At 42.4% G+C, this 576,716-nt stretch overlaps 2 protein-coding genes and 1 non-coding gene across 3 annotated transcripts in view; 2 read left to right on the forward strand and 1 right to left on the reverse strand.

Moving 5' to 3' along the window:
- LOC124556836 (myrosinase 1-like) overlaps positions 1-52,857 on the reverse strand; it is a 260,034-nt gene extending 207,177 nt beyond the window's left edge. Inside the window, exons 1-3 of the mRNA XM_047130853.1 lie at positions 52,767-52,857; positions 52,541-52,674; positions 19,115-19,249 (exon numbers count right to left, since the gene is read on the reverse strand). Coding sequence (XP_046986809.1) covers positions 19,115-19,249; positions 52,541-52,674; positions 52,767-52,857 — 360 coding nt within the window. The remainder of the gene's footprint in view (positions 1-19,114; positions 19,250-52,540; positions 52,675-52,766) is intronic.
- A 113,447-nt stretch (positions 52,858-166,304) lies between these two features.
- Trnas-cga lies at positions 166,305-166,379 on the forward strand. Its single transcript has one exon. It is a non-coding gene; the product is annotated as a tRNA-Ser (tRNA).
- A 56,563-nt stretch (positions 166,380-222,942) lies between these two features.
- LOC124556791 (coiled-coil domain-containing protein 63) lies at positions 222,943-455,750 on the forward strand (the record flags this gene model as incomplete). Its single annotated transcript, XM_047130802.1, is given in 8 exon segments — positions 222,943-223,091; positions 235,447-235,615; positions 302,527-302,667; positions 370,315-370,496; positions 430,747-430,934; positions 438,326-438,495; positions 454,660-454,944; positions 455,682-455,750. Coding segments are annotated over 8 exon segments (1,353 nt in total), but the record flags the coding sequence as incomplete, so codon positions are not given.
- Between the last annotated feature and the right edge of the window lie 120,966 nt (positions 455,751-576,716).

The raw sequence follows: 576,716 nt of genomic DNA on the forward strand, positions 1-576,716 counted from the left end.
AATTTGGTGGTCTGTTGGATTGATGATAGGTTTCTGTGATGGTGGTCTGGGTTCTATTACAACTCCTGCCGATGATTTTTAATAGGGAGAGACAGATTCTATTCTCTTCTGGCTACGCCAAGTGAAGAAGGTATAATGCCATTGTGGTCTGAAATTCACATTTAACATGATATTCCTTGTCTACCAAGTAGACGTTAGGTTGAACCACAATAAAGTCAGGAGTGGCGAAATGTGGGAACTCTATCATCGTTAATCTTTCTCATACCAGGTAGCTATTTCTTGTGACGAAACAAACGCTATGTAGGGTCACAGGACACTTATTCCATCATTTATTTCAGCTTCTGTATGTCGATGAAATTGGTTCTGAACGTGGAATACAACTCAGACCGCCCTTAACGCGGAATTTGTTTCCTTTGTGACAATACAGCTCAACTACATTTTGTTGTTTGTTCAAAACTGCAGATTCCTCAACATCTCCATATATTGAGCGTGAATGGCTTCGAATCGTGGCCCGGCACTAAAGTTTTCATTTTGTATTATCGAGCTCTAGCATGAGAACACCTGTCTGCTAGTGTATAATAATTTTGATTTTTAATGCATTTCATTCACTGTCAACACCAACTATATCTGACGTTTTTGACTCCCAGTGAGACACAGAACTAATTGAGAGATTACTGTAATTTCAAGGATGTTATTTTGAGCTGCTGGTGGAGAAAAATTCGCTAGCTGACATCTCTTTGTGTGTAGTCAACAACGATATGTGTGGGGTTCGATTCGCTTTCAGCACTGAACTCTTCGTCATATTATTTCTAGTTCAAACATGGTCACATGTAGCATATGTAGCGTTCGTTTTCTTTAGAATATAACAGCGATAGATGCCGGGTCGTTGTCCCGAGAAGGAAAAAAAATAATGTTTCGTCTCGTCATTTCAGTTAAAACGTCTAGCTACTGCCGAGAATATCCGATATGTCACAGTTGATTGTGCTTCGATAACAATCCGATTACGTTCTGGGTTCGAATCCCTGTCCAACACAAAGCTTTACCTCACGGCATTTCAAGTAAGTTACTTGTGAAGAAGCAATATTTAACATCTCTCGTAGTTCGTTAACAGGGTCAATAGATGCTGGGTAGGAATTCGTGTCCGTTAAAAATGGTTACGTTATGTAATTCAAACTTTGTATTTGCTAACTGATACTGTCTAAAATCGAGGTATATCACTCTCTGTATGCCTAGTCAGGAATGACTGTTAGTTTCCCTCAGTCACGAAATCTTAGTCTGCGTGTCCTGAGTTTGAATCTACACTCCTGGAAATTGAAATAAGAACACCGTGAATTCATTGTCCCAGGAAGGGGAAACTTTATTGACACATTCCTGGGGTCAGATACATCACATGATCACACTGACAGAACCACAGGCACATAGACACAGGCAACAGAGCATGCACAATGTCCGCACTAGTACAGTGTATATCCACCTTTCGTAGCAATGCAGGCTGCTATTCTCCCATGGAGACGATCGTAGAGATGCTGGATGTAGTCCTGTGGAACGGCTTGCCATACCATTTCCACCTGGCGCCTCAGTTGGACCGGCGTTCGTGCTGGACGTGCAGACCGCGTGAGACGACTCTTCATCCAGTCCCAAACATGCTCAATGGGGGACAGATCCGGAGATCTTGCTGGCCAGGGTAGTTGACTTACACCTTCTAGAGCACGTTGGGTGGCACGGGATACATGCGGACGTGCATTGTCCTGTTGGAACAGCAAGTTCCCTTGCTGGTCTAGGAATGGTAGAACGATGGGTTCGATGACGGTTTGGATGTACCGTGCACTATTCAGTGTCCCCTCGACGATCACCAGTGGTGTACGGCCAGTGTAGGAGATCGCTCCCCACACCATGATGCCGGGTGTTGGCCCTGTGTGCCTCGGTCGTATGCAGTCCTGATTGTGGCGCTCACCTGCACGGCGCCAAACACGCATACGACTATCATTGGCACCAAGGCAGAAGCGACTCTCATCGCTGAAGACGACACGTCTCCATTCGTCCCTCCATTCACGCCTGTCGCGACACCACTGGAGGCGGGCTGCACGATGTTGGGGCGTGAGCGGAAGACGGCCTAACGGTGTGCGGGACCGTAGCCCAGCTTCATGGAGACGGTTGCGAATGGTCCTCGCCGATACCCCAGGAGCAACAGTGTCCCTAATTTGCTGGGAAGTGGCGGTGCGGTCCCCTACGGCACTGCGTAGGATCCTACGGTCTTGGCGTGCATCCGTGCGTCGCTGCGGTCCGGTCCCAGGTCGACGGGCACGTGCACCTTCCGCCGACCACTGGCGACAACAGCGATGTACTGTAGAGACCTCACGCCCCACGTGTTGAGCAATTCGGCGGTACGTCCACCCGGCCTCCCGCATGCCCACTATACGCCCTCGCTCAAAGTCCGTCAACTGCACATACGGTTCACGTCCACGCTGTCGCGGCATGCTACCAGTGTTAAAGACTGCGATGGAGCTCCGTATGCCTCGGCAAACTGGTTGACACTGACGGCGGCGGTGCACAAATGCTGCGCAGCTAGCGCCATTCGACGGCCAACACCGCGGTTCCTGGTGTGTCCGCTGTGCCGTGCGTGTGATCATTGCTTGTACAGCCCTCTCGCAGTGTCCGGAGCAAGTATGGTGGGTCTGACACACCGGTGTCAATGTGTTCTTTTTTCCATTTCCAGGAGTGTATATGCAGAGCGAGGCGCTTCGTCGTGTCATTTGAAGTTCATACATATTGTCAACTAGCTGCTCGTGAATAACTTAAATTTTTAATGTCATTTTGTGTTAAATAACAAGTATGGGATGTTACTTTGAAGAGAAAATCATGAATACGATGAACTTACTACGTGCATTACCTGTCTTACATAATAATGAGAGTGGTAACGGTTCAGGTATGTCATTTATTGCAATAAATGTGAGCTTACAAGCCTTAAGGACAGTCTTATCTGTGATAAGGTGTTCCCTGATATTTGCAGTATCGTAGTATTACTTACATCTTGAGTTATTGCGATACAGAGCAGAGTTTTCTAGTGGTGACTTGTTGGAAACGTTTTCAATAGTCAAACGACTGTACCAAGGAGCGATTAGAGGACCTGCTAGACAGCTGCGTTATGTGGGTTGCATGCGAATCAGGCGAAATGCAATTCAGGTTGTTCGGATACTTCTGAGCACGACTATACATTGTGGTGAACTCAAACCCCACTACTCGGTAAAGAAAGTGTAAATAAATGTTACGTGATGCACTGTTACCACGAATGAGGTATAGAAAAATATGGAAGAGCTGGCCCTGGATGTAGTTTATATCCACGAATCGTGTAACAGAAACGATAAAAAATAAATTTTGTAGTACCATTTCTAGAAGCCCAGTTAGAAATGACAAAATCCCTTTCAAAATTGTTAAAGAAAATATCTATCACTAATTGATAACGGTTGCAATAAAGACGAGAGATGTTACAATGCTATAAGGGTTGTAGGACTGTGCCAAACATCAGCTATAAATATTATACTACTCGTAGGCTATACAGAAGGGGATAACAAAGAACAACGGAGATGTAGGAGGTAGATGAACTCATCAAATAAGGTGTCACCAACAAAAGTACAATTAGCACACATGGAGTTCGGATTGCAATAAAATCATTAAAGAGTGACAGAGCTTCCGGCCCAATTTCGATCAGTTCAGAGACGCTGCAAGATACGCGCCTGTCAGTGCTGTTAGTACCAGCACTTGTTATGAGTGTCTGGCGCAGGGAGGGCGCTTGATTGGTGGAAAACCGCTAATGCAGTAATATCCGAAGTCCTAGAAGAGAGACTGTTTCTTTGTCATATATCACCTACCGATATGCCTTTGTAATGTTTTGGCTAAGGTCCAAGAAAGACTCCTTTATGCACCGCCACGTACCCATAAAGAGACGACATGACTTAATTAAATTGAGTATGGTTTCAGGAAGGAAAGATTTATCGAAGATGAAATAAACTGGGTGGTAGAACCACTGGCAAGTGTAATGTTTCGCTAAAAAGTAGGACCGATGATCAACACCTAAGGAACTTTCGATAACTGGTAATGGTTCTCCCTTTTTACCAGGCTCTGGGAACCTAGAGTTTGAGATATCCATAGCTGAGTATTCAAGATTAGTGCATAAACTGGAAAACACGATGGTCCATCCTGGAAATATCGAATAAACATCACAAAGGAACGTCGACAGAGACCCATATGTGGGCCGTAACTTCTGGAACATAGTCATGGAATCCCTTCTTGAACAACTGGGTACTTTGGAGAAGATCAGACTTTTAAAAACCACAAAGTCACTCTCTGATGAACCAAATTATGCAGTGTTAGGTAGCCAGTATCTCGACAGTTCAGTATGGGACATCAACTGACACGCTGAGATAGTATGATGAAGCAATCCTGACGGCTATAGTTTGATACAGAACCAGTGTATATCAACATAAACTGAGGAAGAGGGACCTGTAAAGATCCTCAGGAGAATGCAGAAGGGAATGCTTTTCGATCAGCGTCCAAGACGACAGATATGTTGTTCATCTGGCCGTGTGGGATCGTACATTTACGTTACATGCCTTGATTCAGGAATTGGTTAGTCTGCAACACGACAAATACAGACAGTGCGACGACGTCTGGAGCAGCCGGGCCTGCCAGAACGGCGACCATTGTTGCCGCATCCCTTGATACAACTCGGAGCACAGGAGTAGCAACCAATTCGTCTTTGCAGGCGAGTACTGGTTCTGCGAAAAGCATCACATCACGATGGAGGTATATGTGTGTACAGGATCCGAAGGATACGAACATAACCAGATTGCATTCATCGTCATACGGAGCCAGCACCTGGCGTGATCGTATGGGGATGCCACTGGGTACACAATACGATAATCTCTGGTTCGTATAGCTTATAATTTAGACAGCAGTCACTACATACCACATGTTTTAACGCTGGCCCCTGTGCCCAGCGTTCAACAATATAACGCAAATCCGCATTTATCCCACACTGTTTTGACCTGCCTCGATAAGGAGGGTTTTCGACGGTTCCCCTGTCCAGCACGTTCTCACGATCTCTCTCGTACTGAAAATATTTGGTCGTGATTTGCCGAGAGACTGGCACGTCATCGCTACTACTATAGATGACCTGTGACATAGACAACGGTAGGCGTTCAATGCCGCCATCCGAGCTCAGTTCGACTCTGTGCCTAGCCGAATTATAGCCCGAGATGGCAGCTCTATGTGCCTAGTTTCACACCGAGTACACCCTTCAATCACCTAAAAATTTAGTCTTTCTTCTTACAGTACTCCTTACTAGCGATAGGTAATGTTTCGTTATCTACTATCCATCCTGGTGTATAAATAGGGCCAAAAACGCAAGGTACACAAATTCTGTGTCGTCATATACATCGACCCCTGCTGGAATTACTACATAAAACAAACAGATGCGACAGTGAGATTTCTAGGAAGAACCTTAAGGAAATGTAACCCATACGCGAGAGTAGTGGCTTACAACGCGCTTGTTCGACCGATTCTTGAGTATTACTCATCAACCTGGGACATTTACCAGGTATGAATGGTAGAAGAGATAGACTAGAACCTACCAAGAGCACCGCGTTTCTTCTTGGGATCGTTTGCTTGGCATTAGAGCGTTATAGAGATGCTCACCAAATCCAATGGCAGAGGTGTTCTGCATCAACCGAAATTTCGGGAGGGTACTTTCAGGGAAGAGTCGTACAACAGTTAATTCCTGCCATATACGTCTCGTAATAAGACCACCACTAGAAAATGCAAGAAATTAGAGCCAATACAAAGGCTTATCATTCTGCCCGCTCGCCATTCGAGAGTGAAACCAGAAAGTGGGATCAGTTAGTGGTAACAGAAGTACCCTCCACCACACATTATCAGGTGAATTCAGGAGTACTGGTGTAGATGTAGATGTAATGCTAATCTGCGAGAACAAGACGTACAGGAGTTAGAAGCGTTTTTCGTCGACTCCATTCGAACAGGCCCGATGAATACAGTTCTTTCCAACCGCAAAATAAATATTTGGGATATGCATTAAGCAAATGGAGGGTTCTGCCTAGTGCACAGCACGTTAACGCCATAGGAAAATTGCCAGCTCCCAAAAAAATGAGATAACTGAGTTCGTTTCTGGATAAGGTTACACACTGCGGCAAATTACTCCCTATTTGGACCACAGTGTTTACCCACTGAATCAACGAGGAAATAAAGCCATCAACTTCGTATGGACTACAAACTGCCAGAAGGCTTGTGCGCCGTTCAAATCTGCACATACCTACTACGAGCAGCGACATTTGCTCCGGGGGGAGCGGGGTGGGAAACAGTCACACTTGTGACACACGCGTCACAATATTACAGTGGCCAACGCCAATCACACAAAAATTATTCGGAACAGACCAACTAATTGTTTATGTCTCCAAGACATCAGCAGTGAGACAATTCAATTACTCCACAACTAAGAAGAAGAAACTGGCCATCGTTTATGGATCAAAAAGTCTTACGTTAACTTTTGCAGCATGAAATTCCAGTTGATCACGGACCATAAGACCCTGATTGCAATGTTTAGCACGCGCCTCAAGTTCTCAGAAATACCGAAGCAACGTTTTAGATCAGCGTCAAATTTTCTGGCTACATTTAGACGCCGTGAGTGTGCATGTGCTCTGCTTCTAAAATATCTGTGCCCAGAATCAAGCAGCACCGATACAGCATTGTTATCCACGACCAAAGCCACAGTTCTCTTAGAGGTCAATGTTTATTGACATTGCCAGACCGCTCCAGGGTACAATGTCGCTGTTGGTAGTGGAGACATTCTTAAATTTCTCTTATGGGACCTGAAAGACAACGACGACCTTACGACGTACGATCTAACCGTCTCCATCATTTTTGCTGTTGAAGGACCGCCACATATTGTTCCGTGAGGATACAGCATTCCGCCACTCAAGTCATTTGCGTTAATGGTATATTGCAGCGCAATAGTCCGCCTGCTTAGTTGCTGGGGTAACGTGCTTGCCTCCCATGCAGCGGCCCCCGGCTCGATTCACGGCCGGGTTAGAGATTTTCTCCGCCCGCAGACTGGGTGTTGTGTTGTCCTCATCACCATTTCGTCCTCATCACCGGCACGCAAGTCTCCTAATGTGGCGTCGACTGATATAAGACTTGCACTCGGCGGCCTAACTTGCCCGGATGGGGCCTTCCGGCCAAGAATACCATACGCTCATTTCATTTTTTGCAGCGTAATAGCATCCAACACTTGATTAGCGCAACTGAATAGTGCTTGTGTATTTGCAGAAATACTAAAAATGGTTAACTGCAATCCCCCACCTGACCGCCAAGATTCGTACATAATGCTTCACCCCATAGGATACTATTAGTGTCACAATGGTTGGAGGAATACTCCACGGACATAAAAGTGGTTTTGTGGCCCCAGATCTTCCCTTACCTCCATCGTAATGAGAACATCTGGGACATCATTGAACGAGAATTGTGCACCTTTGGCATAGCTCGGAAATTACTCCGTGGGATGAGGAGCTACGGTTGAATGCTCATGGATTAGAATGGGTCACTAGGGTATCGCAGACTTTAAGGTCATCAGAGATCAAGAATAAACTACAGCTGGACAAGAATGAGAATGGATAGCAGCCGTGGCATTTTCAGAGGAAACATTCCATCAGTCATAAGAAATATAAGTAGTTAACGGAAACTTAAATTACATTGTTAGATGGCGGTTTAAATACCACCCCTCATGCATGCTTATTCAAATCCGTTAATCACAGGAAGAGACTAGAGTTGGGAAGGAAAAATGGGAAAAGAAATTAAGGTGCATTTAACCACACTTACATCGCTCGTCACATATTTTATTCCTATGTATATATAACAAGAGCCTTTATAGAGGTATTTCAAAATTGGAATGGGTTACTGACCAAAATATTTGACGTATACTCGCAATGCGCAACCACTCCCAATAACATTAAATGAATGCCCCAAAGGTGTACTTGAGCAAACCGTAAATATAATGATACTTACTTTACTCTCTGCAGTTAAGTGAAGAGTTGCTATAATATAAAATGTTATAACAAAACACAAAAATGTGAAATTTCTTCAAATACTAATTAGCATGTGTAGTAAGGTAGTAACTATTCCTTTGTCGAGTTTTTGTGAAGCAATTTGTAAAATAATTTTTCCTTTATAAATTATTGTTGGTAAGTATTTGCTAAAGTTAAGAAAACTCTATACTGTTCGGAACTTCCTGTTAGTGCACTGTATTTATTTTTTCGTTTATGACAAATTCTAGAAAAATGTTAGGATTCTGAAGCAAGTCGATTTTTTAGAAGCTCAGTCAGTGGTTTTCACATAAAACATTAGAAATTCTCTGTCGTAACTTCTTTACTTGACTTAACGGTAGTGCTTGTTTGATCCAAAAAAGACCTAATTCTGTTTTTTTCCAGATAAAATGGTAGAATAGTAATGCACAGTAGACGGAATTACGGACCAATAACAGACTTTGTGGAATTATTCTGTAATTTCTCCCCATGTAGACGACTTCCAGTTGCTCTTTTAATTACGTGAATTCTTTAGTTTGTAATAAAACGGAGGAAAGAAAATCTTGTCCTGTCTTCTGGATCACAGATGATAATTTTTTTTACCCCGTTTGGGGTCAAGTAGTTAACGTTGTTTGGTAATAAGTTGTAAACTTGAGACGTTATTGAGATCACGCTTGATAAGGGCTGTCGAAGATAACAAGCACTTCGATGTCCGGTTGAGTTGAAATGTGTTGCTGATCACGTGGTTACGTTCACAGCGTCAACAGTGTTTTACAGAATGTGACGTAGCCCGCAGAAAATAAAGAAATGCTGTAAATTGACACGCGATAGTATCCATAAGTACACTGATGGAAAAAAATCGAAACACCAAAAATACAGGGTGGCGCCCGAAATGTGTTACCAATTGTTTCTTTCACAATTTACGACGCACGTTAGACATATCGCTGGGATCTCTACAGCAGTACCAGCAGAGCTTGGAAAAACAAATGAGTTACGAAATGACGTGTAATTCACGATACTACCACTAGGAAACTAGTAAGCAGCAATGGCTGACAATGGAAGACTGACGACACAGCAACGATCGGCAATTGTGTTACTTTTTCATGAAACGAAAAGCCTTGTTGTGTCTCAGAGGCGCTTTCGACAACAGTTTAACACACGATGGGTCCCTTGCAAGAAGACCATCCACAGGTTTACGATAAATTTGTACAGGAAGGAACAGTATTGGAAGCGAAGCGACCTCGGCCTAAGCCTGTTTCTTCGCCGGAGAATATTGAAGCGGTACGAGTTGCTGTACAGAGAAGTCCCAGGAAATCGTGTAGAAAGGGATCAGTGCAATTGGGAATATCCAGACGCTCCGTTCAACGCATTCTTAAAAGTGACCTCCATATGTACCCATACAAGTTGACCTGTGCACAGAAGCTCACTGAAGAACACAAGCAGCAAAGACTACTGTTTGCTCAGTGGGCGGAGGATAGGGAAGAAACTCTCAACAACGTTTGGTTTTCAGACGAGGCGCATTTTCACTTGGTGTGATTAACAAACAAAATGTACGCTTTTGGGCCACTGAAAACCCACAAGTGCTTCATGAACGACAACATTATGCTCCGAGAATTACAGCGTGGGCAGCAATTTCCAGTCACGGACTTGTTGGACCCTTTTTCTTTGAAGAAACTGTGAACAGCGAGCGTTATTTGAGCATGCTTCGCAATAGCTTCATTCCACAGCTTCTTGCTACTGGCTTGTCCTTCAACACGCAGTGGTTCATGCAAGATGGAGCAAGGCCACATACTGCAAACACTGTGTTGGAGTTTTTACTCGAGCATTTCGACATGCGGATCATTTCACTCAGGTTTCCAGGTCGCTTCAATGACGGACAAAATTGGCCCCCCAATAGTCCAGACCTCAATCCATGTGACTTTTTTCTTTGGGGGTACCTAAAGGAAAAAAATTTCCTGAAACGTCCACGTGATTTAATGGAGCTCAGAAGACTTATTCTTCAAGCTTGCAGTGAAATTACGGAAGGCCTGTGCCGTAGGGTAATCACTAACTTCAGTGTTCGTTTGAAGGAAAATAGGAAACGAATTGTTGGACGTATTGAGCATGTGCTGAGTTAGAACAAATCTCATGGATGGCTCTTCATTGTAGTGTATGTTCCTCTCAGATTGTATTGACAATAAAGTTTATATTCAAAAACAAAATGGTAACACATTTCGTGCACCACCCTGTAATTAATGCAGAGTTATGAGGTTTCAGGAATACATTTGTCCAGGTAACATATTTAAGCGACTAAGATCACAAGATCAGAGTTTAATGTATCCATTGGAAATGTGAAATACTGGCACATTAATACCCGGTGTAGCCGCCAGAATTGAAGCATGCAAACGTGCATGTATGTACAGGTACCGGACGTCAGTCTGCGCAATAGATATCCATGCCTGTGTCACTTGGTCGGTCAATGCACGGACGGTTGATGCTGTTTCTGGAAGACGCTGGAGTTGTCGTCCGATGATGTCCCCTATGCACTCTATTGGACACAGATATGGCGATCCAGAAGGCGAAGGAAACGTGTGGACACTCTGTAGAGCACGTTGGGTTACAACAGTGATACGTGGGCGACCGTTGCTCCGTTGCAACACACCCTCTGGAATGTTGTTAATGAATGACAGCACAATACGTCGAATCACCAGACTAACGTACAAATTTGCAGTCAGGGTGCGTGGGATAACCATGGGAGTACTCTAGTACGAGTACGAAATCGCATCCCAGACCATAACTCCATGTATAGGTCCAGTGCGTGTAGCATGCACACAGGTTGGTTGCAGGCCCTTAACTGGCATCCTCCTTAGCAACGCACGACCATCACTGTCAACGAGGCAGTACCAGCTTTAATCAGAATACACAACACACTTCCACCCTACCCTCTAATCAGCTCTCACTTGACTTCACTGAAGCCGCAAGTGGGCCGTGGTTCGGGGTCAGCGTGTAACATCACAATCGATTGTGAGCAATCGGCATAGTGCAACTTTATTTAAGAAGCGTTTACTCGTTACTAGTTAAATTCTTTGGATCATTGGAGGGAGGTGGTACTTTATGATGTATAAATTGTTTAATGTAATAATGGAATTTTATTAAATGTTTGTTTATGTATGAGAAACTGCAATGTAAAAACTAGTTCATACTTAGGGATTCTGTATTGTATAATATAAAAGACATAATGATTCTCTCGGCTACGGAAGCGCTTTGGCGCGCTAAGAAAAGGTGGAAGTGGCGGTCAGGCTGAGCGGGAAGCGAGAGAGCACAATAGGAGTCAGTAGCCAGTAGTTGTGGAGTCAACACCGCAGGTGCCGAGTGAGGCTTTCGGTATCATAATCTATGATAGAACGGCCTCGGGTGTGGTTACTGCTGTAAAATAGTGCTCTCGCATTGGGAATGGCTCTAAAATTAATATTTACGACGCCAAGAAGAAATTTAATAGAGCAATAATCTGCTAGAGGAGAGACCAGGTAGCCACCACGTGCTCGCCACCGCTATTGCGCCACTGATCCAACAACCTCAGGAGGTTAGAACTGTATATCAGTATGAACCAGTGTGTTTGTGTGTGTTTAATTTTGCAATAGTAATCCAAGTGTTGCAAAAAGTGGTATCTGAATCATGAAATTTTCCGCTTCAATCAACGAAGCAGGGTCCTTTCCTCAAAATACTTAAGTCCGAGTATCCTGTTTGTGGAAGACTGATATTAATCTATTTTATTTTACGTTGAATTTATGAAAAGAACCAATTTACTTTGAATAGCTTCTAATTTACCAGTGTCATTGCTTAATGTGTAGGAACATTAAGATTTTCAGTTAAAAATTCTTACTTCACGAGTATTATAAGGGGCACATAATATTTATCTGATGAAAATGTGATTGGTTAAAATCACTTGCTTCACAAGTGATGAAAGAGACAGAAAAATTTGAAACCTTTTGAATATTTGCTTTAATTTGAACTTTATTGCCAACCTAGATAAAAATATTGCGAGTGTATACTGTTTTCAAGTTTTGAGGACTAAATGATCTTAAGAGGGGCTGTAGTTCGGCATTTATTATGATGTAAGGATTTTCTGTAAAGTGTGCTTATTTGTGGATAAAGGAGTGGTCAGCTTGTAGGCTTCCACTATAATATTTAATAACAGAAAAAGTCATACTGAAAGCAGGTTTCTGTTAATGAACCTAAAATATTGCAAAGCGTAATGCATATGAAATGTGAGTATTGTGAATTTTATTGTATTTGTGGTATTTATAAGTGTTTTAACCTAAATTGAACTCCGGTCAGATCCTATATAGTCTCGTGTTAGTCTTTGAGAATATTTTTTTGTGCTGAGTTGTATAAAGACTGATGTAGTGATTGTAGTCAGCATGGAAAAAGTCTATATTTTGTTTCTGGGAATGCTAGTCTATGCAGTTGAGTGCTACTGCTACCCACTGTGTAGTTTCGTCTGGTTATTGTAGGTGTTCATTGCACTTTTCTGAGAAAGAGTATATGTAACAGTTCACTGTGTCACTGCGGTGCCAACTGCTAGTCAAATTGTTGCTGCAGATGCAGTACGATGCTCCAGATCTACATTTACATCTACATCTACATCCACACTCCGCAAGCCACCTGACGGTGTTTGGCGGAGGGTACTTTGAGTACCTCTATTCGTTCTCCATTCTATTCCAGTCTCGTGTTGTTCTTGGAAAGAAATATTGTCTGTATGCCTCTGTGTGGGCTCTAATCTCTCTGATTTTATCCTCATGGTCTCTTCGCGAGATATGCGTAGGAGGGAGCAATATACCGCTTGACTCCTCGGTGAAGCTATGTTCTCGAAACTTCAACAAAAGCCCGTACCGAGCTACTGAGCGTCTCTCCTGCAGAGTCTTCCACTGGAGTTTATCTGTCATCTTCGCAACGCTTTCGCGATTACTAAATGATCCTATAACGAAGAGCGCTGCTCTCCGTTGGATCTTCTCTATCTCTTCTATCAACCCTATCTGGTACGGATCCCACACTGGTGAGCAATATTCAAGCAGTGGGCGAAAAAGTGTACTGTAACCTATTTCCTTTGTTTTGGGATTGCAATTCCTTAGGATTCTTCCAATGAATCTCAGTCTGGCATCTGCTTTACCGAAGATCAACTTTATGTGATCATTCCATTTTAAATCACTCCTAATGCCTACTCTCAGATAATTTATGGAATTAACTGATTCCAGTTGCTGACTTGCTGTACTGTAGCTAAATGATAAGGGATCTTTCTTTCTATGTATTCGCAGCACATTACACTTGTCTACATTGAGATAGCCATTCCCTGCACCATGCGTCAATTCGTTGAAGATCCTCCTGTACTTCAGTACAATTTTCCATTGTTACAACCTCTCGATATACCACAGCATCATCCGCAAAAAGCCTCAGTGAACTTCCGATGTTATCCACAAGGTCATTTATGTATATTGTGAATAGCAATGGTCCTACGACACTCCCCTGCGGCACACCTGAAGTTACTCTTACTTCGGAAGACTTCTCTCCATTGAGAATGACATGCTGCGCTCTGTTATCTAGGAACTGTTCAATCCAATCACACAATTGGTCTGATAGTCCATATGCTCTTACTTTGTTCATTAAACGACTGTGGGGAACTGTATCGAACGGCTTGCAGAAGTCAAGAAACACGGCATCTACCTGGGAACCCGTGTCTATGGCCCTCTGAGTCTCGTGGACGAATAGCGCGACCTGGGTTTCACACGAACGTCTTTTTCGAAACCCATGCTGAGTCCTACAGAGTAGATTTCTAGTCTCCAGAAAAGTCACTACACTCGAACATAATACGTGTTCCAAAATTCTACAACTGGTCGGCGTTAGAGATATAGGTCTATAGTTCTGCACATCTGTTCGACGTCCCTTCCAATCCTGTGGAACGCTACGCTCTTCTAGAGATCTACAGTGCACCACTGCAAGAAGGGAGGCAAGTTCCTTCGCGTACTCTGTGTACAATCGAACTGGTATCCCATCAGGTCCAGCGGCCTTTCCTCTTTTGAGCGATTTTAATTGTTTTTCTATCCCTCTGTCATCTCTTTCGATATCTACCATTTTGTCATCTGTGCGACAATCTAGAGAAGGAACTACAGTGCAGTCTTCCTCTGTGAAACAGCTTTGGAAAAAGACATTTAGTATTTCAGCCCTTAGTCTGTCATCCTCTGTTTCAGTACCATTTTGGTCACAGAGTGTCTGGACATTTTGTTTTGATCCACCTACCGCTTTGACATAAGACCAAAATTTCTACACGACGAACACGATGGTCTTCCCTTTCGGTTGTGCCACGTGGCCCTCTGAAGCCCGGTCTCCTTGCGGCCGTACATTCTCGTGACCACCGTTGCCAGCAATCATATACAGTGGCTACATTACTACCAAATCGTTATGCAATGTCGCAGATGAAACATCCAGTATCTCGTAGCCCTGTTACACTGCCTCGTTCAAACTCACTGAGGTTCTATGGCGTCGACGTCGCTTTAGAGGCATTCTTGGCTAACAACTCGCGACGTCCAATCTGAAAGGTACGTAACGCTCACGACCGTGAATGCGTATTTAAAGCAAACCCGATCCGCATCCTCATAATGGCGCTAGTAGCACCAAGGGTGCGTAATTTGAACAGCCATTAACTTTCAGATGCAGAAACACGCCTATCAACTATAGTTTTGTCGCATAATTTCTTCTTGGTGTTGGGATTCTTTTTCCGTCATTGTATTTTTTACAGTATCATATACGATACTCTATCTTGCGTAAGACCCTTCATCTTAAAGTAACTACTGCAATCTACATCCTTCTGAATATGCTTACTGTATTCATATCTTGGTCTCTTTCTACGATTTTTACCCCTATCCCCTCACCCACGATTCCCTCGAGTACTATTGCTGATCTCTTGATGTCCCAGAATACGTCCTACCAACCGATCCCTTCTTATAGTGAGGTTGTGCCACAAATTTCTTTTCTCTCCAGTCCTGTTCAGTACCTCCTCATCAGCTATCTACCCATTTAGTCTTCACCATTTTTCTGTAGCACCATATTTCAAAAGCTTCTATTCTCTTCTTGTCTGCCGGCCGGTGTAGCCGTGCGGTTCTAGGCGCTTCAGTCTGGAACCGCGTGAACGCTACGGTCGCAGGTTCGAATCCTGCCACAGGCATGGATGTGTGTGATGTCCTTAAGTTAGTTAGGTTTAAGTAGTTCTAAGTTCTAGGGGACTGATGACCGCAGATGTTAAGTCCCATAGTGCTCAGAGCCATTTGAACCACTTTTTTCTTGTTGTCTAATCTGTCTATCGTCCAGGTTTCACTTTCATACATGGCTACAGTCCAGACAATTGTTTTCAGAAAAGTCTTCCTAAAAATTAAAGCTATACGCGGTGTTAACAAATTGCTCTTCTCCAGAAATGCTTTCCCGACCATTACCAGTCTACATTTCATATCCTCTCTACTCCGACCATCTTACTACTTTGTCTCATTTCCTAATCTAATTTCCTCAGCATCATCTGATTTATTTCGACTACATTCAATTATCCTCGTTTTGCACTTGTTGATTTTCTTCTCATATCTTCAAAAAAATGTTCAAATGTGTGTGAAATCTTATGGAACTTAACTGCTACGGGCATCAATCCCTAAGCTTACACATTACTTAACCTAAATTATCCTAAGGACAAACACACACACCCATGCCTGAGGGAGGACTCGAACCTCCGCTGGGACCAGCCGCACAGTCCTTCACTGCAGCGCCTTAGACCGCTCGGCTAATCCCGCGCGGCTCATATCATCCTTTCAAGACCTTTTCCACGCCATTTAGCCACTCTTCCCAGTCCTTTGCTGTCTCAGAGGATTACAATGTCATTGGCAAACCTCAGAGTTTTTAGTATTTCTCCCTGAACATTAATTCCTACTTCAGTTCTTTTGTTTCCTTTACTGATTGCTCAATGTACAGATTGAAAACATCGGGGGTAGGCTACAACCCTGTCTCACTTCCTTCTCAACCACGGCTTTCCTTTCGTGCCCCTCGACTCTTATAACAGCCATCTGGTTTCTGTACAAATTGTAAATAGCCTTTTACTCCCTGGATTTTAACCCTGCCACCTCTAGAATTCGAAAGAGAGTATACCAGTCATAACTGTCAAAAGCTTTATCTAAATGTGCAAATGCTATAAACGTAGGTTTGCCTTTCCTTAACTTATCTTCTATGAGAAATCGTAGGGTCAGTATTGCCTCGCGTGTTCCTACATTTCTCCTGAATTCAAACCGATCTTCCCCTAGTCAGCTTCCACCAATTTTTCTATTCTTCTGTAAAGAATTAGTGTTAGTATTTTGCAACCGTAACTTATTAAACTGATATTTCGGTAGTTTTCACACATGTCAGCACCTGCTTTCTTTGGAACTGGAGTTATTATATTCTTCTTGAAGTTTGAGGGTATTTCGCCTGTCTCATACATCTTGCTCACCAGATGGAAGAGTTCTCACGTGGCTGGCTCTCCCAAGGCTATCAATAGTACTAATGGATTGTTGTTTACTCCTGGGGCCTTGTTCCATCTTAGATATTTCAGAGCTTTATCAAAGTCTTTTCGCAGTATCAAATCTCCCTCTCAGCGTCACCTACGTTCTCTTGCATTTCCATAATATTGCCCTCAAGTGCGTCTCCGTTATTTAGACCCTCTATATAATCCTTCCACCTTTCTGCTTTCCCTTCTTTGCCTGGGACTGGTTTTGCATCTGAGTTCTTGATATTCGTGCATGTGGTTCTCTTTTCTCCCAAGGTCTCTTTAATTTTGCTATTGGCGGCATCTGTCTTTCCCCTAGTGATATATGCTTCTCAACCCTTACAGAATATATTACCTCAAATATGAGTGTGTACTACAAATGCAATAAAGAACGGCAAAGAGATATGTACACAACACGAGTTTAGAGCAGCCTGAAGGCCACGTAACTAAGGTATAGAAATAAAGCATTTATTTGTTGCTAATAGATCAGACAACTACACACAAAGACTTTTTATAATTAGTATACAGTGTTGACAGGCTGCAACAATTTCTCAATGTTCCAGAATGTCGTTAATGAAGCACATGAAATGCATACGGGTTCGATCTACAGGTCCATCACAAGGCTGATAATGGCCTCGTACGCCAAAGTCCTGTTAAGTAAATAAATTAATAATACAGAACATCCATAGTTTCATACTTCCCATTTATAATAATAAAGTTATTCTGCAAAGCAACAACGGAAGAATTTATTACCTTGAATTATCTTTTCCTCTCTGGCTTAATTAACACGTACGACACTCAGCGAGATTAGCAACGTGCTAACTCACTGCATATCGTATTTCTTTCTCTGGAAGGAGTATAAAAGTATTAGAGAAAAAGCCACACTCAGAAAGTATAAACTTTTTTCAGTTCCATTGCATTAATATGGTACACGAGTGCACAGCTTGCCTTGGAGTACTGAATGGTCTCCGCAAATGAATTGGAGAGAAACGTAGTCAGAGCAAAACGTCGACCATCGTTTTTATCAAGATGCTTCTTAGGGATACAGCATTTACGAATTAAATGAATCGCATATGAACCGCATTACTCACGAGATACCTTCTGTGGATTACTTGAGTTAGATCTGGAACTTACCGAACGTTCAGGGAAAGGGTGACTAACATATGACTGTGATTAAAGTATCAACGATACTTTCCATCAGAAGAAAGAACCTACACGCAGCTTCATCCACAGCTGGAAGGAGTGATGAAGCAACTTCTCCCAAAGGAAATGAACGGCGCTAGGGGCGCAGATTGTCACCTAGTCCATCATGAACACATAGGAGGTTAGAGTGTAACGTTCTACTGCAAAGACGTCAACTCGTGCTTACTTGGGCTGTAATAGGGATGCAAATATTACTTAGCATTGTTGAAAAAACCATCCTGAAACATATCTTAAGACATCGAGGAAAATGACGGATGGGAGGAAGAGGATATCAAAAGTGAATCTAGTGCGCTATCTTAGCTATCACGTCACTTTGCTCGGTATGATCTCTTAGAATAACATTGTTTATTCAAATTATTTCATCCTGGATTACGTTGGGAAGGGTATTCAGACAATGAAAAGGGAAATACTTTTCAGAAAATTACTGATAAACTTTCTACCTGCAGCTGCTGCTTTTAATAATATTTGTCTCATATGATAATAAGTTTTTAGCTTGATATGTATGAGTTGCAGCAAAAAATTCTGTTTTCGATAGCAACAATAATTTTTCATAAGCAACCTGAATCTTTACTTTTTACAATTCTTATAAAATGCACAAGCATTTATTCCGAACTTTGAAAGTTTCCAGAAGAAACAAAAAATATTTAAATTCGAGGTAACTGAAATTAGCGGAGCAGCAGACATTCGAGTGGAAAGGAAGCAAAAACATAGTTGCTGAAAAAGTCTTTAGAATAATTAATGTTGTTTAAATACAATCGGTGATGAAATACCGATAAAACCAATGCGAAATGGGCTAAATGCATTTATCGAGTCATCTGTAGACAAGGGTTGGTGAGAACACAACGTTATTACTTGAGTCAGAAAATAGAAAGAGGCCGAAACACCTTAACAGAACACGAGAGAGAGATTGAAAAAGATAAGAGAACAGGGGAAAAGCAAATTAATCTCTTAAGAGAAAGTTTTGCTCGGTGCATAAGAAGAGGAGTGCAATGTATTGAATCCCCTGTTACTTCTTTCTTTTGACTTCATCGCACTCATAAGGGAAGCGGAATTCCGCTCGGTTTAATATGGGTGTAATGATAAATGTATGAGGTCATTAGGCGCAGGGAGCGGTGACTGCCTTGTTGGAATTCTGGTCGCAAAGACGTATTAATTATATCACTGCTAAAACAACTCAGATAAGTGAAATTAATGAAAGACATGATAGGCGTTATGTGGCTGTCTATTACATGCAAGATATCTACCGTATAAACGTTTTGTAACGACTGCTAACTTTTATGTGACTTACCATTGGCTGGATGTCGTTCTCCAAAAGTTCGGCTATAAGTTTTCTGTAATAATCAATTCCTTTTTGGTTGATTGAAGTTATTGTTCCATTTGGAAGTATCCTTGACCATGAGATGGAGAAGCGATACATCTTTGCCTGGAAACAAAAATAATAATTATAACGCATATGGGGTTGTAACGGTCGGCTGCAAATATTGTTCATTTCATACGTTCCTTCAGCCAATTTCTTTGTCGTTTAATTTGTGAATTAATTCGTATATATCTTAGATTCTACATATGTTGCTAACAAGAACACAGTAAAACGTCGGACACTATAGGGGCCATATGCTTCTACCTCAGATATTTTTCTGCGAATGGATGTTTTTCGCGACATACTAATGCAGCGGATGCCTTCTGGTTTCCAACCGAGTAATATCGCTCTACGTGTGGTCATGACGTTTCGGGCCATGTTACGTGCCGAGAAATTCAAGATAATTCCACTCCAGCACTTTCATTTTTTGCTCGTTATTAATAAGAATCCACGTCTTCTGTACCTAAGGCTTCACCATTACGTACAAGTGGTTCGTAATTTGTTATTCGTAATAGCCTCATTCGATATAAAGCGTGTAGTGCAAACTGAAAGTACGGCGCTTTGTACAATTTGGAACAGAAATTTCACGTAAACGCAGCGCTGTGCCTCATCTGGGATAAAAGAGTTTTTAAAATGTTTAGCACACATAACAGCAATTTTACTGGCGTGCGGTTCACATTATCGTTCACCGCCCTTAGCTATTTAAACCTTCTTTTAAATGTCCACTCAACGGTTAACGTATCACAGGAAAGATTAAAGCCACCGAGCGAGGTGGTGCAGTGGTTAGAACACTCGACTCGCATTCGGGAGGACGACGGTTCAAACCCGTGTCCGACTGGTCTTAATTAAGTTTTCTGTGAGGTCTCTAAATCGCATCAGGCAAATCCCGGGATGGTTCCTCTGAAAGGGCACAGCCGACTTCCTTCCCCAGCCTTCCCTGATCCTGATGGGATCGACGACCTCGCAATTTGGTCCCCTCCTCCAAAACCAACCATGATACTTTACAACTGATAATTTGCTAAATTGTAAATCCGTTTTCACAATTTTTGATGCTAATTAGAGGCCCTAGAGTAAATTTGTTGCAGTTTCACGTTGTATAAGGAGCAGTTAAATGAAACGAGACAGATGGAAAAAGTAAGTAAACTGTTAATTATTTCAAAAGTAATCGCCATTAATGTCAATATATATACCCTACTGTATTACAAAACGGCCAGTGCCTTCAAGGAAAAAGATTTGCAATTACCTACGGAGCCATAGTTGTACGCAGGCCCGCACCTCTTCTTCCGAAATAAGTCGCCGACCGCGAATAACTTTGTTCAGTGCCCCAAAACGATGGAAATCGCATGGCGAGAGATTGGAACTGTATAGAGGTTGTGTAAGGGCTTCCCAGCGAAATTTCTGAATCGTAGTCAAAACAGCAGCCACCCTTCTTGTTTGAGTGCAAGGATCCGCGCTCATTGACATCCTGGAACACGGTGCCACAACTTACGCGCAGTGTTACGTGGACACTTTGCAAAAACTGTATTTCACATTCAAGTCCACACGCTGAGGAATGTTGACGAATGGGATCATTTGGTGCAAGATAATGCCCGACCACATGTTGCCAGGGAGTTTCGACTACGCTGCAGACATTTTGCTGGAAGGTCTTTATAGGTCTTCCACATAGTCCCTATCTCTCCCCATACGACTTCGATAGTTTTAGAGAACTGAAGAAAGACATTAGTGGCAGTCCATTTGCTTCTGACAAAGGGGTCACGCCTGTGTTCAATCACTGATCCGTAGGCAACAGCAAACATTTCTCCATGAAGACAGTGAGCGTCTCCTCTCACAGTGGGATAAATGTATCAACAGCTATGGTGATCACTTTTGAAATAGTAAACAGTTTACTTACACTCCAGGCCATTAAAATACACCACGAAGAGGAATTGCTACAGGCGCGAAATTCAACCGACAGGAAGAAGATGCTGTGATATGCACATGATTAGCTTCTAAGAGCATTCACACAAGGTTGGCGCCGGTGGCGACACCTACAACGTGCTGACATGAGGAAAGTTTCCAACCGATTTCTCATACACAAACAGCAGTTGACCGGCGTTGCCTGGTGAAACGTTGTTGTGATGCCTCGTGTAAGGAGGAGGAATGCGTACCATCACGTTTCCAACTTTGATAAAGGTCGGATTATAGCCTATCGCGATTGCGGTTTATCGTATCGCGACATTGCTGCTCGCGTTGGTCGAGATCCAATGACTATTAGCAGAATATGGACTTTCAGCTCGGAGACCATGGCTGCAGTTACATTTTTTCGGATGAATCCAGTTTCTGTTTACAGCATCATGATGGTCGCATCCGTGTTTGGCGACCTCGCGGAGAACGCACATTGGAAGCGTGTATTCGTCATCGCCATACTGGCGTATCACCCGGCGTGATGGTGTGGGGTGCCATTGGTTACACGTCTCGGTCACCTCTTTTTCGTATTGACGGCATTTTGAACAGTGGACGTTACATTTCAGATGTATTACGACCCGTGGCTCTACCCTTCATTCGATCCCTGCGAAACACTACATTTCAGCAGAATAATGAACGACCGCATGTTGCAGGTCCTGTACGGGCCTTTCTGGATACAGAAAATGTTCGACTGCTGTCCTGCCAGCACATTCTCCGGATATCTCACCAAATGAAAACGTCTGGTCAATGGTGGCCGAGCAACTGGCTCGTCACAACACGCCAGTCACTACTCTTGATGAACTGTGGTATCGTGTTGAAGCCTCATGGGCAGCTGTACCTGTACACGGCATCCAAGCTCTGTTTGACTCAATGCCCAGGCGTATCAAAGCCGTTATTACGGCCAGAGGTGGTTGTTCTGGGTACGGATTTCTCAGGATCTGTGCACCCAAACCGCGTGAAAATGTAATCACATGTCAGTTCTAGTATAATATATTTCTCCAATGAATACCCTTTTATCATCTGCATTTCTTCTTGGTGTAACAATTTTAATGGCCAGTAGCGTACTTTTTCTCATCTGTCTCGTTATCATTTGACTCTTCATTGTACCGGTATCTGCTGTCGCCGAATGAGGGTCGCAGTTTATAAGACATTCCATTTCCTCGTTGCCGCCGTCCGCAGCTTGTGGTCTAGTGGCTAGACCTCTGAATCAAGGGGTCCCAGGTTCGATTTCCGGCCAGGTTGGGGATTTTCTCTGCCCGAGGAGTGGGTGTTTGTGTTGTCCTCATCATTTTATCATCATTCGTGACAGTGGCTAGATTGGACTGTCTACAGAAAAAATGGGCTGTGAAAAATTGGGACTTCGTACTGGCGCTGATGACCGCGCAGTTGAGCACACCATATACATACATCATCATCATCATTGCCACCGGTACAGCGATCAGTGTAAGGTTTGCGATAAAAATTCAGTCTTGGTTGCGAAGGTTTTTATTTTCAAATTTCAGTTATGCGTTTCGCCTGTGGTAGGCATTTTATGATTATCTACAATGCAAAAAAATCCAAAAATAGTTCTAAGGTTGCGTCCTGATCTCATCTTGTGCAAAAACTTACTCTACCCGAAAAGATATATGCAAACTTACGGAAACTGGAATTTGGAAAATTTGTCGTAACTGCTGAGGTCATCGGCGCGTAAGCTTTACGCACTACTTACTCTAACCTACACTCAGGACAACACACACACCCATGCCCGAGGGTGGACTTGAACCTTCGACGGGGGTAGCCGCGCGAACCGTGACAAGGCGCCCTGGACCGTGACAAGGCGCGGCACAAAACCGGTCACGGTGCAAGCCGTACATTAAATGATTGCACGAAGCGTATACATCGGTAAAATGCGATTGGGGTATCAGAAAGTTGAAAATCCCCAATGCCTATCTTGTGCGTTCTTGAAAAAAAAGGGCCGGAAAGATGAAAAACTGCAGTGATAAATTATAAGGTTTGATAAACTGGAAGAGATAATTATATTTGAATAGGGTGGCTTAGGAGACCGGGAAAATAAATACCGAAAAATCCTTTAATTACTTTACTCTTTGCCGTGCAAGTTAGGAACAGGCGAAAAGCAGAGCTTCATGTAGCAGGAGCACATCTATGTGCGGCCCCGCCGACAAACATAGAATGTGGAAAAATATAGTAATCGGGCCGCGAGTGGAAGTAGTGCGGTAGAATCAGACAGATGGCATTGGCTGGTCTTTACATTGCCCATTGCATTCATATACAGAACGTAACTAAAGTTATAAATCACGACAGTTCCTAGGCAACATGTCTTATGACCTAGCCAACCTGATCTGGCGTACAGATGTGCCTATAGCTTTCGATGATGGTATCAATTTACGACATCAACTTCATAATGAACAGGCACAGACAAGTATTTATGATAAGTCGGGACGTTAGACATTAGAATATACCCAGTGCAGCGCTGAATATGTTAGAAAAAGGGAAGTATATTTAAAACCACGATTCAGGAACACCTTCTCACAAAAAGGCTGCAGATAAAACAACACTCATCATCAGCAGAACACTTAAGTGCAACTGGCCATTGCTGCCTACTATCAATAATTTCCAAATGTTTCATTTTGCCCATAAGAGACGGAAACTCGATTTACTTGAGGTATTGGCGATCGCTAAATGCACGTTTTGGTGCTGATGGCCTCCTGAATGGTCAGCCGATCATCAAAAACCAATCATTTTTTGATATGATGATGTTCCTTCTTAAAGAAATTTAGCCTCATTTCTGTGAAGTACGCTGGTATCTCTTTTCTTATTTTTTTGAGTCCTTTATCTTTAAAGCAGAATTTAACTCCCATTTTTATTTTATTTATGATGATCTTTTCATAAGGTATATATCGGACAGATGCCGGTTAACTTAACTCTTATTTTTTGGGCTGTCATTTTAGAAATTATGAACACTGGGTTTTATAAGGCAATTTATGTTGTGTATATTAATTCGGTCCTGCACAGTGATAATGTATAGACTAGCCAGTGTCACCTGTCTGATTCTACAACACTACTTGCACTCGAGGTCCGATTCCCACACTTTTCCTCATTCTTTATTCATACATGTTGTGCTCCCGATCTTTTAACCTGTGCTGTGCATCTGTTTCTAACTTGTGCGGCGTCCTGAATGCATCGCAAAGAGTAAGATAATTAAAGGATTTTTCAGTACTGATTTTCAGTCTCCTAAGCCGCCCTTAAAAAACTAATTGTATCTTCGAGTTTATCAAGCCTTAAATTTTTTCCACAGCATTTTTCCATCGTTCCGGTTCTTTTCGGGAACGAACTTTACAGGGTTGGGAATTTTCAACTTCCCAATCGCATTCTGCCGATGTATTCGCATCGTGTAATAATTTTATGGATGGCATGTGTCGTGACCAGTTTATGTAAGGTGGCATAATAACTTTTCCCGTTGACTAAGTTTTTTCAAAGGATGCTATCAGAACGCTTCCTCATGCCTAGCCGGCCGCGGTGGCCGTGCGGTTCTCGGCGCTGCAGTCTGGAACCGCGGGACTGCTACGGTCGCAGGTTCGAATCCTGCCTCGGGCATGGATGTGTGTGATGTCCTTAGGTTAGTTAGGTTTAAGTAGTTCTAAGTTGTAGGGGACTGATGACCTAAGATGTTAAGTCCCATAGTGCTCAGAGCCATTTGAACCATTTGAACCTCATACCTACTTTTGCAATTTTTTGCATTGTAGATAATCAGGAGATGCCTACCACAGGCGAAACGCATCACTGAAATTTGATAATAAAGACCTCAACCAAGACCGTATTTTTATCTTAGGTATTATAGTTTTCCAGTTTTGGAAGTAGGAAGGTCAATATTTGACGGATGTAATGTACCCTGATATTTCTCTATAATATCTGGATTCTAGATTGACCAAGAGAAATGATGGCGTCGACAGAGCCATCACAACCTTTTGTTAGCTTTGCCCATGCTTGCATGGAGAGCTGAAGTGTTTCTGAATGTAGATAACAGTAATGGTGAATTTTTGTCGCGTGATCCGCAGAGCGGTGGCGTCGTCATGTCAAAACTCCCCGAAACGTTGCTACAAGACGACGCCACTGCTCGGCTGTTCACCCGAGAAGATTTCATCACTGGAATACACCGAGAAAGCCTGCAGTCACATAAATCACACACAAAATACACTGAAATTACAAGTGAAAACACAGTTCGGGTCTTTACTAAAATCTGAGAAACTAAACAAGGAAGACACCACCAACTTATTTCATAGCATAAATAAATCTTAACTTGCATTTCTACTTTGCTTATAGAAGTGTTTCAAAACAGATCAAAGTGCAGAACTGGCCAGTGGCGTGGCATGTTCTGTGTGGCAAAGCTTCATCACGATATATGTCTGACGGATTTATGAGGGATGCTAATGGGGTAGAACGTGATCCCAACCGTCGTATGACGCAGTATGCCCAAACACAGCTATTACGAACGGACAGTAGATCGAAAAAGGCTACACACAGCTAAGAACCATTTTTTTACCGCATCTTTCCTAATAAGACTTGGTGCTCTAAATTTATGGCGTGGAGGGGATTCTTACCATCAATGTGATGCGTCGTTACTTATTACAAATTATGACACCCTGGAAGATGTCATTTGAATTGGGCGCAACAGTATATGGTTTCTCTACGACAATCTTAGAAAGAAGTTGAGTGAAAATCTTAGACTAGTGAACTTGTCACGCCCTCTCTATGGCTTCCAGGGTTGACATCAGGAAGTCGCCTTATAAGGAGGTAATTAACACTTCTTGTTACGCTACAGTTCTTGTCAATACTACCATGTACCATAATCAGACTCCATTATATTAATAACCCCGGCCAATCCAAACCAGTTCCCAGTTAGAAATGAAATTAAAGTATGGTTAAGGTTAACACCAGTTAGTGCTACATATAAATACCAAATTTCCATATTAATTACTCATTCCGGAGAAATTTTTAAATGTGTAGTTGGGAATCCCGCCGACTACATGTTGAGGTGAGGCCACAGAACATGGGGAGAGTGAGTCAGTGTTCGGCCATTTGAGGGGCCACAGTCCTCTTCCAAGGACTGACACCGTCACTATGGCAGGGGAAGGAGAAGCCAGATAGGATCCGGGAGTAGTACATTGCATGCGGCCTAAGTTCTGCTGGAGAGGCGCCGTCTGTTTTTGCGACCTAAACGACGGAAAGCTATTGCGTAGTGTTTTTAACACGGGGAGTCCACTGGCTTCAAAGAGATGCATTGTGAGATGAAAATGATGGGGATTGCGGTATTGGTCTGTCCTATCCCCTTCCTGAAGCACATATTCTGGGAAACGCTAGGTCCACGATGGTGAGACGGTAAGATCTTTAAAGTGGAGTTAGAGACGAGGCCATCCGGCTGTTTTGCGCTTAAGAACACGGCACCCACATCCGCAGGCTGGCGCCAAGCTAACTGAATTGTTGTTGACACTGCTAAGAAATAGTAAGAGCAGCTACCATTGGATAATGTAAATCGCTTGTGTATACATGGAGACGGCCTAGTTGGCTGAAACGCGAAACAAGACAGATGATGAGAGTCAGACGTTGCCTGTTTCTGAGCTGCAGCACAAAAAATCTCCATAGTTGGTTAATTATATTAAAATCTGGTATGGAAGGGGGTCAGTTGCATTGTTAGAATGGATCAGATTGGTCTCCACTCGGAAGAATCACTGTCATTGATGAGCAAAATCATGAACAAGGCTTAAAGGGATGGAGTAAAAACTATGCTTGTGGCTAGGAGTGCTCTGCAGAAATTTCTTCCATCCGAGACTCGCCAAAAATGCTCAAATGTGTGTGAAATCTTATGGGACTTCATTGCTAAGGTCATCAGTCCCTAAGCTTACACACTACTTAACCTAAATTATCCTAAGGACAAACACACACATCCATGCCCGAGGGAGGACTCGAACCTCCGCCGGGACCAGCCGCGAGACTCGCCAGGGAACGTTACAATCGAGAGAGGGATTTCTATCTAGAATTTGAGGGAGAGGAGCCTTCGTTGCAGGCCGTAAGATTTTGAACGTTCAGCCACCACAGCGGCCACTCGTGGGTACCGATAACTCTAAGTATGGTGAGGAATTGCAGCGTTCACAAACCGAGCTTTAGAATGTACACGAAGATTTCAGACTGGCGTTACAGTTTTCACGTTTTAAATGCAAGTAAGTTTATTAGCTCTCCCGACCTCAACATGTATTCATTCAAGATACTGGGTGCCTGCATGATTCTTTCTGTAGTTATTTTTTCCCTCTCTGATTAACATTCGGCAGTCACTGTGCGACTTCTGAAATCTTAATTATTCCCCAAAATGTTGTGTTGTGGTCACCTCAAACACGTTACCCGATCTTCGCCAAGGAGCTGTTATTTTAATTCCATTAAAATATATGTTAATACTTAATGAACGTAACAGTTTCCTGTCTTTGTGCACTTGTAGTTAGCTTGGAGTCTACAGTGAATTGTAATAACAGGGATTTTACACTTGGTTAATTCAGTAATTTCAAATATGGTTCAAATGGCTCTGAGCACTATGGGACTTAACATCTGAGGTCATCAGTCCCCTAGAGCGTAAAACTAATTAAACCTAACTGACCTGAGGACGTCACACACATCCATGCCCGAGGCAGGATTCGAACCTGCGACCATAGCGGTCGCGCGGTTCTTGACTGAAGCGCCTAGAACAGCTCGGCCACCCCGGGCGGCTATTCAGTAATTTGATGAACTCCCTATTTTTATCATCTTGTAAGTCACAGCACACATGTTCCACGTATATTAGGGCCATCCCTATTTAATAAATTAATTTCATTAAGTTATTCGTTGTGCAACAACTGGAATTAAATTTACGTGACGTACGCTCATAGGTAGCACACCGCGCCTAGTGCACGTCCACCGCGGCGCACGGGGGCCACAGCACAGTTGCGACACCTGAGGATGGGCTTATGAGAGCTCGAAACAGGTCGTGATAACAAAAGAAATTTGCAACTGAAGCGGTATTTTCATCCTCTGATATGGAGAGAGTTATGTTTATCGGTAAAGATCTTCCTGACATCCACAGCGGTATGTCGATTGTCCAGCCGAAACTTCACAACTTGTCTGCCATTCCCAGTGATCAGAGTAGTTTCTCGGCTCCAGCGTTATTATTACTGACTGACTTGAGCACTTTCAGATATCAGTCTCTGAAATTCCCTGAACCGCTTTCACAATCATAAACGGCCAGGTTGCTTCATCATAGCTTGAATATTACGTTGTATGAAACATTTAAAACGTGGGGAAGAGTTTCGCTGGCTTCCAAGCCAGTGGAAATTCATCGCCTTACTTCGATATTTCTAAACACTGGCCACTTAAATCAGGAGCTACTACTCTCGTCCGCTTGTCCCTTCATTTCAATATTTGTGACAATTGCAGTACGAAATTCATTTTTTTTTTTTCAAATGGGGATAAGTTAGCCTATACAGATTTACAAACACAGCACGAGATTTACAAGCATTGCGAATTCAGTCCTGTCATTACTTTTAGATCAGACAAATGGGAATGTGATTTCAAACGTGCTTCATCCAGCAGCTGTGTTCTTTTCCTTTCAAACTAATCACTAACCATGTGGCTAAGGCATGCGCTTCTTATAACTCTTGAGTTTCCAGGTGTATCGACGGCATCCTTCGGCTTCTTCGGACAGTTAGGCATTAGTTTTACTGTCTTTGAACAGTGAAGAATACGATAAAAAGGATGGTACCATCTACAGGTAAAGTGTGTACGCAACATCTTGTAAGAAACCGGCATGCCATTGAAACGATTTCACAGATTCTTTGACTACAAATGTATACGGTATTTATTTTCCTGTAACTTGTACAAACAGATAAAGCTCAAGGATACATAAGGAAGGGAGGAGTAAATGATGTTATATTTACACTAAGGTGACAGAAGTCATGGTATGCCTCTTTAATATCGTGTCGGATCTCCTTCCGCCTGAGGAGTGCATCACCTAGACGTGGCGTGGACTCACTAAGTCGTTGGAACTCCCCTGCAAACATATTGAGCCATGGTGTCTCTATAGCCGTCCATAATTTCGAAAGTGATGCCGGTACAGGATTTTGTGCAAGAACTGATCTCTCGATTATGTCTCATAAATGTTCGAACTGATATGGTCATGATCCCATTAGAGGCGCCGCACGCGATGTTGTGCTGTTAGCAAAGGCACTCGCTCCGGTCGTCTGCTGCCATAACCCATTAAGGCCAAATTTCGCCAAACTGTTTTACTGTATACGTTCGTCGTACGTCGTACATTAATCTCGGAGATTATTTCAGCCAGTGATGCTTTTCCGTTAGGAGTGACACCTCTACGCGAACACCGCTGGTCTCGGTCGTTAAGTGAAGGCCACCTGCCACTGCTTTGTCCGTGGTGAGAGGTAATGCTTAAAATTTGGTATTCTCGGCAAACTCTTGACAATGTTAATCTCGAAATGTTGGATTCCCTAACGATTTCCGGAATAATATATACGATTCGTTCAGCACCAACTACCATTCCATATTGAAATTCTATTAACTCCCGTCCTACGGCGCTAATTACGTCGCAAACCTCTTCACATGAATCACTTGAGTAAAATGACCGATCAGTCAGTGCACTGCCCTTTTATATCTTGTGTACGTGATACTACCGCCATCTGTATGTGTGCATATTGCTATCCCATGACTTTTTTTTCACTTCCGTGTAGTGTCGGAAAGAAAAAGTACACTGTATGCATTTGGTAATAACATAGGTGCACATCAAAGCTTACAGGTAGATAATAGTCGTATCTAGAGAACGCTATTATGTTACATACTTTCAGGGATGATGGTGAAGGTTAAATGTATCAATTTGAAGTAAGGGTGCTACGGTCGCAGGTTCGAATCCTGCCTCGGGCATGGATGTGTGTGATGTTCTTAGGTTAGTTAGGTTTAAGTAGTTCTAAGTTCTAGGGAACTGATGACCACAGCAGTTGAGTCCCATAGTGCTCAGAGCCATTTGAACAATTTTTTTGAAGTAAGGAACCCTGGCCCTGAAACGACGTAGTCGAAAGCTACAATCGAAAATCGTTCTGTTACCTTTGTCAGTGGAATACATGTACCGATACCGTTGTTGCTAAGATGGTAGGGTAGGCAACTTTCATATCCTGTAGTATGGCCCAAAAAAAGACAAAACGAACAAAGTGTATATGTCCTAAATATAGGACGTAGTAATGTCATCATTATGAGTGTAGGTGATTTCAACCTAGTGTTGTTGTTGTTGTTGTTGTCGTCGTAGTCGCCGTCGTCACCGTTGTTGGATTGGTGAGATAACAATGTGGTCGTGGACGTTGTGCAGCTCTGTCGCAGACTGAAAACTCTGTATCTACCGGAGTGCATTTTCCAGTGATAGTTTGGTTTACGAAAGAGATCTTTACTCATGCAGTGAAAGAACACATGCTACTCACAGTGAGGTGACGAAAGTCATGGGACACCTCTTAATATCGTGTCGGAACTCCTTTTGCCCGGAGTAGTTCAGTAGCCCGTCGTGGCATCGGCTCAACAAGTAGTTGGAAACCGCTTGCAGAAATATCGAGCCATGCTGTCTCTATTGCAGTCCATGATTCTGAGTGTTGCTGGTGTAGAATTGCTTGGTTTGTTTGAGGGAGCTCCCCAAACAGCGAAGTAATCGATCTCATCGGGATAGGGAAGGATGGGGAAGGAAGTCGGCCGTGCCCATTCAAAGGAACCATCCCGGGATTTGCCTGAAGCGATTTAGGGAAATCACAGAAAACCTAAATCAGGATGGCCGGATGCGGGTTTGAGCTGTCGTCGTCCCGAATGCGAATCCAGTGTGCTAACCACTGCGCCACCTCGCTCGATTCCGGTGCAGGATTTTGTGCACGAACTGACCTTCCGATTATGTCCCATAAATGTTCAGTGGGACTCATGTCGGACGATCTGTATGACCAAATCATTCGATCGAATTGTCCATAATGTTCTTCAAACCAATCGTGAACAATTGTGGCCCGGTGCCATTGCTCATTGTAAACCATAAAAATTCCATTGTTGTTTTCTCCTAGTAACCGAACATAACCATTTCCAGTCAATGATCGGTTCAGTTGGACCAGAGGACCCAGTCCAATCCACGTAAATATAGCCACACCACTATGGAACCACCACCATCTTGCACAGTGCCTCCTTGTTGACAACTTGGGTGCATGCCCTCGTGAGGCCTGCACCACACTCGAGCTCTACCATCAGTTCTTACCCACTGAAATCAGGATTCATCTGACCAGGCTACGGTTTTCCAATCGTGTAGGGTCCAACCGATATGATCACGCAGCCAGGAGATGCGCTGCAGGCGACGGCGTGCGGTTGACGAAGGCACTTGCCTCGACCGTCTGCTGCCATAGCCCATTAACGCCGAACTTCGAAGCACTTTCCTAACCGATACGTTCGTCGTAATTCCCACATTAGTTTTGCGGTTATTTCACACAGTATTGCTTGTCAGTTAACACTGACAACTCTAGGCAATCGCCGCTGCTCTCGGTCGTTAAATGAAGCCGCTTGATCACTGTATTGTCCTCGCAGTAGAAGAGATGTGTTTCACAGTATCGAAGGTGAACAAGTGCTCAAAGCTATTAAGGTATGAATTTTAGAGTCCGTATTTACGGGAGAATTTTTTCTTTCTTGGTCCATTGTACCACGTCTGAAAGTTGCCTACCCTACAATCATAGCAACAACACTACCGACAAATGTATTACAGTGTTGGAAGTCAGCACAACTTTCGCTTATAAATTTCGAATCTGTCGTTACTACCTCAAGTTGATATTTTTACCCTTCTACATGATCCCTGGAAGCTTGTCACATCATCACAATGAGACGTAATGCTTGACGTTTGATATTCCTGAGAAACTCTTGATACTGTGGATCTCGGAATACTGATTTCCTTAACGATTTCCGAAATGGAATGTCCCATGCGTGTAACTCCAACTACCATTCCACATTCAATTTCTATTAATCTCCGCCGGTCGAGGTGGCCGAGCGCTTCTAGGCGCTATAGTCTGGAACCGCGCGACCGCTACGGTCGCAGGTTCGAATCCTGCCTCGGGCATGGATGTGTGTGATGTCCTTAGGTTAGTTAGGTTTAACTAGTTCTAAGTTGTAGGGGACTGTAGACCTCAGAAGTTAAGTTGCATAGTGCTCAGAGCCATTTGAACCATTTTTGTTGATCTCCGTCGTGCGGCCAAAACTATGTGGGAAACGTTTTCGCATGAATCACTTGAGTACAATTGAAAGATCCGTCAGTACACTTCCCTTTTATACCAAGTGTACGCCGTACAACCGCCATCTGTATGTTTGCATATCACTATCTCATGACTTTTATCACCTCAGTGTAATTTATGAACAGTCCAAACCGAATACACCAAGAGTTCATTACTTCACCACCGCGGTCGGTACTCTGTCAGATACTAAGACGATGTTATACATCTCGTTTTACTTTATGTCCAACACGAGATCCGATTTCAGAAATAGCAGTAACCCCAAGATACTTATTCGTCGCCTGTTTTTTTTCTCTAAGAACATATTACTCGTAAAGAGTTATGTGCACATTTATAGTGCTCAAATGCATCATATGGTAAAAATGTTGTTACCTAATAAGGACGAACTCTCCGAAGATAACAATACCGCTGTTAATGACCATATTCAACCGTTGCATGGTGAGTACTCTAATGGAAAATGTTCTACCTATCCAAACTTTTTCCCTCTATCCACAATCTATTATCATTGATTGAGCAAATAATTCAGTGGAGAGATGCCCCCCTTTTCCAATAATTGGTGGCGGAGATATCTGCTGCATTACATGATGCCGAATTCATGTAAGACAATTATTGTTGTAGGTATTTATTTCACGACGATTGTAGGTCCAAATCTTTATTAAGATAATCCATCAACATTTCTATGCAGATGTGCTGTCATAGACATTGAATCAATGGGGAATGCAAACCGAATACACCAAGAGTTCATTACTTCCACTTCTTTTACCAAAACGTAGATTCATGTCATGCTACGCTCCTTGTTCCACCACATTTCAGCTCAGCAGTACCAGCAGCAATAATTGGCTCTTATTTTCTTGAAAATGTGAAAATACAAATACCTTTATGGCAAGAGTTGAGGGTGAAAGTTAAGTCCAAACATTATATTGTCCGTATTGCAAGTTTTTCCTCATAATGAGAAATTGCTTACGCTTCTTAAAACTCTTATAAACAGGATTTGCAAAAAGAAAGAGGAACCCACACTTATATTTATCCTGAAAGCATGTATACTTTTAGAGCACCAAAAATGGAGGATGACGGCGATCAGTTTTTCGATTAAACGAATGCTGCTTCAAAAATTAAGTTTAGTTTTATGAGATAAGGAGTCCAACTTTTAACAAATGTGAGAAAATATTTAACAACTACGAATAATATAAGTGAAGTGACAAAGGACACAGAAGCGGCTGCTTGCGAGGCTATATTAAGCTATGAGAATGTCGTAAATGGAGCAGAGGACAATTTAAATGAAAGCGGGAGGAATTAATGAGCGAGGCAGTTTCAAGTGAAAATGAATGAGACAGTAATTTAAATGAGAGCGAAGGGGTGAGAAAGCTGACACGAATGAAATAATTATAGGGAAGAGAGCCGGGTGTGGCTGACACAACAAATACAGCAGTTCAGGTGCCACACTATTTCAGAGTAGATAATCGTGTTTTAATGGGGCCATCTAGCCACAGCTGCAGCCTGTGATCATCTTCGCCATTCGACTTGTAATGAAAATGGTAGCTTCTGTATGAAGGTTGTCAAAAACTTTGCGAACAATGAATGATATTGCATATTGCATTATACACTACTGGTATGGCGTGTACAGGTACAGTTGCAAATGCAACTTCAACACGATACCACAGTTCATCAGGAGTAGTGACTGGCGTATTGTGACGAGCCAGTTGCTCGGCCACCATTGACCAGACATTTTCAGTTGGTGAGAGATCTGGAGAATGTGCTGGCCAGGGCAGCAGTCGAACATTTTCTGTATCCAGAAAGGCCCGTACAGGACCTGCAATATGCGGTCGTGCATTATACTGCTGAAACGTAGGGTTTCGCAGGGATCGAATGAAGGGTAGAGCCACGGGTCGTAACACATCTGAAATGTAACGTCCACTGTTCAAAGTGCCGTCATTGCAAACAAGAGGTGACCGAGACGTGTAACCAATGCACCCCATACCAACACGCCGGGTGATACACCAGTATGGCGATGACGAATACACGCTTCCAATGTGCGTTCACCGCGAGGTCGCCAAACACGGATGCGACCATCATGATGCTGCAAACAGAACCTGGATTCACCCGAAAAAATGTAACCGCAGCCATGGTCTCCGAGCTGATAGTCCATGCTGCTGCAAACGTCGTCGAACTGTTCGTGCAGATGGTGGTTGTCTTGCAAATATCCCCATCTGTTGACTCAGGGATCGAGACGTGGCTGCACGATCCGTTACAGCCATGCGTATAAGATGCCTGTCATCTCGATTGCTAGTGATACGAGTCCGCTGGGATCCAGCACGGCGCTCCGTATTACCCTCCTGAACCCACCGATTCCATATTCTGCTAAAAGTCATTGGATCTCGACTAACACGAGCAGCAATGTCGCGATACGATAAACCGCAATCACGATAGGCTACAATCCGACCTTTATCAAAGTCGGAAATGTGATGGTACGCGTTTCTCCACCTTACACGAGGCATCACAACAACGTTTCACCAGGCAACGCCGGTCAACTGCTGTTTGTGTATGAGAAATTGGTTGGAAACTTTCCTCATGTCAGCACGTTGTGGGTATCGCCACCGGCGCCAACCTTGTGTGAATGCTCTGAAAAGCTAATCATTTGCATATCACAGCATCTTCTTCCTGTCGATTAAATTTCGCTTCTGCAGTACGTCATCTTCGTGGTGTAGCAATTTTAATGTCCAGTAGTGTATTACGAGGTGCGCTAAATAAGTAATGCAACACATTTTTTTTTCTGAAAGCGGGTTCGTATGACACAGGATTCCAATATACCATATTATTCCCCACACCCTGTTTTCCAACATGATCTCGGTTCAATGCGACAGTCTTATGCCACCCTACTGATAGGGCCTGTATGCTCGCGTGATACTACTTTACCCCGACGTCGGATCCAGCGCCTTGCAGCATCAATAACCTCCCCATTATCCACCATACTGCTTCCCGCGGAGTATAATCTTCATTGGGCCAGACATGATTGTACCGGCTGAGGGCGCGGTTTGAAATTTTCCTTCGGAGGAGAGGTGGTGTGGCGCCACTCCACGGATTGCCGTTTTGTTTCCGGTTCGAAGTGACGAAGCCATGTATCATCGCCCGTGACGATGTTCGACAAAAAATTGTCACTCTCACGATAGTAAAGCGCAAGCAATTCCGCACAGACGATCCTTCATGTTTTTCTGTTAGGCGTCGAGGAATCTAGCGGTCGACTAATGGACTAATGTGTCAGCACTATCAATAGAGACTTCTAGTTGTGCAGCGAGGTGTTTGACTGTGATCCTTCGCTCACATTGTATGTGAGTGTGTCCGCACGTTCCAACACTGCAGGCGTCGCAGCTGTGTGCGGCCGGCCGGTAGGCGGGAGATCAGAGAGGCTCGCCCCACCTAGTTACGCTGACGACAGACGCCTCGCCCAACGACCAACGGTGCTTGTTTTCACTGACAGGTCTCCGCAGACATTCTGCATGAGCCTATTAATATCTGCGATGCTCTGGTTTTCGACCAAAAGAAACTCATTGACAGCTCTCTGCTTGGAACGCACCTCCATTATATATGCGATTCTGAAGGCTACGTATAGCGCTGCCACCAACTGGAACTTGATGAAACTGTAGGCGCTGAAGCGGGAATATTCCATGCTGTGGCACAACAAATTCTGGATTTTGTCAGGCGAAATAGGCTGAGAAAAAAATGTTTGCATTACTTGTTGATCCCTCTCGTAGATGTCTCACACAGACAGGGAGTGGTATTAAAATTTAAGTCAGTATCAGTTAAAATTTTCTCGAATTAATGATCATAGGAGTTGCGAAGATATCAAATTACTTTCAAAATAATATAGAAGTCGCACCGACGTTTTTTCTGTAAACGTTTTTCCTTTTTTTCAGAAGAGCAAGGATACAACGAAGACGGACTGGGGCGGAGGAGGAGTGGCGTCAAGAAGGGCATCCGGCTGCCCTCCACAGCTAACACAGTCAAATCAGGATTGACATGCCAACATCGTGACGAGACAGAACAAGGCTGGGAAAAAGAAGCTGACATGTTCACCTCACAGCTGTCTCCAATAGATTGCTTCGATATCACGTCAAACCTCGCATGACATGCCGTATCTAGCCGCAAGCTTTCCGTCATAGGCGGCACATCTTTAAAAGACGCAACCCCTTTGTGTTACTTTTGACCACTTAGCATATACGAGGATCACTTCAAAAGAAATGCACACTATTTTTGTAAAAATACAGTTTTCATTGTGCATGTGTGGAAGTTTTAGAGTGTGTAGATACATCCTTCCCGCTTGTTTTCAAACTTAGTTCAACCTGTTCCCGAGAGTGGCGCCGTCACAGCATGTCTTCAAGATGGCTACTACACTTGACGTTCGTCAGAAGCAACGTGTTGTCATAGAATTCCTGTGCTGCGAAAACGAGACAGTGGGAAACATCCACAAGTGGTTGAAAAAGGTGTATGGAGATGCTGCTGTCGATCGCAGTACAGTTAGTCGGTGGGCAAGCAGGTTACGTGACGAAAGCGGGCACGGCAATATTGAGGATTGTCCTCGCAGCGGCAGGCCTCGTACTGCACACATTCAAGATAATGTGCAGAGAGTTGACGAATTGATGACTGCTGACAGACGCATCACAGTGAACGAATTGTCATGCTACGTTGGGCTAGGGGAAGGAAGTGTCTGCAGAATACTGAAAGTGTTGGCGTTAAAAAAGGTTTGTGCCAGGTGGGTTCCCAGGATGTTGACAGTGGCTCACAAAGAAACAAGAAAAGGGGTATGCAGCGAACTTTTGGAACAGTACGAGAATGGTGGAGACGAATTTCTAGGAAGAATTGTGACAGGTGATGAAACATGGCTCCATCATTTTTAACCAGAGACGAAGATGCAATCAATGGAGTGTCATCATGCAAATTCACCCAAGAAAAAAAAAATTCAAAACCACACCTTCTGCTGGAAAAGTTATGGCTACGGTGTCTACGGTGTTTTTCGATTCCGAAGGACTCCTGCTTGTGGACATCATGCTAAGTGGAACCACCATAAATTCTGATGCATATGTGACAACACTGAAGAAACTTCAAGCTCGACTGAGTCGTGTTCGACCACATCGGCAAAAGCAGGATGTTTTGCTGTTGCACGTCAATGAACGGCCACATGTCAGTCAAAAAACCATGGAAGCGATCACAAAACTCTGATGGACAACGCTGAAACACCCGCCTTACAGTCCTGACCTGGTTCCATGTGACTATCATCTCTTTGGGAAACTGAAAGACTCTCTTCGTGGAACAAGGTTTGAAGATGATGATTCCCTTGTTCACGCTGCCAAACAGTGGCTCCAACAGGTTGGTCCAGAATTTTACCGTGCGGGTATACCGGCGCTGGTTCCAAGAAGGCGTAAGGCAGTTGAATGGTTCAAATGGCTCTGAGCACTATGGGACTTAACATATTAGGTCATCAGTCTCCTAGAACTTAGAACTACTTAAACCTAACTAACCTAAGGACATCACAAACATCCATGCCCGAGGCGGTATTCGAACCTGCGACCGTAGCAGTCCCGCGGTTCCGGGCTGTAGGGCCTAGAACCGCACGGCCACCACGGCCGGCTTAAGGCAGTTGAGATGGATGGAAATTATGTGGAGAAATGAAAATATTGTTCCTAAAGGATGTATTACACAGTGTAAAACATTGAAACATGTAGAATAAAAGATAGATTAAAAGAAATAGTGTGCATTTCTTTTGGAGTGACCCTTGTATTTATCGTTCAAGTTGTCTGTACTGTAGAATTCTTGCCAAGCTTGCCATTCGCAATCGGCTTTAAATATCTGCTCTGCAAGTGGAATTATATCTCTAATCTTTTATTAACTACTTTGAGATATGACGGTGCCTCCATACCAAAAAAATGGTTCAAATGGCTCTGAGCACTATGCGACTTAACTTCTGATGTCATCAGTCGCCTAGAACTTAGAACTAATTAGACCTTACTAACCTAAGGACATCACACACATCCATGCTCGAGGCAGGATTTGAACCTGTGACCGTAGCGGTCGCTCGGCTCCAGACTGTAGAGCCTAGAACCCCACGGCCACTCCGGCCGGCCCTCCATTCGATACCGTATCACGAGGGACTGCTGCCACCGAATTTTGTGTGTGAAAAATCTTATAGCCTTTTAAATAAAACAAACTTTGTTAACATTATGCATCCTTACTGTTCGACCGAGCGAGGTGGCGCAGTGGTTAGCACACTGGACTCGCATTCGGGAGGACGACGGTTCAATCCCGTCTCCGGCCATCCTGATTTAGGTTTTCCGTGATTTCCCTAAATCGCTTCAGGCAAATGCCGGGATGGTTCCTTTGAAAGGGCACGGCCGATTTCCTTCCCCATCCTTCCCTCACCCGAGCTTGCGCTCCGTCTCTAATGACCTCGTTGTCGACGGGACGTTAAACACTAATATCCTCCTCCTCCTCCTTACTGTTCATGTCTACATACACTCTAAGAAAAAATACGACTCACTACGAAGGAATTATCCGAATGGAACGGAAATTGATAGATGTAACGAACATGTACAGACCAACAAATGACTATAATTTCAGAAAAATTGGTGATTTAATCGAGAGAAAGAGGTTCACAAATTGAGCAAGTCAATAACGCGTTGGTCCTTCTCTGGTCGCCTGCAAGCAGTTATTCGTCTTGGCATTGATTGGTAGCGTTGTTGGATATCTTCCTGAGTGATATCGTGCCCAATTCAGTACAACTGGCGCGTTGGAGCGTCAAAATCCAAAGCTGGTAGGAGGGCCCTGCCAAGAATGCTCCAAACCTTTCCTATTGGGGAGAGATCCAGAGATCTTGCTGGCCATGGTAGAGTTTGGCAAACACGAATTCAACCGGCGGAAACTGCCGCCGTGTGCGGGCGGGCATTATCTTGCTGAAATGTAAGTCCACAAAGGCTTGCCACGAAGGGCAACAAAACGGGGCATAGAATATCGTCGACTTACTGCTGTGCTGTAAGGGTGTCTAAGATGACAACCAAATGGGTCCTGGTATGAAAAGAAATGACACCTCAGACTATCACACCTAGTTGCTGGGCTATATGGCGGGCTACAGTCAGGATGGCATCCCACCGCAGTCCGAAGGGTCTCCTTGCATATTTATGGCCAGTAATCTTATTGGCTGCAGTGGAATTGTCTTTAGTGATGAGTCCAGTTTCGAACTGAGCCCCAGTGACAGGCGAAGACGTGTCTGCAGACGCCCCAGACAGCTGTGGGGTACCAAAATCACTCTCGCCTGCCATACGGCCCAACAACCAGGAGTGACGGTCTGGGATGCCATCACATTTCATAGCAGGACCCATATGGTTATGATCCGCGGCGCCCTTACAGCACAGACGATATTCTCCACCCTGTTTTGTAAACCTTCGTGGCAAGCCATCCTAAACTTACATTTCAGCATGATAATGACCACGCACACACTGCGAGAGTTTCTACTTCTTGTCTTCGTGCTTACCGAATCCAGCCTTGGTCAGCAAGGTATTCAAATCTCTTCCCAATTGAGTACATTTGGAGCATCGTGGGTAGAGCCCTTCAACCAGCTCGGGATTTAGACGACCTAACCCGTCAATTGGGCAGACTTTGCACGATATCCCACAGGAGGACAATCAACAACTCTGTCAATCAATGCAAAATCTAATAAACGCTTGCATAAGGGTGAGAGGTGGACCAACATATTACTGGCTTGCTCAGTTTGTGATGCGTTTTGTCTTCAATGAATCATCTAGTATTTCTGAATTTGTAATCATTTGTTTCTATCTACATGCGTATCACATTCGCCGATTTCCGTTCCATTCGGATAATTCCTTCGTGATGCGTCTTTCTTTTTAGTCTTAGAGCGTATTTATTTCTTTTCTCAACATGGTCAGCTTGGGGCGACCACAATTCTCCTAATGAGAGACAAGTATCTTGATAACATCACTGTAGATTCTCTGACTTCGTTGACGGAGCCACAACCTCTCCTCGGCTTGCACAGCTTCATCACTATCAAATGAACTGAAATGAACTCGACTGACACCGACTGAAGCTTGCAGTACATCGTATCAGGAACAAAACTCACACACTGGGTGACCTCAGGATAGCCCGTGTCGACTAGTGGGACAGTCTTGGGCAGAAACGACTCAGCCATATTGTGGAGAGCATGTCAAGTAGAGCCGAAGAAATTTGCATTACACAGGGTGAAGATACACAGTACTCAGTGTAAATCATCAGGAGGTGTCTATCTGAAGCTTCTGAAAATATGTGGGCTTAGTAACAGACTGTGTTTATACCATTAGTGCTAATCAAGGAGCCAGTTTTCCGGAGACGGAAGTTTCGCGCTTCAGCTAGTTTTCAACTTCCTTTGGGTGGTTAGGAAGTGCGTGAAGTTCAGATAGGTGGCTCGAACTGATTGCTTTCTATTCCCAATCAAATGTTTAGGTATGTTTACATTAAAAAAATCTCGGAAATTGCCGGCCAAGGTGGCCGAGCGGTTCTAGGAGCTTCAGTCTGGAACCGCGGAAGCGCTACGGTGGCAGGTTCGAATCCTGCCTCGGGCATGGATGTGTGTTATGTCCTTCGCTTGGTTAGGTTTAAGTAGTTCTAAGTTCTAGGGGACTGATGACCTCAGAAGTTAAGTCCCATAGTGCTCAGAGCCATTTGAACAAATCTCGGAAGTTATTGTGTTTGTGAACATCAGGGGACGTTAGAAATGCAGACCAGAGAGTCGTTGTTTAAAATCTATTACTCTTTCTTCAATGTATGGGGCAAAGAGTCCAAATTTGTAATAACGAACTATAAACAAAACTTATTTTTTATTGATAAGACATAAGCGGACTTTATTTCTAAGAACGTTCGAAGGGTAAGAAATGTTTGAAGACAAAGACTGAATTTAAAGTTACAGAAATGTAGCTAATATTACTGTGGAAAGGAGGAGAAATGGATTAAGAACAACGAAATACGTGTATGTATTGGTTCTTGCTAACTTTATTAAATCAAGTGATTGTGCTGACAAACTAGCAGCGACTGATTATTATCATTGCCTCCCGACACAAAAATTTTGGTCTTTGATTTCTAAAGATCAGCAACGCATATAATATATTATCTTCGTTATAGTAAAGCTGTCCTCATCCTGAAGATTGGAGTGGGTACTGCAGTGCTTTACAATTATAGATATGGTCTTAATTAAAGTGATATTCCCTTCACTTTCCCCGATCTCTGAACTGACCTGCTCAGCCAAAATAATAGGTGTACCTACAGTTTAATGTGAATTCCATAACACGGTGAAATATGGATTTTTTTTACATTAATATATCTAACGATGAAAGAAGAGACAAGTAAGTGAAAAATTCGTTGGGAATCAAACCCTCGATGGTTGCAGGTGATCTCTGGGACTTACTCAATGAAACACTTAGAGACTCCATTATGATAATAAGTATAAGAACCGCCGCTCTGGCCACAGACCGCCCAACGGGGACGACCCACCGCCGTGTCATCCTCTGCCAGTGCGTCTTGGATGCCTTATGAAGTTTTGGGGTCAGCACAGCGCTCTCCCAGCTATTGTCGCTTCGTCGGAGCTGATACCGCAACTATTCAGTCAAGCAGCTCCTCAAATGGCGTCAAGAGACTGAGTGTTTCCCGTTCCAGTCTTTTTAGCAGGGAAACATCACTGACGGTACCAAGAATCGTAATGCTTTGCCGCAGTGGATACACCAGTTCCCATGAGATTACCGAAGTTAAGCGCTGTCGGGCGTGGTCGGCACTTGGATGGGTGACCATCCAGGCCGTCATGCGCTGTTTCCCTTTTTCGGGGTACACTCAGCCTCGTGATGCCAGTTGAGGAGCTACTCGACCGAATAGTAGCGGCTTCGGTCAAGAATACCATCATAACGACCGGGAGATCGGTGTGCTTACCCCACGCCCCTCCTATCCGCATCCTCCTCTGAGGATGACACGGCGGTCGGATGGTCCCGGTAGGCCACTCGTGGCCTGAAGACGGAGTTGCAACAGTAATAGTATTCTCAAAGAAAATCATTCTGATTGACATGTAAAGCATATCACAACACACAGTATGGAAGTACATTCACTCTTTACGTCAGATGAGTGCATCGTATGTTTTCTCATGGCGTGCTACTGCAGTACCAGTTATACGCGCTCTGAGCGCACTAGTCGGTCATTCGCATCTTATGGTGTATTATACTCCGGTAAGTATCGTTCGACACGTTCAACTCGTCCTAAGGCAGTACCAGAGGGAGCGCACCATCCGTAAACTCCTAACTTCTCTGCAATTAACCTAATTCGCTACCCTAGCCACTGTGTCTAGAAAGCTCTCTGAGAAACCCATTTTGCGATAATCTGTCACCGCTGCTTTAAATTCCCTGGGAGAACAAATACTTTAACGGTGAAATATTATGTATGAACGAGGTAAAAGTCCACAGAAATTAACATAATAGTGAACTTGTGATAATTACAGTCACGAATAATATTTAAATGCAGACGTAGTCAATGAAAAAATAATCATGAAAATTAGTTCAGTTCCTAAGAGACACTCGATGAGTAACTGGATGTTAACCCTGGCCGTACATAAATATAACGCACTGCGCGTAAACATATGAAGAATTTAACTACTATCGATTATACTATTGGTGCCAAAAAACTGGAAACAGGAAGTACCGTAAAATACTTCGGAATAACAATCCAAAGCGGCCAAAAATGGAATGGTCACACAAAGGGAATTAAAGCAGAACTGCAAGACTCGTAAGGAAATTTGTTTTATCCAGTAAGTAAGTGGCTTCGAAAACACTTGTTTGACTCATTCCAGAGTATTGCTCATCAGTCTTGCGCAATTACCAGCTTGGATCAGTACAAGATATAGAAGAGTTATAACGAAGACCGCTATCGTTTACTCGGTGCGAAAACATTACAAAGATTTTCAGTAAACTTCAGTGACAGACGCTACAAGAGAGGTTTTGTTCCTCATGGAGAAGTTTGCCATTGAAATTTCGTGACAGAACGTTGTGGAAAGAGTCTAGTGAGATCTCCAGATACGTCTCACAAAATGATCGCAACGAGAAAATCTGAGAAATTGGAGTTAATACGGAGTTTTATAACACAATCATTCTTCCAATGCTCCGTTCTCTAGCGGACTACCCTCCTCTCTCCGGAATGTAAATGTACATATACAGATTTAGATACACAGAGGCACACTGCTTGGCAATTCCTGAGGAACAGCTGACACTTGGTATACTCGTATATCACCGGCCAGTTGCTCCGGAACAATCGACCAATGACACGAAAAGAAAATGTAGAGGGCGGGATGCGTTGACTGCAGTGAAGCCTGTCCACGGACACTCTATATGCATTCGCCCGTGACTAACAGGGAAGTTAGTCCCCGTCTCTAATGACCTCGCAGCCTGATACCGTGTCTCGTCGTCCTGATTGAGACATTCCACCGATTCTCTGAATCCCTCCGGTTGATGTGAAATCCACCGCCCCCCCCCCCCCCTTTCTCCAATCCCGCAAACCAATAGGGAAGCTAGTGCTCTGTCTGAAAAGATCTCGCTGACAAAGAGTGAAACAATAAACTTATTTTTCTTCATAATCAGTGTTCTTTTCTTGCGTCACCGCTAAGACGTTGAGCATATTTTTTGTCGTGTAGCGCGGCGATAAGATAACGCACTCGTTAGCTTAACAAGATGCTTTTGAATGGGAAATGACTTCAGTGTGTCTGGTTTCTTTTATTCGAACAGAAAATGACATACAAATCTAGTCACACGTAACACATATAATTAAATGGCTCTGAGCACTATGGGACTTAACATCTATGGTCATCAGTCCCCTATAACTTAGAACTACTTAAACCTAACTAACCTAAGGACAGCACACAACACCCAGTCATCACGAGGCAGAGAAAATCCCTTACCCCGCCGGGAATCGAACCCGGGAACCCGGGCACATATAATTAAAGGTCTCTTTAAGGAATGTACTGTACATATGTTACTGAAGATCGGAAAATAACATGCTCTTTATAGGAACCGTTCGGTATTATTTTACAAATGAAACAAATGTTGTCCCTGTGTTAAGAGACCTGTACTATTGTTTATGTTAAATAATGAGATCCTTTCCAATATACATACCTAATGTTAGATTTTCGGGTCTCCAGCAAACAGAAGTCTACAAAAACATGGTAGAACTGTTCGATTCTGTGATTTGTAAGTAGTGTATACTGACCTTTAGAGGACGTGTAACAACTTCCCGCTAAACTGCACGGAGCTAGGTGGCCAGTGGTGAGGACACTGTACTCGCATTGGGGAGGATGCCGATTGAGTACCCTGTCTGGCCATCTAGATATACGGATTCTGTGGAGTCTGGAAATCGCTTACGGCAAATTCTGGGATATTTTCTTTGAAAATGACATGCTCAATCTTTTTCCGGAGTCCGATCTTGAGCTCCGTTCCCGATTACTTAGTCGTCGACGGGAAATAAACACCAATTTTACCTGCCTTCACACCAACAAATTTAATTTAGGTCTTAAGTTCATCAGTGCTTACCAAAGACATAATTACTGGAACATCATATCCCATATACACTGCCTGACAAAAGGAGCGAATCACTCAGAAGAAGTGATCGGATTTCATTGTACCTTTGTATATGTGCACATACGTAGGTGATTAGAGTTACAGTTTTCTGTGACAGGTAGAACGCCCATTACATTGCGTTTGTTTGTGTTTAGTGTTATTATCAATCATGCTATGGTATGTAAGAAGCTTGAACAGCGTCAGATGTTGTGTGTTCACAGTGATGCGTACTCGTGGAAGCTGCCACACAGTGATTCGTACTCACGGAAGACAGTGTTATTTGCAGCTGCCAGCGTTTGAAAGGTCCATTTGGGCCACTGGTCGAACCGCGCAATATCCAGATTTGTGGGGTATTTGAAAGCAAACGTTAAATCATGCGTGACTTCCCCCCCCCCCCTCCCTCCTCCTCCCGCCACACCGTCCTAGCAGCCGCTGTGGGAAGTGACGTGAAACAGATGTGACATTCGATGTGATATTCGGCGTATTGCTTTCGTGGCGTTTTGCTTTTTTGTACAATAATATACAGTATGCCTTTCCAAGGAAACGTCAGCCTTCGTACGAATTCTTTTAATCAAATGTCAATTAATGACAGGTTGACAGTAAAATCCTACAGGACAGCATAAGGTTGATAATAATAATACCGATGGTGTGACGTGGCCGTATGAATAAAGACGTCCTGTTACGGTGCCAAATATACCAGTTTCGCGTCCAGATGCCTGCTAATATTTTTTTTTCATCTTCGCCTTTTGTAACAGATTCTGGGACCAACAATCACATTCTATTCGTCCCTGTGCGAAGCTAACATGTCATATTTGGTGATCTCCGTATTTGCACTTGCACGCAATTTTAGTTATATAGCGCATTAAAGATCTCTCCAAACCATGTGAATTTTCGAGTACGGTTTGTTCTGATAAAGTGTCGGGAAATACACGTAAACGTGAAATGTGTGGAGTTAGTGCACTGAGCATAAAACTAGTCAGATCTTAGTAGTGAACGTGTGTAGGGTGACACTTTTTGCTGGCTTCTCATTACAGCTGAGGAGGAAATTTAAAAGCAGAACTCTAACTACTTGTGACCAACGTAACCTGAAGAAAGACAAGAATTAACACGAGGTTTATTAGCAACTACAGAAATTGACGATAGTGAGTGGGTTGCATGAAAGAGACATACGACCTGTCACATAGTTTATTAGCAACTGCAGAAATTAACGATAGTGATTGGGTTGCATTTCAGTAGCTGTACATGAGATTGTTTCTAATGCCTGCAGTGACATATACGAAGCAATTCAAGGATTTTGTTAAAATAACTTTATATCAGGAAGATGATGTCAATAAAATATTGTTAATCAAATGTGAAAGAGACATACGACCTGTCACATAGGTTATGGGATAAAATCCGCTGTAGAGTTTGTTTAATACCAAATAGCATGATCCTGGGTAAACCATTATTATTTATCATCAAAAATCTCTAACATTACCATGATACATCAGCTATGTAGGCCTAATTACAGATATCATGAACATACGTAACGAGAATGATCAGATCTTTCGTATATTTTTTGAGTTTAATCAGCATAATAGATACAGATTCACACGTGTTTACTTTCACGGAAGTTTACTGTACTTTTCCTTTTTAATAAAAGCTAATGTACTGTCTAGTGCAAGCATCTATAACGAAATTTATCGTCTTTCTTGCGTCCCCAATTGGACCAAATTACTGTGAATGAAATATTTAGGTGTTACCGAGGGATCATTCACCGACTGGACAAGGTGGTGTCTGTGTCTCACCCAGGTTACTCGAAATGCGCTGCTGGACGCGTACAAGTCATTGTGACGCCATTTCTGCCTCTCCGGATCCGCCCAGGCTTTAAGCTCATCTCCTTTGGATGTGACAGTGACCCGCTGATGAATTGCATCAGAATCTGACGGCAGGCACGCTTATCATCACGGTAGCGGTCGACTACGTCTGGCCACCACAAGGTAACCCCTCCATTATCTACGGCTGACATCCGAGAAGAAGAAAAGGACGCCCTGTAACATTGTGTGTTAAGCCGCACCACTGGTCGAAGATGAGCAGCAGCCCGACTGGGCTGTCATTAATACCACAACGCAAATGGCTAAGTTCGTAGTGTTGTTGTGACTGATGAGGACGCAAGGACATCATGACACCCTTCCCAACAGCATCAATGCATGCATCCAGGCCAGAGGGGGTGCAAGGTCATACCGGTAAGTGGGATAACGCTGCCAAGTTCTTTGTAAATTTGACTCGATTTTGTAATCACTGAAATGACATCACATGGCCTCTCGGCTCATGAAGTTTCTTTTTGTTTTCTCCTAACCTCCCGGATGCTCAAATTTTATGCAAGGCAGTGTATGATCTGCCTGTAACCTGCTTGACAGAAGGATCGACACACAAATAGTATTGTCTGTTGTGCTACAGTGTACAGCAGGATATTCCACGACATGTGTGACAAGGAATGGTCTTTCTGGGACAGATGGCAGGAGCGTATTGGAGGATAGTATGCCGTTGATGTCTGTAATTTCTCTGAATTTTTGCACCCTTTCAAAAGTACACGTATTTCGTAGCAGTTAAATTGTGTATACAGGTCTGAAATTGATGGAAGGTACACTGTGAGGCCAAAAGAACATGTGAGACCTCACTGAAAGTGCCATTTGAAGGCACGCGAGCTCACGTAAGTGGAGACAGAAATGTGTCAGCATTATTGATTTGCTGTTCTTTCGGAATGACTCAACGGTGATAATTGAGTTCAAATGAGGTTCCACAGGAGATACCCGTGTCCATATCCTTCTGTACAGCAGTTACTGCAGAGTACGAGCGTCAAGAAAACACTAAACTGGAAGCATTAAATTTAATCATTGCTGTTATTGGCTTAAGAAATAAACTATTAGACGATTAAAAAACTCTAAATTATACAGTATGACATGAATTTCAGTTTTCTTGTCGACTAAACAGAGATATTCCAACATAACTCACGTATACAAGTCAGTGTCAGAGCGGTCAAGCCAACAGGCGATGTTACTCGCTTATTTTTGTCGTGAACTACCACAGCATACCCAATATCTGTTACAACTAATTATGAGATCTGCAGAAATGTTTTTGGCAGGTCGTGATTCCAAACAGTTAGTGATGTGGCTATTAACGAACTTCACATGACGGAATCTTCAATGTTTACTTTGTATTATGTATACGCGTTGCTAGTGGTTATACGTAGTACAGACACAACGTTTTCAAGATGATTCTCCTCTGGAAGAGAATTCACTTTGTCAGGGAGGAATCTACTAGGTCAGAAACTAATGGTAAAGACTGAATGAAATGCTTTATTACGTAACTGCACGTGTCATGGTTTATGGACAGCGTTCTGAAAAATCAAGCCACCTGAAGACTAAGAAGGATGAAAAAGTAATACTGTTATCGTATTTCGCAGACTAGGAAGGGTACAAACAGCTAATGAATATCATGAGCCAGAGGTCTCAGAAATGGATAATTAAATGAATGTATGTATAAACACCGCCTTCAGTCACAAAAAAAGAAAAACTTAATATACTACGACATTTTGGATCCTGTGGATCCAACTTAAAACGCTTCTTTCCTTACAGAATTCACATTTATGGCTTTATTTGGATGCCTGCATCAGAGCAGCTACGTTCATTAATTCCAGAAACACACCGTGTTACGTAACGTATTAACATCACAACGAATAGTTTAAGACATAATGCAATATAAACACTACTTTTCAACATAGAGCTTTGTTTAAGTAAAATAGAGACATCACCGTAGAAATAACTTGAGAGAAACCACTCCAGAGATGAAACTTGTAAACAATGTTCTTACGTTCTGTAAAGAAGAAAGAGAGTGATCGGCCTCACTACTTCGTTACAGAAAACTGATACCAACAAACAGGATACATTTATTGCAAGTCTCTATGATTATTGTGTTGTACTTTACAGTGGTTCATCTCACAGAGTTAAATAAAGCTCTTACTCTTGCTTCACGCAACGTATAGCGGGCTCGTTGAGCAAAATAATATCTCAGTAAGAGAAGACTTTACCCAGAAACTGACAGAAATTTTTAACGCAAAAATTTAGAGAGAGCAATATATTTATTCATTCATCTTGGAACCTAGATACTCTCAATTTTGTAACTACCGCGTACGATTGGATACTGCTGGATATTTCTGTGTCTAAAAGAACCGTATGACAAGCAGCTGTTATGGAATATGCTTGAACTAATCCGTTAATACAACTACGTAAGGAGCCAGTACTGATGAAAACTACACAATAATGGGTCGGATGAGTATTTTGAAAGCATCCTGTTCCGTAGATTAATTACATTTTGTAATAAATCTTTCAATGGCTTTCGTGATATTAAAAGCCTTGTAATGACCTTATTTTAATTCGTTTAGTATGTATACGGTCTAACCAATTAATATAAGGCATTTCGGCTATTTGCAACACTCATCAGAGTGCATTTCGTTATGTTGAGCATTAGTCTCCAGTGTTTGTAACAAGCGTTCATCATATGCAGACGTTCCCATATTTCTTAATGATTTTCTAACGGCGCGATCCTCTTGCGCCTTCCGTGAAGAGTCTCAGAGAGCTATAGATATCATCTAAGAGGTTATTTATATAAATCAAGAATACCATCAGTTCTTTTATCCTAGTGTAAGACATTTCCGATTCTACTTTCGCTTCTGACAATGTTTTAAATTCGAAAACGATATAGGCAACGTTTGCTTATCAGTTTTCCATGAAGCACGTGCTAGGTTCACTAATCTGCAACTGCGGGCTTGCTTAATTTATTAGGTAGTTGCACGGAACTGTAGCGAAGGCCTCCGTGAAGTCAAGAAAAATCGTATCACAATGTCACAGTGTACCACGCAATCACCAGTCTTACCAGTCAGGTAAACAACAGAAGAACAAACCACTCGTAAATTTCTATATTTTCTTTTCCTGAAAAAAATGTACAGTTTCCTAAGTTAACTGTAAATGTGTTACTCGTAACTTGACTACGTGTGTGAAGAAGATAACTGCAGTGAGTCTTACAGTGCTATCACAGCGCATGTTGGTCGTGTACGTTTCAAAGGAATCATTCCGGCTTTTGTTTTAAGGTTCTCATTCCTTATGTAGCACATACGCTACATTTAACTTTAATTTTTTTTAGCTCAGGAAATACCCTAAGCTCACTGTGCCTGAATGTGGAATGTACTGTAGCTTATGTACTTTCCGTGGATGGCTTCTTTCCGTTTTTGCATGTTCCCAGTAGGTGACAGCATCTATTTTAAGAAATCTGCTTTTCACAATGTCAGCATGTCTTCGAGAAATAAAGGTAATTTCTATTCTTTTTTGGTAATTTTGGAGTAGAAAGTGTTTAGAATATGCTGAAATGTGTTAATATACCATGTACTGTCGAATAAGCGAGTCTTCATTTCATTACAACAATTCATCGAAAATTTTTTTCGGTGTAATACTGGGTCTACATTCTCCAAAGACCTGTTCTCTCACATTCCAGTGTCATTGTTTCCATAATTATTAAATGTTTAATATTGAATTTTTTAAGCATTGCACATATCTCAGTTATTTTCTAACATAAATAATATTCACTCTGGACATGTCCTAACATTTTAGAGAATATTTTGTCCCAGAACAATGCATTCACCACCAAGATAAACGTTTCATTCATAAAGCCTACGCTCAGGACTGACGATGTTAAGCGATTTAGAGAGAGCCTGAACCTTGTTTGCGAGACGTGTATTTAAACTCCAGTCTTCCCGAATGTGAAACCAGTCTTTTAACTATTGCCCCATATTATTCGATCTTCATGCTTATTCGTCAGATTCATTTCAAGTGGTATTCCCGGGAAAGTAGAACCAATTCGACAGTTCAGTCTGGTATATATTTTTACAAATAAAAAGAAAATGAAACATTAATATGTATGAGAATACACTTCGACCCTGTCTTTGAATTTCCAAATGGCTTCTAACCAGATTATGCATTTATCACATCTGCACTTAAACGTGTCTTACTGTCAGAGTTAGGATTGCATTTTGGCGAGCGTAGGAAATGAGTACTGAAGTAGAGATTCTAGTGCAATCAAAACTATGCCTTACACCAAGTGCTCACTCCAACAATACGTTCTAAACAAATTCCGAGACTGAAATTTCTTGTAATAGCAGGAGTAGTTTCCCCCAGTGTAGACAGGTAGTGAGTACATAATGCACAGTACTCCCTCACTCACGTCGCTGTGTATGAACTTGCCTGCCATCTGTGGACTGCTTGGGCCTAAGAATCACAGACTTGCTACGAATATATTGTTGTAGTGAAGAAATGAATAAAACCTACATGTCAACTTGTTTTACTATTCTTTGTCCCTATTATCGCTCGAACCTATTTGCCGCGAAGCGTAGATCGTAGCTAATCTTTCTCACCACAATTTATGTCGTTTGAAACAGAAGAGTTTATAGTCTATTGATTCGCTTAAACACTTTGATACACTAGAGGTTCGCTAACATCCAGTTATTTACCAAGATCATTTCTCTGTATCAGCTTCAGCACTTCCTAATTATTTTTTCTCTATGTTCTCTAATCGACAGTAAATCAGTAAATCGTAATATAAACAAGAAACGGTCTTCGTTGAACTGACCACACATGGGCATGTTTAGACAACTGAAGCAGCTAAATGAACATAAGGTGTTCCTGTTTATGCCGAGAAAACTCGGAGGCAGAGGTAAGCTTCCTGTTAAAGCATCAATCTTCACCGAACAACTCAGCAAGTCTTGAGAAATTTTGCTGGGTGAAGAGAACAACATTAATTGATTCCGATCTGTGCTAAAAAGTAATGACGACAAAAAATGAGGTATGGAATGTTGACTGGACGCTAGGAGAGCTCAGGTGGGAGAACTAAATCTAGTTATAATACTGAGTGAGAGAAATAATAGGACATCAGATGATAAAGAACCTTGGGCATTAACTAGCAAAACAGCGATTACGCTGCCACAAACTACAATCAAGTACTGTTTTATCACTTCCTCCATCGTACCGAGAATAAAAAATAATCATAGAGTAGAACGTTTGATCAGTCATATGAAACAACGTCCCGGTCGACCGTTAAGGGCATGATGCGAAATCGCAAATATGTGACGACGTTCTTGTTTGCAGTTTACAATACTAAATTCAATTATGCGACTTCTCGCAGACACATGCCCCTTCACACTCATTTCAGTGTCTGCTCTGTGGCTATGAAATTAAAAATAAATCGAGGCTCACTTTTTCTAAAATCAACCACAAAATGAAAAGTAATGGAGATCTATTTACGAAGAGTAGTATCTTACGTCACTGGATAAACTCCAAAGAGAATACTAGCTTGATAGAAAGTTTTTGATTTTAATTTTGAAACTGATAAAGTAATTTGTCATTAACCACTAATACGGCACACTATCACCAATATCAGAGTGTATACTTTACCCCGAGTTCCTTGAGTGCTTTAATATCTTCCTTGTACCGATGATACGAATCACATGCAACATCACCGTTGCTCCCATCCTGTATAACATTAGGTTTTTCGTGTGTTATGCGGTCCCATATATTCTCTCCTTTGCCTGGAAGGAAAATGTGGTTTTGAGTCGACGTCTACTTCTTCGCAAAGTAAAAGCTATGCACTATGCTTAATTTGGTTTCTGAGTGTATTTACCATCCTTATCCCAGGCTCCCTCTACCTGGTAAGAAGCTGTTGCCGCACCAAAGAGGAAGTCTTCAGGGAACGACATGTCTCTACCGACCATTAACAGCCAACTGACGCTTGCCGCAGCACGCTACATGGTATATACTTAGCGGAATCACTTCGGCCTTGGATAGTTAGAGGTGTCCTCAGTGATATAAGCTTCACAGTAAAGGAAACATATTTCTCGCTATCTTATCGGGGTTTTTAGTCCCTCACCTGGCTTATTATGCATTCATATTCGCGCCTCTTTTCTGGGTCGGCTGGTGATTTGAAAATTTGGGCAAGTATCGGTCCTTGTGTCGGTTTTCGACACACGCTGTGTCCCAGGCTTTCACCATTCCTTGTGACAAGCACATCAAGAAATCGTGCTTTTTTGTCGTTTTATACTTCCATGTAGCTGGCCGAGGTGGCCGAGCGGCTCTAGGAGCTTCAGTCCGGAACCGCGCGACTGCTACGGTCGCAGGTTCGAATCCTGCCTCGGGCGTGGATGTGTGTGATGTCCTTAGGGTAGTTAGGATTAAGTAGTTCTAAGTTCTAGGGGACTGATGATCAGCTGTTAAGTCCCATAGAGCTCAGAGCCATTTAAACCGTTTTTGAACTACGGTATGGAGGCTGTTCAAGTGTCTTATGAAGTCACCAAGATGTTCCTCTCCATGTCTCCAGACGACGAAGGTATCATCGACGTATCAGTACCACACATTAGGTGAAAATCATCAGACGAACGTTACTAAGTATTCGAATATAGCTATCTTTTACATTTTCGATATACATACTCGGCGAACAGCGAAACTATGAATTATTTCACGGGAACAATATGTTGTTAGCTTAGAACGAAAAGCACTGGGTTCATGTGTAAGTCAAATTCATTGTTAGGAATGTCATGACTCCTCCTTATTTTGGTCGCAAATGGATACAGGATGTGCATTACAACAGTAATGAAATAGAGAACTTCAGTGAGCACCATGATTTTAATAAGTAGAGCATATACGTAATCGTAGTGAGATTAGCTTCTGTCCATAAAATGTAAACGTTGAGCGAACTACTATTACTTCTTTCAATGTAAAATCAGATCAGCGCCCAGTTTTACACACTTCGAAATTTTCTGCTGCTGTGATATATCGATTACGTACTAAGTAGAAAGGTGATTATCGCATATTAGCGTCCTTGTGATTCTAAACTGTCGACTATCATTATCACTTCTACTTGCTGGATGAAATGTCTGCAGATCATGGCATAGTCACGAGGTATGCACTAATGAAGCGGCTGTTCAAGCAGATCTGCAGGTTCCCTACAAAAATTTCATTCATAATGTCTTAGATAAAGGAAGAGATTTATCCGCGTTTCAGAAATTGCTGGTTATCATCTTATACGCCAATAGTAGTAGCATAACTGGGATCCAAAACTTGTTGTACCTTTAGAGTGAATGGGTGTCAGTGATTTGGTGACATACGATGAAAACTAATGAAAACCATGGCATGTCTCATGCTATTGGCATCCAACAACTGCATTAAGAAGAGGGATGAAGATCATCCAGCACGATAAAACGGGCCGTATTAGTGTCGTAATAGACAATAGGGCAAGTAGACACGTATAGCTCACAATAGTAAATCGAAACTACCATGTATTTGTCTCTGACAAGAAGAGAGATTTCTTTCCAATGCTGATGGCAGTATGTCACTTGCAAGTAGAGAAACTAGCTTTCTTTGAGTTGCCTCGGGGTAGCGTCCTCTTAGCAGTCACTTCTTCGGCTTCAGAGGATCGATAGACGTCGAAAACCCTGACGCAAAATACTGGAGAACAAACAATTCAAAAATCTTCAGGTTTTCTATACAAAGTTGTGGCTGTCTTTATGTTTCAGTTAACGGACAGAATTGGTTTCCCTGGACAGCCATATTCTGCAACTCTCTAGTGGTGGCCAACGTATACATGCAACATCTGGAGCGCTGGTGTCAGCTAATGGAACCCTACCTTCTTCCTACACGACGTGGCTGGTACGCTTGTGTTTGCCATATGGAATGGAGCAACTGAATGTGTTACTACACCACCTTATCTTCGTACATCATAGAATAAAGGAAGCAGGAGGGTTATTATTCCTATACATCCACGTCGAGCTGGAACCGATCGTTTTCCCTGCACGTAAAATGTACAGTATGCTTACATAAAACTACTTCTAATTGTGTGCTTCAAGTCGCCACCACCCAGTACTGGGGTGCAGCGTATTAATAACTTTTTTATGTGAACGCACGCCCTGTCAGACCAAGTTAACTGTACTGTAACACTTATGGAAGGTGTTCACACCCAATGGGGACTCCAAATGGTACGTAGAGAGTTCATACTGGAGGATCGCACCACTGTAGGCAGTAGATCGAGAAACAGCTCATTAAACTGGCGAAATGTCCCCTAATATCTGAAGAATGCCGAATACGCCTGGCGTAAGATTTTTATTGCTCCTACCTGACGAGATCATTGACCATCTGAGAAATATGAATGAAGACTTGGACTTACAAAAGAATAAAATTTATTGCACCACATATGGGTTTAGCACACAAATACGGCCACTGAAATTTGATCTGTAGAATATGAGATACGATATGATGAGGCTCAAATTCCGGTTCGCACCGAGCAATTCTGGGACAAAGTTCTAAAACATCCCACAGAAATTAGATTAGCAAAGAACCTCATTGTAGGAGGGGGTACTGAAGTGTGAAGACCAACTCAGCCTGACAGGGGAGCAGGGGCAGTGGGATGCAGGCTCAACGCCAAGGTATTCATCACAGAAGAGACCGTCTAGCTGCCTTCAATCTAAAGTTTTAGAAATTGAGGTCATAATAACAGGCCATGGCTACTGCACTTCAAGCAGTCTGCGACAACTCTCGGGAAAGTAAAAGCAGGACGACATTTCCAAGCGAATCTTCCCAATGCCTCCAATGACAAATCATCCCATACAGAACCGTAGGACGTTCTGTTGTGGGCCGACAGTAAATATCTGGGTTCCTACGATCATCTGCGTGAGTGAATCCCGCAGATAATATGCGGATTCGCAGAAATTAGCCAAATACAGGGGAACAGGTCTCTCCATGCAAGCTGCGTGATTGAAGCATTAAGAGCGGCCAGTAACAGACCAAATAAATACGTACGATTCAAATGGTTCAAATGGCTCTGAGCACTATGGGAGTCAACATCTGTGGTCATCAGTCCCCTAGAACTTAGAACTACTTAAACCTAACTAACCTAAGGACATCACACACATCCATGCCCGAGGCAGGATTCGAACCTGCAACCGCAGCAGTCGCTCGGTTCCGGACTGAGCGCCTAGAACCGCGAGACCACCGCGGCCGGCAAATACGTACGCGCCTGGTCCATGTACAATGCCTGACAAAAGAGTAGACCACCCAGGAAACATCGTTGTATGTCAGTGTAGCTCCGTACAAACCATGGGCAGGTACGTAATAGATTGCCGGTGTGGCTGAGCGGTTCTAGGCGCTACAATCTGGAACCGCGCGACTGCTACGGTCGCAGATTCCAATCCTGCCTCGGGCATGGGTGTGTGTGATGTTCTTAGGTTAGTTAGGTTTAAGTAGTTCTAAGTTTTAGGGGACTGATGACCTCAGGCGTTAAGTCCCATAGTGCTCAGAGCCATTTGATCCAGCCATGTAATAGATCACAGGTACAGTTACAGTTCTCTGTGATAGGTGGAACGACTGTTCGACTGTATTACTGTTGTTTGTGTTTGGTGTGGTTATTAAACCTGACGGAGTATGTAAGAGGCAGGGACAGCTCCGGATGTTGAGTGATCACTGTGAAGGACACAGATACCGCGTACTCGTGTGAGACAGCGTTAACAGCACCTGACAGAATTTGTAAAATGCTTCATTGTGGGTCTCTATGTGGCCGGCTGATCTAATCGTGCAGTACCCAGATTGGTGGGGCATTCGGATGTGACAATTGTCCGACTTTAGGCTGCATTGGAACATGAGCTTAGGACTGCTTGTCGTCAAGGTTCTTGCCGACGATGTCTACCCATCAAAAGGAAGGATCCGTATTGTGCTCCAAGCATGTGGTAACTGCTTCACATCTGCGCCTGTCATCCGAGTACAAGTAACGTACTCCTAGTAACATTCCGTGTCATCCCGCCCCTTTGGTTGGATACTTGTAACAGTCGCACTAGAGAATTACCGTCCCATGCGTAGGTTGCCGTTAACACCACAATACGTGCGACTTTATTTGCTGTGGTGCTGTGACTGGAAAGCATGAACTGTTGATGAATGGCGTCGCATTGTATTCAGTGATCAATCGCAGATATGTGCTACCATCGAGCTCTTCTTCTAATGGTTTGGAGAGGTACAGCAGTGTTACTCTTGGTGCCATGGTGTTGAGTGATGTGTTGGTAAATGTGCCAACACCTGGTAGATATAGGAGGCCTAAATGCACGCTATCTAACGCAGACGGGCGTGAATTCTGGAACAGGATAAGTAGTGAATTCTCATAAGAAAAGTATGCAGCTCCTCGAATACTTATCTTTTATTCTTTGATGTGAATTACAGCATTCTTGATGAGACATTTCATACGATAACTATCAAACTATGTAAGGCTAATGGCGCCTTCCTAGGTCGTAGCCATGGACTTAGCTGAAGGCTATTCTAACTGTCTCTCGGCAAATGAGAGAAAGGCTTCGTCAGTGTAGTCGCTAACAAAGTCGTCGTACAACTGGGGCGAGTGCTATTCCGTATCTCGAGACCTGCCTTGTGGTGGCGCTCGGTCTGCGATCACACAGTGGCGACACGCGGGTCCGACGTGTACTAAATGGACCGCGGCCGATTTAAGCTACCACCTAGCAAGTGTGGTGTCTGGCGGTGACACCACATTGAGAGCCATTGGGTATGAATTCAGGTCACGGATGGCGGTGACTGAGGGAACTCTTATAGCACAAGGGTAAGTCACGGACATCCCGCGTTTTTGCGTGTTACCTCTCATGCAACAGTATCGTGCTTCCAGTTTTGAATCAAGCAATGTTTGTATGCTTTAGCAATCGTGGAACATATCTCTTTAAACTGCCTGTGTGATTTTGAGGTGCCGCTGTGGCCAGCAAGATCCTCAAATCTCAGGCCGACAGAACATCTGTGGCACCAATTTGGACGTCAGTTCTGTCCCTGTGGCAGTATCGAGGATATAAAAGACCAGTTTCATCAGTTGTGGGCCATACAGGCCAGAATGGGTGCAGCGTCATCTACATATATATCTACATACATACTCCGCAAGCCTCCGTACGATGCGTGTCGGAAGGTACTCTGTACCACTACTGGTCATTTCCTTATCTGTACCATTCGCAAAAGGAAAGAGAGGAAAACTATTGTATATACGCCACCGTACGAGCCCTAATTTCCCTTATGTTGTCTTCATGGTCATTACGCTAAATGATCGTTGGAGGCAGCAGAATCGTACTGCAGTCAGCTTCAGATGCCGGTGTTCCTCGAAAAGAATGTCGCCTTTTCTCCAGGGATTCCCATTTGAATTCCCGAAGCATCTTTGCAATACTCGTGTGTTGCTCGAACCTACTGGTAACAAACCTAGCAGCCCGTCTCTGAACTGCTTCGACCGAGCGAGGCGGTGCTGTGGTTAGCACACTGGACTCGCATTCGGGAGGACGACGATTCAGCCCTGCGTCTGACCAGGCTGATTTTGGTTTTCCGTGACTTCGCTAAATTGCTTCAGGCAAATGCCGGGATGGTTCCTTCGAAAGGGCACAGCCTACTTCCTTCCCCATCCTTGGCTAATCCGATTGTACCGATGACCTCGCTGTTTGGTCCCCTCCCCCAAATCAACCAACCAACCAATTGCTCTTCCTACCGTGTGACCTGGTGCGGACCCCAAACGCTCGGGCATTACTCGGGAATGGATGACTCTAGTGTCCTATATGTGGTCTACTTTACAGATAAACTACACTTTCCTAAAACTCTCCCAATAAACCGAAGTCGACCATGCGCCTTCCCTAATACTGATGAGTGGCTGCATCCTGCAAGTTCTTTGTAAATTTTACTCTCGATATTTTGATTAATGACCGTTTCTAGGTGCTCCAGTTTCCTGTCAGGCAGTTTATATAGATTTGGAATACCTTTCTGACATTTCAGTAGCACCCGCAGCAACTGAAGGTGAGGTAAGCACCCAAGTACTGTAGCTGCAAACACACGTGACTGCATGTCGAAGGATAGGCTTCTAAAACATTGTCCAATTGTTACTGAAAGATCTCACGAAGGTGGAGACAGTATTATGGTTAGTGACGTGTTTTATGGTATTTATCATGAACGTTAATGAACGTAGATGACATTTTTTACCCTTCGGCTAAGAAAATTTCTTCGGATACCACGTTAATCAGTACATGGAGGATACGATATTCAGGAAAGCTAATTTCTCATCATGGAAGACAGATGGCGACGATATGCAAGGTAATTTGAGATACTGCATGACGTGGACTAACGTAACAAAAAATGGTTCAAATGGCTCTGAGCACTATGGGACTCAACTGCTGAGGTCATTAGTCCCCTAGAACTTAGAACTAGTTAAACCTAACTAACCTAAGGACTGCACAAACATCCATGCCCGAGGCAGGATTCGAACCTGCGACCGTAGCGGTCTTGCGGTTCCAGACTGCAGCGCCTTTAACCGCACGGCCACTTCGGCCGGCGACTAACGTAACAAGATTAAGTCAAGAGTCAAACAGATCTTCTCAGTACTTTTAGTTATATGCACTTTTTAGGTTTTTTACGTTTATGATCAAATACATAAACTGGAATACTGTGAAATCAAGAGATTTGTTACTTCTAACAGTGCATTGCCAACGAAGATTCAAATGTAAATTCCTTCACTTTCAACAATTATCAAACTGATAGCTAAAATTCACTTTGCCAAACTCCCTTTTGAGGCAAACTGGTACTTTCCTCTAAAACTTTAGCAGATTTTAAACAATCAGTGTTAGGGCCTGTAACACTATTATCGATTGTGAGTAGCTAGTACAGAGTAATGAAGTGTATATAACTATGGAGTGTTTATTCTTTACGTGTTACGATCTTTGAATTGTTGGAGGTAAATGGAGCTTTATGATGTATAATTTGTTTAACTTAACAGTGTGCTTAAATATTGAAACTTTATTAAATATGTCTGTCTGTTAAAAAAAATTGTATGTAAATAACTGGTTCATACTTAGGGAAATTATATGATGTGACGTAAAAGGCGTAGGGAACCCCCGCCATTACGAAAGGGGCTTGGCGTGCAAGGTAAGGTGGAAGTGGCGGTCAATCTGGGCGGCAAGCGAGAGAGCACGTTAGGAAGTCAGCGGCCAGCAGTCGCATAGTTAACACCGCAGGTGCCAAGTGAGGCGTTCTGTAACTAAATCTGTAATGGAATGGCCTCGGATGTGGTTTCGGCTGTAAAAGGGTGCTTTCGTATTTGGAAAGGCTCTAAAGATGATGATTACCTCGCCAAGAAAAATTAAATAGAGCTTAAAACCGCCAGAAGGAGACCTGATAGCCGCCACGTGCTTGCCACCAATATTGTGCAACTGCTTCAACAACTTTGTAAACCAGATATGTATGTCAGTATGAACCAGTGTGTTTGTGTGTACTTTTTCAATAATAATCAGTGTTGTAAAATACGTGTTTGAACTTTGAACTGCCCTCAACATGATATCAAGTAGGGTCCTATCCTAATAGTGCTACAGACCGAGTATCCTATTTATGAAGATATTCTAACTTGTTTCCATTTAAATGTGCCTTAGTTTCAGTTTTAAAAGATATAAAAGTTGCTAGTTAAATCATTCGTTTCATAGATAAAGAGAGAGGAACATTATATTAAAGTTATGAAAAGCTTTAATTTACTATGAATTGCTTTTACTTTGAAAGTGCCAAAGTTTTAGTACTAAAGAGAATAAATATGGTTAGTTAAAATCACTTGCTTCACAAGTGGTGTTATAAGGCACTTAATTTTGATCCTATCCGAAATCTAACTCTAACTTGAAAACATTTTGAAGTTAATTAAGTATATTGCCTGTGTAAATGATTATAAAGCATTGCAAGATAATTAATATCAAGTGGGAGTGGAATCAGTATTGTTGTAATGAAAAGTGTTTCTGTAAGAAGTGCATAGTTGATGATAAAGGAAGGAACAGTTTAAGGGCCACCACTTTAATTTATGCCAGCAGGAGGAAGTTAATTTGAATCTGGTTTTTGCTCATAAATCTGAAACATTATCACTGTGGAATCAATATGAAGTGTGTTATTTCAGTTTTATATTATTGCATTTGTGATGTGTATATGGGTATTAGTCAAACTTGAACTCTTGTCAGGTGCTTCTTAGTCTCGTGTTGTCTTTGGGAATAATTCCTGTGCTGAATTAGTTAAAGGTTGAGGTGATGATTGTAGTTAACAGGAGTAAAGTCTATTTTACATTTCCGTGACTGCTAACCTACACTGTTGATAATTACTGTTACTCACAGTGTAGTTCGTATGGTTGTTGTAGGTTTCATTGCACTTTACCAAGAAAGAATTTATGAAAGTTACTTTTGCAAGAGTATACACAAATACACTGAGAATAATGTTTGCACGTTATTATGCCTAACTAGGCTGGCGACCGTTTTTTTGTCTCATTTACGTAAATTTTCTCTACTTTCATTATTTTCTGAATTACAGTCTTTCTGCTTTCTACTAACTGCCACCCTCAAGAAATTCATGTTCGATTCTCTCTATCCGTTAGGTTAGAGCAGCGTCAAACAGCAAAATTACTCTCCGGGGATTACGCTTACTGCATTTTAAAGTCATATTTGGCATTACACATTCCGCGATAGCGTTATATTTGGCTTTCCTGTAACAGGACTAGAAGTTCGGTTATTAGGAAACAGGCAGCACGCTCCGCTTATAGCGTTATAGGCTGTAGATAAATACACTCAGCTTCAGCTGAAGTCTCTAGGTGTAATTATCTGCAACTACAAATTCCCTGATTCCCACTGCTTGAGGTTGTTACTTGTTCAGGTTATAAGTCATAGCATCAGGCATTATACGAGGCTGTTTTGCCTGAGATTTGTTGCATATTTGTAGGTAAACTTACAAATGCGAACAGTCCACTGTCAAAATTGAAATAGTTTACTAATATTACTGGTGACCCTTCCATTCTTGGCTAGGCTGCAGGAAAGAGGTCTAGGCTTCAACACATCTGCCTCTCATAGGCAGCTCTCACTGCCTACCTGTTCTGAGGCGAATGTTTTGCTTGTCATATGACGCCAGTATTTTACGTCACTTAATATTACGTTGTGGGAACGAGTCAATGTAACTAATTGCATTTACCGGGGAAGGTGGAAACTGAACGTAAAGTAATATGGGGGAATATTGAAGGGGATTCCAATTACTGAAGCATGCAGATCATCTTTGTAAAATAATGATTGAACCGTGTTGCTTATGGGACATTTGTATGAACAGCGCCATGAAGCACAATTAACTATAACTAAGCAAAATTGTAAATCACAAATATAGTATAACTGTATACATTACTGGATTAAGTTCTATGTTGACAAGAAGAATCTGAAGTCAGATTTCGCCTATGCAACGTGCGTTAGTTAAAATGTCGTTCTTTGAGTGAATACAAATATCTGTATAGTGACATTCTGTTTCGAATGAGTGGCACAACAGCCCCAGCATTTAGTTAAGAAAAAAAAGACTGTAACAGTATTGTATAATAAACTTCATAATTTAGGTTTGGTGGAATTGGAACATTGAAGTTGCCCCCACCAAGACATATTGTGTCATAGAGGATATAAAATACTGTATAAGAAGTTCTTCTTGATTCAATATACGTTAGTAACGTCGGGAATAATCTTCAGCCAGAGACCAAAATGCGAAGGTTAAATTCACATGCACATATCTGATCGACTAAATGTGTATAAAATGCATCATATCAGCAGAAACAGAAAATTATAAGCGATCATACAAAATTTTACGCCATGTTACATCAGAACAAATGTGTATTACGTTGTAAAATTGAGGTTAGAAAGCAAAACAAACTCCAGTTTGAAACAATCGGTAAGTATCAATTGTGTATCTGTGTCATGAAAGACGTTTCTTTACGCATCCTAAGCAAACTTTTGGGAGATGAATGGTGTTTATCTTCGAGTGTCTGAGTTAGGACTCCTAAAAATTTTTATTACTAACTCTTGCCATTTAAGTAAGCCTGTGACCCTTCGCACCACGCCAACTTTTGTAGACGATCGATGTCACCAGTTGTGGGACTTGATATAGGTCTCTCACACTTGAGCCGTCTTCAAGTGTAAGCCGCACAACTGTGAGAAAATAGACAGGTGAATTAAAGTGGCCCGTTTTATTGTTAACAAAAAAGAAAATTCATTTAAATATTTGTTACAAAATTAAATTTGATGTAAGTTATAACTTCATAAGCAAGATTATATTTTGAAACAGATAAAATTAAGATGAGTGAAAGCATTGGATGTAATCTACAGAAGGAATGATAACTGTCCAGCATAAAGCAATAAAATTCATAAACGAATAACCTATCTCTGAAAAAATGTATTGTTTGTGATGCTGTAAAAATATGGAGTAAACCTAAGAACTAAAATTGTCAAAAAAGATAACCAACATAAACAATGAAGTATGGTGCTGAAAACTTCATCAGTGAAGATACCAAACAAATATACTTTGTGTTATTATTTAAATAAATCAGTTAAAAGTGAACACTTTGTAAAATCATATCACACAATCGACGAAGCTAATAGAAATATGTAAAGTAATCATGAGATACGAATCATGTAATTTTCATAAAATTTGTCTAATGTGACTGGGCTATTTCGGCCATCCATAAAAATATTGCTAATAAACTACAGATATTTTATAAACATGAAGTAAAGTGTCAAGTGTAGATGTAGATGTAGAAGTGTGTATGAATGAACCCAATTGTTGTATTCATTTTTACACAAATTAATAATGACCAAACAAAAGTTCAAGTTCCATCATAAAATGAGAAATGTTGACATCCTTTCGGTGTTGTTGATTTAGAATTAGAAAACCGCAAATATCATTCTACTTCCTCTTCTGTTATTTGTACTGTAACGGTCTATAGAGCACTACAATTTCAGTACTGCATCGTGACACGCCGCTACACCGAACACTCGCCTCAGAATAGGTGGCCAGTGAGACTGGATTCCTGATGTGAGGCAGGCATATTGAAGTCCTCACTGCTTTCTTGTAATTTAGCAATGAAAGGAGGAGTCGCCAGAAATATTTGTAAACACCACCCGGGTTACACACGTCGGGATCGCGGGATCGCGTGGGAACTATGGAAACAGAGAGCATGTCATTACTATCGAATGTCAAAGAGTAAACCGTGTAGCAGGGTGAGTGCGTTAAATACTCGCGGAATTCCTGTCTCCACAGGGCAGTGCTTTCGATAAATACAGCCCCTGGTCAAAATTACGCAATGTCATAGGAAGACTTACGTGTAACCCACTGAAAGGGAGTACGAGATAGAAAGTATTTCTTACACACTGGATTAGTTGTTAGTCATATGATCTTTGAATCGGGCAGTATGGATCCTCTTTGTTGCATGCTAAGCTGTGTAGGGGAACTATTGTAAGATCGCATGGGTCAGAAGAATTACTTTAGAGCATCGTAAATTCCTGGTTTGGTTTGAAGAACATCCTCACGTAGGGAGCGGTTACGACGCCATCCTCAGTCCTAATGGAGCACTTCCGGTAACACCTGTTACGCCCTTACCGAGGGCGGCACGCAACTGGTCTAAGGGAAGCTGTATCTTACTCCTCACCGTCTTGATCTACTACAGGAGAAGCTGGTGTAACGACAACACAGAATTATAGAGAAGAGTGAAAGATCGGAGGTGGCAACCATAGTTATCGCACCTAATAAATGAACAGACAGAGGCAAAGTGTAATGGTTATGTTTTGACAATACGTTGCTGAATTAACCCACACTGGCTGAATTATTGGACACCTTAGGACAGTGTTGGCATATCACTCCCTTGGAATTAAGGATGGATACGACTGACTAGAAGTAGCATCATAGCATTGGCCTAAAACAGCGTTTATAGTTTCCTTGAGGCCCTGTCAATACCATCGCACGCCCACTGGATTAAAAAATTCCCTGGTGACATTCCTACGTATTTGCTAGATAGTGTATTGGGAGAAATCGAACCTAGGAAACACATAGCCTATCTGGAACACGCCATTGTTTTCTCCATGGTCATCGTAGATCACGTAGCAAGATAGTGGAATGTGCTAGATCGACTACAGGCCGCTCATCTCAGCCTGAGGCTGGAGAAATGTCACTCTGACGGAGATTCGAGATTTATGTCACGACATTAGCCACAAAGGAACCGAGTCCGATCTGCTGCTTGTGGACACCGTGAGTAATCTCTTATAGCTTAATACTGTAAAGAGTTGCAATCCTTTCTCGGTGTGGAAAATAACAAATGAAAATTTTGCCCTACTGCGCAAAAATTGCAAGCAATCTCATCTGCTCATAGGAGGTGGCAGTTCCACTGTGATGCTCAGTGGGAAAAAAGCTTTCGCATGGCTGACGGAGTTACTAACGTCTAGCCCGATTTTCACATCTGTAGACTATGATAAACCGTTAATCGTATCATACGATGGCAATAATTTTGAAGTTAGGTGTGTGTTTTTGCTGAAGAGTATGTTATACAACACAGTCACAAATGTTTCCTGTTCGCTGAACCCAGCTGAAATTAATTACCACACAACACAGAAGAAAATACTGAACGTGGTATACAGAGTAAAGCATTTACGGTGCAATATGTACGGCAGAATAATTGCTAACCATTAAGTTTTGACATTGCTTCTTAATCTCTTAGACCGCACTATAATGCTCACAAGGTAGATGTTATGTCTCAACGAGTTGGAGCATCGGCTATGAAAGGGTATGGCAACCCCGATAGTCTGTCCCGGAAAATATGTTCCTTGCAGCAAGTTGGAGTGAGCGCTGAACTATGGAAGCTTTCGTAGGGCCAGAAGGCGCAGTGTCAACTATTGGCGACTCAGACCCAATCCAGAGCATACGACGAATCCCTTCCTAAGAAAACTAAATGGCCAGTGAAATATCGTCCCAGAGAATTTGTGCTGCGAAGTGCTACGTCAGGTGTGTGGTGTTTGTCTGTTCTTGGGGTTCTAGAATTTTAATGCTGAAAGAAGAGAATTAAGTAAGTTGAACAACGGGCCTACGTAAAAAAGAAACTGCGTTTTACTCTGAGAAATCTGGAGACACGAGACAGAAGCCACCATTACAGCTATTACCAGGAGCAGAATAATATACCAAATAATAGGACCAGATACTTGTGGTTTGTTCGCGTGGACTCCTGTACAGAAAAAAATTAGTACTGACGGTAGTTGGCCATTTCTTACGATACTGAAAGTAGGTCAAACAGTTATGATATCTCAGTGGCTATTGAAAATCCAGAACGCCTTACGAATTTGTCACGGACAAGGGTTCGACGTCATGTTGGAAGTAGTGACACTATTGTGTAGGCTTCTGGGAGTAATAAAATTGCAGACTAATACATGCGCCGTGAATGCCATGGTCATAATGAGCGAGTCCGCCGGATCATCGACACATGTGGAGCCAGTACGTAAACGTAATAACTGGACGAACTTCTACCTCGTACATGGCTTATAAAAACATATTTCAGAAAACTGAGGAATTTACTCTCGACGTCAAAACATTACAAATACCTAAATTGAACATGTGTCCGAAAATCTCTCTTTACGGAAGTATGAAAGCAATCTCAGGAGGGGACTTCCGATTGTGTAATTAACATTCAAATGTACATTTTTACTCACTTTCTCGTTTACAGTTAGCCATGGCATTTAGTTTGTTTTGTCTGATTGTGGTTTGTTCTTTTTCAGAGTAAGTTCCATCACAACACATGACAACGATGTATTCAGTGTCTGTAATGACAGATATCCACTGTATGTACAGCCTAACAGACGGCAATTCGGACGCAGCACGTCAACAGTTTGTTGAACGTTACATTTGCACAGTTGCGTTGTGCAAGAATCTTTGTACAACACCACGAATGCTTGAGGAAGATAGGCTTACTTAAGGATAAAATAGCATCTGATGGGAAACCGCGTGATGTACGAACGCCAGCGCTTGAATAACGGGTTCTTTGTACAGTGGATGAAACTTCATTAACTGCGGGAAGGAAAGGCATTAATCGCATGACGAGCTAGAATATTTTGCATGAAAATATTATATAAGTCTCCTCGTATGATTTTCAATGGTTGCAAGGATTAAATGAGGCGAACTTTAAGCCAAGCGAAGAATAACTATCTGTCAGCACATTTACAGGACAGTATGCTGGGGGTTTCTGCAGATCTTAGCATGTAGGGGAGAGCAAGGCATAGTGGCCATGGCTGCTATGGGGCTGTTGGGGGTCCAGGGGGCTATGAGGTACTGGAATCGCGCGGGAAATGTCACAACTTTTCCCCCTGGAGGCACCAGTCGCTACGTGAAGTCTAAGCTGTTTGCTGTGCCGCTCGTTAAAGTTATAATAATTATTGTGGGTTTTAGTTATCCTGATGTAACAGAAGTTGTCTGTTTGTGTATTTGTTATGGAGAAGGAATATGACTTACATGTTTTTGGTGAAATTACGTTGGAAGTGTTTTTATCTTGCTAGTTTAGTTATTGAAAATTCGGTCATGCTATTAGGGGATATACGACATTTGTGTATTGGCTGGAGTCTATGCGGGAAAAGTGCCCATCTTGGCGATGGTTTCTGGCCGCTTTATGTAGGGGAAACTGTAAAAGCAGCGGCCAGAAGGCCTCCGCGGCGATACTCACAGCATGTCCTTATAAGAGTATACCTAGAAGCGGCAAACAAAGAAAGGGAAGACAAAGAAAGTAAAAAGAAGGAAAAGCGGGAAACAGCCGAAGAGAAGCCGAAGAGCAGTAAACCCAACCCTAAAAAAGTTCTTTTTGACGATAGCATTGAAGACAGAGTGCGTGTACCACGATGAAACATTTTCAGATTCAAGGCCAGAAGAACAGTTTATTAAGTGCCAATTGTGTTCCGTCTGGGACCACAAACTCTGTACAGGAGTTGAGTAACACAGTTTCATTTTTATTTGTGAAAAGTCTAAATAATTTAATTCGAATTATGTTTCACAATTATATATATTTAGTTCTTCGTTAAAATAGCTCTTTACCCCTTATTCTGAGGTTAAATCTAAGTGGCCACTTTTAAAAATGGATTGGTTAAAGTACTTAATCTGATACTAAAGCGATAAAGCAACTCCATATTATACTTCAACATTGTCTGACTCTCTCCTATCTTATTCCTGGCTTTTCACATGATGAGTGTTTCAGTTCTTATGAAAATCACATCTGAACTGATGGAAACCCTCATGAAGTGCCACAAGGCAGACATCAACCTGAACGTGTTGGGAGGAATCATTCTTGATTATTTCACTTCTTTCCGCAACGTCTTACTGGACAAACGTATCTACAGTTTCTCAAACATTAGTTACTTCATTTACTTGATGCTGCACCTCTAGACATAATCCAACGAATGTTGCTCCATCGCACTTTACACGGATAGTTTGCCAGTATCTCGATAACTAGTTTCCGAACAGGTAGACTGGTCGAGGAGGATCCATTGCATGGCTTGCCCGATCACCAGACTTGAATTCAGTGTATTCTTTTCCTTTGGGGACATTTAAGATTCTTGGTGTCCTCAACTCTTGTATCCACTGTCGATGGTCTCAGGAGGAGTGTCCAAACTGGATTTCACCAAATAAAGAGCACACCAGGAGTATTCCACAACGTACGGTGATGAATGGTATGCTGGCTCAGAGGCGAATGGTAGCTGGAGGCGGTCATTTCGAGCAATTTTTGTTTGACTGTCGCTGTACGAAATGATCTACGGCTGGGAAATGCCATCATGCTTGCAATTACGAAAATTATCGCCAGAGGATTAGTTTTCCTCCGTACAGAGGATCAGAAGACTGAAGGCAGATCAAGGACCCAAACATGGTTCTGAAACGCCAACAGGGGCAAATAGGTAAAAGGAATGTGCTTTGTAAATATCTTGTTGGATAATGTATAATATTAAATAATACATATATACATAAGGGTATAACAAAGAAATTCATGACCGAATTCACAGGTTCATTCCGAATTTTCAAGATGTCGTCTCCAATGAACGTAAAACTACAATTGTCTGCTAGAACTACCATCTAGTACCAGCACGTACCTGACCATATGTGTTACGGTCTTGAGCTGCTCCCTACTGAAGTGCAAGATAGTCGTCTAGTTTAGATTACCTCCGCCTGATTTTCTAATGAAGACAGTATTTCTTTTGGTCTTCGTTGCATATGAGCAAATTTGTCCGATGTACGAAGCTAGTGAGCTGGTACGCGCCGGTTGTGTCCTTGGGTTATCACAATGGTATCTCAATGGCGCGTTATCAACTCAACTTCGCACTGACAACGGTGCAGCCCGTTACCTGCTGTTACGCGTCCTTCCGTAACATTATGTTTAAGGCGACACTTGATTCTTACAGTAGACGAAGAAAGAAAGGAAGATTGGGTTTAACGACCCGTCGACATCCAGGTCATTAGAGACGGAGCACCAAGCTCGCAATGTATCAAGGATGAGGAAGGAAATCGGGCTTCCCTTTAGAAGGAACCATCCCGGCCTTGCCTGGAGCGATTTAGGGAAATCACGGCAACCCTAAATCTGGATGGCTGGACGCCGGATTGATGATGATGATGACGTTTGGTTTTTGGTACGCCCAACTGCGCGGTAAACAGCTCCCGTTCACATTCCCAATCTACACACAGTACAATCGAGCCACTTTCATGAATGATGACAGAATGATGAGGACAACACAAACATCCAGCCCCCGGGCAGAGAAAATCCCCAGCCCAGCCAGGAATCGAACCCGGGACCCCGTGATCCAGAGGTAGCAACGCTAACCACCAGACCACGAGCTGCGGACGACGCCAGTTTGAACCATCACCCTCGCGAATGCGAGTCCAATGTGCTAAGCACTGTTCTACCTCGCTCGGTCGCAGCGAACAAAACCGGTTAGCACTGCGCCGTATCAGGTGATCTCGTATCTGCCTTCTTTTTTTCTTTTTTTTTAAAAAAAAAGGACTCGCGCTCTGAATATTGCGTACAAACTTAATTATGAATGTAGATAGTTCAGCTATAGTTTCTGATGAGTGAGTTTGCCAGTATCAAAATATGAGACATAAATGGTGGTTCGAATCCTGCCTCGGGCATGGATGTGTGTGATGTCCTTAGGTTAGTTAGGTTTAAGTAGTTCTAAGTTCTAGGGGACTGATGACCTCAGATGTTAAGTCCCATAGTGCTCAGAACAATTTAAATGGTGGTACCTTTTGACTGCCTTGACTTAGAAGAATAAAGTCTTTTACACCGTAAAGGGACCGCACACCTTACTATTTGACATAAATTCCAAATCGATTTCGCTACCATTTTCTGAGAGAAGAGGTCTCAACAGACCAGACGGATGGACAACAAAATGATCCCATAAGAGTTCCGTTTTGGCCGACTGAGACCCGGAACTCCAATAAATTTCTACTTTTGTGTGATAGATACTGGGAAGAATGGTTGAAGTTTTAGGGGACGTATGTTTCCATTTTATTGTTGTTGAGATCAACCCATAATTGACATCACATGTCTGTGAGACAGTTGTCGAACTACCTGGTGAAAATCTCTCTCTCTTTCTGGGGTCGTTTCACCTTGTCTCTCCGTGTACCCCTCAGCTATAGTGCTGGCTTCTCGCTGTGAAGTTGGGGTGTTGATCGCACTATTTGGGCTTTAGTCAATCCACAGAAAAATCGCCGTTACGTCTCGCAGGCGTATGATACCAGTTGTGGGATAATTATTTGTCAGACTTGTTTTTCAACATTTGGTGGTCAGTGAGATAATTCTGGTGTTAAATATCATGGTTATTAATCACAGTGTTTCGTAATTTATCTGCATTATACGGAATCTCTACTAGGTCCATCTCACTCTTCAAAACAGTCTGAACAAACTGGTTATTCTCAACGAATTCTGAGAGTAAGTGAAAAAAACTACGAAATGGATTTGGAAGAAATAATTAATGTAGATTTGGGCGACAGTGATACTCATCCAGATTACGTAACAGAAAATGATAAGAATTCAGCAGGAAATAAATGATAGTGACAATGATGGCACAGAGGACATACAAACAGACAAAGATGATCTGAATAAAAGACAGTCATAACGCTGTGATTCCTACTTGTGTGGTGGGAGAAACTGCTTCAAATGGAAAAAGCACAACCACCAACTAACGCCAGAACAAGACAACGTAGCATATAGTTGCAGACTCCTGGTCTGTGACTTAAAGCTAACACCTTGGGTAAAAATCCGATGTTGAACAAGTATGGGGTCCATTTTTTACTCAGGGCATTTTATATTAGATCCTGCATAGGAAAGAAGAATAAACTCGGGAAAATAAAAGTACTCTCATAAGACCGTATCTTTTGTACATTATAGCGATGTCCTTGAACTGAAAATTTTTGTAGGCTTACTTCATTCATAGCAATCCCAAAATCTGGCAATGAATCAACAGATAATTTTTTCTCAATGGGTGGAAATTATTTTTCACAGTATTATAAGAAAAAGTTTTCGTTCACATCGACAGCTCTTCTGTCTGAGAACTCGTATGACAGAAAAAATGATGTGGTTGCTGCTTTTTCGAACATTCTTAACAAATTTGTTGTCAACTTCAGCAGTGTTACTCCCAAGGGTTTACTATGTGTATTGATGAAATGTTAGTGCCTTTCCACGGCCTGTGTAGATTTAGGATGTATCTCCCAAAAAGCCCGGGAAATATGGATTAAAGACTGAGTGTATGACAGACAACAGGACCCAGTAATTATATAACGCCTGCACTGCGGCCTCTAAAAAATTCAAAAGTTACCATTGAAATGTGAATTTATCCTTGAAACTTTACATAATTTTTCTTTATGTTTCAGATTCTTGAGGGTTCAAGAAAGACTGGCATAGCACACGATTAATACACAAAAACTCTATTTCTAGATTTTTGAGAAACTTAGGAAAGTCTACTTTTTGGAAATCACTTGCGTATTTTCTTATTGAATATTACTATATTTGTGTTACTTTGCTTTCATGTATTTGGAAACACATATTGTAACTAGCGAAGGTCAATAAACAGTTAATAATTTAGGATAATATTTTATAAATCAATAGTAAACTTCTGGAGTCTGACAGACACCATGATACCAGTTACATTAAAAATCGTATGATTATTACTGCACGGGGTTTACCTACATTAACCACAAATCTTACGAGTGCGCTATATTTCTCGATTAATGGTCCTCCGAATAATATTACAGGGGCGTCCTTGCAGGCCAGACGATAATTCCACATTGGGCATATAACACCTCTGACGATGTAACATCGACTGTTAGGTGCTATAATCAAGCAAGACATACTTGGTGCCAGTTACCGGATGAAATACTCAGATAGTGGATTCACTCTTAATGGGACTCATTTTCACGCAGCAATTCCAAATTTAAACATACCACTGACCACCTCCTGTCACTGGAAGTGCCCGAATAAACCAAGCTCTGTCACTAATCTACTTTCATGACCAGTCCCTCCATGCTCTAGCGACATTCAGCCTAACCGTCTTAAGGAACACAATCGACTACAGCATACCAACTTACTAGTTCGGCTGATTACCTCAGAATACAACCAGATTAGCATGGTGCAAGGACAAAAAAATTCGCGAAACCCACATAGCACGCACGTGACAGGGACTTTCTTCTCTGCTGTAGTTCTCGTTACCCTCATTTCACAACCATTAAGTCTACTTCTACCAGTATATTATTATTATTTCCTTCACTTTCTCAGACGTTAAGTCCGGTTAAAAATGGAGTGACGCGGACCTTGATCAAGCGTCACTTCCTTTTAACTGTACGGTATGTGTTATATTGCATTTAGGAACTTTCAGGTAATTGAACATGTATCAATAATTACGGATTTCTGTAGTTGTATATATATGTTTGGATGTAGCTGCATTGCATTGATGTACTGGTGGATATTGTGTGGTATGACTCCTGTAGTTGATAGTATAATTGGTATGATGTCAACTTTATCCTGATGCCACATGTCTTTGACTTCCTCAGCCAGTTGGATGTATTTTTCAATTTTTTCTCCTGTTTTCTTTTGTATATTTGTTGTATTGGGTACGGATATTTCGATTAGTTGTGTTAAGTTCTTCTTTTTATTGGTGAGTATGATGTGAGGTTTGTTATGTGGCGTTGTTTTATCTGTTATAATGGTTCTGTTCCAGTATAATTTGTATTCATCATTCTCCAGTACATTTTGTGGTGTATACTTGTATGTAGGAACGTGTTGTTTTAAAAGTTTATGTTGTAAGGCAAGCTGTTGATGTATTATTTTTGGACATTGTCATGTCTTCTGGGGTATTCTGTATTTGCTAGTATTGTACATCCGCTTGTGATGTGATCTACTGTTTCTATTTGTTGTTTACAAAGTCTGCATTTATCCGTTGTGGTATTGGGATCTTTAATAATATGCTTGCTGTAATACCTGGTGTTTATTGTTTGATCCTGTATTTCAATCATGAATCCTTCTGTCTCACTGTATATATTGCCTTTTCTTAGCCATGTGTTGGATGCGACTTGATCGATGTGTGGCTGTGTTAGGTGATACGGGTGCTTGCCATGAAGTGTTTTCATTTTCCAATTTACTTTCTTCGTATCTGTTGATGTTATGTGATCTAAAGGATTGTAGAAGTGGTTATGAAATTGCAGTGGTGTAGCCGATGTATTTATATGAGTGATTGCCTTGTCTATTTTGCTAGTTTCTGCTCGTTCTAGAAAGAATTTTCTTAAATTGTCTACCTGTCCATAATGTAGGTTTTTTATGTCGATAAATCCCCTTCCTCCTTCCTTTCTGCTTAATGTGAATCTTTCTGTTCCTGAATGTATGTGATGTATTCTATATTTGTGGCACTGTGATCGTGTAAGTGTATTGAGTGCTTCTAGGTCTGTGTTACTCCATTTCACTACTCCAAATGAGTAGGTCAATATTGGTATGGCATAAGTATTATAGCTTTTGTCTTGTTTCTTGCTGTCAATTCTGTTTTCAGTGTTTTTGTTAGTCTTTGTCTATATTTTTCTTTTAGTTCTTCTTTAATATTTGTATTATCTATTCCTATTTTTTGTCTGTATCCTAGATATTTATAGGCATCCGTTTTTTCCATCGCTTCTATGCAGTCGCTGTGGTTATCCAATATGTAATCTTCTTGTTTAGTGTGTTTTCCCTTGACTATGGTATTTTTCTTACATTTGTCTGTTCCAGAAGCCATACTTATATCATTGCTGAATCCTTCTGTTATCTTTAGTAATTGGTTGAGTTATTGATTTGTTGCTGCCAGTAGTTTTAGATCATCCATGTATAGCAAATGTGTGATTTTGTGTGGGTATGTTCCAGTAATATTGTATCCATAATTTGTATTATTTAGCATGTTGGATAGTGGGTTCAGAGCAAGGCAGAACCAGAGAGGACTTAATGAGTCTCCTTGGTATATTCCACGCTTAATCTGTATTGGCTGTGATGTGATATTATTTGAATCTGTTTGGATATTAAGTGTGGTTTTCCAATTTTTCTTTACTATGTTTAGGAACCGTATCAATTTAGGATCTACTTTGTATATTTCCAATATTTGTAGTAACCATGAGTGGGGTACACTATCAAAAGCTTTTTGGTAATCAATGTATGCGTAGTGTAGCGACCTTTGTTTAGTTTTAGCTTGATATGTCACCTCTGCATCTATTATCAGTTGCTCTTTACATCCTCGTGCTCCTTTGCAACAGCCTCTTTGTTCTTCATTTATAATTTTGTTCTGTGTTGTATGTGTCATTAATTTCTGTTTAATGACTGAAGTTAATATTTTGTATATTGTTGGTAGGCATGTTATGGGGCGATATTCAGCTGGGTTCGCTGTGTCTGCTTGATCTTTAGGTTTCAGATATGTTATTCCGTGTGTAAGTGTATCAGGGAATGTGTATGGGTCAGCAATGTAACTGTTAAATAATTTAGTTAGATGTGAATGTGTTGAGGTGAACTTCTTTAACCAGAAATTTGCTATTTTATCATTTCCAGGGGCTTTCCAATTGTGCATAGAATTAATTGCTTGGGTGACTTCATGTTGCAAAATTATCATTTCAGGCATTTGTGGTATCATCTTTTATGTGTCTGTTTCTGCTTGTATCCACCGTGCATGCCTGTTATGTTGTACCGGGTTTGACCATATGTTGCTCCAGAAGTGTCCCATGTCTGTTATGTTTGGTGGATTGTTTATTTTAATGTGTGTGTTATCTATTGTCTGGTAAAATTTCTTTTGGTTTGTGTTGAATGTTTGGTTTTGTTTCCTTCTATTTTCACTTTTTTTGTATCTTCTGAGTCGTTTGGCTAATGCTTGTAATTTCTGCTTCTTTTCGTCTAATTGCTCTGTCGCTTCTTGTTGTCAGATTTTACCTAACCTTTTTCGTTTTTTTCCGAGATTTTATTTCTTATAAATTGTGTTAGCTGTCCGATGTCTTTTCTCAGTTTTTCTATTTTGATCTGTAGCCTGTGTTGCCTTGCTGGTTTTGTGGGTTTCTTCTGTGTGTTCGTTGGTTCTGATCTCTGCCTAGTGTGTATATTTAGTGTAGTGAGTGCTCCTATATAAACCAGTAGTTGTAACTCTTCCATAGTTGTGTTTTCATTTATTTTGTTGTGTATGATTGTGTTGATAGTTGTTATTGTTGTTTCGACTTGTGGGTTATTTGGTGGTCTATGCAAGAATGGTCTAATGTCTGTATTTGTGTCTTTGCATTCTATATACGTTAGCTGAATTTTTTTTTCTATGTCTAACATCTGTGTCACTTCGTGTTCTATTTGTGCTTGTTCTGGTGGCTGTCTTAAGATATCGTTTTCCTCTGATTGTTTAATTGGTGCGTGTTGTTCTTTGTTTGTTTGCTCTGGGATGTTTGAGTCCATTACTGTATTTTCCTCTTCTTCTGATTGCACATTATTTTGTTCCAGTATTTGTTGTACTTGTTGTTTGATGTTTTCTAATTCTGACTGGGGTATCCTGTTATTTTTTACTATTACACGTATCTGATCAGCTAGTCGTTGTTCTGTTAAAAATTTTAATTCTGGGTATCTGGTAATAAATGTTGTGTATACTTGTGATCTGTATCCAGTTGTGTTGGTTCCTAGGTTTGTTGCTTGGTAATAACAGAACATGAGGTGTCGATTAACTTCATCTGACCATCTCATCCTCTGTCTTTGTATTCCTTCTAGGGTGGTTGCAGGAAGCATATCCTGCAAAACACCTCTATTTGGATTTAAATCATTTTCCAGTTGGCTAGCAGTGTCGTTACCATTGTGGGCGGGCATAGGGTTCAAGCGTCGTCCCCGACCATGACGGCGCTTGTCCGAGGCTTCTTTAGTTCTGTCCTGAACCAACTAATCACACTAAAAGGGGGGTTAGCCCTATTAGTGGTTTGTTCTTTTCGTCGCCTTTTACGACTGGCAGAACATACCGGAGGCCTATTCTTTTCCCGGGCCTCCATGGGGATTATTATTATTATTATTATTATTATTATTATTCCTTTCCTTTCTCAGACGTTATGTCTGGTTAAAAATGGAAAGTGACTCTGACCTTGATCAGGTGTGACTTCCTTTTAACTGTACGGTATATGTTGCATTGCATTTAGGAACTTTCGGATAATTGAACATGTATCAATAATTACAGATTTCTGTAGTTGTATATATACAGTTAGATGTAGCTGCATTGCGTTGATGTACTGGTGGATATTGTGTGGTATGACTCAAGTAGTTGATAGTACAATTGGTATAATGTCAACTTCATCCTGATGCCACATATCCTTGACTTCCTCAGCCGGTTGGATGTATTTTTCAATTTTTTCTCCTGTTATCTACTGTATATTTGTTGTATTGGGTATGGATATTTCGATTAGTTGTGTTAATTTCTTCTTTTTATTGGTGAGTATGATGTCAGGTTTGTTATGTGGTGTTGTTTTATCTGTTATAATGCTTCTGTTCCAGTATAATTTGTATTCATCATCCTCCAGTACGATTTGTGGTGCATACTTGTATCTGGGAACGTGTTGCTTTATTAGTTTATGTTGTATGGCAAGTTGTTGATGTATTATTTTTGCTACATTTTCAAATCTTCTGGAGTATTCTGTATTTGCTAGTATTGTACATCTGCTTGTGATGTGATCTACTGTTTCTATTTGTTGTTTGTAAAGTCTGCATTCATCTGTTGTGGTATTGGGATCCTTGCTGTAATATCTGCTGTTTATTGTTTGATCCTGTATTGCAATCATGAATCCTTCCATCTCACTGTATATATTGCCTTTTGTTAGCCACGTGTTGGATGCGTCTTGATCGATGTGTGGGTGTGTTAGATGATACGGGTGCTTGCCATGTAGTGTTTTCTTTTTCCAATTTAATTTATTCGTATCTGTTGATGTTATGTGACCTAAAGGGTTGTAGAAGTGGTTATGAAATTGCAATGGTGTAGCCGATGTATTTGTATGAGTGATTGCTTTGTGTATTTTGCTAGTTTCTGCTCGTTCTATAAAGAATTTTCTTAAATTGTCTACCTGTCCATAATGTAGGTTTTTTATGTCGATAAATCCCCTTCCTCCTTCCTTTCTGCTTAACGTGAATCTTTCTGTTGCTGAATGTATGTGATGTATTCTATATTTGTGGCATTGTGATCGTGTTAGTGTATTGAGTGCTTCTGGGTCTGTGTTACTCCATTTCACTACTCCAAATGAGTAGGTCAATATTGGTATAGCATAAGTATTTATAGCTTTTTTATATCATTGCTGAATATTTCTGTTATCTTTAGTAATTGGTTGAGTTGTTGATTTCTTGCTGCCAGTAGTTTTAGATCATCCATGTATAGCAAATGTGTGATTTTGTGTTGATATGTTCCAGTAATATTATATCCATAATTTGTATTATTTAGCATGTTGGATAATGGGTTCAGAGCAAGGCAGAACCAGAGAGGACTTAAAGAGTCTCCTTGGTATATTCCACGCTTAATCTGTATTGGCTATGATGTGATATTATTTGAATTTGTTTGGATATTAAGTGTGATTTTCCAATTTTTCATTACTATGTTTAGGAACTGTATCAATTTAGGATCTACTTTGTATATTTCCAATATTTGTAGTAACCATGAGTGGGGTACACTATCAAAAGCTTTTTGGTAATCAATGTATGCGTAGTGTAGCGACCGTTGTTTGGTTTTAGCTTGATTATCACCTCTGCATCTATTATCAGTTGCTCTTTACATCCTCGTGCTCCTTTGCAGCATTCTTTTTGTTCTTCATTTATAATTTTGTTCTGTGTTGTTTGTGTCTTTAATTTCTGTTTAATGACTGAAGTTAATATTTTGTATATTGTTGGTAGGCATGTTATGGGGCGATATTTTGCTGGGTTTGCTGTGTCTGCTTAATCTTTAGGTTTCAGATAAGTTATTCCTCGTGTAAGTGTATCAGGAACTGTGTATGGGTCTGCAATGTAACTGTTAAATAATTTAGTTAGATGTGAATGTATTGAGGTGAACTTCTTTAGCCAGAAATTTGCTATTTTGTCTTTTCCAGGGGCTTTCCAATTGTGCATAGAATTAATTGCTTGGGTGACTTCATGTTGCAAAATTATCATTTCAGGCATTTGTGGTATCATCTTTTATGTGTCTGTTTCTGCTTGTATCCACCGTGCATGTCTGTTATGTTGTACCGGGTTTGACCATATGTTGCTCCAGAAGTGTTCCATGCCTGTTATGTTTGGTGGATTGTCTATTTTAATATGTGTGTTATCTATTGTCTGGTAAAATTTCTTTTGGTTTGTGTTGAATGTTTGGTTTTGTTTCCTTCAATTTTCATTTTTATTGTATCTTCTAAGTCGTTTGGCGAATGCTTGTAATTTCTACTTCTTTTGATCTAATTGCTCTATCGCTTCCTGTTGTGAGATTTTACCTAAACTTTTTCGTTTTTTGTCTGATATTTCATTTCTTATGAATTGTGTTAGCTGTCCGATGTCTTTTCTCAGTTTTTCTATTTTGATCTGTAGCCTGTGTTGCCATGCTGGTTTTGTGGGTTTCTTCTGTGTGTTCGTTGGTTCTGATCTCTGCCTAGTGTGTATATTTAGTGTAGTGAGTGCTCCTATATAAACCAGTAGTTGTAACTCTTCCATAGTTGTGTTTTCATTTATTTTGTTGTGTATGATTGTGTTGATAGTTGTTATTGTTGTTTCGACTTGTGGGTTATTTGGTGGTCTATGCAAGAATGGTCTAATGTCTGTATTTGTGTCATTGTATTCTATATATGTCAACTGAAATTTTTCTTCTAAATCTAACATGTGTGTCACTTCGTGTTCTGTTTGTGCTTGTTCTGGTGGCTGTCTTATGATTTAGTTTTCCTCTGATTGTTTAATTGGTGCGTGTTGTTCTTTGTTTGTTTGCTCTGGGATGTTTGAGTCCATTACTGTATTTTCTTCTTCTTCTGATTGCACATTATTGTGTTCCAGTATTTGTTGTACTTGTTGTTTGATGTTTTCTAATTCTGACTGGGGTATCCTGTTATTTTTTATTATTGCACGGATCTGATCAGCTAGTCGTTGTTCTGTTAAAAATTTTAATTCTGGGCATCTGGTAATAAATGTTGTGTATAACTTGTGATCTGTATCCAGTTGTGTTGGTTCCTAGGTTTGTTGCTTGGTAATAACAGAACATGAGGTGTCGGTTAACTTCATCTGACCATCTGATCCTCTGTCTTTTTTTTCCTTCTATAGTGGTTGCAGGAAGCATATCCTGCAAAGCACCTCTATTTGGATTTAAATAATTTTCCGTGTGGCTAGCAGTGTCGTTACCATTGTGGACGGGCATCGGGTTGAAGCGTCGTCCCCGACCATGACAGCGCTTGTCCAAGGCTTCATTAGTTCTGTCCTGAACCAACTAATCACACTAAAAGGGGGGGGGGGTTAGCCCTATTAGTGGTTTACTCTTCTCGTCGCCTTTTACGACTGGCAGAACATATCTAAATCGTCTACAGACGATTCCGAGTCCCGACATCGAAATATAGACACCCATGGTCGACCGGTAGAGGCAGGGCGGCGCCGGGAACAGATCCCAGACAGCGCCGCCCGAGTTCCCCATCCGGCAAACTAGTTGGGCCCGTACGGCGCCACGCCACGTGGGTCAACCGCGCCTAGTAAAGTCACGTATTTTCGAACCTTTCGACCCTCGGGACTCCTTAGCGATATCGTTGCCACAATGGCTAGACGGGATTTGGCCCTAGAGGCGTTCAGGCCTAATCCCACGGATGGTAGCTTCGCACCACCGGCCGCTCGGCCGAGTGCGTGAACCAAATGTCCGAACCTGCGGTTCCTCTCGTACTGAGCAGGATTACTATCGCAACGACACAGTCATCAGTAGGGTAAAACTAACCTGTCTCACGACGGTTATTATTATTATGTACTATTCAAGTATTACACGTATTCTAATGTTGACTAAATAATGATGTCTGATTGGATGTAAGCTGGGCTTGAACGCTCTAATGTTGCCAGGTGAAACAAACGTATAAATAAATCGGTAAATAAATAAGATAAATCCTTTACCCTACCAACATCCGCCACCTTTTCCGCCATTCTGCTACAGACATGTCCTCCAGATGTCTCTAGCACTCAAAAGGTGCCAGCTACAGAACCTGGAGACCATCTCGTTCCATAGGGTGATTGCGTTGCAGGAACGTTAACGTAGTGAGCATTGACTCTGCGGCTAGCTTCATATCAAAGATTACAAATACGAAAAGGCAGTGTGAAGGTATATCGCTCATAGTATTTACATAGCTATCTGTCTTCGTTTCAAGTTATCGTTGCAAAACTTGCATTTCGTTCTGTGATCGTACCCGCACAATTTCTTTAGTGATAATAAATAACCATTCCCCCCATACACATTAAGGGAACTTATGGCAATCTCAGTTTAACAGTACTCGAAGGTACTGGGCAGCAGTATCTTTTACCATAATTATTGTTCCTCCGTGTTATTTTCTGTGCTCTCTCCACTCAGGCCAATTCTTAACGGCGGTGAGAATTTTTTTCAATCAGACAAAAATGTAAGAAGGATGTTGAAGTGAAAGCTGATCACATTTTGTTGATCTGTCTAATTTAGAATTCTAAACACTACAGTTCAGCTATGTAAGATATTCGCACATTTATGTACATATATGTCAGTTTCCGGAGGACGTGTGATTTCAAGTTATAGATTCAAATATTTTACTGTTCCTTTCGTTTTCGCTTAATCTTTCAGTGAATGTGTCAATGGTTGTGGGCATCGTCATGTATTTTCGAACATTTGCGAGTGACTTGGAAAATTTGTAGTATATTGTGAATTGTGAACATAATTTGTGCTTTATAGAAACTTACGGAAACAATATCCTCATTCGAAAACAGTCGTTCCCTAATTTCATTGTGTTTCTACGTGAAAAACGTGTATTTTTGAAAATTTTCAGACGCTTGCAAGTGTTGTGTGGAACGTATTCCGTGGTGATTCGTGAGCTATAAATGTATATTTTGCAAATTTTGGTAGAAATATCTTCTTAGAAAACTGCTTCCCTCTTATTGTAGTTTAGTTAATTAGGTAATTAGTGCAATATTTCGACTCGCTGCTCACTGATGTGTTTCTTATAAGGTAGTGTTTGAAATTTTACGATCACGACGTAAAGTAAGCCCCTTCGAATTGCTCTGTGTTTCTATATTTTGTTTCACGCTACAACTGTCGCATAGTGTTGTATTTAGTTTCCCACTGCAGCATATTGTCGGTATTCGTCTTACATTAACACTGTTTTCTACGTTGTTACACGAGTTTGTTAGCGTGTATAGCTTCGAAAAAAGATAGGAAAACAAAGTTATCTTCGAGAAACCTTTAAATTTTAACACAGGTTTTTCTTTCGTTATTTACACAAACCACCTTCTTCGGCGTTGTCGCTTCATAACTTAAAGGAAACTGTTAGTACTCGTAGCGTAACAAACCCTGAAATTGAGAGACTGATTTAAGGTTAATTATTTAGTGCTCAGAGAAACTTTGAAACAGTAAGAATGCAGCCCCTCTGTGAATGCTGTTCTCGAGTATGGGATAAACTAGTTACTGTTTGTAAGCAGCTGGAAATCGGTCATATTCCTGTCAAGCGATTGGAAGCTGCTTCGAATAGGTGTGTGGGTACGAAATGCCGAGAGACATGTACCAAAGATAACAATGTTACCTCAAGCGCTATCTTCTCCTATGGATACTAAATGTTCTGCAGGAAGCACAAGACCTATCACCACTCGTCCACTTCACCGTGAATGACGTATCATTTGGTAGGTCTTGAGAACTCGTAGGGGAGGGCAGGAAGGAAGGAGAACTAGGGGTATCGTATCCATCTCCTAACCGACAAGTTCGGCGTTCTGTCTTCAATTCAGACTGAATCAAAGCCGATGGGACAAACTTCTCATGTTGAAAACCCTGCAGTGTCCTGTGTAAAGGAGAGGCAAACACAAAAGGTTTGCGGGTCTGTTGATCTTCGGCAAACGTACGGCGGATGATGGTATCTCCTTAGGAAAACGGCAGCAAGGGACAGGAGGGATCATTTTGGGCAGTCTACGTGTATGCCCAGAGCCCTCATTTAACACATTGAAGAAGTTATTCAGACAGCCACAGAGGAAATAAGATGCAACAGACTTATAATTGCGCCAAGCGTTGGAATGAACAATGCCGATCGTCTGGGATATTACAGAGAAGGTTGAGAAAACCAGTCTTGCTCGTGGAGTTTCAACGTAGCTCACAACCTGCAGCATTGCTCCCAGAACAGATCGTGGTTCCCTCGTTGTGAGTGGAGTGGAAGGCTTGAACCAGTGACTACGAAGATTGTTGGGCAAGCTAAGCTGCGACTCCCTTAGACTTACGTCATAGGGTTGAGAATTGTAGTGTTTCCCCCAAATTGGGTCAGGTGTGCGCAGCAAATCAGAGGCAAATAGCTGACAGTGTAGGCTGTATGTAAGGTATCTTTTTTTTTAATAGGGCAGTTTTCTATTTTTCCATCTGACAGTAACTGTACGAGACACAGAAGTACTACGATAAGATTCAGAGAAATGTCCCTCAGAGAAACGATTAAAATAGCAATTATAATACAAGGTACAGAAAGTTGTCTAAAACAAGCAGTTGATAGCAGTGAAATTTTTTGGGTAGAATAAGTGTGTGTTGAAAGGGTAGGCTAATGGGAAATGGTAGTGATGTATTTGTTGCAGCAGGCAAGACACTCATATTCACCGAGGTAATAAATAGAAGCTGCATGCGTGAGTTTGGACACTACTCATTTTCAAGGGTGGGCAAAAAGTTGTAATTTGGTCATTTTGTCGTTCAAGAGATTCACTTCCGAAAGTAACCGGAAACTTTAGAGAAAATCTCAGTTCTCTGGTACGAATGTTCCCAAATCATAGCGCCATTATCGGAGAAGACTTCAATCATCCAACAATCAACTGGGATAATTACAGTTTTGTTAGCGATGGTCGTGACAACACATCGTGCGGAACATAACTCCTCTGAAAACTACCAACAACAGGTACATCAGACCCGACTCAAGAAAGAAATATATTTGACCTAATGACAACAAATAAACCAGATCTCTTTGAGGATGTCCATATCGAAAAAGTTGTCACGACCATGTGGTAGAAGTATCAATAATGATTAATGAAGTTCGAAAGGAAGCTAAAACAAATAGAAAGATTTACATACCGGTATTCAAAAAGTTAGATAGAGAGATAATTGTGGCATGTCTCAAAGATGGCTGTCAAGAGGGCAATGCGAATGCAAGAAGCCTTCAGTGACTAGCGCAGAGAGCCCGCCGAAGTGGCCGTGCGGTTAAAGGCGCTGCAGTCTGGAACCGCAAGACCGCTGCGGTCGCAGGTTCGAATCCTGCCTCGGGCATGGATGTTTGTGATGTCCTTAGGTTAGTTAGGTTTAACTAGTTCTAAGTTCTAGGGGACTAATGACCTCAGCAGTTGAGTCCCATAGTGCTCAGAGCCATTTGAACCATTTGAACTAGCGCAGAGAATCTTATCGAAAGATCTCTCTCACAATTCAAAGTAATTATAGTCATATATGGACGCTGCAAGAGGCACTGAAGGTGGAGTCCAGACACAGAAACTGATATTGAGAGTGACAAAGCAAAGGCAGGAACAATGAACTCCGTTCTCAAATGTTCCTTTATTAAGAAAAATGCTGACATCCTGCCACTGTTTACTTCTTGAGAAACGTATAAAATGGCTAAGATTAAACAAGGATCCAGGACACGATGGGATCCCTGCCGCATTCTACAGGGTGATTCCGTGATGATGTAAAAAACTTTCAGAGATGATGGAGAATGATAAATCAGAGTCCGGGGCTCATGGCCTAGAAACGACCGAGTCGAAATATATAAGTGAAAATCATTCTGATACCTCTGACGCTTCAATACATGCAGTGGCACTGTTGTTGCTACGATTGTAAGGTAGGCAGTTTCCAGAGTTGGTAGCATGGACAATAAAAAAAAGTTATACAGTAAATATGGGATTTAAAATGCACGCGAACCAAATCTTTTCTACTGCGATCTGTTTGGTTTCTCTATTTTTGGAGGGGGAAGTATGGACCAAAACATGGCAAAATGTCTGATAGACATGGTCTCTAAAATGCTTAACTATGGGCCACTAGTTCAGTAGAAACCTGTTTCACAGTAGCAAACATGAAAAAACGCTCATAACTCTTAAGGTATGTATCTAAGAACCCGTGTTTACTAGTCATTTTTTTCTCGTTTGGGTCCACACTACTACTTCTGAAAGTTTCCTACCCTAAAAATCGCAGCAACAACATACAGGTACATGTATTCAGCTGCCAGAGCTATCAGAACGATTTTTGCTTAAACTTTTGACTCTGTCGTTTCCGGACCAGGATCCCTTACCTCAAACAGATACAGTTACCCTCCTCCACGATCCATGAAAGAGTGCAGCATCATCACAGAATCACCCTGCATGCAGTATTTGCTGCTCAGTTAGCTTCCATTTCGAGCGTAATATACCACAGTTCCCTTGAGCAAAAAAGTCAGCCTAGTTGTTGACAGCAAAAAGCACTAATCACACCTTTTTAAAGAGGGGTAACAGAGTGATCCACACAACTACAGTCTTTTCTCATTGACGTTCATCTATTGTAGATTCATATACCATTTTCTGAGCTCAGACGGCATAATGAGGTATCTCGAAGTGGTCCTCCTTCACGCCAACCAGCATGGATCCCGAAAATGTCGATCATGCAAAATCCAATCGGTTATTTTCCCACATGACGTCCTGAAAGCCACAGAGCAAGGAACTTTGATATATACGATATTTTTTGACTTCCCCAAAGCATTTGGCTCGGTGCCACACTGACGTTTATTAAGAAACGTTCTATTATGTTATCATAGAACAAAATTTGTGTCTGGGTTGAAGATTTCTTGGTAGGGAGGACCCAGAATTTATCTTGGTTTGAGGGACATAGGCAGGAGTAAAAACAACTTCAGGTGGGCCGCAGAAGCGAGTTTTGGGATTCTTGTTGTTAATGTTGTATATTAATGAACTGGCAGACAGTATTAATTGCAACCTCACTTTTTTTGCAGATGATGTAGTTATCTGCAATAAAATACTTTCTGAAAATACGGCAGAAATGTTCATTCAGATCTGTAGGATGTCTCAAACCTTTTGGGTCAAACTGAAACAGGTGATAGTGGGTCCACCACCAATTGTATTGGAACAGGGAACCAATGATTGGCAATGGATCTTTACTGTGTTATGGACATACACAGGCCGGTCGGAGTGACCGAGCGGTTCTAGGCGCTACAGTCTGGAACCGAGCGACCGCTACGGTCGCAGGTTCGAATTCGAATCCTGCCACGGGCATGGATGTGTGTGATGTCCTTAGGTTAATTAGGTTTAAGTAGTTCTAAATCTAGGGGACTGATGACGTCAGATGTTACAGATGTTAAGTCCCATAGTGCTCTGAGCCTTTTTTTTTTGCCGCGAGAGGATGTGTTTTCAACACTGCGGTACACAGCCTTCTTTGACGTTAATAACAGCGAACAACTGCAGTGCTGTTGTGTCGAACTTCCTACAGTTTATATTGGTCAGGGATGAGGCCTCATTCACTCGTGATGGTGTTTTCAACAGCAGCAACATGCATGTCTAGAGTGAGGACAATCCCACGCCATCAACATCGGTGGCCACAAGCAATGACTCTACGTCAACATATCGGAGGGCATTGTCCAAGATCACCTAAAAGCAGGCCGCTGTGTCCGAGCGGTTCTAGGCACTTCAGTCCGGAACTGCGCTACTGCTACGTTCGCAGGTTCGAATCCTGCCTCGGGCATGGGTGTGTGTGATGTCCTTAGATTAGTTAGGGGACTGATGACCTCAGATGTTAAGTCCCATAATTCTTAGAGCCATTTGAACAATCAGCTAAAAAGATCTTATTGGCTGCCTCTCCGTTTGGCTGGCCACCGTTAGCTGATGTTCCTGCGATAGGGTAAAGCTTTCTTCCCCAAATCAACACGGTTTTAGAAAGCACCGCTCTTGCGAAACTCAGCTTGCCTTTTCTCATACCATACTTTCGTGTGGTATTTGGCTCGGTGCCTCACTGCCCAAGGTACAAGCATATGGAATAGTTTCCCAGGTCTGTGACGGGCTCGAAGACTTCTTAAGTTACAGAACCCAGTATGCTTTCCTTGAAGGCGAGTGTTCATCACAGACAAGGGTATCGTCAGGAGTGCCTCAGGGAAGTTTCACAGAACCCCCGTTATTTTCAATATGGATAAATGATCTGGCCGCCTGGGTGAGCAGCAATCTATTGTTGTTTGCTGATGATGCTATGGTGTACTGGAAGGTGTCGAAGTTGAGTGACTGTAGGAGGATACAAGATGGCTTAGATAAAATTTGTAGTTGGTGTAATGAATGGCAGCTCGCTCTAAGCATATAAAAATGTGAGTTAATTCAGATGAGTAGGTGAAACAAACCCATCATTTTCTAATATGGCGTTTGTAGTGTGCTGTTTGACACCGTTACATCGATTAAACATCTAGGCGTAAAGTTGCAAAGCAATATGAAATGGAATAAGCTTGCAAGGATTGTAGTAGAGAAGACGAATGGTCAACTTCAGCACCGTTCGAGTGTTTGGGATCCGTACCAGGTCGGATTAAAGGAAGTCGTCGAAGGAGTTCAGAGACGGGCTGCTAGACTTGTGCCCGCAGCTCGTGGTCGTGCGGTAGCGTTCTCGCTTCCCACGCCCGGGTTCCCGGGTTCGATTCCCGGCGGGGCAGGGATTTTCTCTGCCTCGTGATGGCTGGGTGTTGTGTGATGTCCTTCGGTTAGTTAGGTTTAAGTAGTTCTAAGTTCTAGGGGACTGATGACCATAGATGTTAAGTCCCATAGTGCTCAGAGCCATTTGAACCATTTTTATTGCTAGACTTGTTACCGGTGGGTTCGAACAACACGCAAGTACTACTGAAATGCTTCAGTAGCTCAAATGGGAATCACTGGAGGGAATGACATGTTCTTTTCGAGGACCACTACTGAAAAAATTTAGAAAACCAGGATCTGGGGCTGACTACAGAACGATTTTACAGCCGCCATCGCACATTTTACCTTAATTTGTTGTAAGTTCCTATGGGAGCAAGCGTCTGAGGTCATCGGTCCCTAGACTTACACACTACTTAATCTAACATAAACTACCTTACGCTGAGGACAACACACACTCATCCCCGAAGGAAGACACGAACTTCCGACGGGGTGAGGGGGGGGGGGGGGACCTCGCGAACCATGGCAAGGCGCCTTTGGCCGCGCGGCCGATGAGACAGATCAAGGCTCTTCCGGAGGAGTGTAAACAATCGAAATGACTAGTAGTGATACGGGGAACTCGTCGCCAGGCATCAAACGGCGGCTTACGGAGTATGTATGTAGATGAAGAAGTAAATGTGCTTCTACAGTTCTTAGAGAGTGTACCGCTTGCTGTCAGCGAAAGCCGGCCGGAGTGGTCCAGCGGTTCTAGGCGTTTCAGTCTGGAAGCGCGTGACCGCTAAGGAAGGTCTCAGATTCGAATCCTGCCTCGGACATGGATGTGTGTGATGTCCTTAGGTTAGTTAGGTTTAAATAGTTCTAAATCTATGGCACTGATGACGTCAGATGTTAAGTCCCATAGTGCTCTGAGCCTTTCTTTTTTTTTCTTTTTTTGGCCGCGAAAGGATGTGATTTCAACACTGCGGTGCACAGCCTTGTTTGATGTTAATAACAGCGAACAACTGAAGAAGACGCAGCCTCATCGTCGAATTGGAAGCGGAGGTCCTATCCCATGACCGGCGCGATCGCCGGATGTCACACCTGTGGACTTTCTCTCTGGGGTTACGTCAAGAAGTTGGTGTATGGAACCCCCGTAGAAACGGTGAGGACGTGCTTGCTCGTTTGCAAGCTGTCTGTCTCCTGGTACAACAGACACTAGGGATCCTTTACAGAGTGTTGCAGAACTTCATGTTCCGTTGCTACATATGCATTGAGACTGGCGGTCGTCACTTTGAACATTCACTAAGAGCTACATTAACGTTATGCGGTGTACGCTGTGAATGTTCGTAACACAATAAACATGAATTACCGACAATTGATTCCCCATCTTAATGTAGTCGCTTCTGGACTCAGTATCACTTGTTTCATTTCGACCCAAAATGTTCGAGACACCCTGCAGATAATACTTCAAAGTTTACAATGTACAGAAACGTAAAATTACGCAGTTCAAAAATGAAACAACGTAGTACCCGACGACTACAATAGCAGTGATTTACAATTAGAATCAATCAACTCATGAAAATAACTGAGCATAACAATTTGTAGAGATACGAAAGAGAACAATCACTTAGGCTTCGCCGTAGGGGAGGAAGGCGACAGTTTCCTGTTCATTGACATGATGCTGGGGAAATGCAGTTAGTCTACAAAGGAGACTGCTTACAGATCACTTGTGTATCCCGCCTTAAGACATCAACTGTGTAGGGTCCATACCAAAGAGGATTAACAGGGGATACTAAACATGTACAAAGAAGGGTGGTACGAATGGTCGTAGATCTGACGCATTGGAGATTGTCACGGAAATGTTGAAAGCTGTTAATAGGCAAACTCCTAAACAGACACAAATTACACCGCAAAAACCCTGCTTAGAGAATTTCATGACGAAGAGTTAAGTGAAGAATCAAGAGATATTCTCCAGGCTTCTACGTATCGTTCTCATAGGAACCACAAAGACAAGGTCAGAATGATCATGAGACGCACAGAAGAATTTAAGAGTCCGCAGCTCATGGTCGTGCGGTAGCATTCTCGCTTCCCGCACCCGGGTTCGATTCCCGGCGGGGTCAGGGATTTTCTCTGCCTCGTGATGACTGGGTGTTGTGTGAGGTCCTTAGGTTAGTTAGGTTTAAGTAGTTCTAAGTTCTAGGGGACTGATGACTATGGATGTTAAGTCCCATAGTGCTCAGAGCCATTTGAACCATTTTTTTTTTTTGAAGAATTTAAGCAATCATTATTCCTGTGTACCAAAGACGACGAGAGCGAGAAGACACCTTAACATGTGTTACCATGGTAAGTACCATCTACCGTGCAGTTCACAGCGGTTTGCAGAGTATATTAGTAGATGCTGATGTAAAGTAGCGAGCCAAGGAGACCCCTACGTGCCTTCCGTGTGAGCACTATACCGTTACATGCCGCTGTTGCGGCACGTTGCCAGCTGAACCCACGGAAGTCGTTGACACTAATGACGGGGTCCCACAGCCGTTCCTGGAAGTCGCTGACCATCGAATACTGTACATGCTCGCAACTCACAAATATGGCCATCGGTCTACCGAAACAAAGCCGGTGCCGGTGCCTGTTAGCTGAAGTGGCGTCAGTCCATGGACCTGGACGTCTTGCCGTCTATGAATCAGCCACAGCTGTTCTGGTCTTCTACTGAAACTGCAGTAGTCATGGTTGTTTGCTCAACAGGGTCGACTGAACCTGAGGCTCCAAACACCTGAGCTCATCATCGCTGAAGTCGCCGCTGCCGACATACATTGCATCTCAGTTGAAATTGATGCCCAGGATCCGCTGACATATAAACACCATATATCTCACAGGTTGTAGACTAGGGTGGCCATCCTGCCACATCACAACCTATACAATGCGTCACAATACGATAAATGTCGAAGTATTCATATACAGTGCATATAACAATTGAAATATAAGGGGAATTCAAATGAAAACCGAACACCCGCCACAACGAGACCACCACACGCTTTAAGACATTTACCCCACTGGGAGACGAGACGATCAGCTCATGTTTCGTAGAACACGGTCGGCCGCTGACGGATCCACAACCGCACCTGCTCCTGAACATTCTCGTCCGACTGAAATCGACGTCCATGCATGTCTTTCTTCAGGTTGGCAAAGAAATGAAAATCACACGGTGAAATATCTGGGTTGTACGGAGGATGTTGCAGTGTTTCCCAACCAAATCGCTGAAGTGCAGCCTCCATCCGTTTGACAGTATGAGGATGGGCGTTATCCTGCAACAGGATGCTTCTTCTGAACGTCGAGTTCCTCGAGCGTTGAACCACAACCACTGCGCAGCGTTATGAAGACACTTTGCAGAAACTGCGAAGCGACAAAGTCGAAAGGCCAGTAATGTTGTCGGACGGAAGCATCGCGTGGCACGATAACGCTCGCCCCCATACTGCCAACAGGACGAAGGATACACTTCAGTGATTTGGTTCGGAACCAGTGTAGTAAGCTCGTATAGACTGAATCTTTCACCGTGTGATTTTCACATTTTTGCTGACCTGGAGTAAGACGTGCATGGACGTCGGTTTCTGCCGGACGAAGAAATGCAGCAGTGGGTGTGGTTGTGGATCCGTCAGAGGCCGACCACGTTCCACAAAACAGGACTTGATCGTCTCGTCTCCCGGTGGAATTAATGTCTTAACGTGTGAGATGGTTACTTTCGAATTGAACAATTCCATGGTCCCGTTGCGGCGGGTGTTCGGTTTGCGTTTGGCTGCCCCACATACATACTACATGATTTTTGTAGAATTTTCATAGCTGCTCGCGATGTTTCACCTCCGAATTTTTTAGTATGCTTTGCTGGATTCAGTATTTGGGCTTCTCTTAACGTTCTTTCGCACAGCTCATATAACTTCGCAATTTTCTCTACTTATCGCATAGTCATTATAAACTCATTTTTTTCTTCACGCTACGTTTTCTCCTACTAAAAACACTTACTTCTTGATGCACTAATTGTTCCTCCTTTACTGTTAGTGCCGTGAGAATATTTATTTACACGAAGATGATTATTTTATCTTTCAACAGAGAGCAACTTCGATTTAAAAAAAATAAAAACAAATAAAAATACACGATGGTTCCAAAGCCATGTCACGTAGAGCAAATAGGGTGAGCCAGAGCTCCACCGACGAACTGAAGAAGCAGTGGTAGTATGGAACAAAACAAGAGGGCTCTAAAATGCATATCATGGGGGCTACGAGCACTTGTTAATCTTCGCTAATGTGAAACACATCTCATCTATTGAAAAAATTCTCAAAGCTCTGAAGGTACGCAATTTAGAGCCCTTGCTTACTGGACTTTTTTTTCTTGTTTAGCCCATATTGCAACTTCTGAAAGTTTATCAATGGAGTTATGGTTCCCACTACTTGTCCTGCGGGACGTGACTTTGGGAACACCTTGTATACTATCTCGAGATGAGGATAATTTTCGACGAGGGAAGATTTTAGTTGCTTAAGAAAGATGAAATACTAATGCAATACAGTGATTGAAGAAGAACAATCCAACATCAAGAAAACATTCTACAGAGTGCGATTAAAGTGTTTCCCTGATTATAAAAAATTGTTTCTAAGGAACAATGCTAGATAAAGCTGTCTGATTACATCTACATCTACATGACTACAGTGTAGTTCATAATTAAGTGCCAGGTAGTGGGTTCATCGAACCACATTCTAGCTATTTCTCTACCGTTCCACTCCCGAACGGCGCACGGGAAAGACGAGCATTTAATCTTTCTGTGTAAACTCTAATTTCTCTAATGTTATCAAGATGATATTTTTTTGCAATCAAAGGGGAAAGCTGGTGACTGAAATCTTACGAGAAGATCCTGTCTCAACGGAAACCCCTTTGTATTAATGATTGCCGCCCAAATTCACGTATCATTTCGCGATAATGCAAAACGAGCTGCCTTTCTCTGAACCTTTTCGGCGTCCTCCGTCAGTCCCACCTGATGCGGATACCACGCTGCACAGAAGAGTAGCTACAAATTTTAGTTTAACCCATGAAGTTTTTTGTGGATATTTTTGTACACAGTCCTCGATGTGCAAACTCTTATGCCACGAATAGGAGGTGCAGTAGAGTTGGTGGCAGAATAGGTTTTGGCAAAGGCATGGAGAGAAATTGAGAATCGTTTAGACGTTCTAGGGGCAACAAACGGATCACATGTCGAAATTAATCCATAAAAAAAATTGTGAGTGAAACTACAAACCGCATTGTTCCTTACAAAGAAATTTTTTGTAAATAGGGAAAGACTTTACGGGCACGCTGTACATTTTGTACCGCACCTGCCTATCTGAGGAGGTCCACTATTATTTGCACCGGAGAAAGTGTTTTTTAGCGAATACAAGGTGGAATAAAATTGATTGTGCCCCCCCGCCCCCGCCGCTTAAAAGAAGCTGGAACTATGGTTAGCGCACTGTAATCACATTATGGAGTAACAACATGTTACTTAACTGTATATACAGATTAAATATCAAATCCTATTTTCCACAAGACATATAAAATTGTTCCTGCGAATAACCGCTATTTTCAGAGGCGTTGTCGTAGACTGCAGCTGCAACTGTAGTGGGCGACGGAGCCAGCGTAGCATATGATGTTTGACATTGTTGGTCTACAATGTAGAAAAGGTCACCCGTGACAACCTGAACTGAAACCCCATTAGTGAAGTTAGCGACACACACATCACTCACACTGCTGCTGTAGCCACAATTACTATCACTGGTTCTACCCACATGGAACCAAAGTAGTGAATCACTTCAATGTCTGCAGAAGAATGTGTTATACATACGTTGTAAGTCACATCAGTGAGGGTTTCCGTCATCGCCAGGGTTGTGTGTCTAACATGACAGCACTAAATGAACTATCTCGGATGTCTAAGACGGTGTTTGAAACAATTTTTATTCCAGTTTTGGCACGCAGTGTGCTAGCGTACAGCCTGTCTGTACGAAGTCGTTAACAACACAAGCGGATTACGTCTATACTCCCTGCATTGTCACGACGAACAGTCTCATACATCGTAGATATGAGAGCAAATTACTACTGCAGAATACTTTACTTAAATAACGAAGTCAAGGATCTAACCATAATTATTTTCATGGTCTTCTTTCGTACAAGAACAACAATAGAGACAATATACAGTTACAGAGCCGCACTTTCAAAATACCAAACAATATGCTTTTCATTGAAAACGAGAGTATTCTAATATATATAACATAAGGGGTTATTCCAGTAAACTCTTACTATGACAAATAATCATGAAACATGTACTGACTTTCACAAAGATCTTTTTAAAGAAGAAATATTTGCTTGTATGATGCAGGAAATTGTAGGTTTTTATCCCAAATACAGTTCATTAATAAGGGACCCACAGCTAATACATACTTTTCGTAGCCTTTTTTAGGTAAGACCAACTCACTAATTAATACATAGGAAACAACGTGCACAGAGTTCAACATATGATTCTTGAATATTTCATGACTAGTATGACTAAATGAAATGTTGCGGCTGAAATGTACTCGTGATAATATTTTTGTTAGATGGTGACTTCTTAGCAGCAACCACAAAATTAATGCCATCTGACAGACTACAGTACTTATAAGATCTCAAAATTGATAATTATTTTAAGTGACTGGTTGCTGGAATCATCTCCAGCAGTAAAAAAAAAAAGGAATGCTGTTTTACATATTTGTTGTGATTGTGTTACGCAGGATTGCCAAAGAAACATTCAAATTGTTGGCTATTTTATATTGAGATGAAATGTGGATCGATGAGCAGAAAAACTACACTTGTACTGAATTCGGCTAATGCTCTCCACACATGGGAAAAATGTGATTTCGAATAGTCTCTGACGTATCTCCAGCTAAAACGTGCTCATTTGGGTTTTAAGGCTGGAGGCTTTGCGGGTCATTCCAACATTGATACTCCTCGATTCCTCTTCAGGGAATGTCTGACTGTTTTCAAATTGTGGCACGACTGTTATCATGCACGAAGCGGATGACAGGCATCTCTTCTCCCAAATTAAAAGATCGAACGGTTGGCAGCACACATTCTTCTGAAAAGTGAGTGTTTCCCTCTTGTCCATCCTGAATGAAACTTCAAGAAGTTCCCCCACGACTCTCATCCAATTGTAAATAGACAGATTGATTATTAACTGTATGTTACGGCAACAATGCGATTTAGAGACGAGCGACTGTTATGAGGTCTTCATAAAGACAGACTACCATCACATACGAACAAAAAATTTTTGTCGAGCCATAGATTTAAGTACCAGAAGTCTTTGATAGCCGGGAGGTACTGGGAATAAAATGCTGTGAACGCTTGTCGATGGCAACATGTAAAGGTTAGTTTTTTGCAAGCTGGCGAATGTTTGATTACGTTGTGAACACGTGCATGCCATTCAACAAGACACCCCACTAGTAAACCCTGGCGCTGTAATACGGCGTTTCAGTAACCCACAGGAGTATTAGCCACGTGAACATTGCAGGTCACCAGAAGTTTCAAAGGTTGCTGCAGTGTCAATCATAATTGCATCTGCGTAAGTCTGGATCGAGTTGTTAATCTCGAAATTCTTCACTAAATCCAGACACAGGTTAAGGTTGTTTTGGGCTTGCAATAGGTCACAGAAGAGCCACTCTTGTACCTTAGCCAGTGCAACGGCTAGTCATTTAGAGCTATATCACTTACAGTGCGCAGACACATGGTTCGAATTTAGTTCAGTTTTTCAAAGATTCATACTTGAGGAACCCTTTCCAGTCCATGTCAATGATTTTTAAATCTCTGAAAAAATTGGACAACCTGTGACACTACATAACGCAGTGTATATGTTGTCAGAAGCAGGAGCCCTTCTGGGTCTTATCTTTGATAATGGCAGGCCACGTCCTCTTGCATCCGGCAGTAGTTTTTGAGGTCTGGTCAAGAAATCATAACCAATTTGTCAACTTAGATTTAGCTCTCAAAGTGCTTGTCGGACATGAAGCCCTGAATGCTGCTTTCTGGTTCATATAGCGTAGCAGACGACTTCCCCTCACATGAAGAAATACGGGGTTCTTTTATATACGTCTAAGTATTCTTAGCCTAATTACCACCTATAAACACGGCATCCGATGCTGCAACGAGCATAGCTAATAGACGGCCTCCCACTACGATGAATGTAAGAGTTTAGTAAGAACATGTGGGCTACGGTCTACATGGTCCGCGAAGTTTAGAGGAGGTGGGCAACAATACTCTGACCGAGCGAGGCACACTGGAATCGCATTCGGGAGGACGACAGTCAAAACCGGGAACGGCCGATTTCTTTCCCCATCCTTGACCAAATCGAGCTTGTGCTCCTCTTCGAATGACCGACGGAACGTTAAACCTAATCTTCCTTCCTTCAACAACACTCTGTTTTCAGTTGCCCCAGCATTTATGTTAAATATATGCTTCATTTATCTACGCTCCAAGAACATGTCTGCGAGGCGAGGTCGCGTGCAAATGATATAACAATCGCTGGATATCTGTGAAACCACCACCACTCAACAGGAAAGTTAAGATAATATTTACCAACTAGTTACTGATACATCAAAATTACTGTGAGCGCCTGCTTGCCCTTTCTCGATCCAGAATATACAGGTACAGTTTACTCAGAAGGCTTGTTGTGGTATTATTTCATAATCTCGAACATGAATTGATGTCAGCTAACAAAAATAGGTTTCATCCTCTGTAAAACAATACTTCACCTCTAACTGCTTCAGTGTAGGCTTCTACGTTCAGTGTCTATTGAACGTAAAGAGTAGTAATTACCCACTACATATCATTAATGGAACTCCCACTGTCATTATATACTGACAGGGTAGCTAACTTATTTTTGTGACTGCGATTGTGCCATTAAGAATTTAGTACGATATTTGCTAACATGGAATTTGTATGTCAATTGTTTGTCCTCATATCCGGTGATAATTGAGAAATTTTGCTTTCCTTAGCATACGGCTCGAGCAGGTAAACAATTTCTCCTGTCAGCTCCTCAACCGCTTAACGTGATACCATCATTGCTAGTACACTTGGTATGGTATTAAACAGCAAAAGCCTTATTGCTAACGACATTTGAGCTATCCCAAAGAATAATGAGCAGATTACTAATATGCACATATACTCTGCCGTGCGTTCTCATCAAGTTCAGATCTGTCTAAATCAAGATCTAGCACAGCCTTGTACATTATTTCCTCATAACACCAAAGCGGAGTTGTGCGAGATAAATGAAAACTGGTGGACGTGTTTCTACGTCTGAAAGATGACGTCTGTTCCAATTTCGCGTCAGTCGCACTAAAAGCGCCACTGTGGGGATGCAAATCTGGTTCGCTTTAAATACACGCTGTAACGGTCCTGAGAGTTAGTTACCTTTGAGATTGGACGTAGTGAGATGACATTAGTCAAGAATGCCTTTAAGGCGACAAAGACGCTGTTATCAACATCTCACTGCGTTTGAACGAGGTCGTGTAATTGGGCTACGAGAAACTTGATATCACTTCCGCGATTTTGCAGAAAGATGTGGCAGCAATTATCCACTGTACGTGACTGCTAGCGGCGGTGAACATGGGAAGGTACGATCGCAAGAAGACAGGGTCGCGGACGGCCAAGTGCCACTACTGAGAGGAGAGACGTCCTGTTCGGCGAATGACTGTAGCGCATCGAGTGGCAATTGGCACCATAGCGACACAACAGCTGTTACAAATCGGTTACAAGGACAGCTCCGAGCCAGACGCCCTGGAGCGTGCATTTCACTGATCCCAAACCACCGCCATTTGCTACTGTAGTGGTGTCGAGTGAAAGCGGAGCGGAGGTCTGTTATGTATTCTGATGGAAGCTAGTTCTGCCTCGGTGCCAGTGATGTCTGTGTTTTGGTTAGGAGGTGGCCAGTTGAGAGCAAACAACCAACCTGTCTGTGTGCTATACACACTGGACCTACACATGGAGTTATGAACTGGGATGCGATTTCTTATGACAACAGGAGCACTCTCGTGGTTATCCCACGAACCCTGACTGCAAAATTGTTCGTTAGTCTGGTGATTCAACGTATTATGCTACCAATCATGAACAGCAATCCAGGAGGTGTTTTCAAACAGAATAACGCTCGCGCACATACTGCTGTTGTAACCCAACATTTTCTACAGACTGTCGATATGTTGCCTCGGTCTCCTCGATCACCACATCTGTCTCCAAGCGGGCATGTATGTGACATCCTAGGACGACAACGTCAGTGTCATCCAAAACCAGCATTAACCGTCCCTGTGTTGATCGAACAAGTGTAACAAGCATGGAACTCAATCACGGAAACTGACATCCGGCACCTGTAAAACACAATGCATGCACGTTTGCATGCTTGCGTTTAACGTTCTGGCGGTTACAACGGTTATTAACGTACCAGCATGTCACATTTTCAATGGGTTTCCTCGTGCTTATATTAACCTGTAATCTTGCTACGTTAGTCACTTAAATATGTCACAAACATATTCCCGAAATTTCGCTTCTCTACGTTAATCATTTCTTGGTGTTGAGACTTTTTTCCTGTCAGTGTAAATAGGCCACCTGATACACAGTCTCATAGAAAGGCGTTCAGATGCCTGAAATATCAGGATTGTTTCTACCGAGTTTACCTTCATTTTCTATTCTATAGCAGCGTATCCGCCTTCAACCAAAGTAGTATCTTCCGACCGTCAATGTTTTTCTTTAGTTGCTTGAATTTCTACTTTCTATATCTTGTCTTTGATGGCTTCTCTTTCAATAACAGCATCGGCAGACGGAGCGGTTCAACAGACCTACACGTAATACTTACAGCGTACTGAAGATCCGTAACTGAGGAACAATCGTTGTCCCCTGACCAATATCTTTTTTTTATAGTCCTTCAAGAACTGGCACCCTTTCCTGATTCACACTTGGCATGATTAATTCCTTTTTTAGAGCACCATCTTCCACACGACTAGGAACTGATTCGCATGGCGCATATTTCACATTTAAAGGTCTCCTATTCTTTCTTCACAGTTGACGACACTTGCCGAAATTGTAGCGACTGTATTATGAATATACTGTTTGTGCGAATATCGCTGTTGTGTTGTTTTGAGAGTCTTATTCGCAAAATAGAGAGAAGGTTTTCGATTCTTTGATGCAAGCTGTGACTGTAAATTCGCTCACTTTATCATCTCTTCAGTACTACATTCATAAAGTAAGGTTGTAACGTGCATCGGTAAACCATGTCTATGATTCAGACTTTGATTCTGAGCCCAATGTTCCCAGTGATGTCAAAGGTATACTTACATTGGACTCTGTCGAGTTATCTGCTATAAAGTAAAAAGCATTGATCAAATATCAAAGCAAGATATACTTTCAAGCATATGGATAAATCATCATTCGAGTTCTACAACATTTTTACTGATGTTCGCTATTGTTCCTCACATACTGGAATGATCGTCCTCGTAATTCACAGCAGTTATGCAGTTTTAGTGCTATCATTATAATCACTACCATTCGACATACAACCGCAGAAACAGTAGTAAACAGTGTTCAGGATCTTCCAAAATTTAGGGTATGCGCATGTTTGAGAACTGAAACAAGAATAAATACATTCGAGAGACGATCAAGCAAATAGGCTGTTGTAGGGAAGATATATATATATCGACGCGCTAACACTTATTGCATATTTTTATTTATGAGAGAACCATGAAGCGATGTGCTAGGCAACTCAACTGTTAGAAATGAACAATTTTTTCAGGTAACCATTCTCTGGGAATAACGTGTTATTTCCATGTAGAATAGTCCTGTAGATATATAATTCAAGAGTTAAAGGTTTCAAGTGCAGTTTCGCAGTATTCATAACTTCTGAAGAAATGATTATAGATAATCCTTCCAAATTCCATACAAACCTTAACATAATTATAATACTAGATTTAATATAATTTAATTATTACTCATAATAGTTGATTTTGGCACAAAATTTACTTCACGTAAAATATTTGACAAGAAAGCAACATTAACTGTAAACTCAATACCAAACCGGATGTGTATAACAACTCTTACTAGTTGCTAGCTTACTGAAGAATTTTTATTTAGGAATTTGTAGTACATATAGCACGAGCAGTATCTTACTTATTATTGATATCAGGATTAAGATAACGTACAAATAATTTAATGAAATGTGCATCTCAATAATTGAAGATAATTGGAAATATCTACTGATAAATGAAACGCTACGTAACGTATTTCATACGAGAGAACCCAGTAGATCTTTTGAGTTACCAGTACAGCTATACGAATCATAAATGACAATGTGTTGTGTTGTGAACACAATCTCTAAATAACAGACTACAGCAACGCAAAGTTCATCTGGCGAGAGCAGTGAGTGAACAATTGCGCTTCGCTCCCCCTAGTATCGATCAAACAGCCCCCAATCGTCGCGAGAGGAAACGGGGTTTGCTGAGCTGCGCTGCGCTGCCGAAGACCATGTGCGTGCTTATGTACGGATTTCTGTCGTTCTCTTACAGTGTTGACCTCGTTTTCCAAACTGCTAGCTTCACGCGTCTTGGCGGACTGCTTTTGCATGAACCGTAGAGGTTACTCGAATCAGTTATTAAGCACTACGTTTAAATTACGTAACTTCCCTGATACCACCATCGGTCCGCGGTTTTGTCATCTCCGTAATAACTACAAACTGAGAGATGTCTTAGCAATGGCGTTGATTAAAGTTCTGAGTTCTTATGGTAGATGTATATGAACATACATTTTATTGAGTAATTGGCTGTCTGTTTAAAATGTTCGTAGGACGAAATATTTAATTATTATTCTCTTTCAGTTGACAGCATTTCTCCCGTGTAAATGAATAAATAAAAACTGCCTCATCTTTGCTATTGGCAAAGAGTGGAATACATCACCTTTGAAATTCCGAGAATTTTGTGAAGAAAAAAGTCCGTTGCCATCCTGAAGAGCACATACTTTTAGGACAAGGTTACGTGCAAGGTTCCAGAGTTATATACTGACGACTTCATTACTGGGTAAGTGCTTCCTTTCTTTTTTTAATCCTGTTTCAACTTGGTTAAATGGCTGCCGCTTTAAATAAACTTTATCGTTTAGGTAAGGTGCAGCTACTCGAGATTTTCTAAAATTTTAATTTTAAATGTATTACCGCATCTCCCGAGAATGTGTAACACTTTCGTACGTAAACTCTGGCTCAATTACTCACATTCAAAGCAGTGATCTCGAGAACTATATTGTGTCTTTATGGATGTTATTTTTGTGCCTTACCTTATCAGTCTGATTTTAGAAGTAATCTAGAATTTGATCGGTTCTAAGCATCATGGAAAATAATCCAATGTCTACAATGGGAACCAGTAAAACCGGCACAGGTTAACAATGCTCCCCGCTGTCAAATAAAAGTTTTCGTCTCAGACCAAACATAAAAGTAGTGCTCCTATTATTTTGTTCATGATTTGAGGACACTGCAGCAGTTTTCACAGATGTCGATGAGTAAGAAAACTGCAGCCGATGTTATTATTTTCGGATGAACAATATATTTTCTGTAACCATGTTCGTCCTTAGGCTCATCATTGGTTGGCAACGAGGACTTCTTGTACAAATTTTTACAATTTTAACTTTATGAAAAGATGTTCTTTATGAGTTACAATATAGAGACCAGCTTCTTTGACAGTTTCAATGCGGAACCACGAGCCAGTTATAACTGTTCACCAAAACAGTTAGTCACCTTTAATGGTTTAAATTTTTACCCAACAATAAATCATAATTTAAATTTTCACATTAATTATGTTACAGTTCTCCTACTCTATGAAGTTTTCCTTGAAGTTAAGTAGTCTCCCAGTAGGACGTCTCTTCCCGTATCAGAATCTGAGTGACAGGTCTTCGAAATGACGTATCTGTTCTTATTTCTTTTGCACTTAGTTCTATAACTCAGTATTATTGATTTTATTACAACAGTAACTACTTCTACTACTATTACTACTACTTCTTCTACAATTATCTTTAAAGGGTCTTTGATTTGACTTCATTGACATCTAATGCTTATGCTGATGTGTCTGATACTCGTTTTCTGCTCAATTTAATCTGAAGATGACACACAAACTTTATTGTAACAGGATTGCAATTATCTTCCCTGTGTATTCGGTACAGGACTGTACATAAAGTCGAGTCCAGAATATTTTACTGCCCTACAACTTTTTTGTATGAAAACTTTCTTTTACTCGTGGTCCTTGTTATGTCATCAAGTAGGTAATGTTTGTTTAGGACATGGCGTGGTGTGTCAATTATGCACAGTCGCAAAGATCGTTGCACTCATACTTATTCTGATCATGTATGTATAATATGCTCTTTATCTAGTAATAATTACGTGACTACCGTTATATTTCGTTCGAAATGAGTCATATGAATCCTTTCATTTACAAGACGATGAAACTGAACCGTTCTGATTTTTGTGTTTAAGGAATTTTTATCTCTGTTGCCATTCTGAAAATATTAATTTGCATAGGTAAGTTGTTTGGTCGCTGAATGTTTCTTATACTTTTTCGTAATTTTTCTTTGAAAGTAAAAAATGGCTCTGAGCACTATGGGACTTAACATCTATGGTCATCAGTCCCCTAGAACGTAGAACTACTTAAACCTAACTAACCTTAGGACATCACACACATCCATGCTCGAGGCAGGATTCGAACCTGCGACAGTAGCGGTCACGCGGGTCCAGACTGAAGCGCCTAGAACCGCACGGCCACACCGGCGGGCCCTTTAAAGTAAATTCACCCTTTTTGTAAGTTCTGAGTCAAAGTAATGGAGGTCTTTTAGTACCGTTAAGACTGTAGTTGTGCTGTAAACACAAAATCAGAGTATTCTACTTACCGCAGAAACGAGGTGCGCCAGCGGTCACCTGTCCTCCTAGACACTGGATCCATAGTCGATAGTTGCAGTTAATAGGAACTGTTGGTAGAGCCTAATTATATTAAATGGGAGACGCAACGCCCTTTCTCACATATTACTAACTTTATTTATGACATAACCCCTTATTTTTACTTTGATAACTACTCTGTTTTGGGCTTGAACTGCAAAGTTCAGGTCCAGATACACACGTAACAACGTATTGACCATATTCCTTCGAATTATCGCGTAATTTATTTTATTAGTGGATACATTATTATTCTTTCTTTAAGAAACACATAGATCTGAGAGGTGCTACGGACCTCCGTGGATCATACGTGTAATATTTCTGTTCCGTAATGTTTCCACAAGTGGCTCTACGAAACAGCCTAAAATTCTGGAGCTCATTCATAATCCTGGTGGTACGTTGTCGTAGTAATTGTAGTAACTGCTTTTGACGATCATGATAGTATTACATAAAGTCATTATAATAACCATATAAACAGTAGTACAACAATCTTATAAAGCCTGTTTCCCACATTCCTCTAAAGAACGAAGGCCATCACAAGGTACAGTACAATTAGTTTATCTTCGTCTTCTTCAGACCGGTCAGTAAAATGTCATATACGTAACGTTGAGTGTGAATCTCATGGCTACATGTAGAGTGTTCTGGTATGTTATTAAGGACGAATAAGGCATAGAAGAAAGTGATGGTATGAAACCTGGTGACAGAACGTCACCACTGCCTCTCACGCAAAAATGACCTGAGGTTAAGGATCCTAGCAGACGGATGAGTTGCCGTCAACAGTTTCACATCGTGATAGACCACGGTGGAAACAGGATTTAAAATCAGGGCATAGTTTGGTGATAAAGAAATGTACAGAATACCACCATCTTTCTTCTACTAGTCAAGCGGTATTACATCGCTTTGCTTACTGCTCTTGGGTAAGTAGGAGAACTGAGATACGGCGCTATACAGGAAGTCAGATATCCATTTATAAACCTCTTCTCCATAGACTATGCTCATTTTTTTCTCAGACTGGACATCCATTTGCAATGCAAATGCAAGTGGCAAACGATTTTGTTACAATGCAGGTGCAGCAGTCCAACACGTGTCATCACAGAAAATAAAAAGCTTCAAAAAGAATTACAAAATAAGACGAGATTTTTATAACTAGTTTGAAGAAGACTGCATTGGGAAACATGTTTCTGTGAAGTCGCACCTACAAATACTCATATTACACCGCATTGACTTACGCAGGGTCGCCAGTAACAGTCTGAAAAGCTTGCAAGGGTGTCGTAGGGTAGGTTGTGCTGAGAAAAAATTGTTAAAAATTTCGATACGTTGCGCCGTTTCAGATTTAATTATTTTTTAAGTTAATCAGGCCGTTGCGCGTGCAAATTCAAGCGAGCCGCCGGATACAATTAATGTCAGTTGTTCTCATAGTGTAGATGATAATACACGAGACTGCTTAGCATTTGGTTCGGGTTCGATCCTTGCTACCGTCCCATCTCCGATTTTTGTATCGCTCTGCTGTTCGGTTTTAGGAAACCAAAGAAGAACACGTTTGGCTACATTGTCTCTGGCGGGCCCTTTGAATTTCCGAGTGAAACGACCTGATTGGCTAACTTCAGTGCTGATTAACTCGGAAAAAGGCGTAACCAATCGATTTTTTTCTTAACAATTATTTCTCAGCACTACCTACCATACAACTGCATTACAAGCTTTCCAGACTGCTTCTGACCTCCCTGTATAAAGAAAATGAAGAGCACTGTTTTCCAGTGGTATCAAGGGTATACATCAATTCTGAAGTATTTCCCATTGTTGTGTTATGCAAGACTATCCAGTCTTCTTCACCTGTGTAATACTATTACGTTAAGTAGACGTAAGATCTGTAACAAATGCACATTGTTTTGAACTTCATCTATGCTTTTGTTATAGCTTCCAAAGTTACATCGTTTTTACAACATATAAGCCACAAAGGACCATCAAAGTTGTGCGGAAGTCTGTCTTTATTGTCTTAAGACTATTTTCAGATCTTTTAAGTCCATTTTTGAATCATCAGCTTAAGTCATACAAGAACGTCGATTATCTGAGAATACTGGACACATATATGTACAGCATACTCCCCAAGCCCTCTAAAAGTGTGTGGCCGAGGGTAAGTCTGGTACCACTAACTGATCCGACCTTCACTGATCCACTGGCGAATGGCGTGTGGGAAAAATCATTGTCGGTAAGCCTTTGTATTAGCTCTAGTTTCTCGTCGTTTTCATTAAACGACATGTATAAGGGAGGAAGTATTATTTTGGCTGAACCTTCCCGGAAAGTGCTCACTCTAAATTTCAACAGTAAACCTCTCCTTGATGTACAACGCCTCTCTTGTAACGTCTGGACCGGAGTTTGTTGAGCATTTCTGTGCCGCTCTCGCGCCAACTAAATGACCAGTGATGAAACGTGCTCCTCTTCGTTGGATCATCTCTGCCTCTTCTATTAGTTCTACCTGCTAGGGATCCCAGACAGATGAACAGTACTTAAGAATCGGTCGATGCAGTACCTTGTATGCCACTTCCTTCGTAGATGAGCTACATTTTCTTAAGATTCTTCCTATGAATCTCAGTCTGGCATCTGATTTTCCTTCTATTTGCTTTACGTAACCATTCCACGTAAGCTCGCTGTGGATAGTTACTCTTAGATATTTTACGATACATGCTGTTTCCAACTGGTTCAAATGGCTCTGAGCACTATGGGACTTCATATCTGAGGTCACCAGTCCCCTAGAACTTAGAACTATTTAAACCGAACTAACCTAAGGACGTCACACACATCCATGCCCGAGGCAGGACTCGAACCTGCGAGCGTAGCGGTCGCGCGGTCCCAGACTGAAGCGCCTAGAACCGCTCGGCCACTGCGGCCGGCTGCCGTTTCCAGTAATTTGTCATCAATAGTGTAGTTGTGCAGTATTGGATTCCTTTTCTTATGTATGCGCAATGTGTTATATTTATTTACGATTAGTGTCAGCTGCTAGAGACTGAGCCATTCATGTAGACTATGAGTGCCGCTGAATGAAATATCTTATTTACGAAACGACCGGACTGTGTTTCATGCATGTCCCAAACTAGTCATCAGTTAATAAAGACGATCTTATGTGCAACTTTTACGGTTTTTTACAATTCTTTTTAATCATTTCAAATTGCTGCCTTGTTGCCATACAGTATGCTGGAAGTAAGTTAGCTTTTTATTGATGATGAGTTCAGCAGTTCTTTTTCTGCACAAAAATCATTTAAAAACGATAATTTACTATTCATTAAATTAAAAATTTTAGAATGTAACAGTTACATTGAGAAAGTGTCCTTCTTGCTGCCTTTCGCATATTAATGAATTATATTGCGATTTATTAGATTAGGATATGAACTTTGGAGTAATAACGGCTGCCTGCAATTTTTTTGCCTTATCAGTCAACGATTCCAGCTTGCATTGTGATTCTGGGTGCTTTTTGTGCATTCTGCAGTTGTGTGTAGAAACTTATTTCGTGATCATGACTAAACCTGAAATCCCTCATATGAAAAAAAATACTCAGTATGGTTTGAAAATGCGCAGAAACTTTCCAAGTGCCGACTATGATATATAAATACAGTGAAGTTTCTAAGACCGGACGAAATTACACTGACAGTGTTAGGAATTTAAGGAGATAACCATGATTATCAATAGAGAGGCAGCTAGGCGCGAAGGTATAAAGAAAAACTTTTTTTACGTGACGCAGGGTTACGATCCCCAGACTTTCAGTGTGTCACTTATTTTGATTGGTGTTGGTCGTCTGATGGTTAAGTGTAGTATGTGTGAAGTCAAACATCATTAACACGAGACTGGAATTTTGGTGTCTACTGAAATGTGATGGAAGAATTCGAGGACAGGCATTCTAAGTATTTCTTCAGAAACAGATTCTAGAAAGTTTAGTGCCTATATAGCTAACAAATTAAGTTACTGTGCTATACAGTAGATGAAGAGATGTATACAGTTATGTGAACTGCTCACGATTGCATTACGAAAGTTACTGCACCGACTTCTATGTCATAGTCTGAGAATGAAATAAATGTTTTGTTTCCTATTGGAATTACAAACAAATTACTGAAAGTTATGGACACAGTTTACCAAAAGTTGCTCCAATAGAGACATGGGAGCACGAATCAGAGTAGTAAATTAAGAAATACACTTTAGATGCAGAATTATATTCCTCTTCTCTGAGTAGACGATACCGTTATAGAAATGGACAATCACCTGTATGTGATGGTGATCCTAGAACAAATTTCTCATTTGTGATGGAATACCGAAGTATCCAAAAGTGCTCACAAGCAAAAGTATTTACGTTATAGGAAGCCGATGAACAAGGAGAACAGAAATCTCGTTCTTCACTCCCGCAGACGGAGAATAATATAATTTGCCTATATTCATCACACAGTCACTATTCTTATTCTGAATACAGAAAATAAATCACAATCGTGATGGCTAGACGGTGGTCTGAACCTCACTTTTCTCGATCGTAAGCCGCGTCTTACAACTATGTGCGCTATCCTACTATCTAAGATTAATTCCATCTTCTCTTATGTATCATGTTTTTCTTTAAAGCTGTTATTTAGTGACGTAATCGTTGGAAAATATCTCCGCAGTCGACATAATAAAATAAGCTGTCGGCAGCAGTCTTTCTTTGGTTCCAATTTAACGTGGGAAGGAACACTAGATTCTGCCGACCTTCTCGGTGACTAGGTCACTAACCGATTTAAAGAAAATGCAGCAAACCTAGATGTGGATGGTAAGACGAGGATATGAACCCCACTGCTCCGGAATGTGAGTTGAATGTCTTCACTGATGCAGGTCCTCGCTCGGCCGCAACGTTGAGAACGTGGATTCTTTATCGCATGTCCTTGTTGTACTTCCTTTGTTTTTCTACTTTAAATTCGCTTGTTTCCCTTCTGATTTTCTTTTTTCTTCTCAGAGCTTAAACATGAAAGTATTATCCCCAGGGCCACTTATTTTTATTAGAGGTCCCTTAATCGGACCTCCAGATAGGACGACTGCAGACTGCGGCTTACCAACAAACTTTCTGCTGTGTTTTCTCGTTATCTTGGAGTTTCTTTTAGAAAGTATACAACGATGCCCAGCTTCAGGTCGCGCGTCAGCACAATAATACTTTGCAGTGTTAGTTACCATGAGAAATCCATGATTTCGTTGGTGCAGTTGTTCTCCATTCATCCATATACATCTACATCTACAGTTACATGGCTACTCTGTAAATCACACTTAAGCCCTTGGCAGAGGGTTCATTGCACCACCTTCACACTAATTCTCTATTATTCCACTCTCTAACAGCGCTATCTTTGCGAGCTCTGATTCCCATAATTTTATTATGATGTTTTTATTATGATGTATCTCTATGTAGGTAGGCGTCAACAAAATATTTTCGCATCCAGAGGAAAAAGTTGGTGATTGAAATTTTGTGAGAAGGTCCCGCCGCAACGAAAAACGCCTTTGTTTTAATGATTTCAACCCCAAACACTGTATCACATCCATGACATTCTCTCCCCTGTTTCTCGACAGTACAAAACGTGCTGCCCTTCTTTGAACTTCCTCTGTGTATCCTTTCTGATAAGGATTCCCCACCGCGCAGCAGTACTCCAAAATAGGACGGACAAGCGTAGTGTAGGTAGTCCATTTAGTAGATCTGTTGCATTTTCTAAGTGTTCCGCCAATAAAACGCAGTCTTTGGTTTACCTTTCCCCACAACGTCTTCCACTTACCTAGCGACTGGAAAAAGTACGGGGGTTCCCATTTTCAAGAAGGGTGGCAGGATGGATGCGATAAAACGTACGATACCACTTTTACAATGTTAGGGTAGTTTTTTACACTCACTAATTACGAAAAGTAGTCCTCGTTGTATTCTGGCTTTAAGAAAATGTAATCTTGAAATCGAATTATTTCCTCTTCAAGTTCAGTCTCACCCCAAGAGAAGAGATTGCTCATTCTATTTGACATATTTTCTATACCCACTTTTTGGAAAGGGTGATCTACTTAAGCTAGAACAGGTTCCATTGCCTTTAAATGTGAAAATCGGTTTTAAAACTCTGCCAAGCTGGCCACATACTTCTTTGCAGCTTTTTGATCCAATGACCTTTGTTGGTCCGACAATTCTGACTGTATTTGACGAAAGTATTCCACATTTAATTTCTGTAACTGTGCGACCCAGAGGTCAAGTTTTTGCATGAAACACCTTATCTAAGACGTAAGAGTTGGGTTTTTCCTTGAAGTTTTTTGTTTAACTCATTTAGTTTGACTGTCATATGTTACAAATGCCAGATCCAACAACCAGTTCAAATCATACAGTTGCGAGTAATGTTATTTTCTTTCACACGCAAAAGATTTTATCGCTTACAGAAGTTATCTAAATCTATTCGGAGCCATACCTCTACTCAGCCATCAAACTCCCGTATGTAATAGCAGCTATCCACACAGGCTAATCAATTCTTCTAATAGCACTCTAAACTTTCTTCTCTTTAGTGATTATGAGCGAATGGAATTGAGAGGTTTTGTGACTACACTCAAAACGTGTACCATTTTAAAAATATATACAAAATGCTTGCTGATGAACGATACAAAGATACTTAAAAAAGGAGGGAAAGAGTCGTCGTTCGCAAAAAAGGGAACAATCCCTTCGCATTTGCCTAACATGCAAGACGCTCCATCAATAGTAATAGACGCAAGTTTCTGAAATGACATATCATATTCACAAATGAAGGATATGAATGCATTGTAAGCATCTTATCCTTGTGTAATGTCTTCGAAGGTGAAAATTGTATCCAAGTTTCCTTTTACACTGTAACCCGAAAATATCAGTCTTACAAAAATCATAAATTGAGATGAATCGATTCAATCTACTGAGTCGTGTAATTACATTGAGAAACACAAGCGGGACTGCCAATCTGTTATCAAGTGAACTTTTATATTTTCCGACATTAATTCCACTTTTCATGCTATAGGCGGTCTTGACAGAGGCATGTCTCTGATGACTGAAATTATCTCCGAATTGATTTTACATATGAAAAATAAAGACTTACTAGCTGCCAGAAGGGACGCCTTAAAAACTGTGCCATCGTCAAATGATTTTGTATGTTTCAACAGTGCTTCTGATAAACTAAACGATCTATTGACACACAGTCAACATGGGTTTAGAAAACATCGATCTTGTGAAACACAACTAGCTCTTTATTCACATGAAGTGCTGAGTGCTACTGACAAGGGATTTCAGATCGATTCTGTATTCCTGGATTTCCGGAAGGCTTTTGACAGTGTACCCCACATGCGGCTCGTAGTAAAATTGCGTGCTTACGGAATATCGTCTCAGTTATGTGTCTGGATTTGCAATTTCCTGTCAGAGAGGTCACAGTTCGTAGTAACTGACGGAAAGTCATCGAGTAAAACAGAAGTGATTTCAGGCGTTCCCCAAGACAGTGTTATAGGTCCTTTGCTGTTCCTTATCTATATAAACGATTTTGGAGACAATCTGAGCAGCCGTCTTCGGTTGTTTGCAGATGACGCTGTCGTTTATCGACTAATAAAGTCATCAGAAGATCAAAACAAACTGCAAAACGATTTTGAAAAAATATCTGAATGGTGCGAAAAGAGGCCGTTGATCCTGAATAACGAAAAGTGTGAGGTCATCCACATGAGTGCTAAAAGAAACTCGTTAAACTTCGGTTACACGATAAATCAGTCTAATCTAAAAGCCGTAAATTCAACTAAATACCTAGGTATTACAATTACGAACAACTTAAATTGGAAAGAACACATAGAAAATGTTGTGGGGAATGCTATCCAAAGGCTGCGTTTTATTGGTAGGACACTTAGAAAATCTAACAGACCTACTAAGGAGACTGCCTACACTACGCTTGTCCGTCCTCTTTTAGAATACTGCTGCGCGGTGGGGGATCCTTACCAGATAGGACTGACGGAGTACATCGAAAATGTTCAAAGAAAGGCAACATGTTTTGTATTATCGCGGAATATGGGAGAGAGTGTCACGGAAATGATACAGGATTTGGGCTGGAAATCATTAAAAGAAAGGTGTTTTTCGTTGCGACGGAATCTTCTCACGAAATTCCAGTCACCAACTTTCTCCTCCGAATCCGAAAGTATTTTGTTGACACCGACCTACGTAGGGCGGAACGATCACCACGATAAAATAAGGGAAATTAGAGCTCGTACGGATAGATATAGGTGTTCATTTTTTCCGTGCGCTATACGAGATTGGAGTAATAGAGAATTGTGAAGGTGGTTCCATGAACCCTCTGCCAGGCACTTAAATGTGATTTCCAGAGTATCCATGTAGATGTAGATGTAGATGTAGATGTAGAAGTAAATGGTGCTGCGTTTGAGGTAAGACCCCTTTGTACAGGCTTTACAAAACACGACTGCTGGTATTGTAATTTACTTTTAAGAATAGAGAGTTTCTTTCTCCTCAACTCACGACCAGAAAACCGTTTTCGATTCGCAGTTTTTGTGAACTGTTCTAAAATAGCGTACAATATTTTCCTTTTTGTGTATAGCTAAAGTAGCATTACATATCAAAATACACATATCTTTACGCATTGTAACAAAAAAACTGTTCTTCCACTCACCATGGAACTGTGTTTAGCTGCACTCGTTTTTCACAAACACGTTAGTAAGTCAGAACTGTAACTTGGAGCGTGGACTCCCTAGTTCTGATCGACAGCACTCAGCAGCAGTCGGGACACTTCACATCGCAGTGGTTTGGAGATGTTCTTTGCCAACTGTACAAATGGTTCAAATGGCTCTGAGCACTATGGGACTTAACTTCTCAGGTCATCAGTCACCTAGAACTTAGAACTACTTAAACCTAACTAACCTAAGGACATCACACACATCCATGTCCGAGGCAGGATTCGAACCTGCGACCGTAGCGGTCACGCGGTTCCAAACTGAAGCGCTTAGAACCGCACGGCCACACCGGCCGGCTGCCAACTGTGCAGCATACTACTAGTCGGTGTCGACTGCATTATCGCTGAGATGTGCTGTCGCTGGGGCGTGTATTGTTGGATTTTTTTTTTGATCGAGATTGTTTCGAAAGGCAGTGTGAGGCGGTTGTTTGGCATGTCAATAAAAAGAATCGCTTGAGTGCGAAGTCGCAAGTTCAATTTTTAGCAAGGTTCATTTGAAAGTATTGTGTTAACAATTGTGATAGGAGAAATATTAGCTGCTAATGACTCACCATGTGCATCATGAGGGCAACAGGAAACAAGTGTCCGTTAGGTGCAGAGATAAACCTTCTACGGGATGTATGTATTACGCTCCACAAAATGGACATCGTTGACATTAAATAAATGTTCGAAACAAACCATTAACTTGCACCATCAACACCGAATGACAAATGGCGCGCCACAGAGATACAAATGTTCACACTATCAAGATGGAAGACGAACTCCCTGGGAGCTACAAACCGTGTACGACGCTCAGCTGGCTATCCACTCTTAAAGATATCATGTAGAATCATATTTGTGTAACGGCGTCATGCGACACTGGTTGAATGTGATGGCATGCAACCGAATGCGAAACAGTCTGTCGTGAAGCTTATCACCAAACTGACTATCCTTTAAGACGTAGTTGCAGATAATGCGATATGTTTTATAGGCACAAAAAAAGTCCATAGGATGAATTTGTCCACTGGTCCCAGTTGGTATGAATTGCAGTGTCACACATTTCGGCAGGGATGGTTTGTTCTAAGGGAGTATGATGTTTATACGCAGACCAGGAATCAAGCCAGTTATTCTGATCAGCTTTTGGCCGAAAGTAAAGCTCATACCATAGTTGTAGTTGTCTTACGCCCATTTTTCCACTCTTGCTTGCTGTGACGTAAATATTCCCTACTGTCCTTGTAAGATCACGAACACGAGGAAGAATCGTAGGGGGCAGAGCACCTCCATCTTCTCGCAGCACAATAAATAACTTTCCAGCGAATTTACCATTCAGCTTAACAAGCGACATAACTGTGTAGAAATGGGTTAATCATGATACAACTCTATTGGTACCTTTAATTTACAGGGTGCCTTTTATACGCATTTCCTTCTAAAATCCCGATTGGTTGGAGTTGAAAACAAATTCCTTACTGTACGATGCGATAAGTTTGTTTATCTCATCTAAAAATTTTCGGGCTGATTCCGCAGTTTGCTGTGCATCGTCAGGTTGACGCTTTGTTTGAAATTTCGTTATCTTACGTCTTACAGTTTTGTAGTACACATCGAAGTTATGCAACCGTCCTGGTGCTTCCCTCGAAATCAGTACATCTATGTCGTGTGCAGTCTGTTGTGCATCACGTAGTAGGTCACTACCAAGAAGTTCTCGTAAATTGTATCGAGCATTCTTGAAACGCACAAACACCTGTTTTTCTAACGAGTGCGCCTTGACCCCCTTGCAAATTCGTAGTTTTTCTGACACACTAAACGGTCGTATTGCTGGGAACTGACTCTAAATCTGTTCACAACTGTATTTTTATTATGCTGCGGAAGGTTTTCCATGTGCATAATTATGTTTAGTGCCAACGCCTTGGACAACGATTGTCCTTTACTACGTTACATTGCAGTCTAGATTTGTGCGCGTCTGTCCGACAAGAATGATGAACTACATTCCTCGGCACCCGTTACAGTGTGACTTTCGCTTGTCAAGAACTTATCGTATCATTGTACTCCTCGTGTACATTGTCACACAGTCGAGTGCAGAAACGCTAAAACTTCATCTGACACATCTTTTACACTTTGAATAATTCCTTGGCTTCCTTTCTCACGAAATGTGCCGGATGACAATTCGCTTTTCCATCGTGCACATCTTATGAATGACTTCCTTCAGGATAACGACATCGCTGGACTAGAGTAGCCAGCATGTTCTCCAGACATGAAACCTATCGAACATGCCTGGGATGGATTGAAAAAGCCTGTTTATGGACGACGTGACCCACCAACCACTCTGAGGGTTCTACGTCGAATCGCCGTTGAGGAGTGGGACAATCTGGACCAAAAGTGCCTTCATGAACTTGTGAATAGCATGCCACGACGAATGCAGGTATGTATCAGTGCAAGAGGACGTGCTACTGGGTATTAGAGGTACCGGCGTGTACAGAAATCTGGAACACCACCTCTGAAGGTCTCGCTGTATTGTGGTACAACATGCAATATATGGTTTTCATGAGCAATAAAAATTGCAGAAATGATGTTTGCATTGATTTCTATTCCAGTTTACTGTACAGGTTACGGAACTCTCGTAACCGAGGAGATGGAAAACTGTTTTTTGAAGTGTGTACATCCCCTGTAGGTACAACGCGCGTGTGCACAAATAACTGCCCCTAGCGCAGATCACGACAGAGCACTAGTGGTGAAAACTCGCGGAAACGATAAATTGATACAAGACACAGTTGACACAATTTGATGCCCGAACGAGAGGCCGTTGCCTTCTAATGTCAAACTATACAGGTTTCCAACTGTTACTTAAAGAATAACCCTGATCTTTGTATATAATATTGTCAGATAGCCCAATTTCAATAGCTTGTATCACTACACACTCCCAATAATGCGACGTAGGAGTAACCACTTGTGTCTCATCCTATAAAATTTTATGTCCTTCAGTAAGACAATGCTCCGCAACTGCATATGTTTCTGTCTGGAATAAACGCGTGTGGCGATGGTGCTCCACACATCGATACCGGACCGTACGAATCGATTCTCATTTTAGGCTTTCCCGCAATGGTATGGAATTTTGTAGACACTGGGCTTGCTCAAACCCAAATCATACTTTACTGAGTCCAGCAGCGCTGTAATCTCAGCTGGCGAACGGAATACACTTCTACTATCAAATCTCTTTTAAAATTATTCCTATTTTTGAAGATATGTTTCCCGCGAAAGTTAAGAACGCCATCGATTTCCTTGTGTCTACCGTTGGTTCCCACAAAAGTCCAATCCGTTGAGCATGACAGATCTGATTTTCAGTATAACCATTCTGCATGAACACTACATTTAGATGATCCAGTTCTTGTGTCGAACTACCATCATCTGATATTGCGTAAGCTTTTTTTTTTTTTTTTTTTTACCATTGTATGTAGGACCCCTTTGTGTCGGGACGATGGATGACAACATGATGCATGATGACATAGGTCTGTATGCGTGGGATTACGATAAACACTGTGTCCTAATGTTTCGTCATCCCTCCTGTAACAAAGACATCTAAAAACGGAAGTCTTCCAAGCTTTTCAACTTCCATCGTGAGCTTAAAATTGGGATGCTGACAATTACAGTGATCTAGGAAACTGTCCAGAACATTCCTCCCATATGGCCACACCACAAATATATCGTCAACGTATCTCGAAAGACAAGTTAGTTTTAAAAGTGCTGTGTCCTCAAAACTTCCATAAACTAACTTGGGACAATGATGTATAATGGACTTTCGATGGCCAGGCCGCCATTTTCTTCAAAGTTTTGTTATTAAATAAAAACAATACGTCGACGTCAAAATATGGCGACAAAGTTTTGTTGTTCGTTCGTCCAATTTTTCACCAATTAACTGCGAAGAATTTTCAAAAAGTGACACAACATAAAAACCAGTAAATCCGTGGGACCAAGACAAAAAGACTTCAAATGTTAACTAAAAGCGAGAGAATTGGAAATGTAATGTTCGCATTTTTCGACACGGGGACTGAGATTGGGTGCTAAATACGTGGCCAAGTTGTAAGTTGGAGCACCCAAATTGCAAACTATAGGCCGAAGAGGAACGTCTTGCTTGTGTAACTTAGGCAAACCGTATAATCTGAGCGGGACTGCAGCACCACTTCGAAGTTTTTTGTGAACATCATCAGATAATGAACTCTTCTTTAAAAGTGAAATCGTCTTACGCTTTATTCTTTCAGATTTTACGTTTATGGTACGGCCACTTGGCAAGGGTGCTCTGGATCGTTTCCTAGATTATTTTAATTGTCTGCATCCCAATATTAAGTTCACGATAGAAGCTGAAAATGTTGGAAAACTTCTGTTTTAGCCATTTTTAGATGACTTGGTCTACAGGAGGGATGATAGGACATTAGGGCACAGTGTTTTCCGTAGACACACGTATACGGACCAGCATATTCATGCATCAAGTTGTCATCCATCCTACTGATACAAAGGGGTCCTATGTACACTGGTAAAAAAAGCTTATGCCATCTCAGATGCAGATACTTTTACAAAGAACTGGATCATCTAAAAGCAGTGTTCACGCAGAATTGTTATACCGAAAATCAGATCTGTCATGCCCTACAGATTAGACTTTTGCGGGAACCGATAGAAGACACAAGGAAATCGGTGGTGTTCTTACCGTTCGCGGGAAGAATATCTTCAAAAACGGGAAGAATTTTAGAGAGATTTGATATGAAATTGCATTCCTTCCTCCAGTTAATACTAGAGCGCTGCTGGACTCAGTGGAGGATGACTGGGATTATGGAAGCCCAGTGTCTATAAATTCCCTGTCACTGGGGTGAAGCCTGTATCGGACTAGCGACTCGTACAGTCGGGATCGATGCGTGGAGCACCGTCGCCACACGCGTTTATTTCAGCCAGTATAATATGCAGTTTCGGAACATTGTCTTACTAAATGACGTAAAACGTAGTACGATGAGATGCAAGTGGTTGCTCCTGTGTCGTGGTATTGGATTTGTCTAGTTTAAGAAACTATAAAAATTCGCTTATACGACAATACATAAGCAGAGATAAGGATCTTTAAGTAAGAGTTTGAATTCTTCTTTGTTTGACATTAGAAACCAGCGGTCTTTGTTTCGGTCATCAAAAGGTGTCAAAGGTGTTTCATTTCAATTTGTAATTTCCGCGAATTTTCACCACCGGTGTGCTGTCGTGGTTTGCGCTAGAGAGCAATTATGTTCGCGCACGCCCGGTGTACCTACAGGTGGTGTATAAAAGAGCCGCCGCTACTGTTTGATTTCAGTTCACGAGAGTTGATGTGACGGTTTAATCACCTGAAGATGACAGCGATGTGGAACGCTGAAATATTGTGTCGAGATGACGTTATGTTCCGGCTGTAGACCAAATACGAATATCATCAATTACAACGCCGGGAATGTTCACGGAACCTCATCAAGAACCTCTACGGCGAGGAGACGTTTGAACATGTAAGGAAGTTTAATAAACCTTGTAAGAAGGAGCGGAAGTTGCTGAGCGCCCTCCCTTTCCTACTAAGATGCCGGAATGAAGGCATAACACCTAAATTGCCAGAACTGTTCATTACATTGGGACAGAAACGGCCAATAACATTAAGAAGTGTGCTGGTTTTGCCTTAGTGTGGTGTGCGTACTGTAAGACCTTCGGTACACACACCATCAGATTATTCGACTATCGCTCTAACGAAGTAGGCGAGTGTCAGAAATATGTCTCTTGGTCTTATCGTGGCGTGTTTATCTTCTGCCGTTAGGTCAGACGATAGAAATGCCACTTGCACGCTTAGAGTAGCAGATTGACGGTGACCAACTTTAAACAGAACTTGATTAATTTTCACACACATTTATTAAAATAATAAAAAGGATAGACATTACGTAACTTGATTCTGGATGCTGTTTACAATTGACAATCTGAAGTTCCTTTGGTCTTGGTACGTTAATCTTATTCTCACATATCTCTGATACTTGACAAAGTCTCTATACATTTCTCTTCATGGCTATGTACAGGAATATGATAATCTTAATAGGCGCAGACTGAAACTTGAATATAGGCTGGTACAGACTAATGCAGACTAATGCAGACAAATGCAGACTGACCACGCGGAACTATGTACACAACACTTAGTGAGGGAGCGCCTTTGTTTTACATGCAGACAACTGGAATTCATATCCAAAGATTTATCTGCATTTGGAAGTACCGGTCCGATGTCTGCTGCATCCTGGGAATAGGTTAACAGTTCGTCCTAGGCAATATCAGACTAGGTCCATGTAAACGCCGTCAGTAGGCAATTAGGCAATTTTCGAAGTTTCAACGGCTTTCTCCTCAGTCTACAATAACGGATGATGACAAGTGCCGATGTTGTGATTAATTTCACAAACAAACAACGGGACGATGATATGCTGGAAGCATCAGAAACGGGATTAAATTTACTTACATTTGGCCCCACTTCCCAAGAATGTTCCCATTACTGAATTCATTTCCACCGCTTGAAAAGGCGGTGTCCAGGTTTCCCGAGGATCCATCAGATCAAATTAGGCAAGAGGTCTCGCATACGTTGCCTCAGGTGTCACCCCTGAGGAGTAACATCTACTCGATTGAAACATTGGCGATTCGGTCCTTCAGTGAAGACCAGGATTTAGTAATTCTAGCAGCCGACAATGGCAGTGCTACGATTTTTCGTTCGCGGGACGACTATGTGAGTAAAAAGGATCTTTTACTCGCAGGCTCGCATACCGAACATTACAGAACGATTCAACTGGACGTGTAAAACGTAAGGCACTTTCAATTTTGACGAAGTTTCCATTATCTGACGATTTTCTTAAGAAACTTCGACCTGATGCTGCAGTCTCGCCCAGGTTATACTGTTTGCCTGAGGTATACAAGCAAGGGGTTCTTCTACGGATTATTGTTAGCAATTTGGGTGGTCCTACTTACAACTTGGCCAGGTATTAAGCATCGATTCTCAGCCCCCATGTCGGAAGATGAAAACATCATATTTCCAATTCTCTCGGTTTTATTCAGCATTTGAAGTCCTTGTATCTCGGTCCCACGGATTTGTTCGCTGCTTTTGATATTGTGTCACCTTTTACCAGAGTACCTCTTAAACGTTCTTTGCAGTTAATTGGTGAAAAATTGGACGAAGGACCAACTAAACTCTGTCGCTGTGATTTCACGTCGACATATTTTTTTTTATTGACAAATACTTTGAACAAACTGACGAACTGGCTATGCGGAGTCCATTATACCCCATAGTCGCCAGTTTGTTTGTGGAAGGTGCCACTGAAGCAGGCGTTCTTAAAACCAACTTGTTTCTGGAGATACGTCGACGATACGTTTATGGTATGTGTACAGATTTGACCTTCGCAGAAACCAACAGAACATCCAAACAAATTGGTGGCGTCACTACCTTTTGCGAGAAGCATATCTTCAAAAATAGGAATAATTTTAAAGAGATTTGATATTAAAAGCGTATTCCGTCCGCCAACTATGACTAAAGAGCTGCTGGGCTCAGTGGAGGATGATAGGGATTGAGGAAGTCCGGTGTCTTACAAAATTCCATATCATTGCGGGAAGGCTATATTGGAGAAACGGTTCGTACGGTCCGGGACCGATGCGTGGAGCACCATCGCCACATGCGTTTATCCCAGACAGAAAAAATATGCGGTTGCGAAATATTGTCTTACTGAAGGACATAAAATGTTGTATGATGAGATACAAGTGGTTGCCCCTGTATCTCGTAATTGGGACTGTGTAGTGATAGAAGCTACTGAAATTGGGCTATCTGACGATATTATAAACAGGGATAAGGATTATCGTTTAAGTATGAGTTAGAACCCTGTTTTGTTTGACATTAAAAAACAACGGGCTATGTTTCGGTCATCAACAGGAGTCAACAGTGTTTGATATCAGTTCATCGTTTCTGCGACTTTTCACCACCGGTGCGCTGTCGTCCTTTGCGCTAGAGGGCAGTTATATCCGCACAAGCGCGGCCGACCTACAGGTGATGTATTAAAGGAGTCGCCACTACGGTTTCATTTCAGTTCCACGGAGTTAGTACGACGGCTTACTCATCTGAAAATGGCGGCCAGGTGGACCGCCGAAATATTGTGTCAAGTTGACTTTATGTTCCGGCTGTAGACCCGATATGGATATCATCAATTACAACGCCGGGAATGTTTACAGAGCCACAACCGGAGACAGTGGTGTCAGATTTGCCGCCTACAAATACCGCGTGAAACGCTCACCGTCCACAAACCGATATTTAAAAAAAATAAATCATTTAAATAGTTTTAGGACAAACGTTCTGGAAGATCGACTCATAGACCCATGGCGATTGGCCCATCGATTGCGATCGACGGGTTGAGGACCCGTTTTCTGGTAGAAAGCATTGGAAGCTCTTTAAAACTGTTCGTAGGTGATGATGTTGTCTGTAAGAAAGCAGCAACGCCAGAAGGCAGTATCGATTTACAGAATTACCTGCAGAGGTTTCATGAATGATGCTGGCTCTGACAGTTGACCATGAACGTAAGTAAATGTACCATACTGGGCATGCATAGGTAACGAAATCCACTATCGTACAACTTCACTATTGATCTACATCTACATTATTATTCTGCAAGTCACAACTAGGTGCTTAGCATAGCGTGCATCGAATCACCTTTAAGCTACTTGTCTATCGGTACACTCCCGAACAGCGCGCGGGGAAATTGAACTCTTAAATCTTTCCATGCAATCTCTTATTTCTCTTACTTTATTACGATGATTATTTATACCTACGTAAGTGGGCGCCAACAAAATATTTTCACACTATGAGGAGAAAGTTGGTGATTGAAATTTCATGAGAAATTCCTGCCACAGCGAAAAATGCCACCCCAATTCGTGTATCATATTCATGGTACTATCTCCCTTGTTTCACGTCAATATAAAACGAACTGCCCTTCTTTGAACATCTTCGATGTCCGCCATCAATCCTATCTGATGCCGGTCCCACATCGGAAAGCACTACTCGAGAAGCGGTCGGACAAGTGTAGTGTAAGCGTTCTCCTTAGTAGACCTATTACATTTTCTCAGTTTTCTGCAAATAAGTCACAGTATTTGGTTTGCTTTCCCCATAACATTATCTATGTGGTCATTCTAATTTAAAAACTCTAAGCTCCGTTCGAACAGTCCTCGGGAGGCCCAACTGTACCGAGTGACCGACTCAGCCGAAGGCGCCACTGGATGATGATATGGATGGCCATGTGGTCAGCACACCGCTCTCACAGTCGTTGCCAGCTTTCGTAACTGAAGCCGCTACTTCTCAGTCAAGTATCTCCTCAAGTTTCCTCACAAGGGCTGAGTGCACCGTGCTCGCCAACAGCGGCAGACCTGAACGGTCACCCAGCTAAGTGCTAGCCAAGCCTGACAAAGCATAACTACGGTGATCTGACGTGAACCGGTGTTACCACTGCGGCAAGGCCGTGAAATTATGTCTTTACTTACTTTTATCATTTAAACGCTGACCTACATAATTTTCCCTGACAAAGACAACTCAAGCTTAACCTATTCATTTATTACCCAGAATATACAAGCCCAACGCAATCTGACTGGTATACAGTGACAACATGACATACAGTAATTAACACAAAAGAATGGCTCTGAATTGCAAGAAATCCTAACAATAAACCAGTTCCAAAAAATATGAAATTAAAGAAGTATGAAACTACCTCCAACTCTGTTAATTGCCTAAACTCATTTCAGTCACGAAGCCAATCTTTTTTTATAAGTCACTTACCTCACAGACAACTTCATAACACGAACTACAGCAATTACAGCAAGCACAAATTGTAGCCAGCTAAATAAAAAGATTTTAACTACTATAGACTCTAGCGACTAGGATGCATATGGTTAGCAAAAGAAAGATTTTGTTGAAGAGCAATCAATTTATTTAGAAAATCTTACCTTATTCACGTGACAACAAGTTACAAAAATTATGTAGTTGTCAATAATTCCACTGCCCAAATACTATCAACAACACAACAACATCCATCATCCAATATTTCCTTGCGTCTCACTTTATAATGCATGTCCTACTAACACAGAGTCTCAACTAAGAAATAACATGTCCATGCACTTCTCTATCGACTCGCTAACTGTTAGTCCGTCCAACCACGGAATCTGTTGCCGAGGGTGCACAGCGCTGTCAGCGATATTAACACAGTCTACCGCTCTGCTAACATACAAACAGGCTACTTACAGCAGTAGGCGCTCCGGTTTAGGTTATTTGTAATTGTAATGCCTAAGTGTTTAGTTGAGTTTAAAGCCTTTAGATTTGTGGGATTTATCACGTGATTCAAATTTAGCGGTTTCCTTTTAGTACTCATGTAGATGACCACACATTTCATTATTTGGAGTCAATTGCCACTTTTTGCACCATACAGGTATCGCGTCTAAATAATTTTCCAATTTGTTTTCACCATCTGATGACTTTATGAGAAGGTAAATGACTACATAATCTGTAAAAAGTGTAAGAGGACTGCTCAGATCGTATCCGAACATAGGGCCTATAACACTTCCTTGTTGAACACCAGATATTACTTCTGTTTTACATGATGACTTTCCGTCAGTTATTACGAACTGTGACCTTTCTGACAGGACATTACGAATCCAGTTACACAACTGAGACGATACTCCATAGGCACGCAATTTAATGAGAAGTCGCTTGTGAGGAAAGGTGTCAAAGGTCTTCTGGAAATCTAAAAATATGGAATCACTTTGATGTCCTCTGTCGATAGCACTAATTACTTCGCGAGAATAAAGAAAATTTGTGGTAAGTGCTCACGGGACCAAACTGATGAGGTCATAGGTCCCTTGGCTTACACACTACTTAATCAAATTTAAACTAACTTACCCTAAGGACAACACACAGGTCCATGCCCGAGAGAGGACGCGGTACTCCGATGGGGGGAGCCGCGCGAACCGTGGCAAGGCCCCCCCAGACCACGCGGATACCCCGCGCGGTTGAGAATAAAGAGCTAGTTGCGTTTCACAAGAACGACATTTTGTAACTCCGTTTCGGCTATGTGTCAATAAATTGTTTTCTTCAAGGTAATTCCTAATGTTCGAACACAGTATATGTTCCAAAATCCTACTGAAAATCGACATTAGTGATATTGATCTGTAATGCAACCGATTACTCCGATTGCCTTTCTTGGGAATTAATGTGACTTCAGATACTTTCCAGTCTTTGGGTACGGAACTTTTTACGAGCGAGCTGTTGTATATGATTGCTAAGTATGGAGCTGCTGTATCAGCATACTCCGAAAGGAACCTACTGGTAAACTCGTACAGTCTGGACTGGATGTCTTTGCCTTTCTTAAGAGTTTTAAGCTGTTCCGCTATACCGAGGTTATCTACTTCTAAGTTACTCATGTTGGCAGTTGCTTTTGATTAGAATTAAGGAATATTTACTTCGTCTTTTTTTGTGAAGTAGTTTCGGAAAACTGTGTTTAGAAACTCTGCTTCAGTGACACTGTCATCGGTAACATTGCCATTGTTATCACGTAGTGAATATATTGAATGCGTCTTGTCACTGTTTTCTGTCAGCTTTCTAGACAGAGTTTCGTTGTGGAAACTGTTAAAAGCACCCCGCACTGACGTTCACGCTAAATTTCGAGCTTCTGTAAAACTTCGCAAATCTTGGTGATTTTGAATTCTTTTATATTTTTCATGTTTTTTCGTCTCTTCTGCAACAGACTTCTGGCCTGTTTTGTGTACCATGGGGAATAGTACCATCTCTTATTAATTTATTTGGTATAAATTTCTCAATTTCGGCTATTTCTTTGAGTGTAAACCACATCAGATTTACACTTATATAATTAGTTTTAAAGGAATAGAGGCTGTGTCTTAGGAAGGTGTCAAGCGAATTTTTATCTGATTTTCTGAATAGAGGTTTTTTGCGTTTATTTGGAGAGAGACAGGGATGGGGGGGTTGGATGTTACAGTATACAGCCTAGAATTGTGGTCGCTAATTGTTGTATTGGCCATGATGCTCCCTATTTGGTCAGGATTATTTGTTGCTAAGAGGTCAAGTATATTTTCGCAACCATTTACGCTTCGAGTGAGCTCCTGACCTACTTAACGAAAATAATTTTCTGAGGACGGATTCAGTGCGATTTCGAATGATGTATTATGCCCACCACCGACTTTTAACATATATTTATATATTTTCGCCGACGTATCGGAAGTAGATTGAAATCACCACCAACTTTAATTGTATGAGTGGGATACCTATTTGAAATGACAATCAAGTTTTATTGAACTCTTCAGCACCTTGTAAGGCGTCCGGATTTTACGGACCTTACATGAGCTTGATCCATAATGACAGTACAATATAGTATGAGATCCTCAGGAAATAGTAATTATATTATATCAACAAAAGGCAATTGCAGTAATCTTATGTACCGAAAACTAACAAAACAATATCTACCAATATGGACAGGGGCATGAATAAATAAGTTACAGTGAAGCAGAATCTGGAGACGAAGCGAGTAGGTGGTTAATGGTATCGGAAAACGCCACTTAACAAGAGAACGACGAGCTTCAGCGCAGAAAGGGATAAGACCAGAACAGTACATTATTCCTTTTAACGTAAATATGACCGGGACCGAGGGTCAGTGGCTGGACAGCTTTAAGAGGGCTAGGCTGCGAGCCGTCAAGAAAGATCAAATTCACCTCTTGAAAGACGGCGATTGACCGAAACCATACTGGGTGACGCAGACATGACACGGTGGGAAGATCCCCATTATATAAAAGCATTCTGAGAACTAAAATTTCTAGATATCTCTCTAGTCTCGCGGTGGACCGAACAAGTGTATGGAAAATAGCGAGGGCACTGAGAGCTTTGCTTTCTGCGAAGTGTGGACGATACACCTCATGTATCGTGGCGACAGATAGCAAAGAGGTAGTTAACTATTCCTGCGGGAATTTTTGTTGGCAAAGAAATTTTGCACGTTGCTCCAACCTTTAGCGAGTGTGCAATAGCCATTATGTCGACTAGGGAAAAATTAATGTTCTAAGGAACGCAGGAAAGTTCAGACTGAGTGAATTCAGTCAAGGCCAGAGTAGGGAATTTGCGTTTCAGATCCAGCACAGAGACAACACTATTGTAGATGCCGCTTGGTAAAGTACCACCGCATATGAGGCCACGGTAAATGTTGAGTCGAGATTTTGCTCACTCCAACTTGTGTACACTTTGACCATTGAATATCAAAAGCTAGAATACTAACCTGCCCTCACATTGAGTACATGAGAGTTTTTTCATTGGTTCAAAAAGTAAATTTATTCTCCAGCAACTCAGTGCATTGACCAGCTACGACGTTGTAGATGTAAATGAGCTAATGAATTTTTTTTTTCATATATAGAGATAACCGTTTTAATAATCATCAATTAGAATATCCAAGAGTTAAATATTTTGTTATTGAGTGTCAAAAGTAATTGAACATGATTGTTGTGTATTACTTGGCCCTGAAAGCACAGTTGATAAATGATATGTAGAATAACAAAGGAAATAGCTGTTTTGTCTTTCTAGAATAGACCCGAAACTTTCACTTTTATTAATTTATGCATTCTAGTTAAGTGATAACAGCATTTCTAATGATTTTTGTTGTGATCCACACCTGATATTAGCTGCCTTCCAGGGCCATATTTACACAGAATGTCTGTTTAACACCCTGGGCTTGAGAAGACAGTTCAGATGTTTTGTCCATTTGCACGCTAAGTGGTAAGACAAGTTTGGACACGTTAGTCCACTCACTGTGGAGATACAAAGTGCGGAGAATCTCATAAATGGTGACTCTGCCAGGATGCGAAATTAAAACATTCTGATAGATTGAGGGTTTGTTTTTGATAGTTTTTTTTTTGGTCATCAGTCTACTGACTGGTTTGATGCGGCCCGCCACGAATTCCTTTCCTGTGCTAACCTCTTCATCTCAGAGTAGCACTTGCAACCTACGTCCTCAATTATTTGCTTGACGTATTCCACTCTCTGTCTTCCTCTACAGTTTTTGCCCTCTACAGCTCCCTCTAGTACCGTGGAAGTCATTCCCCCATGTCTTAGCAGATGTCCTATCATCCTATCCCTTCTCCTTATCAGTGTTTTCCACATATTCCTTTCCTCTCCGATTCTGCGTAGAACCTCCTCATTCTTTACCTTATCAGTCCACCTAATTTTCAACATTCGTCTATAGCACCACATCTCAAATGCTTCGATTCTCTTCTGTTCCGGTTTTCCCACAGTCCATGTTTCACTACCATACAATGCTGTACTCCAGACGTACATCCTCAGAAATTTCTTCCTCAAATTAAGGCCGGTATTTGATATTAGTAGCCTTCTCTTGGCCAGAAATGCCTTTTTTGCCATAGCGAGTCTGCTTTTGATGTCCTCCTTGTTCCGTCCGTCATTGGTTATTTTACTGCCTAGGTAGCAGAATTCCTTAACTTCATTGACTTCGTGACCATCAATCCTGATGTTAAGTTTCTCGCTGTTCTCATTTCTACTACTTCTCATTACCTTCGTCTTTCTCCGATTTACTCTCAAACCATACTGTGTACTCATTAGACTGTTCATTCCGTTCAGCAGCTCATTTAATTCTTCTTCACTTTCACTCAGGATAGCAATGTCATCAGCGAATCGTATCATTGATATCCTTTCACCTTGTATTTTAATTCCACTCCTGAACCTTTCTTTTATTTCCATCATTGCTTCCTCGATGTACAGATTGAAGAGTAGGGGCGAAAGGCTACAGCCTTGTCTTGCACCCTTCTTAATACGAGCACTTCGTTCTTGATCGTCCACTCTTATTATTCCCTCTTGTTTGTTGTACATATTGTATATGACCCGTCTCTCCCTATAGCTTACCCCTACTTTTTTCAGAATCTCGAACAGCTTGCACCATTTTATATTGTCGAACGCTTTTTCCAGGTCGACGAATCCTATGAAAGTGTCTTGATTTTTCTTTAGCCTTGCTTCCATTATTAGCCGTAACGTCAGAATTGCCTCCCTCGTCCCTTTACTTTTCCTAAAGCCAAACTGATCGTCACCTAGCGCATTCTCAATTTTCTTTTCCATTTTTCTGTATATTATTCTTGTAAGCAGCTTCGATGCATGAGCTGTTAAGCTTGTCAGGTCTTGCCGTCTTCGGAATTGTGTGGATGATGCTTTTCCGAAAGTCAGATGGTATATCGCCAGACTCATATATTCTACACACCAACGTGAATAGTCGTTTTGTTGCCACTTCCCCCCAATGATTTTAGAAATTCTGATGGAATGTTATCTATCCCTTCTGCCTTATTTGACCGTAAGTCCTCCAAAGCTCTTTTAAATTCCGATTCTAATACTGGATCCCCTATATCTTCTAAATAGACTCCTGTTTCTTCTTCTATCACATCAGACAAATCTTCACCCTCATAGAGGCTTTCAATGTATTCTTTCCACCTATCTGCTCTCTCCTCTGCATTTAACAGTGGCCGGCCGCGGTGGTCTAGCGGTTCAGGCGCTCAGTCCGTAACCGCGGGACTGCTACGGTCGCAGGTTCGAATCCTGCCTCGGCCATGGATGTGAGTGATGTCCTTAGGTTAGTTAGGTTTAAGTAGTTCTAAGTTCTAGGGGACTGATGACCACAGATGTTAAGCCCCATAGTGCTCAGAGCCATTTGAACCATTTAACAGTGGAATTCCCGTGCACTCTTAATGTTACCACCGTTGCTTTTAATGTCACCAAAGGTTGTTTTGACTTTCCTGTATGCTGAGTCTGTCCTTCCGACAATCATATCTTTTTCGATGTCTTCACATTTTTCCTGCAGCCATTTCGTCTTAGCTTCCCTGCGCTTCCTATTTATTTCATTCCTCAGCGACTTGTATTTCTGTATTCCTGATTTTCCCGGAACATGTTTGTACTTCCTCCTTGCATCAATCAACTGAAGTATTTCTTCTGTTACCCATGGTTTCTTCGCAGCTACCTTCGTTGTACCTATGTTTTCTTTCCCAACTTCTGTGATGGCCCTTTTTAGAGATGTCCATTCCTCTTCAAATGTACTGCCTACTGCGCTACTCCTTATTGCTGTATCTATAGCGTTAGAGAACTTCAAACGTATCTCGCCATTCCATAGTACTTACGTATCCCACTTCTTTGCGTATTGATTCTTCCTGACTAATGTCTTGAACTTCAGCCTACTCTTCATCACTACTATATTGTGATCTGAGTCTATATCTGCCTTACAATCCAATATCTGATTTCGGAATCTCTGTCTGACAATGATGTAATCTAATTGAAATCTTCCCGTGTCTCCCGGCCTTTTCCAAGTATACCTCCTCCTCTTGTGATTCTTGAACAGGGTATTCGCTATTACTAGCTGAAACTTGTTACAGAACTCAATTAGTCTTTCTCCTCTTTCATTCCTTGTCCAGAGCCCATATTCTCCTGTAACCTTTTCTTCTACCCCTTCCCCTACAACTGCATTCCAGTCGCCCATGACTGTTAGATTTTAGTCCCCCTTTACATACTGCACTACACTTTCAATATCCTCATACACTTTCTCTATCTGTTCATCTTCAGCTTGCGACGTCGGCATGTATACCTGAACTGTCGTTGTCGGTGTTGGTCTGCTGTCGATTCCGATTAGAACAACCCGGTCACTGAACTGTTCACAGTAACACACCCCCTGCCCTACCTTCCTATTCATAACGAATCCTACACCTGTTATACCATTTTCTGCTGCTGTTGATATTACCCGATACTCATCTGACCAGAAATCCTTGTCTTCCTTCCACTTCACTTCACTGACCCTACAGAACACGTGGAAATACCGAATGAGAGCGAAAATGCAACACATGATGTTCAATATGGTCCACAGAATGGACATGAGAACGGCGTTGCTAATGAATCAGACGTTGAGTCTGTAGATAGTGATTTACAGCATGTTGAACCAAACATAATCATATTGGATCACTTAGGCTTGCAATATTCTAAACATACAAGAGAAAAACGAACATCAATTTCAACGGCTGAGATCGGAAGTTTTACGTTCCATCGAAAGTCGAGGTAACGTAGAAAGCGTTAGTGAGGAGTCGCAGACGACGACAGAATCCACTTTAGTATCGGTAGATACTACTGTGAAGACTGCAGAATCAGCAGTTGCAGATAATAAGACAGAAAGGGTACGCGAAATTACGTGTGACGTAATACGGAAAGGCACATGTGGATGCCAGTCCGAAACCGCAAACCGCGAACGGGAAATTAGTCCAAACCAGCATATGCCAGAACATAATTGAAACCGTAGAGAACAGTGTGGATTGCGACCACTTGTTCAAGAAAGAATAACAGGTCAATAGGGGATACAAAAGTGTGGTCTGCAGCAAGATTGAGTACGTCAAGCACAAAGCGTGACATACGCTTATCAAACTGTAGAGACGCGTTACGCAGCGCCACAACCTGTAGGACGAATACCGACGGGTTACAGTACGACGTCTAACGAGCGAGAATTGCTTACACGTCAAGATAAGGAGCCGGTAGCGGGCGTTATTCTCGCCTATTGCGCAATGAGACCTGCAAGTGATTCTGCAGCACGAATGTCACAGAATGAACCAAGCTACACACGACTGTGTATATTTGACGCGAAACAAGGACAGAATTCCTGTCTTCAAAACCCAGGGCGTACATCACAGAGAGAAGCGAGACGTCTGATTATAACCACTTTCTTACAGTGCGGGAAAACCAGCACTATATGGAAGATGCAAATATTCTCCATCCCAGCACATTTATTGACCAATTTAAAATAGGAATACCGACACATTGGCCATTGAAACATAAGTTAGATTTCATTTGTGCATGGACGGAAGTGTTGTTGAAACTATGCAGAAGATAGCAGAAACTTGTGATTCGTATGATTCGTTTAGAGCTGCCTTTAATGCAAGATATTGGTCACCCGAGGCTCAAATGACAATAAAATATGGATTATTACAAATGTCTCATTCGAAAATTCGCGTGAGAAAACAGCAGTCGAATTCTTTGAGAATATGGCTAAAAGAAACCAATACTTAAATAACCTATATAGCGACGGAGAATTGATTCAAATATGCAAAACGAAACTGCCAATGAAGTGTCAACAAGCCTTGATAGGACGTGGGGGCGATAATGTAGAAAATTTCAAAGGTGTTTTGAGCGAAGTAATACTCATGTATGTAAAAGACGCTTATAGACGTCGCGATTCAGGACAGAATAATTTTGAAAGAACACGTAATAATAAAGAGAATAATAATGTAGCGATGGTAGGCCGGTACTGGGATTGAATTCTGGACGAAGTGGGAATAATTACGGAAATGGATGTAGAGGGAACACTAGACCACAGCGTAATGGATATGGTTTTAATAGTGGTTGGAACAGACGGAATATAGACGAAAATAGGAATGGAAACTGGAGAATCAGGGATAACAGACAGACTGATTTTAATCAGCGATCTCCAGGTCCATGGAGAGAAAGCAGATGGGGAGGTGGTATGAGAACGCAGCCACAGGTAAACACTTCGGGTAATTACCAGAGAAACAAACCACAGATTAAGGTTGAATTACGACCACCAAATCCTGGGAAGCTTTAGGATTGACTGACTTTGCAGGAGTTCAAGCAGATAATATACTTTCTGCAGAAACGGATGACAAGGCGACCACAGCAATAAATAGGTTAAGGTGGGACGAGTCGGAATTGGAAAGAGGAACGACAGAACGATCATCAAGAGTATCCATACAGATGCTACAAATAGGGAGGAAGTCACAACTGAGGTGTTGGGACGAGATAGATTGGACTGACACTGACGATGACGATGAATACCCAACATTACCTAGTAATGAACCATTTGATTATGACGAAGCATTAATGTATATGGTGCAGATGTTTGATTCTGCACAGACGAGAAATGATTTTCAGCAGGATAATACATATCCTAATGTAAGCTGTAAGGCTACAATTGATCAAGACGATAGGATTAACCGACAAAATACGGCTAATACAGGTCATAGAAAAAAGGAGGAAGTACGGATAAGGACACCTGATCAAAAGTTCGACACGCTACAAGATCTACTAAAATCCTTCCACAAAACTTTGAAAGAAAAGCAGAAAGAGTATGAGGCGTTGTGGATAGCGGGAATCGAACAACATCGAGAAGAACAAGGAGATAATGTAGAGGAAAATGACAGGGAAAATATCCCATCTGGATCGGAAAACGAACCAGATTATATAAACGATGTGAACAGTCTGATAAATCAGATTAAAAAATGTACAATTTTGGCACATATGAGGATATAGTACGGCAGTATTAGCGAGAGTATGTAATTAGCACACCAGACACAGAAAACAGGGTCGTAATAAATGATGGCATAGCTGAAAATTTGGATCTGCAATTCTCAGTGGCAGATAAGAAATATGATAACGAGTCGAATCAGGATTCAAGTACAGACACAATTAATGTAGAATCTGACGAATCCCCAGAATGTAAGTGTGAAGTACTGTCACACTTAAAGAATACTTGCCAGACTCCAAAATCCACAGATGTGTGACGAGGAGACACTTACAGGAAGTAGTAAGGTGTGAAAATAAGGATTTGAAATCTAGATTGGTTACTATAAAAGCTGATCCAGAAGCAGCGAGACTACAGTTGAACAATTAAAAAAAAAAGGAATTACTTCTCCCCAAACTCTAGATGAAGTCCATCAAATGTTGATGGAAAATGACGCAGCTATGGATGTCCATAAACATCCAGTTGTGACAGATCAAACAAACATACATCGGTTAAATTACGAATTAATTGAGGACATATTAATGGAGGAAGCAGAAGACAAGAATACTTCAGAGATAAGTGCGATACTTCGTGTAACAGTCAAGGGTATTGTCTTTAATGCAGTAGTAGATAGTGGGAGTGAGTTAATGGCGATATCGTAGCCGTTACTCAATCGTTGCAATGGTAACAGTGACTTATTCAAACAGAACAAAGACCCAGAGGTATTAAAGGTCAAACATAGGTGGAAAGGCAAGAACTCAGTTGATATTCGTCAGCATTATTTGCTGAATAAGGACGTGCTGTTCTACGGACGCATTGGATAGGAATTCTTGCAGTGATCATACTGCAGTTAGCCATGAAAACAAAAATATAAATGGATCACAGATGATACAGGAGAAGAATGTAGATTTGTTTCAGGTAGCAGCAGATCTCAAGAGGCAGACAGGACGAGCTACAAACATGTAAATATTGAAATATAGGTACAATAATACTAATTATTGAAATCGTGAAAGTAGGTCTGAAAAAAATAAAAGAAAACTAATGGCATGATGAACTAAATAACTAACCTACATATCATCAATCCATGCTCATTCAAGAAGTAAAGGAACCTTTATAAAATAAAGTAACTTAATGTGTAAATGATAATTTTTCTGTAAAGTAATGGAAAAAAACTATCTAAATTTCATTGTATTATTCATGTAAATATTCAGTGTAAAACTCATTGTAAATTTAGATAAAGAAACTTGTAAGTAGTAGTATTAAACAAAAAGTCATGGTAATCAGGTGAAACAGAGAACACAAGCAGCGCCACCGTCACTTCAACCGTGTGATAATAGCAAACTGTCGGTAACAGCTCCGTAGTACAACCGCTTGGAAAAATAAACTCGGAATATTTCTCTCAACTCATAACAACATTACTGGTAATCCTGCAGAATAACATTCACTGAATAGCATATCCTATCCCTATGCCCAAGAAGTTGCAAGTTCCAAGAAAGAAGACACGAAGACACAGCAAGTAACGAAGAGAAGAAAGGGTCCCAAGATGAGGGCAGAAGACAGCAAGATTCCTTTCTAAATGCTATACCTTAAAACAGTATGAGATTTGGCAGAACCAACAGAAAGAAATATTCAACAAAACCATGGCAGTTATTTCATTCTAAATATCAAACGCCAGGATTGTTGTATTGTAAGGGCAGAAGCAGCAGATCGTTCAGCTACGTCAGAACAGATAAGAGTCCTTGTGAGCTGAGACACGAACTATTGCAAAGTGGTTATTAGCAGTGGGTTCACGGGCATGCACACCTGTAGCCCGTCTTCCACTCACTCCACAGATTCAAATTGCACCGCACGACTGGTACTGCCAGAGGATCATTAAGAAGCTGGAATAGGGTGCTGTGCTTCTCAACGATGTAAGCAAATTCTACCTCCACGTAAGTCATGGTCGTTTGCGCTTTCGACTTAGACCTGATGAACACTGCCTTGTAGAATGCATTCTTCCAAAAGGCACCCTGGCACTGCCCCTGGTCTGGTGTGGGTTGCGATGAGGTACAACTCTCATTTACCTTTGGAATTTCTGGAGGGGATGCTAAACAGCGCTCAGTACATGTAGAGTATTGCTAGGCACGTTCTATTGCTACTTTTGCAACAGGAAGGTGATATGTTATTCAAGCAGGATCAGAGTCGCCTGTACACTGACCGTGTAACACAACGGGCTCTGCAACATGTGCAGCAACTTCCCTGACAAGCAGTCTCCAGACTTAACTCCAATCGACCACGTGTGGGATGTGATGGGACGAAAAGTGACTCGCCAAACAACAGCTCTTACAGAACTGCGTGAACAAATCGAACAGGCATGGCAAAACGTATCCCATGTCTTTGGCACTATGTCTCCTATTTCATGGTAATACAAAACGAGCTACCCTTCTTTGAACTTTTTCGATGCCATCCGTCAGTCCCACCTGATGCGGATCCCACATCACACAGCAACATTCCAGAACAGGGCGGATAAGCTTTGTGTAAGCAGTCTCTCTAGTAGACCTGTTGCAACTTCTAAGTGTTCTGTCAATGCATCGCAGTCTTTGGTTTGCTCTACCCACAACATTATCTGTGTGATCATTCCAGTTTACGTTATCTGTAATTGTATTCTCTAAATATTTAGTTCAATTTACAGCCTTCAGATTTGTGTGACTTATCGCCTAATCGAAATTTAGGGGATTTCTTTTGTACTCATGTGAATACGTTCACACTGTTATTTCTTCAGGATCAATTGCCACTTTTCGCACCATACAGATATCTTATCTAAATCATTTTGCAATTCGTTCTGGTCATCTGATGAACTTACAAGATGGTAAATGACAGCATCATCTGCAAAAAATCTAAGACGGCTACTCACATTGACTGCTATGTCGTTAATATAGATCAGGAACAATAGACGGCCTATAGCACTTCCTTGGGGAGCACCGGATATTACTTATGTTTTACTCGATGACTTTCCACGTGTTATTACGAACTGTGACCTTTCCTTTATTACATGATTTAAGCTGCTTTGCTACACCGAGGATATTTACTTCTATGTTTCTCATATTGGCAGTTGTTCTTGATTGGAATTCAGGAATATTTACATTGTCTTCTTTGGTGAAGGAGTTTCGGAAAACCGCATTTAATAATTCTGCTTTAGTGGCATTGTCATGAGTAACTTCACCGTTGTTATCGATCAGTGAAGGTATTGATTGCGTCAAGCCACTGCTGTGCTTTATGTATGACTAGAATCTCTTTGGGTTTTCTGCCAGATTCCGAGACAGAGTTTCCTTGTAGAAATTATCAAAAGCATCTCGCATTGAAGTACGCGCTATATTTCGAACTTATGCAAGACTTTGCCAATCTTGGGGATTTTGCGTCCTTTTAAATTTGGCATGCTTTTTTTCGTTGCTTCTGCAACAGCGATCCAACCCGTTTTGTGTACCATGGGGGATCAGTACCATCAGTTATTAATTTATGTATTATATATCTCTCACTTGCTGTCGATACTATCTCTTTGAAATCAATCCACACCATTTCTACGCTTACATGATCAGATCAGAAGAAGTGACGTCTGTCTCTTAAAAAGGCGTTAAGAGCATTTTTATCAGGTTTTTTAAATAGATATACTTTGCGTTTCTTTTTGATGGTGGTAGGTGTTACGGTATTCACCCTAGCAGCAACTGCCTTGTGGTCACTAATGCCTGTATTCGTCACTATACTCCCTATTTGTTCAGGATTATTTGTTGCTAAGAGGTCAAGTATGCTTTCGCAACAATTTACGCTCCGAGTGGTCTCATGAACTAATTGTTCAAAATAATTTTCTGAGAAAATATTCAGTACGACTTCGGATGACGTTTTATGCCTGCCGCTGGCTTTAAACGTATAATTTTTCCAGCATATCGAGGGTAGATTGAAGTCACCACCGACTATAATCGTATGCGTTGGGGTATCTAGTTGAGACTCAGATTTTCTTTGAACTGTTCAGCAACTATATCTTCTGAGACGGGGAGGGGGGGGGGGGAGGGACGGTAAAACATTCCAATTAATAGTTTGGTCCGATTTTCAAGTATAGCCTCTAGCCGTACTATTTCGCAGGAAATATCTACTTCAATTTCACTAAAAGGTAAACTACTTATGACAGCAATAAATATTCCACCACCAACTGTATTTAATCTATCCTTTCTGAACACTGTTGGATTGTTTGAAAAAATTGCGGCTGAACTTATTTCCGACCTTAGCCAGCTTTCTGTAGCTATAACTATTTGAGCCTCAGTGCTTTCTTTTAGGGCTTGGAGCTCTGGTTCTTTCCCAGCACACCTACGACAATTGACAGTTACAATACCGATCGTTTCGACAACTACCTCTACCTTACTGTGTTTTACCTGCCCCCTTTCAGACGGACGCCCTTTCTGTGGTTTCCTGAAACCCTCTAACCTAAAAAGCCGCCCAGTCCCTTCCACACAGCCCCCGCTACCCGTGTAGCCCCATAGCCCCATGATTCCTACGTCGGAAGTGCGACGGGGGATAATCTCACATGGCTTTTTCACGTCTTTGAAAAGTTACAATAAGCCAACCAGCACGGCGCTTCCCAGAGCCATTGTTCCAGGGGCAGCCACGGCTCACAAAACTTCACAGCATCATGTCCGGAAATTGATGCACCGTCGACTTCAAGAGTACAGAGACGGCTTAATAGTGCACAAGCGAAAGACACGCCAGTGTAATGTTGTTTCAGCACACTGTTTTGCACCACAACTGTTTTACACCCACGGTCGTCCACGAAGTTTCCAGGCACTTCAAGGCCGCGCCACTGTCTTCCCTCTCCTGTAGCACAAGCCACCACGGAGTGCGCCAAGTCGATCGTCCAATCCCATTACTTGATTCTTGAGTTAATATTTTTGCTTCTAATTCAATAATCATTTAAACCTCGGAGTAGTGCAGTCATACACCATTATAGAAATTACTATTACACCCTTTAATATTTCTAAAGTAATACGCATTTAAGAGCAAGTAATTTTATAAATTACAGAGTTATCTCCATCTGCAATAGACACATATCATTTAGAAATTAATCGGTTGAGAGATAAGTTGAAAACTATTTTGAGTAAATCATTATCTAATGTGTTTCGTACAGTTGTTTCATTATGAGTTCACTTATCTGAGAAATGCACCCTCCTCTTTCTTAACTGAAATGTGTTACAACAACTAGAGGGAGAAATGTGTGTCAAATACGCAGATTTCACTGGAATACTAAACTCGGAAAGTGAAGCCAGTGGTGTTACCTCGACAATACACTGAGTTATTCATCAGGAAGTGGATATTTCTGTGTGATGAACCCTCTAATTGCTTTTGTTAGTTTTATTCGATGTCATGGACTCTTCAAATCTTCTCTAGAAATGGTAGAATGTTAGTTAAGTGATACCCCTTACCACATAGCATTCAGATGGTTAACCAATGGTAAAATTTTGTCAAACTTCGTTTTCTAGAGAACAGAAATTTAAATATTTCTGAATGAGAAACTTTGGAAGCCCTGTCAGACAAAGAATGACTGTGGAAAATAGCTTTCTTAGTCGCCGTCTGAATAAGCTCAATCAAAAGCTTCAAGGGAAGGACAAGATTATTTATAGCCTTAACGCACATGTTAAGACTATCGGACAACGTCAGGCAGAAAATTTTCTGACACTTCACCAACTGCTGATCGTCGAAGGATGAACATACGAGGGCGTGCTCAAAAGTAATGGCTCCGAATTTTTTGTATGGAAATCCCTAAACCTTTTTAAATAAAAACGCTCATTCACATTCTAGATGTTTATTCTTCATGTCTACATATTTATTTCTTAACACTGCCACCCTGGAAACGAACACATTTCTTCCAATGAGAGACCAGTTTGTTGATACAGTCGCGGTAGAATGTTTGACTATGTTGATGGAAGCACAACCTCATCCTTGCTTGCCTATTTTCTTCATTATCAAAGTGAAGTCTTCGAAGATGTTCTTTAAGTTTTGGAAACAGGTTAGAATCGGATAGGGTCAAGTTGCGACCGTATGGAGGATGATCGATGACAGTGAACCCAAGGTGTCGGAATGACAGTGAAGGCATCGGATTGTTGCAGATGTCGCAGCGGTCTTGTGTGGTCTGACATTGACATACTGAAGGAGAAGGTGCTCTATGTGTGGAAGAACTCTTCGAAACTCGATTACAGAATACTATTTCTCCCGCACCGCCGCAGTTACGTTACACTCCGCCATTTTACACACTAAAATTCGGAGCCCTTTTCTTGTGAAGTAGATGACGTTCAGGCAGCGCTGCAAACGGAAATCAGTGATCTACAAGCTGAAGATACCGTGAAGGATAAGTTTAAAGATGAAAACCCAGTTCAGTTTTACAAGTTTCTTTCAGAAGAAAATTACACCAAGATAAAGGAGGTTTATTGTCTGTATTTATCACTACTCACAGGTGTGAACAAACATTTTCGTTGCTGGATTTACAAAGCCTTAACACAGGAGTATCCAGAAGACTAACGATGACGGCATATCTTACTCATACAACAGACGAAGCTAGAGCCACAGTTTGACAAAATTTTGGATTCAAAAGAAAAGTTTCTTAATTCTTGCTATTTGTATCAAAGAGTAATAAAGTGTACCTGAAATTCTCCTGAATGTAGTGTTTGTATTGAACGTCAGTGAATATCGTTATAATTTTCTTTTTTATCTTCTGAAAAAATAAGTTATCTAGCCTTCACTCAGATTTAAAACTTCATGTGTGGCTTTCAGGATCTAGTAATCTGGAGACAGTTTGTTTACGGATACACACATCTCAGTAGCTGTGAGTGGACTGGAACTGCCTTCCTCCCGAATGTGTGTCCAGTGTCTGAACCACTGTACCACGGCACACGATAGAAAAGTAGACATATACTCCACTTACCCTATATTTGATTTTCATCTTCGTTATCAACTGAACTAAGCTTAGTACAACCTATCTTAGTCAGAAGTCGTCGTGTGAGTGTCGTACAAGTGTGACTTGATGCGTAATATAAGCAAATAAATGTCCTAGGCTTGTTTAGCGTCGCAGTGTTTACGCAGCCAGTGTATTGACAGCCAGCTTCTCACTGGTCCAGTTCTAAATAGCCAACTGATCCAAGACAGGAATCGGTGTTCGAATATTTCTAAATCCTGATAGTGATCGCAGCGTGGGGTCCAGTTCAGACTGTTGTGGTGCAACTTTTTTCGTGGGGTCATCCAGCTAGTGACGACGTCGTATCACGCTGCTGTGGCAGATGCTGGTAGTATTTTATGGAAGATGTTGCTCCATACTGTCGATCACTCGTGCACTGAAAGTCTAAGTGCTGGTTGGTGTGTTGGGAAAAGAAGGAGCAAGGCGTTGTAGTTTGCCGAGGTGGATTCTCAAAGGATCTCTTCGTTATAGCACGCGAAATTTTGATAGTGTACAGTAACATATCCAGAGGATTATCAGAGCTGCGTAGGATCGATAGAGTATTAAGAGCTCCCTGCTTCCCCTCTCCTCTACCATCCCAGTCTGCAAGGGATGGAACAGCTTGGATGTGTCACCTGCAATATGTGAATTTTCAGACTTACGAAGATGGGTGGCGAGGATATGGCGAGCGTTTGCAGCAGACATAGGAATAACTGTCGTCATGTGCTGTAAGGGCGTCAGAACGTAGCTACTTAAGAAGAAGATTCTCTGTAGACCATCTAAGTGTCTCATGAAACTTCTTGGCAGATTAGAACTGTGTGCCGGACCAACACTCGAACTCGGGACCATTGCCTTTCCATTTCAAGTCACGATCTTAATGTGTCAGGAAGTTTCAGATCAGCGCACACTCCACTGCATAGTGAAAATTTCTTTCCTTTAGTGTCTCAAGTTTTCCTTGTGGATCGTAGGTTCAATATATTGTACTCTAATTAGCGATTGATAGATCTGTTCTGTATGTGGGATGTGAAGTACATCCCTAAATGTGTCCTGATGGCGATTTGTCACAACTAGTTGTGTTGCGCAGTGACAGTGGTACAGCCTGTGTGTATAATTGCGGCGGATTTATACATGATGATGATGATGGTGATGATGATGATACTGTTGGTGTGGGCGCACGACAGCAAGGTCTTAAGCGCCCATAATAAAATAGTATGAGACGAGTGTGGATAATTGGTGCAAAATTATTAAAAACCGGAACTACAAGCAAAAACGTAAGCAACGCCATAAAAACATTGCCATTCCAACCCACCCGCCTACCCACCCATCCACACACTCAGCTATGTATACTTTGAGACAGACCAACCTATGTATATTTTGAGACAGAGAACTGAGAGGAAAAATGGAAAAAAAAAACAGTGGAGAGGATTAAAATACAACGGAGAGCTGTAGCTGGCTGATCACTGAATAAACAGGGTTGCAATTCTTATTTCAGGTGACGCCACACTGGGCAATTTTGCGCGTCGGTGATGATCAGATGATGACCAGGACAGCACAACACCCAGTTCACGAGCGGAGAAAATACCATACCCGGCCGGGAATCGAACCCGGACCCGCTGCGTGGTAATCTAACACGATTCCTCTCAGCTGAGCAAGCAGAAGAGAGGGCAGATCCCCACCGAAATCCGCTTCCACCCTCTCATCACAATATAAAATGCACCCAGATAAAACGTGGAGTAGAGTTATTTGAACGCCACAGCCATCATTGACTGTAGTATCGCCCTGCGGGAGTAAAAAACCATGCATTAGGGGACAGTGCGCAATTCAGAAGTGGGTCATTCACTTCATCCCACATGACTGACCGGCACTAGAACGCCGTGGCTGGGTAGTTGATTTCACCAAACACAACATATTGTTTCACTGTCACCCAGTCCTCCTCCCACAATTACATGGACCTCTGACGTAGCAGTGAAATGACAGACTGCACGAGAATGACAAATCTTGTCACAGCATGTTCTCTGCAGACGTCACCGGCGGCTTGGTCGGCTTGTTCTTTTCCTCAGATTCCCATATGCCCCTGTACCCAGTAGAATAATGCATGCTTTCCCCGCTGCTGAAGGAACTCCAAGTGTTCATGTATTAGCTGAACCATGTTATCGCCGGCCGGGGTGGCCGAGCGGTTCTAGGCGCTACATTCTGGATCCGTGCGACCGCTACGGTCACAGGTTCGAATCCTGTCTCGGACATGGATGTGTGTGATGTCCTTAGGTTAGTTAGGTTTAAGTAGTTCTAAGTTCTAGGGGACTGATGACCTCAGAAGTTAAGTCCTATAGTGCTCAGATCCATTTGAACCATTTTTGAACCATGTTATCTTCTGGATACATGTGTTCCAATAATTTTAACCTAACAGAGCTTATTTGAAATAAAGCAACACTTATCACAGTCAATAATCGTTCAACACTGAAATAATGATCATCTGAGTGAGGACTTCAACGAAACAGAACAGTAACTCACATTTACGTAAAATTCCAGAATAATCGTTCAACATCGAAATAATTATCGCCTGAATGAGGGCTTCAGTCAAACGAGACAGTATCTCACATTCGTGTGAACTTCCAGAAAAATAATAAAACTTCCTTTAGCTCAAAACTAAAGTTAAAGTTTCACAGTTGCGAAGTAACTAAATTATGAGTTCAGATCTGTCTAAGAAATAACCAAAGTAAAGTTTTAAGCTTTCAAACTAAATCGCCTAATATGAAATACTCGAAGTCCACACATTGAAAATATTTTACAGATTTCGCCACCGACACACACGAATATCTAATGTTCACACGACTCAATACACAAATAATTTTAACACCCTCGAGAGACGGCTTGCATCCATGCATATATACTCACTATTTCAGATTTCAAACCCGACTGCCATACGAATCAAATGTAAAGTGAGTAATGGGGTATCAGGGCTATGAGGCCAGTTCTGATATCAAATTGAGATCAAATTAATTACGCAAATTAATTAAATTCATCAATTAATTACCCCCCACCCCCTGATGATGTCATGGGTTTTCCCCAGCCGGCACGCGGGTCCCCCTCAAGGAACTCCCAGCCTTCCCTATTGTGACATCCAAGATGGCGGCAAGGGAAAAAATGACGGTAAATTCGCTGTGTCTGCGTCGAGCTGCTGGACTGGGAGGTCCACATCCCTCCCCTCCCCCCTCCCCTTGAAATGATCCATGATGGCTGCCAGGGAAAAAATGACGATAAATTCGCTCAGTCTGCATCGAGCTGCTGGACTGGGAGGTCCACGCGTTTCCCGCCCCTCCCACCTCCCCTTGAAATGACAGGAAATTGAAATTTTGGCGTGAAATTAAAAAAATGGCGGAAAATTCAAATTTATTGGCAGGAATATTAAATTTTACGTGTTCGTGTTGAGGTTCGGAGCCCAACTCACCTAGTTCACAATACCACCACCAAAGGCCGTTGTTTGCCGCCCCGACCAGTCACTGATATAGACTCTTCAGTTTAAAAAATCTGAGACAGGGATGTTGTTGACCATGTTCCTCGAATCTACCACACGAAATGTAGTTACTTTCGAAGATAGAAGAAGTCGCACCATACACGTGTTTTTACATCGGTAAAGTATTGTTACTTATTGTGAAAATCCTGTTCAGCACTACGGCATATGTTATATTTCCACTAAGTATTCTCTCATCAGGTAGAAAAATCTGATCTTATGTGCCACGTTCTGCATCACTGGACTTGAATATTAAACTCATCTTTGGCTCACGGCGGAGTGCTAAGAGCATGCTCTATCTCTGTCACAGGATACCTCCTCACTTTCTAACTCGCTTAAAGTAAACAAATGGCTTGTCACATACGAAGTCTCTCAAGGTAACAGCACAGAAAAGTTATAACTATCAGGTTTATTCCATATATTACTTTACAAATTCGATAATATGACTGATTATATTGCGATGACCATTTCTCCCTCTGTAGGTGAGAGAGTGAAATTCCGTTTAAAGATCTCGCCGCAACGAAAAAGCGTCTGACGGCCGCTCCAGCTCTTGAATCACATCCATGGTACTTTCGCCGTAGTTTCCACCAGCCTGGTGGCACTTCACAGATATCAAATTGATAGGATAATTAATTAAATTGATCATGAGAGTCCCTCTGCATGGCGAGTAACTTTTTTTCCTGCAGTCGGATTACACTCGTCAGGTAACCGTTACAGACGCTGCTGTGACGTCTCTGTAGGCTTCCTGCAGGCTGGATAGTGACTTTCTCTCATACCAAAATGGGTGGAAACTGTCGTCATATAGCTGAAGACATTCAACGCTAATTGCGTTCTGTATCTCGGTGGAAGTAAGTCATTTAGAATTCTTGTATACTGCTCCCGAACTAATCCTGCTGAGACCTGTCTGTCCATGGGGTGAGGGGATTGTAGGATGTTTCACTCTCTTCTCCCCCCCCCCCCCCCCCACACACACACACACAACGACTCCGCCCGCAACCGCACTGCATGTCAACAGCTGCAACCTGCTCGCGAACCCCCGCCCGCGCTTCAGGGCTGTACCGTTCCCGGCCGACTACCACCCGCTCGCCGTGCCGGACAGTTGTTAATGATTCCAGACTCGTAAAATTTAACCTATCCTTCCCAGTAGGACTGGATGCTTAAATATATCCGGGGTAAATACCAGTGCGTTGAACAATATGCTTCCCATCATTTCTCCTGCAAATCAAAACGTACTGAGATGTGTTTTAGAAATATCCCAGAAAGGCTGACGCAGTGAGCAATAAGAAAATATATGTCTAGTGACCGGCAGATCCCAAACGTGTACGAGTCTACAGATCTAGGTTTCCCTCAGAATACAACCCTATAGACGCGTTTCTATTGGCTCTAGCCAAATTAGTGGGCGGATGCTTCGAGAACTCAAATGGGAATCTATGGAGGAAAGGCGTTGTTCTTTTCGAGGAACGCTATTGAGAACCGGCATTTGAAGGATTCTACTGCCGACAACGTACATTTCGCATAAGCACCACAAAGATAAGATACGTGAAATCAGCACTCATAGAAAGGCATGTAGGTAGTCCTTTTCCATGCCCGCATCTCGTGGTCGTGCGGTAGCGTCCTCGCTTCCTACGCCCGGGTTCCCGGGTTCGATTCCCGGCGGGGTCAGGGATTTTCTCTGCCTCGTGATGGCTGGGTGTTGTGTGCTGTCCTTAGGTTAGTTAGGTTTAAGTAGTTCTAAGTTCTAGGGGACTGATGACCATAGATGTTAAGTCCCATAGTGCTCAGAGCCATTTGAACAGTCCTTTTCCGTCGCTCTATTGGCGAGTGGAACAGGAAGGGGACGCTCTGCCTCACGCAGTACGATGACTTGCGAAATAAGAATATAGATATAAATGTAAATTCAGTCTACCTACTAAAATGTCAGTTCGTTTATTTGTAGGTACACAAAGCTCACAGAAGAATGTTGTCTCTTATTTACCGAGAAAACAAAAGACGGAAATTCTGCTGCTGATTGTTTCTCTGTAGAAACCTTCGTATTAGCCCCTAATTTTCTCGTTGCAGTCACTTCGCGAGACGTATGTCAGAGTTTGTAATATGTTTGCCCACAATACTTAGAAGAAACGGTAAAGAGCTCACCTCTCAACTCCCCTTTCATCAGAGTATCGCTTACCTATCGTATTCTCACGAATCTTCCCGTCTTTGATATATAGCATTTGAATCCACCTAATTTTGACCAGTAAAAGATATCTCCCCGCTAGTTAGAGACCCCTGCTAATTCTCTCGAAATATCATCACGTTCCGACACCTGTAATTCATTGATATCAAAAGATGGTCCGTAAATATCACCCTGCACATGCCCTAATCCCATTTATCGTGTTCATATGATTACCACGCCAGAAATACGACAGTGTAGTGATGACCGAGCCTTCATTGACAGCACAATGTCTCTCTCTCACTTTGTTGTTTTTGTAACATCCATCAGAGTAAGACTACTAACTATAAAAACTTCGCTAACGTTACCTGGTAAAATACACAATAAGATTTTACCACATCTCTCTCTTCCAATGTATAGAGGAAACAAATACCGTCTGGGTGTTGACATCGACTACATGTGGTCGTCCCATTAAATATACATGTATCGATCCAATAGAGCAGGCGAGAAATGATCGAAATCGCTTCTATAGACCAGTGTCAAGTTTCATCAACTGTACTGGAGAAGGACCATATCGACTGTCAGTCACAAGGAGAGGGTTCCTATTCTGTTGTTTCATAAGCAGTTTGATACATTGGTTTTTGCTGTAACACATCAGAGCAGTGTATGACTTCAGCTGTGTACAGAGCGATACATTTTTTTTTTCGACGTCTGTGTAAGGTGCTACACGCTTCGATTAATTTGCTCTCACAAAAATCTGGACATTGCATGGTGTACACTATGCTGCTCTCACAACACACAGGATGGTTGAAGTGAAAGGCAAAGGCAGTGTTTCTTATTGACAAAAATATGGAAGACATCGCAATATATGCAAACTGGAAGTGATTGCAGCATTATGGAGCGATTCGAAACAGCTGTCCAAAGGTAATAACCTCTACGTTTAACGCCATCTTCCACGGTAATGGGGTAGCAGATGTCTCAGTGTTTCGTTTTGAACAAACCAAGAGCGTTGAGTCCTCATATTGCAGTCATGTACACGATCACTCTTTCGATGCTGGTCACCCCAAAAAGTGTTGCTCCTATCAAGGCTCTATCCATCTCAAGCAAGTGGTGTCAGTCAGTCATTATGTTGTAATCAACAGCGTACCAGTAGACGGATGGGATGGAAAAGACACCATTGATCTCGGGTGATATACTGTAATAAGCGCCACAGTTGACAGTGCGATCAATTCTAGCAATTTTATCAGCTTTTCCGTTATTTCAACCCCAACAATTGACATGTCTGCATGTTCCCGAATTTCCATATCATTGCTAAACCATTTCTCCACTACTTTGCGGGTACCATATACAAGATTGCGAATGTAAGTAGATGATCATGCAGTACGTTCATTCATGGTTGATTCTCGGACATATACACAAAAGTATACCAGGCAGCGTCCTATACAGGTGTAATAAGGTGATCTACATACTTCTAGCAATTCGATCATAGTACGGAATTTACGATTATGACTGACCATCTTTCCCTGTGTAGATGGGATCTCAGAGAATCCTACCAATCATAGAATAAAGTTGAAAGATCTCCCTGCTTTGTGATTGACCAACCTTCCCTGCAACACTGTCGTCGACTTAATTTGCATCTTACCAGAAGTAGGAGGGTACTATACCCGCCACGTTCCACGTCTCATGAAGGAAGAGAGCCAGCTGAGTCCAGAACTGTTGTTCACACCCCTTATCAGTGCATAGTAGATATGGGAGTGTTATGGTGATAAAACATATGGTTAAGAAGAAACGTGTGGTTATGCATGTGAAGCTCCAGATGGACTGAGTTTGAAGCCATTTGTGTAAATCGATTGTGCTAACAATTCTGAAGTATTGTTCTAGTGTCAGGGGTCAGTACCAAGAAGGTATTGGCAAGAGACAAATGGGTGTAGAACATGAACACATGAACACATGCACTCCCACGGCAACACGATCCTGCACTTAAAAATGCTATACTGTTTACACCATTTGGTTTTCGAAATATTAGTCATGTGGACTGCAATGCTATTAATAGTCTAATGCAGGACACATATGTCCACCCTGCAAGTTTTCTATCCCACTCACTATTGTGACAAACATTAAGGTGATAAAACTATACTCATGTTCAGAAAAAAACAGAATAACTTGAACGACTGGAGATAGGACTTTCAAATTCACAGCACATGTATGCTCTGCAGAAATTATTAGCATTTCAACCATATCGTTCTGTGGATTTGAGGTCAACAGCAATATCGCGGCTCAACACTACCTATCGATAAAATGTGCTTGCGGCTTTCATTGTCACTATAAACTGAAGGTAATGTATCAGTGTGACTTAAGTAGATGTGCAGGATACCTTGCAGATATACGTGCAAACCATACAGTCGAAACAGTGAGTCTGAAATGGAGGCATTATTGGCATGAGAGAATGTGATGCATCTATCCAGGAAATTTCTGCTCATGTGCGACGAAGCGTTTTGGCAGTGCAATGGGTGCGCAGAATGGTTCATGGAAGGCTGTAGAATACGACGAGATGGGTCAGGACCCACCACCCACCCAAACACCCGGACCACCCCCCCTTCCCCCCCCCCCCCCCCTCCCTCCTAAGAAGATCGACACCTCAAGGACAGATCTGCATTCTCCTTGGATCCAGTTTAACAGTTGAACAATGTAATACATCATACACTATCGGGGGTGAAAGTCCATCGCAGTTTATCAAGGCATGGGCTACGTGTGCGTCGGCTATTTCTCTACCTATCTCTGACGAATGTGCAGAAATAAGTTAGACGGCAATGGTGTATGGAATGACACCACTGTGGACAGGAATGGTATCAGATAGTGTTTTCAGACGAATCCAGATCCTGTGTGTTTGAAAATGATGGCCACATTTTGGTTCACTGCAGACAGGGGGAGCGGCATAACAGTGACTGAATTAGCACAAAATGTACAGTACCACCTCAAGGCCTTGGGGTGTGGGGTGCTATTAGGTACAACCACAAATTGCAGTTGGTGGTTGCGAAGGGCACTGTCACCAATGTGACCTACGTGAATGAGATCCTGTGGCCTGTAGCCATACCTTTTCTGTACAACACCCCCGACGCCATTTTTCACCAAGATAATGCACGACCACATGCTGTTGCACAAGCACATGCCTTCTTGGTGTCGCAGGATGTCAGCCTTATGCCCTGGCCCACCAGATCATCGCACTCGTCGCCAATCGAAAGCGTGTGGGATATGGTGAAATGACGGGTGCAGTTCTGTGACCCAGTGTCAATCAATGCAGATGAACTTAGCAACCAGGTGAATGCAACATGGATGGCTATACCACAAGATGACATTCGCACACATGGACCAAGTTATCAGGATCCATGGTGGACCCTCTGCCTAACAGGCAACAGGACATATGCTGAACCGAGATGACTGAAATGCTGATCATTTCTGTGAAACATACTAATGTGCATGTTCTGGTTTTCTGGTTTTTCTAAACATGAGTGTACTTCATTTTACACAAAAGAGAAATATAGATTCTTCATGATACATACACGATATACTTTTCGGAGGTGTATAGCTCCCAATGCTCAAATCTGATTACGGTTGAGAAATTATGATATGCTCACATCAGTCCTATAAAATGATCACAAGCAATGGAGAATGCATCTTATGAGGAAAAAGACAAATGCATAACAGCGGTATTTCGTACGAGAAATTACACACCATGCTGTACTAACTGCATAACAAGAACAACTGTCTAGCAAATGTACATACACAGGGTTTGCAGTACCTCACAAAGCCCTGCCAGTGACTTAGAAAAGGAGTTCGAAACATTTTACGCAAATCGCTTGTGCTAACACTTATGAGGTACTGTTCCAGTGTTTGGTGTCCATATCAAGAAGATATAGGGAAGAGATAAATGATGATGGAACATAAACACATTCCAGGTGCTACACGGTTCTGCATGTAAACATGCCATAATGCTAGAGCTATGTTGTTCTTGACCTATTAGTCGTGTGTAATGCAATGCCGTTAATATTCCAATTTAAGAAATATGTTTCCTATGTTTCCTACGTATGACATACATTCTCTCTGCAAGTTTCTCTCTGTCAAACTATGGTAACAAACTGTAAGGTGATAAAGCAACTGCCTTGTACACCAAAGAAAACATCGATTCTTTGTAACACAAACGCTACGTAGATTTCTGGAGGTGTGTGATGCCTGCTGTTTACGAAGCTCGAGCCTGGTTATGGCTCGGAAATTACAATAAGTAACAGTGTTACCGCAGTATGCCACAACCCCTGCTAACCTTTCTCTTCCACACGGAAGTCATGATCCGATGTTAGGCTGTATTGCTCATGTTCACGATAATATTACCGTTGCGCCTTGAAATCAGGTCTCTCGAATGTCTCCTCTCTCCACTATTAAGATATGTACATGTAGCATCAGTTGACTCTACTCCTCCACAACACGCAATTTTATTGATTTTGCTCAGTACTGCTTCCGTGATATTTGTCTCTAATTTTACATATTTTTATTCAGTTTCCACAGTTTTACTAGGTTTCGCGATTTTATATATTTCATTGTATTTCACTCTATTTTTACGTATCTCACATCAATTTCGGTGCTTATACTAGGTTTTCCTCGAATTTTACCAATTTTATGTCATTTTCCATATTTTACCAGAGTTTTCCATATGTATATGGTCAAATTGCTGACATACCCATGTGGTGTTCGATTTTCTACGACAACATTTGTACATCGTATACTAAAAATCCTAAGACATCCTCTTTCCCCGATGATCCACTTCCATGCATTTGGGATAGGACAAACAAGAAAAGTGTAGTACCAGTCGCTCGCTTCATACCTACATGAAACTGAAGACTTGATTTACGTCCAAGATGTAATATAGAAATGGGCTATTTTGCATACATCTTTGTTCTTCTAGAGGAGGGTACTGAAACAGTATGCACATGTTTCATCACACGTGAATTGGAATTCATGTGATGACTGTGGTTTGGAGATATTTGTTGTTAACGATTGCAGGTAGATAGTGCTCAAAGTCACACACCAAACACGCAGTTGTATACGAGTCGATCACAGGTTATACCACACAACTAATGCACCCTGAGGGAATAATGGGAAAAAATGGTGAAATCCGTAATAAGTAACCTGAGGGAACATCTACCTTTCTCCCTCTCAGCCGATCACTCCATCTACTTTCTATCGTCCTTTAACGCATATCCACTCGAATTTAGAGGCAGATGGCTCTCTTTTCTAGGAAACCATCAAAGATGGCAGTCTGTTTGCATGTATCACTATTACTTCACTAGACATTGTGTACAATGTTGTTAAAAACCCATACAGCAACTGTTGGTTAGCTGATACCGCAAGGTTGTGATTGGTGGAGAGTACAGAGAAGCAAATTGTAAATACCTTTTGTTAGGGTTTAAAACACCTAAACAGTCCTGCACAGAGTCAAACACGCAATCAATTTTATATTTGTACATTGGAGGCACCCTAGCTGGTATGCAACATTCTTTAGCTACGGACACTTTATAAAAATTTATGAGGCTATTGCCGAAAACTTTGGGTCACATGTGGACTTGTGATCAGACATGTATAAATTTATTGTTCTACATGTGGTGGTCATGCACATTAAACATTTTATTCGAACCGTCTTATCGCTGTCGATGAAACATGACTGTTTCCCTGGTTCCCGGTGTTTCCATGTAAACTTTTTTCGTTTTCGTCTTGCTGTCATATACTCGTTCTCGTGCACAAGAATTGCCCTGCACCAAGCAGAAAACATGCAAGTACTCCCTCAATTTCCCTGCATCACGGCATATTTTCCCTTGATTTACAAATATTTTTTGTCCAGTGACAAAAATGAAAAATTTACTACGGAGATAATAGTTAAATGAACCACACATCTCCTCCTTTAATATTACATACCTTCCTCTTTCTAATTGTTCTTGACAGTCCACCTGATCGCAGATTTTAACTGCCACAATCTACATCTACATCTACATCTATACTCCGCGAGCCACCTTACGGTGTGTGGCGGAGGGTACTTATTGTACCACTATCTGATCCCCCCTTCCCTGTTCCATTCACGAATTGTGCGTGGGAAGAACGACTGCTTGTAAGTCTCCGTATTTGCTCTAATTTCTCGGATCTTTTCGTTGTGATCATTACGCGAGATATATGTGGGCGGTAGTAATATGTTGCCCATCTCTTCCCGGAATGTGCTCTCTCGTAATTTCGATAATAAACCTCTCCGTATTGCGTAACGCCTTTCTTGAAGTGTCCGCCACTGGAGCTTGTTCAGCATCTCCGTAACGCTCTCGCGCTGACTAAATGTCCCCATGACGAATCGCGCTGCTTTTCGCTGGATCATGTCTATCTCTTCTATTAATCCAACCTGGTAAGGGTCCCATACTGATGAGCAATACTCAAGAATCGGACGAACAAGCGTTTTGTAAGCTACTTCTTTCGTCGATGAGTCACATTTTCATAGAATTCTTCCTATGAATCTCAACCTGGCGCCTGCTTTTCCCACTATTTGTTTTATGTGATCATTCCACTTCAGTTCGCTCCGGATAGTAACTCCTAAGTATTTTACGGTCGTTACCGCTTCCAATGATTTACCACCTATGGCATAATCGTACTGGAATGGATTTCTGCCCCTATGTATGCGCATTATATTACATTTATCTACGTTTAGGGAAAGCTGCCAGCTGTCGCACCATGCATTAATCCTCTGCAGGTCCTCCTGGAGTACGTACGAGTCTTCTGATGTTGCTACTTTCTTGTAGACAACCGTGTCATCTGCAAATAGCCTCACGGAGCTACCGATGTTGTCAACTAAGTCATTTATGTATATTGTAAACAATAAAGGTCCTATCACGCTTCCCTGCGGTACTCCCGAAATTACCTCTACATCTGCAGATTTTGAACCGTTAAGAATGACATGTTGTGTTCTTTCTTCTAGGAAATCCTGAATCCAATCACAAACCTGGTCCGATATTCCGTAAGCTCGTATTTTTTTCACTAAACGTAAGTGCGGAACCGTATCAAATGCCTTCCTGAAGTCCAGGAATACGGCATCAATCTGCTCGCCAGTGTCTACGGCACTGTGAATTTCTTGGGCAAATAGGGCGAGCTGAGTTTCACATGATCTCTGTTTGCGGAATCCATGTTGGTTATGATGAAGGAGATTTGTATTATCTAAGAACGTCATAATACGAGAACACAAAACATGTTCCATTATTCTACAACAGATTGACGTAAGCGAAATAGGCCTATAATTATTCGCATCTGATTTATGACCCTTCTTGAAAATGGGAACGACCTGCGCTTTCTTCCAGTCGCTAGGTACTTTACGTTCTTCCAGCGATCTACGATAAATTGCTGATAGAAAGGGGGCAAGTTCTTTAGCATAATCACTGTAGAATCTTAAGGGTATCTCGTCTGGTCCGGATGCTTTTCCGCTACTAAGTGATAGCAGTTGTTTTTCAATTCCGATATCGTTTATTTCAATATTTTCCATTTTGGCGTCCGTGCGACGGCTGAAGTCAGGGACCGTGTTACGATTTTCCGCAGTGAAACAGTTTCGGAACACTGAATTCAGTATTTCTGCCTTTCTTCGGTCGTCCTCTGTTTCGGTGCCATCGTGGTCAACGAGTGACTGAATAGGGGATTTAGATCCGCTTACCGATTTTACATATGACCAAAACTTTTTAGGGTTCTTGTTTAGATTGTTTGCCAATGTTTTATGTTCGAATTCGTTGAATGCTTCTCTCATTGCTCTCTTTACGCTCTTTTTCGCTTCGTTCAGCTTTTCCTTATCAGCTATGATTCGACTACTCTTAAACCTATGATGAAGCTTTCTTTGTTTCCGTAGTACCTTTCGTACATGATTGTTATACCACGGTGGATCTTTCCCCTCGCTTTGGACCTTAGTCGGTACGAACTTATCTAAGGCGTACTGGACGATGTTTCTGAATTTTTTCCATTTTTGTTCCACATCCTCTTCCTCAGAAATGAACGTTTGATGGTGGTCACTCAGATATTCTGCGATTTGTGCCCTATCACTCTTGTTAAGCAAATATATTTTCCTTCCTTTCTTGGCATTTCTTATTACACTTGTAGTCATTGATGCAACCACTGACTTATGATCACTGATACCCTCTTCTACATTCACGGAGTCGAAAAGTTCCGGTCTATTTGTTGCTATGAGGTCTAAAACGTTAGCTTCACGAGTAGGTTCTCTAACTATCTGCTCGAAGTAATTCTCGGACAAGGCAGTCAGGATAATGTCACAAGAGTCTCTGTCCCTGGCTCCAGTTCTGATTGTGTGACTATCCCATTCTATACCTGGTAGATTGAAGTCTCCCCCTATTACAATAGTATGATCACGAAACTTCTTCACGACGTTCTGCAGGTTCTCTCTGAGGCGCTCAACTACTACGGTTGCTGATGCAGGTGGTCTATAGAAGCATCCGACTATCATATCTGACCCACCTTTGATACTTAACTTAACCCAGATTATTTCACATTCGCATTCGCTAATAACTTCACTGGATATTATTGAATTCTTTACTGCTATAAATACTCCTCCACCATTGGCGTTTATCCTATCCTTGCGGTATATATTCCATTCTGTGTCTAGGATTTCGTTACTGTTCACTTCCGGTCTTAACCAACTTTCCGTTCCTAATACTATATGCGCACTATTTCCTTCAATAAGAGATACTGATTCAGGAACCTTGCCCTGGATACTCCTGCAGTTTACCAATATTACGTTAACTTTTCCTGTTTTTGGTCTCTGAGGATGGACGTTCTTTATCAACGATGATAATGTCCTCTCTGGTAAGCCGTCAGGTATTTTATCGTTTCGCCCAAGGGGGGGTCCCTCTAACCTAAAAAACCCCCGTGTGCACGCCACACGTACTCTGCTACCCTAGTAGCTGCTTCCGGTGTGTAGTGCACGCCTGACCTGTCTAGGGGGGCCCTACAGTTCTCCACCCAATAACGGAGGTCGATGAATTTGCAACCATTATAGTCGCAGAGTCGTCTGAGCCTCTGGTTTAGACCCTCCACACGGCTCCAAACCAGAGGACCGCGATCGACTCTGGGCACTATGCTGCAGATATTAAGCTCAGCTTGCACTCCGCGTGCGATGCTGGTTGTCTTCACCAAATCAGCCAGCCGCCGGAAGGAACCAAGGATGGCCTCAGAACCCAAGCGGCAGGCGTCATTCGTTCCGACATGTGCTACTATCTGCAGCCGGTCACACCCAGTGCGTTCAATAGCTGCCGGAAGGGCCTCCTCCACATTACGGACGAGACCCCCCGGCAAGCACACCGAGTGCACACTGGCATTCTTCCCCGACCTACCCGCTATTTTCCTGAGGGGCTCCATAACCCGCCTAACGTTGGAGCTCCCTATAACTAATAGGCCCGCCCTCTGTGACTGTCGGGACCTTGCCGGAGAATCGGCCACTGGCCCAACAGGCGAGGCATCCTGTGGTGGCTCGGAAACGATGTCATCACCACTAGGAAGCACCCCGTACCTGTTGGAAAGGGGTAAGGCAGCTGCCACGCGGCCAGATCCCACCTTCGCCTTTCGGCCAGGCACGCGCGAGCCCACCACTGTCCGCCATTCACCCTGGAGTGATGGCTGACCGGTAAGATGCTCACTGCCGGAAGACGCAGCGACATCAGGGGTTCCATGTGATTCCAAGGCCACCGAAGTAGGCATAGGTCTCACCACAGTTGCCCCAACGCCACTACGAGCCGACGCCTGCGCCTCGAGCTCGATGAGCCTAACAGACAAAGCCTCCACCTGCCCCCGAAGAGTGGCCAATTCTCCTTGCGTCCGCTCACAACAACCGCAGTCCCTACACATGACTATGTTTACCCTACTCTATACGGTGACAAATTCCCAAGATAATCTTCTGATGAGCTACTCTGATAATCAAGAAACACTCACTGAAATACGAGACGCGAAAACTACGCTAGGTTTTCCCAGAAAAACTATTTAAAAGCTAAGCGCAGCAAATAAGTACAAAAACGCTTTATACAAACAGTACTCGCTGCTGCTGGTGCTCTCGCTCTGGCTGTCACAAGACAACAATGTTATCACAAGACAGATTTGTAATAGGTGTAAGCACATTTACATTCTCCTTGCTAAGTAGTATATCATTTTCGGTGTAATTTATGTTGCCAATGTCAGTAATCAGATTATCCCAGTTCCGCTGTAGTAACCACAATCCTGGATGTGGCATATTGTGGATCCTCATCCCACCATCGCTCCAGATATAATACATAGCATATTTACTATTAAAAACAGTCTTGATCACGATTTATTTATCAAGGTGACCGGTTTCGACCACTACTGTGGTCATCTTCAGACCATTGCGTAGGAACCTCTTTCTGTTGGAGAATCACTACTGATCTGCTTTAGAATGTTTACTCTTCTGTCCTTTGTTTTAAAAGGTTTTTTAAAATTTTAAAATTACTAAGACTTTTAGCAAATATTTTATCTTTACATTGTAATTGTATTTTACCAAACAAAGTAGTGATTCTCCAACAGAAAGAGGTTCCTACTCAATGGTCTGAAGATGACCACAGTAGTGGTCGAAACCGGTCACCTTGATAAATAAATCGTGATCAAGACTGTTTTTAATAGTAAATATTTATAAGACATTGATCACTGCTGTTCCCGTAATGCATTCAAAAGTAATACATAGCAGATTCAAACTCGAACACTAACTCGGGTTCATTGTCAAGCCTCCTTTAATGCTCATAAGATCCAAGATGGCGGCACTTATGCTCAAGAGATTTCTTGAGATACACACTACTTAACTGCTATCCCAGTTGCGATATTTTGTGTGCAGTGTGTCCATGGCAGGGATGGACACCACACCCTCATGAGCACCACCCTATCCCACACTGCGTAATCCCGCAATCATGGTCGGGCTCAGTGCTACATTACTGCATCTGTCTGTTGCATTGACCTCTGAAATCATGTCCTTGTACAGTATCGTACTTAACTGTACAAATATTGCACCCTGTCCAAAAAACGTGTCCAAGTACAGTGTGTAATACACATTCTGGCTAATGCAATGGCTCTATCCCATACATAAGGATGATACTAGTGAGAATATAGCCTCCATCCCTGCCACAGTCAAACTGCACACAAAATAGCGCAACTCGGCTGGGAGTCAAGTAGTGTGTATGACAGGAAATCACGATACTCTAAAGATCTTGGATCTTTAGAGTATAAAAGGAGACTTCAGAGCTGTAACTGTGTGCTTGGGCAGCTCAGTGGCAGAGCACTTGCCTGCGAAGGGCAAAGGTCATGACTTCGAGTATTGGCCCAGCACACAGTTTTAATGACCCAGGCGACCACCAAATGCTGCACCATCCGCTCCTTCCATCTCCATGATTTCTACCTAACCATCTATGGCCATCCTATCCACCTCACTCCTACCTTCAAATACCTTCACCTCACCTTTCGCCGCCACCTCACCTGGACTCCCCATCTCCTTACAATCTAACACAAAGCCTACAACAGACTCCACCTCCTGAAACTCCTGTCTGGCCTAATATGGGGACTGCATCCTTCCACCATCCTTCACACCTACAAATCCTTGGGGTCTGACCCATCCTTTGTTATGCCAGCATCGCTTGGATTTCCACCCCTCCCAGGTTCTATAACACCCTTCAAATCCTCGAGCACCACGCACTCTGACTCGCCATCTGTATGCGTCTTATGGCCCCCATGCACATCCTCTATGACCTCATCCCTTTTCCCCGCCTTCTTCTTTTGCTTGAACACATCCGCACCTTGCATATTGCCTGCTGACTCGATCCCCCCGCCCCCCCCCCCCACCCCGTGGTGTCCCCCTTCCTCTCAAGCACCAGCCCACTGCTGCACCGTTACTGTTGTGTCCTGCCCTCTCTCCATCTCCACACCCTCCACCTCCTTTCCCAATGCAACTTCCAGCACCTACCCCTCCTGGATGATTAAACTCGCCCTGATGTCTACCCCTCCTACCAACTCTAACCCCACCTTCGTCCTGCCTCCTCCTCAGGGCTCCCTCTTCTCTCCCTCCCTTCTCCTGAGCAGCTTTCCCCTCCTACAATGCATCCCTCTCCCGTGCTCTCTTTCAGTGTCTCTGCACTCCCTCCTGCCTTCTCTTCCCTCTTCATCCCCCACACCACCTATCTCCTGTCTCTTGGTACACCCCCTGACCCCCCTATTCCTTTCATCCCACCCCCTCTCCCGCAGCACCTTGCTCTCCTCTCCTTTTCCATCCCCTCAGGCCTCTCCCTCGGCAGGTCCCTCCTGGCAGGTCTTATTCTTTGTCGTGTGTGCTTCATCTCTTAAAGTGGTTTAAAGGTGCCTTTGTTCTGGAGTGTTTTAATACTGTGGCTAACGTTTACCCTGTGCGTTTGACGTCAGTGTCTTTTTTGTTCTCTACAAATCACCAAGTGTGTTTTTTAATTTTATGCAGTCTTTTTTAGTTGTGCCCCCATGAACGCCTCCATGTCAGTGTATATTTTCCCTCCATTGTCTCCCCTTACTCTGCTTTTATATCCCCCCTTTTTATCGACTTTATAATTTTCTCCTTTTATTAGCTGTCATGTCACTCGGCTGAAGTGCGGCGGATTGTGCCGCTGCCAGCCCTCCCCAGCCCATATGGGGCAGGGGAATGATATCGCAATAAAGGAAAAAACCGTAGCTGATAAGTCTTCCACAGTAGTTGAAAGTGTCACCATGGATTGCTCCAAAGTGCTAAACGTCCCTCAGCTATTAGGAAGGAAGACAAGACCAACAGACGAACACTTCGGTTTGTGGTTACTACAGCGGAACTGGGATAATCTGATTACTGACATTGGCAACATAAATTACACCGAAAATGGTATACTACTTAGCAAGAAGAATGTAAATGTGCTTACACCTATTACAAATCTGTCTTGCGATAACATTGTGGCAGTTAAAATCTGCGATCAAGTGGACTGTCAAGAAGAATTAGAAAGAGGAAGGTATGTAATATTAAAGGAGGAGATGTGTGGTTCATTTAACTATTATCTCCGAAGTAAATTCTTCATTTTCGTCACTGCGAGATGTGGCGTCATGGCGAAGCTGCCTTTTATCCTACACGAGAACGATAGTCTGACAGCAAGAGGGATATGGGAAAAGACTGGTAAGGAACTACTGCAAACTGTTTAGAGGAAATACAAAAATCCTGTGGTTATACTATATAAAGTGGAATTAGCTGACGTTAAAACGGGTGTTGTAATGGAAGAGCTACATGGAATATTGCAACAGCTACGGGTAGACAACTATTACCTTTGGGATTTGTCCATAACGCAAGACTTCGCAGGAATTTTGAACAAAGTGGAGATGTGCGACCAATTAACACGAATCCCATGACTTCTGCATGGAAAGATCGCCAGGGAAACAGCAGTGTGATTGTAGACAACGGTAAGACAGTTGGAATAGACTGCCTAACGTGGTCAAACTCCAACTGTACAGTAACGATATATAACAAACTTATATGTCAGATCACAAGTCCGGGAGCGAACAGAGATAGTGTTAACAACATTATAGATTTTATGAGTGTCCAGACATGTTTCTACGGGAAATTTTTAGGTCTCCCTTGGTTAAGCAGCACGGCATTACCAGGATGGAGGCTACAATATACAACTGCAGAATGGGTCGTGTACTCGACCCTGTGCAAGGTCATTTACGTGTAATTAGACATCAACGAACAATACTTACATTGTGCTCCACTTACCCTGCCACCTGCTTCCATGTAGCGTCAGTTAACAGATTACGTACAGAGTAACTGTTGTGTTGTGTTTGATAACGTTCTGCAGTTTGTCTACTGGGCTAATAAGAACACCCGAAAATTAACTGGTGTGCAGGTATGTCTGCCAGTCACTCAAGACCGAAAAAAGCTTATAATTTATGCTCTGTCTGCACAAAATTTTAATTATCTATCCATACGCTACATGGAGATTCTGAACTCTGACTGCAACAAAGACAATATGAATATTACATTGAAGTGTTATATTAAAGCAGGAGAAACTAATTTTTCTCAGTCTAGAACATTGGTCTATGCAATACCATCCGATATAGATATCGTCTAATTGGGACTGGTTCCTACAAATAATGTTATACCACAAGTCTTAAGAAAAAGAACCAATGTACCAAACAGATTTAAACCATTTCCCATTAAAGAAATTGCTCCTTTAAGTGCAGTTAACGTATTGATTCTATGTGAAAGAACACTAGAAATGGAGGACCTCGACGTAAATAAAGGAAACTGGGGTATTTGGAGACGAAAAATGCCATAAAGGAAGAATATGAAGAATATAAGGTGCAATTGGAAAAGGAAGAAGCTGTTGCACATGTGCAGGTCAGGTTTACACATGGATTTAAACACACTGCATGGAGAAAACTGGCTATGAAGAGGGAATATATAATAGTGGCATTTACAGTAAGAAGCAATGGAAACAGTCATGTGTTGGAGTATTGGCCGAAATCAATGGTATCAACAATGTTTGCTACTTTAAGGGATACAGGAAAAATGTGTTTATTAAGCTCTATTTCCATTTGTATCAGCTTAAAAAGCATGGTTGTATTTTATTTAAGTATAGTGAGCTGGACGTTGTCATCTAGCAACAGAACAGCCATTTGCCGTGTTTAAAACTGATAGAATAACTGCATTTCATTGACACTCGTCTGCAAAAGTTGTAAATTTAAAGTTCTATATAGAAATCCTGCAAGAATGTGGAGCAGAAAAGTTGCCAACATAAATGCAGAAAGATGTGGAATGCTTTAACAATAACATCATGGAGGAGACAAGAAGAAAAATTAAAATCCTCGTATGCTCTCGCTTAGAACAATGGCGGGAAGAAACTGAGCTAATAGTTAAAGCCATAAAACAAGTATTTTCAAGAAGAAAATTCGATATGTATTAGAATTCGAGAATATACTTTGTCTGTATTTGTCAAATTACTGGTTGGAAACAGGAACAGACGATTCAGATTTGGATTTAAGTTATAAGTTAGGTTAGTGGACGTAGCTCAGTTTACGTGTTTTCACGCCATGACACCACTGAGACTTTGCCACATCTATGGCCGCCATCTTGGATCCGCCTTCTTGAATAAACTGGCAACAATGCAGAGTGGGGTGTCACCAGCTTAGCCCAACTACTTACAGTACTTCAGGAATTAATCTGTATGTTGGGAGAGGAAGGCAGTAATAGTTGCCTTGGTAAAGATGTAAAGTGTTTTAAGATGAAAGGGAGACGATATGGCCGGCCGGAGTGGCCGAGCGGTTCTAGGCGCTACAGTCTGGAACCGCGCGACCGCTACGGTCGCAGGTTCGAATCCTGCCTCGGGCAGGATGTGTGTGATGTCTTTAGGTTGGTTAGGTTTAAGTAGTTCTAAGTTCTAGGGGACTGATGCCCTCAGAAGTTAAGTCCCATAGTGCTCAGAGCCAGTTTTTGGAGACGATATGCTTAGCTATAGTTGCAACAACAAGCTGTCGTTCCCATTGATTGGGGTACAACTGGATGCTGAGACAAAAGTTTATAGGAAACGTAGGGGAATCGAAGGTGTCTTAAGAGTTCCAATAAGTGAGTATGTGTAGGAATTTCATATGCTGGTTCATGATACGGATAGAAGGAGATAGTCATATACGGAAAGATAGGCAGAGCCGTTGTAGTTTAGGTTTTAGAGAGAGAATGATGAAACTTGGGGGATTAGAGAGAGAATGATGAAACTTGGGAGGAGTGGAGGTCCATGTGCCATGTGTGTGGGTGATGACTGGCTGTATGAGGGAAATACACAGGATGTTCATTTTAAATGAAGATATTGAAATATCTCGAAAACTACACATTGGGTCAAAAAAAGTTGTAGTTCCAGTTTGTTTGTCTCGGAGAGGGATATCCAACGATACCACATTCGACCCGCCACCCCACTCCATGTGTAGGTGGCAGGGGTCGACTTCAGAATCTCCAATGGGAACCCTCATTTCTTATTGCAGATTACGTTTCTAGGACAAAATCTACATACGTTTTGTCTCAAGCATTTTCTTCGTTTCGCAACAGATGGCGCTGCAATCGGAGGAATATAAACGGGCGCACAATCGTGATTTACATGCTACTCAATGGCCCTTGTATATTCAGTGGGACGTGGGAACCCACCTCCATGCTGCAAGTGTAAGACAGGCCGTGTTTCATAACTTCCAATTGGAAATCCCATTCGCAACGTTGTATTCCTCCGCCATTCGAACATGGGACTACTCGATACACTACTGTGTCCGTGGCTCCAGGCGAACCCTACATTACTTTTCCAATTAGAGTAACTGTTCAAACGTAGTACCACCAGCTTTAATAAACTTACTGATCCGCTTTTCAAATGACCGTACACAGTATAGAAGCATACCTGCAGGAATGTTAGCACAGGCGTTTCTGATGCTGTCGACCATGTCTTCACGACCTGTTGGCACGTGCTGGTACATCTTTTAAAAATTCCCACAGAAAGAAATTGGGCAACATCAAATCCGGCAACCTAGCGGGCCAGTTAATAGGGTCACCTCTGCCGATCCACCCACAAGTGTAAACACGGTTTAATACCTCCCGTGCTTCAGTTAAGTAATACGCTGGGATACTGCCATCCTTAAACCAAAATAGTACCTTGGCACAGAACGTGGGGGTTATTTGCAGGTTTTGATGTGCCCATTCACAAAACACTAACTAAGTGGATTGAGATTGACGGTACTGAGTTTGAACACGTACTCTAATTGGAAACGTAGAGCAGGGTTCGCCCCTAGCCACGGCCACTGTGGCGCGTCTAGTAGTCTCCAGTTCGATATGTCAAAGGAATGAAATATTGTGAATCTGGTTTCCAATTAGAAGCTATGAAATACTGGCCTGTCGTATCCTCTCAGCATGGAGATGGGATGCCACGTGGCATGGGATATTCAAGTCCCGTTGAGTAGCATGTCGTAAATTACGATTGTGTACACATTTCTATTCCACCGATTACAGCGCCATCTGTGGCGAAATGAAGGAAATAAAGATTATGCTTGAGACAAAACGTATGTAGATTTTGCCGTAGAATAGTAATCTACAATAAAAAGGGAGGTTCCCATTGGAAATTTCAAAGTTGGCCCCTGGCCACCCTCCCACGCATGGGGTGTGGAGGCGGGTCGTGTGTGGTGTCGTTGGATGTCCCCCTCCGAGACAAACAAAATGGCATTATTACTTTTTTAGATCCGATGTGCAGGTTTCGAGATATTTGAATTTATTCATTTAAAATGAAACACCCTGTATGTTAAGAAGGCAGTAAATAAAAGAAATTACGTTCCAATATGTTTTATGGACGTCATTCCATCTAGACATAACTATAAGATAAAAATATCATAGAACTATTACGTAGACGTAGAATCAAGTGTTTTATAGATGTAATGCCCAAAGGAACTCTTGAAAATGGCACAATTGCTGAAACAAGGTTGTCGTGAACACATGTAAACAACAAGAAATAACGTATTGGCAGCTAATTTTGTAAAAGCATGAACAAGATGTCATGTTATTGTCTTATGCAAGCTGTGGGCCCAGCAGAGAGGAAGCGGCGTATGTATGGCTACTGATGATGGTATGTAATCCCCATGTCCAGACAATATGAGTAGTTTTAGTCTTTTGTGGGCTGTGTATTCGATGGGTAGTAGGAAGGGATTCGAAGTTAGTTTGCAGTTGTGTGTCAGCGTGAAGTATTTCAGTGTTTACGTCAAGTGCATTGAACGGTTGTAAATTCTTCAGTTTAAACATGAGTTTTTTCTTACAGTGACTGTCTGAATTTTTGCAGGATCGATGGTGGAAATAGAGGTGATGGGCAGCACGGAAGGTGTTTCCACCCGCATATTGAAGTACATCAAAAACGGAACGATTTAATAGTTAACAGCAAGGATCTGTGTTTTTTTCAGTTGTTTCTATGTTTATTGCACTGGTATTGTGCTTCCACTTTGAATCCCACAAATGCCAAAGATGGCAGTCAGTGAGAAATTTGCGAAATGTGTCAGAAAATAAATACTAACTGCTGAAATTCTTTGGAATTACGATGATCTACACTTTTTTCTGTGGTTTAACGGAAGTCTGTTAAGAATGTCGCTTTGGTTGAATGCATGAAGAGGGAAAGTCAAATAGTTATGGTTGTAATAAACAGGGTAATTCAGCGTTCTGTTTGCGTGAGGGTTTACAGTGTTACTGCGAGAATAATTTTCACTTGCCTCACCGAACCCATTTATTTGGGCAGTGATAATTTTTCTGTGTAATTGAAGGATGCTGCATTTCTTTAGACTGTTTCACAGTTGGTACAAACGATGAGTAGCAGCTTTGACGTTGCGGGTGTGGCACTGACACCCACCCAGTCGAGCCCGAAACTCTGCTTTAATGGCTTCCGCGGTCAAGCGGTTCCCCTTAACCCACAAAAGTTCCCCTCCTCTAGAATTAATGTATGAACTCCAACGGGCCTCCGGACTGAGAACGCTCGCACGAGCCCGGCAGGAACAACGCTACGCTTTCGGCGCTGCGCCCTTGCTGTCTTGTCTGCCTTTATATCAAAGGGACAGAACTTATTGATACTGAAGCAAACTGAATACCCATCGTGATGTTTTATCTCGTCAAAACAATCGAATGTGTTGTAGGATAGTGGCAGAAAATATGGTAACTAACTACGAAATGACATCCGACTGCTAATATTCAGCAAGCACAGCCAGAAACAAATGTACGCCTGATTATAGCAAAAGAGGACATGATATACTCCTAGAAAAAGGGGAAACGTTTTAGATGAAGTTTACATTTAAGTTGTGCGATAAACTTTCATTTGAATTTGAAACAAACTCTTGTCGTATGTAAAATCGCTAAGCGTCTTTAAGTCTTCCATTCAGTTCGTTATTGACCAGTCTGGTGTGGCAGTTGAAGATAGCCAAACGAAAGCCGAAGTTTTAAATTTCACGTTCAAGAAATCGTTCACACAGGATAATCGTACAAACACACCGCATACCTCGCACAGGGAAACAACTGCTAGATTTGAAAGCAAATAAATCACGAGGTCGGTATGGAATCCTAGTTCGATTTTACTAAGAGAACTTTATGGACTTGGCTCCTTACCTAACTTGCATTTATTGTGACCCTCTCGCCCAGCACAAAGTCCCAAGCGACTGGATAAAAGCGCAAGTATGTAGGAAAAGTAAAAGACCAGACCTGCTAAATTACAAACAAATATCCGTAACTTCAGTTTGCTGCAGAATCCTTGAACATATTCTCAGTTCGAATATAATAATAAACTGTCTTGAGACTGAGAAGCGTATGTCCACAAGTAAGCATGGTTTTAGAAAGCAGCCGGTCGGGGCGGCCGAGCGGTTCTAGGCGCTACAGTCTGGAACCGCGGAAGCGCTACGGTCGCAGGTTCGAATCCTGCCTCGGGCATTGATGTGTGTGATGCCCTTAGGTTAGTTAGGTTTAAGTAGTTCTAAGTTCTAGGGGAATGATGACCTCAGCTGTTAAGTCCCATAGTGCTCAGAGCCATTTGAACCATTTTTTAGAAAGCATCGCTCGTGAGAAACGCAGATTGTCCTTTTCTCACATGATATACTGATAAGCAGTAGGGGAATAACCAGTTTCCATATTTCTAGATTTCCGAAAAGCATTTGACACGGCGCCCCAGTGCAGGCTGTTAACGAAGGTACCAGCGTGTGGAATACATTCACAGATATGTCACTGTCTCGAAGACTTTGTAAATAACAGAATCCAGTATATTTTCCTTGACGGCGAGTGTTCATCAGAGACAAGGGTATCGTCAGGAGTGCCAGAAGGAAGCATGATAGTACTATTGTTGTTCTCTATATACATAAATGATTTGGTGGAAGGGTGGGCAGCAATCTGCTGTTGTTTGCTGATGATGCCGCAATGTACAGTAGTGTTGAACTGAGTGACTGTAGGAAGATACAGGACGAGTTAGACAAAATTTCCAGTTGGTGTGATGAATGGCAGCTAGCCCTAAATGTCGAAAAATGTAAGTTAATGCGGAAGAGTAGGAAGGTCAAACCTGTAATGTTCGTATACAGTATTATTAGTGTCCTGCTTGACACAGTCAAGTCATTCAAATATTTGGGCGTAACGTTGCAAAGCGATATGACGTGGAACAGCATGTGAGAACTGTGGAGATTTTTAGGAAAGACTGGTTCACCTGTAAAGGAGACAGCATATAGGACGTTGGGGCGACCTGTTCTTGAGTACTGCTAGAGTGTTTGGGATCCGTACCAGGTCGCATTGAAGGAAGACATCGAAGCAATTCAGAGGTGGCCTGCTAGATTTGTTACCAGTAGATTCTTACACCACGTAAGTGTTACGGAGATGCTTAGGGAACTCAGATGGAAATCCCTAGAGGGAAGTCGACCTTTTTTTGCAGAAACACTACTGAGAAAATTTAGAGAGCCACGATTTGAAACTGACTGCCGAACGGTTCTAGTGTCACCAACATACATTGCCTGTAGGTACCACGAAGATAAGATACGAGAAATTAGGGCTGATACGTAGGCCTACAGACAGTCGTTTCTCCCTCTCTCTATTTGCGAGCGGATCAAGAAAGGAAATGAGAAGTAGTGCAGGAGGATACCTCCAGTCACAGACCGTACGGTCGGTTGCGCAGTTTCTACATAGATGTAGATGTGGAAACAAATCCGGCTGATAGACCAAGTACGTTAATACCTGAAACACCAATCCAGTCGAATATGCATACAGGTATTTGGTTGAAGTAAGGTCATGAAATTAATACCTAAGAGACTACCTATCCAAAGCGTCTTTCTACTGAATATGTTTATCTGCTTATTATACAGGGTGGTTCAGGTGTCCTTATCTATGCGTTTTATGCAACCAGCAACAACTTCAAAAACATCGCGCGAGATTTTCAAATTCTCTCGCTGGTTTGATGTAAACTATTTGTCTCATAGAAAAAGTGAACAAGATCTTGCAGTAGGAAATTTAATGTAGTTAAATTTTGTACTGAGATACGTTTTCGCTGGAGGCCACGGTTCTGAATTATTCAAGAAAAACGCGTTTGAAGGTCACTTTTGTGAGTTTTTCTTAAACGAGTCGTAAACTACGGCCCCTAGCAAAAACGTATCACAGTACTAAATTTAACTACTATAAAAAGGTCCTGTTCGTTTTTTCTGGACTAGCAGTTTGCACATAGCGAGCGAGAGAATAAGAAAATATTGGCGCAGTATTTGAAGGTGTTGTGGGTTGCATAAAAAGCATAGGTAGAAGCAGCTGAATAACCTTGTAGACTATAGATCCCAGGTTTGGAAAACTCGTTGTCTCAGAGTATTATACACTTCGCTTTTACGTGCAAAGAGCTCCCCTTAAGGCCTAGAGTTATAATTTCAAACTAGTTACTACCCTTTGGCGGGAAATGACCTGCTTTACTGCCTGTTGGTCGTATTTTCGGACACGAAATCATACTTCAGTTACGTATTAACAGATAGTAAGTAGTTATAATTCTGTATGGCTCAACGGCCTGGTACACATCTTTCAAGCGGACTTAAGTTCGGCAACTTGGTAGTCCCTAACGTTTCCTAGTAATCCTGACAGGGAAAGAGGCCTAGAGTTTAACGTGAAATCTGAACCACGTGTCGTTCCGGACGAATCTTAAGGTAATCGAGAGATGAAGGCTGTAGGTTAAAGACAGATTGAAATATTATATGGCCCGACCGGGATTCGATCCCACGACCTTTCGGTCGGTTTCCAGGCACGTGCTTTACCACTCCGAGATTAGACAGTAACAAAAACAATCATTGGAGTAATGCCGATTGCAATTGTCAAAAACTGACTCAGTTGCTCTAGAATACTCGTAAAAAATGCAAAATTCATCATACATTCCGTGCAGCTAAGACGTCTGCACTCTCACCTTATGCTTCTGAAGTTCTGGAAAGGTTAAAAAAATACATTGCAGGTATTTATTATGTGTGTTGTTCTGCAGCCTCAGCAAATCGTATGAAATGCATATTGAAGAAAAATTTTATTTACCGATACAAACAGTGGCGCTAGTGTCCATCTAAATTTGCACTTTCGTGGTCTGCGCTGTTAAGCTCAACATTGATTGGATAGGAGTCGCTGTTTGCTGGTAATGGACAGGAATTATGGTGCTTGTACTTTAAAAACAAACTATGTTGCGATGTTGTTAGTTCCTGGAAACAATCTGAACAATTCATACATGATTAGACTTTCTTACAAAGTGATAATTATGCGCATAATTTATTCCAAATTGATGAATTTGATTTGCTGTTGGCCTGTAGCAGTCTTTCGTTGTAGTGATGTGCAGTGAGAATGATAGTAAATCGGAAAACGAGGAAGACACCGATGAATGACTTAGAAAGATTCTGAATGCACCAGTTTGCGATGTGAATGTAAGATGACTCTTTCCACATCATTACGATTAACCGTGAAAAACGATCCATGGAACTTGAAACTAACTTCGTCATCTTCGATAATGTGAAACAAATCTTTTCTACTGCGAAGCTGTCTGCTTTCCATATTCTGAGAAGTGGTAGTATGGAGCAAAACAAGGAATAAAAACCCTAGGTAACATTGACTATAAATTGCGTACCTTAAGAACTATGAGCACTTGTTCATATCCAGTACTGTGAAACACATTTCTTCTAGTGAACATGTGCTAGTAACTGTCAAGTTACGAACTTAAGAGCCCATGTTTACTAGACATTTCTGCTTCGAATGATCGTTCCTGTCATACTGCCATCTTTTTTTTTTTAAATCTCATTTTGTTCGGTTTCGTTCGTTCCATCTGCTCGCGGCGGACGTCGTAAGACATCCGTTTAAGTTCGTTGTTGCTCGGTTAACTCAGTTTTTTTTTTTTTTTTTTTTTTTTTTTTTTACGGAGGGCAGCTATCCCTCTGAGCGAACACGCTGAGCTACCGTGCCGTCGTCCATCTGAGCTACCCAAGCTCGACTCACCACCCGACCTCACAGCTTTTCTTCCACCAGTACCTCGTCTCCTACTTTCCAAAATTCACAGAAGCTCTCCTGCGAACCTTGCAGAAGTAGCACTCCACGAAGAAAGGATATTGCGGAGACATGGCTTAGCCACAGCCTGGGGGATGTTTCCAGAATGAGATTTTCACTCTGCAGCGGAGTATGCGCTGATATGAAACTTCCTGGCAGATTAAAACTGTGTGCCGGACCGAGATATCCTTTCTTCCAGGAGTGCTAGCTCTGGAAGGTTCGTAGGAGAGCTTCTGTGAAGTTTGGAAAGTAGGAGACGAGGTACTGGCGGAAGTAAAGCTGTGAGGACGGAGCGTGAGTCGTGATTGGGTAGCTCAGATGGTAGAGCACTTGCCCTCGAAAGGCAAAGGTCCCGAGTTCGAATCTCGGTCCGGCACACAGTTTTAATCTGCCAGGAAGTTTCACGTAGTCACTGGTTTTAAACCTTCAAGGACTCACTACAAAAGTATCTTCAGTTATTTTATGACTTAAACACGTAACAAAGACTGGCATAATTTTAGTGGATTCTTGGTAGAGGCGTGCACAAAGATGTTAATTTCTGCTGTTGATGCGTGCATTTTTGTTTTGTTTTGTAGAATTGCACACGTGAACTCAAATTCGGCTGTTGGAACGTCAGAGAATGGCACTCTCTTTGCGGTAGAATTCAGGAAGTATCTCCAGTTAAGAATCAACTTTAATGTTGTTTATCCTACGTTCCGTACACTCTGACGATTATAGCATGCCATTTTTGCTAGTGAAGGCTGGAAGACTTCTCGATAAGCGTTTCGTGCCTTCCAGCAGCCGTACCAAGTCGGGTAAGCTAGGACTACTATCAACAGCCACGACGCTTTGGAACACAAGGACCTGTGTACACCTTAGCATGGGCACAAATGTTTAATTTCTTTGAGAGAAGAAACTAGAATATGCCTAAAACATCATGGCACAGTCTGAATAATCAAAAACTAAGTAAATCTGGCCGATATTCATAAAAAATTGATACTGTTATGAATATTGTCTGCATAGTCCTCCGAAAACACAATTCCTACCTTATAACAAACAGCATGTATTCCATGCCATGGACGATACATAGCCGGCCGCGGTGGTTTTGCGGTTCTAGGCGCTGCAGTCCGGAACCGCGGGACTGCTACGGTCGCAGGTTCGAATCCTGCCTCGGGCTTGGATGTGTGAGATGTCCTTAGGATGGTTAGGTTTAAGTAGTTCTAAGTTCTAGGGGACTGATGACCTAAGATGTTAAGTCCCATAGTGCTCAGAGCCATTTGAACCATTTTGACGATACATATTATTACTGTACGGTATGAAAATATGTGAAACAATAATCCGCGAATAGTGTGAAACAATTGTGCTAAATGGCACTAAAAGTGGTGATTTACAGCAAACCCGTGAGAATAAATATGTGAATTAACGAAAGCTGAATTTATTTATATATTGTAAAAAGTGTCTAATTGAAATGCAAGATGGGAGCCAACAAAAACCTGAACGAAGACTGCCAATAACAGCAAAAACTTAAGTAAAATACCGTTGTTGTGGTTGAACCACAGGTAGCGGGAATCAATGGGACACTTGTAAAATAGTTACAGAAGTGATAAAATGAAGAATACTGGCGAGAAATTGGCGAAAATTACTGTCTACGGGGAATGAATACTTAGATATGTAAATGCTACGTAAATCCTAATCCTATGTGTAGCGCCTTATGTACTGAGGACATTTAAAACAGTAGTGATCCGCTCTTCAAATGCGGAATTCAGGATAGGTAGCCTCATCGTTGTTATTTGAGATGATTTCACTACATATTAGCACCGGATTCCACCATTTACTTCCCCGTTGATCATTCCCGACAAACACCTAACCCGCCACAGTACATGCTTTCACAAGTACAATGCTATTACAATGCTATTGTAAATAGTTACATTTAATATACATTCTACCAAGCCATCGAAAGAAGGACTTGCAACAAAATGTGGGCATAACATAATGAATGAATTATAAATTGCTTGAAAAATCGCATTTGGAATCAATTTCATTTCAGCATAACAATGGAAACAATTATTACGACAGTAGCAACCCGCAGAGCAACAGTAAAATCAGAATGGACAAGTAACAAAAAAAAGTCGGAGTAATTCAGAGTGCATATGTGATACGTATCGGGAAGTTTAAGGAAAGTTTGCATCTTAGAAGCTCCCGTCATGCAATCTACTGTCTTCTAAATACGCTACTAGTAGAGCAAAAGATACTTGCAGTTTATGACAATGCACCGTCCCTGCTCTCGAGTCAGGGTCATTTGTAATTGATGATAGCTGATCGGTAAACATGGACTGAAACACACTTCATGGTTCATCTTAGCATACTCAATATTCTTACGTCGCATGTTGAATACAAAGTACCATTTTATCATTCCATCGGTTTCTCATTCTTCTCCATCACTTGGGATACATTAAGCAATTTTTCATCCTTGCATGAAGTGCAGGCCTGTCATCGACTGCGGAGATGCATGAGTGTGACGCATACAGAATGAGGCACACCAGACGTAAGGTACTGCGCCGCTGCACCGAACCTCCGCTATATCTCTCGTCAGTCTTTATCGATGCCATATTTTCTCGTGAAGTGATCATTACAACAGATAACGCATTCTTTGTCTTTAGTAATATACGGGTTTTTCTGACTTCGTTAAATAGAAAGAATAAAGATTAAAATATACATCCTTCGGAAACTTTCAAAGCAGTGAGCCCTCTAGCATGGAGGATTGATGAAGAAATCGACTGCAGCCTATGTGGGGGAACATCCAGGTATTCGATTTCTGCGATAGTAAGAAATCTCAAGTGAGAACAGCTGAACTTAATTTTAACTGTTTCGTCCAAACCCCTGTCTAGCGACTGAGACTTTTTTGTTGATGGCAATATTTTAATATGTTGAACAGTTTTTCTTCTTAGATATTCATTGAGAACTTGTTACAAATAGAGTAGTTTATTAGAAATGTGGACTAAGGAAACAATTTTCCTTTGTTAAAAATATTATTCTCATGTTCGTGAATAAAAAAACCCTAAATCCTAATAAATGACAACGATCCCTATCGCAGTCCTTCCTCTCATGAGACCACTTTGTTACTAGTACTCTTGATTTATTTTGACGCAGTTTTCAAGGTTATATCTCGCGACAGGTCAGGTAGTTAAGTTCTGGAATACCTCTCGATACGTATTTCAGCCTGTGTAGCAAGATTATTTCGTTCCTCTTGATTCTCATATATCTGCATGATGACCTCCTTCACCATTTCAGTTCCCAGGACATAACAAACGAACAGGAAATATCGTAGTTTTCTATAGGAAGTTTGACGAGTAACTTTTATGGTGGCAGAAATGAAAATTGTCGACCTTCCCTCAGAGACTTTTTTTGTAGGGTTTTCAATTCTGAGTTTGTAAGTCAGCCAATGACCTATTATCGCAAAGTTGACAACAGAAATCATGACAGCTACTCTTTATTGGGAACCTGTATTCTAAACTTGGATAGTAAGTAGATTTTACGCAAATGCCACTACATAATATAAGAAATATGGGCACCTAAGTATGCCATGGGACGTGCGGTGTACCAGTACGCCTAGTGAAATTTGAGAGTTTTTGTTACTCGCCATCATTTCCCGAATAGTCTAATGTCTGACAGCTAGAAGTTTGCGAAGAAATACTGCCATCTTTAAATTGTGAAACACGTTATAAAATTATAAGGAGCGTCGATGAAGTAATAAATTACTGATTAGGTTCATGATCATCAACATCCGCTCTATAGTATTCCCACTGAAAGTATTCCAGCTGAATGTGGTGAAAAGGTTTTCCCGAAAGGTCTAATAACATTTGATAAAATGAGGAGATTCCCTCCTCCCCTTTCTCGCTCCCTCGCTTTCTCTCTCTCTCTCTCTCTTTCTCTCTCTCTATATAGCTATTTATCTATCACGCACACAAACACAAGCAATCATGACACTCAGTATAAAAAGTAAGCTTCGATTACGTCGATTATTAAGACTGCTATTAAGAATAAGCAAAAATTCGACTAAAATTGTCGATTACAATACTACATGAACTGTGTAACATACTAAAATCTGGAATCTTAGTTAAGTCTGGACTGGTAACAAAATAGTCTCCTACGTGAACTAAAATCGAGAGAGATAGTTCCTCAAGTTTGTTTCTCCCCTTTTATCAACGAATAAGCTGCACTTCGTTAGTATGTGGCCTACGTAAAGGCTTACATTCCACGCGCCATGGAAAGGTGGATCGTTTCGCCGCAGTAGAAACCCACGTGTCGAAGGGCAACGTCATATACACAGGTAGGTTAGTACGTTTTTGTTCCCTCTCTGTGGTTAGAAGGTAGAGCACCATGATTGAATAACGTTGTTTCATTGACAGTAGTTTATTATTAACCTTTCCTTGACACTCTCCCACACAAGTGCCCCTGATCTTCTGACTCTTAACAGCAACACACAGCTTCTCACAACGTGACATCACATCTCATTACCATGTCTCTCCAACAAGCTTCTTTGGCTGCTGTGCCTCTTCACTTGTTTCGCAGAATCCCAAGGGACATTGGTACCGAGAATAACATTCACACCTACAAGTCTACGCTGCATTTTCCACTAAAGTGCCTGGCAGAGGGTTCATCGAGCCACCTTAAGAATATTTCTCTACCGTTCCACTCTTTATCAGAGCGTGGGGAAAACGAACACTTAAATCTTTCCGTGCGAGCTCTGACTTTCCTTATTTTATTACTATGATCATTTCTCCCTATGTATGTGGGGTCAACAGAATATTTTTGCATTAGGAGGAGAAATAAACTATGTGATCAAAAGTATCCGAACACCTGGCTGAAAAAGACTTACAAGTTCATGGCGGCCTCCAACGGTAATGCTGGAATTCAATATGCTGTTGGCATACTCTTAGCCGTGATGACAGCTTCCACTCTCGTAGGTATACGGTCGATCAGATACTGGCCGGTTTGTTGGGAAATGGCAGCTCATTCTTCACGGAGTGCTGCACTGAGGAGAGGTATCGATGTTGGTCGGTGAGGTCTGGCACGAAGTCGGTGTCCCAAAACATCCCAGATGTGTTCTATAGGACTTAGCTCAGAAGTCCGTGCAGACCAGTCCATTAGAGGGATGTTATTGTCGTGTAACCACTCCGCCACAGGCTGTGCACTATGAACAGGTGCTCGATCGTGTTGAAAGATGCAATCGCCATCCCCGAATTGCTCTTCAACAGTGGCAATCAAGATGGTACTTAAAACATCAATGTAGGCCTGTGCTGTGATAGTGCCAAGAAAACAACAAGGGATGCAAGCCCCCTCCACGAAAGACACGACCACACCATAACACCACCGCCTCCGAATTTTGCTGTTGGCAGTACACATGCTGGTAGATGACGTTCACCTGGTATTCGACATACCCTCACCCTGCCATCTGATCGCCACATTGTGTACCGTGATTCGTCACTCCACACAACGTTTTTCCACTGTTCAATCGTCCAATGTTTACGCTTCTTACACCAAGTGAGGCGTCGCTTGGCATTTACCGGCGTCATTTGTGGCTTATGAGCAGCCGCTCGACCATGAAATCCAAGTTTTCTCACCTCCCGCCTAACTTTCATAGTACTTGCAGTGAATCCTGATGCAGTTTGGAATTCCTGTGTAATGGCCTAGATAGATGTCTGCCTGTTACACATTACGTTCCTCTTCAACTGTTGGCGGTCTCTGTCAGTGAACAGACGAGGTCGGGCTGTACGCTTATGTGCTGCACGTGTCGCTTCACGTTTCCGCTTCACTGTCACATCGAAAACAGTGGACCTAGGGATGTTTAGGAGTGTGGAAATCTCGCGTACAGAGGTATGACACAAGTGACACCCATTCACCTGACCACGTTCGAAGTCCATTGAGTTTCGCGGAGCGCCCCATTCTGCTCTCTCACGGTGTCTAATGACTACTGAGGTCGCAGATATTGAGTACCTGGCAGTAGGTGGCAGAACAATGCACCTAATACGAAAAACGTATGTTTTTGGGGGTGTCCGGATACGTTTGATCACATAGTGTACGTTGACTGAGATTTTGTGAAAACATCTCGGCAGAACGAGAAACGTCTTCGTTTTTATCATTGCCACCCCGACTCGCACAATTTATCCATGACATCTTCTTCTCCATTTCGCGATAATACCAACGAACTGCGTTAATCTGAACTTTCTTGATGTCTTCCGTCAATCCCATCTGATTCGGATACCAGACCGCGCAGCAATGCTCTAGAATACGGTAGACTACCGTAGTGTAGGCACGCCCTTTAGTGCATTCGTTCCATCTTCTAAGCGTTCTGTCAACAAAATGCAATCTTTAGTCCCCTTTTCCCCCCAACATTATCTATGTGATAGTTGCAGTTCAGATTGTTCGTAATTGTAATTCCTAGGTATTTAGTTGTATTTACAGCCTGAAGATTTAGGTGGTTTATCGTCTAACCGAAATTTAACGGATGGCTTTTGGTAGTCACGTGGATGACGTCACAATTTCCGTTACTTAGTGCCAATTGCACCTTCTGCACCTTACAGATTTTTTGTCTAAAACATTTTATAATTAGTATAGATTTTCCGAAGATATCTTGTCTCAAACATTTTGTAATTGGTATAGATTTTCCGATGAATTCACTAGACAGTAAAAGACAGCATTATCTGCAAATAAGGGAAGTTCGCATTGTATCCCAAATCGTTTATACAGGGTGTTACAAAAAGGTACGGCCAAACTTTTAGGAAACATTCCTCACACACAAAGAAAGAAAATATGTTATGTGGACATGTGTCCGGAAACGCTTACTTTCCATGTTAGAGCTCATTTTATTACTTCTCTTCAAATCACATTAATCATGGAATGGAAACACACAGCAACAGAACGTACCAGCGTGACTTCAAACAATTTGTAACAGGAAATGTTCAAAATGGCCTCCGTTAGCGAGGATACATGCATCCACCCTCCGAAGCATGGAATCCCTGATGCGCTGATGCAGCCCTGGAGAATGGCGTATTGTATCACAGCCGTCCACAATACGAGCACGAAGAGTCCCTACACTTGGTACCGGGGTTGCGTAGACAAGAGCTTTCAAATGCCCCCATAAATGAAAGTCAAGAGGGTTGAGGTCAGGAGAGCGTGGAGGCCATGGAATTGGTCCGCCTCTACCAATCCATCGGTCACCGAATCTGTTGTTGAGAAACGTACGAACACTTCGACTGAAATGTGCAGGAGCTCCATCGTGCATGAACCACATGTTGTGTCGTACTTGTAAAGCCATATGTTCTGGCAGCACAGGTAGAGTATCCCGTATGAAATCATGATAACGTGCTCCATTGAGAGTAGGTGGAAAAACGAAACTAAAATGAGCTCTAACACGGAAATTAAGCGTTTCCGGACACATGTCCACATAACATCTTTTCTTTATTTGTCTGTGAGGAATGTTTCCTGAAAGTTCGGCCGTACCTTTTTGTAACACCCAGTATAGAATGGGAACAGAAGATGGCCTGTAAAACTTCCTTAAGGGACGCCGTACACCATTTCTGTTTTACTCGATGACTTTCCGTCAGTTGCTACGAACTGTGATCTTTATGACAGGTTGTCATGAACCCAGTCGCACGGCTGAAGCGATACTCCATAGGTACGCTTGTGATGAACGGTGTCCAAAGCCTTCTGGAAACACAGAAATGCGGAATCAATTCAAGATTCCCTGTCGAGAGCAGTCACTACTTCATGAGAATAAAGAGCTGACTGTGTTGCATACAAGCTATATTTCCTGAATCCGCGTTCACTGTACGACCGTTGATAAGTTCTTCGTGGTAATCCATAATGTTCGAACACAGCATATGTTCCAAAACCCTACTGATATCGGCGTCTGTAGTATAGGTCTGTAATTCAGCGGATTATCCCCGTTCTCTTTTTGAGTATTAGTGTGATGTGTGCAACTTTCTAGTCTTTAGGTACGGATGTTTCGTCCAGCGAAAGGTGCATACGATTGTTAAATATGGAGCTAATTACAAGGGTTGGACAAACAGTAGTGACAATATTGTTATGATTCACACTAGGCTTTATTGACAGACGTTCACCGTATTACAGGTACATGCCCTCAATACAATCGGCACGCATCTAGGTCACATATGGAAGGCGGCGTGCGTTGTCAGCTCCTCGATCTCTGTCGATGTTCCGCAAGGAATGCAGAAGATGTCTTCTCTTGTGTTGTGCCACGAAGAATATCTTCAGTTTGGCGAACGGGTCTAATCACACGGACTACTATAAATGGAAACGGTGATGTTCCTACCGTTCCCCCACATATGGTGGAGCGCCTGCACGGGATCATCGCGTGGCATCGGACATAGTCATGATGGATGATGTGATGCAGTGCCAGAAAAGGCCGTCCAACAGGGAGGCAAGGGACTCAGTTGTATGTTGTCCGCGGAGGTCATCTCGAAAGGGGCCAATCTTGACTGACATCCCTGCCACCTCAAAACACTTTCACCCATCTTGCCACCGTACGATATGGCAATGGTGCATCAGCACACGCCTCACGCAGTCCCTGAAAACATTGTTGCCACTTCAGTCTTGACCCACCTATGTTGTTCGTGTTTCCTAAACAGGTGCTTGAACTGATCTGAAGCACTTTTAGACAGTACACACTGCAAATGACTCAAACACAACTGCCACCGTTCACTGGACTAGTTCAACTGCTATAGCTATCACATAATCATAGAGTGTATGTAATTTGGTACACAACCGGCATGGTACGGCAGCGTTGCCACTACTTTTTATCCAACCTTCATATCAGCATACTCTGAAAGAAAACTAATTGGTATAAAATCTGGACAAGAGGCTTTGATTTACTTCTTCAGAAAACCGTACGAAGTCACTTCGATTTGATGGTACTCTCATCGATAATATTACCATCGGTATTGCGCATTGAAGGTATTGATTCAGTTTTGCTGATGTTGTACCGTATGTACGGCTAGAATGTCTCTGGATGTTTTGCCAGGCTTCGAGACAAAGTTTCGTTGTGGAAGCTATTAAAAGCATCTCGCATTGAAGTCCGCTCTAATTTTCACGAATCTTGGGAATTCTGTGTTCTTTTAAATTCAGCGAGCTTTTTTTGTTACCTCTGCAGCAGTCTTCTGTTCTCTGCACCATAAGGGACGAGTTCGGTCTGTTATTAATTTTTTTAGTATAAGTCTCCCAATTGCTGTCGATGCAATTTCTATGCATTTGAGCGCCATCTGGTCTGCGCTTACATAGTTAGTGCGGAAGGAGTCCCACGAATTGTTATTTGATATTTTAAATAAATTTATTTTACCCTACGTTTACTTTTCGTGGGCTTGGATATTACATTATTTAGTCTCGCTAAAGCGACCTGCTGATCATAATTTTCGGAGAAAGCATCTAATACAGTTGTGGACGATTATTTATGCCTCCACCGGCTTTGAACATGTATTTTCGCCGAGATATCGAGGGTAGATTGAAAACATCACCAGGTACCATTGTAGGATTGGGGTACAATTGGAAATGAGACTCAAGTTTTCTCTGAACTGTTCAGCAACTGTATCATCTGTGTCGTGGCATAGGTAAAAGGAACCAATTATTAATTAATTCCGATTGTCTAGTATAACCTATATCCATACTAAACTTACAGGAACTATCTACTCCAATCTTAGTACAACATTAATTATTTCTAACAGGGAGAAACGTGCCATGACTCACTGTAATTAATCTATAGTTTCTGAACACCTCAGTAAAAACTGCGGAAGAACTTACTTCCGGCTTAGCCATCTTTCAGTACCTATAACGATTTCATCTTCAGTGCATTCTGTTAGCGCCTGGAGCTTCCGTTCTTTCCAAACATGTCTACGACAGTTGACAAGTATTATGCCTATGGTTCCTAGGTCTTCCCTCCTGCCATGTTTCATCTGGATCCTTTTGGACTGAAGCCCTTTTTGTTTTTCCCAAAAACCCTCTAACAAAAAACAAAAAAAACCTGTTACACTCCAAGTAACATACCCACAGGTGCCCAGTGATGCAATCCGAGTATTTTCCGTGGTAAAAAATAGAGGTGACGTCCATTATGTCCGCATCCTTATTGTGAACATTCTTTGAGTCGACAACTGGAAGTGCTTCTTCGCAGTCGTCGCTGCTTGAGGAAAATGAAACCGTGACCTTTCTTCCTGTAACAAGCTTCTTATTTTTGGTGGATGATGTGTTATTTGGTGCAGAATTAGTTCTCGACTCACTAAGAGACTTTTATTTTTCCCTACAGTGATAAAAATGTTCCAGCTTTTTCTTATATGGGGGAACTGGGAAATTCACGTTTCTCTCCACCTTTGCCTCCGAATTGGTTACGAAACCAATCACTCTAGACCAGCTCTGTTGCTCTCCTTAGGAAATAGCTAGAGGAGATTATCATTTCCAGTAAGGCCCCAGAAATTAATTTCCATATCAATGCTGTGATTAACATCCTCAGTTTCTAAGTTTACTGTCAACAGTCGTTTCCCTCTTGATCTTCTTTCTTTTACGCTGAAATTGCTTCATTTCCCCCTTCCTCAGTTTTCTGATACAGTCAAGAATTCTTGAACTTGTTACTCTAAAAGTTTTCTTCACTTTCAGTATTACTAGTTCTTCATTATGAGCAGCAAATCGTACAGCCTGCAGACTTGATGTAGACGACACCTGCCATTCCTTCGTACAAGTAGACACCTTAGACGTGTTACGTGTTTTAAAAAAATAATTATGATGTATTAATTTACAAAATGAATATAAAGCAACTGAAAACTGAAGAATAAAGTGCCGTGTGAAAACTATTGCTGATGAAAGTTTCTGGCAGATTAAAACAGTGTACTCAATCTCGGAGCCTTTTCATTATCGGGTACCTTCTCTACCTGGTTTTTTTTTTGTTATTGCAGGGGGGGGGGTGGGGGGAGGGTTGGGGTCAAAGTGGGCAGGGGACGCAACCCGAGGCTTCGCCATGAATTCCCGTTCTCCCCATTCAGAACTAAGAACGGTTCAGGGCACTGGATTCAAGAGGGTCAAAATGCATCAACGAGAAGTAGGAAAGAATTTTTTTCAATTTCTTCTTTTACTTTTTGTAAAATCGTATATATAACGTGTATGTATGTGTGTTTCCTATTTTTCGTAACATCACAAATGTGTTACAAATGCTCGTGCTATGGCATGCCTCATAATACCTAGAGGACGGTAAATGAAAGCCGTTCCTCTTCCTCTTCCGCTGACGAACAGGAAGAAAAACATTACGACGATGTCTTGTCGTATCAATGTGGTTACCGTTGGCAGATTAATCTTAACAAAAAAAAAACAAGTTCGTAGTTCTACTTCTGTCATGGATAATCTAGCTGCGAGATGGGTTGTAGGAATCTCTCCAGAAGAAGTTGTAGTAATATTGCTGGTACTTGGGGTTCCATACGATTGCACAGTGTCGTTCGTTTAAGTAGTGCCAAAAATCAGGGACTCTCTTCTCACCGTCACTAAACAAGTAGTGGACGGCGTGGCCGCGTAGGCACGTCAACAATTGGTTTTTGCTCTCGGAAAATACACATAATTCGGAAAGAGGAGCGATTATGCAGTTATCTGGTGGAGAGCCACGCATGTAAGGAAAGCCAACATCTGGGGCACCAAACTACAAACATCATTCAGCAATCCCCAGACAAGGCGATGGTCATCGGTATCCATCACTCGACAGGAGACACACAATGGAGGGTCCACAAGCTGAACTTAATGTAGGTGAGACTGGTACACCTGCTTCCCGTTAACTGTTATGTACAAAGCAGATGGAATGTTCATATCAAAAGTGGTGGTGCTGATCTCCTGCCACGTAACACGCCACTCTATAAGGGAGTTTTTCCCTTCAGTCACGTTGGGTGGCCTTCAGTTGCAGGGTAGTGTATATCACTAGTGAGGCATGGGCAGCTTGAGCGCGTTTTGTTAGTGCAGGTTACCTATATCAGAGGCAGGTATGCACTCAGGAGCAAACCTATTGTTCTGTTTTGATGGACAGGTTGTGACTCCCTAGGGATAATCCTTCCTTTTGATTGACAGGTCCTTAACCTATTGTTACCCCACCCCTCCCCTCCCCCTCTTCCTCCCAACTCCTCAGGAAACCTCCAACCATCCCCCCTCCCCCTCACTGATACAGGTACACTTTCAGGCATGAGTTATTCGAATAGCCACCCCCCACTCTATCAATTTGATTGACTTCTTAATTAAATTGATCAATTAATTAACGCCTCCTCCTCTGGTAACACCCCTCCTCTCCCTCCTAGCTGGCCGCGGTGGTCTAGCGGTTCTAGGCGCGCAGTCCGGAACCGCGCGACTGCTACGGTCGCAGGTTCGAATCCTGCCTCGGGCATGGATGTGTGTGATGTCCTTAGGTTAGTTAGGTTTAAGTAGTTCTAAGTTCTAGGGGACTGATGACCACAGTAGTTACGTCCCATAGTGCTCAGAGCCATTTGAACCATTTTCTCCCTCCTACCCCTCCCCTACCTGGAAATTGATGGCTCCGTGCTGGGGAGGAAGAATCTCATGACAGGAAATTCAATTTCATAGCAGAGGGTATATAGTTTATTTATAAAAAATTCATTTTGAACGGGTTAGATTTCTCTTGCTCATCATTCTCTGCTGTTTGGGAAGATGCAAACCATGCACCGCCCACTGGACATCACAGAACGCCACCCATACAGGCCTCCCAGAGTTAGGGTGCACCAGCGAGAGCCTGAGAAGCAGCCTGCTCACTTGCAGGCGTCTGCTCGGGCCCCACGACTGACAGACCTGATGTCATGCTAATTCTCTAACAAAAGCATCCAAGAAATTCCTGTAGAAACATGTGCTCTTTCTCTTTTGTCTCCATATCCTGCTGGGTCTGCACACATCGTTGGTCGGTCGCGGTAAAATCCAGCAAACATCTGTGTAATACTGATGGATGTGGGAACTCTACCCTTTTAAGGCAAATGCCTGTCTGAGAATCGATTCTGCTATGGGCTCTAAACTGCCCCAGCCCACCTGGCTCACTTTCTTGTGTTGCATTTCAGGAACTGCTTCCGAGTTATTATATCTGGTGTTATGGAACATTGTCACACACATAACTTCAGAATATCAAGGGAATTAAATGTACGATTACATAAAATGAGAAAGAGAGTGCTTTGGAGATGACGCGAGAATATCTAAACAACTCAAGGGAATAACTCCACCGCCACACTTGAACATATACTGTAAAAGAAAACATGGCGACACACTTGTGAAACCATCCTTGAGACACTTCGCGCTTTTGTGGGAAATACAATTGTCTTTGAGCACGATCTTCTTCAGTAACTATTAAATATAATTGGATATGGCTCTAAACGAACGCTCAACAAGATCGCTGCCCAAAATCTTGCGTCAGTTTTGCGATGTATACCGCCACTGACTCTTAAATAAAGATTGCGGCATACTTATAAAATCTCTGTCTTCCTCCACTACTCCAAAACATTTGTGTGTATAAACAAATTAGGTAAAGTGTTTATTTAACACCTCAAAACATTTGCAAGTGTTGCTTTAAGCAATTTGTTCCAAATACAGTCGCTCACAAAACACTGTACTGTCTTCTCAGGTGCACCTGGAACGGAAGTACAGTATGGCAAAATGTACTCAGAAAAAAGAAAATACATCGCTAAAATAAATGAGCGCAAATAGACCGCGTCTAAACTCTGAAGATGATCCTGCAAAATATTGTGGCATACACCGTCACAGTCGTTTGCAACATGAGGTACAGTCATAACTGAGAACCTGCAAAGCGGCGGCGCATCTGCCCGCGGCCGCAGCTCACCAGAGTATTGCGCAGACCTGAAGCCAGGGTTTTTCCGACCGGATCCACGAGCGCACGAAAACCGCAGCCGGCCAGACCAGCACGAACTTTGTCATGCGAGCTCAGAACAACATTCATCTGCAGATGGAGTAAAATGTTATACTCCTATTGGCTTCCTGGGTAAAATGGCGGGCGGAGGGTGTGGAGGTTATATAAACCCTCGTCATGGTGTACTCGCTCTCATTCTGCTATGGTCCGGGACTGGGTCAGCTTGACTGTGTTGTTGTCGCTCGTGTGTGCGTGCGTGTGCTATCGGTTTATTTGCAAAAATAAATAAATAAATAAAGCGATCAGCTGCAACAAGCGGCAGTGGCAGTGAGAGTGGCGGAAAACGTCCGTGGGAATTACCAGGTAAGCATATATTTAATTTCATAACATGATTTCGGATTCCATAGTGTATAATTTCGTAAAGTTTCGTAGTATCAACTTCACATTTAGGTGTTAATTTTTTTTCTTGTTGTTTCAACATACATACACCAAACCATGGAAGTGCTGAAGGCAGAGGCCCAACAGCGGCAGCAATAAGTAGTATATATATTTTTCATCATTTATGTATAATGTTGTTGCTGCAGATGATTTCGAGGATCAAAATCGATAAACGTTACATCTTTTTTTTCATTTCACTAAGAATTTCGTATTGTTTGAGTGTATATATCCATTCATTTTTTTTCATCTCCATAGTAATGTGTACAAGTAATTAAATTTCATCATATATGTAATATGGTGTACATGCTTTATTGTTGTAAATGATTTACTGGCAGATGAAGGAGGAGGACAGGAAGGGGTATGTGCTGGAGATATGCAGGAGCCATCGCAGATCTCATGTGAGTGTATATTCTAAAAAATATATATATATTCTGTTTCCTGTAATTTTTGCGTGTGTATGTTCTTTTTATTATTATTAGATCACTATGTTGAAGGTGATGTAAGGGGGATGAATCGATGGGCCCTCACCAATTCAGGTAAGGGCGAAATGCCACAATGGGTGGAGGAGATGGAGGAAGACATTCGTCGCCGCCAGCAGATGAGCGAGATGCCAAGGAGCCAGAGTGAAATAGGTAATACACACTCACTCCGCTTACAAATAATCAGTTCTCTCTTTCCCTCCAGCAGCAGTGAAACAGGCGCTGTCTAAGACGCTCCACTTATTTTTTTTCTCATTATTCTGCAGCGGCTGTGTCAGGAGGACAACTCTCACAATACGGCGTGGCTTGAGTACCGGGGGCGGTGAAGACTATAACATCGAACCGTGCTCCTGTGCGGCGTGCTTCGCCGGCAAGAGCGCCGCTAGTCGCCTCTCGGGAAGCCGCCTCTGCCACCGCCCCCGCCTCAACACCCGCCACCCCCGCAGCGTCCGTCACAGCACCGCTCTGGCGTCCATAGACCGCCCTTTCTCAGGCTAGCGGGTCAGGGCTGCAGCAACCAGGCTGCTCACAGCGGCCTGATTCTCCTCCTCCTCCTCCGCCGTCACGTGCTCGCCGATCTCGTGAAGTACAGTACATTCTTCTCAACGTATCACTGCAATCAATAGTCATAGTACTAGTAACAGAGATGATCCTGTGGCTAGTGGCAGTTACCTCTCCCGTCCTTTTAGTGAAGGACATCAGGTCAGTTACACCATACTGCAGTTCATTTTCTAAGCGCGTGATTTCCTGACATGGAAAAGGAGCACCTCAAAGTAGTTAATGCTCCTGCGTATTCCACTTTTAAATGCGGTGCAGTGCTCTGCATCGAATTGCAGCATCCCCGAAAGTTTATTTTAGGGGTTGAAGAGAGAAGTCTTCATTATGTTTGGGGAGAAAATGGCGTGGTAACGCGGAGCACGTCAATCGCCGAGTGGTTTCCTAAATTCACCTCGAGTGCTATACTGCCCTAGATGGAAGTGAAGAGGGTCAGCTAAAGCGCTCGGTCAAATACTACACCTGGACATCCATACACATGTCTATGATACGGTAAATGGATGGTCTAGCTATATCAAGCTACCTAAAGACATATTTAATAAGCAGGCATGCATTAATGTCGAAAACAGAAAGAATCAGGTTTGTTTTGCATGGTCAATCCTCGCTTGCGAGAGGAATTACACAAAATACCAGCAGCGCACATATCGATTCGATAGATATCTTGACATTCATAAGTGTTATAACTTCGATGGTATCGAGTTCGCCGTAAAGATCCAGGAAATACCTAAATTTTAGGTGCAGATTACCGGAATATCGGTTCGTGTTTATGGCCTGGAGAAGAAAAGAAAGTCAAATGAGCAGAACAAGCACACTGTCGTAGGCCCCCTCCATTTCTCAAAATTTGCCGGTGAGTGTGAGTTGCATGTGAACATGCTGCTCTTCTCTGAAGGCGATAATTATCACTATGTTTGGATCAAAGACATGTCCCGCCTTCTCGTCTCCAAGATGAATAAACATAAACATAAACAGCATATTTTCTTAAGGTGCCTCAATTATTTCTCCTCAGACAAGTCATTAGCGGCGCATCTAGTAGATTGTGCTTACAAGGACCTAGTACGTGTTATTGTGCCTACTTGAGAAAACAAATTCACTAACGGTAAGTTTAAAAATGCTCACCATCAGAAGCGATTCCCGTTTGTAGTGTATGCCGACTTTGAATGCCTCCTCACTTCTGTAAGCCGCTGTGAAGGTGAACCCACGACCTTGCATACCATTTTACAGAAAAACACGTACAATATGCGGCAGCGTACCAAATTGTATAGTCCTATGATTCGAGTCTTAACCGCTACAAATCTTACGTCACGGATAATCCTGCGGTTTGGTTGCTCACTGAGCTCGATGAGCTTTCACGAGAGATTGATAAGCTTTACAGCGACAACGTTCCCATGACCAAATAGAAGAAGAATGTTGTACAATAACGCGGTTGATTGTCATATTTATGCGGCGCTGTTAGATAGAAAAGCGGAAACTCCGCGTAGGGACCAGTGTCATCTTACGGAAGTGTTCTGTGACGCAGCTCACAATACGTGTAATTTGGAATAACAGCTACCAAGGCACATGCCAACTTTCTTCCATAATTTGAAAGGGTATTTCGCTCACTTTCTAGTTGACCACTTGGCCGATTTCGGTAGGGAGGAAGATCAGGACAGTGTCCTACCTGAGAGCGCCGAGAAATACATTTCTCCAAACGAATCACGCCAAGAATTACTCTCTGCTTCCTTGATACGCTGTGTTTTATGCAGGTGCCATTTCAGAAACTCGTTGAAACTTTACCTTGGAAGGATGTGCATATCATTCGAGCTGCATTTCCCGACGAGGAAAAGGTTCAATTTGTGACTAGGAATGGAGTTTTCCAATACAATTATATGTATAGTATGGCGAAACTGAACAAAACCAGGCTATCCGACATAACTGCATTCTCCAGCAACCTTAAAGGCGATGCCATAACGGATGCAGAGTATGAGCATGCCGCGAATGTTGGGCGGGAATTCAACATCTTGACTTTAGGAGGATTCGCATGGCTTTACATGGGCACAGAAGTGCGCTTACTTGCGGGCATTTTCAGGAAATTCCGGAGTCTATGCATGCCTACATATTCTCTGGATCCCGCCTTTTATTACACGGCACCAGGGTTGTCTCAGGACGCAATGCTCAAGGAAACGAAGTGCAGTATCGAATTATTGATCGACGCTGACATGTTTCTTTTCTTTTAGCGATAGATCCGAGGGGGACTTTGCCATGTTTCCACAGCCATGCGGAGCCAAATAACTCACAGATGGGTGGCAGGTTCAACGTGTTCTTTGATTCGAATTATACAATTTACCTGGATGTAAATAACTAATACGTGTACACCATGCAGCAATCACGACCGATTGGTGAGTTTCGATGGGTGCCTGAAAACGAATGCAAGGGATTAGGGGGGAAAATCATGGGGGGTATGACAGCTGATATTGATGTGGGGTATGTGGTGGAGGCAGAACTCACATACCCTACTAGTTTGCATCATGCGCACGCCGATTTGGCGCTGTGTCCAGAACAACTATTTCCGCGGGGAGGCTCCATCCCAAAACTGATGACAATGCTGAGGAATAAGCGGAGATATGTTATTCATTATCCTAATCTGCAGCAGTGTCTCAGTTTTGGGATGGAATTGATTAGAGTCATCCGGGCTCTCTCCTTCAAGCAGTCTCCCTGATTGATTTCAATACAGGACAGAGAGCTTCCGAGACGTGTAGCTTTGGGAAAGATTTTTACAAATTAATGAATAATTCATTAGTGCTTATGGAAATGTAAAGTTACTTTTAAGTTGGACGAGAAATAAATGAATTGTTACCTCACAACCTCAGTGCTCTTTTTTCAACCCTGTTCGCGTTTTGACAGTGAACGGTTTTACCGAGATACTATGTCCGTGGTTTTCTTCAAGCACAGGAGATATAATTTTAGATATGTTTGCTACATGCCTTTGGAAGCGGACGTAGCTGTGTGCCTCCCTTTCCCATAACTCAATTGGTAGATCGGTTATTGCTGCTACAATGGCAGGTTATCAACATTTAAGTGAGTTTGAACATAATGTTATAGTCGGCGCGCGAGCGATGGAACACAGCATCTCCGAGAAGAGGGGATTTTCTCGTACGACCATTTCGCGAGTGTACGATGAATATCAGAAATCCGGTAAAACATCAAATCTCCGACTTTGCTGCGGCCAGAAAAAGGTCCTGCATGAACGGGACCAACGACGACTGAAGAGAGTCGTTCAACGTGAAAGAAGTCCAATCCTTCCGCAAATTGCTGCAGATTTCAATGCTGGGCCATCAATAAATGTCAGCGTGCGAAGCATTTAACGAAACATCATCGATATGGACTTTCCGGAGCCGAGGGTACATTCGTGTACGCGTGATGACTGCACGACACAAAACTTTACGCATTTTCTGTTCCCGTCAACACCGACATTGACCTGTTGACGACTGGAAACATGTATCCTGGTCGGACGAGTTTCGTATCAAATTGTATTGAACGGGTGGACGTGTACGGATATGGAGGCATCCTCACGAATCCATGGATTCTGCATATCAGCAGGGGACTCTTCAAGCTGGTGGAGGCACTGTAGTGGTGTGGGGCATGTGGATTTGGAGTGGTATGGGATCCTTGATACGTCTAAATACGACTCTTGCTTGTGGCACATATGTAAGCATCCTGTCTTATCACCTGCGTACATTGATGTCTATTGTGGATTTCGACGGACGTGGGCAATTCCAGCAGGACAATTCGACTCTCCACACGTCCATAATTGCTACAGAGTGGATCTAGGAACACTTTTCTGAGTTTAAACACTTCCACTGGTCACCAGACTCCCGAGACATGAACATTACTGAGCATGTCTTGGATGCCTTGCAACGTGCTGTTCAGAAGAGATCTCCACGCCCTCTTACTCTTACGGGCAGCCATGAAGGATTCATGGTGTCAGTTCCCTCCAGCTCTACTTCAGAACTTAGTCGAGTCCATGCCACATCGTGATGCGGCACTTCTGCGTCTTAGCGGGGGCCCTACACGACATTAGGCAGGTGTACCAGTTTCTTTGGCTCTTCAGGGTAGAACTACAGCATAGGCTGCAGTGTGTTCCGGGATACTTGTCTAAGACTCAAAGTCAATTCGTACGTGTATAAGTCCAGAATTAATCATCTCGTTCTGTTTCGAGCAGTCTGTTACAGTGATCGGTGATAGCTCCTTGAATTAGCGTGGAGTGAGTTTCGTTGTAAGAAGCACGAAACCTCGCATACATGTCATATGCTAGACTGTATATATTTCCATCCCACTGCAGGTGTAAATTGTCATAAGGGTGGAATTCTGAATACAGGTAGACTCTGGCATTAGTTAACTTGCAGCTGTCGAATGCAGTGGAATCATTTGCTACATTCCCCCTACCATCAGTCTGAAACGCAAGTATGATGAATCTAGGCGTTTCTAGATGCGAAGAGGTTTTAATAGCCCATGTTTGTCTGCTTGCAGTTGGTATTACTGTGTACTGGAAAACCTCCCACGAGCGAAATCTTAGTGTTAGATGTGTACCGGAATTCAGAAATTTTACAAGCTTCAAACGCTCCTCGTCTGATACCCTGATATGAGGTATTTTCCGTATTATCTTGCTGATTGTAATCACATTCTCCTCTTGAGCTGCTTGAATGTATGAGTTATTACCCTCCGCACTCCGTACTAGAATGAGTTCCTGTTTAACATTCATAATAATCTGACTCATGTTCTCTAAGTAGCCCATAAGCATTTTTAGAGGTATGCATGCAGTAAATCGTTTGTGATCTACTACTGTTCTATAGGTCGGATCGTCCATGAACCATCCCGCATTTTCTAAACCCTTGAAATCCACGGGTGATGCGGAGACGTATATTTTAAGAGTTGATGGTATGCCGACATCTCGTATACGGTCGATCTCAGACCCGTGGAGTTCATAGTGTATCTCTTGAAACAAGAATGCTAAAGCGTTACGTTTAAGCTTTGATCCCACTGTAGCGCTAGCGTCGTTTTTTTTAATTATTATTAATCGCTACAGATACATGAAACTCTCGCATGGAAGTGTCAACACGTCTTGGTGCTGGATGACAATCCTAATTTCATTATTCTTGTTAAATGTGGTTGAAGTGTAAAGCTTATGCGAGAAGTATTCCTGACGTATAATTCGCTCATCATACTCTACTTGATTGGTTACATTGAGTGAGGACGTCATTGCATGTTTGCAAGCCAACTGATTCAAGAAACTCGTAGTTCGTTAGTGTTATCACTCTGCAGTTCGGCAGCGAAGTGACGTGCTGTGGACTGCGTGCACTTGTTTCATACCGTAAGCCCATCCTGCCTTAGACGTAATTGTACAATGATTTCCTCACCACGAAAATCAGCAAGTTGATTATTGTGGTCCACAATACGAAACTCCAAATAGTACAATGTCTGAACTGTCAATGGAAGGTATATTCCATTGGTGGAAGTCTCAAGAATATTACACCCTGTTGCAACGGAGGGGAAGAACCCGTAAATAGTATGAATCAGACTGTCGTTGAGACAGGAGTTCGTTGCAATGTTATACTCGACTCGGACTGTGCTGACAGGCAGTATGTCTACAGGCTGATGTGACTTGTAAAATTTACTGGGACCCTTCCTCAAAACCTGTCCTTTTGTGAAACCCAGTAGGCATACTGTTGAGCCTTTCTGGTTAAAGTCAATCGTTGCCTTCACAGTCCTTATTTCAGATTCAAGTGTGTTGGTATTTTCACGTAACTCAATACCTTTTCCAAACTGCTTTAAGACGTCGTTTAAATCGTCGATATCGTATGCGCAAGATTCTATTTCCACAATGTCTTTTTCACCATTAATATCCAGATGCAGCTTTTTGTGAGTCTGGGCTATATTTGGGATCTTGTTGTACGTCTCGAGTCCAATAAATTCAGTACTCCATTCACCAGTAGTCAAATAAATTGGTGGGAAGTAATTTGCACGTAATACAGATGAATGTTCTTTTAAAGTCAAAATGTACAAAATTGCACCTGAACGTCAACTGATGAAGGAATGTTCAAAGCTCCTTCTTATATATTCTTCTTCTTCTATGTAAACGTCAAGAGAAACATGATGCGTAGATGTCCGCAGAGGTGTGTATTAAAATCCTGATAGCGCAGAAAATTGCAGAACCCAGGTCTTCTGAGAGTGAAGTATCGTTGTAATTATTCTGGAGGTTGCAGGACACCAAATGAGTCGAAATAGTAGACGGTATCTGCATTTTTCATAGCGTATGAAACCCTGTGGGTGCTGGGATCTCCAGCAACATCTGAATTCACAATACCACATTCACCACGTTTCCACATAGTCTTCGGTAATGTATCCCCCATAAGCATACCACGGTATCTTGGAATGTTGATTTTTTTTTCTAACATGCTTAAGAAGATCAGTATTTGTGAGTGGCCCATCTGGTAGAACTGTTAATGGGCTTTTTTTTAAATTTATGGATACACCAAATCCTTTCCTGTATTGTTTCATGTATAGTTCTTTTCCGATGCCTACTGCTTCCATCAGGCAGTTATGTCTTCTTGGCTCTTCTAACTGCCCTTGGGAGTTTTTAGGGTTATTTACTGTTCTGGCAATAGCCACAGCACCACCAGCCAGTGAACCCACCACTAAGAGAGCAGAGAGGACTGGGATTAGGAGTGGAAGAAAACCACCAGACGTCTTGGGTACTGGTGGGACTCGAGATGCTTTAACCGATCTTCTTCTTCTTCCCGCACCCTTCTGCTTCAGAGTATTTTTAGCTGCATACATCGCTATCAGGATACAGTTTTTTACCCTGCCCTTCTTCTTCTTCAATGTTGTCTTCCTCTTCTTTTTCTTCTTCTTCTTCAGTGCATGACGTGCAGAATTCATAAATCGCTTGAAACTCACCACTCCTAAACCCAACTTAATTTTTCCACGCATGGTTTTATGAACTACAAATGCTGCAGTGCGTTGACCTATACCAATATCCTTTCTTCTGCGTAGCGCCTTGGCTTTATCATCTAAAATCCTATCGGAAATGTGACGACTTGGGATATCTTTACATGTAGCGTATGCAATTTCGTGGTCCATATACGCTTCGTCCAGCAGATTAACCCCCTTATCACCTCGAACCAAGCGTTTCTGTAGCTTTGTTAGCTCCATAGTTGTTGTATCCTGTAATGTGTAATTCCACTGGCAGCTTGTCTAGAATACCACCACCTTCCATAATGCGTCTTCTAGCACGCATGTTATGCTACTGTGCCGGTTGTGCTCTATGCATCCCATTGCATAGAAAAACATCAGCGTCAATCCAGCTGTTGTGTGGTGCAGGGAAACGAAGCTATTTAACTGGTGCTTTGTTTCCCCGACGTCTTATGACTCTTACCACGAGAAACATATCCGATTTAGAGCACTTCTGCATTTCCTCGATGCAGAAGCAACCTTCAATTTCTTCACCTTCGGTATCGTTCAGGATGTAAATTCTAGGATTTGTTGACAAACTGCCTATTGGCTTCTGTCTCGGGTTCTTCGGCCGACGTTCATCTAATGATTTTTCTGACGTTTTGCCAGCACGAGTGGCTGGCATTGTCAAAGCTTCACCCTCCATTGCCGGTGGTGAACTGGAGCCGAGCTCGCGGCCGCAGACTATATGTACTTGGCGCGCCAACGTCCGAGGGCTTCTCCGCCGTCATTTCCGGTGCGGTTCTCCTCTTGCTACCTGTGACGGTCGTTCGCTGCAGTACGGGAAGCCAGGATCCGTTTACCTTAAGGCTTTCCTCTTTCTTGTTCAAACTGTTCGCGTGTTTTTGTATTTCTACAGCTTCTCTGAACAAGCGCGTGTGATAGTGCTTCTCCACAGCCAGAACTTGCGTGTCGGCGAATTTTATTACGTGGTCGGTCTCATTCAGTGCGTGCTCTGCCACGGCCGATTTCTCCACCTGCCCCAACCTGCAATGTCGCTTATGCTCTTTGATCCTGGTGTTAATTAATCGTCCAGTCATTCCGACATAAACTTTTCCGCATGTGCATGGTACACGGTATATTTCCGACATTGCAAGTGGGTCTCTTTTCTCCTTCGCCGATCTAAGACACTCTTTGATCTTCCTTGTCGGTTTGAAAATCGTCTTTACGCCATGTTTGCGCAATATACGGCCGATTCTGTCAGTCACTCTGGGAATGTATGGCAGAAAGGCCGTACTCGACATTTCTTTTTCTGGTTCCTTACTTCGCCGAGTCTTTGGCTCTGTTACACTTCTAATGTAATTTGTGGAGTACCCATTGCTCCTCAGAACAGTTTCCAGGTGTTGCATTTCTCGTTTGAGGTGTTGCGGCTCACATATTCGTCCTGCTCTCGTTACGAGCGTACTAATCATGCCTCTTTTCTGGCTCGGGTGGCGGTTTGACAGTTTGTGCAGATATCGGTCCGTGTGTGTCGGTTTTCGACACACGCTGTGTCCCAGGTTTTCGCCGTCCCTTGTGACCAGCACATCTAGAAATGGCAGTTTCTTGTCCTTTTCTACTTCCATGGTAAATGTTACGTTGCCATGGAGGCTGTTCAAGAGTCGTAGGAAGTCACCGAGCTGTTCTTCACCATGGCTCCACACCACGAAAGTATCATCGACGTACCTGTACCACACCTTAGGTTTGCAAGTCACCGTGTCCAGTGCCTGTGCTTCGAATTGTTCCATGAAGAAGTTGGCCACCACTGGACTGAGAGGACTACCCATGGTGACGCCTTCCAGCTGTTCGTAAAAATCGCCATTCCACGTGAAATAGCTCGTGGTGAGACATGCATGGAAGAGCTTTTTGATGTCTTGCGGGAACACGGAACTGATGTGCTCCAGAGCGTCACTGAGTGGCACTTTCGTAAATAAATAAACAACATCAAAGCTGACCACGATGTCGTTTGGTGCAAGTTTCAGTTTCTTCAGCTTCTCAATGTAATGTCCTGAGTCCTTACTGTGTGTGTCGGTCTTCCCCACGTGTGGCTGGAGCAGAGAGGCCAAGTGTCTTGCCAGTTTGTACGTTGGTGAGCCAGGAGCGCTAACGATCGGTCTCAGTGGAACGTTGTTCTTATGGATCCATACAGCCGAGGTGGTAGGGCTTCTGTGTTGCGCAGGTTTCTCTGTATGTCCGCCGGCAGAGAAGACGCCTTGATTAATCGATTCGTATTCCGTGTGATACGCTGGGTCGGATCTGCGTTTAGTTTTCGGTACGTCGTCGGATCTAATAGGCCTCGGATCTTTTGCTCATAATCCTCGGTTTTCATTACGACGGTCGCATTCCCCTTATCGGCAGGCAGTACCAATATATTCTTGTCGGCGTTGAGATTCTTAATGGCTTGTACCTCTTCTTTCTTCAGGTTGCAAGCTGGTGGTTTTGCTCGGCGCAGTATCCTGGCTGATTCAGTGCGTATTTCCTCTGCCCTTTCACATGGAAGGGTCCGAATGGCTGCTTCGGTGTTGGCAATGATGTCCTCCATAGGTATAGTTCTCGGGATGATAGCGAAATTCCTTCCTTTTTGAAGAATAGACACTTCCTCTTCGGTCAATTGTCGTTCAGTGAGGTTGACCACTGTGTGTGACATGTCGGGAATCGCGCTGTCGGTCTTCTTCCGGCATCTTTCAAACTTTTTCTTCTGCCGCTCGGTGCAGCGCTCGAGTTCGTTCTGCATGCTCCTGTGAGTGATGCTGTCGATCTTGTCCCCGTCTTCTCGATGCATTCTGCTACTTAGTTGACAGAAAATGTCTAGAAGTTCTTGATCCATTTTTGCCAAGTCTCTCCGTGTTGTATGTATTCGCTCACGTATATTGCGCAAACATGGCGTAAAGACGATTTTCAAACCGACAAGGAAGATCAAAGAGTGTCTTAGATCGGCGAAGGAGAAAATAGACCCACTTGCAATGTCGGGAATATACCGTATACCATGCACATGCGGAAAAGTTTATGTCGGAATGACTGGACGATCAATTAACACCAGGATCAAAGAGCATAAGCAACATTGCAGGTTGGGGCAGTTGGAGAAATCGGCCGTGGCAGAGCACGCACTGAATGAGACCGACCACGTAATAAAATTCGCCGACACGCAAGTTCTGGCTGTGGAGAAGCACTATCACACGCGCTTGTTCAGAGAAGCTGTAGAAATACAAAAACACGCGAACAGTTTGAACAAGAAAGAGGAAAGCCTTAAGGTAAACGGATCCTGGCTTCCCGTACTGCAGCGAACGACCGTCACAGGTAGCAAGAGGAGAACCGCACCGGAAATGACGGCGGAGAAGCCCTCGGACGTTGGCGCGCCAGGTACATATAGTCTGCGGCCGCGAGCTCGGCTCCAGTTCACCACCGGCAATGGAGGGTGAAGCTTTGACAATGCCAGCCACTCGTGCTGGCAAAACGTCAGAAAAATCATTAGATGAACGTCGGCCGAAGAACCCGAGACAGAAGCCAATAGGCAGTTTGTCAACAAGTGGCCACGAAAGCCTTAACAATTTTGTACTAGGATTTGTTCTTCGCACTTTGTAAACTGTAAATATCTGTGTTGACTGGTTCGTTAGGTATGATTTCTCAAATTCAGCCTTGTGTTTTGAGATACATACCAAATTACCTACATTAAATTTCTGTTTACGTGGATCTAACATTTTAATGCGATAGTACACCATATCCATGAGTCCATTATCACTAACTTCGATTGGTCTCATTTTTATTGTGCTATGTTTGGTTCGATTATACTGAGCGATTTGTTTGAGAGGATATCTGCCCGTTTGTATGAGCCGCGAAGATTAAAAGGCATCCACATTTGACCTTTTATTTTTGTGTTCAGACGTTCCATGATACTCGCTTTCAGGTGGGTGAATGTTGAATAGTGATGTATTCCATACCGATGCATCACGGTCTTGGAATACCTGTTGTAAAACTCTCCACCATGATCGGTGTGGTGGTTGTCCGGGCATCGATTCGTTCCTGTCTCCAGAAAACGCTTAAACACATCCGCGACATTTCTCCCCGTTTTTCTTTGAGTAGATAATGCCCAGGCAAATTTAGAGTATGTATCAATAACCATTAAAATATATTTGAAACAATTATTCTCATGTGAATATTCTCTCATATCTACAAGATCAGCCTGCCATAAGTCATCCAAACCTTTTTATCGTAACATGCCTACGAGGGTATATTTTGCAAGCTGATTTGTGCAGTTGCGAACTACTGTCTCCATACTTATTCGATGATGCCTCCCTCTTTATGCTTAGAGATTACTGAAACAACCTCATTAGAATGAGGTGTATTACCTGCGGCAACCGAGGCCAGAAGCATACGTAGTCGATCTATTAGCTCGTTAACGTCGTCATTATATATATACTGCGGGATTCGATTGTTCGCTGCTTTATACCCAATGTCAGTACCATCGACACTGCTGCTGCTGCTGTTGCAGCTGTTTCCAGAATCAAATATTGGTTTTATAATGGTTTTATATTTCTTGTTGCTCAGGCTTTTTGCGATCTTATGTACATCAGTCAAATGCAGTATTTCACAGTATATTTTCCCATCATTAACTGAATAATTTATGGGCTTTTTCCTGAGTCTTAGGAAAATAAGATTAATTAAGCCTCGTTTCATCTCAAACCGACTATGACCAATCTGTATTGAGTCATCAGTTACATTTACAGGCTGCGTACCCAGCATGTACAGTTGTGGGGCGGCAGGTGGGTTTAATTGTTATAAAATGTAGAATGTAATGTAGAATAGATGCATGTAGGCGTTCTACACTTCCATTCACAAGGGTAGAGGAGGGGAAGTTGCTATGGAGTGCGTCTTTCACGTTCACTCTAAATTACATGGGGAAAGGGGAGGGGTCACTGTGAGTTGTGTCCAAGTCACTCCACGCTTTCACGCAGCTACCAGGCTGCCATTATCTGGTTTGTCCTGTAGAACAAACAAAAAGAGTGCCTCGGACTCTGTTCACTTAATATCTAAGGGTGGGTCACAGTGAAATGGGGACATATACATTTTATCTTTCAATATGTTACTGGAACAAAGTTAACAGAACTTTTTCAATTTTACTCTCGCGGTTACTTAACTGTCATAAAATCGGTAAACAAATGGCTCAAAACGCCGTTAGTCACGTACTAGAGAAAATTTATGCTCAAGGCATACAATCCTAAATCCTATTTAATTTCAATTTATTGCGGGCCGCGGTGGTATAGCGGTTCTAGGCGCTCAGTCCGGAACCGCGCGACTGCTACGATGGCAGGTTCGAATCCTGCCTCGGGCATGGATGTGTGTGATCTCCTTAGGTTAGTTAGGTTTAATTAGTTCTGAGTTCTAGGCGACTGATGACCTCAGCAGTTAAGTCGCATAGTGCTCAGAGCCATTTGAACCATTTTGAATTTCAATTTATTATTTCTGGGTCGTAACACTGAACCAATGCTCGGTACATTCCTGACAAATCTGTATTTTATTTACTTAGCTGACTCATCTTCGATTACCTTATTCTTAGAGATAGTATGAGTATATTTGATTAGTAGTTGTCTTCTCAGCTTCTTTGTACATGTGAGTAACTTGTGGTAATAGTACAGTTCTGAGTGCTCAAAACACACTACTTTTAGTTGACTACTAAATCCACTTATTGGTCCTCTGCTGCTGTGTCAGTTCCACATATGCAATTATGTACTTACTTCATCGAAGTGTATTTATGCTGGGCTATGAACAATGTTTCACATCTGCCATTATGTTACTCAATTATGTTGCTAGTGTATGTACTTATTTAACACTCACTCTATTAACATTTAACGCATAGGATAGCACATTTATTTCGTATGTATAGTGTATTGCAGCTGATCAGTTTGCTCACGTGGCAATCCAGTTCCACTCGATCGGACGCTGAAACCACAGGTAGTCTCTCTCGACCTACCACTAAAGTGCATTAAGTAATTATGGAGGGGCGTAATGCTAAATTACTTAAACCTATAGGACACCATGAGCTGCTCTGTCTCATCTAACATAAGGGTACCTATGGTCGCATTCACGCCTCCAACTCATAACCTCAATTCGTGTAGGTGTGTCCTGTCACACACTACACCAAATAACGGCCAGCTCCAACCTTATAAATACTTCAGGGACGTGTCCTTCACGTCTCAACCACAAACACTGTTCAATTCTATCACACTGCCATTCCTTCCTACACAAGGTGAGTTCATTTTTACAACTTATCTGCATATTTTTCATAACACTAAGCAATATCTTTTACTATTAATTAGTTAGCTCTTCAGCATACAATAGGTTTCACTGCCACTTCAGATCCTGCTTGTACACGAATTTGTATATCTTTTTAAATTACTGTTGGTGGACCATTTCCAATAAAACAACAACTTTGTACTTATAATATTACCAGGGTTCTATACATATTTGTTACTCAAATACCTTTGTATCTTAATTACATCATACTTCTCTGTTGTTTATGTCACTGTTAGGTTTGTCACATTAGGTATTTTCTTCACTAATCGGTGGATAGAATGGTTACAGAACTCATGGCTTGATGGCCATGACGGAAAATTTAATGTATTGGAAAGAAGAGGTCGAAACTTTGGTGGATAGGAAAGATGAAGATAGAGTGAAATCTGAAATGGGAAAGAAGATCTCACACAGCTGTGACTGCACAGCTGCCACACTGTGTAGAGGTTATAGAACAACCTCCTCCCTACAGAATTCATTCACTACTTATGAACTTCTTTAGGTCGATCACATTCCTGAGACCTAATAGCTTTTTACTCTTAGGGTACTCTAGCCTATATGCATTGTCATGTGGTTTTCCTATGATCCTGAAAGGTCCTTGGCATTTACTAAGATTAACACCTTCGTCCTAATATCTCCTATTTTTCAGAACTCGTATAGGCAGCTCCCAAGTTTCATCATTAGTTACTACATGTTTATCAATAAAAGGTACCGTAATTACTCCGGTTATTGGCAAGACCATTTTTAACTGGCTTCTTTCAAAGTCAACAACACTCTGATATTCAGACAAGAAATCTATGCCAATTAAAATCTCAATACTGAGATTATTTACAATTAAGCATGGATGATCAATTAAATTACCATTAATGTTAAATGGCAGCAAAGCTTCTTGTTTTACCGTTTTTGACACCTTGCCAGTAGCACCAATTATTCTTAGTCCTGATACCCTCAATACTGTAAGCTTGTCTTTACCAGGTAATACATCAAAGAAATAATGAGATATCGCACTCACCTCACTTCCACTGTCTAAGAGACAACGTACATTGATACCCAACATATTCACTATTATTATAGGGTGGCTTATTCTAGTTTGTACAGGTGGTTCCTCAAACTCATCCAATAGTTCCTTTTGGATTTGTCTTCAACTAAAGTGATCGACATCTGTCTTCATTACATTTAGGTCAAAGTGTGTAGGGGTTTCCTGAATTACATTTTCAGCTGCCTTTTCCAGTCGGTCTATTAATTTCAAATCGAAACACCGCACGACTTCATTACATTTAGTTTGCTGAACATGACCGAAATTACTGTAGTCTGAGCGATTCTGCGCCTCCAGACCGGGCATAACACTAGTTACAGCTAAACCACTTTCACTATTATCGTCGGGTTCCCTCTCAAGTGACAACTGGTCACAGTTACTGCGTTCATCGACCCCCAACAGGCTATCCTCTACATTCTCACTTACCTCCTGTCCTAAGTTTATTAGTACAGTATCAACATCCTGCACAGGCACTTTAGATAAGAGCACATCATCCTCATCGTAAATATAAGCATGAATTTCTTCTGCTTCTTCACCTGTCAATTCAGTATTTTGTAGCTCTTCCCTACTGTTACACTTCAGCGCCTTCTCTTTCTCTTCCCATTTAGAAATCGTCTCTAATACCGTATCTATCAAATACTGTGAGTGATCTAATATTTCTGCTGTATCCTTAGATGCTAACCGACCCCTCATCCCCATGTTCAGTCTGAGTATTTTGATCTGTCTTACCAATTACTGTAATTACTGCCTTAGGAAAAGTAACCGCCTGGTGAGCGCCAGTGTCCTCATAGACGGGAACTAGTTTTCCTGCCTCGGCCTACTACTGTTTCCTTTATTCCCATTACAGTTAACTGGCACAGCATTGCTTTCCGCACTGTTGTTTACCTGCATAATTTTGTTCGGCACAAAATTACTATCATTTGGATGCCATTGTTGGTTCTGATAATTATTTCTCCAATTCCTACCTCTCTTAGGATGGCGAACACCTACTGTTCTGATGTTTACATTGCCATTCTGCTCGTTCTTAAAATTACTACTAGTGTTATTAGCATTTCTGTTATTACGTGCTTGCTCCTCATTGGCAGCAACACGCTCTACACGTTCCAAATATTCAATGAAACGATCCCGACTGTCTCTAGGGGCAGATATAATTCTAGTTTGCCAATACCATGGCAGTTTGGCTTCAAGACCTAGTATCATTTCAGGTTTTAGCTTTTCAGCCAAATGTGACAAACATGAGATCCATGACCTAGCAAACTCTTTAATAGATTCCTTGCCTGCATTGAAGCGTTTTCCACTCCAAAATTCTCTCAACACTTCATTGTGCTTATTACTAGACCAATACTCATTAATGAAAGCTGTTTTAAATTCCGCTAATGTTTTACACTTCAACATAACATCAGCTGACCCACGCATGGCGTCACCTGCTAAATGGCTTCTAATAAATGAGATTTTCTCTCGTTCAGACCAAGTTGGTGGAATCACATCTTCATAATCGTTCCAGAAATCTAGCGGGTGGATATTTTTATCTGGATCGAACCGCAAGAACTGCCGACACCCCATAAAAGCGGCGTTTGCAGCTCCAACTTGTTGCATACTACCATTACCAGAAGTTACTGAAGCTACTTTACTCTCAATGTTAGCAATGTTTGTACTAATATTTTCTACTCTCATTTCAACATTATCTACTCTTTGCACAATATGAGTAGTATCAGTTTTGATGCATCTACTTCTGCTTGACATATGTTTACTTTTATATTAACATCTTTAAACCTATCTGAGCACAGTTCAGATTCCGCCTCGATCTTTTCTGTTAACTTGTGCTCCAGCTTCGTATCTTCCATTTGGAAGTCTCTGCGAACCTCAGCAACTTCGGATTTTACTGTTTTATACATTTCAGAAAATTGTTGAGCAACCTTTTTCTTAATATCCTCATGATTGTAATCAATTTTATAATTGAAACTGTCCAGATCCTCTTTCAACTTATTGCAACCAGCCTTGAAGGTTCAAATGGTTCAAATGGCTCTGAGCACTATGGGACTTAACTTCTAAGGTCATCAGTCCCCTAGTACTTAGAACTACTTAAACCTAACTAACCTAAGGACATCACACACATCCATGCCCGAGGCAGGATTCGAACCTGCGACCGTAGCAGTCACGCTGTTCCAGACTGTAGCGCCTTTAACCGCGTGGCCACACCGGCCGGCAGCCTTGAAGGTATTGTCCATTACCTCCAATCGTTTATTGAAATTAGTTTGGCTGGCCACAATCTCATACTTTAATTCAGCTGTCATTTTAGCATTACTGGCTGACATTTTTGCATTACTGCTTTTGACCTCAGTTATTTCAGATTTTAATTCAGCATTACTGGTAGCTATTGCTTGTAATATAACATTTAAATCAATAGCCCCAGTATCTTTGGGTTGCTCACTAGCTGGCTTTTTATCACACTCAGGTGACGAAAAACTAGCTCCAACACCAGAATCATCAAAACTAAATGAAACTTCTGATTGATCAGTCATATCTAACTTCTCCTTTTTAAACTCTACCATCTCTGATGATTGTTTCATTTTTAATTCATCAGAGAAATTATCATCCAATAAATTAACAATTTCTGATTTCTGCTTTACTACAGGGGTCTCTATTATTGAATCATTGCCTCTTTTCACACTACTGTCAGGAGACAATACTTCATATTTCACTTTAACATTACTATTTTCATGCATATTTATAGTTGAACCGTTGTCTGGATTTACAGTTCCCTCAACAGACATAGGTTCTGATTTAAATTTAACCTTAGTTTCTTCTGGCGGTTCCATCGCCGACAGTCTTTTAGTGCAGGTTAGTAAAATTTTTAACAGCTTTTCACTTAACTTAGTTCCTTCTGCACGACGTATGGCGTTGCAAGTGCGGCGTACCAGGATTACTGATGCGACGTGGCGCGTTGAACTGCAGACGGCACTTCAACGGCTGCTGTGTATTTGCGTGGCCCGCAACTTCAGGCGTGGCTCCGGTTGCTGCGGTGAGGCGAAACTGGCTCCTCGCGATGCCGGCAGCGCCCCTAGACTCAGTGCCAGCTCCGTCAATCCAGATGCGTTGTCAATCCAATTGCGTCGTCCACATGCACACATATCACTATCACTGTTCTATTACTCAGTTGCGTGTCGCATTTCACTCCCGAATCCAAATATTTAAAAATCACTTTCACTTTTACTCAGTTTCTTTCCCGGCCGATTAACCATATGTGGGGCGGCGGGTGGATTTAATTGTTATAAAATGTAGAATGTAATGTAGAAAAGATGCATTTCCCCGCCGATGCAACATATATGGGGCGGCGGGTGGATATTTTTGTATTTCAAATGTTCCTACTATTTATTTATTTAATGCTGTTGTTTGCCATTCTCATCACTGGCTCTCTAACTACAATATTGCCAACCAGAAAGTGATTAGCAAAACGTGAAGCCTGTAATTAGAATTCCTAGTGCCCACTTCATCTGAGAAATAAACTTATAGCTACAGCTTGTAGCTCTGAGGAATTAGGAGATTGTCTGGGATTCATAATCAAAAACGATTCTCTCTAAAATGTTCACTATATTCTGAAAGTCACAGACCAAAAAAGAATCCACACAATCCAACTACCAGAGCAGTTCAGAGTCTAATGAGCTGATGCAACTATAACTGTTCAAATTAAATGTTAAAGTGAATGCTCGCCATAATTTGATGATAATGTTCATCAAACGCCACGCTAAATAATGGTAGAATGTCTGTCCCGCGGCGGCACGTGAAAACACGACATACGCAAACTGAAGATAGATCATTAAAGTCATCCCAGAATTAACACTTCACTCGAAAACGATTTCAAGGTTACGCGTATCCCAAGTAACTTATTACGGCATCCGAGGCTGTTCATAGCAATGATACCGACGCGACGCGACTCCCGGCACAGGTGGTGCGCTAATCAGCATCTGGAGAGAACTGGGGCCTTTCTCTCTCGCGCAGCGTTCTTATATATAAAGCCGCGGTGTGGACGGCAAAGGGAACGCCTGATCAAATCTGCTCTCCCGACTGGCCGCTGGGCTAGTAATCCACCACTTTAAGTTATCGAATAAATCATTGCTTCCTTTGCTGATGGCTGATGAAGCTCTCAATTTAAATGTGCAATCAGCACAGAGGTAAGTAATCTTAATAAAAGTCCGACGTGGCCAAGTGAAATATTTTGGGCGAGAGAATTAATTTAATTACACTACACGCAGTAGACGAGCTCTGAACTTGCTCTTTGGAGATACGCTATCGCTATAGTTTTATAGTTATTCAGTTGAAACTTCTCACATCTTTATGATTATTGCGGATCTCCTTTCCACTTCAATTTAAACATCCTAGCTTTATTTATTCGCCTACTTAATCTATCTTGCTTCCTTAATTTTTAAGACAAAAACCAGAAAATCATGAATTTCAACTAAAATTTTAATTTGTGAGATCCAGAATACTGTTTCTACTAAATTATTATGCAAAAGGAATCTAAATATAAATTTTTAAGTTTCTAGCTCTTTTCTGTTGTGCCAATGATTTGTACAGAAAAACGTCCAAATTTCGAAAATGGTTAAAGTTATTGAACTGATATCCAACACATATTGATTTAGTATTACTCCTGATATGCTAGAAACGTTTCAGGTTATTTACTTGATTTTTAAAGTATTGTGCAACATTTATGACGTCAGAGCTAGTTACAGCGGACTAGGCTGGCACACAATGGGAGGACTGATGTGAATTTTATACGGCGTGAGTAGGCTGCTTCCCTACACAGTCTTTCCCTGCTGACGCCGAATGTCGTATCTATCTGGCCAGGGATGTGATGGTTAGTGAATTCGTCAATGGAAACACCAATGTTATCGTGTGGTTTTGTTTTTGCTGATAGATGCCTGAGAGATTCAGTAACGCACTTGATGGTTTCTCTTGGTATTTGCTGTCCATCCAAACCTTAACAACCGTAATTTCTCTCGAACGACTTTTCACGCCTGAATGACTTTCTGCTTCGTTAACATCTCGTTGTATACTAATCATACATCTCTGCAGCGTGACGCTTTATAGATTCGCTCTTCTTCCTCTTATTATGTGTCTAGTCCCCTTCACAACAACAAGGGCCTGTACATCTATTTTCCCCTCAATAGCCTCGATCTTCTAAGTTAAGTCGGTTACTTTCTTACCGATTTCATTAAGTAACTCATTTAATGCACTGATAATTCTCAGAAGAGTCCGGTAATACGTCTATAGCTTCCTGCGCATACCTTCTACTTTATGCACGATAGCCTGAATTTTCGCAACCATGTACAAGAGAATTTTCTTTATATGTATACCCATTTTCTCGGGTTAAGTCCATGGTCCATGGTGCAGTGTAAGCGTATACTGATGAGACTCTTAGAAGTTTCGTCTGTACCTACCATCGTTCAGTTTTCTTTTTTTTTTATCGATAACGAGAAATCCATAGTGTGAATGATTCCAGCAATCGGCACCTATCCATACAAAAATCATTGAACGACATGTCAGTTCCTACATGTGCTTGGTAAATGTGTTTTAAATTCAGATTTTATTGTTTGAAGGCTATAATGAGGTTTGCATTATCTCTAACTGTTTCGGGATTTTGGAATGTGTTTGATTTAGATAAAAGACATCAGCATTGGTATGACGACCGAAACAGAAATAATTTCGAATTTGGTCTTGGTTTTCCGCAGCAAGGTTGAATATAGTGTTTGGCTTTACATTTCCAGGTGGGACGATATCACCGATTTCACTGAATGTCGCGTATGTAACGCCTTTTACGCCGTGCAATATCTCCTGTAATAGCTGATACTTGGGCTGAAAATGTGTTTTTGAAAATACACTATCATGTTCAAATGGGACTCCATCAACATGTGTTAGCAGCGTCATGAGGACATTAGTCTTGCCACAATTGGATCGGCCTACAATAATTGCTCGTTTATTATCAGGAAGGAGTATTCCATTCTTCTTCTTCAGGTCTTCTTTTGCACCTTCACAGGACCAGTCACTGACAACAAAGTCCTGATACTTCACACACCAGGCCATGATTCTGACTATGTCAGGGCTTTTGTAGAATAAATGAACGCTTGTAATAATAATAATAATAATAATAATAATAATAATAATATATGTAGCCACTACAGCGCAATCATCTCACCGAGTGAGCTACAATACAGATTGACTGCATTACATCAAGAGCAACAATAAATCAACTGATTCATTTTTTACACTATTTCCCGAATAACTGATTCTTGTACGCAGGAAATTCAGCATATTTCTCTCAAATTGATGGGAGTTCCTTTAGCTTCTTCTTTTGACAGTGTATTGATGTACTGTTCTATATCATCTGCATGCGCGCTATACATTCGGAGGTAGTTGACGATGCCTTTTCACGCAGTTTGAACCCAAGGCAGCCCACGGTTCAGTCTTTCCAGCACAAGGGATAGCGCCTTCTGTAGACCAAACAAGTTTGTAACAGTCGAGTGTTGCAGATAAATGGATCGATCTCCAGATCTCAGCATGAGTGTCGCGCCGTCGTACAATGATGTTATAGAAAGCGTTAGACCCGAACAGGAAATGTCTGGAGGTGGGGAATACTCAGAGATCATCTGCTCGTTGATGTAATGTTCTGCACGACACAGTTCATGCCATTGCAGCTCGGTAAACTGCACTTTAACACTTCTCGATGCATTTTCAATCTCTGACACAACACCCTAGTCAATGTCCACTGATGCTTCTATACCGATATTTAAGCGCTTTGAACCACTCGCTGTTAAATTAGAAGTTTAAATGAAAAGCAGTAGAGCACTGGGCGAAATCGGCTGCTTGTAATCCACCACATCAACACTTTGTCCTTGCAGTAACACTGGAATGTTCTGTGCTGCTGCATACGTTGGAGACCAGCACTGACCCGCACCGTGTGTTGTAGGGCCCCTAGCACAGTTCTTCTCAGGGCGTGGGGCTTGCTGGGTGTCTAAATATATGAGCGGGACAGACAGTAGCAGCTCATTGTCTTTCTCCAGCAAGTGAGCTAAGTGCTCTACAGGATCCCACGGTGCTGCTGCCACTGCTGATACTGACAGGCCAGAGTCCACTGCAGACACCCCAGAGGTTACTGAAGAGAGAAGAAGAAGAGGAAGAAGAAGAAGAAGGAACAATAAGAATCCACAGACGATGACATAGAGTTGAATAAAGAAAGGGAACTGCTACATGCAGTAATAGTAGCAACGACATGTAATGAATACTTACTTTTACGCTTATTTTGCGATGGAGAGCAGATGGGGATCTCGACTGCCGGCGACGCTTCATGGTTCTTCTTCTTCCAGTGACATACTGTGACTGGAACTGGTGAGCTATCGCGCTCACCTTATATCCCCTACATCACGATCACGTGACCAGAAATTAATTATTTATTGACTTCAGCAGTATTTCTGGAACGATTCCCAATCAGCCATTCGCCTTGGAAGGACAGAGTTCTCGCGATTGTCGGTATTCCACAGGCGTTTACTGGGTGAACGCTGTTTTGTTTGCGGTTCGGTTCGACTGCAACCGACGACAAGTGCCGGCCCAACAGGACACGAAGAGAAACAGACGTGCTTTGACAGGAATTTCTAGGATGCTTAATTTTTTTAGGGTTAGCATGACATCCGGACTGAAATCGCGGGGCCCAAGCAGGCTTCTGAGCGTGACGTGGCCACTTCTCGGGCTCTCGACGATGCGCCTCGACTCGGGGAAGCCTGTGCGGGTGGCGTTCTGTGCGGTCCAGCAGACGGCACTTGCTTCACGATCGAACGATTTTTAACAGAATAATTATGTGAGATGGGTGTATCATGACGATATTCCTTGGGTGATCAGAATCGATTTAATTACTTCTTTACAAGACCTGCATCTTCACAAACAACAGAGAATGTTGAGCAGGAGAAATCCAACCCCTGGAAACTGAATTGTATATAAATAAACAATATACTCTCGGCTATGTAATTGAATTTCCTGTCTGTCTCCAGCACAGAGCTGCCAGTTTCCAGGTAGGGGAGTGGATGGGAGGGAAGGAGGGGTTTGCGAGAGGGGGAGGGGTTCATTAATTGATCAGTTTAATTAAGTAGTCAATCAAACTGATAGAGTGAGAGGTGGCTATTCGAATAATTCAGAGCTGAAAGTGTACCTGTGTCAGTGTGTGGGAGGGGAGAGGGGGGGGGGAGGTTTCAAGTTTTCCTGAGGAGTTGAGAGGAGGAAGGGGAGGGGGAGAGGTGGGGGGCAATCGGTTAAGGACCTGTCAATCAAAAGGAAGGGTTATTTCCAGGGAGTCATAACCTGTCAAACAAAAGAGAACAATAAGTTTGGTCCTGAGTTCATTCTTACCTCTGAAGTAGGCAACCCGTGCTATCGTGCCATTCTTATCCCACTACTTATATCGCTCTTGCCAATGTCAAGCGTGTGGGCAATAGTGCAGTGTAGATGCAACTTAGTTCAAGGAAGAATTGACCATAGTAGAAAAAAAGGCGGTGGGATGTCCAGTAACAGCACCGGTGGAGAGAGAGAGAGAGATTGACATTAAGGTCTCCTGTAGCAGGGTTGTAGCACATATTGGACAACATCGCCACATTGTCATTTGAGAGATTACACATAGTGCCTTCGCTCTGTCCTGAACTTAAAAAAAGGCCTAAACCGCCTCTGTCCCTTGGGAATGTGAGGGACTCATAGCGGATCTTAAAAGCATACTCATACTAACAAAGGATCACAAAACTCCCAGCATGCTGCGGACCATAGATGGCGGAATCGGAAGCGTCTGCGCAACACGGAGAATGTGCGACGCCGTGTAGGTGTTGGCATATCGCGTCCATTGCAGAATAGGAGGTGATCAGTTGGCCCAGCTCTCTCTACATCTACATCTACATCTACATCACTACTCCGCAAGCCACCTGACGGTGTGTGGCGGAAGGTGCCTTGAGTACCGCTATTGTTTATCCCTTCTATTCCAGTCTCGTATTGTTCGTGTTCCACAAAAAGCCTCAGTGAACTTCCGATGTTATCTACAAGGTAATTGATATATATTGTGAATAGCAACGGTCCTACGACACTCCCCTGCGGCACGCCTGAAATCGCATCGGAACACTTCTCTCCATTGGGAATAACATGCTGCATTCTGTCATCTAGGAACTCTTCAATTCAATCACACAGTTGGTCTGATAGTTCATATTCTCTTACTCTGTTCATTAAACGACTGTGGGGAACTGTATAAAACGCCTTGCGGAAGTAAAGAAACACGGCATCTACCTGGGAACCCGTGTCTATGGCCCTCTGAGTCTCGTGGACGAATAGCGCGAGCTAGGTTTCACACGATCGTCTTTTTCGAAACCCATGCTGATCCTTACAGAGTAGATTTTTAGTCTCCAGAAAAGTCATTATACTCAAACATAATACGTGTTCCAAAATTCTAAAACTGATCGGCCTTAGAGATATAGGTCTATAGTTCTGCACATCTGTTCGACGTCCCTTCTTGAAAGCGGGGATGACCTGTGCCCTTTTCCAATCTTTTGGAACGCTATGCTCTTCTAGAGACCTACGGTACACCGCTGCAAGAAGGGGGGGGGGGGGGGGGGGGGGAAGTTCCTTCGCGCACTCTGTGTAAAATCGAAGTGGTATCCCATAAGGTCCAGCGGCCCTTCTTCTTTTGAGTGATTTTAATTATTTTTCTATCCATCTGTCATCTATTTCGATATCCATCATTTTTTTCATTTGTGCCACAATCTAGAGAAGGAACTACAATGCAGTCTTCCTCTGTGAAACAGATTTGGAAAAAGACATTTAGTATTTCGGCCTTTAGTCTGTCATCCTCTGTTTCAGTACCATTTTGATCACAGAGTGTCTGGACATTTTATTCTGATCCACCTACCGCTTTGACATAAGACCAAAATTTCTTAGGATTTTCTACCAAGTCAGTACATAGAATTTTACTTTCAAATAGCCCTCCTCTCACTACATTTCGCTTCGTGTAATTTTTGTTTGTCTGCAAGGCTTTAGCCACATTTATGTTTGCTGTGAAGTTCCCTTTGCTTCCGTAGCAGTTTCCTAACTCGGTTGTTGTACCACGGTGGCTCTTTTCCATCTCTTACCATCTTGCTTGGCACATACTCATCTAATGGATATTGTACAATGGTTCTGAACGTTGTCCATTGAACCTCAACACTATCTGTATTTGAAATAAAACTTTTGTGTTGAGCCGTCAACTACTCTGGAATCTGCTTTTTGTCACTTTTGCTAAACAGAAAAATCTTCCTACCCTTTTTAATATTTCTAATTACGGCAGAAATCACCGATGCAGTAACCGCTTTATGATCGCTGATTCCCTGTTCTGCGTTAACTGTTTCAAATAGTTTGGGTCTGTTTGTCACCAGAAGGTCTAATATGTTATCGCCACGAGTCGGTTCTCTGTTTAACTGCTCAGGATAGTTTTCAGATAATGCACTTACAAAAATTTCACTGGATTCTTTGTCCCTGCCACCCGTCATAAACGTTTGTGTCTCCCAGTCTATATCTGGTAAATTAAAATCTCCACCGAAAACTATAACAAGGTCGGGAAATCTACTCAAAATATTTTCCAAATTTTCATTCAGGTGTTCTGCCACAACAGCTGCTGAGCCAGGGGTCCTATAGAGACATCTAATTACCATGTTTGAGCCTGCATTAACCGTGACATTCACCCAAATTATGTGACATTTCGGATCTCCGTCAATTTCCTTCGATAATGTTGCACTTTTTATCGCTATAAACACGCCTCCCCCTTCACTGTCCAGCCTGTCTATGTGGTGTACATTCCAGTCGGAGTTTAGAATTTCATTACTGTTTACATCTGTTTTCAGCCAACTTTCTGTCCCTAGTACTATGTGTGCATTGTGACCGTTTATTAATGAGAGCAGTTATGGGACCTTTCTATAGACGCTCCTGCAGTTTACTATTACCACATTAATATTGTTATTCCCTGTTGCAATTTGCCTACTGCTACGTTGTCGCGTCTCAGGAGGCGTCTTGTCGGGCATAGGGAGGGAATTCTCTAACCTAAAAAACCCACATGTGCACTCCACACGTACTCCGCTACCCTTATAGCCGCTTCCTGCGTGTAGTGCACACCTGACCTATTCAGGGGACCCTACATTTCTCCATCCGATAGCGGAGGCAGAGAAATTTGAACCCCAGATCTCCGCAGAATCGTCTGAGCCTCTGGTTTAAGCCTTCCAATCGGCTCCAAACCAGAGGATCGCGATCGGTTCTGGGAACGAAACTACAAATAGTTAGCTCAGATTATACCCCACGAGCGAGGCTTTCCATCTTCACCAACTCCGCCAACCGCCTGTATGAACTGAGGATGACCTCTGAACCCAGATGGCAGGAGTCATTGGTGCCGACATGAGCAACAATTCACAGTCAGGTACACCCAGTGCTCTCTGTCGCCACCCGTAGGGCCTCCTCCACATCTCGGATAAGACCCCCGGCAAGTAGACAGAGTGAACACAGGCCCTCTTCCCTGACCTTTCCGCTATTTCCCTAAGGGGCTCCATCACCCGCCTAACATTGGAGCTCCCAATCACTAATAAACCCCTCCCCCCTCCCCCCCCCCCCATGTGCCTGCTCGGACCTTGCTGAAGGAGCGGCCACATATCCACTCACAGGCAGAGCGTGCGATGCCACACGGCCAGCCTCCACATTGAGCCTCCGCCTCGTGCAATGCGAACGCTGTTGAACCCACCACTCCCCTTGGGGAGAGAGTGGCCCAACCGCGCCCCGTACCTGCAAAGATGTCTAGACAGCAGGGACCGTGGGTGAAGTATGTAACACCTGGGGTGTACCATGCGACCCACCAGACTTCCCACTGCCTCTACACTCCGAGGCAGCAGCCTGAAGACGGCTGACCGGGGCCATCAGCACATTCTGCTATTCGCAAACAGTGGCCAGTTCCTCCTGCGTCCGTACACAGCAGTCATACATCCTATCCATCATAATAAATCAACAGTTCACTTTAGAGACTTAAGTGATCAACTTAACTAGACTGCTAATTCACTAAAGGTGGCTGATAGCTGACTAAACTGTGGTTACTAGACGCTTCTTGTAGGAAACAATGAAAATGAGCACCAACTGTCTCTGGGCTGTATTCAAAACGAACACGAAATCTATGGAACACTATTACTAGTACTCGAAAATTAAAGCTTCCTAAAAGCACAAACACACGCTAAAAGAAGTGACAAGTAAGAAAAACTCAGTTAGTACTTACATTTATGTAGCTTGCTGCACAGGAGATGTGAAGCAGCCAGCTCCTTCTGTCTCCATGATTTCTACCCAACCATTTATGGCTGTGCTATCCACCTCACTCCTACCATAAAATACCTTGGCCTCCCCATTGACAGCCATCTCAGCTGGACTCCCAATCTCCTTATGATCCAACACAAAGCCCACAATAGACTCCGCCTCCTGAAACTCCTGTCTGGCCAGACATGGGGACTGCATCCTTCCACATCTGCAAATACTTAATCCACTCCATCCTTTGTTATGCCAGAGTCGCTTGGATTTCTGCTCCTCCCAGATTCTATAAAGCCCTCCAAATCCTGGAACGCCACACATTCCACCTCTCCTTCCCTATCCCTCTTCCATCTCCCACACACATCCTCTACAACCTCATCCTCTTCCCCCACATTCTTCTTTCCCTCGGACACATCTGCACCCTGTACATCGTATGCTGTCTCGATGCCCCCACCCCCTGGTGTCCCCCTTCCTCTCCACCCCCAGTCCATTGCTGGGCCTTTACTGTTGTGTCCAACCCTCTCTCAATCTCCACACCCTACTTCTCGTTTCCCTCTGCTACTTACCATAACATCAACCCCTTCTACCAGCTATAACCCCACCTTTCTCTCCCTACTCCTCAGGGCTCCCTCTCCCCTCCCCTTCCCTTCCCCTAGGTGGTTTTCCTCCCTCCTACACCCCCTCCCTTTCCCTTGCGCCCCTTCTGTGTCTCTGCACTACCTCCTGCCTTGTCTTCCCTCTTCATCACCCACACTGCCCATCTTCTGCTTCTTGGTGCACCCACTTCCCCCCCCCCCCTCTTTCCCCTTCCGTCCCACCCCCAGCCCTCCCCTCCACTGCACCTTCCTCGCCTCCATTTTCCATCTTCTCTGGCCTCCTATCCCTTGGCAGGTCCCTACCAGTAGCTTTTATTCTTCGTGTGTGCTCCATTTACAGAGTTTTTGTGTCTCGTTCTGTTTTTTATACTGTGGCCAACTTTTAAGTTGTGTTTGACGCCAGTGTATTTTAAGTGCCCCACAATTTGTCAGCTGTGTTCTTCTAACTTTATGTCAACTTTTGAACTGTCCCCCAGTAAATGTCCCCATATTAGTGTCCACTTTAACTTCCATTATCTCCATTTACTATATTTTTATTTCCCCCTTTTTTCCCCTTCTTTATGTGTGAGTTTCCCATTTTATATATATTTTTTTCTAAAGCCACTTAACTGAAGAGTGGCGGACTGCACCGCTGGCAGCTCTCCCCTGCCTATATGAGACAGGAGCATGGAATTACAATAAAGCTGGTTGATCACCATAGATCTTCAAATTTCTCTCATAAACAGGAAGCTATCTTGTTCACCTGCTCATTTACCAGTGTCTCTCCAGGATATGCAGGATGGCAAAAAATCTGACCACCCTCGGACAAATCCGTCCAAAGATGTTCCAAGTCCAACTTGTGGATTTCTACATCTAGATCTACATTCATTAGTTGCATTGAAGATGTGATGAATTTTGATGTAAGGTCATTCTAAATATGTGCCATGTAAATACTGGTAAGTCCAAACATTTCTTTGAAGCACATTATATTGTTGCTAAACAGCTTACAAAAGTCATCCACAGTAACAACTGATATTGGATGTGTTTATGCACTGATGCCAACCTACACAAAAACTGAAAATATTGCAGGCCTACACGATTTAGTGTAACATTAATTCACAACGAAGTGATGCTTGTAGTCTCTCTGAAACATGATTAAAGATGTCCCTCTGCTCTATAGTTGAAGTGATTTGAAGTCGTCAGAGGAACTATAAATACTCTTATTAAAATATTCAGTACTATTATACCGTGGCCAGATTAATTTCTTGTGGAATCCCAACAGTTCGTCCCCATCCGAGGAGGACATTTTCAAGGTGGTTGTAGTTTTTTTGAAGGTCTGATGCACATGTTTACTCGCAGCTAACTAAAGTAGAATTCCTTTTCTGCATGTTTCCACCCATAGACGTGGCGTTAACATGTTTCGATAATTCGAGCGCAGTTTGCTCTTGTTCGTTGCTATCGTCCGCTATTGCTATCACTCTGTAGTGGAAGAGTGGTATACAACATATTCAGCCTGGAATCAAAATATCATTTAGTTTCACACACTGTCCTTCCGATTAATATTATTGGGGTGTTTTGTAACCTCTGTGGTCTCTCTGTACAGCCTTTCGTAATAGCCACTTGCGTCAACCAAAAAGCTACAATCTCACTGAAGACGTCTTCTGCAGATGGGGACGAAACATTGTATTTCAACAAGATATTTTTCCTACCACTGAATAATAACGCGGAATATTTTAATAAGTGCGATATTTTCGACAGTGAAAGTTTATATTTTACAAGGTATAGAAACTTGTTTCATAAAAGAATTACGTTGCCTGAAGGCTATCGCTATTTTAATTTATGTTAGCATTCACTTGAAATGGTTTTTCCTGTGAATATTAAATTTATTTGTATGCATTTTAATGTGCTAGCAACCATACTAGAGTCCACTATTGTTTTCACAATCCTGTTTTCTATTTTAGCAAAACAAATAAATAAACTTTCATACAATTTAAAATTACTTAGGATTGATGAGTTAAGTGCCTCAACTTAATGGATTCTTCATTCCAATTTAAAAACTGATCTTAGTTTTTACGAGTCTATAATATTTCTGAAGTTAAAGAGAATTTAACATTATGATTTGTATTTTAGTAATACTAACTCAGCTAATGGGTTTGCGCTGCGGTTGTATGTGTCCCCCAGCAGCTGCTGAATAAATGCTGTTTTTCAAAACAATCGTTTAATTGAATTTTAATGTCGCACAACTGCTTGAATTGTTAATGTGTGATACAGTTTTGACATAAGTAAGTGTCCCATGAAACATATTATCCCACTATGGCTTTTAGTTGTTACATAACCTCAACACATGGATGCAAAATATGGGATGCTCAAACTCTTTTTAACATTTGAAATATGATTTCTTTCAGTAATCTTAAATAGAATTTCAGAAAGGTTTTATAGTACCTATTGACTAAGCATGCAGTCAGAAAAGTTGTGCTGTTGTTATAAATATCTCTAATTTGTAAGAAAAGCAGGCTGTTGGCTATTAGGTGCCACAATCAATTTTGTTTCGATTATCTTCCTCTGTGTTCAAATGCTATTGCTGTACTCGCTGAAATTTCCTATCTGCATTGAATGTACTGCGGATAGTTATTTATTTTTTAATAAAATGGCTCTGAGCACTATGCGACTTAACTTCTGAGGTCATCAGTCGCCTAGAACTTAGAACTAATTAAACCTAGCTAACCTAAGCACATCACACACATCCATGCCCGAGGCAGGATTCGAACCTGCGACCGTAGCGGTCGCTCGGTTCCGGACTGTAGCGCCTAGAACCACACGGCCACTCCGGACGGCTATTTTTAACATATATGATACTGAATCCTTGATTATTACTGAACTTCGTATGTTTAAACAACATATACTAAATTATGTCTATGTTTGAGATGGAGAGAGATGCACGCTTGTTTCAGTCCTTTACAAATTTCAGATTAAATAATCTCAATATGCATCCAGGTCTGTCAACAGCTGAGTTCCCTTGTATGTTTAAACAACATATACTAAATTATGTCTATGTTTGAGATGGAGAGAGATGCACGCTTGTTTCAGTCCTTTACAAATTTCAGATTAAATAATCTCAATATGCATCCAGGTCTGTCAACAGCTGAGTTCCCTTGCTGCTTGTGCCACGTATATGAAATTTAACGCTCTGCGAAATATACCTGCAGCCTCTTTCACCATTCCTGTGAGGCATCTCATACTCATATATTGGGTATTTTTAATATTGTGCCAGTGGCGGATTCCGTGAAAGCTTACCTGCTTATATTTCATTCCTTTCAGATCTCAGCCTTCAGTATTTAATTACTGACGGCACATTAATGTTGAAGGAATTTCTGATTGATTTTTGCCTCTCTCGGGTCATCGCAGAAGTCGGTTAAAAGACTTTAATAATGCTGTTTCAGTGATAAAAGCTGAAAGAAACATCGGTACACAAATTATGATACCATAGCTTCAAAGCGAATCATTTGCGATTCACTGATTTACCTGCTAATTTCGGAAGTTTTGTAATATCACCTATGTTCTGTTTCAGTCTGCGTCATGTGTAATTTTGATTTGAGCAGTATGTTTTTTTCAGTGAATGTTTAGATTGTATTTCATTCTAAGTACATATTAAAGTACGCAGTGTGTCTTACCTGCGTTTGCATGTACGAAGTCATAAGCCCCTTTTAGACGACTATATAAAATGGTACTTCAAAAGCCTAACCCGACCAGAATGGTGTAAGTGAAAGTAGCGTTTTTTTATTATACTGGTAAGTAAGATGTTACATAAAAATAAAAGTAGGCTACCTATAAAGATATGTGAGATAACATTATATGATTTGAGACTCCATTGGATCTACATTCTTCAAAATTACTTAGGTGAACAGCCCGAGGCATATGGGGCACGTCTTGGCGAAAGATTCATGCATTATATGCAGTTCTGATGCACTTATAGGTTCTGAAATCCAGCAGAAAATTGACTAACATTGTCCGATTCATAATGGTGCCTTATTTACGAAATTTTAAAAAAAATTTGAAAATAAAAATAATAACACTGTTTATGAAAACGCGATTGTTGGCGTGTCGAACGATGCTTATTCTGTTATTTGCGTTGTATGCAATTCCGTTAAAATTGTAACCTAGAGATTTAAAAATATGACTAACGACAATTCTTCTCAAGTGCTTTCATTTAACTTGCCTACCTTCAGACATGTCCGAAAGAACAGACGCCACACGTTGATATAATTTGATTGGCCTAGCCGGGGAATGGATCTAACTTTTTCAGTGCGGATGTACAAATACGTCAGACCCACTGTCGGAATCTCAGAGAACGAATATGGAGGAAAGGGACAGGGACTGCACATAGATAGCGCTCAATGCGAATGTGAATCGGCCGTGAGGCGTGCCGAGACAGGTGTGATAACGCTGTGTCCTGGATGTCACAGTGGTTAACACACCTGCCTAGAAAGCAGGATATCCCAGGTTCGAATCGCAGTCCGGTAAACGTTTTCATTCATCACTGCTGATACCACGTAATGTCCCAATGCAGCTGACAGCAGTGAACACCTCCCTCTCCTTTCCTTTCTTGCCTACTCCACCTTCAATTTACATATAACGTATAACAGCTGCAGATGTCCGAAAGAACAGACAACATCCATGCACATAATTACGCAGTGGAATGAAAGTACTACCGTTAACTACTGCCTGTCATTACTATAATTATGTATTAAAAACAATTGTATTTCTTGTAAACACTAATTTATGACTGCATTCGATTGCCATTTATAGTTTTAGGTTAACGTGTTACCTATTTTCTCCCACTTTCCAAGATCGTACACAAAGACTTTTAATGTTTCGCAACTGTCACAATGTGTATTTAAAAAAATACGCCTATATTCCATATTAAACTCAAGAAATATGCACGTGATACAGACCAAGACTACAAGCAAATTTTCCGTGTGTTATGGCACTACCAGGCTACCTTAGATGAGTCTGACATTACAAGATTACAGTACACTTGTAAATAATGGCTGGAAGTCCAAATATGTACACACACACACACACACACACACACACACACACACACACACACACACATACACATGGAAATACTAAATTTTACGCTGTTGTAACACTTCTGCCTAAATGTAACTGGATTTTCTCTCTTGATGCTAGTCAATTGTCAGGATGAGCATTACTGCAATGGGCATTTGATTCTAAAGCATTATGTCAGGGTGAAAATACTAAATAAATTAATTTTTCTCTCTTAACAACATGTGGGCAGGGTGGGTTCTTCCTTGGCTCGGGAATGAGGTAGAATGAAACAGCACTAGTATTACGCAAAAAGGGGATGTAACAGATGAGACTTATGCAGTTCTGAGTGAAGCTTTATGCGCTGTTATGCGGCATCGCGTGCGTTCATTACCTTGTCGGTGTTTATCAGGGGGCGGCGGGCAGCACAGCTCCGCTCACCTCCCATCTCCGAAGCAACTCTGTCCTAACTTCTTTTTACTACAATTTACCGAAGTTGGTTAAAAAAAAACTATCTGGCTGTGTTTTCATCTGACCAATCAGGGTCTCAATGTTAACCTTAAGCTCCGCCTACAAAAATTCTGTCTATCCAATGAGAAACGTTATACTTTTCGTGGTGGGGCAATGTTTTTTTAAAATTTGCAACGTAACAGAGACGCGAAAAAGTCTCACGCTAAAACTTGCAGCTGGTGTGGTCCTTTTAGCGTTGTCATAAGATCTATACTGTTCTTCTGGAGGGCTCTATCTTTTAACATGGCCTGGGGGGTGGTCCTAACGTAACAGAGACGCGAAAAAGTCTCACGCTAAAACTTGCGGGTGGTGTAGTCCTTTTTGTGCTATCGTAAGATCTATACTGTTCTTCTGGAGGGCTCTAGCTTTTAACATGGGCTGGGGGGTGGTCCTAACGTGACAGAGACGTGAAAAAGTCTCACGCTAAAACTTGCGGGTGGTGTAGCCCTTTGTGTGTTATCGTAAGATCTATACTGTTCTTTTGGAGGGCTCTAGCTTTTAACATGGGCTGGGGGGTGGTCCTAAAGTAACAGAGACGCGAAAAAGTCTCACGCTAAAAACTTGCGGGTGGTGTCGTCGTAGCGGTTAGCTGGCGACGTGGGTGTCAGTCCCTTATCGTAGGGCCTTCTCGCTTAACACGGTTCTGCTCTGGGCTTCTGTTCTCGTTTCTCCCCACGGAACTGCGTCTGTCTCACGGTGGGAAGGTATGACATGCATTTAGGCATTCTTGTGTTAGTCTGTGCTATTCCATTTGCTCACTCGTTACTCGTATTACTTTGGTTAATTTAATGTCACGATTTATTCGGAGCTATGTGACATACTACTGGATTTGCTTATCATGTCAGGGTTTTCATGGAAGGTGTTGGATTTGCCTGACACCTTACAACCTTGGTATTACAATTACGAACAATTTAAATTGGAAGGAACAGACAGAAAATGTTGTGGGGAAGGCTAACCAAAGACTGCGTTTATTGGCAGGACACTTAGAAAATGCAACAGACCTACTAAGAAGACTGCCTACACTACGCTTGTCCGTCGACTTTTAGAATACTGTGCGCGGTGTGGGATCCTTACCAGATAGGACTGACTGAGTACATCGAAAAAGTTGAAAGAAAAGCAGCACGTGAAATATGGGAAAGAGTGTCACAGAAATGATACAGGATTTGGGATGGACATCATTAAAAGAAAGGCGTTTTTCGTTCCGACGGAATCTTCTCACGAGATTCCAATCACCAACTTTCTCCTCCGCATGCGAAAATATTTTGTTGACACCGACTTTCAAAGGGAGGAATGATATTCAAGATAAAATAAGGGAAATCAGAGCTCGTACGGAAAGATATAGGTGTTCATTCTTTCCGCGCGCTACACGAGATTGGAATAATAGTGAATTGTGAAGGTATTTAGATGAACCCTCTGCCAGGCACTTAAATGTGATTTGCAGAGTCTCCATGCAGATGTAGATAAGCTACCAGCATTTTCTGTAATTCACAGTCAAAATTTGACTACTGCGAAAAAACGATGAATTCTAGGATGTTCTTATGTTAAGAGATAGAAGAATTCTTTTTATAAATATTCATTCCCATTTGTATCAATTTAAAAAGGATTTGCACATTTTATCTAAATGTGGTGGAGTGACATTGAGTACCTAGCAACGGAACAGTTGTTTGAAAAGCTTACATAATAAAATAACTACATTTAATGGATAATCATTTGCAAAGGGTGTACACTTAACGTTCTATACAGAAATTCTCAACGAATGTGGAGCAGTGAAGTTGTCAACATACACCCAGGAAGATGTGGAATGTTTTACAAGTGGTGTTATGTAGGAAATAAAAGGCAAAATTAAAATCACCAAAAGCTCATGGCTGGAATAATTGCAGGAAGAAAGTGAGCTAATTGTTTAAGCTATAAAAGAGATATTTTAAAGGAAAAAGGTAGATACGTTTTAGAATTCGACAACATACTTCTTTGTATATATTAAATTGCTGGCTGGAGAGAGAATTAGATGATTAGGATACTATTAAAACTACTCCAAAGAAACATAAAGAGAGATTTGCTTTTTGAGTGTATGCAGAAGTTAACAAAGAATTTGTACAAGTATATTTGTTTTCTTATTCGCTACTGTTCCAAAAATTTCAAAAGGTCTCCTATTTACAATTGTCTACAACTATGTCTTCTGGATGAGGGAAGTGTTTATTTAGGTGACTGACTAGTAGCCGAAACTAGTTAGCTGTGAGTATAATGACATCTATTTCACACCTTTATGAATGTTTCATGTAAATGTACGAGTCTCCAGAAGTTAATTACAGTGCTGATTCTCTGTACATATGAAGACACCATCCTGACAGATAAGCAGATATCTTTTGGAGTATGAGACGAATCGTATTTGTTCGTCACCTTCTGTTTGACATACACTGTCAGGCTGCATAGGTCCACTAAAACTATGTATATTACATTCTAATGCCAAGTCGTTGAACATTCTCTACTTCTACTATTACTTCGATGTCTTTGTCTGGGTTAACCTTACATTCATGCGTTCTGACCTGTTGCCAATCACATCATAAGTATTGGTAAAGAACAGTATTGTGGAATCACTTAGCTGTGGCTCAGCAGATTGAAAAAATTTCGATAGCCCATCACTGTCCTGCTACTGGGGTGTTTAGGCTGGCTGCATTTTCTGATCCAATAATCGAGATATATGCTGCTGGTGTGGTACAGGATACTCTAACAGCTGATCTGCTCTAGAGCAAATGTGGGATGCTGGAGTGGTGTAGACAATAGAAAATGGAGCAACTGTTAGTCCTGGTTCAACATATCAGCAAGTGCTGACTCTCGTTCCACTGCACCAGAAGATGGCAACTGCACTGTTGCAGAAAAAGAGAAACTGTAGATATTCGCAAAAAAACAGAATATTAATGAGTGAATAATAACGAGAGAGATGGATGTGCTATTACTTACTTACAAATTCTCTTTATTCTGTCCGAAGGTAATGTTTGAACCCAGATGGTGCTTCATGATGAGGATCCTTCGACTACAGTGTACAGACCATGAATGATGATACCTATGAAAATTGGACTAGAGAGGGACGTAGGAGTTGGAGAGGGGAGTCTGATTTTCTCGCCACTTTTGAGTCATCCTACTGGCTAGACAGTGTTGTGGGAGGGGAGAGGTGAGGAGGAGGGAGAACTTGTTATTCCGCCATTTTTTAATCCTATTGGCCTAAGTCACTAGGGGAAGTGTGATCTTCATTTTGGGGCCATAACTGTGACATCGGATGGATGACCTTCATTTTTCTGCCATTTGTATGTCACATACTTGACCTAGAGGCATCGGCAGCGAAAGGATGTGTCTTATCTTGACACATGTTCGGTATCAGGTTACATGCTGACGATGAATACACCACTCGCGATTGCCCAAGAAGTGGAGGTGGTGACCTGGAGATTAGATCATTATCTGGACTCGTTCTCTCTTGTCCTCACTACTCCCTACGTCAGTCACATGTGTCAATGGATTTCCAATTAGCGGTCCGTATCGTTGCCACAGCAGCGTGCAAAACTTAAGAACAAAAATAACTTCCGCGCGAATTGTCACTTTCAGGTAACATAGCTCAATGATTCTTGGACTACATACAGTATACAGGGTACCCCAGGAGGAATGGTCAATATTCAGGGATGTGAAAGTAACGATCATTCGAAGCAAAACAGTCCTGTAAACATGAGCTCTAAAGTACATACCTTAAGACCTATGAGCATTTTTTCTCTTCTATTCAACAATATAACTGCATACTTTTCTTACCGCATCATGTGTCTACAACGCCACCAGGCGGTATTTGAATTCGCCATAGGTAGTGGTCATAATATTTTGGCTTTTCACCGCAGATATTCAACATTTATACAATGGTTATCTATACCGAAAGGGTAAAAGAAGACACGGAGACGTGGAAATGGAAACGTATACAACAAAGGGAACTGCAGCTATTATTTATTACATGAAAGAGATCAAATAGTTCTAGATAATCGCTTGATTCCTATTAACAAGATATAGTATGAACAAAATGAATAATGTACACTAAGATTTATTGGGACGGTTCTGTAGTTTTCGTAAGAGGTACCGGAGAAGGTAGTAGAATCTGATTGTTGGCAGTAGCCACGTGCACGGCTCGTCCGTGATGGCACTCTCTTTCAAGGTAACGGCGGAAATCTTCTCCCATGGACTGACACGAGACTTTTGATGGCACCCTGTACGTGTGATGGGTGTATGTATGTTTCAGCGGGCAGTGCGCATCGAGATTTCAGGTTGTGAAACCTGATACAACCCTCATAATTCTTGAAGATGGTGCCAATACGTTCTTTGTAAGGAAAGCTTTCGAAATTCCGTGGCTGGAACTACTCTCAAAATATCCGGGCAACAATACACTACGAATTTCCTTTTGTGTTACTATTTCTTGAAACCTAATAGGCGGTAAATATCGAAATAATGTGCAAAGCTACGGAAATTAGAATTTTGTACCGTTCCATTTGTGATAATTATTTTCAAAGCTTATTTTTAAAATCTAATTTTTAATGTTTATTTTGGTAACTTCTTCAACATGCAGTACTACCAAGTTCATTTCTCTGGTTGAAAATACGGAGTGTGGAAAATTCATATGGTAGTTCCTTACCACAAAAATGTGTTCTCATCAGGCCAACATATCTGCTTTAGGGAAATATGATACCCTCTGATTTTATTTCAGTAGTGTGTTTGGTACTCAGCATTTCGGTGCATTCGTAGCGTTGGTGTAGTGTGCCACCAGGAGGGGTGGAGGTTTTAATACGAACACTAAATTCAGATGAAAGTTATTTGTGATATTTTTTTGACATCATCATCATTAGTGTTCTTTTTAAATGTAGTTTTCCGCATGGTAAATCTTCATGCTCTCCAGTTTTATGCCATTTTCTTCATGTCTGTGTAATTCCGTTTCTCTTTATGTTGTCTGTCATCTTGTATCCTCTCCTTCCTTTCAATCTACGCCAACAAACTAGACCTTCCAAAGCGTCTATTAGGCAGCACATCTGTCTCAACGAATGTCCCATCCAGTCCTTCTTCCTTTCTCTTATAACCTGCAGCAGTCTTCCTCTCTCGCTGACCCTTTCCACTACTCCGTCGTTCCTCACTTTTTCAATCCAGCTTATCCTCTCCATCCTCATCTACATCCACATCTCAAATTCCTCTGTCCATTTTTCATCCTCTCTCCTCATTCTTCATATTTCTGCCTCATAAAGTGCCACACTCAAAACAAAATTCTTTCTAAGCCTTTTCCTCAGACCTTCATCTAACTTGCCACTTAACAGTCTCTTATTTTTGTTGAATGCCTCCTTCCCCTTATTAGTGCGAGTTTTCACCTCCTGATGACGTCTTAGTTCTTCAGTGACCGTACTTCCAAGGTATTTAAATGCCCTTACTTGGATAGTAATAACTTGTACTGTCTTAATATTTTTCAGTCTCCTTTATTTTTGGTGTTCGATAAGTAATTCATTAATTAATATGTTCAAAATGTTGCAGAATGGTTTGCTTGTAAGAAAAGTTAGAAATCACATAATATTACTCATCAGACACGGATTTATTTGTGGGTGATGTTAATTTTAATGTAACTCCTCTCAATGTATAACTAATAATGTTCACCAGTTCGGCGGAGACCATTAACTGCTTTACTTGGAGTAATGGAGGACGCCATGATCGCAGGGATTCCTATGATGCTATGACGAGAAGTACTTGATGCGTAACACGAGCCAGATAATGACAAGCTAGCAGATCTCTAGAGTTCCTTCCGAACTTGTAAAACTGATCTAGTTGTTTTATAGGGACTTCCATTCAGTATGGCAATAGAAAACTCTGCCACTAATTGTTGTGGACTCTTTTCTCGCTGAAATATAGTCTTTAAACACCAAGCAACAGGATCGCCCGTCTCGGTCTTAGCGGTTTTCTGAAGCAGTCAACGCGTAACACCCCCTTCATGCAGCCAGTGTCAAACACAGTGTTCTCATGCTGGGCGCTACTTTGCCGACAACCTGGCTTTATCAAGGGAACATACCAATGTCATCGTGTAAAATTGTGAATATTGCGGCATTTGAAATTGGACTGTTTGAATGCAGCAGTGATGCTGAATGTGAAAAAGTGGTTTCAGTCAGATGTGCATCTTGTTCTGTCCATTTTGTTCCGACCATTTCATTGAGATCCCACACCTTTACTGTGAAGACTGAATAGTTGTGCAACACTATGAGATCAGTAGAAAAAGTTCATTGTTCAGTTAGCATAATTATTATTTTAAGAAAAGCGAAATATAGCAATAAGCCACGACATTGAAAGTGTGTCTTTTTGATGCTATTATATCGATATTTTGTTTCTTTGTGTTGCTGAAGTCCCTCTATTAGAGCTTACTCAGATAGTCATTCAAATATCTCTCGTCACATTGTATTGTATTGTACTGTATTTTAACCGGGAACCTAGAAACGACGGAGAGGCTCCGTCCCCGCCGAAGTCGCAGTGGTCCACAACCCCACGACGACTATCGCAGTCCACGTCACCCCTCACCCGCCCCACACCGAACCCAGGGTTACTGCGCGGTTCAGCCTCCGGTGGACCCCCCACGGAACGTCTCACACCAGACGAGTGTAACCCCTATGTTTGCGTGGTAGAGTAATGGTGGTGTCCGCGTACGTGGAGAACTTGTTTGCGCAGCAATCGCCGACATAGTGTAACTGAGGCGGAATAAGGGGAACTAGCCCACATTCACCGAGGCAGATGGAGAACCGCCTAAAAACCATCCACAGACTGGCCGGTTCACCAGACCTCGACACAAATCCGCCGGGCAGATTCGTGCCGGGGACGAGGCGCTCTTTCACGCCCGGAAAGCCGTGCTTTAGACCGCACGGCCAACAGGGCGGGCTCTCTCGTGGTAAGATGCGTAGTGTTCCATCCGAATGGTTCATACCACTGCTTTTAGCATAAGAAATTTATTACATTGTCGAGCGGTTTTGAGCGTTCTAGGTCACGCACTTTCCTTGTGAGAGCTTTGGAGCTCCGAGGCGTAATAAGGTATCTAGCGTGTAGCGTTACGATAACCGTTTGCAAGGTGTAAATTAATTTATCATTTTAGTGATCGTAAGACGAATCGCAGGCTTCTAGGCTATAACAACACATCGAGATGCTGCACGGAGCGAGGTGGCACAGTGGTTAGTACACTGGACTCGCATTCGGGAGGACGACGGTTCAATATCGCATCCGGCCATTCTGATTTAGGTTTCCCGTGATTTCCCTAAATCGCTTCAGGCAAAAGTTGGGTTGGTTCCTTTGAAAGAGCACGGCTGACTTCCTTCCCTAATCCGATGAGACCGATAACCTAACTGTTTGGTCTCTTCCGCCAAATCAAATCAAAACATGTGAAATGCTGCCGTCTACTATATAGGTAACACGCCAGCATGTAATACTACAATTTCTAAAACTCCTATCTTGCGCATCTCAGCGCTACAGTGCCTTTCGAAGTATCAAGAAATGTTATTTTGAAAACTTCTTTTAATTGATGGTTCAAATGGCTCTGAGCACTATGGGACTTAACATCCCCTAGAACTACTTAAACCTAACTAACCTAAGGACAGCACACAACACCCAGTCATCACGAGGCAGAGAGAATCACTGACCCCGCCGGGAATCTAACCCGGGAACCCGGGCGTGTGAAGCGAGAACGATACCGCACGACCACGAGCTGCGGACTTTTAATTGATGTTTTTGTTCACCAGTGTAACCTTATAACTAATATTAGTACAGTCTTTTTCTCTGATTTCAGTTCAGATGTTTTCGTTTTGGTTAAGTATATGTAAATGTGCGTAATACATTTGAATCATCTAGTCCAATTTAGACTCATTCCTGTGTTATAACTGTAGTATGGTCTTCCCTGTTCACCAGCATCACTATGATTAATCTTGTTAATGAATGAACTTAGCAGCTCTTGTAAGGAACCTCGACTGTGATGCTTCCAAGGCTGCACCAAAGGGGATTGTTTCGTTGGATTTCCATTGTGAGAGAAAGTAGAGGACTCGTCATAGGAACCAACAAAAAACAACAAAACTTTCATAGGGGAAACTGAAACATTTTAGTTTGTTCTACCTTCTGTGAGTGTTTTCCGTAAGTATTCCTTTCCAAGATAATTTTCTGAATGACGTCCTTTCCATGAAGCTTCATGTCTTTACTTCATTATTGAATCTTCATTTCGTGCAGAAATTTTAAATCTTCAAGACTCCCATTGTAATGTTGTGTACCACAGATTATGACAGGAAAAAGACAACATTTATATCTACTTTTTCTGAAACTACTGTTTTTTGCTACTGATAACTTCACACAGAAGTAAATATTTTACTTACACACACACACACACACACACACACACACACACACACATTTGTTACTCAACATTGTAGCGCACTTTCAATAACCGGAATATAGAGTTTCAAGTGCAACCATTCATCTGATATGTACAATATTAATAACATTAATGAACGTCAGACTACGGAATAAGGTAAATGGAAGAGTAGAAATTTGTGTGTGTGTGTGTGTGTGTGTGTGTGTGTATGTGTATGTGTGTGTGTGTGTGTGTGTGTGTGTGTGTGTGTGTGTGCGCGTGCGTGTGTGTCTCTGCTGATAAACTGGACAACAGGCACAGTAGGATAAGCCTTATTTATCGCTATGAGATGTAACTGTGCTCGCTTGCCTCACATTGATTTTGGGTCAGGATAACTGCCTGCAGGAGATGCCTTGCAGTGGACCTACTAAGACAAAAGTTTGTACTATTTTCAGCTCTTTCTGCTCAATGGCTCGTAAAAATGCGTCTCATGAAGACCTCGATATGGATCAAATGGCGGAGGCGGAGCTCACTCGGCTGCAGAGGCAATATCGCATTATGGAAGGCGACCGCGAAGCCTACTCCCAGGAAACGAGATTGCTGCTGCAGAAGCAGAGGTACGTCGTCACGTTTAGCACTTATACCTTAGCAAGAGATAACGACTACAGATGCTTAGGGAGGCTTGCCGTCTTAACTGAATACTCTGTTACGTTGCTTTTCTTTCCTGTATTTGTAGTAATCATACATCTGCACAGTGGCGCTTGTTGAATACTGCTTATTTAATTTTAGTGCATTGTCGTAGTCTGTCATAATTTTTCATTTAACTTGCTACGCTAAGTATTTAATGAATAATCTTTCATTTTGCTTCTAGCTATTTTGATTTTGGTACCTGAACCCATCCAAGTGTATGTATGTATGTAAGTTCCAAATTTCCTCGTGAATCATGGGATCGATTTCATTCAAACTCGGTACACATATGACTTACTGCCTGCAAAGAACCGCTGGGGGCGGGGGTATGAACCACCTACCTCGCAAAGGAATAGAGGTGGGGGTTAAAATCAGTAAAGAAACAAATTTATCGCTTACTACATTTTTGGTGTTTATGCTGTAAAACTGTCCCTTCAGGCATGACGTGTTAATTTATTACTTCTTTACTACTGACTCTGTTCGCAACACGTGTTGCAGACAGTATTCACACATACCACTGAATATACCTGACAAAATATATGACTGTACGACACATGCTGTAGTTCAGGAAGAGGCCCACGAGAAAGACAGGCTGTGTCATGTATACCATAGCACGTGGCACTCCAGGTCTTACGAGTGCCAGCAGCCGTCTCCGGTGAGTAGTGAGTAACTATTTCAGAAGAGTTTAATAATTAGTGACTACGCGTGTAATGCATTCAAGCTCTGTGTAGCACACGGCAAAGTTAAGACCTTTAGTGAGTACCTTCTCAATTGCATATTGATTTCCCGTGGACCCTGCACAAAGCCAAGCGTTCTAGTAGCGCTGCAGACAAACCGCCTAGGGTGACTTTCGTTTGGAGCTCGTACTTTTCGTGGGCCCCGGTTCAGGAGATATGACCTCAAAAACACTGAAAGCGTGAGAAACTGCCGCATCACGCATAACTTTTTAATTTATTACATATTTACTACTAACTCTATGCGAAACACACTTCGCATACAGTATGCACACATATCATGCGATTAACCTGCAAAATTATGTCATTGTACAGCATGTAGCTCAGGAGATATGTCATAAACATCCAGGCTGTGTGGGAAAGAAACTGCAGGGCTAAATTCGTTAGAGTTATAGGTGGTATATATGTACAAATATGAGTGCGATACGTTAAATATATGTGCTTCTGTGGCCAAATCCATGGATAAAAGCTTCTCCTAAACCCTTGAACCGATTCCAACCAAACTTGGTACACAATTACTTACTTTCTAGAAAAAAATACTGTGGGATTGGGGGGGGAGGGAGTAAGAACCAGCACCCTCCTGTTTGGGGGGGGGGGGGGGGGGATGATAGTGTGGAGACGGTAGGAGAGGAAGAAATGGACAGACAATGAGGTGGAAAGAGGAAATCGACACTCACAGAAGGGAGGAGGAGATGGACAGAGTGAGAGGGAACGAGAAATTTACAATGAAAGGGAAGAGGGGCGGATGGATATGTTGAGGAGGGAGGAGGAGAGGACAGAGAAAGGAAAGAAGAGGAGATAGGCACAGAGAGGGATGGGGAGGAGCAGATGCACAGCCAGAAGGGGAGGAATAGGTAGGCAGGGAGAGGGGTAGGACGAGGCGGGCGGATAGATGGTCAGAAGGAGATGGACAGGGAGAGGGGGCAGGGGGGATGGAGAGGGGACAGGAGGACAGGGACAGAAAGACAAGAAAGGAGTAGGTGGAAAGGAGACAAGGCGAAGAAAGAGGTGGACTAACAGATCACGTAGCTGAGCAACACGGGTACTCAGCTGCTAGTATGATAAATGCGAACACTGTGTAGTAACCAGAAATACAGAAACAGAGTAACAAATCTAGAACACGAACTCGCCATCTGCTTCTAAAAGCGAAGGCCATAAATTGGTTGTCCGGTTATTCGGCTAATGTTGCCAGTATCACAAGGAGTCGAATAACAGCAAAGTGGAGTGATTCAGAGACATCAGATCAGACAAAATAAGGGATGGGAGGATATTCCCGATATTAAAAGTTAGTAAATGTTTACACTTAAACCTACACATATCTTCATTAACTAAACGAAATTCCGCCCCAACAGGCCATGAAGGCCAAACGGTACCGACTGACCGCCACGTCATTATGAGCCCACAGTCGTCACTGGATGCGGGTATGAAAGGGCATGTGGTCAGCACACTGCTCTCCCGGCCATATGTCAGTTAACAAGATCGGAACCGCTACTTGTCAAGTAAGTAGCTCCACAGTTTGCCTCACAAGGGCTGAGTGCACACCGCTGACCAACAGCGCTCGGTAAACCGGATGGTCACCTATCCAAGTGCTAGCCCAGCCCGACATGCTTAACTTCGGTTGTCTGACGGGAACCGGTGTTACCACTGCCGCAAGGCCGTTAGCTACACGTATCTTCATTGGATTTACTTGTTTACTTATTTTTTATTAGCATTCCAACTTGTTCCAAGAAAGATCGCTTATTGCTGACAGCTGCTTGTCATTTGTCCTTTTCCTTTTTACCAAGTCTACTCTTCATTCTCTCTCTCTCTCTCTCTCTCTCTCTCTCTCACACACACACACACACACACACACACACACACACACACACACATTCACATACATACATACACACTGCGTTAACAGCTGCGTCGTGATAAGTTGATATATATATATATAAAACATTGTCCTTAGGTCGTCGCTTTGAATTATAGCACACCTTATAATTCGTGTCAAATCTCTAAATATTACTGAAGAATGATTACTGATAACAAAATTATTAGTGAAAGTATTGGATAGCTGGCATGTGTTTCCTGATGATAAATGTATTCTTAAACGTTAAACTGTTTTCAGTGAAAAAAAAAATGCTTTACTGTCAGATGTAGTCCCGCGCCCGGGTTCCCCGGTTCGATTCCCCGCGGGGTCAGGGATTTTCTCTGCCTCGTGATGACTGGGTGTTGTGTGATGTCCTTAGGTTAGTTCGGTTTAAGTAGTTCTAAGTTCTAGGGGACTGATGACCATAGATGTTAAGTCCCATAGTGCTCAGAGCCATTTGAACCATTTTTTTGTCAGATGTAGCGCCATCTGAGACAGATTGTAATTTTCTGGTCTTCTTTCTTTATCTACTTCCGTACGACTGCACTGCTGCGAAGGTAAAATGAGAACACTAACATAAAAAATATTTAATAACAAAGAGTCGATGCCCAAGACACTGAAATCGATGGATGTACATACTGGTATGTTCCTAGGGAATCGGCGATTCTTGCATCCCCAATTGAAATCATTATCAATAAACGTTTTTTATTGTAATTCCAGTTATTTTAAGTAAATTTTAATGCTATTCCTATTAGTGCAAATAGTAGATGAAATTTTGGGTGAGAAACTACCGTCCTCTCCACTGCAATCTCCAAAAGAAAGGTCAGTCTTATTGAAATTTCGAGCTTTAAAGGAATTCGGTATATCTTCTGTCCACCTTGCAGCTAATCTCCTTGATCCAGTAATACAGGGTCTTAACCTGAAGCCTATCGGGGTGCCCGATGCAGTAAGGTTTGTGGCACGGCAAAGAACACTGGACTAAATGTTACTCAGGCTAGAGAGTGCTTGAGTGATTCAGGGACAAACAAAGAATTTAGTCCATGCAATTGCTGTGGGAAAGAGTGGCTCCTCACCTCCAGGAAGATAGAAATCGCTGTGTAAATCTTTTATTGTGTTGGGGACGTTTAAGAGGAACTTGTGAATTGGAGGAAGTTGAAATAAAAATTCTGGGCGTGCCAGTCACATCTGCTGCTACAGAGCATTTCTTCAGCGCTTTTGGGTGGATCCACATGAAAGGAAAAAGGAACAGATTCACATCGGGCACAGCTGCAAAACTAACCTAACTCTCCTATGACGAAGTTGATAAATGGAACAGGTACACGATCTAAGCCTGTTGATCCCCCCCCCCCCCCGAAAAAAAATCATAATGAACTGTCCAACAAAAAGAAAATGGAAGGGAACCCAGTAGTTAGCGAGGAATCAGAGTCAGGAGAATATGAGGCAGAGTCGAAACTTCACAAGCTGAAGATCAAGAAACTGACTGAGAATAATGTTTTAAATGATTTTGCAGCACCATAGTACAAGAAAAGTACTACCTACAGGCTAGCTACTTGATGTAAATTACACTTTATTTCAAAAATTATTTTTAACTTAAGTGTTACTTTCTTTTTTTAGTATGTAGTACCCCAAGAGCTGACCTCATCAAAGATGTGAAAATTTATGCTTATAGTCCTCTTTGTTTCCCATAATAACTCTCCCATAGTTCTGAAGCAGCTTTTTCAGCTTGACAAACCAACCACTAAAGAAGCAGTGTTGCAAAACACCGTTTCCAATAGAAAATATCAGCTTAAATTTTTTGTATAAGTGCCACTTATCGACTAATCTTTAAAATGCATTAATTCTAGGGTATTTGTGAATTTTGGGACTTTTCCCAGGCTTTTACCCGGGGCATTTGAACCAGTTTATAAATGCCGAGGCATTTTACCCCAATAGATTCTCATTGCAGTAAGTTGTTGTTGTATGTTATTCAGTGAAATAAAACCACATTTTCACCGACTTCACATTATACGAGGGCGTGCTGAAAAGTAATGCATCCAAACTTCGTTATTCTGTTCTCAATATCGGTTGAGGTACTACATCGCATGCATATTACTCTTTCGACTTTCCCACTTCGCTGAGGCAACTTGCAACCCTGCACCGTTAGAGCACTCCGACCGTGGCGTGTAACATAACGGTGTGTAACGTAAGTATGTCAGTGCGTGGGCAACAGCCTGCTATAAACTCTTTGAAAACTGAAAGCACGAATACGAAGAGTTCGTCCAAACATGGACTTTCGTTACAATGCCAGACCAAACACGAACGCTGCGACATCTGCAACATACCACACTTTGGATTTACGCCATCGATTACCCTCCATACAGTCCCGACTCGGCCTCATCCGTTTTTCAGCTGTTTCCAAAACTGAAAGAGCACCTTCGGGGGGAATCACTTTGATACTGATGAAGCGGTGAAAGCAGAGATAAATTAGTGGTTCCATCAACATAGTCAACCATTCTATAGTGCCTGTATGAACAAACGGGTCTTTCATTGGGAGCATTGTGTTCGTCGTCAGGGTAACTATTTTGAGAAACAAATGGCCAGAGATGAAGAATAAAGATTTAGAATGTTATTAAAGTTCTTTTTAATTTAAAAGCTTTAAGAATTTCCCCATAAAGGAATTGGGAGGCATTAATTTTCAGCACCCTGTCTTATAATCCGTGCCATTTACTTTAATAATATGACAAGAATGTAGTGAGAGATTTGTCCTTAAATACTGGGTAGAGATTCACGTATTTATGTTAGAGTAAACCCTTAACTGAATGAGCTTTACGCACATATTCAATCGAAAAACTTGAAAGTATACACGGAAATACCCGGTGACAGCTGAAATATGGTTCCGCTACAGATGCGGTGTTTTTCCTATGACAGAAGAAGATTGAAGGAAGAAAGGGAGATTGTGTTTAACGTCCCGCCGACATCGAGATAATTAGAGGAGCACAAGTACGGATTGCGTCAAGGATGGAGAAGGAAATCGGCGCTGCCGTTTCAGAGGAACCATAATTGAATGACTTACTCTGGAAACATCCTATAGTTTCACGATATCGTAATTTATAGGGAACAGGTGTTTTGCAAGTATAACGAGCCAATTATGAGCACTGAAGGGGTCCCTCATTATGGTTCGTAACCTTTGATGGATGTCAGTATTCGATGAGGCAGTCTCATTCGGGTCCTTATCATACGCCTTTAGGCTTCTAATACTTTACACTTCACAGCGGTTGAGCCAAACCGCCATCCACCATCTTCAAAGAAAAGTAACTAAGGATTTTGAATTACCTTGCTTCTCCCACAGGGACAGTTGAAAAAGCATTGCACTTTGCTGCGTCGATTTTCAAACCTTCTCTCGCAAAAGCATACGGCAAATGCAGTTGCAAGTGCTGGCTGCTGGGCCATAGAAATTTATGGCAGTATGACAGATCAGTCTGCTAACCCGAGAAGCTCATAACCGCTTACCTTTCTGAGGCAGAATAAAAATAGTAAGAGAGAGATTCTGTGGTTTCATTAATTACTACACTAAAAATCAATAAACTGAGAGGGTAGGGGAGGCGGATAGGTGGTCAGGGCGGGAAAATCGGCCATTATATTTTTTTTCTCTGGACAGTATTTATGCCTGCCGAGAAGAGGACAGACTAATTCTAATTTACATCCCTAGTTTTTTAGTGAGGTTGATAGAGGAAGCCTGTTATGTTATTTTTTGGTAAAAACTCTTCTGATTTTCAACTGTGTAATGTAAGGAAAGTCTTTTATATTTTTCTCGGTATCTCACTTATACTCAGACTAATACTTTTCCACCGCATCAAAGTTCGAACAACCACTTTTGGCCTACAAATACAGTTCTTTGTTGTTTATCGGTTTGTAAGATACCCACGTGAACCACTAATGCCTATATGGTGTGCACTCACGAAAAGTGGTCCCACTACTCGTCGGGAAATGCGGAAAAGGAGTTTGTCCCAGCAAGAGTTATGACTTCCATGTAGCACGCGTAGTACTAACGATAAGATCGACTCCCAAGTCATTTTATATAGAGAGATATCATCTGACATTATATCCCACTGTGACGATTTTGAATTCATTAAAGGACTATTTAAAACCGCCGCTGTTCTGTCATATTTGACCCAATACAAAAATACGGTTGAAAACTGTTGCTTAGTACTGTTTCAGGCACTAGGGCATCAAGATGCCTAGAAAATATATACGAAAAACAGACATGACATGCTTTCTGGGGCTTTCCCGGCGCTGCATCTGCTTGATAGGTTCCCGGGAATTACGCCGGATAATATTGTACAAATCGCAGACATGACATGCTGCTGTGCAATGGCACTGGCCATGTAACACCACCACGCTTCCCCCCCCCCCCCCCCCCCCCAAGGCAGAGAAAAGTGGCCACTATATAATCCTTTAGAAAAACGCATGTTGTTCCCAAATATATTTTCCTTTGCATCTAAAAGTATGTGTTATGGTACCTTATGACATGTAGCTTCAAAATGTGTAGGCGGCAAGCAAGTGATATTTCAATTTCCCTTAGAGTGAACATTATACCATACCTTCTCCTATCGCTGTGTGAGTCCATGGCAGATCTTAATCGAGCGGCTAGTTACGCTTCCGGGGGAAACATATGCATAAAAATGCTACTACGGAACTTGCATACATAAACATCCTGGTGAGTGGCCTAGTACATACATCAAAAGCAGTTTTGCATCACCTCGGTTCCGAGAGTTCCGGAACCTGTACAGAAAACTCGAATAGAGACCAACATAAACATTATTTCCGCCCATTTTGTTGCTCGTGAAAACTGGTAGTCCAGATTGCTGTACACACCGATAGCCGGCCGGAGTGGCTGAGCGGCTCTAGGCGCTATAGTCTGGAACCGCGCCACCGCTACGGTCGCAGGTTCGAATCTTTCCTTGGGAATGGATGTGTGTGATGTCCTTAGGTTAGTTAGGTTTAAGTAGTTGTAAGTTCTAGGGGACTGATGACCTCAGAAATTATGTCCCATAGTGCTCAGAGCCATTTGAACCATTTTTTACACACCGATACCTCTAATACCCAGTAGCACGTCCTCTTACATTGATGCATGCCTGTATTCGTCGTGGCATACTATCCACAAGTTCATCACGGCACTGTTGATCGAGACTGTCCCACTCCTAAACGGCTATTCGGCGTAGAACCCTCAGTGTGGTTGGTGGGACACGTCGTCCATAAACAGCCCTCTTCAATCTATCCCAGGCATGTTCGATAGGGTTCATGTCTGGAGAACATGCTGGCCATTCTAGTAGAGCGATGTCGTTATCCTGAAGGAAGTCATTCACAAGATGTGCACAATTGGGGCGCGAATTGTCGTCCACGAACAGAAATGCCTCACCAATACGGTGCCGATATAGTTGCATTATCGGTCGGAGGATGGCATTCACGAATCGTACTGCCGTTACGGCGCCTTAGACGACCACCAGCGGCGTACGTCGGCCCCACATAATGCCACCCCAAAACATCAGGGAACCTTCACCTTTCTGCACTTGCTGGACAGTGTGTCTAAGGCGTTCAGAGGGTTTCCTCCAAACACGTAGCCGACGATTGTCTGGTTGAAGGCAAATACGACACTCATTGGTGAAGAGGACGTGATGCTAATCCTGAGCGGTCCATTCGGCATGTTACTGGGCCCATCTGTACCACGCTGCATGGTGTCGTGGTTGCAAAGATGGACCTCACCGTGGACGTCGGGAGTGATGTTGTGCATCAAGCAGCCTATTGGACACAGTTTGAATCGTAACACGTCGTCCTGTGGCTGCACGAAAAGCATTATCCAATATGGTGGCATTGCTAGCAGGGTTGCTCCGAGCCATAATCCGTAGGTAGCGGTCATCCCCTGCAGCAGTAGCCCTTTGCGAGCTGAGCGAGGAATGTCATCGATAGCTCCTGTCTCTCTGTATATCCTCCATGTCCGAACAACATCGCTTTGGTTCACTCCGAGACTCCTGGACACTTTCCTTGTTGAGAGCCCTTCCTGGCCCAAAGTAACAATGTGGACGTGATCGAACCGCGGTATTGACCGTCTAGGCATGGTTGAATTACAGACAACACGAGCCGTGTACCTCCTTTCTGGTGGAATGACTGGAACTGATCGGCTGTCGGACCTCCTCCGCCTACTAGGCGCTGCTCATGCATGGTTGTTTATATATTTGGGTGGGTTTAGTGACATCTCTGAACAGTCAAAGAGACTGTGTCTGTGATACAATATCCACAGTCAATGTCTATCTTCATGAGTTCTGGGAACCAGGGTGGTGCTAAACTTTTTTTGATGTGTGTACATGGCATCTGACAACCACTGCTTAGTAACATATTGTGTCATGGTAGTACGCCACAACGAATAGCCACATAGGATTTTATATTTTGTAGTAGGTAGCTACAAACAAGGGTAAATAAATGTTCTATCTCTAATTAGCACTTGAGCTGTTGTAAACGTGCGTCAAATCTAGATAAGAGGAGTCCCGTGGCCAAGACATTGCGGAGATGTGTCAGCGTTACGTATGACACACTTAATAGTTAATAATGGTAATTGAAGTATAACTGGGTGACGGAAGGAAACAGTTTGATTATACAGCCAAATTTTCCGCCAAAATCAGAACTGCGTTATAAAATTTAAATTTTAAGCATTGTATCTAATGGAACAGCGATGACCATGTATAGAGCAATATTTGACGGCCCAGTTAGCATTTCATTGCTGGTTCGTAGCCGTTTTCTGCATCTACTGCATCTCTGGACATAGTGTGTCCTACTGGATCTTAGAGATGAGTGTGCCTGATTATAAGGTTTTGGATCAACGTTGGTGCAGTTTTCGTTCGTGGCCTCTAAAGGGGCCCAGCATTATTTTAGATTTGAAAATTTTTCCTCATCTGGTCTGATTCCATTAGTGTCCTACTAGCACTGGAGAAAATGTATCCAGCAGAGAAAATTATTTGAAATGTATTGCACACCCTTCTTATTATTCAGAAGGAAGGGTAACGTGTTTCATTCTGTAGCGTACCAAGGAATGTCGGAAATTGGAGAAACGAGCAAGCGAACAAAGTACCCATGGGTACATGCAGGAAATACAATTTGACACAGCGGGCCATTCCCCTACAGCATTTGGATCAGAGACATGCGACTGTAAGAGAAGCGTTGGTCGTGACACGTGACCAAGCTATTGGTCTGACTGCAGATAGAGTGCAGCCTTTATTCGCCACGGTGGTGGGCACATCTCCTCAGCCGCCTTTTTATCATGGGAAAGGTGCCCGGTATTCATTTGAAAGTAGGCTGTGTGGACCTGGGGCCGTCATGGAGGGCCTGAAACGAGAAAAAATCGCACCCCTAATCCAAGATTGAATCAGGACCTTCCAGGACCGTAGCCTGGTGTTCTACTAGCTGGACCACCACGGCCACCAATGTCTAGCTGTGGGGAACAACAAACAGGGGTCGGTGGAGCAACTGACCATGGTGTACCTCATACCAGTTACCTAGTCACTCCGACTGGATGAAATAACCCTGGCACGTCTCCGAATAGGGTATAGCCGGCTTGAAACTCTCCCGAGAGCATCGCTCGGCCTGTGATGGCTGTGGCGTACAAATCGCTGTACGTCACGTTTCAACTGAACACCACTAAGCTTTTTGGTTGGAAATTTCAGTGTGGTTTAGAATAGCTGCTTTATTCGTTTTATCCCAGCGATCAGCCTTCCACAGCAATCTCCCATACAATTTTAATCCTTTTATCTGAGTAGTTGCGTGATTTTCGTATTTGGCTCTATGTGTGTGTGTGTGTGTGTGTGTGTGTGTGTGTGTGTGTGTGTGTGAACTAGAGCATTAGCACATCTTTACGGCATGTTTACATTTTAATTATAGTTTTTTTTCTTACTCCGCCGCTGTAGTCTCATAAAATTTTGGTACGAGCACTATAGGCTTTGCTGTCGTGCATGCATGCAACCACATCATATGAAGTTACCTCGACTGACTACTAAACATTCGCCTCTTTCTTCCTGCTCGTAATTTACTCAGCTGACAAATGTGGTACAAGCGAATGTATATACAAGTACGGCGCCACAGACTGATGATTTACACAAACTTGAAGAGTATGTGTGAAGTTCTGCATGAAGGAATATGTCACCATTGCTTATGCTTGTAGAACGAGTTTTGGTTCGGCTTTATAAACCTTAAAAACAACGTTGAGGTAACATTTCGTATTTATTCAAAACATTCGTGGAAGAAGAGGCAAAGATAATACAATACAATTTCAGAACAGTCGAAGAAACAGTTTTTCGTTTGGATTCAAACAAACGAAGTTTTTACTCGGAGACTAATGCAGCAAACATTGATATAAACTCAGAAAACGTAGTGGGAGCAATACATAGTTTTAATACAAAGCTTTCGGAAACAGTAAAGTCAGACATTTTAAATATAATGACCCTCCGACATGACTAGCATCACGGACACACATTCATATTACAAGGCAGAACCTGTCTACAGTTGCTTCATATCACTTAAGGTAAATGCGGGGATGATTCCTTTATAAAGGACACTGCACATTATCTACTTCGTCTTTCTCCATCGAGAGTTAGAGCTCCTTCTCTAATCACATAGTCGTTCAAAAATGGTTCAAATGGCTCTGAGCACTATGGGACTCAACTGCTGAGGTCATTAGTCCCCTAGAACTTAGAACTAGTTAAACCTAACTAACCTAAGGACATCACAAACATCCATGCCCGAGGCAGTACTCGAACCTGCGACCGTAGCGGTCTTGCGGTTCCAGACTCCAGTGCCTTTAACCGCACGGCCACCACATTGTCGTCACAGAGCGTTAAACCCCAATGACTCATGCCCTACAGAGGTGCACCTTCAAAACTGTGAATTACTTTCTAAAGTGTATTTATAAAGAAAGGCGTATAAGAGTGTAACATTTCGTCCACGTAATTAGAGATGCGGCACCACATTAGTTTTACTCCAAAGAGAAATCGGTCGTGGCTTTAGTGAAGGAAAAATTTTGGAATGCGCCTAGAAAGGTTTAGATTAATCAGTTAAACCCAAATCGTAATGACGTAATATGAATTTGAGTTCACTGTCTGTGAATAAGAGATAAGTGTCCTAAGGAGTGCACCACACCGATCGCTCTGCCAAGACAGGTGTGGTAGGAAAGATATTGGTAAAAGAGAATGAGTGATAAAGGGATATCGTTCGAAGAGCGACAGGTGATAATTTTACTAGTGTGGAAAGGAGTACTGAATCCACGCTGGGTACAGCCCAGCTATTATATCCAAAAATCTGTATGCATTTACAGATTTCGCATTACCTTTCAGTCGACGCCAGCTCACTTGCTGAGTATGACATACACAGAACTGCATTCATAATGATTTATTCACGAGGCTCATACAAACAATATAGAATTTCGGGGATTTTGATAGACTGGCATATGAGGTTCTATCTTTGTGTACGCATAGTAATTGTAATCTCCACTATTTTTGTACCGTATCTTTGCTTAAAGCAGCATAGATTAGATTAAAACAGAGCCTGTATTACTGAGTAATCTCCCCGGAAATATTTATATGAAATGACTGCATACGTCTGATTTCGATTTCACATAATGTAATAACAATAAACACGAAGTAGTGTACCCATCAATCCAATGATTTCCTTTAACAGGAATATGATAGCAGCACTGGAGAAGGAAAAACAGGAGTTGCTTCAGAATCTACGACTTTCAAAATCAACGCTGAATGAAATGAGGGACAACAAACTAAAAGCTAATATAGCACAGCTGATTGCAGAGGGCGACAGATACGAAGCAGAAATGAAAACAGAAAAGGAACAGGTAGGACATTTTCATTTTTGGAGGATCTGTCTAATTGTTATCTTTATCTTTTAATTATGTTACCTCAAATGTAAGTGTTTTTAGCATGTTATGTTGCATCAGGTAGATATTTTCATTATGAGTCCTGATACGAATATCACTGAGGGTGACAATTACTTCTGATTAAAATCCATTGAGCTGCAGGATAGAATATGATGAACTCATATCGTTCCACCAATGTATGCACTGGCGCCAAAGAAACAGGACAAAGCAGCGATAGGTTGCTTACAGACCTACACTAATGTGCACAACGAAGGTATTCCATTTGAAGTAGTGTACCTGTCATGAATTCCAAAAAATTTGATTACCCAATGAATTTTAGTACCTGTGGATCTTTTATGAGGTTTTACAGATTACTAAATGTATTATGGACTCTTGAGAAGTATTCATTTATTTATTACTATTATAAAGTTAACGACTTTGTATCCGCGGTTAAAAGACTTTTTTAAAAACAATATTAAGTCTCGCGTTTTCTCCTTGTGTATAGTTGGTGTAGGTCTGGTTTTTAGTGGGCTCAGGACACACTAGTGGATTGCCCATTTCGTGTATAACACAGTTTAGTATGAATGTCCAAGCTTTAGATTATCGGTAAATGTAATATGTAATAAGATATTATTATAACAAGAAATGAAAAATTTGTTGCAATAAATATTAAAAATAAATTCAAAAAGATACAAGTTCTAAAACAAACAAAAGCAACTTTAAAATTCTGTTTTTGGATCAATACGTCTACTTCTTCAAACGGGGTTAGAATGAGAGATTTTGATGAAGATTATGATGATAGGGCTTGGTGTACATTAGTCACTGAATACGGAATTAGACTACAGCATGGGGCCACTGTACCTCTAGGTTAATTGTCACAAACTTTAGGGTCTTAGTAAATGTATCAATTACCCAACATAACTCTGTTTCTGAAACAATAAAATTTATTTTTATCTGATAAAAAAATAGTTCAAACAAATGTTGAGTGCTTCAGAAAGCCCTCTCTACTTGCTCTATATAAAATATATTCTAAATGAAATGGTCATCACCAGTTTTTAAAATGTGACTTTTCAATCCTCTGCAAATACTCCTAAACACTGTACATAGCAAATTACACATGAGAGCAAAGCAGAGGTGTAGCCAAGTCCAGATTTCGAACGTTAGAAATAATGAAAGACTGGCAAGGCTGGTGCAAAACGGTTCAGTAATATTTCATATGAAATCTAAACATACAAACAGAGTTGTAACTGGATTTATGATAACGATCTAATTCGGCGATCGTGTTGCCCTGGCATTTAACTAGATAAGCTCCATCTATTTCACACACTTGTTTTTCGGTTGAAGTGGGCGGAATTGGTTCTACCTGAACGAGTCACTATGTGTACAGCATCTTTGCTGGTCGTAAAATCCATATCAGTAGCACTGTCAAGTGGGAATATAAGACTCGTCACCCACCAGTGTATAGGATGGAGAAGTCCAGTTATTACAGTAAAGGCATCAGGAGATCACGACAGGCCTAAGGGTGTCAACCCTGGGGCTCTGTACGTCCGCCCTTATCGGCTTCATATCAGGGGTTGCCTTAGTGAAGATGCGCCCATGTCTGTTTGTGGCCAGCTGACATGAGAACTAATTCCATAGGGTCCAATACCCGATCATAAGAACTTTAATTTAGCACTATGCTCAGGAACCATGGCGAGGGTGGAGTTCGTGTCACGTGAAGTGGGAGGCTGGGACGAAGGAGCTAGCCTATGTCAACTGGTATCCTGAGGAATAGGCAGAGGTGGTCGTGTCTCGCAGTAGAATGAGGACAGTGCTGGAGTTGCTAGTGCGATATATTCCATGCGACCATCATTCCGAATATTTGACGAACTGTTTCTGACGTCTCCTTGGGTCCATGCTGCACAGCGTAATGCAGGAGCAAACAGGATAACTTAGGATGGCGTACAGGCTCTGGACTGCTATGCTATATGCAGGAATATGCAGTATATGTGACTATGCCGCAGTTCCATCGGGTTGCAGCTGTTGACTAGTTAGAATAGTAGGTAGCAATGAAATTTATCTGGGCTTCTTCCTTCATAGTTTCCCACATCTCTGTAATCAACTGCACTTTGTCCGTTCCACCTCAAAAGTGGACAGCAGTTGGAATGGTGCAGTGCTCAGGTGCTTAATACCATCATCCGATCAGAATTGTTTAAAAACAGATGGAATGAATCATAGACCATTACGTGATAATATGGTGTGAGGACCTTCCTCAAAAACATAAATAACTGAGAGGGCCGAGATCGAAGCCTTTGTTGTGGTTCTAGCCTGTGGGTCACATATGAGAAGTTGGAGAGAGTATATAGCACAAACAGAACATTGCTCTTTTACTTGTAGAGTATTTTCAGTGTGCATATACTCTCAGGAATGCTCTGGAGGAATAATGAGTAGATATTACCTGATTCCGTGTGCTAGGAACACAGGTACAGAAGGGATTTTCAGTGTCAGCCTTTACAACTAACCTATAAACATGAAGCTGAACCATCGCCTTAATGCAGGACAACACCTAGAGCGTTTGGTGGGGCAACTGGAGCATACATGGCCAATACATGACTGAAATAACTACCCTTCATTCTACTTCTTCCATTGTCTGGAATAGTACGCTTCTCCTTGCATTCATGTGATAGAGCAAGGAAAAATACTTATAGAAGCCAGAGTCCAATGTCTACTGTTTTAGACAGACGCTGCAGCTACACCATAAAGATATGGGTTTTGTTGTGTGATTTGGGCTACTTCATGGAATGTGATGGGCAATTCGTCCCACACTAGGCACCTAAAGAAGTCGACTTGAAAACATACAGCTGTCTGCTGATCGAAGACAGCTTCTATACTCATACAGAGGACAATGTCGTTCGCATGTTGAGCAGTGGAATGATAGTGGATATCAGGTGGTAACTACTGAGTTACAGGGCCTACTGCCGGAGAACGTAACGCTGTCTCTTCGGGGATGGGGGTTAGACTAGGATCCAAACAATGAAACCAGGGGCTTATTGTCGATCATTAAAAGAAACTGCATACCTTAGAGGTACATATGAAATTTCATAAACAATGGCCAAAGCGTCCTCCTCAATTTGAATATGGATGGCACCGCCGATAGTACTTTGGAGGCATGCACAGGTCGTTGGTTTATGGTATTAAGATTTTTGAGGGACGCAACCACGTATTATATACGTAAAATAACCTTGAAATAATGGAGATTTTTTAATTTTTTAACAGATTAACAGTTTCATCGAGATGTCTGCTGCCAGTGTAAGACTCAATGTATTTAATGTATGCTTCATATACTAAATTCTATTTAAAGGAAACTGCAGTCATTGACTCGGCAGAGGAGATCTTTCGACCGAAGCTCTGGCTGTAGGTTTTCACATTCTTGCTCCAACGTAGCCCCAGAAGGTGTAATAGCATTGGAGTGATTTTCACACTTTGATATCCCTTGAATGAGTTGTTCTAAGTATTTCTGAAAAAATTGTGAGTGTACTTGCGATTCCCAATTGTTACGTCTTTGTTATACAACTGAGAAATTAAAAAATGGCTGTGGCTGAAATTTGAATTACTCGTCATCTTATGAAGGAGCTAATCACATTATGGGGCGTATAAATCTGCTCTTAAAAGTAAACAGTACTCCTAATTGTGAGTTTAGTGGTGGAATTAACACCTTTTTAACACTTAACACCAGGCACTTTCTAAAAACACGCAAGAAAACTGTGCTGCGTCATTCTAAGGATCTCATTTCGTCATGTGGAGACAAGAGCGACAAGAAGTATTTAAATATCGGTAGATGTAGCATAATGTATTCGTAGCTCAGAGGCGTAGTAGGCGATCTGGTAAATAGCTGCCTGGCTTCAAGGTTTGGTTCGTATCTGACTTCGTGCAATAATATTTGTGTTAATCGGTTAATTTGTTTGATCTGAAGAAATCGCGAAATTAATAGGAAGAAAAGTGACGGATTTTACTAAGATTTTTCGGCTCTCAAAGGGACACAGCATGTGTTTTTTTTTTTTTTTTTTTTTACCATTTAATACCCCGTCCAAAAGCCTGTGCGAGGAAGTGAGTCTCTGAGACGGGTAATAAATATCGTATTTTCTGCCTTATCCTCCCATCCAGCTATGGCGACGTTCCAAAGGTAATCACGGGGTCTCGGTTCAGGATTAGCGCAGGTTTCGCGCATGGTCTGTTTCATCTTCGCCTATACGTTTTCAATAGGATTTAGGTATGATGCAAGATGAGGCCAGTCGAGAAGAGAAATCTCATTCTGTTCTGCAAACCACTCCTACATCATCGCTGACATGGATGTAGGAGATTTGTTCTACCGGAAACAGATCTGTCCCTCATGCCATAGACAGGTGGCCACTGCGATATGGTACACGGGTGTAACTGGGGTCGAAACGGGCACCTTGCGGTCTGTGAACTAGTACCGGACCATCATTCGCTGAAGACAATATCAGTTCGTCGGATGATATCACTTTCCGTGAGTACCGACTGACACAGTCCTCGGCAGACGCTAATCGGTAGAGCCGATGATCATCACGGAGCCTCTCACTGATGGCCTCGTATTTTCTAAGTAGCCCGGTCTTCCGAAACCGGCATCGAACCGTATCCACCGATAAGGGAAACACAGTAGTATGTTTCAACTGCACCGCATTTAAAAAAAGAATTTAACCGTGACGTGTTGACAAAGTCATTATCCTGGACAGGTGTTGTAAGATGCCAAAGTTCAGTTCCCACACGCCTAATGGATTTTCCAGTATCTCGATAACGTCTTATCCATCATGGCGCAGGGCGCTCAGGAACGCCTCACCGTGCCCCGCCCGCAGACGCCGTCAAATTTTCTCCTCCACAAGAGCAATGATGCGGTCACGATTTAGACGATGAGGCACGGCACATGAATAATGTGACTCGACTGAAAGAAGTGATGTGGTGCAGGTATTTGACCTTGCTCGTGTACTGCCATAGGCTCTTATAGAATGAACTGTGCAAAAATAACTCGCAGCGACAGGCTGTCAGTTGTTACCTTGTAATATCAATGAAACAGAGTGAATAGTACCGGCGTAATATGTCAGACAGAAGTAGTAAATTTAAGTTACTAAGCCCATGGAGATCATTCTCCACCAGAAGTAACCATTACTGATTTATGGCCAAAATTTCATCTCGTCTTCTGCGGGAAATGAGTTGCGTGTCATCTAAATGTGTTTCATACAATACGACTTCACTGCAGGGCTTCATAGACAACACATTTTTGAACCAGAAGAATGTGTCTCTCGTGGCGGAAGAACAGAGATTTACACGGATTCGAGCATGAGACACTTTACATCCAAATCCTGTATGTCGTTTATTCTGCTACGGTGACAATATACTAATTTAAATCTATTCAGTATATTATATTTTCAGAATAGATTTTGTGCCTTCTTGGAACAGATATGGAATACTGCCAGAATCAGTTTCCTGTAATTTTTGATGTAATATTTTCTCGTCTGAATGTTCCCATGGTAAACAGAAAAAGATGGGATGTTGCACTTCGTGCACGTCAATGCTGTACCGAACTTTAACTCTGGGTGCGATCTTCGCAGACCAACTTTTCTGGCCGCGCTGGGCAGCCGTGCGGTCTATGGCGCCTTGTCACGGTCCGGGCGGCTGCTCCCGTCGGAGGTTCGAGTCCTCCCTCGGGCATGGGTGTGTGTGTTGTCCTTAGTGTAAGTTAGTTTAAGTTAGATTAGATAGTGTGTAGGCTTAGAGACCGATGACCTTAGCAGTTGGGTCTCATAAGCCCTTGAGGCGTAGCGCCGTATACCGATCCTGCCATGGAGGCGGTTAAGTGGGAGATGTGTCTCAGAGCTGGATAGTGACGTAGTTTATGTATCAGCCGATACAGGACAGTATTGGATAGGGTACTGTGATTTAGTTTCGATTGTGCCCACTAGAGTGCACTAAAGTAAGAGAAGGTTTTTCATAAACTGTTGTAGTATTTTCATAAAGTGTTATGATGTCTTTTTGTGTACGTAAAATGTTATAAATGTGTTTTAGCAGTATGAATGATGCGTGAGTGTCGTTTAAGGTTAATATGAAGATAATTGTTTAACGAGTTATATAGTGGGATTTAGTGTGGGAACATTTCGAAGAAGTATGTATGTGGACAAAGGGGATTTTTGTAGAATAGATTTGTAAAGTAAGTTTATGGTAAAGGGAAAGTTAATTCTGGTATAAATAACAATAGTAAATAACTTTAAGCATAAACAAAACTTCAGCATATTAGATAATTACGTCGGTAAAGGGTGCAGTCGTTAGGTTTACCATTTTGTGATTGGTTATTGATGAAAAGCGCGGACTGACGCGGGAGAATGTTGTTTTGCTATTGGCTGTTGAGTAAACTGACCAATGGTAAAGCAATATTCTTCGCGCGCCTTTCTCTGCTGGTAGAGGAGGCTTACGAGTGTTCTAGAGAGGAGTCGGAGCCTAGCCATGAAACAGTTCGGACGTGTGTATTAGTAGTTCCGATGGAAATGATAAGTTGCCGGATCTAGCAGTGCTTCATACATCAGAAGTGTTGTAAAGTGACGGCATAATTATTACGATGGGTGTGTAGAAATTTCGGAATTTTTAAGTGAATCTTGTGACGAGAAAAGACATTCTGCGTGGCGTATTGAGCAGGTCGGTGGCTAAAAACTGTGACTGCATTAGCTACCGACAGACTTAATATTTGGCGAACATTCTCAGTCAAAAACAATCCGTATTTTTGTAGCTATTACCTTCTTGGGAAATGCAACACCATAAACTTGCTAACGTGAGTGAAAGGGATTATGAGTGACTGTGTTGGGACTAGCACGGGCTTGGCAGCGATCCTTGTTCACCTAAGTTTCAGAATATATTAATTAAGGACAAAATTTCCAACCTTTCATTTCGTGTGAAAACTTTCTCCCGAAACGTAGATTAGTGACTCTAATTGCAGCGTGGTTCACGTCGAAGTACAGTAGGTTTCGCTCGGCTTCCCTACTGATGATCTGCTGAGACAATGTTCACAGGTAGGTGCAGGTTCGTCGTAAAGGGGCGGAAGGAACCGCGCCGCCGCAACCTTCCCACAAATTTCCAGTTTTCCAACTTTTCTGCTGGTAAGTGTACTTGCACATCTCAGTCGACACACGTTTAATACGAGTTTATCTTGCGTGCTATTTCCACTGACAGTTCTTAATATGGAACTGCTACTTCCGTGTTGGAGAAGTAGTAACAGTAAATCCCGGGTAATTTTGACTGCAAATCTTCTGGATACGGAGTAGGACATAGATGTGTATTAGTGAATTAAATGTTCCTTTGATGTGGGCGCAAAGTTACGCCATCTTAAGTGGGAGCCATTCGAGCACCCGCTCTACAGTCCTGATGTGTCCCCATGCTATTATCACTCCTTCGGTCCCTTAAAAGTGGCCTTGCAGGGACGACGATTCCTGTGGGACGAGGAAGTGCGGCACCGAGTTAATGACTTATTCGGTCAGCAGGACACGATGTTTTACCAAACGGGTATCTTCTATCTGGTGCGTAGGTGGGATGATTGTGTCAATGCTCACTGAGATTTTTCCTTATTGGCATACCGATTTTGGACTGTACGGCCTTCGAACGGAAACTTTTTGCTCGCCCATTATACTTGCACAGAATTTCACGCCCGCGCACGGGAATGCAGTTTCGAATGATTCGTAGGCTTCCCGTACCGGAAGGGTAACCTCGCTGATCGCGAAGGATCTGCTCCAGAGGGCCTGCGGCTTCCCAACGCTACAGCTCTGGAGCTGATGCCCGACTGCTCGATTTCACGAGCTTCAAACTATACAACAATATTATTTAACATGAGGTCTCTCAGCCAATTTAAATGTGGTGCAGTATGTAGGCGTTGTCACTGAGCCTTCCTGCTTCCACTTACAGTGCGTTTATATGGTGTTGCTCCCTGCAAGGACTTCTAGAAGTTTCTTTGTAACGGGTGTTGGAAAACAGAGGCCGTCATGGGAAAAATACTCAATCTTGAGTAGGCCTTATACACATAGGCCACTAACCATTTATGAGGATTAGGGAAACTCTGCGTCGAACAGAATCCTCTTCTCCAACTACCAGAAAAAGGTCATTTAGTGTACAGAATTGAGACAGGACAAGCACACAGATGCGGTAAGAAAATGATACGCCACAAGTAATTTTTACTTCTCTACGTCGTAATCGAAAACGTGGTGCACCGGTGACACTACTTTAAACGATTTTCCTTTGAGGCAACACCGTGGGTCTGAACTTCATGGTGGGGGGCAAGACGAATCCCAACGTCTATGATAAACAACTCCACTTATGACACATTACACTAGTTACAAAGGCCAGTATACTTTATAGATGAGACCCTGGAAGTGACAAGCCGTGATAACTACGACTGATGGACAGTTTTAGCACACTGGCAAAATATAAATCGATTTGCACAACATGAATTACCTAACCATAATGTTCACCATTAATATCGTTGCATATGACATAATTAAATCCGCGCAGAAATGCCGCCAAATGTGCTGACCCAGTTATGGAAGCCTACGGGATGAAGCGTGTTCATTTGTGAACCCAGAGCTCTCTGAGGCGGGTGTGGTTAGCAGCCATGGCAGTCAGTGGCCGCGGATCGGAGTGAACTGATATGTGGCGAGGGAACCTCTCAATTTCACTCGACGAAAGATCAGTACCCAAAGACTGGAAAGTTGCACAGGTCACACCAATATTCAAGAAAGGTAGTATGATTAATCCACTAAATTACAGGTCCATATCGTTAACGTCGATATGCAGCAGGATTTTAGAACATATATTGTGTTCGAACATTGTGAATTATCTCGAAGAAAACGGTCTATTGACACACAGTAAACATGGGTTTAGAAAACATCGTTCCTGTGAAACACAACTAGCTCTTAATTCACATGAAGTGTTGAGTGCTATTGACAAGGGATTTCAGATCGATTCCGTATTTCTGGGTTTCCGGAAGGCTTTTGACACTGTACCACACAAGCGGCTCGTAGTGAAATTGCGTGCTTATGGAATATCATCTCAGTTATATGACTGGATTTGTGGCTTCCTGTCAGAGAGGTCACAGTTCATAGTAATTGACGAAAGTCATCGAGTAAAACAGAAATGATTTCTAGCGTTCCCCAAGGTAGTGTTATAAACCCTTTACTCTTCCTTACCTACACTCCTGGAAATGGAAAAAAGAACACATTGACACCGGTGTGTCAGACCCACCATACTTGCTCCGGACACTGCGAGAGGGCTGTACAAGCAATGATCACACGCACGGCACAGCGGACACACCAGGAACCGCGGTGTTGGCCGTCGAATGGCGCTAGCTGCGCAGCATTTGTGCACCGCCGCCGTCAGTGTCAGCCAGTTTGCCGTGGCATACGGAGCTCCATCGCAGTCTTTAACACTGGTAGCATGCCGCGACAGCGTGGACGTGAACCGTATGTGCAGTTGACGGACTTTGAGCGAGGGCGTATAGTGGGCATGCGGGAGGCCAGGTGGACGTACCGCCGAATTGCTCAACACGTGGGGCGTGAGGTCTCCACAGTACATCGATGTTGTCGCCAGTGGTCGGCGGAAGGTGCACGTGAGGCGCCAGGTGGAAATGGCATGGCAAGCCGTTCTACAGGACTACATCCAGCATCTGTACGATCGTCTCTATGGGAGAATAGCAGCCTGCATTGCTGCGAAAGGTGGATATACACTGCACTAGTGCCGACATTGTGGATGCTCTGTTGCCTGTGTCTATGTGCCTGTGGTTCTGTCAGTGTGATCATGTGATGTATCCGACCCCAGGAATGTGTCAATAAAATTTCCCCTTCCAGGGACAATGAATTCACGGTGTTCTTATTTCAATTTCCAGGAGTGTCTATAAACGATTTGAGAGACAATCTGAGCAGCCGTCTTCGGTTGTTTGCAGATGTCGCTGTCGTTTATCGACTTATAAAGTCATCAGAAGATCGAAATAAATTGCAAAACAATTTTGCAAAAATATCTGAATGGTGCGAAAAGTGGCAGTTGAAACTGAATAAAGAAAAGTGTGAGGTCATCCATGTGAGTGCTAAAAGGAAATCGTTGAACTTCGGTTACACGACAAATCATTCTAATCTAAAGGCCGTAAATTCAACTAAATACCTAGGAATTACAATTACGAACAACTTGAATTGGAAGGAACACACAGAAAATGTTGTGGGGGAATGCTAACCAAATACTGCGTTTTATTAGCAGGACACTTAGAAAATGTAACAGACCTACTAAGGAGACTGCCCACACTACACTTGTCCGTCCTCTTTTAGAATACTGCTGCGCGGTGTGGGATCCTTACCAGATAGGAATGACTGAGTACATCGAAAAAGTTGAAAGAAAGGCAGCACGTTTTGTATTATCGCGAAATATGGGAAAGAGTGTCACAGAAATGATACAGGATTTGGGCTGGAAATCGTTAAAAGAAAGGCGTTTTTCGTTGCGACGGAATCTTCTCACGAAATTCCAATCACCAACTTTCTCCTCCGAATGAGAAAATATTTTGTTGACACCCACCTACATAGGGAGGAACGTTCACCATGATAAAATAAGGGAAATCAGAGCTTGTACGGAAAAAAATAGGTGTTCATTCTTTCCGCGCGGTGGATTGAATAATAGATTGAAATAATAGAGAATTGTGAAGGTGGTTCGATGAACCCTTTGCAAAGCACTTAAATGTGATTTGGAGAGTATCCATGTAGATGTAGATGTAGATGTAGAATGCATCTTACGCCTACATCACTTGAATCGTTTTCGTCAGCTGCATCTTGAACGTCTTGACTAACTGCTCCACCTCAAACTTTATGTCGGGTGGAATGGTGTGATCTTCAATGCTGAATACCAATAGGCTGCCAAAATAGATCTAATACTTTATTATTATAGTCGACCATTTTCCGCTGCCGGGCTTAGAACAAAGGCGAGTCCTGACGCCAGAATATATCCACGTTGATAAATGACATTGCTGCGTTCGTGTTAGGCATTCCATTGCGGGGAATGGTACGTGCTAAGCTTGCAGTGGTTCTCTGGACGCGGTTTACGTGACGTTGCTGTTGTGAATGAAATAGTACAAGGCTGCAGGCAGTGTCACCGAAGGGGTGCCCGTTGGTTTCCGACGAGAGCGAACGACGGCAGCGAGGTCATCGGTCCCACCGGATTAGGGAACGATGGGGAAGGAAATCGGCAGTGCCCTTTTAAAGGAACCATCCAGGCATTTGCCTGAAGTGATTTAGGGAAATCACGGAAAACCTAAATCAGAATGGCTGAACGCGAGTTTGAACCGTCGTCTTCCCGAATGCAAGTCTAGTGTGCTAACCAGTCCACCGCCTCGTCCGGTGTTGCTTAGTTTGTTGATTCCGGGGAGGAAACCAAACAGCGAGGTCATCGGTCCCATCGGATTAGGGAAGGATGTCGGCTGTGCCCTTTCAAAGAAACTATCCCGGCATTTGCCTGAAGCGATGTGGGTAAATCACGGAAAACCTAAATCAGGGTGGCTGGACACGGGTTTGAACCGTCAGCCAGGTGTTTCTTTGTGTCTGATGGTGAGAATGAGAGGATGCCGCACTGCTATAAACTGAAGACTGAATAATAAGGTTTGCTACTTCTGTGTTATCATAGAACGCCTGTTGCGTGAACGATGCTATTTCAAACGGTTTCACGATGTAGGTAACGTTGTGGAGCGTTATGTCGAAAGGCGAGAATTTTGGACCGAATGCCAAGGTCGGGAGACGAACCTTGTCGTAAGTGATTCCGGGTAAGACATCTTATACTCATTCCACAGAGCTACTGTAAGTTGGCAGTCCATGATACAAATGCTTGAACAAGTGTTTTAACAGAGTGGTTGAAATGTCGTCGAGCTTCCATAGTGGTGGGTCAACAAATCACAAGTATCACTGAACGCATTTCTGCTAGAATCGGAGACTAGCTGTAGTTCCTTGATCACTTTGTATAACTGACGACATTCTGACAGTAAAATACCATTCTTGGAAATACGAATAACAACCCCTCAACCTCAAAATAAAGAAAGGACCGGATTAATATAGAGTGGAAATCAACAGGAGGCTATGTGCACAAAAAACTGACTCCGAGTTATATTTTGTATTGACAAAAATATTTTAATGAGAAAACCTCAACAATATTTTTTATTTATTGTCCACGGCAAGACTTACACAACTATTGCAAATCTACGTTTTCATCCTTTCATCAATAAAAATAAATATTTTATTCTGAAAAACACAGAACATGCTAAATGCCATGCAGGTATCGGCAAAAACGAGGTACGTCCCAGTGAGAGCCTATGATTATCTTATTTTTAATCCTTCTTTTAAATTTATAGAGAACAAAACAATTCTAATGGATAAACTATTCGAAAAATGTTCTACTAGCTATTTTTAAATACTACAGCAACTATTGTGGACCCTTTTTCTTTTCGACCGATAAGTTGTTTTTTCATTGTTGTGACGGTAAAACGAACTTCTTTATTATGTCAGTAGTAATCCCTTTGTTGAAAATCTTATAAGTTCTTCAGTCTTCAAGTTCGTTAAACATTGACCTCCTCTTGACGACACCAGGTGCAATTACTTTTCGGTCGAATTCAACTACATTAGGTAATTTTTATTTTCGATGAGTTAATAGTGTATCGGATGCTTTTTTTAAATAAAAAAGTCATGCAGTCGGAGCATAGTAACCAAAAATGGAGTGTTAGGTGTTGCATTCTCCTTATATTCTATAAGGTCATTAGGTATTCGACGCACTGACACTATTCCAGCACAATGAACGTGAATGGACACAGGTGATCAGACAGAATGCTTACGTATGTATCACCAGTCAGAGTTGTATCTAGAATTATCAGTGGTCTCATATCACTCCAACAGCACACGCCCCGCACCATTACATAGCCTCCACCAGCTTGAACAGTCTCCTACTGACATGCAGGGTCCATGGTTTCCTGAGGTTGTCTCCATACCCGTAGGCGTTCATCCGCTAGATGTAATTTGAAACGAGACTCGTTTGACCAGGCAACATCTTTCCAGTCATCAGCAGTCCAATAATGGGCCCAGGCAAGGCGTAAAGCTTTGCGTCGTGCAGTCATCAATGGTACACGAGTGGGACTTCGGCTCAGAAAGCCCATATCGATAATGTTTCGTTGAATGGTTCGCACGCTGACACTTGTTGATTGAAATCTGCAGCAATTTGCGGAAGGTTGGCACTTCTGCCACGCTGAACGATTATCTTCAGTCCCCGTTGGTCCCGCTCTTGAAGGATCTTTTTCCGGCCGCAGCGATATTGGAGACTTGATGTTTTACCGGATTCGTGATATTCACGATACACTCGTGAAATGGTCGTACGGGAAAATACCCACTTCATCGCTACCTCGGAGATGCTGTGTCCCATCGCTCGTGCGCCGAATATAACACCACGTTCAGACTCACTTAAATCTTGATAACCTGACATTTTGGCAGCAGTAACAGATCTAACATCTGCGGCAGACACTTGTCGAATTATATAGGTGTTGCCGACCGCAGCGCCGTATTCTACCTGTTTTCATATCTCTGAATTTGAATACGCATGCCTGTGCCAGTTTCTTTAGCGCTTCAGTGTATATGCACTACTGGAAATGATTGTAGCGCTTCGCCCGATTTCCAGGTTGTTGGATTTTCCCTGTCGGGGGACTGGGTGTTTGTGTTGTCCTCCTCGTTCCATCATCATTCATGAAAGTGACTGGATTGAGAATATGTAAGGGCGCTGATTACTGCGCAGTTGAGCGCCCCACAAACCAAACATCATCATCATCATCAACAGCTTGTTGGCAAAGCACTTAGCTTGGTTTATCGGGTATAACCAAAAGAAAACTTTTTTCGCTTAGCCCGTTTTTGATATCCACTTTATGTGTATCTCAAGCTTCTTTAGACTTACTGAAGGTATCGAATGAGATAAGTGGAAGAATCACTTGTCGCAATAACCCTGTTGCTGTTTCTGCTGTTCCGTTTGTTGCAATAATAGCTGTTCAAGCTACTGCTGCTGCTCTTTTTGCAGTTTTAATTGCTGCTGCCACAAATTGAAAAATTATTTGCCCATATTACACACAGGTCACAGGCCTCGTCGCCCACTTTCGTAGACTCGGTTCAAAAAACTCAGTGTGCAGAGCACGGATACCCGAGAGCATGGCAGAAATGCAACCCATTTCAAATCACGAAATTTCAAATGAAGTATCAGAATTCCATGGCTGTTGTGAGCCAGAGCAAACAGTGCAATTTAATGTGAAATCCAAATACACCAGCAGGATCGTTATCAGCAGACAGTTACGGCGCGAACCATTAAGTTTCATAAGGAGATGCAATTTGATCTGGCCAGCGAGGTGTCCATTTCACGCCTCTGTTCTCGTATCGACGGTCGAATAGGATAGTACCTGGCCGGCGCGATGCGCCTACAGTGTCTGCCGGCTGTGGAGTACATATCAGTATTGCCGTGCGGCGGAATACAAGAGGGGATATAGGGCTTTAGCGCCATAATAGCACATTTGTTTGAGACGAATTCACTGATATAACGCTTTTGTAGGGCTGACACGAATTTGTGCAGTAAAATACCACTAATATATGAATATTTGTTCTGTTTTTGCGCCATTGGCGTGCCACGTTACCCGGAAATTCACGTCACGCTTTAAAGCTGCTAGGGCAGCTTACTCATGCAATTAGTAATGTTAATGTGACTCTAGACATTGAACTGTTCTGCAATCAAGAATCTGACTTTTGCGTAAGCTCGCGAAGCCTGAAGCTGTTCTTACGTATAAGAATTATGTGTAAATAACGGAAAAGTGGCAAGGGTGTAAACATATTGGTCCAGCCGGTGTGGCCGAGCGGTTCTAGGCGCTTCAGTTTGGAACCGCGCGACCGCTACGGTCGCAGGTTCGAATCCTGCCGCGGGCATGGATGTGTGCGATGTCCTTAGGTTAGTTAGGTTTAAGTATTTCTAAGTTCTAGGGGACTAATGACCTCAGATGTTAAGTCCCATAGTGCTCAGAGCCATTTGAACCATTTTAAATATATAGAAGTACACAGCGCTAATCTACGGGCCCCTTCAGTTGGCGTATTTTCTCGCAAAAACTGAAAACACAGTACTTTCGACTTACCTAGAGCTATCTGTGATACTTCTCTTGAAACGCGAAGATTTGAAAAATATTCCTGTAGATGACAGCATCGAAGTGTGTACCGTCAAACTCGTAACGTGATGGAATTTCGAGAGAACTGGATGTTAAAATTCCACTTATTTCAAAGAACCCACTCCAAGAATCCACGTGCATGTGACCATTGAACTATGTACTTAGCATGCTGATAGTGTTGTCACTCAGCTCTGTGTGAGTAATGACGATGGTGATTCGATTTCGTGTAAGAAATACGAATCTCCTGTTTAGGACAAAAACGTTTTCCTTCCACCGTGAAAGATCAGCCCTTACTCTCTTCCCTAACTATTCTGCCAGCTCCTACAACTGGGTGGGCTCTGTTTCTCAGTCATGGATTTAAAAAAATGTTCCACGAGAACAACGGACTATTATTTCCCCTTTCAGCAGCCACTGCCACCATCACATTGCTTAAAAGAATTACACCTAAGCCCATGCCAGTCGTGGAAATATTGCAGTTTAGTAAAATTTCTTGAATTTGAAATTGTTTAGGAATTCTATCACAGCCCTTGCAAAACAACCAGTCCCGACACGAATGAAACAATACTTTGAGTTTGTTAGTGTAGATACGTGTTGAATCCACATCGTTTAGAAAGCACAATTTTATCAGCGTCGCTATGCAGCAACACAACGCCGCAACACGTTTCGTAATTGACAGATATTTACGAAAGAGAAATACTAGTCAAACCGACGTACACGTAGCTCTGTAATTAGTCGTTTCATATTTGAGAAATGTTCCTGTTGTAGCTGCATTGATTTTAAAGTTTAAAATCTGCTTTACGTTACTAATATCTGCCATTTGAAAAGTAGAGTTTCATTTTGTAACGTAAAAGTTATTTCTAGAAAAAAAGTTTCAGTACTGTTAGTTTAGGTACTTTTAACATTGTCTATAATTACTATTTGGCGCCATTGTGAGCACATTCATACGATTTCGTCTTCACGTATTCATGCTGCCTGGAGAGCTGGGAATCATAAAATATTTCTTGCGGGTACACGATGTTTGTTATGTTCCGATACAGACAAGTAAAGGCAAGAAAAGCAGAACATCTCAGCAAAATTAGTATCTTGAATATGACATATAGGAAGCGTTTCGTAAGAACAAGCTATTTCCATAATTTACTGACGTATATTTGGTTTACCTTTTGTGCACAGTTTGAGCAAGAGGACATACGGCTATTTCCGCTGCGAGGGTCCAACGAGTAGTTTGTAATTGGCGTATAACTACAAAATATATAGCACTGAATCAGGTTGCCCTTGCTGAATCTAACTCTTGTTGTGTTAGCAGAAGTTTGTTGCAAAGATATTTTCAAGAGGGAAAGCCTCCCGAAAAGTGCAAGAAATGTGCGAAACTTGGCTTCAGATGCAAATGAAGCCCCATGGAGTCTTGAATTAATTACACACACACTGATGTAGATAGATAGAATAGGTCTGCCGTGAGATACGTTGTACTGGGAATTGCAGGACCATGGTGATAAAAGCATAGGTAAGCATTACAAGTAACTAGTTGAAGATCGAGTCTACGAAGGACAAAAAACAGCCAAAGAAGGTTTCGTAAGCGCTGTGGGAAAACAGCAGAGAAGGTAATGAAGTAATAAAGGAGTGTGAAAGATAATCGGTCTTCCTGAATGTACACCTTTGTTTTTGAGTCATGTCTTCTGACTGGTTTGATGTGGCCCGCCACGAATTCCTCTCCTCTGCCAATCTCTTCATTTCAGCTATTTGATGGATGTTTTCCAATCTCTGTCAACCTCTACAGATTTTCCCTCTACAATTCCCTCTAGTACCATGGGAGTCATTCCCTGATGTCTTAACAGATGCGCTATCAACCTGCCCCTTCTCCTTGTCAGTGTTTCCACATATTCCTTTCCTTTCCGATTCCGCGTACAACCTCCTCATTCCTCACCTTATCAGTCTACCTAATTTTCAACATTCGTTTGTAGCACCACATTTAAAATGCTTCCATTCTCTTCTATTCCGGTTTTCCCACAGTCCATGTTTCACAACCATACAACGCTGTGCTCCAAACATACGTTCTCAGAAACTTCTTCCTCAAATTAAGGCCTATGTTTGATACTAGTAGATCTATATTTGTCGGGAATGCTCTTTTTGCTAGTGCTATCTGCTTTTGTTGTCCTCCTCGCTCCGTCCGTCATCAGTTACTTTCATGTTCAAATGGTTCAAATGGCTCTGAGCACTATGGGACTCAACTGCTGAGGTCATTAGTCCCCTAGAACTTAGAACTAGTTAAACCTAACTAACCTACGGACATCACAAACAACCATGCCCGAGGCAGGATTCGAACCTGCGACCGTAGCGGTCTAGCGGTTCCAGACTGCAGCGCCTTTAACCGCACGGCCACTTCGGCCGGCTACTTTCATGTCTAGGTAGTAGAATCCCTTAACTTCATCTACTTCATGACCATCAATCCTGATGTTATGTTTTTCGCTGTTCTCATTTCTGCTAATTCTCATTACTTTCGTCTTTCTTCGATTTACTCTCAATCCATATTCTATACTAATTAGACTGTACATTCCATTCAGCAGATCATGTAATTCTTCTTCACTTTCACTCAGGATAGCAATGTCATCAGCGAATCGTATCACTGATATCCTTTCAACTTGAATTTTTATTCCACTGCAGAACCTTTATTTCCATCATTTCTTCTTCAATGTACAGATTTAAGAGTAGTGGCGAAAGACTAAATCCTTGTCTTACACCCTATTTCATCAGACCACACCGTTCTTGGTCGTACACTCTGATTATTCCATATTGGCTCTTGAACATATTGTATATTACCCGTCTCTCCCTATAGCTTACCCCTATTTTTCTCAGAATTTCGAACATCTTTCACCATTTTGCACTGTAGAACACTTTTTCCAAGTCGATAAATCCCATGAACGTGTCTTGATTTTTCTTTAGTCTTGCTTCCGTTATCAACCGCAACATCGGAACTGCCTCTCTGATGCCTTTACCTTACAAAAGCCAAACTGATCGTCATCTAACACAGCCTCAATTTTCTTTTCCATTCTTCTGTACATTATTCTTGTCAGCAACTTGAATGCATGAGTTGTTGAGCTGATTGTGCGATAATTCCCGCACTTGTCAGCTCTTGAAGTCTTTGGAATTGTGTGAATGATATTTTTCCGAAAGTCAGATGATACGTCGCCAGACTTATACATTCTGACACTAACGTCAATAGTCGTTTTGTTGACAAGGCAACGATTTTAGAAATTCTGAAGGAGTTTTATCTGTCCCTCTGTCTTATTTGTTCTTAGGTCCTCCAAAGCTCTTGAAAGTCTGATTCTAATACTGGGCCCCCTATATCTTCTAAATCAACGTCTGTTTCTTCCACTATCACATCGGACAAATGTACTCTTTCCAACTATCCGCTCTCTCCTCTGCATTTAACAGAGGAACTCGTGTCTCAGTCTTAATGTTAACACCCTTGCATTTAGTTTCACCGAAGATTGTTTTGACTTTCCTATATGCTGAGTCAGTCCTTCCGGCAATTGTTTCTTTTTCGATTTCTTCACTACGAAACAGAATTAAAGGATCACTTTTTTCGAAAATCTTCAATTGTCTCAAATTGCGACGAATAAATATTAAACTTGTCTCAAAGGTTCCTGCAATATTCCGCTGTAACAGTACAAAAAAAAGACAACAGCTCAGAAGTTCATGTGACGTGTAAAGGGGGTTAATGATGTCACACTGGTTCCAAATTCCACAAACAACACTGGTTCCAAATTCCACAAAAATTCTACCCTACACAAGTCCTTCGATGGGAAGGTCGTCACACCCCGTCTTACCCATATTTCATCCCTTCTTTTGACGCCCCTGCGATGGAGGCCAGAACCACGAAACCCAGCGTTGAAACAACGCAATTTCCTTATAAGTAGCCGAGGAAAACATTTCAGGCAAACCTCTGCTCAGAAACGACACTAAAAGGCCTTAGGGGGTGACGTAAAGGACGTCAATGAAACCATCCCTTTACTTGGGAATTGATTCTTACACATTTAGCGATCGAAAACGGAAGTTTGTAGTGTCATGAGCAACAGGAAGACGTTCTTGATAATCTTTGATACTTTTGACATCTCCCTGACGTTTCAATCCTTCTTTGAGAACATCCTGGACTAAGAGCGCTACTGAATATGATATTGTCCTTTTGGAGTGCAGTGCTATCGGAATTTTTGCTCTAGTGTTTTAGGATGGAACCAATAGTAACCGTTCTAAGCCAACAGCTGTGGCCGAGCGGTTCTAGGCGCTTCAGTGCGGAACCACGCTGCTGCTGCAGTCGTAGGTTCCAAACCTGCCTCGGGCATGGATGTGTGTGATGTCCTTAGGTTAGTTAGGTTTATCTGGTTCTAAGTCTAAGGGACTGATGACCTCAGATATTAAGTCCCATAGTGCTTACAGCCATTTGAACTATTTGATCCGTTCTAAACCATTCGACGAAATGTGAACGTGATCTGAAACAACAAAGGGTTCTTATGCTTTTTCAGTGCTGCTGTTTCACATTCTCCTGTAGCTTGTACACAGAGTGGTGCGACATTGACACACATGTGAATGAAATGGCAAAGAGTCCCGCTAAGACCCACAGTTCCGCAACAATCTAGGAGACACGGGCCGACATTTACTGAGATTTTAAAAATGTGCCTCTGCAGAGAAAACTTTGGAAGCAGTGTTAGGCACCTGAAGGAAGACAACTGGTACTGGAAATGTGTCTAGTGGTTGCCTACCTGCAGGCATAAATGTGGGCACATGACACCGAAGTTATTGCCAAACTGGGCATCTTAGTGGTACACTTTGCAATTTTATTCACACATGTGTCAATGTTGCACCACTCTCTGATGACGAAACAGAAGAGTGTGGAACCGAAGCACTGGAAAAACATAAAACCCATTAGACGCTCCGGATCACGTTCAATTACTTCGAATGGTTTTGAACTGTCCCAAGTGAACCTACCTACTACCTCACTGCAAAAAATGTGGTCGCATTGCACTCCAAAGAGATGAGATCACATTCAATGGGTTGCTAGCCCGTGACGTCCTTAGAGAAAAGTCGAAGCATCAGGGAGATGTCAGCAGTACAAAGATTGTCAAGAACGTCCTCCTTTTGCTCTTTGCACTGCGAACTGTGGTTTTCGACTGCGAATTGTGTGGGAATCAACGTCCCAAGGAATCGAAAAGTTTCATTGGCGCCCTTTATGGCATCCCCTGAAGCCTTTTCGGACCAAAAACGTGCATGAAATATTTTCCTCGGCTACTAATAAGGGAACTGCGTGATTTAAACGGTGGGAGTCGTGGTTCTGACCTCCATAACAGAGGCGTCGAAAGGAAGGGTATAATGTGGATAAGAGGTGCTATGGCGACCATCTTTGCGGTGGCGTTGGTCAGAATTGTGGTGGAATTTGTTGCAAATGTGACATTACTGACCTTTGCACGTCACATGAACTTCGGAGTTGTGACCTTGCTGTTTGAAGCGCCGTCGAGCACGAGGTGACGCCGCGGAGCGCCACGGTTTCGCACCATTACAGTAAACGTTTGTAGGCAACATTAAGCCAATTTTCAAACTTAGCCGTCGCAATGGGAGACAATTATATGGTTTCAAAATCTGATCCTTTAATTCTGTTGAGCAGTGTACTTTGTGCCAGTGGTTTTGATTTTTCCACTACAATTGCCACTACCTAAATATCCAAATACAGGATGTCTTTTAGGGAAAATACGCCATTTACTCGTGAAAATAGCGAGAGAGAATCCCGCTAAGACGTTGCCACAAAAGAGGGCAAAGTGATTTACATTCTACGTAGAGACGTCGAAGAGAATGGAGTATGGTTCAAATGGCTCTGAGCACTATGGGACTTAACATCTGAGATCATCAGTCCCCTAGAGCTTAGAACTACTTAAACCTAACTAACCTAAGGACATCACACACATCCATGACCGAGGCACGAATCGAACCTGCGACCGTAGCGGTCACGCGGTTCCAGACGGAGAATGGAGTATTAGAGGTTAATGGGATAGCTGAGTATAGGAGTAATGGATCTCTGTGTTCTGTAAAACAGTATAGACACGTGACGGTATAGGGGGAAGATAAAAGAAAAAAGTTCTTAACCTGTATATTGCTTCAAAAGTAATCGCCATAAGTGTTAATACATGTATGCGACAGTGAGACAAGGTGCTCAGTGCCTTCACGGTAAAATGTTTGCGATTGCCTGTAGAGCCAAGACTGTACCTAGGCGTGCTCCTTTTCGTCGAAGCAAATTGACAGCCACAAATGTCCTTCTTCATGTCTCGAAAAATATTCAAATCTCATGGGGAGAGATGGGAACTGATTGTCACAGGATATGACGGTGTCTTAGATTTTCATTACTGCCTCGGTTGAAATCAGCAAGGTTTCAGTTACCAAGCTGAGTCTGGGGTTTCACACTACGTGTACAGGCTCTCACATGCGAGATAGATAATGATGCTGCTTAGGCACTGTTAACTTATATTATACAGTGTGACAGATTTCAAACGAAGACTGGCCAATAACAGATATTTCAAAGTAGACAGTCGAGATTGTGTTACCAATATGGATTTAAAGAAGCACATCTCTTCGCATTTTGACACCTAATGTTAGAATGTGTTATTAATCTTGGAAGGGCAGTCGCGCACGTGCGCTTTTTCTCGACTAATGGAAAACCTACAAGGTTAATTTCCACTGGCAGTTATTGCAACCTTCCGCCCCACATATTGAAGCGGCTTGCGGAGTGTAGATGTACTTACCGATCTGGAAGAAAATCGTGTGCAGACATTAATAGAGGCCGCGACCTATGTGAAATAAACATAAGAACATACAGCCAAACTTCAGTACATTCCCTTACGTTCAAAGGTTATGTCAGCAGTCACGTAACAGCAATAAACCTCTCGAAACCGGTACCGAACGGGAGAGTGATAACCAGCAGAAAATCGCGGCTCGTGGATGACATGAGAAAAGAGCTGTAATGATAAACGAAAACGCGATGCAGAGGGTGTAAGAAATATCACTGAAAGAGCGCGAAATTACGGTTTCTGAAATCAAAGGTATGAGAGGCACCACAAAATAAAATTTAGCTTATTTGTCTATTGAGAGCGCGGCTCTTTACCACAAACAACGAATTCCACTAGTACAATGGCTTGAATATCTGTCATGCTCACAAGGCATTGTCCGACAACATACAGACCGCGAGAAGACACAGAGGATGAAGGACGTGAAAGGTAATTACGTCGTTTCTGGAACTCCTGTAAGTTCGACAGTAAACCAAATAAAGACAGAGAGGATGTGGAATGGAATGTTATCAACATTCGCAACGGCGAGTTTAAAATGATGTATTTTCGGTATCGATGGCAATGCAAAATTGTATTTCGGCAGAGTATGCAGAGTGAACACGCATTCCACGTGCAACAAACCAATATCATTGCTACTTTCGTTGAATTGAGTCTTCTACAAAAATAATACACTTTCATGAACATGTTCCTGATATTCTTGATATTGTAAAGAGGTATCAAATCCAGATCGCCCAAAATACTGGACGTGCTGAGGTGTAATGTTATTCAATCAGTTTCAAGACGGCCAGAGCCGTTCTGTAAGATAGGGATTTCGCTTTGCTGGACTTCGAACGAGGCATCACCTTTACGAGTCTGGGCATTAAATTTGTAAGGTTTGCGCTCTCTCTGGAGGCGACTCTAAGCAAGAGAGGCGAGATCCCTTCACATCGGGAATTACGAAATCGATCTCCCTCCTTCAGGGTTCGGACATCATAGCCGGCGACTTCCATCCCTTGTTGCAAAAATTAGAACAGGCATCAGATTTCAATTGTGTCAGTGACCTGCAAACATTAGTGCAAAAATGCCGCATGATGGAGATGATCGTATCTCGATAAGGTAGGTTATTCATTTATGAGTACTACGGCACAGACTCGCATCAGTAAGCTTTTAATTTCATAATCCCTGTATGATCGTAGGCACGCAGCAGAGATCTGGTCGACCGCCCTCAACCGTCAACTCGGCGTATCATGTAAACTTAGAACCTTTCTAAGCAAAACTAAGTACAAGACGCTAATGGGAACTTCAATGCAATATACTGCTGGATCCAGAATTGTGATCTTTGGTAGCGCAGATCTGGTACAGAGTGTAAAACAAACTCGTGCAATTTTTCTCGGATGCCAGTGGTGGTCAAAGCAGCCAAGGCAGCCTTAACAGCATGTCTAAGGTCACACGTGAGGGCAAAATTAATTTACAAAGGCATCCACTAGAATTTTATTTCTTAGCATTACGTCGATCATATATCGCACCTGCTGAAATACCGGACAACGTGGCATCAATATGCCGGAATATAGCTAGAAAACTCAAAGCGACACAAAATTAGAGCGAAGAACACCACACGCACATTGAAACATGTTGGGATTCGATAAAGCCATGTGCAGCAGCTGAGACGAAGGCACGTAACAGAGTGCTACTAGTCAATACGTTGCGCATTTTAGCATGAAACAAACCATAAACGAATATTTCATAAGTTGGTACTATACCGAATTTAGTGACTACATTGATCTGAAGGAGTGGTTCGAGGAGACAGGGTTCGTATGTGTGATTATACATATGCAAAGCATCGAGCTATATATCTTTTCTAGAAAAGAGTTTCTCTGTGTCCTCAAATGGGATCTGCGACATTAGGTAGCAGAATAAAATCTACCTGAGATTTACTCCTAATTTTAGCACTTGCCGACTAAGACAGTGAAGGGCATATATAATCCTGCAATGCACAGTGTCCTTCTTTATTCCATTTTGTTCGTATAAATTTTTAAATAGCACCATAGGAGTCAAGTTTGCTTATCTACTGCTGCGAACCTATTGGTCCGTGTGCAGTAATTTTTGAGTGGATTCTTCCTTGTGACGGACAAATGTTGTGGCCTTTCGTTTGCTAAGTAGTGGAGTATTTATCTGGCGGCCTCGACTACAAGTTTAGTTTTTATCGGGAAATTTCTTGTTTTGAAGCATTGTCTTGCATTTGTCTACATTTAAAGACAGCTCACATTTCTGACATTCATACACTCAGTGAAAATCTTTGTAAGTCTTTCTGAATTTCTTTACGTTCTTTTTATGGCGTCATCGACGACCATTTCGTTATCTTGTCAACAGTTGACATATTGAGAAATGGGCTTCATTACAATACCGAGGGAGTGCCTAAAGGTAATGTCTGCAAATTTTTTATGTGAAAACTTTCAAAGCTTTCTAAGAAAACAAGCGTTATTAACATACTACAGCTTTATTCTTCATGTCTGCATAGTGCTAACACCTTGCCGCTAGAGGGCCCCAAACTGTAGCGTGTAACATTGCGGTGTGTAACGTAACCATGTCGGCGCGTGAGAAACAAGAGTGCTGTACTCGAGTTTCGAATTTGAAGGGTTCCTACGGTTCCGACTTGGCCCCATCGATTTTCATCTGTCTACAAAACTTAAAGAACATTTCCAAGAACTTAAATTTAGTACTCATCAAGAGCTGTAAGCAGAGTTGAGGTTGTGACTCTGTCAACAAAGAAATACACTGTCCAGTGACGGTATCAACAAATCGAACTCTCGTTAGGAGAAATGTGTTCGTCGCCAGTAGACTATGTTGATAAATAAATACGAATACATGAAGAATGACGATGCAGAATTTTAACAACGTTCGTTTTATTATTTCACACAAAAAATTCGGAGACGTTACTTTTCACCGCGCTCTCGTATAAGGCTTATAATTTAAACAGCAACCGGCGACAAATATGGTTTAAGAAACTTAATCTGACTCAAATAGCTTACCTTTCTTTTCTGCCGGGTCTAGTTTTGAGTTCGTTACTGATGCACCATGAGGAAAGAAAGGAAATCTGTAAGAAGCCATCTGAAGATGTATTTGTATAAATCCGAAACCAGTAATCGTTCGAGTTACATAAGCTTTTTTAAACCTTTCTCGTGGCTTGTTGCAGCTTAAATTATAAACTTTGTAACCCTTTTGTTTCTGTAGAACGTTGGGAGGCCAATTTAACATACTGGGTTCTATTACTAAGATAGTCTTCGAGGCAGTCACATTCACTGGTGTTCAAAATTAAAGCAGCAAACGGAATTTTGTTAAGGTTACATTTATTTTGCCACAAAACAGTATAAACATGCGATAGTAACGTAGAAATAGTGTAAAGAATACATAATGTAAACGAACTCCAACATGCATAACAGGACACAAAAATGTGTTTCGTTGCTTCCAACTTAACGGATTTGCACACACATTGAGACAGCTGGTTAACATACTGAGTATGGGGTGTGACCACCTATGACAGCAATACAGATCTTAAAACGACGGAGTATGTTTTGGATGATTTCATCAATCTCATATTGAGGCAATAACTCCCATTCTTCCTGCAGAGCTGCTCGCAAGTCTTGGAGAGTCGTTGGTGGATGCTGACGTCTTGCAACCAGTCTCCCTAGTGCTTCAGAGACATGCTCTATGAGATTCATATCGGAAGAGCGAGCAGGCCACGCCATCCGTGCAATATCATCCGTCTCCAAAACGACATGAGCCACTTGCAAGGTGGAGCGTTATCATCCATCACTACGACGTCTGGGCCCACAGCATCTCGCAGCAACCGCACATGTGGTCCCAAGATCTCTTGAAGATACCTAACAGCAGTCAGTTCCATCTCAAGAATAGATGTTTGAGTGGTCAACATAATCCCTGCCCACACTATTAGGGATTCTCCTCGACTTTGGTTTCTTTCCATAATATTTGGATCCCGAAATTGAGTTCCACGTTCCCTCCAGATGCAAGTCCGCTGAGAATCACTCTCCGGACGAAATCGGGACTACGAGAAGAACATTGGCCCACTGTTCGATCATCCAGGAGGCTTGTTGACTACTCTAGACATTCTTCCTACACTCTCCACCGCAGACAGAGCGGTTGGCGTCTTCTCTCTGCCAGGCTGCACCATCTGTGACTGCGTGGATATGGGACTAACCAGGAAACACTACCCCATTTGACAGGTGCCCTGACGTCATCATTGGCGTGGTTGTCCGTTGCCATCTTCCATGCGGAACGTGATCTTACGGACATCTGTTGACAGTTTGTATGATTATATCGTGAATAAAACACAGGACGTGGGATAGCTGTTTGTTGCTTTAATTTTGGACACCAGCGTATTTGCGAAGGCACTCATTATGACCTTAATTTTTTCAGTCGTAGACGAAGTGGAACAGTATGGAATGCCTTTCTGAAACCTAGGAAGATGGAATCTACCAGTTCAGCTGCCTTTATTGTTGGCAAGTTGTTGTATGTGACAAAAGCAAGGTGCGTTGCTGTATTTGTGAGGATTCTTTGGGCTACTATTGTTTTCCTCTAGGAATGCCATAATGTTTGGCCTTAGAATGTGCTCAAAAAACTAAAATAAACTCCTCCCGGACAGGCCATAAAGGCCTAACGGTACCGACCAGCCGCCGTGTCATCCTCAGCCCACAGGTGTCACTGGTTACGGATATGGAGGGGCATGTGGTCAGCACACTGCTCTCCCGGCCGTATGTCAGTTTCCGAGACGAGAGCCGCTACTTCTCAGTTAAGTAGTTCCTCAGTTTGCCTCACAAGGGCTGAGTGCACCCCTCTTGTCAACAGCGCTCGGCAGACTGGATGGTCCCCAATCAAATGCTAGCCCAGCCCGACAGCACTTCGATGATCTGACGGGAACCGGTGTTACCACTGCGGCAAGGCCGTTGGCTTAGAATGTGCTCTAGAGTCCTGCAACAGACTACCGTTAGCGGTACTGGTCTGCAATTCTGTGCATCTGATCTTTTACCAATTTTTGTAGACAGTTGTGAACTGCTCTCTTTTTCCAGTCACTTACGACTGTTCGCTGTACAAGAGATTCTTAATAAATATGCGCTACGGAAGGTGTTCAGTCATAGCTTACCTATACATATTATAAGTTTCCCATCCTCGTTTTGCTGTGCATGTCAAGGCTAATCCCAGGAATTAATGATACAGTTTCCACTCATAATTAGACTTATTAACGATGATGATTTGTATATATGTTTTATTACGCCTACGCCAAACAAGTCGTCTAACCGTAGACAGTTAGCGTTACCTGTGCGAAGCCGATGCAGGATGCAAGTGTGTGTGTGTGTGTGTGTGTGTGTGTGTGGAGGGGGGGGGATTGGGGGGGGGGGGTTGCTATTAGAGCGCTTCAGCCGCGTCATTAATCCGCGTGAATAGCACCGGTCTACATCACTTGTTATGCACGCGGAAACACTGACTAGGTATCACTCGGCGCTCTCTCAATGAGTGACATTCAACAGCTGCGTGGCACTGCCATGCGGGTGAGAAACATAGACGCTATTTATACAGCTTCTACACAACGTATCGGCACTAACAGGCCCAGCAACCGTTTAAATGCATTTAGAATCAGAATTTCTTTTTAGCTGTAGATTTTCCATGTTTACTATGGAGATGGTGTGTGCTGCATTCCTGAGATTAATTAAGTGTTACCACAATATAACGAAAATTAAAGAGATAACCGAATACTGAATTTAATTGAAGGCCATTGTTTCAGTTGTGGAACTTTATATTTCCGTGAAATAATAGCTAATATATTAATGCTCGCTTTCAGTCAACATTTAAAACCGCAGTGACATTTAGACATAAAGTATTTTGAACAGAACAAATTAAAAAGGTGTACGTTTAAAGTGTGACAACAGACTATAATTGTCAACTTTGTTTATAATTAACTAAAAACTTCAATTCAGCTTCACAGTAGGCTTTCGTGAGTAAATCGAGTGAGTAAACAAGTAGGACTCGTTACATTTGCTGATATTAACAGAAGGAGAAATTAAGTATAAGGTGTAGTGATAAAAAAGATGGGTCTTATGCGAATACATTTCTTTCTGCATAATTATTCGAAGAAGTAGGTCATTCAAACAAATTTTTTCCCAAATAATTTCTCTGTAACTTAAATAACGAATTACATATAATGTGACTGTATTTTCTTTGTTTTCTTCTTGTACAGAATCAGTATTTATTCTCTTTGCCCAGTGCAGTTCCTGTTTTATAAATAACTTGTTAATGGTTTGCCCAGAAATGTGCCTTTGTGACTCAGTTGCAACCAGTTAGAAGGGGATCTACATTTCAAGACGTACTCCGAAATATGATGCAACTTGACTTGGCAGAATTGTGATTGTTGTTGGGGAAAGAAGTGATAAGAGCAGAGAAAATCGTGGGACCAACCAGTAATCGAAACCTAAGTCTAAGTTTGGAAGTATAGAACTGTTCTATACTTCCAAACTTAGACTTAGGTTTCGATTACTGGTTGGTCCCACGATTTTCTCTGCTCTTATCACTTCTTTCCCCAACAACAATCACAATTCTGCCAAGTCAAGTTGCATCATATTTCGGAGTACGTCTTGAAATGTAGATCCCCTTCTAACTGGCTGTATCTGTTCACACGTGAGAGGAAGTTCAAATGGTTCAAATGGCTCTGAGCTCTATGGGATTTAACATCTATGGTCATCAGTCCCCTAGAACGGAGAACTACTTAAACCTAACTAACCTAAGGACAGCACACAACACCCAGTCATCACGAGGCAAAGATAATCCCTGACCCCGCCGAGCTGCGGACTGAGAGGAAGTCAAGGGCACACCACCATGTCTGGCAAAGCACTGCAGTTATGAAATTATTCTTCAAATTGAGTACAGCTTTACTTGAGTTACAGCTGAACTAAGGAAACACAAAAATGCTTATGGGCGGACGGCCTCAGTAGTTTGGGCCATGATGCATTAGGCAACCGCATTGTTAAGCAGACATTTAGTCAGCCAGCTGACAGTCAGTCGTGACCGATCAGATGGACGTTGAATATGCTACACCTTTTTTCTCATAACAAACGTAATTGACCATAATTACAAAAATTGTTTTTCCGTCGTTTTACTTGCTTCATGCACTGCTGATTGTAAGTTCACTTCATAAATGTTGTAGCATACAAAAAATATAGAGACTCATCTATTTTTATGCAATCAATTTTGCATGAAAATCTCATTATTAAAAATTTGGAAATATCGGAGAAAGCTCCCAATTTAACAAGGGAGTGCCGATCACATGCGTCATTGTTGGAGACAAGGCAATTAGCATATCTGAAAGTTGAATGATTCCTTTTGGAGGAACGAGTTTAACAAACAATAAAAGAACCTTTAAAAACCGACTGTCTCGGACTAGGCAGTTTATAGAATACAAACTTGCAAATAAATGAAGAACGGAGAATTGGCGCAACAAATTCATGCTGTCTTTTACAAAATAATGTGTCAGACGGAGATGTTTCTAAATATGAAGACAGGCTGTACGTACCTCTAGGAATGGAAATTCCCCCATGTTCTACAAGCTGCCGAAAGTCATCACGAATTTTTTTCAGGACGTTAAGAAGGTCTGGTTGCTTTCGATAAGAGCATGGACACTGAAGGCGGCCACATAAATTCTTCACAAGACAACTTGCTCACAACTATCAGTGTGGAGCTAGGTGGCTGTCGCAGCGCCTACTGCGCTACAGCCCAACTACACTGCCGACCCCACCTCCTTCATGTGTCTCTGCACCAACCAATGCGACTCACCTTCCCACAGCTAACATGGCGCAAGAACTCTATGTAAGCAGCCAACGATGAGAATGCAGCCGATAAAAACTCTCAGTCTTCAACACCATTCTTAGATTGCTGACACAATCACACAGCACGTCTCCTAAGTATAATTACGCAATTCGTGGCTGTAGTGCTACAAAATGAATGAACCAAGCAAGAACTCGGTGGTTCCTGACGATTAACATCACCAGACTTTTAATTTAAAGTCTTATAATACTTTTATGGAATGCTGCTGGACGTCCACGGTCATCCAAAGTATTTCAGAAATATTTCTGAGTGAGTTTTCAGAGCCGCACGGGATTAGCCGAGCGGTCTTGGGGCGCTGCAGTCATGGGCTGTGCGGCTGGTCCCGGCGGAGGTTCGAGTCCTCCCTCGGGCATGGGTGTGTGTGTTTGTCCTTAGGACAGTTTGGGTTAAGTAGTATGTAAGCTTAGGGACTGATGATTTTAGCAGTTAAGTCCCATAAGATTTCACACACATCTGTACATTTTTTTGAGTTTTCCGATAGAATATGGAATAGATTTTCGATCCGATACCCGTCTGTGCAATTAAGTAGAGCTTTGAGGTTCAAACATTTTGGAAGAGAGACTGTGTTCGAGTATACAAAAGTGTTCGTAATATTGCAGCATACTTGCAACTTGTGTATCGTGAAAGTGTCAAAAGACGATTGTAAGATAAGAACCAAAGAATTGTGAAAGAAATCGGGTCACATGTTTAGAATGATATTGTGACGTAAAACGATGTTAAGAATGTGATTTGAGAAGTGAAATTAAAGTGATATCACAACGAACTATTTGCCAAAAACTACACCGGAATTGATGAGTTCTCAATTTTTGCCGAAGAAGATTATGAGCTGAAAGTCATACAAAGAAGTCATGATTAAAAACGAATTCAGAAGTGCACTGCATGTGCAGAACGTATTTTCTTTAGTGTCACAACGGTAAATCTCCGTAAATCAAATAAAGTTTCTGATGAGACTTTTCAAAAAAGGAATTGTTCTGAAAAGTAATTTAAAGAGAACGAAAAGTACATTCGTTTAATAACTGACAAAGAATTGGAGCTACAAATGCAACTGTATTTCAGTTTCATCTTTTAACTTAAACATTTTTTATTCACAGATGACGAATAAGCTTTTTTATTCATGTAATATTTGTTATTCACGAATAACGAATAGTGATTTATATCTGTACTTGTTATCAGTCATTCGCATAAATTTCACCCAAGTCTGGTGCTAAGTGAAGCGCATCGCGCATATCCACACTGTAAATGGTCGGCTGCGGTGGCCGAGCGCTGCTAGGCGCTTGAGTCCGAAACTGCGCGACTGCTACGGTCGCAGGTTCGAATCCTGCCTCGGGCATGGATGTGTGTGATGTCCTTAGGTTAGTTAGGTTGAAGTAGTTCTAACTTTTAGGGGACTGATGACCTCAGAAGTTAAGTCCCATAGTGCTCAGAGCCATTATTTTAACACTGTAAATTCGCAAGTGAGAGCAGGCGTGTGAAATCTAGTGGCTCACACGGCTGTGCCAGCCGCGTGTACATAAGCTCACACTGCTGTCGTAAGCATCGGTAACCTCCGACAACTTCAGCCAACGTTCGAGAAGCGAAGTAGCTCTCTCACTCTCACACCGCAGGAGCATATGGGCCACGCGGAAAGGCTAAGTGGTTGCACGGATCTAGTTGCTACTACAATGTAAAATCTAACTGGAATTCTGCCAGGGCCTGGAGCCTTGTTCGCTTTAATTGGTCTTAATTTTTTTTCTCTAGCGATTGTGCTTTTATCAGTATCTCTCATTTGTGATTCTGTGGCAAGGTAAAGATTGGCACGGTAGTACCCGCATGTGTGAAGATTTAAACGCAAATTTTGTTATTTCTATTTTCTGTCTGCTGTCCTCAGTTTCAACACCAGACGGATCCATAAGGTACTGAACTGAAGGTTTGGATTCGGTTCCTGGGTTTACATTTGCCCAAAATTTCGAAGGACTTTCTGAGAGATTTTTTGTAGTGTTGGCAGAAGAGCCAACACTGTTTCTCTAGAGGAGGCCGAAATGCACGCGTTTAATTACACGCTGACTGGCGTGAGGTCTGGCACAGGACAATATCTTGAGAATTGCAAATAAAGTACGTAGTTGATATAATACTTAACTTTAATCCACAATTGTAGAACATCTCTCGTTACGGTACATGCTTCATAATATTAATTATCAATTGAATACGGCGCCTTGCTAGCATCATCTACATCTACATCTACATTTATTCTCCGCAAGCCACCCAACGGTGTGTGGCAGAGGGCACTTTACGTGCCACTGTCATTACCTCCCTTTCCTGTTCCAGTCGCGTATGGTTCGCGGGAAGAACGACTGTCTGAAAGCCTCCGTGCGCGCTCTAATCTCTCTAATTTTACATTCGTGATCTCCTCGGGAGGTATAAGTAGGGGGAAGCAATATATTCGATACCTCATCCAGAAACGCACCCTCTCGAAACCTGGCGAGCAAGCTACACCGCGATGCAGAGCGCCTCTCTTGCAGAGTCTGCCAATTGAGTTTGTTAAACATCTCCGTAACGCTATCACGGTTACCAAATAACCCTGTGACGAAACGAGCCGCTCTTCTTTGGATCTTCTCTATATCCTCCGTCAACCCGATCTGGTACGATCCCACACTGATGAGCAATACTCAAGTATAGGTCGAACGAGTGTTTTGTAAGCCACCTCCTTTGTTGATGGACTACATATTCTAAGGACTCTCCCAATGAATCTCAACCTGGTACCCGCCTTACCAACAATTAATTTTATATGATCATTCCACTTCAAATCGTTCCGCACGCATACCCCCAGATATTTTACAGAAGTTACTGCTACCAGTGTTTGTTCCGCTATCATATACTCATACAATAAAGGATCCTTCTTTCTATGTATTCGCAATACATTACATTTGTCTATGTTAAGGGTCAGTTGCCACTCCCTGCACCAAGTGCCTATCCGCTGCAGATCTTCCTGCATTTCGCTACAATTTTCTAACGCTGCAACTTCTCTGTATACTACAGCATCATCCGCGAAAAGCCGCATGGGACTTCCAACACTATCTACTAGGTCATTTATATATATTGTGAAAAGCAATGGTCCCATAACAGTCCCCTGTGGCACGCCAGAGGTTACTTTAACGTCTGTAGACGTCTCTCCATTGACAACAACATGCTGAGTTCTGTTTGCTAAAAACTCTTCAATCCAGCCACACAGCTGGTCTGATATTCCGTAGGCTCTTACCTTGTTTATCAGGCGACAGTGCGGAACTGTATCGAACGCCTTCCGGAAGTCAAGAAAAATAGCATCTACCTGGGAGCCTGTATCTAATATTTTCTGGGTCTCATGAACAAATAAAGCGAGTTGGGTCTCACACGATCGCTGTTTCCGGAATCCATGTTGATTCCTACATAGTAGATTCTGGGTTTCCAAAAACGACATGATACTCGAGCAAAAAACATGTTCTAAAATTCTACAACAGATCGACGTCAGAGATATAGGTCTATAGTTTTGCGCATCTGCTCGACGACCCTTCTTGAAGACTGGGACTACCTGTGCTCTTTTCCAATCATTTGGAACCTTCCGTTCCTCTAGAGACTTGCGGTACACGGCTGTTAGATGGGGGGCAAGTTCTTTCGCGTACTCTGTGTAGAATCGAAATGGTATCCCGTCAGGTCCAGCGGACTTTCCTCTGTTGAGTGATTCCAGTTGCTTTTCTATTCCTTGGACACTTATTTCGATGTCAGCCATTTTTTCGTTTGTGCGAGGATTTAGAGAAGGAACTGCAGTGCGGTCTTCCTTTGTGAAACAGCTTTGGAAAAAGGTGTTTAGTATTTCAGCTTTACGCGTGTCATCCTCTGTTTCAATACCATCATCATCCCGGAGTGTCTGGATATGCTGTTTCGAGCCACTTACTGATTTAACGTAAGACCAGAACTTCCTAGGATTTTCTGTCAAGTCGGTAAATAGAATTTTACTTTCCAATTCACTGAACGCTTCACGCATAGCCCTCCTTACGCTAACTTTGACATCGTTTAGCTTCTGTTTGTCTGAGAGGTTTTGGCTGCGTTTAAACTTGGAGTGAAGCTCTCTTTGCTTTCGCAGTAGTTTCCTAACTTTGTTGTTGTACCACGGTGGGTTTTTCCCGTCCCTCACAGTTTTACTCGGCACGTACCTGTCTAAAACGCATTTTACGATTGCCTTGAACTTTTTCCATAAACACTCAACATTGTCAGTGTCGGAACAGAAATTTTCGTTTTGATGTGTTAGGTAGTCTGAAATCTGCCTTCTATAACTCTTGCTAAACAGATAAACCTTCCTCCCTTTTTTTATATTCCTACTAACTTCCATATTCAGGGATGCTGCAACGGCTTTACGATCACTGATTCCCTGTTCTGTACATACAGAATCGAAAAGTTCGGGTCTGTTTGTTATCAGTAGGTCCAAGATGTTATCTCCACGAGTCGGTTCTCTGTTTAATTGCTCGAGGTAATTTTCTGATAGTGTACTCAGTATAATGTCACTCGATGCTCTGTCCCTACCACCCGTCCTAAACATCTGAGTGTCCCAGTCTATAGCTGGTAAATTGAAATCTCCACATAAGACTATAACATGCTGAGAAAATTTATGTGAAATGTATTCCAAATTTTCTCTCAGTTGTTCTGCCACTAATACTGCTGAGTCGGGAGGTCGGTAAAAGGAGCCAATTACTAACCTAGCTCGGTTGTTGAGTGTAACCTCCACCCATAATAATTCACAGGAACTATCCACTTCTACTGAAGGCTATGCTAACCATCGTCTCCGCAAATGAGAGCGTATTTGTCAGTGAACCATTGCTATGAACGTCGGCTGTACAACTGGGGCGATTGCCAGGACGTCTCTCTAGACCTGCCGTGTGGTGGCGCTCGGTCTGCAATTACTGACAGTGGCGACACGCAGGTCCGACGTATACTAGCGGACCGCGGCCGATTTAAAAGCTACCACCTAGCAAGTGTGTTGTCTGGCGGTGACACCACATATTTCACCAAGATTACACTATAGAAATCATTATAGGCCTTACATAAAAGTTGTATATAATTAAAATGCAGCTACTCACAGAGGTTCTGTGTGGGCCGCGTATTGTAGTATGTCAGAGAAACTTGGTACATTTCTAATGTACTAGTGGGGAATTGATTTACACTGGGAAAAAATAGCTCCAATCTTGGCCACCAGGTGCAAATCTAGCGCCATACAGCGTCTCATCGACATCTCCGGTGCTCATATTGAACGAACTGGGTAAGTGGTTGTTAATAATAAAAACATTATGCCTTTCTCACCTGTTTTACCTTTTCTGCCTTTCGCAATCCATTACACATGGAAACATTTCTATACGCCTTTCTTGCATTCACAGCGTTTGACTTGCACCTGGTGCCCAAAATTGGAACTGATTTTTTCCAGCGCAAATCGGATCCGCATCAACGCCTTAGAATATCCACCAGGTTTCGATGCCATACGATAATTACAGCCCACAATAGATCTCTGTGAGTATTTGCATTTTAATTACAGCCACCCGATATTTACTGCCTAATGGATGAATAAATTGCTAGTTAGTTTTCTCTGGGGCCAGGTAGATTTTCAGTCTCAGTCATTTGCCATTTTTTGAATTTTATGCGTTCTTAACATAGAATGATGTGAAACTGTCCGTATTCGTGTGTTTTTATGCCGCCCTACCTGTTACACTGACACCATCAAAGTGAATTACGTTGGGTCGAACGGATTGCGTGATCTGTCAAAAAGTCTTTAAAATATTGTCGGTGCTCCAGCTACACCAAAAGGCAGGCCTTTACAGCGACATTGGTCGAATGGTGTCTTCGTCACCATTACGTTTTCCAGAGTTCTGCCGAGTAGTATGTACAGATATGTGGAGGGCAAATCTGTTTTTCGGAAACATTCACCGTAGCTAGATTCGCTAATAATTCCCAACTCAAAACGACAGGCTAGATATCAGTGATTCATTGTACACTTCTTGTGGGCTACAAGAGCCCACAAAACCAAATATACCTGTCTATTTGTCGAATAAAACCTAGGGTCGTTGGCCACTGGCTGTATGAGACGAATTCATCGTGTGACATTATGTCTGTACAGCCGAAACGGAGAGCGGGCTCGGGGTTGCAGACTCCGGTAAAGAACAGTATGCAGCTGGCCCCATAGTATTTGAAAGATTCGTATTAAGAACGAGTTGACGGAAGCGTTTGCTAAACTCAGTGCTCAACAGTCATCCAGCCAGGTAATTATGGAGACTGCATCCGAGGTAGCAGAAGTGGCGTGTATTCGAATAAGAAGTCACGGAAGGAAGCATCGGATTAAGAAAGCAGATGTAATATTTAGGAGCTCTCTTCAAGGCCATTCTCGTGATATAAATTCCCAGCCTTTGATGTTTTTAATTTGCACGGCACACGCATGCAAGACTTGCAAAATTTTCAAATATTTGTAAATTGATTTAAATTTAAAGAAAGATACATCATACGAGGATTCATATAACAGCCATTTGGGGGGAGTGCATTCCTTCTACAAAACTTCAGTACAAATATTACACGCACCCACACACATCTCTTAAAGACCTTACAGTACATCTGTTTGCTATAAACAATTTGGAGCACAATTTAATCATCACAATACAAAGAAGCAACAGCACATAGTAGGAGTAAGGCAGTTCTATAATAACGTATTCAGATACTCTAGTTTCTTGAAGTCATTATTAAATGTTTTTCGCGCCAAATTTACCCTTTAAACGATCAGCGTAATTCGGAAACGATACGCAATAAGCAACAACAAACTGATCCTCTGAAAACAGCAGTCAGTAATAGTGTGAATTTATATGCCACACCTAATCGTTATAGTATTGTTTTTCCATTTTCCGTCATATGAGTATCGGGCATAATTTCGAATATTTATAATTTTCGATAGCTATTTTAAATGTAAAATTATTACCGGTGCCGCGCGGGATTAGCCGAGCGGTCTTGGGGCACTGCAGTCATGGACTGTGCGGCTGGTCCCGGCGGAGATTCGAGTCCTCCCTCGGGCATGGGTATGTGTGTTTGTCCTTAGGCTAATTTAGGTTAAGTAGTGTGTAAGCTTAGGGACTGATGACCTTAGCAGTCAAGTCCTATAAGATTTCACACACATTTGAACATTTTATTACCGATGTACAATCTTCATCGGCGCTTCAGTGCATATTCAAGAATACGATTAACATGTTTCTAGTTTAATTTAATTAAATAATTATTAACAGAATGACATGCAATGAGATTAATCCATTAGCACGTGAAATGTTGGGGGGACGCTTCAAACGGCCTCGAAAACAGCAGACCGTTAGGGTTACAGGTGGACTAGGGTCGCTGTTTATGTCTGACGTACTTTTTTAGTAGCAGCGATACGGCTGCTAGTTTTGTGATAGACTATTTTGCAGGAAGATTTGATACTGAAATTATCTGAATAATTCTGAACATTTATTAATGTATGAGTATGAACAATTCATAGGCGTTTCTAGGTGAAACTCGATTTGCACACAGTTGAGTGTTCTAAAATCATTGAGTACTGACTGATTCTTGCAACTTCAGTTAGAGCTATCTGTAAATGAGTAACCGAGATAAAATACATAAAGCTTTGTATGTGAAAGTTATTTTCAGCGTATTACTTGTACTAAAGAACTTTGCTGTGCCGGCCGACGTGGCCGAATGGTTCTAGGCGCGTCAGTATGGAGCCGCGCGACCGCTACGGTCGCAGGTTCGAATCATGCCTCGGATATGGATGTGTGTGATGTCCTTAGGTTAGTTAGGTTTAAGTAGTTCTAAGTTCTAGGGGACTGATGACCTCAGACGTTAAGTCCCGTAGTGCTCAGAGCCAATTGAACCATTTTTGAACTTTGCTGTAAATTTTCATTGTTAATCTCTCAAGTTTAGCCACAAAATATATCGTGTGTGTGTGGGCGACCCTAAGAAAGAGAGCTAGATAAAGTTATTTTAGCAGACTCCCCATTGTCTTCACGCCTTTGCAAAAACGTGTGAAAATAAAGTAAGCAATGAGGTACTACATCTGCAGTGTATAGAAGACTTATTTTACGGTTCATTTTAATGTGTACGTTGTGGGACGACCAGGATAAGACTTTGGCACTGCTGCGAATTTGAATGTTATGTGAACTTTCGGAAATTAAATATCGGAGTGTGAAATGCGTAGAGAGCCTATACGATGGAGTCTTACCCACATGTCGCAAAGATCCTCAAGCGTGTCCGGACCCACCTCAGACTGTAACCTGTCACGAAATCATTCTTTACAATTTTATCTACTTTTAATGCGTCTTTATTTTGACCAACGAACTATATTCAACAGATACCTTCGGCGCATTCCAGTGTTACATCAAAATATATGTAGTCACACTAAATGGAAAATTATCTTTTTATATAGAGTTGTGAACTGCATAGCTACAAATAGTGTTGGTTTTCTTTAACCTCTCTTCAGTATCAACTAAATCTCTCTTGCAAGATCGACAAGCTGAATTTCACTTTAACAGATTTGTTCTTGTCGCCAAATAAACCCGCCAGGTTCGCCGAGAGCGCTAATGTGCTGCTTCCTGGACTCGGGTAGGCGCGCCGGCCCCGGATCGAATACGCCCGACGGATTAACGACGAGGGCCGGTTTGCAGGCCATCCTGGATGTGGTTTTTAGGCGGTTTTCCACATCCCTCTAGGTGAATACCGGGCTGGTCCCCACGTCCCGCCTCATTTACACGACTCACAGACATTTGAAACACATCCGCGCCTTTCCATGATTTACGCTAGACGCAGACAGATGGGGTACTCTGATTCCGTCCTCGGGGGTACGGGGTGGCGACAGGAAGAGCATCAGGCCACCCCTTCAAATTAACATGCCAAATCCGATTTAACCACGCCCACCCCGCGAAAAATGCGGGACAAAGGCGCAAGCGATAGATAGAATAGATAGTTTTTCAACATATATATACTGTTTTTAAATGACGCTAACCAGTAAAATCTCCTGTAAGAATATGCTCATTTTATTTTATACACTCTATGTACAGGGTGTTTCACAGTTCATGTTACACACTTCTAGAAGCTGTAGAGGGGAATTAGTAGACAAAGGTTTTTTACATGGGAACCCATGTGCAGGATCGTCATCCAACGACGCTACAGATGGTTAAAGTTGTAAGTGCCGGCGCCTATAAATGTATGTACATGCAGGGTGATTCCGCGATGATATTACAAACTTTCTACGATGGTAGAGAAGGATAAACGTATCAGCTTGAGATAATGGTCTATGTACCGTAAAAGATAAGAGTCGAAATTTATACGCGAAAACCGTTCTGATACCTCTGACAGTGGAATGCATATACTGGTACTGTTGTTGCTAAAATTGCGTGTTAGGCAAATTTCAGAGATGGTAGTATGGACCAAAACGATGAAGAAGTCCAGTAAATATGGGTTCTAAAACGCATACCTAAGGAGCTATGAGCACTTGTTCATCTTCGTTACTGCGAAACACATCTCTTCTGTTTGAGAACAGTATACCTTCATTTATATCAGTTGTAGGTTTAGGGAAAGTTTTTGACTACGCTGACTGGAAGCACACTCTTTCAAATTCTGTGGATATCAGGGATAAAAAGAAAAGGAGAGAAAGGTTATTTACAACTTGTACAAAAACCAGACTGCAGTTATAAGAGTCGAAGGACATGAAAAGGAAGCTTTTTTTTCTTTTTGTGTGGGCACTACGGCCTCGATAAATTTGAAGAAAGACATCATTCCACCGCGATGTTTTTAAGAATCATACTTCATTAAGCACTAATGGCTTTGGGCATAACACATTTTCAAGTGCTTCTATAAAAAATATGGCTTCATCGTCGTCGTCGTGCTATATAAAAATCGCGTGCCATGTGCAATTGTGCGTAGTACGGTCAACAAAGTAACCAACTCGTGATGCATAACTATAAAGTACAATATTTCATTCTGGAGTGAGACAATGCCGTAACGTATCCCCAATATCATAAAATCCATACATTGAGCAAGCAGCAAAGAAAAGGAGAAGAAATAAAAACTTAAAGAATGAAATTTTCTTTCTTCAGCGGAATGTGCGCTGATGCGAAACTTCCTGGCAGACTAAAACTGTAAATCTGATCATGACTCGAGCTAGCAACCTTTCCCTTCCACGGGCATGTCCTCTTGGAAGGCAGGAGACGAGGTACAGGCGGAAGTAAAGCTATGAGGACCGGCAATGAGTCCTGCTCGGGGTAGCTCTGTCAGTAGAGCCCCAGAGTTTGAGATTCATTCCGGCACACTGTTTAAATATGCCAGGAAGTTTCGACAACCTGAAGGTTTTCCAATGACATTGTAATTCATTCAGAGTCGCAAACAGTAGTTGAATGGAATGGGATGGACAGTGTGTTGAAAAAGAGCTTGTCAGATGATTATCAAGAAAAGTAAAGCAATTGTAATGGTATGTAGCCGAATGTGATCAGGTTATCCTGTGGTCATTGGATTGAAAAAAGATGGGGATCAAAGGAAGTTACAAAGCGTAAAATAGGTAAGATATAAAAAATTCAAAATAGTGTTAGAAAGAGAAAATTTTCCCAACAAACAAAATAAAAATATTACCGTCGAATACAAATGCAATCTTATGAAATTTTGTGTCAGGAGTGCATCCTTGTACGGAAATGAAACGTGAATGACAAACAGTGTGGACGAAGAGCGAAGAGATGCTTTTGAAATATAGTGCTAAAGACGAATTCTGAAGCTAAATTTGGAAGGTAGTCTTTGGTTGTGTGTAGGTATCCCTAAGTGGCCGCAAATTAAGACCAGAGTGAAGCTCTGATACGTACCACACTCATGAGAGGGCTCCTCAAATACACGCAAGGAAAGACGCTGTATTAATTTGGCACAATGCAACCAGTCTTGAGCCGGCAAAATTTTACGTAAATTTAATTAAGAGACTGATTAGTATTTCCCCTCCAAAATAATGACTGTAGGAATGGAAGGAAATTGAGTATTTCATCAGAGAAATTCTGACCTAGAGTACTTAAATGACATTTATTGACTCAAAGACAAATTTGAGAATGAAATTCAAATATGAGCTGTATGAGAATCAAAAACTCCATGAGATACTGACAAATTTACAGACATAAAATAAATACAGGCGCTGCAAAATTCAGTAAGGGAGCTATCTGAGTAAACTGGGGTGAGACACCTATATATGACTGGGGCTGCAATAAGATGCAAATTAATTGTAATTGAAGCAAATGTGACAGTGATCGAACACTTCGCCGGCCTATTGCCAATGATAGGAAATTGGTGCTAAGAGCATCTGCTGTGAAGAAAAGGCTACTGCGTTGGGACGTGAAATCGATTAACGGATTCTCTGTTAGCCGGAGCAGCGTATATTACCAGAAACAGCAAATTTCGGTGTGTAGACGATGGTTGCGATTGGTGGCCAGGTGTGCTGCAATGCGGTTTATAGCATCTGATGTAGAGAGCTCCGAACAGCCGGCCGGAGTGGCCGTGCAGTTCTAGGCGCTACAGTCTGGAACCGAGCGACCGCTACCGTCGCAGGTTCGAATCCTGCCTCGGGCATGGATGTGTGTGATGTCCTTAGGTTAGTTAGGTTTAATTAGTTTTAAGTTCTAGGTGACTGACGACCTCAGAAGTTAAGTCGCATAGTGCTCAGAGCCATTTGAACCAAGCTCCGAACACGAAATTCTATTTATCCGTGTGACTGGACAGGTAAGACTCTAACAAAATGCCCTCTGTAAAAATACGGAAGAGCAGGTAACGATCTTCTCCTACGACGATCAGGACAGCTTTCCTGTGTTTTCTTCACCACATCGCCACCAGAGCTTCTGCTCCGTTGCGCTAGTGATCAGGCAGTTACAATCCAGCAACAATTTTTCTGGCAGTTACGGCTGGTAAACAAAAAGGGAAAGTCTCGCACTACACAGTCACCTCACCGTCGCCGCTAATGGCAGTTCTTCCCACCAATCTCCACGACGGCCATAATCATGAGCTAACGTGAGCCAGGTCTCGAATCACAGCCTCTGCGAGATATCTGTCTGGAAAGCTCTCCGACGTGGGACACCAACGGACTATGCTAATTACAGCGCCTACGTGAGGTGCCACAGTAGCGCACCTCCTCCGTCGAAAAGGAAGCCTGCTTCCGCAAAGCCCCAGCAGACGATGCCATATGCCACAGCGTCTGTCCGTCCCCTCTTTCAAAACACGCCGCTTTGGACAACATTGTTCACGGTGTCCAGGGCGTCCGTTAGCTGCCAATTCCTAACATCAGAAGGCGGAGCCGCGTTGCAACGTCTTAGGCACTTGTCCTACGCCCAGTAACCTTGCCCGCCCCCAGTGGATTCACCACTGTGCCGGCCCGGCTATTGTGTAGGTAAGCCATTTGTGGGAATCCGCCAGCTTTCTCCTCTCTCTGACCACGCTCAAAGCTGGCAGCTGAAACCTCCACAGCGGTTGCAGCTTGAAGAAGAAATGATTTTTTTTTAAAGATATCAGTCACCCAAGCAAACCATTTCCCATAAATGCCCGTACAGAGCATCCGAGCACTGATTTGCATAACGAAGTATGTCCATCGCATATCAAAGGCAATTTGCATACGAAGGTTGGGACTTAAATAGTGGCAACACTGCTGTGGACACCCTATGTAATGGAATCTATTATTGTCGCTGATAGCACCCGTTGTTGACATACCTACCTTACCTACGAGCAAATGGACTCACCCTTTCCACGTCACCGGCGTGTGCACAATCGAGGGAAACACACAGTCACTTGTGAGCGAGTGGTCTAACGTAACGGTGTCACTATGTTTTCGAAACAGGAACAGGAACAGGAACAGGAACAACGGAGTTGGGTCAAGATTGAATGTGCCAGAGGTTGCACATCACGACAGTCCCTTCAAGGTCTTCAAGAGGCGTGCGGAGAATCGGAATTGCCGCACAGAACTGTGGCATTTTGGGTAAAAGCCTTCAACGAAGGTCGGTAAACTGTAGCAGACATGTCTCGGGCAGGTCGTCCTAGCGTCTCTGAAGAGGAAGTACAAGCTGTTGCCACGTTAGTGGACAGTGATCGACGCCATACGTTTCGTAAGCTCGCCCACGAAACCGGATTAGCACATACGACTGCGCTTCACATCCTGAAGGAACATCTGGGCATGCGAGAAACTGCATCACGATGGGTTCCCCATGACTTGACGGAAATGCAGAAATGGATGCGTTACGACGCTGTTCAGACGCACTTGGAGCGCTATGAGCGCGAATGAGAGGCTTTCTTACGACGTATGGTAACACTGGATGAGACATGGGCCACATCGTACGAGCCAAAACTGAAACGTCAATCTAACGAATGGCGTCATTATGGGTCGCCACGGGAGCCGAAAGTGCTTCAGAGCCCCAGTATGGTAAAAATTATGGTGATTCTATGGTACGACTGTGAAGGTGTTATCCTAACGTATTACGTTCCGCCGGCCGCGGTGGCCGAGCGGTTCTAGGCGCTCAGCCCGGAACCGCGCGACTGCTACGGTTGCAGGTTCGAATCCTGCCTCGGGCATGGATGTATGTGCTGTTCTTAGGTTAGCTAGGTTGAAGTAGTTCTAAGTTCTAGGGGACTGATGACCTCAGATGTTAAGTCTCATAGTGCTCAGAGTCATTTGAACCATTTGAACCATTACGTTCCTCCACGGCAGACCGTCAAGGCACAGTATTACTGTTTGTTTTTGGAGCATCACCTGCGACCAGCTTTGCGAAAGAAGCGGCTACGCTTTCTGCGCAACCCACCCATCATTTTTCACGACAAAGTGCGGGCGCATACAGCGCAAGATGTTGCTATGACTTTGATTTGATTCCGAAGATAAAAGAACCATTTCGTGGCATTCGCTTCAGAGCTGTTCCAGAGATTCGACAGTCAGTAGACCGCTCCATTCGCACCATGAACAGAACAGGCTCTGCTAACGGTGTACTACGCCTTCCACATCGCTGGCAACGGTTTCTACACAACGCTGGTGACTACTTTGAAGGACAGTAACAGGTGCAAACATGTAACTCTTTTTTATCGGTTGTGAATAAATAGTTGCCACTATTTAAGTTACAACCCTCGTATATGCAGAATCAAGCATAATAATGGAAGATGGACTGGCGTGATGGGTATTACTACCATGTGTGGGAGTGTCAGAAAGCCTGCCATCTTACAAGATGGCATAGAATAACTAATGAAGAGACAGTGAATCGAATTAGGAGTAAACGGAAAATCTGGCACAATTTGAATAATAACTGAAATCGGTTCATAAGACAAAACACGAGGCATCAAGAAAACGTCAATATGTTTATGGAAGGAAGTTTATGGGGTAAAAACTGTCGATGGAGACAAAGATTTGATCACAAGAAGCAGGTTCAGATGGATGTAGGTTGCAGTAGCTATGCGGAGGTGAAGAGCACAAACTATCGTGGAGAGCCTCATGTGACTATCCCGCACACAACACTCAGTCTTACTGAGTGTTAGTGCTTCAGTTCTTGTCTGTCTTAATTTAAAGTGACGAAAAACTCACATACTTCCAGTGTAACTGAAGTATCAGTTGCTGCAGTGGTCCACCATTGTCCGTCCTAATGAATTAAGAGATACGTGTCCTTCACTGAAAGTCACTGAATGGTTCGTGTTGTAGTTCTTGAGTATCCGTTATTGAGTGAATACTGCCAATATACGTTGCTTCCAATGGTTTCCGACGGTATTAAATTAAAGAACGGAAGGAGGGATGAGAGAAGTCGACGCTGCAGTTTTAATTAGTAACTACGCTTATATTCTTTATAGGACCTGTAAGAACACAAAGGACCTCTCAGATTTACAGTGACATTGGTATTAGTGATAGTAGTGGTAGTATTAGTAATATCAGTAATTTCGCCGGCAATAATGGGACTAAACTGTGCTTGATAACGATACAACAGTAACTGAGACACGTTAAATAGCCCGTTCTCATATTTTAAACATTGTTGACAGTACTTCTGCGACAGAGAATTACACTAAATTGTGAACATTGAATGGTACCGGAGAAAAACACTACGTCGTGTGACTGTATTAAGAATACAGCATGGGGCAAATAAAAGTTTCCTGGAGGACAGAGTTCCAGGGTACACAGAAACACAGCAGAGGGAAGGAACTATAACACTAACCTTTCTATAGCAGATGTTTAAAGTGGCGACCGTTCATGTCTTAGCACTTTTGGGTCCTGGTCAGGAAGTTGCTGAGGGTGGATCGAAGCTGGCCTGCTGGAATCGCTGCAGTCTCATCCGAAATGTTCTGCAGCAGTTCATGAAGACTATGAGGGCTGTTGTGATACACCTCAGTCGTAAGGGTACCCCGCACAAAGTAATGGCTCACTGACAGATCAGGTGACCTTGGTGGCAGCCGGCCGGGGTGGCCGAGCGGTTCTAGGCGCTACAGTCTGGAACCGCACGACCGCTACGTTCGCAGGTTCGAATCTTGCCTCGGGCATGGATGTGTGTGATGTTCTTAGGTTAGTTAGGTTTAAGTAGTTCTAAGTTCTAGGGGACTGATGACCTCAGCAGTTAAGTCCCATAGTGCTCAGAGCCATTTGAACCATTTGACCTTGGTGGCCAGCCAGGGCCGTGACCTGACTGACCTCTGCCAACAACTCCGGCAGGCATGAAGATTGTGTAAATGTACTCCAAGGTTCGGCCGGCTGTATGGGCAGTTGCTCCATCCTGTTGGAAGTAGCTGTAGATGTTTTCCTCCTCGCATAAAAAATGCTGCCACAAATTCACGTCCAATCGTGTCGACTCGTGCTGGCAACTTTTATTTGCCCCACCCTGTATTATGGTAATAGGAATAGTGACTCAGCAGAATTTAAAATGTGTAACCATCGGTTAGTTAATTTATTACTCTAAATTGAAACTGTTTTCATTTTTTTCGTTTGAAAGGTTGCATATAGTTAGTTAATGAAGTAAAAATTTATTCAATAGGATATTTGACTGTTTACTGGTAACTGTCTTAAGTGATTCATTATGTCATTTTATGCTTCTAACTTGCTGTTTTCCTCTTGAATTACAATATCATTTTATAAAAACGGAACTGAAATTCAAATAATTTGAAAGCCCACTAAAACTCTCCATTCGAGTCATGTGTTGCTCGTGACGTCACAAGCTAGCTCCGTGCTACTATTGCCATAATGCTAATGCACAGTGACGTCTTGCTTCGGAATTTACAATTCGGAAAATGGAATACAGATGGCGTGTAGTATTATATTGTACAAATGTATCAATAAAAACTCGCAAAAATCTCTTTTTCGGTGTTCCAAAGAATGATAAGACGCGTGAAATGTAGTTGTACTATACTGGCGAATTGCCACCACATTCCCTAATTTAATTACAAATGTTTTGCGCTGTGAAGTTAACATTACTTTCCCTCTGAGGTATACTTTACCACTCTTACAAGGATGGATAGCGTCATTAAACGAAACTAAACTCTCAGTGAAAATTGTCGTTCTAACCGTCTTTAGATTGTTTACTCGGTAGCTCAGTTGTTAGAGCGGTAGAATCTTGAATACTATCAGACGTCCCTAGGTCGCTGGTTCGAAACTACCCCGCAATATAATTTCAACTTATTTGTAAAAAAGCTCAACAGTCCTCTCATATTAAAACTAAGTCATAATTACAAAACTTTATCACACCAATCAGAAACAGAATTATCGTGTTTTCGTTGCTGTTTACATGCACTCACATTCGAAATCACTGTTCAAACACGTCAGTTCAAAAAGATATTTTCTAGTTAATCTTTTTACTTTATTAGATCCAAAGTTTTGTTTTTAATTTTTATGATCGTTCTGTTCGTTTGAAGTTTTATAATTTTAAATAAACGTAATGTAAGTCTGTTTCATACACTGACGATAGATTACGGGGTCAAACATCACAGCCCTAATGTTGGTGTTACCTGCATGTTGTACACGCTTTATATCTCCCCAAATAGAAAACCTCCTCATCCTACACCTAGTTGTAGTGTTGGCGTATGGTGATATCTTCACAACTAGTAATTCTTTTCGCTAAGTTAATGGATTTATCTTCCGTTTTCCATTCCTCAGACTAAGATCAATGGGAAGGAATATATACTACGTGATCAAAAGTATACGGACACCTGGCGGAAAATGCCTTACAAGTTCGTGACGCCCTCCATCGGTACTAATGCAATTCAATATGGTGTTGGCCCACCCATAGCCTTGATGACAGTTTCCACTCTCGAAGGCATACGTTCAATCAGGTGCTGGAAGGTTTCTTGGGGAATGGCAGCCCATTCTTCACGGAGTGCTCCACTGAGGAGAGGAATCGATGTCGGTCGGTGAGGCCTGGCACAAAGCTAGCGTTCCAAAACATCCCAAAGGTGTTCTGTAGGTTTCAGGTCAGACTTTGTGCAGGCCAGTTCATTACAGGGATGTTACTGTCGTGTAACCACTCCGCCACAGGCTGTGCATTATGAACAGGTGCTCAATCGTGCTGAAAGACGCAGTGCTCTTCAACAGTGGGAGGCAAGAAGGTGCTTAAAACATAGGTATAGGCCTGTGGTGTGATAGTGCCACGCAAAACAACAAGGGGTGCAAGCCCCTTCCATGAAAAACACGACCACACCATGACAGCACCGCCTCTGAATTTTACTGTTGGCAATACACACGCTGTTAGATGACGTTCACCGGGCGTTCTCCGTACCCACATCCTGCCATCGGATCGCCACATTGTGTACCGTGATTCGTCACTCCACACAACGTTTATCCACAGTTCAATCGTCCGATTTTTACGCTCCTTACAGCAAGGGAGGAGTCGTTTGGCATTTATCGGGGCGATGTGTGGCTTATGAGCAGCCGCTCGACCATGAAATCTAAGTTTTCTCACCTTCCGCTTAGCTGTCATAGTACTTGCAGTGGATCCTGATGCAGTTTGGAATTCCTGTGTGATTGTTGGGATAGGTGTCTGCCTATTAAACATTACGACCCTCTTCAACTGTCGGCGGTCTCTGTCAGTCAACAAACGAGGTCGGCTTGTACTCTTTTGTGCTGTACGTATCCCTTCACGTTTCCACTTCACTATCACATCGGAAACAGTGGACCTAGGGATGTTTAGGCGTGTGGAAATCTCGCGCGCAGACGTATGACACAAGTGACACCCAATAACCTGACCACGATCGATGTCCGTGAGTTCCGCCGAGCGCCCCATTCTGCTCTCTCACGATGTCTAATGACTACTGAGGTCGCTGATATGGAGTACCTGGCAGTAAGTGGCAGCACAATGCACCTAAAATGAAAAACTTATGTTTTTGGGGGTGTCCGGATACTTTTGATCACGTAGTGTATAACACTTTTGACCACCGAAACAACTGCTACAATCAGTTGTTGCCAATGCTATTTTCGTATTTCGTGTAAAAGTTTTGAAAATAAATGATTCTTACAGGATTTGAACGCGTGACTTCTTCGTTCTCTTTTTTTCCCAAGGGATCAGCTCAGAGGTTGGCGGAGGCAGGGTGGGCAGGGGTCACAACCCGAGGGATGATTACAATGTTTCCTCCCTCTCTTCTCTGCGCACGTGGTCCAAGGGATGAAATGGTTTATTTATTTTTTATTTTTAAATTTTTATTTTTGTTTTTTGTGGTTATTGATTTTTTTGTCTTTTACAATTGCAAAATACAACATACAAAAATTGAAGGTGCCATTCAACACAGCCAAACGTAAAAACGGCTCCCAACGCCGTCTAGGTTTAAACAGTTCAATAACAAAAGGAAAACGGGATCCGGCAACGGCCTAGTTGACACGTATCCAGGTCGACTTTTCTCTTCCTTAAAAACTATAAGTACATCAGGCTTGAACGTAAGTTCCTGAGCGATGAGCTATCTCCTCATTTCTCTTCTCTAGCTGGAGTGTCCGCAAATAACGAATCCAAGTAATTGGAAATATATCTTTTACATTTCACGTGACGCCGCAAGAACACATGTTACTCTTGCAGTATGTTCCACAAGTCTATGATGTTCTTGTCATCGGTGCGGTACAGATAATACGTCACCATCCCCTTTATCCAGTTTACGGTGTTTGTCCTGGCGGTGGGAAAGTATAGTTTTCCTAGGAACAGTAGGTAGTCAGCTTTGATCGCCGTGTGCACCGTACGCAGTAAAAGGGCCAGCAGTTTCCTCGTTAGAAACCGACAGTCAACTGCTTTGGTACAGACCAAACGATGATCGTCGGAGACGACGACCGCGCAGTGGGTGCATATCGACCTGTCGACCAGGTGAACAGAGTGCAGTCAATGACAGTTCGGGAATTTGCTGTTCACCAGTACATACCACAACCCACGTGCCTCTGTAGGGAGAGAGAGAAGGTGAACTGCTCTCCATATTCTTTGCCCCTGTATCACCGGGTACTTCTGTTCGACCACACTGCTGAAGGAAGCTTCGATATACGTCTTTCATTGTGGGCAGCCCTGTTTCCGGCACACTGTCCTGAACGTAACTGTAATCGACGAAAAAGTCCCGAAGATGTGCGAGCGATGCCGTGATGTTGCCAAAATTGACTAGTGGACGAAGTGAATGGGGGGGGGGGGCACTTAGTTGATCACAGCGCCCATTAAGGTGACGTGCTCGGTTCTCAAATATCGTTGCGTCGTACTAAGAAATAACGCACGCACCCTGTTCCTCACGTTTACAAGTCCGATGCCTCCTCCTCTCGGTGCAGCGTCACGGTACCGTAGCGGGTTTTGAGGAGGAGGTAATCAATCACGTAATGTCCGGATGCCGACTGAAGTCTTGACGTGACCTTGGTGGGCAACGGCAGTATGCGTGCCAAATAGACGTTGGCATAATGTGCCCACTGGAACACATCTGTGGCGCCCAGTGTGTTTTGTACTAATGCGCGAATCTGTCGCAGTGGCGATCGATAATTATCCGCTGCTGTACGTCGTATCTTTCCATTGAACACCACTCTCAAACACTTGAGAGTGGGGACCTGTCCCTGGTGGCAGCCCTCTGCCCATTTCCATACATCGGGTGTTTCGTAAGTTAATGACACTACTCCTCACCGTTCCATACTGCTGAAGCCATTCCACTGCCGCCTGGATTTCCCCTCCTGACTTGATCAAAAGAACGACGTCGCTGGCGTATGCATGGCGTTGGAAAGAAGCAGTCCGTAGTCGGACGCCTTCAAGGCATCGTCGAAGGTCCTGTAATGCAGCTGCAAGATCGACTCCAAATAAGATGGCCGAAAGGGAGCAAGATTGAGCGCTGGATCGTGATAGGTTCTTAGCTAAAACCGTCCACAAAGACTCTCTAGTGCGTGCCATCAATCAACCTCAAGATCTTGTCTTCAAACGTAAGGGGGACCTCGGGCCGCAGAACGCAGTTAAAGTCGCCGGCGGCAATATAATTCTCCTGACGTCATCTCAATAGCGGTGATATTTTCTCCGTGTAAAACGTTGTGCGTTCGTGTCTCTTCATCGAGACAGACGGTGCGTAAACATTCACCAAGGGGACATTCCCTGCAGTCAGGGCAACACTACGGGTCGGTGGTAAGTATTTCACATCTTCCACCACTATTCCTTCTTGTAACAGTATGGCTATGCTACTGTTACTGTCGTAACCTATTAAACAATAGACGTCATAACCGTAAAATTCAACTGAGGCATCGTTTCGAAGCTCCTGCATAAAACCTATGTCGACGACCACTGTCCACAGCATGTCTTGCAGCATTTGGATTTTTACCGGGGTGTAAAGACCATTGATGTTAACTGTACCAATACGGTAGAAGTGTGACATCGTACCTACTGTACACTGCTAGGAAGTCACGCACCAACGAATCGGCTGTCTACGGAGCATTTTTCCTACACTGGGACCACACGGCACCGCCTCATTGACCACCATGGACAAGGTTCCCTCCCGAATCGTTGTCGGTGGGCGCCACTTTGATCCATTTCTTGTGCCCAGTCTCCTAATGAATTGATGAGGATTCTCTCTGTTGAAGGGCATTCACCTGCAAGAGAGGACATCATCCTGTTTCATAATTGCATCCATCGCGTCTCGCTGATGTGGCGGCTCCTCCACGGTCTGTAGAACAGACACTGTGGGTGTGACGTCGTCCTGGCCAGTCGGTGGAAACGACTCATGATCGTTCCCACTATCTTGTTCATGACCTCGGTTGTGCTGCTCGTCTTCTGTGGTCAGCCACCGCTTCTTTCGCTTCTTCGACCGCTGTTTTCGTAATGGAGCCTCCACGTGTGCCGAGGGATGCTGTTCATTGCGATCTTCTTGCGGATCCGCTTCATATCTGAAGATGGGTCCGACTGGAGCGTGGACGGACCGTGGCTCCGCAGCTATTGCATGGCGTCTGGCTGATAGTGTGACAAGGTCATTTGCGTCGTCACTGACGTGGTATCGGGGGCGATACTCTTAGACTCTACGAGCAACAGCCTGTCATGCGCCTCGCCCACCTCGTTCCGTAGCGTTTCCACGTACGTAACAGGCAGCGACCTCACCTGCTGTGGCAGGTGCTGGGTGTCCCGAGGTAACTGTGCAGACGTCGCTGAAGACAGTCAGTTCGGACATGGCCTTCGTGCCCGCAGCCAGAGCAGGTTTTCGGTTGACCATCGTTTATAGCGATGGCTCGACAGCCATCCATTGTCAAGTAAGATGGTATGTGCTTCCGGAGTTCAATTCTTATTTGGCGCACTCCACTGAGTACGAGATACGTCTCGAAGATTGTCCATTTCACCGCAGCATGATTAAGGATCGTGCCATGGGGGCGAAGCACGGCAACAACCATGTTCGCAGTAACTTTCAATGGAGGTTCGAATACACGTACGATTTTAACTTCGAGACCGGCATGATCAACAGAAACCACACCCACGTTCCCGTCGGAGTGGCAAAAACGGTAACCGTCGGTGGCTCGACGAATGAGTCTGCGCACCCTGCCTTTTCTATGAGCTTTACGTATACGACGCTGGCCACTATGGATAGGTGGATTTTTATGAGCTCCTGGTGATCTAGTTTCACCACTTCGAGGAACGAAACGTTTGATTTCGTGCGTTTTTAGTCTTGTGTATTGTGCGTCTAACGTCAACTTGATAGTCGCCTTCCGGTAAGAAAGAGGTATCGTGATCTGTAATAATCAATGCACCGCTATGCGAAGCCTCACGGATGTTAAAAAAGCTAGCGCTAACCGGGGCGCGGCCGGCGCGCTAGGCACATCCAAGCCGCTAGAACGTCGAAGGCGGACTGATCTCAGTCAAATGCACTATCTATTGCACCACCGAGCGCCTGCTTCATGTAGTATCTGAGTGTCGTCTACATAGGAAATAAGCACAAAGATTTGTCAAGAATAATTTTATTGTACTCCGAGTCGTAACTCATGACAGATAGTCGACAATGTACGCACCCATTTGCAAAAGTTCTATAGTTCCTTAGTTTTGAGCCAGTTTATTGATGTTGCAGGAAGCACGGACAGGAATGTCCGTCGTCGCACATGTCGCCACTCTAAATCGGTGGAGCATAAATGCATCAAATTTCTCATGGTTTCGCTATCAGTTCCGGCCGCGGTGGCCGAGCGGTTCTAGGCGCTTCAGTCCTGAACCGCGCGACTGCTACTGCCCGAGGCAGGATTCGAACCTGCGACCGTAGCAGTCGCGCAGTTCCGGACCGCGCGCCTAGAACCGCGAGACCACCGCGGCCGGCACCAATTGTCTCCATCACAGTTCGTCTGATAACTGTTGTCTCGATGTTATCCTGATCTAGTTCTCAAAGCGCTATATGCGTTCCTACTCTTAGACATGTGCTGGTTTTATTATGTACTGATAAAGAGAGCATACTATGACACCGATGGCTTCCATGTGGTAGGTAGTTTTGTGACGAAAAATATTAATCTTGGCTCTCATTCACATAATTTTTTCCTATGTTTATAATTTTATGACTTTTCCCGTAATACGTACGAACCAGCTAGAGTAATGTCACAGGCTTTCGGTTTTACCAGATTTAATGCTCTCAGTTAATGAATTTTGTAGCTTTAACTAACTCGAGCCAGTCGAAATAGTTATTGATCTCCATTCCACATAAAAAATGACATGTTTATGTATTTTATGTAATTTTAGCTTCCCGCATGACTACTCGGTTCTGATATTTCAGTTGGTCAGTAATTTGCGTAGCAACATATCATTTCGAGCATTAAAAATGTGAAATGCAGTTCTATCGCTTCGATTTCATATATGCTTATAAATCGTACTGCGCGTGGTCTCTTTATTGGCAGTAAAGGATCTATTTACCGACAGCTGTGTCAACGCCGTACTGCAATTGAGACACCGATTTCTGTCAGTTGAGCATCGTCGACTTTGCTACACTCAGCGATGTTCTTGATTTTTGGTGACTTTCTCGAAAAACGGTGAGTAAAATAGCTGGAAAAGCTTGTAGAAATTTTACGTTGCTATGCACTTTCGACAGAAATGCACAAAGGACAACAGGATTCGGAATCCGTACTTGGATGCGAGATGTTTTGTGTTTGCCACGAGACGAATTAGTAGGAATGCAGTCAGACTTCTGCCTTTATTCGTGTTTTCTCAAGTGGGATAGTAGTCGGACAAATCCGTTTCTGGTGCACTTTTGATATAAAATTGAATCAAATTGGCATTCAAATTAATCAGTTGATCAATTAATTACCACCACTTTCCACTCCTTGGTAACGTCATTGGCTTTCCCCAGCCAGCACGTGGGTCCCCCTCAGGGAAATCCTAGCATCCTCCCCTCCCCCTCTCCCAACCCTCCCCCTCCCCTAACATAACGGAACCCAAGATGGCGGACTGGGGAAAAATGGTGGGAAATTCAAATTTTGTGCTCATCTTGAGGTCCAGAGAGCAACTGAGCTAGTTCACAACACCACCACCAGAGGGAACTGTTTGCCCTCCCCACCTGTACCACTACACCTCCCCAGCTACCCCAAACCCCTCCCTCCTCCACTTGTGAGGTAGCTTCAGTCTGTGCTGAACTCCCTGAGAGGATGGACATAAGTGTTTACTTCATACTATGTGTTCAATGAATGAGATGTCTTTGCTTGAGAAGGAATAGCTTAATGGGTATATTAGGTGTAATTGTGTATCTGAGGATTGTGTCCATATCCATCTGCACAATGCTTGGAAAGCTATGATAATTAAGGAGCATATGAAGAACATGAATACACTTCATCAAATAATAAAGGTGACGTGGTATATGGATGAGCTACACGTCGCAATTTATGCTGATAAATGCATGTGCTGGAACTGTAGATCATTCATGAAGAGTCCAGTCAGTCTTCGAAGTGCAAGAGGCAAAATGTTCAACCACTCTGGTGCAAACATCCATGAGTAAAATTAAGGAAATGCTGGTGATGAGCAGGGATGATTTTAATAAGTGTACTACACGCAACAACAGAGCTGAAGACTGCAGCTGTAGCCTCCTATACAATGGGTGGAAAGGAAAGATAGTGGACACATAGGGCGAATACCTTTAGACAAATAATGGCAATGCAATGAGGTTGGGTGAAAATGGATTTCAGAACTCACACAGATAGATGTTTGTGCTCAAACTGCCTACCTTTTCTGAAATTGCCAGAGGTGTTGGGGCCCCTAGTCAGTTAGTTTATAACATCACCATCAGACAGCGCTGTCATCCACCTTTACTAGATCCCTCAGGGTCCAATAGGAATGCAGGAATGCTGTCTCAGTCATGTGAACACTGCGTCGGCTATAAAGGGCAGATGCAGCAGCTGGCCACTCTCAGTCAGCCTCTGGAAGAAGATGAACCATGAAGAATTACCACGAACAGTCGAGATCATGCAGCACACCACAGCAACGGAATGGGAAGAACTGTAAAATTATATATATATATATATATATATATATATATATATATATATATATATATATATATATATATATATATAGCGTCACTGCAATTCCATTTTTTTCCTTTATTCTTTATTCCACTCCATTTTCTTTGTCTGTGTTGATGCTTATTGCTTCTCGTTCTCTGTTCAGTCGTGACCTCTTATGTGCCCAGACCAGTAGCAGCAATGACCACTGACTTGTCAGGGCCTCCAATGTGTCACAACAAATATCAGCATCAGCACTGTGGGGTCCTGATAACGGGTATGTGTAGTGGTATCTTACAAAGAAAATTGCAAGCGTTGTGAGTTGCACTGGATAACTTCTCCGTAAGATGACTATGATCTGTACGGGGAGTTTCAGCTTTTCTATGTAACGACAACTCACAAATACGACAGTTAACTGCATCATTGAATACTTTTATATCCTCCTCCGATTCGGTGATGCTGATGTTGGTGCTGTAAAGCCTTTCAACATCCCATGAGAATTTTTCAAGCTCAGTGACCAACCAAACTGAAGGACTATCCCCGACATAAGATTCATAGAGGTTAAGATTTGAATCAGATGAGCATACAAGTTGGTATGCTGCCGCATACGGAATGTGTTTTTGAGTGAAGGTGGTATGTGAGGCTAAGGATACACTCACAGCGAGTGATAGGGGCAAGGAGACACTTGAATTCATGGTATACAACAAATGGGCATCGTTCCTGGTGGTGAGCATTCATGAATTTAATGAACTTGTTTACTTCTGTAGGCGTAACAACACGTGCTAGTTCCTTGGATTCAGAGTCCTTTAGGTGCCCTTTAAATACTTTTCTTCCAGAAAGATATTTAGACGCCAGAAGCAAGAATGCAGTTTATGTACATGTTTACTCAATTAAAATGAAAGGAGATAGGACGTGTCTTTTCACCTTCAGAGAAGAGCAATGAAGGTCACGCTCACATGCATATGTCGGAAAATGGCGTGGTCCAACTACACTATGCTTGTTCTACTTCTGTTTCTGTCACCATCACCATCAGCTTCATTTGTCTTGCATTTCTGCTTCTTTTGCCATAAATTTGAGCCGATATTGCGGGATTTTGCGCCTCAAGTTTAGGTATGTCCTAAATCCGTACAGGGAACTCGATACCATCAAAGTTATAACATCTACGAATGTTAAGGTCCATTCCGTATCTAGAGGTGTGCTCTGGATTCTGTTTAATTTTTCTTTCACAAGCCAGGAATTACCATGCAAAAACAATCTGATCCTTTTCATTTTGGACAGTAATACATGATGTAGGTAGTGATCTGGTAACGATAGCTACTCAAAGTGGTGGCACTAATGTGCACTTTCTCCAACTGTTTCAATGTCATGATTGACCTCTTAATGCTGCTATTTGGCGTGTTAACATGGGGCTGGAGAAGGCACTGGTAGCTCACGTTACAGTGGTGCCCATTTGTTGAATCTATCAATAGATCGGATTTAACTTGGTATGGCCCTCACCTCAATGGGTATGGGAAGGGGTGGCTGGCAAATCTTATAGGTGACAATGAGTGGGCGTTGGTGGGATCACTCATGGAAAAATTCCCGTGGTAGTTAGTGTTAGAGCTGCACATTTTTAAGATTGAAGTCAGCTGATGGGAACCCCTGATTAAAGGAAGTTCCTCTAACAAAGGAATCACCTTTAAAGGAGGTCATGTGTCCAAGTAGTGAAGAAATTAGAATATTTCATCAAAATGTAAGAGGTATTAGAGATAAAGTTAGTGAACTGCTTATAGAGGTTGACTCTGACATTACTGGTATATCGGAGGACCACTTAAATAATTTGAAACTTCAGAGGCTTCGTTTACCGGGATACAGATTAGATGGCTGTTTTTCAAAGGGTTCTTTGCTGAGTGGGGTAGTGGCCATGTACATAACAAACAGTATTCCATTTGAGTCTGTGGATGTATCACGATACTGCACTGAACACGCTACGGTCGCAGGTTCGAATGCTGCCTCGGGCATGGATGTTTGTGATGTCCTTAGGTTAGTTGGGTTTAAGTAGTCCTAAGTTCTAGGGGACAGATGACCACAGCAGTTAAGTCCCATAGTGCTCAGAGCCATTTTGCACTGAACAGGTATTTGAATGTCGTGCAGGGGCAGTTGAATTTAGTGAAACTAAACTTCAAATTGCTAGTATCTATAGGTTTTCTAACTCTTGGTACCAACAGCATTGACAATATTTTTATTCATTCTTCATTCCTAGATGTGCACTGTGTTAGTAAAAAGGAGATTGGACTTACAGACTATGATGAACAAATTTTAACACTAAAGTTTTTTATACTCAAAAAAATGTTATATATAATTTCAAACTATGTAGAAAAGCTAATCCAATTCCAATAGAGATTTTTTCAAACCTCATTAAGGAACAAGAGTGGCAGGATGCTTATGGTACCGATAAAATAGATGATAAATATAATGCTTCCTTAACATATTTCTCATGCTCTTTGGAAGTGGCTTTCCATTAGAATGTTCTAAACAGGGTACTACCAGTAAACGGCAACGTGGGTGTCTAAAGAGTGGGATAAGGATGTAATATAGAACAAAGTGGGAACTATATCAGAATGTTAGAAGTAGTCGCAATCGAGCTACAGGAGCCCATTAAAAAGGGAATTGTAAGCTACTTAAAAATGTTCTTAGGAAGGCAAAGCATATGAGTTACGCAAACAGAATAGCTACTTCACAGGATAAAATTAAAAACATATAGTCGTAAGGGGAGTGTCCAGTCAACAGCACAATGTCGACGATATAAAGTCAGTTTGAAGTAGAAATGTTTCGGTTACTGTTAAGTCAGATATATGTAGAGTATTTAACAATCAATTTCTGAGCAATGCTAGTGAATTAAATAAAAACATAGTTTCTACAGGGAATAATACAACTCTATTGGAAAATACGTCCAAAATACTGAGACTGAGTCAATAATTAACTCACTGAAGACTAAGGACTCTCATGAATATGATGGAGTAGTTAGCAGAGTCTTAAAGTACTGTGCTGCACATGTTAGCCCTCTACTTAGCCACATTTGTAATCTTTCTTTAAGAATGGTCAGTTTGCTGAATGATTAAAGTACTCAGTAGTAAACCCACTTTATAAAAAGGGAAAGAGGGATAATGTAGATAATTTAGACCTATTTCTGTGCCAACAGTGTTTGCTAAAGTTATTGAAAACGCTGTGTATGTAAATATAATTGATAATTTTATTTCACATAATACGCTATCAAATGTACAGTTCGGTTTTAGAAGTGGTTTTATAACTGAAAATGCTACAGTCTCTTTTCTCTGTGAGGCACTGAATGGATTAAACAAAAAGTTTTGACCGTTAAGCATCTTTTTTGATTTAACTAAGGCGTTTAATTGTGTTGATCACAAAATATTGCTTCAGAAGTTGGACCATTATGGAATACGGGGAGTAGCTCATAATTGGTTCCTCTCTTACTTTAATATCAGACCGCAAAAGGCCATTCTCCACACCGCTGAGACTGGCTGTGACGTGGGGTGTGAGTTGCTGAGGCCACTCCTATTCCTTATCGATATAAATGATATGCCTTCTAGTATTACAGGTGATTCTAAAATATTTCAGTTTTCTGGTGACACTATCTTGGTAGTAAAGAATGTTGTGTGCAACGTTGGCACTGTTTCAAATAGTGCAGTTCAATACATAAGTTCATGGCTTGTAGGAAATAAACTTACGCTAAATTACAGTAAGAGTCAGTTTTTACAGTTTCTAACACACAACTCAGCAGAACCAGACGTTTTAATTTCACAGAATCGGCATGTGACTAGTACAAATGAACAGTTCAAATTTGAAGATGTTCAGATAAATAGTAAACTGTCATGGAAAACCCACGTTCAGTATCTTGTTCAAAGACCTAATGCTGCCATTTTTACTATTCGAACAGTATCTGAAGTAAGTGATAGTTCGACACGAAAAGTGGTCTACAGTGCTTATTTTCCTTCACTTATGACGTATGGTATTATATTTTGGTGAAACTCTTCCCATTTTCGAAAGATATTTTTGGCTCAGAAATGAGCGGTTCGGGCAGTAAGTGGTGTAAGTTCACGAACCTCTTGTCGACCCCTGTTCATTAGTCTGGCTTTTCAATACAATTCATTCAATACAAATATTCTTTACTGTCATTTCTTTTTAACAATATCAGCTTATTCTCAAGAATTACCAGCATTCACTCAGTTAATACTAAGCAGAAATCCAATCTGCATTTGCATCGCACTTCCTTGACTCCTGTGCAGAAAGGTATGAAGTATACCACTGCATTCGTTCTCAATAAGCTACCACAAGTATTCAAAAGTCTTAACGCTTTCAGGTAGAAACTGAAGAGTTTCTTCATGGGTCATTCCTTCCATTCTGTCGAGGAGTCACTTGAAAAATTAAGCTGATTTCTGTGTTGTATTGTTGATTGCATTTACATAAACTTATATCTTGCCTTTTTAGGTTCGTAAAGATTATATTTTATCTGTTATTACTTTTATGTTGTAATTTCATGCAGTGACACTTTCCATGACCATGGAGATTTGCTCGTGTTTTGTCCTACAGAATTAGACGTGTAAAATTAAAAAAATAAAACAAATAAACAAATGAAATAGAAAAACATGTGTTCTTATCACCTACATCCTTAGGGAGCTTGATGTAACTGGATCCTCCATTTAACAGATCATAGGCATGAATATAGATGTCGAGGTATGGTATTTGGCTGAGTGGTTCAGCTAACTCTCTTACTTCCATCAAGTAAATCCGGGACAGTTCAACACCCAAGGTGGACTCACGATACCACTCGGCGATTGAAATGCCCCGAGATATAACGCCGTTATCACCCCAGACGTAGTGCGTACTTTTCTCTTCAGCAGCATCCTGCTGTTTGGGATGGTGAGTCAACTCGCAGCAGAGTACTGCATTACATTTAATGGCATCAAATCTCGAATAATCTAGTGCTTTGAGGATCTCCTTCTCCAGCACCAGGAGGTATGCTTCAAAAAACCTGACTACGTCCTGACAGCCCCCAACCGTATTCTCAAGTCTAGTGAAAGAGATACACCCCTTGAAGGCGCTAGCAACCACCGATCATTCTAGAGTATTCTACTGATCTGATGTCCTTTATTATCAGGATGGGACAGAGCACTATCGCTAGCTACAGGTTCATTATAATTAACACTGTCATTAATACTGTGTCCAGGAGATGATGCCGACGACTGCACCCACCCAGTGGATGATGGTGTAGGGGAGGAGATGCCTGCTGGAGTGAGGAGTATGCGCCGAAGCCCGTATACCTTTCATTGCCGGCGAGGGTGAACAGTCAGATCAGAGTAGGAGGAGGTGGTGGTGATGAGGTCCAGTGGTGGCACTCAGGTTGCAGTGATGGTGTACAGCGAAGCTGCTGCTGATGCATGCTGGAGCCTTCTTCACTGCCAGTCTGCAGGATGGGACATCGCTGTTGTTCTTCTTCCTTCGACTGAACTATCCACAGACGTCATAGGATATGCGATGGTGCGGTGGCCGACGCTGCAGCGGCCACAGCTGAGTCCGCTGTCTCTCGCACAGCCAGGAGCAGTGCTTTGCACATCGGTGCTTGTCACTCGGGCACGTGTTTCATTCCTGACCCCATAACCACCACCCTAGGCACCTGTGCCACAGGTAGCTGTTGTGGTGATGGTGGTGGCTGTGGTGCCTCTGTAACATACGAATAACGAATAAAATTGAGTACAGCACTCAAACCCTTTTAAAAAATATTGCTGTAAACAAATAACATTTCAGAATAGTAATTATATGCTGTAGCGACCATGATTGCATAATAGTTACCTTTTACACTCTTGGTCAAAGGATCGAGCCGTTCAGTCAGGCTTTCCGATAGTTCTCTCAGCTATTCCTTCTCCACCCAATCCATTATTTCCTCCTCCTCATCCAAAAGGGCGAAATGGCACTGCCTTCCAGCTTCCTCAGCAGCTGCCATCTCATGCACCCATCCAGTATTTCACACTCACCTTGAAACCATCCATCCAGCTCACTGATGCTGCCTACAACAACATCAATAAGATATTGAACATAATTATTTCTTGAAAATGTTAGAGTCATACTCAGAAATTCTTACTGGAAATCGTATTCATTAGGTCACTGAAATATAAACAGAAAATCATATTCTTTAGTTCATCGAAATTACTGTTATGTGAAACACACACACACACACACACACACACACACACACACACTGAATTTTAAAATCGTATTCTGCTACTAACAAGACTGAACCGATGGCTCCTGACTTTGGTCTTGAACACATACTGCTACTTCATCGTTCATAGAAACACCTAGCAAAGCAAAGAATACGTTTCAGACAACTGAATGCAACATGTTATGAAAAATAAATGTATATGCATTCCGCAGCCCTCATCATTACAACCACAATGCATTACGAGACTTACTTTCTTGCTGAGTTGACTCAATTATTTATGGAGGCTGTTGCTGCAATAATCTCTCAGCCTCCAGCTGCCGGTCTAGATCGGCCAACATCTTGGGGATGAAGGCTGAAATGACAAGAAACAAAAAGAAGGACTGTAATACCCACCACAGAATAAAAATTCGTCACACACTAAATTGCAACGATAAACCATTCAAAATTTCGGTAGTATGGAGGTATGCCAATACCAGCTACCTAAAGAGTTTCTGCGAGAGAGACTAAAATTACGGGGCACACAGGTACATTGAATAAACTTACATGGCAGGGTGTCGTGACGAGGGCGTTTGTTGCTACCACTGCTGATACTGTCGTTTGAAATAGAGTGCTTCATTTTTCCCAAAAAAAACTGATGCTAGAACACACAAGGAAACACAGGAGAGCTGAAGATTGCAGAATGAGAGCGACTGTACCACGACAAGTGTTTATATAACCTCTATCATCTCAACCCACCACTTCATCCAGGAAGCGATTAGGAGTACAGCATTTCTTCCCACCTGCTGATGAATGCTGGTCTGAGCACACAGATCGAGTTCGTACTCGTCTGATGGCCACGGATTTCGTGCACTTTTATATATTCGTTTTGGCGCCTTCTGGAAATACCCACTTGTTCCAGTGATCCTTTCTTCGTGCTGCACGCGCTCATCGATCCGGCCAGAGAGCTGCTAGCCAGTTCACTCTGTGGCGAGGTGCAGCCGCTGACGGACGCATTCCTTCATGTGTCCCGGGTTACGACAGTGCCCCGTGTAACAGTTTTTTAAGTGATGTAGGATCGTCTTTAGAGTTTCGACGCGATGTATTTGCGCTCATTTACTTTAGATAAAATGTTTAAACCATATTTCCACGCGATGTAGGATTGTCTTAAAAGTTTCAATGCGATGTAGTCATCCTCATTTATTTTAGTTTCGGTTTATAAACAATATTCCCGTGCTATGTATTTTCGATTGTATTTGAGTTCATTTACTTTTACGCTTTGTATTTTCGTTCCACGTGTACCAAAGAAGACTGCGATGCACGCGAGTGGCGACAAAAAAATGGTCAAATGGCTCTGAGCACTATGGGACTTAACTTCTAAGGTCATCAGTCCCCTAGAACTTAGAACTACTTAAACCTAACTATCCTAAGGACATCACACACATCCATGCCCGAGGCAGGATTCTAACCTGCGACCGTAGCGGTAGCGCGGTTCCAGACTGTAGCGCCTTTAACCGCTTGGCCACCCCGGCCGGCGAGTGGCGACAGGTAGTGGCTTCTGGAACTAAATACTTGAGAGGGCCGCCATGCATTCCAAGGCGTTAGGCCATGGCTAGGTGTACTGCGACTTCCAGCACAGGTATATAATTTTGTACAATTAACAATATTCCATAAACAATATCCCCACAAATCGTTTAAATATTCTAAGCCACATTTAGTTGAAATCTTTTTAGTCAGCCTGCTACTAGTTGTGAATTTTCGTGTGTGTGTGTGTGTGGAACAATATCCTGCATAACCAATACAGCTGCATATTGTTTAAACACCTGCGACAATTTCGAAGTGTATTAGATATAAATAAACATTATCTATGCAAATTGTTTAATAGATTATAACTGACACTAAATTAGCCTACTATCGTGACTTCCTCCCAGTCCTGCAGCTCGATACAGACTGCGCGAATTTCCCGCCATTTAAGTCATGGGAGGGGGAGGGGGAGGGGGAGGGGAGGGACCTGGGAGGTCCGTTAGGGGGACCCACGTTCGGGCTGGTGAAAACTCATGGCGTCATTAGGGGGTGTGAGTGGGCTTAATTAATTGATCAATTAATTAATTTAATACTAGAAGTGCACCATAAACGGCTTTATCCTACCACCCACGATATCCGAGAATCGATAATGTCGGAAAATGAAGGAATCCGAAAATTCAAGTACAATGACGGCAACAATCGCGATGTTATTGTGCAACACTCAGGTTAATGCATTAGAACTGTGCGAGTTTTAACTTACCTTTCAGATATTTGAACCAGGAGACAGCTAACGCTTTACGTTCGTACGGAGTTGTTCTTTGTATACCAAATGAAAAATTGTCCTTTGTATACGTCTATCGAGCAGACAATGGTGTTCGGTTTCTTCGAAATGATTTACTCAAGCACATCGCATCGTACTTGTTCATCGGGCGGGCCGTGCATATCATATGGTGGACAACTGCATACATGTGGAATCTGTAACTCGATGGGCCACCTTCAGAATGACTATTCCAGTAAAGAGGGGGGGCGGGGTTGAGGGGTGGGTGCCCTGTCCAACTGCTAACGGAAAGTTCGACTGCCGACAGAACTACGTCACAACCTTTCATGAGTGACATAGCCCAAGGAATTGTGGCAATTTCTTCAGAACCACCGCACGATCAGCTTCGAAACACTTTCAGATTTCGTCGAATGGTTTTGAATGGTGCCTAGTGGGTCCAAACCGTACACATGTGCAAAAATTGCGGTCATGCTACGTACCAAGGTGGTGCAATCACGTTCAGTGAGGATTTAGCCCCACAGTATTCTTAGAGAAACGTCAGAGTTGTTAGCAGCTTCAAAGGTTGTCAAGAACATCTTGCTGTTCCTCTGCGGACTGCAGACAGTCATTTTCGACCGTCAAGTGTTTGGGTATCAACGCCCCAGAGAAAGAGGTGGTTTCATTGACACCATTTCTGCCACTCCCTGAGGCCTTTGAGTGTTGATTCTAAGCGGCCGTGTGTCTGAAATGTTTCCCTCAGCCACCTGTAAGAAAGCCATCTGATTTCAATGCAGGGTGTCGCTATTCTGATCCCCATCTCAGTGACGTCAAAAGAAGGGGTGAAATGTGGATAAGACGGGATGTGGAGAGCTCTTGATCCTGTGAAACGTCCACGGTGGTGTTTGGCAGAATTGTGCTGATATCTGGTGCCAATGTGACATCATTAATTCAACTTACAGCTCGCATGAACTTCAGAGCTGAGGCCTTTTTTCGCATGTGTCAACGCCTTGTTGTTTGAAGGGTCACCGAGCCTGTGGTTGACGTCACAGAGCGCCATGCTTTTGCACCATTATAGTGGAAGGATGCAGGCACCTTTGAGTCAAATTTAAGACTTATACATTGATTTAGAGAGAATTACCGGGTTTCGAAGAATCATCCTTTAATTCTGTTGCTCATTGTAGATTCTTCTAGAAACTGGAAGTGGTGAAGCGTCTAGAAAGTGAGTGAGGAATTCAAAGGGCCACATAACCTATGGAACACATTTGTTTTGATGGGTTTCTATAACTAAAGTTAAGCTACTCACGTAGATCCTGTGTGGGCTGAAATTATAGTATGGCAGCAAAAATTGGTACATATTCTAATGCATTAATGGGGAAAAACTGATTTAAGCTGGAAAAAAATTGTTGAAATTTAGGTCATAAGGTGTAAATCTAGGGCTGTGCAGAACATCGTTGAAGTTTCCGTTGTCATATTGAACAAATTGTGTAAGCAGTGGTTAGTAGTAAAATCAACGTTATGTCTTTCACACTTGTTTCACCTTTCCTGACGAAGCCTGTTCCTAATCCATTACATACTGAAATTTTTCCATATGTCTTTCTTGCATTTACGCCGGCCCGTGTGGCCGAGCGGTTCTAGGCGCTACAGTTTGGAACCGAGCCACCGCTACGGTCTCAGGTCCGAATCCTGCCTCGGGCATGGATGTGTGTGATGTCCGTAGATTAGTTAGGTTTAAGTAGTTCTAAGTTCTAGGGGACTGATGACCTCAGAAGTTAAGTCCCATAGTGCTCAGAGCCATTTGAACCATTTTGAATCTTGCATTTACAGCGCCAGATTTTCACATGGTGGTCAAAATTGGAACTAAGTTTTTCTCCAGCATAAATCAGTTCCGCATTAACGCATTAGAATATCTGCCATATTTTGCGGCCACATAATAATTACAGCGCACAATGGGGCTTTGTCAGTAGCTGCACATTAACTATAATCCTCTGGTACACAGTTACCCCCCTGTTTGACAATTAAAATTAAACACAATTTATAGCAAAACTGAAACTGTAAATGCTTGGATCGGATTTTATTCGAAAATTGTTGATTTATAACATGAAATAGAGGTTTGCTGTAGTAAAAAAAAAAAGAAATTCATACTGTTGTAGAAAACGCAAAAGTAAGAAAAAAGAAAAAATCAAACATCGCCTCAGTACTTCGTTCAGCTTGTATAAAACATGGTGTTGTTATTTATAAATAATAATACCAGGAAATTATCGCCATTGATCATAAAGAAGAAAATTCTATTGAGGATAAAATAACAACAATAATTATATAGGTATTTTGTGTTTGTTCTAGTAACTGTATTTGTATCAAAAGTAACATGAAAGTGCAGCAGTGATGTGGTCAAATAACCTTTATTACTTATAAAATGCAATTCATATTTTCTAAGGATATAAAATACGCAACGGAATCACATTGAACGATGGGCGCTTCTAATTATGTGCGAAACAAACAAAAAGCAAACGAAAGTCGTCAGTTTCCTATTTATCTCTTACACAAACATATAAATTTCTTTTTCACAATTTCTACCAATGCTTTCCGTAATCCTACCATTTACTACGTCACTTACGTACTATATCAAAACTACCGAACCGTAGTTTTGATAGATCGCAACTGTACACACTGTTGATGGTGTTCCATCCGCTGGATGGAGACATTGAGCTCGGCGGCCACCTTGTTGCTCTTCGAGTGGAGTCGGCTATATGACGACACTGGGCTTCACCATTCCCTTTTTTGATCGTCATCCAACACATACGTGACAGCAGGACAGCAAACACACACACACACACACACACACACACACACACACACACACACACACACACACATTCAAGTCACCTACAGTTATTAGTTACACTTCAACCGCACACAACATTCACATTTCTCGAAGGAAAGGTGCCTGCGGATAAACGTCATTCGACTTTACTTTTACCGACAACTGTAGATTGAAATTATCCATTGGTTCATTGCAATCAATTGTTATGATAAAAACGGACTACATTGAAACTTCTCGAACTAGGGGCCTTTGTCTTACGCGGGCATGTACTCTACCAGCTGAGTTACCAAGCACGACTCCCGACCATTGATCACAGCTGTAATTCCGACAGTGCCTCGTCTCTTACCTTCCAAACTTCACAGAAGCTCTCTTGCGAATCTAGCAAGACTATCACTCCTGGAAGAAAGGATATTGCGGAGACATGGCTTACGCAAAGCCTGGAGGATGTTTCCAGAATGAAATGTTCAGTCTGTAGCAGGGTGTGTGCTGATGTGAAACTTCTTAGAAGATAAAACTGTGCATTTGCCGGCGAAAGGCGAAGGTCCCTTGTTCGAGTCTCGGTCCGGCACACAATTTGAATCTGCCAGGAAGTTTCATATCAGCGCACGTTCCACTACAAAGGATAATTGCATTCACGAACTACATTATTTCGATTCTTGAGTTATGTAGACCACATCACATTAACAAAGTTAATTTAACAACAAAACTGGGAAAGTAATTAGTTAATCTGGGAAAATTTTGCCTGAGGAGTAATCAGTTACTCTTTTTGCAGCTGTCAGAAATGCAGTTACAAATAAACAAAATTGAGAAAGAAGTCGCCTCACTACGTGTAAAGGAGGCAACGGACAACAAAAACAGCCATCAGAACATTCTGCCACAGCAGATGAGCGCCCTCGAGAACAGGCTGGATGTGGTAAGTACTTACAGTAATATTTCACTGAATCCAAGAACTAGTTTCAATTCTGATACTTTTTCTGTGTCTGTAATATCAAAGCTCAAGTGGCGGATTATAATTTCCCGTCGAAGGCTAACTAAATTCTTCTCTTACTTCTCCAATGTATGTCATCGTGATAGTGAATTAACTTCCATCGCGTCAGATGCACCATGAAGATCTAATTAGAGATAGTGAAAACATAAAACTTATACCGAATGTAATGTCACGTGCTCCGCCACGAGAAGGGATAAGTGTAGACACGATAATAACATCCAACAAGTACTTTTACATGCAACAGCTTCTTCTTTATCTTCATCGTCGCCTTGTGCCACGTCACGTAGGGTCGGCGTTGCTCTTCTGGCTCCTTCTCCTCCATAGTTCTCAATCTATTGCCTCTTCCTTCTTCCATCCTTTCTCCCTTAGGTCCCCGGATATCTTATCCTTCCACCTCATCTTCGGTCTTCCTCTCCTTCTCGCTCTTTCAATCTTTATATCTTCAACTCTATTTCCGATATACTCTTCCCCTTTTCTCTGTAAGTGTCCGTACCACCTTAGTCTGCTCTCTTGTATCTTTTTCCCCATGGGTCCCACTTTCACAGCTCCTCTAACAAATTCATTTCTAATCCTGTCCTTCCTTGTTACCCCACACATCCACCTCAGCATCCTCCTTTCCGCCACTTACATCTTCCTTTTCTGGGATACTGTGATTGGCCATGTCTCTGCCCCGTATATCATTGCAGGCCTTACCACCGACTTGTACACTTTCCCTTTCAACCCAATGCTCACCTTTTTGTCACACAACACTCCACTCATTTTCCTCCAGTTGTTCCAACCGCAATTTATTCGGTGTTGTATCTCTCTTTCCAGTCCGCCGTCCCTCTGTATGTACGACCCCAGGTATTTAAATTTGCAGATCGATTTCAGTTCGTCATCCTGGATCTTACAAGACCTCATCTGCACATCCTTCAGTGCTAAATATTCTGACTTTGTCCTGCTAATTTTCATCCCTCTTTCTTCTAGTGCCTTCCTCCAATCCTCCAGCTTTTCCTCAAGTCTGTCGATGCTCTGCTCACAAAGAACCACATCATCCGCAAACATCATATTCCACGGCGCTTCCTTCTTCACATCTTTCACCAGCACATCCATAATCAGGTCAAAGACGTCGGGACTAAGCGCAGACCCCTGATGTAACCATACTTTTACTGGAAACTCCTTTGTCATGTCCACACTACTTCTCACCTGTGTCATTGCTCCTCTGTACATTTCCTACACTAACCTCACATACTTCTCTGGCACGCACTGCTCTCTCATGCTTCTCCATATTTCGTCCCTTGGGACTCTGTCATATGCTTTCTCCAAACCAATGAAAACCATATGTAGATCGGCTTGTAGCTCCCCGTGTCTCTCCACTATCCGCCTTAAAGCATATACTGCATCAGTCGTTCCTCTTCCAGGCATGAACCCAAACTGTTCTTCACACACCACAGTCTCGTTGCGTAATCTTGCTTCTATAACTCTTTCCCAAATTTTCAATGTGTGTGTCTTCAGTTTAATACCTCTATAGTTACAGCAGTCCTGCACATCACCTTTCCCCTTAAATACTGGGATCAGTACACTAGTTCTCCACTCGTCTGGCATCTCCTCCTGTCGCCAAATCTGCTTCATTAAATCCCAAAGGAGCTCAGTTCCCTTTTTACCGAGACACTTCCATACGTCAACGGGGATCTGGTCTGGGCCATTTTTCATCTTTTCAGCTGCCCGTTCGACTTCATCTCTACTTATATCCATCGTTAATCCTTCGTTTGCCCCTCCTTCCTCAGTTTTCACTCTTACATTTTCTTCATTTACTTGTAACAGCTAAATTTGAATAATGTAAATAAGAGTGGGGCAACAGATTTGCTGTTGTGTAATCTGAATTCCATGATTAAAACCTTTTACACTCTCCGAAAAAAAAAAGTTTTCTCATTCTTAAAAAATTTGACAAAGTTTTTACAGGATATATAACAACGGTTGTAGTTTCAGCTGAACTATGTGCTGTCTGATGTACCGTTAGTGCCGAAACACTGTTTATCATAATTTTTTCACTTGTAACTATTTGTTATTATTGGACGTGCGTGCTATGTAATGGGATGAAACGAATCATTACTATAGTTTATGTTAGTGAAATTAGCAACAGATGTGATTTTTTACAGGGAAGTCTGTAAAATGCTTTGTTATGACTAGGTGGGAGGAACTAGTTTGAGAGTTAGGTGCAGAACTATAACTACAATCCTGTTCAGAAAAGACAGAACACCTTGAACAACTAGACATAGTACGTTCGTTCTCACAGGACATGTACATTAGTATGCTCTGCAGAAATGATTAGCATTTGAACCATGTCGGCCAGCGTGTTTTAGGTCAACATCGATATTGCGGCGCAACACCACCTACCGGTAAAACGTGGCTACGGGCCTCGTTTCGCTCTAAACCGAAGGCAGTGGACTTGTGTGACTTGAGCAGGCGTGCAGGATGCTTTGCAGACGTGTGCGCGAACGTACTGTCAAATAAGTGACTTTGAAAGAGGGCCCATTATTGTCATCAGAGAATGTGATGCATCCATCCGGGAAGTTGCTGCTCGTGTGGGACGAAGTGTTTCGATAGTGCAACGGGTGTGTGCAGAATGGTTCGCAGTCAGCTGTAGAACACAACGGGATAGGTCAAGTCGCACCACCCAGACCATCCCCCGAGAAGATCGACGCCTCATCCTAATGGTATTGCAGGACAGATCTGAGTCCATCTCGGCTGCGGGGCAAAAGTGGAATAGTAGAACACGTCGTATACTATCAGGGGTGACAGTCCGTGGCCGTTTATCGCGGTATGAGCTACGTGCGCTTCGTCCACTTCTCTGCCTACCTATGACGAATGTGCAGAAACGTGCTAGACGGTAATGGTGGATAGAACGACGTCACCAGAGACAGGAATGGTATCAGATAGCGTTTTCGGACGAATTCAAGTTCTGTTTGTTTGAAAATGATGGCCAAATTTTGGTTCGTTGTAGACAAGGGAGTGGCATCACAGTGACTGCATTTGCAACAAGACGTACGATGTCAAAACAGGGCCAACTCAGGCCAATCGCAGATGGTCTGTGTCCACGGCACTGTGACGTGTGACCTACGTGAATGACATCCCACTATCTGTAGCCATACAATTTCTGCACAACACCCCAGATGCCATTTTTCAGCAAGACAATGCCCGACCACATTTTGCCGCACGAACTCGTGTCTTGTTGTCGCAGGATGTCAGCCTTTTTCCCTGGCCAGTCAGATCACCAGATTTGGCGCCAAACCAATTGTGTGATACATAGTAAAACAACGAGTACAGTGCCAATGCCAATCACTATAGATGAACTTTGGAGATAGGTGAATGCAGCATGGACGGTTATATCACAGGACGACATTCACACGTTATACGCGTCGATGCAATCATGCGTGGATCAAATTATCAGGGCCCGTAGCAGACCCTGTGCCTACAAGGCAACAGGACACATGCTGAACCGAGGTTAGCTGCTGATACAACGTGCTCTGGAAAGTTGAATCTGCAAAGGAAAGATCTTACATTTTCAGGTAAAAGTCCATTGCAATAGGTATCGCACGAAGAAATCTACTGCTACATAATTTGAAAATCACACGACGTATAGGGGCGTTCAATAAGTAATACAACACATTTTTTTCCGAAAGCATGTTCATTTTATTCCGGAATCCAATACACCATATTATTCTCCATTCTTTTGGCAACAGAACCTTGTTTCTAAACATAATCTCCGTTCAATGCGATAACCTTACGTCACGTTACTGGCAGAACCTGTATGCCCGCATGGTAGTACTCTACAAGTCGACGCCGGAGCCAACGTCTTGCTGCGTCAATAAACTCCCATTATCTACGTACTGCTTCCCGCGGAGTGCATCCTACATTGGGCCAGACAGATGGAAGTCGGAAGGTGCGAGATCTGGACTGTAGAGCGGATTAGGAAGCACACTCCGACGAAGTTTTGTGAACTTCTCTCGGGTGCGCAGACTTGTGTGAGGCCATGCGTTGTCATGGAGAAGGAGAAGTTCGTTTCCATTTTCGTGGTCACGAACACGCAGAAGTTGTTTTTACCGTTTCGTGACGGTAGCACAATACACTTCAGAACTGATCGTTGCGCCATGAGGGAGGTTCAAATGGCTCTGAGCACTATGGGACTTAACTTCTAAGGTCATCAGTCCCCTAGAACTTAGAACTACTTAAACCTAACCAACCTAAGGACGTCACACACATCCATGCCCGAGGCAGGATTCGAACCTGCGACCGTAGCGGACGCGCGGTTCCAGACTGTAGCGTCAAGAACCGCTCGGCCACCCCGGCCGGCCATGAGGGAGGACAGCAAACAGAATAAAATAACTTCTTCAGGGTCTCAGAAGACAGTCACTAGGACTTTACTAGCTGATGGTGTGGCTTTGAATTTTTTTCTTCTGAGGCGTGGTGGTGTGGTACCACTCCATATATTGCCGTCTTGTCTCCGGTTCGAAATGATAAACAAATGTTTCATTTCCTGTGACGATTTGAGGTAAAGAAGTGTCACGAACGCCTGGTAACACGCAAGCAATTCCGCACAGGAGGTCTTTCGTTGGTCTTTACGTTCCTCTGTTAGGTGGCGAGAGACCCAGTGGTCACTCACCTTTGAGTACTACAATTGGTGGACGAGAGCGTCAGTACTACCAACAGAAACGTCCAGTTGGGCAGCGAACCGTTTAATTGTGATTCGTTGATCGCCTCGAGTGAGAGTATACGCACGTTCCAACACTGCAGGAGGCACAGCTGTGTGCGGCTAGCTGCCACGCATGAGATCGGACAGGTTTGCGCGACCTTGTTGTTATGACGACAAATGCCTCTCCCAACGACTCGCTTGCTTTTGTTCTGTGCCAGGTTTCCGTAGACATTTAGCAAGTGCCTATGAATATCTGCAATGCTCTGGTTTTCCGTTAAAGGAAACTCAATGACAGCTCTCTGCTTGGAACGCACCTCCATTGCAGATGCCATTTCGAAGACTACGATTAGCGCCGCCGCCATATTAAACTTCATAGAACTATAGGGGCTGAAACGGTGTCCCACATCAAATTCCGCATTTTTTTTCAACCAAAACTGGCCGATGAAAACAATGTGTTGCATTACTTACTGTATGCCCCTAGTAAATTCCTTTAAATGCAGCGCAAGTGAGGGAGCCAGCAACCATCTCACCGTAATCCAGAACAAGATCGGTTGAATATGCCCAATTCACTATCGTAAGGCAAGCGTCTACACTATGTGACGGAATTAGTTCGTCGACATCATAGGCGGAAACAGAAGGCAATTTATAAGGAAAGATCTGCGCATGAACTTCATATAAAGCCCAAAAACTTAAATCCTGCAACTTGATTGAGGGAAAAACCTGTGTAGTTCGCAATTTGATTGTTTCAGGCATTACTAGAATAGAAATCAATGAGACAGCAGCTAGGATTTTTATTAGGGTGTTCTTAGTGAGATTAAATTTTGGTCCACTGTTTATCATGTGATAAATGTAACGCAGTGATGTAATAGTTATTGATCTGCTGTGAATTATATAAGCAATGTATGTGAAAAAAGATAGTAAAGTTTAATTTTTTTGCCGGTAAAGTAATTTTCAGTGAAAAAAGACAAGAACGTAGAGTGCTTTTTATTTATCTCCACGACGCGCTTCAAAGGTTTAAACCTCCATCATCATGTGGATTTATGTTTGATAGCATGACATTTGTGTGTGTTACGTTACGAATTTTTGAAGGAACGTATGGCACTGTCTAGTGGAGAAGCAAAACACTATTTCAGAACATGGTTTTGAGTTTCTTTTCATAAAAAATTTAACGTATATCTAACGGTAAACATAAAATAAGTAAAATAGAGTACCTACAGTGGTCACAGGTTCCTTTCACTGTCGTAACAAATCACATGTACACTGTCATATTCTGTAAACAAATACGGCGTCTGGTAACATTTGAGTGCAAGGATCGTATAGCAGAAGGGGAAACGTTAGCAAAAAAGTAAAAAGAACATACATCATAACAACATTTTTACCGAATACTTTTTTAAAGGATTTGGAGGTGTTTGTTTTGAGGTGTCGAATACACCACACAGGCAGATCATTTGAGATAAAATTCAAAGAACACGTGGCAGAAGTAAAAAAGAAAAAATACCACACATCAGCAATAGGCACCCACCTGCTTGAAACAAAACACCATGTTAACAACACAAGTATCAGCATCCTACACATTAAACCAAAAGGCAGAAAACTAGACATCCTTGAAACAAAAATAATGATTCAAATGGCTCTAAGCACTATGGGACTTTACATCAGAGGTCATCAGTCCCCTAGACTTAGAACTACTTAAACCTAACTAACCTAAGGACATCACACACATCCATGCTCGAGGCAGGATTCGAACGTGCGACCGTAGCAGCAGAGCGGTTCCAGACTGAAGCGCCTAGAACCGCTCGGCCACTAAGGCTGCCAATCCTTGGAACACTCCTAATATACAAACACCAAACAAAACGGCTTGAATCCGTGTTAAATGACGAAAATGACAATGTTTATAATAATAGTATTATCTCTGTTTTCAGCAACTGCCACCGTCATTAAAATTGCAATATGCAATGCACACACACACACACACACACACACACACACACACACACAAACACACACACATACACCTTAATATTTACCATAAATATTTAGTTATGTTACCATGACAGTCACATAGTGTACAAGAGACTGACCTCATTTACCATAAATATTTAGTTATGTTACCATGACAGTCGCATAGTGTACAAGAGATTGACCTCATTTACAGATGTATCATCACACCAATAGCTTGTACCCCTTGTCAGCTTCAAGCTATATGTACAACTACTGGCACAAATTGAACCTCCATCTGCATATTTTAAAGCATTAACCAATGTATTACCCCTACTTTTAGGCAGTCATTACATGTAACAGATATGATCTTCAGGCCCCTTGCTTTGTAGAGGTTGTTCTCATACAATCACTCTTCAAATCCTCTCTCTCCCTCTCACTTTCTCTTTCTCGTCCTGTCTCTCTGCCTGCAGCCTTTCATATCCATCTATGAGTCACAACCAAAAATTGTTATTTGTGTGTAATTTTACCACTGTAGCCAATATTATTATTGTATTTAAAGTTTGTAACATTTCACTTGATTGTATTAACGAATATGAAGTTTAAGCTATTTTAACTTGTCAAAATCGGATTTATATACCACCCGAAATATTTATTCCAGCGGATGTATTCGACAACTCAAAACAAACACCTCCAAATCCTTTAAAATGTATTCTGTAACAATGTTGTTATGATGTATATTCTGTGTACCTTTTTGATAACGTTTCCCCTTCTGCTATACGATCCTTACACCCAAATGTTACCAGACGCCATATCTGTTTACAGAATATGACAGTGTACATGTGATTTGTTACGACAGTGAAAGGAACCTGTGACCACTGGAGGTACTCTATTTTACTTATTTTATGTTTACTGTTAGATATACGTTCAATTTTTTATGAGAAGAAACTCAAAACCATGTTATGAAATAGTGTTTTGTTTCATTACTAGAGAGTACTACAAGTTCCTCCAAAAAATCGTAACACAACACACACAAATGTCATAGTAACAAATATAAATCCACCTGATGATGGAGGTTCAAACCTTTGAAACGCGTTGTGGAGATAAATAAACAGTGACTGGTAACAGTAAATTTGTTATTTAATTTAATGTCAATAACAAGCACAGTAGCCTAACCTAAAATGTTCGCATTTAAAGCGTAGAGTGCAGTGTGCAAAGTGATTCTATGTCTGCCGACCACTAGGCCTTGCTAACAAACTCTTCCCCGAAGATTCTCTATTGGCTCAATCCCGTCACACCTTGTACGACTTGCTAAGACATAACTTGATTTAGCAGCCAAAGATGTACTACCCCAGCAGATGGATAAATCACTACAGATCTTTGAGATAGGCTAGTGCATATCGACTTGCGCGCGAACTCGCGGCTTGAAATGTGTGTCAACAGACGCCTTCAACATGCTATGTTTCATGTCACTCACATGACGACAACAGTGCCACATTTTTCATCTTCCCTATTTTTTCGGTCAATCGTGTAATATATCTTATATATCTTAGGGGTATGGATAAATCTGTGCAGCAACAATTCAAAAAATAAACCTGAAGTTAGTGTAATTACATGTACGTGCAGGAACTAGAATTTTCTGGGCAGCGACATTTCTACTTAATACTGAAAAATAACTTGGTAGCGATGTATTATTTTGTGAATATGCGATGTATCGTACTGACGATTACCTACAACACACACTACAAAAAAGAATTTCTGTATGACCAACGTAAATTCTAAACTGACGTGGTTAAGAATACTTCGGCTATGCAAATCAAGTGAGAAGGTCTACATATTTATCGGGAGTAAGCATATGCTAAACCGTTAGTTAATGACAGTGGGACATACGAACAAATCATTTGTTATTTTCCAAATTATTAATGAAGAAATGAAACAAACATAACTCTGAAATCAGATCACTGTTTGGTTTACAGAGTACACGACGATTTCTTGTATTTTAGGGGAAACTGCTGAATTCCCCGTGAAGATTCTGTTACGTTTTGCTTTCTTTAGGTATCATGTGTGTATTTAATTACGATATTATGCTTCATAAAATACAGGATATGACATGTCATTCATCATGACGTTGAACGTTACAATTCGCAGAAAGTTTGTACGAATTCCATACAACGGAACGTTAATTTCATGCACTACAGAAAGCTATGAGCGAAAGGAAGACAAATGATGCGGTACGAAATATATAAGCAGAACAGAAACGAAAAGGGGATCGTTCTAGCGACATTAAGCGACTTGGACAAAGGCAAGTGTAGGATTGTAAAAGTGCCGTAGGCTACCGTAGAAGACCATAAGTAAGCGTAGACTTCTTGCCTTGGTCAGTTAAGGCTTTACTAGGTTCAACTGAAAACCGGAATCAGTGAACCGTCTACAACCTGAGTGAGGATGTAGGTGAAGGGCCAGGTAACATACGGAACGTTTTTGTTCTACAAAGTTATCTTCCTGTCTGTCACATAGAATAAACAGTATTTATGACAAAACTGTAATTGTCAACGTTTAATTCACGTTTTATTCCAAAATTGTTGATCTGTAACATGAAAGAGAGCTATATTGTAGTAAAAATAAAGAAAAAAATACAGATTTGTCACATAGGGCTAGAAAAAGCAATTTATTCAACAAAAACGTATAATAAAAAACAGCAAATCAGAATATAGAAAAAGTCGCTTCAGTATTTCACCGAACTTGTAAAAAAAAAAAACATGTTTCTGTTATTCATAAGCAAATTTCGCATCTATTAATAATAACAAAAAACTCTTGCCTTTGGTCATGGTGAAGAACATTCTATTGAGTACAAAATACCACAACAATTATATTTTTCCAGAATGAGATTTTCACTCTGCAGCGGAGTGTGCGCTGATGCGAAACCTCCTGGCCGATTAAAACTGTGTGCCCGACCGAGACTCGAACTCAGGACCTTTGCCTTCCGCGGGCAAGTGCTCTACCATCTGTTTTTCCATAAAAACATTTATTAAAAAACAATGTTACACATTCCAAATACATACTAAGTTATACATACATGAAGTTATTTAAACAAAACGGTTTGATCATTTCAATTACGCTGACGTTAAGGAAAGCCAACAGAAGATTGTGTTACTGACTAAATTACCAGAAAGAATTACGTTAAACATCAAGAAAAAAGTTTTTAAAGGCATTCAAACTTCAACCTGAAGAAGTAAAATCTGCACTTTGAATTACATGAGCTGCAATCTTTACAGAAGCATAATTTCTTTATGATGGATATCAGCAAGTTCGTGGGATAATTTTAAATATAAAACAATTTAATAATCATATTAGGCAATTTCTGAAATACTTGAGGATGGCGGAAAGGAGATATATAATAAAGTTGACTAACCTTCCAACTACACTTTCTGGACATTAATTGAATCTTAAGTATCTGAAGTGATCAGATCTATATAATCAGACTTTCACTGCGAAACTGACTTACACATCACAGTGCAAAAATGAACAGGGCAATGTGCCAGCCACTGAATATTACATTTATCAGATGGAATCTTATGGTTTTAACCAATCGATAGGGACATTTCTATAAAAACTGCCTATTTCCAAATTTCTAGTATAAGCCAATAATGCACCTTTAATGTTTTGTGTTTTGACACTATTAGACACACAATCTCAATGTCACATAAGTTCTGTACATTAGCTTATAAATCTCAAACACTACTCTCTGAAGTAGAAAAAGCACACATCATAAATATACTGTAAAATAGTAAATAGTATTCTTAAGGTAACTACAATACATCATTGTCAACACAGCCTTCTTTTCTATATTAACCAATGCCCATTCTTTCAAATACAATTTTTAACATATTACCGAACTTTTTCTTGTGATTCGAATAGCTTCTAATTTTGTGGAACTCACAAAGCATGTGTACCTTGAACTCTATGATGCTATCGGATCCTAATTTGTTAAGGACGTAATTAATAAAATTTCCCAGCAACCAGTACACAGCGTTATTTTTTGCTTCTGGGAAATAGCGTGCTTCAGGCCTGTGTATCAATGACAGCGATATATACTCAGGGGATGTTCTTGTAATCAGAGTTATTTGCTCCCGGATCCACTTCCAACTATTCATGTGACCACTGCAAGTATATCTATGAATTACTGTGCCAACTAGATGGCACTGTTGATATAAATTTGTTTCACATAGTCCGACTGCATGCAGTCTTTCATTGGTGCAAACTATGTTGTTAACTGTCTTGTATCATGACGTTTTTATATTAGACGTGAGCACATTAGAACTAATGTTTTTCCAAATCTCAGTCCACTCAATGTTTGGAAATTGTCGTTCTATTTTGTTCCTTCCTTCGCTTTTCTTTCGTTCCCGCATTATGGCTCTCGATGTTAAGTGTCGGGACTGCCTGAGTTCGACACTGACATAACTAAACTCAACATAGAAAATCCTCACGTGCTGTAAGCGACTGTTGATATTCTGCACGTCAATCGGGGAAAGCAGGCTTGGAGGTTCAATGATCTCGAAAAGTTGGCTGGTTATGCTTTCTCGCGAGTCTCTTATTAAATTAACTTGCCTTTTGATAAAAAGAGCAGAGGCTTTATCCGTTATATCAGTTAATCCTAGTCCACCATTTTTAGGATCTAAAGTGGCTACTTTAGCAGGTACTCTGAACACCTCACCTCTCCACAAGAAGTTGGTGATTTTAGACAATATTCTCCTCGCTATCATTCTCGGTATTGGAAACAGCTGGGCAGTATAATAAGCCTTAGCAAGGAAGCATGAGTTGATATACTGTGTTCTTTGAACTTGGTTCATATATCGAGTTAAATTCTCTACAATGGCTCCTTGCACTTTATCAGCTGCAACTTTCCAATTTACAGCCGTCATTTTCATAGGGCATGTTGTCAGGGTGATCCCAAGTGTTTTATGTTGTCGGACTAATTTTGCCCACTCGGCGTTTATATTATCAAAACCTCTGAGATTTAACACCTTACTTTCTTTTTTGTTTGCATTGGCTCCAGATGCTCTACAGTACGAATCAATCACTGTTGCTAGCGTGGTTACCTCGTCATTGTTCCTTATAATGACCCCTATATCGTCAGCATAGGCTCTTATAACTGTTTTATTTCCTGATAATGTTAAGCCTTTTGATCTAGCATGGACATGTCGGAGGAAAGGTTCCAGCGAAATGGCGAAGAGCGACATGGACAGAGGACTTCCTTGAGGAACACCTCGTTGTATTTGCATCGGCCTGGATTGTTAACAATTCGCCACTATTTTAGCATTTATTCCAGTTGCTATGTTCTTAATCAACTGTATGACCCTATAGTTGAAACCTATTTTCTTCAATGTCTGTAGAAGATATTCATGATTTACTACATCGAACGCTTTATAAAAATCTAAAAACAATAAAGCACACTTTATGTTTGTTACCGAAGTTATTGCAATGATATCCCTGAATTACGCTAGATTTTGAAAAATGGTTCTGCCTTGCGCACAGTTCTGATGTTGACTAGTAATTTTATCTGTAAGGCATGAAATTCTCTTGTTTATTATTCTAGCTATTAATTTATAACCAGAATTCAGCAGTGAAATTGGACGAAAATTATTTAAATCTTTGTTTCCATTGTTTTTTGGCACCAGAACAATTTTACTCTCCTTAAACTCAGTCGGAATCATTTTACCCTGAATAACCTCATTTACAATGTCCGTGATTTTCGCACCTACTATTGGCCAGTAACGGATGTAAAACTCTGCTGGCAGACCATCCGGTCCTGGGGATTTTGTTGGTGGTGAGGCGCACAGAGTCTCATACACGTCTTCTTCACTGACAACCTCGAGAAAATTTTCGTTGTCATCTTCTGTCAGCTGTGGGGCTAGGATGTCAAGGAATTCTTCCAAGGAAGCATCACTACTTTGATGTACAGAATATAGCTCGCAATAATAGCGATAAATCTCGTCCATGATATCCTGCTGGGTTCTGAGAATCGTACCGTGTTTTGTTCGAATTTCTTCAATAAAAGTCCTTCTCCCGTTTTTCGTATGCTTCACTAAATGATATAGGGAAGTAGTTTCATCTGCTGACACCGAATTTGCCTTCGATTTTATTTTCAACCCTTCCATTTGACTTCTCTTGTTATTAAGTAACTTGGCTTTGACTTTTTTTATGTCTGCTATCCGAAGTGAGGAACCTGCTGAGACTTGATCATATAGATCTCTCAAAACGGAATAGTAATACTCTATAGTGCATTTCATTTCCCTTGCGCTATGGGCACTGTATTGAATAAGAACTTTCCTCAACTTTGGCTTTGCCATTTTAACCCACCAGTCAATAGCAGTGGCATATCTACTACGGGCTCGCAGGCATATTGCCCATGTTTCTTTAATCAGATCTTCTAAATCATGATTTACTAACAAGGAAGTGTTCAAATTCCACCGATTCTTGAATCGGCGAACCGGCTGTCTTGTTAGATTTATGCAAGCTAAGACACTTGAATGGTCTGAAAAGTACGTAGGAATGGTTTCTACCTTTGTCAAGGAAGTTACAATATTTTTAGAAATATATAGTCTATCAATCCTGCTACGTGATGTTGCCGTGACATAAGTGAACTCAACAGTGGAGGGGTATTTGATTTCCCATATATCCTTTAATTCTAAACCAGCAACTAATTGTTATAGTTCACTTGAGAAACTAAAATTGGGTAACTGATCTTTTCGATTTAAAACACAATTAAAATCACCTCCAAGTAATAACTGTCTTGGCGATTTCCTTAACAAATATATCAAGCCATCTTTGAAGAAACGTGCCCTGTCAGCTCGATGAGAACTTCCTGAAGGGACGTACAAGTTGATGATAGTCACATCATAGATATTTAGTCCTATTCCCCTTCCGGATTCCAGTCGTTCCACCTCGGTTACTGTAATCCCTTCCCTCACCAAAATAGCTGTTCCAACACTTGTTTCGGGAGACACATTTATGTAACTGACAAAACCGGGAATTACCAAATCCGAAATTAGAACTTCTTGTAACAGGGCAATATCAGTCGCGGATTCGTACAAAAATTCCTTAAGGGCCGATAATTTCAAACCGGTCGTGATTTTGTTAGTGTTTATAGTGGTGACAGAATAAGATTGCGTCATTGTGCTTTCACTATGTAGTTGTTTTGATGAACTAATTTAGTTTCCTTTGGTTCAGGGTTCAGCTAAGCTGTAACAGTTTTCTCGGAAGGCTGAACATGGAATAACACTTCCATCTGTTTATTAGTTACTGTCCCGTTTTTTTCTACTTCTGATGTTTTCTCTTGTAACGCAAGCAGAATGATTTCCTGGTAAACTTTTTGATTTTTCCTCCAGTGACTCGTGTACGACCGTTTCGGACTGAACATTCTTTGGGCTTGGGTCGCCCCTACCGGATTTTCCCTTCCCTTGGTTACGAGCTACATTCTCATTTGGTTGCGTCGGTATTTTACTTCGCGGCTTATCTGGAGCAGCAGCAGACGCTTTCGCAATTTCGGTTGCCGGCGCCTGCCCTGAGGTGTTGACTGTGATTTCAGTTTGGCCACCACTTCCTCGTTCTTTATTAATTTCACTCACTTTCTGATCGATGGAAACAAATGGAGACTGCAGTTTTGCAACCTCTCCCCGAATTTGTTTATTATCAGATAGATTCTGGTCTTTGCAATCGGCTACTGCACCTGTTGTTTCTTGCAAATTAATGCTGTTTACACCCCCTTCATTTTCTGGTACCGTATGTGTATTATCTTTCTGTTCACTAGTTTCCATTCGCATTTTGCCTTCAGGTCCCTCTGCCTCCTCATCGCACTGTTTTTGCTTGCGAAGTGAGGGAGTGGGACAAGACAGCTCGTCCTCTGAACAACTATCAGTTATCTCCAGAGGTCGTTTTTTCGGTTGCATTTGAGTTTCACGAGTAGTGGCAACAGGGTTTCCTTTTGTTGTTAACGGGGGAAATTGACTGTTATCGTGAAGAGACACATCAGCTTGGCGTGCTGCGTTAACATCCTCAACCAGTTGTTCCGGGCTATTCTTTGGTAACAGATCATTTAAGGTAAGCTTCTGACGCTGTGTCAAATTACTTTTAAGAACAACAGTTCGCCGCGGACATTCCTGTCTGAAGTGGCCGGTTTCGTTACATATATGACATGTAGCTTCCTGACCTGTATAAACAATTTGTGCCTTATACCCACAAGCAGTTATGTGAGACGGAATATTCGTCTTAACGTCCATCTCTACACTGCGGACCCCGTTAAAACACTGCAGTTTAAAGCGAGGCGACCATGTTTCATTTGCAATTGATTTAACGTCTCCGTAGTTTGAAAGAGCTTCCTTAATCTTATCATTTTCAATTTCAATGAGAAGATTCAAGACACGAACGGTTTTGTAATGAATGTCCGCTCTATAGACGGAAACCTTGCTTTTATAACCATTTCTATGCACAAAATCTACTTCATAGCCCCACTTTCGTAACACTTTATCAACAGTCTAAGCACTGATTAACTTGACAAAAACACAGTATTTTTCCTGATCCAGTTGCCAGGTATGAACGGTTTCAGAATTTAGTCCAATTACCTGTGTAATCCAGTCATCTATTTCCAGGGACGTCGGCTGAACAGGACGGGATTCCTTGTCAAACGCAAATACCAGAGTATTCTTCCTAAGGTTTGTAGCCATGGTTAATCCAGCGAAGCAATTTCGGTTAAACAACCGAAATTCCAAGTAGCAGCAGCAAGACCAGAAAGAGCGATCAGATCACAAGGAACAGGAACGAACACGGAGATTAACGGACGGACGGCACTCGGCGAAGCACAAGTACAGCGATGTAAACACTGAAGTGCAGCGCAACAGTTAACAGCGGCCACTCGCGAGCGCGGCTGAAACGGAACTGAAAGCCATCTGAGCTACCGAAGCACGACTACGCCCGGTACTCACAGCTTTACTTCTGCCAGCATCTCGTCTCCTACCTTCCAAACTTTACAGAAGCTCTCTTGTTGTTTGTGTGTGTGAACTGTACTTGGTTACATAGAAACGCAAAGTTATGCAATCAACTAATTTTTATCGCCTATAAAACGCTAATTATAATCTGTAACGATATAAAATACGCAATGGACTAACACTGAATAACGTGCGGCTCTAATTACGTGCAAAATGAACAACCAAACAAACAAAAAACAAAAATAATTTGTCGGCTCCCTGTTTCTCTCCTACAAATTCATTTGCTTCTTTCCCTACCAATTCTACCAGTGCTGGCAGTAATCCCACCATTTACTACGTCATTTATGTTGTGTACCAGACCTACTGAATCGTAGTTTTGGTTGAGCGTAACTCTAAAAACATGACATGGCCTGTCGCCAGGGAGCGGACATTTCTGAAACGGCGAAGATGGCTGGCTGTTCGCGTGATACCGTCATGAGCATCTACGAACAGCAGTTGAAGGACGGTAAAAGCACGTGTAGGCGAAAACGGTTTTGACGTCTATACCTCATTACAGAACATGGTGACTTGCCCACTGTGTAAAGCAGGATGGGCCAATGTGCACCGTTTAACTGATGCAAGCGAGTGGGAGCAGGATTATAAAACGGATGATATCCATCTTGACTTCCGCGGACCTGTGGTATTAATCGAATGACCCAAGACAGAAGTGGAACATGTGAACATTATTGCGAACCATCTGCATCGCTTCATCCTTGATGTCTTCCCAGACAGCGATGGTTTCTTCAGGAGGGTTACTGTCCGTGTCACAAGGACAGAATCGTGCTAGAATCGTTTAAGGAACAAGACAGTGAATTAACTTCGATGTCTTGGCCACTAAGTTTGCCTGATCAGTGGGCCGATGGAACACACTAGGATCGCAATCAGCTCCACGCCCACAAACCATCGGTCCGTAATTTACAAGAATTTCGTGACTGTACTTCACGTAAAGAGTTTGAAAATAATTTCAGATACTGATAGATCCCTTCAGCGGATTTCCACTCAGTGGACTTATAGCCAAAACTGCAGTGAACTGTCTCGTCGACCTATTTCTCTCTTCCTGGGAGAAACCTACCGTGTAAAGAGTGCTCCTTTCAAATTATGATCCTACATGACGTATATATTATTAATTATTATTCGATTATGAATTTCATCTCAATATAAATACTCCACAAGCCACTGTACAGAGCATGAGGATTGTACATCTTTCTTTCGCGTTTTATTGGCGTATCGAGCGACGGACAAATGCCTGTCTGTATGGCACTGTACGAGACCTATTCTCATGAACTCTACGCGAGATACGTGTTAGTGGAAGCGTAATGGTCCTTCAGTCGACGTCACCCTCTTTTTGCCAAGCATTCCCATTCAAGTTTCCTGAGCATATCTGTCACAGTTTCGTATGGGCTATACCGATCGGTTAGGTTTCTAGAAGCGCATCTTCTAATTCGTTAGATGTCTGTTGTCATGCCTACATGATAAGGACTCCGAACACTGTAAGAAAGAATCCGTTATTGGTATTCCACCTTTTGTTCAAAAATGGGTCTGAGCACTATGGGACTTAACTTCTGAGGTCATCAGTCCCCTAGAACTTAGAACTATTTAAACCTAACTAACCTAAGGACATCACACACATCCATGCCCGAGGCAGGATTCGAACCTGCGACCGTAGCGGTCACGCGGTTCCAAACTGAAGCGCTTAGAACCGCACGGCCACACAGGCCGGCCCGCCTTCTGTCAATTCGAATTTATTATTACCATTATTTAAGAATTCGTAGAATTGAGAGGTTGTAGTGCGCTAGGTCGCATACTAACGGGTATTCTCAGTGAATGCATCCACCAGAAAAAGCGGGTTCTTTTGCGTAAATAATCCTTTAGTAATTGACTCGCTGAAAAGCACACGTATCAGTCCATTAGAGCCGTACAATTTTATAGGTTTAAGCTCATCAATTAACATGTTTCTGATGTTGGCATGTGTAACAAACCTTTATAATTTTGCCGGTTCTCTTCGCTCGCGCCTCATGCTACCATTCCATCCCGATAGTTTGATAGGATTTCGCCATACAGCATTACCTGAAACGAGAGTTATACCTTCTTATCATATCTTGTAAAGCCTCCTGGATCTAAATTTTCCATTGCCGGCTAGTGCCCGTCTCTGGTAGCTGAGTGGTCACCGTGTCGGAGTATCATGCCTGACGGCCCGGGTTCGATTCCCGGCGTGGTCGGAGATTTTCTCCGCTTAGGGACTGGGTGTTGTTTTGTTCTTATTTTCATCATTTCATCCACATCGGCACGCAAGTCGCCGAAGTGGCGTCAACTCGAAAGACTTGCACCAGGCGAACGGTCTACCCGACAGTAGGTCCTAATCACAGGGCATTTCCATTTCCATCTCCGGCTAGTACACTCCATGTAAGGAATGTTCCTTCTCCGCTTTGGCAATAATGTGCATAAGTGACATTAGGACAGAGTTGTAACATATGAACTGTTGCGGATGACGTCTATGGCTCTACATTTTCTCGGATGTAGCATTTATACATTAATAATTCCTTTCACGTGACTGTCGCTAAACATCTAGTAGCATAGTATCAACAATGCCATTGATACATCACCGCTGTAAACACAGGCCATCTAAGACGTCCTGCTTCAGATGGCTACTGAACCAGTAGAAAATTAACGAGTGGCGTTCAATAAGTAATTATTTTCTGAAAGCAACTTTTTTCCGGTTTCAATACACCATATTATTCCCCACTTCTTTGGCTACAAAATCCTGTTTTTCTACATAATCTTCATTCAGTACGACAGTATTACGCCATCTTAGCATGCCAGCATGGTATCACTCAACTGGTCGACGTCGGAGATAACGTCTTCCTGCACCAATAAACTCCCCATCATCCACGTACTACTTCCAGCGAAGTGCATCCTTCATTAGGCCAAACAAATGGAAGCCGGAAGGTACTAGGCTTGGGTGGGGCCTTGAGTTATCATGGAGAAGGAGAAGTTGGATTGCATATTTGTGGCGACGAACAAGCTGAAGTCGTTTCTTTAGTTTCTTGTGGGTAACGCAATGAATTTCCAAATTGATCATTGTACCGTAAGGGAGGACATCAAACAGAATAACTCCGTCAGAGTCCCAGAAGGTCGTCGCCATGACTTTAGAGGCTCAGGTGCATCTTTGACCTTTTTCTTCCGAGAAGAAGTGGTATGGTGCCACTCCATGGATCGCAGTTTTATTTCCTGTTCGAGGTGATGAACCTTGTTTCATCGCCTGTGACAACGTTCGACAAAAAATTGTCACGATCAGCTTCGTAACGTGCAAGAAATTCCGGACAGACGGTCCTTCGTTGCTCTTTATGGTCCTCGGTTATACGGAGAAGAATCCGGAGGGCACACACCCTTGAGTACCCCAACTGATGAATGAGTGCGTCAGCACTACCTACAGACGTCTTGTTGTGCAGCGTGGTATTTGTTTATGTTCCGTCGATCACATGGAATGAGAGTGTCTGCACGTTACAACAGGGCAGAAGTCATAGCTGCGTGCGGCCTGCCAGCAGGAATGGGATCGTACAGGTATGCTCGACCTCGTTGCGATGATGACAGACGCCTCGCCCAACAGCTCAACGTGCTTTTGTTGACTGCCAGGTTTTCGTAGACATTCTGCGAGTAACTAAGAATATTTGCGATGATCTGGTTTTCCGCCAAAAGAAACTCAATAACATTCTCTGCTTGAAACGCACCTGCTTTACAGATGCCATTTTGAAGGCTATTTCTTGCGCTGTCGACTATCGGAACTTCGTGAAACTATAGGGGCTGAAGCGGTAATATTTCGAAATATTGAAATTCTGACGAATATTATGAGTATCTAAAGCCGTTGATAGGAGTGCATCATGTCTCTCTTACTTCAATGTAAGCGGCACCTCGTCTCTGCATCTTGTAATTTCAGGTGATACATCGCTACTACTGGCATGTTTCTTTCTTCAACGATTTACTTCAGGCAAACTCTAGTGCTGAATATAGTTGCACCATAATTGTGATTCTGCAATATGGGATGCACCTGACACAGAAATTTCTCAAACATTTATTTAGTTTTCTTGCACTTGGTCTGTAAAATATCATTTATGACCTTGCCATTGGATCATCCTCTATGCTGTTGTGGACGCTACATCTACATGTACATCTATACTCCGCAAGCCACCTGGCGGTGTGTGGCGGTGGGTACCTTGAGTACCTCTATCGGTTCTCCCTTCTATTCCAGTCTCGTTTTGTTCGTGGAAATAAAGATTGTCGGTATGCCTCCGTGTGGGCTCTAATCTCTCTGATTTTATCCTCATGGTCTCTTCGCGAGATATACGTAGGAGAGCAATATACTGCTTGACTTCTCGGTGGGAAGGTATGTTCTCGAAACTTCAACAAAAGCCCGTACCGAGCTACTGAGCGTCTCTCTTGCAGAGCCTTCCAATGGAGTCTATCAATCATCTCCGTAACGCTTTCGCGATTACTAAATGATGCTGTAGCGAAGCGCGCTGCTCTCCGTTGGATCTTCTCTATTTCTTCTATCAACCGTATCTGGTACGGATCCCACACCGGTGAGCAGTATTCAAGCAGTGTGCGAACAAGTGCACTGTAGCCTATTTCCTTTGTTTTCGGATTGCATTTCCTTAGGATTCTTCCAATGAATCTCAGTCTGGCATCTGCTTTACCGACGATTAATTTTATATGGTTATTCCATTTTAAATCACTCCTAATGCCTACTCCCAGATAATTTATGGAATTAACTGCTTCCAGTTGCTGACTTGCTATATTGTAGCTAAATGATAAAGGATCTTTCTTTCTATGTATTCGGAGCACATTACACTTGTCTACACTGAAATTCAATTGCCATTCCCTGCACCACGCGTCAATTCGTTGCAGATCCTCATGAATTTCAGTACAATTTTCCATTGTTAAAACCTCTCGATATACTACAGCATCATCCGCAAAAAGTCTCAGTGAACTTCCAATGTTATCCACAAGGTCATTTATTATATTGTGAATAGCAACGGTTCTAAGACACTCCCCTGCGGCACACCTGATTCCACAATTAGTTCGGAAGACTTCTCTCCATTGAAAATGACATGCTGCGGTCTGTTATATTGGAACTTTTAAATCCAATCACACAATTGGTCTGGTAGTCCATATGCTCTTACTTTGTTCATTAAACGACTGTGAGGAACTGTATCAAACGCCTTGCGGAAGTCAAGAAACACGGCATCCACCTGGGAACCCGTGTCTATGGCCCTCTGAGTCTCGTGGACGAATAGTGCGAGCTGGGTTTCACACGATCGTCTTTTTCGACACCCATGCTGATTCCTACAGAGTAGATTTCTAATCTCCAGAAAAGTCATTATACTCGAACATAATACGTGTTCCAAAATTCTACAACTGATAGACGTTAGAGATATAGGTCTATAGTTCTGCACATCTGTTCGACATCCCTTCTTGAAAACAGGACTCGATATGTTCTGCCTGGAGTCGATGAGTTAATCGTTTTGTAACCAACTTCATCGATTTTGGATTAAGGTATATTGACTTTTCAAAGATTGCATGTGTTTTCCAGAACTTGCTGGAAATAAGAGTGTGACAAGTCCCGGTAGGAAACAGCACTATGCAGAGAAATGCTATTAGGGGGAGCAGAAAGTGCCCAAATTTTAGCTCGGAAGCTGATTGTCTGATGCGTGAGTGTAAAAACAATTTCGTGGAGTTTTGGGAGCTTGTGAGGTAGGAAGTCGACTGGCCACTGTCTTGGATGTAGAAGGCAATTTAGTTACCCTTCGGGGCAGTGGTGCGGTTCTGAAGCGCTTAACATTAATTCTGAAGCCGGGACTTAGCGATCATTCATGATAGCAAAAGATGATTTCTCAATATATTAGTTCTTCAAGAATTTGAAGAGCTTTCCAGTGGCGACCGCGGTGGCCGAGCAGTTCTAGGCGCTTCAGTCCGGAACCGCGCGACTGCTACGGTCGCAGGTTCGAATCCTGCCTCGGACATGGATATGTGTGATGTCATAGGTTAGTTAGGTTTCAGTAGTTTTAAGTTCTAGGGGACTGATGAACTCAGATGTTAAGTCCTATAGTGCTCAGAGCCATTTGAACCATTTTTAGCTTTCCCGTGTGGATGCGTGGAAGTCTGCTTAGCCACTTTAACAGTTTTCGAGTCGTTTGTTGCAGTTCACTGAGCGTGCACGTGCTCTATAAGAAGATGCATTGTAACAAAGCGTGGAGCCATTAGCTAGCGGGAGGTAGCGTTTAACAAGAAAACCAAGCTTGGCCGGCGTTTAATTGAAGCCCATAAATTAAATTTTTGTGTGGAAACTTGAAGTGTGCTATGCTTGTGTGACGTAGGATGTATTAACTTATGCTGTCTACTATTGGTGAAGATTATCTGTAGAATTTACGAGGAACCAGTGTGTAGCTGTTGGTGGTACACGTTATCCAATTCATTGGTCAAATCTGAATACAGTTCTATACCTCGGGTTTTTGAACAACGACAGGTGTGTGTGTGAAATGTTATGGGACTTAACTGCTAAGGTCATCAGTCCCTAAGCTTACACACTACTTAACCTAAATTATCCTAAGGACAAACACACACACCCATGCCCGAGGGAGGACTCGAACCTCCGCCGGGACCAACCGCACACCAACGACAAGTCTTGCGAGTCGAAGCTAATCTAGTGGCCCTTAATTACACTGGTTGTAACACTTTATCAGTGCAGAGCAATGATTCGGATCTTGCAACTAATGTTTCGTAGTTAGTTCGTCCCGTCAGAGGCGCACTCGACTAGGGTACCCCAACAAGTCGGCGGTCGCAGAGCACTGTTTGCCCGAAAATCACGAAACAGACTACCTACATACCAGGGTCTTGGCACAGACATCTAAATACTGGGACAGCGTCGTTAGAGAGGTTACCGAAATTCGTACCAGGGACGGATTCATCAACAGAGATTGCGGCTACAACCTCAGCAGGGCATGAGAACCAGCATCGAGTCTAATTAAAAAGACGCTCAGCAAAGGAAACGAACGGGCGACTATGGCGGACGAGGCAGTTACACCGACGCCACCACAGACGCCGACGCCAGCGTCTCAGCGATCACTGACGCGCTGGCGCGGACCGCGGAGAGAACGCCTCGCGAGGGGAGGGGATTTAAGACGACCGCCCGCCCCCGGGAGGTCAGTTCGTCAGCGCACCTGACGATGGCGGCATGTCTGATCGCAGAAATATTGTGCCCGTTAGACACTATCGACCAGTGGACTGTTCGAGCAAGAAATACGCCGGGAGAAACTGAAGAATCACAGATCTGTAAATGACCTTTCTTGGTAATCGCTTCATCTGCACTTTTTCTCCTATACTTTAATTGTATGTTACCTTCTGGTGAAACCTCTTTTTGTTGACGTAGAGTTTCGTTCGATATGGTCTCTACAGACTTCCTGGTTTCCGAAAATCGATCAAGGCAAATGCTTCCTTCCACCAATCTCATACTTTCTTTATTCGAGCTGCTGCTGCGTCTCTAACGATCCCATCGTCAGGCGGGATGTTAAATAATAATATTCGTTTTTCAGTATGTCCTTAATAATGTCGAAACACTGTATGTATCTTTCGAATCGTGCACGACACAATTTAGCACCGCTTATGAACGTCATATGATTTAATTTCATTTGGTTAAATCCAAATCCCATATCGAATGGCGTAAGTTACAATTTCTCCAGAGATTTGTATTAGGATATTGGATTGCATGTTGTTATTAAAAGGAGCAGTGTTTATTTATTTTGAAGGATTGTTCAAACGTATGGCATCCAAATGTTCTTTGAATATTGGACAGACTGGGAGAAACTTTAAGATTCGATTCAAAGAACATTTAGATGCCATACGTTTGAACAATCCTCGACACTCTCCGTAAACATGGAGTAAACAACAGTCTAGGCCACATCCAAATATTGCATCATGCTGAGAAAGGTAGCCTCATTAATCTACTTGAAGAGATAGAAATACATACACATAAAAGCAAATCACCAGAACATATCCTCAATGAATAGACAGAGCTTGCCAATGCAACCTTTCTACAAAATTTCACTCTCCTGTTTTCTTGTTAAAAACACAAATAAACAATAGTTTTTTTAACAACAAGATGCAATCAATAATACAAACAAAATATTACATCATAATATAGCTGCATGCTCAGACACACATTACTGGAACCGTAAAACAATTTTTTAAAAAAATTATACAGTGCCATATAAGTAACATCCACACAAACTAGTTACTACATTTTCCGAATTTATTTTTAATTGCTGCTCACTGAATATTGTATGCTCACAAAGTAACGTTTATTCTTTGTAATCTAAATGCTTGTAATGTTACCTTGATTCTTTGTAAAAAAATTCCACTGTCAAGTCAAACAATGTATGTATTGTAATACATGAACTTCTTAGTCACTGTTTTACACCAAAATATAGCAGCCTGCTCAGTCAAATATAATTGCAACTGTAAAATTCAAAATTTCGGTGCGCCATTCTATGTTAATACTATCTCTATTCTCGTATTATTCATTTTATCTCACCTCTATGTTGTTCCCTGTATATAGCACAGTATTTACACAATACCATGTAAGTAGCATTCACACAACTTTGTGTCAACTTCACATGTGGCAAATACTTTTTGGTGTGTGTGTGTGTGTGTGTGTGTGTGTGTGTGTGTGTGTGTGTGTGTGTTGCTTTGCACAATATGGAGATATGCAAATCATATAAGTGCTTCATATACTTTCCAATATTTCAAAAATACAATCCTTACACTGTGCAACAAAATTTTGCGGAGTTTTCGATGTAAGTACCGTAACCACTTAACCTTACATATTTGCTTACTCTGTATTACATCGTTTGGAGGTTAGTTATGTTCACATAGGGCGCTTCTAACATTGTTTTCTACCGTATAGCACCATCACATCAAGAATATTTCGCTACAGCGGGAGAATAAAAATCGAAAACCGACGATTATGTAAAGGGCATCTTGTGAATCTTGTGACCAGCAGCCTGATGATGAACTTGTCAGTTCGAAATCGGTTTTGGAGCTATTTAGTTAAATAAATAGCATGGTTAATAGTGCCTGGTTGCTGTCTTCTTCTTTGTGAGAATCAACCTACATTAATTGTACACAGCCACGGTCTCAACATGTCAGTTTTAGGCAAAATACGACTATTATACTCTTCAAAATGTCACCTGCTTGTCTCAAAATCGTGATTGAACGGGTTGACCATTAGAGCAATTAAATTAGTGGTACTGGAATTAAAATTCTGAGCAAATCAATTGCAAATATTTGTCACTTTAAAACTGTGAGTTAAATGGTTAGTTTCACATTCAAATGCATTGAGAAGATCGTGCTTTGAGGTGCCCATGCCAACAGTGGTTATGAGTATGATATGCTGCTTACTTTCACCAATATGAAATATTGCTGCCTGGCCTCCTCCCCTCTAAAGTGAGCCAAGTTACTGTCAGTACCATCAGTGCGGTATGTACCAACGTTGCCAGATCCTGATCTGACCATTGGATGGGACAGTAAGGAAATTAATTTTGAAACATGTCAAGTGTTTACTTACATCCTTTTGTTTCCCGTACTACAGGATTCAGAATACGAACTTGTATGTTGGCAAATTTCTTACGGTAATGGCAATTACACTAGTATGTATTATATTCTATGATTACATTTGTGGGCAGTGGTTACCAGGAAGGCTTGGAATCACTGCTTTAAATGGCTGGTGGTGACTTAGTTTTTCTGTTTGCCACAAGTTGTTTTGGTTCATTTTGTCATCCAGATTTAATTACTAATATAAGACAGGCTTACATGTTCTCAGAAAATATCATGTTCATAGGGGAACAGTTATTTTAATACGGCCAGTTAACCCCCCCCCCCCCCTCCCCTCAATGCAATAGGATAAGGAAGTAGTTCTTGTTATACTTCCTCTGGTTACAAGTTAGTGCAGTGTAAGGCACTGTTTACTTGAAATATATGTTTCCTTTTGAGGATAGTTATTTTAATTCACCCACAACCTGTTAACTGCCAGGGCACAACGAATCCCTGTAGGTGCTTTCTTTTTTCAGTATGCTTTGTGCACTGAATGTAACTACTCCACTTTCTGCTGGACATATAGATGGAGTGTACATTCTTTTTGGTTGCTTTCCCAAAAAAAAAAAAAAAAAAAACAAAGCTACATAAACATCTCAAATGCTGTGAAGAATTACTGCTGACAAAATTACACCAGTTATCAAACGTGTAACAGTCCTGGGCTCACTTAAGGGAATCTAACTAAACATGTGTAACGAAGCTCTCCGAAAGGACATAATTGATTTACAGGTATAAAATTCTTGTATGTACACATGCACTCAGTGAGTGCTATTATGGATACAGGAAGTCCTTTCCGTTCTCGCTCCCACTACAGCCTTAGCGGAAGCGGCAGACTGGAGGCTGAAAGGGTTACTATTCCGCTGGAGCCTCGCGAGTAAAGACTGATATGTCGGCAGTCCAATGATGGAGACATCTGACTTATTTAGCACATGAATTTCAATTACTTTAATTCAGCTCCTATGGTAGTCGGGAGTAATCATGCTAGTTATCGTGAGATAGTTTTTCAGTAAGTATATTTCGTATTTAAGTGAACTGGGCCCGAATTGTAGGGCAGAAGAAATAGACTTTGGTTTCCCAGACAGGTGGTGCAGCGGATTCATTCTCAGTGAATAGCATAAGTTTGGTAAAGGGTATTACGAAAGGCGTGAAACTGAATTTTAGATTGTTCATGAATTTATTTATTTTTAACTTGAACGTCGCTTGGTATGCGTAGCTAAACTACCACGTGGTCGATGGCGGAGTCTAAGCCTATTCTTTGTTAACCCACAGTAAATGTGTGCACTTGGATATTGTACGAAATGCGTTCCCAATTTCTAGTGATTTTTTCTGTTGTAAATCGATGGCTTTCACTGTGGAAATTTGGGTTTCTCAACCACGTGTGAGCAGAGTAAAGTATATTTCATCTATAAAATCAATCATTAGACTGCTTTCAATCTGCAGTGTGGAATTGGTATCTGTTTAGCCGAGTTATTTTGTGAGTCAGGAATGGAGTACTTCGTAGTACCTTCGCTGTTTGTGGAACTTGCTGGCATTTAGTTCGTCATTTTGTTACTTTTCCAATAACTTCTCATGCCTTCAGCGTTCGTGGATCGTTTGTAGGCTTTACTACATTTCTGTAAATTTTGTCGAAGCTATAGATGGAACTTTTCTTTGTATGTATTATGCCACATGCGGCCACGTATTGATCAGCTCATGTTCTATCTCACGCCCCTAGCCACGATACTCTCTGGTGTGTAGTCATTGTGTTTCGTGACAGTTTTGGTAGTGTTTATTTTGGTGTGTTCATGCGTTGTGGTATTAGCGGGTGTATAAGCACTAGATTCGTTTTCTCAGTCCTGTTCTCTTTGGTTTCCAAGCCAACCCAAACTACTGTTCGATTTGGAGCACTGATGTATTTCCGTGAATCTTCGTGTAAAGTAGAGGACTACACCAACTTATTATTTTGTAAATGCTGCTGCTTTGTCTGTACTCGGTCCACGTTAAAATTGTTTAAATAAATCATTTGGACCACATGTTGAAAGGTAATTCACGACTTCTATGTTGCAATTCCATCCCCTTTTCTCTGGCGTATTTATGGAAGAATGAATTGAAAACCTCATTAATAAATTAGAAGTTCTGCTTTGTCTCCTTGGTTGACCTGTCAGATATAAAAGATAGTTTTCCGTTGCGCTTTCCTTTTAAATGATTATACGATGTAAGCAGTGAGTGGGCCTACAGTTAAACGTTAAAGGAATGGAGCTCTCTTTAAACTGAAATAACCAATTTAATCTATCCTCCATTTGTACATTTTAATAGTAACGTACACGTTTCTCGCAGGTTATTTCCGTCCACTACTTGCTTAGCTGCACAGATACTTGTACTGGTAAGGCTACAGTTAATCTCTCTCAAGACATGATCTTGCAAAACAGCTGATTTCTGCTAGATTCAAGTCGCTAGGGAAGTAGCTGGGAAATATTACATCTCTGAAAATCGTTAGTAAATGAAGTTATAGAATGATATTACTTATAATAAACCAGGAAAATTTATGGTCTGATGTAGGTTCTAGCTGGCCGCTCTTTATTTATATCAGCAATAAGCATATGAATAAACAAATAAATAACTTTATATCTTCATACTGCTTAGAGTCGAAAGCAACTGAGTTAGAGACAGTTGTTGAGAATACAGATTGTTCCTTCGCGATCCAAATAGAACAATTCCGCGTGTGATATGACTGGAATCTCATCAAGCTTTGAAATGAACTTTGGAATAACATTTGAACATTATGAGAACATGGTGCATGGAACACTGGACCTCCAAGAAAATGTAGGCGCTAGACTTTCCACGTTCCATTTTCTCAGTGGTATGTCTCCTCTTCCCAAATTTTAGGAACACAACTGCAACTAGGTTTAAATGTCCCAGATCCCTGATTGGAACAACGTGTAGAAGAACCACGTCTCGTCAGTTAAAAATGGACTACAAGAATCGGTGAGCAGTCATATCATCCAGAACCATCTACTTATTATACGGTAAAAACATAAAAACACTATGGGCATAGGGGGAGTGGTGGGGAGTGTCTGTCGTGGCCGCAGCACTCAATAAATCGTGCTTCTCTCCAGGGTCGTGCCTAAAAGCAGGACTCAGGGAGCTCAGTATTTATTGACTGAGTTGTTGTTTGGCGAATCCAGGCTTTCTGATATAGAACTTGCATAACGCCACAGGGTCTCTAGTACCGTGCATTCTGGGCATGTTTCACACACATATGCAGTTTCAGTCCTTGGGTGTGCTGCACCCTGTTAAGGTGATCCACTGGGGGATATGCCACATCCAAGTTGTATAAGGCTTACCCAGCTAAGCGAGACTCTTTCCATCTGGACCGTTATTTACATGGCTTATTATGGGACTTCTGTGAGGCCCACTAGTTATAAAAACCACTCCCAGTCGAGCGGCATGGGGAAGGCACTACTGAGCTTTCACACCCAATCCAAATCTAGGAACATTTTAAGATCAATCTACCTGAGCATTAATTTGATTTTCTGGTCTGTCTTAAACGAAGCGTGGTGCAATAAACTTTATTTAGACATTCAGAAGTACTGTCATCTATTGGTGATAACAAGCAACTGGAGCATAAAATAGCGTTGGATTTTATTTCGCATTTGCAAATTTTGTGGAGTAATATTTAAAGCAAAACTCATCTTTGACATTCACATATTTCCAATTTGTTAATTGCATTGCATAAGTGATAGTTGGGTTTTTCCTATTTATGGAGATTATGTTATATACTCGTTCTCATACAGCATAGAAAATTCCTCATAGTTTCCAAAGAAACTTACAGATGTGACACATTCAATGGTTGGAACTCCTCTTCCTCTCGGGAATAAAAACTCCCAGGGCTCCTCCCGGGGTTACAGTTCCGATAGACATACGTTTTCAGCCGTCTACGTTATCGATATCGCCGTCCCCTTTGCCTTTACTGCCAGTCTAAGCTGCCAGTCATCGTTTTCCTTGGAAATACTTGCTATCTGTAATAACGTATGCTGCCAATCGTCATCGTCGCATCCCGACGTCGCCTTCGCCACTTATCATCACCACCCCGCACCTTAACTGTCAGTCTTCACCTGCATCAGCCAGTCAGCGCCGTTTCGTCGTCTGTTTGTCACTGGCGCCGCCTCTATGCATTTATCGCCGTCACTGCATCCCATCGGAGACACTCTCATCACCCGCAACACCACCACAGCCTGTCACCGTCGTCTCAGCGCTGCTTCGGCGGCCACTCACTCCACTCAACGCCGCTCATCACTGTCCGCCATCATGGATCATCCCACAACAACTGTCATCTATACCTCTCCTTATACTGCTCCCACAGTCACCACATGGAACACGTCCTCTCATCCCCCCCCCCCTCCCACCCCATCCTTACACCTATCTGGCCTTACATATAGTATCCTCTTCCACAGTAACTGTAACTCAAGAATCTCTCTCTGTTTCCAGCTCCCCTTATAATTTCTCTGTCATCCACGACTCATTAGCCACCACACTTACCACCACCGCACATGTAACAGCTCGTCAAGCTACAGTTGCCTCAGATGGCATCACCAGCATCGCTTCATCGAGACTCACTGCACCAAGCAACGTATACCATACTGAAGGACCTGCATCACTCAAAGGTAACACCCAGTAAAGTCACATCCCGCCAGCCCCCGTCCCACACCACCGTTCCCTGAAACCACCATTAAAAAATCAACAAAACGACCAAAAAACTGACGTCAGCCCTACTCCCACACCAAAAATACCAATATCTGATCCTGACGACACCAAATATATGAACACAACTCCTGCCCCTCCAATGTCCCCCCCTGTCATCCACACCTTTGTCCTCTCCAACCCAGACCAAAAATTTCTCAAACCCAAATCCTTCCCCCTCGAGATCAAAAAATACCTAACTAACCTCCACATCCAACCAATCATCCCTAGAAAAGACTCTGTATTGCTTAAGTCCTTCAACCCCCACTTCCACATTACCTCCTCTCGAAAATTCCTCACATTACCTTTGGTGCCAATGCCTCCTTAACACCGTTTACCACAATACTATGTAACACACAGTCCCAACCTCCCCACCGTACTCCTACTCTTACTGCAATGATCACTAGGGTTGACTTTGAGGTCACTGATGTGTAAGTTGAATCCTAACTGAACATCAACCCGCTTTTTTAAAATCCAAAAAGCCCTTCCTGTCATTAATGATCGCTTTGTCCATGTATTTACTGAATCTGTTCCCACCATTGGCCCTATACTTAAAGAGGGTGTCCTGATATACAACCACCGCCACAAGGTTGAACCTTAAAAATTCCATCTTTAGTCCTACCACTGTCAAAAGCGTCTTCGTTATAATGGAGACTTAACTGCGGGTTGTAAAAACCCACCTACATGTCCACTGTGCAAAGTCTCCCATTTCCTTAAACAGTCCCCTAGCCTAGATTCCCTTCCTACCTGCAACACCTGCAATGACTTCCACACCACCTATACCGCAAAGTACAATGCCAAGCCTCAACAAACCAAACCAGACCTCACTTTCCCAATCTGTCCCATTGAAACTCCCATTCTTCCCAGCACTTCCCTCCATCCAGCCCCAATTGCTGAAGACAGAATCAAATTCTACATCTACATTTATACTCCGCAAGCCACCCAACGGTGTGTGGCGGAGGGCACTTTACGTGCCACTGTCATTACCTCCCTTTCCTGTTCCAGTCGCGTATGGTTCGCGGGAAGAACGACTGTCTGAAAGCCTCCGTGCGCGCTCTAATCTCCCTAATTTTACATTCGTGATCTCCTCGGGAGGTATAAGTAGGGGGAAGCAATATATTCGATACCTCATCCAGAAACGCACCCTCTCGAAACCTGGCGAGCAAGCTACACCGCGATGCAGAGCACCTCTCTTGCAGAGTCTGCCACTTGAGTTTATTAAACATCTCCGTAACGCTATCACGGTTACCAAATAACCCTGTGACGAAACGCGCCGCTCTTCTTTGGATCTTCTCTATCTCCTCCGTCAAACCGATCTGGTACGGATCCCACACTGATGAGCAATACTCAAGTATAGGTCGAACGAGTGTTTTGTAAGCCACCTCCTTTGTTGATGGACTACATTTTCTAAGCACCCTCCCAATGAATCTCAACCTGGTATCCGCCTTATTAACAATTAATTTTATATGATCATTCCACTTCAAATCGTTCCGCACGCATACTCCCAGATATTTTACAGAAGTAACTGCTACCAGTGTTTGTTCCGCTATCATATTATCATACAATAAAGGATCCTTCCTTCTATCAAGGGGAAGGGGATTATCGGTGCCGTGGATACAGGCAGAAGATTGAATTGTCCTCCAAAATATTCATCCATTCCAAGGTCTGTACACCCTTCAACAAAACTCGCTTACTGCTCACTCCGTCTTTCGTCTCAGCACCAAAGCCACCTACTCCCACAACCGGGGAAACTCCCTATTCACCTACCTCGACACCCCAGTCCAAGGTCCCTCTAAATTCACCCACACACGAGACTGTTACTTTCCTTATAATGGCACGACAGCACTGCAAAATCTTGTACCACAACTCCTGTTCCTTCCCACCAGTAAACATCTTTTGATGCGTACCCTGTCCCAATACAACGTCCATACCGTTATCCTTAATGAAACGTTCCTCCAACCCTATCACACATTCAATCTTCTGCCTGTATCCACGGCACCGATAATCCCCTTCCCCTTGCCAGAGATAGAATGGCAGATTGCCATTGTGACGTTACCTAACAGTTACTGCTGAATTTAGTTGCTATTCCAAACAGCACCCACATACGGGCAAACCTGTTGCTCTTTTACTTGATATCGTTCATACTTTAGGTACTTGGGCTATGCATGGCTCTGCTTAACAAGACTAGCTCAATGTAGTCATAGTGTCGAGCCAGACACGTCTCCTTTCATGCCCTTCAGCTAATTTGCCGCAAATAATGACTTATAGCTGTGATTCTGCAGTCAAATAGTCTATGCACTGGTTAGAATTGTGAGCTAATAAAATAAAAAGGTATACAAAATAAAAGTTAAATGAATAATTTAATAAAAAGGTTTAATCTAACATTTGTAATTGATGTATATGACAGAGAATTATGTTGAATAATGTTTATTTAAGAAAAGACGTTTCAAATGTATGGGGAATGGTGCTGTGATATTAATGTAAACACAGACAGAAAATACCTCTATCAAATGCAGTCAAGGCACGTTGAGGTAACGTGAATCGTAGCTAAATCCTCAAAAAACTGCCAAGGATACGCAAAAACAAAGCCCATTTTGTGATCACAATATACGAAATATTCACCAGCTCGAAAGAGTTCAGAGGTCAACATGATGATTCAAAAATTAACACTCGTGATGAAAGGCATAGTAATTCATACTCTTCTACTCGCAATGCCATAAATCAAGAGCAAAAAAATTAAAGTCCTACTATGGGGCACATTCAGGCCCCTCGAGATATAAAGTCCCTTCAGGAGTTAGAGTATGGTAGCTGCCATTCACTCCCCAGAATCAGTCATCCAGATAACAGAATCGTACACATTAATCTCGAGAGATCTGCTTTGTTCCAGAACTCATGTAAACGTCTCTTCCAAAGTGAAAGTCTCACAGTGGTTGTTCACAGCCCAGCGTCTACCACCTATCTGTCTGAATGGCGCACATTACCGCAGGAATGTCTGTCTTCTTCGAGCACTCGACACAAAGTGTCCAGCATAGCTCTCACGAGCTCGTCACCTGAAAATTCCCAGTCTCCAATTGCCTACCGTAGTGTTCTGCTACTATCTGCTTCTCTATTGGCTGAAGCCCATCCTCACCAAAAGTACATCGTCCTTAAGCTCTACAGATATATTTGATTCACTTTAACCACTTTCCTGCACTAAACAAATATATTACAATCATATTTAAATAAGGAAATGTTATAAACTATTTTTAATAGTCATATAATTTACAATAATTATAAATAAAGCTTTGTTCATAAATAAATATGCCACTATTCTCGTGCAGGTGTACTCATGATAAAGGACAACAGATTATCATTATGTATTATTTAAAGAATTATTTATGCCACCTGGATAAAGGCGTCTTTTGGTTCTCTTTTCAATTGTGGTGTCTGCTAACACATATGACTGACTACCCTTAAATTAGCACAGCTTTTTAAAGCACAATCAACATTTAAATAAAGTTGCTGGCAAAATAGGAAACTGTGCATTAAATAAGTATACCAATATGGCAAAGTAAGAGGTACTTAGATCGCACTTATTCCAACAGTACCATTGCCACTGACCTCAACATCCATAGTAGATCAGTAGCAGAGTTCCATTAGTTGTCAGTTTACCGGCTCCCTGTAAGGTGACATTGTTCCCATCCCACACTACACTTGTCCTGAAAGCAACAATAACCACGATGTCATCCTAGCATCTCCCAACCTCCTTGGATGCCTTACTGAAGAAGTCCTCCATACAATTGGAAGTAACCACCAACATGTACTCCTCACCATCTCCTACACCGAACCTTATCCCTGTGCAGCACATCCCTCTCTCCACCCAAGAGTTATCCAAAATAACACCAATACCAACTGGAATGCCTGCCAGGACTTCATAGCAACCCAGATTGGAAGCCACCACGTAACCTTCCAACAGCCTCTTGATGTACTGTGCGTCACATTCTTCCTGCAGCAGAACTTGTCAGATGCCATATTTACCTACATCCCTACCAAGACCATATATCACCATCCTCCTCCCCTCCCCCCACAAGTCCTACTCTTCCTTCAAGAATATCATCGCATGTACTGCTCCTTCCTTCGAACTTGTAACTGGGACACACTTACATGCCACCAGCAAATACAGAGACTACCCAATCCTCCACAACAACCACCTCATGCTTCATAATCTGAGTAAATCTGACCACATTGTATCCTATCTCCCTCATGTCTTCTCCATCACTGATGATCCTCATATAGATTACTCCAAGTTGCCTACCATCCACAAATGTACTAACAATACTGTCCTGCCCCTGGTGTTCAGCTTCTAGTACTTGGACAGCATACCACATATAGAATTAAATACAACAATCACAGCACATGACATAAAACACAAACTTCACAGAAAATGTAACACATACCCTGGTCACTAACACATCACGTATTGCCACCTTATAGACTGCCCCTTCTCCTTTCTTGTTCCCCTTGTGACCCTCAACACCACTATCCTCTCCACAGCTTACTGTCATCCAGAAACCTACTTTTCCTTAAACCACAGAAACCCCCTACTGCCACATCTGCTTCACCTCAGTGTTCAACAAGAACTTTAAATCCATCCTCTCCCCATGTATCTATCATCGTCTGAACCAACACCACCTCCTTCCCACTAACCAATGTAGCTTCTGTCCAACTTTCTCAACTGATGACCAGCTCCAGTTCCTCACCCATCTCCTGTCCCACCAACCCAAAACCCCTAAATCCAGTATTTTTGTCTCCCTGGACCTAGAGAAAGCTTATAACCATGTATGGCATCCCAGTTTCCATTTCAAAGTCGAGACTTATGCACTTACAGTTCATTATGCCTGCGTTATTGCATCCTTCCTCAGTAACCGCCTGTGCTTTGTCACCATTAACGACACCAATGGCCATACCTTCCATCGCACTGCAGGCATACCCCAAGGCTCTGTCCTCACTCCATTCCTCTATCTTCTCTACACGGATAATATGCCCAAACCACTTTCACCAGTCCACCTCCTTCGGTATGCTGATAACACTGCTTTCTTCACTCTCTGTCCTGCACTCCAGAAATCCCAACGATCCCTCTAAATCTACCTTAATCAGTTTACTTCCTGGTGTAACTAATGGCTCCTAAAAAACTGGCAGAAGTAAAGCTGTGAGGACCAGACGTGAGTCATGCTTCGGTAGCTCAGTTGGTAGAGCACTTGCCCGCGAAAGGCAAAGGTCCCGAGTTCGAGTCTCGGTCGGGCACACGGTTTTAATCTGCCAGGAAGTTTCATATCAGCACACACTCTGCTGCAGAGTGAAAATCTCCTAATGGCTCCTAAAGATCAGCACTTCTAACACCTAACCAATATTTACAAGAAGCACCACCCACACCTCCCACCTTCGTGCCTTCTACCTTACCATTTATGACCGTCCTAGACCGGCAACTAACATGGAATCCCACCCACTAGCGTTCTAACAGAAAACTCACAATACATAAAACAATTAAAACTAATAACTGGCTGAATTTGGGGATTGAAACCCTCCACACCTAAAACTCTTTGATCTGACCCATCCTTTATGTGAATAATGGATGGATCTTTGCCCCACCAAAGTTCTAGCAGTCCCTCCAGATCTTGGAACGCCATGCTCTCTGGCTCGCATTCTACATCCGTTTATCTTCCCCCACAAGGATCCTTTACCAACACATCAAATTGCCTCCTCTCTTCACTCACAATGAACACCTCCAAACAGTCTAAATCATAAGCAACCTTGACTGCAATAATTTTATTGTTTCCCCTCTGATTTCCAATCCTCACTTGCTGGCTCACCTTCACCAACACACCCCACCAGCCCTCCACCTACACCCTCTACATGCTCTTCCAAAGAAACATCAACCGTCTCTCCCTCCCAGATTATGAACTCCACGTCAACATTTAGCCATTCTCCCAGCTATAGGTCCAGCCTACCAAATCCATCTTATCCCACATTTCCTAACCCCCTTTTTCCCCATCTGCTTTTCTTTCCACTCTCACTTTTCCCAACAACTATTACTGTCACCAATTCCCCTCTCTACTCCACCGCCTCTTCTGTGCCAACAGCCACTGTTGCTCCATCGCTGCTAGGCACCAGTCCTCCATCCTTGTACCACAAAATTCCTACCCTTATCATTGGCCATCTTTCTCCCTTCAGCTACTGACTCCCTACCCCATGGCAGGTCATTCTAGTTTCCAGTGGCAGGAAGTGCTTCTTTTAAATATCAGTGTTTCGGCAACATCTTTTAAATGTGCTCGTATTGTATTTGGTTTTAGGTTTTGATATTACTGATTTTAAGTATCAATGCAACAAATCATCTATTATGTATCTAAAAACTTACATTTCACTTTTCACCTTTAACATGTTTTAAGTTCAACGTTAATATATCCACTATCTGTTTCTTGTTCTTCATCTTATTTAATTTTTTACTGTCAAATGGTTGAAGAGCGGGTTGAATCCACTCCCCTACCCATATGGGTTACGAAGGAACGGGGGATGGGGAGTGGATGAAATAATAATTAAGAAAAAAAATTGCAGTTGCGACTGGCAAGACAGTCCTAAAACTTTTTTTGTAGTCAGGGATGACAATGTGTTTTTAATCTGGCGTTCTTTTACACAGTTCAGATGGAGGTTACGTATTTTTAACATGTGTATATTTTGATTGCGTGTTTTACTGCAGAACAAATTTTTTGATAATTAACTAAGGTCGTTGGATTATTTCTGAACACAGCCGAGTCGGATTCTCTCGGGATACATTGAGATTTAATTTTAATGGCTGATAAAATAATATTTTCTGATTGGAGGAGACTGGAGGGGTTACCAATCACAGCTGCATAATTGCACCGTCTTAAATGGTTTTTATTTTCCCACTACTGCTACTGGGCTAGGTCTGCCATCTTAAATTTCTCAAATTAATTTTATTTACCGATATTATTTATTTATTAAAACTGCATTTTCATTGGCTGCCTCATTTTAATCCCATAATGCAATTGACTGTAGAAGACGAGGACGAGGAAGAGGAGGAGGAGGAAACAAGGGAGAGTGAGAGGGAGAGGGTGAGTGGGAGAGGAAGGTTGGGGAATGGTGGAGGAGGGGCGTTGAATCTCACATGACGATGATGTCATATAGAGGGTTCGTCTTCGCCACTAATGTAAACAAAATAGACCAAAATAAGTAACGTAAACAAAGTGGGATTGATGCTACTGAGGCAAAACTCCTCACACATCTTTGGAAGAACAATCTTAGTACAGCTATAAACTCTCGCTGATGTTGTGTGGACACTGTTCAGTCTTAAGTTGCCTAGAACACCTACATGTTCCCAAAGCTGTTTCGAGTATGCTGCAGACGTTTCGGTGGGAAGTCTTAACATCGTCCATATCCTCCACACAGTCCCAGTCTCCCCAAATACGATTTCCATATTTTTGGAACCCTGAAGATAGACATTCGTGGCCGTCGATTTGCTTCGTATGTACTTGTAGAACTCTGCATCATCATTCAGTATCCTCTATAACAGGCGCTGTAGCGTTTTCTGCGCTTATTTCAGTCCAAACAGCGTATTTAAACCTTGGTAATGACCAGACTGAAATATATAAGACATATTTGATAGATCCCCCAGCGCTAATAATAACTGATGGTACCCCCTTTGCAAATCGATAGTTGAAAATATTAGCAGTCTTTTAGCTTATCCAAAGTTTCCCTAACATTCGGCCGTGAGTTCATATTCATGACCATGTGCTAATTTAAATATCTACAGTTATAAATATAACGATATTCCTTGCTGCCATCTGTGCTATTTTTGGCAAGAGTTATCTTTGGTACACCCCCTCCCCCAAAGGGCTGGTACTTCCTTCTATAATCACATCATGGAACCACTGATTCATAAACACTTGTATTACCAGTTGAAGGTGATGTGCAACTTGGTGTGGTTCCTTGGACACTGTTGATTCACTGGCAGTGGGAATACTGTGTTTAGTTTTATGGATTCTGGCAATTGTCTTGGAGAGTTAAGCAATTTCGCATATTCTTCTAACGTTTTCTTTCATTTTTTCGTATACGTTCTACCACTTTCCTGTAAACAGATACTTCCTACTGCTGTGCAGGTAAACTGAACACAGAACTGAGCGAGTGCACTTAAGTCCCACCTTTTCCATTCAGTGTAAAATGATTCTTGTCAAAATTTCTTACTCTGTGTGAATCTGGACATGTTACGGACGCATAATCAACAAAAATTTGCATATTCATCCTCTTACAGACCCACTCATACCGTAATTTGCCACTTGTTAGCCACGCGGACTTCCAGTGCTTACATTTACGGGGAATGCCGCAAGTGCTCGCAATCTCCTTCATTTCATGGTGGAACATGAATTCCATATGATGTCTGTCTGCCCACCTCACATGTAAACCTCTGAATAGCCAATCAGCCTATAATTAATAAACCGTGGTTCCCTGCAGTCGTGATGAAGGTTAAGAAGTCAACCACACTAGTAACACTTTACTTCAGTGTTACATAGTACCCTTGTCTCTTTAGATCTTATCATTGTCTGTATTTGTTCCAGGGCCATTGAAGCAGCTACAGCTTCTCTCAATGATTTAAAAAACTCAGTTCAGAGTTTAAGGGAAACTTCACCCGTCAAGCTCCGCAGGAATGCGTCTAGCGACCTTTGTTGTGATTCATGTTCGGGCGTTATTAGCGCTTGCATTTTCCGTTAGTTTATAGTTATTGATGAAAATGGTTCAAATGGCTCTGAGCACTATGGGACTTTACTTCTAAGGTCATCAGTCCCCTAGAACTTAGAACTACTTAAATCTAACTAACCTAAGGACATCACACACATCCATGCCCGAGGCAGGATTCGAACCTGCGACCGTAGCGGTCGCGCGGTTCCAGACATAGTTATTGATAATCAGTTTCCTAAACCTAAGCAAGAAATTTTCTAAGGGCTCCCGTTGTCTCTGATATATGCTATCTACATGTAACCGTAGTACCTACGCGTATATTTCCTCCACTGCCGTTTCAACAAAGCCTCACACACATCGCTGAAGGGATGAGCATCCCGCAACTTTTCATGACACGTAATACACAAAGTCGTATGGAAAAGTGATACCTCCGAATTTTTGATGTGAAAACCGTTAAAGCTTTTCAAATAATACAGACTTTAGTAACATTACACATCTTTATTCTTCGTATTTACATATTTATTTCTCAACATAGTAACCCTGGTATCGAACACATTTCTTATGTGAGTGCCTGGTGTCTATCCTTCCTGACATATCTGAAAGAACAGACACCACGTAGAATCTGCAACTGTGAAACATTATATGGAAATTGAAGTGAGTCACTGCTGTCAGCTGCAGCAGGACATTACGCAGAATCAGCGGCGGCGAGTGGAAATGTGTACCGGACCAGGATTCGAACCCAAGATGTCCTGCTTACTAGGCAGGTCCGTTACCCGGACCAAAGAGTTAGCGCAATTGCGCGGACTAACTCTGCATGCCTTACGGCCGATCCACATTCCCACCGAGCCTCACCTATCCGCAGTCCCTGTCCGTTCTACTTCCGTTAGCTATTCTGAGGTTCCCACAGGAGGTTGGACGTACTTGTGCATTCGAACTGAAGAAGGTAGATCCATTGGATTCAGGTCCAGAAGAGAAGACACCATGCATTCATATAAGTGGTATGCCTAGCTGGGCAGTGGATCCACCCTCTTCAGTGCGGATGCACAAATACGTCCAATCTCCTGTGGGAACCTCAGAGTAGCGAATGGGAGTAGAATGGACAGGGGCTGCGGATAGGAGGCGCTCGGTGGGAATGTGGGTCGGCCGTGAGGCGTGCGGAGATAGTCGGTGTCCAGGATGGCGCAGTGGCTAACGGACCTGCCTAGTGAGCAGGACATCTTGGGTTCGAATCCTGGTCCGGTACACATTTCCACTCGTCGCCGCTGATTCCGCGTAATGCCACGCTGCAGCTGACAGCACTGACTCCCTTCAATTTACATAGAACACAGTTTTCCCAGTGACAGACCAGTTTGTTTATGTCGTCACTGTAGGATGTTTGACTTTGTTTACTGACCCACAATCTCACCTTTCCTTTCACCGCTTCATCACAATCAGAGCTAAATCCTCGAAGGCGTCATTTAAGTTTTGGCAACAGATGAATATCGGATGGGGCCAAATCGGGACTGTATGGAGGATGATCGATGACAGTGAACCCAATGCGTCGGATTGTTGCAGATTTCGCAGCGCTCGTATGTGGTGTGGCAGTCGTGCTGTGGGAGAGGGTGCTCCATGTGTGGATGCACTTTTAGAATTTGCGCTTTCGATTGCAGCACATGGTTTCTCACTCATTGACATAGCTAAGATACACATCCCCATGTTACAAGCATCAATTCTGAGCCCTCTAGCGGCAGAGAGTTGCAACTTGCATCAGCGAAGGGGGAAACTCGACCGATTAGTATGCATGACACGTAATATCTCAACCGACGTTGAGAACAGAATATAAAACCCGGTGACATTACTTTTCAGCACGTCCTCATACACTGATGAACCAAAATAATTATGACCATCTGTTGAATAGTGGTTTGTTCCACTTAAAGAACGAAATACAGCTGAAGTTTGTGCGTGGCATCGATTCCACAAGCCATTGACAGGTTTCTGGAAGTAACAGGTTGCTGATGTCAACGCAAAAGTCACCTAATTTCCACAAATTACGGCTCGGTGGAGTGTATGCGCGCAGCTGGCACCCGATAGTGGTCCCGATGTGCTTCATGGGGTTCAGATCAGGCGAATCTGGTGGTCAAGACATTAATGTTAGTTCACTGTCATGCTCCTCAGACAAAGAAAGCACGACTCTGGCCTTGTGACATGAACGGTTATTCTGCCGAAAGATACCATCGCTGTCGGAGAAGTCAATAAACATGAAGGAATGCAAGTAGGTCCCAATAATGTTCACGCAGTCCACAGTTGTAGTAACTCTGTGTGCTACCACAGGTGCCATAGACACCCAGGTAAATTTTCCACACAGCCTGCGTCCGTCGAGTGGTGCATGTTTCGAGTAGCCATTTTCCTGGATGTAATGATTATTTTGGACATGTTATTGAAATTTTTAGAGCTCTTCCTGCTCGGAGCAGCGACAATCCAATGGTGGAAAGATAATTTTTAAATATTATTCCAATAACTACGCCAAATTAGAAATATTTTCAAAGACATTGCGTCAAGGTTCAGGCCATAACTGTGTAAGACGGTGGTAGATAAACACAGCATAAAGCAGGTTTTGGTATTATGCTACCAATCAACAACGAAGTACCGGGAAAATTTAAGGGTTTATTTTGAGCCTATTGCAACAAACAGCCCAAAACCTGAGCAAGTAAGTTACCATTTTCGTATATGTGTTACATACCCCGAATCACACTTGAATCGCGACAGTTCCTTACGAAATACTGTCAAGCTGTCCTCAAGTTTAATTTAGAAGTAGATAAAATTCCCACCTGACACTGTGTAGACGAGTCACGAATGAATGGATTTCCAGAAAAAAAGTCAGGTACAGGAAAATTTAGTGAGAACAGAGACTACCGGATTTGGAAGACATTGCATTTAAAATCGTTGAAGATTAGTGGCGGAATGCAAGTTTCATTCTTTTAATAGGATCGCATCGACTTTCCGATCTGTCACTTACCAAAACTGGCCTAACATTCTGTTTCAGGTGTATTCATTATCAATGGGAGTAAAAAGCTACGAAAGGAAGAAGAAATGGTAAATCCAATTAGTGAGTATAAAACTCAGTTTGTGGTGTTGATAAAGTGAAAAGAGCTGACAGATTTCACGCTGATATAGTAAGATGATCGATGTAAGAAATGCCTTTATTGACTAAGAGCGTTAACTTATAAACGGTTAGTACTTCAACTGAATTAAATCTACTGATCAACGGTTATGAAATCACTGAAGATGTAATGACACAAAATGGTATTAGTGTAAATAGTTTAGACATGCTAGATCTGCAGTATGGTGAATATACTGTAACAATGGAAAACAATATCTGAAAAAGTAAAGAATTTTTATCTAAGGATGACCATTATTAAAGCAAGTCCATCTCATAAATATCGGTAGTTAGTAGGACCATAAACCGAGCCAGCGTCTTAGATTGTCTATCAGATAGTGTCATCATTTACTATTTAGTGAAACCAAAGTAAGATCAACATGAATTACAGAACCATTTAGGTGAGACATCTGAAGTCCACGAAAAGTGAAAATTGCACTTCAACAAAAGAAAAGAAAATGAAGTTATCCACGTGAATACTGTTGTGACTTGGCAAGACAGCCAAGTCACCATGAGAGGAAGCCGAAAGGCACGCGTTAAGCTCACGCAGACTGGCGTGAGGTCTGGAACAGTTAAGGGAATTTTTAGTAGCAAATAAAGTACGTAGTTGATGTAATACTTAACTTTAATCCATAAGTGGTGTACATCGCTCTTGACGGTACATTAATAATAAGCTCAATATAAAATGGTAATGGCGCCTTGCTAGGTCGTAGCAAATGACGTAGCTGAAGGCTATGCTAACTATCGTCTCGGCAAATGAGAGCGTAATTTGTCAGTGTAGCATCGCTAGCAAAGTCGGCTGTACAACTGGGGCGAGTGCTAGGAAGTCTCTTTAGACCTGCCGTGTGGTGGCGCTCGGTCTGCAGTCACTGACAGTGGCGACACGCGGGTCCGACTATACTAATGGACCGCGGCCGATTTAAAGGCTACCACCTAGCAAGTGTGGTGTCTGGCGGTGACACCACAAATACTAATAGAATTACTTTGAACTCCTATCATACAACTTAGTCTTAGGACTAGACAACTAAGACTTAGGAATGATCGTAGAGTAAACGTGTGGGAAATGCCACGGGTACGATAAAAAAAAGTGGGAATGGCAGCTAATAAGGCTGCGGTACTACGCTGGTCCCACAACATTTTAATTCATTCTTAATTACTAGATGTGCATTCTGTTAGCAAAAGGGTGAATGGCCTTTCAGATCATGATGCACAAATTTTAACACTAAAAGGCTTTTGTACTCAAACAAACGATGTAGGAAAGTTGATTCAACAGCAATAGAGAGTTTTCCATACTTCGTCAAGGAAAAAGAGTGGCAGGATGTTTATAGTACCCATAAAATAGATGGCAAATATAATGCTTTGCTTAACACATTTCTCATGTTCTTTGAGAGCTGCTTTCCATTAGAACATTCTAAACGCAGTACTAGCAGTAAAAGCCAGCCAGGATGGCTGACTAGTGGGATAAGGATATGTAAAACAAAGCGGGAATTATATCAAAATGTTAGAAGTAGTCACAACAAGCTACAGTAGCTCATTACAAACAGTACTGTAAGATGCTTAAAATGTTATAAGGGAGGCAAAGAGTATTTGGTATGCAAGTAGAATAGCTAATTCACAGGATAGAACTAAAACCGTATGGCCAGTTGTGAAGGAAGTGTTTAGTCAGCAGCTCAAGGTCGGCGATATAAAGTCAGTTCGAGGTAAAAATATTTCTGTTACTGATAAATCAGGTATACGTACAGTATTTAACAATCATATTCTCAGCATTGTTGGTGAATAAAAAAAAAATTAATTTCCACAGGGAATCATATAACTCTCTTGGCAAATGCCTTTGCGAGATTGATGTCTGAAGTACTCCTCTGTGATACAGACAAGGGGGAGATTGAGTCAATAATTAAATCACTGAAGACTGAGGAATCTCATGGATGTGATGGAGTGCCTAGCAGAATATTAAAGTACTGTGCTGCACATGTTAGCCCTGTATTTAGTGATATTTGTAATTTTTCCTTTAGGAATGGTCCGTTCCATAAACGACTAAAGTACTCAGTAGTAAAGCCGCGTTATAAAAAGGGAGGCTGGGATAATGTAGACAATTTTAGACTTATTTCTCTGCCACCAATGATTGCTAAAGTTATTAGAAAAGCTGTATACCGGATAATTGATTATTTTAAGTCACACGATATGCTATTAAATGTATAGTTCGGCTTTAGACGTCGTTTAACAACTGAAAATGCTATATTCTCTTTTCTCTGTGAGGTACTGGATGGGTTAAACAACGCTAGGCATACTTTTTGATTTAACTAAGGCGTTTGAGTGTGTTGATCACAAAATATTGCTCCAGACGTTGGACCATTACAGAAGACGGGGAGTAGCTCACAATTGGTTCACTTCTTACTTTAACAACGGACAGCAAAAGCTCATCATTCACGGTGTTGAGAATGACTGTGATGTGGGGTCTGAGTGGGGTACGGTCAAGTGGGGGATGCCCCAGGGATCAGTGTTGGGGCCACACCAGTTCCTTGTTTACATAAATGATATGCCCGCTAGTGTTATGGGTACCTCTAAAATATTTCTGTTTCCTGATGACACTAGCTTGGTAGTAAAGGATGTTAGGTGCAACTTTGGCTCGGTTTCTAAGAGTGCAGTTCATGACCGAAATTCGCAGCTTGTAAGAAGTAAACTAAAGCTAAATCACAGAAAGACTCAGTTTTTACAGTTCCTAACACACAGTACAACAAAACCTGACGTTTTAATTTCACAGAATGGGCATATGATTTGTGAAACTGAACAATTCAAATTTCTGGGTGTTCAGATAGATAGTAAGTTGTCGTGGATAGCCCACGCTTAGGATCTTGTTCAAACACTTCATGCTGCCATTTTTACTGTTCGAACAGTACCTGAAGTGAGTGATCGTTCGACACGAAAATAAGTCTGCTTTGCTTATTTTCATTCGCTTATGTCGCGTGGTATTATATTTTGGGATAAATCTTCCCATTCTATAAGGATATTTTTGGCTGAGAAACAGGCGATTCGGGCAATAAGTGGTGGTAAGTTCAGGAACCTCTTGTCGACCCCTGTTCACGAGTCTGGGCTTTTTGACGCTGGCCTCTCAATACGTATATTACTTACAGTCATTTCTTGTTAACAATATTAGCTTACTTCCAAGAATAAGCAGCTTTCACTCAGTTAATATTCGGCATTTTGATCGCACTTCCTTAACTCTTGTGCAGAAAAGTGTGCAGTATACTGCTGCATCCATTTTCAATAAGCTACCACTAGAATTAAAAAATCTTAGCAGTAATCCACGCGGTTTCAAATCAAAACTGAAGAATTTCCTCATGGGCCACTCCTTCTATTCTGTCGAGGAGTTCCTCGAAAAATTAAGCTGATTCTTGTTGTATTGTTCAAAATAGTTCAAATTGCTCTGAGCACTATGGGACTTAACATCGGAGGTCATCAGTCCCCTAGAACTTAGAACTACTTAAACCTAACTAACCTAAGGACATCAGACACATCCATGCCCAAGGCAGGATTCGAACCTGCGACCGTAGTAGTCGCGCGTTTCCGGACTGAAGCGTCTAGAACCGCTCGGCCACCGCGGCCGGCTTGTTGTATTGTTTACTCCATTTACTTAAAGTTATAGCTTGACTTTTTTCTGGTTCATAAACGTTTTATTTTTAGATGTTATTACTTTTATGTTGTAATTTCATGTACTGACACGTTCCATGACCTTGGAGATTTGCTCTTCGATTTGATCCTACGGAACTTCACGTGTAAATAAAGAATAAAACTCGGTGCCTCATCGTGCAGGTGATTAGGAAGGACTTAGGGGGAGGAGTAACAACCTCGTAAGAAGACTATGGCTCATCTCGTCCGGGTGACAGGATCCTGTGACGGCCCCGTGCTGAGATTACAGTAAAGACTTCAACAATATTGAAGGCGGAAAGAATGTATCTTGGAACGGTGGAACTAGCGGTAGAAACAACACAAGAAAAAATCCATACTGTAATAAGTGGCAAAGCGGTGGGCGACCGCTCACCAGAGGTGGGGCTGGAAACGTATTCCTCAAAACGAACAGCCTTCAGTAGTATTTTTAGAGGACGTGTTCCCCTAACTAAACAAGTGAACAACTTCAAAAAGACATTATTCGGACTGCAGAAGAAGCTGTTCCTCGTAAAAAGACATGGAAACATGGCTGGTGGCATGACGATTGTGTTGGGTTAATTATAAGGAGATGACGAGCTTGGAATATCTGGAACATAAATTAAAATGATAAGAATAGGGGAAATTTTATAGAAAAAAGGAAACGTGCATTAAAAGGTCTCAAAAAGTGCAGAGTACAACATATGAAAGATCCACTAACGTGGAGTGAGTCATATTTTATGCAGAACAATACAAGATAATTTTATAAAACATTGAAAAGTAGTTAAAAGAAGTACACGCCACCAAGTTGACAGTTTATAGATCCAAAAGCACAGAAGATTGTATATAGTAACACCGAGAACTGCAGAATACTTCCGGACTATTTCAGAGAATTACACAACTTCGGTCCACAAAAAGAGGAATTTCATTTTCATAACGTAACCCAAATACAAACAAACTCAAAGCCTCCATCAATAGAGGAAGTCAGAGAAATCATAAAACAGCTTAAAAAACAAAGCATGAGGAACAAACAATATAGTTGCTGAGTTGTGGAAACACTCTAGTACCAACATTATTCTACGTCTAACAGTAATCATTAATGAAATTTGTACAACAGCTTACGATTAGAGTAACCTTCGGCATTAATACATCCACTGCGTAAAGAAGGAAAGAAAACTTACACTAACAATTATAGACGAATCTCCGTGTTGCCGGTAAGATAATAAATCTTGTCCATGGCATTTTTAAAAAGAACTGAAAGAATACCCAACCTACAACTAAGTGCCTATCACGCAGGATTTAGGAAGGGGTGGTCCTCTGCTGAGCAAATTCTAAATCTAAGGAACATACTATAAATGAGAAAAATCAGGAACTTGAAGTATATGGAATCTTCGGTAGATTTTGAAAAGGAATATGAGTCAGTTGATAGAGATGCACTAATCAACATTATAAATGAATTAGGACTTGACAATAAAGCAACAGAAATAATTAAAGGATTTTGACAAACCTGAGATCGAAAGTAAAATGTATGGGGAAAACGTAAAAAACTTTTGAAATAAAATCAGGAATAAGACAGGGAGGTGGTTTATCACCTCTACTTCCAATTGCGCATTAGAGATGGTAGTGAGAGAATGGGGGAAATCCATCAGTTCTAGAGATGTTCAGCTAGGAAGAAACCCAAGAAAAATCACCATAGGTTGTCTAGTTTTTGCAGATGCCATGACATTAATTACTGACTCGCTAAATAGTGCCAAAGAACAAATCACAGATGTACAGAAAGAAGCAGACTAAAGAGGAGTAAAAATATCATTGGAAAAAACACATTACGTAACACATATCAGTGATGTCCCCAGCCGTAAAATTCAGAACAGTAAAGTTTGTATACCAAATTATTTTAAATACTTAGGAAAATGGATAACAAGAGACACAAAGAAGAGGTATTAATAGAAAATAGAGTACATAAAATGAAAAGGGCATTCCATATGGCAAAAAGACATATCTGCCACTACCATTATTGTTATTACTGTTATTATTATTATTTTTTTATTATTATCACTATTAGTGGCAGTAGCTGTTGTAGCACAAGTACTGCCAGTATTAACTTCATTACTTCATAGTTGGTATTATTTACTCGTATTGTAACTTCAGACACTCAGATAATTTTAATAGCATTTCTCACATTAACATTGCTATTACTTAGATGACTATTATGTAAAAAAGGTACTGTATGTGTAAACTCTGGTCCGATATAAGAGAGGGCCATCAGGCCCTAGTCAGATCAGGTTAAATGAATAATACGAACATAAAAATAAACAAAATATAACAAAATATCTTTGTCATGGAACACAAAACTAAGCCACTATCAAACAATGTTAAGGCCTATATGCAGCGAAAACACTTAAACTAACAAGATTTGGGGAGCTTGTAAAACTGACTTATACTGGGATCGGGAAGCAATAGTAATGTAGACTACAAATTACGATCCAACAGAGAGCTCCATTCGAAAATGAAAAAAACTAAATGATGTAATGAGGAAAAGAAGACTACAATTTTACGGACACATATACCAAATGCATAAAAAAGACTAACCAAGCAGATCTTCAATTTATTAAACAGCTACAAATCAAAACTCACATGGTCCACTGAAATTGACAAAGACATGAAAAACACTGGAACTACAGTGGGCGTAACAGATAACAGAACACTTTTTAGAGAAGCAACACAAAATGCATGATTTCACGAAAGAAAAAGATAACAAAAGAAAGACATGAACCGACGAAGAAAAGAAACGACACTGGCAAAGGAAGAAGGAACTCTGGAACGAACTAAAATTAAACACAAAGAAGCAAAATCAAAGATGCGCCGCCGTATCCTCCAAAAGTTTTTATTTATATAAATAAATAAATAAAGCTGCGGCAGAATCATTTCACGACACTTCAGTGAACATATTTCTTCTCCGAGTGCAAAAATATATTCATGTCCCCGCGTCGAGTGAAATTATCATCACGGAAAAACTAAAGAAATCGGAACTCACACGTAAAGACCCAAGTTTTCACGGTTCCCAACACACTGCTCGAGTTTAGATGATGATGTTCGTTTGTGGGGCGCTCAACATCATGGTCATCCCCCCGTACGACTTACCATTCTTCCCATTTCCAATCTCGCCACATCCCGAAATGATGATAAGATGATGAGGACTACACGAAGACTCGGTCCCCGGGCGGAGAAAATCCCCGACCCGGCCGGCAATCGGATGCAGGACCCCGTGATCCACAGGCAGCGGCGCTACCCACTAGACCACGAGCTGCGGACACGGGATTAGAACGTTAGAAATATAGTTTGAAAGTTGAGTCTTGTACCCTCTGCCAAGCGCTTAACTATAAATAGCAGAGTAATGCGCAGATGTAGAAACACAGTACTTCTACACAAAAAATACATTCCTTTCTCCCGTGTTGTTATGCACAAAATATTTCACAGGTTCTCACGAGTATAGTAAGCGCGTATATATAAACAAAAAATTACACGCAGAGTGCCGACAACACAAGAACACACAACACTACACGGAATACCTACCAACGCAGAAAGGAAACAAAGAGAAAATTTGTGGGGCTGCTTGTAGAAAGCAGACAAATGAATACCTCTGAGAGAACTGAGAACGAAGTCATAAATAATCCAGTCGGCTTGCTGCAAGCAGATCACGCCCATGAAATATTCGAAAAAAAAGAAACAGGTGAAGAAGAGCACAAATTACATACAGTGCCCACTGTGAGAGGCAAACATATCTTAAGGAAAGAAAGTAGCAGCCACAGATCGAAGGTAAAGGCCGTATGAAGAAACTAACGTTTTACTGTTGTCACGCGAGTCGTATTGTAATTTAATATTATTCACGAATGAGGCCAATACGACCACGCGAGGTACTATCCATTAATGTCGCTTTTTATGGTTGGCCTTCCTTTGTCTCCAAATTTGTTTCATCCTTTCAGGATGAAGTCTCTTTCTTTCATCAGACCACGGTGTTCCAGTTCGTTACCCATAAAATATGTCTTCGTTTTTTCATGTCACCATGTATGTCGGTGTGTTCTTCTATTTCCTTATTACTTCTCAGCCTATTAGTTTCTCCATCAGTAGTTTTGGGGCCTAATATTTTCTTTCTTTTCAATTTCTTCAATATCACTCTTTCTGTTTAAAATTAAAGTTTCTGATCCTCAAAGACATTCAGGTTTGATTACAGTGTTATAATGCTTATGTTTACTGGATTTAGAAAGTGATTTTTTGTTATAAGTGTTTTGTGTTAATCTGAATGCAGTTGCCATTTTTTGACAGCGAACTTCATTTGCAGCTTTTTCCAGACCGTTTTCTTCTATGATTTCTCCCAAGTATACAACTGAGAAACCCTTTTTACCTTTCCATATTTCTTGTTCAGAAACTTTGGCGCTAGTTTGTTGCATGTCATATATTCCGTTTTTCCGAATGATGTTTGTAGTCCTACTTTTTCTGTAACTTCTTTAAGAACTTCAATCTCTTTTTGAGCTATGGTAATACCCCTACTTAAAACTGCAAGATCATCTGCAAATGTGAGGCAATCTGCTCTAATAATTTTTCTACCAAACTTGACTGATTGATCTGTGTTTTGATTCTACTCTTGCTGTCACCAGTCTTTATATAAAATGGCTCAGAAATTTTTCAGATGAATTTGATTTTAGAGCTAGTGTCGGTTAACCTTTCCTTAATCAGTGTTAGAGTTTTATTATCTAGCCCTGTTCCTTTAAAATTTCGAAGAGAGACTCATGATCAACTGAGTCGTAGGTCTTTTTAAAATCCAAAAATGCACATACAATTTTGTTACCAGAATACCTTTGGTGCCTAAGGATTAGTTTTAATTTAAGACTTTGTTCCAGACAGGATCTGTTTGGTCTAAAACCTGCTTGATATTCGCCAGCTGTAGGTACTAACTGTTCTTGGGCTCGATCAAGTAAACATTGCTAGAGAATTTTATATGTGACCGGGAGAAGAGAGATTCCTCGGTAATTATTAACTTCGGTTCTACCCCTTTTTATGAAATGGATGAATTATGGCAGTTTTCGAGTCCTTAGGTATTTTCTCAGCTTGCCAGATATGTCCTGTTCCATGAGCGACCTCTTTTATTGTGTTAGGGCCAGCTGATTTTTGTAATTCTGCAATTCTACCGTCTTCTCCGAATGTTTTATTGCTTTTAAGTCTCTTAATTTGTTTAGTTACTGCGATTTCGCCAGGTGTTAGGTTTGTGTTATTAATTTGCTATGGTTGAAATTTATACGCTGGTTCTGGACAGTTTAATAGATTTTCAAAATAATTAGCAAATTTCTTACAATTTTTCTGGTTGTTAAGAGCCACACCGTCATTTTTTTTTGAAGCAAAGACTGAGGATGGTAACCGATTAGTCTTGTTTTGAGTCTTTTATAAAAGTTTCTTGTATTGTTCTTTTGGAAGTCTTTTTCAATTTCTAAAAGTTGGGCATTTTCGTAATTTATTTCAGTCTGTCGCATCGATTTAGATGTTTCTTTTCGTACAGTTACAAAGGTGTTGTAAGTGTTTTCAGTTTTGTTACTATTCCAATTTTTGAGTGCCTCATGCCTAGAATTAACTGCTGTTTCAGAATACGCATTCCACCAAGAGTGTTTTTGTTTATTTCGAAGCGGAATTAAATTTTGGGCTGTTTTAAAGAACTTTTCTTTCAGGCTTTGCCAATTGTTGGACTATTTTTTGTCACGTTCGCTTGTTAGAGCCGGGATTATTTTAGCAGTGTCATTTTTTGGGATAAAATTTTTTGTTTTGAAGAGGTTTTAAGGTTGAAGTTTTGCTTTTATTCACGTTAAATACTCGCCAAAATAAATATTAGCCCCTTTCCTAACTTGGGCATTTAAAATTTCTCTGTAGTTATGGTACAAAATTGCTACATGATCGATTTGAAATTTCCCAATAACTGCGTTGGGTGTCCGGCAAGTTTTTTTGTTTAGAAGGATGCTTTTTAAAATGTGTTGACATTATTTTAAGGTTAAATTTAGGCACTTTTCGACAAGTCTTTCGCCACTTTGGTTTGTCCATCTATGCGCAGCAAATCCACCCACCGTTTTCTCATAATTTTTCTCTTTAGCTAATTGAGTATTAAAATCACTCATTAAAATTTTGACATGGGTTGAGGGAATTTTCAAGGTCATGCTTTCTAACGATTCCCAAGCTTCATTTACTTCTCAGGTGTTTTACGGTTATCGTTATTGACGTGCATATGGGCATAAATTAAAGTGTATGCTTTATTTGAACATTTAAGGTAAACTGTCATTAGTCTGTTATTAATGAGTTTTACCCCGGTTATTGAATTTAAAAAGCCGGCCGCTGTGGTCGAGCTGTTCTAGGTGCTTCAGTTCTGAACATCGCTGCTGCTACGGTCGCAGATTCGAATCCTGCCTCTGGTATGGGTGTGTGTGACGTCCTTTGGTTAGTTAGGTGTAAATAGTTCTACGTCTAGGGAACTGATGACCTCAGATGTTTAGTCTCATAGTGCTCAGAGCCATTTGAACCATTTTTTTGAATTTAAAATATTTTTGGAGATTGCAAAAGCAACTCTCAGGTGCGGTGTACTGTCAAGTGTTCTTTCATGAATTTCACTTTTAAATTGACTATAGTTGCCTAAATTCATGACGTTATTGTCCGTCATTCTTTTTTCTTGAAGTGCCAAAATTTGAATCTTCTCTTCCTTCAATGTAGTTCCCAATTTATGAATTTTACTTGGTTGCGTAAGTGTTTGCGTGTTAAGTGTTGCAAAAACTTTATTTGTTTTGGTTTTAAGTTGAATAGAGGACTCCGGCTTCCTCTGTTGAATCACACTACATTTTAACCTGGCCGCCCAAGAGTCCGAAAGACTAGTTATGCCTGTAATACTAGCGGTGGACTGACCACCTGAGGTAATATTGTGATTATGATGATTACACTGGGGTCAGGTGGGGTTTAGTAGACTCACTGAGTGGACTCAAAGTGTTAAGAACGGAAGGGTTAGTTCCAGAACATAAATTTCAGCCGCAGAACTGGTGAACAGCGTTGAACAGTTTGCCGCTTGCTACGACACAGACGCAAAGAGTATTTGGTTTTGTTTTGCCTTGGTCCAGGACTGCTCATTCTGTATTCGCAGCTGTCCACCATATCTGACGGAACGTTCAGTATCCGCCACCTGTGGCCCGTCCAATACCCTAGGCAAAGTCGGCTACTTTGACTTTTAGTTACAAAGTCTTGAAGCCTGGACGTACTTTAATATCTTAATAACACAATATTAATTTAACCTACATACTTAATCTAACCTACATACTTAATTCCCACAGCAAAATGTGGTGACGTGGATGCAGTAAAGAATACCGAGCGGGCTGCTGGAATTTGGAATAGCGTCAGTGCATAATAACGCGAGGCTTTGTGGTCCGAATACTACCTCTGTTACTGGGTTGGTGCGTGTGTTATTCAAACTGGAAAAACTAGGTTGCATATCTTTGTCGCTGTGCCAAAGTACTTGGCTTCACTGGATTTAGCTGTCAGGTCTGTCACACCTAAGAGGTGACGTTAGCAACATTAAGCAACACATAAGGCTTATTTTAAACTTTGCTTTCCTAGCAGAGTTTAAAATAAGCCTTATGCATTGCTTAATGTTGCTAACGTCACCACCTCCGTAGCGTAGCGATAGCGTTACCGCCTACCACACAGGGGGCCGGGATTGGATTCCCGGCAGGGGAGTTGTGTGTCTTTCATGATCATTGACTCGCAAGTCGCAGATGCGGCGTCAACTAAAGAGGACTTGCAATACGACGGCTTGAAATCCCCCGCATGGGGCCTACCGGCGAACAATGCCATACAATCATTTCATTTTTTCCCTTTTTTTCTGCCACTCTCATCTAAGATTTTCGAAGCCTACTGAATTTTTATGATTGGCCTGTGCTAAATCTCCCGAATTTATATTTTAGTGAACTTTAAAAACGCGTTATATTAAAAATATTTTTATTTAAATAATTATTTTCTGCTTTTTAGTCTTGCGTGTGTCAAATTTTGCAGTCCATTTCAGACATTTCGACGCGATTACAACAGGGACGTGTGGTAATTTAAGAATCATTTCAGTTTCTCTTTACGCGGTTCAATACATTGCTTCCTCACACGAATATCTCACGAAAAGTCCTCGAACGTACAAAATCAGAGAGAATCGATCTCGCACAGGGACTTACCAGCAACCATACTTACCACGAAACATTCGCAAGTGGAACAGGGAAAGAGGGAAATTGCAGAGGTACACAACGTACCTTCCGCCACACACCAGAGACGAAGGCGGCTTAATATTGTATTGTCATCAAGTTATGATCTACGTTGAAAGTTTCAGTTCTCAAACTCGTCGGGAAATGATAGTGGTAAACTATGTACCTTCCACCCCACTCCAGACATGAAACGGAGTTAATGAAAACCTTATATGATCGAGAGGCATTGTTGCCCGGGAAGCGTCTCCGGGGTGTTCGGCCGCAGGTACCAAGTCTCATTTCAGGTGACGCCACATTGGGCGACTTGGGCGTCGGTGATCATGAGATAATGACAACACAAGACCAAGTCCAAGGGCGGAGAAAATCTCCAACCCAGCAGAGAATCGAACCCGGGCCCGCTGCATGGCACGGAAGTTAGTTACCACTCACCTAAGCAGGCGGACGGGATGTTTATTTTTCATTGTCATCCAGTTCTAAGCTATGTTGAAAGTTTCAAGTCTAGTTCGTCGAGAGGGTGATTTAATATTAGTTCTATAATTTGTACCGAACAAACATACAAGAATGCTACCTAAAAAGAAGTGTTAAAATAGTCCGCACTGTAATACAACACTAAAAGAAAAATAGTGTATCTATTTAGCTAAACTACCGTCTTCATAAAGCCTATGTCTCTATAAAACATCGAACTATAAAACATCTTTACATCAATCAAGTGTCGTCATAACAATATCATTATTCAGGTTGGTTATAATTAAACTTTCGCTACTTTAGCCAGTGTAGACAGAAAACTGACGTTCAGAGTGTGTGCTGCAGGATCTGATTTCTTAATAACGACGGTGTCATGGCTTGCCGTTAGGCGCCGGTGCTGGTACGGCGACGTAGGGTTGAAACGCAAGCATCAGTGTGCTTTACAACTGCAGACAGTCAGCATGGATCTGGACAAGGTGAACAGGACTTTATTCGTAAAACTACTTTTTCAAAACAACAGCAATAGTGCTGCTACCCTTCGTGAGTATCGTCGCATTAAAGGTATACAGAGAGGTTCTCCTTTCTCACCGGGGATGAAGGACATGATTTGGAAGTACGAATTAACTGGCCATTTAGGAATTGGTTCTGGGAGAGGCCAACGGCCAATTCTGCCACAAATTGTTGAAGTTACTGTGACCATAGCTGACGATGCTGGACGCAATGTGCGTTCTTCAAGCAATGCAAGATCCGTGTTACGACGGCTGAACACTCTATGATATCTCAAGTGCGGTTACAGGCTGTCGTGAATGCCGACGGTACTCAAATTGAGCAACGTTTGTAACCTGGGACGTAAACGTGTTACAGATTTAACGAATGTTTCCCTCTTCTGTGGAAATTAAAATGTGTTTAGTTTTTGCCTTATTGATGATGATGTTTAGTTTGTGGGGCGCTCAACTGCAGGGTCATGAGCGCTCGTAGAAAGTCCTAATTTTTACAGAGCAAAATTTTTGTACACAGTCCAGTCTAACCACAGTCACGAATGACGATGATGAAATGATGATTACAATACAAACACCCAGTCTCCGGGCAGAGAAAATCCCCTACCCGGCCAGGAATCGAACCCGGGACCCCGTGATCCAGAGGCAGTAACGTTATCCTCCAGAAGAGCACGAGCTGCGGATTAATGACTTATTCGTTAATGCTCTTCCGCATATTCTTACAGATATTTCCACCAATTTTCATTGTCACAAGATCACTCGTTTTTCTTGGGTACCGTCTCAAGTAGCGAAAATTTCATTATAACCATTCTGAGCATTAAAAACACAAAAAATAATTATTTTCGGAAAGAAATAAAGCATCCAGTGGCGCAGTGTGGTACGTAAACTTTGCAACCCCTAGCTAACGATCTTTGGCCACAAATACAGTTTCATGTTTATCCAAGCAAGAGTCCATCAGTACGCTGGGGCTACCGTCCGTGCTGCTCAGCGTCTTGTCCACACTGTGTCGCAGTTTATCGACCATCCACGGCGGCAATGCTGTACGTCTGTAAATGCTGATACCACTTTAAGTCCATATATAGGTAGAGTATCTCCAACATAAAACAGGAAGTCAAGTACATTAAACATATCATCGTGCTAAAGTCCCCATCATCTTAAAATCAATTCTCAATTCAATTACGTAAAACTTAGTAAACTGTGGGGCATATTAGACTAAATACTATACATTTGCGTACGATAGTATTGAATACGTATGTTGATCACGGGAGTGAGAGGGGGAGAAGGGGGCAGACAAAAGGGAAGGACTTTCAAATGGTAGAGCACAGCAATCAGTTCTCGTTTTCTTTCAGGTTTTATTAGGTAAAGTTTTCGGCGAGTGCCTAGCCATTATCAATGCACTGTTTCATGGTATCAATGCATGTCCTAATACGTCAGTCCCCTGTTGTTCGCAGGCCGGGGTGGCCGAGGGGTTCTAGGCGCTACATTCTGTAGCTGCGCGACCGCTACGATCACAGGTTCGAATTCTGCCTCGGGCATGGATGTGTGTGATGTCCTTAGGTTAGTTAGGTTTATGTAGTTCTAAGTTCTAGGGGACTGATGACCATAGATGTTAAGTCCCATAGTGCTCAGAGCCATTTGAACCCTGTTGTCCGGGCTTCTGTCATATAGTCTTGAACGAAATGTGACAGAAGCCCGAACAGCAGGGGACTGATGTATTAGGACATGCATTGATACCATGAAACAGTTCCTTGATAACGGCTAGGCACTTGCCAAAATCTACATTTGCCTAATAAAACAGCGGTTCCCGTCAGATCACCCAAGTTAAACGCTGTAGAATTCGGCTAGTACGTGGATGGGTGACCATACGCTCTGCCGAGAGCTGTTGGCAAGCGGGGTGCACTCAGCCCTTGTGAGGCCAACTGAGGAGATACTTAATTGAAAAGTAGCGGCTCCGGTCTCGTAAACTGACAAAACGGCCGGGAGAGCGGTGTGCTAACCTCATGCCTCTTCATATCCACATGCACTGGCGCCTGTGGGTTGAGGATGACACGGCGGCCGGTCGGTACCGCAGGACCTTCATGGCCTGTTCAGGCGGAGATTTTAGTTCATTTTTTAGTGTTTGACACACTTACTTGGGTAGCGACTGCGCGCCAGTTGTAAGGGCTACCTATGCACAATATACCATACGTATCCTGTCGTAGAGGGAAACATTTTGGAAATTTCTCTTCCATTGTTGTTCTAACTAAGTCCTAGAATTTTTTGATCGTAGTGTGGTCTGAGGATGGAGCTGTGTACCGAAACCAGTAGCCAATAGATAAATATAAACAACTGCGAGTGTAGACCAAAACATATATTATTTGTGAAGTTTATTGGTTTCTATTCCAACCGACTGTATGTCGACAGTGTGTTCCGCATTCTGCTCGTTGCTTTTAAGGCTTTCCTTGGTGTCCCTAAACTGCTCCAGGCTTGAAAATCAAGCAAAATTGATGTTACTGCAAAACACGTGGCTACTTAATTGTAAATTGTGCTTATGGTGTTCACTTCAATATATGATACAGTATATACGATTGTAAATGGTGCTTTGTATTTCCTCGTAAAATATATAGAAACAAAGTTCAGAGATTGAAAAGTGCTGTGACTAGTTCACATTTCTCGTTTTCAAAACCATTAGAAATCCCTTGCTGGCTACAGGGATAGTACATATTTTTTTAAAAATTGTAATTAAAATCTGTTGCTTCGTAACTAACATTGACTTTATTTACAATTCACTTCGGTTTATGATAAGGTTGGCCAAAGAGTTTTTCTGCACAGCCATCTTGAATATTCCGAGATCCCAATGCACATCAGCTCCTTACATCATTTTAAAGTCCAGTAAAAGCAATTGATAATATTGGTTTGTTGGCCGTAACAGTAGTAGATTAGTGTTATTTCCTACTCGAAACTCTCTCTGCATCTGAGAACATCAGTTCCAGTCTTCCAATGACAGAAGTTCCAGAATGGCCGGCCGGAGTGGCCGTGCGGTTCTAGGCGCTACGGTCTGCAGCGGAGCGACCGCTCCGGTCGCAGGTTCGAATCCTGCCTCGGGCACGGATGTGTGTGATGTCCTTAGGTTGGTTAGGTTTACTTAGTTCTAAGTTCTAGGCGACTGATGACCTGAGAAGTTAAGTCGCATAGTGCTCAGAGCCATTTGAACCAAGCCAAATTCCGGTTCAAGTGGTTCAAATGGCTCTGAGCACTATGGGACTCAACTTCTGAGGTCATTAGTCCCCTAGAACTTAGAACTAGTTAAACCTAACTAACCTAAAGACATCACACACATCCATGCCCGAGGCAGGATTTGAACCTGCGACCGTAGCGGTCTCGCGGTTCCAGACTGCAGCGCCTAGAACCGCACGGCCACTTCGGCCAGCCCAAATTCCAGAACCTGTGCCACTGCCACTGCCTGAGAACAATAATATCACATGCACCCCTCCCACTGAGGAGTTTAAGCTCACGTGACCAAGATAAAAATTAAAAATAATTTGTATTTTGGCATAAATATCGAATATAAGGCACTGACACGAAGCTAATTTTCAAGATGGTTGTAACAACTTTTGTATCCTACTTACGAATATCAGGAAATTTAGAACAAGCTAATATACACTCCTGGAAATGGAAAAAAGAACACATTGACACCGGTGTGTCAGACCCACCATACTTGCTCCGGACACTGCGAGAGGGCTGTACAAGCAATGATCACACGCACGGCACAGCGGACACACCAGGAACCGCGGTGTTGGCCGTCGAATGGCGCTAGCTGCGCAGCATTTGTGCACCGCCGCCGTCAGTGTCAGCCAGTTTGCCGTGGCATACGGAGCTCCATCGCAGTCTTTAACACTGGTAGCATGCCGCGACAGCGTGGTCGTGAACCGTATGTGCAGTTGACGGACTTTGAGCGAGGGCGTATAGTGGGCATGCTGGAGGCCGGGTGGACGTACCGCCGAATTGCTCAACACGTGGGGCGTGAGGTCTCCACAGTACATCGATGTTGTCGCCAGTGGTCGGCGGAAGGTGCACGTGCCCGTCGACCTGGGACCGGACCGCAGCGACGCACGGATGCACGCCAAGACCGTAGGATCCTACGCAGTGCCGTAGGGGACCGCACCGCCACTTCCCAGCAAATTAGGGACACTGTTGCTCCTGGGGTATCGGCGAGGACCATTCGCAACCGTCTCCATGAAGCTGGGCTACGGTCCCGCACACCGTTAGGCCGTCTTCCACTCACGCCCCAACATCGTGCAGCCCGCCTCCAGTGGTGTCGCGACAGGCGTGAATGGAGGGACGAATGGAGACGTGTCGTCTTCAGCGATGAGAGTCGCCTTTGCCTTGGTGCCAATGATGGTCGTATGCGTGTTTGGCGCCGTGCAGGTGAGCGCCACAATCAGGGCTGCATACGACCGAGGCACACAGGGCCAACACCCGGCATCATGGTGTGGGGAGCGATCTCCTACACTGGCCGTACACCACTGGTGATCGTCGAGGGGACACTGAATAGTGCACGGTACATCCAAACCGTCATCGAACCCATCGTTCTACCATTCCTAGACCGGCAAGGGAACTTGCTGATCCAACAGGACGATGCACGTCCGTATGTATCCCGTGCCACCCAACGTGCTCTAGAAGGTGTAAGTCAACTACCCTGGCCGGCAAGATCTCCGGATCTGTCCCCCATTGAGCATGTTTGGGACTGGATGAAGCGTCGTCTCACGCGGTCTGCACGTCCAGCACGAACGCTGGTCCAACTGAGGCGCCAGGTGGAAATGGCATGGCAAGCCGTTCCACAGGGCTACATCCAGCATCTCTACGATCGTCTCCACGGGAGAATAGCAGCCTGCATTGCTGCGAAAGGTGGATATACACTGTACTAGTGCCGACATTGTGCATGCTCTGTTGCCTGTGTCTATGTGCCTGTGGTTCTGTCAGTGTGATCGTGTGATGTATCTGACCCCAGGAATGTGTCAATAAAGTTTCCCCTTCCTGGGACAATGAATTCACGGTGTTCTTATTTCAAATTCCAGGAGTGTATATACGGTAAAATGGTAGGCTGATGAAGCAGAAGTCCTGGTGGACGTGTGTATTTTCCCTCTTTCATTGTGTAACAAAACTCCGTAACTCCGCTGCTTTGACCAAGTTCAGATAGGTCTTTTGAGGCTTCTAAGTTTCCTCCCGGATCTATATGCTTAGACTCAGTACCAGAAGTTTTAACTTCTCGATACTCTTCATGACAGAACATCCCTACATCGCAAGTACATGCAGACAATTCCGAGAACATATCACAGCGATGCAGTACTGTCTCAGAAATTAGAATGAAATGACTAGTCACCTTCATAATAGTATTTCCAACACTGTGATAAAAGTCGCTCAAAACATGCACGTGGAGCTGCAACTAACAAAATTACGTCAGTTTACAATCAACTTTTCTATGTTGTAGTTACCTCATAATGTATGTATATGACTCACACCCCACACGTCTGGACACTTCGTGCTAGTTTTGGACTATACAAGTAATGAATAAATCTCTCACTACTTCGACAGCTTCACACATCAAAGAAGCAGTTTTTGCAGCCTGGAACTGTAGGAGGTGATTTTAAAGTATAGGATGTGTGCGTCCATCTCGGGTGACCTGTAGCTTGACATTTTCAGTGTTGGCAATGGTGGTGTGCGGAAGAAAGTATAGAATACGTGCAACAAACCAGTTCTATCGCAATCAAAGGGCGCTACTGACATATATAGATAAATATAAAGGGTGAACATTAATACAACAGAAAAACTGCAGGGACGGGTTCATGACTGGAAAACGAGGAAAACAGGTCCTATTAACATGTGTGCGGAAATTGACGGTGTGCGACAACGAATTGTCCTGGAATACGGTACAGAGCTGCATTGCATCCACATCACAACAGAAATTCAAAGCGGCTTCCATTGGATTGCAGGTGATCGGAATAGTAGCGGTTGTCATGCAAGATACACATAATCGTACTTTGGCTTACAGTATGTTGGCGGGCCACGTTCCTGGAGCTTGTACTCGGGTTTGTCTCAATATCCCGTAGGATACGGTCCTCCAGATCTGGAGGCCGCACAATCTGCCGTCTCCCGGCACGTTCGTTTGTCTGAAACCACCCACAATTACACAAATGCCCAGAAAGGACTTGAAATGTTGTGTGGCGTGGTTGGTGTCTGTGAGGGTCTCGTTTTTTTGTGTAGTATAGCCGTACTGCCTCTCGACCGTTTCCATCTACTTGGCCGTACACAAACATCGTCTCGGCTTGTTCCCGACATAAGTGCCGGACCATTCTGTTGCTTACAGTACGCTGCGTCAATCACGCAGCCTGCAGCACTGCGGAAAAAGTCGGTTTGGTTCCAGAGACAAACAAAATAATGTGGAATTTTACTTGCCCATTGGATAGAGCGGTCCAACGTTAGTCTAGTGTGATATTACTTTCAGGGTTATGTCTTAATAGGGACAGTAAACCAGGAGGAATAACCAGTCCTCCAGCAGTTCACTCTACTTGATGTTCACCGTAGGAGGGCTAGAGCCTCCGGTACGTAGTCTATCGGGACATTGCAAGTCCTGAGACAGGTGAAATCGGCTAGTCGTACTTCTGTGAATATGAATGTGCAACTGAGATTTGATATTGGTCATCATGTGATGTGGTTTCTCTTCGTCCAATGAGTACTCGTTTACGAGGAAGATACCCTGTAGTTCTAAACTTTCACCGAAGTATCCAATTACTCTGAATGCTGCTGAGACTCCGGTGTGTGTGTGTGTGTGTGTGTGTGTGTGTGTGTGTGTGTGTGTGTGTGTGTGTTTGTGTTTGTGTGTACTCACATGTGCGCGGGCGTGCTAACGCGCTGCTTGATATACACTTGTAAGCCGCATGCAGATGGGTTCTTTGTGTCATTGTGTTGTAAACTTCACGGAGAGACAACACTCTGCACACAACAGAAGGGAGGACACGTGTGCTTGTTCATATTAAGAATAACTTTTTTCTAATACAGATATTACACTTTTCTCTTGTGGGAAAATCTTGAATTTAGTATACACTTTTCTCTTGTGGGAAAATCTTGAATTTCATTTACACGATATATTCCGATAATGTGTAAGTCACAGATGATAGTGCATGTCACTGTCTGCACTGAATTTATACTGAGACGTGGAAGACTTAAATCCTAACGACATTCCTTATGAAATTTTCTTACACCGCTTCTTGAGCAGGGTTCTTGAACCTATCCTTGACAACATCAGTCGGAATCTTGCTTCACAATACCCAGTGGACCTACTATCTGAAATATTTCTCCAACGCTCAGGTTTTCGACACAGTGTATCTCATATTCAGATTAACCAACAAATGTCGCTTCCTTTCTTTCTCTATAGGCCGAAGAAGCTTAATATTGCGTGAGATGTCTTGGTCTCCTCTTCAACTTCTAAATCGAGGACATGGTGAGCAAATGTCTATTTGAAACTTACTGACATAAAAACTGTGTACTAGACCGGGACCTTAACCTGCTGCAGAGCGTAAATTCAGTCTGGAAACAATCCCCCAGGCTGTGGCTAAGCCTTGTCTTCGCAATGTTCTTTCTTCCAGGAATGCTAGTTCGGCATGTTTCGCAGGAGAGCTTCGGTGACGTTTTGAAGGCAGGAAATGAGTGAGGTACTGACGGAAGTAAAGCTATGAGGAAGGTTAGTGAGTCGTGCTCGGTTAACAGTTGGTAGAGCGTTTGCTTGCAAAAGGCAGAGGTCTCGGCTCCCATACAGTTTTAAATCAGCGTTCCTGCAGAGTGAAAATTGATTCTGGAATACTTTTACTTTCCTGCATATAATTCCTTTGATGCGTATATTTTTTTTTCAGACTGTGTTGAATACGGCGTGCTTCATAATTCGTATTACAGGCTTCTGTGAGTAGTCGAGGGGACTTCGTAAATAAAATTTAGACAGGGACACATGTTCGAAAATTTACCGTTTCGATATAAAATAAGATCGGATCACTTCCAAATTTCCTGCTTTATGGCACACACACAAACTGAGAAGAGGGTGCCATGGTCAGTCCCGATTGTAAATGACATCACATACCATTTTCGTCCGACTGCAACAAAGGCTGGGAGAAACTGCTACTTTCGCAAGTTGACTGTGGTGCTACACGGACACGATACGCACTCGACTTTGAAGGGAACGTCCTTCGTAACACAGAAGAGAATCCGACAATGAGTTCCCGTAACATTTCACATGTCATGGACACTTTTTCAACACGCATGTGCCGCGTGGGGTAGCCACGCAGTCTAGGTGCCCTTTGCTATTGTTCGCGAGGCTTCCCCTGTAGGAGATTCGAGTCCTCCCTCGGACATGTGTGTGTGTGTGTGTGTGTGTGTGTGTGTGTGTGTGTGTGTATTCCCCAAGATTACGTAGTTTATAAGCCTAGGGACCGATGACCTCAGCAGTTTGGTCCCACAGAAACTTACCACAAATTTCCAAACACGCATGTCAGATCCCATTGTCTACGTTGTGTGCGTACAGTAAAGCGGGACAATTGAAAGTGATCCGTTCTGGAAAGTTATTTTACATCCAAACGGTGCATCTGGACGTGGGTTCAAAAAAAAAAAAAAAAAAAAAAGAAAAAAGAAAAAAAAAGAAGGTTCAAATGGCTCTGAGCACTATGGGACTTAACATCTGAGGTCATCAGTCCACTAGAACTTAGAACTACGTAAACCTAACTAACCTAAGGACATCACTCACATCTATGCCCGAGGCAGGATTCGAACCTGCGACCGTAGCTGTCGCGTGGTTCCAAACTGAAGCGCCTAGAACCGCTCGGCCACACCGGTCGGCACATGGGCTCCATGTCAAATCTCTATCTACTGAATCTCCTCAACAACCCAATGAAACTGTGAACCACGCTGTATAATTCGCTATAGCATATAGACTGCCGATAAATACTTACAAATTTGGCTCTATTTCGAAAGTTTTGCAGGAAATACATTGCTGCAATGCGGCTGTCGGCGACAGCTTTTCACGCTACAAGTTCCCATGCATCTATGGAATAAAGAACGGCGATTAGTGATACAGGGTTGGAACAAAAATTTGAAAACACGGTGATAAATGCATGCTTGAACAATAATGAAAAAGCTAGCCGAGCTTGCATGTTGAGTTGCTGTATTTGACCACGAACGGTACCTGCGCAGTGTCCTCAATTACAAGTGTCAGTAGAGGTCAGAGCAGTTTTCTCAATCAATTTGCCCATGAGTGTGCATCGGCCTCGAGATGTATTTTAGCAAACTTAATTTTTGTCGCTTCCGACATTCCTCTCAGAAAACTATATTCACACGCAGCGAGAAAATCAACTGGATGGTATTTTGCATCACTTACAAAACACTTCGTAGTTCCTGAATTAAACCATGGAATATCTAACACAGTAGTAACCTCATTCGCTGCTTAGTAGTTCAATTCTGCCGTCATGTCTTTAAACTGCTGTTCGTGCTGCACAGCTGCTTTATTTAATCTTGATTCCAAATGTTCTCTATTTCTAAGCACCTCTCTTTCATATTCTGCTACTCTACTTAACAAATTGTCAACAGACTTAGTGGTCAATTCCTCAAGTGTATTTTGGCTCTGCAATCAAATTTTCATTTCGCCACCCAGTTCGTCCTGTATCTTCTCCAACTTGTCCCCGAAATTTTTCTCCACTGTGTCGACGACGCTGGTGTTCACCAGGCCGACTTCTTCAGAAATTTTTCCTACATCTGCCCTTATAGCTTCTTGTCTTGACAAAATTATCGCTTCTAGATCTGATTTAATTTTCTTCACGTCAACTTTTACTGTTTCTGCTATACTTGTCTCTATTGAACCTATGTCTGTTTTTATTGAACCTGTCTCTGTATCCAAGATCTCCATTTTAGAGTTAAAGTTTGTCAGAATTTCCCTTACCCGTGCCATAGAACCACCCGCAATTACATCTCCTTCCTCTGATTTCATACTATCTGCTCCACTAATATCGTCCCTCTCAAGGTACCTATTACAACGTTCAGAGTTTGGACTACGTGGCCCACTGACATTATCGGAACCACACATGCTGAGTGATTGCTTAATTGTTAGAAGCTCCATCACTGACAATGACCATGTGGGTTCACACATATTAACGCTATTGACGCATGTACTTAACTTGTGGGTCATGCTGGCTGCTTCTGCTATATTGCTGCTGCCGAAAGTGTGGATGCTGTCGATGAACTGCCGGCCGCGGTGGTCTATCGGTTCTAGGCACGCAGTCCGGAACCGCGCGACTGCTACGGTCGCAGGTTCGAATCCTGCCTCGGGCATGGACGTGTGTGATGTGCGTAGGTTAGTTAGGTTTAAGTAGTTCTAAGTTCTAGGGGACTGATGACCACAGTAGTTAAGTCCCATAGTGCTCAGAGCCATTTGAACCATTTGAATTTTGTCGATGAACTCGAAGTTACCGCCAGTGGCCCGCGTTGCCGTGCCGTGTCACTACGACGCCGTCGAGGTCAGCGCTGCTTGCAGACTCGAACTCAGCACGCCCCTACATAGTCTCCTTCTTCTTTTTTTAAGCTCAGCGGCTAACTTTTGAACACATAACTTTTGCTACCGATTCTGAAGAACGTAACTGGTGCAAAATATTATGCTCAGAGTCCCCACACAAACTGTCTATTATGCAATAGATTTGGGACCTGGATCAAAGAATTGCAATTGCAGTTCTAAAGGGATTAGGCTAATATCCCGACTTCGGCAGTGCAAGGCTCTGTCTTAAAAAGAATAGCTCGATATAGTCACAGGGTCGAGCCGCGCACGTCTCCTTTCATGTCCAACAGCCAATTCGCTGCAAATAATAATCTGTAGCTGTGATCCAGCAGTCAAATAGTCTATGCATTGGCTAGAATTGTGAGTTAATCAAGTACATAAAAATATAAAATAAAAGATAGACAAATAATTGAATAAAGAGGGTTCTATTCTAACGTCTGTAATTGATGAAGACAACAGAAAATTATGCTGAATTATGTTTATTCAAGAAAGAACATCTCAAATAAACGAGAAGTGGTCCTACGATATTCAGTTAAAATACAGACAGAAAATAGCAGTAAAGTTACTTTGATAACGTTACGAGAATGGCAGCAAAATCTCCACACATAAGTCATCAAAGTTTCTCGAAAACCAAGTCCATTGCGTAATCACAATACACGCAATATTCAACAGCTCAAAACAGTTCAGAGTTCTACATCATCATTCACAAATTAACACACACGATACGAACAATAGTAAGTCATACTCTGTCGATTCTCAGTTCCATAAACCAAGGGGCAAAAGCTATCCTACTCTGGAGCACATTCAAACCTTTCGAATTATAAGTGTTGCGCCACTGTTCAACTCTCATTGGTTGAAGGGCATCCCCCTCAAAAATAAATCGTTCTCAAACACTGTAGACATGATTTGACTCACTTGACCCCTTTCCAGCAGTAATAATATATTATAACAATGTTTAAAGAAAAGGAATGTTATAAACATTCTGTAACACACAGATAATTCACAATAATTGTAAATAAAGGTTTGTTCATAAATAAATATTCTAGTATTTTTGTGGAAGTGCGCTCACGTTAAATGACAACAGATTGTCGTTAGATACTTTTTAAACAATTATTTATGCCATCTTGACAGAAGAGTCTATTGGTTAACTTTTCAATTGTGGCGTCCACTGCCACACGCGATTGAGTACTTTTAATTTAGCACAGTTTTTTAACAGCACTTGCAACCAACATTTGAAAAAAGTTACTGGCAAAATAGTAACCGGTATGCCAAAATGTGAGGTACTGATGCTGTGTTCATTTGCTGCGTAAATACGATGTTCTGACAAACATTTACACAATGAAAAAGATATAAAAAACGTCGTAAGTCAATAAATAAAGTAGATACAGGTACATAGCTTCCAAGAATGACAGATACAGTGCTATGCTATCATCTGAAATATCGGTTGTTGAAATCGCATGGAGCGATTAAAAGTTTTTAATTCACAGGGACTTTGTGAAAAATGTTTATTCCCTGGTGATATTAACTTCTGTAGTTTTAAAGATATTGAGACACTGTAGTGTCACTGGATGTGCCTCATTTGTCTGAGATCGCAAATGTATTCCGATTGGCATCAATATTTGATGTGAGTCACTATCGAATCTCAAAGAGTTCTGTAATTTCGCCATTTTTAAGAAAGTCTGAGACTCAACCATTTCCTGGAGCATATTCTCCACAGACAATGCGAGCATCAGCAATCCAAATTCCTAGCTCTGGCGTTTACCCGTTTCCGGCGACACGCTCATTGTCTCTGCACGTGGCTAGCCGCAAACCTTCAACTGCCCGGCCTGGCCGCGTCGCGTCCTGTGACCTGTGCCCGCTAGCGTTCATCCATGCACTAAATTCAGTCTACCTCGAAGGAGTTGTAGCTGGCCCATTAGCTCACCTAGATACGCCTAAAGTTACAGTATCCACCAGATTCCTCAAGTGTCTGGGTCAAACAACTAGAGGAAAGTGTCAACTTTAGTCATAAAGAGCTGAAAAAACTCAGTTTGATGATAGAAATTAACCTCTGTTGTTCCTAGCACCAGTTATAAATTGTATCGTGAGACATTACCATTAAATGAGCAGCACAGGTTTAGTCATTAAACTTGACAGTGTGGATTATCGATGTTAAAAAACCTCAAATATCTTTGAAATATTTCTTCATACAACTGAAATCTATTTTGGTCCTTTTAAATCTTTTACTTGAATAACGTATTTATTCACTGTTTTCTGTTACACATTGTATGCTTTTGCCAGGTAACGGTGAAATTCAATAAGATTCTAGCAGAAAACTCTAAACTACGGGAGGAGATAAACCATCTTCTAAAAGAGAGGAATCACTTCAACAGCCTCTACCAGCAGTTAGTAAGCGAGCTCAACTCTGGAAAGAAGATAATGCTCGATCTCATAGAGCAAGCGTCTCTTGCATATGACCAAAGGTAAGTGAAATGACATTTTAAAGTCAGTGAATCCACTATTGCCTTAATTTTTTCACTTTCATGTCTTTCCGGATCTCTCTCTCTCTCTCTCTCTCTCTCGCTCTCTCTAGCCAGTATGCAGATCGTAATAATACCTAGAAAGTGTATTATTTGTGCAAACATCAACTTTTTTTTAAATGGAAGATCGCCTATTGACATTAATGAATCACAGTAGGGTAGATTAAAATGTTCGTAATGTTTGTTGCAGGATTCTAGTGAGAATCGTTTACAAGATATCGTATTTTGAAAAGTTAACTGTGATTAGCTAGAACTCACTATCCGTCGCAGAGTACCTTGTATTTCTGCACGTGATAGCATCGATAAAATTTGCTAGCTACGTCGTTCTCGGGTTGGTCCCCATACCTTAAGAAAGCTATATTAGCGACGCTCTCTGCCGGAGACCAGCGTAAAAAGCCGACGGCACGTCGCACCAGCAGTCAGTACACTAGCTGAGAAGTCAATCACTACGTGCCATATCAGAAATGTTATGTCGGCTCTTCTATTCTCTTCGTTTTTCTTGTTAATTGCTATGGGAACCCTGCGTCTGCCATATAACTACTACAGGTTTTCCCTACGATGCTCTGGTCGCTCTCGAATTCCCCGTGCTAGGCCATTGTTTACGTTGGTTGCTCTCGCAGATCCGCTGTTCACACTCGTGAATCCGCACTTTCAATTTTGCATTGTAGTGCATTCTCCTGAAATTGGTTATCTCTAGCTACCTAAGCTTAAATTAAAAATTGTAGAACTGTATTATTATGACTGAAAGGACTTGAGGCACTAGCAATGAATTAATCTTCGACACACCAGTTTGTTTATTCAGTCACCACAAAACAAAAGCATAAACTGCTACTTAGGAGTGCTTAGTTTTTGATCTATTCACTAATAACTATAAGCTCGATTGCATGGAAGTGCATCACCGATGTTCTCAAGGTTAGCTTCATAATTCACAAGAGACCGCTGAATCTGATCCTCTTTTAACAGTGTTCAGTGACTCACTGAAGTATTTCTAAGTCTGAAGCTTCTCCATACAGTTCAGATTCTGAGTTCAGAAGCCAATCAAGTAATGTTAAAGACTCAGAATGCGCATAAAGAATTAATTTAAGTTTATACACTGTAGCTCAAAACTGCTCCAAATCCTCAATTTCACGAACTGCAACTCGCGCCAAAATCATCAACCCGGCACCTATCGCTGTTATATTCTAGAGAAAACGAACGTAAAATATGGGTTTGTTGCACCAGCAGCGACATGTGAGCATGTTTGAACTAGAAATAATATGACGAAAAGTTCAGTGCTGACTGGGAATAGAGCTCCACACATATCGTTGTTGACTACACACAGAGAGACGTCAGCTACCGAATTTTTCTCCACCGGCAGCCCTCAATAACATCTTGAACTTACAGTGATCTCGCAAGTAGTTCTGTGTCTCACAGGGAGTCAAAAACGTCAAATATCTTTAGTGTTGACAACGAATGAAAATACATTAAAAATCGAAATTATTATCCACCAGGAGACAGGTATTCTCAAGCTAGACCTTGATAATACATAATGAAATCTTTAGTGCCGGGCCAAGATTCGAACCCATTCATGCGCAACAACAAATTGTAGCCGCGCTGTATTGTCACGAAGGGATAAAATTCCGCGTTAAGGGGGGTCTGAGTTGCATTCCCAGTTCAGAACCAATTTTATCGACATACAGAAGCTCAGATAAAGATGGAATAAGTGTCCTGTGAGCCTACATAGCTTTTGATTCGTCACTAGAAATAAATAACTAGTATAAGAAAGGTTACTGGTGGTACTGTTTCTACATTTCGCCACTCCAGACTTTATTATGGCTCAACCTAACGTCTACTTGTTAGAGAAGGAATATCATTTTTAATGTGAAATTCAGACCACAATGCCATTATATCTTCTCCACTTGGTGTAGCCAGAAGAGAATGGAATCTGTCTCTCCCCATCTAAAACCATTGACCGAAGTTGGAATCAAACCCAGACCATAGATATATCAACCTATCATCAGCCCAACAGACCTCCAAATCCTCTTCTCAGGAGCTCATTCTTTTATCATAACACCGCTGTACCACACTGGCTGAGAATTCTGACACACAGGCTCCCTGTATCAATTTGCAGCATGTTCAGTAAATTTATTTACGTGGTTGACCGAATCACCATGAACTAGCGGCCTCGGCTACCCAGTGCATGCATTCATCATTATTTTGTAATCACCAAAATAAAATCACGAAACTGCGACCAACACAGAACTGCGAACAGTGTAGGATGCAGAAATTAAAATAAGAAGTGTTCCTTTCCACTTGAGCTACACTATTGCGATCGGTTTGTTGAAAACGTCGTGCAGTGCAAAAGAAAAGGTATAGCTGTTTGTCTCTCATAAGTATTGACCTGGTGATAAGCATTATCCCACAGCGCTGTAGAATGCAGAAGTTCTGGGGGAATTGTTGATCACTTCTGGAGCTGTTATAGCTCCGTGTCAGCTAGTGGCGTAATGGTAAGTATCGTGCACGGTAGATAAGATGTAGTGAGTTCGAGTACTTTCACCGCTGTATTTTTTAAAACTCAATTCTGCTGTCTGCTAAAATTATCAATCTAATGAAACTTGTAACATAATTTCCTTCACATCTCAATCCAAAATAGTCGTATGTGGAAAAAGGGCTAACTTCTGCGACATTTTGTTCATTTCAGGTTTAATAGACAGCCAGACAGTAGATGCATCTCGAAACTTTTGTATTATGTATGGGTAGAGCGCATCGCGCCAAAACATGTCGGAAAAGTATTTTCTACATTAGCTGTCGTCTGGTAGTGGCATTTTATTCTTCTTCAAGCCTTGTTTGACACCTTTAACTCAGAACAAGTTTTCTACATGCATGTAATCAGTAAACCGCATGTGCATTTTCAGATTGTTATAGATGACATCAGAGAATTCGCATACATCGTTGTTGATTAATTTCTCTCTCATGTTTAGTATTGTTTTAACAACATTAAAGGAAACCTTACGAAAATTGTGAACTGTATTATAAAAAATGAAATAAAGCTACCCACGATAACCTTACAACGAAAGACTGTTTTAACAAAACTGAGTATCTGTACACAAGCGTACTTCTATCGTCACGAATTGGTAAAATACTACTCACTTAGATTTTGATTGGGTCTGTGTTTAATTGGTATGCTGTGTCATACTCAAGAGGTATGCAAATGTGGCATTTCATAAATAAAGTTATGTATTCCTAGAAACCCAAAATTTCCTTGCAGCAGCGGAAGGAGGCGTTACCTGTTGTGCAGCATTGTAAGTTTTTCACCATTTCACAATGAGCCGAAAGTATTTTCTTGCGATTTCCTTATCGATGTTTGATGTGACTGCTTGTAGCTCTTTCACGGAAGGGATAACAACGCTACACTCTGTGAGACTGGAACTGCGAACCATATCAGACGCCTTTTCACAGGTCACCACGTTACCACAGAGCTGGCGAAGAAGTATGTGTCTTAGCTTCATCTTACGAGACCAATAGTGGGTAGAACTCGTAAACCGCTATTTGAAGCACGAGATTAGTTGCGATTTCCACGCGGAACGACTTTCCTGCGCTGAAAACCGTAAATTTACAATGTTTTTTTGCACCTCAAGCTATAATAACTCAGAATATTCAATGCAAATGACAGGTAAAATCAAGTGAACTTTGAGGCTTAATTTCGTGCACACCAGGAAGTAACTCGTCGATCACAGAGTTGCCAAACATACATTGCCTTGTTGCCAAATCTCAGTTACAATACCAGCAGGAAGAAGACGAACAGATGTGATCTTACAGCGGGCTGGGAAGTGACCATAGCTCGTGTCTCCAAGTCGCGGCTCCTACGGGCTGGAATACGTAATGCGTCTGATTCGCATTTCTGTAACTAGGTTTAGGGACTGGAGCGTAGTTACTAATAATACTCAGAACTGACTGCAAACTAAGCATCATAAATCAGTAACTCTCATAGTTTTTATATTTATTTCTTAAGTGTACTCAAAACTAAGAAATTCATTCACAGACGTTTTCGTGCCTCGCCGATAGTCGAGCACAACAAACAAATAAAAATAAAAAAAGAACGAAAATAATGAGAGAGAGAGAGAGTAAAAAATTTTAAAGAAATTGAATCATGGTATGTAAAAAATTGTAAAGGAATTTAATCATGGTATGTAAAGAAATCTATCATTAAACCGACACGTTCCACATCATTACGAAATATCGTATTCAAGATCTATGAAACAAGAATTAATCTAATGTAACCTAATCTAATAATATCATATTGATGACTAGCCATGAAGAGTCATGAATTACCGAAGTTTTTGCCAATACCAGTAACCAAATCTGAATTTGAAAATAAAAGACGACAGTTTTTGTAATAATCCGGGACTTCTATCAAGACCCTTTCGTCCCTGTTAACTAACGACGAAAGATGCCTGATATACCTCTATTCTAATCGGATTGTTAACTAAGTAAAATCAAATGTTACGTATCAGTTTTTCTTACCAGCTGCTAGATGTTTGACTCTAAAATAAGGATACAAACTTTTGTGCCCAAGCGACAATCGAACTGCTCACCTACCTTATATCCACGAATATAGCTTAAGTATCAGTTGCTTACTCACCAATAGTAAGATGTGTGCGTGTTTGACCAGAAATAACGACACCTATTGCGATTGTTGGCAACACATGAACAGACATTAAAAATATACGTTAATTTTCACTATCAGGCCGGTGTGCACATGATAGGGCTTGAAATGAAATTATGAAAACTTTTGTACTGGATCGGAATTCGGACTCATGCACTTACCTTTGGAGGAGACCTAGAGAAGACTGCAGTCTTGAGAAAAGGAACAAAATGATTGAACTATACTGTTCCGAGAGATTCAGATCCTCGAAAGAGGAGATACGAATTCGAATCACAGGCCAGCACCAAATTTTTCAACGTCTCTAGGTCAAGCAAGTACAAGCAAAGTAAGAGCCAAAGTTCCTTTAAATGGCTATCGGTTCACCAAATAAAATAAAATTTTCTAATGTAAGTAAGTCTACTGGCGACTATATTTCTGTTTACCATGACTTCCGCTATGTCATTTCCCAACGTAAACCAGCTCTGCCCAGTTGGTAATGAAGGAACGTGATGTTTAATGTGGATTCTGGATTATAACGTCATTCTCTTGATGTTACCGGTGGTAAAGTAAATCTGTTTGTGCCTCTTAAAAGTAAATGCCTGAACCCATGTATTGCACCTGTGATAGTTCGTTCCGCCAGACCATTATGGCCACATTTCCCAGCCCCAGGAGTGTGCTGTCACAGGTGATGTGCTTAGCTTACAAAATTAGTCACGGTGAAAAAACGCGAGACTATTAAATGGTTAAGTAGAAGCAAGCTTCTGAAGCGGACATTATGCTATTCTCATGTCACCAGGATGTAAAGACTCTTCTAGCCATCATAGGCTCGATGTGAAGCCATTTTGAAATTTTCACAAATTCAGCAAATTTCTTAGTTCGAGAAAATCCACTGGGAAGTGTGAAGTTACCGAATAATTCGATTATTACCGTCATTATTACTGTTATTTTCTGCATACCGCTGCTGGAACACTGTGCTTGAAGATCATTTGATGCCTTTTGGTCATTATAGAAGTAGTTTCCGATGAACAGGTTCTTTCCCTGTCTACGGAATCCTTTTCATGTTAATATCAAACATCAGTAATAACTCGTAGATTACATTAAAACTAAAGTAATTGATGAAGACGTTACTTGATAACAAAAACGCGCTGCCTTTCTTCATTTACTTGCGCCTAGAAATGGCTATCGAGTACTGCCAATCCTAAAAACAATAGATCTTACTGCCTTCCGATATACGTCGCTATCAGTTGTTCCATATGATTTGGTCGACATGACCTGTTTCAAGTTGTGTATGACAGACAATGTTTTAGAAAATCAGTTGTTTTTCTTTGCAATAAACAGAAAGACTTTCATTCTAAGCTATCCAATTACAAAATTTTCGCAATATTAGTTCAAATTTAATATTCGCTTCTATAATGTAGGAAAGTATTTCACAGTTGCAAAACTCGCAGCCGACTCATTGACCTTACACTTAGTCGCTGACCATAAATTCTAGCTCAGAGTGACACCAGATTAAGTAACCTAATGTAGCGAAGACTGTTTGCCAGTGCTCTTTCTCACCGGAAAATACGCAGTTAACTCATTGGGCTTCATAAGAACACTGTAACAGTAATTTCAGTGTGTATGCAATGCATACGGATTAGAATCTAGTGGTGCTCTCTTCCACATCTGTATACAATATGCCTGACCTAAACGGGCCCTTTGTCATTACAGGCCCTGGGCGGTGCAACATCATACTGTCAACAGTAATGTGCTTATACTGACAACCTGACTGTTCGTTTTACCTGATTTTGTAATAATTTAAATAAAACAACATGACCTTCCAGTGGGAGACATTTCGTTCGCCTTTTCCTTCTGTGAAATTTGTCAGTAAGCTTTTTGCCTTCCATCCAGTGAAATACGGTAGAGTACGGCCACTAAATGATTCACAAACCACGATTTAGTGCCGTTAAGACGATTTATTTAAACTTCACAAGACTGCACATAAGTGCAATCGATTTCGAGGTGAAAAGTGTTTGTTATCTTACTTTTGTGACAGGTGGGAATAAGTGATTTTCAAAGACTTTTTATTGTACTGAAATAATCTTTTGTCACAAAGTAACAAGGTGTTTTATTCGTATCTAGGTTTGTAGGAAACTGTAATCGTGATGGAAGATTGTACACCTGAATGTTAGACACAACTGGTAGGAGAAAACGCTGCATATTAACCAAACCCCGCGCCTCCTCACCGTATCTTCCTATGACACGGGCACGGGATTCTCCTCGCATACCGCTACAGAGCTGTTCCTAGCACAGCTGAGAATTGGCAACATTGTCACAAACATTAGGCAACACTGTGACAGGGCAATCAATTCCGCGTATGGTACTGAATTGACTCGCTAGATTCACTTGATATTCCCTTTCCATTTGAATGACTCGTGCTATATAATCCTCTTGTAAAACTAAGACACTGAGACAGAAAATTCAGTTTTTTGCCTCAAGAAATGCTGTTCTTCGTATAAGTGCCAACTTTTATTATCTTTCACGATGCGTTATGAGGCTGAGCGACCAGTACCACGATGAGAGCGGCGTGCAGGCAGCAGTGTGTCCGTAGCCCGGTGGTACCGCCCGTGTCTTGGGTCAGAACGGCTCGATCAGTCGTCAGTTCTAACCGTGGTAGGGACCAGCGTATGCGAGCTTTTTTTTCTGACATGTTTTATGGAGCTGGGGATTTCCAGAAAAAATTCTGTATCGAAATCGGAAGAAAACCTTTACACATCAACTCCTCTTGGTAGTTCGACTCAGTAAGTTGTGTTAATGGTCATAGATCTTGGCTTTGTGACCGCCAAGCTGCTTCGCAATACCAGCGTCTCTGAAGAAATTCTAATCGACAATCAGCGATACGAATTTCAATATTGTTCTTCACTTAAGACTCACATGCCAGGGTGATAAGTATAAAGGAAATGAACCTCTTGATTACTATAGGGCCTCTATGCTAAATTTCCACAGTAGCAATTAGGAACTCCCTGCAGACATTTGCTAACAGCGGCTCTAGCAACTTACATTTTCTCTGGGTAGCTTCAAATATGGGCAATTTTGTCGCCTTAAATCCAATTGAATATTTTAAATATCACTTGTGAACAGCGTTCACTGCTCCATTAATTAAGGTATAGACCTCAAAACAAGCAGTTTACCAGAGTAGCTATAAATCAGGTTCTGATAGGTATTGACACAATATTTTGCATCTATTTACCATAGGGAATCAAAGAAAGAAATCAAGCACATTGCACTGCATTTACTCTCTGAGCCTTGACTAACACATATGAATGCGTGACAATAACAAATTATTTGAGGAACCTCCCGTGAAAGGAAAAAGAACAGAATGTGACGCTTTAATTGTAGTGCACTGTATCAGAAACAATGAAGTTAATTCTGTGCCACATTGATGTATTGCATTCTAGTATAATAAAATAATCATCAAATAAAAACGGTTTTGTACCTCCTTTGCTATCAAGAGTGAAACACAAATCGTAGACAGATTTTATGGTTCACACTCAACAACATTAAATCATTTTACATGGTCGAGAGTGCGGAGTGGAGCAGACATTGTCGGCAAAAGGCGAGACAATGCAGTGCCTCAGCCCCCGCCGGTGGACAGTAAATGGGTCCCAGAGAACTCAGACGCATGCGGTGTTCAGAGGCAGATGGTCGGCAAAGAAATCTTTCGCTAAAACATTGTTGGACCAAACTATGATTACCAGTGTGACAGAAAGCGAAATCTATTGTAGATTCTCTAGAATTACACTCATAGCTTCAGCACCGAGAGGAAAGGGGCGATAAAAACTTTGTCGACGTGTCCTTTTAGTTACCTGACGTCGTATTAGCTAGTCTCGCGTTTTACCTCAAGACTACGGTCGTAGTCAAGAATAAAGTACTAAGACTGAAGTCAAGACTTCCTCTGGGATGTGCCGCAGTCTACAATGTTGCCAGGTCGAGCATATTGCCGGACATAGGATTCTGAGAGGAGCACGACTGTATTGCCCACCTTACGTGAAAGACTTGGCGGTCAATTCTTTTGCTCTAAAACTGTATCTACAACACATATTGCACGCTGAAGACCCAGAAGAATTAAAAAACAGAAGTAGTTTATGAGAGCAACGTTAACTATAGCGTTCGAAGAATTCATAGTATTGTATACGTGTGTGTAAATTCCTTCCAATTCCCACCCAAGGAAGACAAGGATACACAGTCTAGCTTCAATATTATAAATTCGCCTGAGTTTGCGGATGAACTCAGAATTAGGTTGATAATCATGTTGAACATTTAGCAGTACTGTACCCATTGGTGTTAAACTCGTTTTCAACCAATGATTCCCACAGCTACAGGAACACTACTTGTGACACCTCATAGACAAAATATTTACGCAGTGCTATCAGACGAAAAGATCAACCTGACACAAACTGTGGGAAGTTTGTTTTACAACCTTCATACCTTGGCAATGAACTTTTCCCTACTTGAGATGTCTGTGAACGTTGCTGCTTGAGATGATTTAGGACGAAACTAAATTCCTTCAGCTACGACAATGTTTAAAGAAATCGTCTTAACAGCACTAAATCGTGGTTTCTGAATCGTTTACCGGCCGTACTCTGCAGCATTTCGCTGGCTGAAAGGCAAAATCTTACTGACAAATTTCACAGAAGGAAAAGGGGGACGAAATGTCTCCCACTGAAAGATCATGTTGTTTTATTTAAATGATTACAAAATCAGGTAAAACGAACAGTCAGGTTGTCAGTATAAGCACATTACTGACGTCAGTATGATTTTGCACTGCCCAGGGCCTGTAATGCCAAAGGTCCCGTTTAGGTCAGGCATATTGTATACAGAACTGGAAGAGAGAGCACCACTAAATTCCACAATCCGCATGAAATTGCATACACACAGAAATTACTGTTATAGTGTACTATTGGAGCCCAATGAGTGAATTGCATTTTTTTCCGGTGAAAACGAGCACTGGCAAACAGTCTTCGCTACATTAGGTTACTTAAACTGGCGTCACTCTGAGCTAGAATTTATGGTCTGTGACTAAGTATAAGGTCAATGAGTCGGATGCGGGTTTTGCAACTATGAAATACTTTCCTACATTATAGGAGTGAATATTAAATCTGAACTTATAATGCGAAAATTTCGAACTTGGATAGCTTAGAATGAAAGTCATTCTTTTTATTGCAAAGGGAAAGAATTGATTTTCTAAAACATTGTCTGTCATACACAACTTGAATCAGGTCATGTCGAACAAATCATATGGAAGAATTGAGAGCGACGTATATCGGAAGGCAGTAAGATCTCTTTGCCTTTTGGCAACACACGCATTCTTTTTTTATTTTTATTTGTTTGTTGTGCTCGACTATCGGCGAGGCACGAAAACGTCTGTGAATGAATTTCTTAGTTTCGAGTACACTTACGAAAGAAATATAAAAGCAACTATGAGAGTTAGTGATTTATGATGCTTAGTTTGCAGTCAGTTCTGAGTATTATTAGTAGCTACGCTCCAGTCCCTAAACCTAGTTACAGAAATGCGAATCAGACACATTACGTATTCCAGGCCGTAGCAGCTGCAACTTGGAGACAAGAGCTATGGTCACTTCCCAGCTCGCTGTAAGATCACATCGGTTCGTCTTCTTCCTGCTGGTATTTTAACTGAGATTTGGCAACAAGGCAATGTATGTTTGGCAACTCTGTGATCGACGAGTTACTTCCCGGTGTGCACGGAATTAAGCCTCAAAGATCATTTGATTTTACCTGTCATTTCCATTGAATAATCTGAGTTGTTATCGCTTGAGGTGTAAAAAAACATTGTAAATTTACGGTTTTCAGCGCAGGAAAGTCGTTCCGAGTGGAAATCGCAACTAATCTCGTGCTTCAAATAGCGGTTTACGAGTTCTAGCCACTATTGGTCTCGTAAGAGGAAGCTAAGACACATGCTTCTTCTCCAGCGCTGCGGTGACGTGCTGACCTGTAAAAAGGTGTCTGATATGGTTCGCAGTTCCAGTCTCACAGAGTGTAGCGTTTTAATCCCTTCTGTGAAAGAGCTACAAGCAGTCAGATCAAACGTCGATAAGGAAACGCAGGAAAATACTTTCGGCTCATAGTGCAATGGTGAAAAACTTACAATGCTGCACAACAGGTAACGCCTCTTTCCGCTGCTGCAGGGAAATCTTGGGTTTCTAGGAATACATAACTTTATTTATGAGATGCCACGTTTCCATACCCTTGAGTATGACACAGCATACCAATTAAACACAGACCCAATCAAAATCTAAGTGAGTAGTATTTTACCAATTCGTGACGATAGAAGTACGCTTTTCTTTTGCACTGCACGAAGTTTTCAACAAACCGATCGCAATAGAGTAGCTCAAGTGGAAAGGAACACTTCCTATTTTAATTTCTGCATCCTACACTGTTGGCAGTTCTGTGTCGGTCGCAGTTTCGTGATTTTATTTTGGTGATTACAAAATAATGATGAATGCATGCACTGGGTAGCCGAGGCCGCTAGTTCATGGTGATTCGGTCAACCACGTAAATAAATTTACTGAACATGCTGCAAATTGATACAGGGAGCCTGTGTGTCAGAATTCTCAGCCAGTGTGGTACAGCGGTGTTATGATAAAAGAATGAGCTCCTGAGAAGAGGATTTGGAGGTCTGTTGGGCTGATGATAGGTTGATATATCTATGGTCTGGGTTTGATTCCAACTTCGGTCAATGGTTTTAGATGGGGAGAGACAGATTCCATTCTCTTCTGGCTACACCAGGTGGAGAAGACATAATGGCATTGTGGTCTGAAATTCACATTAAAAATGATATTCCTTCTCTAACAAGTAGACGTTAGGTTGAGCCATAATAAAAGTCTGGAGTGGCGACGTGTAGAAACACTACCACCAGTAACCTTTCTTATACTAGTTATTTATTTCTAGTGACGAAACAAACGCTATGTAGGCTCACAGGACACTTGTTCCATCTTTATCTGAGCTTCTGTATGTCGATAAAATTGGTTCTGAACTGGGAATGCAACTCAGACCGCCCTTAACGCGGAATTTGATCCCTTCGTGACAACACAGCTCGGCTACAATTTGTTGTTTGTTCAAAACTGCAGATTCCTCAACATCTCCACATATTGCGCGTGAATGGGTTCGAATCCTGGCCCGGCACTAAAGATTTCATTATGTATTATCAAGCTCTAGCATGAGAACACCTATCTGCTGGTGGATAATAATTTCGATTTTTAATGTATTTTCATTCGTTGTCAACACTAAAGATATTTGACGTTTTTGACTCCCAGTGACACATAGAACTATTTGCGAGATCACTGTAAGTTCAAGATGTTATTGCGAGCTGCCGGTGGAGAAAAATTCGGTAGCTGACGTCTCTTTGTGTGGAGTCAACGACGATATGTGTGGGGCTCTATTCCCAGTCAGCACTGAACTCTTCGTCATATTATTTCTAGTTCAAACATGCTCACATGTCGCTGCTGGTGCAACAAACCCGTATTTAATGTTCGTTTTCCCTAGAATATAACAACGATAGGTGCTGGGTTGGAGTCCTGGGAAGGAAAAAATTAATGATTCGTCTCGTCATTTCAGTTAAAACATCTAGCTACTGCCCAGAAAATCCGATATGTCACAGTTGATTGTACTTCGATATCTAATTAGGTTCTGGGTTCGTATCCCTGTCCAACACAAAGCTTTACCTCACGGCATTTCAAATAAGTTACTTGTTAAGAAGCAATATTTAACACCTCTCGTAGTTCGTTAACAGGGACAATAGGTGCTGGGTAAGAATTCGTGTCCGTTAAAAATGTTAGCGTTATGTAATTTAATGTTGGTATTTGCTAACTGATACTGTCTAAAATCGAGGTATATCACTATCTGTATGCCTAATCAGGAATGACTGTTAGTTTCCGTCAGTCACGAAATCTTTGCTTAGTCTGCATGACTGAGTTTGAATCCATATGCAGAACGAGACGGTTCGTCGTGTCAATTGAAGTTCATCCATATTCTTAACTAGCTGCTAGTGAATAACATAAATTTTTAATGTTATTTTGAGTTAAATAATAAGTACGGTATGTTACTTTAAAGAGGAAATCATGACTACGACGAACTTACTACGTGCATTACCTATCTGACGTAATAATGAGAGTGGTCACATTTCAGGTATGTCATTTATTGTAATAAATGTGAGCTTACAAGCCATTAGGACAGTCTTACCTGTGATAAGGTGTTCCCTGATATTTGTAGTATCGTAGTAGTACTTTACATCTTGAGTTATTGCGATACAGAGCAGTGTTTTCTAGTGGTGACTTGTTGGACACATTTTCAATAGTCAAACGACTGTACCAAGGAGCGATTAGAGGACATACTGGACAGCTGCGTTATGTGGGTTGCATGCGAATCAGGCGAAATGCAATTCAGGTCATTCGGATACTTTTGAGCAGAACTGCACATCTTCCAGTGTTTAGTCAAACTCTGTCGGCAGTACCATATCTCCTGTAACATTTACACCTACTGCCTCTTCTCTTTCTTCAACATTTTCCTCAAGTGCGTTCCCTTTTATAGACTCTGTATATATTTCTTCCACTGTTCGGCTTTCCATTCTTTACTTAATACTGGTTTGCAATCTGAGTTCTTGACAATCTTATAGCCACTTCTCGTTTCTCAATTGTCTGTTTAATTTTCCTATAGGTGGCATTCCTCGGTTTTGTATTCTTCTACAACCTTGAATTTCTTGCTTCTGCATTATATTGTCTGTTAATCTCATTTTAGACGTCTATATTCCCTTTCGCTTGCTTTATATCTGCTGTTTTCATATTTTCTAGTTTCGTTACTTAAATTCAGTCTCTCCTGTGTGATACATGGGTTTCTAATAGGCCTTGTCTTTTTACCTATTTCATACTCTGCTACCTTCACCATTTCATCTCCCAACGCTACTCATTCATTTTCTATTGTATTCTACTGTTTCCGTACTGTTGCCTAATGATCTCTCTGCAACTCTCAACAACCCCCGGTTCCTTTAATTGATCCAGGTCACAGCACACATCTGCCACTTTAAAAGTCTTACAGCGAAAATTTTGTTTATAAATCTGATCGATCTGAAAACCTTCCAGTGTTCCTAAGTCTTTTCCATTTACACAACCTTCTTTCATGTTCCTTAAACCAATAGTAAAGTGATGGTTAAATTACACTATGTGCAAAATTCTACCAAGCGGCTTCCTCATTCATACCTTTCACTCAGTCCATATTCTCCTGTTACTTTTCCTTCTCTTCTGTTCTCTACTACCGAATTCCAGTCACCCATCAGAATAAAATATCCAGCTCCTTTAAGTATTGTACTCCAAAAACTTCCTTTATCTCATGATTCCCTCTCGCTTCATCGTCTGCGGAGCTAGGTGACCGACTGATGTGCACTAATGTGGTGGGCTTTGGTTTCGTGTATATCTGCCGTAAGACAACGCATTCGCTATGCAGCTCATAGTAGCTTACCGCATTCTAATTTTTTTAAATTCATTATTAAGCCTATCCCTACATTTCTCCATTCTGTATTAATAGTCCTGCACTGACCTGACTAGAAATTCTGTTCTTCCCAAGAATTTTTAACATCGTGCAGCCCCGTCAACAACTGGGCTAATTAAACATATAACACGTCAGCGTCAGTTGCAAACTGAGGCTGACGTATTATATGTCTAGTCTTCCTGCCACGAAAGTACACTAATTTACACTATACGTGACATCGGCCTATCCATTTTCTTTTTTAAGTACTCTAACGTACCTATCCAATAAAGAGATCTAGCGTTCCACGCTCCGACACACGGAATACCTGTTTGTTATTCCTGTTAACGAATTCCTCCTGAGCAGTTTCCTCCCAGAGATCCGAGTGGTGGACTATTTTACCTCCGAAACATTTTACCCAAGAGTGTAGCATCATCATTGAGCCTACCAGTAGAGCCGTATACTCTCGGGAGTAAAAAGAATTGATCATGTTTCGGACTGCTTTCAGCCGTTCACAATACCAGCACAGTAAGAGCATGTTGAATCGTCAATCATCCAAGCTGTTACTCTTACAATTACTGAAAAGATGCTCCCCTTCTTCAGCAACACCGGGTTGGTCTGGTTTCTTCACATTCCTCCTTTATTGTGGGTGAACCTTCCATTCTAATATCTATAGGGAGTAGATAAAAATATGAAAATACCACAGACAACAAATGGTTCAAATGGCTCTGAGCACTATGGGACTTAACATCTGTGGTCATCAGTCCCCTAGAACTTAGAACTACTTAAACCTAACTAACCTAAGGACATCACACACATCCATGCCCGAGGCAGGATTCGAACCTGCGACCGTAGCAGTCGCGCGGTTCCGGACTGAGCGCCTAGAACTGCTAGATCACCGCGGCCGGCCACAGACAACACATTACCACGGTGTAGGAAAACCGCTGACATCCAAAACAACTTCCATTCGTCTCGGAATGGATAAATACAGGTCCTGTATGGTTTTCAAGGGAATCTTATGACATTTTTCAAAATGTTCAAATGCATGTGAAATCTTATCGGACTTAACTGCCAAGGTCATCAGTCCCTAAGCTTACACACTACTTAACCTAAATTATCCTAGGGACAAACACACACACACCCATGCCCGAGGGAGGACTCGAACCTCCGCCGGGACCAGTCGCACAGTTATGACATTTTTCCTGCAAAACAGTTGTAAATTAATGTAGCAATGACGGAGGTGAATAGAGATCACTCACCATCTCTCGAAAAAAGACCACTGGTGACTATGGTTCCCAGGGGACATGTGCACTTCATTCTCGCGTTCACAAAATCAGTCCTGGACGATACTAGCTGTGTGACTAGGTGCGCTGTCATCTTGGAACACAGCATCACCATTGGAGAATAAGTACTGTATCATGGAATCGACCTGACCGTCAGAACGGTCACATAATCCTTGGCAGTAATGTGACCTTGTAGAGTAACCATGGGAATCGTGGAATACCACGATATGGCTGTCCAAACCATCACCGAACCGCCGCCATATTTCACGCTTTGCATGTAAACTCGGTCAGAATTTTGAAATAGCGTACAACAAGACTTATCTAACCAAATGACTTTCTTACGTTGCTCGACAGTCTATGTTATGGGCATTTCTGTCGCTGATGAGTGGGCTTTGAATTCCAGCTCGCCGTGCAACTCGCTGCTGACGGAACTTCCTTCGTGTTGTTTTGGTGCTTCCATGATTCTCTAGCGTGATATACAATTCAGAAGTCATTTTTCCAGTTCTCGTCCTCTTACTTTATCGCCACAGTTCTCTTCACTGATCATCTGTCACGATCACTCAGCACACACTGTCTTCAGTGTTGTGACGTAGCGGATGATGTTTTTCCACTTTTCCTGTATGGATTATAAATCTTAGATATGATGTCTTCTGAAACACCAAACACCTCGTACATATTGGTTACTGAAGCACTCAACATAAGAATACCAACAATGTGCCCAAATCCGATTTCACTTAACTCCGATATAATGCACTTCCGACTACGTACGATTCTGCTCTGACCACGACTGACACAACATACTGAAGATATTGCACCGGTGCCATTCGTGCTCAAATACAACTGAGCAACCAGCAGACCTGGATAGGATATGTATTTATGTTCAAGCGTTCCGTGTTTCAATATTTTTGACCAGAAAAATTCTTATATGTCGCTGGGACACGCGAGCCTCCCCACCTCGGCAAGGTTCATGATGTTCATGAAGGGGGGGGGGGGCGAATGCATATGTATGACAGGAGATCATGACAAGAATCTGAGTAGACTCTTTCCGGTAACAGTTTCGTAACAGCTGTATTTATCTGGTATGGAGACGCTTAGTACTTGTTTTCTGCTGTTAGATGGAAAATCTTGCTTTATGCAGAGTAATCCAAGGCAAAAAGTGTAAATAATGTTTTTACTCTCATTGTTTTATTATTACGACATTTATCTGAGCAGCAATGAAAAATGAATCATGTTATTTTTACGAACAACTATGGACTGTATGTTGTTTCATACATTACATTCTACGACACAAAAAATAAATACTGAAATCTGGACAGTTTACTTCATTGTAAAGTCATGTTGATCTCAGTAAAGGGATGAAATTGCTGGTCGGCGATAATTATTAAAGAAATATGTGAGATGGTGACGGAAAGGTATGGGTGTGGGGTAATGTGGTTCGTAAAACCGAAGTTTTTCGTGGGGCCTAGTTACCTTAGTTATGCCAGTGCCCGAGTCACAGTGACAGCCATGACATACACAACATTGACGGCTAGATTACAAGTGCCACCACTGACATCGGCTCGACGTTTCACGAATATGCTCGAGATATATCATAGTACTGAAGCTAGCGGAGTGCTATTTTCCACAGATAGGACATCAAAGAGCGGTCAGCTCTGACAATTTTAGTATGCCCGACTACAGCGGGTACCGACAGCAGCGATGGTCAGAGATGATGGAAGTCACTAGCAGGGAGGTGACAGGCGACGATCAGCCGCAAGAGGCAAGACCAGATACTGATGTGGGCGTTGGTACTATGGCTGGCGGACAGCCTCTGCAATTTTTGCGTGCTGTCTGAAGCGTCTTGTCAGTCACATCCAAACAATTCTGCTTTGTTTTGGGACTATCTGATTTTCCACTATTGGTATACATTGAGTTCACAGCTGGCGACTTTTACTCTGTTTATGGTCTACTCCAAGTAAGGGCTACCTTTAGTGTCCGGCGTGCATGATTCAGGTATTTATGCATGCTCGTGTGCCACCTCATCACGTGACGCGACAGCAGCGTTCTTAGCGTATTAAATTAAAACTATAGCGTCCGTGAAATTATTGTTTATGGGGTAGATGGTGCCTCTTTTCCCGTACCACACGCTAACAAATTGTGGTTAAAAACGCACGTTTTTATAGTACATTCATTTTATGTTCAACCTATCTTCAAAAGATTACTTTGATTTACGTGTCGTGGCATTATTTCTCTGCTTTAGACGGTTTATAATAACTATCTTAAAAACTTCCGTTGCAGAATTCTGCAGCTCCTGGTTGTCTCTCCCACCAATGACCGGATCGAAACCAGGAGCGGGTCGGATCCGGCCCACGGGCCACCGGTTACCCACCCGTGCTTCAGGCATTCCTGTCTCGAGTGGACAGAAAACTGGCACGAAGTACCCAACCTACCGTGTGTTTACTGATTCATCGCACTTAGTGAGGGTGCTACTGATCCAAAGTGTCTTGAAATTAGGCTTACAACACACTTTGGGCGTATGTGAGGATCTATACAAGCTGAAAAGTCTGATTGCGACAGCAAATAGCCTCCCTGATGGCCAGTAACTCCACCGTGCAGACAGACGATCCAGGCTACAATGCAAACATTTAGTTTGTGTCGTTAGAGGGCCTGAAGAAGTTGTATCCCACACCAGGCTCACCTTTAAAACTATCTGAATAGCTGCAAGCATACTGTGGCCAGTGTTGGGTAACAAAGGGGTCCATTACTCATGATTAATTGGCAAGCAGGACAGCGGACAAGTCATGCAGATTCCTAAATGATCGTGCCGAGCCTCCGGGCCATCAAAGTCTCCCCTCGGTCAAACTAAGATACATCGCATGCCTTACCCATTATACACACGGACAGCATGCTCACTGATACTACATGCATCTGTTACTTGGTGGAAAAGACGCCTCAGTTTTTCATAATGTGTAGATAAGGACTTTACATAACGGTGCACTAATAACAACTCTGACACATGCTTCCGGGTGGCTTGCAGGTGGGCGTTTGGCAAGTTTTCCCCCAACTGTGGCAAGCGAGAGTGACACAGTTTTCCGCGAAGCAGCACAGCTCAGGGATGATTAAGATTTTGCGTAGTTGAACTGGTTCTAACGTATTATTGGTAAAGTACAGGAGATTATAAATTAAAGATTTTTCTGGTATTACAGACGTATGGAAAACAGAGTAGGAATATTCTTGTAGAGGAAATATTACTGAGGTGGTGACGGCTCTGAAACAATTAACGCTCCATCTTAAAGGATGAAACGTGATTACTGTAGTGAACAGTTGAGAGCAGAAGGAAAAAGATAGTGATGTACAAGGCCAGTGCTGCCAGCAGAGAAAAGTAAACTTAGTAGTTACAACATTGGCGTAGAACTCTACAATTTATGTTGAAGTTGCTATAATGATTCTTCTAACAAGGAGATGTCGACGAAGACACCTGAGTAACGTAATAAAAGATAAGAGTGATAGTCACAGTGCTACTACTGAAAACAGATAGGGTATGTTTTAGGCAAAATTAAAATAGCTACAGGTGCTAGCAGCAACTAAAATTAAGCAATAAGTATAGTAAAGGCTACTGTAATTTGAACAATAGGTGAATGCACAAGTACGAAGGTAATTACTGTGTTAACACAACTGCATAATAATGTTAAGAGTATAGAGAATGTTACACTTGTTTAGTAGCATACTAAAGGAAGCAGTGTTAAGTTTACTGCTTGGCTCGCGTACTGTTACTTAATGTTATTTAGCTGTGTCATATATTTGACTGTCTTTTTTCTAGCTGCAATCTTGATAATTACTCTACCATCCTGGATACACAGTCTCTGAATGCCAAAATGGGATGCAGTGTTGACTTAATCTTTAGTTGTTCGCGTGTCATATTTTCTGTTATTGTTAACCCTGTCTTTGCTAAATTTTTCTTCTGGCTAAGAAGCTCCACTCTTTTTCGATATGGGACAAAATTTACTATAGTTTGTCTAGGTTCGGTAGCACCTTATATCCTTCATCCCGCCCACTGGCTCCTGAGTGCCCGCCTTATTTACTTCCATGCCTAATATTTCATGCGCAGTGTGTATAGGCAAGTTGTCCGCATGTTCCACCTCATTCTCTGCTTCGACAAATAGTGTCATGCTATTTCGTCTTTGATACTGGTCCATCCCATCCCATCCTAGGCGAAAATTTTTCTCCCAGATCGCGGGTCTTTTCCTTATAATCAGACACAGCCTTTTTAGAGCACTAATATCTGCAGTTTTACTTACAACTTTTTCACGAATTTTGACTGAGATTGCTGCCGATCCTGTGTCTGTTATAGTGTACGCAATCAGACCGAGTGTAGCTCGGTTGTGGAGCACAGCACTTACCTCGGAGTGGACCAGTTCACCTATGCATGGAATCGAGGCCTCACCTCCCACCACAGGCCTGGCTACGGCAACTCTCGCTGTGCTGCTGCTGGACGTGCTGTTACCAGATTTCTGGTTTACCATTTATTCCTGTGTTGGTATTGGTGGAGTATAGAAAATGTAGTACTACTACGATGAGCACTACTGGTTACACAGGTTCCACTAGCACTAAACAACGGCGCTTGGTAGAACACCATCTACTTCGACGAAAGTTTTCGAGGCGAACTTAACAAACATTACACTACTGCCGCCATCGTATGTTGGAAAGACATAATCAGAAACTATTTCTCATGTTTCAGCTGACGAATTGAACAAATTTTTCTCACACTAGTCGATACTCATGCTGCAAGGAACTATCGCCTGCAAGAATCCCCCGATCACGTAACTAACCACGACACTTCCCACCTAAACGCGTAACAATAAATACAACAAGGAAAGCATAATGAGAGTCTTTTCTGACCCCTACACAACTATGATGTAACCATAGCCATGACAAACAATATTGCAGATAGCTTAGTAACTGTCTTAAGACATGTTTAGCTCTCGTGACTGGAACATATCCCACGCAATCCTAAGGTCTAAAATCCACTATCATCTTGTGTTTACCAACCATTCAGCATATTATAAGGTGCATCCAAAGCTATGAAACACAGGGTGGTTCCGTGATGATGATTCAAACTTTCAGGGATGATGGAGAAGGGAATACTGACTTGGAATCGATCGGGTTGAAAGTTATAAAGAAAAATCGTTTTGATCCCTGTGGCAGTTCAATACATGTACCGATACTGTTGTTGCTAAGACTGCAGGGTATGAAACTTTCAAAATCAGTGGTATGGATCAAAACAAGAGAAAAATTCGATTAAATACGGGCTTTAAAACGTATACCTTAAGAGCTATAGGCACTGCTTCAGTAGAATACCTGTTTTTAACGGTAGGGAAGATGAACAAGTGCTCGTTGGTCTTAAGGTACGCATTTTTGAGCCTACGTTCTCTAGAATTTTTTTCTTGTTTTTGTTCATACTACCTCCTCTGAAAGCTGCATACCCTACAGTCTTAACAAAAACTGTACCGGTACATGTATTCCACTGTCAGATGTATGAGAACAATTTTCGACGCCGTTGTTTCTGGAACAGGGTCTCCTACCTCAAAGCGATGCATTTACCCTTCTCCATCGTCCCTGAACATTTGAAACATCACGGAATCACCCTCTATATTTTTCAGGACTAGATTACTGAACACTTATACTGATTCAACTTATATGTAAAATATCAGTCCAGTTTTCCTAAACGCCTTAGCACAAACACTGCATCAAATAAGATAGCTGATGAACCTTAAATACGCCATGGAAAACGGCGCTGCCCAAATTTTAACACTAGTAGACTTCAGAAAAGCGTTTGGTAACGTCAACTTCGACAAAATACTGAGAACAATACGGTAGCTAAAAGATTCGTATAGTACACTGAAGTGGTTTGAAAACTACTTGAAAAACAGACAGCAGTGTTTAGTCTGTGAGAACGAAAAGTCGTTCTGGAAGCATGTTCGTGCAGGAGTGTCACAGATATCAATAATAGATCCATTTTTAATTTCTCTGTATGTCAATTTAATAAATGAACTGATTTTCACAGTCTGGAAATTTGTTAAAAAATTTGTTTCTAAGTCATTAACGAATGGAGCACTGAATACTATTTTTATTATTGGGTTGGAAGTAACACTTTTTACTCAATTCCCAGACTGTAATGACCAGGTCATTCAATATATGGTTTAAATGGCTCTGAGCACTATGGGACTTAACTGCTGTGGTCATCAGTCCCCTAGAACTTAGAACTACTTAAACCTAACTAACCTAAGGACATCACAAACACCCATGCCCGAGGCAGGATTCGAACCTGCCACCGCAGCGGTCGCGCGGTTCCAGACTGTAGCGCCTAGAACCGCTCGGCCACTCCGGCCGTCCATTCAATATAAGCTTCATGTAGATTATGTCTTGATGATACTAAAATGTAGCGCAAACGACATAGCTGTCCTCGTACAACGATCCTGTTCTATGCATCCCAAAATTATCCTTACCACCAAAACAGAAGAAAATGACTCTGTTAACTATTTAGACCTGACGATCACTAAATCTATCAATAGACATACGTGCAGTATTTATAGAAAACCTACGTGTACCGATAGTGTTATTCATACCAAATCCTGTCACACACTGCAGTATAAAAGAGCCTTTTCTGATATCCATGACATACCGACGTATTCGCTTGCCATTAGACAGCAAAGGATACCTAAAGAATTAAGTATGTTAAAAGAAATAGTTCTGGTTATACGATCATACAATAAGATAAAGCGAAAAGAACAAATACTCAAGAGCACAGGAGGCAAGGAATAATAATTAAAATTTTGTTTGTATAACAAATTACACAGACGTTTCTCAACAGCTAGAGAAACAACTGAATAACACAACCGTCAGAAGCGGTTTTCAAGTTAGTAGCACTCTGAAACTGCGGCTGATACGTTACGTAAGAAACGTAATAACGTTTCATATTCTGGCTTTTATAAGATGCATTTCGATGATTGTGAGTAATATTATGTTCGATAGATGACTACAAATTTTAATATTAGGTTTAGGCAACATACACAGCCGTAGAACAAAACTGCATTTGGACAACATGTGACTGAAGACAACAAAGATTACAACATGCAAGTCGAACACATTGCGCTAAAGCACCGTCTACTGAACCTTCTAGACGAAGTAGAGATCTACTCGTATAAGAAACACCACTCGACTAAAGTTATGAATAAATAAAATGAATTTACACCGAACACCTATTTTTCACTGCATGTTATAGTTCTTGAATTTCCTGATAGTTTGACTCTATCCATTTAGTCTTTTCTCCTGGCCTTGGGTCTGGCACTGTGCCACCTCGTGATTTCTCAGCCCGTTGGGTCTGTGTCTTTTTTCGTGTTTCAGCGCCCTACCTTCATGTTAGCTTCATTGTGTATTACATACCTCGCAGACGCCTATCTGAGAGCAGGTGTTTAAAACTGTAACTAATATTTTACTGTGGAGCTATTTTTAAGCTATAGCTCCTTTTTAGTTAAATTTTTAACTCTTCCCATTTTGGAACACGTATAGTTTTAAACATTATATCTCTGAGTTGCTTACTGTTAGCGATACATAGCGACCAAGTTCCCTCAACTGTAACGACAGTTACATCACGAGCCATGAGCGTGCATTGCAAATATTTGATCATGTTTTTGTATTATGTGGCGATGCATTACGTACCCTAATATGGAAAGAGGTGGAAACACTTAATGCATCCAGTAACATTGTCGAACACGATCGCTTTGATGGACCAGTAGTTCCGTTGCGGGGAGGCATAATACTGCATGGGGGTACTGACCTCCAAATCTTTGAACACGGTAAATTCTCCGGTCAATATTACTGTGAAACTGTAATCCTCCCCCATGTCGTCTTTTCAGGGATGCACTCGGCACTGAATTCATTTTTATAGATGACAATGCGCGACCTCATCGAATCGTACAGCCGGAAGAGCTAAGGGAACGACAGAATATTTGGCGAATGCACTGGCCAATCCGTTCCCACTAATTAAATTCCATTGAGCACGTGCGGGACACGTTGGGGAGACATATTGCTGCAGTCCACATGCATCGACGACAATCCAGCAGTTGTCACGCGCACTGTTAGAGGAATGGAACCCCCTACCACAATAACTCCTTACCAACTTGGTGGCCAGCATGAGAGCACGTTGCAGGGCATGCATTGTCGTCGGTGGTGATACATGAGATACTAAGGGGGAGGAAGGGGTTCAGTATAAATTAACGTCAAAAGTGTGTATTAGACTAAGATACCGAATCCTCTAGTACAAGTGAACACCGAATGCTAATTTACAAAATTTTGAGCTGAATAATCGTCAAATGATAAATGGTCCGATAAAATGCCTTCCTCCAATGAATATTGCTGTGGCTGAGGCATTAATATCGACAACGCATTTTCAACAAAAGCTTCTCAGTGTATTCGTCTTGTCAGGAGGCATAATTTTAAATGAATCTGACCTACTAACACGTTCCTATAACTCTGTGTTCTCTCCAAATGTTTTATTACTGGCAGTTAAATGAAAATGAGACAGATGAATAATTGGTAAATAAACTGTTTATTAATTCACAAGTAATCGCCATTGCTCTTAATAAATGTATCCTAATGTTTCACAAGACGGTTAGCGCCTTCGTATAAAAATGTTTCGGGGTGCATACGGAACCGTGATTGTACCAAGGCGTGCACATCATTGTCCGAAACGAACGTGCGCTGTGACAACAGTAGATGCGAGAGAAGCGATTGACGGGAACTCTAAAGAAGAAAGTGATAAAACAAATGTGGTGAAGAGAGGAGCAAAAATGGAACGAATGACTAGCAAACGGTAAAATAATTTCATTGTTTATCAGGGAGATATAGACAGACATATTAAAATTTTAGGATTAATTCCTGAGGCTGATAAATGTAAGTGCATCAAGTTTTCCTAAAGGGACCAGGTAACCGAATAGTGCATAGATTGGTGGGAGGTCAATCCAGGTGCAAACGACAGCTATAGAGAAGGAGTTTTGAACCATCTGTTTCAATTCTAATTGCACAGAATGTTCGGTTCTCGTGGCGTATTGGAACACATTAAACTGTTAGACGTTCGGCACAACGACTGACTGCACTGGTTCACGTTTCACTCCTTGTGCAAACCTTTGGGCGTTATACAGGTAAGAGAATGCCTTCCTGCATGAAGCGTCACTATTTTCCGTCGAATTCAGGTAGTCACGCATAGTTACACGCAAGTAGTACCTACTTTCCCGATACGTTATTGGGAACAGGAGGCAATTGTTCGCGCAGTTCACTTCTAACTACCTTTGACATAATGATATTAGTTGGGAATTCTTCGCATTTATACAGTATAACACAATTGCAGGATCGCTTTTTCGAAACCCCGTAATTATTTTCATTTGTGCCGTATAAGCTTCAAATTTGGCTCAAAGCTGCCTACAATCTCCCTCTGTATTGGTACAAGAGCGAGGCGCCCTGTGACGTCACCCTGGAGCTTGACGATGCTTCAAACAGCATGATGTCGACATATTCAAAGAAAAGGTCGCAGCTCAAAACTTCATGTGAGCTGTATGGTGGGTTAATGATGTTATATTGGCACCAAATTTCACCACAATTCTGCCCGACGCCACCGTGGGCATGTCAGAAGATGAGAAGATCATCACAGCCCCTCTTAGCCACATTTCACCCCTTCTCTTTACGTCTCTGCGATAGAGTTGGAGAAACACACAGTTTTCTTATGTGTGGCCAGACACGGTGCAGCTCGGAATCGACATGACAGGAACTTAGAAGGTGATGTAAGGGGCGTCAATGAAACCACCCCTTCCATTAACGCGTTGATTCTCATATATTTAGCGGTCTAAAGCGGCGATTCGTAGTGGGATTAGCAACAGAACGATGTTCTTGGCCATCTTTGACACTGCTGACATCCCACGGATGCTTCTACCCTTCTCTACGACCATCTTGGGAAAGCAACTCAATTATACAATATCACACAGTGCAGAGCGACTGTAATTTTTACTCTGGTGTTCAGTGTGGAACCACCAGGGACCGTTCAAAAGCAAACAAAGAAATCTGAACACGATACGAAGCTGCCAAGGGCGCTTATGCTTTCTCAGCCTTTCTGTTTCACACTCCTCCGCAGTGCGATCACGGAGGGGTGCGACACTGACACATGCGTGAATGAAATGCCAAAGGTTCCCCCTAAGACACCTTCCCCACCTCCTCCCCTGCCGAAGGTACCTAGAATGACGATACTGTCAGTGGAAACCGCCTATGATTGTTGAGCATTTAAAAATTGTATCTACACAGAGAAAACAGGTGAGAGTCCTGACTGCTTGCTAGTAGGAATGTTGGATCGGAGAGGTGTCAAGTGGATGTCTACTTGCAGGCGTCTAGGACCGTCATCACGTGTTTTCTATGTAGAGGTACATTTTTAAAGTTGTCAAGAAACTTTGGTCGGTACCAGTGAAGGAGTTGCCGAACTGAGAAGCCTCAGGCGGCTCTTTGTTGTTTTATTCATGTGTGTACGTCAATGTCATACGCCTTCATGACCACATCACAGTAAGGCTCAAAACAGGACGTCTGAAACAGTATAAGGATATTTTGTTGCTTTGAATGGCGTTCAGATTTCTTTGAATGGTTTTGAACGGTCCATTTTGGTTCCACACTATACACCAGAACAAAAATTGCGGTCTCAATGCATTACAAAGATGTGTGCTGTCTTGCAATGGTTTTTGTGGCCCACGATATCCTTAGGCGAGTTTTGAAGCACCCGTGGGGTTCCAACAGTGTTACAGACGGTCAGGAACGTAGTCCTGTTGCTCATCGCATTGGGAACTGTTGTTTTAGACCGCGAAATGTGTGGGAGCCAAGGGTAGGTGTGGTTCCATTGACGCCCTTTATGCCACGGCTTGAGGTCTTCTCGTGTTGATTCTGAGCGATGGTGTGTCTAAAATGTATTATTCGGTCACCCATAAGGAAATCTTGTGATTTCAAAGCAGGGCGTTGTGGTTCTGACCTCCATCTTGGAAACGTCAAAGGAAGGTGTAAAATGTGGGTAAGAGTGGATGCGACGATCTTTCCATCGTATTACGTGTCCAAGGTGGCGTTGGTCAGATTTTTGGCGAAATTTAGTGCCAATGCGACATCATTAACCCACCACACTGTTTACACGAACTTTTGAGCTGTGGCCTTTTCTTGGCATATGTAGACATCATCCTGTTTGAAGCATCCCCCAGCACAAGGGTGTTATCACAGGGCGCCACGCTTTTCATCATTACAAAGACACATTGTAGGCACCTTTGAGCCAAATTTGAATTGCATATGTCGCAATGAGAAATAATTACGGGGTTCCAAAAAGGTAATCCTTTCATTCTGTTGCGCAGTGTAGTTAGACACCCAGGTTTTCAGCCCACCTTAACACTAAAGACAGGTCGTTATTCATGTGAAAAATTGTAGTATTGGTGTCTTGTGACGTGACCCTAAAATAAAGCTGAAGGTTATCGACATTGAAATGAGGACAGGATTCATGTGATGCCACAGACGTGCAATAAGAACATTAATGGCTCGAATACAGAGCCCAACTGTATTCCTGAGAAAATTTGTTTCCAGGGCTGCTTTTAATTCCCATAGGCAATACGCCGTATTAAAACTTCCTGGCAGTGCCAGACCGATAGTCGAACCAAGGACGTTTGCCTCTCGTGGGCAAGTGCTCGCTGGTGCCTAAGCTCTCAAACCACTTCAACGTATAATCTGAAAGCTTTAGCTACCGCCCTTCTTTGAGTGGTTTGCCAAAGTTGATAGCATCAGTTACTTTGCCGCAGACTGATATTTTCAACACTATTTCCACACTTTAGTCTTTGGCATTTTGCAGTTCATTAGTTACAATAATTACGGCAGTGGTCAATCAGTGGTAATCACGAAACCTGGACAGATATTCGTCACGTAAGTGAACTTAGTTGAGTATGTATTTAGTCAGTCGACTATAAATTATGCATTGTGAAACAAAATTAAAGGATCAGTTGTTCAAACCCTCGTGTATGTATTCCACTGCGACGCATAAGTTTGAATGTTGATCAAAGGTGCCTACAACCTTCCTCTGTAATGGTGCAAAAGAATGGCGCCCTGAAACTTCACCCTCTGCCCTGGGGACGCTTCAAATAGCAATGTGACGAGACGTGCGAAAAAACAGCCACAGCTCGGACCTTAATGTGAGCTGTAAGGTGTGTATCTTGTTTGCACCAAATGTAACCACAATTCTGCCGAACGACACCGTGGACGTGCCACATGTTGAGAAGGTCGTCACACCCCCTCCTACCCACATTTCACCCCTCCTTTTGACGTAGTTGCGATGGAGGCCGGAACCGCAACATCCAGCGATGAAATTAAGTGGTTCTCTTATGCGTGGCCGAAGAAAATGTCTGAGGCACACTGCCGCACAGAATCGACACGAAAAGGCATCAGGAGGTGACATAAAGGGCATCAGTTAAATCATCGCTTCCCGCGCGGTGTTGATTCCCACCATTTCGCACCCGGAGATGAACAGTTTCGCAGTGCAGTGAGCAACAGGAAGATGGTCTTGACAACTTTTGACATTGTTGACGCCCCCAGACATTTCAACCCTTCTCTATGCACATTGTCGGGCTATCCGCAACGTGGTTGCAACCCTATGGAGTGCGGATCGACCGCAAGTTTTGCTCTCGTGTTCATGCTGGAACCAACCTCCATTGCTGTGATCAGGGAACAGTGCAACATAAAAATGTGCGTGAATAAAACGGCAAAGGGCCCCTCTAAGATCCCCCAGTTCGGCAACACCCTCGGAGCCAACCACACACTTTGCTGAGTACGTCAGAAGTGTACCTTCAGAAATTTCGATACCAAATCAGCCCTGAGGGTTATGGAACCTCTTCGACACTCCTTGGGTGGGGTCTGCCCCCCTTCAGGTGCTAGAGCAGCCGCAAAGCTAAATTTATTGGTGTCGACGTTTCTGACAGGCACATTTGTAACGTGCTCAACAAAGGTGCGTGTGTGGCACCGAGGGTGTCGATGAATTGATGGGTATTTGAGGGAACCTTTGCCGTCTTATTCACACACATGTTAATGTTGCACTACCACCTGCCGCGCGGGATTAGCTGAGCGGTCTGAGGCGCAGCAGTCATGGACTGTGCGGCTGCTCCAGGCGGAGGTTCGAGTCCTCCCTGGGGCATGGGTGTGTGTGTTTGTCCTTAGGATAATTTAGGTTAAGTAGTGTGTAAGCTTAGGGACTGATGACCTTAGAAGCTAAGTCCCATAAGATTTCACACACATTTTTTTGCACTACCACCTGATTACTCTACAGGATGGTGGGTGAGAGGATGGTTGAAAAAGCGTAAGTATACTTTGCTGCTTCGGATCACGTTTAAATTTCTTCGAATGGTTTTGAACGGTCCCTAGTGTTTCCATCATGTACATGAGAGCAAAAATACCACTTGAGCTGCACTTCAAGGGGATGCGATCACTTTCAATAGGGATGAAGTCCCACAATCTCCTTAGTGAAGTTCTAAAACATTCGACGTTATTAGCAGTGCCAAAGTTTGTTATGGTATCGTTCGGGTAGTCGATTCCTCCGCATAGCATGCAGGCCGTGTGGGCAGCCCCCCTGCCGGGAAGACGTACGTAAACGGCTTTCAACAGTACCGAGATACACTGAGGTGACCAAAGTCATGGGATGTCTCCGAATACCGTGTCGAACCTCCTTTTGGCCGGTATAGAGCAGCAGCTCGACGTGTCGTGGACTCAATTAGTCGTTGGAAGTCCTCTGTAGAAACACTGAGCCATGCTTTCTCTGTATCCATCCATAATTTCAAAAGTGTGGCCGGTGTAGGATTCTGTGCACGAACTGACCGCTAGGTTCGATAATATTTATGTAGGGTGATCTGGGTGGCCAAATCGTTCGCTCGAATTGTTCAGAATGTTCTTCAAACCAATCTCTAACTGTTATGGTCTGGTGACATGGCTCGTTATCATCCATAAAAATTACATAGTTTTTTGGGAATATGAAGTCAAAACATAGGATGTTCCAGTCAATGATTGGTTTCATTGGGCCAGAGGACCCAGTCCATTGCATCTAAACACAGCATACACCATTATGAAGCCATCACCAATTTGCGCAATGCCTTGTTAACAACTTGAGTCCACGGCTTCGTGGGGTCTGCGCCACACTCGAACCCTACCATCAGCTCCTACCAACTGAAATTGGGACCTGTCTGATCAGGCTACGCTTGTCCAGTTATCTAGGGTCCAATCGATAAGGTCAAGAGCCCAGGAGAGGCGCTGCAGGCTATGGCATGGTGTTAGCAAAGGCAATCCCACCGGTCGAATGCTGCAATAGCCCATTAACGCCAAATTTCGCCGTACTGTCGTAACGAATACGTTCGCCATACATCTCCCATTTATTTATGCGGTTATTTCACGCAGTGTTACTTGTTTTTAATAGTGCAACTCTACGGAAACGCCGCTGCTGTCGGTCGTTAAGTGAAGACCTTCGACAACTGCATTGTTCGTGGTGAGATGTAATGGCTGAAATCTGGTGTTCTCGGTTTACTCTTGACACTGAGGATCTCGTAATATTCAATTCCATAACGATTTTCTAAATGTAATGTCGTGCGTCTAGCTCCCACTACCATTCCACGTCCAGAGTCTGTAAATTGCAGTCGTGCGACCATAATCACGTCGAGCACATCTTTACATGAATCACATGAGTACAAATGACATCTCCACTGTCCTATACCTTGTGTGAGCCATACAATCGATTTCTGTATATTTGCATACGCTATCCCATGACTTTTGTCACTGCAGTGTATTTTCCATATATGCCGACAGACAGTGTGCATGTCGGGGCAGAGAGCGCTGTCGGCAGGGCTCTATTTAGCTACGCTAGGTGACGTGCCCTCGCACCGCCACTCGGATATCCATCCGCGCCCGACGGTTTAGGCTACCACCGGACCGTGCTAAGTCAGTTACACCTCAAGTAGGCAGTACCAGCAGTTCCGTCCGGTGGAATCAACAGTTCAGTTTCAGAGCTACGAGTGGCAGTAAGAATAATTTCATCCTTCGCTCCACCTCGGCAGTTCGTTGTGGTTCTCACCAGCGGCACTTCAGCCATCATACGCCGGCAGCACCGGTCCAGTAACGACATAGCTCTTCGCCCCGCCAACTACTACGACTCCGGGATTCGTCGTGTAAGCACAACACAGACAACGTCGCAGGACGTAAAGATGTAAAGAAAAAACTGAACTAAAACGCATGATGACTGGTCCTAAACTAAATATTCCAAACCTTGATTCCTCCTTGTAAACGTCACGCAGCTGTCCGTCTGAAGCTGCAGTATATAACATACATGTTACTGAAATTACTGACCTACGAAATACGTGAACTGTCCATTCAGTATAATCGGGAATAGCTAACGGCTTTCATTGTCATAAGATAAAAGTTAAAAATTACTGACTCTTTTTATTTTACACAGTACGTATTACTTTCATTTTTAGTAGTGGTAGTAGTAGTTATTGTGCTATTCAGCCGGAAGATTGCTTTGAAACAGCTTTGTACGTTGGTCTGTCTTGTTTAAACCTCTTTATCTCTAGATAAATACTTTAGCCTACAACCATCCGAACCTACATTTCGTACTCAAGCTTTGGCCGCCATGAGCAATTTTTTTCCTCCACACATCCGTCCGTTATCAAACTGAAACCCCATGATGTGTCCTATAAGCTGATGCCTTCTTTTAGTCAGATTGTGGCTTAACTTTGTTATTTTCACAATTCGTTTCAGTAAATTTCCACTAATTACTCGATCTACATACCTAATCTTCAGCATTCTTCTGTAGCACGTTTCATAAGCTTGTTTCTATTTTTTCCTGAGTTGTTTATCGTATTAGGGGACTTCAAATAGTAATTTGCTCGCTATAACCACGGGCAACAAGAGTGGTGAACTGTCAAAGGACAGTACATGTTTTGGGTTTCCTACAAAAACAGTTCTGCTGTGGTACGGACAACAGGCGCATCGCAGTGTGCAAGTGAAATGGCGCGTCAACTGGAAATGTACTACAAAGCTGAATCACGCGGGCAGCACGATTCTTGTGGGCAGAACGTCTAAAGTGCATACAGATTCAAGACGAAATTCGGGCTATATACGGACCAAATGCAATAGCGGCGTCCATCCTTAATGAAATGGTGCCAAAATTTTGCCGTGGCCTCAGAGACGCCGGTGATTCTGATCGGGAAGGAAGACCATCGACATCATCACAGACAACAATGTCGAGGCGGTCGAGGAACTGATTCGCAGCAACTGCAGATTTTCCACCGATGAGGACTCTCGCAACGAGATTCTGGGATTCTCGAAAGGCTACGTGACCAAGGAACGTCTTTCTACTTTCGAGGAATTAAACGACGGGTAGACCGTTCCGACGGTTTTTTTTACAGAGGCTTGGTGACCATGTTGAAAGATAGTCTCAGGCATCTGTCACTTTGAAGTGTAGTGTAACATTCAATAAACGATCCTTGACCAGCCACAATTAACGTGTTACTTGCATTGTGAATTCCCCTCGTATACCATACATTTTTTGACTCTATAGAACATAGCGGGGTGTTTTTCAATTTACTTCACTGTTGTCACATTGTGGCGTATCTATGATATTATTTGTCTTCCATCTTGCCCAAGGTGTACGAAATTAAGCCAAACGCTGACAACAAGGAAGTCTAGCTGACATGTTAATAGGGTGTTGAAAGGTTGTAGAATCCAAAGCCTGCTTACTCCTCAAGATGAAATTTAGTTAAACAGTGCAGAGTCGTCGTATCCATCCTAGACTCAGACTAAACTTTCGGTCATTGGGGAAAAATTCTCAGTAACCTGGAACCAAAATACACTCCTGGAAATGGAAAAAAGAACACATTGACACCGGTGTGTCAGACCCACCATACTTGCTCCGAACACTGCGAGAGGGCTGTACAAGCAATGATCACACGCACACCACAGCGGACACACCAGGAACCGCGGTGTTGGCCGTCGAATGGCGCTAGCTGCGCAGCATTTGTGCACCGCCGCCGTCAGTGTCAGCCAGTTTGCCGTGGCATACGGAGCTCCATCGCAGTCTTTAACACTGGTAGCATGCCGCGACAGCGTGGACGTGAACCGTATGTGCAGTTGACGGACTTTGAGCGAGGGCGTATAGTGGGCATGCGGGAGGCCGGGTGGACGTACCGCCGAATTGCTCAACACGTGGGGCGTGAGGTCTCCACAGTACATCGATGTTGTCGCCAGTGGTCGGCGGAAGGTGCACGTGCCCGTCGACCTGGGACCGGACCGCAGCGACGCACGGATGCACGCCAAGACCGTAGGATCCTACGCAGTGCCGTAGGGGACCGCACCGCCACTTCCCAGCAAATTAGGGACACTGTTGCTCCTGGGGTATCGGCGAGGACCATTCGCAACCGTCTCCATGAAGCTGGGCTGCGGTCCCGCACACCGTTAGGCCGTCTTCCGCTCACGCCCCAACATCGTGCAGCCCGCCTCCAGTGGTGTCGCGACAGGCGTGAATGGAGGGACGAATGGAGACGTGTCGTCTTCAGCGATGAGAGTCGCTTCTGCCTTGGTGCCAATGATGGTCGTATGCGTGTTTGGCGCCGTGCAGGTGAGCGCCACAATCAGGACTGCATACGACCGAGGCACACAGGGCAAACATCCGGCATCATGGTGTGGGGAGCGATCTCCTACACTGGCCGTACACCACTGGTGATCGTCGAGGGGACACTGAATAGTGCACGGTACATCCAAACCGTCATCGAACCCATCGTTCTACCATTCCTAGACCCGCAAGGGAACTTGCTGTTCCAACAGGACAATGCACGTCCGCATGTATCCCGTGCCACCCAACGTGCTCTAGAAGGTGTAAGTCAACTACCCTGGCCAGCAAGATCTCCGGATGTGTCCCCCATTGAGCATGTTTGGGACTGGATGAAGCGTCGTCTCACGCGGTCTGCACGTGCAGCACGAACGCTGGTCCAACTGAGGCGCCAGGTGGAAATGGCATGGCAAGTCGTTCCACAGGACTACAGCCAGCATCTCTACGATCGTCTCCATGGGAGAACAGCAGCCTGCATTGCTGCGAAAGGTGGATATACACTGTACTAGGGTCGACATTGTGCATGCTCTGTTGCCTGTGTCTATGTGCCTGTGGTTCTGTCAGTGTGATCATGTGATGTATCTGACCCCAGGAATGTGTCAATAAAGTTTCCCCTTCCTGGGACAATGAATTCACGGTGTTCTTATTTCAATTTCCAGGAGTGTAATTAAATGTTTACTCGCAGCTACGCAATCCCAGTTGACTAACTTTTCAATATACTGTTTTGTAATCACCAATAGCGTGGAAATTGTATTTGAACTTCCCTTTTAGTAGCAGAGGTAATTTAATAATGTAATTAAATTTATCACAAACAGTATAGGGTATAGCTAATATATCGCACGATGGGCGACTGTGCTGTTATCTCTCTTTTCTTCGTGCTTTGTGATCAATTGAAAATGTATTTGCGTCTATACAAAGAATCATTAAAACTCTTGGTCGTTGTTGTTCCACTAGTATCGGTTTGGAGACCACTACGGTATTCTTTAGAACTGGAAGAACATACGGGAAACCAGCTTCTGTTGTTATATGGTTGTTTACGTTTAATCACATAAAGAACATCGTCTGCTGTGTCCTATCTTTATTGCTGTATTGAATCTGAAAGTTATTGCATATTATAGTTCTTAGATACTTTTTGATACTCTTTACCTTAAGGGAATAATGATCTTCATCACCTGTAAGCATATTCGACTACCACCTTTGAAACAACTGAGGCTCAGATTCAAGTAAACGACCAATGAAGTTAAAAACACGAAGCCCACCTTCTGCAACAGCATTTCATCGTATATACTCTCCCCAGCCAAGTTGTGTACCTGAATTTCATTTTTGAGTGTGAGTTAGGGGTGCTCATCGTCGAGGCTATCAGCGCTATCTTGCTACACATCGTTTCGAAGCAACTGATGGATGTTATGTGGGCGTTATTGTTTTAATGTATGTGGACTATATCCCTTGCTACGGAGAATATTGGCTGACTGGTAATAGATATAAATCTCGTTGTTTTGAAAATAAACATAGTGTTACAGTCACTGTTCAGCACTCATAGAAAAACTTTCAAAAATATTGTTGTATTCTAATTCATTTTCAATCATTCATACGTATCACATAAACGAGCGAGGTAGCGCAGAGGTTAGCGCACTGGACTCGTATTCGGGATGATGACGGGTCAAACGAGCGTCCGGCCATCCTGAATTAACTTTCGTGATTTCATTAAATCGCTTCATACAAATGACGGTATGGTTCATTTGAAAGGGCGTGGCCGATTTCCTTCCCCATCCATCCCTAGTTCGACATTGTGCTCGGTCTCTAATGACCTCATCGTCGACGGGACGTTAAACACTAACCTCCTCCTCCTTATATGTTTACAACAGTCAGGAAATCGGAAATCAATTGAATATTCTTTACGCAACCATCTGGTCTCTTTCTTCTCAGTTTTGCCTCTAGTTCGACAAGTGTTTTATAAAGAAATGATGGACAATCTGATGATTATAGTCGCCATTATATTTTACGAGTAGCCGTCGAAAAGTGGTAAGTCAGTCCGACGCATTGAGCGCCGTGCGTCCAGAATTTACGATTGATTTCCAACTTCCTACGTACATGGTACACCATTGTAGGATGTGAGGTCGGCCAGTTACGCAAAACACCGTTTTTTCCAAGTACCCAAATATGTTTCAGGACGATTGTGCCATCATCAGTGGGTTTCCGTTTTAGTTATTCTGTAATGTGAAAATTTTTATTAAATAATTACAAAATTATGTGGATGTTTAGTTCAAAGAATAGTTCGTTTCTTATTATTAATGCCTTAGAATTGGTGTGCATGATTTTTCCGGACCGCTTGTGTATTATTTACTACAGGTAGCTTGTCATCTGCTACAAAACGATTTTGATGAGAAATTTTGCTGGGAGTTAACCTATCATCTAAAATGTAATTTAGTTTGTCACGTTATTTCACGCCTGATTCCTTTCCTGCACCTCCTCCTTTTTCTCGAACGGATACAGATCCTTTACACCTCCCACAAGCTCGATCCTCCCCACCTGCTTGTCTCTCCCATCCTGTCCCAACCCAACCCGCTACCATGTCTGTATTCTTGCATCCCCCCTGCTCTCCATCTTCGCACTCTCCACGCTCTTGCCCAAGGTGACTTCTGCCAACTCCTCCTTTGTGATGGTGTCCTTGTTCCTTCCATATACCTCTCCTATCAGCTATAATCCTCCCCTTCCTTTCCCCTTTTCCTTCAGGGCTCCCTCTCTCCCTCCTCACCTTCTTTTCTCCCTCCCCCATTCTCTCTCTCAATTCTCCCACTATCTCCCCCCCTCCCTGGGCTTCCACACCCGACCCTCCCTCTCCCCTCCCATCAACCTTCCTTTCTCCCAGTGGCTTCTTCCCCCCTCGTCCCCCCTGCCTGTCCCCAGCACCCAGTGGCAGGCCCCCCATCTCATCAGTGTGTTCAGTGTGCCAAAGATCGTTGCCAATGTGCTACAGTGCTCTCTTCATCTATGTGCTTCAGTGTTTTCTTCGGTGTGCTCCTTCATTCGCATATAAAACTGTTTGTCTATGCTTGTGTGCACTGTTGAACTTGCTTGTAAAACCAGTGTCTTCCACGAACGCCTTCATTTCATTTTTTATGTATGTCTCCTGTTTTTACCATTCATGTATGTTTTTCTATCTCCACGTTTGCTATCTGTTTTTCTTTTCGCCAAAGAGCGGCGTATGTAGACCACTGCCGGCCTTACTCGTACGTGGCATGAAATTACAACAAAGAAAAGAAAACTGCTATTGCTTTTTAATCCATCACAACACATTTTGGACCTTATGCTTTATCTAGATGTCTGTGTTGATGCTGACATCCCTAGTAATTGTTACCTTGCGGATAAAAGCGTGTGCTGTTGCGAATACCTGTGGATGTCCACAATAGTAAGCGCTTTGTAGATAAAAATTAAGGGACGATGTCAATCTTATTGTGCGCTTTTTTGTCAAATTCTGAAATCTGAGGTCAGTGAAGGAGATTACATGAACTGGTACCGTACGTTTGTTGTGACGTTAGCTCAAAAGTTATTTATTTACCGAATGGCAATGCATGCACAAAGATTACAAAATTACTACATGTCAGCATTTAAACACAGCTCTTCAGCATAAAATAACGCAAATGACAAGAGTTATAAACAGATATCAAGGTTGTTTTTGTATTTTATCACACCACTCGTCGCTGTCAGTATATCTTCGAATGTACCCTTGTCGACACGTGTGAGACATGTTGATACGACATGAATGTCTCTCGGTCTGGACCACAATCACAAGATGGTGATGAAGATTTGGCCCACCTGTGGAGAACATCTGCAGATCTTCCATGGCCCGTTCGGATGTTATTCAAGTTAGTCCAAATTGCCCAAGACTGGTCACATTCAAGATTTCTTCTGAAAGCTGGGCAATTCCAGGCATTGTGGAGGACAATTTTGTTGCCAGCAGTGTTTCCAGTCATTGGTGGCATTGAATTCAGTTTCCGTGAGAGCAATGGCTGAGATAAAATTGAGACATGTTGATCTTCATCTTTTTCGGTCGGGTCTTCAATACTGGAAGGTCGGGGTTATCAGCAAATCTGCTGATATTCAAGTAGTTGCGCGATCTTCCATCTGATGTCAGGAGGTGGAATGTGGTTCAAGGTAGGTAACCAGTATTTGAGGGTAGATAGTAATTATTCATTAAGAATGTGCATGGCTTTGCTAAGTTGTACGTCTAACGTTTTTTACATATGAATTATAAAGCGAGACCGATGTACAGTACTTTACTGTTGAGTATCCCGACCTGAGTGCCAGTACTCGAAGGGTATCTGCTAACGCCCATCAACGTGTGCCACACAGTATATGCAGAATGTTGTTAATACTTTTAAGATTAGCAGACGTTCATGTCATGTCACCCTTAAAAGAAGTGTTCTATCTAACGTGATTGCAAGGCGTTTTGGATGCATGTTATGATGAAGTATGTCTCCCTTCAAAGTAGACATCAAGGACTCTGGGTATCTGTCTGTCGGACAGATAAAACATGCAACTTCTGTTTTATTTGAGTTTGATTCTAACAATCATTTACGGAAATATTGGCTTAGGATGAGTAGGTAATGGAAATGAGCGGTTGGCGCCATAGGCCGGGAGGCCCCTTGCGGGGCAGGTCCGGCCGCCTTGGTGCAGGTCCTATTACATTCGACGCCACACTGGGCGACCTGCACGCTGGATCGTGATGAAGTGATGATGAAGACAACACAACATCCAGTCCCTGAGCGGAGAAAATCTCAGACCCAGCCGGGAATCGAACCCAGGCCCCTAGGGTACACTGACCACTCAGCTATCGGGGCGAACGGATGTGTAGGTGAGAATGTAGGATTTCTTCAGTTGCTTCAGAGTTTTGTGTTGGGTTCTTAGTGTCCTGACGTCCGCATAGCCGAACTTTCTAAACTCTGTAGCAGGTATATCAGAGACATATAAATTAAACAAGAGAGGAGTAAGGACAGATATCTATGGTAAGGCGTTATTCGATACTTCCAGAGAGACTGCATAATATGTTGTCAGTTATTTGTTGTCCGTCTGCACGGGACAAGTTGTAATAATTTGTAAAGCAGTCAAAACATGTCATATACTGCACTTAGAACAAAGAAAGTGTAAGACCTTCTCTTATTATGTACCTTAGCTCGCAAAAATTTACTACAATTCAAATAGTCAGGATGGATAGGGCACTGAAATGAAATATTGCTCTCTTCAGACTTGGATTTATACAAATCCAACACGTGCACTCCCAGAATTAGCATAAAGATCAAATTACAAAAAACAAATACGAGACAAAATAAATAATGACAGACGATGTTGATGACTGACAAAGTTATTAAAGGGGAAGGGGGTGAAGGTAAAACGATGCCTCCCTGAAGGTAGCAGCAACAATGCTTTTTGACTAAATGAGAGGTACTGACCGAGATTGTGAACTGCCAGCTGAATGTCAATACAACATAGGTTGCTTGAAATACAGGACTGCACTTCACATAGATTCGTTGCAGTGAAGACTAAGTCCTTAGACAAACATTGCTAACAGGCTCGAGCTACCGGTATGCTTACCATGGAACTGCCCAATAGGTAATGTGGAGACTGGCCATAGGTGTACAACTGCAAAACTGCAGGGGTGTGGGAGCTGGGAGGTGATATGTATAACCACTTAACCAAACAATAGGTTAAGGATCTGTGAATCAAAGGAGAACAATAGATTTGCCCCTGAACGGGAACTTGCCCCTGATGTAGGGAACCCGCGCTAACAAAACGCCCTGATTCTCTCTTAGTCCCACTTTTACAGCGTATCTCGGCCGAACGGCCCAGACTGTCCTCTACAGTGGACATCCACTGAATGCCACAAAAATCTCTCCTCTCTTTCCCCCTCTATGCAAAACCCACATTGAGTCGCCAAAAATTGCCCCTTCCAATGGCTAAGCTTCTGACGCAAATTGCGCATATGGCTTACTTATAGCACCGCGCCAAAACTCCTGCCTCCACATCGCATAGCGGTATTCTTCCAATGAGAAAATTTGCCGCCAAAATCTATGCTCTCCCCAACTAAAGTTGGCACTAGAGAAATGCGTGTGCATTCCGCCCCGGCGGCCGACATTCTCTCCTTTCTAGACCAATCACAAAGCTTGGCGCCAGTCTGTCGGTTGCACACCAGAGGTGAACAATACCCCTCTGGAATGCAGGCTGCTGGCCAGTGTCCTGCTGAAGACTGGACTGCCCTCATGACCCGACTTTTTGACGAGATGCCACCATCTGCACTCACAAGCACAGCGGTAATGCTTTTGTAGAAGCCCAGATGTTTTCATGGAAGAGCCTACGGTTGTTTCTTTAACCTCTGTCGCCCTGGCGACATCTCCCTGCCATCCTCGCTGACAAAGAAAATTCTAGTGCCAATACTGTTATTGCTAACGGGAAACAGACTCTGTCATTCCCTGTCATACATGCAACTACTCGTTATGATGGCTCATTGTGTAGCTGAGATGTCTGCAATACCTCTGCATAATTAAAAAGGGGTGAAAGATGGCATGCCGAACTGTTGCCACCTTTCACTAACCCCCCCCCCCCCCCCCCCCACTGGCAGACATTATTTTTCGCTTAGGAAGTGTCACACTTAGATTACTGTAGTGAGTCAAAGAAAAGAGAAAAAAAATTAAATTGCATGAAACCATTCTTATCCATTTTAACTAAAAGGGAAAAATGTGGGGAATGCTTTGTCAATCATCTAAATCTACTGTTATCTAAATATAACCCAACACAGCTACATACGCAAGGAGATCAATCTACTCATCAGTTTCACACTTATTCTCTAAATATGTGGACTGAAAGCCATGTAGGAATCTGCAATGAATTAATTCATGGACCTTCTGATCACAGTAAGTCCTTCCAACAAACATTTTTTGTTAACAATCAGAATTAACATGGGTACACCAACGAGTCCACTCACTTTTTGAGGTCGGTGCTATAATTATTGCAGTACAGTCATATGTATTACGTTTACAAAAATACTGAACCACTTTGACAATGATCTTGAAAAAAGCAAATCCATACAAAATTTATCCTTGATTAAAGGTCCTTTCATATCTGACACTTTTCGTAACTCCATTCACGCCACATTCACACATGTACAAATATCTTGCAATAAAATAACGAATAATAGGTTACCAAACAGTGCCAAGAACAGTGAGTATTTAATCTGAACATCGTCTGTTTCTATGTCACATGTGAGAAGGAAATCATTTACGCGAAAGGTAAAGGACAAGATTTACATGAGGGACAACGTGACTACAACCTAATTAATACAGATTACTCGAAAAAGTGACACCCGTCGATCGCTGTCACATCAACGCCCTAATCATGGAGATAAATGTTACCGACTCATGAGGTTTTCGTCACTCATTCGTATGACACACAACACTTTTTTTTGTATCCTTCTTACTTCCAGCTGTCAATGTTACTTGCTCCTGGATGTGGTGTCAAAGGGAGACTGCAGCTCTCACTGGCAGAGGCAGGATTATCTGCAGTTGTACCACAGAGTGTGATGCATTCCTAAGTTGTACGAGACATCCTTCCTTCAGACGTGGGAGTTTGCTTGACTGGACCTTGTGGCTCTCAGCGATAGCAGAGCCACACAAGACGTCAGCAAGCAGCGAGGCCGACGACTTGAGAGGCAGCATGGAAGGATCGGCATAGGGGCTCTTTGAGAAGGGTACGACTGAGGGTTGTTATTTTGTAGTGACGTCATTGACCTGTTGTCTGGGAGATTGGTGTTACTTTCAGCTACCAGATGACAGTGAGAAGGAATGACTCCTGTACGAGCAAACAGGCAGCGGAGAGTTGGAATAGTTCTTGAGCTGTAAGCACACCTTACAGTTTGATAGATGTGTTGATAGTGGTGATCATAAAGAACATAATTATCGACGATAGCAGGGCATTGCTCTCCAAAGAAGAAGATTGGTTATTATGGGAATTCTATTCGTAGCACAGATCCGTGTAACCGTCACAGATTGGCCGAATGATCACTTGCATACACTGTCGCTGTAAGGATGTAATGTTGTGCCTCTCTTCACACAAGTCTAGCTCCTGTTCCTACATTATGCCTTTAGTGGATGAACCAGTCTACATTAGAGCCCTGCCTTGTTGCTGCTCCCCGCTCACATTCGTGGTGAAAGGGGTGACGCATGTCTCTCACAACTCTCGCACACGTCAGTCCATCTACCGTTGTCTTAGCAGCAGATAAGGATCTGCCGGTCTGGCACACGGCTGAAGATGTCTCTCAGTATGCCAGCCAGGTAGCACTATGGCCGTCCACACTCCACAAGGGCCGCTTGTTCAAGAGGCCTCTGGGATGCCTGCCTCTCTCTGCTCTCCACGAAACCACGTACCTCACGTCATCAATCTCCCGGGCACTGCCAGGACAAATGTTTTTCATGCTGCATAAGTGATCAGTCTCTTGCAAATCATATAAAGGGCGAATCAAGTACATACTTCCAATATTTAACGTACTTTTAGTTATGCGTTATAGAATTAAAGTAGTGCACTAGTGGAAACCTTTCGCCATACCAATAATAATACTAAAATTAAAATGTAATGTGGGAGTAACTGTGTGGAGTCAGAGTTAGATAATTGGGTAGTCCTTATTGTGCTGTCTGCTAGCACATTATGGGTCAAAATGACTCCAATCTCACATGTCAATAACCTACCCATCACTGTTGAAGCATTAGTGCCTTTACCATGAATAAAAGAAATGCAGTTTCTATTACCAATAAGCATTGCAACTAAGCCTATCATGCACAAATTCAACTAAATGTAATACTAGCTGGGATCGCAACTACGCATGGTTCCTCTCTGTTCACCAGCTCATCGTTGTCTTCCTTGGACAAGCCCAGATGATTGCCTTGGTCGCTCTGTGAACAACAAGATAGAGGACACAAAAAAACATGAAAATCGACATGCCATAATTGGCCTCGAAGAGTCTGGTCCATATTCTACTCCTACCTTTTTCCTTCAGAGCATAGTTATCGACAAAGGTCGATGCATCATGTGCCTTGAAGTGACTGTCCTGTGGCTGCACCGCTGGCATGCCCATTTGTACGTAAGTTGAAAATTTCCTCATCGTGAGTTCCCTCTTCTTTTTCTTACTGAAACTCACAAAGCTATGTTAACCAAATGCTTCACATTTCTAACTCTCTAAGGTAAAATACAGTGATCAGAAACTACAAGCATAACGGTGTTCACTTGTGAAACATAGTTTTAATGTTTCATACCTGTACTATGGACACTCAGCTCACAAAAATTTTATTGTATTTCAAATGGTCAATATGAACAGGGTACTGAAACGAAATATTGCTCTTTTCAGACTTACTTTATTACAAATCCAACACGTGCATTCCCACAAATATCATACAGATCAAATTACAAAAAAATAAACACAAGACGAAATACACTCCTGGAAATGGAAAAAAGAACACATTGACACCGGTGTGTCAGACCCACCATACTTGCTCCGGACACTGCGAGAGGGCTGTACAAGCAATGATCACACGCACGGCACAGCGGACACACCAGGAACCGTGGTGTTGGCCGTCGAATGGCGCTAGCTGCGCTGCATTTGTGCACCGCCGCCGTCAGTGTCAGCCAGTTTGCCGTGGCATACGGAGCTCCATCGCAGTCTTTAACACTGGTAGCATGCCGCGACAGCGTGGACGTGAACCGTATGTGCAGTTGACGGACTTTGAGCGAGGGCGTATAGTGGGCATGCGGGAGGCCGGGTGGACGTACCGCCGAATTGCTCAACACGTGGGGCGTGAGGTCTCCACAGTACATCGATGTTGTCGCCAGTGGTCGGCGGAAGGTGCACGTGCCCGTCGACCTGGGACCGGACCGCAGCGACGCACGGATGCACGCCAAGACCGTAGGATCCTACGCAGTGCCGTAGGGGACCGCACCGCCACCTCCCAGCAAATTAGGGACACTGTTGCTCCTGGGGTATCGGCGAGCACCATTCGCAACCGTCTCCATGAAGCTGGGCTACGGTCCCGCACACCGTTAGGCCGTCTTCCGCTCACGCCCCAACATCGTGCAGCCCGCCTCCAGTGGTGTCGCGACAGGCGTGAATGGAGGGACGAATGGAGACGTGTCGTCTTCAGCGATGAGAGTCGCTTCTGCCTTGGTGCCAATGATGGTCGTATGCGTGTTTGGCGCTGTGCAGGTGAGCGCCACAATCAGGACTGCATACGACCGAGGCACACAGGGCCAACACCCGGCATCATGGTGTGGGGAGCGATCTCCTACACTGGCCGTACACCACTGGTGATCGTCGAGGGGACACTGAATAGTGCACGGTACATCCAAACCGTCATCGAACCCATCGTTCTACCATTCCTAGACCGGCAAGGGAACTTGCTGTTCCAACAGGACAATGCACGTCCGCATGTATCCCGTGCCACCCAACGTGCTCTAGAAGGTGTAAGTCAACTACCCTGGCCAGCAAGATCTCCGGATCTGTCCCCCATTGAGCATGTTTGGGACTGGATGAAGCGTCGTCTCACGCGGTCTGCACGTCCAGCACGAACGCTGGTCCAACTGAGGCGCCAGGTGGAAATGGCATGGCAAGCCGTTCCACAGGACTACATCCAGCATCTCTACGATCGTCTCCATGGGAGAATAGCAGCCTGCATTGCTGCGAAAGGTGGATATACACTGTACTAGGGTCGACATTGTGCATGCTCTATTGCCTGTGTCTATGTGCCTGTGGTTCTGTCAGTGTGATCATGTGATGTATCTGACCCCAGGAATGTGTCAATAAAGTTTCCCCTTCCTGGGACAATGAATTCACGGTGTTCTTATTTCAATTTCCAGGAGTGTACATGGGGGGTCAAGCTAAAACGATGCATTCCTTAAGGTAATAGCAACAACGCTTTCTGATTATATGTGAGGTAGTGACAGAGATTGTGAACCGCTAGATGAAGGTCAGTACGAGGTAGGTTGCTAGATTGGTTGAAATACAGAGCTGTAGTTCAGATGGACTCGTTGCAGTGAAGACTAAGTCCTCAGATAAGGATTGCTAATAGGCTCAGACTGCCGATATGCTGACCAATGAACAGCCCACCAGGTGATGTGGAGACTGGCCTTAGGTGCAGAGCTGCAAAGGCTGCAGCCGGTGTACCCTCGCTCTGAGATGTGCAGATGATAACAGCTGGCGAGTCGAATGAACCAAGATTGTCCTCTGTGGCAGCTCTCCGCCAGTTTACCGAACATACAACGTAGCTAGGATGAACTACCCAGACCAACGTTTATGGTGGACATCCAGCGAATGCTACCAAAATCTCTCCTCTCTTCGCTCCTCGATCCTAAATACTATGGAGTCGCCAAAAATTGTGCACTCTCATGGCCAAACTGCCTGCACAAACTTCTTCAGTGACGTGCTTATGACACCGGGCCAGAGCTCCTGCATAGACACGGCACAGCGGTATTCCTCTAATAAGAAAGCTTGTTGCTAAAATCTATGCTCTTCCCCGCTAAACTTGGCGCCAGAGAAATGCGCATGCATTCCGTGCCTGCAGCAGACTGCTCTCTTTTCCAGAGCAATCAACAAGCTTGGCGCCCTTGTGACAATCGCACACCCGAAGTCAACAATACACCTCAGGAATAGAGGCTGCTGGCCATTGTCCTGCTGAAGACTGGGCCGCCCTCGTGGCTGACTTTATGGCGAGAGGTGACAAACAAAGCAGTCTTGCTCTTTTAGAAGCCCAGATGCTTTCCTGGACGTCCACCATAAAAGATGGTCTGGGCAGTTCATCCTAGCTACGTTGTATGTTCGGTAAACTGGCGGAGAGCTGCCACAGAGGACAATCTTGGTTCATTCGACTCGCCAGCTGTTATCATCTGCAAATCTCAGAGCGAGGGTACACCGGCTGCAGCATTTGCAGCTCCACACCTACGGCCAGTCTCCACATCACCTGGTGGGCTGTTCATTGGTCAGCATATTTTTGACCTCTGTCGCCCTGGCGAAGTCATTCCTTTCATACCATCAATTACTCGTTCTGACGGCTCGCTATACAGCTGAGATGGCTGCAGTGCCTCTTCAGGGACTACGTACACTACTGGCCATTAAAATTACTACACCAAGAAGAAATGGAGATGATAAACGGGTATTCATTGGACAAATATATTATATTAGAACTGACATGTGATTACATTTTCACGCAATTTGGGTGCATAGATCCTGAGAAATCAGTACCCAGAACAACCACCTCTGGCCGTAATAACGGCCTTGATATGCCTGGGCATTGAGTCAAACAGAGCTTGGATGGCGTGTACAGGTACAGCTGCCCATGCAGCTTCAACACGATACCACAGTTCATCATGAGTAGTGACTGGCGTATTGTGACGAGCCAGTTGCTTGGCCACCATTATCCCGCTGAAATGTATAGTTTCGCAGGGATCGAATTAAGGGTGGAGCCACGGGTCGTAACACATCTGAAATGTAACGTCCACTGTTCAAAGTGCCGTCAATGCGAACAATAGTTGACCGAGACGTGTAACCAATGGCACCCCATACCATTACGCCGGGTGATACGTCAGTATGGCGATGACGAATACACGCTTCCAATGTGCGTTCAACGCGATGTCGCCAAACACGGATTCAACCATCATGATGCTGCAAACAGAACATGGATTCATCAGAAAAAAATGACGTTTTGCCATTCGTTCACCCAGGTTCCTCGTTGAGTACACCATCGCAGGCGCTCCTATCTGTGATGCAGCGTCAAGGGTAACCGCAGCCATGGTCTCCGAGCTGATAGTCCACGCTGGTGCAAACGTCGTCGAACTGTTCGTAGCCGGCCGCGGTGGCCGTGCGGTTCTAGGCGCTGCAGTCCGGAACCGTGGGACTGCTACGGTCGCAGGTTCGAATCCTGCCTCGGGCATGGATATGTATGATGTCCTTAGGTTAGTTAGGTTTAAGTAGTTCTAAATTCTAGGGGACTGATGACATAAGATGTTAAGTCCCATAGTGCTCAGAGCCATTTGAACCATTTTTTGAACTGTTCGTGCAGATGGTTGTTGTCTTGCAAACGTCCCCATCTGTTGACTCAGGGATCGAGACGTGGCTGCACGATCCGTTGCAGCCATGCGGATAAGATGCCTATCATCTCGACTGCTAGTGATTGATACGAGGCCGTTGGGATCCAGCACGGCGTTCCGTATTACCCTCCTGAACCCACCGAGTCCATATTCTGCTAACAGTCACTGGATCTCGACCAACGCGAGCAGCAATGTCGCGATACGATAAACCGCAATCGCGATAGGCTACAATCCGACCTTTATCAAATTCGGAAACGTGATGGTACGCATTTCTCCTTACACGAGGCATCACAATAACGTTTCACCAGGCAACGCCGGTCAACTGCTGTTTGTGTATGAGAAATCGGTTGGAAACTTTCCTCATGTCAGCACGTTGTAGGTGTCGCCACCGGCGTCAACTTTGTGTGAATGCTCTGAAAAGCTAATCATTTGCATTTCACATCCTCTTCTTCCTGTCGGTTAAATTTTGCGTCTGAAGCACGTCATCTTCGTGGTGTAGCAATTTTAATGGCCAATAGTGTACTTCAGTTACTGAGCTGGCCCAACAGCAGTGGCAGCTTGAGTGGGTAAGTTCCTTCGCAGCCGGCTGGCTGCGGGCTCGGGGGTGAAGTCTTCTCTTGGCAAAAGGCAGCGCATCGTGATTCGCCCACCAAGTTATCCTGCAACTGGCGAGGCTGTCATTTTTGTCGAAATAAGAGATGCAGACAGGATAACCAGGCACACAGACTGAGACTTAGGCTTCTGAAATGGTCCGATTTAAGCTGGCTATAGCGTTGTCGTGGCCGACGATGTGGTCATTTGCGCTCATTATCCTTAACGTGGTGTCTTAGTTATGGTCAGTTACCCTTACCTTCTCACGTTTTTCAACGCTAGGAAGGCGTGAAGTGGCTGAGCTCAGAGATTACATGTTATGTTCCCTCACTACAAGACTCGCGAAATGACGCATTGGTTACTGATCATACTGCGCCGTTTGCACTCGTTAATTATGGATCAGATTGGTGTGGAAATATATTGCGAGCTGTGCCCTGCCTTCTGTAGCTCTGGAATTCTTTGTGTGCCCAGATACAGATTGAGACACACGGTATGAGGCGACTGTGCTAAATAATAACCTTAAAAATTCATATGCACACGCGGGAGTAGGATATACCATGCAACTGGAATTCGCACACGTGAGAAAAGTTACTCAGCCAAAACTGGACACATCTTGTACTGTGGTGGAGATTTAAATGTGTACCATCAGCTAGGGTACTACAGATGTGCTGTCTAAGGATGTAAACACTTCTGTGATGCTCCAATGCATACCACCAATGGAAACTACACAAGCAGTCAAAGAGTCACTCCTAAAACTGCGTGATGTGGAAGAGGAAATGAAACAGTGACAATCTTGCAGCATGCAAAGCTCCCTGAGCAGAATGTATCACTTGAAGAAAAAGTAACCCTTGAACTCATGAACAACAAAAGTATTGTAATTTTATAGGCAGACTAAGGAAACATCACTGTAGTAATGGACACTACATCGTTCGCAGGTGCAACGTGACGGGTTAGTAACCAGTTGCAAATATGATAGACATCTGAAATAATACGCTGCTATCAATCCGCCAGACGGAGAATACACAACCAAAATCAATTTAAATGCTTGCATCCTGACATGCCAGTTTGGTTGTGAATTGTTGCATTGTCCCCTACGAAAACATGTAATAATTGTGTGGGAGACCTACGCTAAAAGTCAGTGAATAATATATACAATACATTAAAAATAACAATTAAATGAATAGGGAGGCAAAGTTTACCCAACCAGCTATGAACATCAAATAACCCCTTCACCACCACCGCTTGCTTCTTTCTCAACTATCACGCGACTTCTTTGTTAGTCATATCATCTCTCATGCTGTAGCCAACTATTCGAACACATTTACAATATTGCTAACATACTTAATTTTAAACAAGTAAGAAATATCAGTATAATTCACTTGCATCCAGTTTTACAGATTAATTTTATACATAGTAGAAATATTTTTAGATAACTAATTTATGCTACAAATCAGAACGGCAGGAATCTAATCAAGTGCACATCTTTATTCTTCTTCAACTACTATGAATGGGGGCATTTAAGCAAATAGCAACGACGAAAATCAAGTAGCTGGGCTGAGTCGGAGGTCAATAATCAATGTTTCGGCTGAGGGATGAGACGGAATCTGAGGGATCTGCAACCCCTAAGGGTATATCATAACCAGGCTTCACAGTAATGCAGTAGATAGCAGTGAAGTGTTAGATGAAAATTGTACATTCGTCATACAATGTGACTTTATACATGGGATAGGTTACCTTTAAGACTCTAAAGTGAGCAGCGTCTGATGCTGTAATTGATTTTAATGGCGGGAACTATGAAAGACTTAAGGTTCTGGAGAAGTTAGAGTAAGATTTGGACAGAATACAGCTAAAGGACTGTAGGAACTGGATGAGCTTTGTGTACATGAAGCAGAGTTAGCTCTCAGCAACTGACAAAAGAAGCAAGAAAGAAAAGGAGGAGGCAAGCACTGGGCTGTTGTGACACTGAAGATGACACAGACAACATTCTATGGGCCAGGGCAATTCTAGTGCATGAAAGAACCGGAAATATAAGTCTTTATAAGAAATTGTAATAAAAAAAGTTTTAAACCTTAATATCTCTGAACTATTTTTTCAATAAATGAACTATTTTCTAAAAAAGTACTAATGGTAGAGACATAAAATTTTCACAGGTTGCCAAGAGTGAGATTCAACACATATAGAATTAGAATAAATAAAATATCCTGAGTTGTTTTGTTTTGATGTTCATTTATTTACAAAATTCTGTCAAAAAATTGAGTGTTTGGAAAAGAAGATAACATACATACATAACATACAATTTAGTAATAATTCTAGTTCAGTGTATCTAGAAAGGTGCATTCAATAATTATGAAAAATTTTAAGTTGATGTCTTAAAAAGTTTCCAAGATAATGGGTCACAAATTTCGATAATTTGATATTGGCAGCATAGGACATACAACGTCCCCTTAATGCTGGTTTAGTAGTTGACACAGATCTCAGAGTCATGGTGGAAAAACAAAATGTATGGCGGTAGCCATACACTTCTTCCATATGTTACACCAAAAAAAGAAAAAAGAATATATCAGTCATGTTATGAAAGAACAACACATGGACCCTTTCTTGTGACTGATAGTCTGTGGGATATGTTCATCATTTAGTTTGAGAGACAAAACTTTGCACAGGTCTGAGTAAGCTACTTGGACAGTTCACCACCTGCTGCAGTGGACCAATACCAATACGTGTATATTTAATAGGATCACCACATATGCTCAATGACAACATGCTGATGGCATTTGTTTTAGATAACTCCAAAGAGAGGGACACAGTAATATCTTATTGAGTTCTCTACCAGGTGGCCTTATCGAAGTTTTATAGTTCATACTTTAATCCGTTGGATTTTCTAAAAATAATGAGGAGTGTGTGTGTGAGTGTGTGTGTGTATGTGTGTCAGATAGAGAGAGAGAGAGAGAGAGAGAGAGAGAGAGAGAGAGAGAGGGAGATAGTCTGGGCTGCCAATGAAGTCTCTAACGCCATTACACTATCATATTCCTAATGTGGTAATCATAGAAATATGATACAGGAGATCAGGATACGTACTGGGTGATATTTATAGACCTCGTTCAGTATCTATAATTTGTAGGTGTTATACTTCTGAATTCCTTTGCGTAGTCCAGGTATGCTCTGAATGATTGTGAATTTTCTCCTGATCGTTAGTGTGGTATTTTTGTTGTTGTGATAGTTCTCTACCTAGTCAGTGATGGATGGACGGCTAGACACCTAACTATTCTAACAGTGCTGTCTGAACATGATGGGATTTCAAGAGAATTAGCAGATGTCTGCGTCTCGATGGGTCACATCTCTTACTCATGGAAACCATGTGGATTCAAATACTGTACATCGAAGACCGCAAGATTCGTGAAAATACGGCACGTAAGCTGTCTTCTGACGAAAGAGGATTTGAGGGGTGTGCTCTATATCGCTTCTTCAAACTGTTGTGTGTAAACATATTACAGCCTCTCACATACCTCTCATAGGTGACTGCAGTGAGAATATTAGGAGTCAATATGAAGATTTTTACCAAGAGTCAATCAGCAGCTGAAGTTCAGTCTTCCGTTTTCTTGATAAAAATATTCAGGCTACCGGCTAGTCTGCTCTTGCATGCAACCGTGGGGAAAAGTCCTAGTGGCGGCCTTTGTGGCGCCATCTGGATAGCTGAATAGTGAACTAACTAGTACGTTGATAGAGCGGCAACAGAAGCTGACATGTGTGTTGCATGAGGAGATTCAATATCACGAGTGTTTGCGCTGGAAAATCATTCCCCCTTATCTAAACTGATCAGTTGACAGCTGGGCATCCATGGTGGTACCCTCTCTGGCTCCTGAGCATTTGGTGTGGCAGTCATGTGAATACCAGGAGATTTGTGCTTAACTGCCAATGCGATCGATGTTTGTGGCATAGATGTTTCTCCATGGTGAGGTGTGGTCATGAGCCTGGCAGTGGATGCCGCATGGTGTGGCCCAGCAGACAACTGATGGCATGTGCTTCGTAATCGCGATCGTAATCGTAAACCTTTTTTTGCCAGATATGTTCAGTGGAAACGTCGTGGTGGAGGAGGATGCTTCTGTTATCAAACATCATTGCACAGAAGACCTTGGACATATTTAGCGCTATGATCTGTTAATGGCGGAAATTTAATTACTTGATTTGCATAACGTTTGTTTGGAATACTCAAACGCAGAAAATACGTTTTATGATGAAGAAGAGTCATTGTAAGTTGGTAGGAGTGTTTTAAGTGATCTACACTTGTGTCAAAGAGTAAAGCAACAAACAGAAATTTTGGGAGGTTGCGTTTGTTTTGGCACAAAGCAGTGTAATAAAGTGATAGTATAGAAGAAATAGTATATAGAATACAGAACATAAATAACTGCAACATGCATAATGGTAGACAAAAATGTTCTTCGTTTCTTCCGACTTGACAGGTTTACACACACATTCCCACAACTGGTTAATGCGGTCGGTATGGGGTGTGAGCACCTCTGGCAGCAATACATGCCTGACAATTTCAGGCCTGACAAAACGATGGGGCATGCTGTGAATGATGTCACCGGACTCATGATAAGGCAATAACGACCATCCTCCCTGCAGCACTGCTTGCAAATCTTGGAGAACGGTTGGTGGATGCTGATGTGTTCCAACCTGTGTCCCAAGTGCATCCCAGATGTGCTCTATGGGATACACATCGAGAGAGCGAGCAGGCCACGGCATGCGTGCAATATGCATGCAGGATGGGGAAATAGTGGTTTGTTGCTTTAATTTTGGACACCAGTGTATTTGACTCCTGTAAATTCGTAAACAATTAATTTGATAGGGTTGTGCAAGTGGACCATTTCCCTTTATTTTTGATATCGAAATTGCGTCAGCTTGCCCTTTATCCCCAACATTAGGCAAGAGGAACACAGTGTTGTGAGGAGAAATGAAAACTTGTATCTGTGTGCTTGGAGACCATGGTTCACATACAAACAGGAAGTAGCCACTTGAGAGAGACAGAGACAGGAAGCGACTCTGGGATTTCCTGATCGACAGAATGCCACCACCTGATGCTTTGTTCGGGGCCATGAGATCGAATGTCCGGTTCGTGGTTGATGGTAATTAGTGTCTTGATGTGTAATTAGGACACAAGGCGGTTTTTGACCTCTATGGCGGTGCCTGGATGACAGACACATGGGTGGAGGACCCCAAATAGTTGCTACTACACCCGACTTAATTCCATTCCTCAGTGCTTACAGTTATTAGTCACGGGAAGTGGTGGTAAGGGGAGGGGTGCAGACATGAGCTCTACACATGGGGGAGAGCCCTGTCTCCGGCAAAGTGATTAAATAAAGAATATTTATCAACATATTATCGACATTGGTTTGAATTTCATGTCGTGAGAGCCTTTCTCTTAAGAAAAAACGGAGTCTTTTTCCCACAATTTTTTTCTGTTAGGGATGTGGATGAAGAGACCGAGGCGTGAGGGAGCGTGACCTACTTTGGCGGTTGCATTGTTCACTAGCTCAGCCAATCCCTGCACATAAAGGTGAGCACCACACAAAAATTTTCCACCAAGACAACACCTTCAGTCTGCGGCAGTATCATTACATAATTAAGACTTGCAGTTGCTGTATGTAAGCCCTTCTCGACAAATAAAAGATCCAACCCTGAAAACTGAATTTGGTAATGGAACAGAACATCCTTTGCTCTGTAACTGACGTCGACCTCAACTTCGTATCATGAGATCCTTCCTCTCCACATCTACATCTACATCATACTCCGCAAACCACCAAATGATGTGAGCGGAGGGTACTTTCGGTACAGCTACGTGATCTCTCCAACCCTCTTCCACTTGCCAATAGTGCGTGGGAAGAATGATTGTTGGTAAGGCTCTGTATTTGGCTCTAATTTCTCGCATTTTCTCCTCGTGGTCAACATGCGAGGTGTATGTGGGTGGAAGTAATATGTTGTCAGACTCCTGAAAAGTGCTCTCCCCAAATTTCAATAGGAAATCTCTCTGTGATGCACAACGTCTCTCTTGTAACGCCTGCCAGTGGAGTTTGTTTAGTATATCCGTAACGCTCTCTCGCCAGCTAAAGGATTCCACGCAGATAGAGACTTTTTCCTACTAGTTTCCAGATCGGGTGGGAAGAGGGATTGGGGCAGGGAAGGGGAAGGTGGGGGGATTTCCCAGAGGGGGAGGAGTTAATTATTTGGTAGGTTCAATTAATTAATCAATCAATTTGATACCAAAAGTGTGCTTGTATCAGTGAGAGTGATAGGGGAGATATTGGGGATTTCCAAGGGGGTTGGGGAGGGGGAGGGGGATGTGGTTGAGGTTGGGGTTTCTCAGAAGGATGGATTATCCCGAGGGTGTAGTAAATCAACCCCCAGGGGAACATACGTCAATCAGCATAACAGTAGGTTAAGGAAGGGAGTCATTGTCCATAAATGTATGCAACCCTCACAAACAAATTTTCCTCATTCTCTGTTTGCCCTGCTATTCATGGCATGTTACTTGTTTTGGACTGGACAACTGAGTTGGCACGGTATGTTATAATATTGTATACATATGGTGAATCACTTGAAACTTCCATCTCAGATATTGCAGAAATGAAAAGTGTGCGCAGTTTTCACAGAATGGATTTGTAGTCAGGGGCTCAGAAGCAAATCTCCAGATTTTAATAATATTTAGAGGTGTATTTTTGTGCATACATACACTTCTTTAAACAGAACATTGTCTATTGACGTCGACAAACTAACAGTAGGGAAAATTAAAATGTCTGTGGTGTTTGTTGCAGAATTCTAGTTCAAGTCGTTTACGGGATATCGTATTTTGAATAGTGCCCATGTTGACACCTGTAGTAGGACACACTAATGAACAATGCAATTGCATACTCAAGTTATGTGCATTATGACCAGTAACGAGAAAAGTGACCATTACAGGTTTTGTTCAAAATGACCACCAGCAGCAGCAATACACGCTTCCAGTCTGGTATGAGATGCCTGCTGCACACATACTAGCATTTCAGCGGAGATGTCTTAGCAGACTGCAGTAATATGTCATTGAATATCATCTGGTGTAGCTGGTATGTCCTTATAGTCAGCACCTTGAAATTTCCCACAGGAAAAATGTACAATCGTCAAATCCATGGAACAGGTTGGTCAAGGTACAGCTCCTCTGTGTTCAATCCAAGGATTTTGAAGCAATTCGTGAAGACGCACTGTAGTACTTCGTGCACTATGGCTGGAAAGCCATCATGTTGGTACCACAGATTCCTCCCACGTCTTCCAGCGTCTGTGGAAGATAATCCGTTAGGGGGCTGCAAAACTTGTGCCCGTTCAGTGTTCCATCTATGAAAAATGGGCCTATGAGCTAATAGTTCACTATTCCACGCTTACACTCCACGGACACAGACGTTCCACCTGGCGAAGCCAACGGGGATTTTGAATAGTCCGGTACTGCATGTTTCAGCCGTTTACCTAACCTGATGGGTAAATGTGGCTTCGTCACTAAACAAGATACATGATACAGCTGGAGTATCCTGCCTTAATGCCCATGTACAGAATTTAACACAATTCTCATAACCGTGCCATGCAGCTACTTGATGGTGGGAGATGTGATAGGGATGGAATCTATGTCGAAGGAGAATGCATAAGACACTTGTCTGACTCATGCCACTTCCTCGTGGGACTGCGCAGAGGCTAACGTGCGGATCAACAGCAACAGCAACAGCAACAAGAACATTAATTTGCCTCTATTCTGTCGTCACTTGTTTCCGTCTGTTACGTTGTCTAGATGTTACACTATCACTTTCACGTAACTAGATGAAGAGATTGATAAATAAATGCCGAGATAGTTGACGTCAATTGAGATATCTTGCCGCATACATTGTACAAGATCGAACTGCATTCTTCCTACATCCTCCACATGCCATTAGTATGTCGGCTTTCTCTGCATTGCTAAACCCCATCGTCCACTCATGACCTACTGCTTGGATTATTGCACACTGACTAGCAAGTCACAGTGCACTCAGGGGACACACACACACTGTAAGCAAACATAACATCATACCCTGCAGCTATTCAGTTTGAGTCCGCAGCTCGTGGTCGTGCGGTAGCGTTCTCGCTTCCCACGCCCGGGTTCCCGGGTTCGATTCGCGGCGGGGTCAGGGATTTTCTCTGCCTCGTGATGACTGGGTATTGTGTGATGTCCTTAGGTTAGTTAGGTTTAAGTAGTTCTAAGTTCTAGGGGACTGATGACCATAGATGTTAAGTCCCATAGTACTCAGAGCCATTTGAACCATATTCAGTTTGAATAGCAAAAACAAGTGTCGGTGTGGAAACTTTTCAAAATGCGATATCTCGTAAACGATTCGTACTAGAATCCTGCAACAAACGCCACTGGCATTCTAATTTACCTTGCTTTTGGGTTGTTAATGTAAATACGCATTGTTCCATTCAAAAAATGTATGTTCACACAGAAAAGTATATTTTGTATGCATTCTTACAACCTATTGATCGGCTAAGAATACGAGCCACTGACTACCAATCCATTCTGTGAAAACCGCACTTTCCATATTTTCGGTGCAAATTTTTGATGATTCACTCTGTATATTGGTGTGGACGGTTATAAGACAATCTATCAAGCCAATAGAAAATAAATGTTGTCCAGTTTCTGTGTGATCACACAAACTTTGACTTTGCTGGGAAGCCCCTAAAGAGAACGTCCACCTACATATGACTGACACTCTATTTAGCTCCTCAGCACCAGAACTATCATATATATGGAACACAGTCATGATGTGGTTCAAGATACAACCACTGTCATCACCGGTCCACATCAGAAACAGCAATGCACTCTGTATTCGACGAATCATGTGATTCTCCGATTGTGCATTACGAGTCCGGCAGGAACACAATTTGCAGATATGTTTTTTGTCAGGAAGACTTCCATTTACTAGCGAATAGGAAATCTGTGGGAACTCTACAGACAATTGTACCGTTCAATCTTAAATTATCCTTCATCTTCTAGTCATAGCGTAATCGAATACGTCTGTAAACAGAGAAAAATGTATACTGCGACATTCATCCACACCTTTTATCACCCTTCTTTACCGCCTTGCCCCCTGTCTTTCATTTTGCCCATCTCCATACCACCTGAAGCACTCATAAGCGATTGTTTACATGCTTCGCAAATATGATGACGCATTTGAGCTTGTCTCATAAGCTGTACATCCAGAAGCTAGCCTATATGATTGAGAGCACTTCGTATGCACTGGGCATATTCATATATTGCTATGAAATATCGGTGTTACTGTCATTCCCAACAGTGACGCATCTTCCATGCTGGTAGATCGTACTAGTCGGCGCATTTGTACAAACCAGTAATTATAAAACCATGCGGCCGGAGTGGCCGAGCGGTTCTAGGCGCTACAGTCTGGGACCACGAGACCGCTACGGTCGCAGGTTCGAATCCTGCTTCGGGTATTGATGTGTGTGGTATCCTTAGGTTAGTTAGGTTTGAGTAGTTCTAAATTCCAGGGGACTGATGAACTCAAAAGATAAGTCCCATAGTGCTCAGAGCCATTTGAACAAAACCATGTGATATAACCGGGAAACTGATTTTCCTTTCTCGATAGCCATTGTAGAAAGTTTTTCAGGCACCAAGCTGGGTCGTGTATTTAAATATTTCTAATATTTTGATAACCTCTGTCATTGATTTCGTTGCTGCCTCGAGATATTCACTGAGGTGACAAAAATCATGGGATAACGATATGCTCATATACAGATGGCAATAGTATCGCGTACACAATTAATAAACTGGCAGTACAATGGCGGAACTTTCATTTGGATTCAAGTGAAAAGGTTTCCAGCGTGATTATGGCCGTACGACGGGATTTACGGACTGTGAATGCGAAATGGTATTTGTAGCTAGATGCACGGGAAATTCCATTTCGGAAATCGGTAGGGAAATCTATATTACTATATCAGAAGTGTCAAGAGGTGCCGAGAATACTAAATCTCAGGTATTACTTCTTGCCAAGAATAACGCAGCTTACAATGGCCTTCCTTAACGACCGAGAGCAACGACAATTGCATAGAGTTTTCACTTTTAACAGCCAAGCAACATCGAGTGCAATAACCGCAGAAATCAATGTAGCACGTACGACGAGTGTATGCTTTTGGACAGTGCGGCGTAATTAGGCATTAATAGGTTGCGGCAGCAGACGACCGACGCGAGTGCCTTTGCTTACAGCACTACACCACCTGCAGCGCCTCTCCCGGGCTCGTGACCGTGTCGATTGGACCCTAGACGAGTGGAAAACGGTAGCCTGGTCAGATGAGTCCCGATTTCAGATGGTGGGGTTTGAGTGTGGCACAGACACCACGAAGCCATTGGCCCAGATAATCAACGTGACATTGTCTAAGGAACCGATAATTGACTGGAAATGGCTATGTTCGGCTACTTGGAGAGAATCTACAGGTATTCTCTTTACAAGGGCTCAATTACGCCCTCTTCACAGTATATAAAACCTTTGCGAATCTCAGAGGGTTGCCGAAGCTTCAGAAAGCAAATCCGCTCTTGTGTGGCCAGTCATTTCTTTCTTCCTAGTGCTGTCTGTTTCCCGTCGCACCGAATCATGTTCACTTTCGGGCTGGGACGGGTACCCGAATGAGCCGTGGGCCTCGATGGCGCATCGCGGCTCGTGCACTGGTCCGATACGGTTGAGTAATCTAAACTTGATTTCAAAAATTATTACCCGAAATTAAATTTCAAACAGAGTTACTGTTTCATGAAAGCCAATCCAAGATGGCGAACGGGGCCAAAAAGATCTGCAAAGTTGTAAACAAAATAAATAAAAATATCTGATGTTCTTAAGTAAAGAACTATAACTTCAGACGAAAAATTTTAAGTACCAAAGTTGTAGGGCTTCACAAGATCTATAGATTGTTTTTTGGATGTATCGGTTGCTTTCTTATGTTTCGAGATGTATCGAAAAACCGCAAAAGATTTCGTTATCATTCACATTCCCATACATGCTATTTACTGTAACTACAGCCTGCGATAAGTCAAAAAATTACCTCTCAGAAACATTAGAAAACATTAATTACTTTTCGAGGTACGTCGAATTTTTTGAAAAAAGGTGCTCTCTATAACTGGCTAGATGTACTCAACGGAAGGCTCTAAAGTAACGGTTTTAGGCTTAATTACACACAGAGTTGTTCTACAATGTTATTAACTAAATTTTACGATTTTATTAATTATAAGGATAAAAAAGACTTCAAAAACCTTGCACATTCCTTAATAATTATCTCAATGTTTATTTTATCAAAATAACTTTTAAAGAAAGAAATTGATGACATTATTTCAGGAATTAAAAAAAGTTCTACGGCCTTCTGGAGACGAGATAACTAATTAAGAAAATTTAGTAGACCCAATTAACAATTTAGTGATGCGCTTGGTGGAGAATAATACTGAATACATATAATTTCAAGAAAAACTATTAGGATCGGTTTAATTGATTTTTAGTATTACTAATAGAGTGAAAAGTGAATCACGCAAGCGCAGAGTGCGTCAGCTGGAGCGGGCGGTGAAGTGATGGGAACAGGGCCGCTCTTGCTCTGAAAACACTATAAACGGCCCACGCCTGCACGATATTTGATAGAGCAGCTCCATGAACCCGTACAAACATCCTTTTGCACTTACTCTGGCGTAGCTTGACTAGATAAATACGAATATTTTATTTGCTACGTGAAAAAGTCGTGCAAATGTAGTTCGTTTACAAAAATTCAGTACAGAAATAGTCTGCGAACTTATTGTTGCACCGACGTTCCGTAATAGATATCTGTTTGAGTACAGATTTGCAGTGGAGTAAAATAATGAAAAATATGTGTAGAGAATCTTTGTGCAGTAATTATTCGTGTAGAATTTATTAGTGGAGAAAATTATGCCTCTGTAGACTATCAAAAGGTATCTTGTCGTTTGTAGTGCATGTACTTTTCATTCTCTATATCGAAAATTATTCACAAAACAAATTCAGTTCTGAACTGTAGTTCACTTGTAGACAGGGTTTAGGTATTGTGTGCTATGCGAAGGGTCTGTCTGGAAGTTTTCTGGTTCTCAGGCAAACAACGGAGCGTGCCGAGACATCGAAGATTATGCAGGTGCCGTTCTGAATGAGTTTTAAAGAGCGAACGCGCGCTAGTTGCTTCCACTCCGCCGATCGTTCAAGCTGACGCTCTTCAAACTAGCACACTTCACTTCATTATTCAATTGCTAATGCTAAAAATCAGTGAATCATATCCTAGCATTTTTTCTTGAAAATATAAGTATTCAGTATTATATTCCATCAAGGACGTGGCTATAAAACGGTAATTGCGGCTACTAGATCTTCTTTAAGTTATCTAGGCTTCAGAAGGTCATAGAAATTTTTCTTTAATTCTTGAAAAAAGTCACAAATTTCTTTCTTTAAAATTGTTAGTAAGGAAGCACGCCCAGTAGACGTGCAAGGTTTTCGTGTCATTTTTTGATCCATTCAGTTAATAAAACGGTAAAAATTATTTAATTGCGTAGTAACACAACTCTTTGCGAATGAACTAAGCCTAAAATCGTTACTGTAGGACCATCCTCTGAGATCATGTAGCCAATTATCGACAATGCCTTTTTTTAAAAAATCGGTATATCTCGAAATATAAGTAATACTTTTTAAAATTTTTCAAGTAGGTACTTCTTTTACTTACCTTGGGCTATACTTACAGTAAATAGCAAGTATGGAAACGTGAATGTTAGGAGATTTGTAACATGAGTGTTAACGAGATATCTAACGTGGATGTTAATGTCATACTTAAAGGTTTATTCGACGTATCTCGAAACGAAAAAAATAAATCTATACTTCCCAAAAAAGCGATCGACAGATCTTTTTAAGCCCCAAAACTTTCTCATTTAACATTTTTTGATCGGATCAATAGTGTTTTACTTATTTAAGGAAAACAACTTTTTTACAATTTCCTAAACTTTTTTCGTTGTTTTCGCCATCTAGTATGGAGTTTTCTGAAAAAGAAACGATATTTAAAACTTAATTTCCTATACGTTTAAATTTTTTTGTTTTCAGTGAATATTTTTGCAAATTTAACATTTGGCCGTCAGTGAATGCTTCTACTAGAGCTCGACTACCCGCGTCGCGGGCAACAGAACGGAGCGCTTGGCCACAGGCGGTTTCGGGCAACGCCACCTAACACGTCTGCGAAAATATCTTACAAAATAAGGACGATAAATAAAGGTCGAAATATACTATTACATCTAGGTCTATAGCACAAATTATGACGAAATCCTGCTACCAGCAATGAATTAGATGCAATCTGTGTTGGCAGAGAGGAGGCCCAGAACAAACTGCAGGCTCTGAAGGAGCGTGGGCGGCTGGACGTGCTGCTTCACGGCCAGGAGATGCGCGAGCTGCACCGCCGCCTCGACTACGATACCAAACTGCAGGACTTCCTCGCAGTCAAGGCGCAGCGCCGCGTCATGGCCGACCTCGAGGCTAGGGAGGCGCAAAAGAAACGTGAGCAAACTCCACCTATATCCTAAACGTTTCCGGGCAATCTTGCCAGCGGCCGTTGCCAGATGATTCAGAGTAATTAAATGGTTCAAACGGCTCTGAGCACTATGCGACTTAACTTCTGAGGTCATCAGTCGCCTAGAACTTAGAACTAATTAAACCTAACTAACCTAAGGACATCACACACATCCAGGCCCGAGGCAGGATTCGAACCTGCGACCGTAGCGTCAGAGTAATTAGTTCGACAACATCAAACATACCTTCCCCAACAAAACCCGAAAATAAGTCTTGCTAGCTGTCCAATCTGTCTTCCAACAAAGTTTAACCATTACCATTTTCAACACCCAAGCCCATCTCATTCTCAACCACAAATCAACATTAGTTCGACCTGTTCAGAAGTCACACCATTCTCTCCTAAACCAAATACGCGGTCACAGCCAATATTCTCTCTCCTCCTGCCCCGTCGCTTTCTTTGATTCCCACCAACTCCGGAAAACCACTCAACAAACCGCTCAACATATCACTCGTAACTTTTTTTCCACATCTCATGCAACGAAGTTATCAGCCTTAACCTCTACTCAGTCACAACTCCATCCACAGGCTGACACACACAGCTCATTTATTCGACCCTCCCCCCCCCCCCCCCAGACACATAGATACATACACACGCACACGCACACACACACACACACACACACACACACACACACATCTACACTGAACATCTGCGTCAATCCTATCCACAATGCACATTGCTAGCACATAAATAGATAGCCCTAGTAACATCAACCCCATGTGTCATGGAATAACGAACATCATCAACGTACCATAAAATATTTCACCATTACTATTATTTATGTTCTGAAAAAAAATCTTGCCAATTTATCTGTGGCTGATGCGTGAAACGTTGGATTGTTGCTTGCCACCCCAGCCAGCGAAGAAAAAAAAATAAAGAAAAAATCGCCTACCGCTCACACAGTTTTTCTTTAATGAAGTCATTAGTCGAATACATTTTCAGAAGTAAAAACTCACGAACATTCTTCAGCCGTATTGTTAGAAAACAGCTTTTGTCCTGAAAATGGAGTCTTCTCTTCACTGAGTGTGAATGTTTTGTCTTAAGAAGTGACTGTTAAACAAAACCAAGCATAGTGAGTCACTTGACTCGAATCTAGGATGCGTGGAGTTAAATAACGAGTCATTTCACCCTGTTTTTCGTACTTCCAGAAACCTCTTACTGTGCATGTGATGATAGTTTATTCAACAAGAACATGGGCGATCACCATCCCCGTCTTGGTACACATGAATTTGTATTTAGTTGAGTCGTCAAACTGTCATTCTGCCTTCCATATTGTCGATTACTATAATGAAAGCAATATAACTGTTCTGATTGTGTTATTCAAATAAATTCTACATCTACATCTACATCTACATTTATACTCCGCAAGCCACCCAACGGTGTGTGGCGGAGGGCACTTTACGTGCCACTGCCTTTAATTCACAGCAAATTAATTTCAGTCACACACTGTCAAATTTCAGAACTTGTAAATTTACTGTCAGGTGCACTGATGCATCTACACAATACCCAGGTATTCTCTCACACGTCTGATACTGCCAGTGTCTCGTAAGCCGTGCTGATTACTGTATAAAGTAAATGAGTGGAACGTTGATGGAAGAATGATAGAATTTCAACAGAGAGATGTATTAAAAACTATGTTTACAATGGAAAGTATCATAATTATTAATTAATTATGGGTATTTTTGTTTTCCTGTATCTCCATAGCTTCGTTATGCTACGTTACTGGTATTACTCTGATCAGCGTTCCTCAGTTTTGTATTAAATAATTATTTAAACATTGCGTAATACACTGGTTCGTAGATTTCAGATGTGTATGAAATCGAGAGAGAAATCTCAAGTGCTATTTGTGAATATATCAAGGTGCCACGATATTTCATTGTGCGACAGTAGAAGTCCAATTCTTTGAGACATGAGATGGAATTAATACGTATTTCCTTGTTAATTAATTCTCTCTTTTATTACTGATTTTGGCTTTATAAATAAAGGGTAGATTATAGTAGGTTTATTGATGGTGGCGAGAGCAAAACACGACATAGGCACATAGCCTGCTTCTCCCGAAAAGCCCTAAAGAGAACGCCGGGCTCTACATCCTCGTCCAACTACTGCTGATAATCAAAGTTGTCTTTTTGATATGACCAGAAAATAGTATCCAGAAGTGACTGATGGTCATGGTGACTGACGAAATTGTAGGGACCATCTACTCGCCTGCTGTTCTGGCAATGACACTTCTGTAAACATCTGGTTTATAATTAGCTACATCCACACTGCAGCGACTACATTAAAGTGCAATATCAACCTCAATAGTCCAGAAGTTTGTTTAACATGCGTGCCTGCTCGTTTTAGCTAACGAAACTTGCTAGTCTAAACAAGCTTGCATCAACCTTAGCTGTTCCTGAAAGTGAGGTAGTTCTGACAATACTGTACCTTAAGGACGATACTGTACCTTAAGGATGGCACGTCAAGATCCATGCCTTGCTTTTATCCCTGCATCACCAAAGGAAGTCTATATCCATCCCCTCCCCGGCCCCGACCTACAGCCACAGGCGCATACGCGTTGTTATTATGCCTACGTGGCGTCGCAACACAAACCTAGAAACGTTACTTTGGCCGCTACTGACCGTTATGATTCTGAACTTGTATACTCTATTCGTGAATTATGATGTGTATCATTTATTCATATATTAGCAGTTCTGTCAAAACTCTAGATGTGTGACATACGTCTTCTTCTAAATGAAGACAAAATGAGTCCTTTGCCGACGGGGTATTCAAGCGTAGACTACATTTCTTGTAATTATTATTTAATTATGTTACTGGAAGGCCATTAAAATATCTGAAATTTTCGGGTGGAAGTTGTGTTATTTTTTCGTCATTAAGCGCACAAATCTGTGGTAATTATGATACATAAATGTCTGCTTAACACAACTGCACCTGTAGACCAAATCCATAGTACTGCACTAACATTTGTGCTGCCAAACGGAAAAAAATATAAATCGCTTTGTAAAAATAATATTTACTCCCTGCAGAACGTATCCGAAATCCATTCTACCAAATGTCAGTCGACAGACTCTCATAAACGGTACATCATCGACGTCCAGAATCCACAGTAGAAAAAATATTGAGAGACGTTTGGGTAACCGTCGAATACATATACAGTTCTTCAGAAATTTTGCCAATATGGTACAAGTTTCATATGTCTCATATAATACCTTAGACATCTGTCTTTACTTAATGGTAACTTTGAAGCAAAAGTGAAGTTCATGTTATCTAAAACCTGTCAGAATTTGAAGAAGCCGCACCAATCTCAGACGCATTTCATAGTTGATGAACCATAGAAGGAGACTAAGGTTAAAGCAATTGATAATTTGTACTACCCCGTTGGGATGCGTGCCAGGATAGCTACTTTTATGTTTTACTATGATGGTCGACGGAAATGACAAATATTAATGTGAAAATTAAAATCTCATTCTGTAACTGCCAGATTTATGAAGCTTGCCACATGCAGTGGCAAAACGGAGGTGGAGAAGGATTTTATTTTCTGCCGTTCCTTTCCAAACGCCTTTCCAGAAAAGAGCCTAAGAAAGTTATCGTCAAAGAGGCACCGTTGAGAAGCTCCTCAGCATGAAAATGTGGACGTTTTAGGTAGTGTTGGCAGAATGAGTTTATGTGGAATTATAGACACTATTTAAAGTTATAGTGAGATGATTCCTCAGGTATCACCTAAACATGACAACATCAAAACACGGCGTTTAGTCTCTTTTCTCAATTTTTGGGTACACGAAAGAGGAGTAAAGACAGCAGTACGGCAGACAACTGGGAATAAAGCGACGACGTGCATTCGATCTTGTTTACAAACAAACTTCTCATTACCCGCGACAAACGCCTTATTTCAAAATAAAATAGTGGGAAGACAGAAGGGCCACAGTCTAATGAAACAGCTGCAGGGCTGTAAGCTTCCACCGTTGATCTCCGCTGGCACTGCATGTGAGTCAGCTTTTCCGTTGTTGCTCAAGCTGAATTTGCTTAGTGTTCCTTACATTTGTTTCACGTTTCCTTTTGCTGTCGTAATATATAACTTCGCGAATCACTTATATGAGCAACAAGAAAAAATTATTTTTAACAGTAATTTTCTGAAGCATCTGACAGACAGCGTTTTTTCCAAATAAATAAGTGGCTAAAACGGAGAGTATTACTTCACTGAGAACCTGCAAACCAATGCTAATGTCTGTAACGATGCATTTAATAATTTTGTAAGAAATAACTGTTTCACTTTGTTTCGTAGGAAGCATGTAACATTCCAAACGCACTGTCCAATTTTGTGATGGAAGATGATCATAGATAATAGTATTACAGATAATAGTGTAGTTAAGGAGTTCTTTGTCGTTGAATAGAAGTTGTAAATGTTCTTTCTTCTTGTTCTTCAACATTGTTTTAGGTGGAGAACTTTCTTTGTAGGTCCGTAGCTGACAAAGTGTTCATCTGTAAACAGCACTTGCGTAGCATCACTTTCTTGCCTTTATTTCATTTGTTTATATTTCTTTCTTTGCGGCTAGTTTCGGAGTCGCAGCCCTATTCTCAAAATACATAAAGAGTAAGTCTCAGAACAAATATAGAACTTTTGGTGAATTATAGTGTAACAGTCTTAAATTGCCGTTAAAGTGTGTAATATACATGATCCAATGACTGTCGGCCGGGATAACAGAGCATGTTATCTCACTGCTCCCGGGATTCGGGAAGGCGATCAATCCCACCTGGCAGACTGAAGACCAGGACTGATGTGCTGGCCCTCCTAGATGCTATTTTTGGGCGTTTTCCCACATCCCCCTAGGTATATACCGGGCTGGTACCTCCGATCCGTCTCGGATTTCTGCTACACAAACATTTAGAAAACGTTCTCACACTTGAACAGAAGACCTGCACTAGACACAGCCATATGGGGTACGTAGTTTCCGTCCCGGGGGGAGTGATGGCGTCGGAAAGGGCTTCCGGCCACTAGGTGTCACAAACATTGCTTCAACACATATAACAACGCCGCTCTCATAGGGAATCGGAAAAAGACGAAGAAAAAGGTAAGCGATCAAGGGACTCACATAGAACTGACAGATATTTTTGTGTATTTCAACGTTTGGCACTGTTTTTAAGCATAAACATGTCATTTATAGTGCAACGGACGGTAGGACAAACTGCGGAATGTGTCGATCGCGCCGCTTTCCGTGCTATCCCGTCATATACTGGTGTTAAGCGTGAACATAGTTGCATTCATCGAGTTTTACTGTTGCATAATATACATGTCGACGTGATAAGTTGAGCTTCGAACAATAAATGTTAATTATACATTTACTTAGATTGTGTCGTTAATTATCATTCTTTCTTGGTAGTTTCAGTACGTTTTAGTGCATCATATTTGCTTTATTCTGAAGCCTAAACTACATTTTATGCTGTGTACGGATTAATGTCCCATTGTATCCCTAGGAAAACCGTCATCAGCCTGAATATTGATTCGAAGACCACGGTACTTTAGTAGGTATGGTTCTGTTGGAGGTGGTATGCCATTGCTTTCCCCTGATCTCTGAACTGACCTACCCGGCCAGTTATAGGGGGATCTGTAATGGGGATTGGTTCAAATGGCTCTGAGAACTATGCGACTTAACTTCTGAGGTCATCAGTCACCTAGAACTTAGATCTAATTAAACCTAACTAACCTAAGGACATCACATACATCCATGCCCGAGGCAGGATTCGAACCTGCGACCGCAGCGGTCGCTCGGCTCCAGACTGTAGCGCCTAGAACCGCACGGCCACTCCGGCCGGCTATAAAGTAAATTCCGAACCACAGTGGAACTCGATATTTTTCACATCAAAAAGCATTGCAAGAGGTGAAAGTAGTGATAAGTATCAGATGAAAATCCTAAGATTGTCCAGGGATAGAAACCGAAACCTTTGGATTTGTAGTCTATCGCTTTACCTCTTAGCTACCGAGCCACAACGTTCCCATATCCACACATAATAATATTAAAATGGATACATATATGTGTATGTATGTATGATGTTCCGCATCTCCTCCTAAACCACTAGGCCAATTACAAACAAACTTGGTACACGAATCACCTACTGTCTGGAAAGAACAGCTGTGGGGATAAGAAGCACCTGCCTGTCGAAGGGGTGGGTGTGGGCTTGGAGGTGAGAAAACAATGTAGTCCATGACGCTCCAATTCCCAAACCTTATTGGTCCGGTATTTGAGAATAAGAGCATTTATTGACTTATAAAAACCTTACACTTAATTTCGAAGCCTTAAGAAACTTTTTCGCCCCGACAACCTCACAAAATGATGAAAGAAAAGAAGCTTGTTGCTTACTACATTTTCGCTGTGCATGCAGTAGCACAGCCGCATCAGGTATGACATTTAAATTTATTATTTATTTCCTACTAACCCTATTTGCAACAAATTTCGCAGGCAGTATCCAAATATACCACTGAATATACAGTCCGCCCCCGGTAGCTGAGTGGTCAGCGTGACAGAATGTCAATCATAAGGGCCCAGGTTCGATTCCCGGCGGGTTCGGAGATTTTCTCCGCTGAGGGACTGGGGTGTTGTGTTGTCCTAATCATCATCATTTCATCCCCATCGACGCGCAAGTCGCCAAAGTGGCGTCAAATCGAAAGACTTGCACCAGGCGAACGGTCTGCTCAACGGGAGGCCATAATCACACGGCAAAAAAAAAAAAAAAAAAAAAAAAAAAAAAAAAAAAAAAAAAAAAAAAAAAATTGAATGTACATGGAAAGTTATATCTTTGTACAACACATTATTCTAAAGATACTACATCATAAAAATTGAGCTGCGTGCAAACGAAACTGCAAGACGAAGTTCGCTAGAGATGCAGGTGTACAAATAAATGTGAAATATGTTAAATATATGTGACATGTAAGTTACGCTTGCATACTCGGGCAAAGACATGGGTAAAAAGCTCCTCCTAAACCACTCGATCGCTTTTAACCAAACTTGGTAGACATATCTGTCCAGAAAGAAGTGATTGCGTCCCCAAAACTAGCCAAAAAGGAAGAAATGTAGCCGGCCGGAGTGGCCGTGCGGTTATAGGCGCTACAGTCTGGAACCGCGTGACCGCTACGGTCGCAGGTTCGAATCCTGCCTCGGGCATGGATGTGTGTGATGTCCTTAGGTTAGTTAGGTTTAAGTAGTTCTAAGTTCTAGGGGACTGATGACCACAGTAGTTAAGTTCCATAGTGCTCAGAGCCATTTTTGAAGAAATGTAAATAAATAGAATGAAACTAATAAAATTCAGTGTCATGTCTTGTTTACAGAAATGCAACGAGAGGCGACAGAGAAGATGATCGAGTCATACCACAGTATCCTACAGAAGATCAAGGAGTTTTCCGGTGAGGACGACGTGGACAGGCTAGCTGCACAGTTTCTCAAACAGGAGGAGGAAAACTTCGCTTTGTTTAATTACGTCAATGAGCTGAATAACGAGGTAAGCTTGAAGCTTTCTTTAAGTACTGATTTACTAACAATAACTGTTCCAGTAGTATTTACCTGTGTGCAGTTCATTTATTAACTGGGACGAAGCTGTTATGATGCTTCTCTGTATAGAGGGATCTCCCTCAAACTCTTGCATTGACGTTGCTGCATAGAATAAACTATCAGGAATAAAATTTGTCTGTACACAATTAGCTTTCAGTAGGTTAAATTGCGTCAACGGTTCAGAATAGTAATATTGCCTCAATTAGCCGAAACTGGTACTCTTATTTTGTGAAATGGAGTATTTGATTTAACTTAATGCCTGTGTAGATATACTGTTTATTTCTTCTCTAATTTCCTGTCTCATCTAAATAAAGTCAGCATTACAACTCTGACGTACCTGAAACATGAAATATGGCGATTATTTTTAAATTTCAGCATTTTCTGTCCTCTTATATTTTCTCACAGAATGCAGTTTAATGCAATAACTTCAGACATAGTTACTCGTCATCAGTTCAACAAAACTTCTTGTAACGTATGGAAATTATCGGCACATGAATCTCTCGTGATCTGTAAACGATCAGTGAAATAACAGCTTGTTTACGATAAAATAAATGCGAAAATAAACCATTGCTGTATTCGGCTGATAACATAATAAAAATAGAACCACACGGTGTAAGCTAATTGTGACTTTAAGAATATCGTTTCCAATGCAATTTGGAATTGTTACAGTACTTAGTCGGATGTTGTAATTATATACCTTGGCCACAATCAGTTTCTCTTTAATATTTGTAGTACTGAAACTGGGCGAGGGCTTTCCTGAAACAAATCCTAGTTTCATAAAGATCATCAAGAAAAGTAAGGCTTACCGACTTTCATGACGTTTATCATATTTGCGCAAAAATGTTTCATTTATACATTTCCGTGCCAACAATATATCACACTTGCACAAAAAAGAGTGGCGTAAGAGACATTTATTTAGTGATCAGCCTAAATGTCACCTCGTACAATGCACATACTTAAATTTACATCATTCCCGAATTTATATTCATTTCGAACGTGGAGCGTTTAAAGCCGAACCGAATTCAGTGACACGGTGCCCATTCTGTCGTATTCACTGTTGCTTCTAAATGATACACCGCTGATCCTCGACGTAATCTCATTGAAAGCAGAGTTCCCACAGATGGTGTTTCGTCCGTAGCAATCCGCTAAGTTCTTCGATGACTCGTGTTAACATGTGCTACCCACCTCAATAGCTTGCTCTCAGAGTCGGCATGCACTAATACCCGTTTACTGTCTACCTGGGCGAAGCCAGCGTTTACAATTGTCGCATTACCACCGACGTCAATACACGGCCAGAGAGTTAATACCACCAGGATATTGCACCAATAAGCATTATGATGGTCGAAGATAAATGGGTCATTAGGGGGCTTTGCAGTACATTCAGATACTGTTGGTGCTATTACATGCTCCAGACTCCAGTTACCTCATGATGACTTTTGTATAGACATTATTGTTGAATTGAATGCAGTTTTTCAATGCTATACACAGTATCGGAAAACTAAAACGACACTAGTTTCCTTTTAGCCAGTTTTGCTGTTGCTGTTGCTATTGCAGCTACTTTGTTTTATGGCGCTCGATATTGAGGTCACAAGCGTGCTATACCTGTACGTAGTTTTCTTCTCAATCAAGGCCCAGATAATCTGTACAACACATTTCACGATTAAACTTCTGTTCAAATGTTTACCACTTTTAGAAAAAAACCTAATAAGCTCCATAAAAGACTCCTATTTTGGTGTGTTAGTCCTTCAAGGCACCCAAGCAATCTTCTGCGTAGTTTGGAATGTATGAGAGAGGTACTAGTGGAAGTAAATCTGTGAGGGCGGGTCGCGAGTCGTGCCCGGATAGCTCAGTTGCTAAGAGTATTGTCCACGAAAGGCAAAGTTCCACATTTATGCCCCGACCTAGCACACAGAATATTCAGTGTCTGAGTATTTGAATTTCCAGTTATATAGATAGATCCCTCTTGAGATCTTCTTGTAGCAAGTGTATTTCATACCTTTCTGTATACAGCACTAATTTTAGCTTCAGGTACGGATAAATAATATAAATGTGCTGTATCTTTCCTTACTTCATGTTGTTTTCTTAATAGCTGTGAGCAAATAGTTTTGCTCCTTATATACTGAGTACTGCTCGTGGACAAGTCGGTGTATTTCGTTCATGTTTCACATCCGGTGTTTGTAAAACAGGTAAGCAAAATAATTCGGTCTTTTTCTAAAAGTGGTAAACATTTGAACAGAAGTAAATCGTGAAATGTGTTGTACAGATTATCTGGGCCTTGATTGAGAAGAAAACTACGTACAGGTATAGCACGCTTGTGACCTCAATATCGAGCGCCATAAAACAAAGTAGCTGCAGTAGCAACAGCAATTTCTGTTGTTACTGAGTAGGAGAGCAATGATGATACTCAACTAGTAACATCCTCTTGTCTTTTTCTGCTACAGACGATACTACAGTTCTTATATGTGAGCCGGCTACATTCTTTAACAATTGGCGCATACATTCTACTAGAAAATATACTCTTTAAAACGACATTTACTGGAAATTACAACATTGCAGAAATTTACAAAACTAAGAAAAATTTCATATTCATCTTTGCATGAATGAGATTAATGGTTACAGATACAACATAAACGATGTATTACGTAAATATTATAACACAAGCAATGAAAGGAAACCGCCAACGAGCACTTGTAGATAAAGAGGTAATAAGGACGTACATGAGCTTACGATTGACGATGAAACTAAAACATTCCAGCCAGATGCGATGAAATGCAGTCTCCGAACCGTGCCTTATGCAAACGATGACTATATGAGAACGCTTGCAGTAAACATCTCACAGTAATGACCTCTTCGGCAGTTACGGCGCATGCTTGAGACCAAACCTGCGTCGGCATAATACAAAGCTAATCAAATGTCAACTATGGTGATTACTTACGTCCCTGTACGTATGTTGGCGGGATAACTGCTGTGGACGAGTCCCTTACAACATACCGCTTGCCAATCACGAGATGTGTAGCACAGCTCTACTCGTACCGACCTGGGCTCAGCCAAGCATCGCTGCCAGCCGTCAGCGAAAGCCATAATGTTTTGCTGATGAGGACACTCTTCCAAATGTAATGCTTAGTTGTATACATACTATCCATGTTTACATAGGTCGAATGCCCTTGAACGAAGGTCGCAAAAAAAGTTAATGGTGTAAAGTCCCATTGACGGCGAGATAGTAATGGGAAAAACGCCCGCCCGGTTGGCCGTGCGGTCTAACGCACGGCTTTCCAGGCGGGAAGGAGCACCTGGTCCCCGGCACGAATCCGCCCGGTGGAATAGCGTCGAGGTCCGGTGAACCGGCCAGTCTGTGGATGGTTTTTAGGCGGTTTTCCATCTGCTTCGGCGAATGCGGGCTGGTTCCCCTTATTCCGCCTCAGTTACACTATGTCGGGGATTGCTGCGCAAACAAGTTCTCCACGTACGCGTACACCACCATTACTCGACAACGCAAACATAGGGGTTACACTCGTCTGGTGTGAGACGTTCCCTGGGGGGTCCACCGGGGGCCAAACCGCACAATAACCCTGGGTTCGTTGTGGGGCGGCGGAGGGGTGGAGTGGACTGCGGTAGTCGTCGTGGGGTTGTGGACCATTGCAGCTGCGGCGTGGATGGAGTCTCTCCGTCGTTTCTAGGTCCCCGGTTAACATACAATACATACAAGGGGAAAAACTCGAAAAGGCCAAGGATTTTGAAGGAAACGGCCGTATCTTTTTCAAAGGAACCATCCTGACTTTCACTATGGTCGTTACAGGGAAGCCGTAAAAAACCGACATTACGGTTGCCGGATAACGATTTAAACCGCACTCCTCTCGAATGTGGTCCCTCACCCCTTGTTCAAACTTAGGTTAAAGAAAAATAATTCTACCGTCTTAGACTCATGTACATTTAGTATTCTAGTTACCATAATTCATTTTATTGGTCAGTAAATGTGAAAATATTGATAGTTACATTCCAGGTTAGTTTACCACATGCGAATGCATTTTTCTTTCAGAAAATTTTAATTTTGTGATTGTGAGATGGCATGCCACCCTGCTCTGGAGGTAATTACAGTACAGTGATATCAGTCAATTATCAGATACAAATCAGTTTAATGCTACAATTATCATCTCCGTTGCCGCGCGAGGTAGCCGCGTGGTCAGCGGCGCCTTGCCACTATTCGCGCGGCTCTCCCCGTCGGTGGTTCGAGTCCTCCCTCGGGCATGGGTGTGTGTGTTGTCCTTAGCGTAAGTTAGTTTAAGCTAGAATAAGTAGTGTGTAAGCCTAGGGACCGACGACGTCAGCAGTTTGGTCCCATAGGAACTTACCACCACCATCTCCGTTGCTATCTCTTGTTACACCACATTATCGCCCAAGCGTGATGCACGTGTGTATGATAGCCATGTTGAAGGTTAATGTGACTGACCAAACATACACGAAAACCCTTAAGCAATGCGGAATCGAGCCCTAGATGTCATGAGAGGCGGACCTGGCAGTGTAAAAGGAGGCTGGGAGTACGGAGCTGTCAATAGAGAAGCAGTAACAACAGAAGTGGTTGCTCAGGACAGTTCAGTGACTGCTAACGTGAGCTAGTCGCTTGATGTCACCTGAGTACCAAATCCATCACGGACATTTCTCCCCTTCTAAAGTTGTCCAAGGCTACTGTTGTTTCTGTGACTGTGAAGTGGAAACGCGAAGGAACAATCAGAGCTAAACCAAAACCAGTCAGACCTCATGTACTTAGTGCTGCAGAGGGTGGATGCATGATATTAGCGTAAGGAATCACTCGTGAGTTCCAAAGTGCTACCATCAGCGCAGCTAGGACAATGAATGCGCAGGGAGCTAAAAAGTATAGGCTATAGGGTATAATGGTCGAGCAGCTCATCATAAGCCACACATTTGTTTAGTGAATGCTAAGCGACGCTTGAGGCGGTGTATAGAGCGACGCCATTGGACACTGGGTGACTGTATCCTGTGGCCGTCCGATGGAAGGGTTTGACGAATGTGAGGAGAACGTTACCTGCCATTACGCAGGAGGTGGCGTTACAGTATGGGCGTGTTTTTTGAAAATAGTGTGTGATCCCCTTAATGCGATTAATAAGACAGTAAATAGGGAAGATATGAACCTGTTTCACAGAATTGTTTAAGGGGGGTAGGACGTCAAACTGGCCGACGTGGAGTAGGAGAGGCACCACAGGACATTTTAATTTCCATTGTCTATACTTTTACAAATAAATTCATAAAACTTCGACAGCATGACCAGGAAGGGTTCAGGATTCACGCTCATAGCAGTGGAAGTACAAAAATATAACAAAATACATGGGAAATTTCATCATTTTTTCACTTACTATTGGCTGCATTTGTTGCTATAGGTACTCTTTTCTTCAAAAGCAAGGGAGATTCTTCAATGAATTTTGGACAGCATACAAACCATACTTACTGGTGTATGAAACTCTAGAATTTTCCAAATCTATTGAAAACTGTGCTAAAAATTGAGATAATTAATCATAAAATTTGAGTTTCTCCTAAACATGAAGTTTAAAATGTAACAGCTTATTCATTTTTTCATTAATTAAATAAATTCTAGAGTTTCATACACCTGTAAGTATGGTTTGTATGCTGCGCAAAATTCATCGAAGACTCTCTTACTTGTGAAGAAAAGTGTACCTATAGCAACAAATGCAGCTAACAGCAAGTGAAAAAATGATGAAATTTCACACGTAAAAAAAATTATTTTGATATGATTTTGAACTTACATTGCTATGAGTTTGAATCCTGAATCCCTCCTGGTCGTGTTGACAGTTTCATGAATTTATTTGTAAAAGTATAGTCAGTGGAGATTAAAATGTCGTGTGGCGCCTCTCCTGCTCCAAGTCGGCCAGTTTGACGTCATACCCCCCTTAATGCTTATAGTAGAGGAACAACTCGGAGACGATGATTGTTTATATCAAATGACAATGCACCTTGTCATAAAGCAGCATATATGTGTGAATGGTTTCCTGAAAAGGTCTGACGTGCCCAGAGTCCCAATCTGAACCCAGTGGAAAGATTTTGGGATGAGTTAGGACGTTGCCTTCGCTCCAGACCCCAGTCCCCAACATTCCTACTTTCTCTAGTTTCGAGGGAGAACGGTTTGCCATTTCTCTACAGACATGAAGACAGTTCATGAGCGTCGCAGCGTATTTCAAGCAGACATAAATGCGTAGATTGATCACACTCCATATTAATGCACAATAATTAGTGCCTGGTTACTTATAATCTGATAGTGTATTGTCTTTCTCAGCATGCATTTAATAGGCCTATATAAGGCAACAAGGTCAGTGTATGTTCGATTTTGTACCAAAATCTTGTGTATGGCACATGTGTATTGAAATGCACGGACTCGTTTCTTGCATTTATTATTGTTTCAGACACTTATAGTATTGTCTATGATTGTTTCTTGCTGCAGCGGCAAACCATTTTCTTTTCATCGATTTTGAAACTAACGTAGATACTTCTGTACGGGATGTGTGAAGCAACTGCACGATGATGAGACCAAGGACAATGGAGGGACCGGATTCACCGCCTAATATACGAGGGCTATTCGGAAAGTGAAGAACCATCGGTCGCGAAATGGAAACCACTGTAAAAATCAGACGAGACTTTTCACAGACGTTTTGGGCAGTGCCTCTAGTGTGCCTGTCGATCGCATTAAGACGCTCTTTTCAGTTGTAAGCGCACTGTGAGCTAGTAAAGATGCCTAGAGCAACAATGTCTCCCGCCAAGTAGGAGGGCCCGTTGAGAGCCATACGCGAGTGGAACGGGAAAGGGAAGTAATGACAGTGGCACGTAAAGTGCCCCCCGCCACACACCGTTGGGTGGCTTGCACACTATAAATGTAGATGTAGATGTAGAACACAACTGCCATGCACTTCCTTCTTCATGGCAGTTCTCAGCCGAACTCTGCAGGGGCAGTGTAGACGCTTCTGAAGCCTTTTCGATGGGAAGTGTTCGATCACCCACAACACAGCCCTAATTGGCTCGCCCTGAGCATCATCTCTATTCACATGAAACGTTGGATACGAAGACAACACTTAGGCGCAGGCTATGCGCTATAGACAGCGTATAGAATTGTCGGAAAGCACAGGGGGCTGCCTTCTATGACGATGGTGTTGGAAATCTGGTATAACGCTCCGACAAATGTCTAAGTCGGAGCGGTGACTATGTAGAGCTGTAAGGTAGGCCTACAGCTAAACGTGCAAAGAAAACTGTTTTGATTTTGACTGTGGTTTCCACTTCGCGTCCGATCCTTCCCCACTTTCCGAACAATCCTCGTAGGCGTCGGTATGACTGCAGTCCAGGAGAATGCGTCTAGTAACATTACAGTGGAATCGCACGAAAAGGTTTCTTAGGATAGTGTCTCAAAATATCAAGCGCAGATAAAGTAGGAAGTTAAGGAGATAAATAAGGATTTAATTTTAAAAAATATTCTAGATGTCACTGTTGCGTTGTAGATCTATACCTAATAGAGTTGCCGTCAAGGAATTCGCACTCTTTGAGCAAATTTCGAAGTATTTCGTTCAGTTGTGGATCGAGAGCAGTGTCTGTTCTTTCTGATATATAAGTAAGTTTCAAAATTGAAACCAGCATAAAATTGCAAAACGATGTGAAGACACTGACGCTTGAAGAAAACATTACGTCTCAAATGAAACAAAATGCCGACAAGCAGGGCTGAGACAGGAAGCAGGTAAACAAGGAAATAGAGTATGATCTGGCAAAGAAAGAATTTTGATACATATCGGTGCGCAGCTCTGGGAAAGGTCGTAGCCGCGCTCAGAGACGTACGAGAAACTAGGTAGAAACGTAGCATTATTGCTGCAATTAGAACAATAAACTTTCCGTGGGTCAAAAATTACAGCCATTGTCCATCGATTGTTCAGAATTTGCTGTAAACTACCCTAATACCTTAGGTCTATACCTAATGGCGTCGCTTCCGAATGTGAATAATGGTGTACGCAGGATGTAGAGTTTGTCACCTTCGTAGTTAATGTGAACGAAATACACTGTACCCTTTTTCATTGTCTGACCTTTGTCACTCTCAGTACGAGAGACGACTAGCAGAATACGCGGTCATGGAGTAATCACAGCCTTTTGATGTTATTCGAAGAGAGCCTTTTCTAAGCTTCCCTGCAACTTGCGTGCCTTACAGCAATTCAGATGAGTACATCTCTTGTACAACCCAATTTTTTAAGTAGCTGATGTTGTCTGCAAAGTGACACTGCACCATATTTTGTATTCTCACCCAGGGAGATACAACAGCCAGTGAAGCAGAATATTCATATTTTGGGGGATGAAATTTCAAAGCCCCGTCGTAACGTTTCCGTTACTTCCTTCCATCATGTAACGCAAGCACCAGGATGATTAATTTAGAAAGGCCAGATCGATTTTACACCCACTGTTCGATATGAGCTAGCATTCCAACCCTACTGTGTCCCAACATTCTGCAACACTTTGAAGAAAACTACCTATTGATACATAACCAGCATGGACTCAGAAACACAACTGGCTTGATTCGTACGAAACAATGACGGGGGATATCAAGCTGATTTGATGTTTATAGTAGGCTTTTGCCATCATGTCTCACAAGCAGCTTCTAACCGCATGCGTCTGGAGTATGGTCCCAGCTGTACGTCTGGATTCATGATTTTCTATCAGAAAATTCGCAGCTGATCGGAGGTCGGCTAGTGAGATAAAATATACGGGGTGATTATAATTAAAGTTAAACTTTGAAACCGCGGTAGAAATGACGCCACTGGCCAGAATGACTTCAAATTGCAACGGAATATTATCGGAGGAGGGGAAAATCCTATGGCAGAAGAAAAATAAATAGTTACAAAATGAAGCAATATATGGCACTGTAAACATCATAATTTAATAGTGGTCGACTGCAAATGACAAGTGAATTATGCTACAATGCCTAAGGCGTACGTCTAACGTTAAAGAAACTGTACTACTCAGTGTACATGGGTGTTCAGTTGTGATACTGTTAGTTACGTAAGCCCATCCACCAGGGTAAGGTCTTATGACGTCGGATGGGAAAAATCAATGTTTACTGTCCCGAGGCCAAAAACCGTATAAAAAGTATCAATCACGTCGGTTTTTAAGTGTCCTGAGGTCAAAAACCGCATAAATAGCATAAATCAAAATCAAATTGGATTATTAATTTCAGTGTGACTGGCGCAAAACATGTCAAATGTACTGTCCACTGTTTTCTGCAAGAAGTTGAAATCGAGAAACAGCATGTCCCACAACTGAACGAAGTGTTTCCGGGGTCACGTTCAGAATGTGTTACGCAATGCGTGCCTTCAGCGCAATTAAGTTTGCAATGGGAACACAACATCTTTCAAATAGCCCCACAACCAGAAATCACACGCATTAATATCAGGTGATCGGGACGGCCAGGCTGTAGAGAAGTGGCGGCTGATAATTCTACCATTTCCGAAATGGCGCTTTTACTTTTGCGGTCATCAGTCCCCTAGAACGTACAACTACTTAAACCTAACCAACCTAAGGACATCACACACACCCTTGCCCGAGGCAGGATTCGAACCTGCCACCGTAGCAGCCGCGCGGTTCAGGACTGAAGCGCCTAGAACCGCTCGGCCACAGCGAACGGCCCCTACGTGATACTGAAATATGGAGTTATTCAGAGCTAACAAACCATAGCTGGTACTTAGATACAACAGGAGTCACCAGCATATAAGCAGTATCTACAAGAATTTAGCACACATGAAGTGTCATTGATGTACAGTGAGAAAAGGAATGAACCAAGGACTGAACCCTGGTGGAAACCATAGTGGCTTCTTTGAACTCCAGATGACTCGCTGCCAGTTTTTGAGACAGCTACTGAAACAAAGTATTGTACTCTTTGAAAAATGTAGTTGTTTCATTTTCTTAAGTAATGTAACGGACAGTCAAATGAAAACGAATCGCGTGGGAACAAAGTAGTTAAACTGTTTATTATTTCAAAATTAATGGCCAGAACTGTGAATGCAGTTATCCCACTGTGAGGCAACACGACCAATGCCATCAACAAATAATGTTTGCGGTTGCCTGTCGAACCATGGTTGTACCCTGGCGTACACGTCTTCGCCCAAAGTAAATCAACGGCCCGCCGACAAGACGCCAATGCTGTTTCGAGTATGTTGCGGAAGTTTCGCCGGAAAGCGCTTACACATCCTCCATACAGTCCCTATCTCTCCCTGGACGACTTTTACATTTTAGAGCGCTGAAGAAAGGCATTCGTGGTCGTCGATTTGCTTCGGACGAAGAGGTGCACGCCTGAGTACAATCATGGCTCTGTAGCCAAACTCAGACATTTTTCCTTGCAGACATTGATCGTCTAGTGTCACAGTAGCATAAATGTATTAATATTTATGGCAACTAATTTTGAAATAATGAAATGTTTACTTACCTTTTTGGAAATTTGTGGTAAGGTCTTATGGGACTAAACTGCTGAGGTCTCCGGTCCCTACGCTTACACACTAGTTAATATAACTTAAACTAACTTGCGCTAAGGACAACATACACACACATGCGCAAGGGAGGACTCGAACCTCGGACGGGGGGAGCCGCGAGAACCGCGACAAGACGCCACAGACCGCGATGCTACCCCGCGCGGCTTACTTACCTTTTATCCTCGTGTCTTAGTTTCATTTGACTGTCCCTTAAAAGTCATATGTCGAAACCTACAGTATCTAAAGACTTGACGAAGTTCAGAAATGTTGGATGGTTGCATTACTGCTGTCCATGGCATGCTTGATATCGTCAGTCGCCTTTTTAAATGCACTTTGCTGTGTTATTGTGTTATCGGATATTTATCGTGGACATTATATGTTTTAATATAATCGGTCAACTGCTCGTGAAAAATGAACTCCACGGCTTGATATATTAGAAGTATCTGCCTGTGGCTGAGAATCAGTCGTAGCTTGAGAGCTAATTGCTGTCGAGAATGCGCCTTTTAATTCGTCTGCGTATACTTCAATAACTGCATCAGGTTTTGCTTCTCCAGTACCGAAGTCGAGCAGTATTTTCCACAATAGTGCGTAAAACAAAGGAGAAACGCGTGATTTCGCGATGTGCACGCTTGCTTTTGCTTTGTTTCCTTTACACTAAATAAAATTCAGGAGTTGGGTTTCGCTTGAATTTTCCTGTATGCGGAGAACCGTTGATTCATTATGTGGCGCAGTTCCGTAGCCAGCCATTAAGTGGAGATTTTAGCTGCAGTTCTTTATTTGTGTCTCTCGTGACTGTTACATACTGGTACGATGACACTATCGAGGTCAAGGCTGACTGATAGGATGATACAGCGCCAGGTTTTGATGGTTTACAGGTTGCCTTCTTCAGATAGTCACTGCAACATTTTCAACCACGGTATCTGTGGGAAACATGCATGACATACAGGCATACGTCATATAACGTCAGAAATGTTAACTGCACGTCACAGTGTTCAGAAGATCCAGTATGGCCTTCTGTTTCCGGTGTTTCTTGATTTTTAGGCACACAAATACACCGAATACACACGTGGCCGTCGTGAGTAACATTGCCTTGGGCGTCTCATTTCTCGTTGCGATGACGTTCTGAGGTCACCTATGTCGCCAGAAGTGACAGATTGTGACTTTTTCTTGTGAGGGTATTTCACGGAACGAAACTATGTTAACAAAACCAAAAGTGTAGTGTACCTGACAGCTGCCGTTAAGGAAGAAGAGGATTTGATTGACCAACAGTAGTCAAGCTTAGTTGTCAGTTACATCTGGCAAAGTTGAAAATTGTATTCGAAAGAATGGCCGCCACTTGGATAACGTAGTTATTCGTAAGAGACTATGTAAACCAAACACCATATGTTAACTTTCAAAGTTGTATAAATAATTTTTTTGTTAAAAATCAGCTTTGGAAACCGTCCAAAAAAAAAGGAGAGGAAAAAAGGTATTCTTCCTCTAACCTTGCCACATTGAAACTAACGTAACAAGTAAGTCACAAAGTGCTTTCTATTTGTTTTCATTACTTAACCGCCGGCCGCTGGTGGCCGAGCGGTTCTGGCGCTACAGTCTGGAACCGCGCGACCGCTACGGTCGCAGGTTCGAATCCTGCCTCGGGCATGGATGTGTGTGTTGTCCTTAGGTTAGTTAGGATTAAGTAGTTCTAAGTTCTAGGGGACTTATGACCTCAGCAGTTGAGTTCCATAGTGCTCAGAGCCATTTTTGAACCATTACTTAACCACTGATTATGGAATACCTCCGGAATCCTAGCAACTGTTTTCAGCCAAGTTGGCGTACACAACTGAGACAGAGGCATGCATATGAGGAATGTGAACCGTGCACAAACTTTTCCCCTTGCAGTGTGATATGGATTCACGCCGTTTTCGTACTTAGAAATAGGATCCTCGTCATGGGAGTAAGCGAAGTACTCAGTAGGTGGAATCGTCGACAATACCCGGAAACGAAAAGAGGTATATAGGGAACATTCGTAAATTAATAACAGAAACTTCTACGGCTTTCAACAGAAATTCTTCGGGCAAAGACTGAACTCACGAGACGCAACGGCCGTATGTGTCTTTGTCATTGAGACGTACAAACAAGATAAGTTGTCAGGAGTCTTACGGTGTTTGTTACAGCGCCACGTGTAACCCACTATAGGTTACGAAACAAGAGATTATAAAGTCTTTGGCGTAGGTACTCATTCATATTTTTAACCGTTTCTTCTCCTACCTTATTTTCATACATTTTCGCTTCTTCCAAAGGTCTAAAGCTCTGGACATCGAGGGCAGAGTCATTAAGGCTGCATTTCTGATTGCATTGTGTTTAGATTCAAATACGCTTCTTCTGAGAAAAATGCTGTTAAGTCTAAAAAATGACGCGCATTACTCGACTGTAACGAAATATGGATAACGAGCGCGAGTGTACACAATTAATATGCAGTCCTCGTGGCCTGCTCGTCGCTCGCAATTTCTGGGCTCCTAGCCGGTTTACTGAAACATCGCTGTTTTCCTCTGGCGGTCCTCCCTTCTCCCCCCCCCCCCCCTCCCCCTGGCACACACACACACACACACACACACACACACACACACACACACACTCACACAGCATAAATAGCTTTTTATTTATTTTCACCGGAAATTCTGGAAGTGGTATTTTGTTGCATGTAACAGGCTACACAGGTACTTACGATGGAAACTGTGTGACAATAAAAACAGCAATGAAGATAAAACCAATTCAAAGAGTTTCATAGTATTAGTATGAAGGTATTCGTCACTTTTTATTACAGCATTAATAAAATACCATTTCGGATAGTAAAGAAACTAGATAATTGCTGATGACAGCAAAAGCGTGCGAAACTCTAGGAGAACACAGCAATTTTTTTTCTGTAAAAACAACTAGGGCTATTTTCCTTTACAAACATATTCCTTATTAAGATGTCTGAGCACAAGGGACTGTACGAACGTCACATACCAGCAAATATCCAAGAAACTATGATTTGTGGATATATTCTAAGCCTTTTATCTGGAGAAAATTGTGTCTTTAGATACATAACGAGAGTTTCTGAATTTCTCGTACGCCGTCGTTTGAATTACCAACTGATACGAGCGCCCGGATTCGTGGAGTGCTAAAGAAAATTTACATCAAACCTAACTGAGAAAACTGAGCACTGTGACGAACTAAGCATAACGTCTTCTGCAGAAGAGTTCATTTACTACGGAAACTACACAGAACGAGTGTTCGTGTAGTAATCACCATTCCCGTCCTTAAAAGTAAATACTCATCAAAATTGGATAGGATGGGGGTTTTCTAGCACAGAAATTTATTTGAAACGATTAATACACTAAAAACAGCTACGCTTGGGACACTTATAAATAAACATCACAGGAGGATTGTAGTTAGATTGACGTGGTTTTGGAAATAGAGCATTTTAAGTTTTAGGTTTCCACTATACGCTTTGAAGACATGTGCTTTGACGACGTAGTTGCCATTTTAGAAATAAATCCAGATCTTGGAATATTTCGTTTTTGTGCTTAAGGAACGGCTGGGACTTCTGTGTAAAGAGGAAAGGAAGATAACGGTTTATTGGTCCGTCGACGACGAGGAGTTTATTAGCGACGTTCAAGCTTAGATTAGGAAACGGAGAGAAAGAAAATCGGCCATTCTCTTCCAGTGGAGCCATCTAGGTATTTACTTTAATAGCTTTATGGAAACCAGGAGGTCCTTCGAGACAGAACATATGCTGGGTTTGGAGATGGCTGGTGAAGGAAATCAGCGGCATCTTTCCCAAACATCACACTGTTTAGGTGAACCTAGGTAAATATTTATGTGCATGGCTCTGTGGTCATTTGAACCGCCATTCTCCCAAATTTAAATACGTTGTCCTGCGATTGTGTCACATTGCTCCGTTATTTTAGGTGAAAGGGCGGTGGTTATGCACTATCACTTTTTTAAATGGCACATTCACAACTAACTGATTTATGTTACAAAGATTCCTAACGTTAATAGGTTTTGATATTGTTTATCAGTGAAGGGGACACACAATATAAACGGTGTAAAACTCGAATATACTACGTATCATTTCTCTTTTAGAATTTGTATATGGTTGGTTGATTGTTTCGGGGGAGGAGTCTGTGGTCATCGGTCCCATCGTATTAGGGGAGGACGGGGAAGGAAGTCAGCTGTGCCCTTTTACAGGAACCACACCGGGATTTACCTCAAGCAGTTTAGGGAAATCACGGGAAACCTTAATGGGGATGGCTGGACGTGGGTTTGAACCGTCGTCCTCTCGGATCCGAGTGCACTGTGGTAACCACTGCGCCACCTCGCTCTGTAGAATTTGTATTTGGTAACAAATGTAATTAACCTCCAGGGTAACAGTAATTTCTTTTTCATTACTTCAACCCATAAACGCGAGAGTGTGGAATACATTGTGCATAAGGTACGGAAATGGTCAGTTTACTGATCACTGTTACTTTTAAAAACTGTGCAGTCTCGTCTTCACTAAAAATCCGCTAAGGCTATAGCGTGAATTTTCAAACACTCCACGTAATTAAATTGAAAATGGTATTGTGTTTTAAATAAATCGTAGGCGATCTCGTCTATTAGCCTTTTCTAAATGTGGTTCAGCCTAGAATTTAAGCCATGGCTACAAGTCCTTACAACGATCACTAAATTCATGTGTAACTCGACACCAAAACTCACTTATCACTAACGTTTAGTACAGACACATTTTATATTGTGTTAAAGTTTTATACACACTTCTGAGATAGCTGTATTAGGGAATAAAGGCTAAAAGTAGTATATTAGATGAGAGAAATTCGCAACAGAGTTATCTAGCATTGTCACTGATAAATTAAGTAGATTTAGAACGCCAACCACATCGCATATTTTCGAAATTAATTGTTATTTTTGAAGGTTTGCGTAAATAATCAAGTACACATCAGTAAGTAAAACGTAAGGCAACATGAAATAGTCATGTTGAATCTCTGTACAATTCAATAGTGTCACTGGTAGCCGTTTACCTTATTTTTCGAAACTGCTTGAAGTTAACGAATCATCTCGCATGCCAGGAGACGTCATGGGCCAGAAAACTAGGAGAGGCAGATGATGTGTTATTTCCTATCTTATACTGCTTTTCATAATGAGTTCCAATAAGACTGCTAAGTTTAGAATCTTCAGTTTCTAGGAGTAAAATCTCTAATTGGAGTTGAAAATGGGTAACTAGACAGCATCTTTCGACTATTTATGGGGAGAGTGCTGCGTTCCGGCTGTGGATTTACCATATCCCTTCATATGTATTCGTGTAGACAAAATACAGTACCACACACATACATGCACACATACACACACACACACACTTGTTAATTAATACACACAAGAGAGTTACAAAGTTTACACTTTAATACACGTAAGAGGATATCAATGGTGAAATACCTGCACTACTATCTTGTTCAGAACAGAAACATCAGATATCTGTCCTTAAGCCTGGGACTGACTGACGCCGTAACACGATAAAGTTATGTTATTTCTTCGGCCGACGAACGCCGTTAATGAGGCATATAAATGCTTTGTTACAGTTAGAGGCGCTGCAGGACCAAGTGGATGTTCTGAAGACGCGCATAGATGAGCAGAGGGCGCTGAACCGGCAGCGGGCACAACAGCAGCAAGACTGCCTGGCAGATCTGCGGTCGCAGCTGGAGGAGAGGACGAAGGAGGCGCAGGACACGGAGGACGTCCTGAAGGATCGCAATGATGTCCTCAGCAAGGTGCTCGAGGGCATAGAGCGCATATTCTCCCTGGCACACTGTGCGCAGTCACCCGTCTTGCAGCTACTGGGTGAGTTCATCTACATCTACATCTACATCCATACTCCGCAAGCCACCTGACGGTTCTCCCTTCTATTCCAGTCTCGTATTGTTCGTGGAAAGTAGGATTGTCGGTATGCCTCTGTGTGGGCTCTAATCTCTCTGATTTTATCCCCATGGTCTCTTCGCGAGATATACGTAGAAGGGAGCAATATACTGCTTGACTCCTCGGTGAAGGTATGTTCTCGAAAATTCAACAAAAGCCCGTACCGAGCTACTGAACGTCTCTTCTGCAGAGTCTTCCACTGGAGTTTATCTATCACCTCCGTAACGCTTTCGCGATTACTGAATGACCCTGTAACGAAGCGCGCTGCTCTCCATTGGATCTTCTCTATCTCTTTTATCAACCCTATCTGGTACGGATCCCACACTGCTGAGCAGTATTCAAGCAGTGGGCGCACAAGCGTTCTGTAACCTACTTCCTTTGTTTTCGGATTGCATTTTCTTAGGATTCTTCCAATGACTCTCAGTCTGGCATCTGCTTTACCGACGATCAACTTTATATGATCATTCCATTTTAAATCACTCCTAATGCGTACTCCCAGATAATTTATGGAATTAACTGCTCCCAGTTACTGACCTGCTATATTGTAGCTAAATGATAAGGGATCTTTCTTTCTACGTATTCGCAGCACATTACACTTGTCTACATTGAGATTGAATTGCCATTCCCTGCACCATGCGTCAATTCGCTGCAGATCCTCCTGCATTTCACTACAATTTTCCATTGTTACAACCTCTCGATATACCACAGCATCATCCGCAAAAAGCCTCAGTGAACTTCCGATGTCATCCACAAGGTCATTTATGTACACTCCTGGAAATGGAAAAAAGAACACATTGACACCGGTGTGTCAGACCCACCATACTTGCTCCGGACACTGCGAGAGGGCTGTACAAGCAATGATCACACGCACGGCACAGCGGACACACCAGGAACCGCGGTGTTGGCCGTAGAATGGCGCTAGCTTCGCAGCATTTGTGCACCGCCGCCGTCAGTGTCAGCCAGTTTGCCGTGGCATACGGAGCTCCATCGCAGTCTTTAACACTGGTAGCATGCCGCGACAGCGTGGACGTGAACCGTATGTGCAGTTGACGGACATTGAGCGAGGGCGTATAGTGGGCATGCGGGAGGCTGGGTGGACGTACCGCCGAATTGCTCAACACGTGGGGCGTGAGGTCTCCACAGTACATCGATGTTGTCGCCAGTGGTCGGCGGAAGGTGCACGTGCCCGTCGACCTGGGACCGGACCGCAGCGACGCACGGATGCACGCCAAGACCGTAGGATCCTACGCAGTGCCGTTGGGGACCGCACCGCCACTTCCCAGCAAATTAGGGACACTGTTGCTCCTGGGGTATCGGCGAGGACCATTCACAACCGTCTCCATGAAGCTGGGCTACGGTCCCGCACACCGTTAGGCCGTCTTCCGCTCACGCCCCAACATCGTGCAGCCCGCCTCCAGTGGTGTCGCGACAGGCGTGAATGGAGGGACGAATGGAGACGTGTCGTCTTCAGCGATGAGAGTCGCTTCTGCCTTGGTGCCAATGATGGTCGTATGCGTGTTTGGCGCCGTGCAGGTGAGCGCCACAATCAGGACTGCATACGACCGAGGCACACAGGGCCAACACCCGGCATCATGGTGTGGGGAGCGATCTCCTACAGTGGCCGTACACCACTGGTGATCGTCGAGGGGACACTGAATAGTGCACGGTACATCCAAACCGTCATCGAACCCATCGTTCTATCATTCCTAGACCGGCAAGGGAACTTGCTGTTCCAACAGGACAATCCACGTCCGCATGTATCCCGTGCCACCCAACGTGCTCTAGAAAGTGTAAGTCAACTACCCTGGCCAGCAAGATCTCCGGATCTGTCCCCCATTGAGCATGTTTGGGACTGGATGAAGCGTCGTCTCACGCGGTCTGCACGTCCAGCACGAACGCTGGTCCAACTGAGGCGCCAGGTGGAAATGGCATGGCAAGCCGTTCCACATGACTACATCCAGCATCTCTACGATCGTCTCCATGGGAGAATAGCAGCCTGCATTGCTGCGAAAGGTGGATATACACTGTACTAGTGCCGACATTGTGCATGCTCTGTTGCCTGTGTCTATGTGCCTGTGGTTCTGTCAGTGTGATCATGTGATGTATCTGACCCCAGGAATGTGTCAATAAAGTTTTCCCTTCCTGGGACAATGAATTCACGGTGTTCTTATTTCAATATCCAGGAGTGTATATTGTGAATAGCAACGGTCCTACGACACTCCCCTGCGGCACACCTGATATCACTCCTACTTCGTAAGACGTTTCTCCATTGAGAATGACATGCTGCTTTCTGTTATCTAGGAACTCTTCAATCCAATCACACAATTGGTCTGGTAGTCCATATGCTCTTACTTTGTTCATTAAACGATTGTGGGGAACTGTATCGAAGACCTTTCGGAAGCCAAGAAACACAGTATCTACCTGGGAACCCGTGTCTATGGCCCTCTGAGTCTCGTGGACGAACAGCGCGAACTGGGTTTCACACGATCGTCTTTCTCGAAATCCATGCTGATTCCTACAGAGTAGATTTCTAGTCTCCATAAAAGTCATTATACTCGAACATAATACGTGTTCTAAAATTCTACAACTGATAGACGTTAGAGATATAGGTCTATAGTTCTGCACATCTGTTCGACGTCCCTTCTTGAAGACAGGGATGACCTGTCCCCTTTTCCAATCCTTTGGAACGCTACGCTCTTTAGAGACTTACGGTACACCGCTGCAAGAAGGGGGGCAAGTTCCTTCGCGTACTCTGTGTAAAATCGAACTGGTATCCCATCAGGTCCAGCGGCCTTTCCTCTTTTGAGCGATTTTAATTGTTTCTCTATCCCTCTGTCGTCTATTTCGATATCTACCGTTTTGTCATCTGTGCGACAGTCTAGATAAGGAACTACAGTGCAGTCTTCGTCTGTGAAACAGCTTTGGAAAAAGACATTTAGTATTTCGGCCTTTAGTCTGTCATCCTCTGTTTCAGTACCATTTTGGTCACAGAGTGTCTGGACATTTTGTTTTGTTCCACCTACCGCTTTGACATAAGACCAAAATATCTTAGGATTTTCTGCCAAGTCAGTACATAGAACTTTTCTTTCGAATGCATTGAACGCCTCTCGCATAGCCCTCCTCACACTTGATTTCGCTACGCGTAATTTTTGTTGGTCTGCAAGGCTTTGGCTATGTTTATGTTGGCTGTGAAGTTCCCTTTGCTTCCGCAGCAGTTTTCTAACTCGGTTGTTGTACCGCGGTGGCTCGTTTCCATCTCTTACGATCTTGCTTGGCACATACTCACCTAACATATATTCTACGACGGTTTTGAACTTTGTCCACTGATCCTCAACACTATCTGCACTTGAGAGAAGACTTTTGTGTTGAGCCATCAGGTACTCTGAAATCTGCTTTTTGTCACTTTTGCTAAACAGAAAACGCTTCCTACCTTTTTTAATATTTCTATTTACGGCTGAAATCATCGATGCAGTAACCGCTTTATGATCGCTGATTCGCTGTTCTGCGTTAACTGTTTCAAATAGTTCGGGTCTGTTTGTCACCAGAAGGTCTAATATGTTATCGCCACGAGTCGGTTCTCTGTTTAACTGCTCAAGGTAATTTTCAGATAAAGCACTTAAAAAAATTTCACTGGATTCTTTGTCCCTGCCACCCGTTATGAACGTTTGAGTCTCCCAGTCTATATCCGGCAAATTAAAATCTCCACCCAGAACTATAACATGGTGGGGATACATAATTTTCCAAATTATCCTTCAGGTGCTCAGCCACAACAGCTGCTGAGCCAGGGGGCCTATAGAGACATCCAATTACCGTGTCTGAGCCTGCTTTAACCGTGACCTTCACCCTAATTATTTCACATTTCGGATCTCCGTCAATTTCCTTCGATACTATTGCACTTCTTATCGCTAGAAACACGCCTCCCCCTTCACTGTCCAGCCTGTCTTTGCGGAGTTGGGTCAGCTGTTCCCCATTCCTGGTCTTTTTTTTCTGGAATTAGCATATGTAAATTGACTTCTTCATGCATGTGCAATTAAATTTTTATTTTATTAGAAATAATTTAGTCTCAAGTTTTTCACTTTCATAAAATTCCCAGTATGCGTTTAGCGTCATAGTTCAATACAGTGCAGTGTTTCCGTCTATACCGCAGAGTGAATATAAGTTATTGGTCGAGATTCTGAGGCTTGCTTTCACCAGCACTCAGCTTAAATGGGTAATCTTACTAGCGTGGATTAGCGTAAGTCTGAAGTTTTCAAGGTGATACTTAACTGCATTTACTATCTAGTAGGATATTTGTACACTGTAGTTCAAAACGGTAGCTTCATTTACCGATTATTGCTGTCGGGTCTATGAGTATCTGTTATTGTAGTTCCACCAGGATTTATGCACTGCTGGCCACCGTAAATGCAACACCCTGAAGGAAGCATCCGAATCAAGTGAAATTTACACCATGAGTTTGCAGCGATGAGATATGCAACTGATTAGAATTTCAGCGCAGACGCACATCACGCGCGCCTGTGGCGCCACCTCATAGCGCCATTTAAGGCTTGGCGATTTCGACGAGTGTACGTTCGGCACGTGTGTTTACCTTGTGGTTGTTTCACACGACGATCAGTTATGCCTCGTAGAAAACAGCGAACATCTTTTGATCAAGTCTCCGAGTTCGACAGAGGAAGGAGAGTGGCTTACCGAGATTGTGGATTATCATACAGAGAAATCGCTAGTCGTGTTGGACGAAACCAAACAACTGTAATGCGGATATGTGACCGTTGGATGCAGGAGGATACGACGGACCGACGTGGTCGATTGCATTCACCTCGGTGCACCACTGCACGTGCTGATAGGCAAATTGTGCGCATGGCAGTGACGGATCGCTCAGTGACATCCCGAACTATAGCACAGCACATTGCGTCTGTAACGCATCATCCAGTGTCTGCGCGTACCATTCGACGCCGTTTACAGCAGAGTGGTCTGTCCGCAAGACGTCCGTTGCTTCGTCTGCCATTGACGCAGAACCACAGACGTCTCCGTCACCAATGGTGTGATGACAGACGGATGTGGACGGCAGAATGGAATGACGTTGTCTTTACTGACGAGGCACGCTTCTGTCTGCAGCACCACGATGGTCGGATTCGAGTGTGGAGACACCGTGGAGAGAGGATGCTGAACAGCTGCATTATGCACCGCCACACTGGTCTTGCACCGGGTATTATGGTATGGGGCGGTATTGGATATTACTCTCGCACGCCTCTAGTACGCATTTCCGGTACTTTAAATAGCCGGCGCTACACATCCGAGGTGCTGGAGCCAGTTGTCCTTCCTTACCTTCAGGGCTCGGCCACAGCCATATTTCAACAGGATAATGCGCGACCACACGTGGCACGCATTGTCCAAAGGTTCTTCGTCAATAACCAGATTGAATTGCTTCCCTGGCCGGCTCGCTCTCCGGATCTTTCGCCAATAGAAAACATGTGGTCCATGGTTGCTCAACGAGTGACCCAGATTACATCCCCAGCTGCCACACCAGATGATCTTTGGCAACGTGTGGAAGCTGCTTGGGCTGCTGTACCCCAGGAACACATCCAACGTCTCTTTGACTCAATGCCGAGACGTGTGGAAGCGGTGATATCCAACAATGGCGGCTACTCTGGCTACTGATTCCGGCAGGAACCACATGTCACAGACGTCTGTAAACGTAATCATTTGATACTTGGTCAACATGTTATCTACAAAATAAATTTTGTTGTGCTACCTCTTGTCTTTCTTGGTGTTGCATTTACGGTGGCCAGCAGTGTACTCTAATGAAAATACTGTCATCATCTTCCATCGTCATCTGGAGATTATTATTGGTATCCTCCCGATGGATGATAACACACGGCCCCACCGAGCTGCCATCGTGGAGGAGTACCTTGAATCAGCAGATATCAGGCAAATGGAGTGGCCTGCCTGTTCTCCAGACCTAAACCCCATCGAGCACGTCTGGGATGCTCTCGGCCGACGTGTCACTGTATGTCTTCAAATCCCTAGGACACTTCGGGAGTTGCGACAGGCACTGGTGCAAGAATGGGAGGCTATACCCCAGCAGCTGCTCAAACACCCGATCCAGCGTATGCCAACCCATTGTGCGGCCCGTGTACGTGTGCAGGGTGATCATATCTAATACTGATGTCGGGGTACATGCGCAGGAAACAGTGGCGTTTTGTGGCATTTGTGTTTCGGGACGATTTTCTCAACTTATCACCAATACCGTGGACTTAGAGATCTGTGTCGCGTGTGTTCCCTATGTACTTATGCTATTAGTGCCATTTTTGTGTAGTGCCACGTTGTGTGGCACCACATTCTGCAATTATGCTTGATTTATCAGCATGAGTGTAGAATCTGTATGTAATTCCTGCTCATTCTTGAAAAAAAAGAAAGAAAAAGATCTTGGTTTCTTGATGATATGAACCGTGTCCATACAAGGCCTAGCCTAAGCTTGCGCTAGAAACTGCCCAAAAAATGTTTTGCACCACCAGCATATCTGCGAATGCGTGAGGGCGTAAATCAAAGGGGCGCAATGAAAGCAAGAATAAGTCTTTCTAAGTTAAGAAAAAATAACTTTGATTTGAAATAATAATAAGCAAATAACCAAAACAAAAACATTTTTTTTATCTTGCATATTTTTGCATATGCTTGAAAGCAAAATTAACTATTGAGTAACATTTAATGTTTTGATGCTCCATTGCCTGCATTTTAACACGAGTGGATTCTCTTGTTATGCTGTCTCACTCTTCGACGGCAGCCCACCTGAGGTCATTCACAATGTGACGAAGGACACTGCGAGGACGGACTACCAGTCTCAAGCATACTGACATGGGATCATGTAAACTGATACCAATGCCCATTCCATTCGGTTGATTCCTACCACCTTGAAGAAGATGTTCAAGAGGTGGGCGGGATGTGTTGGTTCATTATCGTCTTGAAAGACGACCACATTACCGAAATGTTTACTGCCGAACTGGGCAGTCGTTTGGCGGGTCTTATCTCAGTAATGCACAAGTCTCGAACAACCCTCGATAATGACGAGAGGCATCTGACATCCATATACGGACATCTACATCTACATCTACATTTATACTCCGCAAGCCACCCAACGGTGTGTGGCTGAGGGCACTTTACGTGCCACTGTCATTACCTCCCTTTCCTGTTCCAGTCGCGTATGGTTCGCGGGAAGAACGACTGTCTGAGAGCCTCCGTGCGCGCTCTAATCTCTCTAATTTTACATTCGTGATCTCCTCGGGAGGTATAAGTAGGGGGAAGCAATATATTCGATACCTCATCCAGAAACGCACCCTCTCGAAACATGGCGAGCAATCTACACCGCGATGCAGAGCGCCTCTCTTGCAAAGTCTGCCACTTGAGTTTATTAAACATCTCCGTAACGCTATCACGGTTACCAAATAACCCTGTGACGAAACGCGCCGCTCTTCTTTGGATCTTCTCTATCTCTTCCGTCAAACCGATCTGGTACGGATCCCACACTGATGAGCGATACTCAAGTATAGGTCGAACGAGTGTTTTGTAAGCCACCTCCTTTGTTGATGGACTACATTTTCTAAGGACTCTCAGGAATCTCAGCCTGGTACCTGCCTTACCAACAATTAATTTTATATGATTATTCCACTTCAAATCGTTCCGCACGCATACTCCCAGATATTTTACAGAAGTAACTGCTACCAGTGTTTGTTCCGCTATCATATAATCATACAATAAAGGATCCTTCTTTCTATGTATTCGCAATACATTACATTTGTCTATGTTAAGGGACAGTTGCCACTCCCTGCACCAAGTGCCTATCCGCTGCAGATCTTCCTGCATTTCGCTACAATTTTCTAATGCTGCAACTTCTCTGTATACTACAGCATCATCCGCGAAAACCCGCATGGAACTTCCGACACTATCTACTAGGTCATTTATATATATTGTGAAAAGCAATGGTCCCATAACACTCCCCTGTGGCACGCCAAAGGTTACTTTATCCTCTGTAGACGTCTCTCCATTGATAACAACATGCTGTGTTCTGTTTGCTAAAAACTCTTCAATCCAGCCACACAGCTAGTCTGATATTCCGTAGGCTCTTACTTTGTTTATCAGGCGACAGTGCGGAACTGTATCGAACTCCTTCCGGAAGTCAAGAAAAATAGCATCTACCTGGGAGCCTGTATCTAATATTTTCTGGGTCTCATGAACAAATAAAGCGAGTTGGGTCTCACACGATCGCTGTTTCCGGAATCCATGTTGATTCCTACATAGTAGATTCTGGATTTCCAAAAACGACATGATACTCGAGCAAAAAACATGTTCTAAAATTCTACAACATACCGACGTCAGAGATATAGGTCTATAGTTTTGCGCATCTGCTCGACGACCCTTCTTGAAGACTGGGACTACCTGTGCTCTTTTCCAATCATTTGGAACCCTCCGTTCCCCTAGAGACTTGCGGTACACGGCTGTTAGAAGGGGGGCAAATTCTTTCGCTTACTCTGTGTAGAATCGAATTGGTATCCCGTCAGGTCCAGTGGACTTTCCTCTGTTGAGTGATTCCAGTTGCTTTTCTATTCCTTGGACACTTATTTCGATGTCAGCCATTTTTTCGTTTGTGCGCGGATTTAGAGAAGAAACTGCAGTGCGGTCTTCCTCTGTGAAACAGCTTTGGAAAAAGGTGTTTAGTATTTCAGCTTTACGCGTGTCATCTGTTTCAGTGCCATCATCATCCCGGAGTGTCTGCATATGCTGTTTCGAGCCACTTACTGATTTAACGTAAGACCAGAACTTCCTAGGATTTTCTGTCAAGTCGGTACATAGAATTTTACTTTCGAATTCACTGAACGCTTCTCGCATAGCCCTCCTTACGCTAACTTTGACATCGTTTAGCTTCTGTTTGTCTGAGAGGTTTTGGCTGCGTTTAAACTTGGAGTGAAGCTCTCTTTGCTTTCGCAGTAGTTTCCTAACTTTGTTGTTTTACCACGGTGGGTTTTTCCCGTTCCTCACAGTTTTACTCGGCACGTACCTGTCTAAAACGCATTTTACGATTGCCTTGAACTTTTTCCATTAACATTCAACATTGTCAGTGTTGGAACAGAAATTTTCGTTTTGATCTGTTAGGTAGTCTGAAATCTGCCTTCTATTACTCTTGCTAAACAGATAAACCTTCCTCCCTTTTTTTATATTCCTATTAACTTCCACGTTCAGGGATGCTGCAACGGCCTTATGATCACTGATGCCCTGTTCTGCACTTAAAGAGTCGAAAAGTTCGGGTCTGTTTGTTATCAGTAGGTCCAAGATGTTATCTCCACGAGTCGGTTCTCTGTTTAATTGCTCGAGGTAATTTTCGGATAGTGCACTCAGTATAATGTCACTAGATGCTCTGTCCCTACCACCCGTCCTAAACATCTGAGTGTCCCAGTCTATATCTGGTAAATTGCAATCTCCACCTAAGACTATAACATGCTGGGAAAATTTATGTGAAATGTATTCCAAATTTTCTCTCAGTTGTTCTGCCACTAATGCTGCTGAGTCGGGAGGTCGGTAAAAGGAGCCAATTATTAACCTAGCTCGGTCGTTGAGTGTAACCTCCACCCATAATAATTCACAGGAACTATCCACTTCTACTTCACTACAGGATAAACTACTACTAACAGCGACGAACACTCCACCACCGGTTGCATGCAATCTATCCTTTCTAAACACCGTCTGTACCTTTGTAAAAATTTCGGCAGAATATATCTCTGGCTTAAGCCAGCTTTCTGTACCTATAACGATTTCAGCTTCGGTGCTTTCTATCAGCGCTTGAAGTTCTGGTACTTTACCAACGCAGCTTCGACAGTTGACAATTACAATACCGATTGCTGCTTGGTCCCCGCATGTCCTGACTTTGCCCCGCACCCGTTGAGGCTGTTCCCCTTTCTGTACTTTCCCAAGGCCATCTAACCTAAAAAACCGCCCAGCCCACGCCACACAACCCCTGCTACCCGTGTAGCCGCTTGTTGCATGTACTGGACTCCTGACCTATCCAGCGGAACCCGAAACCCCACCACCCTATGGCGCAAGTCGATGAATCTGCAGCCCACACGGTCGCAGAACCGTCTCAGCCTCTGATTCAGACCCTCCACTCGGCTCTGTACCAAAGGTCCGCAGTCAGTCCTGTCGACGATGCTGCAGATGGTGAGCTCTGCTTTCATCCCGGTAGCGAGACTGGCAGTCCTCACCAAAGCAGATAGCCGCCGGAAGCCAGAGAGGATTTCCTCCGATCCATAGCGACACACATCATTGGTGCCGACATGAGCGACCACCTGCAGATGGGTGCACCCTGTACCCTTCATGGCATCCGGAAGGACCCTTGCCACCTCTGGAATGACTCCCCCTGGTATGCACACGGAGTGCACATTGGTTTTCTTCCCCTCTCTTGCTGCCATTTCCCTAAGGGGCCCCATTACGCACCTGACGTTGGAGCTGCCAACTACTCTGCGACCGCCCGGATCTTGCAGACTGAGGGGCAACCTCTGGAACAGGACAAGCAGCCATGTCAGGCCGAAGATCAGTATCAGCCTGAGACAGAGCCTGAAACCGGTTCGTCAGACAAACTGGAGAGGCCTTCCGTTCAGCCCTCTGGAATGTCTTTCGCCCCCTGCCACACCTTGAGACGACCTCCAACTCTACCACAGGTGAGGGATCAGCCTCAATGCGGGCAGTATCCCGGGCAACCATAGTCGTAGTCCGATCGGGGGATGCGTGGGACGAGCTGGCCGTCCCCGACAAACCCCCATCCGGACCCCCACAGTGATGCCCATTGGCTACAGCGTCAAGCTGTGTGACCGAAGCCAACACTGCCTGAAGCTGGGAGCGAAGGGATGCCAACTCAGCCTGCATCCGAACACAGCAGTTGCAGTCCCTATCCATGCTAAAAACTGTTTTGCAAAGAACGTCTGAACTAATCTACAGAGAGCGCAAACAAATCGACAAAATTTAAACGGTTATTAAAATACAAGATTGCCTAGTAAATGCAGTAATGCTGCTACTTGCGCACTGCTGAGACTACGCGAATTTACACTATTCAGGTACTAAAACACGATGCTACAACTCTCAAATACTATAATACGCCCGAAATTTATGAATTAAACAATGCAAGTACCAAAAACACGCAAAGAAATTAAGAATTAAACTATGTAACAAATGAGTGAGCTAGGAGTATACGAGTTGCTGCTGCAGCTGCTTATCCAACGGCGGCAGGGAGCACACTAACTGTGACCAACCGACACTGGCCGTTCAAAACAAAAACAGAAGACAAACGACTACGCGAATTTACACAATTCAGGTACTAAAACGCGATGCTACAACTCTCAAATACTATAATACGCCCGAAATTTATGAATTAAACAATGCAAGTACCAAAAACACGCAAAGAAATTAAGAATTAAACTATGTAACAAATGAGTGAGCTAGGAGTATACGACTTGCTGCTGCAGCTGCTTATCCAACGGCGGCAGGGAGCACACTGACTGACCAGCCGACACTGGCCGTTCAAAACAAAAACAGAAAACAAACGACTACGCGAATTTACACAACTCAGGTACTAAAACGCGATGCTACAACACTCAAATACTATAATACGCCCGAAATTTATGAATTAAACAATGCAAGTACCAAAAACACGCAAAGAAATTAAGAATTAAACTATGTAACAAATGAGTGAGCTAGGAGTATACGACTTGCTGCTGCAGCTGCTTATCCAACGGCGGCAGGGAGCACTAGTTCAAAACATGATTGAACCTCTTGCTTACTGAATCCGTGAGGCTATATCTCTCATCATTGCGCTGGTATCCGGCACATTCTTCCACGAAGATCATCAAACAAATTCTGCACACACCGGTAAGGAATACGAGATGGCAGATGTTCAAGTCCAATTCCAGGTGTTCCCTTAACCACCTTGTTAGTGTACTACGGTACTGTGTGTTTTGTACTATTTTTCATAATGGAACCCCAGACGCCAAATTGTCGTTTGGAGACAGTTGCGTACTAGTTCGACATAACCCTTCCAGTTGCTTCCAAAAAGGCATCAGGTGGTTTTTTATATTTTTCGCGGAGTACGTAGCGATTCCCTGGGAGCAGTGATGAGGAAGATAATGATGATGATGTTTTGTTTGCAGGACGCTCAGCTGCGCCGTTATCAGGGCCCTTACAAAGCCCCTATCTTCACCCAGTCCAATCTCGCTACGTTTACGAATGATGATGAAATGATGAAGACAACACAAACACCCAGTCCCCGCCCAGAGAAAATCCCCAACCCCGCAGGGAATCGTACCCGGCACCCCGGGATCCACAGGCAGCAACAATAGCCATTAGATCACGAGCTGCGGACGGGAGCATTGAGGAATACGTTTTATCACAAAATTCAAATTATTCAGGTCATGAGGATGGCACGAAACTTTTTGAGCAGTTCACGTTGGACTCCGAATTTATGATTTCGCCGCTGTTCACTTCTGCTTTTACCTAGTTACAAGATTCTAAAACTGTGTTGGTATCAGTATCGCTAATAAGTAAGACGGTTCTGGGACCTTACCTTGATGGATCCTCCAAGTAACTAATACCAGATTAGCATTTTTTCTTTCTGATACGCAAGAAGCCTTGTTTTTACCTTCCAGTTATGTGGCTGATACAACCCATCTGTCTGACTGTAGGAAGTACGGGTCTCTTTTAACCTAAATAACCCCAATGCACCCGAAACACATACTCTGCAACCTGAATAACCGTCTACCGTGTTTAAGTCTGACGTACTGAGGAGACGTCCTACAGTGGTCCACCCCACAGCGAAGTTCAAACAATCTGCACCCAAGTTTGTTGCAGAATTTTGTAAGTCTCGTCTTCAAACCACCGGACAGCGATCGGTACTGGGTTCCACGCTGCAAGTAGCGAGTGGTACTTCCAACATTTAACTCTCTCGTTTACTATTTCTCATGCCCATTCATTCGTTGTCATCAACTGCCCTAAAAGCAAAAACTGCTCAATTGTATCTAAGAAGTGAAGCGAAGTATAGTTTCCTTTTCGTTGTCTTTATTCTATATTATTTTAGTTATATTTTAATAGATTTTTATGCGTGTATTTTACCTTCCTCTAGTGAGTCCTTCCATTCACTATTGAAATATACGAGGGTTGTTCGAAAAGTAAGGAACGATCGGTCGAGAATTGGAAACCACAGTGAAAATCAAAACTGTTTTCTTTTCACATTTCGCTATACCTTCCAGGTACTTCTCTACATAGTCGTCGCTGCGACTTAGACATTTGTCGGAGCGTAATATCAAATTTCCAACACCATCGTCACAGAAGGCAGCCGCCTGTGCTTTCTGATAATTCTCTATGCTGGTCTATAGCGCGTAGCCTATGCCTAAGTGTTGTCTTCGTATCCAGCGTATCATGTGAACAGAGATGATACTCAGGACGAGCCAATTAGGGCTGTGTTGTGGGTGATCGAACACTTCTCATCGGACACTTCCCATCGTCTTCACTGCCCCTGCAGAGTGTGGCTGAGAATTGCCATGAAGAAGGAAGTGCGTGACAGTTGTGTTAGGTGGGCTGCATTCGTTAAGGTGAAGGCTCTCAGAGGGCCCTCCTACTTGCATCTTTACTCGCTCACAGTGTGCTCACAACTGAAAAGAGTGTCTTGATGCGATCGACGGGCATACTAGAGACACTGCCCAAAACGTCTGTGAAAAGCCTCGTCGGATTTTCACAGTGGTTTCCATTTCGCGACTGATCGTTTCTCACTTTCCGAATAGCCCTCGTATCAGCACTGGAACCGTAGAGTATCATCAGAAAAGTTAAGGTACATCACATGTGTTAAGTAACAGGTATTCCTCTTTCTTTATCCAGATTAAGGATCAGCATATTTCCTCTACAGTTCCTGAGAATGGGTTTAGTGGCTTGGATTCTTCTTACCTGATATTTCTTTGAGGTCTGAGCAGCCTAAATCGTAGTGTACAGGAAGCCATATGTTTATCAGTATATCTGCTTTTGAAGCCAGCTATTCGTTTTCTTGGTTTCACTCTAATAGGCTGTGCCCTTTTCAAGGGCATCTGCCTGGAGCGATTTGCAGAAATCACGGGAAACCTAAATCAGGACGGCAGGACGAGGAATGTGAACCGTCGTCTGGTGTGCTAATCATTGTGTCACCTCGGTCGGTAGGTGAAGTGTAAATATCACAGGTGCAGCGTAATAGAAAGTCTGTTCATAAAAGGCAAAAAATTGCAAAAGCTGAGAAGACAACCATGTTTCATCGATTTCAACCGCCGCTAACAACGAACGGACGAACAGAGAACTTGAGAACTCGTAGCAAGAGACGAACACACCGTAAGTAATTTGAGCGCCCAAATCATCGTGGTATACAATTAATAAGCTATAAATAGGAATCTGTATTGATGTATTAGGTATAAGGTACCTTATTTCAGGAAAGACAACAGAGCAAGCTATATAAATAAAAGCGAAAATGCATCTGATAAAAATTACATTGTTTTGCTGCAGTAAGTATAAGGGGGACCAAAAAGTTTCCGATTGAGATCGTTGCTACGACATATATGCCACCCAGAGCGACTCTGATGCGGGTATATAAGCACCGACATGTAGGTAAGGGGTTTGTCTGGCATTCGAACGGTAACGTTTTGATCGCCGCTGTGTAAGACGGAAAGCCAGTATGAATCGAATAAATCATAATTACATTATTACTCTGTTGAGATCCATCAGAGACCATGGGTTCTTTATACCAAAATAGAAAATATCCCTCCAGAATCTCTGAAATTTGGTTGGTGGTGTTCGTGATCACCATGTATATGTCGCCCTAACCGCAGTGAGTATTACGCTCTGCAATGGATATACGCTGATGGAAAAAATCGCAGTACTAAAAGTAATCAACGTAGAGTTATGAAACTTCTGTGGACACACTTGTCTACTTAACACTGCAAGATCAGAAACCAATGTAAGTGTGAAATAAACAATCGCAACTGTGAAATGCTGGTACATTAATGAACGGTGTAACCTCCAGAATGTTAATGCAAGCATGCAAACGTGCACGAATTGTGTTCTACAGATGGCGAATGTCAGTTTGTGGGCTAGAGTTCCATGCCTGTTGCAGTTGTTCGGTCAATACAGCGACGGATAATGCTGTTTGTGGATGACGCTCGACGTACAAATTTGCAGTCAGGGTGAGTGGGGGTACTACGAGAGTGCTCCTGCTATCATACAACATTGCACACCAGACCATAACTCCAGGTGTAGGGCCAGAGTGTCTAACACGCAGACAGGTTGGTTGCAGGCGCTCACCTAGTCTCCTTCTAACCAACAGACAACCATCACTGACACCGAGGCAGATATAGCTTTCATCAGAAAACACAACAGACCTACAACCTGCCCTTCAATGATCTCTCGCTTGACACCACTGAGGTCACACACAGATGTGATTTGGCGTCAGTCGAATAGACGCTACGGCCAGCCGTTGGGGCCGAGCAGTTCTAGGCGCTTCAGTCTGGAACCGCGCGACCGCACGGTCGCGGGTTCGAATCCTGCCTCGGACCTGGATGTGTGTGATGTCTTTAGGTTAGTTAGGTTTAAGAAGTTCTAATTTCTAGGGGACTGACTGTGACGGCACGGTTCCTTCCGTCCCTTTTCGACGTTCCTGCACCTACCTGTGAACATTGTCTCAGTAGATCATCAGTAGGGAAGCCGAGCGAAAACTACTGTACTTCGACGTGAACCAGGCTGCAATTATAGTCACTAATCTACGTTTCGAGAGAAAGTTTTCACATGAAATGAAAGGTCGGAAATTTTGTCTTTAACTATTACATTCTGAAACTTAGGTGAACAAGTATCACCGCCGAGCCCGTGTTAGTCTTAACACAGTCACTCACAATCCCTTTTCCTCACGTTAGCAAGTTTATGGTGTTGCATTTCCCGAAAACATAATAGCTACAAAAGTACGGATTGTTTTTGACTGAGAACGCTCGCCAAATATTAAGTCTGTCGGTACCTAATGCAGTGACAGTTTTTAGCCACCGACCTGCTCAATACGCCACGTGGAATTTATGTCTTTTCTCGTCACAAAATTCACTTAAAAATTCCGAAATTCCTACACACCCATCGGAATAATTATGCCGTCACTTTACATCACTTTTGATCACTTTTGATGTATGAAACACTGCTAGATCCGGCAACTTATCATTTCCATCTGAACTACTACAACACACGTCCGAACTGTTTCATGGCTAGGCTCCGACTCCTCTCTAGAATACTCTAAGTCTTCTCTACCAGCAGAAAAAGGCGCGCGAAGAATATGGCTTTACCATTGGTCAGTTAACATCCAATAGCAAAACAACATTCTCCCGCGTAAGTCCGCGCTTTTCATCAATAACCAATCGCAAAATAGTAAACCTAACGACTGCACTTTTTACCGACGTAATTACCTAATATGCTGAAGTCTTGTTTATGCATAAAGTTATTTACTATTGTTATTTATACCTGAATTAACTTTCCCTTTACCATAAACTTACTTTACAAATGTATTCTACAAAAATCCCCTTTGTCCACATACATACTTCTTCGAAATGTTCCCACACTAAATCCTACTACATAACTCGTGTAACAATTATCTTCATATTAACCTTAACCCACACTCACGCATCATTCATACTGCTAAAACACATTTATAACATTTTACATACACAAAAAGACATAATAACACTGTATAAAAATACTAGAACAGTTTATGAAAAACATTCGATTACTTTAGTGCACTCTAGTGGGCACAATAGAAACTAAATCACAGTCCCCTATCCAATACTGTCCTCTATCGGCTGATACGTAAACTACGTGCGCGTCCAGTCTCGCGTCACCATCCGTCACTATCCAGCTCTGAGACACATCTCCCACTTAACCGCCTCCAAGGCAGGATCGGTATACGGCGCTACGCCTCATGATGACCTCAGATGTTAAGTCCCATAGTGCTCAGAGCCATTTGAACCATTTGAATAGAAGCTACAGGGCCTCTGGTTCGGAGCTGTCCTTGAAGTAACAGATTTGTAACGGTTATTTGTGGCACAGCGGTCCCAACTGTTGTTCAAATTGCTGCTGCAGAGCAGTACGATTCGCCAAAGCTATACACGGCATAGGGTGGTCTTCTCGTCGGTAGTGCCACCTGGCTGTCCGGAGCCCAGTCTTCTTGTGATCGTACATTCAGGTGACCATCACTCCCAGCAATCATGTACACTGCCTATTTTTCTGCCAAGTCTTTCTGCAGTATCGCAGAAGGAACATCCAGCTTCTCATAGCCTATCTCACGACCTCGTTCAAACACAGTAAGGTGTTAATAATGGCGTCTTTTTCACCTTAAAAGCGTTCTTAACTAACGGGAATTCACCACGTCCAATCTCAAAGGTAACTGACTCTCTCGACTGTTACAGTGTTTATTTAAAGGAAATCTGATTTACATCCTCATAGTGGGCTACTAGCGCCACTCTTGTATGACTGGCTCGAAAACTGACTAGACATTGTCTTTCATATGTAGAAACGCGCCTACCATTTTTCGTCTGTGTCGCAGAACTTCTTCTTGGTGTAGCGGTGTTTTTCTGTCAGTGCATTTCCAGTGTAGCTCCGGCAACCTCTTTGCCCGCTGTGCTTTGCGGACCCCTGTGACTGCTCGCCGGCAGACGCCTTTACATGACCCAGTAATACTGTATCGCTGTCCAACGTAAACTCTAATCCGGCTCTCCAAGCCAACCTACATAATGTACTCACCACATAACTTTATTTAAACGTCAGTATTTCTGTCCTAGAAGGAGAGGGGTTTGTAGTGACATATCCCACATCACTGCCAATACTCTTGACCTGCAATTAGTGTATACATCTACCTGTGATTTGACTGCAGTGGTGAAGATTTCATTCTCAGCTGAATTTTCATTGCAAGCTACGGCTTACGGATTCTGCCACGAATGTTCGTAAGCAAACAATAGTTAAAAATAAATAGACTACAACAGATATTCTGTGTTATGCAGTATGTAGACGAAGAAGCACGCAACAACATAAAAATAAAGAAATACGAAGATATTCTCTATAACACAATAACGTGAAGAGCAGACAAATGGGAAGAAGTTCAATAAATCTGGACAGAAGAGGCAACAGGACTGTGATGATGCATCCTGCTGTGTACATATATACTGTGGTGCGGTCGATTCTGAAATACTTCCATATTCTTGTTACAGTGACATTACACCTTGCATTGTTAATTTTCTTGACTGGCTTAAACTTATCACTGAGAACACCCTGGTTAGTGTATGTCTTATTTCAGTCACTGGAGTTAGGTATGCATGTAATTATCGGTCCACGGGTGAGAATATCTTATTCGTGGCATTATTATTGTACCATATCAACATAAACCTCTAAAAATAAACGCAAAATATATCTCTTTAAAACAGCAGATAAAAATTCGCTTGATGCCTTCCAAGCTAAATGGTTCAAATGGCTCTGAGCACTATGGGACTTAACAGCTACGGTCATCAGTCCCCTAGAACTTAGAACTACTTAAACCTAACTAAGCTAATGAAATCACACAACACCCAGTCATCACGAGGTAGAGAAAATCTCTGACCCCGCCGGGAATCGAACCCGGGAACCCGGGCGCGGGAAGCGAGAACGCTACCGCACGACCACGAGCCGCGGACCTTCCAAGCTAAGTATGTAAATGTAGACCAGATATGGCTGAAATTCAAAGATACAGTATCGACAGCAATAGATAGATTCCTACTGCATAAGTTAATAAGAGACGGGGCTGACCCACCATGGTACACAAAACACGTCAGATCACAGTTGCAGAAGCAGCAAGAAAAGCGTGCCAAATTCAGAAGAACGCAAAATCCTCAAGACTGGCTAAGTTTCACGGAATCTCGAAATTTAGTGGGGACGTCAATGCGAGATGGTTTTAATAGTTTCCATCATGAGACATTGTCTCAAAATATGGTAGAAAACCCAAAGAGATTCTGGTCGTATGTAAAGTACGCCAGTGGCAAAAACAGTCAATACGCTCACTGCGCGCACCAGTGGCAAAGACAGTCAATATCGTCACTGCGCGATGGCCATGGAAATGTTACCGATGATAGTGCCACTAAAGCGGAGTTGCTAAATACAGTTTTCGTAATTCCTTCGGGAAAGAAGACGAAGTAAATATTCCAGAATTCGAAACCAGAACAGCTGTTAGCATGAGTGACATAAAAGTAGATATCTTAGGTGTTGCGAAATCACTTAAGAAAGGCAAGTCTTCTGGTCCAGATGGTATACCAATCAGGTTCCTTTCAGAGTATGCAGACACAATAGCGACTTTCTTAGCAATCATACACAACCACTCATATACAACGAAAGGTCTGTTCCTAAAGACTGGAAAGTAGCACAGGTCACACCAATAGAAGTAACCCATTGAATTACAGACCCATATCACTGACCTCAATTTGCAGTAGGATTTTGGAGCGTGTACTGTACTCGAACATCATGAATCACCTAGAAGAAAATGACTTATTGATACATAACCAACACGGATTAAGAAAATATCGTTCCTGTGCAACACAGCTCGCTCTTTGTTGCCATTAAGTAATGAGTGCTGTCGACAAGGGATCTCAGATTGATTCCATATTCCTAGATTTCCAGAAGGCTTTTGATACCGTTCCCCACAAGTGACTATTAATCAAATGGCGTGCATATGGGGCATAGTCTCAGTTGTGTGACTAGATTATTGATTTCCTCTGAGAGGTCACAGTTCGTAGTGATGGATAGTAAATCATCGAGTAGAATAGAAGTGATATCTGGCGTTCCGCAAGGTAGTCTATTTCCTGATCTACATAAATGATCTGGGTGATAATCTGAGCAGCCCTCTTAGATTGTTTGCAGATGACGCTGTAATTTGCTGTCTAGTAAAATCATCTGACGATCAAATCCAATTACAGAATGATCTAGAGAGTATTTCTGTATGGTGCAAAAAGTGGCAATTGGCACTAAACAAAGAAAAGTGCGGGGTCATCCACATGGGTACTAAAAGAAATCCGATAAATTTTGGATATACGATAAATCGCACAAATCTTAGGGCTGTCAATTCGACTAAATACCTAGGAATTACAATTACGAGCAACTTAATTTGGAAAGATCACATAGATAATATTGTGCGGAAGGCGAAACAAAGACTGCGCTTTGTTGGCAGAACACGTAGAAGATGCGACAAACCCACTAAAGACACTGTCTACATTACACTTGTCCGTCTTCTGCTGGAATATTGCTGCGTGGTGTGGGATCCTTACCAGATACGATTGACAGAGGACATCGAAAAAGTGCAAAGAAGGGCAGCTCGTTTCGTGTTATCGAGCAATAGGGTTGAAGAGTGTCACTGAAACGATACGCGAGTTGGGGTGGCAGTCACTGAAACAAAAGCGGTTTGGTTTGCGGCGAGATCTATTTACGAAATTTCTATCACCAACTTTCTCTTCCGAATGCGAAAATATTTTGTTGACAACCACCTACATAGGGAGAAATGATCATCATAATAACATAACAGAAATCAGAGCTCGAACGGAAAGATTTAGGTGTTCCTTTTTACCACGCGCCATTCGAGAGTCGAATGGTAGAGAAGTAGTATGGAAATGGTTCGATGAACCCTCTGTCAGGCACTTAAGAGTGCATTGCAGAGTAACCATGTAGATGTAGATGTAGATAAATAACATGCGACCTTTATAATAAAAGGTTTGGACGTGTGCGTTTAATGAAACATATCTCTTTCACAATACAAACTAATTAAAAATGAATGCATATGTTAATGGAAAACAAGGGGAAAATCTGGTATGTCCTTACCAATGTTAGGTTTATGTTGCCGGATTCTGGATCGTCTTAACCTTTTCTTCAACGTTTGTAATTAAATATAACTATTCTTAGGCGTACAACACAATTTTATCTTTTTTATGTAGACTTATTTCTTAACGTATTCGTTTTACTCTTTGGTGCCTTAGCAATTTTTTCTTACAAAGGATTGTTACGTCCCAATGGTTTGCACTGGCCTTGCCGAATTGTTGTCTAGCACTACAGGATTCTGTTCTTTAACCCGGCGATCGAACCTTTACATAATAGTTGTGATCATACTTACATTCTTACCATAAACAGATTGTTAAGCACAGTTGTGCGACTGGTATAGAGCTTTTATGTTGAACGTGCCTAAAATTCCGAACTTGTTACCTACTCTCGCCTACTCGCCTACATTATATACAACCACGAAGAAATATTATATTACACTGAGGTTAGCCACCTCCAATGTGGCAACGTAAGTAGATGACTGTTGTATACAGGGTGTTCCAAAAGGTACGGCCAAACTTTCAGGAAACATTCCTCACACACAAATAAAGAAAAGATGTTATGTGGACATGTGTCCGGAAACGCTTAATTTCCATGTAAGAGCTCATTTTAGTTTCGTCAGTATGTACTGTACTTCCTCGATTCACCGCCATGTGCCTTTACAAGTACGACACAACATGTGGTTCATGCACATTTCAGTCGAAGTGTTCGTACGGTTCTCAGCAACAGATTCGGTGATCGATGGATTGGTAGAGGCGGACCAATTCCATGGCCTCCACGCTCTCCTGATCTCAACCCTCTCTACTTTCATTTATGGGGGCATTTGAAAGCTCTTGTCTACGCAACCCCGGTACCAAATGCAGAAACTCTTCGTGCTCGTATTGTGGACGGCTGTGATACAATACGCCATTCTACAGGGCTGCATCAGCGCATCAGGGATTCTATGCGACGGAGGGTGGATGCATGTATCCTCGCTAACGGAGGACATTTTGAACATTTCCTGTAACAATGTGTTTGAAGTCACGCTGGTACGTTCTGTTGCTGTGTGTTTCCATTCCATGATTAATGTGATTTGAAGAGAAGTAATAAAATGATCTGTAACGTGGAAAGTAAGCGTTTCCGGACACATGTCCACATAACATATTTTCTTTCCTTGTGTGTGAGGAATGTTTCCTGAAAGTTTGGCCGTACGATTTTGTAACACCCTGTATATGTGTCTGTCGTTGCGGTCTTTCAACACTATCCCATTGCTATCCATATGAATTATTTTCTGGAAGACAGGCTCACACGCACACACACACACACACACACACACACACACACACACACCACACACGCCACACACACACACACGCACACACACACACACACACACACACACACATACACTCACTATACTGCTATCGTTACTGCTACCACTACTACCGTCAAACCAACCCACACGCTTTCAGCACTGTACATGCAGTGACTTAGAACGTTGAGAATGTGAGATGTGCTCATCACGTGATGTGCTGCAATCACTCGTATCGCTGGCCCCCACAATCAGGTAAAAAACGATGACAACATCCATTCCTATGATTGTAAGAACAACTTAATACTGCAGACATGTACAGACTAACGACAAACACACAAGTGAAATACACTCACTAACACTATTTTTGTTTATCTTCTAGTTAGTATATTTCCACAGACATATTAAAAGTACGTACAGCGGGCACCGATAACGTTAAGAAGAAATCTATCCCTTCAGATGCCAAGAATTAAGCATGCCGATATCTCTGTCCTTATGCTTCTGCTTTCACACGACGTTTCCTCTTTTGTAAAAAACGACATTTCGTTTGCGGAGGCGGGTACAAAAAATAGAAACCTTATATTAAACATTAAAGCAACCTGGTTCAGAGTTAAGTATGTGCTATCGAAATACATAAAAGCAGCATCTGATGAACAAACGTTCATTTATCGTGACACTGAATGTAAAATGAAAAATCAGGGAAATATGAAGGTACAGATAGGTGTACTTTTCTTTCCCTACATTTCGCGCTAAATGAGCGAGTCCTCTATAAAACTGTCTTCACTCCTGAAAAGAGTATTTCAATCATTTTTTAGTAAAACAGAAGCAAAGTACTGGTCGTTAAACCAAAACAACTGTGTTTAAAAACAGTGTAAGGTCTTTACAATAAAAGTAAAAAAGCAGCAATCCTCATCACCTTATCGACGTCTAATTGCGCTTCGCTCTTGGCTGATACACGTTTACAACGCTTAGAAGAGACGATACGGACTGGACGACAAGGGCAGCATTCTGCTTTAGCTCGCTGGACTCTTCTTCCGTTTGAGAGGAGCATTTACTTTTGCTGGGGGGATGCTAGTAAGCGACGTAGGGACCCTGACGGCATAGGGCAGTACTTGCTTGCAGGTAGCACGCAGCAACTCCTTCAGCTGAACAGATCGTCGTAGATATTATAATTTGCGTCCGTTGAAAACTCTTCCTGCTCATTGAGGAATCTGTCTGGTTCCTTCCGCTTCGTAGTATTAATGTCCAGTTCTTCTAATATGTCTGGTCGTTTACTTTTTTCGTTTTAAAATTTGTAATTTCTTGTCAATGTTGCCAGAATTAAATCTTGTTGTACCTATTTAATGCTCCTATTTTTGGTTTTACTTTCAGTTTGGCAGCACATGACCATGTATCCACCAAATTCCGCTTTTTAGAATGATACACATGCATTTAAGAAGCACCTTACTTAGCTCACAAACAGATAAAGTAGAAATATTGTTACTGGCTTTAAGGTTTTAAAATAAATATCTTACAATTTGTAGCATCTGGAGATGTCCATTGTGGCCGACACCGGTTAAGATTGTCATAAAAAAGTGCTTGTTTAAAGAAATTAGCGAAACTTTATTTTAGATAACATCTACTTAAACGAAATATCGTTTTTTTTCGGATACTGTTCCTAGACAGGCTTGTAATGAAGTTAGGGCTTTTCTGGATCTAAAGCTTGAACTACTTAGGAACAATGTTAAAATTCACTTTAACAAGAAATGTTTATGTTTTGGGTAGTTCTTAAATATGCGAGATTCATCATCATCACCACGCTTTTGCCTAAAGACAGGTTTCCACATGGTATCTCTCCATGCACTGCTGTCTCTGCCACTCTTTTCATGTCTGCGTAACTTTCTCGTCCCTTTATGTCGTGTATCATCATGGTCTTGTCCTTCCTTTTAGTCTCCTCCCAGAAGCGTCTGTTAGAAAGCACTGCCGTCTCAACGAATGTCCGAACCAATTCTTCTTCCTGTTTGTTATAACAAAATGGCTCTGAGCACTATGGGACTCAACTGCTGTGGTCATAAGTCCGCTAGAACTTAGAACTACTTAAACCTAACTAACCTAAGGACATCACACACATCCATGCCCGAGGCAGGATTCGAACCTGCGACCGTAGCGGTCGTGCGGTTCCAGACTGTAGCGCCTTTAACCGCTCGGCCACACCGGCCGGCCCTGTTTGTTATAACATGCAGCAGTCTTCTCCTCTCACGAACCATTCCACCACTCTTTCGTTATTCACTCTTTCCATCCAGCTTATCCTATCCATCCTCCTCCACAAAACATTTAAAATGTTTCTAGCATTCTTTTTCATCCTCTCATCCCAGTACCCACGTGTTAGTCCCACTCTCCAGACAAAACACTTGCCAAGCCATTTCTTCAGACTTCTGTTTAGTTTGTCACATAACAATCACCTCGTTCTATTGCATGACTCCTTCAATATAGCAATGCAAGTTTCCACCTCCTGATGAAATTTCAAGTCTGCACTGATCGTACTTTCAAGATATTTAAATGCTCTTACCTCGATAATAATACCTTGCACTATCTTAGTGTTTGCATTCTCCTTCATATGCTGATGTCCATACTCTTTGTTTTTGACACACTCTTTCTCATCCCATATTCCACAGAAGTTTCATTAGGACCTTTTAGCATTTTATTAGGTTGGTGCATAAGTTCATAGCGTTTTCCCATAAGCTTAATAAACACAACAGATACAAGTAAGAGAGACTTCAGTCATCAATAATATATTCTCCTTCATTATTTACAACAGTCTGCCAACACCTTTTCGATTCCGCGACTGTAGGAATGACGTGGTTTTGAGGCGAAGTACTCATCACTCCATGTTCGGAGAACATTTTCATCCGGAAAGGAATTTCCTTGAAGGTTGTTTAATATAGAGCGAAAAAGGTTACAATCTCAGGGTGCAAAAGCAGGTGAATAAGGTGGGTGCGGAATGACTTCCCAACCCACCTCCTGTGTAGTGCTTTTTGTCAGTCTAGCAGAATGCAGTCAGGCGGTATCATGGAGTGCTATCACTTCCTACAGTCTCGATTGCGTCTGCAAAACGTCTCAGTTGTTAACAATAAATGTCGTCGGTTATGGTTACACCTCGGGGAAGAAATTTGTAGTACACCACACTACCGCCGGCCGTAGTGGCCGAGCGGTTCTAGGCGCTACAGTCTGGAGCCGCGCGACCGCTACGGTCGCTGGTTCGAATCCTGCTTCGGGCGTGGATGTGTGTGATGTCCTTACGTTAGTTAGGTTTAAGTAGTTCTAAGTTCTAGGGGACTGATGATCTCAGAAGTTAAGTCCCATAGTGCTCAGAGCCATTTGAACCATTTTGAACACTACACTACCACTGTTCCATCAGGTGCATAACATTATCTTTTGTGCATGTGGGCAGGTCTTTGTACGGGGAGTGCTGCTTTGTTTGGGTTCAACAATTCCCTCCTTTCATTCATGTTAACATAAAGACACCGTTTCCCGTCACCAGTGACAATACAGGATAGGAATGGTCGTGTTATCCACGAGCCAATTGATGACGAGCAAGCAATGATGCACTATTGTCACCCGCTGATTTATGTGATTTTTGGCATTGTTCTTGTGGTACCCATACAGCCGATTTTTTAACCTTCCCCATTGCATGCAAATGTCGCATGATGGTGGAATGATCACAGCCATCAAATTTCAAAGTTCTCGAGTACAATGACGTGGATCATGTGGATTAATGCGTCTAAACGGTCTTCAACAAACCTAGAACGTCTCCTTGAGCCGCATGGTCTGAGGCTCCTTGTCACGGCCCGAGCTGCTGCCCTCGTCGGAGGTTCGAGTCCTCCCTCGGGCATGGGTGTGTGTGTTGTCCTTAGCGTAGGTTAGTTTAAGTTAGATTACGTAGTGAGTAAGCTTCGGGACCGATGACCTCAGCTGTTTAGTCCCATATGACATTACCACAAATTTCCAAAAAATTTTTTTCCTGAACTTGGAGACACATTAATGTCAAAACAATCTTCCTTAAAACGAGAAAACCATTTTCTTGCCATGTTATGTCCAGTGGCGTTATCACCATACACGGCGCAAATTTTTCTGGCTGCCTCCTCTACTGTCATCCGTCTACTGAACACAAACAGAAGAATACATCGGAAATGTTCCAATTCATCCACTTGGCGCTCCATTTTCTAGCGTCTACATCTCCACTGGCTATCTCGAAACGACAAAATGACAATACGTAAATTCGGGTAGCAACAGTGAACTGTAAATAAAAACATGACAATCAATAAATAAACGCATAGCAATCGGACCACCAACATGCGAAACAAAAACAATATGAAATTATGCACCAACCTTTATTTACACTCCATTTACTTTGCGCCTCTAATACGATGTCTTCAGCCAATCTCATATATTCTATTCTATTCTCTTCCTACCACAACATATACATAAAGATAAATATTCGTTCCTAGACTGCTAAGAAAATCCAACGTGAGTGTGAGTTAAGATGGGCAAAAATCTAATTGAAGGAGGCCTACAAGTCACAAGTGCATTTAACCGAAAAAATTATGAGAGGGAACCTATCACTCAGTAATGTGGATTTACCAGTACAGTTTGCTGACGTGTGAAATATGGTTGTGGATTACGGCTGAAAGAAACAAGTTTCAGTTTAGAGGAAATATGAAGAGAAAATTTTTTATTTTCTAGCCAGAACATAAAGCAAGACGTGAAGTGCAAGAAATCCACCAACTTTTTCAAACATTTTGAACATTTATAGACTAATGTTTTAAACAGTGACAAGGAAACAGTTTTAAACAAAGATTAACAATATGATGTAAAGAAAAATCAACACAGAGCTACAATTAAAAATACGGTAGCTGAGATTAAGATGGCAGGTGAGGTGGGAAAATAGAGCAGATGTGAACAGTTCATTACAGTAGTCAGAAGCGAAAAGTTCCCACAAAGGCCGCAAAATGTTTCACCAAAAGTAGTCACACAGGATAAGGTTATAGGAAAAGTGAATAATAAATTTTAAGATCAGAAACCTCTTCTTATTAAGGCGGACAAGGGGAACACAGCCGTATTGAGTAATGATAACGACAAAATTGAAAAGACAGAAGTCTTTTAGAACAATAACAATGTAGAAGTTCAAAACGCCAAGAAAGAGGTTCCAGAAGGAACTAAAGAATAAAATGGATAATCTGATTTATGTGTTTTCAGATAAAGATAAAAGAGACCTAAAGCTTATGAATCTGTCCTGAGAGCAACTGCATACAGAAAGCAAATCAGTCATGCTGGTAGTTAACAACATAGACAGCCCTACATATAAAATTAATAAGGAGCACAACAAAGTATGTACAGAAAATTTTGTTTACGAAGAATTGTATGATATTACAAACAGTATGTCCTCCAGGAAATAAAAGATATTGAGATACAAGGTGATGCTTTTTTTCTCTTCAATGGATATCGACAACTTTATACAACTTACCCTACTGAAAAAGCCTTTGATAGTACAAAAATAAATCTGTTCTGTAATAAACGACTAGGCCAAGCCGAAATTGTAGAACTGACATAAATATTGCAGTTTGTTGCATCGTGTAACTATTTTCTGTTTAACAAGAAATGTTGCAAACCAGGCGACGGACTCGCTGCGTGATACTACTTAGTGCGAACTCAGCAGATATTTTTATTAACCACTTAGAAAAGACTTTTTTAAGGCGAATCTAAAAATTGTTACCAAATTTGTATACAATAAAGGGTACATTGATGACTCAGCTGTTCTTTACAGAGGCAACAAATCGCAAACAGAGAACATGGGTAAAAAATTGTGCAGTATTCACTCTAAGATCAAATTTACGACAGAACGTGAAGTAGAGGGGAAAGTAAATTTTCTAGGTTTGACACTCTATAACAGAAATCACAGATATGCATTTCAAATATTTAGGAAACCGACATGAACAGAAGTGATTATCAACGACCATTCCAATCTTTCGATACGTCGGAGAGGGACATACATTTACTCTATAACACATAGAGTAACACTCTTGCATTATGCCCAGCGGAAGTGAAGAAAGAACTCAGCATATTAAGAGAGGTGCCACTGCAGATGAATATGTTCTGAAGAAAGTAAACACCATATAGGCCTATAACAAAACTGAAAAGAATATAAAGATAAAAAGTAAACTACATGTACAAACAGCATCCAATAGGATCAAGTACGCAACTATGAAATACAAAAGCAAAATACGCTAAAGCGTCAAAGAAACTGTTATAGCCATGAGTATTGAAATACAGCGATATGTAAACAGACAGAATAGGGCGCTGCGGTCGGCAACGCTTATATAAGACAACAAGCGTCTGGCGCAGTTGTTAGATCGATTACTGCTGCTGCAGTGGAAGGTTATCGAGATTTAAGTGAGTTTGAACGTGATGTTGTAGTCAGCGCACCAGCGATGGGACACAGCATCTCCGAGATAGCGATGAAGCAGGGATTTTCCCGTACGACCATTTCACGAGTGTACCGTGAATATCACGAATCCGCTAAAACATCATATCTCCGACATCGCTGCGGCCAGAAAAAACTCCTGCAAGAACGGGACCATCGACGACTGAAGAGAATCGTTCAACGTGACAGAAGTACATAAATGCAACCCTTCCACAAACTGCTGCAGATTTCAATGCTCGGCCATCAACAAGTGTCGACGTGCTAACCATTCAACCAAACGTCATCGATATGGGCTTTCGGAGCCCAAGGCCCACTCGTGTACCCTTGATGACTGCGCGACACAAAACTTTACGTCTCGCCTGGGCCTATCAACACCGACAGGGGACTGTTGATGACTGGAAACATGTTGCCTGGTCGGACGAATTTCGTTTCAAATCGTATCGAGCGGATGGACGTGTAGGGGCGTGGAGACAACTTCATGAATCCCCTGCGTGTCAGCAGGGGACTGTTCAAGTTGGTGGCGGCTCTATAATGGTGTGGAGATTGTGCAGTTGGAGTGATATGAGACCCCTGATACGTCTAGATACATTTCTGACAGGTGACACGTACGTAAGCATCCTGTCTGATCACCTGTATCCATTCATGTCCATTGTGCATTCCAACGGACTTGGGCCATTCCATCAGGACAACGCGACACCCTACATGTCCAGAATAGCTACGGAATGGCTCCAGGATGGAAGTTAGGAGGATCGGAGGCGCAGTTTATTACTTTGAGATTTATTCCATGTGACTACCATTATGAATAAACCGAATGCCGGAAGGTGATATAACATGAGTGGCATTCTACACACATCAAACAAAGTTTTGCATCACCTCGGTTCCGAGATCTACGGAACCTGTACAGGAAAATGGAATAGAGATCAACGTAAACATCATTTCCGCTCTTTTTATTGCTAATGAAGACCACATACTGCATGTTGTACCACCATACAGCGAGACCTTCAGGATTGGAGGTCCAGATTGCTGTGAACACCGGTACTTCTAGTATCCAGTAGCACGTCCTCTTGCGTTGATGCATGCCTATATTCGTCGTGGCATACTATCAACAAGTTCATCAAGGCACTGCTGGTCCACATTGTCCCACTCCTCAACGGCGATTCGGCATTGATCCCTCAGAGTGGTTGGTGGGTCACTAAGTCCATCTATCTCATGAGTGATGTTGTTATCCTCGCCAATATGCAGCCGATATGGCTGCACTGTCGGTCGGAGGATGACATTCACGTATCGTACAGACATTACGGCCCCTTCCATGACTTATCGGAAATTTACACCAGCACCGATCCATGCAAGAAATCACTTACCCATGACGATGTGACTGCATCGTGATTATGATATGCGGTTCTACCGTTGTTCTAAAGTTCCACAGTTCCAATGAGACCTCAAATCTCCCAATCAAAATCACAGCCTCGTATACGCTTTTACTGGGGTATTAAATTGCAGAATAACCTGTTGCTACTCAGCCGGTGTTCCAGACACTCGGAGCAGTGCCTAAGTCATTTGTACTGCAATAGTACGTACTGACCGAATGAAGTTAGAATTTCATCGGAGCGGTCAGGTACGGGTCTGTCCACCATGAAGGATCGACAGCGACTTTCCAGAGGGAAAGCGCCAGCGCCAGAAGGGGCGCTGCCCTCTACTTTATTCGTACCTCTGTCCCGATGAGTATTATGTCGTTACTTATTTCATAAACTAATGAAAGAAAATAGCATGTAAGACAGAAGATCGTATTCTTAAGCCCTGTCCTCAGTTATGCGCTTTAGATTACATGTAAAATATATTTTTCTTGACCTGAAAAGTTAAGAACAAGTGGGCCTATTTTCTCTCGACGCCGATATCTCGCAATATCGCCATCGAAGTTCTACAGGGGGATTGGGTGTTCCCCTCGGCATTCACAATCCCGCGCGCTTTCTGATACCGGAACGGTATTACTACGCTGAAATCGTTCTATAAGGTACTAGAAACCAATAATTTCCCCGTGCAACTGCCACTCCCGTCTACATCCGGCCACTTCAACCAGTGCGCCTTCCCGCTCGATATGACTTTTGCCTTCTATACCGATCGTTCGACGTATGCCTGCCCACTGCCTTCCGCATACTCTCGTTTACATTTACTTTGATTAATAACGAAAATATATTAATTCACGTCACCTTCTGGGTGGCCTGAATTATTTTGGTATAAATGTGGGTAAAACCCTTACATTATTATTATTATTATTAAAATTACTGTTGAAGAGTTTAAATAAAATTGCAAAATAGAGTGGAGATATTTATACAGTACTACTAACGTAGTTACTACGTTACAAGGAGCGCTATTCTGAGTTTAAACACTTCCGCTGGCCACCAGACTCCCCAGACATGAATATTATTGAGCAGATCTGGGATGCCTACAACGTGCTGTTCAGAAGAGATCTCCATCCCTTCGTACTCTTACGGGTTTATGGACAGCCCTGCAGGATTCATGGTGTCAGTTCCCTCCAGCACTACTTCAGACATTAGTCGAGCCCATGCCTCGTCGAGCTGCGGCACTTCGTGCTCGCGGGGGCCCTACACGATATTAAGCAAGTGTACCAGTTTCTTTGGCTCTTCAGTGCATAAGAGAGAACTGAGCACACATTACGGAGAAGAGAGGTTAAAACTGCGTTCAGGAGATCCAGTGATATAAAAACACGACTGCGTCATAAAAATGGTTCAAATGGCTCTGAGCACTGTAGGACTTAACTTCTGAGGTCATCAGTCCCCTAGAACTTAGAACTACTTAAACCTAACTAACCTAAGGATGTCACACACATCCATGCTCGAGGCACGATTCGAACCTGCGACCGTAGCGGTCACGCGGTTCCATACTATAGCGCCTAGAACCGCTCGGCCACCACTGCCGACGACTGCGTCATAAATTGACAAATAAGAATAATAAATACGTTAAATTAGGAGTCTATAAAATATCATGCCGTGATGAGATTTAAAGAGCACACCTAGTCCATCAATGAGACATCATTAGGCTTGCATGTGCAAAAGGAGGGACTAATATTGGTAACTTTGACGAGCAACTAGAAATTTTACATAAAGTTAAAATAAATTAACGGTTAGATATTTTAGTAGAACTGGAGATTTATACGTATTACGAAACGGAAGGAGCCAGACAAACTTCTTAGTGAGCAGAATGAGTCTGCAACAGACGCACATTATACTGTTTACGACAATTTATTCAGCTGACGGAGTCACTGCGTCTTGCATATCTACTCCGGTTGACGATGTGGCCTTCCTGCGACCGAGTGCTGCACGGTCCGCTTCGTTATCTGCTAGCATCTGCCCAGCAAATGAAACACACCTCGCAGCTGGAAGAAGGGTATAGCGAGCTAAAGCAGAATACTGCCCTTGTCTTCCACTCCTTATCGTCTCTTCTAAGTTTATGGGCAGTGGCTAAACGTCTAGCAGCCAGATGTGCGGCGCCGAAAACTAACGACTGTATAGATACACAATTTTATAGGGATGACGTCCAGACACCGTTGCAGGAGTTGCATTGTTAGGAGTGTTAGTTTCGTGTCTTACTGTTAGGCACCGGTAGTGGTACGGCGACGCAGGGTTGAAACACAAACATTAGTGTGCATTGCAGCACCATGCAGTCAACATAAGCCTGGACAAAGTGAGCAGGGCTTTACTCGTAAGGCTTTTTTATCACAACAACAATAGTGGTGCTGCTCTTCGTGAGTATGAACGCATTTAAGGCATACGGAAGATCCCCTTTCCGCACGGAGATTGAAGAACATGATTTGGAATTTCGAATTAATTGGTGACTTGGGAATTGCTCCTTGGAGAGGCTGACATCCAGTTGTGCCACAGATTGTTGAAGAGTTGCTGTTGGTATGGCTGAGAATGTTGGACGCAGTTGTGGACGAAACAAACGCTGTATCGTTTGAGAGATACAGAGGCGAGCAGGTGAGCCGGGACGTACCCCTGTTCACTGCTACAAGCTGCACGTCATTATAACGCGCCTTTGCGTAACATGGAAGTATTGCACCATTGTATTGTATGTTAACCGGGGGCCTAGAAACTACGGAGAGGCTCCGTCCCCGCCGCAGCCGCAATGGTCCACAACCCCACGACGACTACCGCGGTCCACTTCACCCCTCCGCCACCCCACACCGAACCACTCTTTCAGGGCTATTGTGCGGTTTGGCCCCCGGTGGACCCTCCCAGGGAACGTCTCACACCAGCCAAGTGTAACCCCTATGTTTGCGTGGTAGAGTAATTGTGGTGTGCGCTTACGTGTAGAACTTGTTTGCGCAGCAATCTCCAACATAGTGTATCTGAGGCGGAATAAGGAGAACAAGCCCACATTGTAGATGGAAAACCGCCTAAAAACCATTCACAGACTGGTCGGCTAACCGGACCTCGACACAAGATCGCCGGGCGGATTCGTGCCGGGGACCAGGCCCTCCTTTCCAATCCGGAAAGCCGTGCGTTAGACTGCACGGCTAACCGGGCTGGCCATTGCACCATAATCTAACGATGAAATTAAAAGTTAAAGTGGCCTTCCCAAATTAGGTAGTAACCCATACACGTGCTTCAGTATATTAATGATTAAACTGTTAAACATCAGAGTGATGAGATGAATACCTTTCCCTAATACGTCGTTTTAAGAAAAAGTAGGTGGCCCTAAATAATAAAGCTAGAAAGCCAAAAATTCGTGTGAAGCTTCAGTCTGATATATAAGCCCTAACTATGTAACCCCATTAAGTTACCTCTAATAGTTTCCGATAATTTACTGAAAACTAAATTTGAAACAAAAACGTCCTTATTTGTAGTAGATTAAGTATGAGTTATGTTAATGCTGGATTACAGCACGTGATTAAACCCATTAAATATTAGAGTTATAACAAGTTTGAAGACTTTAATGTAAATAACAATCACTACAAGGTCTCTTAAAGTCGTAGTGCAGAGGTCATGTTCTACTGTCAGTTCCATTCTAAAAATTCTAGGTGGCAGAGTTTAAACGCAGGCGGGCTAAAACTTTTTCTCTGATTAAAGGCTACTTAACTTCATTCATACTAAAATTCTGAATGTTCTGAATTAATACACAACAGTGTTATAAAATATTATGTGTCCGAGGAAGCAGCCATTTAGATGCTACTATAGAACGGATGACGGTAGGAGTTCCCTTCGGCCGTCCGCTGCGCCCATGTATAAATACGGCCTGAAACGCATGTTTTCGGTACAAATAGTAAGTGAACTCGCGAGGACTGTACACCGCCCTGGATCGTTTATATTTCGCGGAAGTTACTGTTTGTGTGCCGCCCGTAATGATAACAAAACCGCGTGGCAAGTGGTGAGATTATGTTCCACTTTTGTGGCGAGCAATTAACTTAGATCATTAGAAGTCAGGATGAAAGAGCATTTATTGGGACGTTACTGTAGAAGTCACCTCTGAACTACTCATAGAGACATTATTATTATTATTATTATTATGAGGAATATTACTAGGTTGTGCGTGTGAAAGTTTATCAGATATATCAGTCAGTTAGGGCTTAAAACTTTCATTGATAATCATAGTTCCTGATCCTGCTGATCAAAGAGAGAGTAGAAACATTTATTTCAGGGAACAAAACAAGAATGTGGACTTGCAGGCTGGAAACTGGGGTATGTTCTCCATCGCTTTCAGGCTGACAACAAAAATAGTTTTCAGGAGCTCGTAAAGACGGTGAACAATATTTCTTATTTCTTATTATTAGCCCGTGGGTCCACAAAATGTGCGATCATCAAGCAAGCAGTGCACGAGCTGTGTCACAACAGCTGAACTTTCCATGGTCCAATGTTCGAAAAGTGCTGCAAACAAGCTATAATGCGGTTCGCGGCTGTCGTGGATGCAGATGGTCGTCACAATGAGCAACGTTTTTAATCTGGAACGTAAACGTAATAAATATTAACATATGATACCCTGTCACGTGTAAATTAAAAGGTGACTCTTTCAGTTGTTTATTCGTTATTTCTCTTCCACGTGTGCTTACAAATATTTCCGCGAAGTTTCCTTGTCCTACGATTACTTGTTTTTCATGGGGACACTCTCAAGCAGAGAAAGCTTAATTATAACTACCCTGAATATCAAATAGCACTTTTCTTAGGTCGCAAGCAGGCCTGGTAAAAATATTATTACTTGGTTTAACAATTAATATAAGCATTTGATTTTTTTTAGCATCTGAAGATAGCGATTATGGCCGCAACCGGTTGTGACTCTGTCATGAAAATGTGATTGTTCAAAAAACAAACAAAACTTTAAAATATTGCCTTGTTCTGTGACGTTCTACCTTGTGTGTGACATTTATAACTGATCGATGGTTCCTCATTTCTGAAATCTGTTTCAACATCTTTCTCCTTGGAAATTAACTGATTAATGAGTTCCTTCTACTCTGCAGGCGTCATTACATGTTGTTTCGAGTTCTTTACCGCTTATGGATCATCTGACGTCCCATGTAGATTTATACTTCTTTCAAGATTGTTTTATGATTATCAGCAGGCTCGTCTCCCTCGTGATACTGAGATGACGTCTCCCCCCTACCACTGATACGTCTCTCGCTGGCATATCTGCAGGCCGTCGTTACGGCATTAGGGCAGCGCATCTATGTGGCGAACTCGGGTGAGCGACGTTCGTTCCTCATTATCCGCTTTGCTGGTGGTATGGATTCACGCGCCCGGCGGTTTACTTAGTAGCCATCACGCGGACGACCACTCGCTGAGACCGGGGCAGCAGGCGAGTGGCCCTGCTACGCGGCTAAGGAAACACTGACTCTAACCAGATACATCCAAGGTAACAGCTCTAATGGGACGGCAAGCGTTATAATGCATTTAGAATTAGAATGTGTTTTATCTCTCGAGTTTTCAAGTCTTCTATGGAGAAATTGCATACTGGACACTGAGCACGATAAATTATAACGAAAATTAAAGCTGTAATCGAATGCAAAATGTTATTGAAAGTCATCGTTTTAGCAGCGGAACTGTAAATTTGCGTGAATGAATGGCTGATGAAATAATGGTTGCATTTAGTCTACAATGGGAAATAGTTTGGACAGAACAAATGAATAGTATTTACACGTGGCAACTGATTATGAGTATCAACAATGTTTAGAATTAACAAAAATCTTCAACTTAGTTACATAATTGGCCTTGTTAGTTAGTCGAGCAAATGAACTAATAGCACTCGTTAAAGTTGATGACGTTAACTGCAATGACCAGAATGAGGAAGGACGTACAAGGTGAAGTGGAAAGGGAAGCGCATCGCGAATACAAACATCACAAATTCGCAGCCTGTGTGCGTGTGAGAGCTAGCGTGTGACGTCCGTGTGGCCATGGACAGGCTCAGTCGGCTGTATCATACGACAAGGCAGCGTTAGTCATCTTCGGCAACTTCCGCTAAGCTATGCGAAGTTTATGCGCGCTCTCTTTCTTGCACAGTTCACTTGGGTGCAAATGGTTCAAATGGCTCTGAGCACCATGCGACTCAACTTCTGAGGTCATCAGTCGCCGAGAACTTAGAACTAATTAAACCTAACTAACCTAAGCACATCACACTCATCCATGCCCGAGGCAGGATTCGAACCTGCGACCGTAGCGGTCGCTGGGTTCCAGACTGTAGCGCCCAGAACCGCACGGCCACTCCGGCCGGCTCACTTGGGTGCAGACAACTCGCATGGGCTATGGGCCTGCAGAGTTCTAATGGGCACAGTCGGATGATAGAGGAATACTGTCCACACATTCGAGCCTAGTATCAGATCCTAATAGAATTTTCCTCTCGCTTCTTCTCCCTGAGGCAAATCCAAAATTCTTACCACCTCACTCGCTTTCCTGTTACCCAACTTTTATGCACCTACCATTACTCATTCCTCAGATGAGTTCTGTAGCTACTCCAGATTACCATATCCTTCTTGAAGCATATACGATTACACGAGTGGGCCATCCTTTTACTGTCCTATTGCCATTCGGGTTCATGACAACTGTGCGCATTGGACACACATCTATATTTTTCCCCTGACCATACCTTTGAATATACAGTGTGCTCTTTTTAACTGAAGACACTGAAATATCACGAAAGCTACTCACCGGATCAAAAAAGTTACAAAAGGTACAATTCCAAATTTTTGGTGCGGGGGAGGGGGGGGGGGTTGGGGAGGGGGGATATCCTACAACGATACCACAATCGACCCACCACCCTAACACGTGTGGTGGTCGTGGAGGGCAACTTTGATTCTTATTGCAGATTACGATTCTATGGTAAAATCTACATATGTTTTGTTGCAAGGCTTATCTTCGTTTGGCCACAGATGGCGCTGTAATTGGAGGAACAGAAATGGGTACATACTCGTAATTTACGACATTCTACTCAATGGCCCTTGAATATCCAGTGACACGTGGAACCCGACCTCCATGTTACGTGGGTAGGACAGGCCGGTATTTCATAACTCGTAATTGGAAACCCCATCCGCAACGTTGCATTCCTCTAACATATCGAACAGGGGACTACTCGATGGGGCACCGTGGCCGTGTAGCGAACTGCGACCAGAGCTTACGTACCGTGCAGACGGATAACATGTAGCGGCTCTAATCATTACAGTACTTTCACAGTGTTTATTGCCTGCACATTTATCTATCATTTGGAGAACAGACGTGGGAGTGGACGATGAATGTTGCAGCCACAGAAGAAAATATTGAAATGATCCTGATTTGAGGAGAATGAAGGAGAAATGTTGAGACTGCTATTGCCTTGTATGCTGAGCGTTTTCGAGAGAAAGGTCGCTCTCGTTCGTTCTCTTACAAGGTTGTGAACACTTTTATGTATATCACTGCACAGACCGACAAAAGGAAACGAAGCAAATATGTCACATGAGCAGCTAATGAAATAGCTTTACTAGCGGCACTGTACCACAATCCACGGATAAGCGTCCGGCAATTACACCGCTAGTCCGATATGTCTGTAGGTAGTTTTATCACAATACTCCATCGTCATAAGTACGACCGTTGGAACTTAAATAGTGGCAACAATTTATCCATAACCGATACAAAAGAGTTACACGTTTGCAACTGTTACTGTCCTTCAAAGTAGTCACCAGCGTTGTGTAGAACCCGTTGCCAGCGATGTGGAAGGTGTAGTATACCGTTAGCAGAGCCTGTTCTGTTGATGGTGCGAATGGAGTGGTCTACTGCCTGTCGAATCTCTGGAACAGTTCTGAAGCGAATGCCACGAAGTGGTTTCTTCATCTTCGGAGTCAAATCAAAGTCACAAGAACTTAAGTCCGGGGGATATGGTGGATGGTACAGTACTTCATAGTCCCGTCGACCGAACAGAGCAGCCACAGCTTGCACTGTATGCGACCGCGCATTGTCGTGCAAAATGACGGGTAGGTTGCACAGAAAGTGTCGCCGCTTCTTTCGCAAAGCTGGTCGCAGGTGATGCTCCAAAAACGAACAGTAATACCGTGCATTGACGGTATGCATTAGGATAACACCATCACAATCGCACACGAGAATCACCATAACTTTCACCATACTGGGGCTCTGACGCACTCTCGACTTTCGCGGTGACCCACAATTACGCCATTCGTTGGATTAGCGTTTCAGTCACTTCAGGACTGTTCCAGAGATTCGAGAGGCAGTAGACTGCTCCATTCGCACCATCAACAGAACAGGCTCTGCTAACGGTATACTACGCCTTCCTCATCGCTGGCAACGGGCTCTACACAATACTGGTGACTACTTTGAAGGACAGTGAGAGGTGCAAACACGTAACTCTTTTGTATCGGTTGTCAATAAATAGTTGCCACTGTTTAAGTTCCAACCCTCGTATCATCCATACCACGTAATCCATAGCCCCGATTTCTATAACTGGGTAGTGTTTCGTGAATGACGACGTGGACAATCCACACTGGTTACGGCAAGTTGACCATCAACGTCCATGGGCGGTTAAGGTATGGTGTGGTATTTTATCGACGGCACATAGAATGGACAGAGGTGTCCCCATTAATTGGTCTGCTAGGTCGCCAGGTTTACTGTAGACGGATTTTTTTCTGCGGGGATATTTAAGAGATAAGGTGTACCAACAAGTGCTAACAGGCTGTCAAGACATGGTCGACCGCACCATAAACACTTGTGCTGACATTCCCGCAGATATGCTTCTGTTTGAGTACGGTGATTTGAAAAGCGGATCACTAAGTGTATTGAAGTTGCAAATACTAAGTTTGAACACTTACCCCAAGTGAAAAAGTAGAGTAGGGTTCGCCTATAGCCGCTGCCAAAGTGGAGCATCGAGTAGTCTCGTGTTCGATATGTCAGAGGAATACAACGTTGCGAATGGCGTTTTGCATCAGACGTTATGAAATACTGGCCTGTCTTATCCTCTAAGCATGGAGGTTGGATCCCACATGCCATTTTATATTCAAGGGCCACTGAGTAGAATGTCGTAAATTACGTTTGTGTATCCATTTCTGTTTCTCCCATTACAGCGGTATCTGCGGCGAAACGATGAAAATGCTTCAGACAAAACGTATGTATATTTTGCCGTAGAATCATAATTTGCAATAAAAAGCGAGGGTTCCCAATGAAGATTTCAAAGTTGGCCCCCACTACCCACACACGGAATGGGGTGGGGGATCGAGTGCGGTATCATTGGATGTTCCCGTCCGAGACATTTTTTGATTCGATGTGTGGTTTTCGAGATATTTCAGTGTCCTCAGTTAAAATGTACATCCTGTATGTTTGACCGTGTTTATAATCCAACTAATTCCCGCGGGTCTCTCAGTCAGTTCGCCACTGCCAAAAAATAAGTAGAGCGACAGGACACTACTTCCAAACGCATTTACCTGAAGTTCTTTTACCATTCCTCAGTATGATCTGTATCGGCATGTAGATTGTTTTTCGACGCGCATTCGACGTTGGTGACTCTAGCACCTTAGTTGTGCCTCTTACCAGTTCATTGTGATGACATTCTGTCGACATATCAGTGGGCTCTCACTCACGTTGAATATCGGCTTTTCCTTCCAAACTAGCTTTTGCACTTGATAATCGATACCTTCTAGCATAACAGATTCCCAGTAACGTAATTCAAGAAGTGCCTGTACTTCTATTCGTGGCCGGCGTCCCCGTATCTTTCTCACTGTAGTTTAGTCGTGATGTTTTCTCAACACACGCTTCTGTTTTCGGTCACCTTACTCTTTCCGTGTAACTGTTGTATTGTCCTTCACGTCGGCTGTGGTATGACCATCTCGTTCACACCTTACTGCTGTCTCATTTCTACCCTTCCGTATACTTGCGGCGACGCAATGCAACTTCGCATGTCGTGATTCCGCCAGTTAGCATTTTGCGTGAGTGACCTATGACCTCTGGCCTTGTTTTGCTGCCACTACAGGTATCTACAGCACCTGTCGTATTGGGCTTCTGATCCTCTACCGTACTGCGCAGTCGTGGAACATTTAGCGACTACCATACGCACACCGTAAAGTGATTAATTCCACACTATAACGCGCTCAGTATGCGTTCGTCTAAACGGCTAGCAATGATCAAAATTTTGTGGCATACATGACAATCACCTATCGTGACTGTTTTGAGTGCTGCATCATTTTGACGCCCATCTACTCCGCCAGTGCCCTGTATACAAGTAGGATATTTGCCTGGAAATCGATGTACTTAAGGCTTTTTCTTCACCTTTAACTGCGTCTCAGATTCCTGATCTAGCGCCTGCTTATTGATCAGCAACTGGAGTGATACCTTCTGCGATTGTATGGTGTTTTTCTGTCTACTAGAATTTATTCACTTCCACTATCTGACCAAATGTATCCGAACACCCACAAAAACATATCTTTTTCATATTAGGTGCATTTTGCTGCCACCTACTGTCAGGTACGCCATATTAGCGACCTCAGTAGTCATTAGACATTGTTAGACAGCAGAATGGGGCACTCTGCGGAACTCACGGACTTCGAAAGTGGTCTGGTGATTGGGTGTCACTTGTTTCATACATCTGTACGTGAGGTTTCCACACTCCTAAACGTCCCTAGGTCCATTGTTTCCCATGTGATAGTGAAGTGTAAACGTGAAGGGAGACGTACAGCTCAAAATTGTACAGGTCGACCTCGTCTGTTGACTGACAGAGACCACCGACAGTTGAAGAGGGTCGTAGTGTGTAATAGCCATACATCTATCCAGACCATCACACAGGAAGTCCAAACTACATCAAGATCCACTGCAAGTCCTATGACAGCTAGGCCGGAGGTGAGATAACTTGGATTTCGTGGTCGAGCGGCTGCTCATAAGCCACACATCATACTGGCAGATGTCAAACGACGCCTCACTTGGTGTAAGGAGCGTAAACATTGGACAACTGAACAGTGGAAAAACATTGTGTGGAGTGACGTATCACGGTACAGAATGTGGAGATCTGATGACCGGGCGTGGGTATGGTGAATGCCCGGTGAACGTCATCTGCCAGCGTGTGTAGTGCCGACAGTAAAATTCGGAGACGGGGTGTTATGGTGTGATCTAGTTTTTCATGGACCCCTTGTCGTTTTGCGTGGCACTATCACATCAAAGGCCTGCATTGATGTTTTAAGCACCTTCTCGCTCACCACTGCTGAAGAAAAATTCGGGGATGGCGATTGCATATTTCAACACGATCGAGCACCTGTTCATAATGCACGGCCTATGGCGGAGTGGTTACACGGCAATAACATCCCTGTAATGGACTGGCCTGCATATAGTCCTGACCTGAACACTATAGAATACCTTTGGGATGTTTTGGAACGCCGACTTCGTGTCTGGCCTCACCGACCGACATTGATACCTCTCCTCAGCGCGGCACTCCGTGAAGAAAGGGCTGCCATTTTTCAAGAAACTTTGCAGCACCTTATTGAAGTATGCCTGCGGGAGTGGAAGCTGTCATCAAGGCTAAGGGTGGGCCAACACCATACTGAATTCCAACATTACCGATGGAGGGCGCCGTGAACTTGTTAGTCATTTTCAGCTAGGTGTGTGGATACTTTCGATCACATAGTGTATCTCTGTGAGTTTCTTTAGCACCAGATCCTGACCTGGAGCTGCATATAAAACGTAGTTCAACCAGGAAAACCAGTTTAAAACACAGGCTGTATTGTGTGTCAGCACGGTGCATAAAACTTTGCTCACTTCTGCAAAGAGGATTCCTTATTTATATTTACATAATCCGCAAGCCACCGAGTAGTGCATGGCGGACGGTATCTTGTGCTGAAACTAATCATTTTCTTCCCTATTCCACTCGAAAGTGGACCGAGGGAAAAACGACTGTGTATATGCCTTTCTACAAGCCCCAGTTTGTCTCGTGGTATCTTCGCGGTCCTTAAAGTAGTGTACCCTGGTGTATTCCAGAATTCGAATCAAGAACTGCTGCCAATAGGAGTAACTTAGAAGAAGATATCCTCGGTTTAGTAAATCACGTTACACCACTTAATAATGGCAAGTCCTCCGTTCCAGACTGTACATCAATTAGAATCCTTTAAGAGAGTACTGATATAATAGCTGAGTACTTAGCAATCTTATACGACGGCTCACTCGATGAAAGATCCGCACCTAAGGACTACAAAGTTGTAAAGGTCGCGCCAACACTCAAAAAAGGAAGTAGGAGTAATTCTAAGAATTACAGACCAATTTCACTAATGTCGATTTGCAGTAGGATTTTGGAGCTTATACTGTGTTCAAACGTTATGTATTACCTCAAGGAAAACGATCTCTTGACACAGTACCACGAATTCAAAAAATATCGTTCTTGAGAAACAGAACTAGCTCTTTATTCGTACCAAGTAATGAGTACTTTAGATAGGGGATCTCGAATTTATTCCATATTTCTAGAGATCCAAAAGGCTTTAGAAACCATTCCCCACAAGCGGATCCTAATCAGTTGCGTGCCTAGAGGATATCGTCTCAGTTGTGTGACTGGATTCGTGATATCCTGTCAGAAAGGTCAAAGCTCGTGGTTGCTGGAGGGAAGGAACCAAGTAAAATAGAAGTAATATCTGGTGCTCCCCAAGGAGGTGTTACAGGTCCGCTACTGTTTCATATGCATGTAAATGTTTTAGGACACCATCTAAGCAGCCATCTTAGATTGTTTCCATATGATGCTGTCATTTACAGACTCGTAAAGTCCTCAGGAGATCAAAACCAACTGCTAAATGATTCGGAACTGGAGAATAGTCAATGAGACACATTACGAAGCTTATAGGCTGCGGCTATAGTATGCGCCAGCCAATCCGATGAGAGAACATTTGCCCGTTCCAGATATACGCTGTTCAGTCATGTTATGTGACCACCTATCAAAAGCCTGAATAACCACCTTTTACAGCGCAGGCCGCTGCAAGATGTGCAGGTCGAGAGTCAGCGTGGGTCTGGAAGGTACCGACAGGGATGTGGAGCCATGTAGACTGCTAAGTTTCTCGGTTGATGGAGGATCCATTGCACAAACAGCCTTATCGAGGTGGCCACACAGATTCTCGCCTGGGTTTAAATAAGGGGGTTCTGGTGGCCGGAGGAGTATGACAAACTCGTCCTGGAGCTCTTTGAACCACGCGCGTACACTGCAAACTGTATGTCACGTTGCATTGTCCTGCTGGTAGATGACACTGTGCCGAGGAAAAACAAACTGTATCTGGTGGTGGACCTGATCCCCAAGGATAGATGGTCGGTCAGGAGATCGGTAACGAATTATAAACTTATTCCGGTCGCCAAGTAAAATTTCTGCCTATACTCATTCATAAGAACTATCTAGTTAAATCCTAGACTAATATCTATCATACCTAATAGAGGTAAACCTGTGGTAGCCAAATTTTTCCTGAGATTCGAGTAAAGCAGAAACTATTTCATTCGGAAAACGGTGAAAATCGTGACGTGAAAGATGCGAAAATAAATCACATTAACGCTTAGATTTGTCTGAACTATTTCAGTGCACATTCTTACAATAAAAAACACTACTGGTATCTAGGGACCAGCTAGTCTGACTTAATAACCACGGTGCTGTTTTGGAATGCGCTAGAATTTAGTTAGATTACTTCATAATAGTAGTTACAACAATAAAATTTCATGATCGAAATTTACTGTTTATCAGTCTTGAGACTTTAGCTGAAGAATCAATCTACGGTCACTGTTTTGTATCTATAACGATGATTTGCACAAAAACAGGGTTAAGAATTTGACACTCATTTATGTCTTAAAAAAAGTTAGAGGGTGTGGGCTTCTATATCAGTAAAATAATTTCATACTCACAGATATGTTGGTTGCCTTGCACTGTTACAATAAGTGTCACGTGCTTACCGCAGAGTGGGATAAAAAGCATCTTGAAACGCTAATCTGAGATGGGAATTTCGTCTTTAGAAAGACAAAGCGTTTATTGGTGGCGTGCAAAATTACGTAATTTCTCCTGCTACGCGAGCAACAGGTGTCCTCGAGTTGCCGCAATATTCGTTCGGCCAGAAACTTTTATCAGTAATGTCATGCTGTCGATCCATTATTGTGTACTGCTGGCTAACAGTCCCAAACAACTTTACATGACCTAGATTGGGGTACCTGAATAAGCGCCAGAAGCAAATTACTCCCAACACATTCACATTTGTCACCGCATCCCACTGCGAATGGATAAAGGCGCATGACATAGACATTCTGATTTTATATCGTGTAACGAAATCAGGGGCACAGTAAAACATTTAATATTTAGCATTGTGAACAATGATGAGAACTTAAATAGGAAAATGAGAAACATGGCAAGAAAAGGAAAAAATTAACAGCTTTCAAATCTACGATGAAATGGAAAAGAGATCTTTAACTTCAGCGTACTGCGTTTATTAATTTCCCTTCGGACTGCATACCGACAGCTTGTTCTCATTTAACATTATTCCAACAGAATTGTATATGACGTCACTACTTTCTTGAACTGTTGCTTAGTATAAGGGGCAGTCAGATGAAAGCGGGACACAGAAAAAAATGAAGTAATCTTCTTATTATCTCCATAGTAATCGCCATAAATGTTAATACATTTATTCATCTGTGAGCAAGGCGGTAATTACCTACCTGGAGAAACGCTTGTTGCCCGCATCTCGTGATCGTGCGGTAGCGTTCTCGCTTCCCACGCCCGGGTTCCCGGGTTCGATTCCCGGCGGGGTCAGGGATTTTCTCTGCCTCGTGATGGCTGGGTGTTGTGTGCTGTCCTTAGGTTAGTTAGGTTTAAGTAGTTCCAAGTTCTAGGGGACTTATGACCACAGCAGTTGAGTCCCATAGTGCTCAGAGCCATTTGAACCATTTGAGCCAAACGCTTGTTGTTAGCATACGGAACTATGATTTTATCCAGGCGTGCAGCTCTTCGTCCGAAGCAAATTGGCGCCCACGAATAACTTTCTTCAGGGCTCCAAAACTATTCTCACATTATCAGTGTATTAAGAGTTATGGGGATTACGTTTGAAATAATAACCAGTTTACTTATTATTTTCCGCCTGTCTCGACTTCGTTGGACTGACCCTTAAAATATCATTTGACGCGCTACTTTGGAAATGTTGCTTTCATCACAATTTACAAATAACGTTGAAAATTTCACGGGAACTGAACTCAGTAGAGAGATAATGACTGTATTCTTAGCCTTAGAGGTTTTATCCTGTTTTATGCTAGGGTGCCCCGTATTAAAAGAGATATCAGTTATTGCCAGTATTATTATATTTAAACCATATGTGAAGAACTTCTAAGCTTTAATCGCACACCCTGTCCGTTCTAGATTTGCACGTTTCTTTTCTCGAACTGGCGTTTGTGAGATAAATAATACTGAAACTGTTTCTGTTCGAACTAATTTTGGATTTTGTCATTTTGAAACCAGAAGAGTGAAATTAGCGCAACTGGATTGTTTCGTAAACACTTACAACTATGACATTTTCAACTTTTTTAGTCCTGTCTTCCTCAGTTGCGTGTAATATTGCGGTATATTGATAATTTTTGCTCATGGACCGTCTGACAGCAACTGAATAAAACACAATTTTAGTGCCATACGCGTTTCGCCTTTATTTTCTGCAAGGCATCATCAATGGCAGGTTGCGTGGACAATTTCTTACATATTACGCTCCTGTTGCAATTTTGGTGTTGTTCTTCTTCTTGTGAATGCCAATTTGCGGTTTTTTTTCCCACATTCCACAGCACTATGCATTGCATTGAAACAAGCGTTCAGTTCATAGCGCTGTGGAATGTGGGAAAAAAAACCGCAAACTGGCATTCATAAGAAGAAGAACAACACCAAAATTGCATTTTTGGTGTTGTTCTTGAAACGAGCGTTCAGTTCATAGTGCTGTGGAATGTGGGAAAAAAACCGCAAATTGGCATTCATAAGAAGAAGAACAACACCAAACATGCAACAGGAGCGTAATATGTAAGAAATTGTACACGCAACCTGCCACTGATGATGCCTTGCAGAAAATAAAGGCGACACGCGTATGGCACTAAAATTGTGCTTTATTCAGTTGCTGTCAGACGGTCCATAAGTAAAAATGATCAATATACCGTGAACTTACAACTATGTTCCTAGTACGATCGCTAAAGTAATCGTAGCATCAGCAGTTTGTTCCACTCATAGAGAAACTTAGGAGAAACGGAACTCTGCCGAACGAACGAGGAAAAGCACACTCTTCCAGCGGTGAATCACACAATTTGGAGGAACGATTTACAACTGGCTAGTTATAAACGTTTTTCGTACCGCTTTCTCAGGATATAGACAATGTTGCAATAATTATAAAAAATACGAGGAATGTAAGCCGCTATTTTCAACGTTAGATTGGTGTTAATAACGTTTTGTACCATGCACGTCGCGAATATATCCTAACTGAACGTATAAAATCCGTTCAGCCAGAAGACTGATTGAGTGGTTCACTTGTTAGTCGTAACACATACGAGTAAAATACAATTATTTTCTGTGTTGTACTAGCTGTAACGTAACGTAATGTTTTGTTTCTCCGTGTTACAGGTGAGGAGACACGAGTGACGACGCACAATGTTATGCTCTATCTTGGCATAATAGAAAGGTGTTGCAACGATCTGGCTAACAGCTTAAATAATGATCAGGATGCAAACACAGTGTCATGAGCTTCCTTTCACTGTAACTTATGTTTTCTACTACATTCTTCCTAACAATAAAGCCTTATTGAATATCTTCTCTCCTACAGGCATTTGGTGTTTGAAATGCATCAGCGTATCGTTTCACAATACATTACTAGTCGTAAAGCGTGTTACTTTACTATTGTTGAACTGAGAATTCATACGAAAAGTTTATGATAATAAAGTAGTGTCCTGACTAACTTGCAAATGAAGTTGTGTGATAATTACTGAAAAAGTTAAAAACTGAAAACTGCGCTAGGTTTCATGTTGTTTTCGTCTAACAGACCGCGTGACTGAGGTACAGGTAAAAAATAAAGTAAATTCCTTTATGGTTTACAATATTAATTTATTCAGAGGCTCACAGCATGTAATTTTTCAATCAGTGAGAATAATTTGTCATTTTGAATACGTGGAGTTTTTCCTTTCAGCGATCGCAACAGAAAGGGAGGAAACGTGGGTCGGTAAGTAGAGAGCGACGAGCAGCCGACTTCGCCAGCACACTGCCGTTCCGTTTCCCGGCGCGCAAATCACTTCACAGCAGAGAGGCTCTAATGGGATCTCAAAGGCGCTCTTCTTCTGATTCACTGAAGCCACAGGGATTCATTCTACTTCTTTTTATCTTCTTCTTTTTTCCACAACAGGGAATGAAATACACTCCCCGGGGAGGGATATCTTTTCGCTTTTACAGGTACAGAAATTCTCGTTTTCTCTTTAAAAAATCGCGACAAGGTGTAACGTTTCTGGCTTTACAGCCATCATATTCTGCTACAAGAAGCTCTTAGAGCGGTTGAGAAGGCAGCAGGGACAAGATGACATAATTTGGTGTGAGGTACCGATGACAGACGGCTTGCTCGGTACGGTTATCGTGAGAAAGACCGCCTAAATTGTGGTCCTTCTCCGTGACTGGCTGCTGCGTTCCGAAGTTGCCCGCCAAAACAATAATCTTGTTACTAATTTTAGAAAAACTAATGAGCGTATTTACTTGCATTTCATATTAAAGCATCCAAAAATGGCTCTGAGCACTATGGGACTTAACATCTGAGGTCATCAGTCCCCTAGAACTTAGAACTACTTAAGCCTAAGTAACCTAAGGACATCACACACATCCACGCCCGAGGCAGGATTCGAACCTGCGACCTTAGCGGTCACTCGGTTTCAGACTGAAGCGCCTAGAACCGCTCGGTCACACCGGCCGGCTTTAAAGCATCTCTCAATAGCGTGCTATCATTCCATTATTTCAGAAGTATTACCAACCAGCACAATAATAAACAACGGCTAAACGAAAAGACAGACGAAGCACTTCGGCAATCTTCGGATCGCACCTAACTTGGATTGCGGGCGAAGTGGTTCGGCTGTAAGATCATTGATGGTTATTTCGACATATAGTTGAGAACAGTGTGACAGCAATTAGTAAAATACGCAGTTCATTATTTTGTTCAAGAATGGAAATTACTTGCGACTCTAAAGTGGAATGTAACTGTGTAGTTTCTCGTTTTCTGCTAATTAAAAGTGAATGGCATCCCGTATAAACAAAAAAATTGAAAGTTTCACTATTCGCGTAATATCAGTTCCTCGATAAGAGTTTGTTACAGTCTCAAGCTAACGGATTCACGACCTACGTGCTGTTTTCTGCTCAAGGGCAACAATTAAATAAGATTGGTGGTTGGTGAACATTTATTAGAACTTATGCATTCCACTCAAGGCGGTGGAAGCAAATAGGCACCTCGCATGTACTGCAATATTAGTACAAATGAGATAAGTGACACATCATCTATGGTAACACAGGGGACGTATGAAGGAGAGAAATTTTCGAGGGGAGGGTTTTATCACACTCGCGCATTTATCTCCATCGCTCTCCCCTTCTCTTTTTTACTTGCCGTAATATTTTGTGCATCACAAGAAATTATCTTAATGATGTATGATGTAGATACTAAATTACTGAAAACAGTTTAAAAATCAAACTAATTTCTGAGCAGAAATAAAACGCACACATCAGCAGGTAGGTCCAATAAAGTCCAGATTCAGGTCCGAAAAAATGTTGGCGCTCAGCTGTTTTTAAAGAAACACACCTAACCTAATTTTTTGTGGTTTGTTCAGTCTGAGCAGGTTAGAACCATCTTCTTACAATGGACCCATAGCAGAACGTATGAAACACATAGAAAGTACCATATCTCAAGTTCTAGTTCATCCTTGTGTCTGACTTAAATTTTTCTAAGCATTATAGTAACACTCTCAATGACAGCTATAATTACAACATGAATAATAGTTTTCTTGACGGAGATAACAACTGTTGTTATACACTGAAGCGCCAAAGAAACTGGTATAGGCATGCGTATTCAAATACACAGATATGTAAACAGGCAGAATACGGCACTGAGGTCGGCAACACCTATATAAGACATGTCAGCAGGCGACTGTTCAAGCTGGTGGAGGCTCTGTAATGACATGCGGCGAGTGCAGATGGAGTGATATGGGACCCCTGACGGGTCTAGACCAGGGCCGCACAAACACGGGAAACCGTACGAGTGCAAAGCGAGGTGCAGCGAGTGCCTGAACAGTGCATCGGTTCAACTCGGCATACTTCGCCTCAACTCGGCTTGCTAGGTGAGGCCGACGCTGTGCGCTGCCGAATGCGCTGCCAGACGGCTTAGTCAACATTGGAATACGTAAGTGCAAGACAATTACCGGAATAATGGAACCATCTGCTCCACAAAAAGGGAAAATTGCCGAAAGTCAATTTAAACCGGAGTGGGAACTCTCCTACTTTTTTGTGCGTTGTGACGATAAAGCCAAATGTCTAATCTGCGGTACACTAATTACGTGTGTCAGAAAATCGTCTACTGAAAGGCACTACAGCAAATTGCATTCAGAAAAGTATAGTGATATAACAGGGGATGCCAGAGAGGAAGAATTACGGAAGTTGCAAACTCTTGCAGAAGAGAATTCTGTATCTACAAACGAGGTTTGTTGCAAGTACTTTACCATGTATATTTTGGTTAAAGGTCATGCGAAACGAAATAACATTTGTTTGGATTCATTAGTTTTCGTTTTCGCATAAATTATTTCTAACGTATCTTTTTTTCTCTACTTTAGGGTGAAGAAGATGAGGGGTGTTGCGAGAGGACTCTCAGAGCTAGTTACAAAGTTGCTCTACGTTTAGCAAGAGCTGGGAGACCATTTATGGACGGGTCATCAATAAAAAAAAAACATTATGTTGAACGTAGTAGAGACAATGAATCCCACATTACCCGCGTACAGCAGCATACCACTTTCCAGAATGACAATACATCGGAGAATCAACGGCATTGCTGAGAATTTGCATGAACAATTGGCAGCCAAAATTGAAAACTTCCTAGCGTACTCCATCGCACTTGATGAGTCCACGGATATTAAATGGTTCAAATGGCTCTGAGCACTATGGGACTTAACATCTATGGTCATCAGTCCCCTAGAACTTAGAACTACTTAAACCTAACTAACCTAAGGACATCACACAACACCCAGCCATCACGAGGCAGAGAAAATCCCTGACCCCGCCGGGAATCGAACCCGGGAACCCGGGCGTGGGAAGCGAGAACGCTACCGCACGACCACGAGATGCGGGCTCCACGGGTATTAACGACACGGCTCAGTTAGCAATATTTTTGCGTGGCGTGGACGACGACCTACATGTAGCGGAAGAGCTCCTGGATATGATTTCGTTGAAGGACACTGTTACAGGGGCGGATATTTTAGCAGCTGTTGAAATGGCAGCTGAAGGAATAGGACTCCCTTGGGAAAAGCTGTTTTCCGTAACCACAGACGGGGCACCAGCAATGTGCGGTAAAGCAAAAGGGTTTATTGGCCTACTGCGGAAAAAACTTAACATGCCGAATTTACCTTCCGTTCATTGTTTTGCACACCAAGAGGCTCTTTAAGCGAAAGTTATCGGTCTTCAAGATGTGATGAAGGTAGTGGTGCGTATCGTGAACTACATTCGTTCCCATGGACTCACTCATCATCAATTCAAAGAATTTTTGATTTCCTTTGAAGAGGAGTATCCAGATATTTCCTACCACGCTGAGGTGCTCTGGCTGAGCAAAGGGAAAGTGATTTCCCGATTTTTTCGACTACGCCACACTGTGGCTCAGTTTTTGGAGAGCAAAGGACGTCCGGAGCCACTTTTTCATGACCCTGAATGGGTAGCTGATTTAGGATTTTTAGCAGACATTATGTCTCTCCTAAATGATTTAAGTCTGAAACTCCAAAAAGAAAACAATCTCATCAACGATATGATCAGCAAAATAAACGCTTTCCAGTATAAACTGAAGCTCCTCAAAAACAACCTTTCAGAGAAAAATACACAACACTTTCCTGAACTAGGTAAGCGAGATATAAATTGTACCTTTATTAAAACAGCCTGATTTTTATAACCGCTCTAATCAAAACGGTACTATGTTTTTGTTTGACAGCATCTGTGCAGGAAGGAGCGCGCTTTGAAAAATACGTCGAGGTGCTACAATCCCTTGAAAATGCGTTTAACGACCGATTCCAGGTAATGTGCCGGTATATGACACACAGCTAAATAAAGGAGATTGCGTTACATATGCAAGTGTAACATTACATTAAAACCAATAGTACACATTACATGTTTATTAAAGTCTATCGCATTTTAGTACGTCGAAACAACGGCTTACATTACTTTCATTTATTAACATTGGCTTTGTTATTGTTTCAGGAAATAACCTACCTGCAGCCAATTTTCGATGTTTTTGTGAAACCTTTTTCGATGGATATTGAAAGTGCGCCTTCAGATTTACATTTCGAACTAATTGATTAGCAAAGCGATGTTCACCGAAAGGATGTGTTTTACAATACAAAAGGTTTGCTCCAATTCTACCAGAATTTGCCGCAGGAAGAATTTACCAAGTTACACCGAGAAGCAGCGAAGATTATTTCTGTTTGGTTCCACTTGTGTATGTACAAGGTATTTTTCTGTTTTGTCTTGTACAAAAACTAGATTGCGTGCGTGTATTTCTAATTGTAATTTAAAAAATTCTCTCAGAATTGCTGTCAACCAGTCTCTTGTTCCAGATCTTAGTAGCATAATTGCAAATAAAATAAAGAGCACATAGGAAGATACATTTGCGTTGAAGCCAAATTTAAAATTGCTACCATTACAGTTATTACATAAATCTCTTTTGTACCGGTAAACCAAACAAAGCTTTCCACCTAGTGTACATTAGTATTTGGCAATGACGAAGACAACATGCCGAGCGAGACAAGCTAAGGAAGTGAGAGGCAGCGATGTTGCGCAAAGCCGAGGAGTGGGGGGTCTGCACCGTCGTCAACATAGCGCAGCCGTCTTCTGCACTGTGCGATGCACCGGTGCATGCACCTTGTGCGGCCCTGGTCTAGACTATCACAGGTGACACGTACGTGAGCATCCTGTCTAATCTCCTGCATCCATTCATGTACATTGTGCATTCCGATGGATTTGGGCAATTCCAGCAGGACCATGCGACACCACACAATTCCAGAATTGCTACAGAGGGGCTCCAGGGCGCTCTTCTTAGTTTAAACACTTCCGCTGCTGGCCACTTCTGCGTGCTCGCGGGGGCCCTACACGATATTAAGCATGTGTATCAGTTTCCTTTGCTCTTCAGCGTAGTATTAGTCAAAGAGATCAATAGTAACTGTAATGCTGAAAACCCGAATGGACATAGCACATAATCAACACGACAGAAAAGGTAGATGGTTTATTCAAGAGAAAGAGCTTAACGCGCTCTTCTGGCAAAAAAAAAAGTAATTTTTTTGTAAGGTCTTCTGGGGCCCAACTGCTTAGGTCTTCGGTCCCTAAGCTTACAAACTACTTATTCTAACTTAAACTAACTTACGCTATGGACAACACACACACATGCCCGAGGGAGAACTCGAGCCTCCGACGGGGGTGGCCGCGCGGACCGTGACAAGACACCCAAGCCCGCGCGGCTGCTCTTCTATCTCTTGGCCCTTTCGGAATCAATTATTCGGCTTGGCATTGACTGATATAATTGTTGTAAGTCATTCTGAGGGATGTCGGGCCAAATTCAATCTAGCTGGCGCGTTAGATCGTTAAATGTAATCCCAGGATGGCTTGCCATGAAGGGCAACAAAACAGGTTGTCATCGGGGCTCAGTTCGAAACGGGCTTCAGTACTGAATACAATTCTACTCTAGTCAATGAGATTCCAGGCCCAAGACGTGTCTGGAGACAGTCCGCCGTGCGGTCCGACAACCAGGAGTGGTTATCTAGGGGGCCATTTCTTTTCATAGCAGGACAAGTTTGGTTGTCATCCGTGCCACCCTTACAGCACAGCGGTTAGTCGACGATATTCTACACCCCGTTTTATTGTACGTCATGGAAAAACACCCTGGGCTTACATTTCAGCAAGATAATTCCCGCTTGCACACGGCGAGAGTTTCTACTGCTTGTCTTTGTTCTTGTTACACCCTACATTGGTCACCGAGGTCGCCGGATCTCGCCCCAATTGAGAACATTTGGAGCATTATGGGCAGTGACCTCCAACTATGTAGGGATTCTAACAAGCTAGCGCGTCAATTGCAGTTAATTTGGCACGATATCCCTCCGGAGAATATCCAGCTTGTATAAGGGCTAGAGGTGGACCAACAAGTTATTTACTTGCTCGCTCTCGGGAGCTCTTTCTCTTGAATCAGTGAACCAACTTCTCTAGAACTGTAATAATTTTTTGTCTGTACGAGTGCACAACATCTACCGATTTCCTTCCCTTTTGGGTAATTAGTATTCTTTGTCTTGGAGTGTATTGATGACCTCGTTATTTTGAAAACCATGTTAATACCACATTAATACCTAATTAAAAAACCATGACAGAGAAAGTTGAGTTGTAATTGCTGGTTTTGGATATTGTGAAAGAGAAGGCAGACTAAACTTGTGGAAGGCTGTGTGGCTAAGGAAAAAAGTGAATGGGAGTACTTACAGTGAAGTAGGAGACAAGTTTGCAAATGAGATTACAGTTGTGACAGGAGTTGGATAACCAGATGTTTTTAAACCTAAGTAGGAGTATAAAGTATCAGTAGTATATGGGCCGGTATGGGAGGAAACCTCCAACATTTTGCGCAAAAGTTGCCGCCTCCCTGAACCCGCATCTTTTTGCGCAAAAGATGGCGGCCACTTTTTTGCGAGCTCCTTTTGGCGAAATGTTGGCGACGTTAAGTAAGGGCTACGGTTGACAACAAACCCGCATCTTTTTGGACAAAAGATGGTGAGCACTGTTTGGCAGTCGCTTTTTTTGCAGAAATTAGGGCGACTTTAAGTAAGGGCGGTGGCTGAGGACAAACCCGCATCTTTTTGACCAAAAGATGGCGAGCACTTTTTGGCGGGCGCTTTTTTGGGAAACCTTGGCGACTTTAAGTCGGTCGTCCAAACGGTAACTTTTTTTGCAAAATGTTGGTGCCTCTATGGTAGACGCTTTTTTGTGGCGACTTTACGGCGTCCACTTTTTGGCAAGCGCTTTTTGGCCATCCCTTTTTCTGGAACGACTGTTCGGGAACCCCTTTTTGTGCGACCACTTTCTTGGGAGCACTTTTTGGCAGCCGCTTTTTGCGACTTCCAATCGGTCCCAGCCACTCGCCGGTCAGCAGCAACTGGTGAGCTGTCTTATATGAAAATTGAATTGCGTTATTTAAATATTTTATGTATGTATGTAATAAAATGGCTAAGAAAGGATATGGATTGAATAATTTTGCTATGCAAGAACTAAAAGATGAAGCGAAAAAAATTGGTTCCACTTATTCAGATCTGAAAAAGCAGCAACATACTGACCTTATTAATAATGATCAAGTGAATGAAAAACGGCAAGAAGAAGAGAAGAAGAAGAAGAAGAAGAACATATTCAGCCACTGACTGAACAACAGAAACTTATTCAGATGATTAAACAAATGAGTAGATTTTCAAAATTTGAACAATTATACGAATTGTATTTAACAAGTGAAATATACGCTGCAATAATTGCTGATTACATAAAAAAAGAAAATCCATTCAAACGTGCCAGATGGAGATCAATAACAAGATGAGAAAAACTATCTGTATATTTCATGAGAGACTTCCAAGACAAATTAGACTAGACTGAAATATCATGTATCCAAAATATGTGTGAAGATTTTATGAGAAAGTTTCAAGACAGATATCATTTAACCAGAAAAGTTTGAAGATATCATGAGAGAATTCCAAGACAGTTTAGACTTGGTTCATATGAAGGGCTTATTTCAATAGTGGTACAAGTCTATTTGTGTTCATTCTGAGATACAGAGTCCTAAAGTTAAAAAACGCTGAAAAATTTGCAGTTGAGATACCAGAAATATTCAAGTATATACAGGGTATCCATGGATAGTGGCCAGGCCAAGTATGAAAAAACTACGAAGAATGAAACTCGTCTAGCTTGAAGGGGAAAACCAGATGGCACTTTGGTTGGCCTGCAAGATGGTGCCATCTGGTTTCCCCCTCCAAGCTAGACAAGTTTCGTTCTTTGTAGTTTTTTCGTTTGACGCTTGTTTATTGAGATATTTGGCCCAGTCACGATCAATGGACCACCCTGTATATTTGAATTCAAGTATATATACTTGAATATTTCTGGTATATCAACTGCCGGTTTTTCAGCGCTTTGTATCTCAGAATGAACTAAAATGGACTTGTACCACTATTGAAAGAAGCCCTTCATATATCACATAACAAAATGGTGTCTGTACCAAAACCCAGGCGACCATTGTAGGCAAAACCACCCCTTCCTTCCGCCTCCTTGATTTCTATCTCACCATCTATGGCCGTCCTATCGCCCTCACCCCCACCCTTAAGTAGCTTGGCGTCACCCTCGACCGTCGCCTCTCCTGAACCCCCCATCTCCGGACAATCCAAGCCAAGGCACGCTCCCGACTCCGTCTCCTCAAGCTCCTTTCCGGCCGTATGTGGGGTCTGGACCCCTCCACCATCCTCCACACCTGTAAATCCCTCATCCTCCCTATCCTTTGTTACGCCCATCCAGCCTGGATCTCCGCCCCCCCCCCCCCCCTACGTTTTATAAATCCCTTCAAATCCTTGAACGCCATGCTCTCCGCCTCGCCTATCGCATCCGTCTCCCCTCCCCCATGCGGATCCTCTACGATCTCATTCCGTTCCCCCACCTCCTCCTTTTCCTTGAAAGGATATGGATCTTGTACACCTCCTGTAAACTCAATCCTCCTCACCAACTTGTCTCGCCCATCCTCTCCCACCCCCGCCCACTGCCGCGCCTGTATTCCCACGTCCCACCCGGTCTCCATCTCTCCACCCTCTTTACCCTCTCCCAAGGTGGCTTCCACCAGCTCCCCCTCCCTGATGATGTCCTCCTCCCCTCCATCTACCCCTCCTATCAACTCTGATCCTCCCCCCCACTTCCTGTGTCCTTTCCTTTAGGCGCCCTCTCTCCCTTCTCTCTCCTTTTCCTCCCATCCCCTTTCCTCCACCCCTCTTCCCCTGGGCTTCCCCTCTCCCTTCCTCCCTTCCCCCTATCTCCCCTGCCCGTGGCATCTCTGCTCTCCCCTCTCCCTCTCCCACCCGCCCCCCCCCCCCTCCCTCCTCCTCTCTTGGCAGGTCCCCGGACTCGTACACGCTCAGTAGACTTTCTCGCGCCAGAGATCATCGCCATCAGTGTCTCGTGTGTGTGCCTTCGTTTTTGTGTTTAGTGTTCTTTCGCCGTCACGCCACCACTGTTCACGTGTGCTGTCGCAGTTATCAGTGATATGTGCGCCGTGTCAACAAGTGTTAGTGTTTTTTCTCGTCCAGCGCGAACGGCTTCATGTTTATTGTTTTTCGTGTCTACATGTTTTGCCCGCCGTTTTTATTGTCTTATCTGTGCCACCTATATGTCATATTATTGTACCACTCAAGGCTGAAGAGCAGCGTAATATGCTGCTGACAGCCCGCTTTGTATGAGGTGATTAAAATTACAATAAAGAAAAAAAAAGGGTGTCTGTAGATTTCATCAAAGAATCTCAAGATAGATTAGACTGGGATGAAATATCATATAATCGGGAAATATCTGAGGATTTCATCAGAGAATTCAAAGATAGATTAGACTTGTATGCAATAGCATGGAAGCAGAAAACCTGAAGATTTCATTAGAGAGTTTCAAGACAAATTATAGTGGCTTCACGTATAAAAATATCAAACGCCGTTTGAAGATTTCGTGAGAGAATTCCAAGGCGGATTATACTGGCATCAACTATCATCACATCAAAAACTATCTGAAAATTTCAATCGAGAATTCGTCATTGCATCAAAAAATGTCTGAAGGTCGTAATTTTTATCTGTTTTCCATCTTTCCCTTGGTTGCTCCAAATACGTGGAAGTATGTATGATTTATGCAGCTAAATGTAGGCAATTTGTTTGTTGCCTTGTTGCCATACGCGTTTCACTTCATGTATTTGGGAAGCATCGTCAGTGGCTTGAAATAAATGTTTCTTTTTACACAAAAACGTATTATGTGATAGACATAATATGCTGGTATATTACATTTTGCCGCGTTTTTCTCTTGGTTGTTAAGTTAGAAGCAACTTTTGTATCACAAGTTCCGTATTGTGAATGTATCGTTCGATTTTACTTACGATTTCCAGTGCTGTTAACACATGTATGTGTTCCTGCCGATGTATTTGTTGGTATTCATATTCCAACTGGCCGATTTCTGGCGTTGCTTATAGACATTTATCACATCACATGTTTCACTTTCACTTCCATTTGGTGAGCCGCGGGAGGTATCCGCGGGGTTTCGGGCATCTTGCCACGGTTCGCGCGGCTCCCTCTGTCGGAGGTTCGAGTCCTCCCTCGGGCATGGGTATGTTGTTGTCCTGACCGTAAGTTAGCTTAAGTTAGAGTAAGTAGTGAGTAAGGCCAGGGACCGATGACCTCAGCTGTTTGGTCCCTGAGAACCTACACAAATTTCCATTTTTCCATTTGGTGATCAACATGTGTGTTTTCGGTGTGTAGTGTTTCACTCAAAATTTAACATTCTTTCTAATTTTCTGATTTTTAACTAAGCTACGGTCCTTTTATTTCATATAGTAGTCTACCTTTTAATTGTAATTTAAATTCAAACAATTTGAGCATATCTATAAATTTGTACCATCCCCAAAATTTTAACTTTGAGACTGCTCTGGTTTTCGATTACCGAAGTTATGTTAAATGATGATCGATATGTATGGAAGTTGAGGAAACCTTCATTTAATATTATCCTCTCCTTTTTCAATATTTATCACTTTATCTCTCCATTGAGCATGGAATGACGATTGGCATGCGCCTCGCCTCGTTTCTGCTGAGCATGGAGTGAATGTCGGCAGAGAGAAAGGTTGCCGAAGATCTGAGTGTGTTGTGAATGCGTGGTTGCCTTTGTTCCATTTTTCATGTGCCCGTGGTGACGTTGTATTGGAGATCCGTTTTTGGCAGTATAAAACTTTTCTTCTTCATTCGTCGAATTTTTGTTGGTTCATCGTTGGTCTATTCGTCTCTAGGTATTCATATGAGTAGTCCTATTTCTCGGTATGACATCTGAGGATGTTGCAATGTGGCATAAGGAATATCGGATATTTATACTGCTAAAACAGTTAAATTGGATTCTCTTTGTTAGTTAAATCCAATAATGGTCGTGTATGGAAAGGGATTTGAAAAGGTTTCTTGATCTCTTGTGGTCCAGACTCTTTCTTCTTCCAAATCTTCTACGTGGTGTCTTCTGTTCTTGGTGCATCTTGCCGTCTTCTCACTTGTGTCTTCGTTCTTTTCTGGACCCTGAATTGGGATTCAAGACGTGTTTAATCTCGTTATCGTTCAATCCGTTCTTATGGTGTCTTCTTTGAAAGTGTTGTGTATTCTTTTATTGTATTCGGTTGTTCATCTGGATAGATTGGACAGCCTTCTATCGTTTTCTTGCTTCGTCCCATGACTATTCAGGGGTTCTTTTGCAGTTGTTGAATTCCGTATGGTCTGATAACAGTTTCAGCTATGCTGCACGTTGAGTTACAGAAACGCGTCTCTTCTTCTTCCTGTAGTGAATTTAAAAACCTGCTCGTGCTTGCTATAATATGTCCGTCTCCGTTCCGGTTCGGTGGACGTCCATCATCTCTCCATTTGCTGCTTTAAACAGTTCGAGATAGAAGTGCTAAGTATCTAACACTTTCGCAAAACCATTGTTATAACACTTGTATGTGGCTTTCGTATGAATAAAGCTCACGTCAGGGTACATCTTGCTTGCATCCAGGATGCGTCGTAGCTCTCCAAACTTTTCCTCAGAGGAGTTATCTTCTTGGACCGTTGCTTCCACCACGGCCTCTTTTTTCGTCATGTCGTAAGGTGACATACCATGCACTCACACTCGGTGTCCCTGCCTCTCACGCCTAACATCTCTCCTCAGTTATGCCATCGATCTGGCCGCAATGATGCTGTACCTTGTCTGCTGACTTCATATCTAATACAATGTTTGTCCCTGATCTGATTATCTTATTTCTATTACATCCCTACCTATTCTCTATTTCACATGATATCATTATCTATTTTATTATAACCCTTACTCCCCTAAATTACGCTACAACTTTATAAACATTAAAATTTTTAATAAACTTTACAAAAGTTATCATTTACTCTATAAAAATGTTTTTCTTATCACTGTTTTTATTTATTCATCTCTTCTCCCCATTCTACTTGATTTTCTTAATGTACAGGTCATGATTTCCCCATTTCTGTCACGATGGATAGTAAGAGTGAAATTGATGGTGATGAGGGTTAGTAAGTTAGTGAATTACTATTTTAACTACAAGTACTTCATATTATTTTTCAAAACTTCGCGCCTCGACTCCGACTCCCTCGTATTTTTCTCTGCAATCTCTTCTTTTTGGTGTTAGCTGTAACAGAACTTCAAAATATAATATATATCTCTCCTCTTTTCCCTTCCTTTCCAAAAAGTTTCTCAATTGTTCTATTGCAGTGTTTTAAAGCTTAAAAAGTTTCTTCTCAGTTGCACTTATCCCTTTCTCCTTTTTATCGATAGTGACCTTTTATGTTCCTTCCGTTCCCCTCATACTCTTCCTTATGGAAATCTTTTCTGGGTTAATCTCACTTCCTACTGTTTACCTCCTTCCACGAAATAGCACGTTTCTTGCTTAGCTTAATAACTAAATTATCTTTTCTAATTATTACCTCATAACCACTTATTATATTTATTTCCCTCATAACTTTTTTTCAGTATCAGTTTGTGGTACCTTCCACAAATCATATATGCTTCACACATTCCCCCAAAATATCTCCTCAATTATTTGTTCACCGTCCTCGACGGAACAAATTAGAAACGACTATCTCCTTCTTATCTAATTCTTTATTTCCTTCCCACTTCTTTACTTCCTTTCGTCCACAAAAATTACCTTCCTTCTCCTTTACAGTACGTCATTAAGAGAGAATCTACTACTATATAGTCGAACAACCCACATGCTGATCTCTATCTTCCTCCTTGCTTTCTACTCTTTCCCTAGAACACATTTCGTTTGTAGAAGAGTTACTTTAGTTGTTACTTCCCTGTCTTTGTCCTTTTACGTTCCTGCGAAATTTGTTTTATTTATTTAACTGAGATAAGTACAAGTTAAAAGTTTTATCTGTGTGTATTTTGTTGTCTTTCATACTCTTTGATTTCTGGACATTTAATACAACAAAATTCTCGTGTTGAGTAATTCTTTTTTCTTTTGTTTACCCTTTGTACAATTGCAAATGACTCACATGGTGGAAACCCAATGATTTTCCTGTCCTATATATGTCATCTGCCTTAGGTACCACTGTTGGTGTTATCAGTGGTGCTTTATCCTCTTGGCATGCTATTTCTCTCTCCGTTTCTTATAAATGAGGTACACCTTTTACAATATGGTCATTATCAGTTTTTTTACTACTGTTTATATTCACTGTTAATAGCTCCTGTTCCTCATCACCGGTCGATTCCCAGTCAAATGAATCCCAGCATGTTGATGTTGTAGTGATAACTGATTACGCTCGTGCTGTGTCGGTAGTGGAGGTGACCAATTAACGCAAACAGACATCCACAAGAGTTTAACAGATCAATAAGTTTACTTACATACTCACACTGTATACACTTGTAACATGAGTTATACACAGCTTTGAAGTGCTGTAGGTTCTCCTGCGGTGCTGAGTTAAATACCGGCTCTTCGTAATTGAAGAGCAGCTACTCACAAAGGTACATGGTGGGGAGTAATTATCGTACTGCAGCGAAACTTCGATCTTACAATGCATTAATGCGGAACCAATTTACGCTGAACTAAAAATAGTTCCAATTTTGGCATTCAAGCCCGAATCTGGTGCTGTGAAAGTAAGAGAGACTTAAAAAAAATGTTACTGTATGTTATGGATTAGGAATGGGATGAGGGCAGGAAATGTCACACAGGTGAAGAAGGCATAATGTTGATTTTAGTATTAACTACCGCTACCCAATTTGTTCAATATAAGCACTGGAGATGTCGACGACATTCTGTTCAGCGCTAGATTGCCACCTGGCGACCAAAACTGTAACTATTTTTTTCCAGCGTATATCGCTTCTGTGGTGTCAACTTTAGACACAACGCTAGAGGTTGCGATAATCGATAGCGGTCCAGCACTTGCAACCTCTCTGGACTCGATGGCGCTTGCAGCGCCGCCGTATGGCACGGAGAGAGACTTGCAGATCGCACCGCCCGAGTCGGCTACAAGGCGTGAACAAAGTCAGATTAGAGTGGCCTTCAGCTCGCTAGGTTCGCAGCCTCTAGTTCGCGCATGTATTACGCACATAATACGAGAATTATGTTACCTTGCTTGTTGTATAATCCAGTTAATGTTTGTTAATGAGCCATTTGTATTCAAGAAAGATAGTTGATATTAGTTATGTTACTGGAGTGCAGTAGCAGGACAAAGTTAAGTAAAAGTTATTTACTAAAGTAAAAATGGCTCTAAGCGCTACCAGACTTAACATTTGAGGTCCCCTAGACTTAGAACTACCTAAACCTAAATAACCTAAGGACATCACACACATCCATGCTCGAGACAGGATACGAACCTGCGACCGTAGCAGCAGCGCGGTTCCGGACTGAAGCGCCTAGAGCCACTCGGTCACAGCGGCCGGCTACTAAGGTATTCCAGAACCAATTATTATAGAATGTTCCAGATTCCTAAAACCACCCAACTTGTTCTAACCTCTATCATCCCACTGCAGATCACAGGGGTACCGATCGAAAAGCATCCTGCATTTGTGTGAGGTCAGGACATGCTGCCATCGACCTTCACATCAGCTTCCATATTAACGCGTTAATATATCTACAAAGTTTCACTGCCATACGATAGTTAAAACACATTGGACCTCCGTGAGTTGTTGCATGTTAATTGTAACTATCAGCTACGAAGAGACTAAAGTTCTTGCTAGTAACAAATAGGTTTGAGCACTGAACACGTATACAAGTCCCTGATTATTAGTACTGATGTGTAGCGTCGTGCTACAACGGTGTACTTGCAGCAGTCTTCCACACTAAAGTTAATAAATCTGTAGATGCTATAAATTCCGGGTGAAGCTCAGGGTTGCAACTGCTTAAAAATACGAGTCGACCAATCAGAGTTGCACGCAGAGACAACTTTTCAATTCCGCGTCCTGTGTTGACGTATATATGTGGCGCCACTCGACGGAGAACAGCAAGCGATGAGATGGCGATTCTCGCCTGGGGGCGCACTGGCGGGAAGTTTGAAAGTGGCATATCTTGCGCAGCTGTGAGATGCTCTACGAAAATGCTGCCGATACCTCATACCCCCCTCCCCCTCAAAATGGCGCACCATCGTTGCATAGTGTGTGTGTGTGTTGTGGCGACGAGGGAAGTTCCGTGCCATGGTGCTACTGACGGGGTGGCTGTGACGCGATGGCATATGGCGACTACCATGTCACGTCCCGACATTCGTCTTGCGAAACAATGAGAATATCTGTCCAGAGACCAGAGATAAGATGTCCATCCAACGGCACCGATGGCTGCAGCATTGGCACCGCTGAGGACGCAGAAGACTGTACAGCTGGTGCAGGTTCGATATCCGAGACTGCCGTCGCCGCGAATGGCAGCTTGCGCTGCGACTGTTGTAGTGGCTGTGGAGGCCGGCTGGGGTCGACCTCCACGGGAGAGTCGTCCGAAATTCCATGTGCTCAGAAGTCAGTCACCGGCGAGGACTGTTCGGGTTCAGGCAGTGTGTGTCAAAAATGAAAATCTATGCTAAGATGTCTACAATTACAGAAACGAAGTTGGTTTTGGTATCGTCGATGGGTGCTCAGTGCGTCGTGAACACTATAATGAACACGTCCAGACGTCTGTGTGACGATTCCGGATTCTCAGTTGTGAGGCTTGTTATAACTTAATAAAAAACTTTTTCCTTCGTGTGAAACTTCGTTGCGAAGTTAGCGGCGGAATCAGGGTGGCGACGGTGAAAGAAATGCAGCAGACTGCGTCGGTGACGAACATATAAGAGATCTGAAGCTTCGTGAGCATGTGTAGTGCGATAGATGCTCAGTACCATCAACAAAGCGTCAGTTAGGGGTGAGACCAAAGTCAATTCTGATAGTTGCCGTACCCAGAAACAGATGAGAACATTTATTGTAAGCTTTTAAATTTGAGGGTTAGCGCGTTTTTCCACGCATGTCTCCCACTGAGGAGACAACGGTGCTATTCGGATATTTTGAATTCTATTTTGTTAGCCAAATTGTTAATATTATGATGGCCGCGCGGGATTAGCCGAGCGGTCTAAGACGCTGTAGTCATGGAGTGTGTGGCTGGTCCCGGCGGAGGTTCGAGACCCCCTCGGGCATGGGTGTGTGTGATTGTCCTTAGGATAATTTAGGTTATGTAGTGTGTAAGCTGAGGGACTGATGACCTTAGCAGTTAAGTCCCATAAGATTTCACACACATTTGAACATTTGAAACTTACAATGAAACAAACTGCGGACCATTGTTTGAAACAGTAGTTTGTGGTAAACTTAAGTAAAAGACAGAAGCGAGTACTTCAATAGTGTTAGCGCTAGTAGACGAATACATTGAAATGACAAAAGGATATTTTCTCTGTACATCAACGTTAGTGAGACGTCTTATGACCCAGAAAGAACCAAAAAATCAATATGAATGCACTGCCAACGACCATCAGTTAGTGGCCAATTGAAAAATTCGTGGTGGGACACGGCAACGCCGGCCATTGAGGCCGTGCGGTTCTAGGCGCTTCAGTCTAGAACCGCGTGACCGCTACGGTCGCAGGTTCGAATCCTGCCTCGGGCATGGATGTGTGTGATGTCCTTAGATTAGTTAGGTTTAAGTAGTTCTAAGTTCTAGGGGACTGATGACCCCAGATGTTAAGTCCCATAGTGCTCAGAGCCATTTGAACCATTTGAACACGGCAACGAGCGGCCATTCCTTCTATTTTTTTTAATCCAGCCTGAGCCATGTACAATGCTGGTGCTCCAGCTGCTTACTTCTGACGATACCCCATTGCCCTCCATGTACTATTTCCTACACCTATTGTTGCACATATGTAGGAATCAGGACTCACATTTGTTCATTACGAGAATGTAATAAAATTACACCGAACTGGACAGAAATGCTGTTGCGCTGTGCGTTGTATCTGCGAACCACTACAATTGAGATTGATTTCGGATTATGCATCCAACCTATCCAATTGTAGTACTTGATCAAACGTGGTGATTAATCTAGTGCAGTAGCCTATGCGAACCGCTGAGAATCAATGGGAAAAGCTTTGCCAATTTGAAGACAAACATCCCATGCGTCGAAATCCGGATCATTTCCCATAGATAAGCGACACATATCAGCACTTGCGTGCTGTGCAATGGGACGATAAGAAATTTCGTAATGGCAACTGGAAACAACTAGCAGCCAACGTTGCAGCTTCTGTGCTGTACGATAAGATATATCCTTTGCGCATGAATAAGAGCAGTCAGCTGCTTATGATCAGTTACAAGAAAAAATTTCCTATCCTCCAGCTACTGATGAAAATTTGTGACACAGTAAAGTATGTCTAAATCTTCTTTACCCAGCTGACTGTAGTTGACTATAGCCTTGTTCAACGTCTCCAGAGTGTTCCGTATTGCGGAACTTGCGAGATAAAACTGGCCTTATTCAGTGTGATAATACGTCAACTACAAGCGCTATTGTTTATTGTGGAGCGAAACTCAGAAAACATAGGCGACTAATCAATGCATGTTTCCAGTTCTGAAAAGTTTGATTGCGTTCTCCAGTCCATTTAAAAGAAATATTTTTATGCCAGAGGTAATGCAAAGAAGTGGCTATTTGCGGTGCGTCCGCCATGTATCTGATGTAGCATGTTAGTTTGCATAGAAAAGCCTGGAGTTCTCATACGTTTGTAGGTGACGGTAATCTCCGTATGGACTCTAAATGCTTAGTCTAACTATAAGCGCCGAGGGCGTCAATAATCTGTCCCAAATACACAAATTCAGCATTGAAAAATGAACATTTCTTTAACTACTCTCGAGTCCTGTTGAAGTTAATATTTGGAAAAGAAACTTAAAAAATTTGAGGCACTATTCCGGTGTTTGTCCAGAGACATTGATATCATCTAAATAATTTGAACAGGACAGAACTTTCGACACCCCTTGTTAAAAAAAGGGTTGAAATAACCCTGGTGTAGAGATACTTCCGAAGGAAAGGTGCTGGTATTGATACAACCCGATGCGCTAGTTAACCACCATAATATTTTTTGTTTTGTCATCCAGGGAAATTTGAAGAGAAACATAAGAAAAGTCAACTTTTGAAACTAATCGTCCAACTGCTGAGTGATGCATAGGCTCGATAATACGTGGAAGTGGGAAGGAAAAAACATCTGTTTTATCGTTAACTATAGTTTGAAAGTATGCCTAAATTCTGAACTTCCTGTTCACTTTTCTTGTGGTCACAAGAGGGGATGCCCACTGGCTTACAGAAATGGGTTTCAGAACTCTGATTTGTTCTAATCTGCTGAGCTCAGAAACCAGATTCATCGCGAATGGCGTGAACTTCTGGATGAGAGCAGTAAAACTTAAGTGTTGCATTGTTCTTGAGCATAATATGCGCGTGAATATTCTTCGCATGTCCCAGTGTGCCGTCGAACAAATATCCATAAATTTCATACTACTCATGATTACTGGCATGGGAAAGCTGCGTATCAAGAGCATGCACATTGTCCTAAATATATAACCGATTAAATGAAAAGCATCCATGCCAACGATATTGGGACTAGAACGTGACTAAACCACTGTGAATGGCACTGATGTAGTAAGATTAATTTTATCAACATGACAATTAAATGTCTGAGCAAGCTGATTGATTGAAACCGGTAGTAAAACTTGTGGAGTACTTGCAATGAATTTCGTTAAATGTTTAGCTCTCGCTCCCAATCTCAGACATAAAGACTTGTTTGGCGCATCAGTAATTATATAATTAAAATAATGAAATTTATAGGAAAATTATGATTTGTAGAAATCATGCAGTCCCTGAAACGATTAACTGGAAGAAAATATTTTTTGATTTTAGTATGTGATTGTGCCTCCTTTCTTTACCTCTAATGTTCATATTCACCTTCTTAACGTAAAGAGTACTGTTATGTTTGATGTAGCAATATCGCACACTTTACGTACGCTGTGTTCAGAAGTTTTCGAAGCAGAGCGCGCCATTTCTGTGGAGGGAGAATATCCTTTCCAGCTTCACTGGTCGCCCGCCGAATTACGTCGTATTTGAGCTTCAGCACGGAGCGGTGGCGCGCAGCCACGTCGTGGATAAATTGTGTGAATAATTTGCTAGCATGTATATTTAAGAGTTAAAAGTGTTACGTCAATTCCTAGGAGAAAAGTGTTTGGGTAATTCAGTCACTTCGAGCACAGGCGCGCGTGATTTGTTACGCGACTTTTGGTTTAAACAGTATCGTTTTTGTTCATCAGTAACATTCTTGGAGAAACATATTGATAGAACGCAAATGAAAAGGCTTCGATGATCTGTTGTTACCTCATTAATTAACATGGAAACGCAACATGGCAATGGTTACTTCAGTGCGAATGTCAAACGAGGCTGGGTATGTTTAGGCGTTGTTAGGGAAGTGTGTTGCGTCCTAAGGGACAATTATAGAAAGTAATTTGAAGTCTACTGCTGTTATTTCAGAGTGATATTTTCCATTTCTCAACTGAACAACTTTAATACTAGAAAAGTATAAGAGACCGTGTTCGTATTAGGCACATGGTCAGGTTTATATCGCAACGGATCGTGTTCTCTGTTTAAGGACTTTGCACTCGAGTCATATAGCCTCAAAATAACTTAAGTAACAGAAAGGAGGAGCCTTACTTCTGTCGCAGAGACAGGACAGTAATTTTACACTGTCACTCTCACGGACGTAGCTGTAGTCGTTGAATACGTCGCACAAAAATAACTTGTCTGGAATCATCATTGTTTTATTTTGGTATTTTGTCCAGGAAGTATTTACATTGATTGACTGTTACGTCGGTTTTTGGTAGAATATTTTATACACTGTGAATGAAACGCACACAACACTGGTGTAATATTACACAATATTTGTTATCTGTTACACGAACCGGTTTTCGGCTGTTGCACCATCATCAGGTACAAAGATAAATATGTGGTGCAGACAAATTTTGTTGGATCAAAAACTAAAAACTAGTGCATCTACAGAGTATCTCGATTTCCAGAGATGAAAATGTTAATGTAAGGAATATAATAAGAAGCATTAGTTCAGTTTAAACGCGATGTAAGATTATTTAACTAAGATAAAATATGTGATATTAACTAATGAAGCATAGAGAAATTAAAACAGTTCTGCATAGGAGAATATAATTGAACAATAAACGTTGGTTGCATATTCCAAAGATATGGCAGAACAAAATAACGTTGTCTTTCATAGGTCCTAAATTATAAACAGATAAGATGTAATAGAAATAATAAGCAGGTGAGTGAAGCAGCTGTGATTATACGAAGTAGATTTTTTTTAACACAACGAGAGAAATCATAGTTACTGAAAATGGGGCATATGAGTAAGAGGGGTAATTTACAACATGGCCTGGATGGAATTATGAGTATATCTGCAGTTAGAAGTGGTATTAGAAAAGTAAGTGTACAGTGTGCGTGCCGCTAGAACTCAGAAACGAATCCCGGTACGATCAATGTGTGATGGTCCTCTATCCCCCACCCATGAAGAAGGTTCCAGTTTTTACCATAAGGGCCCAGTTTTGAAGATGTAATGGCTGGGAAGTTTTGCCTTCTAGAAATTTTTAGAACATGCCACAAAATTCGAGAGTATTCGAGAACATTCCAGAAAATACTAGGGTATTCTAGAGCATTCCACAACATTCCAGAATGTTTCGGAATTTTCCACAATTTTCCAGGATGTTCTGGAACGTTCGAGAATAGTTTGGAACATTTTGGAAAGTTCCACGATTTTTATAAACATCCAGGAGAATCTCAGATCATTGTGGAACATTCCAGAACACTCAGTAATATTGTGAAATGTTTGGAAAATTGTGGATCATTCGAAGCCTGTTTAGTATGTTTCTGGAATTCGCCACTGGTGGAGTTACACATTGATAAAGACCTCTCGTGGGTTTGAACGTCAGTTTGTTATTAGTGACGAAGGGCGGAACCGAAAAAGTAGTGTAGTGAGTAAATAAAAATAAACAGTGAAGTGTGAGTAGTTAATCTGATACAGTGACTGAATATAAAGCGACAATAAAGTGTGAAAAGTGTGTAAAGTGTACTTAGTGTATTTGATAGAAAATGTTGATTTGATTTAAAGTATGTGATCAAAGGCAGTGGCGTGGCAGCATTTAAATAGCAAAAGACAGCGAACAACAGAATACAAACGATAAAATCCTCATGTACCGAATGGGAAGATGCATCAACAGTAACGAAGCAGCGTGGCTAAGTTTTTGGTTTTCCTACATTTGAACGTGAATCAACTGTGCAACATCTAGCAGTACATTAGGAGAACCGACAGAGAGTACGCTTCACAATAGACACCGCCAGAAAAACTGCAAGCGAACCACCTCAGAACACAACATTTACAGCTTTTCATCAACTGTGCCAAACGGATCCATTCGTGGAAATATTCCTATATGTCGACGTCCCTACCTTCTCTCAACGACGAAAAGAAGCAATTCCAGTAGTAGATCGTCCAGGAATCGTGAAAACTGGTGAACTATGCCGAGTATACACCGTACATCAGAACAACGCCACATGTTTCTATCTCCGGATGTTGCTGCACGAAATACGGATACCAACACGTTTCACAGATCTCTAGACTGTTGACGTTTATCTATGACAGACATATAGGGAAGCATGGAAACGCTTAGGACTTCTGGAAAACGACAACCACTGGGAATTATCAATACGAGAAGCCTCAGTCACAGCCTCAGCTGAACAAGTGAGAGACGTATTCGTCACAATTCTAACAACATGTAACTGATCGACTCCAAAACCGCTATGGGATTCCTTCAAAGAGTATATAAGTTATGACGTACTGTACCAAATCCAACAGGCTTACCCGAACTGACAGCCTGGGATGCAAGCACCACGAGCAGATGCTATCACTGTGCTAAAATTCGTAATTACGAGGGCAGTTCAATAAGTAATGCAACACATTTTTTTTCTCGGCCAATTTTGGTTGAAAAAACCGGAAATTTCTTGTGGAATATTTTCAAACATTCCTGCTTCGTCTCGTATAGTTTCATTGACTTCCGACAGGTGGCAGCGCTGCACGGAGCTGTTAAAATGGCGTCTGTAACGGATGTGCGTTGCAAACAACGGGCAGTGATCGAATTTCTTTTGGCGGAAAACCGGGGCATCTCAGATATTCATAGGCGCTTGCAGAATGTCTACAGTGATCTGGCAGTGGACAAAAGCACGGTGAGTCGTTGGGCAAAGCGTGTGTCATCATCGCCGCAAGGTCAAGCAAGACTGTCCGATCTCCCGCGTGCGGGCCGGCCGTGCACAGCTGTGACTCCTGCAATGGCGGAGCGTGCGAACACACTCGTTCGAGATGATCGACGGATCACCGTCAAACAACTCAGTGCTCAACTTGACATCTCTGTTGGTAGTGCTATCACAATTGTTCACCAGTTGGGATATTCAGAGGTTTGTTCCCGCTGGGTCCCTCGTTGTCTAACCGAACACCATAAAGAGCAAAGGAGAACCATCTGTGCGGAATTGCTTGCTCGTCATGTGGCTGAGGGTGAAAATTTCTTGTCAAAGATTGTTGCAGGCGATGAAACATGGGTTCATCACTTCGAACCTGAAACAAAACGGCAATCAATGGAGTGGCGCCACACCCACTCCCCTACCAAGAAAAAGTTTAAAGCCATACCCTCAGCCGGTAAAGTCATGGTTACAGTCTTCTGGGACGCTGAAGGGGTTATTCTGTTCGATGTCCTTCCCAATGGTCAAACGATCAACTCTGAAGTGTATTGTGCTACTCTTCAGAAATTGAAGAAACGACTTCAGCGTGTTCGTAGGCACAAAAATCTGAACGAACTTCTCCTTCTTCATGACAACGCAAGACCTCACACAAGTCTTCGCACCCGAGAGGAGCTCACAAAACTTCAGTGGACTGTTCTTCCTCATGCACCCTACAGCCCCGATCTCACACCGTCGGATTTCCATATGTTTGGCCCAATGAAGGACGCAATCCGTGGGAGGCACTACGCGGATGATGAAGAAGTTATTGATGCAGTACGACGTTGGCTCCGACATCGACCAGTAGAATGGTACCGTGCAGGCATACAGGCCCTCATTTCGAGGTGGCGTAAGGCCGTAGCATTGAATGGAGATTACGTTGAAAAATAGTGTTGTGTAGCTAAAAGATTGGGGAATAACCTGGTGTATTTCAGTGCTGAATAAAACAACCCCTGTTTCAGAAAAAAAATGTGTTGCATTACTTATTGAACTGCCCTCGTACAATGGAAAAAAGCTGTAACACAATGAACTTCTTCATTACATTGATCACGACAATCCACTCCTCAATGACGATGAAAAGAAAATTCACAACGTTATCATGGACCGGATCGACGACAACACTTGCGGAATTATTTACTTGGGCGCACTAGGCGGAACCGGGAAAACGTTTCAGATACGTCTATCGCTGGCGAAAATACGTACTAAGCAACACATTGCGCTTACATTGGAATCATTCGGCACTGCAGCCACACTTATGGAAGGAGGACGAATTGCACATTCTGCCCTACAACTATCGCTGGATATAGCCGATGAACAATTCCTGGTATGTAAAATCTCAAGAGCTCTGGATGAGGCGAACTGCTAAAGCAGGCTGAGATTGTCTGCTGGGATGCACAATGGCACATAAGAAATCACTCGAAGACATGGACCGAACATTACAAGACTTGCGAGGAAACTCTGAAGTAATGGGAGGAGCTCTACTCGTACTCTCGGGAGATTTTCGACAAAAACTTCCAGTTATCACGGAGTCAACACCAGCAGACGAGGTCAATGCATGCTTAAGAAAATCACGTCTCTGGCCACATATACGAATACTGCGGCTAACAAAAAATATGAGATCTGAACAATCAAAAGACGAAACAACAGCACATTTTGCTCAGCAACTTTTACTAATAGGATGTGGAACATACCCTACTGACCAGACGACCGGTCTCATTATACTCAACAGTGATTTCTGCAACATATCCACTGGTGACTCATCGACCAACGGCTATTTGAAAGGCCAATTCTGGCAACTAAAAATAATACTGTCGGCGATATCAAGTTTGACATTCAAAAGAAAATTTCCAGTGAAGGGAGAATGTACAAATCGATCGACACAATGGTAAACGGCGAAGAAAGTGCGACCTTCCTTACATAATTTCTAATCTCCTTGCAGCCATTACACAGCCTTCGACGTAAAACTTCGTCTCCGATCATACTACGCAGAAATCTCAACTCACCAAAACTATGTAATGGAACAAGGATGATCGTAAAACAGCTATCGAATAACATCATCTAAGTCGAACTTACAACTGGTAAATACAAAGGACACCTCTTATTTATTCCCAGAATACCATTGAGCTCTACTGAACTGCCATTCCAATTTAAAAGACTGCAGTTTCCAAACAAATTATCCCACAGTTTTACAGTTAACAAAGTTCAACGACAAACTTTAAAATATTGCGCCACCAATCTCAAAGACTCCCGCTTCTCTCACGGTCAACTATAAGTGGCCTGCTCTCCAGCAGGAAATTCGAAAAATATGTACATATATACCCCGGATGACAAGATGAAAAATTTTGTTTATAAACAAGTATTGTCAATAGTAAGAATATGTTTTCAATATTTTTTTTACCTCTTATGCTTTAAAGTTTATCCTTTTATTCCAGCTACCACAAGATCTCATATCAACTGCCTGAGCGATGCCGGGTACTCCAGCTAGTTTTACGTAACCCATTCTTTTCTAAAGCTGGCGTGCTGTCTTACCATTGGACTTAAAATATCCAACATGTGTACGTAAAATGATGTATTTACGTTCCCGGATTTAAGATTTCTGGCTATATCCAGTGAGACTTTCCACCATTTATTACGCTCTTGAGGTGTTACAGACAGGGTAAAAAAAGAGAGTATACCTATTATTTCCGCATTTTGTGCATTATGGAGTCCAATAGGCGAGGAGGATAGCCATTGTTTGATGCTATTTGTTTGATTACGTTTAATTTCACGTGGGAGTTGCCTTCACTCATGGAGATAGATACACTACTGGCCATTAAAACTGCTACACCAAGAAGAAATGCAGAAGATAAACGGGTATTCATTGGACAAATATATTATACTAGATCTGAGATGTGATTACATTTTCACGCAGTTTGGGTGCATAGATCCTGAGAAATCAGTACACAGAACAACCACCTCTGGCTGTAATAACGGCCTTGATACGCCTGGGCATTGAGTCAAACAGAGCTTGGCCGGCCGCGGTGACCGTGCGGTTCTAGGCGCTTCATTCCGGAACAGCGAGACTGCTACGGTCGCAGGTTCGAGTCCGGCCTCGGGCATGGATGTGTGTGATGTTCTTAGGTTAGTTAGGTTTAAGTAGTTCTAAGTTCTAGGGGACTGATGGCCTCAGATGTTAAGTCCCATAGTACTCAGAGTCATTTGAAACAAACAGAGCTTGGGTGGCGTGTACAGGTACAGCTGCCCATGGAGTTTCCACACGATACCACAGTTCATCAAGAGTAGTGACTGGCGTATTGTGACGACGCAGTTGCTCGGCCACCATTGACCAGACGTTTTCAGTTGGTGAGAGATCTGGAGAATGTGCTGGCCAGGGCAGCAGTCGAACATTTTCTGTATCCAGAAAGGCCCGTACAGGACCTGCAACATGTGGTCGTGCATTATCCTGCTGAACTGTAGGGTTTCGAAGGGATTGAATAAAGGGTAGAGCCACGGGTCGTAACACATCTGAAATGTAACGTCCACTGTTCAAAGTGCCGTCAATGCGAACAAGAAGTGACCGAGACGTGCAACCAATGGCACCTCATACCAACACGCCGGGTGATACGCCAGTATGGCGATGACGAATACACGCTTCCAATGTGCATTCAACGCGATGTCGCCAAACACGGATGCGACCATCATGATGCTATAAACAGAACCTGGATTCATCCGAAAAAATGACGTTTTGCCATTTGTGAACCCAGGTTCGTCGTTGAGTACACCATCGCAGGCGCTCCTGTCTGTGATGCAGCGTCATGGGTAACTGCAGCCATGGTCTCCGAGCTGATAGTCCATACTGCTGCAAACGTCATCGAACTGTTCGTGCAGATGGTTGTTGTTTTGCAAACGTCACCATTTGTTGACTCATGGATTGAGACGTGGCTGCACGATCCGTTACAGCCATGCGGGTAAGATACCTGTCATCTCGACTGCTAGTGATACGAGGCCGTTGGGATCCAGCACCGATTCCATATTCTGCTAACAGTCATTGGATCTCGACCAACGCGAGCAGCAATGTCGCGATACGATAAACCGCAATCGCGATAGGCTACAATCCGACCTTTATCAAAGTCGGAAACGTGATGGTAGCATTTCTCCTCCTTACACGAGGCATCACAACAACGTTTCACCAGGCAACGCTGGTCAACTGCTGTTTGTGTATGAGAATTCGGTTGGAAACTTTCCTCATGTCAGCACGTTGTAGGTGTCACCACCGGCACCAACCTTGTGTGAATGCTCTGAAAAGCTAATCATTTGTATATCGCAGCATTTCTTCCTGTCGGTTAAATTTCACGTTTGTAGCACCTCATCTTCGTGGTGTAGCAATTTTAATGGCCAATAGTGTGTTAGGCGATGTATCATTGAGTGAAAGGCACTGGGTGTTGGGAATTGGCCGAAGTTACCATATCTATGGTGGTAGGTTTCCCATAAATATTGAAACTATGGGTATTGTTGCTGATGTCGATGGTTGGATCTAAATGATTTATGCAGTTACCCCCAAAAGTCCATTTTGAATTTTATACTGTTGTGTTTAGAAATTATTTGCTTGGGGAATTTTTGAAGTTGTCTGGTAGCAGATGTCCATAAGCACACCACATCACAAAGTACCTGAAAAGTAGGTTTAATTTTCCCTGAAAATTTCAGCAAGGACTTGTCTGAGAGGGATCCCTTAGCTAGACAATCCAACTGTTTGTATATCCTGCCACTGAAACGGAAATAATTTTGTCTGAGACAAGTTTCAGAGCTAATCTTATGTCATCTGTAACAACTTGGTTAACTTCTGATGAAAGTTGGAATATATTACACCAGTGTTATCTATCTCATTCATAATTCATTAATTACCCTATTAAGCGTCTGCCGCCAGTTCTTTTTGTCAGTACCTTTCCTTCCCCAGGTGAGTAGTAAGAAAACTAAAAGTTTACTAACTATATACATTCGCTCTTTGAAGGTGCATTTTTTTAATCTCTGTGGAATACATGCATAAAGCACGTTACACGCATAAAACGAACGTGACCATGAGAAGCAACGCTGAATAATTTACAGGGTTTCCCACGTTTTTTGACCGTCCGAAATATCTTTTCATCCAGAAAAAAATTTAAAATTTTGTCGAGAAAATGTTGTTTAGCTAACAGGAAGACATCACCCGGCGTGAATGCTTTCCTTGTAACCTCGTTCCTGCGAATATATTAAGCGCAGTACATCTTTTTTGACAAGCATCTTATGTTGTTTATGCGGTAATACACTTCTTCTTCTTCTTAAGAACTGCTGCAACACATATCTTAGGGTACAATCTGTGTAAACGTGACATTATTGAAAACTTAACACAAAACTGACTTTGTCCGTCCCCGACTAGCACACACTGCTGGTGCTCGGGATAACATAACACAAGGAGAATGCACACCCGTCATTCACTCACTGTCTTCAGTTGACAGTTTGTGTTGGTACAATTTATATCAACAACGAGAGGTTGTATATTCTACTCTTCTGTGGACAGTATCAGTTAAGCACTGCAGTACTTTCAAGCGGGAGGTTCTGCACAGTAAGGCAGTCCTTGATTGAAAAATGCATCCTAAGTGCTTTCTTTTATTGCGGTTGAGGCTAGACGTGATGTTACTCAGGTGGAGAAGGTCTATGAGTAATTTCCATTCGTTTACTGTAGACTTTAGCAAGTGGACTAGTTACGTTGCCCCAGGAGAGTAAATGTCAGTTTTGTGTTTCGTTTACAGTAGCGTCATATTTAAATGAGTGGTATACCGTGATACGTTTTTAAATAAATATTAACAAGAGAAAGTGGACAGAGAGCTGTTTAAGGAAATAAGATATAATAAATGTATTCAAGCTGGATAATGTCACCTTGGTAGCTAAATTACATTTTATTGATACGTTTTTCATGTTTCATCTCGACAAATATTATTTGGGGTAGTCAGGATAAAGGGGAAATCCCGTGTAGCAATTAATATGCGCATGTTGACTCTCCCTGAAGTTTGAATTAATATAAAGTTCTCGGCTTTCCAACCAAACAAAATCTTCAAAGAAACAGGTCATCTTCTGGCAAGGTATAGAGATATTCTTTTTGATTTTTGTACCACACATTTATTCCTTTGAGAGGAAAAAGCAGGCTAGATGAGTAAGGGCAGACTCCTTCTGGCTAATGTTTCGCGTTACACTTAATGTTTTCAGCATAGTTAGTCACGTAGTTTCTTTGACATTTCAAAAATACTGCGATATGTATGAGTGATAACAATATACTCTTAATTACTGGTTATAGTGAATTAAATACTGAGTAAGAGTAGAAAAATTCTAGTTTTTAAAGCACCCAAAAAATGTAGAGTTGTTAATGTAGGGTGTACAAAATACTAGGTGTAAACAAGTGTACAGTAGAAAAATTAACGAAAACAAATATAGAAATCAACAAATGCACAACAAAAATAAATACACAGTAAACTAGTTAATGCAATGATGAAGTAAATACGCGATATACAGCTTGCAATAAACAGTGAGAGGCGTGAGCAGCTGAGGGGAAGTAAATTAGCTTACATTCTTTCTTCGTAGTGTGAGGGGTACAGAAATCATCATGATAAGGTTAGATTGTAATTCGAACAAGCAGACACCAAACGCTTTCAGTATGATATTACTAAAGCGTACTCAGCCGAATCGTGCAGGGTAAGATGATAAACGAGAAAAAAAGCTAAATCACTGCCTAAATGGCTAATATTAGTTGTGTTGAGAATCGGCAATCCTATACAGTTGTAATTTAGAACAGTACAATGGTAGAGCGGATGACCGTGAAAATGGTTTTGTAAAGAATGGCTGATACAGGAAAGAGCATAAGTGAAAGGTCAACTACAAAAGATATATTTAAGTTTTTGTTATTTGATGGTCGACAGCATAATTTGAGAATGGGCAAAATAATTCAAAAAATCAAATGTTCAAATGTGTGTGAAATCTTATGGGACTTAACTGCTAAGGTTATCAGTCCCAAAGCTTACACACTACTTAACCGAAATTATCCTAAGGACAAATACACACACCCATGCCCGAGGGAGGACTCGAACCTCCGCTGGGTCTAGCCGCATAGTCCACGTCTGCAGCGCCTCAGACCGCTCGGCTAATCGCGCACGGCAGGCAAAATAATTACGTGAAGTGGTGGGAAATGACGGTGTTTATTTGATGGCATACGTACACTATGTGATCAAAAGTATCCGTACACCTGGCTGAAAATGACATACAAGGTCGTGGCGCCCTCCATCGATAATGCTGGCATTCAATATGGTGTTGGCCCACCCTTAGCTTTGATGACAGCTTCCACTCTCGCAGGCATACGTTCAGTCAGGTGCTGGAAGGTTTCTTGGGGAATGACACGAAGTCGGCGTTCCCAAACATCCCAAAGGTGTTCCGTAGGATTCAGGTCAAGACTATGTACAGGCCAGTCCATTACGGGAACCTTATTGTCGTGTAACCACTCCGCCACAGGCCGCGCTCGATCGTGATGAAAGATGCAATCGCCACCCCCGCATTTCTATTGAACAATGGGAAGCAAGAAGGGCTTAAAACATCAATGTAGGCCTGTGCTGTGATAGTGCCACGCAAAACGACAAGGGGTGCAAGCCTCCTCCATGAAAACCACGATCACACCGTAACACCACCGCCTCCGAATTTCACTGTTGGCGCTACACACGCTGGCAGATGACGTTCACCGGGCATTTGCCATACCCACACCCTGCCATCGGATCGCTACATTGTGTATCGTGATTCGTCACTCCACACAACGTTTTTCCACTGTTCAATCGTCCAGTGTTTACGCTCCTTACACCAAGCGAGGCGTCGTTTGGCATTTACCGGCGTGATGTATGGCTTAGGAGCAGCCGCTCAACCATGAAATCCAAGTTTTCTCACCTCCGGCATAACTGTCATATTACTTGCAGTGGATCCTGATGCAGTTTGGAATTCCTGTATGATGGTCTGGATAGATGTCTGCCTATTACACATTACGACTCCCTTCAACAGTCGGCGGCCTCTGTCATTCAGCAGACGTTGTCGGCCTGTACGCTTTTGTGCTGTACGTGCCCATTCACGTTTCCACTTCACTATCACATCGGAAACAGTGGACGTAGGGATGTTTAGGAGTGTGGAAATCTCGCGTACAGACGTATGGCCCAAGTGACACCCCATCATCTGAGCACGTTCGAAGCCCGTGAGTTCCGCAGAGCGCCTCATTCTGCTCTCTCATGATGTCTAATGACTACTGAGGTCGTTGATATGGAGTATCTGGCAGTAGGTGGCAGCACAATGCACCCAATATGAAAAACGTATGTTTTTGTGGGTGTCCAGATACTTTTGATCACATAGTGTACGTCTGATTGCTATTTACACGTGGTCTCGCCGTGAGACTTGGTACTTGAGCCATAATGTCCTCTGTTTCTGAAAAGCAAGAGTGTAACGATCGAATGCAGAGCTATCCAGAAAATTAAGCAGCACAGATTCATTGAAATGCAGTTATTACGACATCCCGGAATCAATGATGCCGGGCTAAACACCGAAACCGTCATCTGAAGTTGGAGCAAAGCCTCAGGAACAACGCTTGGTAATAAAAGTACATGGGGTGATCAAATCGTTTCCATTTTCCGGCACAGATGCAGGGTATATGCAACCGAACACTACTGCGATGCGGGTACATAAGCACTGACGTATAGGCAAGAGGGATTTCGAACAGAAACTGCTGATCCCCCTTATAAAAACAGTTTGATGCCCTTTTGCGCTGCGTTAATTCCCTTAAATTTGAATTGTTTCAGCAGAGTTCATTAATAGGGTGAGTCTTTGTACTTATTGGCCACACTGATTGTAAATTGTAGAGTATCCTCTGCGGAGAAATTACATGGAGGTAAAAAAAGTCATGGCATACCTCCTAATATCGTTTCGGGTTTCCTTTCACCCGGCGCAGTGAAAAAACTTGACGTGACTTGGATTCAACAAGTCGTTGGACGTCCCCTGCAGAAGAATTGAACTGTGCTGCCGTCATGACCGTCCACAACTGCGAATGTTTGGCGGTGCAGGATTCTGTGCACGAAATGACCTTTCAGTTATGTCCCATAAAGGTTCAATGGGATTCAAGTTGGGCGCTCTGGGCGGCGAAATAATTCTCTCGATTTGTCCTGATTGTTCTTCAAGCAATAGCAAACAAATGTCGCCCGGTGACATGGCCCATTGCTATCCATAAAAATTCCATTGTTGTTTGGGAACTCGAAGTCAATGAATGGCTGCACACGATCTCCAAGTATCCGACCACAAATATTTCCAGTCAATAACTCTTGTCAGTTAAACCAGTGGACCCAATCCATTCCATGTAAACATATCCCACACCATTACTGAGTCACCGCCAGCTTGCACAGTGCCTTGTTGACAAGTTGAGTTCATGGCTTCGTGGAGTGTGCGCCACATTTGAACCCTACCATCAGCTCTTACCAACTGACGTCGGGATTCATCTGACCAGGTTTTCCAGTCGCCTAGGATCCAACCGATATGGTCACGAGCACATACGATGTCGTACTGTTAACAAAGGTACCCGCGTCGGTCGTCTGTTGCCATAGCCCGTTAACGCCAGATTTCGCCTCACTTCTATAACGGATTCGCTCATCGTAAGCCCTAAATCGATTTCTGCGGCCGTTTCACGCACTTTTTCCTGTCTGTTAGCACTGACAGCTCTACACAAACGCCGCTGCTCTCGGTCGTTAAGTGAAGGCCGTCGGCTACAGAGTTCTCCGTGATGAAACTTAATGCCTAAAATTTGGTATTCTCGGCACGCTCTTGACACTATGTATCTCGGAATATTGAATTTCCTAACGATTTCCGAAATGAAACGTCCCATGCGCCTAGCTCCAACCGCAATTCCACATTTGCTGCCATAACCACGCTGGAAACCTTTTGACATGAATCATCCTAGTATAAATGAGTCTGTATATGTGCATATCACTATCCCATGGCTTTTGTCACCACAGTGTACTCCCGAATGTGGTGTACGATGCCTATGGTGATGTCATCCTACAACTGTTGGACATTCATTTCCTGAGAGGCGTCAGAAGAGTACTACACACAGAAGTTGAGCGCCTGTGTTCAAATTTTAAACCGACACAGAGTTTTAACGTTGTATAAATGGTCACGTATCACCATTTCCAGAATAAAAAGATTCAAAGCTGGCGACGCTCTATTATTTTTGCTGCTGCTTTATGAAGTGTAATACCTGACAGTTTGGCAACGATATGAGTTTTACACGATATAACTTAAAACACGCACGGCTGCTTTTAGCTCACATTAAAATTGAAGCGTTACCTGACAGAGACCCGTAAAATATGGTCATATTAATCCGACATGCAGTCAAACACAAAATATAATTCCTCTTCTCGTGTTTAACAAAAATATGTCGTTACTCTGTAAATGTTTGATACACACTGACTATTCTGGAATGATTTGTTGGTGGACAGAAGATAGAGCGGCTACGGATCAATGGCAACACAGTGGTTCTTCGAACTTTTTAAATCGTTGTAGAAATGTACATGTATTTTGAAACTGTTAGCAGCAGTAATAGAAGTAGTTGTAGAAATAGCGGAAGTAAATTTTCTCATGGAATAATTTGGAACGACATTTAATATGCAGTTTTGTATAAACAAAAAATGTAATTTGTACATTGAACTTTTTAGCATTGTTAATGAGTTGTAGTTTACCAGGACCTTATTAGGTGACATCTGAAAGCTCATTTGGACAAGTATGGTAGTAGCCTGTAGTGACCTTGCTGAAGAATCTATACAGGCATTCACCTTAGGTGGTTTAAGGAAGTTACATTCACGATAGCTGACTAGGGATTGAATCGCACTGCACAATTCAAGACCACTGCTTTTATGTTTCTACATTTATGGCTACTTTATTAAGCAACCAGTTGTTAATAAACTGATTTATAACATCTATTACTAACGGTTTAAGTACAGTAGTGTGTCTCCTAAGTAATCAGCACAGCCAGAACCCTTATAGACACACTACTTGGACATTGACTTTGGATTCAGTCATTGTCTTTTTCTAGACCATGATTGACACCATCGATGGCCTTGAACTCATGATGTCATAAATCAATCAATCAACCAAAAATTGTAAATTAGAAGCACTATGTCCCCCTCCCTGCCAACTCCCCTCCACTCGTCTACTGCCCGCGTCTCCAGCCAAAGAAAGTGCGGTAATGCTTATCTCCAGAGCGTTATTAAATAAATCCAACATGGTAGAAATGGCCCAATTGTGTTAATGTGAAATTAAAAGCCCCTCACTCTCATATTTCCAGTCACTCACACTGCAGTGTTAAAATCCAAGTTGATCGAAATCGACCAATTGTGTGCGTTATACCACATGCCTCCTTCTGTTTCCAACGAGCCAAAACTCAGTATTTAAAGGATGTTTAAAAACGGTGTCAGATTTCAATACGTCTGACGTACACTTCCCTATCACCAACCAATCTCAGCGTAGTATTGGAAACAGTGCCAAATATGACGCAAAAATTACTAACCATCAGATTAAAGTACAAGATATTCGTTACTACTGAAAGACATTCACCTCTGACGTAAAAAAACTGTCAAATTACATTATTTATTTACACACATATATATCTCTGACGTAATACAAAACTTACTGCAGGTTCAAACATATCCACCGTGTATGTAAGTTCTCGTGTGCACACACATACACTGCATAGTGTTACATCTCTCTTTCTTTTCTCTCCTCCAATCAAAACATTGTATTAAAAGGCGACAGTCAATTACAATGAAGTCCATTTGGGCTGTGATCAGAAGTATCGTAATGACCTGACTTATTTATCAAAGAAATACATCTACAAAGCTAATATCAGAGTCGTTATCTCAGAAATAAATAAAATTATTTACAATCTGTGGTATTATATTAATTCGCAAGCGCAATGAAGCTTCAAATATATTTTGCAATGTCTAAATGTCTGTATTACTTATTAAAATAGTCATTTCTTGCATAATGGTGCTGCTGATAATAACTTTTAGTTAAGCAGCACTTGTTTACGATTGAAGTTCGACAGGCTTGCCACGCTTGCTAACGCTGTGGATCTTTGAAGTAAATATTTAACAACTTAATAAGTAATTTTAACGTCGCAGTCTGTAATCCATCGAAATAGTCGTCCATATCTCTGAGGAGCAGGTCTGATGGACAGTTGAAGTGCACATTTGTTGAACCTTGTCTTTCTCTTATCTGCCAAAACCTGACGAGGCATTTTAGGCAAAGCTGGACTATGGTATGAAATTCAGAATAATATCTCATTTATTTGTATTAAGTAATGCAAGGGAATACATACATACTATTAGTTTACATTTTTACTCAATGAATCTGAGGTGGATTTGAATCTTTAAACACACTGTAGTTGCAGGTGTTTTAATGTTGTGTGCACATTTCCTTCCTGAGCTATGGATTGATTGATTACCTCCCTGTGATCTGATTTGCAGTGTGCTGAAAGTAATTTCAAATTGTTGCATCCTTGAGCCCCCGTTCACCAGTTGTAAGTCTAGCGATTGGCGACTGACGCTACAGATCACACTTTATCAATAATTATAATACAAGGTTACATCACCAGTTACAGTTACATTCTCAGCAAGTACACCAGGTCCTTTCATCCATAGATGTATTTTCTCATCATTACTAACTTTACGACAGGAGCGGGTATACAATGTAAAGGGCATATTACTATATACGTAACTAGGTCCAGATTGGGTCTTAGCATCTATCCCAGAATGCCAGGTCTTGTAAGCGATGACATCTCGGTCGGCGAATGATTCCAATCCAGGTAGAGGCGCATTCTCACATTGGACGATAGCGACAGTAAACCATCCACTTCCAGCACTCCCTGTGGCAACGTCAAGACTGAAATTAAATCGACATCCACGGAAAAAAATCAGCAGCCAAATGTAACTGTAACTGGTGATGTAACCCTGTACTATAATCACTAATAAAGTGCGATCTGTAGCGTGAGCCGCCAATCGCTAGACGTACATCTGGTGAACGGGGGCTCAAGGATGCAACAATTTGAAAAAAATCTAAAACATAGGCGTTGGCCGCTGAGCGCCTGCGAGGCTGCATGATGCAACCCGCAGGGGCCGGCCAGCCCGCGGGTACGCGAGCTGCTAAAGAGACTCCAGCACGCGTACGGGATAGCACTCCCGCGCCGGCCCTCGCAGCGGCTAAGTCCGTTATCAGCCTCTTATGTAATCAAGGTCATGCGCTCAGTATAAAAGTGGCCAACGCAGACCAGCGGAATCATTCCGCTGTGAGCTCTACCTACAACAGCATTTAAGCACTACGCCTCACCGACGTGTGTATCGTCAACGTAGCCATCACATGCCAGTATACAAACGTATAATAAGCCTGGAGAATACACTTGGCACAAATGGAAATGCACAAAGTGTCATATTGAATTGACCGATTTTTTTCCATGGATGTCGAGTTAATTTCAGTCTTGACGTTGCAACAGGGAGTACTGGAAGTGGATGGTTTACTCTCGCTATCTTCCAATGTGAGAATGCCTCGCTACCTGTATTGGAATCATTCGCCAACCGAGATGTCATCGCTTACAAGACCTGGCATTGTGGGATAGATGCTAAGACTCAATCTGGACCTAGTTATGTATATAGTAATACGCCCTTTACATTGTATACCCGCTCCTGTCGTAAAGTTAGTAATGATGAGAAAATACGTGTATGGATGAAAGGACTTGGTGTACTTCCTGAGAATATAACTGTAACTGGTGATGTAACCCTGTATTATAATAATTATTAAAGTGTGATCTGTAGCGTGAGCCGCCAATCGCTAGACGTACATCTGGTGAACGGGGGCTCAAGAATGCAACAATTTGAAAAAAATCGAAAACATAGTGCAGCGTTGGACGCTGAGCGCCTGCGAGGCTGCATGATGCAACCCGCTTGGGCCATTGAGCCCGCGGGTACGCGTACTGCTAGAGAGACCACAGCACACGTACGGGATAGCACGCCCGCGTCGGCCCTCGCAGCGGCTAAGTCGGTTATCAGCGCTCTTATGTAATCAAGGTCATGCGCTCAGTATAAAAGCGGCCAACGCAGACCATCAGAATCATTCTCCTGTGAGCTTTATCTGTAACAGCATTGAAGCACTATGCCTTCGCTATCGAGAACTCTCTTCACCCTTAGCTTGTGGCAGTGTGTTGTGCAATGTCCAGTCACGGACGAATGGGTGCGATATTCCTCGATGGTACAATGATTACCGAATGGTACGTGGAGGTTTTGGAAGATTATTTCAACCCCATTATCCAAAGTGTCCCTGATTTCATCAAGTTCATGCAAGATGGAGCTCGACTCCATCGAATTAAAGGAGTGCTTGATGTCCTGGAAGAGCACTTTGGGGACTGCATTCTGGTTCTGGTGTAACCAGAAGCCACTGGCATGGGCCTTGATTGGAGCTATATTGTCCCAATCTGAACACATGCGACTCCTTTTCGAGGGGCTATATTAAAGACAAGGTATACAGCAATATCCTCAAAACCGTTTCTGAGATGGAAACAGCCATTCAGAAGGTCATCGACAGCATCAATGTTCCATCACTTCAACGGGTCATGCAGAATTTCGCTATTCGTCTGTGCCACATCATCGCCAATGATGGAAGGGATGTGGAACATGTGATAACCAACATTTCAATATCTATAGTGATGTATACATGTGTTGTTAGTTTTTAACTAATTTTCGTTTCTTTTCATAGTTGAATAATTGTCACCCTGTACTACTGCTATAGCGTATTATAAAGAATTAGTTATTCTCTTCCAATTAGCCTGTAGAAAACACTAGTATTGTAGTATTGCTTAATTCCACCAGTTTAACACACATACATCTCTTTCTATGCTTATGTTCTGGTAGCTGTTTATGCATATGCGAAAAGTATGAAGGAGTATACATTCGCAAAGTTCTTCTCTCTTTCTCTCTTTCTCACTCTCTCACTCTCTCTCTATCTCTCTATCTCTTACCGCTCCCGTCTCTCTCTCGGTCAAACGAAAAGAAAAAGTTAGTAAACGACTTAGTATTTCAAAAGTAATGCTCATAACTGTTAATACATTTAGCCCATTCTCAGACAATATGGCCAATGCTTTGATAGAAAAGTGTTTGTGGTTTTCTATAGAGCCATGATTGTACCCAGGCCCCTCTTATTCCAAAGAAAGTCGATCACTGCAGATATTTACTCTGTTGGCTCCAAAAATTTGGAACTGGTCTGATGAGGCGTCAAGACTGCTGTGCTTCCCACTGATACTTCTCTAGCGTACTTGAAACAACATTGGCAACATATTGGTGGAAACATAAGTTGCCACTATTGTTTGGATTACACTGCAGATATTTTGCTGGGAAGCCTTTTCACAGCCTCCACACAGTCCCGGTGTGTCCCCACGCCACTTCCATAGTTTTGGAGTCTTGAAGAAAGACGTTTGCGGCCATCGATTTGCTTCGGACGAAGAGGTGCATGTCTGGGTACAATCATGGTTCCGTAGCCAACTGGAAACATTTTTCCATGAATGCGTTTATCGTCTCGTCACACAGTTGGACAAATGTATTATCAATTACAGCAGTTAATTTTGAAATAATAAACAATACATTTATTTTTTCCATATTTCTAGTTTTGATTAGACTGCCCCCTATACACGAGAAGTAAAATGAAGCACCCAGAAGACATGGTCAGATGTGAATGGAACTTTATACAAGTACAGAATTCCTCGCAATGATTCATTACAGATGCAGTTCTGTGTTAGAGTCAGAACAGTCACCAGAGTTCATTAGAGTTTTTCGTGTTTTGTGTTCTTACAGTTCCGGTTAGGGACACAAGGGGTGTTAACAGCGTCAGAGATATCCCTGTGAATGACACAGATATGCCGGGTACTCGTGTGATGCATCGTTAACAGCACCTGACAGATGTCGAAAGGGGCCTCATTGTGGGTCTCCATTTGGCCTGCTGTCGAACTGTACAATATCCATGTCTGGACATGGCAGTGGACGCGACCACTATTGTACAGCATGGGAACCTGAGGATAGGCATACTCATCAAAGTTTCGGTCTACCACATCTGATCATCACAAGATTGGATCACCATATTGTGCGCCAGGTGCACTATAACCCCTTCACATCTTCCCGGTCACCCGAGGACAAGTAATGGACTCCCCACAACATTCGTCAGGCACCATTGGTTGGAGACAAGCAGCAGCCGAACTAAGAACTTATCGTTACAAAAGCCCTCTACAGTTAACACCTCAACACAAACGACTGCAGTTGAAGTGGTGCCGTGTGAGTAAGGCAGGGTCTGCTGATGGCATCACATTCCTTCAGCGATTTATTTATGTTACAGACTACTCTGGATGACTATTTTCGATGAATATCTCGACGAAATGGACAGAGATCCCATCCTTGCAATGTAATGTGCAGGTGCAGCAGTGTTACACATGGTGTCACGATTTGGGATACCATCGAGTATGACATCATGTCAAGGCTGGTAGTAATGAGGGAAATCTGATAGAACAAAAGTTCCCTTAGCTGACTGGCGTTACGTTGCTGCTGTACAGCCTGCTTGCATCCATGGGAGTCTGAGGAGTATAGAAAGGCTTGCAGGCTCCTAAAAATAGGTCAAAGTTTGTGTCTGTGCAGGCACATTTCTAATGTGCTCAACAATGTTGCGTGGATGGCACCGAGGGTGATGCTGAACGAGGGTGGGTGGTGTCTTAGAGGAATTCTTTGGCATTTTATTCATGCATATGTCAATGTTTTTAACGGTCTTAAGTGATTCCACGCTGCATAGCACTGCAAAACTATGGTCACGCTACACTCCAAAGTGGAGGGGTGGTTCGATTGACGCCTTTTGTTCCATCTCCTGATGCCTTACCGGTTAGTTTATGTGCGGCAGAGTGTCTGAAATGGTTTCTGCAGCCACTCGTAACAAAACCGCGCATTTTCAACGCTTTGCGTCACGGTTCTGACCTCCATCGCAGAGAAGTCAAGAGAACCTGTGAGAAGTGGCTAAGTGTTCAAACTAATCTCAATACGCTATAGGGTGTGAGAATGCACGCTAGTAATATCAATGTCACATTTGTGCATAAATGAATGTGGGTTTCTCAGACAGTAAACAAATTCTGTAACCAGGTAGCTCTTATTTTAAAACTAATGTAATTTAGATAAACTGACTAAACCAGAGGTTGTACAGAGTTTCAGGCAGAGCATAAGGGAACAATTGAAAGGAATGGGGGAAATAAATACAGTAGAAGACGAATGGGTAGCTCTGAGGGATGAAGTAGTGAAGGCAGCAGAGGATCAAGTAGGTAAAAAGACGAGGGCTAGTAGAAATCCTTGGGTAACAGAGGAAATATTGAATTTAATTGATGAAAGGAGAAAATATAAAAATGCAGTAAATGAAGCAGGCAAAAAGGAATACAAACGTCTCAAAAATGAGATCGACAGGAAGTGCAAAATGGCTAAGCAGGGATGGCTAGAGGACAAATGTAAGGATGTGGAGTCTTATCTCACTAGGGGTAAGATAGATACTGCCTACAGGAAAATTAAAGAGACCTTTGGAGATAAGAGAACCACTTGTATGAACATCAAGAGCTCAGATGGGAACCCAGTTCTAAGCAAAGAAGGGAAAGCAGAAAGGTGGAAGGAGTATATAGAGGGTCTATACAAGGGCGATGTACTTGAGGACAATATTATGGAAATGGAAGAGGATGTAGATGAAGATGAAATGGGAGATACGATACTGCGTCAAGAGTTTGACACAGCACTGAAAGACCTGAGTCGAAACAAGGCCCCGGGAGTAGACAACATTCCATTAGAACTACTGACGGCCTTGGGAGAGCCAGTCCTGACAAAACCCTACCATCTGGTGAGCAAGATGTAAGAGACAGGCGAAATACCCTCAAACTTCAAGAAGAATATAATAATTACAATCCCAAAGCTAGCAGGTGTTGACAGATGTGTAAATTACCGAACTATCAGTTTAATAAATCACAGCTGCAAAATACTAACACGAATTATTTACAGACGAATGGAAAAACTGGTAGAAGCCGACCTCGGGGAAGATCAGTTTGGATTCCGTAGAAATGTTGGAACACGTGAGGCAATACTGACCTTACAACTTATCTTAGAAGAAAGGTTAAGGAAAGGCAAACCTACGTTTCTAGCATTTGTAGACTCAGAGAAAGCTTTTGACAATGTTGACTGGAATATTCTCTTTCAAATTCTAAAGGTGGCAGGGGTAAAATACAGGGAGCGAAAGGCTATTTACAATTTGTACAGAAACCAGATGGCAGTTATAAGAGTCGAGGGGCATGAAAGGGAAGCAGTGGTTGGGAAGGGAGTGAGACAGGGTTGTAGCCTATCCCCGATGTTATTCAATCTGTACATTGAGCAAGCAGTAAAGGAAACAAAAGAAAAATTCTGAGTAGGAATTAAACTCCATAGAGAAGAAATAAAAACTTTGAGGTTCGCCGATGACATTGTAATTCCGTCAGAGACAGCAAAGGAATTGGAAGAGCAGTTGAATGGAAGGGACAGTGTCTTGAAAGGAGGATATAAGATGAACATCAACAAAAGCAAAACAAGGATAATGGAATGTAGTCAAATTAAATCTGATGATGCTGAGGGAATTAGATTAGGAAATGAGACACTTAAAATAGTAAAGGAGTTTTGCTATTTGGGGAGCAAAATAACTGATGATGGTCGAAGTAGAGAGGATATAAAATGTAGACTGGCAACGGCAAAGAAAGCATTTCTGAAGAAGAGAAATTTGTTAACATCGAGTATAGATTTAAGTGTCAGGAAGTCGTTCCTGAAAGTATTTGTATGGAGTGTAGCCATGTATGGATGTGAAACATGGACACTAAATAGTTTGGACAAGAAGAGAATAGAAGCTTTCGAAATGTGGTGCTACAGAAGAATGTTGAAGATTAGATGGGTAGATCACGTAACTAATGAGGACGTACTGAATAGGACTGGGGAGAAGAGAAGTTTGTGGCACAACTTGACTAGAAGAAGGGATTGGTTGGTAGGACATGTCCTGAGGCATCAAGGGATCACCAATTTAGTATTGGAGGGCAGCGTGGAGGGTAAAAATCGTAGAGAGAGACCAAGAGATGAATACACTAAGCAGATTCAGAAGGATGTAGGTTGCAGTAGGTACTGGGAGATGAAGGAGCTTGCACAGGATAGATTAGCATGGAGAGCTGCATCAAACCAGTCTCAGGACTGAAGACCACAACAACAACAACAATGTAATTTAAACATTAACACTAGAGTTTTATGTCAGTGTCTTTGCCTCTTTCATGCGGATAATATTTAATAAATAATTAAGTGCCTGCATTTTGGGAAATCGCCAGGCCGGTTATCGCTTGGTTACAGTTGTAGCACACAGAACAGTACCGTCACCTAGCATAGCTCACACTGCATACACAACAGTATTGTGGGCCGTCTAGTTACAAGGCGACCGCCCTCTTGCTCTCCATCTAAGAAACGTGATTTCAGTGGACTAGAGATTAATAGGAAACGACAACTTATTGTATTTTCCACGATTGTTGCTAAGGGATAAAAAGTTTTAATCGCTTTCAAGATGTCAACCCGTGATTAATGCGTGGTGTTGTGTAGTCTTTGCAAAGCCGTGGAGTGTGGTGACATGTATTGTAAATGCAGGGTGTCAATTATTGAACTACATTAAACGACTGGTAAAGGAATTAAAAACTCTCGCGTGCACACACTTTATTCAACATGTAAACGTTACGATAGATATTCGGATTTGAGTTATGGCATGTTCGACGTGCCTCCCATTATTGGCAACGATGTGGCACAGACGAATAGCGAACTTCTGCATGACCCGCTGAAGTGTCGGAGCATCGATGCTGTTGATGACCTTCTGAATGGCTGCTTTCAGCTCAGCAATGGTTTTGGGATTATTGCTGTACATCTTTCCTTTGATATAGCCCCACAAAAAGGAGTCGCATGTTTTCAGATCCGGAGAATACGGCGGCCAATCGAGGCCTATGCCAGTGGCCTCTCGGTACCTCAGAGCCAGAATGCAGTCCCCAAAGTGCTCCTCCAGGACATCACTCTCCTGCTTCGATGGGATCGAGCTCCATCTTGCATAAACCACATCTTGTCGAAATCAAGGATGAAATCTTCTTCCAAAATCTTCACGTACCGTTCGGCACTCACCGTGGCATCAGGAATGTCGCACCGATTATTCCGTGGCAGGGCACTGCACACCACACAGTAACCCGTTGAGGATGAAAAGACTTCTCGATCGCGAAATGCGGATTCTCAGTCTCCCAAATGTGTCACATTTGCTTATTGACGAACCGATCCAAATGAAAGTGTGCTTTTTCGGTAAACCAAACCGTACTATTTCCCATTACGCCCAGCGCCCAAGTGTTTAGTTTGAACGTCCTAACGCAAACCGCTCAGAAGTTCTGACGATTTTGTTTCACATATTTCAATAACTGTCACCCTGCATCTACCAGCATGCCAATTTCAGCCCTGTTTGTGAGTGTATAGGTGGAACACCAACCTAGATCAGAATACAGTGTGCTACGTCATAATGCAAAAGTTAATTTAGAATAATGCATTCACTCCCTGAAATAATTTTTATCTCATTAAATGTTCCTTTGAACCTCGTTTTGGTCACATGATGCAAATTATCCAACTAGAAAGGTTGGACTTAATCGTCTCTCCGTATTTAGGTCTGTAGAGACGGAGCCCTGTCTTTCTGCAGAGTATCGCGAAAATGGAAGCACGTGGTACCGCACGGAGATCCTATGAAGCAGTCTACAAAGTAACGGGAGGCAAATTCCACACGCCCGGAAGGCAATCGAATCCTCACCTGTTCAAGATAAATACGATATTAGCTACTAACGTGATATGATTTGTAAGTAGGCTGTTTAGGTTTTTTTATTGGTAACGCCACCTTTGTATGAAAATCTCTGGCTGTGCTGTGCGCAGTCTGTGTCTAGTTTGCATTGTTGTCTGCCATTGTAGTGTTGGGCAGCGGCAGCTGGATGTGAACAGCGCGTAGTGTTGCGCAGTTGGAGGTGAGCCGCCAGCAGTGGTGGATGTGGGGAGAGAGATGGCGGAGATTTGTAATTTGTCATGAATTGCTATATATATTATGACTATTGAGGTAAACACATTAGTTGTTCTCTATCAAAATCTTTCATTTGCTAACTATGCCTATCAGTAGTTAGTGCCTTCAGTACTTTGAATCTTTTATTTAGCTGGCAGTAGTGGCGCTCGCTGTATTGCAGTAGCTTGAGTAGCGAAGATTTTTGTGAGGTAAGTGATTTGTGAAACTTATAGGTTAATGTTAGTCAGGGCCATTCTTTTGTAGGGATTTTTGAAAGTCAGATCGCGTTGCGCTAAAAAAATATTGTGTAGCAGTTTAAGGACAGTCGTGTATAATTGTTCTAAGGGGACGTTTCAGATTCTATTCGTCTAATCAACACCAGCTGGAGGTCGTAGATACACTGGTAAAATAATTAATATTTGGAGATTTATTTACATCAACGTTTATGAAATAGAATATTATAGGATGAGCTAAATAGCATATCAGTAATAAGTGAGATTGATTACTGAGGGAAGGCTAAGCAGTGGGATAACTGTCATATTTTGCGTTTGGCCGTGACGGAATGTGCAACATCCTACACAGAGTTGGAACTGCACCGGGTATGGACATGTCTGCGTCACCGGATCGACACCTGCTGCTGCTGGCTGGACTTTTGCCATTGTGTTAGCGTCCATTATCCAGAAACCTAATACGTCTCTAGCTGTAGTTGCTAGAAAGACATATTCATTGTTGTGCTGGGTTGCAAAATGTAATTTTTTCAGACGAGCCTCACATGACCCTATCCTAGAGTGGTAGAAAGTACCATAGTAATTTTTCCAACGTAAAGCTCTCGTCGGAATAGCGTGTGAGTTAACGAGCATTGCGCTCTCATCTAAGTATATGGCCGAAAGAGTCAGCCTACAGGAATCGTGAAGCGAACCCTGTCGTCCAGGACCCCGTGCCACAAACGGCGCAGATTCCCCACGAGATGGGGAAACTCACAGGCGTCTATTGTCTATTGAGGCCTAAGCGCTGTAGTGTGCGAGTGAGACAGACGACAACCTACGTCATAGAGAAACTCCGTAGAAACCATTTGTGGCCCAGTAAATGTGGCAGTGTTAAATATGGCTGACCTAAGATCGGCCATAAAGGGAAATATTTATGAAAAATACTTCATTCTATAGTATGTCAGGGAATGAAGCCACAGCAATTTTAATCTACCAACCATCATAAAATTTAATTGTGATCCCAATAAAACCTGAATATTTATCATATCAATAATAGTTTAGGATTTACTATAAAAGTGAAATTAAGTTTTGTAACAAAGGCCAGAATGCTAAAATCTGAACGCTTTAGTCGATCGTAACGATCAATATTTCATATAGAAGAGCATCATTAAAATGACAAACATTGTAAATATCGACTCTGTAATTTTATTTTTTTAAAGATATAGTAAATTTATATTATCAATATTTTCAATTAAGCATCAGATCATCATTTCCTCCACACAAAACACACTGAACGATGACAGCATGACACCTTATTGAATCATTAGGTAATATAATATTTGTTGTTAAGTTTAGTGCATATTAGTTACTTTTGTTCTTTATTTATTTATCAGAAAGCACATTGGTGCAAGACTACTGGCAGTGAAATTCAAAGTTAAAAAGGAAATAGTATTGGTTTTATGTAAAAGAATTTAACGTTTATTATGTAATGGATATTATTGTTACTTTATTTAGAACGTGAAAGCGGTCAGGCTTTGATTATTTAAATATGCTAAAATGTAAAATAATGTAGAATTAGCTGTAGCCAATCAGATGGACGGCTTCAAGGAAGGACACTGCCCTAGTCAGTTGAGTGAGGATATGCGGCGCGCGTGAAACGCGGCAGGGGACGGGCAGAGAGTCAGTGCTGGTGCAGACACGAAAGCTGACAGTTCGGCTGGAGACACCAAAGAGAACAGTTCGGATTTTGACGCGAAAGCGGACAGTCGGTCTTCATGCAGCTAGGAAGTGAAACGGCTTAGAAAATTTCGCGTTGTGTGGTATCGCGGGACTTAGTCTCTCAGCGGGGAGCAGCCGCGCGCCTGGTGTGAACTTTAACTTTTCGTGTAGATAATTTGTATTTCGCGATGAGATTGTGAATGATCGAGCTGAGTCAAATGGACATGCGCTCAAGTATAACAGCAACTCTAAATACGAGCACTTTCGCTAAGAGTTTGCTTTCCTAATAAACATTATTCTAACCAAATCGCAACTGTGTGGCCTACAAAATTTATGGGTCGTTAATTTAGTTCCCGATGTTATTATTACTGTTATTATGTGTTACGTTAATTTTGTATTTCGCAAACTTGCCATCAGCCAGACAATTTAACCAAAGGGTCACAAGTGTGTGATTTAGGGCATGTAACACGACGCGTGCGGTTCAACCGCTAGACGAGTTTGAGCCAAGACATTTCGACGAAGAGAACCGCATGTGAGCCCGAACACCTTTGGGATGTTAGCTCGCAAGCGGAAAAACTACGATCAAGTATACAATAGTATTTAACATGTGTGCGTGACTCTTGTGTACTTAGAGGCATCTGAATAGCAAACACTACATTATGGGCGGTTTGGAGCCCAGGGCAGTACCCTCTCCCCCCCCCCCCCCCTACCCCTTCAGGTAAACCTAGATTCCATATTTCAGCATGAAAATACCCTGTCACAAGCTGAAGTAATATGGAAGCATTTCTCGAAGAACGGCGGGTACCTCTCGTACCTTATTTTCCACGTCCACCTGACTCGTCAGCCATCGAACATGTCTGGTTTATGATTGGTCAGCAGCTCATTCGTTACGGAGCGCAAAGTTACTTTTACTGCTTTACGTTCATGCGCACAAATTTGCTGGAGGGAAATACCCGAGTAACATATACGAGCCTTCAATCAGTCTATGCCACAATGCTTGTAGACTCAGAGTGCAATACATGGGGCTTCAGTCAGTATTGTGTTCCCAGTCAGAGCTAATGCGTACATCTTTAATGGTAAACCATTTTAGTTTATATGTGGTATACATTGCGCTTCACTTGAAGTCATACCAGTTCGTGTGGCAATTATCGCCAATCTATAGTACTATAGAAGGTATACTTACGGGAATTCAGCCACGGAGTATTTACAGCGACCACCGATATATCGGCAGGAGTACACCCCGCCATTTTCAAGGCAAAAACTGCAACGGACAGGCGATGTAGAGGCAAATTTAAAACCTCGGTTCTTGGAGTAATTCAGGAAAAATAATACACACACACTGAACACTAGTGCCACCAAAGATGACCAAAGTCAAAGGTACCGGTAATGAAAGACTACGAACTAGCAAGTGAGGTAACATTGACTCTGTCCCTCTGTTTTTTTGACAAGGAAGAGAGCAGGATTCCAACCAGAGTTTAAACAAAAGCCTGCATACCTATTTACAAGGTTGCTCTCTAATTTAATCTCAACAGCCTCCTTAAAAACACTGTCCCAATAGCTGGACGTGCATGCCAATATCCCGGTATTGTTATATAACATAGGGTGACCAGTATTCAATGATCGGCAATAACAGATATACTTGGCTGCTGTAATCGTGTGTGCCGTTTATGTTCAGTACATCGGTCCTCCACGGTCCTGATAGTCTGACTAATATATGCCATGCCACAGCTACAAGGAATGCGATATACACCTGCCTTACGCAAGCCAAGATCACCATTAACAGAACCCGAAAGGACTCTAATTGTTGATGGACGTCGGAAACCACTTTTCACACCGTATTTCTGTAAAATACGACCGACCTTGTTGGAAGTGCTTCCTACGTAAGGCAAAAAGGCAGCAGACTTAGGTGTCGACTCAGTATTATCATGAATCACCCGACGCACAGCTGGTCGATAGCGCAACGCACGTTCGATCTGTCTTTCACTATAACAACTTTGACAAAATGTAGCTTCCAGATACTATACAGGGTGTCTCTCCTAAGACTCGTCAGGCGCACTTTCTCTGGTGTCTCGGCAGATATTCGCAACTTCGTGTCTGCGTCGAGTAGCTGGAGTCAGCCCAAGCAAATACTGCTCATCACGTCTTACATGAGACGCCCCGTGTCGACGGAAAGCGTCAGTTTGTTTTCCGTCTCGAACAAAATGATTTTTGAAGCGGTATTTCAGGTGCCCATTCAATGGAGCTGTCCCAGATTAGTCCAGCCGAACATTAGTTTTATTCATATGTACTAACAGAGACAGTAAAAGTCGAAGAATAACCGGTACTTCAGCAGCGACAGAAATGTCCTGATCCACGCTGACTGCTACCATCAAGCATGCAGCGCTACTGAGTTGCTGCTGGGTTGCTGTTTATTCTTCGTGTCTTACTGTCATTGTTAATACACATCGTAATTTGGATACCAGATTAGACTAATTTTGGAGCTCTCTATTGGATGGACGCGTAAAATCCTGGTTTAAAAATAATTTTGTTCGTAATGGGATACAGACCAACACTTCCTGTTGACACTGGGCGTCGCATGAATGATGCGACGAACACAAATTTTTTGGTCTCGATCTGGCTACATAGTGCAAAAACGAAATTTCAAATATCTGCCTTAATAGCAGAGGAAAAAGTGCTTGACGGCTCTTAGGAGAGATATCCGAGACAAAGAAAAGTTGTAGTTTGATGCTATTGCCAAAAATATCGATAACTTCGCGACCGATTTACTTCAAATCTTTACATGATACTGTAATAACCGTTTGGACGGACATAGGCTGCACATTTGTTAAAAATACATACGGTATATAACTGCATGTACAGTATATAAGTGGGAAAGGTTCGCAACAAAAATCTCGAAAAGGTCTTGACGAAATTACTTCAAATTTTTACACTCTACACTGATATACTTTCAGAAGAACGGATTTTTCCAGGATAATATTGAGTCATCAGTTGCAAATAAACTTTATTTTCTTTTACCTGTTTCGACAAGTTAATTTATCATCTTCAGAAGCGTAGTATTGGTTTAGCACATATCAATATCTTCTTCATAGAAGCATAATACCATGGTGTGTCCAGAAATGTGTATATTGTATGTGATTATTTTACATACTAATTGACAACTTACAGTAACTCAAACACATCTATGTACCTGTTGTGCTAGCAGCAAGGCAAATTCCAATATTTATATGATACTCTAATAAACGTTCGTTCTGAAATAGATTACATATGTTTTAAATATATGGTATATAAAAACCAATATCTATTCTAGATTAAAAATCTAATGTAAATTTACAAATCAGTCGTTGTTTATCGATGTTACCAAAAATCTCGAATAGTTTTTTACCGATTTTCTTAAAATTTATACACGGTACCCGAATAAACATTCAGACGGTCACTGGATACACATTTTTTTAAACATATGTCTTACTTAAACATACACAGTCTATATGAAGGGGTAAGGTTTTTAGTAAAAATCTCGGGAACTTCTTGACCGATTTACCTCAAATTTTTACGTGAGGTACTAATAAACGTTCGGACGGACAGGGTTAAAATTAGTTAAAAAAATTTTCACAAATTTCTTCCTCGATTAACTTCATATTTTCACACGATGGTCTAATAAACGTTCGAATGGACTCAGGCTGTATGTTTTTAGAAAATATACAAGTGATAGGTATCTATCTATACTTGTATATCTGCTATCTATCTATGTGTATCTGTTTATATTTTACCAAAAATCTTGATAAGTGCTTCCCGATTTATTTCGAATTTTTATATTATACTGAAACATACTTTCGAATGGACATAAGCTAGATAATTCCTTGACATTTGTAGTACGTAAATGTATATATTATACGTAAAAGGGAAACATTTTTAGCAAAAATCTCAAAAACTTCTTTGTCGATTTACTTAAGATTTTTAGATGGTACGTTTGAACAGACACAGGTTGCCTATTTATTTAAATATATGTGGTAAATACATGTATACATAATATGTAAAGGGGAGACGTTGTTCGCAAAAATCTTGAAATGTTCTTGACCGTTTTACCTCAATATGTTACACGATACTGGCGTCATACGGATGCATATAGAAATCGTTTTTCCCTAGCTCTGTTTGAGAGTGGAGAAGGAAAGGAAATGAATAGCAGTGGTACGGCGTACCCTCCTGCACGCCTCGTACGCTTGATTGCAGAGTATCTATGTAGATATAGATGTAGATGTCGATGAAGAATCTAAATCACCCGAAACTTTGCAATACTACCCATTCACAGATTATAACTACGAGAAATAGTCATCACTTGAAGCTACTATCCTAACAGGTCCAGCAGCTGGACGGGTCTCTCCTGTACCTCTTATGTAAATGATCGCATCAAATCTGAAAATTCATTTTTTGCTTCGTTTAAAGCGGTTAAATTATCGTATGTGAATCGGTGTATTACGAGTGCTATGTCCACACTAGTGCCATGCCATGATTGAGGCGTGATACATCGGCAGTTCAAACGCTATCCTTATCTAACACGTGCTCGTAATTACGATGTTAACCCTGTCACCAGGCGTGTTGCATTACTAAATCCAAAAAGTATTTTCCTGCACTGCAGACCTATAACATTGCAAAGCTCCCAGAAGAAGGTATCTTTCAAACCTCACTGCCGAATGATCGTTCCTAGCGACATTATATTATTCACTACATTACACAACATTTGGCCTAGTGTTTAACGTAGTTGGTCCAGCTTAGTTTCCCGGACTATTAAAGTGAATACACAAATAACTGAGTATTGTTATGCATCAGGAAGCCACTTTATTCTTTCGAGGAAGCAGCATCTAATTCTCCCCCTTACAATTTAAGGTACCTCGGCAAAAGATAGGAAAAGAACGCATGCTGTGAAGCACTGGGCTCGGATTACTACCTGAGAAAGAAAGTTGCATACCGTAACAGGCTGGGGGACTGTTGTCCATTTGGGTAATCGGGAAGGTACTTCTAACACCAGGATTATTGGTCCTTTGCTTACTATGTGTAACTGTTGGCCTCACGTGTCAGTGTTTGATGTGACTGTATGTAAAGAACGCTTCTAGTTCCTAGTATCGCATTTGTGTTGTTGACATCGACATCGAGGAGGAGTGGGATGAAATTCGGAGCTCGCTTGAAGGTTGCTTATCTCGAATAAAACCTATAAAACCTACGAAACAACATAGTGAAATCTTCCCTTTAACGGAATTTGACCACCTAATTTCAAAAAATGCCGCGGAACGGCTGAAATTTATCGAAGAGCAATGACACACAGTCTGGTGACCAGAGATTTAACGCCATTAGATTTTCTCTCCTTGCCAATTAAATATGACTGCGGTAGCATACGTGATATAAACATGGGCGTCTATAGGACAGTTGATGTCAATGGAAAGCGTATGTTGTGATTTTGTAGGATTAAGCAAAAAGGTTTGATATCCTATAATATGCACTGGATACGTTTTACCGAGCATGTATCGATCAGTTTTTCTAAAATAGAGCACTGCACCTATGACTCTGAAGCACTAAAGGTAATTCAATGTCGCATACTAGAGAACTGTTGTGGTTCGGTTCTCCAGGCGGGAATGTCCTTGAAGATCAAAGTCGTGAATACAGAGGGTGGGTGGGGGGGGGGGGGGTTAGGGTGATAAAAGTATGGAAACACCGACAACACAACATATTATTACGACTAATACGCTGTAGGGAAGCCGTTAGCGTTCAGAATAGCTTCCACTCGTCTTGGAATGGTTAAATGCAGGCCCTATACGCCTTTCGAGGGTCTCTTATATCCTTTTTCCTTCAAAATGGCGGTAAGTTCATGTAACGGTGACGGAGGTGAATGGCAGCATACTCTCCAAATTACGCAACAAACGCACAATAATATTGAGATCTGGTGGCAGTGAAGGCCAGGGGAGATGCGACAAGCATCCTCGACCTCACAAAACCAGTCTTGGACAATGCGAGGTGTGTGAACAGAGGCTCTGTCGTCTAGAGACACAGCATCGAATTTGAGGAGGGGTGGGTACCATGGGATGGAACTGGCCAGCTACTATGATCACATGATCCTTGATAGTAATGCAACCTTACTGAGTAAACACGGAGCCCATGGAATACCACGATATGACTGTCTAAATCATCACCGAGCCCTTGCCAGTTTTCACTCTTGAGACGAAAGCTAGAAGATGGGAAAAATGTGCAACAAGGCTCAGCCTACCAAATGACTTTCTTCGATCAATCCACAGTTCATTCTGCACAATGTTTTTCATTTACGAGCATTTGCATCACTGATGATTGTTTCTGCAACTCACCCTGTTTAGGGAGCTGGCTTCGTGTTGTTTTGGTGCTGACTGTGTTCGCGACTGTGAAATTCAATTCTGCAGTGACTTTAGCTGTCGTCCTCTTATTTTTCGTCATAATCTAGTTCAAAGACACTTAAGCTACAGTTTCGTCAGCGTTGTGACATAGCGGATGGTCTTTCTCCACTTTCCCTGTATGCGGGATTAATCTTCGATACGTCACCTCTTGAAACACCAAACAGCTCGGCCACCACAGTTACGGAAGCACCCACCATATGAGCACCATCAATTTGCCAACACTCAAAGGCACTTAACTGGCCTAATGCATTTACAACTACACAGAACTCTGTTCTGACCATGACTGACACTTACAACGTATTGAGGACATTGCACAGATTCTGTTCGTGGTCAGATACAACAGCGCAACCTGCGGAGTTGGCAAACGTCTGCATTTATGTTCACGTATACATTTCTCGTAGTCTTTCCTCATGTTGTCCAACCCTTGTATTTGACAGTGAGTTGGGATAAACTGCTGCTGGACTGATATAGGAGCCTGAGTGTGCACAAAATTACGTCGAAAAATAATGCGTTAGATACTAGTAACTCAAAAAATCTACTAAGTTTTCATACACACTAACGTTTGTGAGAATTTAAAACACTGTAGGAACTGTTAAACTATAAACAACTTCAAGGTATAGCAGGAGGAAAAACTGGCCACTCGTAAGCCCAGTAGCGCTCTCTCTTTTGTGGCTGTTGAGATCGAGTTACATAAAGCTCATGCACTAGAGGGTCGTCAAACGAAATAGAGCAGTGACAGAAATTGCCACTGTGCACTGTCGTCGTCAGAGAGCGCTAATCAGCGTACGAATAAGTTCGCGCCGGCCAAAAAAATCGATGATCCAGAAATGGATTAGTTGTAGCGTCACATTTCGGTTCATACTGGCATTGGTGCTGTGATAGAGGTGCGTGTGGGGAAGCTGTGGTCAGAAAGGCTTAACACAGTTTCATCAGCTCCTTCAGTTCAGAAGTTTCTTTATTTTACGCAGAATCATAAAAGATAAGTTAAGTTATTGGTAAAGCTGATTACAGTGTTTCACATACTTCGTTCGTTTTTGTTGTTCATGCTGCTTTTTCTAAATGAACTTCGTAGGAGGTAGATTGCATAATCGCCAAGGGACTGTAAACCGTAGAAAAATTAAGAACACATCAAAGGGACACTAAATATCAGCTATACATTTGAACTCTACGGATTCGGCTTGCTTTACAGTATGTGCTTCACCAAGTCAAACCTTTCGACAAAGCCTTCATTTAAACCAGAAGCTGTTGTATCTCTGTCACTACAGAGTCCTGCCGTGACGTATGTCTATAAGTTATCGCACTGCCTGCTGCATGCCATGAACCGGAGAAACGCGTTCATCACAGTAGCTCGCGACAGGCAGAAATCCACTTGGGTACACAGGATCGTCCGTCAGCTGCAATAATTCCAATAATCCGGGATCAGTGCACACGCTGTAGCTCCCACAGTTATCTTGCTACAGCACTGTTGGCCACTGCAGCAGCTTTGGCTATTGAGCAGACTGTTACCTATCCTTCAATGTTGCTGATGTGTTTAAATGCCATCACAGATAATGGCTCGTATTTAGTCAAACACATAGTAATGTTCCACTGCAGTTTAAACCGTGTTTATTGCGCTGTAGGTTGCATCAGAGATGTGTAACGATACATATTGATTTTCCGTGTGAAAAGACACATTTAATTACCAGTGGAGCATTTTATACAGAGGTTTGCTTGTAAATATTGCATCAAACCGTCTGCACAAAGATAAAACCCAGAGGCATGCACACAAAAATATCACCGTCTTTAATCAGTTCGACGTGAGCAAAATGTTAAAATTTAAAGTTAATTACTGCATTACGGATAGAGAAAAAAGTTGAGTAAACTGAATAAAAATATTGTTTTAGAAGCCGTCTACAGAATTCATTACGTTGCAAATGTGTTTAATGTTAGTATTGTTTCATTACGGTACACACTCTCTGGGTGGGTGTCAGTGGAACTTCTTTATCCTGGCCTTATATCGTACCTTCACGGGGTCATCACGTTAACCTGGATTTGGGAATGCCATTGGCAGTAGCTTCTGAACCAGAATTTGTGTACCCCATCTGTCTGCGTCTAGTATTATCCCACCTGAAAGTATGAGAACGTTTTCGAAGTGTTTGTTAATCATTCAGCTGAAGCGAGCAGTGGATACCAGCCAAGAATTCACATTTTCGGTTGTGGGAACCTGCCGAAAAACCACATTCAAATATGGTGGATTCGATTCGGAGCTGTGAGCTTTCCAGAAACCTGGAAGCGGCGTTGTAACGCGCAGTCGTTCCGAAAATGAAATTTTTATCGCTATTAATGTTGATTTCACATTCGTCTCGTTTCTGTTATTCTGATTTAATGACACGAGTGTTTCATACGTCTATGACAGTCAATTCCTGAACTGGATTAAACAACTCATTTGCGTTCGATACATTTTCTAGAATAACCTCCAGTCAACATCTACATCTACATATCTACATATATACTCCGCCAGCCACCAAGCGGTGTGTGGCGGCGGGCACTATTCGCGCCAAAGTAATATATCCCCTTCCCCCCCTCCCCCTCCCCCCCTCTGTACCACTAGCGGATCGCGCGAGGGAAAAACTACTGTCTGAACGCCTCAGTACGAGCTCTAATTTCCCTTATCTTTGAATGGTGATCATTGCGCGATTTGAAAGTTGGTAGTAATAATATATGCTCCACATCCTCGGCGAAGATCGGATTTTGAAATTTAGTGAGCAGCCCCTTCCGTTTAGCGCGTCGTCTATCTGCAAGTGTGTCCCACTTCAAACTTTCTATGAGATTTGTAACGCTCTCGTGATGGCTAAATGTACCAGTCACGAATCTTGCCGCTCTTCTTTGGACCTTCTCAATCACTTGAACCAGACCCAACTGGTAAGGGTCCCATACAGACGAACAGTATTCTAAGACCGTACGAACTGAAGTATTGTAAGCAATTTCCTTTGTTGAAGGACTGCATCGCTTCTGGCTTCTACCAATACACCGCAATGTAGAGCTCGCCTTACCCGTTGCTTGTGTAATCTGATCGTTCAATTTAACATCAAATGGTTCAAATGCCCCTGAGCACTATGGGACTTAACTGCTGAGGTCATCAGTCCCCTAGAACTTAGAACTACTTAAACATAACTAACCTAAGGACATTACACACATCCATGCCCGAGGCAGGATTCGAACTTGCGACCGTAGTGGTCGTGTGTTTCCAGACTGTAGCGCCTAGAACCGCTCGGCCACTCCGGCCGGCCCATTTGAGATCATTTCGAATAGCGACACCCAGATACTTGAAGGATGTTACCGCTTCCAAAAACTGGGCATTTATTTTGTACTCGCACATTAATAGGTATTTTCGCCTTGTTATACGCAGCAGGTTACACTTGCTAATATTCCACACGCGGATCGCGCGAGGGAAAAACGACTGTCTGAACGCCTCAGTACAAGCTCTAATTTCTCTTATCTTTGAATGGTGATCATTGCGAGTTTTGAAAGTTGGTGGTAACAATATCTGCTCTACATCATCGACGAAGATCGGATTTTTGAATTTAGTGAGCAGCCCCTTCTTACCAGTCATTACACCACACATTTATTTTCTGCAAATCCTCACTGATTTGTTCACAACTTTCGTGTGATACTACTTTCCTGTAGACTACAGCATCATCGGCAAACAGTCTAATGCCGCTGTCAATACCATCAACCAGTTCGTTTAAGTAAATCGTAAAAAGCAGCAGACCTATTGCGCTGCTCTCTGGCACAACTGATGTTACACTTATTTCTGTAGAAGTCTCCCCATTCAGGACGACATACTGCTCTCTGTCTGTTAGAAAACTTTGTATTCAACCCCATATGTGATCGGATAGACCGTAAGCGAGGACTTTTTGGAGCAAGCGACAGTGCGGAACAGAGTCGAACGCCTTTAGAAAGTCGAGGAATATGGCACCATCCTGGGAGCCGGTATCTAGAGCCTGATGAATATCATGCACAGAGAGGGCCAGCTGTGTCTGGAATCACCGCTTTTTCCTAGAACCGTGCTTGTTTCTGCAGATGAGCTCCTCAAAGTCTAGAAAGGTCATTATGTCTGAACACAAAATATGCTCCATGAATCTACAACAAATCGATGTCAGTGATATTGGCCATTAATTATGTGCATACGATTTTCCACCCTTTTTATAGATTGCTATGACCTGTGCCTTCTTCCAGTTCCGTGGAACTTTCCGCTGTTCCAATGGACTCTGATAGATGATGGATAATAATCGTGCTATATTTGTAGTATAGTCAACATAAAATCTTACCTCTGGGCCAGATATCATCCTGGCGTCTAAGGATCTTAACTGTTTTACAATCCCACATACACTAAACACTGTCAGCCATCCTTACGTTTGTTCGATAACTGAAAGGGGGAATGGTGCTGCAGTCCTCTACCGTAAACGAGTTTTTGAAAGCTAGGTTTAGAATTCCGGCCTTCTGTTTATCATCATCCGTTACATTACCCATACTGTGAGCAAGATAAGGTATTGAATTATTTGTAGCGTTCATAGATGTTATGGTTCAAATGGCTCTGAGCACTATGGGAGTTAACATCTATGGTCATCAGTCCCCTAGAACTTAGAACTACTTAAACCTAACTAACCTAAGGACAGCACACAACACCCAGTTATCACGAGGCAGAGAAAATCCCTGAACCCGCCGGGAATCGAACCTGGGTACCCGGGCGTGGGAAGCGAGAACGCTACCGCACGACCACGAGCTGCGGACATAGATGTTATGTACGACCAAAATTTTTTGGGGCTATTTTTAGAATCTGCATATGAAATATTGCTTTCAAATTTGTTAAAAGAATCTCTCATTGACCTTTTGACAGTTGCTTTCATTTGGCATAATTTCTGTTTGTCAGCGGCGCAGTGATTACGTTTAAAACAAATCTTCAAAATTCCTGTCACTTCAGTTTCCAGTTGTTAAATGTTCAGAAATTTATTTTTAGTCTTTCCTCTGTGTAAAAACGCAACCGTAACAGGTCTTCTTTAGAAAAGGGAATGTAAAGTAGAAAAAAATTGATCGAAGTTGATAAATAGTCTAAGCATATTTCACACATTATAAATATTATGTGGCAAATGAGTCAACTGCTTTATCATCCCAAATTACAACATATAAATAAAATAGTGGAATAATTAAGATTATGATACAGCGCTCTTGTTTGTCTAGTAACGCAATCAATAACAAGGCTGTGCATCAAATCTACGTTACGAACGTGCCGACTATGGCTGTTACACGAGGGGCGTTAAGTAAGTAAAGAAGCACATTTTTTTCTGAAAGCAGGTTGGTTTTAATTAGGAGTCCAGTACGCCATATTATTCCCAACTCTTTCGGCTAAAAACCCTATTTTTCAACATAATCTTCGTTCAATGCGTCGGCCTTAGCCATCTTGGTCGACGTCGGAGCAAACGTCTTATTGCATCAATAACCTCTCCATCATTCACGTGCTGCTTCCCGTGGAGTACATCCTTCACTGGACCAAACAAATGGAAGCCAAAAGGTGCGAGATCTGGGCTGTAGGTTGGATAAGGAAGAACAGACCAATTATGTTATGTTAAGCCCTCTCCGGTTCATAGACTTGTGTGAGGCCCTGCGTTGTCATGGAAAAGGAGACGTCCGCATGCATATTTGTGGCAATGAACATGCTGAAGTTAGTTTCATCAGTTTCCTATAGGTAGCACAATATACTTCAGAGTTGATCGTTGCACTATGAGGGAGGATATCAAACAGAATAACCAATTCACAGTCCCAGAAGTACGTCACCATGACTTTAGCAGCAGATGGCGCGGCTTTGAACATTTTCCTCGAAGAATCATGTCACCCCATTCCATGGATTAGCGTTTTCTTTCCGGTTCTGTGAGATGAGCCCACGTTTCGTGGTCTGTGACGATATTCTACTAAAAAAATGGTCAAGATCAGCCATGTAACGCACAATCATTCCCGCACAGACGGTCCTTCGCTGTTCTTTATAGTCTTCTGTTAGGCGTTGAGTAATACAATAGGCACATAGCTTTGAGCACCCCAAATGGTGGACGAGTTTGTCAGAACTACCAACAGAGACGTCCAGCTGAGCAGTGAGGTGTTTGATTGTGATCCGTCTATCACCTCGAATGAGAGTTTTCTAACGATCCAACATTGCAGCAGTCACAGCTGAGTGCGGCCGGACAGCACGTGAGAGACGGGACAGGTTTATGCGACCTTATTGCGAAGATGACAGATGCCTCGTCAAACGACTTACCGTATTTTCCTTCACTGCCAGGTATCCATGGACATTCTGCTAGTGCCTATGAATATCTGCGATACTCTGGTTTTCCGCCAAAAGGAAGTCAATGACAGCTCTCTGTTAGACGCCATTTTGAAGGCTACGTACAGTGCATCCACCAATCGCAACTTCACGAAACTATAGGAGCTGAAGCGGTAAAATTCCACTATGTTCCACAACAAATTCTACATTTATTTCCAATCGGAATTGGCCGATCAAACAAAGAAAACTTGCCTTACTTATCGTCGCCCCTCGCACCTTGGCGTAAATTATGTGTAAACTCCGAAATATCGGTTTCTTGCGGTAAGTGGGGGTTTGCACGGGGAGGCTAAGAAAATAAAATGTAATATATCAATAAACTAACTGTCGGCACCCATTTTTGGTTCTCTGATATGAGTATATGTTACGTTACAAATAAATGCAAAAGAGATACCTCTAACAAATTACTGAAAATAGAAAGTGACATAAATGAAACAAACAGTTTTGACTGCGAATATTTTGCGTCTCACAAGATAATCAGCGTGCATCTGTTATGTGTGAAGACGTCGAAATATAAATACGAACTGAGAAAATGAATTTATGTCCCCGTAAGTATCGTAGCATGCACGAAGAATATGGAAAAACCTGTTACAACGCAGCTATTGAGGTTAGAAATATACGTAACTAACAAAAATATAAAACTTCGTAGAGAGATAACAGTTATAAAAAATAATGAAATACAACATTCAGGTATATTTACGAGACATATGAAAGAACGTCTATCAAACTTCGTCTTAGTTACATCAAGGATGAGTACAAAAATACTAAAAAAGAAGAAACCTTGCACTACTATATGATGGGACAGTGATAAAAAACTTGCAAACCACCACCACGTTCGCCAGCCACTCCTCCTCCTCCTACTCCTAATGCTACTACTATATTACCAGATGTGAATATTTCCATGGCGCTAGTCACATGCCAACTCTGAAGAAAATTATGTTCAACAGATATAGAGACTTTACTCTACATCAGCTTATCTCAAATTATGTTACGTTCACAATGCAATGATTGACGATCCTTCGTTGGGATCTTTTGGAATCATTATTCTCGGTATTTTAAAAAATGGTTCAAATGGCTCTGAGCACTATGGGACTTAACATTTGAGGTCATCATTCCCCTAGAACTTAGAACTACTTAAACCTAACTAACCTAAGGACATCACACACATATATGCCCGAGGCAGGATTCGGTATTTTAGTTCACAGCTATGCACTGCAGAACTCAGAGCTGCAGTGATGAGCCGAAACATTATGACCATCTGTTAATAGCATTTTGGTCCAACTTTCGAACACAATACAGCAGCAGTTCTGCATTGGAATCGATCGATCGACAACTTGCCGGAGACGTGTGGCACCAGACGTTCAGAACACGAAATTTCCGAAAATTACATACAGGTTGTCAGTGGGCGCGGAGCAAGCACCTGACAGCATCCTAGATCTAGATCTACATCTGTATTTACATACATATTCTGCAAAACAACTGTGAAGAGCGTACTGAGAGTACTTAGCACGATACCACATGTTACGGTTCCTTCCCGTTCCAATAGTAATTTGTGTAGAGAATGAGTGCTTAAACGCTCATTGTGCGCTGTAATTAGTTTAATATTGTCTTCACAATTCGTATGGGAACGACAGTGGTTGTCGAACCTTTGTGAGTCATCCATCTTCAAGCTTTGCAATTTCGGGATTTTCAGCATTTCTGTTACTCTCTACAATGAGTCATACTATCGTGTGATAATTTGTGCAATTCTTCTTGACATTCATTCAATGTGTCCTCTTAATCCTGTTTTGCATGGGTTCCACGCACTTTATTGGCAACCTAAGATGGGACGCACAGATCATTCGTAACCAGTCTTCTTTGTAGAGAGCTTAAAGTTTTCCCAGTATCCTGCCAATGAATTGATGTCTACCGCCCGCCTTATTATGACTGAGCTTACATCATTTTTCGATTTCATATGCCTACAAATTATTCTCCCCGGATACTCGAGTGCCTTCCGGGACATGAGGAGACGTGCCGGCCCCAGATCGAATCAGTCTCGTGGATTAACGACGGGAGCTTGTGTTTAGGCTAGCCTGTCCGTGCTTTTAGGTAAATTTACACATTCACCTAGGTACATATTGAGCTGGTCCCCACGTCCCATCTCAGTTACATAGTGCGAAAACACTTTGACCAACGACTTGCAATGAACTGTAGTCGCAGACTGAAAGGTACACAGATAACTTCCCAGGGTGCCGGCAGTAGCTTGTAAACTCTCTTTGGGAGTGGCGACCCCACCGTAGTAACAGCGTATAAAAAAACATGGTTTGTTCTCCACGAATGTTGGAGATGCACCATGCCAATCCCGTTCTGGTGTTGGCTGGAAATAGTGTACCGGAAAGGAAAGGAGGATTGTAGCAAATTCTTACACCCAGATGTTTGTACAAGTCAGCTAATTCCAATTGTGATTCACTGATGAAGTTTCATGGAGTGTAAAATTTAAATTTATGAACATTTAAAACAATTTCCAATATTTATACCAATTTGAAATTATATGTAGCTCCGACTGGATATTTGTGCAGTTTTCTTCAAGTAGTACATCATTATAGTAATTTGCACCAACAGCAAAAAGTCTGAGATTACCACTAACATTGTCTGTCAGGTCATTAATATACAGTATGAACAACAGGGGTCTCAACACGCTTCTCTGGTGCACGCTGGAAGACACTTCTACTTCTGTGGATGACTTCCCATCAAAGATAACGTACCGCTTCCTTTCCTCTCTCCGAGGAAAGCCTCAATCCATTCATAAATTTTGTTGTTAGATTAGATAAGATGTACTTTTTGTTCCAAACATCCACAGCGAGGAGGTCCTCAAGAATGTAGAACATGTCATATAACAAGAATACATACTTACAAAAAATAGATATGCTACTGTTTATGCTACAGCTCTTGATACTCCACATTATGTTACGCTTGATAAAAATCCTTGATGTGCAAGAAGTGGAACACTTTTTGGAAGTCAAGAAATACAACATCCACCCGACTGCCTTGATCCATGGCTTTTTAGGATCTCGTGAGCAATGTACTAGCTGTGTTTCGCATGATCGATATTTTCCGAATCAGTGCTGGTTGGCATGGTGGAGATCATTCTGCTCGAGCTCAGAGTATGTTCTAGGATTCTACAACAGACATCTGCTTTACCGACGATTAGATAGAAGATAGTTGTGGATCTCTTCCCGTTCCCTTTTTGCAGACAGGGGTGACCTGTGCTCTCTTGCAGTCACTGGGCGCCGTTTTTGGTTCTGGATAGTTCTACTTCCCTTGTTCTCACTACAGGTGGGTTCCTATCACATTGGGGTGTGTATGACTTGCCATTCCTTTTTAACACTCCCAGAATACCCCTCTCTCTAGCCTGACGAAGGAACTATTAGTTATGGATGCTAAGCTGATTTGCTTGTTTCTATCAGCAGTACCGCACATTACACCTCCTGAAGGCAAATTTTGTCTTTTTGTTCCCAAAGTAGCTAACTATTACACACACATAAATAAAAATATGAACATGACATGTAGATATTAAGCTGGTAGTGGCAGAAGGCTGGTATATATTCAGTATGATTAAGAAAGGAGCAATTTTCACTAATTTAGGGTTTTGTCTTTCTTTGTGATCTTGTGAGTCACAGTACACTGGAAGTTAGTTATACTATGGTTAACAAAGACCATTATGTTAAATGTCTTGGGAAGTAATAATGGGTATGTGAAGACTTTCGAAGAAGTCTGTTCAAGATGCAAACATTTCATATGTTTGTTTTCTGCTCTTACATGTGCATCTACACTCCTGGAAATGGAAAAAAGAACACATTGACACCGGTGTGTCAGACCCACCATACTTGCTCCGGACACTGCGAGAGGGCTGTACAAGCAATGATCACACGCACGGCACAGCGGACACACCAGGAACCGCGGTGTTGGCCGTCGAATGGCGCTAGCTGCGCAGCATTTGTGCACCGCCGCCGTCAGTGTCAGCCAGTTTGCCGTGGCATACGGAGCTCCATCGCAGTCTTTAACACTGGTAGCATGCCGCGACAGCGTGGACGTGAACCGTATGTGCAGTTGACGGACTTTGAGCGAGGGCGTATAGTGGGCATGCGGGAGGCCGGGTGGACGTACCGCCGAATTGCTCAACACGTGGGGCGTGAGGTCTCCACAGTACATCGATGTTGTCGCCAGTGGTCGGCGGAAGGTGCACGTGCCCGTCGACCTGGGACCGGACCGCAGCGACGCACGGATGCACGCCAAGACCGTAGGATCCTACGCAGTGCCGTAGGGGACCGCACCGCCACTTCCCAGCAAATTAGGGACACTGTTGCTCCTGGGGTATCGGCGAGGACCATTCGCAACCGTCTCCATGAAGCTGGGCTACGGTCCCGCACACCGTTAGGCCGTCTTCCGCTCACGCCCCAACATCGTGCAGCCCGCCTCCAGTGGTGTCGCGACAGGCGTGAATGGAGGGACGAATGGAGACGTGTCGTCTTCAGCGATGAGAGTCGCTTCTGCCTTGGTGCCAATGATGGTCGTATGCGTGTTTGGCGCCGTGCAGGTGAGCGCCACAATCAGGACTGCATACGACCGAGGCACACAGGGCCAACACCCGGCATCATGGTGTGGGGAGCGATCTCCTACAGTGGCCGTACACCACTGGCGATCGTCGAGGGGACACTGAATAGTGCACGGTACATCCAAACCGTCATCGAACCCATCGTTCTACCATTCCTAGACCGGCCAGGGAACTTGCTGTTCCAACAGGACAATGCACGTCCGCATGTATCCCGTGCCACCCAACGTGCTCAAGAAGGTGTAAGTCAACTACCCTGGCCAGCAAGATCTCCGGATCTGTCCCCCATTGAGCATGTTTGGGACTGGATGAAGCGTCGTCTCACGCGGTCTGCACGTCCAGCACGAACGCTGGTCCAACTGAGGCGCCAGGTGGAAATGGCATGGCAAGCCGTTCCACAGGACTACATCCAGCATTTCTACGATCGTCTCCATCGGAGAATAGCAGCCTGCATTGCTGCGAAAGGTGGATATACACTGTACTAGTGCCGACATTGTGCATGCTCTGTTGCCTGTGTCTATGTGCCTGTGGTACTGTCAGTGTGATCATGTGATGTATCTGACCCCAGGAATGTGTCAATAAAGTTTCCCCTTCCTGGGACAATGAATTCACGGTGTTCTTATTTCAATTTCCAGGAGTGTACATCGATACTATACAACTCTATGTAGTGTATGGCGGAGGTACGTTTCATTTTAGCATCCAGTAAGGCTTTTCCCGTTTCACTACCGTGCAGCCCACGGTGTGAATGATTGCTTAAACGCCTCTGTGTGCGCTGTAATTAATGTAATTTATCTTTTCGGTCCCTATGAGAACGATATGTAAGAGATTGTGTTTAATCTGATTCAGATCAGAAGAATTTGGTGGCAACGACGTTTAAGTCAGTTCAGTATCATGCTCCTTCTATTTGTGAAGAATGATTCTGGCCTTGTGATATCAATAGTTATAGCGCTGGAAAAAGCCATAGCTGTAGGGATAGACATAAAGAATGAAGAGATGCAGGTGGACCGCCGTAATGATTATGTAGCCCACAGCTGCCACGGTACCTTCCATTGCTAGAACGGCTACAATGGAAACACAAGCGAATGTTTCCCACAGCATAATATTGCGCTCATCAGCTTGCGTCCGTGGCGTGGTACATGTTTTGAGCAACCGTTCGCCTGGATGACATTGTCTGGACACGACCATCGACATGGGGTGGCTACAAACGTGATTCATATTGTGGTGTCCTGCCCACTCGTCTCTTATAGGGTGCCTAAAGGATGCTGCTTTCTTGGGTAGCTAAACAACAATTCAAGCAAATCACATTAATGGTTTTTATTACAGTAAAGTAGATTAACAATACTTAACTTTAGGCTGCAAGCAATCGGCGACATGCAAATAATCAGTATCCTTCGCTATATACAATGTTCACGCAAATAAATCACACAAGTTCATATGGATCACAAGTAACGGCTCAATCCTCTCTTCCAGCGTCCAGGTCTACTAGTATGCGTCTGCATCTACATCTACATCTATATCCATACCCCGCAAGCCACCTGACGGTGTGTGGCGGAGGGTACCTTGAGCACCTCTATCGGTTCTCCCTTCTATTCCAGTCTCATATTGTTCGTGGAAAGAAAGATTGTCGGTATGCCTCTGTGTGGGCTCTAATCTCTCTGATTTTATCCCCATGGTCTCTTCGTGAGATATACGTAGGAGGGAGCAATATACTGCTTGACTCCTGGGTGAAGGTATGATCTCGTAACTTCGACAAAATCCCGTACCGAACTACTGAGCGTCTCTCTTGCAGAGTCTTCCACTGGAGTTTATGTATCATCTCCGTAACGATTTTCCGATTACTAAATGATCCTGTAACGAAGCGCGCTGCTCTGCGTTGGATCTTCCGGTACGGATCCCACACCGGTGAGCAGTATTCAAGCAGTGAGCGAACAAGTGTACTGTAACCTACTTCCTTTGTTTTCGGAATGCATTTCCTTAGGATTCTCCCAATGAATCTCAGTTAGCATCTGCTTTACCGACGATTAATTTTATATGGTAATTCCATTTTAAATCACTCCTAATGCCTACTCCCATGTAATTTATGGAATTAACTGCTTCCAGTTGCTGACCTGCTATATTATAGCTAAATGATAAAAGATTCTTCTTTCTACGTATTCGCAGCACATTACACTTGTCTACACTGAAATTCAATTGCCATTCCCTGCATCATGGGTCAATTCGTTGCAGATCCTCCTGCATTTCAGTACAATTTTCCAGTGTTACAGCCTCTCGATATACTACAGCATCATCCGCAAATAGCCTCAGTGAACTTTAGAAGTTGTCCACAAAGTCGTTTATAATGTGAATAGCCACGGTCCTACGACATTCCCCTGCAGCACACCTGAAATCACTCTTACTTCAGAAGACTTCTCTCCATTGAGAATGTCATACACCGTTCTGTTATCTAGGAACTCTTGAATCCAATCACTGCTAGTGTAACTTAGTTCATGAACCACGGGCAACGTATGAGTGGCCAAGTAAGTGGTCCTGACAGTCAGGATACCAGTTACTTTGAAATAAGGCTGGGCATCTCGGACATATTCTGAGTCGTGGTCCCCTTTGTGCTCATACGGCAAAGACTACCAAATCCACCGGTTAGTCCCTCAACCGTTGGGGGTAAAACCCAACGGGACTCGGGGCAAGTAAGGCTAGCAACCTGCTTCCCTGCAACTTTAAATTTGATGCTGGCAACAATCAGAGCAAAATGCCTCGGACCTTTGGAGGTGACGGAGTCCCACCTCTGACAAACCAGGGACTCCTAAGATACGACTTGGCAAACAAATGGTAATGAGATGGGGAGCTATTAATATCAATGGGGGCTACTCTGGGAAGAAGGTAGGGCTGGCAGAGGCTGCAAGTAAGATGGGGCTGGACGTTTTAACTGTTAGTGACATTCGGGTAAGGGGTGTGAAAGAAGAGGAAATGGAGAATACAAGGTATACCTCTCAGGAGTCAAAGCAGGAATAGCACAATGGGGTGTAGGGCTTTACATCAGGAAAGAAATGGAACCCATCGTGGTTGCAATAAGGTATGTAAACGAATGACTGATGTGGATAGATTTGACAGTGTCTAGCAAGAAAATTAGGATTGTGTGAGTATATTCGCATTGTGAAGGGACAGATCAAGATAAGATGGATAGTTTTTATGATGCACTCAGTGATGTAGTTGTTAGAGTAAAGGACAAGGACAGTGTTCTGCTCATGGGTGATTTTAATGCTAGAATTGGAAATCGAACAGAAGGGTATGAAAAGGTTGTGGGTAAATTTGGAGAGGATATGGAGGCCAATAGGAACGGGAAACGACCCTTGGATTTCTGTGCCAGTATGGGCTTAGTAATCACAAACTCCTTTTTTAAACATAAGAACATTCACCGGTATACTTGGGAAGGCAGGGGAACCAGATCTGTCATTGACTATATAGTAACAGATCAGGAATTCAGGAAGGCTGTGAGGGACACACGTGTATTCAGGGGATTCTTTCATGACACTGATCATTAGTTAATCTGCAGTGAAATTGGTATTGTGACGCCGAAAGTGCAGGAGGTCAGGTCCACATGTAGGAGGATAAGAGTGGAGAAACTTCAGGATAAGGAAACCAGGTACAAGTACATAATAGTGATCTCAGAAAGGTACCAGTTAGTTGAATGTAGTCAATTACAGTCATTGGAAAAGGAATGGCCAAGTTACAGGAACACAGTACTAGAAGTGGCTAAAGAATGTCTTGGAACAGTAGTGTGTAAAGGTAGGATGAAGCAAACAGTTGGTGGAATGACACAGTCAAGGCAGCCTGTAAAAGGAAAAAGAAGGCGTATCAAAAATGGCTACATACTAGAACTCAGGTAGACAGAGAAAGTTATGTTGAAGAAAGAAACAAAGCCAAACAGATAACTGCAGCATCCAAGAAGAAATCTTGGGAAGACTTTGGAAACAGGTTGGAGACTTTGGGTCAAGCTGCTGGAAAACCATTCTGGAGTGTAATTAGCAGTCTTCGAAAGGGAGGTAAGAAGGAAATGACAAGTATTTTGGACAGGTCAGGAAAACTGTTGGTGAATCCTGTGGATTCCTTGGGCAGATGGAGGGAATATTTTGAAGAGTTGCTCAATATAGGTGAAAATACGATCAGCAATGTTTCAGATTTCGATGTACAATGGGATAGGAATGATGATGGAAATAGGATCACATTTGAGGAAGTGGAGAAAATGGTCAATAGATTGCAGTGCAATAAAGCAGCTGGGGTGGATGAAATTAAGTCGGCACTCATCAAATACAGTGGAATGTCAGGTCTTAAATGGCTACAGGATAACTGAAATGGCCTAGGAGTCGGGACAGGTCCCATCAGACTGGACAAAAGCAGTAATCACACCAATCTTTAAACATGGAAACAGAAAGGATTGTAACAACAATCTTCTCAGGTATTGTTGAAAGGGAAGTGCGAGTATTAGTTGAGGACAAACTGGATGAAAATCAGAGTGAGTTTAGGTCTCTTAGAGGCTGTCAGGACTAGATCTTTAGCTTACGGCAAATAATGGAGAAGTGTTATGAGTGGGACAGGAAATTGTATTTATGCTTTATAGATCTAGAAAAGGCATATGACCGGGTTCCTAGGAGGAAGTTATTGTCTCTTCTACGAGATTATGGAATAGGAGGCAAACTTTTGCAAGCAATTAAAGGTCTTTACATGGATAGTCAGGCAGCAGTTAGAGTTGACGGTAAACTGAGTTCATGGTTCAGAGTAGTTTGAAGGGTAAGACAAGGCTGCAACCTGTCTCCACTGTTGTTCATATTATTTATGGATCATATGTTGAAAACAATAGACTGGCTGGGTGAGATTAAGATATGTGAACACAAAATAAGCAGTCTTGCATATGCGGATGACTTAGTTGTGATGGCAGATTCGATTGAAAGTTTGCAAAGTAATATTTCAGAGCTAGATCAGAAATGTAAGGACTATGGTATGAAGATTAGCATCTCCAAAACGAAAGTAATGTCAGTGGGAAAGAGATATAAACGGATTGAGTGCCAAATAGGAGGAACAAAGTTAGACCAGGTGGACGGTTTCAAGTACTTAGGATGCATATTCTTACAGGATGGCAACATAGTCAAAGAAATGGAAGCGAGATATAGCAAAGCTAATGCAGTGAGTGCTCAGCTACGATATACTCTCTTCTGAAAGAAGGAAGTCAGTACCAAGACTAAGTTATCTGTGCACCGTTCAATCTTTCGACCAGCTTTGTTGTATGGGAGCGAAAGCTGGGTGGATTCAAGTTACCTTATCAATAAGGTTGAGGTTACGGATTTGAAAGTAGCTAGGATGATTGCAGGTACTAGTAGATGGGAACAATGGCAGGAGGGTGTCCACAATGAGGAAATCAAAGAAAAACTGGGAATGAACTCTATAGATGTAGCAGTCAGGGCGAACAGGCTTAGATGGTGGGGTCATGTTACACGTATGGGAGAAGCAAGGTTACCCAAGAGACTCATGGGTTCAGCAGTAGAGGGTAGGAGGAGTCGGGGCAGACCAAGGAGAAGGTACCTGGATTCAGTTAAGAATGATTTTGAAGTAATAGGCTCAACATCAGAAGAGGCACCAATGCTAGCACTGAATTGGGGATCATGGAGGAATTTTATAAGGGGGACTATGCTCCAGACTGAGTACTGAAAGTCATCAGTCAAATGATGATGATGATGATGATGATGAGTGAAAATCCAATGAAGCTTTGCACAGATGTCTCAGTCGACTTCTCTAGTACGCCCGCCGATCGAGTCACGTCGCTCTTTTCTGTTGTGAGCCCACAGTGAGCATGAAAAAATTGCCAAAAAATAGTGTCTCACGCCAAGTACGAGTGCCTGTTAAGAGATTTAGCCTGATTTCATGAAACCCCCTTAGTGTAACTGTCATGCGTTTCCTTCTTCATGACAATTGTCGGCCGCACTCTGCAGGGGCAATGAAGATGCTCTTCCTGAACCGCTGGCTGTGAAGACAACATTATGGCAAGGCCAACGAGCTGCAGAACAGCACAGAGGTTATCGGAAAGTTTGAACGACACTACGTTAAATGTCTAAGTCGGAGCGGTGACTATGAAGAGAAGTAGGTGGAAGATGTACCTAACTGTTGCAAATAAAACATTTTTGATTATCACTGTGGTTCCCATTTTGTGACTGACCGGGCCATACTTTCCAAATAACCCTCGCATTTGTGCTCATCGGTGTAATTCCGTATTAAAATGAGATATTGGGTTCCCTTACTTCTAAGAATCATGTGGCAAGGGGTGACTGTAACTGTGATAGGCTCCAACATAAACTACTCTTTACAGTAATTTAACTTTTCACGTTCAAGATAAAGGAGCGACAATTGAAATTTCAACATTTTTGGCTATTTCCCTGCTTTTTCCCCATTAAAATTACGTACTGGAATTGATCACATTAGTAAATCATTCGACGAAATCACGACAAATGGTAATCATTCGAATCGTGGTTTCACAAAAATTGGGATGTATGAATTTCGGCACAGCGCTTACGTCTATATCTTTTAAGGGCTAGCTATAACAGAGTATGAGCCAGTGTTCTTATGCTGTTAGGTGTCTGCCGGAAACCAGGAAATCCACACAATCCACTGCCATCGACAGGCGCTCGTGGTTCCAGGTACACTGCAAATTGATGAACTGCCAGCGCCACTGCCAACGCTACTGCTGCTGCGCTCCCTGCATACGTCTGATGGACTGCTACGCAGTGACACAGTTGCTAACATCAGCTTGCACAACCGGCTCCTCACCTTACGTATGTTTGTTCCTTTTGAAAACATTGTTTCTTATCTTTTGTCCCTTTTGGCATATTTTACATTACTGCTGCTACTTTTAATATGTCAGTACGATTTTCTATGCAAATAAATCATTCTCATTCGTTAAATTCAGAAATTTACAGTTTCAGGACATTTTCGAACATTGAATATATTTTACTAAACTGTAATATTTGGCTAATGTATTAATCTTAATTTTGATTATTCTTTCTCTGAATTTGGTCACACATATATATTTGCCTATTAAAAGTCTGTCATCCTTCCTCCCTTCAGCGTCGCCAGAGCCAAGATTTGTAAATTTTTCCCATTATTTACATATTTCGCGTCCGGTTAATGAGTTCATTATATAATCATACGTCCTATGCGTCGCTGCTCTTTCTGAGGTAAATAGCTAATCTATTCTCCGTGTAAATTCATGTTTATGTTGCGTGTATTATTACATACCTTTTTATTTATGCTCTCTTATAGATATGTGGTGTAAAGCTGAAACCGATTATCTATTAAAATTAATCAAAATTTGTTAAAGAATATGAAATACTTAATTTATTTACTAAGTTTGACAATGTACCTAACACGTCAGGATTCTAGACTCAGAATCATTAGACCCCAGGGTTTAAATCGTTGTGCACGATAGTAGGATTGCTGCACCACAAGTATGTCAGCGTTGTATGCTTCTAAGCGCACATTTCACAGGTAATGTGATGGGTGTTTTCTGAAAGTGCATCTCCCACATGAAAAAACTCTCTTTTCTACTTTATCTAACATCCCGACCAGCGCTCTTGGCTATCCACGCCAGTGAATGTTTCCCGGATGACGCTTGACGTGAAACCTATCCGGCACCTCCGGTATTGTATGTGGCTACGACACATATGTGAGACACATTTTAATGTTCCTATGATGAGTAATGTTCCATCTTCGGCATTCAGTCATGAACTCTAGACAGTGGTAAATTTTACGTTGAAAGCCTACCGTTTTTGTTACTTTTACTTCTGCATGGGCTGAATTAGACTGACGTGACTTAATTGTGCATAGAATAGTATATGAAGTTGCCTGACGGTGGACATTAAAGTTTCTATAGTGGCTAACACTCATGCTACTCTATCTGATTCAATGTTTGCTGTTGATAATTATTGAGAGGTGGCCAGAAAACTTATTTACTCAATTACTTATTTACATCTCTAATTAACAACCAAACACAACGGACAATGCTATAGGAGGGGGAAAGCAACCACTATCTCACACTGTCAGTAACCACAGTGGGGCAGTCAACCTGAAACAATCCGAACATCTGCAAAGGCACTAAGCTATTCTGCGGCAGAGTATGCCTGTCCTGTCTGGTATAATTCAACTCATGCCAAACAGGTGGATGTAGCTCTCAACGAAACCTGTATAATTATAACAGGTTGCTAGAAACCCATTCCAGTCGAATGGCTTTACCACTTCGCAGGAATAGCACTACCATCTGTTTGAAGAGAGATAGCTGCGAACAAGGAAAGAAAGACTGTGGAACAGGAAATTACTCATCCTCTGTATGGACATGAACCGCATCCGCAACGAGTGAAATCAAGGAAGAGTTCCCTTAGGACATCAAAGGAACTTAGAACCACTGCTGAAAAAGCTGGGTTACAACTATGGAGAGCTACGACCTACCTTCCCCCCTGGTTGGAAAAGAGTTGTTGCAGCTTTACCTTCAGGCCGTCCCTGAATAGGCTGAAATCCGGAGTTGGAAGATCAAAAGTTAACCTGGCAAAATGAGGATACACTGATCAAAATGATATTCGGTGTGACTGTGGAGAAGAACAGACAGTCAGGCACATGCTTCGGTGTCGATTGTGTACGGAAGATGACCTTCAACAAGCTACAGAAAATGCACTGGAAATGGCCCAGTTTTGGTCAAAAGTAATTTAATCATAACCATGTAAAATGTATGTACATGTACAGTCATGCTCAAAAGTATCCGAACGACCTGAATTGCATTTCGCCTGATTCGCATGCAACCCACATAACGCAGCTGTCTACCAGGTCCTCTAATCGCTCCTTGGTACAGTCGTTTGACTATTGAGAATGGTTCCAACAAGTCACCACTAGAAAACACTGCTCTGTATCGCAATAACTCAAGATGTAAAGCAATACTACGATACTACGAATTTCAGGGAACACCTTATCACAGGTAAGACTGTCCGTAAGGCTTGTAAGCTCACATTTATTACAATAAATGAAACACCTGAAATGTTACCACTCCCATTATTACATCAGATGGGTAATGCACGCAGTAAGTTCGTCGTATTCATGATTTCCTCTTCAAAGTAACATACCGTGCTAATTATTTAACACAAAATGACATTAAAATTTAAGTTATTCACGAGCAGCTATGTGAGAATATGTATGAACTTCAAATGACACGACGAACCGTCTCGTTCTGCATATGGATTCAAATTCAGTCATGCAGACTAAGAAAAGATTTCGTGATTGATGGAAACTAACAGTCATTCCTGATTAGGCATACAGAGAGTGATACACCTCGATTTTAGGATGTTCCAATTAGCAAATACCAACTTTAAATTACATAACGCAAACATTTTTAACGGACGCGAATTCCTACCCAGTACCCATTATCCCTGTTAACGAACTACGAGAGATGTTAAATATTGCTTCTTAACAAGTAACGTATTTGAAATTTCGTGAGGTAAATCTTTGTGTTGGACAGGGATTCGAACCCAGAACCTAATCGGATAGATATCGAAGCACAATCAACTGTGACATATCGGATTTTCTCGGCAGTAGCTAGATGTATCAACTGAAATGACGAGACGAAACATTAATTTTTTCCTTCCCAGGACTCCAACCCGGCACCTATCGCTGTTATATTCTAAAGAAAACGAACGTTAAAAATGGGATGGCTGCACCAGCAGCGACATGTGAGCATGTTTGAACTAGAAATAGTAACACGAAGAGTTCAGTGCTGACTGGGAATAGAGCTCCACACATATCGTTGTTGACTACACACAAAGAGATGTCAGCTACCGAATTTTTCTCCACCAGCAGCTCGGAATAACATCTTGAACTTACATTGATCTCGCAAATAGTTCTGTGTCTCACTGGGAGTCAAAAACGTCAAATATTGTTAGTGTTGACAACGAATGAAAATACATTAAAAATCGAATTTATAATCTCCCAGCAGGTAAGTGTTCCCATGCTAGATCTTGATAATACATAATGAAATCTTTAGTGCCGGGCCAGGTTTCGAACCCATTCACGCGCAATATGTGGAGATTTGAGGAAGCTGCAGTTTTGAACAGACAACAAATTGTAGCCGAGCTGTATTGTCACGAAGGGAACAAATTCCGCGTTAAGGGCGGTCTGAGTTGCATTCCCAGTTCAGAACCAATTTTATCGGCATACAGAAGATCAGATAAAAGATGGAATAGTTGTCCTGTGAGCCTACATAGCGTTTGTTTCGTCACTAGAAATAAATAACTAGTATAAGAAAGGTGACTGGTGATAGAGTTTCTACATGTCGCCACTCCAGACTTTATTGTGGTTCAACCTAACGTCTACTTGGTAAAGAAGGAATATCATATACACTCCTGGAAATTGAAATAAGAACACCGTGAATTCATTGTCCCAGGAAGGGGAAACTTTATTGACACATTCCTGGGGTCAGATACATCACATGATCACACTGACAGTACCACAGGCACATAGACACAGGCAACAGAGCATGCACAATGTCGGCACTAGTACAGTGTATATCCACCTTTCGCAGCAATGCAGGCTGCTATTCACCCATGGAGACGATCGTAGAGATGCTGGATGTAGTCCTGTGGAACGGCTTGCCATGCCATTTCCACCTGGCGCCTCAGTTGGACCAGCGTTCGTGCTGGACGTGCAGACCGCGTGAGACGACGCTTCATCCAGTCCCAAACATGCTCAATGGGGGACAGATCCGGAGATCTTGCTGGCTAGGATAGTTGACTTACACCTTCTAGAGCACGTTGGGTGGCACGGGATACATGCGGACGTGCATTGTCCTGTTGGAACAGCAAGTTCCCTTGCCGGTCTAGGAATGGTAGAACGATGGGTTCGATGACGGTTTGGATGTACCGTGCACTATCCAGTGTCCCCTCGACGATCACCAGTGGTGTACGGCCAGTGTAGGAGATCGCTCCCCACACCATGATGCCGGGTGTTGGCCCTGTGTGCCTCGGTCGTATGCAGTCCTGATTGTGGCGCTCACCTGCACGGCGCCAAACACGCATACGACCATCATTGGCACCAAGGCAGAAGCGACTCTCATCGCTGAAGACGACACGTCTCCATTCGTCCCTCCATTCACGCCTGTCGCGACGCCACTGGATGCGGGCTGCACGATGTTGGGGCGTGAGGGGAAGACGGCCTAACGGTGTGCGGGACCGTAGCCCAGCTTCATGGAGACGGTTGCGAATGGTCCTCGCCGATACCCCAGGAGCAACAGTGTCCCTAATTTGCTGGGAAGTGGCGGTGCGGTCCCCTACGGCACTGCGTAGGATCCTACGGTCTTGGCGTGCATCCGTGC

The sequence above is a fragment of the Schistocerca americana genome, chromosome X, assembly GCF_021461395.2.
Source record: "Schistocerca americana isolate TAMUIC-IGC-003095 chromosome X, iqSchAmer2.1, whole genome shotgun sequence".
Lineage (NCBI taxonomy): Eukaryota > Metazoa > Arthropoda > Insecta > Orthoptera > Acrididae > Schistocerca > Schistocerca americana.